Source organism: Rhea pennata, chromosome 8 (genome assembly GCF_028389875.1).
Source record: "Rhea pennata isolate bPtePen1 chromosome 8, bPtePen1.pri, whole genome shotgun sequence".
NCBI classification, from domain to species: domain Eukaryota; kingdom Metazoa; phylum Chordata; class Aves; order Rheiformes; family Rheidae; genus Rhea; species Rhea pennata.
In genome coordinates, this window is record NC_084670.1 from 20,586,271 (window position 1) to 21,162,986 (window position 576,716).

The following is a 576,716-nucleotide window of genomic DNA, read 5'->3' on the forward strand; positions in this document are numbered from 1 at the left end:
TGACTGATGGGACTTGCCTTTTATTTCTAAATTGTGCTGAGAAGAGGAGAATGCTTTTCTGTAAAAGCAAGCAAGCTTCAGAAGGTGCCATCTCATGTGCTGCTTTTACATACCATGAGCTATCAGTTTTGCCTGCCCCTTCTGTAGCTCACAGCATCTGAAGACCCTTGTCAAAGGAAGACTCTGCCATGATTCCTTGGAGGAACCAAACCAAGAAACAAAGATTCCAATGTGGTTACATCATGATTTGAACGTGCAGGGTGACTTTCAAATAAAAACCTTTGTTGCAGGAAGTCCTCTCTGGTTTTGTAGTATCACAGTCCTTTAAATATTGACTGGTGCTTCTGTGCTGAAGAGGATGCTAGTGCATTCAACACGGTGCAGAAATGCCTCTCCACACAGGACACATGTAGTGTCTGATGGTCATGTACTTGGACAGAGTCAAGCAAGTCATAGTTCTTGCTCCAGGTATTTTATGATTTGAACAGGACAGCCTTCAATGAGCCATTCTTTTCTTTATGTGCTGCCCATAGGGCTTTGTTCGTGACTCTGCTCTTTTAATGTCTTAGTATTGAACAAATGTATTTCGAACAAATGTATTTCATATGGCTCTGAACATAACTTCTGTGTTCACTCCCTCTTAACCAAGCTTTCTGCCCTCATTTGTCTCCTCCTAGCGTATGTGGCATCTTATCTGGTAAGTGATATTTAATTCTGAATTCAATAAGTTCCACGAGACTCTTGATGACAGAACATTTTCATACTACTGCCGCTGTTAATATACCAGCTGGCCCTGGACATTGCTTCCACTGCTTCCTGGCATTGTTGCAGACTTCTCCACCAGTCAATAAGACTCTTCCATCTTATTGATGGGAACTAAAAATTTTGGTATTTCAGGCAGACTTGGTCAGGCCTTTTGTTACCACTTGTCTTCATTTCTATAATGTCACTTCCTCTGATCATCTTCAAGTACGTAAAATGTTACCACTGTATAAATATACAGATGTTTTTATTGCTTCAGCCAATCATTTTCTGGGTTGAAACTTCTGTTTGCAGTATCAGGTTGGAGGTATCACTTCCAGCTTTGAGGACCTTTGTGACTCTGCTCCTCTCTGCTTCTGTGCTTTGGTCTAACCATCCCCAGCATTCTCTGTATTCATGATGATGCTGCCACTGTCTGGTAATTTTACCCTTATATAATCATCAAAGCATCTTATAAGCATGGAAACCCTCCCCGCACTTGTTTGCAAGCCCTCTTGCACTATCAATGTTAAATTCATACTGTTGATGCATACCATGATTCCGGGGGGCTGGGGGGAAAGATAATTATCACAATTATTAATGGTTAGTAGAGGCCCATTAGCAGCTGGAGAACAAAAACATAGTAAGTTAGGTTGTCAATTTTACCCATTTTCTATTCCCTGTGTTGTTGAGAAAGGAAAATGTAACTGGAAAAAAGAAAAATCCAGGAAAATACTTGACTATTTCTCAAATGGGAAAGCTTTGCCGATATGATACTTTCACTTTAAGAGAAGTTCTCTTGTAACATTTTAAAAGCATAATTTTTTTAATGATCTCTTCACCACAGGCCATCAGTGGATATAATCCATGTAATCTAGACTTCAGGCTGCTTTGTTATCTAGCAGCAATAAGAGACTATCTACTAGCAATGAGAGGATCTAGCGATCCTCTTAATCACTAGAGGGGGACAAAGCCTATTTAGCCATTTTTTTTACTTAAAATGATTTAAGAGATTGTGATGGGTTTTGAGTTAGACATCCTGATAGTTTGGTTAAAGATCTATATTTTACATTCCTGTAACATCCCTGAGTTCTTTGTTTCACTTTTTTTTTAGTTAATCTGTTATTGAGGTGCGTTATTTTTTGAAGCTAGTATTGCAGTATACACACATGCAAACAGTGAGTAAATAACTGAATAGCTATTAGCAGAGGACATTGTAGAAGCCATTAAGTTAATAGAAGCACTTCTACTAAACAGCAGGTGAATGCATTTGTTCAAAATTTTCAACAGTGTGTGTATATATATATATATATATATATATATATATATATGAGATAAAGATGAGGAAAGTGATATCTGAGCATTTTTAAATGAAATAATTTCTACTTGGCCACATGTTAATAAGCAAACAAGCTAGGCTGCATTTCTTTTATCTCCACAGAATGAATGGCATTTCAATCAATAAACCCAATAGTGAAGAGTAAGCAGTTGTAGTATATAGCTGCTAGTGTCAAATATAGTAAGTGCTTAGAAATACAGTGGTAAAACCAAGATTTGTACATTTGTTTATTTCTAGGCAAAATATATTTGCATGGTAATTGACCATGAAAATAACATGCAGGATTAATAATGTGATTGATTTTTAAGTGAAGAATGCTTTTAGACTACAACCTCATTATCTAGCAATCAGTGTGGTAAAATCTTACAATAGGGCTCAAAAATGGACAGCACAAGTCAAAATAACTACATTTAGTGCTATTACATTCAAAAAAGTTCCTGCACAGAATAGGTGGAACAAGTGAAAAGGAATGGGTGGATACGCGACGCTATAACAAAGAACTCCCACTGACTTTCCTTATGCCTGCACATTAATCTGCTTCTCAGGAAAAACACCAGCCAGATGTTGGTATTTGAAGGCTTTTAAAAATGTTATCTCTTGCACCCAAAGGGAGAGGGCTTTTAAGAATTAGTACTTTAAAATATCTATCCACACATCCCCCTACTTGGCACACTCGTGTTGCCTCTTTCTAAGCAGCTATTTTATGAAACTATATTGTTAGTGTTTTCTAGCATAGTTTTCTATCTTTAACGTTTCATGAAACCTTACTTAAAAATACACTCATAGACACAGTTCTGCAGTCTTTCATTAGTTTCACCTTCATTCACCTTCCAGTTTCTGGAGGTGGTCTCAGAAATGAATGTTTCACCTTTATTCTCCACAGTCAGAAAAACTTACCCAGCTGGTGCCTTCTTCACAGCTTTCACAACAAAACTGACTTACAAAGCTCCTCTCATCCAATGGTAGTTTCAACCTGAACTAGCAGCTTTGCAGTTTCTGGTGAGGCAGAGTTTGTGGTGTGGAGCTGAAGTTACCTGCTCTAGGACTGCGCGTGTAGCAGACCCATCTTATGGCTCACATTTACTGCAACATTTGCTGAAATGATCTATGGTGAGTTTGGTGGCATAGCCTAGAGGGAAGGCAGGCAGCACTGGGCAGACCAGACCGGAGCAGCAGGTTAGCTGTAATGAGTTTCTACTTCAGCATGTTGTTAGCCTCCATCCTGCTCCACGATGGGCTGAACAGTTTGACTTGGAAATATGACCCCAACTTAAGCACGTGTGGGATCTGGTTAGGTGCAGAAATCAGATTACCTCTCTTGATAAAGCTGGTGAGGACTAGGCCTGTTGGCTCCGCTGTTGGGCTGTCTCCAGCCTCATTATAGAGTGTAAATGGGCATGGTCAGCAACTGATACAGTCCTCCAAATTATTTCTTTAGTTAAGAAGTCTCTATAGAGACATGTTAACATATGCTAAATGATCTGTACTGATTTCTTGTGAGGAGGATTACTTGTGCACACTGAGTCATTGATAGGTATCTTGCAACCTAACACTGCAAGGGAGTGGTTGTGACACCTGGAGCAACCTGGACCAACAAACACACTCAGCGAGGCTTATACCTTCCTGCAATTTAGGGGACCTGGTGAATTCAACATATTCACAGGGAAATAAAATAAAATAAAAGCTTTGTAGAAGAATATTTGCAATTTGCTTTCCCGTGCTTTTTGAATAACTTTGAGCTTAAAAAAAAAAAGTGCTATTGAGGAAAAGATCCATTAGAATCAAACTGCAGTCATTGTAAGCTACTGTCAAACTTTAAATATTTCTAGCTTTCCCTTTCATTTCCTTTCATTTTCTCAAATAGACTTTTTCAGTAAGTAAAATGAGCTATTTTAGTAGCCAGTGTACATTATTTTTGCTAAGCTTTTGTATGCGCTTTTTATACCATGCTACTTAAATCCTTTTTCTGAGTTTTTTGATTTAAACTTAGTGCAATTTTTTTGAAAAGCTTTGTTTGTCTCAAGTTCAGTGCAATGAATAGCTCTAACTTCTTGACAGCATAGCTAGATAAAACATAGGATGGCTAGATGCTCAACATTATTGTTTCTGATACGCCTGGGTATATCCTTCCCCAGGCAACAGTTTTCACATAGTTTTACATGCATTCTCTTGATTTTTTTTTTCACAAGATAACGTAAAACCACTTCCCTGTCCTTTTAAATGTCAAAGATATAAACCAGGGAAAATGCAAGAAAAAGTTTTGTTTAAAATAGCCTCGGCAACTTTTAACCAACTGATGTTATGTTGCCTGGTGAACTAACCCCAGAGCAAATCATGCAGGAAGATGAACGTGTTTTGAAGGCCTTTGAGAACCATGATTATTCTTCAGATATTCCTAACTGCAGAAGCAAACCTGAAAAACAGATGTTAGATTTACACAGAGAAAAATCTGTAGCATGTTCATTATCTCTCAGAAAAGTTTATCTGCTTGTTTTTGCATGAGCCAAAAAACTTGCTTCTGTGTTTGCGCCTGTCTAACTATTACATGGATTTGCTTGCTGTACTCTTGCTGTTCTGATTTCCAGTCTCAGGTTGACTCTTAAGACCAAATTTTCAACGTGGTATTCAAGAACGTGGATGCAGTTATGGGGCACAGCCACTCCTCAGGTAGCTGGTGAAGCTAGTCTATGCTCACACACCATATATTGTGCCTACTCTTTACGTTTTGGTGTGTGGTTATAATGGAGTCTCAAGATATCAAATGAATAATCCCTTGAGATATTTTATAGCTTCCCTCCGATCACACAGAACAATGTCTCTTTATTATTAATATCTTACTTCCTTATCCAAGATCCACTATGGTCTTTTTCCCTAAGTCAGCATATTTCTCCATCCCCAAACAATATAAAAGGGAAAGAAAAGAATAGTTTCCAAAGGTAAAATGAATGGTAGACTCTGCTACATAAGCTTGAATTAAAAACAGTGTTTGCACTTGGTTGAATAGATGTAAAATGTGCACATTCTTAAAGTCGTCTTAGAGTTGAACAGTGTGAGATAGATTGTACTTTTTTTCCACTGCTGTCTTTTTGGTGCATCTTCACATAGGGATGTGTCTGCCTCTTGGGAAGTTGGCAGTATAAGTGGCTGACAAACTAGCTAATAAATCTGAGGTTAATAGGGCTGTAGACAGCAAAGTACATAGGCGTAGGAAGGATCACCAGCCACAGAATGCTGCACATCTAGAAACTGTCAATACAGAGTATGAAAAATGCAAAGGACAAAGCAAAACTAGGAGAAGTTCCAGCTCATTTTTCTGCTTGCTGGAGCAATCTCTCACATCAGCATATCCTGGGCCTCTAGGGAAGACATATATTTAAGGGCTTGATCTTGCTTCTATTCATGCCAGAAGAAAGTCTCCTTTTAACCCAAACTGGACAGGATCAAGTCTTTAACGACGGCCTTCCCAGACACACAAAAGTGTAACAGTGCTTTGTGTTATACCGGAATGGCATGTCTGTATACAAAGTCGCTGTCTGTACTTCGTGCGTTGAGAATTTATTCAGGTTCTTTTAGAGGCAGAGATTAGAGCTTCAAAGCTGATCATTCCAGTTCTCTTAATTAGTGGACCAAGTGACCGATACAGCTGCTGTGCATTCATGGTTTTGAGGACAATTCAGTTCCCAAGGGGGGAAAAAAATCTTTTGAAGACATTTCTATGCACTTGAAGAAGCTTGTGGCCAGAAATTTAAGTAAGTCAGCATGGTACTCTTGAAGTCCACAGAACCACACTGATTCCTGTCGTCTGTGATTCTTATTGAATATTGAAATGCAATTCTCTTTATGTGTTAATGCAAGGATGAAATAGGAAAGAGTGAAAAAATCCTACTGTACCAAAACTGCTCAAAGAAATAAGAATTATTAAAGCGTTACTCTTCAGATATTCTTTCCTCTCCGCTTATCTAAAGCCGCCACAAACATAGCTGACAGGAGGGAAGAGGTGTGCATGTCATGACACTGTTAAAGAAATCATCCCTTTCCCAGAAAGGCTGCAAGCTGCTGGGCTACCCTGTGATTTCTTTGAAGACACTGTGCCCTGAAGGCCCTACTCTCCCACCTTGCTCCCTTGCCAGGATACTTCTCGGATGCTTTTTGATCACGGAAAGATCTTGCTAAGAGGGGATCATTTCAAAGGCTACCCCATGCCAGCGGATCTGTGGTAAGTGCGTGTCGTGGGGCTCCTCCCCGAGCGCTGTGCCTTGGTCCGCTTCCCCCGTCCCGGTGCTTGCTGCGGAGCCCAGCCGTGCCCAGGCAGCCGCTCGCGCCCGCAGCCCCTTTGCGTGCGGCGGGAGAGGTGGTGGGGGCACCCGGCCGCGTAGCGTACACCGGGTCTGATGCAGTGTTGCGTTGGTGGCCTGAGCGAGCGTGGGGGGGGGGTTGGGGTGGGTGGGTTGTTTGTTTTTAATAAAACTGAAGGTGAAGCGCTGGTTGGGCTGGGATGAGAGGTGGCTGCTTAAAGGCGCAGCGAGAGCTGCGAACCAAGCGGGCCGCGCGGCGGTCGGGGGCACGGAGGAGGGCGGCCTCCTCCCCGAAGCGGGGTGCTCGCGGGACAAGCCCAGCACGCTGTTCAGCGTCGCGCAGTGCTCTGCCTGCCTGGGGACTGCGTTACGCACGTGGTTAAGTGTCGGGCTGGGGTCTAAAAGCCAATCTCAACTTGTAACGGTGCCTGGCATAAGGCTCTTACTGTTTCCTCTTACCTGCTACTGAGGCTTGCCAGTGGGCATTATATTGCCTTCTCAAGAGGTTTCCGCTGTAAAAGTATGTTACTCAAAGCAAGTAACATGGGTAAAGTGGGACTGGAATAACAGAGATGGCTGCGCTTCCTTATACCCTGAAGATTAAAATCCAGCGATAGGGTTAAGATTTCTCCATGCCACTGCCCTGGTTTGTACTGGGGCTTGAGATTTCCTTTCTCAGAGCCCGGCTCTCTGCTAAGTCTTCGCATAGCAAGAAGTAGTCACGTACATCACTGTTGATTCAGAGGAATATATGTTCTCACGCACGTGCACGTGCTCTGGTGCGGGGACCTGCGGTTGATCTGGTGGCGTAAGAAACCGGTTGCGGTGGCTTCGTTATCATTCCAGACGAGTTACTACTTTTTACCTGAAGGTTGAAGTGTTTTGACTACGTGGTTGTTTGCTATGCAGATAGTGCAACTTATTGTATTTTTTGAAATTAGTATACGAAAAGAAATATATGCTGTGAGGGGAAAGTGCTGATTGGCAAAACGTGGAGCATTTAACAGCAAAGGCAACATACTGTCGTTGCCTTTTCTATCTTAAACGCTTTCACTGAGAATCAAATACCAGTCGCTGTCGGAGGAGTGGTGGTGTGTTCATAACCCTTTGGTGTGGTACAGCACGCTCGTTCTTGAGCTCTCTAGAATGAGAAAGTTGCCTTTGCGTTAAACTGAATTTGCGAAGTATATACTAGACTATTTTCTACATTGTATTCACCATTGAAAGATATTCTTGATTTATTTAAAAAGGATTCTCTCCTTTTCATTTCAGGCTCATCTTTTGCAGTGAAGCCATAGTTCTTGTGCCCATGACCCCAAAATCAGTTACTGGAGAAATAAATGTGATGCCACAAATCCAATCCTGGATTTCAGTACAGGATCAAGTGCAAGGAGCAAAGGAGAAGATGAGAGGTTTTCTAAAATAGAAGTATGTATTAGAAAAATCCATTTGTTTTTATCAGCTCTATTTGAACAGATTGTTCCAGTGTCAAAATCTCCACTTAAATGGAATATATATATATATATATATATATTTAAGTTTTGCAATGATTTTGTGCTCCTAGGGCTTATCCAGATTTCACAGAAATTAACAAAAAGGCTCCTATTAATTTCAGTGGACTTTGTTTTTTGACCTGTCTTAAAAATCTTTGTGTTTGGTGATATTAAACTGAAAAGTGGGTATTACAAGTAAAATAGTTTGTCATATAACTCACTTTCAGAGAGTCCCGATCCACAGTGTGATGGGTTTTGTGCTTGTACTTTCTTTCAACTTCCATTAAATAGAAAGTGAGCAAATCTCATCCTAGAAGCACTCAGAGCAAGACTGTAACGTGAGCAGTTACCTATGGCATGTTGAAATGCTGAGGCATTGGAATTCTTAGTTGCCAAATATCTTTGAAAATCTGGCCTTCTGTAACTTCAAACTATTTAATATACATTTAATTGTTATATCTGAAAAAGAGAAAAATATATTCTGCAATAAAGTTTGTCTGGACTTCAAATTAAAATGTTAAAGGACAATCCTCCTCTATTTTCAAGTTTACTGTAGGGATTTCACGAATTAGCCGTTTCTCTCGTTCTTTCTTAGCCTCAGCTGTTTAAACGCTCGGTGCCTGGTTGAGGCCGCTTGCCGAGGCTCCCCTCTCGCCTACGAGGGGAAGTCGGCAGCTCCGACCTGGCAGAGGTGGTTACCCCGGACGTGCCGAGCTGTGAACCCGGGGCGCCAGTAACGGCGCAGGAGTTTCGGCAGCTAGCTGAGATCAACTCCTAGATAGGTAAAGTTAGGTGGAACAAGCACTGTCTTTAGCAGGTGAGAAATGTGGTTGGAAGTGCCTCTCTCTGACCTACAGAAAAAGATGTGCTAAGAGGCAGCAGTCAGTCTATCAGCTGCTGAACGGCTGCGCTTTCGTTGAAAGTGGGTTTGATGCTTAAAGGGGAGAGGGATAATTAAGACTTCATCTTCCAAAATATTAAATATTGATTTGTAGACATTTAGCAGCAGGCATAAAGCTCTCTTGAGAACTGGCAGCAACTGTCTAAAAGATTATAAAAGATTTTAGTTCTCCATGTAGGATTTAGCATTTATTTTTTATTTAAAATTTATGAGATGAGAGTAGACTAGATCAGGAGGTAACTTTTAGTCCTCAGAGTGTGCGTGTCAGTTCTGCTCCATGTGGCCATTCAGAGTCAAAAGGGATATGACTTTTTTTTCTAAGGTTTGTATTGGCTTTTAGTTTATTGAAGTGTCAAGGGGTTTATAAGCTCTTCAACTCCAGTTTTGATTGTTTTATCCAACTACTGTCACTTCTTATCAGTATTAAAGGCAGAAATCAAAGCAAGGGACCCATGGGAAGTGGAGTTTCAAATGTACACTACCGCTCTTTTTTGTCACTGTTTTAAGCTATACACCCTCCGTTCCTGACAGCATATCCATAAGGTAATGTGGTGAGTTTCATACTTCGTTAATTCATTTGTGAATTAAACAAAGGTGTTTTTAACTAGAGCATGTTTCTTTCCACCTGCCTCGTCCTTTCTTTGTGACTTGCGAAAATTGCTGAAATGCAAGAGATACCACGTAGGATAATTTTGTTCTTGGCAACCAGTTTTCTTTTCAGCCTTTTTTCTAATGGTAAATTAGGAATCTGTATGATTAAACCTGTTCAAGCTGATTAAAAAAAAAAAAAAAAAAAAAAAAAAAAAAGCTTAGCTGTATCTTATGGATATTTCTTCCCAAGAAAAAGTGACCCAGATGCTGTGGTTGGATTTGAAAAATTAGCACTCAGTGTGGTAATTGATGATCTGAGCAGGGTTGACCAAATATTCAGTTACTTGAGAGTTTCTAGGCATGGATTGCTCAGGGGACCTTGTTGCAGCATTACGAATTCCTAGGTGTGAAGTGATTTGGAAAACCTCTGCAGGAAGAAAATAATCAAAATTCAAGGGAAAGTTAAGGATAAGCCTTACCAGGCAGTATTAGAGTGGGTATGAAGCATTCTTTCATGTGGGATCGTTTCCTATCCCAGCTCAGCTCTGAAAATAGCAACATTTTTGCTTAGTAAAACTGGTATAATTTGACTATATGCTGATGACTGTAGACTTTGTACAACAAAGATTTTTGTTCACGGTAAAGCATTTGTGTAGCAACGATTTTTTAAATTTCTATGCATTAGAAACCAACAGGCTTTTTCACAGTCCATTTTATTTGGGTTAGCAAGCATATTGAATTTAAGAAAGAGGCGATGTATTTTCTGTGTTTTACTTTCAATAGTTTCAAGTTGATCAAATCTGTTTCAGAATGTTCCTCATTTTAGGCAGAATCACTTTAAATAAGCGTAAGTAAAATGTGTTCATTTTATCACTGGATCAGTTTATTAGGTTTTAAAAGTGCATTTCCACTATCCTATCAACAGAAAAGGGAGGAGCAGTGACAGAAAATCTATTGACGAAGTAAATAGTCTCTTTGCACATGTGTATATATATGTGTGTAGGTTTATATGGCTAAGGTAATGGTGATGGCACTGATGGACCAGACATGTTTTAGCATTATAATGACAAATTATAAAAGATGACACACTTTTTTAAAAAAAATGATGATGTTTATCAGAGAGTTGGATGTTTGCTACCTTCAGCAAATGGAAAATTGACTGAGACAAGAGAATCCAGCAAGTGAGGATTCAAATTGAAACACTAAGTCATGTCTACATGGTAAGTAAAAAGTAATTCAAAAGAAAAAAAGTAACCAATGGGGGGCTGAGGGGGTGGAATTGAGGCAGTATAGTTAGAAGAGTACAGTTAGAAGTCAATATTTAAATCTTACTTTAAACACTCCAATTGCAAAAAGAAGATATGTCGTAACAGAGATGTTGTAGTAGCATAAGCAGGGGGGAAAGGCACTAGGATGAGGTAGGCAAACCTGTGCATTTGCAGATTTATAAGTAAATGTATATGATATTGTTGAGTCCTTGGGGTTGTACGAGCTTCTTCAGTTTCTTTGACCATTTAAACTGGGCTATAGGCCCAGGAGGGACCTAGGCTCTATGTTATTTTCATTTTGACATTTTTATTGTTAAATGTTGCGCACTGAGTTAAATTTTTTTGTACTCAAGTTTAGATGCTTGAATCCGAAAGTCCTTTTATTCCTCCTGTCATCTGTCATTGATGTATCTGACTTCTGTGCCAGTGGTGACAGGATTTATCTAAGAGTTTGTTAGATGGCACATTTTATAAAATCAAATGTAAATAAAAGGGTCCATCGTCTGGGGGATATGGGCTTGGAAGTCAGTGGGTGTTGATGGTGCTTAGTTGCACAAAGAGCTATTCAAGGACTCACACAATCACCTCTTACAGATTTATCTCCTTTTTATATATGACCATGTTCATATTCCCTTCAGGTTGAGAAGCAAAATGTTATTTTTTTCTTTTCTAAGACCTGGCAGATAATCAAGTATGTACCTGCTTTTCTTTCTGACATTTCAGAAATAATATTGTATTCTGGTGCTAATGCTTTCTGAAGAAGGAAGGAGATGGGCCATTTAATAATGTATACTTCATTTACAGTTTGGAATGTTAGCCAACTACTTGTGATGATACTTCTTCCAGTCATAATACTGATATATGCAGAGTTCTAACTACATTTTTAAATAGAAAAACAACTGTATGATACATTCAAAATAATTCATGGAGAGGAAATAGATGTATTTCAGCATGGGAGAATATTTATGCATTATTTAACAGCAATAATGTTTGAATTCATACATTATGCAAATACCGTTATAATCAGGAAAATGAAAGAACTTGGACTGCTGCAACATCTTTAAATCTAACATTAGGTACTTATTTGTGCATATCATTTAATACTGCACAATGTTAGAGTATGTCACTTGGAGAGAGAAGTTATCAGAGACTAACAGGGTATAAAAAAGTAAAGCTGATGAATTCCTGATTGCTACCTTGATGCTAATGTCTATAAATTTATCAGCAAACAAGAGTAAGGGCTTTAATGTAATTTACATAGACTCCTCTTCTGGAGATAAGTTACGGGGGTTTTACACACAGTTCACATCTTATGTTGTGATCCATCTCCACACCCACCCGCACACAACAGACCTGCATGCAGCGTGGGCTGACACAGCCAAATTGTATTTTCTGAACGTGTCAGCAGCTGTGAAGTAAAATGAGCAAAACCAGCAAGCCTGACCATATAAAACCAACGCTGGTTCTGCCTCCTCGTCTTTAAGACACTATATATATATCTATAAAAAAGAAAAATGCTCTGCTACAGTGAAGGGCATTAATATACCTTCTCTCTTACTAGTTAATCTGTTTACATCTCTACTTAACTAAATGTATAAAACTCTCTGTGTGTATGTGTGGACTTCATTGTGGTGTATAAGTGCCACATCTCGTATTTTTACAGTTAGCATGCAGATGCATTCGTGTGTTCTGTGTGAACAGAAGCAAAAAATTGCCATGCGTGCGGCCAACTCATGCTCTGAGCTAGCCACCTTCAGTCTGGGAATTGTGGTAATGTAGCCGTGTTAGGAAGGCACTGATGTTGAGTTGGCATATCCAGCCCTGTCATCAGAAGTCACCCGGGCGTGCGCGGAGCTGCGCTCGTGGGGCTTTGTCAGTGCTGGCTCCCGGCGCTCAGGCCCGTCCTTAGGGCAGGCTGTCGGCCTGACTGCCTGTTGCCTCCAGGTCGCCCTCTCCCGTTCCTACCTCTGGTTTCCTTAGTCTTTTTGTTTTCATCAATGGTTTGTTTTCCTCCCATTTTTAAATGACTCCTCCACTTCTGTCTTTTACTTCTTTTGGTCATACTTTGTCCTGGTTGATTGGTCCTTGCACCCATTCCTTCTCAATCCTTCTCCCATATTACTGAATTTCTCCTCCGTGTCTCATGTGTAACAAACAGAACTAGTCAGAAATGTCAGTATGAAATAGAAACAGAGCTAGTCAGACCTATGTCTTCAAAAGCATCTGGGGTCTTACCTCCTGTTTTAAGCCTAGGGATCTGAGGGTTCATTGGAGCCTGAGGCTGATGAGCAACGCCATCATGTCACTGTATTAACTCACCCTTTGGCACAGCAGTATAATGCTAGCACCACAAGACTGTCCTCCTCCTGCTGCCATCAGCCCTCAGTAAATCTGATGGCCAGCGCTTATCTTGCCTTTGCCATCCTAGTGGAGAGAGCCCAGAGTGGTGAGAGAAGGTGAGCTGACCTGTGAAGGTTGCGCGCTCAGTTCTGCCATTCGCCTCTTTGAGACAAAACCCAAAGAATGATCTTGCTCTCCCATTCTGGAGATGTGTGTGTATGGACTGGCTTGGGCCAGGCTCTGAAATTGCAGGGTTGCCTCTGTGTGCACCTACAAAAAATAAAAACGTGTAGAATGGAGAAAGAACAGAGTAGACAGGTCCTCTTCATTGTGTGGAGAATGCTGGAGCACACACACATATATGTGTGTGTATGTACACATATATGCACACACATACACACATGTAAAACTCTTTTGGTCTATTCTTTTTTTGTCCTGTGGGATGAGATATTGAGAAGTTGCAGGGCTGATTATCTTATGCTTTTCAGTCTCTTACCTTTGACAAATATATTCTGGAGAGAATGGATTATGGATGATTTTGCCATAGTAGGAATAAACATTGCATCTGATATTTTCCTACCATGCATTGTGCATGTCTAACTTCTTGGCAGGAAGGGTGGAAGACAAAGGGGCTTCCTAGTCAGAAACAACCTCTGCAAGCTGCTTTCTTGTCTGGACAACTTCTACATTGTCATTTGAGAAACCAAAAGCAAGGGTGCACAGGGATGAAAGAAGAGCTAAACTTTCCCCTTATTGTAATCTGTCAGTCAACAATTCTTTTCCAAATGATTTGTATTACAAAACTCATAACTTGATAGTGATCAAAATGAGAGTAAACAAGTATGAAGAACAATTAGCTGAGAGAACAAATTAGTTTCTTATGTCATTAAAGCTAGCCCATCACTTGTCAAGCAGTGATTTACAGAAACGGACAGTGGAAGCAAATTTACAATCTGAGTTCCATGTGTACTTGTTTATAGCGAGGAGAAAAGAATCTGCATGCAGATGCCATCAGTCCGGCATGTCTCATAAACACTACATTCATGTAATAGCTCAGGAATTCAGAACAGATCTTGCTGCAACTGGGTGGCATTTGGACACATTTTGGGTACTCACCAATTTGAATCCAGTCCACAGCCTGGAATTTTTACTCTGCTGTAGTCTTCCAGAAATGATTACTTTTTATGGCGGAGTGGATGCAATACTGTTTGCTCTTCCATCATAAAGATTGTGCCAGAGCTTCTGCTATAAAATCTCTATTGCTAACAAGAAAACACAATTCAACCAATATATTGTGCTCCTGGCTAAGAACTCACATGCAAGAATTCATCCTAGAAATTTTTATTTGTGGCAAATAATACTAATTTCTCAGTGTGCAAAATAATGTATGAGCTCCTTTTTGTTGAGTATTAACTAATCTTTATGGCATTGTAATAATCAGTGTTAGAGTCAGGTTGGTTTCAAGGAGAGAGAGGGACAGTAGGATGCAGCAGGCACCAAGAGTGCAATAACAACATGTGCTCACTCCAGTGCCAAATGAAGATCACCAGCTGATGACAAAGAGGAGACAGGGCTGTAGAAAGAGGAATCGGTATATACTGGAATGGGAAATCAATTGATGTGATATTAACCTTGGAGAGGTTATACTCATGTCTTTAATGCAGACCTCCTTGCTTCATATAGCTGTGTCAAAGATGTGTGAATGCTGACTACGCATGTGGAAGCTGGTTATCGTAATGGCAGATCATGAGAATTGTAGTTTGAGTTAGAGGTTATGGCACTGTTGGACTGGTTATGTTGTGTTGCTTGTGCATACACTAAGTATTACGATAATCTCAGGTGGGTTTTTGTGTCAGCAGTGCTTGAACGCAGCAGGAAAGCTGAGCTTTGGTTCAGACAATGACCCTTCCTGCCTCAGGCCAGTGCGTTTCTGTTGGAAAAAACAGATGCTCCTTCTTTCCGTAGAAGCTGTCTGTCATCTCTGTGTCTTCCCTCTGATTACAGCTCCTGAGAAGAAACTTCTGGGAGTGACAAATCCACCTAGGCCTCTACATGATCGACAAGGACGCCATTGCCACCAAAGAGAAGTGCAAGACCTGGCATGATCACTCAGCAGTGGTGCTCGGAGAGACTGGAGAGTCAATGGTATAGTTAACCATGAGCGGTGACGCAGTACAAATCGTCTGCCTAACGTAACCCAAATGTTCTGATGTTCAGGCAACCTTCAACTGCAGTGAGGGCCTGCTTGGCTGGGAGAATACAGGCCCTTTCTGAAAAGTAATGAGCAATTAAGAGAGCATTAGATTGCTATAGATGTGGAAGAGAGTTTCCTAGATGATGACCATAAATCTTACATGGTTGAAAAAGACAATGCAATTTCTTTGAGTTTTGTTTAATGGTTCAGTGTAATGCCTGCGTGTTAAAAAATATTTTATGTTATCTCCTTTTTTGGGCAAGGACTATTGCTCTTCTTACTCTTGGTGCTTTGTGACTGCGCTGAAGACATGCTCCAAAATCTGCTGAAGTCAAGAGGAAAATTGCTTGACATCTCGAGAATCAAATTTCTGTGAAAGATTTACCACATCAAGATCATCCAGGGTCTGTCCCCAGCAGGCCAATATAGGTCCATTATACTTGTGTTTTGAAACAGAAAAATTAACTCTAATATGAAAATTTGCATTGACTTCAAAAGGATTACCCCAGTCAGCTATGTTCTGGCAATCCTTGCTTACAGCACACAGTCTTAATGTATGTTAAATTTTATGCTGATAGTTTGCATATTCTTATACTAAATAAATATGCACATTTATGTACACTGTGATGTAATGGCAATTTACATCTCATATGACCATCTGACATTGTTTCTCATGGGAATATATAATAGATGCATCTCCTTTGCATCATGAGAAAAATGCTGTTTCAGTCTAACAGAATATTTTAATTTCACATAGTCAAAATGGCGCATCTATAACATAAGGTTGTCTGCAGTTTGTAGTATGGCTTTTGTAAGTTTACTAATTCCTTTGGGTTTTAATTAGAAACACTTCAGCTATATTTCTCTAAAACATACAAATGTTGAGGCTCCCTCAAACAGTATTATTAAGATGGCTTCTTAATTGATTTTTCTCTGAGAGCAATTTGTTTCTCTTCCAGTTTACTGTGGCGAACACTGGCATTTGTCACTTCTTTCAGTAACTGAAGCTTTCTGCTGTAATAAATGCACATATTAGATGTTATTCTCTCTCTCAGTTTGATAGGTGTATAGTGTCAGGCAGAAGAAGGTCACAATGATGTTAAATTTGCTGCTGAGTAAAGGATCAGAGCGTAAATGAAATCTTGAAAGCTGGGAAATAGGAATGTGCAAGTGTAAATAATGTATTAATTATTGACAGCTAAGGGACCGAAGAGTCCTATTTAGTAATGACATCTTCATTGTTGCACTGCCTGACACTATCTCAGGTATTTTTATTTTAATGAAGGGTTTTCCCCCCATGGTAGTAAATATTTCAATTTACCAGTGTAACTTTATTGATATTTTTTTATCTTCTTTGGCTTTTGTTTATCTTCTCTATTTTAGGTGCTTTGTTCAGGAGGGGATCGGGGAGAAGTGAGTACTCTTTATTTTATAGTGACAGGTGATGTTGCTACAGTACGAAAGAAATTTTTCTTATAATGATAGAGCAGAATACTGAGATGCAAAAAGAGATTCCACCTCATCAGTTATTTATGGAAGTTAAGATATAGTTTGGGAAAAAACATGCTAGAGAAGGGCTCAATTTTGCCAACAACCCTTCATAACAATGAGTAGTGTTTAATATACACCAGAAACCCAAAACTGATCTCAGCATGGCTTCTCTGAGAGAAACACTAGTTAGGGTAGGGAAAGGTGGCTTTCAGGTAACAGGCTTAATAGTCTGTACTTTCAATCATGGAGTAGGAGTCTAGGAGTAGTAATCAATATTTACGTGATTTCTGTTAGTGCAGAAAAAAAAAATCATGGTCCAAAAAAATCTTAGCATTATCCATCATAATGCTGCTAGATGCAAATCAAGCTAGGAGCCTTCAAAATGTCAAGATTTCAAAACAAAACAAAGGTACGTCCTAACCCTTGTTTGCCAGATGAGCTAAGAACTTTTCTCCTTTGTAGATGCTCGCCTGTAGAGGAGAGCTGGTCTCTCATGCTTCCCAAGTCCTTCAGCTGGCTCCACTACCACATAGTACATATGACCCCTAGAGCAGCTAACTATATTCCAACTTTCCAACTCTGTTTTCTTCCTGGGTTAAATTCGGTCCCCGCTCAGTCCCAGTTCACCCATGCTGTTTTTATTTTATTTTATTTTATTTTTCCCCAGTTATTTGATTTTGCACCACCTGCATGTAGAAGCACAGGAGCATGGTGAGGTCTATAAGACTCATGGTGGGTCTGGATGAAAGCAATGGCCCATTATTCACATGGTCAATGTACTCAGCACAACTTGGAGAGTTCCCTTTGCTCCTGTTGCGTGGGCAGAATCGCAGTCGCGTGGCTCATTGCTGCTTTTGGCAACTTGCTGGGGTCCTTTTCACGGGCGTGCAGGTGCCTGGTGGTTTATCTGGCTGCTTGCGTAGCTCTCCGTGAGTTTGGTATGTGAACGCCCCGCCTTGCGGTGATGAGAAAACCCCTGAGGGGGAAAAGAAAGCCATGTGCCAGTTTACATATGGAGTGGTCGCTGTTGGTGGGCTGGGGCTGTGTTAGCCATCGGGAAACGCGAGGGCCTGGGACGGGCAAGGAAATCACTGTGCAAATACTCAGCAGGACGAAGGTGCTGAGAGCTGGGGCTGAAGGCAAAGAAGAGGCAGCTACTTCAGTGGGTCTCCAGCCTGGTGGTAACTGTCTTGTTTTTGTCCGTACTCAGTACAGCTGGGTGGCATCTTCCAGTCAAATCCCGTTTCCCCTGGAAAATGCAGCTTCTGGTCAGTGGAACTGATTAGCAAATTTCTCTGTCTTGGTGAACTGCTAGTGTTGATAAATCCTGGTGTTTGGGGAGCTGGAAAAAAGGAAAACATTTCATTTCATTATTTTCAAAATATTGCTTTGATTAATCAAGTCAGAAAGACCTTCCATTCTGTAGAAGTTTAATTTCTTAGATTAACAAATATTAACAGTTTTGCACAAGCTCAAGCTAATAAAACATTTCACCTGCTATAAATCTTCCACTTTTCAATTCAACAAATCCTAAATGTTTTTCTCAGCCAGCAGTACGCTGTTTAGTCTTTGGAGAGCAAGTTCAGAGGAAAGTGCCCAGCGTTGTTGGTGTTTGCCTTGGAATTGCTGCCAGCGCTTGTGTACGTTGTCCCGATGAGCTGTTGTTTCCGTCTGTGATATTTTAAACAGAAAAAAGAGCCAGATTCTTGTTATAGGGACATTCTCAATTATATAACCCAGTTCCAAGTTGTTGTTTACAGGTGCTAATACCACCAGGGGAAAATGTAACTCCTTTTTAAAGTGTGTTGTTATTTACAGAACATGTGTCTCAAACATTAAAAAATGCCATATGTGATGCTGAATATAGAGTCCCTCTCCCTCCACCCAAGAATATAACTTTATCAAAATGAAATTTCCTGCTCATTTGAGCCAGTTGCCATAGCAACAGTACCGTATACCTGTGATGTACGGGCATAAGCTGCTACATCCCCAGAACTAGCCAGAATGAGCTTTGCCCCAGCCCCCTCCCAAAGGGCTGGTGCATTTCCAATACAACTATAGCATGTATTTTCATATGTTACATATGTGTGGTCTGTATAAAAGATCATTTTATTCAGAAATACCCTAGTTACATTGGGTAAATAAATACAAATATGCTACTTAGATGAAGGTATACACTTGTAGAAATTCAGTGTATTCCTGTCCTGAGGGAAGACTTTATAATACAAATATTATATAAAAATAAAAGCTCATGCTTACATTTGCTTCTGTAAGAACTTCCTAATTCGAAAAATTCATAAAATACCTCACTCTTCCAAATCTGTCAACCTGCTAATATTACGTCATTATAAAAAGAATACAGCAATTGCATGCCAAATTATTTAAATATTGTTTTAGTAGTAAACTGGAAGTAATTATGCACCTTTGGCTATCCAATACTGCAAATAGCCATATTACTGTTCACTCCATAACTTTTAATGAAATTGAACTCTCCAATAAGAAATAAATGGTTGGATTTTAAAGAAACCTAAAATTATTTCCCCAGGTCATTCACAACATTCACAAGGTAGATCATTACAGAGAAACATTTTCTTATGCTAAGAAAAAAAAAAGAAAAAGAAAATAGCTCACTAATGCAATGCAATGGAAATAATATTTTAAGCTTTCTACATTTATTAGCTTATTTCAGATCAGGCAATCTTCAAAGAAGATTTTTTTTTTTTTTTTTTTTTTTTTGAAATACAAGCACAAAAAACCCCCTACATAATTATGGCTATTGCTGCTAGATACAGAATATGTGACAAAACATATAAGTGAACTGGCTGTTTCAGTGCTCCCATGTTTGTGTGTTCTTGTCTTTGCTTTCCAAGCTGCCCTTTTTATCCCTCTTTCCTCAGTATTACCCATCGCTGAATGCAGGGCCAGCTAAAAGGTAAAGAAGTGAAATATGATAGAAGATACATGCATATTTTCAAAGTTGATTGCAGCAGGTTGCCTGAATTTTTAATATCTCTCCTTGATATAGTGTACTTGACTTTTTTTCCTCAGTTTTATTATAATCCTCGTTTCTATGCCAGTAGATATGGAACTTCTCTCAGAGCAAAATTTCTCATCCTTGTTCAGCAAATGGACAGGCAAGACTGTTCTTTCTTTAAAGAGGAAAGAGGAGTCGGGGCTTAGTGACTCACCCTAGCTCAAGCTGCAGTCATCAAGGCAGCTCCATCACAGCGGGTAACTAAGTGAAACGGGAAGGGAACAATCTTCTTACTAGCAGTTTAAAGACTGGAGACAACTATCTAGTCATTTTTTGTTTTTCTCAAACATAGTTGTTTTCAGATTTTCTGGTAGGAAATATCTGTCCAATATAAGCTGCTAATACTCTGCTTTAGGCAGAACATGGTGCTTGGAGCTTATGTAGGCTGATTTCAGGGAAACTAGCAGCGTTATTGATTTTCATTGGGCTTATTAGGATCAGAGTAACATGCACTTTTGCCACACTAGATTGTATTTGTCTTTCATCATGAAATCTCATTACCCTGAAAAGAAATGGAAACAAGTTGTGCAAGTAAAAGATTTTGTATAATGAAATTAGTCTGCCTCTGTGAAAACCCACTTTGGATGTAGGTCATTCAAACCCTGAATGTGGCTGGTCCAATTCTGTTCTCATTTGCTTCTGAAAATCAAGAATAAATTCACCAGTGTTAGTGGAGTTGTTCCAGGTTTACACTAACATAATTGGAGGTATAGTCTGGTCTTTGAAGCACTCATGTTTTCAGAGACCTGATGTGGAATTGGTAGATACTAGGAAAGAGAAGTCCCAGTTGGGTGTCTGCTAGCAACCAGACAGGAATATATTATAAGGTTATAAAGGTGTGTGAATTATGGGTGAGTGCAGGTGCATCCCATTCTGAATCCCAGCTAGCAGCAGGAATGAGCAGGAAGCTCATTTTCATGCTTTTTGTTATTGTGGGACTCAGCTTGGAAAAGTGCAAAAGAGGTCCTTGCAACCCAGCTTCCTTCATCTGAGCCTTATTCAGCAGTAGTGCTTGCGTACCCAGACCCCGACCCTTCCCTGGATTACCTGTGCTTGGATTTTATTTATTTATTTATTTATTAAAAAGATAATTCAGAAACAATATCAAAGAAACAAGTGGCAGTTAGAGCCTTGTGAAAAATGGAACAAAATCCCCTGTTACGAGCTCCTGAGATTTTATTGCAAGGCAGGAGGAAGTGGTTTCTTAAAATACTATGCAAAAAAATCTCAGTGTTCAGACTCAAGCTTGAAAATGTTGATTGCAGATGTATAGAAGAGTCTGTTGAACCTACATTTATTGCTGTTAGTCTCATGGTTTGTCAACCAAGTTCGTAGAATGGAGGAAGAGGGTTTGTTTTGTTGTATCATTGCTTTCTAGTACTTGAAATTGCTGATAAGGAAAACACTTCCCCAAGATTTATACTTACTCTGTAAGAATGGATCAAGATTCTTGAGCTATTAGGGGAAAAAAAATGTTCCTTTGGCATGTTTTGATGTTATTTTTCAGAATTACGCACTTTTCTTAATAGTCAGGATGGTTTTACTTTCATAAATGTTCTATATTTGTTCTATATTATTTATTTTTAGAAAGACGCTCAAACTTCTGAACACAACTTTATGGAAAAGCTTGCTGACAATTGACAATTTTCATCTGAAAAATCATACTTTCTGCTAATGCTATTGTATAGTGATCAAAAGCAACTGATCCAACTGATTAAAAAATTCCCTGTTGGGCTTTGCTGACCAAATGAATACAATTAATAAGACAATTCTAGTAGAGATTTCCCGAGATTCATGCATATACTGAAATTCATAGACTTTCTGTTAAAAATGATGAGAATGGTACACTGAAAGAGAATGGTATACTGAAAGAGAAGGGGCCTTGTGCCCTGGTGCATCTCAGCGAGACCTGTTGCTCATGTACAGCGGGAGAGATTTTGCTCTGTAAGTGCAGGTAAGCTGCTCACTCAGATCTCGGCTTTCAAATCTAATTATTTGAGTGAGGAAAGCATTTTCTTTCTGACCAAACAAACCTGGCGCAAAAACTCCCTTAAAGAAGTTAGCTCACTAAGGCAGTGGTAACAGGTGCTAAGGGTTTTTGTTGAGACTTTGTTTGCTTAATATTAATGGAAAATAATTTAAACGGCGTCTTAATAGCCTTATTTTACGTCTCTTATTTTGGTTTTAAAAATTGGGCCGTTCCCCTTGGTGCAGTTAATAGGGTCAGTGTATGAGTCTGTGCTGGTTACCATGCCTTCAGTCGTGTGGAATCCAAACAGCCATTATAATTTGTTTCTAAACAGATCAAGAGCTATTTACCATCTCAATGTTTTGTGCACAGCTGGGTGTCTGGCAAACATCCAATATCCATTAACATTTAAAAATTAGTCCCATAATGCATCTTTTCCGTGGCTTGAGGAGTATACACACTGACACATGTTGGGAACCAATTATATTTGCACCACCATTAGTCTGGCTGCATTCAACTTCCCAGTAAATGAGGGCTAATTTAGTTTCCAGAATGGTGTATCTTAAATTCATGCAATGACCTTAGAGAAAGCAGAGTATCTGAAGATATAAAGAGGAAGGAAATGTTCAGAAAGAATAATGGTTCCTTTTTTCTGCCTAAAACATAAGGGTATGTTATTATCCGGCTGTTCCCTGAAAACCAAGCTCCTCTAATTCAATACGTGTAAAATTCATGAACAGAATTTATTTGGGAAGAAATCACACTAATTGAGTAAACTAGCGAGCCCTCCTTGCTCTGATCAAACCTGCTAATGGACCTTTCTACAACAGCAATTTAGGACCTGCCTTCAGCGGGTCTCACTCTCCGGGCTGCCAGCTGGTTTCAAGTACTCGGTTTTCCCGTCAGCTGGGGAGCAGCAGAGGCAGGTCTCCCCGCCAGGGCTCCGACTCCGCTCGGGAACGGCGCTGCGACCACGCCGCGCAACTGCAAGAAGCTTCCCAACTGGCAGGTCGGCGAAGAGGCTGAATGAAAAGGGAGAAATACAAAAATGTTTCCTGGGAAGGACAGTTCGCCAAGCCTCTGCTGCCATGAGAGATTCCTTCAGCAATGTCCGAGGCGAGATGGGGTGCCTCGCTCGGCCGAGGAGTGGCCAAGCAGAGGGGTTTTACCACCCTTCCTCGCGACTGTCAGCGGTCAGGCTCCAGCCTGACCGGCTTCTGTGGCTCTGCCCCAACAGACTGTGCGCGGCTTATCTTAGCGCACTTGTCTGTCGTGCTGCTTAACGGCACTAAATTGCCCCCGCAAACAGAATCCTATTCTGCAGCCTTCTAGAAGCCAGACATGGTTTGAAGATACCATTTTTCTTTAACGTTCGTCAGAACCCATTAGCAGCTCGGGAAGGCGGGAACTTTCTAAATGAGCGAGAAGTAACACGGCAAAGCAAGGCTTCGAGAGGAGCCTGCTCCCCCTTCCGGAGGGGGCGCCTGGCCGGACTCTGTCCTTTATAGCTCTTTAAAGGAACTCGGTTGAAGGGGTCTGGCTGATGTGAGGCTGCAGGTTTCTGTGAAAGTTTGGTATATATAATCACTTGTTTACCTAGGTGAAGAATGCAGTTTATATATATATATACAAACAAGTTACCCTGCTACACCCATATAGGCAGTTGGCCTTTGTGAAGGATCTCTTCATTGCATCAGCACTCTTTTTTCTTTTTTTGTGTGCAAAAAAAAAAAAAAAAAAAAAAGAAAGAAAAAGGTTTTCAGTGACAAGGCTTATTTCTTGAAGGTACTCCTTTGTACAAGTTCATTGTACAGTCTGTATTTACATACGCTGTTTCTACCGTATTTGTCTCAAACTACATGGCTCTTTATTGTTTTCAGTCAAACCCATGCTTGTAGTCTCTAACAGTAATACATTTTCATGCATCATTGGCAATACAAGGCTTCATTTAGACTATTGATTAACATTCTCATTGTATTAGCACTTGTTAGTGTTTCATACCTATTTATTGTTTGGTGATTTCAAGCATTGACCTTTGCAAGTTTACATTATATAAGCAATTAGCCAGTAATGGAATAAATTAATAAAGAAGATTCCTATCAAATTCTTAGGCTTCAGTAATCTATCATTTTATGGCACTGTCCTTTTTTTTAATTTTTAGTATGTACAGTTGCTTTTACCAGCTGAAGTCCATGTTGTACTATAACTCCTGCTTGGAGATTCATGAGTTACACCCAGAAAGAAGATGCCACACTGAATGTTTACAGTTTGCTGTGTAAGTGGATAGGGATGAGAACTGGGAGAAAAATTGCAATGTTTTCTATGTCTGTGTCTTGACAGTCTCTTTTGTTTTTCATCTATGGATTTAACAAAACAAAACTAGAGCTAATTTTGATTTTTAATTAAAGTCAATAGTTTGTGTTCATACTGATGCCTTTGCTACAAAGAAGAATAAAAGAAAATACAGAGAGAATCTTGAAAGAGAAATGCATTCCTTCAGTTTAATTATTTAGTTTCCAACTAAGAAACAGCTCTATAGAGGTCAATTATCCTTCAGGGATATCTTAGGAGAAGTGAACAATTAGCCTGATTTTCTGTTGAATATGTAGCTTGTGCCTCAACATAAGATCTACTAAAAAGATGGTATTTCCTCATAAACTGTGTCCTAATATGCATGGAGCCTGTTACTGAACGTAAAAGTCAGTGGAGTAATCCAGTCCATTGCCATAAGACACAGATTTTCTGTCTTGCTGTACAACACTCGATGGTAATTTTAAGTCCTCTCTGTAGTGTATTGCTTATAGATAAATGTAAGGTAAGGATGATGCTCTCCTAGTTATGGGTAACCTGGGGTACTGCTTAACACATTGCACAGCTTTAAGTGTGAAACAGAATCTGAAAAAGGGCAACATATCTCTGGTGGAAAAAATGTCCTGTTTGCACTGGCTGCTGTGCCAGAGCAGCGCCCGTTCTGCCCCCGCAGTCTGGAGTCCCGTAGCAGGTAGGTACGCGGAGCGGTGGCCGGAGGAAGGACCTGGGGAGGCGAGCACGGAAAGGCAGTGCGGGGAGGCAGGGCAGGATTCGTTCCCTCAGCTGTGTCCTGCTACAGCACCTGGTGCCTGTGTCACCGCACTGGTGCCCAGCACCAGCATGCTGTGCGTGCCGCACTGGGAAGACCGGTCAGAGGCAAAGCAGAAACCAGGAGAAAGGCTCCGAAGAGAGCCCTAAGTACCGCCTCTGGTGTGAAGAGCTGCTCCAAACGCTGTTCCCCAGTGCACAGCCTTATGCTACTGCTCTTCGTGCTTCCAGCTCACTTTCTGTTGCTGAATTGCAAATATCCAGACCATGGAGTTTGTTTTTCGTATGTCTTCTGATGCTTCTGCTGCAGCTTAGCTGGGTGAAACATATACATTCTCAGGAGTGTCAAAACTCTCAAATAGAGAAGCAGGATGCAGAATTTTACAGTTCACATGTGTTTTTTTTTTTTTTGTTTTTTTTTTTATTGTGAAATTCAGATTTTACCACAAGAAGAAAGGGGAGTGTTTGAGCTAAAAATGAGCTTTACGTAAGTAACCTGCAGGAGGATGAAATTTGAAAAAGTACTGCCAAAATTCATATGCACCTGAGTGTCACTTTGAGCACCTCAGTCTGTCAAACCATCCTCCTTCAAATGCAGCCCGAACTGATGCTTAGCCCTTGATGGACCTAAATTAGTAGGCACCTGTATTTCTGACACTGAAGCTCCCATAGTACCTGAAATCTTGCTTCTGGTCATGTTTAGAAGTGCTGCAGTCCTGTCAGGACTGAGCAATGTGGTGCCTTACTTGTACCTTCATCTGCAACATGAACCCAACATTTTAATATTCTGTGACAGCAAAATCTGGGACTCATCACTTCAAGGCCAGACTGCTCTAAATCCCTTCTGCATCTTCCCAGCATACTAATGTAAGTGAAGAGAAAGCCTAACGGTGCTGCCTTTCCCAGAACTGTGACAGGATGCTGAATAATCCCCTTCCTGCGTTTTCTAAATTAATTTGCAGGCCTTATTAGAGAACAGACATCGTCCTGAGACGGCGAGGGGGATTGCTTCCAGCATGGACATGGGCAGACTCCCAGTGGCACAGCTCCAGACACGGTGGCTGCTATCCCGAGCATGGGGTATTTTAACGGCTTGGCCTCCTTTGCCCCTGCTCCCTGGGCATGACTTCTCCTAAGTCAGCTTTCAGCTCCACTTGCCCGGTGATGGATTGACCAACCTTCAGTGATGGGACCACTGTCACACTGGACACAGCAAGTGTCTTTCTACTGCTTAAAGTTACATCTCGTCTGAATAGCAGCAAACATAGGAAATGCTTCTCTACCTCTTCCTGTATTTCTTTGCGCTAATCACGCCTCATGAAAACTACTGGTGCAAAATGCCTGTCCTGCTCAAGGCTATATATAAACAGTGGCTAATCAAGGTGACACCTACTTACTGCTTCCATATGGCCTAGAAAAAACGACTGTGTGCTATCTTAGTATGTTAGCTTAAATCCAGAAGCAACTTAGGTGTTTTCTTGTGGCCAGGCACCCAGGCTGATAAGCAATGCAGACCTCAGCTAGCTCTTTTCACAGGTACTTTGTAGCTTCCTGCATTGTGTTTCCATCTGAACGGAATACTGGCTGGACGTGGCGCCTGCGGAGCTCTGCCAGAGCTGACTCCAGGGGGGCTCCTTCGCCGCCTCCCGCGTGGCTCTTCCCAGCGCCGAGGAGCTGCCGCTGCGGACGCAGCGAGTCGGGGCAGAGCTCCCTGCAGCCGCAGCCGCAGCAGCGTCGCCCCCGCTCCTACCGCAGCATCGGCTTCTGCGCTTTGCCTTGCAAAAGCTGTCAGGGGCTAGAGGCACAGACCTTGCGTTTCATTTTCTTTTAAGACGAGAATGAAATGCCCGTGAAAGGTGGTGGTTCTCCTTAGCTGAACCTCCCGTTTACTCAGGGCACGCAAACCGAAGGGCCGCGGCTGGCCGCCCAGTTTACCCTGCTCTGGTCCTACTTCTCTGCTTAGCTTTTTAGCAGAAAGCCAGAAACGAGGGTGACTTTTTGCGAGGGTCCCTGCTCTTACTGAAGAGCACCTTACAAATGATGCATGCTTCCTGAAAAGGTGGTAATTACTGTTTCTAATGTGATTTTTTTCTCCCAGTGAGGCTGAGCCCACTGTCAGAGAAGAGCACTGGTCCGTCCCTCGCAGCTGAGCTCTCGAGAGACTGACATACCAGAAAATGGGCAAACGTGCCCTGACGTGATTTCACTCTTTTTGGCTCGGCTCCTTTGGTGGATTAGACCGTGGCTCGTTAAGCGGCGGTTCGTTCCTGCAGCGTGCTGCCGCTCGGCCAGCCGCCCCGGTGCTGCGCGCAGCGCGCTCCGGGCCTTTGCGCGGGGCTCCGGCGAGAGCTGGCGGCGCGAAACGCCTCTGCTCGCCCCCGCTCGGCTCCTCGCCGCTTGTGTTAACGCTAGAACTGCGTCGGGGGGAAGGCTCAGCTTTTTTCTCCCCTCCCCGGTCCGTCGTGCTGGCTCTCGGGCCGCGTTGCCCGCGGCGAAGCGGCGCCGGGTTCCTCGCGGTGGACGGGGCGCTTCTCGCGACCGCGAAGGCCGAGGGAGCCCGCAGCACCGCGGTGGCGCGGGACGGCGACGCGTCCGCCTCGCGCGGTGCGGGGCGTCGCGCCCTTACGCGCCAGCTTCCCCCAACGGGGCGTCCGGGCGAAGGGTCGGCGGGGGCGCCGGGAGCCGCGGGGCCGGGCGAGCGGCTCCGCCGCGGGCCCTGCCCGCCCTTCGCGGGGAGCGCTGGCCGGCCGCGGCGGGGGGACGCGGCCGCGGCGGGGGGCCGCGGCCCCGGCGGCACCGACGCGCCCGTGCCGCCGTCGCTGCCGCCGTGTGGGGCGGAGGAACCGCCTCGCATCCAAAAGTCTTCTGCTCCTGCACCTTAAACAGGGCATTAAATTAGCACGTAAGTCATTTCTGTGTATTTGCCCTGAAATGTTACAGCAGGAGTGTTCTCACCCAGGGAAGCTAGAGCTCTCATTTCTCTCAAAAGCTTTTGTAGAGAAATAAGACTATAGCTTATTTCCTACTGTATGTCTGAAGGCCTTTACAACAGAGCTGAAATCTAAGCACGGGAAGAATTTAAAGAACTAGGACCTCAGTGCAGAAGGAGTCAAACTTAAACATGGGATACAGCTGCATTTTCCACTTGGAGCATTACTTTTTTTGATATGTCCAACATTTCAGAATAGCAGTGAATGAAAAAAAAATGCAGGAACTTTTCAATCCATTGAAAAACACCTTTATGATGTTTTACCAAATTATTGCAACACATGCCAAGGCCATATATGTTGCCTTGGAATGTCTTTTTATTTTTATATCTATATCTATATATACGTATCTATAAATCTATCTCTCTATCTATAGAGAGATAGATTTGGATATATCTTTATTTTAGGCAATATTCTAGGGAAAATAAAATGAATAGCAGAACTACTGTAAATGGTACTAATTCATTAAGGAGTGAGACTATTAAAAAACTGGTTTTGTGTTGAATTAAAGTTCACAATATCTAAGGTTGCTTCCAAGTACAGAACTAACCTGGGCTCTAGATTTAACACTCACTGGACCTGTCGTGTTTCACCTTAACGAGGCTCAGCTCTGAAGGAAAGAAAAATGAAAATGGTCAGTGTGGTAAGGTGTACAACGCAATAATTGGATCAAACTGAGAGATCTGTGGCCTTTAAGAGAAACAGAGAAGGCCCATGAGAGGGTTGGCATATGGAAATTGTTTGTTCTATTGAATTTTCTCAATACGATTTTTATCTTTCCTCAAAACAGGATAGGCAGAAAGTTCACGATGCGAGGACTCTGGGACCATTAAACGTTTTAGTTCTCAGCCTGGTAGGATATAGGTGGCCATGCCTTTGTCTATAGGATGACCTTTCCATGCCTAGAAACCCTAGTGTGAAACTTTGGGAGCCTTCTTCAAAGTTGCTTAGTGGCTGGAAGGAGGCTTGGAGGATCTGAATTTGGGAGTGAAATGTGTGTAAGAGAGTTAGGGGACAGCTGGGTAGGTTTAATCCTGGTAAGTCCAGAGCAGTTAGATACATCTAGGCTACAGTGCAACGTATGCACTGACATGGATGTGTTCCAGCTCTTACCAAGAATTTGTGGAGAATTTCTCCAGGACATAATACGAGCCCATATCACTGTGCATATCCAAATTTAAAAGACAATTATTTTATCTGATATAGCTTAAGACACCACTTTATCAGTGATTTCAATTTGATTGAATTTCAGAATTAAACTTCATGGGTGAAAGTGGGACAAATCTACTAGCTAAGCGTAAGCATTTAGGATAGATTGTTCTAATTCAGCCAAGACAAGGTAATTTTTTCCCAGCTTAACTGCAGAGCTCAGCCTGCTCTCAGCGGTGCAGAGTAGATACAAGTCAGTTAAAATGTGGAAGATCAGTATCCCATCCTGCGCATTTAATCTTGTAGAGAAAATAACCTTAATTAAAGATTTGAACTTGGCATTTGCTTTTCTACTCTCAATGTACTTGTAAGACTGCATCCCAACTCTCACAACTTGGTCTGAAGGTCTGAGCACAAGTTGGCCCTCACTTTTATAGCGCAGCATCCAAAGAGCTACAGGCTGGTCATGCAGCCTAAATCCCTTACTTTATTAATACAAATTCCTGCAAGTTTTACATTTTCAAAGACATAATTCACATTGCAAAAAGAACAAAGGTAATCATATTTTGGAGTAGCAAAATAGTAGTTCAATAGTCATTTGCTAGTAAACTAGAGTCTGTGGTACTGTGGAAGAAAGCTTGAGATTGGTCAAATTGCACCTATGCAGAGAATAAATCAAAGGCAGATTGTTAAGTGCTTTAGTACTTATTTTGAAATAAGTGTCTTGCAGTTCATAACAAGAAATGTCCTCATCAGTTTTTCCCTGTGTCTATGGCAAAATTAAAGCAACTCAGCTCTGTTGGGAGGCCTCTTGGACTTCTAACAGGACTAGCTGTTACATTTGCTATTTCCTGCTGCTAGTTTTATAGATTGCAGCAGTTTCTCCAGGATCTTTTAGACCTCGTTGCGTTAAGTACTTCAAGAGAGACAGAAAAAAAGTCTCATTCATTTTTTTATTCACAAACTAAATATAATATTTTCCATGGAATAAAAAATGACTGATCATTTCTAAAATTGCCATCAGCAAAATGCTTGAATCCTCCAAATACTTTGTAATTGATTAAGTAATCCTCACACATTTTCTTCAGGGATCCTAAAGGTGCCGTTACTTGAGCTCAGTTTCCTAAGGAAACTGGAGCTGGGCTTCCTGCCACAGATCTGCTGGCTCACTGCTTTCCTTCGCTTTGAACTCACCGGCCAGGCCAGCAAATCAGTCTGACACGAGCGATGCCTCAAAGGCACCAGACTGCCACCAGCTCCGTGGCAGTGGCGGTGCCACCACGTGGGGACGGAGCCCGTGTCACCGCTGCCCTTCCGGCCCCGGAGGGTGCCCAGGGGAGCGCTGCGGCTGGGCGCTGCCGGATCCCAGCGTGAAACTTTGGCTAAGCTGCACTTGCTCCGGCAGCCCCATGCTGACCTGTTCGTGCAAGAAAACCTGTTTACCAAATAAAAGCTTCGCGACTGCCAGAGCGATAGACTGCATCGGTGTCGCTACCGTTCGGTGTTTGCAGCTCCTGACTAAGCGTGCGTTTGGATACCTATCAAAATAGAGTTTGGCCTGGAGGGTTTTCCCCTGGCAAGTGTTTGGGCATGCTCATGCTTCTGAGAGGTCTTCTCAGGTGACTTGTGATACATTTGTGAAGGTGCCTGGTACTGAAGTCCTGCACAGTATTGCAATGACTTTTTTAAAAATGCTTTTTGTGGAGAATGAATACATTATAATAACATTATCAGTTGGAAATGTCTGGAAAGGACGGCTTGTTTAAATATGGCCTTTTATAAGCTTGAGGTTTTTATAAATGTTTCAGTTCAGTAGTGATCTTTTTTGGAAATCAGATGCACTGACACTGTACCCAATGCATAAGTATCTAAGTAGAACAGCGCGCTTCTATGGCATAGTTTATTATTCAGAAATAGCCATACTGGCCTAAAACAAGATATCCTGATAAAACTGTTGTGACACTAGCTGTAGCAGTGTGTAGCTTCCTTGCCTAGATATGACATAAGTAAAACCAGCAAACTTTTCTTGTATATGAAACTTATGTATGTTGAAACTTGTAGAGCGTCTGTGTGGAAGGGCAATCTGGACGCAAACCTCCACACTACTGGTATTGCATTACTCCTGCACTTTTTCAACCATCATTTTTAAAAGGTTTTTAACAATTAAAAAATCCCAGGAGTCCCCCCTCAGAAAAAAAAGTGAGTAATCTTATAGCTTCCTTGAGAGAATACCTGGACTGGAGCTCCATGGTTTTCGCTGCACCCCTCAACCCTGATGTTCAACGTTATGAATGGAAGGGATGGTGCTTTGCCCCTCCAGTGCTCCTCTTACTGCTGCTGCCTCTTCACCTTCTCAGAAGCGTATCTTATATATATAGGTAGGGACATCGTGCCATCTGTTGGGGATATTCGCGTGCCCAAGCCATATCACTGCAATACTACTAGACAATGCAAGAACTGGATTACCAGAGTGTCTCAACTTCTATTTGCATTTCACACATTTAGCTTTGCTTCACACATTTCTCTCTCTCAGACATGATAAAAGGAGGAAGCGCTCTATTCCGTGTCAGCGCGGATGGATGGCACCCCTAGAAGAATATGCATTTGAAGCAATATGTTCTGCATCACTGACGTAAGCTAAGATGCTGTTAAGGCCCGGGCAGGTTTGTTTTCCTATTCAGCGCTAGTGAGCGGGGGCACTCAGGGACTCGGTGTCCTTGAATTTAAAGAAGATTGAATCATCCTTTCATTCCTAACAATGCGAACAGGGGAGGGAAGAGAGCGCGGCCGAGGCAGACGGTAAACACTTGATTGCAGGAGCCGAATGGGCTTGGCCTACGTTTTGAGTCTCACCACCGTCTCCTTTGTTTCCCCACATTTGTATTCTCTGACTTTGTCATCAGTTCCAGGTTTGCTCCCCTAGTTTCTCCCACGTTTTTCTTCAAGTCTGCAGTGCTGATTGTGCATCTTGGGGGAAGGATAATCCATGCCCAGGTGTTTAGGAACTAGGGATGCCAGAGCAGCCATGTATGCAAGATCATTTCTCCCTGTCTGTGTTTTGTCTTTTTCAGACAGAAAATTGTCCACATGAGATTCACTTGGTTGTCTCTAAACTCATCACTCTGTCCTGCTTGGCAGGGCTCTGAATCTCACGTTGCAGATATCTTTCTGGATTCCTTACAGCAAAATTTTTTCACAGCAAGCCCTGTCGTCTCCCCGGCCCTCGGCAGCAGAGTCCATCATCCCCTCCGTCTTTCTCTTTCCACCTGGGGAAGAAGTCCAGGTGGTAAATGCTAATCAGTAAGCTCATGCGTTTCCTGTCATGGCCGCTTCTTTTATTGTTGTTTATTTACTGATCTGGTTGAAACAGCTAATAAACAGGAAGTGAATGAGGGGGGCAATACCTGCAAAGAAAGCCACAGTAGATCTTACCTTAACAACAGCATTAAAGATCCAGATGGAGACTGAGAAACATATAAAATCATAGTTAAGGTGAGAAAAGAAGAATACTGGACTTTTTTCACTAGTACTTGACGGCAACAACCAGTTTTTAAGGCAGTGGAGATCTCTTAGTTCCTTGCTGAAGCTGAATAAAAAATAAATGGCAACAAATTTAATCCAATGCATTTTAAATAGAGAAAATAACTTTCTGACATGTTCATAGTGCTTGCTAAATGATTTGCTTCTGCTAAAAAGTCTCTAGAACTGCATATTATGGCTGGATTTACAGACACTTGAAAAGACTTTTGACCCTGATCTTCTGTACATTGGCTAGGTGACTAGAACAGCAAACAATAGTGGCTTATTCATCCGTTCATTCTTTATAAATGAAACAAAACATTTTTTGGGTCAATTTATTCAATACCTTATAATTGACCCTTCAGGTATCTGCTGGATACATCTTTGAGAACGATCACTGGCATCTTATGAATTTATAAACCAAGATTTGCTGCTGCAGGATGCATACAAATCCATAAAATATAAACGGTAAAGAACAAGAAATATGATAGTACAAACCTAACTTTGTTCTCTCTGCTCTCTGGAAATAAAAGCATGTGCCCAAAGCATCTTTACATTTCTATCATCAAGTTTATATCATGCGTTTACAGCTAATCTTCTGTTAGTCCCTTGTAATGCCTATACATATTTTACTGGCAATAGCTGCCACAGTAGCCCTTGCTATTCGGCAGCATTATGTGCAAGGCTTTGAGAAAGATCACGGATAGCTCAGTACAGAAATTAATACGCCAAGCCCCTCCGGATTTTAATTTGTATGCATTTCAGAGGCAGAAGGCGCCCCCACGGACGGGTGGGATTTGGTCTCTCGGTTGAGTGTCCGGCCACGCTCACCCTCCCTGCAGCTGCTCGGAGGCGTTCAGGTCGGCATCGAACAGCGAGAGGATGAGCGGGCATGGCTCGGCGTATGCGAGCCATCACCGTCTTCTCTGCACCCTCAGAAAGAGCCCACGGTCCCGTATGTGCCATGGCCTTTAACGCTCGCACATAACTTTAATCAGGGAAGGGAAAGGGAATGAGAAAGCTGGTTTAAAACCCCACGAGGACAGCTGGATGATTAAATACATGTAAAGATCTTGCTAATCAAATGACTAGAGACACAAAGGAAAAGGGATGTGTTGCACGTGCAGGACTGGGGCCACCACACCTGGGACTAGCCCTGGATGAAACGCTGACCCTGCGGCGGGGGGGAAGCAGTGGCCCGGAGGAGAGGGCTCGTTGGACGGCGTGAGTGTCCGGCGTGGCGCAGCAGCGGCTGCCGCAGCCGTGGCGTTGCGTACACTGAGCACATCGCGTGCCTGCGCTTCCTAGCCGGTGCGCTGGCTTCTGTACCCGCTTCTGACTTCGCACGCTGCAGGGTGTGATACCATGTAGTATGTTAAATCCAGTAGCCGTTTGGTGATACAGGGAATAAGTAAAAACAGTGCAGTGTTCGGTAAGAGGCCAGGACTGGGTTAGGAAGCAACAAGGTTTATGCAGTTTTCCTATAGGCAGCTCTAGAAATACCAAATCTATAGCTTCAGATCAGATACAGTCCTGGAGGAACAAGAATTTTCCATCCTTGCATTGCTTTGCAAGACAGACTTTCACAGATCTCAGCCTTGTTTCATTGCACATGTTTATTACTTTTACGACCGAATTCTCAGCTAACCATGAAATAATGTAGGGAAAACTGCATTGGTAAGCAGACTTACTAAATTCTTAATTAAGGTATTTTCAAATATTGTAGCTGGAAAATAACTGATTATGCTGTCTTCAGAAACAGCAAATGGTACAGGAGGCAGCTGCTAGTTTCATGGAGTATCTAAGAAATTAGGTCTGCTGCATGGTATGGCCTGAGGACACAGTCCAGCCCATGGCGAGGGGCAGCAGGCACCTTGGGCCTGCAGTGGAATGTGTTTAATCGTATTTCCCCTTAACTGTGTCAAAGGATGTCTTTTCAAGCACAAAGAGGAAGTGTGTTAGAAGGTCCCTGGAGTGTATTTGGCAATATCAAATGTCCCTCTGGTTCTCTGTGGTGCAGATGCTGGGGGAAGCCCTCCTGGTACATTATGGGGCCACTGCCATGCAAGCAGGGAGCAGAGCTGGGCAAGAAACGAGCACAGGAAGGGGTTTTGCAAGAAAATGCTGTTTTGGTGAAACTAAAACCCCCCCCCCTCCCCCCCCCCCCAAAAAATCAGCATTTACATTACCTAATGATCCCAGTAGAAGATGCAGTGGTCCATAGCTGAACTGGTAGGACTTGACATAAAATGAATGAAAAAGTAAGATTCACAACGAAAATCTGAAATTTGAATCAAATCAATTTGGTATTTTTTTCTAGATGTCTCTTTTTTGTTTTGTTTTGTTTTGTTTTTGGAGGAAGCAAGTTTTTTTAACTGAAACAAGTGCAAACCTCCAGCAGTAAAAATGTCCCATAATTCTTTTTTTTTGGCAACAGACTGACCATATGACAGTGTATGCCAGTTAAGAGTAAACCCAAACAGAGCCCAAGTGTGATGCAATCCCCATCAGTATGTTGGAAAAAAAAAATCTCATTTTCTTCCTGGAGCTGTACTCCAGCAGGGTTTCCAGCTCCTAGAGCTGGAAGTGTGTGCCTCATGTGCATATGCGCGTGCCCCGTGCGCGCGTGTGCAAGCAGGCTCCCGTGGCACCCCTGCCGGGTGTGGGTGCTGGGCGCAGCGCTTGCACGGGGAGCGTGGCCTCGGCGGTGGGCGGCGCGTGCGGGACGGGACGGCGAGCGCGTTTGAGGAGCAGCGTGTGCCGTAAGCGAGATGCTCTCTAATGAGATTAGCCGTGGAAGGGCCAAACCCCTGTTGAGTCCCTGGGGGTCGGAGCACATTGGTGCCCACCGGCCGCTGCCCGAGGGAGCCGGGGCAGTGGAGGCTGGCGGTGCTGTGGCGATGCTGCAAGAAAGACCTGCCCCGCTGGCGCTTTTCTGCCAGCTCCGTATTATCCAGCAGTCCTCACTGTGACTGTGCCTCCCTTGAGCTTCCCTGCTACGGTGATGCTGAGCACACTGAGAGCCCGGAGAATTAGCCACATTTTAGCAAACAGCATTTATATTCCTGCCACTGCAGCTTGCTGCTTTTGGACCCTTTATTTCCTCCGCCAAATCTCACTACCATCCACCAACTTTTTGATATTCAAAATCTAAAGCACCTTTGGTGATCTTTTCAATCAAACACTGCATGGTTATTCTACTTTCAGTAATTAGTCTTTTAACACATTTAGATTCTGTTTCCAGCAGAAGAAAAACATGACCTTAATGTGTTTAAAGCCAACCTACTCCTATCTGTTGCTTTTCACTAGTCACATGCACTTCAGCTATGTCTGTAGTGCCAGACTAAAATTATGCTGTTTAGACTTGATAAAGTACTGCATCAAGCTAAACCAAAAGGAAAAAAAAAAAAGGGAAATTAAGATAAAGAGAAAGCAAAGCACATGCTCATAGTATACTAGAAGCACTTTTCTATCCCATTTCATATTATGTAATGTGCAAAAGTATCCAATTTCATAAACTGACTCAGAACAAACTGCTAACAAGAGAAAAGGCATAAAAGCAGATACAAAAATAGAGTTAAATTAAGTGAATCTCTTGCCAGCCCTCCCCACCCTGCACCCAGGACGCTGCAGAGCTGAAAACTGAGCAAACTGGCCTGGCCAGCAGGTGTGCAGGCATCACACCTCAGCCACGTGGGGAGGAGGGGGAGACGCAAAGTCCCCCAGGGAGATTTTTAGAGGTGGAGAGGCCCCGTCGGGGGTCACTTCTTTGATGCCAGTGTCATGCAAGTCCCAGGGCCCTGCTCAGCCCTTCCTGCACTGGGGCCAGCGGCTGGTGGACAGTATTTGCTTGACCAGTACCAAAAATACAGATGAGCATCAAGAACTAGGTAGAACAGTTTGTGTATTGTCTCAGTGCAAATTGAGAGCAAGCATACGAAGAGGAAGATTGGTATTTGCTGTGTTTGAAACCCTATTAGTGATCTCCCACTTCAGCACTTCACTTTTGGTTGGTCCCCGTTCTCCAAATGCCATTATGCCACAGAGGGAACATCAGCCCAGAAATAATTAGTGTGGCAATTCGGCACTCTGCAAATTACATCCAGCAGTTGCATGCAAAATTGTCTGTAGAAATCATCTGGCTCTTACCAAGAGTTAGTTTAATAACAAAACTTGCTTTGTTACTGCCGCTGTTATGCTGAAGTCTCAAGCTAAGACTTTTTTTCCCCCTTGTCACTGATGGAAACATCTTCTAGCAGAAAGGAGCGAAACTGAGCCTTTCCCAGCACTCTCCTTGCTGCGGAGTGAGGAGTCCTGACTTAATGTCTGTTCATAACAACATGTTCACTGATACTTACTCTCCAGGGAGACCTACCCAAATGCTGTATTTCATAGACATAGCAGACTATTGGAGCGCTTCCTCTTATAATTAGTTAACTATTAATTGGTGCAGGGGTGTCATTGAGATCTCCCTCATCCGAGGTGACTTGGAACTCAAGCGGAACTATGGTTTTTTTTGTTTTTGTTTTTTTATTTTTCCTGGTGTGGAAGAGCAAAGGCACCAGGAAAGACTAAAAGCCCTCCCTCCCCCGAAGATGAGTCAACTCCTTATCTAAATGAGATAAGTTGCCCTCAACTGGAATCTGGATCATCTCCAACCTTAATGAATCATCTCAGGACACTTATCATAGAAAGCTGGATTATATTGTTCTTTCTGCCAACAGCCCCATCTTGGACTGAGGAAGTGTCTTCAGCAAAATTAGGTTTTGCCTGAGGAGGTACAGACCCCTGAAAATGGTCCATTTAAGTGTATCAGCATTGTCCAACCAGCACTATTTTGCCCAGCTTCCAACCACTTTACTAAGTGACCTAGCAATCAGCCTTTCCTCTGGCAGCAGGAGGTTTTGCATCAGACCTTGCAGACGAGATTTTAAGACATGGAATAACATAACGAAAGCAAGCAAACAACAAGAAATGGGTTGTGTGTGTGTGTTTAGAAACATGCACACGTTACTAGCAAATGCCAGGCCACGCAGCCTATCTTAGGCACCTTTCCCAGCCGTACCTTGCAGCTCAGCTGACATGCAGTAGCATGTCCCCATGACTAAGCCTCTGGTGACACAGATAACCTTTTTTTGAACATGTGCAAAAATTCACACATTGTGAATGTCTTCACATGCCAGGTTGTCTACTTGGGTATTGTCTGACCACTGCTTAGACTTCATGTGTTACTTCTTTCCTGCAGATTAAAAGAAATTAAAAGGCTGCTGTCACACCACTTGTCAGCACTGGGAGCCGTCGGGGAGGAATGGAGGAAGGTGTGATTTTAGGCATCCGTTTATTTCTTGGTGCCAGTGCCCACCTGAACTGCAGTGTGATTACCCAAACATCTGATGCTTGTGCATCGGGGCACCTTATGGTGCCTGTGATGGTCCTAAGTTATGAGCACTCATGGCATGGGGGCTGCTCCAATTGCAATACTTTACTTCTGGCAGCCTTCAACTCCCTCCAGATTAGTAGCTCCTGTAATGCTTGTGACTGCCAAATCAGGCCATCTGCAAACACTAAAACTTGCAAAGCTCTTTTACCAAATTCACAGCAGTCAGGCCTGGGAAATAGGTTGTGTCTTTTCAGCTGCCTGCCGGGGAAATGCTCAGCTGGCCGGCACGCGCCTCGTCCCCTCCTCGGTGTCCTGCGCCGCCCCGGGCAGCGCCGCCCCCGTCGGCCGCTCGGCTCCGGGGCGCGAGCGCGCGCCGCCGCCTTGGCACGCCACCGGGCGCCTGTGCCGAGCCCTTCTGAAACGTGCTTTGGCAAACGCTGCATAGAAGCTGTCTGACAACCCCGCCGTTTGAACCCGAAAGGCAGAAGTGACAGAGTAGCTCCGCCGCTCTATTACTGCCGGCTTATTATGTTTATTCAACATATGTTGTTATTGAATTGAAATGATATTTTGTAATTACCAAGTGAAACGAAGAAGGAAATCTTCTTTGTTGCTTTTCTCTTGGCTCCTCTTTTGGGAGGCGAGCAGCAAAGCGAGGGTGGCCGCAGCCCGGACGCGCTGCCCGCAGGAACGAAGCCGGCCGAACGCCCGCAGCCGCCCGAGGAAGCGCCCCGCCAGGCCCGCAGACCCGGCCACCCCCTGCCACACGTGGGCTTTTTACCAGCTTAGGGTGCAAGGGTGACCCGGGCTTTAGAAGGGGTCGCTGTGGTGCCGGAGGGGCCCCGCGCTGGTGGCGCTGGTGCGGCCCGGAGCCGTGCCTCCGCGGAGACGTGGAGAGGAGCAGCTCTGCAGGGCTGGTGGCTCAAGGGCAGGTAGAGCATCTCAGCGTTGGATGGGCCCCTCGCCCCCATAACGCGGGTGCAGCCTCCCAGGTATCTGCTGGTTGATTGCTGAAGCAAATAAACAAAAAGAAAAAGCAATACTGCCGCAGTCTCTTACTGCGGCTCTTCAGTGCACATCCATCGGTGCCACTAACATTTTTTCTCTTTCACAGATAGGATTTAAGCTATATTTGTTACAGGCAAACGTGTTCACACTTTCCCTCTCATCTTATGATGGTAATTTTATTCTGCTGCCCAAAGGCTTTCTGGCCGTGGGTCCACCTCGCGTTTCCTCTCTGGCGAGGGCTCTCAGAAAGCTGCAGCACACCGTGCCTGGCGGCCGAGTACCGCAGCGGGTGCGCGACGGGCTGCGCACGAAACAAGGGCTCGGCGCCACGCCACGGCGTCGCCGCACGCCGGCCCTGCCTCGCCGGCGGCAGGGCTGCTGGCCGTTCCCCACCGCTGCCGCTACGCTTCGGCGAGCACCCTGGCGTGCCGGGCTGCGCCGAGGCGCCCGGGCACCTGGCCAGGGCCAGGCCGGGGCCGGGAGCCGCCTCGCCGGGAGCGACGCGGGCGAGCGGCACTCCGCGCGCTCCTGGGGCCGCTGCCGCCCCGGCGGGCCGGGGCTCCGCCTGCCCCGCAGGCAGGAGGCGCCCACTCCTCCGCCCTCTGTCCCCGGGGATCGGCGGGCCCGCGCTAACGCCCGCCTGGGGATCGCCCCGCGCGGGGGCTGCGGCCGGCGGCCTCCGCCTCGACGGCCCCGTCGCTGCCTCCTCCTGGCTCTCTGGGCGTCCTCGCGTGCCGAATTGCCCGGGGTGGGGAGGGGGACGTAGCGGAGGCTGATTTTGGGAAGGGACGGCAGCGCACGCGAGCGATACGGGCTGAAGCAGGATTTACGCGTGGGCTCAGGGGCGGCGAGCGAGCAGGCCGCCAGCAGGCACCGCGCCTTCGAGCTGCTGCGCCCGCGCCTCAGCGTGTCGGTGAGCGGGCTCGACCTGCAAAGGCAGTTAACTCATTTCTCAACATCATTTACACATCTGCTCTGGTTCCAGTAAAGCTTCAGTTTCACATTACTAGCCTTAGCGTCATATTAAGGAAAAAAAAAAAAAAAAGCATCAGACGTGCTGTGTCATTTGCAATGAGGTCAGATGTGAAATTGCAAATAATGATGAATTTCCCGTGCTGAAATTTGGCCCGTGCGCTGGCGCTGGCAGCCGCCCCGGCAGGCGCCTGCTTGGGCCTCGCAGCCGCGGCGCGTGCCTGCGCCCCGCCGACGTCGCTGCCGCCAGAGCACGGCTAGCGCGCGTGGCTTTTACTTCCTCCTGGCTCTGTGAAGAGCTCCACTGCTCTGGTTTCACAGAGCGCCGCCCGTGAGGGTGTTTTTTTTTTTTTTTTTTTTTTTTTTTTTTTTTTTTTTAACCACTTAGGGGATGCTAAACAGAAGATGGCCAATGAAATGAAGGAAAATTTGATTACAGAAAATATAACGGTCTTCCAAACCAAGGTTCTCTCTTCCCCACAAGGAAAAAAATAAAAATAAAAGCCCTGTGGAAAAGCTGAGGAAATATTTGGGGCTGAGGTGAAAGGGACGCAGCTTGACAAGCGTGCTGAAAGCTGGATGTGGATTACCCGTGAGTGCAAAAATGAATAAATGTGTTCTGTTCCATTATATTAATGAAATGGTTAATTCGGTTGCTATAGCAACAAAGAACAGCCTTGCTAAAAAGCTAAAGGGCTATACATAATGCCTGCTACAAGGTCTCTCTAATTCTAAAGCTGATTTTCTTAGCTACAATAGAAGTGATATGTGTTTTCAATAGCATCTTAAGCTTTTGCATCAAATCCTCTCGCTAATCCAATAAATAGGCTAGTAGCATAAAATAGCATATATGTTTGCACCTCGTAAAACTTACTTATAAAAGGGGTTTACCTGCGCCGAGTGGCAGGAGGAGCTCCAGCGAGTGCCGCGTGGGGCTCTGTAAGGCGCCTGCTCCGCACGCGCCCGCCGGGGCAGCCGCGCATGTGTTACAACGGGAAGTTCCTGCAACTACCAGACACGTGGCTGCGCGGCAGCTCGCTGCAGAGGTAGCCGCAACACCGAGCCCTAGTTACGCTTACCGCCCTGTTAGGTATTTCACCTTACAGACATCATGGACCCTGCTTGCTTTCTTTCCGCTTGCATTTTTCAGTATGATGTTGTTTGAGAATAATAATGCTTAAAGATTTCAGTCGGGAATCCCGTGGGGCTTTTGTTTGCATGCTAATGTCAAAGCGTGCCCCATGGCCCTGCCCGCGGCTGGGACAGGATGTGAATTAATGTTAAAGTCTACGTTAAAGCAAAGGAGGGGGGCCCATTTGCCCGGTCCGAGGGGGCCTGTGCCAGGCCCCGCAGCGCTGCCGCTGGCCGGGGGATCGGGGCCAGAGCTGGGAAGGCAGCGCCGCGCAGCCCCAGCCGGCCTCTGCTCGGGAAGGAGCCATGCGCCACAGCAAGGCGTGCTTGCAGTTGCTGTGGGGCTCTCTTGGTAGAGCGAGAGCTGTCAAACACCACTTTCTGCTTGCTTTTCACACCATAACTGCAAGAAACCATCATGCACCCCTGCGAGAAGCAGACAGCCCTGCTCCCACCCACTAAACTCTGTGTCTTGCACCCACATAATTGAAACAGATGATTTTTATCTTCACGCCCTCTAAATTTGCATAAGGACAGCTCATTTCCTAAGATGCATCAGTTTTCGACCACTGGGCATAAAGCCTTCAGTGCCTAGGCCTAAACCTGTTTCCATGAAGGCAAAAGCTGTGACTGTTACTAGTCTCTGGACTAAACAGGTGAGAAAAGTGTCCTTGGACTGATGATCAGCCCTAGCCATTGGGGTGCGACTGGGATGGTTACCTGTGAGCTGTCCACTGGAAGCATTCGACACTGACTGCTGCTTTCTCAGCTGCAGTGTAACAAAAAAGAGCCCTCCGAGCTGAAGGTGTTCATACTGAGGACCAGCTTTAACCGTGTCATGATTTAATGTGTCGAAGAAGAAAAGTGCTTGGTCTTGGGAGAAGATGAAGGAAGAAAGCAGTTGGAGCTGTTTTACTGAACTTACTTACATGAAATTCATTTAAGACTCTGCAGTCGCTACTGACCATTACACAGTACTACAAAACATGTGAGCAACAACTTTTTAAACTATTTTTCGTCCTTGTCTTAAGAAGGCTCTTGTTGTCAAATACTTGCAAAGCCCCATGGCTAAGCAGACAGGTAAGCACCATCTATAATCTGCATTTTGAAGCCGGAAGGCTTTGCTGTTCCTGCAGAGGGCTGTAAAACCAGGAGCCAGGGAACTGGGGAAACCTTCCTGCTGCTCAGTGGTGCTGCAACAGCGCGTTTACTGGAGATGCTTGATACTTCTACAGCAGTATCAACCCCCAGTGAATTCAGGTGTCTGGTAGTACTTGGCAAAGCACGCATAGACCGACCAGTCCGGGTTTTCAGCTGCTGAGGCCCAGTGGGACAGCATTCCTGTTCCAGCTGGCGCTAGTTCACATATGTTGCCCAGCCTGGGAACGCAAAATCACCCAGGTGACACTGCAAGGTAAATCTTAGCAATTCTTTCACAGAAAATGATCGGTTGCATTTTATTGTGGTAACTTTATTTTACTTCAACTAGAAGTGTGTGTGTGTTTATCACCAAGCTCTGAGGTTGTTTAGAGACATTGCCTGTGAAGAGGAATTATGCATCTGCTTGCTGGGGAGCAGTGCAGCTTTCTTGCTTTATGACCACAGGAAGCTCCATGCCAGTATCAGCAAACCTCACACTGGGCAGAGTTTGAACGCAAAGAAACAAGGAGGGAGAAATGAGTGGGGACTCTCTACTGAGCAAGGCTGCTGTGGAAATCTGCACAAGACCCAGCACACCAATTGGTGGAGGAACTATGAAAAGCTGTTCTCAAGAAATGGATGTAGCCTGTACAGTTTCTCACAAAAGAAAGAAAATGGCAGCAGCAAAGACGAAGCAACCCAGATGGTCCATAAGCAGACTAATTATATGAAAGACCCAGAAGCAACTCTGAAGTTACCAATCCAGCTGCCTGGAGAGTCTGCCAGGTTGCCAGATGTTGCCAATGAAAACTTATCTTCCACAGTTCATCAAAAGAGTGCAGCAGCCTGGTGAAGTGAAACTGCCGCCAATAAAATGAATATTTTATCTAAAAAATATTTTATACTAGGAAACATGTTGAAAGATATAAAATTTTAACAACATGCCCAACCCCATGTTACAGTAGATAAATAATGAAGCATACACCATTAACATGCAGAATATGTTGGCAGGCTCTTCTTATTGATAGGAAGCATCTATGCTGAACATCATTATATTTCTGTGGCTACAGTCTTGGATTGTGTTAAACAAGGTGGTTTTATGTGGCACTCAGTTGGGGTTTGGATGGTTTGCCTTGAAGCTAGTAGCCACTTTTGCCCCATTGACATAAAAGGCTAAAAGACAACAAAGCTGGAGCAGGCAAAGGTGCCGGCAGTATGTGCTGGAAGACGGGGCAAAGGCAGAAATGACAGCGGGCCTTTCTGCGGCTGCCCGGCTGCTGCGTCACGGCGCTCACCTGCCCCACCACGGAAAGCCCTGCATCCTGGAGGAGACGACAGTGAGGGCATGGAAACTAGAGAAGTAATTTGTATTTTGCTTCTTCCAAATTTTATGGAATAAACAATCGGTGTCTGCAAACCAGTCGTCCTCTAACAAGCAGCGTAGTATTAGTGTGCCTAACAGCACACACGTACATTGGCTGCAACACAGGAAATACAGGCTACTCATCAGATTCATGCATGGAAGATGATAGTTTTAATTTTGCTAAAAGAGGAACATTAAGAGAAAATAATATAAATTAATATTTAATATAAAATCATAAAATTATATATTTTAATTCCTATGTAATTTTTCAAATGCAGCTATTATGGTTGTCAATATAGTGCCTTGGAAATATTATATCTGTTCATTTTAGAGGCCAAAAGCCAAACTGCCTGTATAGCCTGTTAGCAAGGCAAAACATCTCTTTTTCCAATGAACGTGTATGAGTGCATTGGGATTCACACAAGCAGATTTGGCAGCTTTTTCAAGTATTTCTTGGACTGCAGAGCATACACTGAACATGGGGAGTTTTTTCTGTTGGAATATGATGTGAATACGAATGTGCTAGTGGAGCAGAGGAGGATGAGCTATGGCATTTCTATTATAATTTAATATCAAGTACAGTTTACAATATTTTTATAATGATAATCAACAGGAAAACGTGTAAACATTAGTGAGGGGTAGGTTCACAGGATCTAGCCCAGCATGTCTTAAATAATACATAATTCCTTAAATGTGCAACTAAATCACTGAAATATATGAGCTCAATTTGGAGCCTTTTACACTTTGAAAATTCATATCCCTTCTTTAATAACTGGCTACAGCGTTTGCAGAATAGACCAGATTTTCTGATTTGTTTCCTTGGCTCCTGAATGTGGCTAAAAGGGATGGATTGCCCAAGACAGATGCAAAAATCTATAAATATGTTTTATATATATAACATAAATAAATAAATAAAGCCAGGAATATAAATAAATAAATATACCTATAATAAACCTGTAAATATGTTATAGATATATAACATAAATAAATAAAATGCAGGAATATGTCTTTTGTGGATGCCTGTTTATATCTTGCTTCACCCGGATGACTTAAAGACAATTCTGCAGGAAATGTAAGCGTGGCCATTTCTCTGAGCTCCTGTAGTGCTTAGATTTATTGCTGATTGTCAGAGTTAGAAAGTATCCGCATTCCTTCGGGAAGACATTTCCCCAAACTGTTAATGGACTTGATGATAGAACAGAAGAGGGGGAGAGGGTGGGCAGGGAGCAAGAACCTGAGCAGTGTAACCCACTTTTCCTTCTCCCCTAAACAAAAATTACAGTCTTGATTATAATCTTGACTCATAAAGAATGTCTCTAACCGTTTAAAGATTACTCAATAGCTGCTTGGGCACACTGGATATCCTGAGACTACTGAATATCATTGGAAAAGCTCAGATTTTGCTGCTGAATTTGTGATGTACGTGTACATGTACTATGCTACTTAAATTAGGTCTCTTGGTATTGTGCTGTATTTAAAAGAAGCCAAGCTACCAGAGGTGATGCCTTCAGTATAGTAAGAGCAATCAGGACTGATGATACAGCACCACGAGACATACCAGAAGCTGTCCAGTTCAGCCTCGCATGTGCCATGGTAGTCTCTCGTGCTTTGGATTCTCTATAGCGAGCTACTTTTCCTTGCATTTGCTAACTGAAATCATAAAAATGCTACCTGCAGAAGATCCGAATTTGATATCTCATCCTGCCTTTCTCAAGGGCTTACTGCTTGCCAACCAGCTCCTTGAAAGGGATTCAAAACATATACGCACAGAATCACAGACTTCTTCATCTCTAGCATTCACAAAACAGTCTGCTCTTACAGTGAATCTCCTATAGCTCAAGGAATATCAGACACTACTGAAAGACCAAGAGCTTTAATGAAGTTTCAGGTAAATATCTTCTAAGCAATATGATTATCTGTTACTACATGAGTATGAAAAAAACCAAAATGATGAACAGAAAAATTAAAGTATGAAGAGAAACTGTGCTTGAGCCTGCCAAGGGGTCTTATCGAATGAGCTCAAAGTGTCCTCAGAACAGTGTTAGTGAAGCAGGGACACCGAATGAAATGACACTTTAAAATGTTAGAGAGGCAAAGCATGTGTGTGCATGTGCGTGCATATGCAGAAAGGCTGTAAAAGAGAAGGACAAGTCAAAGGAAGACAAAGAGATTCCAGAGAGGGGCAAAGAGCATGTTGCATTCTGCACTGTAGGCAGTTGACGGAATAGTGTACACACAAACTAACTCATTAATGATTCCCAGAGTGAATTATAGAGATCATGAAAGACCACCTGACAAGCCTCTAGAAGGAAAACCTATTTATCAAATGAAAATACAAACCAAGTCGCTTTTAACATTTATTTGTAATTTGGTACACAATTCATAAACCAAGAAATTAAAGTTAGGGTATACTTTTAATCAAAGATTTGCTGATCACAATGTAGGGTATAAGAAATTGAATGGATACATCATTTATTATTATTATGAAAATAAAGGCTTTATGTTTTCAAGTGGAGTAAGCTAGATTGCAATGTATTCATATTAGAAAGCTGCTATTGCACAGGAATACTGAGATTTTGTTTAGCAATACCGACAAATCTGTGTTTCTTTCTGGTTGTGAAGTTACTATAACCATACATAAGCACTAAATATGAAGAATTGGCATTGGGGGAAATCATCTTGTCTGTTTGCCCTATACATATGTGTTTGGCAAACGTAGTCTGCAGGGTAAATACTCCATTTGCAAGTAATCAGATCTCTGACCTGTAACATGCACATTTTGGAGCATTAATTGACACAATTAAAAAGTTATTTAGAGGATGAGCTTGAAGCAAAAAAAGTTATCATGGCTCAGAATCCTGAAATCCAACCTGGACTTCCTAATAATCTGATTTAAACATTTTTAGAGAGATGATAAAATTGTTCACAAATGAAAAAATAACACTAAAGCAATCAATGTAACATACAAATTTGAAGAGTCCAGTATGTGTTAGTGGATAGCAAATTTATTGTATAAAATCTCAAGTGTAAGGAAGAATTAGAAAGGATTATAAAAATACACTACTATATGCTGTGGTAGTTGAAAGTGATTAATCCAGTTCTTAAATCCCATTTTAAACTCCCTTTCATTTTTTCCCATAGAAAAATAGAAGCCACATTGCTTTGTTTGAATGTTATGTACTTAATTATGTCTTCTAAGAAACTGTTTTAAAACTAAATGCAATGCTTAATTACAAAATCCCTCCTTGAAAACAGTTAGCTTGTACATTGATTTGTAGTTCATTAAAAATGCTTTCTTAATTATATTTACAGCCAGAAATTACACAAAGATTAAACAGACTACAGAGGAATTTGGAAACTGTGGCATGAATTGTAAGGAAAAGGTTATATTTCAAATAATGGACAACTGACAGCTATGACTGACTAATTACTGCCTTCCTGTAATTTAAAAACTTAATTGTCATAAAAATAATAATTGGAAAAAACAGTGTTCCTTGTAATGGCTATCAATATTACATTTTTTTATAAGAGCAGACTTTCAAGTACTAATTAGAAAGCAAATCAATTGCATCAAAGAACCGTAAAGTTCACACGAGCTGTCGGACCCGTCACCTCAACACGCGGGGTCCACCGCTAAGGGCAGCCCTCGCTTTGGTTCGTACGGGGTTGTCCTGGAAACCATGCGGATGCAGTCAATAACCGGGCAGACGCTGAGACACAGGGTGCAGCCGGTACAAGCGTCAGTAACCGTGGGCAGGTGGGTTTCGGGATCAAACCGTATAGCCTGCGAACAGAAATAAACATTATTGATGTCACTCATGGAAAAGGTCAAAACTGCTCCCATTTTAGTGTCTGCGCTTCCCGTACTACAGCGCTTGGAGACATCTTTGTGTGATTCTGCACTGCAGCTATAGCAACTGTAACTGGCAGGAAAACAAAAAACAACCCCCCAACACTTCAGAATAGAAATAGGGGCCAAATTGTATCTCAGTGAAAGCTCACTGCTACAAGGGCTGGTTAGGGAAGGATGAGTTTGCCCAATGATGCTTAAACAACCAAGAGGGATAGTCTCCTTCGTGAGAAGAAAATATTTCGTAGCATAGCAATTCAGCAGGTTTATTAGTTCACAGGAGATATCAGGACATTCTTGTATGGATTCAACACAACGCTGGCTGCAAACGCTCTCATGCGTTCCTTTGACTTTTATTTTTGGCACAGCATAAACAATCTAATTTAATAGAAGGTAGTGACAAATACAGCATGCTGTGCCTCATGTGATTATTTTTCTTTGCAAATCTTCAAAAGGGATATCTGTGTTTTGGGCAGGCAGAGCTTGCTTTATTTCTCATGTTTCCGTGCAGTGAATCCTCATTACCAACTAGTGATGAGTGTATTTCAATGTAAAATAACAATTGCTGTCTCAATGAAATAAGCCCTTGCTATAATGGAAATGCCAATTAAAAGCAAAAACAAAAGCATCACACAACTGCAAAAGCCTCTAAGAAACAAACCTAGAGAAGTAAAAATAAAAAATGTTTGGTTGAATTTACTTTTAAGAGTTTCAGGAAGGAAAGGTCAGGCCTTAAAGCCAAACTCTCACTGATCTGCAAACAAGTGGTGTCTTAGCAAATCTCCCTCACTACCCTCAGCAACTAGGGGAGCAAGAGGGGACATAGGTTATTCCTAGGTGCTTCTGCAGGTCTGCTCCAAAGGCAGGTTTGAGACGCTGGGGCTTCGCTATCAGGGAAGCACAGAAGTTGCTGTAGCAACCAGCAAGAGCACAAAGTACGCATTAACTGCCGTGAATCTACAAGTTTTAGTTTAGCTTGAGGACAAAGCAAGCTTTGGTTTGTGCGTGTTTGAAAAGGGCTCATTCCTCTTTCCCTAATAACAATGCGCATCTTGAAAGAAGGTTCAGAGGTAGAGGAATTTAGGACTACAGCATTAACTTCAAGTCAAGGAAAGCTCTTCTGCTTCTCTCCTACAAGGTGGCAGCTCTGCAGAGCAGCATGGCCATTTTGGAAACAAAGATCAGCATAAAGCAGATGATTTTTTGAAGTGGAGGAGGAGGGGGACTTTTGATTTCTTTGCAATTAAGTAGATGGGAAAAGCATTCTTCCTGCTGAGAAATCCCCCCCCCCCCCGGGATTTTAAGTGTTGGTTCGTTTGGTGCCAGGTATTATTATTTTCTGTTACAGAAAAAAAAGTTACACTAAATGAGAACACAGTCTTTTACTCTCCAAAGGCTACATCTTCCACTTCACTGGAAAATCTGATGGAAGGAGAAGCAGTAAAGATTGCACTGTCAAGAATAAATTTAGATAGTTAAAGGACTACCGTAATAATCTAATCTGGTTTAGATACAGCATTAATTTTCTCTTATCAGCAGGAAAAAAATGTCTACCTTTGCTTTGAAATGCTTTTTGTAATTGCAGGGGTTGATTTTAAATGGGAAGACATCTTTTTTTACTGTATGTAGTTAAAATCATCAGACTTACTATTGAATAGACTGAATTAAAGATAAAGAAAACATTCCCTACAACTTATGCTAATATACACTGCAAAAAGAAGTAGTTTGCTAGCAACAGCAACCCCAGCTCAAAATTGTCTATCTTTTGGTCACAATGATTGCCACAGAAATGATGCAATTTTCAACCTACTGCTCTAAACCCTGGCAGGTATCTTGGAGAAAGGATTTGTACCACCTGCCTGAAACCTGCATTGGTTCAACTTCAGTTAGATGGAATACCAGCTGGCTTTCTTAAAAGGCATTTGTCAATGAGAACGTCTCCTGTGTCCCCAGGTCCTGGGAGCGGGACTGGGTGCATTCTTCCTGGTCTCTTTCATGTACTTGAAGATCTCCAAAGAACTGTATTTACTGCCACCTGAAACGGGTCTCCTTCACTTTCTTCCTCTTAAAAAGAATCCCAGTTCCCATGTGCAGTTAGGGCGAGACAGGAGAGCGACCTCGAGAGAGACGGTGAGGTGCGACCCTCCAGACCATGCCTGGCTGAGCGGTGTCCCCACCGCTGTACAGATGGCTCAGACAGGCCTCGTGTGGCATAGCCTGGGAGCATGCTGGGGTTAGAATCCAGTATTTTAGACATCTGTTTTTACCACCTGCTCATTAACAGAAGGTGAATTCTTTCTTCCCAGCAGCAGAAAGATAACTCATTGTGTCTTGCTGCTAATTACAGCTGTGCCCTTACCTGGTAGCCAGAATCATTACAGGTCATGTAACATTTGCCACAGTTGATACACATTTCCTCGTCAATCAGAGCCACAACTTGCTCTGTGTTGCTTAGTTCGCCATATGCTCCAATATACTGCAGTGCTTTTCCAATTACATCCTAGGAAAAAAAGGTTACTGACTCATTTAGAAATAGCTAAATTGTTTCTATAGCTGTGTAGGAGCACACTCTAGTATTTTAGTAAGAAAGATTTAGCTATCATTGTGATGGTGTTTAGGATTTTTATAAATGTCCAAGTTGCCAAGCGTCATATATCCTGTAAAATACAGACAAAGGATGCTCCATACAGGAACATTTCAAACACAGGCAGCACTTAAAATATATATCTGTATACAAATAAGTTACACATTTAGCAGTTGATTTTGAATATGCTATTTTAATTCATCTATGTTTTGCCATTATTATGTGAAGCTTCAAGAAGCAAAACGGAGCACAAAAGAGGAGTGACACAAACACGTCACACAAACAAGCTGATCATCCTTGGCTGTTTTTCATTAGCATGGATTTAAGAACTCACATGAAGAAAAGAAAGGGGCATGATCAAAAAAAACGTCAAAGAGAACAATAATTGCTTTTCTTTCTTTAGAAAGATGAGCTAATGACATGAAGATCATCAGTTTATTGTAAATACTGTAAAAGAATAAGATGTGGGGCTGATCCTGCAAATCTGGATTCAGTTCTGTAAACTTCACAGTTAGGAGATGCAGAAATGGAGGTTTGTGTGATCAATCTTATATATCTGTGCTGCAAATTTAAAATGTGCATGACAAGGCCAGAGTATGGGTATGTACGACAAGGGGAAGACCTCATCTCTGAAAGAAGCTGCTGGGACAAAACAGACTGCAAACCATTCCTGCTTTACGTAAGGGGAAGTGCACAGGTCAGTGGCAGTTCTACTGCACTGAGTCAATGGTAGAGATGGGACAAGTCCCAGGTTGTTCAGACTACACGGGTAGGATAGCACAGGTGATGGACAGATGATAGACACTGCTGCACTTTAAAAGACTTGCTTCATGGTAGTGATATTGGTAGTACTATATTGGCTGACTGGATATTTTCTGAGGTTACTAAATGGGCTTCAACAACAATTCCCATGTTGAAATCAAACCAGATTTTAAATACAGGATTCTATATTGTTAAAAAAAATACTAAGGTCAGTAAGTGAAGGTTATATGATGCAACTATACATTTTACTTTCACTGCAAAACCAGGAATAACTCTTAAGTGTTAGAGAAATTTCACTGAGTTATAGGTGAGCAGAACTGGCTTCAAAATCATGCTACCGTAATAAACCAAGAAGTCATTATGATTTTCATTATGGAACTTGATCCAAGTCAATTGAAAAACTCTCAACATCAAGCCAAATACGAGACACAGACAAGTCTGTCTAGAATTACAAGCTTCAAAGTCTTTACCTTTGGTCTTGCATGACCAAGAAACATGATAAGAATTTCTTTTCATATTCTGTTTCTCAATATTTTTTGAACAAGCAATACTTATCTTATTCCTATCAGTCAGAAAGTGTTCTGAAATGGTTAGCAAACACTTCAAGCTTGTAGTAATACACTATATTTAACCTATATAATCTATAATCACATACAATGCTCTATATTGTTTTCAATTCTTAATTAGAAAATTGCAGAAGAATTGGATTACAGTAACTTAAATTTTCATTGCATATATTATTTTGGACAGCTTTATTTTCGAACACACTAAGCATCAATGACTCTTCCTATGCTACCTCAAAGGAAAAAAGGCAGTATGACTTTATCAATGTTACCTCTAAAGGAAAGCTTTGCTACACGAATTAACGCAAAAATGGGTCCAACTATGTCTTCCTGATTCTGCCAAAAACTTGCAACAATTCTACTTTCTGAATGAATGGCTCCCATTCATTTCAGAGAAATTTTAACACTGAGGCCTCCCTGGCCTTGATCATTTAAATCATAAGAATATCTTTATGCAATGAGACAAACTTCTAGTTCATTGGATACAGTGGTAAGATCTATGGGAAAAGAAAGTTGCTATTAATGACAGATGAGTTCGCAATTCAGCTATATCCCCAATCCGGGAGGAAGGACAAGGAAATTCTACTGCAAGTGAGCAAGTTATCACAGCTTAATGAGTTAGCACTCATCACCAGAACTGTGCAAGCTGACTATGTGCATGGTCCAAATTCATTGCAAATTTGAAGTAAAATCTGTTTGCTTAAACCACTATTAAAGGTCAATTAACCATCACAAAAGTGTTTAAGCTAATACCTTTTACTTCGCTATTGCAAAGGGCTAGGCTTGAGCACACAGCCCTTTACTGTGCCTCCACTGATGAGCTACAGTAACTCAATCAAATATAATCCCTTAGGAGAACTGCCCACACTCCTGTATTTTCATTTCCATGTCTTACTCAGAAATGTTCATGATTTACTGGGAATTGCTCAGCAGTTTTCTGGTTGCTATGGTTCTCAGGTTTCTATAGTATTCTGTACCATAGTTTAGAAATTGTAATTGTAGAATTCTGCTCTAGATTTTTGCAAGTTTCCTGTAGGTGTGTCTGTATCATACTTGTTACAGATTTCAAAACATATATGTGTGTTTTTGTGTAGTCTGCTGCCTCCAGCAATATTAAGTATCCTAAAAGCCTCTCTCTTGTGTATACAGCCTCCAAACCTTCCACTGTATGTCACAAACGCATGTGGTGTCTGCAAGTACTAGACTGTGTCTTTGTATTTCAGAGTTTGAATAAATGATATAAAACCTGTGCAACATACAGTGAAGTAGCTTTTCACTGTCTGCTCATGTTTTAAAGGTATCTACATGGGGAGATTCCCAGTAGTGAAGGGCTTTTTAATCTAACAGACAAAGGCATCACAAAATGCAGGGCTGGGAGCTTAAGATACAAAAACCCCAACTAGAAAGCAGGCAGACATTTAAACAGCATAATTAATTAACCCAGCACAATTTTCCCAGGGACATGTTCACATCTGTATTCTTTAAGTAGGGGTTGGATGTTAAAATAAAAAAAGAAAACAAAGCTCATGCAGGATTCCAGAGAAAAGATACTCAGATGATCAGGGGATGGAGGATCTTACTTCCAAAAGGACACAAAAAAAGCCTAACAGGATGTTTATCCTAGCAAGATGAAGGCAGAGCAGGGTATGATGTCTCTTTATATATACCTCAGGGCGGGAAAAGAGCTAGTTAAGCTAAATGACAATGTTGGCACAAGAACACATGGTTATAAGCCAGCCATGAATAAATTTAAAGCTGAAAATTAGAAAAGCGTTTTTCAATAGGAAAGGAGTACGGTGGTTAATGGCCTTCCAGGGAGGTGGCTGGGGGACAGGAGGGAGACGGACCAAATTTTAGGATAGCATTAGGTAAGCAAGCTGAGGAAAGGTACTGAAATGGTTGCTTAGAAGAACATGATCAAAATGGATTTTTCAAGCCATAAAACCTACAAAGGGAATAACAAAATCAATGCATGTGTCATATTGTTGAATTTGTAACCAAGTCTCACTTCTCACAGCTCACAAAATATACTTTGTGGGGCCTGGGATCCCAGGTAGGGAGGATGATGGCACTTTAGAGGCCTGGAAGTGATTTCTAAAGACTGTGTCAATGACCTACAGCTCATTTACACTCCTGCATGATGTGTCTTTTAATCACTTCTTTCTCTCAAGCAAGAACTATATCTTTATTCAACTGCCAAGTTTCAAGATTTTATTGACTAAAAAAGTACAAGTACTTAAAAATGTTTTGCAGGTGCACTCTTTTACAGATTCTTAAACTATCTCAGAGCTTCTTGCTTCCATCAAATCACAAACATTTGGAACAAAATAAACAGGGCAGCAAGAAATAATCAGCTTTCACAGTTTAAAGTGAGGTTTCACTCTAAAAAGTGACTGTCTAAAATGGCGCTAGGGGATTCCACACTTACTAACTCTCCATGGCCTCCAGATCAAATTTGCACTGTTTACCGTATAATGATTTTTTTGCCAACTGCCAGACCTGCAAACAGAAGCCAGGTTGTGAAAGTCAAGCTGTGTTCTTTCTGCCTTGTGCATTATCAGCAGCAATAAAAAAAATCTGAAAGTTAAATTTTGTCCTAAGTTACACCTTTGCAATCTCAATGACTTTGAATGCTCCTTTAGGTTACTGCTGTGCTGTCCCACTCTTCTCAAAAAAACTACACCAAAAACTGGGAAAGGAATTTAGTCCTGCAACTGGCATTGGCAGAGAATTCTGTTGCTATGGTGAGAATGAGAACAGAATCCATTAGTTTTATGTTACTAATGAGTACAGGAAAAATTCATTCTGTCACTAAGCTAAGCAGATGCGGTTTTGAGTACACACAAGGAACAGATCTGTTCAGTAGGATGTTCTTATTTTTACATGCTACTTTTATTACTGTAGTTGCATTTTTAATGTTAATATATCAAACATTTTATGGTGATTAGCTTTTCATTAGCCATCACTAGTAAACCTATATTTGCAAATATAACTCTCAGTTCAGGCATGGTTCTTCAGTTGCCTTGTGGGCCACAAATCTCTAGCTTCACATAGACCCCACTCCATCTGCTCTAGAGATGAGGGACAGCACAACCCTCTAGCTAGAAGGTCATGCACAAGCCAGGTATTGAGTGTCATATAGGAAGTTCAAAGGGAGCATGTATGCCTGTGCTTTTAGAGCACCTTTTGAGAACCCATAAAACACTTAGGCATGTTACATAATGTTCAGCAGAAAGGTTCGCTGACTGGGACTGCTGGGCACATGACGCTGCCAAAAACTGCAGGTGGGGACCATGGAGTAATTGGCAGAGCAACAGGCTTTGAGCTCTGCCTCTCCTGAGCAGCAGCCTTTCCTAAGGAAGAGCCTCAGCCTTGATCTTCAACAAATCATCCAACATATAGTTCTGCGCTTGAGCCAAGTACTCCATTAGTTCATTATTGTTTATGAGGTGTTTGTGCAGTTCTCAGAATTCAATGGGTTGTGAAAGAACAAGGGCCTCCACAGAAATGCCCTTACTAGGGAATAAAGAGAGCGTTGAAAGAGGATGAAATGTTGCAGAGAAACTAAATGACTTGTCTGTACCAATCTTTTATCTCCTTTGGGGAGATACCTGCCTTCCGCCCACTCTTTTTTGGTAATAAAGGTGAAGTACTATCAAAGATAGGGACAACAAAAGAAGAAAAGTTGGGAAAAAATAGATTAAGAAGAATAAGCCACCAGGACAACAGAGTACTTGGCCAAAGTGAATTTAATGTAAAGGGGCTAACAAAAATATGTAATCTCATTAAAACTAACATTATATTGAAAGATTACAAATACTTTGCCAGTAGTTAAAAGAGTTACTAAATGTGCTCTGAGATTTAGAGACCTCTAAGCCTTATTTCAGTAAATCAAGTAAAACAGTTGCAGTACTAATTAAAGGCAGACTTAGACAATAACTCAAATGAACCTTTACTACATAACTCAATATGGCTTTTGTAAAGGAAAATTGTGCTTCTTGGATCTATTACAATTCTTTATATACACTGTGAAGCAATAAATACAAAAGAACCAATTGGTAAATTTTACATTTCAGTGAGCTTCTGACACAGGCTTTTTCACAAGAAATTAAGCAGCCATGAAGTGGGATCGGGAGTTGTCTAAACAAGTTGGCTAATCAGAAATAAAAAGAAATAAAGAGCTGGAATATAATGATCAATGTTCGGAAAAGGCAAAATATTAACAGAAGAAAGTGCCTCAATTTTCTGATTTATATATGATGTTTAATATGCTTGTCTGTGTTCCAGGAAAAGGTTTGAACAAGAGGACTTTGAAGTCAACACTAACTTTAGTTTAAATAAAATTAAAGAAAACTCTGGAGAACTTTTACATACAGTAGCACGGTGTCCTTCCTCTGTTTTGGGCTACTAGCTCAACACCAGTCATTACACAACCCGTTTAAGCTGTCTTTTGGCAATCAGAAGGGGCAAGGAAAAGAAGATTGACCCTAGGATGTCGGCACACAGCTGATAAACAAATCTGCTTAAGCTGTCGTGTCTAACGAGAATACCTTCTGAGGTACTCTGCTAGGGAAGGGATCATTATGGGCTACTGCATACAGCATACACGTATTGCTCTGATTCATGTTGGAGCCAATACTTGGAGAAGCAGACTCAGAGTCCCATAAATCATGGCTGTAGAGTTACTCTAGAGGAAAAAGTAGGCCCAGACACGTAGTTCCACCTGACATAAGTAAGTTCATGATGAAGATCATGACCACATCATCTTTTGCAGGCAGGCAAACACAAGATAAATCTACTCACGTGGTGAAGCACCTGGATGCAGGCCAGGAATGCTCCAAATGGTACACTGTTATGGCAGAATAGTGCTGTGCTTAGGCATATACCTTACCTCTCCGGAGAGCTTTATAGATTATGCACAGTGCTGGAGTAAATGTGACTAGATGGCTTCCAGCCAGATGCTGCCATCAGTACAGCTGACTTGCATACATGTGCAAAAGACCATGTAGACATATTGCTACATACATAAGTGAAAAACTTCAAACTGGAGGAATGTAAGCTTCAGGGACACTATGGATATTTTTTCAACAGATGAGACAACGTATCATGTCCTAGCTAAGCTGATAAGCAAAGCTATGTCAGAAAGTTTAAAATAGTTTAAACTTACTGAACAGGGCAACCTATACAGAGGAAAAAAAGAATACAATAAGCAGATAAATGGTGACCAAATATTATGGTATAGGCCCTCAAGGACAAAGAACTAAAATATTAGGAAAAAAGCACAGAAAAGATATAAAGAAAGAAAATTAAAGTAATAAGGAGGTAACCTGAGGTGCAGGGACATGCATGGGAACGCTACAGAAGTTCAACTAAAAAGAAAAGATCCAGGGCATACATCTGAGCACTGCAGGAATTCTCATATTACAGAAAAGTGCAAAAAGAAACTACTCTGCTGAATATCAAAGTACGAAGTTTCAATTAATATTGAAAAATAGAGAAAATAAAGAGAAAAGCTATGGGAAAAGCCATCCAAAAAATAAATTAGATTTTGGATAATCACAGAGGGTTTTTAAATCTATAAAAAAGGCATTTTGGCAGTGGGTAGAATTTAAACAAATGTTGGAATTTACATATCACCAACCCAACAGCAGATCAGACAGATGAGGCAGTTCTAGGCAGGCATCAGGAAATTTGCTGCAAGTCTTCAAAAACATAGCCAGCCAAACCAAGGGACATTGCTGTTTTAAGGACTGCCAGCTCTTAGGTCCTTTCCATATTTCTAGAGTACCTACTTCTCCATTGCTCCAGAAAACTGGAGGTAGGTTGGGAATAGCTGTAAGCGTTGAAAGGATTTAGAGGCTTAACCCATTTAAAAGTCAGGCTTTCACAATGGGCCAGAGCTGATGCTATGTAGCCATCCGCCCATTTTGCTGCAAGAGAGAGGTGGTCCACCAGTTTGCCCCTGAAAACCTTGTAGATTAACAGTCATAAAACACATACACGCACAAACACAGACATATGTACACACATGTACGCTTAAGAATCAATAAAACATTTAAATTTAAATTTAACACATAAATCATTTAAAAGCATTTCCCAGAATGAAGGGAAAATCCCAGGATTCAACTCTACATTGCACCCTTGCCTGCGAGCACTGCCATGGTACATGCCAGAGGGGAGAACAACCAGCCAAAGGCACCCGCCGGGCCCTTGTGCTGAGTGCTGGGTTGCAGCTCTCACATGTAGGGATTTGCAGGGCCCAACAGCCTCTGCAAGCACAGCACCACTGCCTGCCCCGCGCCGCTGCTGGGCCAGCATCGCCACGCTTCTCGCATGGCACAGGTGGACACTTCCCAACACAGGGATACCCAGTCTGCACAAACAACACACATCCCTTGCTCGTTCGTAGGATCAGTCAGGACAGCACTGCAGATGGTATGGGAGCTGATAGTTCTAAACGAGAACAGTTCTTGGACAGTTACAGATAAAACCACTCCATGAGCTCGTTTGACTTCCCCTGTGGTGAACTTGTGGTCAGGGAAGGGTATCAGAGTCACCTTTCTTCATTAAGCTTCACTTATCCTCTTTAATGAATATTCTGAATGTTCCCGGCAGATTTTCTCCACAAAATCTTGTGGATGGATCTATTAATAATAAACTTTGCTAACACTTCCTTTTGGAGTAACAAGTTCCCTAACTTAAAGAAAAATCCAGGTATACCACTGTTCCTTAGTGGGCCTCCTCATTGCTGTTTTTCTCATTATGGTTTAAACATTCCTGTCTAAAGAGGTGGTTGAGCTGAAAGACTCATGAATCCACTTTGGTGATTCCTACCTTCTCCTAATTGCTTCAGTCTTGTTTAAATTAAGGCTAACCTGATTCCTCTGAGAAGCTCCTCAGAGACACCACATAAAAGCATTCAATGTCTTTATAAACAGAAGCTTCTGTTTTGGGAAATTCATTTTATCTTCCCTGAAGTAGGGCCTCTTTTCTTCTTTTTAACCAGTCTCCTTTTTTGGTTTTGTACTTGGAGCTGGGCTTGATAAATTATTGACCTCAAGTTTTTATTTATGTTTTTTTCAAGTTTTTATGTCTGTCTTTCCCTCTTGCTAAACTTTTTCCTTCATTCTGTTTGTTTGCTTTTGGATGGTATTAGTTTTTTTGGTTTTCTGTTGTTTTTAGAAGCAAGCTATCTCATTGAAAATGCAGTTATTGGTTGTTGCTGTTTCTTTCTCTTATCCCCAACATCAATACTCTCCCTGCAAAGAGAATAAAACCATAAAACCTTTGAGGTCAAGCAGTCTTTGAAAATGTTCATCATTGTCAAAGAGAAAAAGTATATTGCTGTTCTTTGGATCCTTTCATATACATAAAGAAGGGAACCTCAGCACAAGAGGAAGGAAGCTATTTGCAATAGCATGGTATAAACCAAAACAATCATCAGGCCCAAAAAGTAAGGAGGTCTACAGAAGTGGCAAACTCTTCAAGTTAGACAAGATGATGACTCAAAAATTGTCCTTGATCTGTTCTACATTGTATCAACCAGCTTCCGATGCTGCATATGCTGGTAAATTCTGCAATATTCCCTTTGGAATCATATGTGTTATTTTGGGCCGTTGATCACATGTTTTATCTTTGGCCTTATTTTTGCAAGAATTTTTAGCTTAGTTGGTTAGAGCATGGTGCCAACAATGTCAAGGTCGTAAGTTCGATCCCCGTATGGGCCACTTGCTTGAGGGTTGGACTAGATGATCTCCAGAGGTCCCTTCCAACCTTCTGAATTCTATGATTCTATTCTATAGTTCTAATTCATACAGGGCTGATCATATGGTGAAAGTTACCTATCCATGATGGGGTCATAGGTTTTATTTTCACCTTGACACTTACTCATTGTGGATGGCGAATCAGTTATTAAGCAAGAATTTTCCAGCTTTAAAGGTCAATTTTGAAAACCAAGGATTTAGTTTTCATAGGTACTGAATTGTACCAGCTTTTTTCCATTGATCCTGCATGAGAGATGGAGGTATTTAGCACATCACAAATTATCAAAAAGTAACATGCAGAACTGAGCTCATGTTGTTGCATTCAAATTAAAGGAAATTATTAATAGTTTTACTTCATTCTTCAAGGCATTACTCATGCCTTGTTCTACAGTTCCCATTTCACTGCCTGAACATCTTGATTTTGAAAATGACATTAAGGAAATACCTATACATGTGTGTCGTAAATCATTTCCCATCAATTTTGGTTAAAAGCTAGAAAGTCTGCATAAATAGTTGTCTTTGATGCCCTCTAAAAAGCTTAAAAGCAGTAATAACCAACTCAAACTGCTAGAAATGACTGTGCATGTCAACTGCCTGATGGCTGATCACTTCTTATACATAAGCACATATCTTAGTTACCTTGATAGCTGGAATGGGCTTCTTTGGAACAAAATGCTTTTTCAGGGGGAGCAAAGCAGCTGTGCTCTGTTTCTTCAGTTTAATCTTGCTCTCAGCTATTATCTGTTTGCGTTGTTCCAGGTAAGGCCCAAAACTAGGTAGTTTCTGAAATAAAAAATCAGGAAACATGATTACGCTTAATGCTCAGGCATAACGAAGAGAGTGAGTCAGATCCTAAAGACAGGATCCTAAGTCCTTGCTGAGTGTGACTTGTTTCTTACACAGGAAGCTGAAATTGAAATCAGTGGGACTTTACCAGAGCCAGAAGTGAATAAAAATCAAATATGAACTTCAGGATCTGACTTGAAAATATATATTCAATATTAAAATACTAATATATATCATAGCAGGAGAATAGCTGAATTGCAGGTCAGCATCCAAGAGTCTTCCATATCTCCAGTGCATACTTGCTCATATATAAATATGTATCATGTTAAATAATTGAAATGTGTAACTTTATTCCTATAATACATGGAAAGTTACTTGGAAGGGCTCCACCAATGTTTGAGAATACTTTTAGGGATATTTGGATATGTCTACATAGTTTTAAAGCATACAAACACGCATGTTGTGATGATGACAGAAGGTTGTCGTGGCCTGTCAAAGTAAGGCTAACAAATGCCAAATGAACAGAAATATATTCTGATTTCATAATTTACCTCCATATCCCAGTTATAGATTTTTTTTGTGATATTTAATCTTTGGGCCTGATTAAGCACTAGAGGAAGATTTCGTTGAAATACAAAGCTCATGTCTCATCCAGGAACATTGACAGTGCTGTTCAGATTTTATAAACTTGCCAAACACTCGACTTCTTTAGGTACACAGCAGAGATATGGAAAACTGCATCATGCAATGATATCAGACCTAGGTGAATGAAAAATGGTGAAAACATGGATTTTTGCTTGTTTAGCAGATCATGCCCCTCCACCCCTCCAACTAGTTCCTTATGATGCAAAAGTATTTTATTCACCTAACTAAACCCTATTCAGAAGCTACTTCAGTCCTGTAAAAACCACTAGGTAGTAACAGGGGATACATAATGTCTGTAGTTGCTAGCATTAGTTCATGCTAATAATACAACTTCAAAGAGCATATCTGACAAGAGAGAGTACTGCTGTGGTTATCAATTTTTTAAAGAGGGAATGTCAATGTGAATCTTAAAAATAGAATTATTTAAAAATTTAACAATTATTTTTTTAAATAAATAAATTCAGAAGAGGTTACCTTGCTCTTCTGATAATCCTCAGAAGAAAAATGCCTCAATGAGCTCTGTCAGTCACCATACTCAATCTCAGGCTTCTTATTATGGCAAATAATAGCTCTCTTGGCTGCTAAGCTTTTGCCACTCTGAGCATATAGCCAAAGGCTGAATTTTTTTCCAGCTTCTGAGACTTGGTCTCTGCCCTCAACACATTTTAATTCCAAGTCAGAATGAAACTTGGAGTCTCCAGGTGGTTTCCAGAAGAGGATCTCTCTTGCAGAGGCCAAGAATGAACTATAATCCAGGGTGAAACCTCAGTTTAGACAAATGCAAGGTCAGAGCCATGAGGTATGCTGAAGACCCCATCTGTCCCAAATCTAGCTGTAGCCTGAGTTTGCCAGCTACCAAAGGGCTGTTGTATTGTCTATTTTAAGGGAACTTTGTTCCTGAATGTTATATTCAAAGGCTTCCCTACAGATGTCAACTTCATTCGTCATGAATATGAATTTTTCAGAATTCATAACTAATAAATAAAGTTTGGCTGCTCTATGGTTCCAAAAACACATTCAAGTGTTAAAAGAAGGTAGGTAGATGAGTGTAAAATATGTATAATATTTTGAAGAGCATTAGAAGTAACCAAACTTTTCTTTTTGTGCAGATGCCAAAAATATAAAATTTCTATTCTTCGAGAGGAAAAGTTCTGGGATGTCTTAAAATAACCTTTGAAAAACTACTGCAAACAACAGTATGATAGTAGCCTTAGACACCAAAGCAGAATAAGACAGTGAAAATAGAGTTTTTAAACAATAAAATGAGCAAAAGGAATAATTTGTCTAATTTCAGTCTCTGCAACAGGTTTGAAAGCACACACAAAGAGAATCAGTTCTTTAGATGAATTTTAGAAGATGCAAGACTTTTACCAAAAAGTCAGAAATACAAATATTGAGCGAAAAATTATTCTTGTACATCTGCTAGCCTTCATCATTTAGAAATACATGTTGGCTTACCAAACAAGTAGCAGCTGTGTCATGGAGAAGCTATATTCTCTCCATAGCATGGGCACTGAAGCCTACAACTCTGGGCTTTAAAGGGAAGGAGATCTGATGACAAAGCACTTTGGGGCTCTTCCCTCTCCAGCTAGGAACTGACTTGCTGGCTTTCAGAGTAGGTAGCAGAGCTAATTTTGCTGAAGTTTTAACTGAGGTAGTAGAGAGATGAAACAGTTGTTTGTGGCTTGACTGATTAGCAGTCACGGAGACATGGTGGGATAGCTCACATGACTGGAACACTGTCATGGATGGCTATGTGCTTTTTAGGAAAGACAGGCCAGGAAGGTGAGGTGGTGGAGTTGCTCTTTATGTGAGAGAGCAGCTGGAATGCATCGAGCTCTGCCTAGGTGGGGAGGAGGAGGAAGCAGTTGAGAGCTTATGAGTAAAGACCAAAGGGCAGGCCAATATGGGGACGCTATTGTGGTGTCTACTACAGGCCACCTGACCAGGAAGAGAAAGTTGATGAGGCCTTCTATAGACAGCTGGAGGTAGCCTCATGATCACAGGCCCTGGTTCTCATGGGGGACTTCAACCACCCTGACATCAGCTGGAGGGACTACACAGCAAGGCACGAACAGTCCAGGAGGCTCCTGCAATGTGTTGATGACAACGTCTTGTCACAAATGGTGGAGAAGCCTGCAAGGAAGGGTGTCCTGCTGGATTGTGTCCTTTCCAACAGAGAGGGACTGGCTAGAGATGTGAAGGTTGGGGGCAGCCTTGGCTGCAGTGACCACGAGATGGTGGAGTTCAGGATCCTGCAGGAAAGAAGTAAGGCAACAAGCTTGGTTGCAACTTCGGACTTCAGGAGAGCAGACTTCAGGCTCTTCAGAGACCTAATTGGAGGAATCTCATGGGTTAAGGCCGTAGAAGGAAGCGGGGTTCAGGAGAGCTGGCTAGTATTCAAACATCACTTCCTCCAAGCTCGAGTGCTGCATCCCTATGAGTAAGAAGTGCAGCAAGAGAGGCAGGACACCTGCATGGGTGAGCAAGGAGCTCTTGGCCAAATTCAGACAGAAGAAGAAAATACACAGAACGGGGAAGAGGGGACAGGCTACTTGGGAGAATTATAGGAATGCAGTCAGAGCATGCAGAGATACTGCGAGGAAGGCTAAGGCCCAGCTGGAATTGAGTCTTGCAAGGGATGTCAAGGACAGTAGGAAGGGCTTCTTCAGATACATCAGCAGCAAGAGGAGGACTAGGGGAAATGTGGGCCCACTACTGAATGGGGCGGAGGCCCTGGTAACAAGGGATACAGAGAAGGCAGAATTACTGAATGCCGCCTTTGCTTCAGTCTTCACTGCTAAAGGCAGCCCCCATGAATCCCGTAGCCTGGACGGGAGTAAGGGAGAAAGTCTGGAGAAGGGAAGCCTTTCCTTTGGTTGAGGATAGGATTAGAGACCTTCTGGGCAAGCTTGACATTCACAAATCCATGGGCCCAGATGGGATGCATTCATGGGTACTGAGAGAGCTGGTGGATGTTGTTGCCAAGCCGCTTTCCATCATCTTTGAAAAGTCATGGAGAACTGGAGAGGTGCCTGAGGATTGGAAGAAAGCCAATGTCACTGCAGTCTTCAAAAAGGGCAAGAAGGAGGACCCAGGCAACTATAGGCTGGTCAGCCAGTTCATTCTAGATGTCATCTCCAGACATATGGAGGAAAAGAAGGTGATCAGGAGTAGCCAGCATGGATTCACCAAGGGGAAATCCTGCTTAACCAACCTGATAGCCTTCTATGATGGAATGACTGGTTGGGTAGATGAGGGGAGAGCAGTGGACATTGTGTACCTTGACTTCAGCAAGGCTTCTGATGCTGTCTGCTATAACATCCTCCTAGACAAGCTCAGGAAGTGTGAGTTAGATGAGTGGACAGTGAGGTGGATTGAGAACTGGCTGAAAGGCAGAGCTCAGAGAGTCATCATCAGTGGTGTGGAGTCCAGTTGGAGGCCCGTGGCTAGTGGTGTCCCCAGGGCTCAGTACTGGGTCCCATCCTGTTCAACTTCTTCATCAGTAACCTGGATGAGGGGACAGAGTGCCTCCTCAGCAAGTTTGCTGATGATACCAAGCTGGGAAGAGTGGCTGATACACCTGAGGGCTGTGCTGCCATTCAGAGAGACCTGGACAGGCTGGAGACTTGGGCAGAGAGGAACCTCATAAGGTTCAACAAGGGCAAGTGCAGAGTCCTGCATGTAGGGAAAAGTAACCCTAGGCACCAGTACAAGCTGGGGGGTGACCTGCTGGAGAGCAGCTCTGCAGAGAAGGACCTGGGAGTGCTGGTGGATGACAAGTTGACCATGAGCCAGCAATGTGCCCTTGCGGCCGAGAAGGCCAATGGTATCCTGAGGTGCATTAGGAAGCGTGTTGCCAGCAGGTGGAGGGAGGTGATCCTGCCCCTCTACTCAGCCCTGGCAAGGCTTCATCTCAAGTATTGTGTCCAGTTCTGGGCTCCCCAGTACAAGAGAGACATGGAGCTACTGGAGAGAGTCCAGTGAAGGGCTAAGAAGATGATCCGAGGGCTGGAGCATCTGCCCTGTGAGGAAAGGCTGTGAGAGCTGGGCCTGTTAGCCTGGAGAAGAGAAGACTGAGGTGGGGATCTTATCAATGTGTGTAAGCACCTGAAGGGAAGGTGTCAGGTGGACGGGGACAAACTCTTTTCAGTTGTCCCATGTGACAGGACAAGAGGCAGTGGGCAGAAATTGAAGCACAGGAAGTTGCACCTGAAGGTGAGGGGGAATTTCTTCCCTGTGAGAGTGACGGAGCACTGGACCAGGTTGCCCAGAGAGGTTCTGGAGTCTCCTTCTCTGGAGATACTCAAGGCCCACCTGGATGCAACCCTGTCTGACATGCTCTAGGTGACCCTGCTGAGCAGGGAGGTTGGACTAGATGATCTCCAGAGGTCCCTTCCAACCTTACTGATTCTATGATTCTATGAAATGGGATCATCTTCGTGAAGAACAGCCAAATCTTTTCAGAATAAAACATTTTCTTTTGTATATTCTTAATATATTCAAAACCTCCTAATTTCTACAGATAGAAACATCAACCACATATTGAAATAAAGCAGGTGATCTGAGGAAAAGTGTGGAAAACAAAAGATCATTTTTGTGTATAGATGAAGAGAGCTTTACTAAGGCAATTAATTTTCTAAGGTGTGGCATCAGAGTATTCAGATTTTTATGATGTCTAACATAGTTGCTAGCTGGAACATATAGCAGACATTTTGAAAAACATCTTATGTCATTGGTACAATAAAGATATATTAGATGCTTGTAATTACACAAATGTGGTTAAGTAAGTTAAACAATCTTTCCAGAATAAACAAAGTGATAATTAACCTCAAAAACTAACATCCAACCTGAGATTTTACTTTGCAGTCTTATATTTCCATCAGTAATTTGATTAAACTGAATATAAAATAATTAACTAAGTGCCTGGGTCTTATTCTAGTCTTGGGGATATACAGTGAGATTCCACTGACCTGACAGAAGTTAACTGTGTGCCTGTACAAATGATCTGGTTATTTTGTGTTTGGAGTCTGGTAGTTCACAAGCAGCTAAGTCAAATTTCATCAAATGCTGAAAACCAGCAATTTTTTCTATAGCAATAAATAATGCATGAAAATGTAGCCTCAGGAGCTCAGAAAGGACATTACTGAAGGCTCCCCTTACGAGTAATGCACAGATATACAGAAGGTTGATGAGACTGCTTATTGTTCAGAGCTGTAGTTTCAAACATTTTGGAGTTAAAGGCCATATGAAGTGGCACACAGTATTATAATGAAGTGAGTTACATGTTACAGCAAAAGTGGAAATGTGTTAAAATAGCTGCCAAAGAACTGGAAATTTAAGAGTTTTAAATTAAATCACCCTCTAATCATTGTAGGGGATCTAAAGCACATGGGGGATTTAACAGCACAATGCCCAATGAAAGTACAAGCACAGTAACTTGGTGGGTTTAAATCCCTGTTTACTTCTGAAGTCTTCCTACAATATGCCTTGGGATTTATTTTATTTTATTTTAATTTCCAGATACCTCAATGTCACCAAACTATCTGCACTCTGGAACTTTTGTCATATCAACATCTAACTAGCAAAAAAAATAAAAAAAAAAAGATATGAATATATGGATTATAGTATGTGTATAGAAGATTGCAACAAGCAGAGCAATTAGATATGTCTTGTCTGCTGATACATCTGTATCAGTGATGTCTAGAGCTGCAATATTTGTATCCATCTCTCTCTATATAGCCATAATTTAATGTGTTTCTGTTGCAGAGGATAACATCAATAGTGAAGCCAAAATAAAAATACTAACTGATTTTATTTCATTGTTTATAACTGCATTATACCAAAGCTAGAAGTTTGAAATATTGTGGAGTATTTTACAGAAAAAAAAGAAATAAAAACCTCAACTGTTCTTGCTAAAGACTTCCAAAAGCTGCCTTTTAACTGATGAACTGTACAAATCTCCAGCAACATTGTGTTTTTTGTTTCAGTAGTTTCTCCAGGGATTCATCATTGATGAATCTGCTCTCACCAGAAAAGCTAAATCCTACCCATTTAAAGATAACAGTATCTTCCACTAAAGCCGTCTCAATCCAGATATAAAAAAGTATTACACTGCCAGTAGATAACTGACAACATAATGAATCAACAATGAAACCTTAAGCCAGAAAAGCTTTAAGGTGAATAAGTCTGTTTTGATTATAATTTATTCATGGATCAATCTAAAGGTAATTGAGCATATGATGAACTAAAAAAGGTGCTTGTTTCCTAATAGCAAAATGTAGAAGGTATCTCTCATTTCAGATTGCTGTAATTATTATGGGAGCATTAGCAAGTAGCCCCTAATTGGAACAGAGGTGGAACAGGCTAGTGAACATCTGTCACCAAGACTTTATTTCTGACTTCTAAACTGGTCTGTTGTCTTAGTCCAAGAAAGTCGAGGTGTGTCTCCATGCTGTAGCTATGAGTTGTTTGTTTGGGAGCTGTCTCCTGCTAAGGGGCTGCATGCTGTCTACTGTTAGAAGACCCAGATTTCAGCTAGGACAACTAGGTATCATCATAAACCAAAAATAAGTACCTAGAGTACTACTGTACCTACAGTACTTGAGTGGATCTGAAGTATGTCTTGTTGATAACTGCTAATGAGATGGGGCATAAAAAAGAACACTAGAAAATGTCATTTTCATAAACGGGATTTTCAGGCAGTAACTGCCATAAGGTAAATGAAGAATGTATATAAGTAATTACAAAGATCACTCGTACATGGAAATTTGGGATAGCAATATCATTTAGTTATGAGGCAACATGGTTTAAAAATGCTGTTTCCCCATGGCTGAAGAATCCCCATGTTGAATGCAATGTCATTATCCAATTTCTTTTATATTTGAGTGTTGCCTCCACTTTGAAGTATGAAGATTAATTCTGTAAATTCCTCTCATGCACTTTTAACTTGTAAACAATTTTAAGTGACACACAGTTTTGTCCCTCACATATCTGGAAGTGGAAGTGAAGCCAGATCATTTTATTTCACATACTTCACATTTTTCAAGGGCAGACATTTCTGCTGCACATAGCAAAACTAGACAAAAACAAGAATGAAGACTGAAAAGATACTGACGTGCTGAATTGCTAAAGGAGAGATAAAATTGCTCTAATGAAATATTATGTGCTGATTGTAGTACTGATGCATTAAATAAAGGCCCACATACTCTGTGGTTATTTAAATGGCTGGAAAATTTTCTCACCAAAGCTTTGCCATATAAATCACTAGTGCGTTTTAGAAATCAAACAAGATGTTGATCTTACATTTTCTTCTCTATAGCTTGTTTTTATGAACAGATTTTTCTCTGATATTACTTAACCAGCAGCGTTCCCTCAGAGAACTCTTTCCTTTCTTCTGTCCGAAAGGAAAAGAAAATACAAATTCTCAAAATGCCTGGAAAGGACAAGGGTGGTGAACTACCTTCACAGAACCACAGAGTTGTTGGGGGTTGGAAAGGGCCTTTGGAGATCATCTAGTCCAAACCCTCCACTGAAAGCAGGCCACCTAGAGCAGGTTGCTCAGGGCCATGTTCAGTAAGGTTTCAAATATCTCCAAGGACAGAGGCTCCACAGCCTCTCTGGGCAACCTGTTCCAGTGATCAACCACTCTCACTATAGAAAAGTTTTTTCTAATGTTTCAATGAAATTCCTGTTTTTCAACTTGCACCCACTGCCTCCTGTCCTGTCAGTGGATACCACTGAGAAGAGTCTGGCTGCATCTTCTTTACTCCCCCTCATCCTTCTCAGATATTTATACACATTGGTAAAATCCCCCTGAGCCTTTTCTGCTAGAGGCTAACCAACCTCAGCTCTCTCAGCCTCTCCCATCCCTTAATCATCTTCATGGCCCATGTGCCACAAGGACACATTGCTGGCTCATGGCCAACTTGTTGTTCCAAGGACCTCCAGGTCCTTCTCTGTCAAGCTGCCTTCCAGCAGGTTGGACCCAGCCTGTACCAGTGCCAGTTCTTCCTCTCCTGGTGCAGGACGTTGCCTTTCCCTATGCTGAACTTCACAGGAAAGCTTGGGAGGCTGCCTCAGAGCAAGTTAGAACTGTGCAAACTGCAGATGAGACTGGATAGTTTGGAGAGGGTAAGATGTGAAGCAAGACCCCTGAAAGAGGGAGCATGGCACAGAAAGGCAATCAGATAAGGGAAGAAATAACACTGAAGTAAGGTAGACAGCTGCTCTCACCCAGAAGCTATAAGAATTTAAATTAGGCTTCTACGGTCATTTTATATGCCCTCAGCACAAAGGTTTTAGTAATGTTTGACCCCCATTTGCTCATGTGGAAAACTTTGATGTATAAAATTTTCCAGAGAAAGCAGTTTCAATTTTAATTATTTTCCAGCTGCTTCTGAATCTTTCCGGTATATTTTTTCCAGTCTAATGTGTTCAAAATGGCCGCATAAATCTAGAATCCTTACCACATGCTCTATATACATACAGCCTTGACTAGACTTAACATAGCGTAATGCTTACCATTGCAGTGGGCTGCCTCCAGCTTTTTGTAACTTTGACAATTTGCTAAAATGAGACACGGTTCCAGCATTTCCACAGAGGAAGAAAACATAAAGTCTCAGTACCAAACAACAGCAACAGTAACAACAAAATCTTGTCACAATGTCAAGATAGCTTGTGCTCCTTCTGGAAAAAAATCAGTAAAGCCAAAAGCCTAATTGTGTTCCTCTGAAGATGGCAAATATGCATATAATATGCCACACATTAATATTCATAGATATATGGAGAGACTATTTTGCACAAGCTTTTCTCACTAAACTCATAAACTGCTCAACTAATTAAAAACTAAACATGTATGGCAATGGAGAAAGTAAAGCTGCTAATTCTTATTCTTTTAGCTATTCTTACTCTTTTAGATAGTTAAAGCTAAACTCTCAAATAGCTGCAGTGTTCTCTGTGTTGGCCTGGTAATGCTAAGGTGCTGAACACTGGAAGGGAAGGGCCCATCGCGGGAATGAGCAGCCCACACGGCACCGGGGTTCGGAGGCACCTGGCCTCCGGCCGGGAACCCCGCGAGGGTCCTGCCTGCAGCGTGCGGGCACGCCACGGGCCACCGGCGCGGCGCGGCACTTCCCTCGAGCAGTCTCCAGTCAGCAGAGCATTTCTTGGGGCAACATCAGCCGTGAGAGCTCCCAAGGGTGCTGTAGCTATGTTAGCAAGAAGCAGCAGAGAATTTGGCCCTTGCATTAAAGGGTTCACACATGCTCACTGCTCTAAGAGCCAAATCACAACTGACACCACTGTCTCCTTCAACCACAGAGAAAGGTTTTCAAAATAAAGGACAGAATTCCATGATTCCTCAGAGAAAATTAAACTCTGCCTTCCAGTTATTTTGCTGTTTTTCCGTGGAACTGTATTTGCTTTGTAAACAGCGCTGTCTCAATAATCTATAATTACTGCACATACACTTGCTCCTGTAACCTCTGCTCCCTGCACTGCGTGTGTGTATTCCACTGCATTTTGTTATTCAGCTTTTCTGTCTGCTCTTTAAACCATGATTATTTAAAGCATGTGAACTAACCCCCAGCCCTGCAGTAATTCTGAGACTAAATGGAACATTAATGTGTGTTCTAGGAAAACATATTGCTGTGACCTCACCATGAGCTATATGGTACAGTCTTGAGTGTGCAGCTAAAACTGTTATTTAAAATAACAATTATTTCTTCTTTCACCATTTTTCTAACACAGCCAAAATTCTCTCTACTAGCTCAAAATCATGAACAAATTATTCTTCACATTATATCTCAAATGCTTGGTTTTCAGTAGCTTATACTGAACGAAGGAAAGGATTTTAGGAATACAGGTTTACTGTAGTGCGGCAAAAACTTGCATTCTATGAAAGTATTGAGGTCCTTCTGTCATGAAATATTCATCAGTAAAACAAAAAAGGAGTTAATCTTTGAAGCAAACTTACACATTTGCAATCAAAACCCAGGATGACATAGATGATAAAGAAAATGTTACCTTCTGGGGTGAAGAAAGGAAGATACTGATACACATTACTGTGCTACTTCATGAACATCTGGCAGTCTGTCACTTATTAGACAACAACATCTTCTCTAAACAGAAGAGACTTGAATTCATCAGGGATTCCTATAGTACAGTATGTGCTTAACTTAAGTACCTGCTTTCTGTGATTTCCATAGATTATCATATTCATGACACTGTGGAGTGAAAGCATTCTTCTCACTCTAACCAGAATTGCAAAAGAAATTAAAAACATTGGCAGGCACTTTGTCTCCAGTTTGTTGGACATGTGAGGAAAGGACTTTCCACCCATTTATGCAAATAAAATTCTGTCAGTTAAGCAGCAGCATAACAAAGATGTCAGCAGAATGTCTATTAATAAATACCTGACAGGCTCAGGCTAGCAAATGTAACTGTATTCAAATGCTTTTAGGAAACAAGCATCCGTTAAGCCTCAGTGTTAGAAAAACTTTGTGCAAATAATATTTTGCAGTATTGCTGTTACAGAAGTAAAAATACATCATGTTGGTATTCACATTTTCATCTGTGTATATATACCATAGAGTATGCATATCCATACATTCAGCTTATGTGCTCATCATAGCAATGCAGTCAATCACTCAATTATATGAAAAAATGCAATTGCTAGGCACTTTTAACTGCCTTCTTCTCCAAGCTGGCTGGTAATTGAGATGTTCAGATACCTCACTGAGGAACAGCCTCATTTAAAAAACCAACAACCCTAAAACCATTTATTTCCATCCTCTTCTGGATGCACACTTACTGAGGAGACTGAAATCCAGTGGTACCTTATGACTGTGAGTTTTTTAGGTTCTTTCAAAGAAGCTTCAGAGGTGTTAGAGTGCTAAAAGGAAAAATAAATCCTTTTTTTTACAACTATAAGACAGCATAAATATCCCTGCTGCTATGGCTACATGCATTGGTTACCAACTGACCTGTCAATCACAGATGCTGCTGACCCAGCAGGCGAGTGGAGCTGTTTTAAGCTGAATGTGCTAATTCCCCTCTTGCTAAACGAGCTAGGTCAGGCACTTGCAGCAGCCTCGTGCCCTTCCTGGCACTGCGAAGCTCCGTTTAAACTGCTTGCATGACCCACGTGAGCCTGCTCAAAAGTTGCCGGAGCAACTTGATAGAACAACACTGCTGCGACTCAACCTCCAACACAAATACAGCCTGTGGGCAGAACCAGGGGAGGTGCACCCTGCTGGCATCCCTCTCAGCACTCCCAGACTCCCTTCCAGCATACCCCTGGCAGAAGCATAGGCCCGTACACCCTGCAGAACTTACACACTGGAAGTGGTGTATGCACATTTACACAAAAAACAACAACAGTCTCCTCACTCATTTCCATCAAAGTCATACTCTCAGGGGAACAGGAAACTGGGCAGAGAGGGCAATTGGTGACTGCGTTTTAGCCTCTGGTGAAAAAGTTTATTTTCACCATTGCTGAAATGTGAAATGTGTTTTAGCTGCAAATTTAGCTATCAAATACCTTTTTCCTAGCACCTTCAAACCTTGCACAAGTGATAAGAGTATATGCACTTTCCCCACTTAACAGAACAATTTGCTGGAACCTTTGTAGATTTTTGTTTATCTTATATTTTTGTTTTGATGTATCTTTTGCATGGCAGCTCCAGGTTTATTACTGACTTGCCTAAACTGCAAATAGCAAATCACTCCAATATATCTAGAATTAAACTCCACTTCTCCCTGGCAGATTACAGATCACATCATAACTATACATATATTATTGCACTAATAGATTACTTAAATGCAAACTATTACTAATAATTCCTAAGTAGATCTTCTTTCACTTCAGATTCATTGTAATCCATCTTTTATGTCAGTACTTACCCTCCTTCTGCACAGACTACAATGCTTTTACTCATTCATCTCTCCTACACAGTAATCCTTCCACCTCTACTTCACTCAATTCTAATTTAAATGTAAAATATTCAATACAGACAAAAGAGCTCTAGTCAGCTCTCGTGGTTAAGACCAAGGAGCCTACCAGGCCTTTTAGCATCTTTAAACTAGACAATACAATGATTTTTATCATCACCTTGATAATCTAAGCTTACTAAATTTCACGCTAACAGTCATAGTATGAATAGTTTGAGCATTTAACAGTAAGCATTGCCACCTCTATATACTCAAGGCTCCTGCTTTACTTGGTGGGAGGTGGGAAGTGAAAATGTGGAGTTTTATTCAGGCCTTCCAACAGTTTCTCTGAAAATTGGACAAAATCAACACATAGTACGTGACATTAAAAAAATTACGTGAATACAGCTAGATTGTAAAATCGGAATGGTTCATTGAAAGGAAGTCATGCTGAAGAAGAAACTTGATCATTCAAAGTTATTAACACTTTTTTACAGAGCTGAAAAGAAATAACGAATCGCTAAACCATTTAAAATGAATATCACATCAAACTTATCAGATTAATGAAATACTAATAACTCATTATAAAAGTGATAGCTGCAGAACAAGCATCCTGTTACTACAAGACTTCCCGACCTGCGTGCACAGTTAGGCGGCTCGCAAGCGTACGCGTTCGGTTTTCCTTCTCCGCTCGCGGACGTAACCCGCCCTCCTGCTGCTTTTCCCCTGCCCACGCGCCGTGTGCCCCTCCGTGCATGAACGCTCGCGACACGGACGCGTCGCCCTTGCACACCGCTCCGCACCGCGTACCCGCTGGGCGGCTTGGTGGACAGAAAGGGCCGGTATGGCATAACCGACCGCATCGTTCGTATCTGTGCAGAAACTCCCGTCCCGACCGCGGAGGCGGCCGCGCGTGGCTGACCTGCAAGGCTGGCTGAGCCTCTGCGCGGCGCTGGGGGGCAGCGGGAGCGCCTCTCCCCGCCGGATGAGCCACCCCAACCCGTGGTGCCACACGGGCGCCCCAGGAACGGTAACATGGAGCCCGCAGCAGCCACCTCTTTCGCCTTCTTTAATAACAAGGAGGCACGTCTCCGGCTGCTCCGCGCTCAAACAGCGCCCGAAGAGCACACCTCACTGGGGACGAGCGATCCAGAAGTCCTGCAGAGCTTGTGCATTCAAAAAATGGCAGCGTTTTAAAATCATGTCCTCATCTAAATTGTAAAGAACAAAATGATTTTTATTTCTTGACATAATTCATCTGGGTGAAGCTGTGCAAGGTATTTACAGTGATTCACTCTACAGCTCAAAAAAGAAAAAAAAAATCTATGGCTACTGCAACCATAAGACAAAAATGGAAACAAAATTTTCTACTTAGCACAGCCTTGCTAAGGTAATGCTGTCTACAACAAGGCTGCTGCTATAAAGGTCACAGACGACATAATTTATGTTATTATAGGTAATCCATGTCTTCTGTGTGCCTGACTATTTGATTGTGGTGCTGCATACGCTGATGGATAAAGCTCCGCGGGCTGCTCCAGCGGGAGCTGCTTGCAGCGCAGGCACCCCGGCCCGCTCCGCGCCCCTTCCTCGGCTCCCGGGGCCCCTCCCGGCCTCCGGGGAAGCCGCCAGCCAGCGATGCTATGCGAGCTGTAAGCCAGCTCTCAAGCACTGGTGATTTTGCAGGAAGCCACCTTCGACGAGCTGTGACACCACAGCAGGCAAAAAAGCCTTCCCAGAGGGGGTGCGCGCGGGCCAGCACGGGCAGGCGCATGGCGATTCGGCCAAGTGGCGAAGCAGAGCTTAGTTATGTGGGCTTCACAGCTGGCGATGGTGCAGAGCCAGCTCACAGCATCATGCATAAGCAGCATTTGATTTTGTAGGAGATACTCGGGGTGTGCCTGCGCCCCTGGGCTGAGTTGCACTGTGCTGAGTGGGAGGGAGAGCAGGGCATGGGCAAGGCTGCGAGGGAGAGCAACAGGGCCGAGGAGCGCAGGGCTCTCAGCTGCTCTCTCAGGCTATCTGCACCCTCAGACAGAGCAGCCAGTGCCCCTCTGCTGCTGCCTCAGGCCCTCTGCACACTCAGACAGGCACTGCTCTGTGCTCAAACCTCAGAGGAGCAAGTGCGAGTGGATCTCATTCCAGTCTTTCATCCTTCTTCCAGATGGACTTATTTTTTTCAGTTGCTTTTTTGAGGCAGAGCTTTCTTAAGTTCTTGCACATAAATGTGCTTATGCACGAATAAACATGCTCATTGTTGTGACATCCCTCAATTACATCTATTTGAGCTGGCATTATTAAACATGAATACAACTGTTCTCCATCCTTAACTTGGCAAATAGAAAGCAAACATAAAACTTAATAATCATTACTGAAAAAGAAAAAAAAAAAACTAATTCAACTTGCTTGGTAACTTGGTTTAGGAGGCTTAGTCCGTCACCTTCATACTACCCAAAACCTTGTGCTTCACGTGCAAGCAGCACAGAGCCGGGGTGGGTGATCCGCTGAGAAGGGACTGCCCTCCACGCAGTTGCTGCAGGAGCGTGGCATTTAACAAGTCAGCTACTAAGTTTGTCAATGGCTTGTTCAGCAATTTGTGTTCTTCTCCTATCCCACTGACCATGTCCTAGTGAAACAAAGTGTCTCCTTTCTCATGCCTTTGTCTTCTGCTCATAGTAGTCAGCCATTTGGAGTGACACTGGAAATCATGCTCACCACATAGTAATTTGTAGAAAAATTACTGATCTCTTCACTGTGGGTGGCTCATGCTCAAGTATATGATTTGTCAGCAAGAAAACATTTCATTTTGCCAGACTCTTGGGTAACATCTCTTGGTGGTTGTTAGCTTGTTGATCACTGTATTGCCCTTTGCATTTCTTTTGCTTTTTGTTTGTAATTCCTTTCATGGTTGCCAGCTGTAATGCTTCCTGAGGCAATGGACACTGAGGTATATGTGTCTTGACATCAATATTGCATCAGGTTGCTGCAAGGTGATGATAGTGATAACAGTGATGAGAAGTGGACTAAAATTTTATTCCCAGGTAATTTGCATGCCTGAACAACAAATAGTCCAGGCTCCATTGCCTCACACTGCACCTGGGGCACTGTGTCTGCTGAAACGCCTAAAGACTCTGTCCTGCAATGATTGGTGCAAAATGTCTATCAAGATGGAGAGGTCTGATTAATGGCAAAGGTTAGCTTCTGAGATGTGTTGTTTAAAAGTCCATTGTCCTACTTTTCCTCAAAGTCTATTAAGAATGCAATGAGTTTTTATGTCTCTCTCTACTGCTAGACCTATGTTTGTCTCCTGGTAATATAAGTACTTGGCACAGCTCGGTGCTCCCTCCGTATCTGGTAATCCTGTGGAATTGCAGCTTCTATGGCAGAGCAGCTTTGACAGATGCGTAACAGCATTCCTGCTCAGTGATCTGGGGGTTATCGCTCGGATGCAACATTGCACAGTTCCCCTCACTTTTAGGCTCCCAGTATTCTCGGAGACAGCTGGGGCTTCTCCCTTTTCACATGGCCAACATGAAAGAACGGTGAGTATGAGTCAACACTTTTGCCTTGGTCAGACACTCCTTCGAGGTTCTTGTGCAGCCTCTGCCTCATACTGACACATACCTGGCTTAAATAATACTAATTTTGAATTTCCTTGGTTTCTCTGTTTCTGTTGAGTATCTTATAGTCTTGTTCAGTTGTCACGCTTTTCCATAAGGCAGGGGAGGTGTACCTCTCAGATGTCTAACAATACATATCACTGCAGGTTCAGAAACACTCCTTCATGGTTACTGAAGGGATGCTAGCTCTCACTTTATAAAACGCTCTCTAAAAATTGCTGCTCACTTTGTATTCACATAGTTTCCTACCCTTTAAACATAAGGATCAAAGTTTTCACTTGCAAGCATGACTCCAGTGTGTCCCAGGCTGGATGTTCCTACATTTAGCTGATGTCTGCAGAAGCCCTGCTGCAGGAATTGTGCTGGAGATGTCTCACTCACACAGGAGTGCCTCACCAGCCTTGCTCCAGGTGGTAAAATGCCTTCTCCGTTTACATGCTGCAGTGTTGCAGGGTGGGATATTTTGGTCAGCTCCTTTTCATGGATGATGATTTCAGGGAATTGCAGTGGTTATATTCATTGTGTGACTTTGTTCAGTAGCCACCTCCGGAGATTGTGTAGAACTGAAAGGCTTGGAAAAGTAGTGTGAGATGGTTTATGAATCTTACTAATCTTCCAACTGACTTACCCATTTTCAGGTGTAGGTCTATCCTGCATGGTTTATACTTTTTAGGAGCTGGGTAATAGCCTTTGGGAGGTCAGCAATTATGCCAGTGCTCCAGGAGTCAAATGCAATTTCATCTCATTTTATTTCATTTTAGATTTATTGCCCTGGTCATTTCAAGCAGATAGATGAGATTGTAATCATGATCAGCTACAGCTTGTGCTGTGCTGTTTCTGCATCTATAAAGCTATGGCAGTGATCCCAGCAAGCCCTGTTAGTTCTTCTTGCTGATCGTGTTGGTATTCTTTTACCACAGATTTGACCTCATATTGCATTTCCTTCTCTCTCTATCCCCCAACTGATGGTCAAACAATGCTCGGGTAGTTATTTCCTTTAATTCTCGTATCTAATGCACTTGCAAATATTTGAGTATTGCAACAGAAACTGAAACTACTTTTACTTTTGTGAAGTTGGAAAGCATATCATCAGCTGCAGTTTTGTATAATACTTTGTTTAAATTGCTGAAGATTATGCGTGTGTATAGCTTGTGGTCTTCTCAACAGCTGGCTTGCTGCCCATCTAACCTCCGGCTCTGAGAAACCTTAGCAACGAGATTTACGCTGTCTTTACTTCCTCTTGCCTTAATGCTTTTTCTTTCAGTGCAGAGGACATTCTGTTAAGTATGGCTCTCTCGGCTGCATTGCTATATCCATTTCCAGCTCTCACGTGCCTAGAAGACATCCCAGATCTTTAAAATATCATGTATATACTTTGCTATAGGGGTCTTACAGTCTTACTGCCTATTTGAGCTAAGTTTTCTGGCTTTGTGTGTGACTTTCATGGACAGTTTGCCCCAGTTTTGACACACACTTTATCCAGTCACTTGCTTTAGTTAAACAGTGTATTTGTGTATTACCCATCCATCTTGGTATTTTAACCTGTCCAGTTTTTCTTTTTGTTGCTCTTATAATGTACATTGTCCTGCTGGTATTTTGATTGGTCTGTTGTGTAACATTAATCTGTATTTGTTTGCCTGCAGTTTTAGATTCCCACCAATTGCCAAGCCAATCTCTGTTATCTAGCATTTACCGATGTTCAACTGTCTAGCTGGCATTCAGCCTCTTCTCTGTTTTGTGCTGCTGCTCCAAGTTCAAAGCTCATGCTTGTGCAAATGGTATCAAGAGCTTATTTTTGCTCTTCTCTAGTGTATTAAAGCCAGATATGCGCAAAGTCAAATTTTTGGAGTTTTTTGACATGGCGTGCTTTTTCTCCTTGTTATTGTAAGCAAGCTTTGGGGAAACAATATTCTTGCCAGTTCAGAGGATCCCATATGCAAGACAACTACCAACAGGTTTTTCTTCTCTGCTTTGCACTAATGCATTTATGTTCACACAAAATTTTTGCTTGTCTACACACGCATTTTCTTTTCTGAGTGGTTAATGTCTTCTGTCTGTGCTGCACTGATGGTTGGCCTTGGCTCGCTTGCTGATTTTGCACATTAGCTCTGGGTTGTAGTAGGGCTGCTGCATGAGCTCTCCGAGTGCCTCTGCATTAGTGTTTAGTTTAGATCAGGACTTTGATTTTTGAAGAGAATCTCCTGATTATCCCCACATACTGTACTTCGGTTTTCACTGAAGAGCAGTCTCAGAGAAAACACACTGGATGTTTTTCTGGGGATGAAATGAAACCTGAATGTGTGCTCCAGGAGTGCACGTAAAATGAGTTCCCGCTGCTAATGGGCATTTAGCCCATGAGACTCTAGATATCAGTACAGCTAGAACACAGCAAAAATGCTCTGGACACATACTGTGTGGACACCAGGCTGCAACATCAACAATTTCACTCCTATTTCAGCTCCATTCCTATTTGTCTGCACTACTTTTTAATGTAGACATAGGTTCTGAGTGCTCTCATTTGAATCACTGCAACTTTGTCCTACTCCTACCAACAAAGGAATTCATCCATCAGGATGCAACAAATTCATGAGTCAGCGGTTTTATAACACTTAGAAAGACAGTGAGCTATTGTTTTTCCAGACTGTTCATACTTAAATTACATACCGCTCCACACACACGCCAGTCTTATTACACACATGTAGGTATATTTTTATATTATATTGTGTTACATTACATTATATTGTATTTTAGATAGAAGATATTTCTGGAATGCTTCTAGAAATTCTCAAAGGTTTTCTTGATTTTGGAGCCTCCAACTGTGAGAGAGCTTTTTCCCACTGCAAGTTTCACAAACATCCAATATAGCTCATTTTTATGTCCATCTGTCCATCTTTCATGTCCACTCACTACCACAATCATTGCTTTCTCTTTTCTTTTCTCTTTTTATTTTGCAAGATATTTACACCATTAAATCAATGTGCCTGGGAATGTTCCCATGCATAAGGATGTTATCATCTATCCTAACAAAGTGTTACAACATTTCCTTGCACAGCTTTGGCTTGTGCCCACTGTCCTAGGCAATTCCTGGGCAGGCTTTGGAAGCTGGCATGTTCCAGGAACCATTCCCAGCAGGCAGCCTGCCTGCAGCCAACCTGTTTTGGAGGCTTACAGTTTATGATCATAGACACAGGCTGGTCTCTGCCAGTTGGCCTAAGTACCTAGAAATATTCCCCGGCACATTTAATTTAGAAGTATAGACATGATTCTGCTTTCTCCAGTTAAGCACCTGTAGGTATCTGTTCACTTCTGATGTCGGTGCCTCGGCAGAGTGAACTAAAACAGTGTAGTACTCAGGCTTTATCCCTTTTACAACAAATGCTATTCTTTGTCATTCAAGACCTTCTGCAACTAGAGTTTAAAATACTTAATGCATAACCATAAAAATTACATCCTAACGAGGAATGATTTATCGTAGATACCATTGCAGTTTTAACATTATGAACATTTCTTGTGTTTTCTTCAAAAATAGGAAAAATACAAATGCAACTTTAAAAAAAACAAAACAAGGAAACAAACAAACATGTTCCAGAATCCAACAATCTGAAATGTACCCTAAAGCTAGTCTTAAAGTATGTCCTTACTGCACCAGCTGTGTCCTTAAAGAATTCCTCTGTCCTACAGTTACTTAACACCATATAGTACTGTTTTCAGACCCAGCAATATGCCACCGTAGATTTAATTAGGAAGCAAAGCAATATCAGGATGCTATTAAATCTTGTTTTAGAAACTTTCTCTGGTCCTAGTCCAGTATATGGACACATCATAAAATCATAATATCTTGATATTACACTCTTTTCTGAGTGAAATCACAGTCTTCAAAAATTACTGATGATGGTTTCTTCTTGAACTCAGTCTATTTCTTATAATTTTCTACCAATTGCTTTTTCTTAGACAAACTTTATTTTGGAGTCTTTAAACACTTTCATGCCACAAAAATGGTATTTTTGGGTTTTCACTGGTGTTTTTTATAACAATGAAACTGATCTCATATATACCAAATACTTGGCAGATCCTAGTGGCAATACTGGGAATATGGTTCATATCTGAGGACTAGCCCAGACACCTATTCCTGCTCCTTAGGAATGATAAAAACCTTGAGAATTCTGCTCTTAATGTCCCAATTTTTCTGAAAATAATACAAATTGAACATGCACAGAATGAGCCTGGGAAAAAGAACTGGGAACTAATTTTCATTTCCTTTCAGTATTTAATTAAGTTTCTGGAGCCTTCCTCTCAGTGATTCTGTTTCTTTTTCAGAAGATGAAAGAAATGAAATAAAATGGACACTATGGTTTTATATTATTGTCTTCCCTTGTAGACGTTTTATGCCACCTTCTCGTTATTAAACTATCCCAGCAGCATCGATTAGCCAATGAACACCACCTATCTTGTACGGTTCGCCAGTGTTCTCATTCTCATTCCTTGCTTATGGGGCAGACTGTTTCGTTTTGTTAAGATTTCAGTACTTTCCTTCTTGAAAAAATAAAAACAAGCAGCAATGCAGATACACTTCCGCACAGAGAAGGCCAAGTTGAAGAAATGACATTTACTCTTACGATGAAAGGCAAGGGGCACTAACCATGGTTCTTAAATTCTGTGGGAGCTTGTTTCACTGTTCTGGACACAGCCCTAAGTCACCTCAGTCACCTAAGGCAGCTGTATTATAAAAACAGTATTGCTGCAAATCCAGCAAGCACAAGGAATGAATGGAGTTGCTAAGCAGTCTTCACCCTGGGGCTTTAGCTAGTGTGCAAGATGCACCGGATCTTTGGCACTGAGTGTGCTGGAGATCAGAACAAAGACCTGGATTTGCTATTCTGTTAGGAAGGTAAACAGCTGAAAAGGGTTCATCAGCATAAAGGTACCATCCTTTTCATTTATCCAGGACTCTGAGAACACTGAGAGGCTCTGATTTTTGAGGAGTGTTGCTGACAAATGCTTAAGTTTGTGTATAACAATAACAGAAAAAGCACTATAGCCAACAACCAAGTGAGGGGGAAATGGAGTTGGATCTAACGCTGAGGTGAGAACTCCATGGCTGCTAGTAATGAGCTCTCCTACTTAAAGCATTGGATGTATTAACTTTTCTGATTTGCCTTCCATCATTTTCGAGTACTAACAGCAGAAATCCTATCTTGCAATTTCCAACTCTAGGGCTTCCATGCCATGAGAACACATTGCGCGCACAGGCATGGGCGGGGTGGGGGGGAGAAGAAGAAGGAAAAAAAGCAGAGTCCATAAAGGAGGTCAGTGCTTCATGTGAGATTCATAGAATCAGAGAACGTAAGGTTGGAAGGGACCTCTGGAGGTCATCTAGTCCAGCCCTCAGCGTAGCCCATACGGGGACTGAACCTGTGACCTTGGCATTAGCAGCAAATGGAAGATGGGTTTTTCTTTCAACATGTGCTGAACCTTGTAGCTGAACCGCCATGTAGGAAAATGTTAGGAGTTTGGCCTAGAAAATGCAGGGAGGGCAGGCCTAATATGCTCACAGTAGCATACCTTTCCAAGCAGACATGCTGCAGCATTTTTTACCAGCTGAAGTATTCTAAGAGATAATCATGACTCCTGCTACTTTTTACTTTTCGTTTTTTTTTACCTCTTGGTAGAAGGTAAATCACAGTAATAATAAATCCTTCTATATAAATGCAAAGCAGAGCTAAAAATGAAATCGATGCTGCAATTTAAATTTACCACTTTCACTGTTAATTTATACGCAAGTAGTGTGCCATAAGTTTCCCCTGGAAAACAGTCAATTCCTTTCAAACATTTCCCATGAAAACAAGACCTGGAGACTCTGAGTTTCATGTTCTATTCTTTATATGTCTGAAAGGACTTCTTATTTTTTGTTAGTGGAAAGAACATACCCCTGGAGTGAGACAAAGTAAAGCAGGTTTCAACCTTTATCTGATGTTTCTGGTTGCTGCGATAAAGGAGTAAAGAATAATTTAAGATGCCATCAGCTATAATACATCACAGCAAAATCTACAGTAGACTTTTTAAATTCCTGTGGTCCTTGTGTGTATAAGAGCTATCAAGAGAACAGATGAAGTCGAAATTTTTGGCCCAGCTCACTTCACAACTGGCTGTGAAGATCCCTAAGCTACTTGCTATACTTCAAAAATTCCTTAAGCCCAAACAAACACCACAACATAAAATTTGCATCACCAACCAACCTGTTTTACAGACCACGCGACTTGCAGCAGTCAGCATGAGCCTGTGTGGGTTGCCAGGCTCCACAGCAGCTGGCTTCCTGGCTCGGGGTAGCCCCTACAGAAATGTCCCCGTGGCTTGTACTCATGGGCTACAATGGACAACAGCCAGCAGGAGGGCCCACCGAGGGTGAGCCAGGAACAGCCCCTGCTCATTCACTGCAGTATGAGAAAAAAGTATGAAATATTCTGAATTTCTTTGTTAACTATTTCTAGGAGACTCCTTCCATGGGAAAGGTTTGAATATCTAGTTCTCCACCTGATTTGGGGGGAAGAAAACACACAATCTGAAATGGAAATCTTGAGTTCCAGTAATTCTGTTCTGAGAAAATGTAGGTTAAGTCAGCATCTTTGCCTTCAAGATGACAGTTCTGCAAACTATTCACTTCTAAACAAGAGCATGAGCATCGAATCACCGAGAGCACCTCTGATAGCTGCGAAACAATCCCCGAGAGTGATCGTGCTGCTTTCTCTGCTGAGTTTTCAGAGAAAGGAGCCAGGTTTTGGTTTGAAAACGATTTCAGATTACCCAGACTAAATACCTGTCATATAGTCACTCCCATCTTTTTACTGTTACTTTAGTTATAACTCTGTTTACTTAACATTTGAATTTGTCTAAGAAAAACTTACAATATGAACTAGAAATATTTCCCTAAAAGCAAGCAAAATATTTCCAAAACACAAACATCAGAAATCAGTTTCATACCTATTGAGCTAAAACTAAGTAGTCTTTTCATTAACATACTAAAATTATTTACTTGTTTAAGCAAACATTTACAAGTGCTGTTAAAAATCTAAATTCTTTGATTTTCTTAACTCTGAAAAAGAATTCTATCCCTTCATGACTGGAACTGCCAAATAGAAAGGAAAATGCAATAAAATGAAGTCATCCTAATATTTTAATCCAGTTGTTCAATAATTTCTATTCCTTTGCATTATTTTTACTTCATTATACTTCTATAATACTCCCAAATATATCTATAAAACTTTACAGCCCTTTTCCACTGGCATATGGTGTGTGTAGTGATGAGAAGCGTGTTTATGAGATGAAAGACAAGAAATACCCTTGTGGGTCTGAGGCAGGGAGAGCTGACTACGGTTAGGTGCTGAAGATACAATTATCCACCACTATCACTCTAATTCTTGACTCTCCAAGTTTTCCTTGAAACTGGAGTATAGAATTATCTTGGATTGGGCTAATAACGCCATACAACCTCTCATATGCTTGAGACTAAAAGCAAGCTGTATTGTGACACACTGCCTTTCACCGCAGTACCTGAGTATCTCCTAGCTAAAGGTATAAAGCTAGCCTTAAATGAATATTAAATGAATTTAACTGAATTAATATTCATTTCACTACAGATGTGGAAGTAGATATTCAATCTGCGTAGGTACCATTAAAGAAAATTTTGTCATAACCTGATCCACTTCCATTTTCTAAATGAACATCAATCAGTTGGGATAGGATCTAATACCAGAGGCTTATTTGTCTTTGAGCTAAATAGGCTTAAAAGTGACTGGCCACAGTTCTCAGTTCCAAGTTTCTAAGACCAACTTTCAGGAACAACCTCTGTGCCAGTCTTCCTGGGAAGACTGACCACAGAGGTGGCCACGTTGGTTCTGGGAGCCGAGCTTTGGATTCCTCTGGTCCCTCCAGCACCCCTGACTCCAGCAAAAGGGAACTTGTGGTTCAAAGAGCTCCGCAGGAAAGCAGAGAAACACAAACTTGACAAAACACATCTCGCACAGGCACACACAAGCATAGGTGCACGTGTTTTTTTCTTTCGAAAAGCTCAACAGCACTGGATGACATTTTGGATGACTGCCTCAACTCCCTCAATCTGACCTCCTCGTGATTTTGGCCCTGCAAGTCATTTAGACTCTTTGCCCTTCCAGTGCTGGAATGGTTTCCCTCGTTGAAGAGGGCACATGCTTCTGAAAGCAGCCTTCTGCATCCTGTTCTGGCTCTGTGTTTCTGCTTGTCAGTTTTCAATGCCCAGACCACCCCAGGCTTCTGGGCAGGTAGGCACTAAAAAAAGGGTCCAGCTGCCTCAACAGAAGCATCCAGAGCCACACTCCAAGGTACCTTGCCACGTTTCAGTCCCTGCACGGAAAGGGTAGATCTCCTGCAGGTCCTGGCTCAGCCAGACCTGTACATATTCTTCAGATACCTGTGATACCTCAAATCACACTGAACATCTACATAGAGGCAAATAAATCCTACCTTCAGGCCACCAGCATTATGAGGGCATAGTGCCACTCTAAGCTGATGACCCTCAACTATTCCAGCTTCCAATATCTACCTTAAATGCTCAGACTCAGGGCCTTCACCTCCTCGTGCTGGAAACTCATAAGGGCAATTCAGCAAGTCAGATCATGTGAATTGAGATTTCTTCCTGTGAACTATCCAGGGACTTCAGGATTCTTATTTGGACACTTAGCTGGATGCTTTCAGTAGAGAGTGTGAAGACTGATGCAAAATAAATGCTCAGTTCTGCACTAAAAACAATGTTCCAAATGTAGCCTGGATTATGAATCAATAATCATATAGTCAAAATACTGGTTGTGACTTCTTACAGATATTCCCTCTCAAACTGCCTTTTAGGAACTGGACCCCTAATGACACAGAGCAGATGAGAAGGAAATGTGTTTTTAAAACGGAGGTAGAGAGGCAGTTTCACGGTTTTCAGACTGCAGGTTCATCACTCAGATGTTGTTATAAATACCTTTGCAAATAATTAGCACTATGTAGACTAAAATACCTCAGTGATAAATAACAGAAATAAATTAAATCCTATAGAAAAATTTAAACATTAACTTTCTACTCTATCTGCTTTATCCTGGTAATTAAGGCCAAAATCCCGCAGCAGGCGCAGAAGTCCACCCACAGACTAGGCACTGCAAGGTCAAAAACCAAGCTATGACAAACTTGCTAATAAAATGGTTGCAGTCTATCAAATGGATGATTATGACTTTGCTGCGAGAAGAGATAGGGGAATTATGGAGTGTGAGGAATTAATTAGGACTGTTCCATAGCCTCTAGAATGGGAGCTCAGCAAGACCATGCTCATTCCTTCTGAGTGTTTTTTTTTTAAATGTTGATTACAAAAGGCACACTTGTGTTACAGTCACCAAAGGATTCTTGATGCTTCCATTTTAACAGTCACTTTTAGAGGCTTCAGAATGTCATTTATGCTAATGTAAATGGCATATGAGTTGTTTATAGCTTAGTGATAAATTTTTAGTAAAAGCAAAAAAGTAGATATATTTATGCTTATACGGTATTGTGCGTTTACAGTGTGCTTTCTGTTTTTCAATTTACAAATGGAAATTTTTGAAACGGACAGTTCAAAATGTCAGGAGTGCTCAGAATTTGAAAAAGGTTCTGTAAAGTCGATGAAAAAAATGCTACAGAATCTGGATTAAATTTTTAGTCCAGAATTGGAAAAGATAACTTTTGGCATATGCTTAATATTTTAAATTAGAATATAACTATTCAGAAAATAGTAAGTAATGACTAGGATCTTGGATACAATGCTACATGCTGTAATGATAGGTAATATGAATAAATAAAATTATAGTAGATGGGTTCTAGAATTCAGCTACTTCAAACTCAACTCCATGGTCTTATATTGAAAGATGTAAAAAAAATGTACTAGTTCAGTGAGACACTTCTGGGTTTCTCATGAATCCAAATATTCTGTATAAAACAACATGGTATTTTATAGCTTTTATGCATAAATAAATCACTACTTGGTAGAAATAAAACATAGTAACGGAAAAAAAAACATTAATTATTCCAAGTAGTCAAACAGGAAAAAGACAAAATGATTAATGAAAGAACAGATATATGGCATGATATATCCTGACCAATATATGGGTTATACAGTGACTTACACTGGGAAGTTCCAAATGTGACAATCAAAACCAGAGATGTGGCATAAAATATAAAAGAGAGCTATTTCATTAAAACTTATCTGCTGAGTTGAATGAAGGACAAACAAGGTCTCCACTAGGTGAGGATTAGACCCACCATCTTAATAATAGCTAAGGTAGGTGTTTTTAAACATCAGCCATCAGAGTACCCAAGTGCAATCAGCCTGAATGAGATCCCAGGAAATCAATAAAATTCTTCCCAGGCCCTTTCAAACTATTACCAAGCCCCGATGTGTTCCTGAGTAGCAGATTACAGGCTGGCTGTAATTGCTCCCTGGAACAGCCCAAACATGGTTCCAGGGCCTTAATGAATTCTGTACAGTATGAACAGGTCAGCACAGTGCAGAAATCTCTTTTCTCAACTCTCATATGAGGAAATGGTGTGCCCGGCAGTTTGTGCTAGCATGTTTCAGCTATTGGGGGCAGTTGCTCCTTGCCAATGTATGACTAATGGGCAATGAAGCAGAAGGACATTTCTAATCCATTTGTCCATAAAAACTCAGAAAGTCTAGCTGTGGGAACTCCAGCATCCATACAGCTGGATCAAAACTACAGAAGAATACAGAAAAATCTTCAAGGGTTTGTTATAGCACTAAAATAAAAGGGTTGGGGCCAGGACAAAATCATGATCTTAAGCAAAAAGACATTTTGGTTGACTGTTATTAGATTAGCCCCAGCATCTTATGTGACCATTGTGCTAGGACGCAGCGTCTTTGCAGGAGACCGTGCAGCACACAGCTGGCAGGCTGGAATGGACAACACTCCTGACCACGGCAATCACACAGGAAAGGCTGCGAGGCCAGCACACACTCCTGGCAGCACCCATGCTCTCCCGGCGGCAGTTTTCCTAGAATTCATTAATTCAAGTTTTAAAAATCCTCCCTCCCTGTCATCTCACCAATCCAGCATGAAACCTCCATCATTTTTACAGAAAGGCTTTCCTTACAATCAGGATAGCTTGTGTGCTGTTTTTCCCAAACACCTTTTTTTCAGTTCAGCTCAACAGTTTTAGCTGAATTCTTACTTGACATCGTAAAACTTCTCTCTCTCAGCTGATTACAAGCTTCAAATATTTGTAAACCACTGAGTTCTTCACCTGTCATGTTTACATGCACCATTTAGACAGGACATACGGACACTTAGTAGTTCCAGCTTCTTAGGCTTCTCCCCATAAATCAGTCCTTCTAGATTCCTGGGACATTTGTGCACGTCACTACACTTGGGGCTCTACTTAAAGGCCAAATCTGTTCCTAAAACAACTAAGAGATGTTGTAGTCAAGAAAATTATCTGAGAAGTCATAAAATCCTTCTCAAAACTAACACAGAAATAAAACTGATCTTAAAAAATGATTTTAAGCCTGAGAATATCTATTTGGTCTTCTGTCCATGACCAGTTCCACAGAATTTGTTTTGCACTTGCTTTATATTGAACATTGTGGTCCACAAAGCACCTTGATATCTAAAGAGAAGGTTTTCTCTGATCAGTAGTTTAATGGGACAATGTTTCTTTCAGAGGCTAAAAGCCCAAGTCTTAACATGCATATCAGTAAGTACATCTGTGACTAGTACCATAAACAAAATAGGAACATATAAATAAATAAAAGCAGGCTTTACTAACAATACCTACTTGTAGATATGTAAGAGTCATTTCTGATTGCATAGATGTTTCTAAGCCATCTGGATACCTGTAGGATATAGCCTGCATTTTTGTATACTTTGTGTAACATCAAGCATTTTACTGCTGCTTAATGAATAATAGAATGTTTAGAAATACTCCTTAGAAACGCACTGTATTGTTAATAAATGAGATCTCTCACCAGGGTAGATTCTAGAGGAAGAATTTCATAGCATCAGTTCTCAGACTAGTAATTACAGCTTACATTTTGAAAGGCACAACCTTGCTTTCATGGATGCAATTTGCATCACAATCTGCACTTACAAAATCAGGGAGAACAGTTTTGCACACAAAGATTAATTGCTGACACAGTTGCTAGTGCTTAAACTGTCAACAATTAGCCATCAGTCACTACTGACCAGTGCTTTATCCCATGAGAAGCCAAAGAATTAGGCTTCGCCTCTGCTAAAAATCCCACAAATACTTCTGTGTTCTAAAAATCCCCAAACTTTGTGAGCTTCACCTGACAAAGAAAAATCTCTTTGGCAGGGAAAGCTGGCACAGAACTGAACATTTGAGAAGGGGGGAAAGAAGGAGAGACAGAGAGAGAAGAGAGGGAGAAAGACTGATTTGCTCTCAATGAATATGAAAAAGCTGATCTCTGCCATTGAGGAAGATTCTTGCACCAGCCAGTCTGACCGACTGCGCCGAGGAATGCTTTATCACCGAGATCCAGACACCCCTTCATATGGTGATTATTATTCCTGTCGTGACCCTCTGGTCATCAAGCCACGGTGTCTTTTGTCATGAAACAACTATCCAATAAGGAACAATCTAGGAATAAGCCTGTAGCATAATATATTCTACTTGCTTATACACACAGCAGGAGTAGGAAAATCTTCTTCCTATAAGCTATTACCTGCTCTAATCCACTTTGGAAAACAGCAGTATTTCCTTAATTTTGTAAAGCACGCAAATATATTTTTCACAAAGCACAGCAATCTGGATTGCTCAGCCCAGAGCTGAAAGCAAACCTGAAAGCTCTCTCAGCTAGTGACAAACAGTCCAGCATCATCACCAAATCCATGGCAGCACAGAAACTGCCAAACATTTCCATTAAAGCTTGACAAGGACATGTAAAGGCTGAATTGTGCGCCATTGTAATTGCGCCTCTCATTGTAATTTCTTATTGTCTTCTACAAGGCCAAGGTCTGGCCTACATCCTGATGCTATTCTTGGAGCAATAGCTTTGACAAAGACAATATATGTACAAAGCCGCAACAAATGGCATGTACCACCTAGCAGTATTAGCTCTGTTTTAGTTTCTATACACGAGAACAACACTAAATTCTTCAGAAAAGACTTTTCATAATCTAAAATATCTTAACACCATCACTGTGCATATTAGAATTATCCAGCTATGAAATTCAGCAGAATAAATGAAGACTTTCCTGTACAATTTCTCTGCCAGTTTGGAATTGGTGCTCTGGGAAAAGGGCTCCCACTGTGCAGGCATGGTTGGAGAGCACCTCTCTGATGCACCTAGGCAGATGGGCTGAGACTCCTGCTTGAATTGCCGGCATGAGAAGCCATGTTTGGCCAAGTAGGTCAATTCTTTTCTTTTTTAAAAAAATTCTTATTTATCCTTATTTTTATCCTTACGGCTTATGTAGACTACCTAACACATGGACTGTTGTGAATGGTTTTATTCAACTAGCAAGCTAACAAATACAACAATACATATACAACCGCACAGAATAAAAAATTAGTGGTGTTAGAGAAGGATGATGCACAGAGACATTATACGTGACACTGGGGAGGAAGTGGAGGTAAGTGCGCATGGTTAATATGAAAAGATGTCAAAAAAAATGAAGCATAATAATAGTGCAATTTATCCTTGCTAAACGTACTGCGCTGTGCTATAATTAAATATGAAAACCTAAATTTATCTCTATGTTCGGCTGTCATTAACTTAACAGGGAGTGCACATGTTCTAATCTAATGGCTGATTTTTTTTTCTCCATGTGCAGCATATTAAAATGTATATTAGCCTCAAGGTGCATAAACACAAAATAATAGACCAAAGGTTTTGGCCTGTGGAGAAAAAAATCCATGCTCAAAGGCCGTCAAGTAGCTGGTGATGCAGGGGAGACACTCACTTAGCCTCATTAAGCCAGAGCTCTCTTTTGCTTGTCTTTTGTTCTGCATGACAGCAGCCTCTTTGTTGTATAATAATTCATTCCAAGTTCGTTCCAAGCTACCGAAACTGGTGAACTGTGGCCATTTTAATGAGCAGTATTGGTGGTATGCATAATCTGGAAGCCACGTGGACCAGGCAATCACAGAGCACTGCAGCCAGCAAAATGAGATACTGTCGAAATCACAAATTTGTCAAGTTGTTTTTGGACAGGGTATTATAATAAGCACTAAAATATGCATCTTATTACTCTGCATCTGCCAGTCAAAGATCACTGTAATGAATGCATGCTGCAGGGTATGACCAGGCTCGTTTCCTAAGTAAAACAAACTGCAGAGTACAAAAAAAGAATTATGTATTTTTGGCACTGCCTGGATTTTCTTTAATCTTTTGCATCAGGAGTTGAATTTTCCTGGCTTGATGTCCATTGCCAGCAGTGAACACACTAAACCCGCCACAGCCAAGGAGTTAACGTGAATACATTGTTTCTTAATGGCCATATTTCCTGGCTGTGAATTCAAAAATTTAAACTCACCGCTTAAAGCAAATTCAGCACATATATAAAACCCACAATGATTGGATCACTTTAAATCCACCTTAAAAAACCTAGTTCCTTTTGTTTTATCCATTTCTGCTGCAAATGGCTTCGCCATCAGGGAAGACACGTTTTATATAACAACCTGAGGTTTCAGTAAGAAGCAGCACTGTAGATAATCACAACATAAACTTCCACCATAGCCCAGATAGGAGGAAAAAATAATGTTAGCAAGGTACTTCTTTTACAAAGTAGTTAGGTCAGGGATTGCTCATAATTGTTTCTGGCTTGCAAATGCTGGGAGGTTCATCAACGGCCGCAAGCCTGGTGAGCGTACCGTGCTCGGCACTGCTGCACAGGGCCGGATTGATCTTCTTGATCTTGATCTTCTTGACTGTCTCACGCTTAGGTGGCTCTGCCTGGCCGAGCACTGTTATTTGTGGTGCAAGGCCTGCCTAAAGTGAAAAGGGATCAAACAGCCTCAAAGTTCAGTTGTCCCCCTCTGACTCTTCAGAACTAGTCATAGGAATAGGGAGAAAAAGGTATCCTTACCAACTTGCACAGCCACCTCTGGGTTATCTTTTTATTGCAGTCACTGAGCACGGTCTAATGAGGTGGTCTGTATTTCTGGGCATGGTTAGGGATTCAGTTAGGGGATACTTTTTACCATATTGGACAGACTTTTCTTCCCAAGCAATAGTTTACAAGAAACACTTCCAGGCATGGGGGGTGGGAATCTCCACTTAATGAAGTCAAACAAAAGCCCTGAAAAATCTGAATGCTACCAAAACTTGGTGCATCAGTTACATTGTGTTATTGCATGGCTAGGAGTTCAGATTTTATTTAGCTATTTAACAGAAGAGCTCGTTTAATATTTTGGATGAAATCTCCACAGTTTTCTATTTTTTTCTCTCTGATATATAAAAGGCAATTTAGATTTGACTGCTATCAAGTGACAATCCAGCAAGTTTGTACTGATCAGAAGACTCATCTTTTAGTAACTACATTTGAAGGAAGTGTGTATTTTAGTTTTAATGGGAAGTCCATGCAGTCAGAGAATAAAACAGGAAGTTCGCTAAACTTAAGGTGACAAGAATTTTCAGTGAAGTCCATACACCAGATGGAGTTTTCAATATCCACAGTATCCGCCTGCTGGGGCAAAACACCTACTGTAGATGTGTTTTTTTCAGATATGGTCTTAACGTTTTCATTAGAGCACAGTTCTAAATGTTCAGGAGGATTAGCAATGAAAATCAATTTGTTTTGCTTTTTGGACATCGATGAATTCAATATATGTAAATAATTACTTTTCAACCTTTAGAGATGATCATACAAAAGTTGTTCTTTTGCAAAACTTCTGGTGCTGAAAGCATAGTATGAAATATCCTTACATTTGAATACACTATCTTATTACTGAATACACCATCTTATTAATGTTTAGCTAACTGGATGAATATAGATCATTGTGTTAAGTATGATTTTCACAGCTTACATTAGGTGGAAGTTCTGTAAAGAAACCTACTATACCACTTCTCTTACCACCAGCTAACACCGGTGTATTTCTTGGACATAATTACTTCAGCTCTCCGGAGTAAGATCAGTGAGCAACTAATGAAAGATTCCTGTAATAAATGGACAGGATAAGACAGTGACTATACATAGGAGATCAAATTGCACCTATGGGGAATGCTGTATCTTGTCTAGATACTGGATGATAATACACTTTTCTTTATCACTGATGTTCACATATCTGCCTGAGAAACTCAAGAACATTATTTAAAAACACAGTTATGTTAATTCTGGCTTATAAGCATACTTAACTGTGTTCTCACTCTTTCTTATGCAGTGACCATAATAACTTTAGGTTGTGAGAGCAGGCCATCTGCCCGATTGCATCATACACTAGACCTCAGTCCTAAATTCATGCTGAGATAAGCGTGTTCTTTTATAAAAGTTCTTCTTTGAGGGATTTGGTAAGAAAGCAGTGTGGTGGTATCATTACTTTGCCATTCCCTCATCTTGGTGTCTATATTTGCAAGCTAAGATTGTAACAGAGACAAGCTGAGAAGGTTTATTTCATGCATTGAATGGAAAGGTGATTCAGAGGTGATTTTAATGACAGTCATTTGTGTCAAGGCTTCAAATGTCAGTCCCTCCCACAGAAGAAAAATCTCAGATAAGCCATCAGAAAAGGAATGAGGAAGGGAGCCAAGAAGGCTAGCTCTGTCCATCTCTATGAGTCTGATGCAGCATCTATGCTAGGATTTCCTTTGAAGTGGTTATAGATAAAGCTATAACTACAAAAAAGAATTAATAAAATGGTGGAGCTATGGAAAATAGTATCATGCAACGACTGGAATCTAAGGGGATTTCTAAGTGGAAATCTCACTCATATTAAAGATAATGAAGTACTAAAGGTCACATCTTGGATAATGGTAAGGATAGAGTCCAGTAGTAACTGTTGTATTTGTTAAAGGAAAAAAAGCTAGTATTATTGAAAAGACTATCAGAAAACATCTACTAGCTGTCTCAAAGATAATAAATTTAGGATCTATATACCAAAAAGCACATTCTGCAACGCTGAAAGACATAAAAATAGCACTTAAGTTTCCAAAATATTTCCCAGTGCCATAATGCTTCTCATCTGTTCATGAATATAAATTACCAGATGAAAGAATTAGGTTCATTAATGTAGATGTATGAGCAGATACTGATCAACAGGATTCTCTTTTTCAGGCAAAAGTAGATATAAGCTTGCTCTGAAAGTGTTTATTATATCACACTATTTATGTTTAACACAGTATTTTTAGTATTCTCTCTGTTTAGGAAGGAAATTACTGTGATACATTTAACAACTGACAGTGAGAACTGTTCTGTTTGTCATTTACCTGGCTATTGCACGGCAAGACAACTTCAGTTTGATGTCAAGTGTACCATTAGAAGGTGGTACTTATATTTCATTTTACTCTGGTCATCTAATACCACAGGATCTGATGGCAACACCCTATTGGTAGGCCATCTGCTTGATGCTGAAACCAGTGCAGGAAATGAATTACCAATAGGATAACAGACTGCTATATATAATTATGGATGCTAATATTCAAAATTGTACTCATAATCAAAATAGAAGCTATCATGAATATACTTAGCTAGGCACAGGATCAGTCCCAACACAGTAATATACCAAGGACTGGATAAGAGTTAATGAATTTATATGCAATCATAAGGCAAGTGGTTCTTGATGCAGTTGAAAATTATTCTTATTCCTCAGTCACTTTCCATTAATTTGTCAATACTCTGAACTTTTTAATCCCTATGCGTCCATATAAAAATCAATATGGATTCTGTCACTTGTAAAACTGAGAATAATAATTCCTTTACATTTTTATATTTACTGCACAAAAATCTATCACTTTGAAATTAGCATCTTCACCTTTTTTGAAATGCAGAACTTCATTAGTATTTGCTGTTTAGTTTCTTACAGGGTTTTACTGAAGCAACTGCATTTCATCTCACAGCAACATCAAGACAAACTTAGACTGCTGCTTTTAGTATTTCAGAACTGGAAGGAGGATTTTGGCTATCACATTTTTGCCCATGTATAACGTACACATTCTTATGCATTACTTGTATCAGTAAGAATGTATACATCACATCAATAGGCTACCTTCTCCTTTTGAAAAAGAAACCGAGGATATGTTTTTTTCAGTGAATTTACTTTAGAAAGAGAATCATATGAGCGTTTTGTGACTTGGTGCCTAGTATATTGGACACTTCTATTTGAATCCAGATGAACCTTCAGTACTTAACTGAATTTGGTAGGCACAAGTACATGAAATCCAATACTAATAATAATTTATGAAGGTAAGAATACTGATTCCTATAATATTGCTAACTTAGTTTATGATAACATAATTAGTTACACTAATAACACTGCTTAGGCACAGTCTTGCTAATTATGATATTATAAATATTAATGATATCAAGCCTTTGTATTTGATTGCCTCTAGTAGAATCATTTATCATGATATTTCCTTTTACCCATGCTGTATTATTTTTCTTCCTTTTCCCTTTTATGTTCATTCCTGGACACAGAGTCATCCTGAGCTTGGGCCTAAAATGTATCACTGCCTTATCAATGGTGCAGCCTGGTTAACTTCATATTTTATCATCTAGTAGCAACGATCCAATGATATAATGCTGTGTTAAGAGCAATCAAATTCACAATCAGTTACATTCTGTATGTCTTCTTCCTTTTAAATATAACAAAGCCAGACAGACTATATCACACGGGGCTTTGTTTTTCATGTGACTTGTTTCAAGTTAAGATTCCTTTGAATTATTAAATGCTTCCTTCAAGCATCTTTTCACACTACCTTTTAAAAGTTAATTATTGATGTAGTGACAAGTTGAAAAGATTAAGAATTGTATTTTTTCTCATTCAAAAGGACATCAGAAACATCTGATAATGGTGGTCTGTTTAGTAAAATACAAAGGTAATACAAAGATAGAACACTGAACACAGCTTTAAGGAAGAATTGCAAAAAATCTCTATTACATGGGCTGTAAATGCCATGTTTATTTCTACAGGTGCTAAAGAAAGGAAGTTTGGATATAACCCTTTGCGCGTGGTTTAACTGCTTAACATAAGTAGATGAAAATGAAACTCGCTATATCTTATTTTATTTTTAAGCAGCACATTATTCGGAGCTTTAGGAATAGGATTGTCTTTTCACCTAGAAGATAACATTGTAATCTTCAGAGCTCCATAGAGAACAACAACAATACAGGAGTCTCTAATCTCGTACTAAATCCAGCTCCAATCATCAGCAACGATAAGCAGAGATTTGGAGGCGTCTGACACTCCAGATCCTATTCTTTTGTAATTCTTTACTTTTTACAATGTTTTCAACAGTGTTATATCAAATTTTTAGACGGATAATCAATAGTCAAGATGTATATGTGAAATCAGTCTTCAAAGTGCCCCCCTCTAGTAACTAGAAACGAAAGCTCAGCCTGCCTGCTGTGCAGATATTTTGCTTAGAGCAGTAGGCAGCAGGGCACCAGTAGGAAGCCAGTTGCATCTCCCTGCTCCTTGGTGCGGATCAGCAGGTGCCCTGGTGCAAGGATGAACAGCACTGCGACTGCTGGGATCTACTGCATCTGGCAAAAATCTCCAAAGAGTTTGCATAGCAGGGAGCTCCTAGAGCATAGCAGACAGATGGTCCAGAGTTTACCATTTTGGAGAGACCAACGTATATATTCCTATTCTACCACAGACCTCCTAGATTTAAATAAGCTTGTGGACTATGGCAAGTTATCCAGTGTCACTGTTCCTCATCTGGAACATCCTTGCTTTGCAGAGGGTTTGGGAGACAACATACATGAAAGGGAGTGAAACACTCGGATGCGACCCCTACCTGACCTACTGTTCCAACTAACAGCTCAGCTGTGTCAGATGCTGTCTCAGCAGGTCAGATCCAGTGCTGAGAGGCTTTTTTATCTCCAGAATGTTGCATCATGGCTAGAACATTCTGGAGCATCTGGCACAACATTAATATCAATGTGAATTGATGCAAGTCCCATTTAAAAAAAACAGTACCAGAATTTGTTCCAGTGCATTTACAATTTTACATACTACGTTCTTTTTAAAGACATGCCATTACAAATAAAGTGGAGAGCTCATATTTATAATAAAAAGGTAAATCAATACCAAGCAATTGCTAGTATGTCTTTTTAAGATGCCCTCAGGTATTTGTTAATATCAAGAAGGAAAAAACACTTCGTGACTAATTTTGATACTGCAGTGCTTAACCAAGGTAATTAGGAGAAACTGCACAGGATAGTTACGGGATTACATTCAAAGTCAAGACACAGAGTCACTATACGTGGATGGTGATGAAACAACATACCTTTCCCATCAGATCAGCAATTCTAGGTACTGGTTTTCCTTTTTGATGGCGTATGGTAGCAGGACTCTGACCATTCCAGTCTTCAAGTTCCTCAATACTTTTCAGGTAAAGGAGGGCTCTCAGACCAGTGCAGTAGTCATCAATAACAGTGAAATCTTGATTCTGGATTGCACTGCACACCTACAAAATTAAGTCCAGTTACCAGCAACATTTTGACAGAGGCGGACATGGAGTTAGCAAGTTCTTTAGGTTTACTAATCTGTAGCTGAACTTTCCTGCAACTTTATTCGGACAGAACTACAAGAATTCAGGATGCTAATTGGCAGCTTGACTCTATGTCATGAATGCTCTCAGCACAGTTCGGGAAAATAAGGACTTAATAACAGCAGTTATGCCTAGGTTTCCTAATTGCAGTCCTTAGACCAGACTTGAAGACCATGCAAAAACAAGTCTGCAAGCTCAGCCTCAAGTGTGATGACCACTGTGTGCCTTCTAGGACCCAGGTGCTGAGTATAACTAGCAGGTTGGCAAACCACCAGCCATGCTCAGGCAATTGCTTTCATGTAGACACTTTATTCCCAAGGCTGCTCTCTTAGGGAAGCATTGGTATATCCAGTTAGGCCCCAGTCAAGCAAATCACAGAAACTATAAAGAATAATGCTCCTTATAATACCTGCATATTTACATATACACATGATGAACACGTGAATGAAAGAGCTACCTATCTCAAAACATAAATACGTGCATGTGCACAAACACATACACATTGCTTGGACGTGAAAACACACCTCATAAATCATAATTGATATCAGCACTTAAAAAATATCCAGGAAATACATAATTGTTTTGCACATTTCAGAAATGATAATATGAGTCTCAATTTTAAAGAAAGGTACACTTTGTAAAACACCACACACTACAGCTATACAAAGGAAAACTAAGGACTAACTATACAAGAACATTTTCTATGCAGCACATTTACATAACACAAAATCTGTTTCTCTAGAGAAGCAGTGTGGGCATTAATTAGGTCTGTTATGCCTTCCATAGACTTCAAGACTTTTTTTTTCCAGAGAAATTATAGAGAATATCACACTAATTTCCTCTACAAGTTATTTAACTACAAAGCTCAGCTGATGCTTATTTAAACCTCTTTGTCACAAAGGCATTCTATAGGGTTTTTTTTAATGCATAGGTAACACTTTTATTGACTATTCTTAAAAAAATATAAAATCTGTAAAAAAATACGGTTAAAAGCCATGTCATGTCACTTGAAACAAGTTCAGGCGCTGTTGTCAAAATCTTGGAATATTTTGACAGGATGTATACACATGAGATACGCTAGAGGATACCTGTAATAACCTTATAAATAAAGAGGCTTCTACTGTTTTCTATCTTTTGGTGCAGTGTTATGAACTGCAATAATACAAAAACGTGCAGAAGATGATATCACACAAGGACTCACACGGATCAAATCCCAGCTCTGTGAACATTTTACTCCTTGGCTTCCCTGGGAACTCAAGTAGGTTCCAGAACTGAAGGCAAAATGCAGTTTTTTGAGAATGTAAATCACAGCACTAAAGAAAAACATTAAGAAAAACACTATCTGACATGGAAAAACTTAGAAACAGAATTAGCAAATGGTTTAAGATGATTCTCCTGTTCTGTAGGAGCCTTATAACTACAGTGCCCAATGTTGCAGATAATTATCTGCGAGCACGACTTTCCGTAATTTCACTATGAGAAAAACAGGTGCTTATTTTCATGGGTCTGTCTTAGAATGTAAGAGATTCAAACATTAATACATAGAAACCCACAGAAATAATTCTTCCATGTTATTAGCAAATTTGAAAGCGTATTGAATTTAGAAACTTCTTATCTTGTACATATCAGGCGGCCACATTTGGATTTTAGCCTTACAGCATCTTCCACAAATCAATGTAACAGGCTTTGCTGCCTTTCAGAAGGGGCTGAACAAAGTCAGGATAAAAGGTCCTTGTGTTCCATCAGCCATGACAATTTCTACACCACAGAGGGAGGTTTTTAGCATCATACCTGGCTGCCTGTAAATCACCAGTTTAAATGACATTGTGCTCTCTTTTCAGCACAAGAGAAGTGGCAGGGCAATAGACCAGGTGTGAGTCAAACTCACACTTCCAGAAAAATCGCAGGAGAACTGAACCAACATGTCACCACACGTCATTAATGCCCTCCCTGCTTCACTCCTGCCAGCTGCCCTGGGAACAGGCATGCTTTCTACCTCTCAAAAGTTGCATGTTGAATATTGTCTTCTGTTGGTATCTTATTTTACAGGCATGAAGGGAGGCACAATCCACCTATGGTAAGATTTAAAATGGAACTGCCGTTGATTGCTACCACCTCGCATTTAATGTCTTATCAAACCACCTCAGCAGAAGATAAATGTGAGCAGGGTGCTGCTTTAGCAGCTGTCACCTGTCTCATGCACCTTTTGGAGAAGCTGCACAAACCTCAGCTGCCTTCCTCAGCATCGTGCTTCTACAGGTCAAACACAGTGAAATCTGCTTCTCTTCAGATGCCAAATTAGAAGCCAAAGCAAGAATACGATTCATAACTGAGAGTATATGAATGGTTGTATTGGACTAGATCAGAAGTCTGTGGCCAATGGGAGCAGGCTGCAAAAGAGCAGGCACAGAGCAGTTCCCATTTGCCATATAGGCACTGCTGGCAAGCAGCGGTGCTGGGACTTCACTCGCCAGAGATGTAAGACCAAGGGTCTTACATCTAGGTAAATCAATTACATCAGTGAATTAACGTTCAACAGTGCCCTGACCCAAGCTTTCACTTGAAAAATTTAAGTAGAAAGCAGCTTTTCCTACAGTGGAAGATAAAAACCCGGTCTTGTGAGCACAGTGAGGCCAAGATGAGAATGAAGCTGTCAATCGTCCACCATCTTTGAATTTGTATCTAGTTTTGGACTACAATTTGGGCTAGAAGAGAATGACTCTATTTTCTTCCTGTTTACAAAGTTAACGTTATTCACATTACACTTCTATGCAGGGACAGAATATTGCACAAGCTTGACTCTATTTTATTGCCTGACTATGCTACTGCCTTGGTAGTGTAACTGCTACCATTCTGTTTTTAATACCTGACCTCCCCATTTTCCACCACATCCAGATTCTGTGTTCCACTTCGCAGCTGCCCCTCATATCCCAAGAGAGACAAACAGGCCAGCATGCTATATACAATCAACACTACTGCACTCTTAATATTCTGAGATATAAAACTCTTCAGCATAAATTTTAATTGTAGATTACAATTTTAACGTATACGGACATGTCTGAAGTCCTAAAAGACGCAGTGCCTGCTTTGCTACTAGTAAATCAAACATACACTACAGGAGCTCATTGGGGTATGGGGACATGAAATGAATCACAGGCTAAGGCTCCAAGTAAAACTACTCTGCAAAATGCAATGACAGAAGGAGCACTATTCAAAGGTCTCTGCTGCTGTATTGCATTAGAAATGACCTATCTGCTCTGTTGCTAAATAAACATAAATACTCAGTCTAGCTTTGTCAAAGGACCTACAGTCATTGTAAATCTCACTTGAGCAACTGGAGTAAATTGTCAGCATGTTATCATTGTGTAAAAAGATTTTTTAAAGGTTACATAAATGTTTTTAATCGTTCACATCCATCTGAAACTTTTTAATTTACATATTTTGAAGAGAAAAATTCCAAGTGACATGTATTGCCATGTCAGTTATAAAATACTGTAAATGCCTTTGCTTTTAGCTGAATAATTACACAAAAATCATGCCAATTTCTGAAACCTTAATTGAGACAATAGTCACGGAGAGTTCTGGCTGTTTAAGAACTTCAGGGTTTTGCCCATCTGCTAGGCTTAGAATCAGTAAGGTTGGAAGGGACCTCTGGAGATCATCTAGTCCAACCTCCCTGCTCAGCAGGGTCACCTAGAGCATGTCAGACAGGGTTGCATCCAGGTGGGCCTTGAACATCTCCAGAGAAGGAGACTCCACAACCTCTCTGGGCAACCTGGTCCAGTGCTCCGTCACTCTCACAGGGAAGAAATTCCCCCTCACGGTCAGGCTGTGCTTCCTGTGCTTCAATTTCTGCCCATTGTCTCTTGTCCTGTCACATGGGACAACTGAAAAGAGTTTGTCCCCATCCCCTTGGCACCTTCCCGTCAGGTACTTACACACATTGATAGATTCCCCCCCCACTCTTCTCCAGGCTAACAGGCCCAGCTCTTGCAGCCGTTCCTCATAGGGCAGATGCTCCAGCCCTTGGATCATCTTTGTAGCCCTACACCGGACTCTCTCCAGTAGCTCCATGTCTCTCTTGTACTGGGGAGCCCAGAACTGGACACAATACTTGAGATGAAGCCTTGCCAGGGCTGAGTAGAGGGGCAGGATCACCTCCCTTGAGCTGCTGGCAACACTCTTCCTAATGCACCTCAGGATACCATTGGCCTTCTTGGCCACAAGGGCACATTGCTGGCCCATGGTCAACTTGTCACCCACCAGCACTCCCAGGTCCTTCTCTGCAGAGCTGCTCTCCAGCAGGTCAGCCTCCAGCCTGTACTGGTGCCTGGGGTTACTTTTCCCTACATGCAGGACTCTGCACTTGCCCTTGTTGAACCTTAGGAGGTTCCTCTCTGCCCAACTCTTTTACCTTCTCCACATGATACTCCAGATTGCATAGCAAGATCCCAGATGGAAATGTGATGGTAGAGAACAATGGGATGGTGCCAACAACACACGCCAGCCCCGACCTGCGTTCTTCCTATTTCCTCTGCAGGAAGGAAGCAGAGGACAAACACTTCAGCAGAAGTAAAGCAGATCTAGACGTATTCCTACCGGTTCTTCCCTACACTACATTCCACAAGAAAGAGATCGTTGTCTATAACATATATACTGCTGGTACAGCGCTGAAGCCTGCAGCAGGTCAAAGAATCAGGCCTGCTATGTTTTGTAACACGTTGCTTTTCAAGTATTCTCAGTGTAATTAGATCTATGAGAACGAGAATGCTGCAGTGCCTGGCAGCACTTGTGCTCCCATTCTCAATTGTCGCAAATCACTACTGAAACTCTATGCCAACAATGAATTCATGGTAGTTAGTTTAAGAGACAATAGCTTGGAGAAAAATTTATTTTTATTCCACTCCAAAATATATGTATTTCTCTCTTCAGAATATGGTTGTAAAGTAATCGTCAATTTTAAGAAAACAAAAGTAACAGTATGGAGGCAGATGGGTAGTAGAGATATGCAGTCTGGAAGTAGGAAGATTGATGGGTATATATTTGTATATACAAACGCAAATCACATAGCTTGACTGTTCTACCATATTAGTTTCCATTTGCTGAAGCTGTAGAACATCAAAGCAGTGATGTCCCCATATATTGCATTTAGTGGTAATGTAACGGACTACCAAAAAAAAAAAAAAAAAAAGAAAAAAAATCAAAGTGAGAGTTTCTAAGTAGTTTCCTGGCAATTGAGACAGCAGGCTCTTTCATCTGTGCTGTAACTGTGGCAGTGCATTGACTTAAACTCCTGAGATTTCAAACGCTTTTATATTCCTAGGTCTTGCTGGCTGCTTTCTTTTTGCTTTTTTTCTCTTCAAATGATAAAATTCTAGCATTTAGCAGAATGTCATCTTGCTTCTCCCCAAAACAGAGACTTATTTCAGCTTTAGTTCTAAACTGCATAGAAATCTCTAAATAAAATAGCTTTCAAAATGCCATCCTATTAGGAAATCAGCCTTTGACTTCTACACTTTCTAATATTCTTACTATAACAAGGGCATAAACAACTACTATCCCTCTGAGATACCTGTGAGAGGCTTTACAATGGATTAACGGTTTTGCTTTTGCATTAATTTGGTTGGCTTCCTTTGAAATATTTTACTGATATGCCCAAATAGTAAGCAAAAGAATTATTTAGCTGTTTTGATTTTATATGATAGTATGCATTCAACTTTAACATTATTTATCATCATTTTATACAAGCTTTCTTTTTCTATTAAAATTCTTCCTGAAAACTATTAAAGACATAAATCTGCCTTTCTCTTAGAAAAACATTTATGAATTACTCTGGGCTGTTTTTTAATGTATAGTTGCAGCCACTGCTCTTTTGATTGCGTCTATTGGCTAAGACTGACTAAGACCAAAATCATAAAGAAATACAAGGTGCTTCATGAAGAGTCCTAGTCATACCTGAGTGCGTATATGTATAAATTGACAACCTTAAGAAAACTAATTTTATTGTTGTGGGTAAATGTGTGATTTTAATCTGGGTGAGACATACAAATAACTTTTAATTTATTCTCAGTAGCAACTAACTAAAACTTGGCTCAGCTATAGGGATAACTTTCCAGGCAGCGCAATCTGCATATCCATTGCCCATGGGCATGAAAATGCATGCTTTCTAGCCCCTACAATGATACAGATGTGCCCAGATCTACAAAGTAAAAAGCAGTACACAATGGTTGGCTGACTTAGTACTCATAATAACGTGGAAGTGCTACAGTGTGAGAGCATGCACACAAGTAAAATCTCTGAGACTGGTTGCTGTAATTGCAATCTTCATGACACCAATGCTCATGGAAAGGCTGTCTTTTTAACTATGGTTCCTCCTACTCATGTCCTGCTAAGCTTTGACAGTACATTAAATACAGAGCCTAAATTATCCCTCCCTATCAGTAATAATTACTCTTGCTGGAAGGTTGTAGGATTAAGAATGTTAGGGGAAGTCGATTATCAGACAATGTGGTGCACTCTGGAAAAAATTGGTATTCTTTGTTTTAAAGGACAAATTCAAAAACTAATAAAAAGCTTCCCAAATATTGATACAGTACAGATGGAATGATTTGATTTATTCATATTAGCTGCTTAAATGGCTCTGGCTATACAGGTTAGCAGATGGGATGTTACTTAACAAGGCTTCAGATATTGGATCAAGATGCAGGAGTGATTTGCACAATGGCTGATAGCTTTTTTAAAACATTAGAATTGAACTAATACATATGAACCTAGGAACTATTGTTTGTCCAAAGTCCACTATGGCTTTCAGGAAGCAATTTGAAGGACTCAAGTATTTTACGAAATATCTCAATTGTGAGATAAAAGGCATAATCTCCTTTACTGAGCCGTGGACTTGAAGTGCTAATGATCTGAAGGCTTATTGATGACACCCAAGGGACTACATGGAGAAAACAATTCAAAGATGTTGACAACTCCAGGCTCTTCAGGGTAGGCAACCATTCACATGCACTTTTAAGAAAGCTACAGAAAAATGATTGGATGGCCAGATCCAATAGCTGTTAGCAATTAAATATTTTTGTTAAAGCATGAGGTAAAGCATCATGCTAATCAAAAGTATAGGTTAATGTCATTGCGTAACAGAGCTCAAAATGAGCTAAAAGGAAAAGCAGGTCTCCAGCTATGAAAGACAAGCTGGTGTGATAAGCTCTGATCTTCTCAGGAGTAAGACAACATAACACTGACATGGTGCTCAGCAGAGTCAAGCTGACATTTAGAGAGGATCAAGGCAGGGAGCACAGCTACAGAAAGGAGAAAACAGTAGTTGGGGGCTGACACAGCTTGTGTTGAAGCCACAGCAGCTTGCTGCCACCCTGCTGCACTGGAAAGCCTGCCTAGGACCAGGGTGGCAGCTTCCCCAGCTAAGGTAGAGTTCCTAAAGTGCTGGATTTTGGGGGAACGAGAGACAGATTTTGTTCATTCTTTGCTTGCTAGCAGCTCTTGACAACAAACTCTGACTGGCCTACAGCGAGGGAGTAGAAAAAAGTCTAGAATACTTTAGCCACTTTCAACATGATGGCATGACAGGGGATAAGAGCACTCTAAGGGATGCTATACAAATGTTATTCAATGTATCCATTCCTAGCCTGCTCAGATAGATTCTCCCTTCTCCATGTTCTTCTCCTCCAATTAATGTATCTGAATAGCAAATTTGGAGTTTGGGAGTAGGAAACTAGTGCTGATCAAGGGGCTCTGGATGATGTAATATTGTATCCCATGTCTTTGAGAGGGGAAATGCACAAGAATTTACAATTTTCAGGTGGCTCCCTCAATAATTTTTTTTTTTTCCTGTCAACCACCCCCAGAGGAAAGGCTATGTTTCCTTATCTCACTAAAGCATTCCTTCAGTTCTTGGAGCTACAAAGTGGGCCTTTATGCAGTAGGTGGGCCCACATACTGATAAACGCATTGATTGTCATCATCCTTCCTAAGAAAACAAGTATGATTTCACACGCCTTAAGCATTGAGGTGTGTGGGAAACAACCTCATAATCAGTCATCTGCAGCAAATTGTATCATTGTACTATAGATCTATAATATGAAAGATATCTTTGAAAGCAGATGAGCTTACTTCTTCTGTGTAAACATTCCAATCACATGTACAGTCTCTCCAAATATCCTTAAATACATGTGGAATATCACTTCATATTTCATTTCATTTATTAACACCCAAAGGTCTCACTTCTCTTACAAGTACTGTTGTGGAAAATGAAATCCTTCAGACCTCTCAACTGTTCTGCAGCCTCTAGTATAGCATCAGTAGCTGTGCCATGTTGATGCAGATTTACTGGGCTCATTTCCATGACCTGTGCCCTCCAAGTCCTCCAAAGACAGGTCTAAAGCAGGCATCAACCGCTTGTCAGTGCTGCTTTTATCTGCAATTGATGCACATGATGCAATTATCTGCTGATATCAATGCTCAGATCTGGTGACTTGATGTTAAAAGTCATATAGTAACACAATCTATTTAGTCAGAAGTTAATAGTGTTTTTACGATTTTGACGGAAAATCACATGGATGCATACAGGAATCATATCCTTAATTGCAAAGAAACAAAATATACGATTAAACAGCAGGAACTGCATTCTCACTTGGCTAGAGTCAGTCAGCTTCCCCATCCCCTTTTAGAATCGAGTGGTTCTAGTCAAATACGCTTTTCAGAAAAAAAAAATGTTCAGAAAAAAAAATGTTCTGAAAAATGTGTGGAAAATGTTTCAAAATTGCCAATATGTGCTGTTTGACAACATGGAATGCAACAGCTCCATTTAATTTGAAAATGTCTGATTTGCTATCTAAGTTAATTGGAATGAAAAGGTCAAAACTAAAATACGCTTTGAAATGGTTGAAACAAAACTTTGACTCACCCCAATAATATTTTTTTTAAATATGTTAGCTCCACAATTTTTTAGACTTTCCATTATCAGTTTAACTTGAAAAACTTCTTTCATTCTTAAACTTTCCTGTGACAGAATAACTATCTCCTGCTCATTGACTTTTCTCTATGTAGCTTTCCTGCAGTCTCTTATACCACAGGAGAATAAATCTATTGGTAATATGCAGGGTCATTAGTGCATAAGAGATCCAGGTTAAAGTTTCAGAGTTTTTCACCCCAGAACACTCTGAATCAGGCACAGCAGGGACTTGAACACAGACCTATTTTGATGAAATGAAATTTGTCAATGAAAAACAGTTTCCTTAAAAAAGTTTCCAGCAAACTCTAATGAGTGCCATCCACTGAGGGACATCCTCCTGTGACCAGAATTTTGAAAGCTGCAAACCCCTTAAAATCAAACAGAAAAGCAATTTTTCCATTCCGAAACCTCAGTTCAGTCCTGCAATGATTAACCCCTCATCCTTGTGAGTCTTTCCCTTTAGTACTCTCACATTTTATTTCAGCTAAAATTACTTTCATCCTTTATCAGCTTGCCTGTACAAATTCGTGCAGTAGCTGCTGTGACCATTGAAGAGTGAGATTCATGTGAATAAAATAGTTCTGACCCTCTGAGTCCTTCGTATCTGAGATAAAAACCCACTTCCACATTTCCCTGGGGATTGTTTTACCTATCTCTGTTCAAATAATAAATATCAGCAAGAAAACAGTGACATAAGTCAGATATTGAGGGAAGTTAAACCCATTTTTAAATGTACTGCAAGCTTCAGAAAAGCAGTTTCTCTGTTTGTTTCGTTCATTCAAATTGCATGGATGAAAGGACCTCTCACCAGATAGATCAAGCTGTGTCAGGGGGCTTCATGTTGTAGCTGGAAAAACACTTCAAAAAGTACCAGGGCTCACATTCCCAGATTGCCTTCTCCCTCCAGTGCAGAAAAGATTTTTCTACTGCTGGGAAAACTGGCAGAACAGTCACCCGGCCATTCAGTCAAACTCTGATTTGCGCAGCACAGGGTCCAACCTCAGCTGCGCAGAAGCATACAGCTATGCATGGATGGGCCCCAGCACCATGCCTCCTGAGCAAACCATATCTTCCATTTCTTTCTCTCCCTTTCTTCTTTTCACTGCTGTCTACATCCTGTGACTGAAAGATCAATGGAGCTGCTATGATACAAAATGGAAAATTTCTTACATGCGTATTTTCTTTGCAGGACTGATTGTGTTTCCAAGAAAACTTCTCTCACGACAGAGCTTTGCAATCCTGAATGCTTTACATTTTCCCTTTTAGGAAAACAAGTTCTCTGTAGTTAAAACAATTATAATTTAAAATAAAGGAGAAAATTCGATGAGCAGTTATCAGAAATGTCAGTAATGCAAAAAGAAACTCGGCAATTTTCCACTGTGTTCATCCCTCCTTCTATTTACATTTTCAATATCCAACAAGGAGTTGGGTACATTTTCTGTTTCAATTTCCAGTCATCTACACATTAGTACAGAGCAGAAACAGTCTACGACAAGCTATCCTTGTGCACGAACACAACCTGAGCTTAGTAAATAAAACTTGTCCACAACTACTTCAACACTTAACTAAGCCTCTTTTGAAGAGTCATCTCTGTGTTGCTTTTATTTTGTTAAAGTGTTAAACTAAACTTATTTGATGTGAATACACATCAAGTGGTTTTATCTCGAGGGAGGACAGCTCTCCTCTTGTTCACATAAGATAGTCGGTTGCAATTAGTAGTACGAATCCACATTAAAAATAGCAACAGCAGTACCAGATTTTGGAAAAGAGGTAGTACTGTGGACCCTGGGGAGGTGGAGGGGAGAGAGTGTTGCCAAAGCAATTATTCTTCATGCCTCCTCAACCCTTAAACTCCCTATGCCACCAGACCAGGCGAAGGAGGTTGAGAGATCTGGGCAGAAGGGGTAAGAGAATTGGCCTCAGCATGCACAGTTCCATGGACAGGGAAGAAATCGCCTGCAAAGACTAGGATTGACTGGTACAGGGCAGCATTTGATCTGAAGCTCAATTGAGACCTAAATGTTATTAAATAATTATTACCATTCAGTGATAGTTACACCTACTTTGCATGAGAATCCCTTATAAGAATGACAAATAGCTATTGTTATGGAATGAGCTTGAATTCATTCTTACGAATTTATGAAATAACAATCCTATCTATGCAGACTTCATTTACTAGCTGGTGAAATGAGCAGAAAGAAAGGAAAGCTAATAGATAAATCCCTTAAGCAGTTCAAGTAACAATGTAAAACTACTGCAAAACTGCACAAAATAAAAAGCTCTGTTTAGTCTGCAATTTAAAAAAGTGCTGATTTGAATGCTGTAACTTTCATTAAAAATTACAAGATAATAAAATTACAAATCAATGATAAAACCCTATTAAACCTGATATTTTATCCAGTGATAAACCAAAATGTTTCTATGGATTTTTTGTCAAATTCAGATTTTCAGTGAAAGGAATTCTCACAGAAAATTCTCACCAGTAATTAGCCATTTCCATCTCAAGTATCTGTAACAAAGCAGGTGTGGCAGTCCTCTAATGATGTTTTTTTATTAGCAAAGAAAGAAATGAGTTGGAAATAGGTTGAGTTTCTCTAATTAGCACTCAGCTAAGAAAAAAGCAGAAAATAATGGACAGTCTATTAGAAATGATCTCTTAAGTATCTCTGTCCGGACTCTTTTCCTTCACATTCATTTTTCTTTTCATTTTATTTTGACACGTTCAAACAGGTCTTTGATCTCTCTTTTGTTTCTCTATATGCTGTAAGCCTCAGCTTTGCAGAGAAGGGCCGTTCCGGCCAGTGTCACATTCACTGAAGACTTTTTAAAGCATGCAGTTCTGTGAGCGCTGGAGCTAATGATACCCGACTTCCAGCAGGTCTGTGTCTTGCGGTTGGGTACTCTGACGTCTAATAAGGTGTGACTGCCAATTGAAGCCTTTCCCGTGGCTGATACTTTCCTAATGGTGCTTTCCCATATGGATTCTCAGAGGTCTAATAAAGGTGAACTTTGCACGTTCTTTGCTGCACTGAAGGAATGCAAGAAAGTTTTCTCCTCTGCCTGGCTTTTTTGTTTTCTCAGAACTTATTAGAGCAAAACACCTCCATTCTTCTGACAAATGGGAATGAAAATAGCCACAAAGCTCGAATGTAACTAAGGATATTGAGAACGACATACCAACACACAGTGTTTCTTTAGGAAAACAGGCTGAAACTATAGTCTACCTGAATCAAATTACTTGAATCTAAAAAGTTGTTTTGCCTTAAATGGTATTTTCTTTTCTTAAAACCATTGGCAGACGTAAAGAGCCATTCCTTGAATCTCACCTCACTCGCATCATTTTAGTGGCCTTCCACCGCATCCGGCAAGCTACTTTTCATTTGCATCAATTTAAGCGGTGGGAGAACTAACTCCAACATCTTAACTTCTCTGTATCATGAGCAGCCCTGTATAGAAAGGTTTTGTTCTTCCATCCTCTGTGCCACAGCCTGTGCCAGAATATTCATGCCGTTCGCAGCTTAATGGCCAATGAAGAACTCTCCAAAAGAAAACTTTCTGCCGACATAAAGCAAAGTCTATAGCCACTGTTCAGCCAGTTCTGCAGGGTAAGGACTGTCCAGGGGCAATTACAGGGGCAGCTCTTTGTTAGCCGAGGTGGGAAAAGCCCAGCCTTGTTCTGCGACACCAGTCCCACTTGTGTCCAGCTACCTGACATCATTCTCCTTGCACAGAACTGAAATTGGATCCCAGGAAAGACTGAGCTCTTCCTCTGCATTCAGAATCCCTGTTATTCATTACAGAACAAAGTTAAATTCTTCTAAGTGTATTTGGTATAAACTTAACTTGGAATTAGTTACACTGGTCCTGCTTTACCACCACATCACTCCTTGATTTCAATGTGTTTTGGTTTTTCTCTCTGCATACCATTAAACAGCATAAGCAGTAATTTCTGAATAAGAATTTTTTGGTCTCATCTAATCTTCACTTAATATCAGTGTTTCCACTGACTTGAATGGACATTGAGATGGGCTTAAAAGAACACTAATTAAGTGCAGTGAGAATCAGCTCTCTATTTTGCAGCTCTGTAGCCATAAAAAGTATAGAGAAATTACATCAGGGACCTTAATGAAAAACGGAAGGAATTCAAATGAGGAAAAATATAGTAAATAATTACAGCACACATTTACTTCATGCTTTTTGCTAGCATTTCAGTGATTATATTTTCAGAACCTTGCTTTTATTTTCTGGTACCCAGGGCATTTTGTACCGCATAGAGGGTTCCTCACAGGATTTTACATTTGCACAAATACAATAACAATGCCCTCTCATAGTTCAAGTTCCCACTATTTTGTGATGGAAAAGCTTGTTTATTCACACACAAAGGGCCATCCTGCTGTTATAAAAACCCCTTAGTTAAATGCTTCAGTAAAAAGCTTGCTGGAGAAAAAATAATAATCAAAATGTCCTGAATCCCCAGAGATATTGGTTCCAAAGAGGTACCAACCACAACTCTCCTTGAAAACCTTACAAAAAAAACAAGTAGTCTCATAAAAAACAACTGCGCTCCGTGTTGGAGGGAGATCGTATCTTGCAGAAGCCAGATTGCGTCCCTATTGCTTTTCTGTCCTGAGAAAGCACACTTGCAGATCGGGTTTTGTTCTTCATCAAGCGCCTGCGGTATCACAGGGGCCTGGCGGGGGCGAGGAGGACGGGCGCGGGGCAGCCCCGGCCGCGCTCCGTGCCCGGCTCCGGGGCACGACGCCCACCCCGGCGCCCCGCCTGCCCCATCCTCCGGCCCTGCCTCCCGGCGCAGGGAGCTCCCGGCCGGGTCTCGGGGAGGCGGACCCGCAAAAGCAGCGCTGGGCTTGATTTTAACGGTGTAACTACGTAGAGAGCATTACAGACACCCAAGCTGGAACAGCAAGAGACGTGTGTGGCCTCCATATGCGGTAAGAATACAAATCTTTGTGAGAAGAAGAAGAACTTCTTTTCAAGTTAATGACTAATATTAAAGATTAACAAAAGTATTCCAGGCCAGAGTATGAAGTTAAGAGACTCTACAATGAAAAATGTATACTTCAGAAAGTACTCCTTTGTTCTGGCTTTTTTTTTGTTACATCTGCTAGAAATAATGACTGTAGAATCTCTTTCAACAAAAGGTCATTTATGTCAATGGACAGAACACAGAGGATCAGATCACCTGCGGTAATTGCAAATTAATGCTCTACTGCTAATGCATTAACTACACAATATTGATCTACAATTGAATCATTCAGGCTACTGTGAAGTGATTTTTACTTTAATATTTTTTGTGCTTTTATTGCTTTTTCCATAATGCATTTTCTCTTTCTACTGGAATTTTCTGTAATTGTCTCCATTTTTAATTTCCTACAGCGAGATGACTTTGAATAATACGCGTCTGCTTCAAAGCCTTGCAGAAATTTAACAAACCATGAATGTGACATGGTAAATCACACACATGATGCAAAAGATGCAAGAAATCCGATGTACATCTTATCTTGATAAATTGGAGCTTTAAAAAAAACTCACTTAAAAGAAAGAAATACTTCAGCCTCACTGGAAGCCTACTGTAATAAATTGTACCTCAAAAAGATGTAGCTAGACATCTCTAGAGCTTTGGGTATGCAAAGAGTGCAGGACTGGGCTCTCCATGGATGAAGTTGTTATTTTTTAAATTGTATGCTTGTACTGAATAGGGATTGGTGGATTTGAGTATGTTACAAAAAATATACAGTGCTAGGGAATCAGCTGAAGAATGATTGAAATGTGTCAGCATTTTTAATGAAAAATTTAAAAAGTAAATATTTTTGCAACTGCCTCAGAAGTACAGAAAGAGGAAGAAATCTCTGTTCAGCTGCTGTAAATTTTAATTTCAGATACCACTGACTACAATGATCCAGCTAGTTTTCTACATCTGCTGCAAAGCTTTATGTGAGAATATTTTGTCAGTAAAGATGCTAAAATGTTGCCTTCCGTCTTCTAAAGGAAGAGATAAAACACATTCAGTTACTAAACACATCAAAATTTGAGATTCTTTGCACAGACCATATATACCTGCATATATAGCTGTATATTCCCTAATACCTGCTTAATACCACTTGAGCTGGTTATGGCATATATTAAAAATATGGCTTCCTAGGTGACTCCAGACTTGCATTTCTGCATAAGTTGATTTTGTCAATGGAAAATTATCCTCACATTTTAAAAATAAAAGTCATTGGAAAAAATAATAGAGAAGTGATTGTGGTGAAATAGATGCAGTGGAAACCTGATCCTGCTTTTTAATGGTGGTACATTTATTATTCATAAACCTCCTTCTCTAAGATATATGCCACATTGCAATTAAATCAACACACACAGAACCTTCAGATTTTCTTAGCTCATCAACATCATCCACTCACAGCAGAGAAGACACAGGACTCTCGTCTAGGAAAAACAAAGGGGAGTATAATGACTACACAAGTGTTGTTCTCCTAGGCTCTCTAACTAGGCTTTGCAGATGGATCAATACAATCTGTGCTGCTTAGCACTATCAGACAGAAGTTGTTTAAATGCTGGATGAACTGACATTCCCTACCCCATTAAAACACAGCTAAAAAGAAAACATCCAAGCAATATTCTGCGTAACAGAGCAATGATAGTAGAGGCAGTAATGACTTCTAGATTTTCAGCTACAAGCAGATGAGTAGACTATAGCTTATTTAGAACAGCTGAGGTGCAGAGCTACAGCCTTGTCCAAATCCTCGCTCTACTGGATCCTCCAAATCCTTCCTTCTGGCTCTGCATAAATCTTTCATAGGGCATCCATGGTTTTGGAAACATGATATAGAACCATAAGATTGGCAGTAATAGGTCAGTTCAAATGTCCATCCAGTACCATCTCCAAGTGTGTCCAAAATAAATACTTAAGACAAGACTAGGGGAAGCATACATAAATTTCATTTCCCTGATACTGTTCCAGCTTCCACTTACTTAACTCACTGACTTGCAATACACTGAATCCTCCTATATTGAATCATTCAGAATTTGTTGATTCAAGAATTCAGGATTGTTATCTCCAAATTCTGAACTTGCTATATATTTTGGTACTGAGAAACTGTAAGTGAACTGTCAAAACTGTTACAGTAAACTACAGAGGTTTTGACTGTTGAAGAAGAAATGAATGGGGCATTGACGCAATGACCCAGTACAACTCACAAAGGTGATAGAGAAATTGAGATTCAGGGAAAAGTGTAATAGCTGGATGTTGGCATGACCTTGTTAGGAAGGCAAATAGTCAGCATCGATTCTCAAAATCATAATGATGAGGTTGCCTTGTTCTAGCTATCACAACATAGCTAGTCTGACCAGCAAATAGAAGTTTCACAGTAGTCTTGGTCAAGAATCTTCCTTGTAAGACTGTCCATACAGATTACCTGTTTATGCTCCCTTCCATTTGCCTTTTCTGAGATGAAGGAATTACTTATTCATAATCTTGCATCGACTTTATTAAAGGTTTATTTTTAAATAGATGTAATTAAACCAGTTCAGATCCTTGCCTGAGCACCAGTTCTAGAATCTACTTATCTCAGATTAGTATAAATGATTTCCCTATTTTAGTGAAACAGAAATAAGCCACTCAAACAGAGGATAGGTTTGAAACAGAAGAATTAGTTTCATAGCTGATTTAAGTTAAACTGGGGAAAAACCTGAGGTGCAGGACAGAGGTTTCTCACTATCTCGGAGAAAATTCTTTTGGAAAGAGTTAAGTCTTATATGGCTTTCTAAAGGGTAGAAGACCAGTACAGATGCAAGTCAAGACCAGTATACATAAATTACTTCTGGAAACCAGTTCCAGAGAACTTAATTATTAGCATAAAGAAAATAAAAATTAAAAATGTTTCATAAATCCAAAATTCTTTCTTGATCACTGATTGGGAAGGTTGCATTAAATTGTGTTTCAGAATCTTCCATTTCCTTTGGGGCAAACCAACACAGAAGAAAAGAAATAATAAAATATAAACACGTAATAGTATTTAAAAATGACAAATGTATAAATCTCATTAAACAACCCTTATTTTTAGCCATCAAGAACCAGATGTAGTAGATGTAGGACATGGAATCATTCTGCTCTGTGTAGCTGAGATCACATAACATTGTTATTGATGAAGCAATCGAAACTGCAGTTCTATTAGCAGTAAGAAATGAAATGCATGTACAGCTCTAAAAATGTTCCCTTGTCAATCCTGAATTTTTGTAGACAAACGCTGTTCTGTAATTTGTATCACTACTGAATGTTTACATGGAAGAAACTTTCAGACTATTATGTAAGAAAGGTAGATCTTTTGTCTGTTCATGGGAAAGAAGAGTTTGATGCATTCTAATATAAACTTTAAAAAAAATAGGAAATGGTATTAATAAAGCCAACGAACATAGTAAGTCTACAAAGAGATAGTAGCCTTCTACTTCAGTTCCCACAGATGTTAACTTCCATGTGCATAAAAAAATAAACCAAATCAAAACATTAAGTTGGCCTAGCTTTTGTTTTTTGCAACAGAGGAAACACGTAACTAATCTCAGCAGTCACCATAACTGTGCAGTAAGGATGGTCTCACTGAATCTAATTTTTAATGTGGAAATGGATTGTGGGAATTAAATCATCCCAGTTGCATACTGTGGAGTGACACAAAGCCGATATTCGCCAGATCCACAGCTGCTGTGTTGTCTATGCTGGGAACTCCACATAAAGGGGACTAGTATCTGCCAGAATGTAATGGAACAATATAATGTAATTACCACCTGCCCTTACCAACCAGTGCAACATATATGGTGCAGACAATGATGCTCTCACATCTTATTTGGAACAGGTAAGGGGCTGCATTTTCAGCTGACGCCCATAATAACAGACCACCAAGGCTCCCTTTCATGACAGGAGCTATCTAACCTAAATCTAAATTCCAGTCTGATCAGAGAGACCCTCAAAACAACCCAACAGGCACGGTAAACAGCGTCAACTATTGCATACTATCCCACGTCTCACTCCAAAGGAATGGGCTGCAATGCCCACACCATATCTATAGCTCTATATCTTCTGTTGCAGCAAACACACTTAAAGGACACAAGATCCTGGATGAAGAAGAGTTACTTTAAATTGATTCCCAGTGGGACCAAAGCAGTGCTCTTTGGAATTCCCTCCCCTTGACAGCATCTTTGTAGAAGACAAAAACTGAGAATAAAGGAAGCAGACAGGGAATGTCAAGCTTAACTCTGTGTTAAACTTGCTTGTATGATGAGGGATAAATATTTGAAGTTTAAATCCTATAGATTAGAGGAAAAAGCTTAACATACTGATGGCTAGTCTTTTCCCAGATTGGTACTGTGATACCCAAAGCCATCTTCTGGCAACTCTTACTACTCCGTCTGAAGTGAATATCTCTTAGCAAGAAGCATGGAGCTGAAAACATGGAAATTCTTTTCAAAGGCATAATAAATCCACTACGCTACTGTTTGAAAGGAAATCTTTATGATGCATTATGATTTTTAATTACGGTCATTTTAATTTTCATATTTTAAAGAAAAAAAGGTACCTGTAAAACAGAAGCGCCACTGTGCAGAAACTGGAGCCCACTTTCAGCAGAATCGATTCCTCCAGTTGCTAAGATGGGAAATCCTGGAAGAGCACGGGCTATGGCAGACACTGCACGGAGGGCAATGGGTCGAATGGCATTCCCTACAGAAAAACAGAATATTTTGTTAGGAACGTCAGAACATCCTCTGATGTAATTTGCACATCCCTCATGGAAGGAATATCAGAAACTAATGTCTAATTCTGATAGGTAGAGATAATACTAATTTATAAATTGATGCCTGCTGGGTTTCAAGTAGTATCAATGCTTGTGAACTATTATGAATTTGAGTGTAATAAATTTAAAATTGCAGAAACATTTGGATAAACGTTGCAAAGCTGGCTTGAACATTTTAGCAGATGTTCAGAACAAAGACTAGCAATGTCTGAAACAAAGCAGTACTGTCCCATAACGTACACAGTAGACAAAGAGATCCACGTTTCTACATAAAGGATCAGGTTGCTCTTTGAAACACATGTTGCACAAGTAAGAGGGTACATCCAATTTATTTATGTCTGACTAAAAAATTGTTTAAAACCAGTATTTCACCTGCACATGACATTTCATGTATTATTTGATATGCTTCCCCTTTGGATATGTTCAAAGATTCTGGTAATCCTGTAAGTAAGCCACTTTTGACTATTCCTTAGCATAACAGTCAAATTCCAAGGAGTAAAATATATTCATTTATAGATGTATCTGCAAGATTTGAGTTTACATTTTCAAAAATGGTATATATAAGTCAAATCAGACAACTCCCTGGTACATTTACAGGAATTACCATTAAAATCTCAACACACTATATCAACAATGCATCTGCTTTGGCTACAAACTATTGATAGTATGCAAGTATTTAAAAATATACACACAGGTGCAGCACATATTACTTGATATGTGAGATCTACAGCTGATATATTCACCTATTTATTTTTTAGGCTAGTTGGGATTTCTCTAGGCAACTTCTATATTATTAAAAATTCTACTTTATTTAGAGAACTTTCAGGATAATTTTATCTTATCATTGGAAAACAACATGGTACTGTAAGGGAAGGATATATCACTCCCAGAGGAAATGGCTGGCTGTCAGCCTACACTAGGAAGGCTAGTACTTTTCTTACACTGTGTTAGGTAACTTGGGGGAATATCATGATATGAAATACTTCTGAACATTTTTCGTGAGAATTTTTTTAACCTTTAAAGATTTAACCTTCTCTGAGGGCAAATGGTCATGAAGAAAAGAAATTAAAACCAATGCAATGGACAAAGCAACTGGAAGAAATTGTGATTAGGAAGTGCAGGAAAAGAACCAATGAGCAAAAAGTAGCTGCTGCATCACCACCCCTCTGCTTAGATGCCTGTCATCCTCATTTCCTTCAGATAAGAGCTCCTTCTTCAACCCAAATGATCTGTGTTCCTGTCATTTAGCTACCCTTTCAGAGAGAGAAGTGCTGCAGTTTGCTGGCCAGAATTTTAATCTAAGAAGACTGTCTTTACCGAAGGATAAGTTGCTTTTTTCAAACAGCCCTGGCCGTCTGAGTCCAGCATCTACCTTCTCTCCACCATCCATGTTGGCTGACTTCCCCTTAAGCAGACTTTCATTGGTCCCTACGAAGGGCCTTCTGTTGGCTTAGGACTCTGATGTCTAGAGCTATCCTCTGTTTTGCTCATGCATCAGCTAGGACCTCCCCAGTACGGCTGACATGAAGAATGAGCAGAACGATCCCACAGAACAACTTCAGGTCATAAAACCTGTCACAGTTTGTTTTAAATAGGAAAGCTGCATTTTTACTTTATAAGGAAGATTGTTTGTCACTGTATTTTTCCATTATACAAATTCAATATTTGGTTTGTCTTAACCATTAAAAATACTTTTCCTTCAGCTCACATTGCCTTTAGCAACACATCACTGCCTCTTCAACATAGCTCTGACACAGGTGGCACTGGAATTCACAGACAATCCTGGCCCATCAATATTATACAGATCCACACCCAAAAGCAAAGCTAAGCAGTCTTTATTCGCCCCCTACTCTAGATTCAGCAAAAAATTCTGTTCTTGGGCTGCAGTATCTTCTGCTGCTTCAGGATAGACATCAGCTTACTATATACTCGGGGCAACACTTCCTCCTTCTTCAATAACTTAATTCTGCATCTGGTCAAGAAGGGTCTCTTCACCCTGACGTCAACATATATCGGATGTTCTTGAATGCCCACATCAGTGATCATGGCTGCTCGCAAGCTTTACAGATACTTTTTGCTAATTTAAGGGAGACTACACAGGGATATGTTGTTTTCTGAATCTAAACTTTCATTTGCAAAAAGGAGCAGCCTAACCCAAAACGCACTAGCAGGGCATTTTGGGGGGAAACTACAGGCTAATCAATGACAGTTAGAAATCTCATAAAACTGCCTTAAAGAAGCAAAATAGATCACAAAAATGAGCTGGAGATGAAGAGCAACTTTCCATTGGACACTAATGAATATTTGCCATCATTTGAGCTAGATCAATAGTAATGAGTTTGAGAGGAACAGAATGAATCTCTGAATGAGGATGACTACTATTGTCCAAAGAACAAATATGACAGAACTGATGGTCTCGTCTTAGATAAAGACTTCAGACAAAAAAAAAATGGAACCATAATGTTTACTCTAATGAATTCCTTTATAAAATCTTTTGGAGGCCATACACAAGAAGACATACATCACACAACCAAAACTACTGAAAATAATCTGAATGAAAAACATCAGTTCATGAAATTCTTTTATAATGTAGTGTTTGAAATTGAGGCTTCAAGCGAGTGTAGGACTTGCTATGTTGTTTTTAGCCACTGAGTCAGTTACTCCAGAATCTCACTGTGATGTGGTGGTTATTTTCGAGAAGGTTGAAAGAGTACAGAAGTTCACAGCTCTGAAATTATGTGCCCAAAGGGAAATTTCTCCCCAATCTGCATGCATTAAAAATGACCATCTATCTCAAGGCATAAAGGTTTACATTCTTTTAACCCTAATGTAACTCTGAGAGTTTGTATTCTATCAGTTTCTAAGCCTTATAGACTCTTGATCTGGTATCTTGTAGCAATGAGTTCCGCAAGAGAATATTTCCAGAATATAATTGTTCTTTTTTTTTCAGCATGATTAAACTAGACATCTCACATACACGAATGCCTCTATGTACAATGGTCAGTGGAGGAAAAGGAACAAATGACAGTTTATTTAAGGTTCCAGCACAACAGATGATCAGAAAGGCCTTCGTTCAGCCTGAAGAAATCAAGCATATGATTTGATGAAGCCTAGCAGAGATGGCAACGAGTCTTTGAATATATTATGGAACATAGGCACTTTTTAGTACTAGCTGCACTTGATAGCCGTAATACGAGTTATTACATTTGGAGATTAGTAAATTAGTGATAACTTGATACAATTGCAAAAGCATTCCATTAATCAATAATTCAACTAAATGAACTTAAAGACATTTTTCAAGAGTGCTTCTGATGAGAGTAAATAAATGGCTCTAATGACAACCAGAGGGTTGCCTGAGGTGTCACTGGTCTTCCTAGCACTTTTTCTTTAGCATTTGAGGTCGTCTAAAGCATATGGAAAGAACACATCAGAACATGCAGCCATTCTTCTAAGCATTTCTTGACCAGCTATCTAGAAGCCTCCCCTTTGGTAACAGAAGGTGTTGGTCTGGAATACCATGCAATTTACTTGTGATAGAAGATCTTACTGCCTAGTGAAATGGTGAAACAACCTTCTAGATTAAAGCAAAAAAGAAAGAATAAAAAAATACAGTGAAGTCAAACACACACACACACAAAAAAAGCAAATGGACAGTGAATTCAATGTAAAATTGAGAATTTTTCAACCAAGAGAATTTTCACAAGAGCACCACAGAAAGGCAATAAATTCCATTACAGAAATTGGTGCAGAAAGAGTTTTTAAAAGGCTGAAAGAAAGCAGATTTAATGCCAAATTTTGAAATAACTGTAAGTATTAAAAGGAATTGGTAGAATGTTATCTGGTAAATCCAATGAAACTTAAGACGCTGAGGTTCAAATCTAGCAAACATTTGAAAGAGAGCTCATATCTAAAAAATAAGCATCCACAATATACTTTGGCATGTTGGGACCTGTAATTCCACTAGTTCAGCACCAATAGCTGGGGAAACTGCTGATATGGTATTCTCTTGACAGTAGCGTTATAGCTGCTACCGGATACTAAATGTAGTTATCATTTATCTCAGCGTAAAATAATGAGATTTAATAAACAATGACCATTTATCCAGGCCTCAAGTAGGGCAACAAGATTTGAAAACGAAAGACAGACAGAAGAATATGTGGCAGAAATGACATGCTACCGTACGTTGAAAACTACTTTTCAAGTCTCTCATTACAAAACAAATACCTGCTCTTACCTAGACTTAAACAATAGAATAATTACATGATGCAAAAGTCTCTGATTTTTTCTTGCCATAAAAGTTTTTTTTTTTTTTTTTTTTTTTTAAGAAGTCAGATTATTCATGCCTAAAAAAAGATAGCCATTGAGGAAATAAAAAAAAAATCATTTTGAAGGAGAAGCAGACCATATGTCAAATAATGCTTCTCCTTGGTCTGTGCAGGTAGACAGAGCTGTACTGGTAGTCTGATGGCAGTGAACTGATAACTGATGACAGGTGTTCTACATAACATTTGCTTGGTCATTTATTTTTCCTTTGGAAGGAGAAAACCCTTTACCAATGCCAGAAGACATATATTTTTTTAAGACTTCCTAAGCCCTTGGAGTCCCTAAAGGACTCAGTCCTGCTGAGTGCCAAAAATGTTGACTAAATTGAAGCCTGAGCACCAGATTTAATGCCTTCATCAAGGAGAACGCCTGGTGTTAAGCTTCCAGCAACCCGGTAGCATTGCAAGTTCTGAGCAGAAACAGTTCAGATCATCTTAATCACAACGACCTGCCAATGGGAAAAAAATCACTTATTCTCAGCAATCTTGAACTTTGGCTGCTTTCTCACTGGCGATACTTTGTACCAGTGTGGCAGTTTAAAGAATCTTTAACACATACTTACAGTAGCTCTAAATGGGCCTTTAGGAAAAGATGATCCAGGTGCAGTAAAAACAACGAATGAAACTCAGATAAATCATTTTAGTTGTCGGTACAGATCCTGAATCTTGAAAATGTCTGAATGGTCTTTATCAAACTCCATATCAATGAAAGAAACGGATTTACAAGAAAAGCAAACGCTCATATCTAAGGTTAATATAAATGTAAATTTGTGTAACTATGCTTAGTAGGTGGCATAAAATTGAAACTGGGTCATAATTCTCACCATTTTATGCAATGTAAAGTAAAATTTTTCACATGCATTATATTAAACTGCAGTTCTTTATAAATTAATGTCAGATTTCTACCACAAAGCCTACATATCACAAAGCAAAATAAACTGATATTAAACATAGCCGTTATTGTGATTAATACTTTTATGCATCTGCTGCTAAAAAAAAAAAGAAAAAATAATCTAAGCAACATCTCCCTCCCTGTCTCTGTAAATACATCCTCAGAAGACAGCTGACATTGTTATCTTCCCAACTGTTAAAATTAATAAAGCTAATGACAAAAGAAACCAATGACAGCAAGTATCAGACCTGAGAGGAAAAACATTATGCAAGGGAATTGATCTGGGAAATTTCAGGCACTGTAGATTATCAATTCAATATTGCAGAGAGTAACTAGACAAGAAAGTTTGGGGATTAGGAAAAAAAAGCAAATACAGAACATGTAATTCTGAGTCAAGACATTTCCTGCATAATGTATGTGCTACCTAGTGCCAGTGATCAAAGTATTTTTTTATATACACATACACACACACACACATGTATATATACATACATATATATATATATATATATATATATAAATCTATATTTGTAAATAGTTCAGAAAAATTATCTGTTATTCATTTGCATGGCATTCCTTTTGATTGCAATTATTCTATATGTTCTTTCTCTCTCCCACCTGTAGGTGGCCATCATAAGCTACACTTATCAAATAACTCATTAGCAGGGTTTTCAATACTGTCATATCCAGATAATTAGCAATTTATTTAAATAACCAATTTCTGTGGAAATAATTGCCATGGAATGCCCTGAACCTACTTTTTATAAACTATAATAAAAGTGTTAAGATAATCCCTGACATTTGCAAATGCCATTAGTTCACCTTTCCTTTTGATAGTGCTATGGCATTATGTTTAAACAATTACCCGATAACGCAGTAGTTTAATGAAACAGTGTAGCAGGCACATCCTTCAAAATGGCCAGTGAATGCATTTATATGCAGAAAAAATCCAACGAACAGACATGTTTAGAGAGAAAGGCTTCACACAGCTGCTACGAAGTCCCAAAATGGGACACATAATATTCAGTGCCCTTATAAATACAGGATATGCCAGAACAGCAAGTTCAAGACGGACCTTGCCCCTACTTTACAGTGCACAGCTCAGTGTCTCTGACTCAGGCCAGGATCTGGTGAAGTGACCTTTCACTGCTTCCTATCTGTTTCACAACCTGTTCGGTCCATCACTACATATGCATTAACAGTCACTTGCCAAATTCACTAATAAATTAGATATTATTTACCAAGGCTCTAGGTATTCCCATCCAAAACTTTTAATCATGTATTTATTTGCCAGACAGAGCATGGAAGGGAACACTCGTTTGATGAGATACCTCTATAACCATTCGCCACTTCTTCCCAGCCCTGGCTGCCTGGTGTTCCAGTTCACTGGCAGTTCCTAAGGGTGATATGCCAGCATCACGCACTCCGTGGCAAAGGTTCAGCTCAATACAATGAAGATGAATACTGAACGACTACATTCTACCCATTTTTTGCAATTATATCATTGCTATCTTGGATATTGATGGCCTGATAAACTGGTGGTGGGCTAATATTTTCTCTAATAATCATTTGCTTCTTCCTTTTATGTTTCCAAAGCTAACACTTAATTTGTTTCTCCACGGAATATCCATGGCTTTAAGTCCAATATGTGTCTTCAAAAAAGGAGTAATTATTTTGCTTCATGTTTCCATCAAGCAAAACTTCTACCGAAATAGAAGAAATAGTAGAATATTCATAAGCACAGACAAAAACAAACAAACACACAAACAAAACAAAACAAAAAAGTGTCCTTTTTAAGTTTTATGCTTATCCTTCCTGGATTTCTACTAAATATTATTTATGTTCTTTCAGTTGAAAGTTTATAAAATCATCAGAGTGCTTTTTCAATAAATGCTTAGCAGTCATAGGAGACTCATCTCAATTAAAAAATATCAGAATCACAGAAAGAGAGAGAAAAAAATACATTTTTTTTTTTTTACCTGTAAATATTATTTATCCAGGAAGATGTAGGGGAATTTTCACTCATTTCATACTCCAGTAGGAAAAACTGAGAGGATAGAAACAAATTGTTTCACATTTGCTGGAAGAGCTGGTTAAATGTTTTCTAACAAAGGAGTTCTTTCATCGAAAACTACAGATCCACTAAAAATCAATACTTTTAGTGATCTGTCTGAAACCTTGCAAAACACTTGCTATTGCAGCTTATCAGATGATCACTATTTAGTTTCATTCATGTTTCCCGCTTTGGTTTGACTTCACGCCAGAAGATCTGCCACAAAGTGCTTTTAGATGTTCTTTAATTGGTTAAATACATATATACATATACATACACATATTTCCCGATTGCCTCACTATAGCTTGTCTTCATGACTTAGAGGAGTTATTTGTTTTGATGCTGTTGCTGACAGTCAAGCTGAGTATACCATATTTTTCAAGGAGGTGAGGCACCTCTTGCACAGAATTCTTCCACTGAACTAAGACAAAACTTTCCTGTCACTGAGAGTAGTAGTGCTAATAAAATAAATATTAATAATGCAATAGTAATAATATAAAAGTAGTGCTAATAATTGAGGTATATTCCCAGCATAACAGAAGGCAAAAATGCACATGAACTATAACTGCATAAGGGACAGACCATCAGAGAAACACTGTCCACAGCTAGCAGACCAGAGAGTTGCAACCATCAGTGGGACAAATGAGTTCCTGGTAAACTCTGCTGGGCAATCCATTCCCTGAAATGTGATTGTTTCACTTTAATACATGGTAGGTCTCAGTGCTCATTTATTTCGGTGCAGAGGCAGATATGTTTAACTCAAAGTCTAGTAGAAGCATTTGTGGCTATTTACCCAAAGTTTACAGATTTGTCACTCTCAGAGGCACTGCTGCCTTTGCTTGAACTGGCTTTAACCCTCTTCAGAACAACAACTGCCATGGCCAACATGTCCATGGTGCTGGAAAGAAGGGAGTGAGGAGATGGTGAGTTTGTTTCTATGCATGTACTTTAACGCATACATAATTCTAAACATACAAAGGCAATTCAGTATGTCCAGGTACATGCTGGAAGAGTGGGGACTGACTGCAGACCAGAGTCTTGAGACTCCTATAGTATATTTAAAAATAAAAATATTACATTTTTATTACTAACAAAACCTGAACTATACTGTTTGATAGCCATCTATAGGAAGTTCATTACAGAAAGAGAAACAGAACTTATAAAACTACAGCAAACTAAAGAAATAAGTCCAAGTCATTTAGAAAGCTTAAATAAAGTATTTCTTTCCCTCTTTATGCAACTCATTATCAGCCTTGGACCATTTTGAGGCTTGTATTTTATTTCGTCTACCTCTGCAATTTGTCCATTTCATTCAGTTGTTACAATCCAGTAATATAAAATTGTTTGTACCTATATATTTATAGAAAGATATATAAAACATAAAAAGAAACACATAGAAAATATGAACACAAACATATTATGAAACAAATCAATCTATTCCAGCTGAAAACACTGTACACACCTGTGCAATAGCGTGTGTATGTTCACACACGTCTACCATACAATTATTACATATTATATACCTACATAATCTGTGTAAGAACATATTCACGCACACTCAGTAGATAGATATATTTCCATATTCACATATACATAAAACAGTGGATGACACGTCCCCTGATAAAACCTGTTATTTCAACACTTCAAGTGAAAAGTGTTAAAATAAATGGCTCATCACATACAATGTGTTAAAATAAATGTTTATTTCAACACTGTGTGTATCATAGTCATTTATTTCAACACTTTCCATTTCTCAAGACTCACAAAATCAAGAGTAGAACTGATAGCTATACCTAAGGTAGTTGAAGCATACAACCCTACTCATCTGCTTGCCATAGGATGAGTAGGAAGTTATTTGACACTTTTTTTCTCCCAGCAATAAATGGAAACTATCTACCTTGACTGTACATGGGAATCTGCATGTGTCTGTAAGCTGGTGGGCTATATCACCATTTGGAAAGAAAAAAGGGCCATACCAGAGTCTGTTGAGATATTTGGAAAGCAAGCTGCTGCTGCCAAGGTAGAGATTTGAAAGGGTGCAAAGTATGGGGGCTTCTGACAATTTCATTTTCCAGTTTTGGAGTTGGACACAAAGTGATCTGTGCAGACAAGAATTCATATGAACAAGAACAAAAACGAGCGCTGTTCATACGGAAGGCTGAAAAGGATTTGACTTTTACAGGTCTAGTTATAAACTGAGGATCAAACTGCGAGACAGGGGAGAACAGCTGGGTTCCCACCCCACCCTGCTGAAATATTTTGTGAGGTTTCTGCAGCACCCAAAACTTGGCTGATTTACCCTAATATAGGACCTGAGGGATTCTGGAGTAGCTTTCCAACTCTCTGAAAGGCAATTAAACTTATAGGGAGCTTCTTGTTAGCCTGTATGTGCTCTTGTATATGTGTTCTTGTGAACACATAGTATGTGAACTTGCCACTTCTAGTATGTGAACTTGCTCCCAGAGGTTGAGCTTGGACTTCACGTTGTACGGCATTGCCACACTAGCAGCCCTTTCCTTCTGTGGCTTATTCTAGGAGAGAAGCACAAGAAGCTAGAAGAACCAGCACTCTGCTGCCTGCTCAGTATAACTGGGTCGTTGTGGTCCTGATGGAAAAAAACCAGAAGCTTGCCTCTGGAAACATGGCAAACAAGTCTTCCACTCACACACGCACTAAAGATCAACAACTACTTCCTTTACAAGTGATGTTTCACCAGAAATATTTCCATACAGTCCTAAGACACTAGACACAGAAATAATGAGCAGTATTGCTTGGATCTCAGTCCTTGCGTTTGTCCAGGAGAAGAGTCTATCTCATCATATTTCTGCTGTTTCATATCTCTTGTAGACCTGTAGTAATACTGAAGCCTGGAAATTTGCCCTAATTTTTTATGACTGTTTCTTATACTCAGTAGAGGATTTAGAAATTTGCTAACCAGTTATGTTTACAGCATGTTTCCATAAAGAAAATACCAGAACTGTAGGATTCTCTATTTTTCCTTTTTTGAAGCATCCTTTTCTGTAAGCCAAAAGGTGCACATCTTAATGGAAATGTAAACAAATATAAATAACTGAGCCTCCTTATTGCTCTCTCTGTCTCACATATGCATCTACTTTCACATTTCAACATCACAAGCAAATCTGGCTCCAAGACACACTGTGTGACCTCTCTGGCCGCACAGCCCCTCTCTCCCAGGTGCCAAAACCATTTCCTCATAGTTTCTGTTGCAACAGAAAAGTGCAGCTGGTGGGCACTTTGTCTTTACGGATCAGTCTCTAAGGGGCAGAGGTGGAATGAGGTTCATGATATTAAATAAGAAATACACATAAAATTAACTGAAAAATTAGGAAATACATGCAAAACTTCCCCAAACTGAGGAACATTTATAGCTCACTGGCCTGCAATGTTTTCTGACAGCTTTGCTCCTTTGAAAACTCTCAAAGGATGATTAGAGATTGCTGAGGCCCTGGGAAGACAGCGTGGCCTTCAGAAGATAAACACTTGGTTGTGTAGTTCACTTTTCTGTTCCTTGTCCTTTTTCTTTCTTGGAACTGCAGATTTGTCTACTGGTCTGGATGAAGCATGACCCTAAATTAAACTAAGGAAATGCTAGTGGAGACTTTGCAACCGTCACACCCTGTGGGAAGACTGTTTTGCACTCAAACAATGAAAGATCGAATAAATTTACTGCCTCAAGCCAAGCCACTGTAAGTGCTAGTTTCTTATATACAAACATCTCTTTAAGTACATAAAGTTACCTTCCTCCAGTATCACCTTTAGAGAATAAAATACTATAATCATTTTGCAGCAGAATGGCGTACAATGCTGTGAAAGTTCTCGGGAGGAAAAAAAATGTTTTCAGCCTTTTACTTTCTTCAGCTGTGATTTCCAGAAAGAGCAGGTATCATCACTCCTTTGAAGGCACTGTAGGTTATAAGATTGGTCCTCAGAAGCTGGCAACATATAATAAAAGTGCTTTATTCCTGAACATCAATCAGTTTCAAGAATGGCAGTTGCTCCCATAATGGTAATAATAGAAATATTCAGCTAATAACTGCTATAGACATTAAAACACTGGATGACAGATGTAAAGCACTCATTATACAAGAACACTTTCATGTAATTACGGTTTTGTAACTAGGTTCATAAGTTTCTAAATATTTAGTTCCTTACTCTTCTGTATTTCTGTAATGAAATTTACATGATAATATTTAGTCTTCTGTAAAAGAAAAGGACCCCCACAACAGAGAGCTCATCATACCTTGGCTTTAGTGAAGTACTGTGCATGGATGCTGACTTTAGAGAAAGGCTTATTCCTCTATTCCTTGTTTTAAATAAACTTCACAATTATGGGAAATCTCATGCTACATCTCTAGCTAAGATGCACAGTGAGACAAAGAGTTAATGCCTTAATGGAAAGTAAAATAATAGCATGTCTGTGCTATGTAAACTACCTGTGGCACAGAAAAAGCATAATCCTGATTTGTGGAGGCCTTTACTAGCTCCAGATATATTACACAGGACTGTTAATTAAAACCTACTTTTATCAGTCTTGCTTGTGATCAGCCACACAGCTCAGCGTTGATTTCAAGATGAAATTATACACTTGCACCATAATTCTGGTTTCAGCATTAATAAAAAATAACAGCATTAATAGGCCTAAACACTCGTGTGTTTGATATATCCAGAGCAACATAAGGAGATGCGAGGGAATTTAGTGCATTGCTCTGTCAGATCATTTTAATTGTTATTCAATGAGGGCAGCTCACAGGGTGAGTAAGGGACTTAATTTATGTACTTACTCATCCCCTTGGCTTCCACTGAAGAAAAATGGTAAAAACAGAACTCCTAAACTGCATTCATTGGTTTTCAGTGATCAAAGTAAAGGCCAATTAGTGGAAGGCTGGGGCCCACAAAGTGTTTATTTGATTTTAAAATACCGCTAAGAACATCTATCGCTACCCACTAAAAATAAACCAGCAATATTTGGCACTTAAACAGTGCCTCTTAAGAGAGACTATCCAAACATTTTATGAAGGGTAAGATTTTCATCTTACAGAATAGAAAAGGTGCAGGAGAGGCTGAGAGAGGAGATCTGTGTGTGAAGAGAGAGAGCTAGTGTAACTCCACCTGAGCAGAAGAGGCAGTGGTCAGCTCTCACGGTTACAAATCTCCTTCCCAAAAAGCCATACCATCCTTTCTTCTAAAATTGTTTGCAGTATGAAGGATATCCTTTGTAAGGGTATCTTTTATAAATCAGCTCAAGCAGCATCCTCTTAGGAGTAAATTGCATGCTAATCTCCTGACCTTGGGCATCTTATTCTCTGCATCCTCATGAATGAATTTTTATGCTCACTCACAATAGAGCTTCAAACAGAGGAATATGTCTGGTCACAGACATGTACAGGACTTATTTTTGGCTATTATTGTCACCCATAAAAGCATTATGTTTTCATTCCTTCCTGTTTTTCTTCAATCCAAAATAAAAAAGTATCTGAAAAAAAATAATTCACTCAGTGGACAGTATCTTTGGGCAAACTTGAGTTGCTTCCTTTTTCTTTTTCATCATGCAGAATTATTAGAAATTCCGAAGGTGATTTAGGCAGTAAGTATATACACAAAAAATAAAAGATCCCACTTGCATGACCTATCATTGACACAATATTGTGTAAGGAATGTTCAAAGAGGAAGACTCACAAAAGCGTAACTGTTTCATGTGAAATCTGAACACATCTGTTCAGCACTGAAAAGCCAGCACTTAAGTCCAATGCACTATAGAGCCTAGACAAGTACATTTTTGGAATCAAAACAAATACTGGTAATTTAAGAAAATACTATGAAGCACACAAAGACTGTACAATGCCATATGTTGCACAACGTATCTGGTAATCACTTTAGTCTATATGCCAAATTTACTAGAATCCTAAATAGGCTTATATTCTTTATTCAGAAACTCAAAAAGGAAAGTATAAGCATTTTAAACATGGTGCACTTGCCATTAGGAAAAAAGTGATTTTTTCTTTTTAGTTACAGAATACAAATAAAAATTAATCTTCTTAACTATATCCTATAATTAATATATGTGTAAGCTTCACTTTTGATCTGTGGCTTTCACAGACTCACAGTTTTAGGACATGGACTGTCTCACAGCATAAAGATGCATATGATTTCTAAATTATTCTACATTCAGTGTTTACTTTATTTTGAGAGGTTTGAAGTCATGAAGGTTTTGTGCTGTTTTTTGTGATTCTATACAGAATATGTTACTGAAAATGTCATCAAACATGAAAGTACAAGCAACCTTGAATGCATTGCAGTCTTAAATCAAATATGAATCCAAAGTTACAGTATTTAAAATACAGTGGAAATTCCTAATTCAAATGGACAAGATCACCTATAAAGCCAAAATACATGTAGCAAGATAATAGTTTACAGAGTTGTTACAGTGCCAATGCAGAGACTTGCGCCATGTTAACTCACCAAGCTTGATCTTGCTTGCCAGAACATTCTCATCAATATTTAGCTCCCAGGGAGCATGTCATGAGTCTTTACAAAAACTCACTTAAATACAAAATACTATAACAGCTGCTGTGATCCTTTTTCTAACACTGAGATTAAATTGTGGAAATATGTTTCGTGGTTTTTAAACCAGAAAATGTGTGCCATACCCCTACTGTAACAAGAATATGGGATTGCAATGCTGTTATTAGAGTTTATTAAAATATATATATATATATATATATATATATATTAAAAAAAAAACACCAAATGCTTTAAATCAACCAATTGGGAGATATTTTAATGTCAAGTATAAAAGTAACAGTTTCCTGTGACATCAGATTAGAAAATGGAATAGGTTAGAATCAGATGCATCTGCGTTTTCAAAAAAAGAAGTCTAACGCACACCAGAAAGAAATGAATCACTTGCCTCCCCACTGGATATTCATCACAAAATACAGGCCCAAACTATCTTAGACATTTGACAAAGGTTCCTAAATTAGTAATGTAATGTACTAACCTCAAATTTCTGATGAAGTCAATGGAGTGAGACAAGAACTCACATAAAATCTAACTTGCTGTCTGAAAATGCCTGTCTCTTTATAGTGACCATAAAGCAGCTTAACAGTCCCCAGTTAAGTGCCTGAGGTTGAGCAGGAAAGCCTTGGCCTTACTCTGCCAGCACGTCTGCTCACAACTGCCTACGAGATCCTGCAGAGAGCAAGGACATTTCACCTGCTCTACCTTAGTAGGTTTTTGGGCTTTTTGGGGAGTGCCTTGGAAGGGCTCTCCGATACAGAAGTGTCCCAGCAGGAATGGCAGCTCAGGAATATAACAAGGCATACTGCTGTATGCCTCTCCCCAAAAAACTTTTGGTGCACCCAAGAATCTTATTCACGAGAAACACAGAGAACCAGTAAAGAACCTCGCAGACATTCAGAGAAAAAGCCCAAATTTGAAAGAGGAATTATGAGTGACATTTTCCTTCTGTTTTTGGAAACTCTCTTACCACCTCACACCACCTGACTTTAACTGTAAGATGGGAATGCTCTCAGAGATGTGAAACAGCGAGCCTGAGTCTGACACCCCAGCACCAGCACTGTACAGGAGGCAGCTCCTGGGAGCCCCTTGTGAAAATCCCACTCAACAAGATGGAGCAAGTTAGGGTGACCTCCCCACCTCTGGCAGGGTTTACCTCCTTTCTGGTATCTGCCAGGGACTGATTCTCTAATGTGCTTTGATGAACAACCAGATTGTACCACCTAGCAGGCATTTTCAAAATATTCTTAGAGAAAATAAGTTGCTACCATATCCTCTTTTGAGGTCTGAATCCTTCAAATCCCATCTTCAACAAGCTCTGAACAAACTGCTTACATTATAAGAAAAAGTAATTAATTCTTAGATACCTTGTCTAGCACTAGCTTCTCTTCAAGTGCTTCTGATGCATAGAGTTTATCAGGTGCTACAGTGAAAATATTTCTCTGAGTACTCCCTACTGAAACGGGCATATATCCAAAAATCAGTGAAAATACTGCCAAAGCTAGTGTATTCAACAGATAGGCAGCTGACATGGCATTAACAGCATAAGCACAGCTATAAATGACAAGAAGGAAGATGAGCTTGGCTCAATCAAAATGTGGATTGGACTAATCATATATACTTTTGAAAAACAGTATGTCACTCAAGAGGACTATGAAATATAAACAAATGGCCAGACATGACCATAACAACTTACTTGTAAAACAAATCACAGCCTTCTCCATTTTTTTAATTGACAGTAGCAAAGTTTTTCACAGCACCAGCCTTACTTGGTGCTGAGGCAGGTATGGTACCACACATTTCATTGCCTGATCTCATGTCATTAAACACACCTTCTCCACATATTTGCTCTAGCTTCCCTACGGATTTGTGTGTCTCATTCTGAAACAACGGGACACTGGGCTTGACAGTTCTCACTCACTTTCACTTGAACTAAATAATGGTGGCTAAATCCCTGACTATGAGTGTCCTTGTGGATTTAAACCCCCTTTGTAAAGGGGGTTTTACAGTGCATGCTAATGGAGAAGACATTTGCAATTATCTGGCAACAATGATGTTGTAAATGGATGATAAACTGGAAAACAGAATAACTACAACAGCTTTCCTACAAGATTTTATATGTATTTACAGTTCATAAGCAGGATATTTATACAGCTCATTCTACACGAAGTTGTTTCTTGCATGAAAACACACACATAAAAATGCAGATCTCTTAGCTGAATATTACATATTGATATATTGATTGCATATACTTGAAATGTAAAAAAAAAAAAAAAGAAAAAAGAAGAAGAAGAAGAAGAAGAAGAAATTCTGATGGCTGGGAAAAGTCCCATAAATGCTTTCAGCAATAACTCATCAGGGATGATGTAACATCCAGAGAAAGGCAAACCCAGAATCTCCTCTGTTTATCAAATCTGCCTATATTTTGTCTTCTGCATTTTATATTTGAAATTGGCATTAGGACTTCCTCATCATTCAAGTACAATACTAAGAAAATACAGAATGTTAGAAGGATTTAGGTGAATAAAGATATATTCACTGCGGTGAGTTCATCATAAATCACAGCTAACCAGTGTCAGGAAATTTCAAAGTTTTTTCCTACACTGAAGCAGGAAAGCAACAATAGCAGGTTAATTTTGCCTTTTTGATACTGCTGAATGTAAAGCAATGCCCTGGGTTCAAAGTTGTTCCAAATATTTTCTTTTTCCTCCTAAAACCCTGCATGACCATCAAAATCTCCTGAAACTGTATTTACTTAAGTTTCATGCAACTGTGAAACCCTCTTTCCAATCTACCCCAGGTTTCATTCCTAAAATGCATCAATCTGTAGCTAGTACGACTGGTGGGAGCCCTAGTATCCCCACAAGCTCACAGAGATACCTAAGCTATGGAGGCTACTCTAGCTACTGAGCCTGGTGGAGGAGCCAGCACACAGTCCAGGAGCCGGGCATACAGCCCCCAGCGAGAGCACCCTGAGGCTGAAGATGGAAGACAGCAGTCAGTTGGCTTACCCAGCAAGTATAACTGCCCCCAGGAGAGAGGGAAAACAACAGACAGCTCCATCTTAACAAATGTTATATGCAAAGTAATTTTCATATGTGTTTGTTAGCTCAGGTTTTGATGTTTAATATATTGAAAAATGTTTTGCAAAAATATAAGAATATGTTGATTCTTCCGGTAAGAACAAAACATGTCTTCCACTGAATACAGATGGGATCTACAATCTACATATGCCATTTGGTGACTAGAACAAATAGGTGTGCAAGATGAGATATGGAAAAAAACAAACTTGCTCCAGGCATGGTGGGTAAGTGTGAAGGGATTTTAACCTCTGCTGATACAGCTCTTCATCAGAGTTGCTTACAAACTCTGCCAGATTCCTGATGTTTTTAGAATTATTATTAGGAACTTCTTGCTGTGAGTGATAGGTTTAGTTTATACTGAGAACATAGAAGACAGCTGCCTTACTGCTCGCTCTCAAGTACTTTCTGTAGCACAAACCTTGCTGTTGAATCTGCCGCAGAGCAACAAGTCAGCAGAGCAGACAGCTAGGAGCTCTGCAAGGGCGACAGCAGGGAGCCCGTAACGCCGGCACGCGAGCCCGCCCGGACTTGGTCCTGTCCCCTTGCCACGTCTTCCCTATGCCTCCGATACTGAAGTCTCATAACCCGTATTCAAGTTTGAATCTCTCGTGTACTTGACACTGCAAGAAAGCTTTGCAGACCGCCAGGCCAGCCAGAACACTACACCTAAAATCACCTGCCTGCGCACTGGTCCACAGTCATCCGCTTGATCACTTAGAATTACCGCTTCACTATCAAATGTACTTTGTTGCTTCCAGCAGAGCAGAAGGCTGGACCCAAGCCCAATTTGTGTGACTGCCAGAGACTAGTCAGCACACCAGAGTGACCCCTCTACCCCGCGCATCAGAAGCCAGTGACACATCGTAAGGCGCACACTTCCCACAGTTTAGATACACTTTTGTAAGGAGCAAATCCTTCTTACCAGGCTTAAGTGCATACTCTGAAAGTAGAGATGCCTTTCAGATTGAATGTAAGACTAGAGTTATACTGCATGCAACTACAATCTCTATCCTTAATCAAGCTGCACTTGGACAAAAGACATTTTGACTTCATTGTGATTAGCCAGGGAGAAAGGTGAGAAAGATCCAGCTAAAAGAGCTGCTGACACTTAATGGAAAACAAACTTAACAGAAAAGTTCACTTGTTTTTTTCTCTATTATTATTATCTTAATAAATGCCTGGTTGACATTCTTGATAGCATTTTAATTCTTGTGTTAGAATAAACTGAGAAGCACTTAAATGCCAAGTATTTTTCTAATAAATAATTCATTAGATTCTTACAGTGGTTATATTTAAAATGACCTCCAAAATGAGTTGTAGTAACATTTTTATGACAAAAAAAAATCATTTCAACATAATAATATACAAAAGATATGATGCAAAAATATCCTGGGAGAATTTTTCTATTCATTTGCTTAAAATTGGAAAAGGTTGATCATAGAAGAAATAGATTTTCCCCCTAAACCTGACAGACATTGGAAGGCAATCGACTAGTGCTGACAAAGCCACTCCGCTGGGTTCGATCTTCCTGCCATTACCTGGCGGAGCATTTTTCTGTTCCTAATCGACTAATGTCCCATCACCAGGCCACAGGCCACCTCTATCCATTACTGCAAACAAGTTTAAATAAAAAGCAGCCCCACCCACCTGCTAATGCTTTCAATTTTCTCTTTTTTCATCTATTCATTTCCCTCCTTTCTTCATCAGACTACATCTCCAAAGTGCTAACTATACAAGCACGCTTTATGATATGCCTGAACTAAACCATGTGAATCTGTACCAGTTATATCAACTGATTCCCCATTTTATTTAGCTGCACTCAGATTAAAACCGTGTAATTTTACACACATGTATGGACAAGCTAGGCCACAGTCATTGGCCTTTTTCACCAAATTAGAAAATATCTGAGTAGAATTTACGATTTCATCCAAATCGCCTTCTGACATTGGCCTTTGGTAGCCATCAATAAGATTTGATAGCTTAATGGTTATCTGTTCATTAAAAAAGAGGTAGATTTGGAAAATTAATTATTTCAACTGGACACATTCTATATGAGCTTTGATGTAAACAGTAAATCCGCAGCATTCAACAACAGTAGTTAGAGATTAATCTAATTACAGGTTATTAAAATAGCAGAATATAACTGATTTATATGTTGCATTTCCACAACACTCTAAAGACTAGCAATAGTTGACGATTTGATGGTTTTCTAGGAGTTTGGAACAAATACTTGGCTTTTAGTCCGAGAGCAATGCTGGGCGTTTCTGTCTGATGCTTGGGGGATTCAGCCAACTAACAGATACATTTGCTGAAGAATCTCATTCTAGTCATGCCCTCCCTTCCTAATTTCCCTTTTCGCTGTTTTGTCGTCTTTGCCCGTTCCTCAGGGAACTGAGTGATTGATAGCCTAATCCAACGACTGTATTACAGCTGCCTCAACTTGGACTCTTTTCCTTATCATTAGCAGTTAGCCTATGGTTAAATTCACAGCTCACTGCTTGGTACAGCCCCTGAGATTTAAGGGTCTGGCCTTTAGAAAATATTTAACATAAAATTGAAATCTTGACATACTGAGAATTCAGTTCTCTGCAAGGCTTCTTTAATTAATCCAATGTACTGCACCATTGTTCTATATGAGACTGCGACATGGTGAACTGTAACCGAAGCTCACAGAGATGTGTAATTCTAAATTAAACACTCACTTACATGTACCTACACTGCATTTGTTTCCCAAGTACACGTGCACGAATGTGAAAATTTAAATTCAATCCATAACAATAATAAAACACAAACCAATTACTCTTCCAGAGTAAAGAATTTTCATTCATTTCAAGCTCAGAATGAGCTTTTTCAAACTAAGAGGAGAAGAATACACAGCTTTGTTCAAATGCTGTGTGTAAAGACCCATGCTTCAGTCTTTTTTCAGGACTTGCTTAATCTTTTGGTGAATTAAATCAATTATGTTCATTTTTAATCAACTGCAAACGGTATCTGTGTTAAAAGTGTGAAATGTTTTTTTCCGTGGGAAATAAATTAGCTAAAAAAATATTAAAAGTGGAAAAAATGTGTGTAATTCTCTGACCTTCACTGCAGAATAATACTTATTTTTAAACAGCTGTGGGAAAGATGTAGACCTTGATCTACGCCATAAACCTTTGCCCTGCTTCCAGTCAGTCGATGAGCTGCAAGCTTCTATGAAAATGGCAGCTGAGTCCCAGATGAAAAATTATGCATCTCATAAACTGCTACTCTGCTGAAATGTCAAGCTATGGCAGGGCTGTACCTCAAACTCAGCACTTGGCATTTTCCTTCTGTCTGCTTTGTTGCCATGAAGCAAACATGAACAGTGAGGATTTGTGTAGGGCAGGTAGCAGGCGAGCTCCCTGTCAAAAATCTATTATTAGGGCTCTGATCTCTCTGGCAGAGCCCAGAGACGGCAGCACCCTAAGAGAAATCTGACTGCTGCAAGGACAGCATGGAAAACACAGCCCTCTTTGTGCATCCTGACATAATATATGCAAATAAGTACTTCTAATGGCTGAGCTACATTTAACACAAATAATAAACCAAAATTAAAATTGTACTATGGCGTATATTTGTCTTTTACTCTTATCCACAGTGTTTTATAAATATATGTTAATGTAAATAGTCTTTAACCCTCAGTAAATATTTATAGTAAACACAAGTGTGCATATGCATACATACATTTTCTTTTATTTCCAGGGACAGGCAGCTTTTCATTCATTTCTATTGATCAAAATCAACACCACACAGTCACTGAGACGACTGTGATTATGAAAGTGAATGCTTTTTTTTGAGAGAGAGAGATTTTCTTTTAATGATGTGTCATAAAATCAAAATTAAAAGGCAGCTCTTATTATAACTTCAACTTTCCCCTTTCGATATAATTCATATTCCAAGCTGCTGAAATGTATATGTCCCTATTAATAATGTCAATTATTCATATAGTACACACATTTTAATTTAATGAAATAACACCTGCAAAGTATCCCCTTAAAAGTCACAATTGATATCTGACATGTTTTTTGCAAAAAGAGAGAGCTCCACTAACTTACTTGAAAAGTAATTAAAATTAACTGCCTCTACTCATTTCTAAAAATTATACATTCCAACATCTAATAATTGAATCTGCTATCTGGATATATTCTGTCTGAGATCTTTCATATTCATTTCTAAAGTTATAACACACAACTTTCTGAATTTCTCTTACTCTGGAGAACGAATATAAACACACATACTTTAATAGTCTGTATAATATGCAAATGATGCAAAAATACTACAGAATACAACAATAATTGCACAAAGTAGTAATACCACATAGACGTGACTTGTTTGAATTCTTATTGTAAAATACACCAATATTTTTGTAAAAAAATATTAGAAGGGTGAGTGCACAATAGAAAGATTTACTTTTAACCAAGTTTTCTGATAAGTCCAGTGTATGGTGTTATAAATGTATTCCCAAAGGATCTGGCTTCCAGACAAAAACAAAGAAACAAACATGACAAAGAAGAACAAAAAAGCATGGAAATTCAAACAGCATCTCTGTTCTATTTTACCCGTAATAGATATCCTATAGTGCTGCAATGCGATGTGTTTTAAAAAACAGATCTGGAATATGTAAGCACAGTATGAAAGTTAATGGAAATGTTTTTTAAATTTTAAAATATATTTAAAGGAAAAAAAATCTTAAGGTAGCATGCAGCTGCTGACAGTACATTAACATTTTTCTGGGAGACCTGGCATCTTATTCTAGTACCTGTAAAATACACATTTCCCAAATCATTTATATTTATTCAGACAGAAACATCTCTTTCAGAGCCAGATGCTATTATTAATTGTGAGGATAAATACCAGCATTAGCTTTGTTTTAAGAAACAAATACTCTGCATTGCACACATAAAGGAAGAGCTTGCAATAAAATCCTACATATTCTATATTCTCAAAGTTTAAATACTGCTTGGTCAATTTAAAAAACCCTTTAATGGAAACCAAACCATGTCTCTAATTCTGCAAACACAGAGGACAGGCTTTGCAAGTTACATATCTTAATTTCAGTGGTTTTTTTGTTTTTGCTCACTGTAAGGGTTTATTTCCTTAATGATATTTTGGAGGCTTCATGAGGACATTTACACTTTTTGATTAAGAGGCAGTTCCTGGAAACTTATAAAAATAGATGAATGGTAGGATCCTCTAAGCACAATCTCTCACGTAATGAGGCCATGGAAATCATAAGGCTGCTCGAGCCTTTGGGCTCAGCTAGGGCACTATGGCACCAATTAGAAATGAATTTCCTTTATAAAATGCCAATTTGTGAAAATTAAAACATATCTGTTTCAGTGAAATTTTCCCTGCAAAGATTTCTTGGCCCTTGGATAGAGGCAGAAGGTGAGGAGAAAAAGTTTTCACAATGTTCAACAGTCAGAGGGTAAACTGGGATTACAGGAGAGCTAGGTGGGATTCCCCGCTTCACAGCAGGGATATGAGCCTGAGTCTCACAAATCAGGAGAGGGGGTATCCTGTGAGAGCTGTTTCACTTTGTATTAATAATTCAATATTTGCAGGGAAGTGGAGAACAGAGAAAAAGACTAATTCTACAGTCTAGTGGTCAAACACTCACCTGGGAGCAATTCTTCTTACAGTTTAGCAATTTTCAGCTGATCAAATTGTATCAAAACAGGAAGTTAACTTCCTGAGCACTGGCTGGAAAGAAAATACTGGCTATGACAACTCAAAGTTAAACAGGGTTTTTAAAAGTAATGTTATTAAACCTCTCCTTCTGCAAAAGACTTAAAGAAATGACTAAGACACAAGTGTCTGTTCTCAAAGACATCTCAGGAACTCTGACAATGGAGTTGATAAAAAACAAGTTTTTATTTTTCTTATTTTTATACAAACCATGGGAAACTCCCTGTCATTTACTAATTTAGAAGGAATTAAAAATAAATTCCCTTTCCAATATTTCTCTCTCTCTCTCCTGAAAAGATGAATAACTATCCTTCTATATATAGCTGTTTCTGCATAAGGCAGGCAAGAAGAGGAAGGAAGAGGAAGCCAAGGGGAAGCTGTATATGGAAGATGTTTCTTTAGTACACAGGCATGTACAGACTGGGAGTCCAACTTTCACTGGACCCACAGATCACACAGCAGCAACTGCATCGTATACGTCTGGGAGGCAGAAAGCCCTGCCTCGCTGACTGTATGTCTGTGCCCACTGACATCCAAATGAGAGTCATTTCTATTCCAGAAAAGAAATAAAATCTGCACAATTTGGAGAAAACGCACAGCAAGATATGTTGGCTACACCCTGTAACCGCTCTGGATTTGTGCGCTGGAGAACATTATAAGCTGGGCTTTTGTAAAGCGTGGAAAATGGACCAAACTTATTGCTACTATAAAATAGCATTACCTTTAACTTACTTAAAAATGAATTTTCTCTTAAAATTAACTATTTGAAAGACCAAAAAACAAACCTGACTGGCTATATCACCTAATAAAATAGAACAAAATCAACTCAGAACTTCCAGCAAATCAACATAGAAAACCAATAAACTATGAAGTGACTTTCAGGCAAGGATCACAAAGCACTTCCCAACGGGCCTGTAGGCATGTAAGTGGTGTTATTGCCATCTAACAGACAGGCAAACATAAGCGCGGAAAGGTCAAACGTCTGGCTTCAGGCCACACAACCAAGCCCTGGCAAGGCTGGAACATGACTCGGAACCATGACCACCCTGTCCCTCGCTCCGACACGCAGAAAAGCTCTCCCGTGTTTTGTCTTCTTGTAAGCATGCTAACTCTCTCGATTTAAAACCGCTTTCTCGCTTTCATAAATTTGTGTAATGTTACACCCTGATCACTGAGCAGAAAGTATTGCGGTGTGTGGTGGAGCCTACTGACTTTATTGGCGCTGTGGCTTTCTTTTGCGCAATGAGTTGTGGGACTGGGACCTAGTGATGTCAATTACCAGCAAGAAACCTTGATTTATTTTTCTGCAATAATATACTCTTTCAAAACATAATACATTGACAAAACTTCCAGTGGTTTTCATATGCTTTAAATAACTAGATTTGCATCTTAGATAAAGGTGTATTCCAGACTGACATCAGCTATTTCTTTTGATATACGTAAAACTGCAGGAAGGAAAAGACATTTTTATATTTACACACACACACACATCCACACACACATATATATGAAATGGCAAAGTTTTCCCCAGGTCTAGGTTAGAACAGAATCATAAACCATGAAAATATGGAAATGCTGGCAGGCCTTTCCATGTGGCTAAGCATCCAGGTGCTGCTGTAGTTTACACTACATACATGTTTTAAATTTGTGACATAAGGACACTTTTTGTAATGCAGTCATTCTGTAGACTTTATTAGACAGACTTATGGTAGGAAGGAATATTCAGAAATTGCAACTTAAATAAGAAAATGTGAATGGTGTTACTTACATAAAATACTACTGCAATAGTTCTTTTATTAATTTTTAATGCACAGCACCCACTGTGACCTCCTTTATTTTTTTCCTGTCAGCATGGCAGGCTAGAGAAATTGAAATGGGCTGTAGCTGTTCTCTTTGTTTTCCTTCTTTCCTTCCATTTTGCATAGTATTAAAATTATAACATCTTATTGGACTGTCACTGTGATATAACCATTATGCAATAGGCATAATGATTTCTTCTGATTATTATCTCTTCCTTGCTTTTCAGCATTCTCTTAAAAACTCCAAATTCCATGCATTTATCTAAGGCAGTAAGGCAATTTTCCACTGAATACACTTGTGTGAATTAAAGTTTGTTTAAAAGGTATCTTTTGCTACCTTTCTTATCGTTCTGTAAGAATAGCACCAGTCACATAAAATAAAGCATTTTTTTTGCCTGTCTAGTCTCCCTTGATTACTTTTTTGGGGTGAGGTGGGAGGTTGTTCTGATACAGCAGTGTTTGACTTAATCAGGGGGATGCTATTACTTCTGTTATGTATATTTACTGCTACCTCTGTCACCAAGGAGACTAATCTCCATGCCAGTAAAGTCAAGAAGCTCACAATATTGTCTATACAGGGTCAAGTTCATGTTGTCACAGCAACAGAGTGCACAGGGCCAGTAGATTAATACATTAGTGTGCATAGGCACCGAACTGGAGTGTAAAAGTTTTGCTGCTGGTTTTAAAATTAAACTGTGAAGCGGCATCTGGAAATATGGTCTATACAAGATATTCTTGCATATTTCAAAGAGTAGACTACACAAATACACACATATTTGCTTAATAGAATCTATCATTTTCACCACAGTGGGAAGAGGACAAAATAATTGACTTGGAAGAGGCGTATTCAGTCGGGAGGAGCAAGGAAGGCCGGAGTTCAGGCTACGAAACCCAGACTGCATTGGGAATGTTGATATTTTCCCCTTGCGGTGCCCTTTCATTAGCCCCTGTCTAACGCGTGGCCTGACAATTGTGACAGAATGAAAAATTCTAGGAAAAGTGAGGGTCACAAGAGAAGAGATTTCCTTCCCTCTCTAGTGACCCTATCACAGTATTCTGATGCAGCATTTTACCATTAAGGAAAGGGCAACGCAAGAGCCTTCACACTTAATCTGTTCCATCTGTCATGACTATTAGAAACATTGACCAGCAGCGAGCTCCAAGAACTCAGTGTGGCGGCAGACATGATCTTCTAGCCCACTACAAGGACCTCCTGATGTTTTGTCATCCTCCAAGGAAGTACTATGCATCAAAAAGGGCAACACCTACCTGACACGCCACCATATGTGGTCCTCTGTCCTCCACCAACTGCTGGCCAAGGTGTGCTGTCCGCGTTCAGTCCCATCAGTCCCGACACAGTGTTGGTGGCTGTAACACCATCTGCACCGCCTGTGAAAGGAAAGGTCAGTCGCGTTTTGTTAAATAATGCGTATATGAACAAGGGGGGGGGGGAGGGAAATACGTATATGACCAAGAGGTGAAAAAAAACAAAAGAAAGACTGTGAAACTGTGAAATAACTAGAAATTCAAACGAACAGCTGAAGTCAGAAAGTAACAGACTGTGAGGGGATGTGCAGAAAGGTCTTTAAAACCAATCCTGGACTGAGAGATTTAACACTAGCTTCAAGGCAGGCTGCCATCAGCTGCAGGAGCTGTACGGGTTACACCTGGCACCAGGGAAACACGGGGCAGGCGGACAGCTCGCTGCCCTTCAGCTGCGCGGGACGAGGCTGCGAGCCTGGTCGCTCCGTGCCAGGCCATGCTGGCACCAGGCCACGCTCGCCCTGAGAAGCGAGGGGAAACACAGAGTGTGACGGAGCAGCCGTGACCGCGGTCTGAGTGACAGGCTAACGCACCCGCTTGGAAACCGATTTACTAGCATGTTGCATTTTAAGTCGTAAGGAGAAAAACAAGATTTAAATATACCTCAAATAGTGTATTTCTGTTTTCTCAGGACACGCACATCCTATTACTATACTACTACAATACTACTGAAAGTAGGAATAGGTGAAGATACAGCAGTATGGTTAACATATAAATATGATATAGATAGAAGTGTGTATATGAAACTACGGAAACACATGTGATTTAATGTTAACAGTCTAATACAGTTCTCTTCATAGATTGTTATATTCTATAATATGACATGGAAAACATCTAGGAAACCTTTGTGATCACTGCGCTTATTCTAAATAAATTAACTGTTTTCGTATTAACTTGTGTTGCTACTTGTCCTCACTTCCAACCTCCCCTCTCCCCCGAGTCTCCAACATCCTGCAGATTAGTAAAACTGCACGGTCTGTGCACTGGAGTTGGTTACCTTCCTGCGCAGCCACCGCAATTTTCACAATATCAGTGACATTTGGGGTCAGCTTGGCAAAGAAAGGAATCTGAACAGCTTGTCTAACCCAGCGACAGATGTTCCGTACCAGCTCTGGATCCTGTTCAAATAGGTCAGATAAATATAGAACATAATTAAAAGTAATATGAACAAAAGGCATATCAAGGCAATAGAAAACTTTGTTACAAGTGGCTATACTGTGATTTTGTGAAATTACATGTCAGGACTGAACCTCATCTCATTAGTTAACTTATTTCAGACACATCAAGTAACTGCAAATCCATTACAGAAAGGTTAGTTCATGAAAAAAGGAAGATTTGCTTTTTTTGAAAGACAAAGATACCACAAAACGTTCATTTCCCAGAGGGCAAAAATACTGCTTGGGTGACAGAGAGTTTATTTATCCTCTATTTTAAACAGTATTTTTTGGTTTTAATGACTCACTCTATGTAAAGTATGTTGAAAATAATCACTATGATGTAAAATAATGCAATCCTGAATATTGGCTGATTATACCTTGATCAAAACAAGGATGCAGGGCTATCAGAATGCAATTCAGCATTTCTGAACTCTCCTCTGACTTCAGAGAATAACTTGGAATGGCAAAAAGGTAAATGAAAGATCAAAATCTTCTCTTTTAAAGCTAGAAATAGAAATCCTCAAGTGGTGGCTTTTCATGATTTCCAGGCATCTACTTCCCTTATGGAATACGTATCATGTAGGGGGTAATTGACGATCCTTTCCATTGAAAACAGCTCAGTAGCACTAACATTCTGATTTTGACGCATACAGTAGTTATTTTTCAATGCAACCTTTAGGCCATGGGTTGTTCTTTTTTTTCTGTTGGCTAATGCTCCTTAACAAATATCTTAACGTAACACAGTAGCATAACCTGGTTCAAAAATGAATGGTGCTTTTACAAGATTTGGTACAAGTAAAACCTGTGGGTAGGCTTTGTGGTACTGCAGCAATTATTTACATTTACTAAATCTTTATCATTCTCACAGATAAATAAGTCTGTCATATATGGACAATTTTCTCCCATTTGGATACTGTAAAAAGTCTGAAAGCTGCACTGCTATGCCGTAGAATCTGAAAATGGGCTGAGAAGCAATCCAGTGCATATGAAGGTTCTCAGTTTAGTGAGCACACAGGAAATATTTCATTGGTGTTTTTGTCAGTTTACACCAGCAATTAAATACAAACATAAAAAATACAGACTCTGTTCCTAGAAGGTACACAGTGCTTTGCATGAATAGTAAAATCCTGGGACTTAGCTCTGCCATTCCAGTAAAGAGTGATCTCTCTGCCCATGCAGTGTCCACAAAATATGCATGAAAGCTGCTCTGGCAGTATGAAAGTAGTTACATCTTCAACTTCCATTTTTGTTTTGAATTTCTTTGAGGCCCAGTGCAGAAATGAGAGATAGAAGATATATCTAGAAGATATGAATTGTATAACCTTTATATTAATTCTTCTGCTTAGATATCCTCAAAATAACGTTCACGATGTTGGCACTTCGTAACTCATTATGCTGGCTTCACGGTTGCTTACAGTGCTGCCACAAACATTCGTTCTCCAACACAATTTAAAAAACACTGTTCTTTTGATCCATATTGAATAGCTCACTGGGAGATCTCTTCCATTCATATTAAACCAATTTCCATCCTATCTAAGACAACTTAACTCGTTTGTCTCCCTTAATAAGCAATAATTTCTCCCTGTTTCAAAAGATAATAAGTTAAGCTCTTTGTTTTCCATCAGTTGCGCTACTTCAATGCTAAAATTAATGCAACAAATGCAATGGAAAGGTTCTTCAATTTCTCAAGCTAGTAAACAGTTCAAATGATTGATTGTGCTGTTTGTACAGGCAATTCCTTTTGAAAGGCCCATTTGTTGGATCAGTCTTGGAAAACTGCCCATTTTTAGTTCCCATAAAACCACAGGTAACTTAAATGGAAAATAATTTGAAAACTCAAATGAAAGAGGTGAAATCTTTGGTTTTTCTTTCACTTAAAATTCCAAGGGGAAAAAATAGCAATCTTCATAGTGAGGAAATGTTTTTTTGTTTTAAGAAAAAAAAGAAAGAAAAAATTAATACAGTGCTTCATAGTGGCAGAGTCACTGATAGGAATTGAAACAATGTTGAATTTTGCATAAAAACAGAATTTCCATGAAATCTGTCAACTTTTGGATTGAAAATGGCATTTCCAAAATTGATTTTTCTTTAATCATTTATCTAATTCATTTGTTCATTCAGTAAATATCATATATGGATAATGCTGAATATCTTAATGAAAAGTTAATGTGAAATCAAATGTTTTCCTTTGTGCCAACTCCAGAACACATGTACATGTGAGAGCTCTTGCAGATTCCCTTTTCAAGGTGAGAGTCCTCCAGCAGAACTGCACTGGAATATCCTGTTGATCCCCAGTTTTAGCCAGACCAAACTTTGCCTTTTTCTGTTCCAATCAGCCCCAATACTTCTTCCTCCCTTTTCTCCTTTTTCTGCAACACAGACATTGCTCCCTTCTGCTCCCTCAGTCCTGTCTCCAGGTCTCTTCCTGCTCCACTCCCTCCCTGTGTAGCTCCAGGTTGGCCTGTCCTCCATCCACGAGCTGCAGGGACTCCAAGAGTCCAGTGGCGACAGCTACAACATGCCTGAGCTTCACTGCTGCCCAAGGGATTTCTATGAAATGAGCCACTGCATGAGAACGCCAGAGCTTTTATGCTCTATAGACAGCTAAAATGTTCTCAAGGAATTTCTCATTTACACTTCTCAGATTTTGTTAATATCCCTACCTATCTCTATCTGAAATGTTACATTTTGTTCTTCAGATCATGAAGAAAAAGTAATTAATTCATGTATGAAATTCATAATTTCCTATTACATTTGTACTGAGGACTTGGGAAAATGCACCATAATTTATCACACCGTTGAAAACAGTCAGAAGATATTCATGTGATTGGACCACTATATTTTCATATGAAATGCATGAGCTACATAATCCAGAGAAAGTTCCCTGGGAATTATACATCCTTTCCATCCTTACCTTTGGACTGAGAACAATTGCAGAATTCATACAAGAAGAAAACTTCTGATAAAGATTTAAATAATTAGAAGGAGAAAGTTCACATCTAAGTGCAATCACTGACTAAAGAATTTTTTGACTATATTCAGCAAAGTTTTGAAGTCAAGATCAAAAGTAAGAAGAGGGACAGCCTGACTTGTTCCTGTGCACCAAACACTAGGTTTAAAGTGTTTATATACAGGCTTTATTTTAGCATTGGTTTAAGCATTTTGCTGATTCAAGACCTCCCCTCCATTCAGATTTCTGGAAGATTCACTCTGATTTACAAATTCCATTTACTGATTCTTAGCAGAGACTGAATTTGTAAAACATTCAAAGGTTGAGAATATAACTTGTAAGAGAACATATCTTGAGGTACATAAATTTCACTACAAAAATCTCTGTTAAAAATACCTGTGTCACAGCTAATATAACAAAAATATCTTTTTTACCCCGGTCCAACTTTATAAAAGTGTCTGCAGCTTTTATCATTGACGCAGTGGTTGATGAAGCCTATATAGTGAAAAAATATTTTTGAAATGGCTTGATTTCTAAAATGTTATTAGTGGTAAAAACAGATGGGCATTTACATTTGCAAAATCAACAATATGAACTAACTAAAATACACTCTGCTTAACTGAGTAAAGGATTTTAATGCTTTTGATCTGAAATCTGCCATGTTGCTATAAATTACCTTCTTCTGTTACACATAACTAGGTTTCTAGGTTCTCATTAATGATGATTCAATGCAATTATTATAGAATTTGTAGCGTAATTTTATCGTGTGTATCAATCCAGAAGAATAAATGAATGCTTCAATGGACTTTTACATCCATTGGTAGCACATTTTATTTATCTGCTCTACTTTTTTAACAAATACCATCTAAACAAAGCCTTAGTAAAATTATTATCAGCTAAAACATAATATTGATCTACAGGAATCTGTTAGTGATTTAATACAATACAGAATCTCTTTTGATGTGAGACGTACATCAGTTTGTCTTCTATCTTCCTGTTCTTAATCAAATATTGCTTTTTTACTCCAAAGGCACAGGAGATTTTAATGTTACAGAGGTTGTCTTTTTACTTCCCTAAGCAGCAGTACAGAATCATTTTTCCTGAATATTCATTATAGCCTCAGGCTAGTTGGAGCTTTTAATCCTAACTACTCATTGCCAGTGGGTAGATATACTAGAGCAAAAACAACTATTCACCTTTTTTTTTTTTTTTTTTTGGCGAATGATCACATGATAAGCTTAACTACCGTCATAACTATAAGCATAAGTCCTCAGAAATTAAAGCAGGAAGTTGTCTACTGATTCCAGCTGGCATTGGTAATGAGATGAAACCCATGTCCTCATCATCCCCAAGGCATACAACTTGCATGTTTCAAAAACAGGATAAAAATGCCGTGCAGACAGTAGGTCACTGCTCCTTGTGTCACATGAAAAGGAACAAAACCACGAAGAGATTACCATGGGACTGTCTGGCTGTAGATTTGGGAAATTAATTTTACTACTACCTATCTTTCAGTGTTCTTGCAGGTCCTCGTTTTTACATTACCTTTTTATTGCACAATCGCTAGATTATATCCAAAACACCCCTCTGAAGCACAGAAGTACTTTTATATCTATCTAACAAATGAAGAGAGTCAGAAAGACTGAGGTGCAGCTCCTCCTTCTAGTGCCCAGTGTTTACTAAGTCATTTGCATAAAAATCCAAAGCAGCTCTTCTTGCAGAAAACTGAGCTTGGCTCTTCAGAATGCCTTAAACAGTGAGATAATTCTCACACTAACTACAGAAAGATTTTTAATTCTTGAATCTAATAAGCTTTTTAGAGTATTTGAATAACATAAAAGATGAAAATACAACTACTTGAACATGCTTTTCCTAACACCACAGATAATCCCTGGGAAGTCCGTATGTGTGAGTATGCGTATGCATGCATGTGTGCATATATATAGAATGTCAGTCTGAAGGATGCCATAAAATATCTGTTACAGAATCTCCCTTGAGAACTTCTGAAGTAAATTTACCACTTAATATAGCACATTAGCTGATCTTGCCTAATTACAGTTACAGAAAATGGACCATACCATGCAATCTCCACTTCATCCCTAATTACTATAATGATGGTAGTTCTACCTGACTAAGAACAAGGTAAGGACCTATACAATTAAGAGAAGTATGGAAAAAAAAAAAAAAAAAAAAAAAACCCACTCTTCTCAGCCATAACCCTGATTTTACATACGTATCAAGGCCTTCTTGCATAGGTCCAACAGAATTATCATTACATATCATCCTGATGATTTCTACAAATCCATTATCCTGACTCTGATGATGTGAAGTTCTGGATGGCACAGAGAATATTGCAAGATCCATTAGGGGCATGCATGTACAGTCCTTAAATCTCATCCATCACTAACTCTATAATGCCCTAAAAAACAAAGTTTCGGAAATTAAAATACTTTATTTAATGCAACCATAAGTCTGATCTTCCTCATAAACCTCAAATCTTTGATGGTCACAAAACTCTGTCTATCATATATGGATGGACTTTCATGGATTCATCATGCATTACATAAACATATTTACAATTTTAAATACTGATCCTTAGTTACAGAGGATTTAGCTTGTCCTTGTATTAATTTAGCACACATTAAGCTGGTATGTGATTCCTGTATCTGGTTACTAGGCAAGTGGTTCCAAGAGTCCCTCATCAGTGCATCCTTCTGGTGACACATTTACTTTCTGTACTGGCTTTCCATAAAAAAATGCAGCCCTTGTAGCCTTCTTGTAACCCTCCCATATCTGTTATCATTGGTTGATTTTTTTTACATAATAAGATGTTCTACCTGTAACTTCCTTATTCTCCAGAGCAGATACATTTTCTAAAATATTATGGATAGCTATGGGAAAAGGAAAGAGGGGTTTTATGTTTGGGAATGACATAGCCTACAAAAAGGCATTTGGAAACTTTATGAATGAGAATTTGCAAGATTGGGCTTTTAAATTTAATTCATCTGCCATTCTCACTTTACTATTTATTTCACTAGTAGCAAATAAGGGAAGAGTTAAACCTATCCTCAAGCCAGTATGTGGTCTGAAAGCCCAGAGGACCTAAAATGACCCCTCAAATGAAAACTAAGAAAAGGGAAAAGACTCTTCCACTGTTGGCAGCTAACCACCTGGCAAAGGTAGACTTTCTCCCAGGCCATGCTATGCTTTCCTTGCAAAAAATTACAGTGACACTAACTGCCACTACTTGCAATGTGTGTAAGCAGGGGCAAGACAGACTTAGACCAGCTTTCAAGGAAGTAATGGTCTTTTCTACAGATTCTTCACACAGTTAATATGCTCTACCTGCTCAATCTGTGTCTTTTACAGAGCTCTCTGAGATGTCCTTAGGAAATGTTCATTTGGTATGTTGTTATTTCAGATGCTTTTAGTATCTATTACATACCTCCTGGATCAAACATGGAAGCAGAAATCCATTAGAAAATAAGATTCTTTTTTTTAAAAAATAAAGATTTCTGTGCGTGTGTATGTGTATGAAGAGCCTTCAAATGTAAAAGAAAGTGAAAGTGTGCAAATTTCAATTTAAATTGCTGCAAATCAATGTCTTTGGCACAGCTTTTTTGCACATGCTTCTTTTCCACATGATGCTTAGCAAGACTATCCTTTATCCTCTTATGAGATATCTAGTGTTGCCTTCAAAAAATGGAATAACTGCAAACCTACCCAGAATATCCACAACACCTAATTACTGAATTGAAATTATTTATCTCATTTCAAACTTAATTAAAGCTAGCAATCTGTTTAAAGCCTGTCAAATTAAGGGAAGGATTTCCCAGGACAGAAGACAAATAACTTTATTTTTAATCTGGAGTAAAAAATGTTTCCTCATTTCTCAGGAAATCTCACAGAAGGATTTTGGTCAATATTGACTGCAGCTGTCAAAGAGAAAGAAATGAGGCAGCTTAACCTAAGGCAGAAATAACAGTTTTCACAGATGAATGTGAAGTTATATTAGGAAAAATTTCCAAAAATCCCTCCAGTCATACCAATGTGCCCCTGGACAGAATCATGTCACTCTGGAGTAGTGACAGACAGTAGACTCAGGCTTTGGTCACAGCTGAGTTAAGAAGTCAAAGCTCTGAGACTCAATCTGTACAAGCAGAGTAAGAGCAGCTATTGAGAAAAGCCAGCACAAGGCTATGGCACTGCTGTGGTTCACAGTTAGCCTACTTTGAAAAACCTACAGACAACCTGATGCACATGAAACGATTCAACTTTAAATTTAAGTGTTTAACAAAATATATCTTAAAAAAACTCATACAGATAGAAAAACAATTTCTTAATAAGCTTCCATTCTAGTAAATCACCATCTTCTACCTTCTTTTTCATTCTCATTTGGTCTTGCAATCACTATTTGTCCCTTCTTCAGCACTTCAATTAGAACCTTTGAAGGATGTTAAAAGTACAGAAGAAATAGCCTTTGATCACCTCTCTCTATTACAAATGAAAAAATGGGAATAAGAAGTTATTAGAGCACTTTCTTATTTAAGTGCACTACCAGAGCTACACAAGCAAACAAGGCTAACAGTATATTAAAAAAAAAGAAAAAGAAATAAACCACTCCAAAGTCCACCCACAGAAGACTGTACTGTGAAGTTTTTAACATACCACATCTAATACTTGCCAATACTAACACAAGTCAATATCCAAACTCAAGAATATATTTCTCAAAGTGCTGTGTGGGAGATCCAGTTTGGATTCCCTATTAATGTATGGCACTCCTACACACTTCCTTGAAAAAGTAGCACTTAATGACTGAAAAAATAACAAATATGAAGAGAAGCTCAAAAATGAGCTATTTTTGATTGACCAGTAAAAAAAGTACAAAATATAGATTTGTAATGTGAGTTGAAGCAATGAGAAGAGGGATATCAAGATCAAGCACAGCTGAGACTTAGAAGGCTTGGGGCTGCCTTTTTTTGGTCAGCTTTGCAACTACTCCCTTTTTCAGATCACTTTATTGTTTTTTGTCTTCTCCCTACACCTAAAAGAAAGGCAATTCAATTTATTTTGAAATCCAAGTCCTGTCTCTAAGTAGGTGGTAGAATCATACTGTTTTTCTTTAGTTCATAATTATTAATTTTTTTTTTAATTTAAAATGTTAATCTAAATGTCCCAAACAAACATAACTATTAGAAAATATTCTATTTTTAAAATAGACTATAAGGCTTTTTAAAAATTTAAAAATCGTAATTATATGATAAAAAACAATAAAGCTCTCTATATGTTTCAAAAGATAAGTCAGTTTAAACTGTAGCAATCACTATCTACAGCTATTGAATTCAATGTAACATTAAAGGACTCAAGCCCTACCATTATTCTCTTCAGTTGTCACAATAAATGTTAATATTAGTTCGCCTGAAAGGGTGACACACAGATTGTCAGTTCAAATTAGCAAATGATTTTGTTCCGAGTCCTATATACCAACTGGGCCTAAAAATTCCAAATTAAAAATGTGAAATTACACACTAACATTTTTATAAGCTTCTTGGAGATACTTAACAGGAAAGATTTATATATCAACAAAATTGGCAACTTAAAGAGTTGGCTAAATAAAAATGACATTTTCCTCCTGATAGAACAAAATATTTTATTTTGGTTGTTTCTATCTGACCAAAATAATGTTTCTCATATCACTATAGAAAAGTGGTACACAGCATGATTAAACAATATTTCAGCTCTTTAGTTCATGCAGAGGTTACCTCCTAGAAGGCGTAGCAGTTTCAGTAGGTTTGCATCATATATAAGAAATTTTAAAGGAAAGCATAGAACTTGAATATATGAGTACTGCAGCTAGAATAGCTTCCTCCTGTGCACAGGTAGGCAAGCTCTCTGTCCCCTTTCTATAACAAAGAAGGAAAAATATCAAGATACTTGTGGGAATCATAAATTTTTGAAACTGACAAGTTAAGAAATTTAAAATCTCTGCTCTGAGAAGTATTTCCCACTGAGTTTTAAAATAATCATCACATGTGCCTTCATTTAGATTTGATACACTGTAAACGACAAGCCTTTCAGTGCACTGATAAACTGCAGTAGGAGGCGAGGCAAAGTTTAAAAAGCACAAGCCTAATCCTGAAATTCTCATTTAGGCGATGAAGAGACTAGTTAGCATACTGTTAATTAACTTTATCAAATGGTGACATAAAATCGAAACCACGGAAAGAAAAAGCTATTAACGTGCATTGTGTAGTTAACTTTTATCAGGTAACAAGATGAACAATCTTAAAATGTTTTATTTTACTCACTCTCAGATATTTGTTAATAATTTTTTTTCCTAATAAATCCTGTTTACAGGACATCAGTGATATGAATAACTACAATATTTTATGCTGCAGCCATGTCAAAACAGCCAAAGGCAAAACAGTCCAGGTCAGTAAAAAACCAAAACATTTAACAATGTAATCATAGAAATGTTAGATTGTCTAAGTTTTCTACATTTCCCCATTCTGAAAGCTTTCAGTGTATTAAAGCGTAACTGCTAGAATAAATACAAATTGCCACTTGGATTTTAAGAAAATCATACTTTTCCTCCTTTCCAGGAAGCACTCACTTGCTATATATTCTGTCATATTCTAGTTACTGAAGTCTCATTAGAAAAGCTCAAAACTTTTTGTTTCCTTTTCAAAATACAGTATTCACAGACGTTTTGGCTGAACTAACCTTCTTTGTGATATCTGTGATTCATAAGGTAAACTCAAGCCGAAATGCTTGCCAGCATAGTGAGACTGAAAATAAGGATCTCAACTTGGTTTCCTATGTTTATGAATTTCAAGGAAATAGATTCTCTTCTTCATTTTCTAAGAAAATCCATTCTGAAAAGAACACTTTCCATATATAAATAAAAGTTCACTATGCATAAACAGTATTTAAAACCCTATCAACAACCATACTATGTCATTAAAAATTCTCAGTGAGTTGGGAGTGCTGTTAACATTATTGTCCTATTTATAAACTCTTTTTATTTTCTGTTTTGTGTAATTCAATTTGTGGAGTAATTCAATTAAAAATCCTTCAAAGCCGTAACAGGGATTAAATGTTGTCAAACTGCAATATAAAATTACAGAATAGTGTTCTGATGATGAATTTATTAAACTTTGCATCTCAATTTGTTTCTTCTTGAGTGTATGAAAAACAGAATTCTTAAGACAAAATAGTAATCAACTCTTGTACCTCATTATTAAGTATTGTCTCCTTTCGCATATTACAAAAGGTAAAATACACAAGCACTAAAAGGACATATATGAAAATGTGGAATAAATTCACTTAGAGTATAGCATTTCATTATACCTTTGAGGATAACAGAAAAGGAAATGAAGTCAGGTACTAGAATAAGGTGGCTGAGGTCACCAAGCTAGTTGTGACCATATAGTAAATAAGACTTTTCAGATCCCTACCGAAATTGTTCACGAGTCTATTGTTACTTTGAAAGCAACTCAGCAACAGGTTAAAATTATGAGAAGTTTAAAGAAGGAAGGAGTGAAAAGAGAAAGGGAACAGAGACATATGACATGGGAAAAGTAAAAAAGGGGACAAGATGTTAAAATAACAAAACTGAACTAGCTTAAATGATGACGTGGCCAAGGTTAGTGTAGAAGCCATGAACTTAAGCCCACCAAATATATCTTCTGGTCTCAGAAAAAATGTACTTAGATGTGTGTTTGCATGTGTTGAGTGTAAGGCCCTCAGTCAGTGGCCATTCTCCTTGCCCATTCTACATATTCCCAGCAAAACACCACCAGATGTACTCTGCTCGCTTCACGCAGGCACTCGCGCTGCTCCAGCAACCTCTCCAGACCTGCATCAATTGACTCTAGAAGATAATCTGGGCTGTATTTTTGTTCACTCCGAGTGTGAACTTAAGAGTGGTGAGGGGAGAGGAATCAACACCACTCAGCTCTGCTGTCATGACAAAACCGTCATCACTTGAACTAGGGAATCCCAGCTTCTGATGAGCGTGCGTTTTGGGACTGAATTTCCTGTGACTGAGCTTTTCCTTCAGCTGGACTATTAAGGCTCCTGTTCATATCCATCGGTTTGGGCAGTAGCCCATTTCTCAGCTCTACCCTGCTGCCTAGAGTTATGAGACCTGTAGAAATTCAATATCCCTGAAACACTTTATCTCTGAGAAATTTGACTGAAACAGGTCATTTGGCTGAAACAGACCTCAATAGAGGGACACTGAAAGACACAAAGACAGTGAGATGAGCTAGGCCTTATTTTTCTAAGTTTCTGACCAAAAAGGAGGTAAGTGGCCAGTGAAAGAGGACAACAAGATGTTTAAATCCTGAAACATCACCACAAACTGCACTTTGACTTCACTGGCTATATCCATTTTGGGAGACAACATTCCTCCTGCTGCTAGAGCAGAGTGTAATACAGTCTTGCTGTACTTTGCATTAATTTGTTGCAGTTAACTGATACAAAAGAGGAGAGAGAGAACTAATACTGCCTGCAGGACTCAATGAATTATACTTAAGCAGCATATTATTGTAGGGGGTAGTAGAATGCCACATGAACACAGATATAATCAAATTCTGTTTGGGGCATCATTTATTTAAAATACTTCAAGCTCCTTGCCTGTAGAGCAACAGCAAATTATCATGCTATGCTGTGCACTTCAATTAAGAAGCAGCCTCATCTTTCCTATTTCCAAGGTACAGCAGAGCAAATCTAATTGTACCATACAGCCAGTTTTCATCTCTGTAGAGTAACCAGTGCTTCTGGTTTTATTTTGGTTTTGTTGCAGTTGTTTTTAACAGATTCCTCTTCTTGTGAACGAGGCAATGTGGGCTTTTATGAATCCTGCCTCCTAATTGCAGGCAATAAACATAAACACAGTCAGCAGCAGAGACTGTGGCAACTAGACTTTAAGTAAAATGGAAATAAAGGTAAGAAAACAAATAAAAAGCAAGTTCATTTTACATATGATCTGAATAGTTAAACAACCAGGATCTGTATTTCAGTGCTCATGAGAGAGAAATACGTGTCTCCTTCAATATAAATTAAAAAAAGTAAACAGTTCCCAATACCTATAGCTTAAATAGTGAGATATGCAAATATATGTTATATATTAGAGGGTTAAAAGGTATGACTAACTAATGGGAAATATTTATAAGCCAAGATGTTAATTTTTAAAATATTTGCTTATAGCAAAAAGAATCTCTATTCTTGCACTTCAGCTGAGATCTTTTGAGTATGACAGACTAAAAAAATAAAAAGTCCAGAAGCATCCTCTGTGCTTTGTTAAGTTTAACTGATGTGTTGTTTTTGACTTGAGCTCTCCCTATCATATTGACCATCTCCTCTGATGTGACCAAATGAGTATTTGTGCTTCCCTTTATCCACTACTCATTTTTCATCACTGGTATAAACAATGCGGTGCTTTCAGATAGAAATTTAGTGTGGTGAATCCACAGAACAATAGAAATGCTAGTCTGGAAGAACTTCTGGGGGTTATCTTGGCCAACCTCCTGCTCAGAGGGAGAGTACTGCCGACACTGCATGGGGTCTGCCATGGCTTTGCCTACCTGAGTCCTGAAACTCCGGAGATGGAGATCACACAACCTTGCCAGGCAACACGCTCCCGTGCTGCATTACCCTCTCAGTGAATTTTTTTCCTGATGTCCCACCTGAAATCTCCAGGCTGCAATTTGTGGCCATTGCCACATCATCCAGCGCTACCGAGAACCACTTTTCCTTGCAGCTGCGCTTCTGTAACTCCCCTTCAACAGCTGTAGGCTGCTCTTTCCTTCTTCCCACTGCTGTTCACTCCCCACTAGGCCACTGAGATTCACAGAGATTTTTGAAGACTTTGGCTATCGCTCATCCCAGCCAGTCTAACTCTAATGATTCTAAGTATATACAGCATTTCAAATATGGACCTGAGATTTCATCGGAACAACACAGAATGACACAAAACTTGGCAGGAATGCAACATCAAGCCCAGATTATCAATTCAGCTGAACTACTCATTCTCACTAGAATACCTGGAGAGAATTCCTGACTTTTGGACCAAAAATAAAAAGCCAAACACTGACATTCATGGTTTTAAGATCATAGTATTGGTCCTGAATGTTTAATACCATTTTAGAAGCACGTGTTAAAAATAAAAAATTTAGAGAATCTTTGTGTGGTTTCTAATGAAGAAATACAAAGCTCACCACAAATACAATAATAACCTGCTGTTCACGATATTGTCTTTACATTTATTATTAAATGTCTTGCAAACTTTCATTATCTAATTCAGAGAAAATCTGTAGTACTGTTAGTACTGTTAGTACATTAGTACTGTTTAACTTCATGATAAAAAATCTCTTACAATTTTTTAATGATCTACAGCTACAGTTGGACACTTATGAAAGAATACAAATCTTAACTTTTTTATCATTAATCAGCATTAGTAAATATAGTTGACATTTTATACACAACCAGCTTTAAGTAACTTATTGGCAGAAATACAGATGCGTCTTTAATATTACCCTCTGGCTAGCTATGCTGTTCAGGCGCCAGCGTGTCTGCACTAATGACTTGGAATTAAAATCAAATAAAAGCTGAGAACTATAATGCAATATAAAAGAAGCAGCCACTTTTAGTACCATCTCTTTATATATATTATTTGGATGTATCTGGAACTCAAAAAATTTATAGTGATATAAACAGTGGAAGTGTCTTAGAGTAGATAACAAAATAAGAGAGAGAGAAAAAGTGAATCTGATGTTCCCAGATTTCTACACTTACCCTTAGGCACACCATAGGAATTGAAATGAAGAGCAAAAGTAGACAGTGTAATTAACCTTTCTTTTTTCTTTTTTTTTGTTAAAAAAAAAAAAAGCAGAACCTTTTAGACGTTAAAAATTGTGAAAATACACATACATGTATTTCTGTCTTTATTTTTCATCTCATCAATTTCTGCAGTTTCCTGAGGATTTAATGTGCTTAGGCATGAAAAGGGACCTAATCCCTAAGAATTTTTCCTATGAAGATCTGGATTAAGTTATCAAAAAGATTTAAGAAAACCTGCTTCACTGTACAAACAGGAAAGCAATTCTGTCTCTCAAAGCCTCATGCGCTGTTGTTAAGGCACTGAATACTTTCTTCCAGAGAGTATCCGAGTCCTCTCTTCCCCACATAACATACATACCACCCACTTGACTTTACCTCTGGAAAAAAATGTGTTAGGAGTTAAGCCAAAATACATCCCAGCGCTTTCCTGGTTTATGAGGGGACCTCCAGGGGACTCCATGTGTGGAACTCCCACGAAGGGCCACTGATGGACGCCCCAGCACATATCATTATTTTGTCCAGTTTATTTTCAGCCTTTGCTTCAGCAAACTACATTTAAAGTCACTATAGTTTATCACAGCCAACTCTGAGAAAGAACCACTGGATTTGGCCCTCTAAAAATCACTTGTTTTATTTATTTTATTTATTTTATTTATTTTTATTTATTTATTTATTTGTCTAAAGAACTGGATTTTTTTCTGAGCTCTCATTTTTGGTAAGAAAGTTAAGAAAAAAAAAGATATATTTAAGTCGGTAATAGTATTAAACATTCAAAAGAATATCCATATTGTATGTGGGAGTGAAAAATACTTTTATTATTATACAAACATATATGTATATATAATGTAATCTTCTTCCTGCTTTATGGATCTGATACCCTCCAAGGACAGTCACAAATCCACATGATAGCCCCGAGTGCTCAAATTTTGCATTTGGTTGTCTGATTTTACAGTAGCTGAAAGATACGTAAAAGCTCATGTAGTCAGACAGCTCCCTACTGACTACACATCTAAGCAACTTCACATGCATATATTATTCCAACCAGTGCAGGTTGGAAATAACATATGCTTAAAAGAAAGAAAAGAAGAAAAAGAAAAAAAAAAAAAGAGCTTGAAATGAGCCTATTTCAGTTTCCGCGTGAAAATTTCAGGACTCTCCCTGACTAAATCACACCCTTCCACAGGGTTTTGCCATCTCATGTGGAGACGGTCCAAACTACTGAGCTACACCATGCAGAGTGAAGGATGGGAATTGCTTCACAAACTGACAAATATGGCTATTACAGCTGTTTGTTGATAAACACACTTTTGAAAAAAAATTAATAATAACTACTACCATTTTCCTAGAATGGTCCTGAAGGCTTTTTGCAATTTTTTCCCCCTCTTTTAATAAAAACTTTGGAAAATGACCACTGGCCATGAAAAGCATCTAGACTAGTTTCATTAAAACTAATAATCTATAGCAGGGAGAAGACTGACATCATTTTGTTCCAGAAAATAATAAAAAAGTCTCATGCACTAGGCCTGACAATATTGTTATTATGATAAAACTTCAACTGAAGTGTGTCCACAGTTCCACTGAAATCATTACCGCTCCCTTTGTATCCCTGAGAAAGTTTTAGAGAGTTAATGGCTTAGTTATCCAGCCATACCTAAGTTCTGAAATCATCTGTGTTTAGATGATAGAGTGAGGATGAATTAAGATGTCAACTAGCTCCCAGCAAGAGGATCCGCTTAATAGTATATGTGGTTGTTAGGGTATATAACTGTGATCCCCATGCTCCATCCTTCTCCTCCTTTTTCTCCTTGCCCGACACAGCAATAAGATGGGAAATCAAGCACTAAGAAGCTAGGATTTGCTACATCAATGCCTAAATATGCAAACTCAGCTCAACTCTGTGCTTGTGTACCTGAAGCCTGGAGGCTTCAGCCTTTGGAAAACTTAAAGGCCAAACTAAGAAAAATCCTTCCTAAGAGACTGAGTGAACCAAGTTTCTCAGAGACTTCCAAGATTACTGCATTTGGGCATGTTTCTGAGCCAAAACAAACTTCAAAACCATTGCCAAAACATGCAAAATTCTGAAAACTTTGGAGAGAGATGAATGTAAGAATTGGTTTTTGAGAGTGTGTGTTTTTCCATAGGCAAAACAAGACACTTTCTCCTAAATAAAGTCATGGAAAGTATTGAAAAATCTTGTATTAGATTTCAGCATGACAGACACACCTGGCACAGATAATTCCAATCCAAGATCTACATAACTATTGGATCTACACACTGCAGAACATAGTTTTATAATAGGAAAAGGTAACTGTAGGTGGCACTACCGGAATGTATGCCATATTCTGCAATTCTCAAATAGAGTTAGGTTCAAATGCTAAAAACTGTACAACGAAACATGTGAAATGTGTGTATATCTCATGTCTTTCAAAATCATTATTGATATACACCATTTGTACTGTGTTGTGATCTAAAAGATATCTACAGGGCACTGCAGTGGAAACCAAAAAATTCTTGTCCAAGCAGTTTTTAGAAATTATCTGTTTTACTATTATTTCCTGTCAAATACATAATGCATTTTTATTCTCAGCAAAACTAAGCATTTTGTATATTCGTAGCTTCTGTCATTTTCCACTTTCAGCAATGAATATTTAAACACATTCAACCTAAAAATCTCAAGCCAGTAATCTGCTGCTTGCGTCTTCCCCCCGAGGTGTAACTATCAGCACGCTAGTGCAGGATTGCCGAAGAGACATGAAAGAGATTGCTGTTACAGTCCTACCTGCCCACAGGCCAGGCCCATGCCTCTCTCCCCCATGCCATGAGGACATGATAAATTTAACTCCAGCGCATCTGCTCCAGCAACCTATGAAACATGCAAAAGGGAAAAAAAAATTAATCCTAAATAACGTAATCTTTCACTGTAGGACTAACCATTCATGTCAAATATTTTTAGATGCTTGATTTATTAGAAAAAAAAATTGAGAGAAAGCTGTTGTTCTGATAGCCTGAAAATGAAATGTGTTGATCATTATAGAGAAAAATTTCAAGAATTGATGTGGCTTTCCAAAAATACAAAAGAAAATAAAGTAAAAATTAAATAAAAAATAGACAATCGAAATAAGGAGTTTATTCTACAAAATATCAAAAAATGAGATGTATAATAGGGCCTTCCTGAAGCAATGGGAGAGAAGCTCAGCAGTTAGTGTTACACAAGTAGCTTCTGTGCTCTGAAGAACTGTGAATCTTAAGAGTAAATTTCTCTCTTTTCCTTTAATGGATTTTGTGCCTCTTTATTTTCTGCAGATGCCTGTGCCACAGCTTTTGTGGTTAAATATTTTGTTTCTGAAGTCAAACAAGAGTACTAAGAAAAGTCCATACAAATGCATTAAGTGTATTAATTTCTTCAGCCCCTGCCGTTAGTCAAGATTAAAAAGGAAAAGAAGGTGATGTGTCTAAGGGCAGCACACACAGACATTTCCACTTTCTCCCTGCTGAATTGCTCCTGCCTAAGATGAGGCTCTATCCCTTTGCCTTCTATTTGGCTGGAGCCAGTATTTTGCTTTGCAGTTGCTTTTGTTTCTCTTATTGACCTGAAGTAACTTTTGCCTGCTGTGTAGGCACGGTTCAGCAGCTCCCGAAGAGCGCGGTCCCGGAGGAAGGCATCCATCGTTTTCAGGAACCTTCCCCTCGCCGGCGAGCTCTGTGAGCTGGGGCCGCGCAGCCGCCGCTCCCGCGCGCCCGGCCGACCTCCCGTGGGAACAGCTCGTCCTCCTGCGCGGAGGCACCTCGCGACCTTCCGGCGCTGGGGCCCTTCGGAAAGCCACGTCTGTTACCTTCTGGACAGCGGCTTACGCGCGCGATAAAATCTCGCTGCTCCTTAAGCGGTGGATTCCAGAGTGCCCCAACAGGCGTGACCCTTTCCACGGAGCTGAGATTAACAATTACTTTGCTGAAGAAAGTTATGTTACATATATGACACACTACTAAATGCATTTAAATACTTACTCTTTTCCAATGGGGTAACAAACATAAAAACACAGATTGAAAGTACCTGTCTTGAAATTAGATAGTATTGTCACTGTACTAAAAAAAAAAAAAAAAAAAAAAAAAGAGAGAGAGCAAATGGCACAATAAAGCCATTCATCACCGTCAGTTTAAAAGCAGTAGAGCTCGTGTCAAGCATGGATTCCACAGAAGATTTCATGGTCAATTAGGTAAATACAGGTATAAAATGGACTAGTGTTGAAGATCACAAAGCCAATTACCGATGATGTTTAATTTCACTTCCCTAAGTCCCTAAAGTGATTTTTTCCCTCACAGGTTTAAAATGTCCAAAGAAAATAGAGAAGTGTCTTCCTGTACTACCATGAGAGGTTTTAAAACACTGTGAATAAAGAAGAAATGGTATTCAAATATACATACGCATGCATATAGAAAAAACATGCTTTGAAAACATCTTTACCCATAAATGTATATATATATATATATGTGTGTGTGTGTGTACATACATATACATAAACTTTTAAACATACATACACAAAATAAGTATTTCTTAAAACAACTAATGCTGAGCTAAAGGTAACAATAATGATAAGTTAATAGTTTTTTCTTTACAGTTTGTTAAAGCCTTCCTTTACTGGTCTGACTGTATGCATTTTATCTCCTCTAGATATTTTTTTCTGTGATGAAAAATTCAGTTTTGTTTAAAAATCACAACTTCCTGTTATACCTGGATATACACATCTTTCCAAACAACAATATTACTGTCTTAATCAACTGTTTCCAATACTATTCACTACAGACATAGGAACACATTTTTAAACAGTTTTTTCCTTCAAATTACTTCAAAATTGAAATTTCAGGTATATGGTCTTTTTGCATTTCTGTAAGATTGGATTTATATTATAGGAAGCCTGCTGACTGCTATTATATACACTGGCTTTCTCTCCTATCATTTTTGAAAGTCTGTATTAAAACTGGAATAGCATTAAATGAGCCTTTTATACTTTAAATATTGAAGAGTTTTATATTCAAAATTTCTTCTGGTCCTGTCAAACTAGTATGCCTCTAGGCAAGGTAAGATCAAGTTAAGCTCTCAAAGGTAGAATTAAATTTTATCAGGGCATCCGTCATAATATACAGTTTGCTTAAAATGCAAATAAAAAGTATATAGATTCAAAGTCCAAAGGCTTTCCAGGTACTGTTTAAAAATCCAAGGGACCATTTCCTTTAAATTTACATTTCCATCATTTTAATGAAAATGCAGAATAAACAAATTATAACGAACACGCTTTAGATACTCATTTTGTACTTCAAATCAATTTCTTTCAAGAAATTTCTTATCGCAGCTCTCATGTCTAAAAAGAATAAGACAGACAAAACTGATGAAGAAACACATTTAGGAAAACATTACCTCAGCCGTTTTTGAAAGCTCCGTCCAGTCATCTTTGCTATAGCTGCTCATGATACTTGCAATTAGAATCTGAAAAGAATATATATGCAGTCATTTTAAGCCGAGTTACCAGATTTTGTTCATTTTAAGCTGAGTTACCAGATTTTGTACACATCACAGTACTGCGATTCCAAACAGTAACTAGTTGTAGATGGGAACTACTAGCTCTACATGGGAACCAAAGCACTAGAGATGAAAGAGCAGAGTATGAAGCCACCTATTTTATCAATACCAAGTCACTAAGGAAAACTAGCAGTCCTATTCAAACATATGCATCCTCTCTGGCATAGATTAAAAGCCTTTTTTTATTAGATACAATAATTTGTATCTAATATCATAATTTGTATCACACTCATTGCTGGCTATGATTTTATTCCACACTTGAAAGAGGAAAAGCTTGTCACTTCTACACAATCCTTTTTCTATTGCAAACAGCCTTCTATATCATTTTAGGACAGACGCTTATGAAATGGAATTTGCTCTACCATCTATTCGATATTCAAGATAATTTGAGTACTCATGAAAAAAATAGAAACCTCTGAAAAAAATCTGTTTTTATACATCAGAATATTTCATTCAGGTTACGAAAGTCTATGAGAAAATTTTAGAGTAAGAAAGTCCTTAAACTACTGTAATATCTGGAAGTTTACTAGAAACTGTATCTTGTCAATTTTACACTTTTTGTAGGTCAACTAAAGCCAAAAAAAAAAAGAAATCCAACTCAAAACATAACAACATGATAAGGATTTTCAGATAGTAGTCTCAATGTAAAGTATATCAGAATTCAGCTGTAATAAAACCCAAATTTTTCAGCAGGGAAAGCTGTGGGACAAGGGTGACCAACATAAGTAGCTGAGTTAGGCTTTATTAATGAAATTTGAAAATTCTGCTGGGAGTGTATGAAGGAGGAAGAACAGGATACATGATACTTAAAAGAGCTGTTAATTAAGGCAGTATATTTTAAAATACTGGTTCCTATTCAATTTTAAAATTAAGTGTATACTTCTGACAGAAACAACGTAACAGTACAGCGTTTACAGTAACAAAAATAACTGAAAGAAAAAAATTACATTTCTGCTGTTGCGACTCACAGGAAAACCAAGATCTCAGAGGACATAATAAAATTTTAAAAATACTAGGGTTTTTATTCTCTTTGTATTCCAAAATGTTCTCTTATAACTTGAAATGAAACTTAATTCCTATGTGGAAGCAGATGCTGCAGCACTCCATGTTAACAAACTGTTCTTCCTCAAGTGGCTTCTCTTCCTCTAAACGTCTCTAGAGTTTTTCCATCAGTCCCAACGACCAAAAATAAACTCTACCAGATTTCGGCCTCTCTTTGTTATTCTAACGCTTTTACCTGTCTGGTCAGAAACGCCAGCTTTTCCAAAGCAGCCCACGGCGACGAGCCGCGGAGCCCACCCGCAGCCCACCCAACAGCGGGCTCTCGCGGCAGGGCTGCGCCTGGCCGAGCCCAGGGCCCCCGCCAGGGACCTCCTCCTCCCCGCTCCCCAAACCCGCGCCGGCCGCACTCGCACGGCCTTAGCTTCTTTGAACCCCTACCGTGAGGCCAAATCACGCTGGTCTTGCTCACAGGAGTAGAGCACCGACTAGTAAGCAGATCTTACAGCAACGCTGCGGCGCAAGCGTAGTAAGCGGTAAGCGAAGGTTGGCTGAACTGCAGCCTTGTCATAGCTTGGATGAGCTGCCCAAGAAACCACGCATGACTAAAGCCCAGCGTGGCCCCTGGCCCGTTCCTTATTCCAGATCTGGACCACACCAGGCACATATTTTTTTCCTCCTCTTCCTCAGCAAACGGCTATTTTGCCTGCTGCGTAGAGATCCCGCATATCCGGCCCCGCAGGTGCAGTGCCCTCGCTGGTGATCGCGGCGACAGGCGCAGCAGGACAACGTCTTCAGACCCCAGCATGACACAAGGTGATAGACAATTCCTCCAAATGCCTGCGAGCGGATAACTGCGCGTTTGTAACATCTGACACTGCACTTTGTACAGGATTTTCTTGATCGCTCATGGAAGAAGAGTGTCTAAATAACCACTTTTGGGGGGTGGAGGGAACGGAGATGGAAATGGGAGGTAGGTAACGTACCATTTAGGACATGATTATAAGATGAATATACCGTAGCTAAAGCACCTAGTAAAAACCTACATTTCACACAATTCTGTAACTAATGCATTAGTAGTTGTTCTGCTTAAAAGGCACTGACAAGGTACTTCTCCTAATCCTTAAAATATTTTTTCTCCCTGTTTATAATAATCCCCTGGAAGCTTAAACTAGAATCTATTTCCCTTGTGAATGTGTGTTTTTTTTTTTTTTTTTTTTTTTTTTTTTTTCACTTCTATTATCTCTATGTGGAAGTTTCAGGAATGCAGTAGTATTAAGAAAAATAATAAAAGGATAAGGTTCACCAATGCATATGTTTTTAAATGATCTTTCTCCCCTAACATTGAGAATGTGATGGGTTTCAAAAGGACCTATCTTGAGTGAGATAATTCTGAGAACACCTATTTAAATGAGGATGGCAGTAAACCTGAGGTAGACAATTTGTCCTGTACTGCTCTAGGGAACAGGGAGTTCCAGTACATTCAAAGGTCCTGAAAAATCTCAGAGGGTTGGATTTAAAAGTGAACATTGTTAGTTCCTTCAAGTTTAAGAAAACTTCCCAACAGTCACAACGGAGTTGCAGTCCTCCACCCTCATGCCAGTAATAACCATATTTTCATGGTTTTCCAACACTGGCCCTTAACCCACATCTATTCTTAAACTCTCCTTCCAGATCTGTCCATAATCTCCCGACACTTAAGCAAATCCGGTCACCACAACCACTGCAGCTTTCCCTTCCTTTCCCTGCACCTCTCACACCAGGCTTGATTAATTTAAACCTGAGGTAAGTCCTGCCCCACGTGTCAACAGATATTCCACAGAAACACTGCTGCTGGCTTCAACCTGTACCTCATTCAGCATTCAGAAACACTTGCAAGAATCCCCAGCATTTTGTATTTGATTTGCAAATTCTATGCAGAAATACAGATTGTGAATATTTTCACTACGGGAATGTTCCCCTGAAAGCTGTAAAATCAAGAGTTTTCAAGGAGGCAGAAGGATTGTTTTTGTAAGTTACCTGCTTGAGAAGGCAAAATGTGAAAAAGGATAGTTGCTATTTATAGAGAGAATCTGGAGATTGAAGACTATATTAAGAAACAGATTTCAAATGCCTACAAAATTATTCTAAATTGATCTTAGCTTGAGGAGGTATTTGTGTTTTGGTTGGATAGAAAGACTTCAATCTTCCTTTGAAGACATTTTTCTTACTCACTAACAACACAGTATAGCCTTGCCACACGGTCTGGTTAGTCTGAACAAAACATGCTTAACCGAAATCCATCAGGAGGTATTCACTAGGAAGAAGAGGCTCAGCATTGAGGGTATAATCTCTCTAAAATAATAGCAGAAATAACAGACTTAGTTCATCACGCACCATGGGAACAGATACCTACAGCTACACAAGCACATTTGGAGACGATAACTTCTTGGCAGCCGAGTCTTTATTTCACAGCATTAAATTCCCTCTATCCGCAGGAGGAGTTTGTGCGGTGAGTCCCGACCTAGCCCTCTCTCCCCTGAGCACAGTAACCAAGCCTCATGCCTGGAGCATTTCCTGAGCACCCTGCACCCGTGTAGAGATGACTGCAGTGCAGCCTACCAGCTGCTGGTGAAAAGCGAACAAAGAAAAGTTTCCTGAGCAGTCCTCGGCTATTTCACAGAGATGATAAACAATGCTTGGTTTTTAAATATGTAAATAAAAAATACACCTGATCATACAGACATCTCAGTTTTTTTCTTATATGAATGAAAGATACAGACTCTATGCCAGATTCTGCCCTATCCCATAGCTCTTAGATGCAGCCTTAGTTGCAAAATAAGACCACCAAGGGAATAGCAAAAGGAACATTTTGGGTTGCATACGGATTTTCCAGGCTTGCACAGCTAGCCTCTGTAATCCTGACTCTAACAGAATGTCAGGTTCAGGAAAAATCACAGCTATGCCACGTTTGGCCAGCAGAAATGTCCAGCTCTAAGCCACGCTTGCCTCCTTGCCATTACTACAGCTGTAGTAGTCCTCTGCTTTTCCAAATAGTCATCAGCTGATGAAATGGTCACTCTCAAAATCATCCCTTCTCCTTTATCTACTAGGAAACACAGCTCTGTCTGTTACGGTGCACCATATTCACTGCTTGTGCTGTGGCTGAGCGGAGACTCAGTTATGGATGAGGCTCTGGAGCAGGTGCCGTGCAAGAACCCTGCCCCAGCTAGTATACAATCTAAATAAAAGACAACTCTGAGAGATGAACTGGGACAGACTGAGAAACAGAGGACTAAAAATCAGTTTGAATCTTAGAAAACTAGGAAGCAGTAATAAATGTTTGCCATAGAATCATTATTTTGGATCTCTTTTAACATGGGAGAACTCAGACTCCTTGATTCAGCACAGAGCAAACAATTGTGTGAGCAGCCACATGGAACTTTGCAACCAAAATTATTAGTGTGCAAAACTTTTCTAATATGAGTTTAACAAGACAGAATACAAATGCAGTAAATATTCTATGTTACACAAACATACTTAAATGTGAATCAGTGAGAAATAACAGGAGCACAATAATGGGAGCATAATTTTTTACTGTTCTAAAAAAAACAGAATAACCCCCCAAAACCCTAGGAACTAGACTGATTTTGATGCCTTGTAGACTGAACCAGGTTTCTCTTTTACTGTACTTTCCCGTTGGAATTTTTGATGTGTTGCAGAACTGAAATAAAAATAAGCTTCTTATTAAAAACTACCTAGAACATCAAATCCCATGCAATAAGAAAGTTAACAATTGTAAACCCTGTCATGTCTCTGAGAAGCAGAGGAATTATCTTGTTATCAATTTAATAATGGAACATTGAAGTAAATGATGCCATCCACTGACACCAGTAACACTGTCTCTCCTGGGAAATTCATGTCTGTAGGAACTGTCAATCTAGATGGATATGGACATATTAAACACTGTACCTTCAGTCCATAAGTCTATTCTTTCTATGCTGCCTTAATAAAAAGATTCTGCATGATGATAAAGACAAGCAATGCAGAATGTCTTGACATTGCTGACCTGTAATTCTCCTCCTTTTTCTCTCTCTCTCGCTCTTTTTTTTTTTTTTTTTTTTCTCCCAGGGACTGGATAGTAAATAATTTAACAATCTTCAACCATCCATTGTTTCACCCATTCTCAATTTGCCCCTAAAATACATTTAGGACAACTTCAGTAAATGAAAAGATGGCAAATAGGGAATATTACTGTTTATTATTTAGCTGTCTTTGTGTAGCAAACCTCCCTGTTAAAGTCCTATCTTTACCTTATTACTTAATATTGAGATCTTCATTGTTTTTTTTAAACCAAAGTGGCAGTAAGATACAACAGATCTACACAAAATCAGGCCAACCATTATCAGCAGGCCAAGAAGCCCATGACAGGAGCAGGAAAATATGAGCATTTTCCTCACACTAATACACAAACATACATAATCAACACTAACAAGAAACAACAAATATTCTCTTCTCAAGGAAAACCCAAGATATTTATTTTCAAAGGAAGAAAACTCTGATTCTGTGACATTTTCTTATGATGACTCTTCTATTATTCTATTAAATAACCAATGTAGATCAAAGGAGATTATTGAATGGATGTCAGTGAGGCAGACTGGGCTATCACTCCAAATTAGGAGATATAGTTTTTAGGATCCAATGTCCTCAGACAAATAAAAACAGAGAGTTGGAAACAAGCCCATTTCTCTGTAGAATAACAGAATGCTGTTGCTTTGACTGGAGCAAGAAGCTAAACAGATCATGCTTTAGGACTGTCTGCAGCTGTAGGAAAACTGGGAATAGCTTCATACTGTAACTGCCCTCTGCCACGTGAAATGCAGCTCTGTATCAGGTAGTGCCAAAGCAGGAGTTACGGAGCTGCTGTGCCTTTGGCCCTGCTAATATACATGAACGTGGAGACACACATCACACACGTGTGCCTAAATGAAATCTTATTTTCCATTAAAACAATTTGAAGAAAGTCCTACCCACTTAGAATGCAATTCAAAGCAAACTGAATGGACAGAACAAAAATAGATGTTCTGATGCACCTCTACCTCCAGTGCCTCAGGGCACTCTTTAATTAAACACACAATTCCTGAGGAGTGAAAAAGAGGCCATGGAATATAAGTTCCCTAAAATACATGTCTAATGAAAGAAAACACAGCACTTGTCGGAAACTTGAGGGAAACAGGCATATTTTATCTGATCAGAAAAAGCTTGTCCATCTTATCATAGATCCTTGAAAAGTTCAGAGCTTCAGGTAAATCACTCAGACTCCATAGAAATTCATCCACATGGCTATGGACTTCCCTGGAAATTTGTCAAAATCTTTGGGATTTTATTTTGGATTCAGAAGATAATGTCCAATCTTATCTCGCTGGTAATGAATGAAAATGAATACATGGGTAAATGGAAATTGGCAGAACAGAAAGGGGAAATAACTTGCATATAAATTATGCAAGTTTACAAAGCTGAATCCAAGAAAAAAAAAATGAAGACAGAGATCTCTTTTCAGCAATACCCCTAGTAAATAACATCTGCAAGCCCTTGTGGATATGCCATGCCCCTGCTGCATTTTGTACTTCCACACTCTCAATACAAAGAGAAAGCAGAGGAGGCCAATACAATATAGAAGGAGCTAACAGAAAAATATTGTATCTAATTCTACAATATTTCAGACACATGCTATGACCTGTAGCAAAAACTTTACACCAGGGTTCCGACATATTATTGATTCTCAAGACCACATATGGAAAACAAGGCTGGCAAAAGGCAACACAAATTTATAGATTTTTTTCCTCCATCTATAGAGATTTTACTCTCATCAAATTATCTGTCTGGCTATATGTACCATCCTTTTTAATACAGTTCTCTCAGTACCTCACTAATTGTTAATGTGTTTATTCTCACAATAGCACAGGCAACTCTCTGCTGGGTGCCCCTCTGAGGAGAAAAATATGTTTGAGTGCTGTAGGCTGCTGCTTCTTAGGGAATAAAGAGTAGTGGACTGGAAGGAACTGTAAGATCCCTTTTCCAGTTCCTTCCAGTCCCCCGCTACTTCTAGATACATGTTGATCTCATTTATTTCTCCTATTAATTAGCAGCAAAGCTGCTTAATTTATCAGAAAACAAATTCAGTCAAAAATAGAGACAAAATGTGCATTGAATAATTTTGTCAGAGTCTCCTAACTCCAGCATTCAGTCAACTAGCAGTTCCCCCTGTCATTTCTGTCTCTTTCCATCTCCAAAAAGTCCATCCTGACTATTCCCTTGTTCCATCATCCCCAGGGCTTCCTTTCATTCACTTTGGATTTGAAGGCTTAAAGAAGTAGGAGTATTAGGGCAGACAGATGTGAGAAATGTAGCTCAGAGAGGAGGAAAAAGAGAAACCTCCCTTTTACACTTGAGAGCCTTCTGATCTCCTTCACCATATGGCATCACATTGCTGGTGCCCAAGCAAAGTTTGGGAGGAGTAAGTGACTTTGTCAGTTTGGTTGCATCCTCCATAGCTCACCCACCCTCTCCAGACATCACTGTCCCTGTAGTGGTATGTCTTTGTACAAACAGCTCTTACATTGGGCTGTACTGCTAGATGAGGGCAGAGCTGTTAAGGGTGAAACACGCGGTAAGGCTTGTCTCTGTTCAGCAAGTTATCTGAGGGCTTTGCACAGCTGGGACTCTACCGTTGCATGGGGGAGACCTATGGAACACTTACGCCTTATCTAGTCTAGGTGTCTGACTTCATAAATTAAGCAGAGGACTTTTTATTCAGGCTCCAAGATCTTCCTGATTAATGGGACAGGTTCACCTCAAGGGGAGATGGTCTGCACATATTCAGGGAGTTGGAAAAACTAGATTTTCTTGTGGCCTCTGTTTAACAACAAAAGGAAAATATACTTCCAGGATCAGAGTAATAGCATTAACATCATCATATCACTCAGGAAGACCACCTACTTTACGACAGATGAAGTCACTAATGAACCAGACTTTTCTTCTGTGTCTTGTTAACAAAGGCTTTACTGTAATAGAGCTGGGACATTGTCAAAGAGCATCATCTTTGGGTCTGGACATGAAACAAAAACCACCAGGATACTTCCAGAGAATCAGTACTAAGAACTAGGACACTTTCCCTCCTGAACTATAGACTGGAGATCAAATATAACTGTTCATCTACTTTACTACCTCTTAAAATTTTTGTCGGCCATATATTCCATGAATAACGCCATGTCACAAACTTTATCATTTTTTCTACTTAACTGGCCAGCCAGTTATAATTTCTGATTGGTTTCAGACTCTTCTCTAGTCCTCTAAGGCCCTGGATGCTGGACCTGCATTTCTGCCTTTCTAGCCCGAATCTCTTAGATAGTTTTTCCTGCCTATTTCATGTCTTTCCTTTCCCATATATCTCCCCTCTTCATTTCAGCTGCCTGGATAATTTCAGCCCCCTGTCAGCCAGATGTGGTTAAGCAGACACACACTGGCCCAGAGAGACAAGTGCAGAAGCAGCACTGCAGACCCCAGGGTGACAAACGAAGAGTCTGAAATTCACCTGAAAGTATGGCTGCTTGGTGCCAAAAATACATTTAAAAGTATTATTTACTTCCAATGGAAAACGAAATCCTAAGAAGCCTACCTATAATATTTCATTCAATGTCCTTTGGCATTCAATTTTTTCTGTTCTGATGTCCTATTTTCTGTCAGTCACGTCAGTATTTTCTTACTGACTACCTCCAATATCTCAAAGAGGTATGGTACAGTTCTTTCTTCATTTCCCAGTTAGAAATTCTTGTCATGCCACCTGAAGTTAGGGTTTCAGTTTGGGTCCACCTCAAGGTAAGTGCTTCCATTAGGGGCAATGAAATCCATCCCCACCAGATACCAAGAGTCACTTAAGGCAAGTCTTCCTGGGTTATTTCCTGTTGGAAAGCATTGATAGCAGATGGCTACAGAAAAGAAAATAGACTTATACTCCCTGTTGAGATTTCCTTCAGTTAAAAAACCTTATACCCACACTGAAGTAAAGTTTCAGAGAAGGAGACAGCTGAGATGTACAGTAGGAGTGAGGCTCAGAAGAGCCTGCCAAAGTAAAGCCAGAGCTGTAGGTGGAGTGCTCCCCTCAGCACTAGTTCACCTGGGGATCTGGCTGCACTCCTGGTCTAGGGATCAGTCAAGAATTAGGTATAAGATAAGGGTTATGGTTTTGCAAACAAGACATCTGAGACGTATAGCAAAAGCGGGGCTCAGAAGACCTTGCCAAAGTAAAGCTAAGCCTAATACAAGTTCTTCCACAAGTGATCCTTCACGTGAGGGTTCAGTGTGTGCCATAGCACAAAACTCAGTCTATCTGTAGCAGTTGGGTTGGGAAGGATTAGGGTTAGAGAAGGGCAGCTCTCACACTGGGGATGCTGGATTCCATCCTCACCACAACTTTGTAATTCTCTGACTCCTTCTGAGGCTTATTTCCCTCCTGACTTAACCATGAATGGCACACTCAGCAGCACAAGCCCAGCAGCACAGCACACTGGGACACAATGTACCCATCACCTACGCAGTAGCCCTTATTGGGGAGAGTGATCTCCACCAGCTAAAAAGCATTAGAGCTGCCACTGGTCCACCTCCTCTTTCAATGAATGGTATGTTCCTACATTTGCCTATCTCAGTGGTCAGATGTTCCCCAAAATGTTATTATAACAGTGATAATTGTCCCATCTGCTGATCTTCATTAACTTGCAATACCTTTTTCTTTCCTTCTTAGACACTAGATTAATTCTGTTGCAGAACACTTCAGTTTCCGCTTGGACATCTTATTTGAATCAGTATCATTTTCTTTGGATTGTCTGACTTGGTAGCTAATACACTTTGAGCAGAAGTTTGGACTAGATGACCTTCTGAGGAATCCATCAAAATGAATTTTCCTATGATCCTATGAACCCTCCCTGCAAAAAAGGTACATGATCAACAAATTCATTTGCCTCACTCTCTTCAGGATCATGCTCAATCTTCCATGTGCATCTCATACCAGTGTACCAAGCAGACAGCTACCCCTTTCTACCAATTCTGACGTCAGGTCTGCTGAGCCTTCCCCTAGGCGCAGAAACCTATTGCAGCCTAGTATTGGTGTGAACCTTTTATCTCTGTAGTTTTCCTTCTGCTTTCTCATGCAGTCTTCAACATATCATCTTTGTTCCTTTTTGAGATCTGGTTTGCTGCTGTCTCCACTGTCTCTTCTTGTGATCTTGCAGGGCTAGTTTATCTGTTTTTCTTGTTACCTACCTTTAGGTTCTGTTCTCCCTCTTCACTGTGTACTAAAGCAAACATATTCTTCAGTTATATTTTTTCTGCCACTATCTGACCTCATGGAACCGAGCCTTTCAGTAAGGCTCAGCTGTTACTGAGACAGAGATCAGGCGCGCAGCCCAGCAGCCAAGGTCATCTTCGCAACTTCTGTGAGCCATCCGTCTCCCTCACACAAAACCTCAGACTGCAACAAAACAAAACACCACACACACGTGCACGCACACACACCTGCCTCCCCAGATCAAAAAGAACAGATCTCTTGATCTGGGGGAAGCCACTGTTTCCCATTAGGCTAATAGGAGCCCAGGCTCATTTAAAGGTATACCTGTATCAACAATAGTATTTGTTTAAAGAGTTATTTTTGTTGCCTTTTCAAACCATTAGAATAAGCTAGCAGTTGATATGTTCTTGCCAGCCCTGGCTAGACGGCTGTAACCTATTTTAGGAATTTTTAAAATGAAAAAGGGAGAAGATAAAAAAACATGCACTACACAAGCAAGAAATATGCTTTGTGGACAATGTAAAAACATCTTTAAATAATCATTTTCCTTTGGAAAAATATTTCTTCTGTAAATTCTTTTTGAGGAGAATTATATTAAAATGTTATCTCAACAAATAGTAAGGCTCTACTTTTTATCAGGCACAGAACTTTTTAGGATGGGAAAAGTTTCCGCTGAACTTAATCTCTTCCTATTTCCTTCTTATTAGTCCATGGTATCCCCTGACAGGGCCAAAAATTCAGTGAACAGTGGTGCCACTGTGCACCAAATCTTATGATGGCAGGTCTTCAGTGTTCTCTTCTAAGAGATATGATCAGAAAATCTCATGAGTGGGTAGTTTTATTTTCATATGCAGACATTCTAATTTACTTAAGTAGCTAGCTGCTATATTTGATGACCCAAGTAGTTTTTTGGCTACACTCCAACAGCACAGAAGATACAAAATTAAGGGTTGGAAGCTGGCAGCTACCTCCTGACTAATCTTCCCTCTTCAACTGCCAGTTCCACCCACTTCTTAATCTTTTAAGGAAGTGTATCAGAAAATGCTGAGAAACTGAAAGAGGGCTTACTATTTTCACTAAATATTTGGATGTTTTAAAAAAATGTTATCTAACTTGCTCAGCATACTGCTATGTGATTGGACACTTTAAAATTAAAATGAGTAAAGAGTTTATAGGATTGTTGTTTAACTCGAGGAAAAACATGGCAACACCAGCTGCCATCTAACATAGCAGAGATTTTATCAATGACCCAGCAGTGAGTAGGTGTGCTTCCAAGAAGATAAACAAACTGAAAATAAATCAGGTCAAATCCAGATTCCTCAGGCAGAATCAAAGGCAGAAGTGCTTATGGAAACCAGATTAGTACAACATTAAGAAAGTGCAAATGTGACTTAAACCCCTTTATTGTGACTGTCTGACTTGAGAGGCATAAACAGCTCACAGGTACCTATACAACTGGGGTACCTATATGATTCACGCTACCTCTAAACGTTCTGGCCTGATGCATAGTTTGTTTAAATGAAGCATATTGTAAGTATACTCAGACTTTAGTATGGAGACATGGGTCTCATAAATGCGAGGCATGGCTAAGAATAAGTCTTTCAGATTCTTCCACAGTCAGAAAAGTGCCACAGATTTTCAGAAATGCTACCCTAAAATTTACAAACAGAGCTTCAATATCTAAGACCTTAACTAACTGTTATGTATAGACTGAAACAATCAACACAACTATAGTCTTAAAATAAAAATGTTGAACACAAAGAGAATTAAATGAAAATGGAACTTGAGAACGAAATAGGTAAGGAACCTTGAACACACACACTTGCACAAAAAGAAAAAGATGTAAAAATAAACCATTGAAAATATTTTGCCAGGGAGCTGTGAGAATGACAGATACAGTGGAAGGGAACAGGCAAGCACTCTTTTTTCTTGCAGTTTGCATTTAAATAAGTGGCTTATAACAAAGGATGTATTTATGTCTATTTGAAAAGAAGCCTTTAAAATAATCATTTGAGTTTAACTTTTTAGAAAATAAGTACTTGCTGTCAGATTTTTGTTTCAACAATTAAAAGGATAACATCTCTGCTAGCTATGCACACAAGATGCACAAACAAGTTACTACTGAGTTGAGTTACCATCAGATCAGCACAACTGCAGGAATTGAATACTCCAGTGCTTTTTCAGCCCCCATAAAATACAAGGTAATTCCAGTTTGCTCTGTCCAAAATGAAAGAAAGTCAAATTAAATTGAATTAGCTTGTATTTTCTGCAAGCTAAGAATATGCATGTGGACATTTGTTGGTATGTCTGCATTCACAGTAACAGTATATCAAATTAACACTATGTGAAGAGAATGAGTTCTGCCTTTTGGATCCTGATGGCCACCTGATATTGCATGTTTAGCAGTCACTCCTTAACCTTAATAACAGGTATAATTTATTAGTTTCAACCAGAATACAAAAGAGAACCTGAAAATAAAAGCAAGGTGAACTGAGATCCGGAAATGGGAATGTGACAGATCCAAGAAGTTTGGTTTGGACCAAACTAATCTAGAAATTTATGATCATAATTCTTAAACTCAGTGTGCATAAAAAGTTAGGAGGACATTAGCAGTATTCAGGGTGTAGAGGAAGATCAGTTCAGAGCCTGCTAATTATTCTACCTGCTTATCTACATGTTCCTCTCATTGGATAAGGAACAAAACATCTTGGAAACCCTAATTCTTGCCTATTGCTCTGAATTGGAGATCTTTCCATAGCCCCCCTTCTCCAGAAAGCACAGAAGGTTGGGATAAAGTCCAGTTGCTGCCAATCAGGCTGTAGAGCTGCCTTCGATCCTGATAGATTTAAGCATGTGCCTCTGCCTTTCCTGTCGAAGCTAGAACATGGCTACTTGCACAGAACTAACTCTCCTGCTATCTATGCAGTTTATATCAGTAAAATAAACTCTTTACTTGCTCCTGAACAAAAACAAACTGTTTGACAGTATAACTACATCTACACTAGGGTTCTGCCAGGACAGTAGTTGGATAAAATTTTATTTTTAGTATTCCTAGCCTACACAAGTATGTGAGCAAGGCTTAGATTCAAAACTAGCATTCACATTTTTCTTCCTAATAGCTCTAACAGAATGCCTAAAATGTGAACTACATTACAGAAATTAAGTGTATAATATTGGCTACAGAAACAGCATATACTTATTATTTTCATCAAGTAAAAATTTGCATTATTATTATTATTATATATATATTCAATAAAAGAGAAAAAGCAGAATTATCTAAATCACATACACTCGGTGCCTCCTAGAAGGCTAAAACCATAACACAGCCAATATAAATAAATGCCAAAGCTATTGTGCATTTTAAAAGATCAAATTTTATACTTTACCCATTTGCCTATGACAAACATGAAAAGGAAAATGGGAGAAGTATTTGGGGGATAAATGCTTTGCAGAGGTAGTATGCTTAGTAGAATTTTGTCATTCTTACAAAGTTAAGATTTTAATTTTCATAGATGATTGACTGTTAATTTTAGAGTATAAAAATTTTGCCTTTTAAAAACAAACAAACAAACAAAAAACCCACTTTTTAACAATGCCACAAGGTCATTTTTCCCCTTCAACAGCAACTTGTACGTCCTAATATTAAAACAATAACTACCCAGAAAAGGGCACTTCCTAGGGAGCAATGACTGGCTGGGAGGAGTTGATGGCCTGAGGCACTGCTGAGGGCCATTAACTCTGGCTGGTCATTAATCGACAGGAAATGCCCAGCACTGAGGTTGTTATTGCTATTTTAAGCACAAAATGGGGGAGGGAGGGAAATGGACATCCTAGCGTACAGATTTTTTAATGCATGATGCAATTCCCTTTGTTGTAGTTTATGGAGGACATTTCTAGAAAGAATGAATGCTCTCTGCTATCCCATTGGGCTTCACAGATCATTTTGCAGCACTCTATTGTGCACACAGTAGCTTACAAAAGTGAGAAAATAGGTGGGGATTTTAAGTGGCCTTCTGTTCTCTCTAAATAATAGTCTCCATAGAAAAATAAAAGGAAAATTGAACCTTAATAAGAAGAATAAAAATATGCAACTCTTCATGTCACTGTCAGCAGAATTACATTTTAGAAATATCTTTTTAATCACAGCTTCATGTTTAGTACATTTCTTTCACTGGGACGCCTGCTTAAAGACTATTCACATATCTCATCAAAAAAGGAATTTTTAGCAGTGGCAACAGCCAAAGCAAATCCTAAACCAGCTTCAGCTGATACTACCCATTAAGAGATTTGTCTTTTACAATAATCAATCAGATTGGCTCATTTTCTAGGAGATGGCTGATGACGTACTCCAGAAACTGCTTTAATTTTCTCCTAGTTCACACTATGAGGCTAAAGTTTTAAAGATGTGCTCATAGTCCTCACAAAATGGTGAAAATTGTTCTCGCCGGATGAAAAAGAATATTCTTAGTTTATGCACAAAAACTCCTCTGCCTTACTGAACTGCTTACTATTTGTTAAACCTTAGTTGTGAAACTAAAACAAGGAAATAAGTCATGCCTTTATAACATGCATAGTAAGAAAGTACAGTTTTGCACTGACTAGTTTGATAGGTTTCTCAATAAAGCAGTAGTTTCCAAGTGCCAAACATAAAAGATCTCACATTTCTCCTCACAGTCCTAATTTGTCACCAGGAACACAGCATATTTGAATCATAGATTGATTGCCTGAATCTCACTGAATTTACTATGGGGTTACGTTTTCAGTCACGATTTACAGCTTCCAGCAGAAGATACGTACTTTCCTGACACACAGTTCCCTCAAAATAATTGCAGGAGTGCGTATCCACCTCCTTACCAAATTCAAGACCATATTCTTAAAAGATTAAAACAAAAAGGGGGAGGAGGGTAGGGAATATTGTATGGCCTTTGGGCCACATGTATGGCTCCTACTGCATGATCAGTTAAACATGCATGAGCATACATTTTCTCTAGGTAAAATTTTAAAAGACATTTTGTGTTTCTATATGTGGGAACATCTGTGGTGACCCTCTGGAAATGCAGTCTTTCAGATCTTAGTAAACTTGAAGACAGCATTTGAATTACAAAACCCTGAGCACATCCTTTCAAACTAGTAAAAAAATATACATTCATCTCAGCTTGAATTTAAACAACACAATTCAATGTTAATCAGGTTGTCAAAATGTAGAACTGGCATAACGGTCCAAAGGTTGAGACAGGACTGGGAGGCAGGAGACAAACGCTAATCTTGAGTCCAAATCTAGCAGCTCTTCTTTGTGCATCACCAGTGCAAACCCGTAAGAATGGTGCACTTAACTCTGTATCCCTTCTCTGACTGGGACCAGCAGCAACTGTAAAGGGCAAGCTTACAGTAGCATTTCCACAGAAAATCCTTTCTCCTTACAAATTGGTGACACAAGAATTCCCTGAGCCAGAGGTGATGTATTCCATAGCTTTCTCTAAATAATTTTTCCAGTCACTTTCTTCTTAGCCCATAAACACTTCTGGCATTTGCAGTGTCCTGGGAGAATGAGCTCCACAGCTCAAAGTGGCAAGTGAAGAAGTGTCTCCTACCACTTATTTCAGCCCATCATCCTTAGGTTCCAATCTAGCTATACCCTTGCAGGACAGAAAAGTCTGAACTGCACTTTGTATTTAAAACATGGAAATAAAGTTAATCAATACATTGGTGTAACAGTGTTTTTTGCTTTGTTCTCTCTTCCTTTCCTACAAAATTGTGTTTGATATGTTTGATCATTTTCAATGCTACTGAGCATTAAGCTGAAGTTTTCACAGTGCTTTCTAATGTAACCATAGTATTTCATGCCTGACTAATAATAGTTAGCTCAGAATCTATCATTGTATATATACATTTAGCACCACTTTATCCCATGTTCATCACTATATTTATCCTCCTTTAATGTTATCTGGCAGTTCATTGCTCAGTTGGTAGTGTAAGATTCTTCTGCAGTTCTTCACAGACAGCTCTCACCTTTCTCTCTCTAAAATACTTACTATTGTCAGCAAACTTTACATTCTTGAAATTCTCTCTCTTTTCCAGATTGTTAATAAACATTTTAAATAGCAATTTAAATAAGTTCCCTAGGGAACTTTACTGCAGATCTCTATACACTGTGAAAATTGAGTATTTATTTCTTTGTTTCCTATCTTTAATTAGTTATTTACCCACACGGGGTTCTTCCCTCTGATCTCATGGCAATTTAATTTCTTTCAAATCCTTCAGTGAGGGACCCTATCAAATGCTTTGGGAGAACCTAGCTGACTGCATCAGCTAAGTCTCTCTTCGTATCCTCAAAGACCTTAGATTTTTAAGATTACTATTGAAGGGCTTTTCTTCTTTTTTTTTTCTTTTTTTTTTAACCTCCTCTCCACACACACACCCCTTTTTATTAATTCTATACTTTAAAGGGCTTCTAGCAGTTTGTACACAGGAACAGAAGAGTTAAGGTCTATAGTTCCCTAGACCTTTCCTGGTACCTTCCAAGCAAAAAGCATGCTGCTGACCACCTGACAGTTCTCCTGTACTGAGGCAGGTTAGGTGAGAGGGTACATGCTGTTCTTAATAGTTCAGCTTTCGCTTTCTCAGAGTACTTTAGAGTATGAAAGTATTTATTTAGACATTCTGCTGTGGTCTTATCTTTCCTGAGCATACAGTTTTTATACTTCATGTGTCTCTTGGCCCTATAGGCCAGTCAAGAGCACCTTTAACTTGCTATATGATCTCAGGGAAATCCCTCTGTTTTCTCTGTGTCTCCTTTTTCCCTCAACAATCTCTGTACATTTGGATCACATTATTTTTGGTGAAGAAATTATATCACATTGTGTATCTGTATGTTGACTAGCCCAACAGAGCTACAAATTAAAACACCATTATTAGGCAAAACAGGCAATTGATCCCAACCTACCTTGTGAGGTAGGTCCCATATCCCATAAGCTTAAACTATTTCTTAACATGAACCACAGAAGAAAAATATTTTTCACATTTATGTGAAACTTGAGGCTTCTTGCATCTCACATGCAGAAGATTACTTTGACACTGACCTCATGTCCTGTGCTGAGTCACCTGCACTTCATGTTATTGCAACGCAACAGTAACCACCTCAATAGACTGCCACTTGTACAAGGTAAGACTTGCTGGCTGCCCTTCCCAGGACTTTCTCCTCACTGGCCACCCTATCCACAGGACCGCTATTGGTCCTGCTCAATGCCACAGAAGACATCCTGATCATTTATTCTCTCTTAGTCACATCCTCTAATTTTAACTCTAACACAATTGTACAATTTCACTACTTTTCAAGCCTCATATATATTTACTTTAGCCCATAATACAATCAAAATCAGGAATAAATACTGATAAAAGATGAATTTTTCTGCATTATCTTATTTTTTCCACCAACACCAAAACCTCAAGAACTTAAAACTTACAGTGTGATATTTTGTAGCTCACCCCCCTCTCTATTAATAGTTAGGTCTTACTAGGCTTGAGCATTTTTTATGCTTTGTGGAAGAACCTTCCCTAGAAAACTTATTTCTTATAAGAAAGTGTGATCTTAAAAACCCAATACATCAGTATTTCTGTTGTTAGCCTCTGTTCTCATTCAGTTACTTTTGCAAATGGAAGGTGCTGGGTCTACACAAATGGATAGGCACTGCCTATGAAAATCCACTCTGTAAATCAGAGTTCTATGGAATTTCTCCGTAGTTTGCACAGAGGAAAATTTGTCCTGCTAGGTCCGGTGGAGCTCTACCAGTGTCAGGAGCAATGAAGACAATCTCAGGATTGGGGGGACTCCCCTGGAATACACAAAGGTCTCTTCCTATTCTAGCAAGTATCTTTCCATACGGCTTTTCTTTGTGCCTCTTCCTTGTGGTGAAGGATGAAGAGGGAAGGAGAAGGCAGCTGTATGCCACAATGCTCTGAGGCCTGCTCTACCCACTACAGCAGCCACTGGAAATGGAGGAGTCTTGGCCATTCTTGCATTACACATTCACTAAGGCCAAGTGCTTTAGCTACTGGGCAAGGCAACTGGTATGAGTACTTTAATGATGACTTCAATCTCCCTCTTCAGTTAGGATTTCCTCTCATGCTAGGGACTAGGCCTATTGCCAGTTTTATAGAGTGAAAAGAATCTTTTCCATATGGTGAATTTAACAACTGCTGTGTGGGTTTTTTCACCTCCTACCAAGCATCCATGATGACTGGCTTTGGAAAGCTTAAGCTGCATCAGAAACAACTTCTGGACTTTTTTAATGTGATATTGGATCTGAAACAGAGATCTGGGAACCCAGGTAGCTTCTCAGCATTGCTGGGCACTTACATGATATGGAGAGTGGACATGCTTCTAGGCAGCCCAGTTTGTTTCTCCCTCGCTTTGTCCTTTCTACTTTATGTGGAAAAGCATCTGGATTTCCAGTAAGGGTCTTCTGATAGGTCTGAGAATGTACAGTTTCTCCTGTCCCCATTCAGGTCCACAGTATGCTGGTTGCTATTGGTACCAGGTGAGGTCCATACGGAAACAACCCTACCAGGTTCTTTAGAAATGTATGATTGCAAGTTTGGAGGTGTAGTGGTTTCCATATTTAAACTTGCTAATATGTCTGTGACTCACCATGTGCATCCACACATCAGTAAGTATTTGGAGTATAGAATATGTTTTCCCTTCCATGGAAAAGCAAAGCTACCCACATCACTTCCAGGAAAGCAAGCCTATATGGAGGGCAGCTGGCTGACAATTTGGTCTTCACTTACTCTGAACATGACTTCTGCAAAGAAGATGAAGGTTATGACTTTCACTTTATCTAACTACATGTGTTGCAAATGTTACTCCAATATTCCAAATTTGAAACCCAAATGGTAAAATGAACACCTTTCACACCCTGAACGAGTCACATGTGACTGCTATCTCAAAATACAAATGCTATGTACACAACACAGCATACCATATACCTCAGAACACCCATCAAAAGTAAAAACTCTAATTATGACTGAAAAAATGCACAAATGATTTCTAATACATCTAGTGAGAAAGCTAAGTTCAATTTGCTCCTCCCAGTAAAGCTGTAAAGTCTACAACTCCTCTACATCTAAAAAAAATTTACAGCTAATGCCTTTTTTTAAATCTTAAGGTAACTTGCAGCAATGAATGACATTCTTTCAACTTCAGACATATTGGTCAATTCCTTCCAGAAAACAGTTAAAGGCATATTGTTAATGTACATTTAGATATCTAAACACACAATATTGTTCTCAGTCTACAGACAGAATCAGTCATTAAAAACTGAGCTGGTCTTACATATAAGCTTGGTATGTAGGACACCACTTCAGGGATCACTTCAGCAAACTGATCAAACCTTTCCACATAGACCATCCAAATAAACACTATTACTGTAGCAAATCTATTTCTATCCAACTTATAACTTCAGAAATCTTTTTGAACATTGCATTTTTCTACCTCAAAAGGTTATTTACAGGAGCAGGGCACTCCCATATGCCTGTTCAGTTGTGTTTTTCTTGCTCTTTAACCCTCTCATTTCCTCCCCTTCTCACAGAATAGAACTAAAACACAGTTGGTAGCTAATTTTTTTTTTTAAAAAAAAGAAAGGTATTGGCTTCCCTATTTCATACTTCTATAGTAGAAGAAACTGCATAATAAAATAATAAAAGACACTAATAACACCATTGCAGGAGATTTTCTTTTTTTTCTTTTTTTCTTTTCTTTAATCTCTGCTACAAGGAAGTCACTTATCAGCCTGGAATCCAGCGATCTGCTGTTCTCGCTCTCTCCCTTGCACGGCTACTCCTGACAGGTGTTCCTGGGACATTCTGAACAAAATGTTGAGCAAAAATATATCTTTAACAGTTTCAGCTTTGAAAAGCTGCTCTGTGTTGAGCAACTGTCACAGGGACTGTCAGCAACATTCTGCAGGCCACATGCAGCAGAACAAATATTAGGAAGATGAGATTTTTCAGCTTAGCTTTGGAGTCCAAGAGCACTTAATGATTCTAGCAGAAGAGGTTTCTCAGTTCAACCCATCATGACATTGGTATCTGAATTACAGAATCAATACCACAGCTGACAATCTGGTATCCCATGCAAGTTCCTTAGAGTCACTCAACAGCCCAAACTCATTTATGTTCAGTAAGGAGGCCAAAAAGATACTTGTAAAGCTTCAGTATATGAACTACAGCAATACTGAAAAATACTAAATTTGGCATCTTTTTCCAAGAAATGTTTTTGTTTGCATTCCAAATATCTCAGACATTTGCCTGTTTGTTGTGGACTTATGTCAGTCAGTCTGTAGTGACTGACATTTTCCCTGCAATATATTTTGCTTCAGTAGGTGCTACTTCAAAGCCTTTCATCTGTGTGGCTGTGCTCAGACCCAAACTAATCTGCATACTGAGATTTTCCATAATTTGGCTTTAAAAAAAAAAAAAAAAAAAAAACATTCACAGGGCACCACTTACAGTTTCAGGAAGTTGGTAAAACATATTTTACGACTTTCAAACACTGGCCTTCCCAAGCTTGTTCTCCCTAGTGCAGATATTAAAGGAGTTTGTGAATGTGAAATCTTACAATCTTTGGCCAACTACTAGATGGTGAAAATATATAGACAAGCTTGAGGGGCAGAAAGAACAGACATCTGCTTAAGTAGAAGATTTACCCCCTATCTAGATGTTGCATGCACCAATTACAGTCTAGTCTTTTTAACACGAACTGCCAACTTTACATATTTCCCATCCGAAGAGGAACTTTTTGGTAGCAAGGGATACAGACCACAACACTGTTGTCCTCCACAGGGAAATCGAAGTTCCATCATGGACATAGCCCCTTTAGTCTTTGAAATCTATCACATGGCTATTTCCAAAAATTCATAAATAGACCTCAGAAAGGGGAAGTCTTCTTTTTCCTCATTAATATGCTAATATAATCCTTGCCTTGTGGGAGACCACCTTTTTGTTAGCCTTGGCCCAAATTGTTCCCATAAACAGGGAATAAAGAGGATAGTCTACCTGTCTTTGATTATGGTATCAGTAATGATCTTTCTCAAAAATGTATTATTTTAATTCCAGTCTGGAAATTCTGATTATTAACTTTTTCACTTTTTTATTTAACCCTTGACAAAAAACCTGTTATATCTGAGGAGCATGCAACATTTGTCTGTAAGGTGTCAGCTTTATACTAAAAGTGATACATTCATACTAAATTTAGTACTGTGAAATTAATGAAATAATTGCTCCTTCTTTGCCCACTGTTCAGTTCTCAGTCTCTACCACTAAAGAACAGAAGAATCTAATAAGTGCACAAAATGATAAATCCTGTGGTATCAGGTGCTATAAGAGAGAAGAACACAAATGCTTAATAGACTTTCACCAAAAACCCTTAGTCAACCACAAGAGAAAAAAGTCTGGCTATCAAAGGGATAGGCCAATATAAAAAGCAAAGCCAGGATATCTGTGAAAGTAAAAAGATGACCACAGACACAAATACACCAGTTTCCTTCTGACTTTCACAACTTTCTGACTGAATGGATGCTGTCTTGGCATCAAAGACAAGAGTGGACTCAGTGTTTTAAAACTGCCTCCTTTGAAAATTTTAACAGTAAATGATGCTAAATAATATCATATGTTTTAAAATGCTCACAACCAAGTTGCTAAATTAATACCTCATTGAAATGAAGGAAGCACCAGAGGAAAAACAATCCCATTGTTAACTGAAAACCATTTTAACAGAGAAGCAGCACGTTGGTTTAGGCTTAAAAAAAAGAAAAAGAAAAAGAAAAAGAAAAAGAAAAAGAAAAAGAAAAAGAAAAAGAAAAAGAAAAAGAAAAAGAAAAAGAAAAAGAAAAAGAAAAAGAAAAAGAAAAAGAAAAAAGATAAAATTATCTTGGCCTTAAACTGTGCATTCTTATTAGGTACAATTTTTTTGTTTTCTAAAGAATCAATAAAACTGGTTATCGTATTAACAACAAAACACCTCAAATCAAAACAGCAATGATTTTGACATACTTTTACAAACTAACCTACAAAATACAGATCCTTCCTCTTACTGCTTTTTCCTGTGCCAGGGACCCTAAAAATATTAAATTTCCCCCGCTGGCATCAATGCAAATGCTAAAGGCTCCACAGTTTGTGCTGGTGGCAGCTTTTGCCCTAGCCCACTTGAAGTGGGCTCTCTGATCAGAGCTGCAGGGAGAAGCTAACAGAAGAAAGGACTGGAAAAGACTGTCGGCCAGAGAGAAACGCAAACTAGTGAGAATCAAGAGCCAGAAAAGCCAGAGTCAGGTAACCCTCTCCCCTTCTCTACCCACCAGAGGGATGAAGACGGCATGCCTGCACTAGGGAGATGCTAGTTCCTGATCTATAGCAAAGCGTGTCATGGTTACATGACATTATCCTCCGAGCTATGCCAGCTGGTCCTCCTTCGCATAACCCCTTGCAAGATTTAGTTTAAAGCACAGGCTACACCGGGGGAATTTTGCAATTCCTTTTGCATTATAGTTCACTTCTTCCTAATGGCAAGTGATCGGATGCTGCTGTGAGATCATAGTCTGGTGAGTTAGCTATTTTGTTCATATTCTTTTTCTGCTATAAAAAATTTTACTTTAATCTACATGTATTACATAGCAAAAGTAATTATATATCAATTTTGATTTGTTTTTAATATTTACTGTAGCAAGATAAGTCTCTGTACTGTAATCACTTTTTGTCTTCTCTGCTTTGCTTTCATTTGAGTGGAAAATGTCATTTCTTTGCTTGTTAATTAAGTTCACCCAAACATTTCTCAAGAAGTGTTTTTGTTCTAATAAACCCCCCAAAACAACATCAAGTTTAAAAAGCTTTTCTACAGGAGTCAAGAGGATTTAGAAAAAAACAATTTTTGCAAGCTCTAATTATACAGAGTATTTCAAAATAAGCACCAAGAGATTTCTATTCAGTGGACAAAAATCTACTTTCAGTTAGCAACAAATTTACCATTGTAATGATGACAATTCTTAGTTAAGTTTATGGGCACATTTTAAAAATCCTTGTGAGCAAAACTAAGGTATGCTACCTCAGGCTGTTTTCTCAAAATCCAGGCATATCTTAACAAGTTCTATGATTCTATCATGACAGACAAGGTTAACATGAGGCAGTGAAATTCACATTCTAAATGTAATAACTCGCATAGTAAAGGATGATCAGAAAATCTTCACTCTTCAAACTGTTGAAGAATGGGATTTCTTCACCCTACATTAGTGGCTACTCTTTAGACAATTCAAATTTTCCTTTTGTATTTGTTGTTAGGTCTTTTCTTCACAGAAGAGAGTGGTTTGGTCTCAAACAGAACATATTGTAATAGATTTTTGGTGAAGTCTGCGATAGGAAAATCCCTCACAGCAGAAATGCCTACCTGCATGCAATATCCAGGACTTATAAGAAGGCTGTTAAAATTGAAATGGGAGAATTACAATATTATCTTTAGTATCACACTTTCACCTATTATGAAGCCCAATCACAGGTAATAAAGTGACATGAATCTCAGAAAAGAAACACAATCTGTGAACAGCAAAGTGAGATATTAAATATGCATTTAACTTTTTTTTTTAACCTGTACAACTCGTTTAAACAAGTTTTATATTTTTTATACTTGCAGATGCAAATATTTATACGCCAGGTATAAGGGGAAAAACATCCACTTGTCCTCATACCATAATATGTTCAGGAAAGTTCACTTATTTTCCTCACAGCTGACCATGGAGGTAAAACTTCAAGACAGAAGACATCTTATCTTTGGGATTTTTACCTCTATGCGTTCGAGATAATGATTCAGGTGATTTTTACTCTTCATCTAGATCTTCTAATTCACTAGAACAGTGGCTGAAATCCATTTATGCCAGCTAGCTGGAGTCTTTGCTCCCAGCTGTCATTATTACCTTCTAGTCAGATATTCCCCAAGGCCAAGAAGGCTCTAACAAAACCCTATGCTTGTAGTGAACTTAAGTCAGCATTTTTTCTTCTCCCTGAAGCAAACAATCATTTAAAAAAAATCAGAATCATCTTCTGCATTTGGATTAAGAATGAAAAAAACCCCAAAGATTTATTTTATAGTTAAAATCAATTCACAATGAAAATTAATATTATAAGTTACATATTTAAATATGATCTCAAATACAAAATTATTTGCAGAAAAACTCATAAGCATCCATACTGAGATCCACTCTTTCTTTAATACTATCTACTTGAACATAAAGATCAGCCTAACCAAAGAAATAATGATGGCTCTCTGGTTGTGTTGTGCCTACGTAGCAGTAATGTCACAGAATTTGCTATCATAAAGATGATTTTGATGGGCTCTTCAGATTTTTAAGAAGATGTTTTTATGTCAGTAAAAAAATGGTATTCTATTTTGTAAGTATTACGTAGATGATTTTAAATATGTATACTGCATCTTTAGGATTGGGTGGTACTTACGTGGTTCGGAAAGTCAGCCTTTAATTCAGCAATACTTTTACACCAATAGGCTGCTGTTTTCTCGCTGATCAGTTCAATGTTTAGAAAAGAGCCTTGTCCTGGGCCATATATCGGACCCGAAGTAACTCCGCGCACAATCCTCGGAGAAACATTGGTCACAATGTCCTGCAAAACAACGAAACCTTTCAGACTGACTTTGCAGAGTGAGGCACGCATCAGTGAAGCCTGTGAACGTAACATAAGCATAGCTGTATCAGATCTTCCAAAAATGTACTGTCGTTACAGGTGAAAACTGAGATTATAGCAGCTGATCAATACGGAAGACAAGAAACCAAAGTGTTCTCCCCATCTAGCTCCTGTGACTGATTCACCTTTACTTTTAAAAAAGACACGGCACCAAAGCCTTTCAGGATACTAGCCCCAGCTCCGGGAGGGCTAGCTCTCCAGGCTACCACCTCCAGAACGAGCGGGGACAGCCAGGCACGGGCACCAGTCGTGCCCAGCAGAGTCGCTGCTGCCCGCGCCGAGCTCAACCCGGGGAACGGCACAGGGCTTCGAGCCGTCCGCCAGCCCGCGGAGCCCGCCCCGGGCTCGGGGGCCGCGCTCTGCCCGGCGGGCACGCGCGGGGGCCCTGCGCCGGCTGAGCCGTGTCGCTTGGAGGGACAACGCTCTCACGTTAACGCTGCCCCACTGCGCAGTGTGCTGGGAGGCTTCTTTTCTCTGTGTTGTACAACGTGCGCAAGCAGAAAGTTTTACAAACCTCATGTTTTCAGAATTACTGTAGCCTGCAAACATGAAAAATTAAACACTGTACATGAGCTCTAAATTAGTAGACTAATTATATCTTCTAAATCAGAGCAGAAAAATGTTTGTTCTCAGTGTGAAACAATATGATAAGCTATTTTAGCTATCAAGAAAATGCCAATCTATGATGCCTATAAGGCAACTGGCTTACAAAACATCATTCAAATAATGCTTCTGTGCTGGGTAGAAAATGCATGAAAGTTTTCGTAAAAAACTCTGTGTAGGGCTCAGTTGTGTAACAGCATGTGTGTGTGTGTGTGAACTCTCACCTCCAAACAAGATAAAAGTCTATGTCCTACACAAATAGGTCCAGTGCAAAGAGGTGCTGCCACCAGCCTCTCTGGCTGATGTGAAGTCAGAACCACAGGTCTGGGCACTAGCAAAAACATACCGGTAGATCGAACCTCAAGAATGTAATGACAAGATTAAAACAAAAATCAAAAACAAAAAATAAACCCCCTAAATAGTTAAAACTCAGATCAATGTTGTAAGACACAACGTTTCTTAAGGTCACTATAAGGTTAGCAAACAATTTTGAAGCAGACAGTAAACACACAAAATGTTGACTTGCTTAGTAGTCTTAATTAAGCTACAATGTCACCATATCTATATTAACAAAGAACTGTAAATTCTGACATTATTTAAAACTAAAGGGAAACATAGATGGTAAAATATTTCTTTTGCCAATTTCCAATTAAAAATAATTTTGAGTAAAGGTTATTTAGTTACAAATGTATCAGAATTATTTGTTTAAGTACCCCTCCTCACCATCTTGTCATTTTTAGTGAGATAACACGAATCTCCATTAGTATATAGCAATTAAGGTCAATTTACATATTTTAATTAAGAACCATCCCGTATAAAACAATTAGGGTAATAGGCATACTAACTGGATTTCATAACATTTGGACGTTTTTCCAACTAGATAGACAGGAAACCTTAATTAGCATTAATTAGCACTGATCTGCATATGTTTGATAAGGCATAGCCTTGCCACAAAAGATTATTTATTCTCGAATCTGCCAAATGCTACAGTTACAGAGGATAAAGGGACTTTTCTTCACATTGTATGTAAATTTGGGGTAAGCTTCAATTGTTTATGAAGCTGAATTGCTTATTATACAGTAAATGTGCACTAATATTTTATAGTGATAGATAATTACATATCCATTCACATATGTAGAAATTATACAAAGTAATCTCTCCAGTTAATCTATTTTCAGGCCTAATAATAATTCTGGAATTATTTGGACATTGCAATAATCCTTAGTTTTCCTCTTATAGTATTTTCCCTTCATCACAAAAGCATCACCTCCCTCTTAACAATAATTTTTATTTTCACAAAATGTAATTCAGAACATTTTCTGAATTCCATCTGAATCAAAGCAAACCAAAAGTACAAACAGCAAAATACTTTCCCCCACTCCCAAAACAGGTTACAAAAATTTTAGTTTATGTAGAAGAACCACTTATATCAGTTTGCTCTGCACTATCCTCCTGAGTATTTCATTCCTACTAAATTGTCTCACAGGAGTTCATGCTTTGACTTTGTCCAAGAAAGCTATTCATACCTAGGCGAGGTCACATACGTCATCCAGCATGAAAAAAATACATAAAAAGAAAAAAAAAAAAAAGACAAATACCAGAAATCTGCTGACTGTAGCCCAGCAAGTGCAGAGTGCACCAAGTCATTTGTCAACAAATAGCAGTTACTTTGTCCATGCTTCAAGCAAAGGCAAGCTTCCTTTTCCCATGCTCCAAGGCAGGCAGAAGCTATGTAGCTACACTAGCATGGCACTAAGCCTGAGCTAATAGCCTGTCTGTTGATGGTAATTATTAGTCTTGTGCTCAGTGCAAATTAGCACACGTGATGATTTCCATTTTGTGGCTGGCTTTGTATGCATGCCAAATATTGCTTGGAGCCACCTATGATACTGCTTGTTAGCTTACTATGGGCATTTTTTGTTCTTCTTCCAGTCTCTTGTTTCACTGACAGGAAGAAGTCAAGCACTGACATATTAACAGTGCAGAATAAACCTCTTGTGGGACACTTGCAGAGCCTCAGCATGCTTCTGTATGAAAATGCTGTGAAGTTTCTAGTATCTGCCTCGGGTCTCCAGGCAACCTCTTCTCTCTAAAACACAGACCCCTGCTTTAGACCCAGCGACTGCTGCCAAATCCCCACAGCCTCAGCTCACTCTGTCCCAGAGTTCAGCCGCTGCAGCATCCAAGTGGCAGTTTGTCTCCTCCTAATCACACAAAGTTGATTGAGGAAATGCACAGACTTTGCAAATGGCTCAAAACCAGTTGCTCTTCCCTGTGGTAACCACAGGAGATGCACAGAGCCACGTGAAGCAATAAAGATACATACGCCTTCCTTGCTTACGTTTCCTCACTGTTCTTGAATATTGTTTGAGAGCCTGGTCAAGAGACTTTGGCCTCTGCTGTCTCACTGATGCCTCTGTGTCGTGGGACCCCTCTGCTCACCAAGCTTCTTCTAAGGATCCTTCGTGGCTTTGAAATCTGAACACTGCTACCTGGCTCCTTTGTTTTGATTCCCCCAGAGAGGAATACACTGTCTTTACTTAAGATCCCATTACTCAGTTGGCTCTCCTAGCTCAGAGTCGGCTGGATGTAGAGTCTGTAATGACTGAAATGCTGGCACCTCTCCCTTCTCTTGTTAGCACATGACAGCCCAAAGACACAAGGAGACTCACAGTGCAGGGAAACAAAATGAAACTTGCAACTTACGTGATGATTCAAGGAATCTGTCCATGTACCTACAGTATGAAATCACACAAGTGACAGAAAGGAAAATTGTCTCTTTGAGATGAGTGTAAAATGCCTATACAGCATGTGCCTCACTATCATCTCTCTCTTCGCACTCTCCTGCTACAGCTATGAAAGCTAAGCAGCGAGATGGTTAGGCAAACGATCTGTTGGCTGGCTTCAGTCGACCTCAATTACTTCCATCAGGGAAGTGAATTTCAAATGATATTATGGGTTCTTTCACTAAGGCCCAAACTACACAGAAGACTGTGGCAGCTAACCAGTTATTTGGTAAGTCTGTCTCCAAAACAGCAGGTAAGGCCCGAGCAGCTGAAATAGTTGCAGTGCTACAGCACAAGGGACTCCAGCCAAATCATCTTCTAGTATTTCATTCAAATGCTGGCTTTTCCCCTGTCTGCAGGAATGGTGTGGCCAAATGTTGACAGCCATCCCTCCCTCCCACACACACACTTTGAAAATTCAGGGGAAAACAGATATTTACATAACTATTCAAACAACATTTTTATTGTTGATATCTGTATAAAAGTTTGCTACAATAGAACTGGAGCAAGGAGTCTACCAAGTAACACTTCAAGCTTTGAATCTAAGAACTTCATTCTGAAAAAAACACTGACTACTACAAAGAGTTGACCTGACTGACAAGCTGCCCTAGTCCCTGGATGCACCTATAAGTACAGGAGTGCACACAGGAATATGGCACTGTCCCCAAGCCATACAATTACCTCTTACCTCTCCATGCAAAGATATTTCTATATAATAGAATTTTCTGCATAACAGAAAGTCCATGGGAAAAATAGCACAAAATTTCATATATCATGAAGAACAAGGATAGAAGATTCTGAATGAAGAGCAACTGAGGTAAAGCAAGCTTATATCTGAGCACACTAAAAGACATATGTACAGAAATAATGACTAAAAATCATTGGCAAAGATAAACAGAATAACCTACAGAAAATAAATTTCTTTTTTCTGGAAATCTTGCAAACCACTGTAGACTTCAGGATTAGGGAATCTATATTTAGCAGTAGATTGCAGCAAAACAATCTGGGACTGGTAGAGTCAAGGCAAGTCAAGAGAAACACTCACAGCAACCGGCTGCAAATAGAATCAAGGACCAACTATGCATCATAAACATTTCAGTTACCAAATTACTTCTTTTGCCTCAAAAGATGATTCTTTTCCCCAAGAGAGCATATCAGAAACAACCATATCATTCCTTCAAATATTTCCAGCTCAGGCCATCACCTAAGAAAGTGATGTTAGGCAGCTAAAAGTTCCAATAACCTGCTGCTTTTGGAGCCCCCTTATCTGCTTATGAACAATTCTGAGATTCTGGTATCTTGAGACTGTATTAATTTGCTTTACATATTTCTGTTCCTGTTGATAATTTAAAACACTAAAAAAGGCCTAAGGCACTGATCAAGCCCCATTCGCTCTAATAATCTTTGAACTCTGCAATCAGATTCTTGAATTCAAAACTCTTTGAATACAATGGGCTGGGAGTTTTGAGACAACATCTTGGCATATACACTTCAAAAACCCAGCAGTTTTAATAAGCCAAAAAAAAAAAAAAAAGTAAAAATCAGTACATCTGCCTAGGCCTCACTATTCACGCTAAAATTTGATTTATTTCACACTGTCCACATTTTGAGTTAATAATTGCCACAGATTTTTGTATTGTCAAGAGACAACCCTGTTGTTTAAGCTGAGAAAGAGATACCTCTGTGTTTGGGCAGTAGGGGCATTTTGAGTTTTAAGGGACCCCAGAGGGGTGTCAGGCAATGTTAGATCATGCGACAAGCACATTTATTGTGTGTTTCTGCTGAAGTGATCAGCAGAGAAATAATTCACATTGTGAATATTAAGGTTGTCATCTGTAGGCGTGAAAGTTAATGACTCATAGAAATGAATCAAGCCATTCACCTCTCGGTTATTTTTTTAGTTATCAAGAAGAAATTTTAGTTATCAAGAAGACAGCTCTTCATTAACAGGATTCACATTTTTATTTCACCATCATGTGCCCTAAAAACTTAAAAAAAAAAAAAAAGGAGAAAAACATTGTGTAAAGAGATCAATTGCAGTGGAGTATACATGGAATATATGAAAACAGTCTCCCAGAAGATATCAGGGCCTGTTCAATTCACATAGTTATATTAGGCAAATACAATAAAAAGAATCAGAAGAATAAGTCTATACTATTTTTCATATCACAGCTCTTATTTTTCTATTAATTTGCCGAAGTTGCTATGCTTGATGCATTATTTTTTATTTTCTTTGGATCAGAAAACAAATAGGCACATATATTTCAGATAGGGAAGTAAATCTTAATCGTATCTCTAACTAATAAATTAACTCATTCAAGTATTCATCTTCATGTACAGATGCTCTGCAATACAAACACTTGCAACACAATGGAGGTTTTGAGTAAGCTTTACATTTTATAAATAAATTTAATCACATTATACCAAGCATTAATATTCGTTTTCTTCACTCTGAGATGCATCTCAGAGACACAGAGAACTTTGATTGCAATGCTGGGCCCTAAAGTCAGTGAAAGTCGCTGCATACTTCAAATTAAGCTTTCTAAACTTTAACATATTACACCAGATAGGAATTAGGGAGCTTTATGAGTTTCTTTTCATTAATATGAGAAAAAAGATTTAATACGACGGGCAGATTACTACGTTTTACAAAGTTAATGCATTTGACCCGTCTTTCCCCCCGGGAGCGAGGCGTTACGTGCGCCGAGTGCAGCGCGCTTCCGCGCGTTCCCGGGGCTACTGCTCGCTGCGCGTCAACGCGAACACCAGGGCAGCCCTGGGCGCCTTACTGAGGAGCGGAGAGCTAAATAAATGTCTTACTAAGGTGATTCTACCCCAGTATCTCCGTACAGCATAACATACGGGTAAAGTTCATAAAGATAGTTAGCTATAACATAAAAAAACCTGTCAAGTTCTATTTTACTGTATTAAATTCACTATCTTTTCTATCTGAACAATAAAATACAAGCACCGGAGAAAAGCAGGTATTTAAGTCACTTTTGATGGCTTAGCTTAGCCACTTTTCCTCAGATTTTGAATGATCTGTTGAAAATGTCAGAAAAATTTCAAACCCCAGTATTATACGTGAAACGCTGTTTTCAGAGTTCAGTCTCTAAATTATTTAATCAATCCCCAGCATCTAGCTTCAACTCTCACTAATTAGAGTAGAACTTAACGTACAGTTTCACCTGTCAGAGATTCGGGGGAGGAGGCGGCGGGAGCCTCCGCCGCCACCGCTCCCCTCAGGGGCGCGGGCGTCCCGGGCGCCCGCCTCCCCGCGGCCTCGAGCGCCGCCGCGGGCCGCCGTCCTGCGGGCCGCCCGCCCGCCCCGCCTCGAGCTCTGCTGCTGACTCGCCTCTCCTGTGGCTCGGCCGTCCAGCCGGACTGTGCCTGGCATCACCCCTTCTGGAGTTCGAGCCACCTACAAGAGGCGAGCGAAACCGGAGGCGGCAACGCCGGCCCGCACAGCGTGGTCCCCACACACCCCTGCCGAGCTGTTCTTCAGGCATTTCCCCGCGGTTTCTCTTCTGAGGCCCAAAATAACGACGAGCTCTCCTGAATTTCTCCATGGCTAGAAGTTTTTCCAGCCGAGCTTGTCTGGCTCCCTTTAGCAGACAGCTACATCCGCCGCAAGCACATCTGCAAACGCGGCAACATCGCTGCAGGTACAACTGCGCAGGTTAACGGAGCTCCCTCACTTCTAGGCAGTGCTGCTGCGGGGCTCCTGCAGGGCATCCCCAGGCCTCCGCGCTCAGAGGCGCGGGGTTACGGTCCTGCCCGAGGTCTGCCGCCGCCGCGCAGCACACCCTCCCCGCCCCGCGCCGCTCTCGGGCTCAGGCTGCTCCCAAGCCCACCTTCTGACTCGGCAAGGCTTGTGCTGACCAGACGTCGCGCTTCCCACGCGAGGCAGAACCTCAGCGAAGGCCCTCCGTCGTTCCCTCTTCCTCCTTCCCTCCGTGAACACTGAGGCAGCTTTTGAAAGTGAAACAGCCTTGACAGAACAACGTAGAACATCCCACCATGCAGCAACTGCTCTAATAACCAGAAAGGATGTATCTAGTGTCAAAAGACACCCTTTTTGCATTGCTTTTGTGAATGAGGTCTAGACCCAGCCCTCTCCTTTCCATTGCTTTGCTTCTTGTCAAGCCAGACACAACAAACAAAACACAACAAATAAAATGATGTAAAATAATGTTTTTCAAGTTTCCTCACCAAAATAAGGACTGAATTAAAGACCTATTATTTCCTCAGCCTTCCATGATCACTCACAGGGATGGTTTAAGGCACAAAATGCTGATCTCTCCACTAGTGTAGAATAGTTTCTGAAAAAGAATCTTGCTGTTTATAAATTACATTTCGACTTTTACTTACAAGATCTAATATGCTATAAAGGGGAAATGAGACCTTAAAAAATATTCTGATCTGCCTTTTGACAGCTATTTGACATGTTTCCAAAACAGAGTTAATCTGACCAGAGATTTTTCACTTTTTTCTACAGATGAAAGTACCCAAACCTGTATGTAGCTTATGTCCTGGCAGCCTGGAGTGAGTATAAACAGCGCTTGTAAATCTTTAATATCCTACTCTATTTCTAGACTGAATAAGTTGAGTTATGCAAACAACTAAAAAAAAAAAAAAAGCCTAAAAACAAAGACCATTACTTCACAAATGTTTTTAGAACATTAAACTGGCCCATTTGTGTTTATTAAACCAATTTAACATTATAGCTCCAGCAAGCAAGCAAGCTATCCAAATCAATGTTAGCAAGAAGACTGCAGCCACATACAGGAAAAAGCAACATGTCAGGATTTCAGAGAAAAACTGCTGAAGCATTCATATTGTGTGAAAGATAAATGACTATTACTGGTAAAAGTGGTTTAGTTATCATCTATTTAATTTTTTTTCTATACTGTCTCATCAGTCCTTGAAGATCTAACCAGAAGAACATACAATAAACTTTAAAATTTACAGACATCTAACAAATTGTACCCAAGCTTTTATCCTTGTTACTTGCACAGCATACCACTTCTCTTACTAATGCAGTTTACAGATATTAGGAGATCACTACCAACAATTTATGATTAAGATGACAAAAGACCAAGTTATTTAGATAATCTTATAAGGTTAGAGTGTAAGAGAAGAATTGTTATTATTATTTAGTAAAAATTTTGATTGTCTTTCCTTAAAACAACAACAATAATCTCCCAAATCTTTGTTAATTCATACATGCTGGTTAGATTAGAAGTCTTAATTTGGTAATGTAAAACTCCCTTAAGCACAAATGATAGATCACGAAATTAAAAAAATCAAAACAAAGCAAATGAAGAGTAAAAGTAAAAAGAATGTGAGAAGCAGATTTTATAGATATGTCAAATGTACAGCTATATATTATCTAGTTGAGTTATATATTTTACAAAAAACTGTTTGAAGTCCAGAGAACTTTATTTATAATTAAATTCTTTCGAGTAGATGTACAAAAAAACCTTTTCACAATGAAAAGCCATAACAACATTTTAAAATTAAAATAATAGCATTTTATAAATCTTTTTTTCATATTTCTGACATATTTGCTTGTGGTTTTTAGACATTATAATGTAAAGACATCAGTGCTGTAATTACAAAACATCATTTTAAAAATGTGTTCTATCCTACAGCACTTCGCCTTGACAAACAATTACTAGATATCACATTCAATAGAATACAAAAAGCAATCTTTATCACAAGGTTAAAATTAGTCTTCTAACAAAAGATGCTTTCAAAGCAAATCCAAACCCTCATCAGCTTCGTATCAGTTTCTTTGGGAAAGACAGGGAAGCAAGGGACAGAAAGAAGAGAAAGAGAAAAAAAAATGAAGGACATTTGAAAAATTTCTTGCCACGTTCTGTGCAAACACCTATTTTATCAGTTTTCTGATAAAGGTGTAAGCAGTAGGACACGATTAAAATTCTGCTGTCAAACTGTGTTGTGGTCAGAAAGTAAATCCACAAAAGAAGAGAGAAGTACACTTATAATTCTTGATGAAAAGTACATCTGCATTTGGACATTCATTCTGTATCTGGGTTTCAGTGCATGATTCTCAGTGTTTTAATACAGTAAATATCTAATAAATGAATGACCGTTTTAGCTGACTGATGAGAAAATTGTTCAGTAATTGTCTAAAAATGCTAATACATTTCTAGTGAGAGGACACAAGAACAAAGAATCATGATAAAACATTCCAGATTTCTATCAGAAAAAAATCTGAAGCTGATCAGTTGATTCTCAGGGGGGTGGTTAGAAACAAATATTAAATATAATTCCTCTACTCCAAGAGTAAGCTTTCCCAATGCTTGGAAATAAACAGCATACAAGCTGTAACAGAAGAAAACCAAAAAGGTAAAGATTTTCTTCAGCTGAAAAAGAAAATCAGAAATAAAATAAAAGCAAGACCCATGACACAATACAAAGTAAGAATATTTAATAGTAAGCCCTTCAGAAATTTCCTATCCAGCTGTTTGTGACAGATGATACAATTCCCACAAAAATCAACATTTTCCTTGGCAAAAATGTTGGTTTATCCAAAGATTTTTGATTTCCTATTTAATCAAGCAACCAGAGCTTCACAACACAGCATTTTTCTGGACTGTGCTATACACATCCTAGGAGACAATCTCATGAAAAACAGTCTGTTGAAGAAGTCAGCAGCTGATAAGCCACAGAGCCATTGCAATCAACACAAAGAACAAAAAACATCGAAGAAATTCACCAATCTTGAGAAGTTTAAGTAACCTCAGCTCCAGGAACATGCCTGAAATTATTCAGCATACTGTATGGAAGGTCCTGTGATCTACTAAGGAACCAGATCTTTCAGAAATCACTACTTCAAAATATAAATTTGAAATCAGACTGTTTGCAAGGAGCTCACAACTCCCATTTAATATTAGCATGGGAAATCCAGAGGTTGAATCATCAAATATTTCTAAATTAGAATATTTACTATACATAATAAAAGCTTTATAGCTAGTCCTCCACTTGAGCATAGACGTCATTTAGCATAAATGAGGAAAGAACATACTGTGAGCTTTAGAAGCAATTGTTAGCTGTGTTCAGAGTTAAATACGCAAACCGAGTGAGTGTCAGGAGATACGACTGAGTTAGCAAGAGGCAGATCTACTATTCTAGTCCCCACGTTAGCATTTGGTGGTGTGGCCCATGCTCCCATGTGATGCAATGTGGCCACATGGCTACACTACTCCTATCTCCTACTTTTACTCCTGCAGATTGGAGACACATTAACTTAAAGATTAAACTTTGCTGATTTAAAGTATTGTCAACATTCACCATCTGCCCTAAATCTCTTCTGGTGTTTATAATCTCCTCTACTCATCGCTTAATTGGAGGTTACCACTACCTTGCAAAGCCTGTCAGATACTAACACACATTGTGTCTGAATCACCACAACATCAGTGCCAACAGGGCAGCCGAGCTGCTGTGGTGGGCCACGAACTGCGCCGGTCACAGGCGTCCATCGTCCACATTCAGAGCTGCTACAACAACTGTCAGAGTAACAGCCAGGAGGGAAGTTTAGCTGGCTAAGCTGAGCTCCTACTCTTGTCGAAGCCTCTTCAGAAGCCTCCTCTAAGTCTTCTAGACATGCAAGCTGACATTTTTATATTACTAGAATCATTTTTTAATAATGGCCCATAACACTTCACAGAAATCTGAAGGTTTTTCTTCTGCTGTTGCCAACATTCCAAAGAACTGACTTTCAAATTTTACTAAATTAACTAATACTGTGCCAGTCATTCCCATTAATACCAATGTTGTCACACTCAGATGCCAAAATTGGCAGAAAATATAAACTTTTGAAAATGAATTTCTAACAAATTGAGATGCTGGAGTCTACCTACAACAAAACAAAATGCTGCATCATAACAGCACAGATAATCCCCAAGGTACCAGGACAGGATGTCTTGAAACTGTGTAACAATTCAGTTTTGCTCTACTACAAACTATAACTTTCTACTGTCAACAAAGTATTATTTGTGTAGCTTGGATAGAATACCTGATGAGCATTAGCAAAAAAAAATCCCTGAACTCTATAACTCATTTACATTCTCCAAAATATTGGTAAGGAATTTCAGGATAATAACCTAGAGCAAATGCTCAAAAGTGATCAATATGACCACACTGGATTCTGTTATTCTGCTGCATTGTAAAAAATTGCAATGCTAATGATTTGAGGGGAAGAGAATGGAATAAAATAGGAGCATAAATATTTACATGGAGAGCAGCTTTTGATCTGTATCTTAAAGTGAAATTTCTGGGGCATGGCTTCTAAGGACCTGTGTACATCCACAAAGGTAGAAAATTAATGCATATTAATTGAAGTACATTAGCCCAGTTTACAATGCTTACTTTTGGGACTCAAGTAGGTTTAGATCATTACAATTTAGTTGTCTTAAGAAATTAATTCTTGTACATATATCTCAAAAGGTTAGTGTATCTTTGGCTATCAGGGAACATAATTATCAAACCAGTGCTCACAACTTGTCATGAAATACATTTAACTGCCCAAATACAAGAACAGCCATTCTTAAGGCTTCATTCTAGACAAATGCTGTTGAAGGGTCCCATTGAATGGGAAGAAAAAGGCAGATTGAAAAGATATGAGCCTATGGTAATCAGGAAGAGATCCACACAGGGAAGACCCAATAAAAATATAGTAAGACTCAAAGGAAAGAAAGAATTATATGATGCAATTGTAGATGCAAGTCTGGGAGGGTCATCAAAGGAGTGAGTTACTAGAAGAATATAAACTGATTCTCTCCTTGTAATTTAAAAAGATGATCAGTTTAACACAGCTTTTCCTGCAGCATACAATGAGAGACAATATATATGCAGTATATTTGTCTTAAAGTCAGTTATCTCCAATACTTCTTTCCAAATGCTGAACAAAATACTGCAAGAAGGCAGTAGGACAACATCACTAACTGCAAGTTCCTAAAGGGATGAGCCAGACGAGTCAACATCCTGTGATATCTGCAGGACACAAGGAGGTGTTTGCAGGACCTCATCAAATCATAAGCCTCTCCCCACAACAGCTTCGCACAAGACACCGAATGCCACAGAATGAGCATTTCTAGACCCAAAAGGGGAGAGAATTGCAGCTAGTTTTGTAATTCTAGCAAAATCTTTAAAGCACACAACATCTCGGATTTTGCACTCAATGTAGAGCCACAGAAATTTAAAAACTGACAAACAAAAATTGTAACACAGGAACACTAATGACTGCTCTTTAAGCATGTAACTTCACACTTGAAAAAAGCAAGGAGGTAACTATTTAAAAGACAGTACTACACGGATTAGCAAAGCTTCTGTCAACAACTCTGGACACCTGTACCAAGCTCACTTATTGCCTAATTAAATATTAACACATCCTGATCCAATCTGTGGTATAATTTTAATTACTGTTTTCTCATAGGGAAATCATATAATCAATGTATTTATAGCTGTTCCTAAAGGCTATTTTGTAAAACTCCATCAAGCCAATTATGAATCATCACTAAAATATTTTCCTCCAGATTGCTATTAGTAAATCAAGACTTACATTCTCCTAGAAGGGGGAATAGATGCTTTCTTTAAAGGGAATAAAAATATGATTTCTTTAGTAATAATGAAGAAAAAAGTCTTTTAAGCACAATCCTATTTAAAGAGTTGTTAAAATTCTTGCACAAAGAATCAACATTGGGGAGTTACAGAACATTAGAGTTATATTTAAGTACATGTATAATCCACAATATTTTTACTGCCAGATTAAGTAATTAAGAGGAGAATCAGCATTACTCCCTTGAAACAAGTATTTAAATTTTCTGCTGAGGATGAATTGCAAATATTGAGGTATGTCTTGTAGATACCTGCAGCATTTTCTTTTTCCATTAGGATTAAGAATGCTTAAATACTCTAAGCATTGATTACCACCATAGTATATTTAGAGGTGATAAATTCAGGGAAATTTTACAAATTCTGTCTGGAAAGGTAATTAAACAGCTTGTACTATGATTTTCAAAGTATCCTTCTCCAGTTGGCATTAAGCCATTTCAAGTTATAGATAACAAGACACAGGGGAGGTGGAAGGAATTTCAATATCTAGGGGAATATATATACTTTTTTTTTCTTTTTTATTTTTAAAATTCCTATGGTAATTTAACTTACATAATGCTTCTAATTTGGTAACACAAACTCTAAAGTATTACTTTTGTTTTAAACATACTGCTTTTATCTTTTCCAATGTAAAAGTTCTGCTGAAGCCATAAGGTCTTTTGCCTGAGAAAGGATTGAGAGGCTGAGAAATTTACTCTTCTTGGAACCTGCTTATACGCATACCTGGTACTTAGCATAGCTCTGGGGAAAAATAAGCAAAATAAGCATGCAAATATTAGCCCCTCTTAATTCAATTCTTGATCCTAGTCTATCACATTAACAATCTGGAAGAGATTAGAGCCAACATTAATTCAATACTTGCTTTTACACAGGATCTTAATATAGATTCTGATCTTTGAGAGGCTTCATCTACTTTAAAATCTGTGAAATAAAAATAGTGCTTTCCTCTTCATATTGGATACTTCTTTGTGGGTACATGCAAGACTATTGCATGCATACTGTTGGGGTTTACTTCAATAGACATAAAAGTTAAATAGTTGAAACAATATCAGAATAGATTTAAACTAAATAAAGAAAATCAAATAATCTGTTATTAAAAGAGATAAAGACAGGTTCATGCAAGTGAAAGATAATCTTCATTTTGAAATTTCTTTTCTATGAATTAATTTACAAGGAATTACAAATCTTCCACTCCGAACTAAATCATCATCCTAACTTAGTTAACTAACTTTTGTAATGACAAAAAAAAGGGTGGTGGGGGGGCAGTTCACTGATCCCTTGCATCAGGGGACAAATTCTGCTATCCTATTATTATCTACGAGGACACAGTACAGCTCTGGGTAGAAAGCGGAGATTCATCCTGTGGCATTACATATAGTCCCACGGGAGCGTCGTGGGGGACACACAGACCGGACAGCCTGTGTTCGAGAAGGGGGAGCCAGCACCTCCGTACCTGCTGCCGGTCGTTGTGCACAGTGTGTTCACCCAGCAATTCTTATAAAAGCCACCACACTCAGGCTTCATAATCTAGAGGGTGATGACTTTTTCCTCGAGGGCCTCAAAACAGAAATTTCCAGCCTGCTGGGCTGATTCTAGGTTTTCCAGGCAGAGCTTTTAATAAATAAATGTTCAACATTTGCACATGTTTTAACTTCACTAATAGAAAGAAAACCATGTAGAGATGTTGTGAAGTAAATAGAATTTTTACACCAAAGAATGAGCTCTGATTCCCATCTGCTTGTGATGGACATGGGGGTTCCAGTCTCAAGCCTGGTTTTCTTCCAGCTCCACCTGAAGTTTTCACAGTGCTAGGTTAATTATTGCCTATTCATTTTTAAATGCACAAGAAAAATGGCATTTTACTGGCTTTATAAATCAGTCCTGTGGGACATAAAGCACATATTTAATAAAGCAAATAAGGCAAAGTTCATTAAAACATTTTTGTAGGAAACGAAAGTAGCTATGATACTTGGAAATTCCTAGCAAGAGGATACTCCAATTTACCACAGAGGCCATCTTCTTTCTCATTAAATGCATAATAGGCCCAAAATCCCAGCACTCTTTGGAGTCATTGCTGTCAGTTAAGTAAATATGCTCATCTGAGGATTTAGCAGGCATAAATGGATAGGGTAGACATGAAGTCCATTCCCCTTGAAAACAACAGAAAGGTGGCTTTTAGAAACTACAGTTGAGTTAAGATTTCATTTGCAGAAATCATGGCAAATGTTCCCAGTCTATTGCCACAGACGTGCAAGAAACTACCATGGCTGTGTCTGCAACTCTGGCACTACTGAAAGCAGAACCAGCTCAAATAGGCTACAAAAGACTTACGCATGCTCCAATCTTAAATACTAAGAATATATCAGTCCTCAGTTACAGAGGACAGTCTGACCCGCAGGCTGCCAGCTTATTCCATCAGAATAGCAATTTAAAGCTGGTTCAAAACCTACCTGATTCTAAATGTAAAAAGTCATGCACAAAGTTGTATGAGGAGATAGGATATACAGTCTGTAACAGGATATAGGGAGTATATTTCCTTCTCGTTTCCCACAGCAGGACTGTGGGGTTAAAGCACAACTCATTGGAAACTCTTCTTGAGGAATTGGGTAAATCTGCTACCGACAAATGCTGGATTGCACGAGTGTGTTCAGGACTGCACATCAAGAACAAGGTTTGGCCTGTACGATGATGCCAAGAGTGCACGAGGACCAGCTCTGTGTTTCAGAGATCTAGCATTCCTCCCCGTATCCTCAGTGTAGGCATATTCCCATGTCAGACCAAATTTACACCCCCAGATACAGAGATTCATCTATACATTTACTGTTCACTTGTTTTCGTGTGCAAAACAAGAGAGTGAACAGGCAGATATGGACCAGAGGCAGTAGGAAAGAGACCTGTACATCTCGACTTGTCCTAGACACAAACACACACACACCCCGGTTGGCAGAGTGGCTCATGCTGCCAGAAAGCACAGCACTGGGCACGCTTCTTTGCCACACTTTCCAAAATAGCAGGGGTAAGACTGCTTGTAAGACATAGTGATACAGCAGAAACCTTAACTCCTGTGGCATTTAAACAGTATTTTGTAAGATATACATAATTTAATGTTAAACCATGAAGTGCACTATCCCAGGTATATTAACATTTTTGCAACTTCTTAACCAACATCACAGAAACCAAAGTTATTGTAGATGGTAAGTCAATCAGATATTACATAAGCTTTTTATGCCACACATCCTTTCATGACTTATCTTTCTGTATTTGAATTTTATAAAAATATATATATATTTACAATATAAGTTGCATATTTTTGTAATTTACTTGAAAACTAAGTAAAATATACTTTTACTTTCATATTGAACTCTTATCCCTCAGCTTCCCTAAGGGGAAAAAAAGTGTCTGCCCTAATTCTGGATCATCCCCTTATTTTATGATATTTAGTAGCACTAGTAACAACACCACACCTTAAGTGTGTCCATTCCTGTAATTAATTTCATTTTCATAATTCCCATAAGCTCCAATATGCATTCCTATATGGTTTGATTCCCAGATCTGAACCTTATTTAAGTAATATCAATTTTTTTCCATGAACAGAAGCATGCTGAGAATGGCAGACTTCCTACACATTGTACGCACACAACCACCAACAATCTAGCCCTTTGTCAAAATACACATACGTAAACATGGGTGCTGGTTGTGGTGAGATTTTTTGAAATGCACTTTTCCCTCACTACAGCCACTCCGTTCTTTAACTGTGTAGTAAAATACAATTTGTTTATGAAAATATTTTCACATGCTTTTTATTTAAACATACTGGATTCTGCGTCACAAACTTACCCAATTTTAATTACACATCATTATCCAGCTATATAGATAAGGGCTCCCCCCCATCTAAATCATGAATGCTAGCATTTCAAAAGACATTTTCTTTTTTAAGTGAAGATAAGTTACCGCATTAAAAATAAATGAGCTATTTTTTGTCAGTTGATTGGACACTGAGTACACATAATAAATCACCAGGAGTATTGTATGCTAGTCTACGTGCTAACCTTGAGCTGCAGTTTATCTATTGCCTGTAATTCAGAAGACAATAAGATATTTTTCCCAATCAACTGATCAGCTGAAGAAACTCAAAAGACTGAAACGGCTTTGAAATACACAAAAGCCAAATGGCTTTTGGGTACCAAATTACCTCTGGAACCCTCTACCCAAAAGTAACTCGAACAAAACCCATTTGAAATACAGCTTCAATATTCAAAAAAATCAATAATTTAAACCACAGGTTGAACATTTTTACTGCTTCCACTGCAGACTGTCATTTTTTGAAATGAAAATGCTAATGGCACCAAAGGGGAAAGCTCCAGCCAGAAGAGATACATGTGTGCAGGCAAGGATTGGCTAGAAATGCAAGTTTGCTTTCCCTCACCTAGCTAGCTACGTTTACATAAGAGCTTTAAAAATCAACAGCACTCATTCCATCACTTTGAAAAAATGCATTTCTTTGTTATGCTTAATGTTTCTGTCAATGAGTATTTAGCTACATCAAGACACTTCACAGTAAAAATGCATGCTGAATGCAAATAATACGGTTTCAATTATATTATTAAGTCACATTAGTTTGAAATAGTCAATAATGTCATGCCTTTGACTACCAGCTAGCACATCCTGAGATCTTGCTGTATGGATAGTAGAGTAGGAACATGGCTGACGTGTCCCATCATCTACATCATAAATGGGAAGCAGTCCAATGCATCCTGTAAAACCAGAGAAGTACAGGTGGGTGGTCCACTTCCCGTGATAAAAGCCTGTTTCAGAGCAGAGATGGCAAGCTGACAAAAGACGCGATAAAAGATGAGGAAAACACACAAAAAGGCATAGTGGGGATGGGAACCCTTGAAGTTAATTGAAGAAAGTTACTACCATGGAGGATGCCTGACACAGAAGCAAGTCTGTCCTCTGCATGAATTCGACCACCAGATTTTCAGCAGAGTTTGAAATCTGTCAGTCACTTTGTGTTGAGACTGTTATCTTTTTAAATGTAAACATTATTAAAGCCTTGCACTCTCTGAGGTTATCTTTTTAATTGTGCTAAAGAAGGAATGCAGAAAGTAAAAACAAACAAACAAACAAAAACAACAACAACAACAAAAAAACTGCATCATAAGATAGAGTTTATGTATCTACAGGTATGTAACTCTCAACATATACTATGAACTATTTCCGTTATGGGAACAAAACACCACTTTCAAGGTTGAAGACAGATGCTTAAGAAACAAGCTATAAGATGGATGTTCTTTGGTTTATAGTTTTAATACCTCACACTCACACATATTCTCACCCTCTCTTTCATAAAATTTCAGTCCTCTCTAACCACAAGATTACAGTGGAAAACAAAAAATTAATGATATTATGAGGATAAAGTTATAAGTAAAGAAATCTATGTGTTTGTATATGCAGCTTTATTGTAAAGAGAAAGTTGAGTTGGAAATTCCAGGTTAAAGTTTGTTTCCAGAAAAAAAATAACAAAAATCTCTCATGAATTTTCTAACTGATAAACTTGCTCAATTTTAGCTCAAGATAAATGCAGATTTTAATCCTGGAATAAGAAATGACTTACATATAATCAAAAAAAAAAAAAAAAAAAGTCATGCTCTGAAATGTATACTCCCCAAACGTGGACACGGACTCCTATACTCTGTTCTTCCTCAAGGCACAAAACTTCTCTGGGTATCAAAGAAAAAAATCCATGAATATAAGTAGAGAAGTTCATCTGAGTTTAGATATGTTCAGGATATAGGGGGAAAATGTTTATGTATTTGAGATTTGCATTAGCTTTTTATGAAACCACTCATTCCAGGTACCCCAGCAAAGTCTTTAAAATATACTTCCTACACAATAAAGCAACCACCTGACCCTCTGAGAACACTGCTCTTGGCAGCAAAATAAACTTAAACTGAATAATAATTTAAAAAGTCCTATAACAAAAAAACCTTGTAGCTACTCTACACTGAAGAGTCACCGCTTTCTCAAGTCTTACAAATTTAAGGAGTTTAAAACAAGTTATTCAAGTTTGTGCCGGAGATAACATGAATCCGACTGTTATGGACCATTGTGGGGCAAGGGCTCCAAGGGCATGCAACGACAGCGGCCAGAAGTGACCGCCGCTCCTTCTCTCCCATCCCCATCTCATGGTAACAGCCAGCAGGGTCAGAGGGCATTTTTAATTCCCCAGGAGGCATTTGATAGCAGTCAAGCCATAAACTTTGTCACCACCTACAGTATGAGGACAGATTGCGGATGCAGTCCCATTTAGAACGCGCTGCAGTAGTTGCTCTTGAAATACCAAGCGCGGACACTGTTCGTAAGGCCTGCATTCCCAAATAACGGGGCAGCGGCCTGGCTTGCACCTGCTGTTCCAGCTTGGCATGGAGCCACGCTCCTCGGCCGGGCAGCCCCATGGGTCTCCTGCTGCAGCCTCTGGACGCTTCCCCCAACGACTGCAGCGTTACTGCTGTCCTGCCTGGGTTGACTTTCGCTCAGCATGCTCTCAACCATGCCCCAGTCTCCCACAAACACCGAATAATGCAATCAACTGCTCACACTAAATCAGCCAAGAGTTATAAAGCTGAGTTTCGACATATTGAAAACACTTCAGTCAATGTCACTTTGCTAAACCTTCTCTATGGCTTGATACACACATTAAATAAAAGGGTAGCAAAGAGGAGCCCTCCTGAACTGCACCGGGAAAGACCCGTCAGAGGCCGTAAACCAGACCAGACTCCTCTGTCACCACTGGTTAAACATTAGGTTTTAAAACAGACAATGAAGAACTTTCGGGAAAGAATGAATTAAGGAAATTATTGTTTAAAGGTACTCGGGAAATGTTATCATTTTTGATCACATTAAGGCACAGATGTATGACAAGATATAGCTACAACTGCACATGAAAATTATTAATTTTACCAATTGTTTTGTGAGAAATCATGTGTTTTAATTGATGCTATATAACAACAGTATTATTGCTATACAATTTTGTTACTACAGATTTTGATGTTGCAATATGGCTTCACATTTCAGGCCCTTCAAAGGTAAAAAGCAAACTACATCATGTGACTTACCAGCTTCTCTATGTTTGATTTATTAAATCATAGATCATTGTAGGATGTGCCAGAAATTCCTTTCAAAGGATGTAAAAAAGTAACAGTTATCCTCTGAACTTCTTTGTCTGTCTTCAGAGAATAAAATGCATTAGCAACACATCTGTGTAGGGTCCATGATAGAAAATGAAAGCAAGTGCGATGGTTGCATTGTACACTTTCAGCTTCTGCAGTTGGCGGGTGAAGTGACTTTGTTCCTGAATGCACTCTCAGAGACAAAAAAAATAATTTTCCCAAGATATTTAAGGAATAATCCTTAAAAATATTGTAAAGAAGAATGAATTGAAGAGATCTGCTTTTGCATCTGTTCAAATGGATACAGAAACACATACATGTAAATACCAAAAGGAAATTTTCAAAAAACTGTTTCCTTGTAAAGAAAATTAGGCACTGATGCAGCCTCCTTGTATGCTTCATGAGAACTATTTGACTTGACTCAATGAATTACTCCTGTTTGATTTTATGTAAGAATTACAGAATCTGATCTGGGGAACTGTAGTGTTCTATTCTGTGCAAATATGCACAGCGGAGGAAACTTAAGAGCATTATTATCATCTTCTCAGAGAGGAAGGGTTTGGACCTTTTAGACTGCCCTGTCAGTGTTTGGAGTCCTGTGTCTGACGACTGGCTCAGTGAGAAGGCTCTTAGTGCTTCATGATTCTGCTCAATTATTTCTGAAGAAAAAAATAAGAAAAAAAAATTGCAACAGAGAGGGTGCTACATAAAGGTACTATTAACTGTGCATACATAGGGAGGTAGAGGTAGCGAGATCACAGGATAAAAGTGACTTCATTTATTCAAAGGAATAGAGTATTTCACTCTCTCTTTTTTTTTTAATTCCATTTGGTCTAGAAAATATACAAATTTATGTTTTAAATTAAAAGAAGATTCAACAGTTTCAGCAGCAATGCTAAAACTGGAATTCACTCCATTTCCTTTTTTATTCCAGGAAGAGTGCCTGAACTACATATTGTGCATGCAGCAAAGAGAAGAGATGAGGACCTCTGAAATCATGTATCATTTCTGAGACAGCAAACGGGTCTTAAGTTTTACTTAGTGTGAGTATAACATTATTAAGAAATTAAATATATATATATATATATATATATATATATACACACACACTCTCTTCCTTGTATTTTCTGACTTTAGTTCATGATATACAAAAGAGCTTTTTTTTTCCTTTTTCTTTTCTTTATTTTGTTGATATATAACTCAATTAACTGCAGCACTATGTGAAGAACCAAATCCTATATTGTGCTAGGCTCCTGATTCAGCAAGCTGTAATTAATTTTAAGGAAGTGCATATACCCACTTACTTTCCTGAACTGCAAATTTAAAACCCAGTGAACTGATGCTTTGCTGAGTTGGTGTCTTTATACCTAACCTATACAGCCCAGGTTCTTACCGTCTAATACTCTCAACAATTCGCATGAGCTTTGGGTCAGAATCTAAAAACTTTCATTAATCATGTTACTGCTATGCATAACTCAGCATTTAATTCATAGCACCCGTACACGCTGTTCATACTCTGTCCCATCTAGAGATGGATATAATGCTTTTTGAGGATTCAGAATATCATATATGATGGTTATGATGGTTGGTGAGAATCCTTATTAACAGCTATACTTTCCAACATCAGCAGGTAAACAGAATATCCTATGAAATGTATCATTTTGTGACTCCAGTAAACAAATTACATGCTTAGGACGCAATAACTATTGTTGAGGGCCAATCACACAGGTTGCTGAAATGCTTTACACATGAATACTGGCACTCTGTGAGCATTAGCCAAAATTTTAAAGAAAAATGTATAAAGTCCAAGATCCGACTAAAACATGAAGAGAGTACGCGTCACCGTGTTTCCACCGTTACAAACTTAAATATTACTTTATTTGCAGCCTCCAGCAGCGCTGGGCTAGCCGGGGTCGGCCGGGAGCCCTCGGCGTTCACATGACAACCTTTGCAGAGCCGCGTCCGCGCCCTGCGCCGGCTGGCAGCGGGCTTTGCCGGCAGCTCTCTGCCAGTCAGTCCCTACCAGTTTGCCAATTACACAAGCTGCTTCCCAGACATCAGACAAAAATTCCACAAGACTGCTGTGCGAGCATACCCTAATTAACCATCAGCTTAATTAGACAATTTACTGTGTAATTAGCAGGCAATTAGTCAACACCTCTCAGATCTTATTGACTGCTGTGACAGCCTTCCTTACTCTATGCATTCCAATACACTGCCACGACCGTGATCCCCGCACCATCCTGCACGACAGCAACCCTTGCAAAGGAAAGTAAATCATATTACATAACAAGGGGAAGAGGGGGGAAATCAATATATAGCCTGTTCATTTATTGAACTGTCTTCTAGCCAAGATTTTTTTTTTTTTCGAGCAATAGGAGGTCAGCTGCTAACAGAAAACCACCCTGCTACAACATTAACTTATTTCTTTTGCATTTATAACGTCATCATGTTTTAGTGATTTTTTTTGAAAATTCTTATGTGCCACTGAATTACCACAGAAGCCAGGCAAGTAGAAGTGAAAGAAACGTTAATTTCTAAACTTACATAATATAGCTTTAAGTATGTAGCAGACAATAGTGAAAAAGTATTGATAACTGGTTCTGAAAGCTATAGATAGCATTGTAATTAACTGCTCCAGAGTCTGAATTGCATCAGGAAAGTCAGAGTAAACTAAATTAGCTTTATAGTATAAAAAGTCAATACTGGATAGTAATGCAATGACATTAGTGCAAGCACAGTAGTAATATGAAGGTAATATGAAGTGCTCCACACACAGTTGTATAACCTTATAATATATGACATGAGAAATGACACATGAATGTACATTTAAATATCATCATAATGCAGATATTAAAGGAATATCAAAGATGCATATTCCTTTTTAATTAAAAAATGAAATTTGCAATTATCTGAGACAATAGGATTTTGGATAATTTTAAAGTAAAAATTTCAGTGTTGAGGGGATGGGCATACATGTCTCCTGCTGCAGTTAACACTAGATTTTTTCACACAAGTCCTACACTTCCTGACAAAGGATGGAAGTCCTGTACCCAGAACCACAATCTGAGTATTACAGTGAAATATTTAGATAACTGAACACCTCAAATAACAAGGAGAAGTGTATTTAGAATACATTGACATAACATGTTTGTATTAGCAAGAAGTACTTTTTTTAACACAAAAACCTCTCAGGTTTTCTAAGCATATGGGACTTCATCCTGCTTTTGCAACAACGTCAATCAGGAGTAAATGCAATTATATCACTATGAGATTCAAAAATCAGCTCTTTGCTTTCTTAACTTCTTGTGTGGGCAAATCAGATGTTAATCACAGCCCTACCAGTTTCATCTACCAAGCAGGAATTCTAGAGCTAAGATAACTTAAACATGTTTTAAGAAAAGTACGTTGCCTTTAAACAAAAGCTACACTGGAGTAACCAAAATCACTTGAAAATGGCTTAGTTAAATCCCTATAAATCCCTGTGTGGAGACATATGTCAGTTTAGAGCTAGTTATATCATTTCAGCTTATGTCTGTAAACTTATTGACACAAGCTGTACACCAGTACCTACATGCTTTACCTTGATTTTTTGAATTGACAGAGAGTCAATTTGGGACCAGATTTCTGCAGACATGTTCCAAAGCTGCATGGTCCAACCAGGTATCGTTAGGGAATAGCTGTTGCATGGGATGTCGCAGTCCTCTTACCTTTTGCCCAGTGGGGATAAGGAGAAGCACCCATCCAGGGGCACAGCTGCCCTTCTACATGCACGCAGCAGAAGCGACGCACAGCTGCCGAGCGCGCGTGGGAGAAGGCTGCCACTGGAGGCATGCCTTGCCCTGTACGCTCACAGCCAACAGTGATGCTAAGCCATGTCTGGACAGGGATGGGGTCCCAAAGCTTCACCCAAGCTGCTGCAGAAGGCAACGTCGGACCCTTGTTATCCACCTCACACATGGATTCTGTGTGTAAGCCTCAGCAAAGATGCTGGGTGGCAAATTGGAGCAACTGAGGTGTAAAGCACACTTTTTCCTTATTCTACTTTAGCATCTCAGTAGACCAACTGAAGTCATTGCATTCTGGATTTTCTCAATATAAGAATGTGGAAATGAGAAAATAAAATACTGGAACATGCACTGAAACAAAGGGGAGGAAAAAGAAAGTCAGCAACCTGATTAAAAAATGTGTGGAGGGGAACTTCTGAATCCTATGACAGCCAAATATTTCAGTTTTCCTTGAAGGTCTGTGTGCATCTATTAAAGTATATCATGAAAATAAAAAATAAAAGAATAAAAAAAAACAAAAACAAATTCAGGTAATTTACATTAAGAAAAGGCCAAAAAGTTAAACAAGGCTATATGTTGCCATTGTCTTGGATGAGCAATTTGTTTTTACATAACTAGTGAGAAGAATATTCCACTACTTTTTCTAATATATTACTGAATTGATTAATGCCAGTAAAGAAGGCTATATACAGTCTGTTGTTTTGAAGAAAGCAAAATACTAAAAAGAGCTTGCAACAAAATTTAACTGAGAATATAACTGAAGTGTGAAAATTCTAAATTTCAGAATTAGACTTGGCACCTTCTAGCTTACACTGAAACTGCCTTTTTAGTTGAACTCCTTTTTCACAGAAAATTATGTGAGGTATTGCCAAGATTACGAACAATCTTCCAAGGACACATGAAACAACTACAGAAAATCATGTCTGAATGTTTGACACAATATGTTACAAACATGTTTTTCAAGATCCTGTTTATTAAAGATATGATATTCAGAAATGTTGAGTACTCCAGATAAAGCCATCAGGAGCTATAGATCCTTAGCAGTTTTTAAAATCATGCATGTGTGCCATCTCTCTCTTTCTCTCTGTCATTAAATATTTGCACACATTTTAAGAAGAATGCAGTAAATAAAGCAAAGGTAATAAGGAGCAAAGCAGCTTCTTCAACGTGGACAGAAATACCTTTGAAGCTTTAAGCTAACTGTAAAATTTGCATCTGTTTTGTTTGATCAATAGTTGTCCTATTAACACAAATGCCACCTGCTCTTAAGGAGTGGTCAGTTCCAGGATGCCATGTATTATGGAGAGCAGGAATGAATTCAACACTCCTGCTTTGGCGCGCGCACGCACACACACACACACATCCTCAAACACCCACCCTTTTTTTTTTTTTTTTTTTTTTTTTCCCAGAAGGGCTCATGTAGCAAAATAAAATTACTTAGTATTACAGTCTTTAAAGTCTCAGGAATTTCACTAGAACTTCTCAGTTGTGTCACTGCACGTGCAGAATGAATTTCATTGGAATATGCAACAGTTTTCTGATTAAAAACTACCCAAATGACTGGTTTATAACAAGAGCTGCCACATTGCATTCCAGACCTTGGGATAACAGATTTTTCCATGAAGGAAACTCTTTCTTTGAAGACAATATTGCAGCCATATTTAAGGTTGCAGGGAAAGTGGGAGTAAGCATTTGTTCAGAGGTCTATTTTTTTTCATTAATCAGTAAAACACTTTTCATCCCTAAAGCCATAGATACTATTGTAGAGAGATACTTTTTACAAAGAGTTGTTAAACTCTTATTTTATGAATGTAATTAATTATCTTCAGCATTCAAAGCATTAATTGGCTAAAATAATCACACTTATTTATGGTAAAAATAGATGATTAAAATGGTCCAAACTACTTTTATTGAAAATTCACTGCTGTCAAGGAGCAGGCCTGCAACCATTTAAGGTTCATATTTACTTGGTGCAGACATGATCTATGGTAAGGAGGAACTTTGTTATGCATGATGATTTGGATAAAGCTGTCAACCCCAGATCCTCTGACCTCTCTGTCTTCACTCTGTTCCATGCCATGCATGGGAATGGCTACGTATCTCTAGACTGAGCTTCTTCTACGTTGGAGGTACACCAAGCTGCTGTAGTCCCAGCTGTAAGGAGTACAGTAAGGAGAAAAAATGGTCAAAGGCAGTCTTCTCTAGTTCCTCAGAAAGCAAATTTTGAACCTATCAAAGATACCAGCATTTAAAGAGAGCCTCCAGGAGTCTTTATACTCTGTCAAAGATGGGTTAAAACTAAGTGGAGCTGAGATCTGGCTCTTGAATTGATACGCTGAAAAGCATATCAGAGAAATACGCTTTTGACAAACAGCAGGAAAACCTTTTTTCCTGCCACTTGCTCAAATTTGTAGCACAATTTGTTCTCTTTGTAGCCAAATAGCACATTTTCTATATAAAAATATTCAAGTAAAATAAAATGTTGCAGTTGCAGGATTTTAAAAAAAATAATTACATGCTATTGCATATCCCTAGAATAGTTTTCACCTCCATTGTTAAATCTTGTTAATTTAATGCACTATGATGAAACAAAACAGAAAACAATAAAGCTGGTATTTCTTTTTAAAATTCCTTCAGAAATATGGAAAAATACTGTATGTAAGGAATTCCTAAGATATTAAGAACATAAATAATTAGTTTAACATTTGTAAAACAATAAATAATTCAACTCATAGAGCTCCACATCGTAAAGAATCCTGTAAAAAGCTTATTTTCCTGTTCAAAAATTGTAGTTAATAAAAGTTGTCTGATGTTATTTAGTAGAAAGGCAAACAGTCTTTTTTATATTTGACATTAACAATCTGATCATTTGTCTCCCCCAAAGAAAGCTCACACAGCTTTCACACAGACCACAAAATAAAGAATAATAATATTTCTGTTTACTGAGATATCAACTGGCATTTCGTCGCAAGTCAATGGTCTATCTTTGCTACAGCATACTAGACCTCAATCTGCCATCTAAAAATGTCAAGAGTATAAAAAAATTATAGGATGGAAATCAAAAGCATGTTCTAAATTCCTAAAAAACATAACAAAGTTCACCTAAACATATTTGCTGCAGAAATCAGTACAATATTCAGCTGTCAATCTAGAAAAACAATGAGGGAGCGATGCTGTCAGTAGGACAGGATAATAACATTTCAAGCAGATGTTCAGGCAGGGCTCTAATTCCTACTGAACTCCCTTGGTAAGCATTTAATTTCTTTATCATATGCAAGCTAGGCAAATTGTACTTCATCAAAACTGTATTGTGAAATATTAATATTTCATATTATAGCAAAACTCCATAGAATAACCTTTGTCATATTAAGAACATCAGAATTTCAAATGTCATGGTTCTGCATTTTAATGCATCTTAAATAGCTTTTTGGCTTGGCACCATAAATTATAACTAGTTTAGTCTAAATTACTATGCTGTAATATCAAACAAAAAATATACATTTTGTAATAGATTCACTTCTGTGAAATACTAATGTTATGGAAAACAATGTATCATTGTATGATGATATTTTACCACCTCCAATTATAAAGTGAGGAGCACATAGTACAAATGTATACAAACAGAACTAGTTGAAGCCTGACTCTGTATGTTGTAATAACAGGATATAGAAATGTCACATATTCTGGATAAACCAACTAATTCTCTACCAGCAACAGTTTTCATTTAGAAATGTTCCTGAAAATATACTGTAAAAGCTACTGCAGTAAATTGTATAAACATATACTATCAATAGAAAGTTTTCTCTATTATGGCTTAGAAAAAACTTAATCTAGTTTTAATTGCAGCTTTGTTTTTAAAATCATCCATGCAACTTGCTCCATACACAATGCCGGTTCTCATAATAAAGGCAACTGCTTCCACATTATTGAAAGCGACAGCATCACAAATCAATGCATGTCACAACAGAATAAAGACAGATGCATCTGATTAATCAGAATTAAATTTTAGAAGCGAAGAAGGCATCTAAAAATCAAAATAAACATTTCTGCCATCCCAGTTATTCTTTCCTCTTTCCAAGAAGCCTATACAATGCAGTAAGGAAACAAGAAAGCCTGAATTTAGTTGAAAAAACCCCAATGTCTGCTATAAACTTCTCACTATGATATGTAATATGTTATGGAGAGGAGAGGGGAACTCTTCATATAACCTCTGACTTATTTTGATATTATGGTTAAGAACGTGAACTCTATCTTCTGATTACAGGTTTTAATTCAAATTTTATGTACTACATAGTACTCTGTAATACTAAGTAAACACTTCAGTATAACAATTATGCTAAAAAACTCCCACTCATATTTATCTTGTTTAAATAATAGGTATTTCTCATTCTTCGGGTAGTTTTCTGTTTTTCTAAGAAAGACTTAAAAGAGGTAATGACTGGTATTCATTTACTGTGGACCTTATAATATGCATCTCCCCAATTTCTGTTCAGTATCTCACCGGCAGAATTTACAAATAATAGTTTACAGCATAGTTATCTGAATTAAGACAAAAATACTATTTGAAACAACAGAGCAATAAACTATTGATCCTGCAGTGAAAAAGTGAAGTTGTGGGTGGATGAGAAGGTGTATATAAAGGGGCATTTTTGTTCCGTTACCTATTTTTTCTTGCCTAGTGATAGTCTGCTTTAAAAGCAGTTATTCTCATTTCTGGAAGAAATCTACTTGATATCAATTAATGCAGCTGTGCAAACATGTTTAATTTGGTAAATAAAATTCTACGAGTCACCACCCCCCACACAGATACCTATAGACATGTACAAGTACAGTAGCTTATAATTAACATCTGAATTATACTATAATACCTCATGCTTTCTAAAATATTTAGTGTTGTATATTTAAAGGTATAAATATTCTGAACAGATTTCATATATGACATTAATTCTTTTTATGCCTTAGTATAATAGTGTGCAAGAACAAGTTTTTGCTGGAACCCTCGGGTTAAAAACCTCACCCTACAAACAGAAAACCCTACACAGAGTTTCATGAATATAATTACGCAGCAAAGCATGTAGGTGTTTGCAAAGCAAGTTAGCATGGCATAAAACATTTAGTGCTATGCTAATTCCCTAAGGCAATATGTGATGTTTTCAAGGTGAGACAGCAAGACAGACCAGGCTTGGGAAGACTGGGGAAGTAAATTATGGTCTAGGGCCTAGAACTGCAGAAATGCTATCCAACAGTTCCCCTATAAAAGAAAGCATAGCCTCTCACGGGGTGCAGGAGACCGTAGCCAAGCAGTTGAGAAGTTTTCCATGCTAGGCAGTGAAAGAGGAAAAAGGAATGGAAGCGCCTATGAAATGAACCTTCTGCTTATTAGAATCACAGCTCTCCAACTGGAGTCTTTTTATCTCTGTTGTTGGATCTTCATCCATGCTTTATCCTGCTTTTCTTTCTGAATGGATTCTATCACACTGTAGTTAATGCATGGAAATCTATGGTTTGGTTGTCTATCCTTTTCATTAGCTACAAGTCACCAGATTTACCACCCTGCCTCAATCACTTTTACTGAAGTACCAAAGGACACCATTGGTCACCAGGGACATCACCGGCATCCCCACCAGTATTTGAACACAGCCGTGAATTCAGGATTCATCTCTGGAAGATGGACCATTTCTCTTGCTGCCAAGATCTCCATTGTCACACAGGCAGTTTAGGCTTGGCCTTTAACTATTTGCAAATAAGAATGAACACCACAGGTAAAGCCTAACCATGACAAATAATGTGAGGAGACAAGGCGGATGAATGTAGAATCCTGCCTGTTTCACATATAACCAAGGCTGTAGAGGAGGGGCTTAAGCATAAAAAAACCCCGTGTGTGGCAAGCTCCCTGCTGTTCCTCTCTTGGGAACTGTATCATCTGAAGGGGACCTCTGCCTCTTCCCACTGACTACGTAGCCTTAGATAGGTCTTTGCTCCTGGCCCTTCTATGCACTTAGTCATGCACTTCTACGCACTTAGATCACAGCCTGACTGTAATCTCTATTTCTGTTGGTACTACAGCCCAGGAAAACATTCTGCTGCCTTTTTTATTATTATTATTATTTCTCAAAATTGTCCTCTTCTTTTACTGTCAAAACGTCTTCTTCAGAATCTTAGTCTGCCATTTTGCATGTAGTAACAGGAATCCCATTCTGAATGCAAACCTCTAGCCCAACAATCCATTATCCACTTTCAGTCTACACAAAATGATTTGAGATTTTTGATTTTGGTGTCATTCTGAGCCACAGTACTCAAGGCTCTCTCTTCTTACCCTTGTTCCTCCACAATGTCTTACTGAACCATCATGTCTCTATATTACAAGACTTTGGCAGAACTGCTCTCCCCTTCACTGTCTTATTTTACATTGCCTCCATCCTTCTGTTCAACTCACCATCCAGCCTCAAAGTCACACCTACATTACCACACTGTGATTGCATCTTAGTTTCAATGGTTTGTCTTAACAGTCCTTGGCACCTTCCTGAGCTGACTGACACAGCTGTTACTCATTCTTTTGCATTCAAATCGCTCTTAGAAAACATTTTTTTCTGCAATACAAAAAAAAAAAAAAAAAAAAAAAAAAAAAAAAAACACCACTAGCTGGCTAATATTGAGTTGTAGAATAAAAGGGAAGAGTGTATAAGTTTTAATAGCAAACAAAACCAGAAATTGTGTTACCATTTCATTGCACTATTGGAACCCATGTATTCATCTACATGGTGCATCATTCCCCTGTGCTTTCACTAGCTAGATCTAATAGAGACACTCCCAAAACACTCAGACTTTTCAAATACACAAAGAATGCTAAATATGCCTTTAAATAGTTCCTTACCTTATCCAGGGAGAAGGTTTTAGTGACAGCAAAGCCCCATCCAGCTTCAAAAGCTCTTCGAATCATTGAAGAACTAGTAGTAGGAGTTGCACTGGCAAGACCAAAAGGATTTGGAAACTTTAGTCCAGCCATTTCTACACTGATGTCTACTAAATCAATAGGGGTATAGAAGAGTGGTAGTTCCGGAGTAGTGGAAACAGCAGCACCATATAAAGACTATAAAAAAACAAAAGAAAAAATTTTGCTTATTCATTTTTATATAATTCGCAGTTATCCCTGATAAGGGAATCATTTGCATATAATAATGCAAAAATAACTAGCTATTTAGAATAGCTGAACAAACCTTTGAACAGAACTAGACTAGTGACACACACTATAATTATTTCATTATTATTAGTCAGTTATTTCCAGTATGGCTTAATATTTCAGCACAAATACCATCTGGACAGATGCAGAGTATTCTGCATGTTTTGCTGGTTTGAAAACTTACACACAAAATATTCTTTGACAGTAGCAGAGAGGTAAAAAACAGGGCATGGATAGAGAGACCCTTTCTAGTGTTCTTCCCTGAGTCCACCAGTCAGAAGTGTAGGGGCTTGTAGAAAATGAAGGAAAGTGGCCATGGGAAGGATCACTCAGCAGCCTGACATCCTTGACTCAACAGGCTTTGAAGCCTCTGCATTTTTTTCGCTCTTTTTAAGATTTTATACAGCCTATACAATAGGACACTTATCAATATATGCACTATTCGTATTCAACATGAGTATTTTAAGGATGACAAAAATTAGGCTCTGATTTGGGATCAAAGAAGAATATACACTTCTTGACAGAAAACACTGAAGTTACTTCTGCTTTCCAATTTAAAGATGATATCTCAGCCTTTTCTCTCAAAAGTCAAAGAGAAATAATTTCACTGTAAATGTTGCATCTAATACTGCAAAAATTGTAGAGAAAGAATCTTTTTGCATGTATCGATACTGAACAACATCCTAATCGGACTGTGGCAGGTAGCATTAAAATCTTTGCTCACTCAGATGTTTGAGTCAATAAAAATGCAAAGAAATCAAGTAGGAATTTCTAATACAGAGAAGCCTGTAATCCTGGGAAAACCTACCATAAAAACACAGCACTTCCTTCTACTTTCAAAAATATTTCTTCAGCAGCACAAAAAGAAGCACTACTGTATGTGCAGGGAAGATTTTCCATAGTAGAGAAAAAATCTCAGCTACTTAAATTGGCATCTTCTTGTCTTGTTTTGAGTGAATCTTAACTAGAAATCCAAAATGAGCTTTTTATGATTAAATATAAATGCTAGACAATAGAACTAGGGATCTAGGGATCAATGAAAGACTTTTTGTACTTGGTAATTGAATACACACAAAAATAAAAATCCAGTCATGTAAAAAACTCCTTGCTGTATGCCGCCATCATGCAAACTGGTAGTAAGCCATTTCCTACAACATTTCCAGACAGGCCGCATCTTCCCGGCCCTCGGGATCCTTGCAGTCGCTGTCCGGGAGCGTAAGGCAGGTTCTCTGCATCTCGCTCCACACCCTCACACAACAAGCGAAAACAATTGCATCGACACACACAGAGGAACGCGGCGGGGGGCAATCTTAAAAGATTTGCTAATGATGAGGCGACTAGGACGGAGGTGGTAGGGGAAGGAGAAAAAGCAGAGATTCAATAGAATAAACCAAGTATTTAAAAACAAACAGGGGCAGGCTGTAGCTGAAGATTCAATATCCAGTGGCTATATTTCCTTGCAGATTTATCTTCCTCCTTCATATCACTTCCCTTTTTGCTCTATTTAGTTTTTGCTAGTTTGTCCTTATCAGCACAATGCTTATAAGGGAAATAAATTTACTAAGCCCTGATGTGTTTTTTTTTCTACAAAGCAAAACTATTTCAACAAACTAAAATGTTTTATAGGTTCCTAAAAGCAAAATAATCTTTATAATGAAGGATTTTTCTGACATTGCACAAACAAATAGGAAAAGAAAGCCTGCAGGCAAGAGTTTATTTATAATAACTCTTCTCTTGATTTTTTTAAAACAGAACAAAAAACTCAGCCTATTCCTTCTCTAATTTGCAGCCAACCAGCTGAGCTAACAATATTGCAGGTACTTATTGTTCCAGTCACCACCTTTCTTTGGACACTGGAATAGGGTGGTGAAAAATCCCCAGTATGCTGCATGCAGTGGTCCAGCCTTATTCTAACTAGGATATGCCTAAAGGCAAAAGCAGCCTCTAGCACAGGGCTGAGACACAGGAACTGAGCTTTAAACCTGATGCAATTTGTGACTTTCATTTTCTTCAGGTAGAGGAAATATTTGACCACAACAATACGGTCTAACTTGTTTTGGTGCCTTTAACAGAGATAAGGCTATAAAAGTGAGTAGTTTCATTACTGTTATTTTTCTCACAGGGCCTTCTCTGCAGATCCTATTGTTTGGAACAGTTTTCCTAAGTGCTTTCATCTTACTCCTGCTTTCTCTCTTTTTTAGTCTCATCTTGAAACATATCTCTTTTCTCTTGCTTGCACTTCTTCTATCCTCTCTGCTATTATCTATTTTTTAACTTTGCAATGATGTTATTTCACAGAGAGTTACATACTAGCTAAGGTTAGAAGTTACCTGTGGAGATCGTCTAGCCCAAATCCCCTGGGCAAAGGAAGGTCACCTAAAGCAGGTTGTGCAGGGCTGTGTCTGGTCGGGTTTTGAATATCTCCAAGGACAGAGACTCTACAAGCTCTCTGGGCAATCTGCACTGGTGTTCAAAGGGGAATTCCCTGTATTTCAGATTGTGCCCATTGCTTCTTGTCCCTTCACTAGATACTACTGGGAAGAGTCTGGCTCCCTTTTTCTTTCCTCCCGTCAGGTATTTAAACACATCAACAAGATCTCCCCAAGCCTTCTCTGCTCAGGCCTAACAAGCCTCAGCTCTCTTGGTCTCTCTCCTGTGACAGACTCTCCAACTCTACTGAGGGTTAAAGTCTTCGTCGCTCCGACTTTCCTACTGGTCTCAAGGGCATGGGATTCAAGAAGGCAAATCTTACCAGTAAAGACAGAGATGAAGAAGGCATGGTACCTTGGCCTTCTCCATGTTCTTTGTCATGAGGTCCCCTGCCAAATTCAGCAGCAGGCCCATATTTTCACTAGTCTTCCTTTTGCTGCTGACATAACTGTGGAAGCCTCTCTTGTGGCCCTTCATACACCTCATCAGATTCAACTCCAAGTGGGCTTTTGCTTTCCTAACCCCATCCCTGCAAACTTAGACAGTGTCTCTTTATTTCTCCTGGATCATTGTCCCTGCTGTCCCTGTCCAGGTCCCTGAACAGGGTGAAGTCTGTTCTTTCGAGTTTCAGGGCCATGATCCTGCTATTTTGCTTGTTCCCTCCACTCAGGATCCTGAACTCCACCATCTCATGGTCACTGCACGCAAGGCTGCCACAACCTTCATGTGCCTATTTCTTCCTTGCATTTCTTCCTAACTATCAACTCCAGCAGAGGACCTTCTCTTATCAACTGCTTGATGGCCTGTGCCAGGAAGCAATCATCAGTGCACTCCAGACACCTCCTGTGCTGCCTGTGCTCTGCTGTGCTGCTCTTCCAGCAGATACTAAGGTAGTTAAAGTCCCTCATGAGAGCCAGGGCTTGTGAATGTGAGGCTTCTTCCAGTTCTCTGAAGAAGGCCTCATCTACTTCCTCCTGATGAGGAAGCCTGTAGCAAACACACATCACCATGCCATCCTATGTCCACCCTCTAATCCCAACCCATAAGCTCTCAGCTGGCTCATCCTCCTTCCCAAAGCAAAGCTCCACCCATTCCAGCTGCTCTCTCAAAGAAAGAGCAGTAACTCCTCCTCACCTTCCTGGCTCATCCTTCCTAAAAAGCCCATATCAATCCATTGCAGCACTCCTGACCTGGCTCCTGACTCCATCTGTCAGGGAAGTATTTTGTACAAAAGTTGCTATTTAAAGTAAAATTGTATTGCATTGCAGTATATTATTCCTGGCCTCTATATTCTTCAAGAATCTTCAACGGGTTTAGTGAAAATTCATGTATCCTCTCTGAAATAATGTATTTATGAAGGAAGATTCAGTAAACTACTATCGCTTAGAGCTGTAAATTAACACTATACTGCTACTTTTTGATACAAGTGGTTAATCAGCATTTGGTATCTTTTCATGATGGCTTTTTCCATGATGAAGACAACAAATGAAGGAGTATATTTGATATAACCATAGAGCTTTTAATTTTGCTCATTTCTTTATAGAAACACGCAGAGAGTCATGTTTTCCTAAACACAGTAGGAATTTAATAGGAGACAATTTAATAGTTCACAGTTGCAAGTACTCTCTCTACTTAGTGGTTTGGCCCCTAAGCTCTCTTTCTAAGCTGTCTGTCTCATAGTCACTGTTATAGAGATTTTCTAACTTTCTTTCTGTGCTTCTGTTTCTGGAACAGGAGTGTTGCCTACTCAGTGGTAAACAGCTAAGATTCCAGGTTTCCCAGATTGCATTCAGTCTGCCTTTTCAAAAATGGTGTTTTATTACTTGTCTCCATGCTAGTGTCTCACATGTTGTTCTAGTGAAACAAAAGGGCATTCAATTTTTCCTTCAGTTATCCTGAAAAGAAGCAGACAACCATAACTAACAGCTTCAAAGACAAGCTTCCCGGGAACATCCTATCTCTGGTATTGATTATAAAATAATGCACATTCATGCATGCCTAGAGGAATACATGAGAATGGTCAACCTCCATAAAAGAATCAGCAATCATACTCTTCAGATACAAAACATATTTTGAAAGCATAAATAAATAAAAAATAATAAATCACACAATAATGTTTCAAAGTAATACAGTGATGTACTCAAAATTCATACTGCGTAGCATCTTAGTGAAGCGCCCTGTTGGTTGAGGATCCAACCCTATATTCTTTAAGGTCATTGCATATGTTTAAGTCTAAAAGAAATACAGAAGCCGTATTTCAGAAATACAGAAATACAGCAAAGCCGGCTATGCTGGAGAGATGACAGAAAACAAATCTAGAATTCTTCCTGTAATCAAGAAAAGGAAGTGGCTTCGTAAGAGGGATTTTAGCAAGAAGAAGATGGCAGCTTGACTGCCAGATATCACAAAAACAATCCACAGGTGTGAATATAGCACATGTATGAATAGAGCAAGAATGAAGCATTAAGGCTGACATAGCTGTCCACAAAATATAAACTGGAAGATTTGTGAGGTGAGAGCTGTCTTTGCTCTCAAATGTAGGCATAGGAAATTAAATGTTAGTGCTGCAGTAATTGTGAATTACCCTGAATACAACTATTGTATTATTAAATCCCATTCATTGATCCAAAAAATAGCTTCTCATACTTGGTGGTTGGTAACTGAGACACAGAAGACAGCAGCCTATATTGCTTCTGCCCAATATCATAACGTCAGTGTTGGATAAAGGTTCTACCTGCTTGCAAAGAACAGTTCTAGCGAGACAAGTTCTACTAAACTGTCCTTGGTTAGGCTTCGACTGGTCATGCTTATAGAAATTAACCTGACACACAGCTGCAGGCAACAATATCTGAGATGAGCCCACGCTTAGCAGAGCAAGAGGAAAATGTTAAAGAGTCAGGAGATATTTAGGCAAATAATGATGGAAATTTTCCAATGTAAGAGCAGCCACAAAGCTTCTGAAAATAATTGCCTGAAGCAGGTTGAAATATGAGGAGCGTACAAAGCGCATTCAGCAAGTAGTTGGGATGGTGGTTTTGAGTTTCAGTCTCTGACATGGTCTTGTGTTGGGTGAGAAGTATTATAGACTATTTTTATTTTGCCAAAGACTGACTGTATTATTTAGTGCTATACTAGCACTAAGATAGTCATTTTAGAAATGAGTACCTATTTCTATATCTAAAATGCAAATGCATGGATGGAATCAATGTATTTAAAATCTAATATGTATTTGATTCAAACACTCATCGCAGTAAGGGTGCTTGTCTTAGAATCTTGCAGCAGAGAGAAAATAAGGTACTTCACAAGTTTTTTCATTTGATAACAGAAGTTTTCACAACACAAGGCTGTGAATAAACACCTATGCACACACACATGCATGCATATACACAAAAAGGCATGCATGCCTGCATACACTACCCTGTAAATATCACAATAACATTATCTTTTTTCTTAAGTCACAACTTTAAAAATCAAACCTTCATGCAGTCAAAAAAATCTCTACTGGGTCCAAACGCCGGTAAGGTAAATTGCCAAATTACAGTGCTCTCCACCACAGCAACCAGATTTTACAAGGGCTGCACATCCAAATAAATGCCCCTTGGCTACCCATTCATCTAACAGCTGGAAAGGTGACACTTGACATTTGGAAACTTTCCTGCAAAGATTGCTATAAGGCTTTCCCATTAGCTTCCTGGTGAGACTGTAAGGTCGAATAAGCTGCCTTGAAACCTGCAAAGGGTAACGGATATACTCTAATATCAAACCCTCTTGATTTTAAATTCTAATTCTCAAGCCACAACTATTCAGATTTTTTCCGAAGTATTCAATACATTCCAGAGGAAAAAAAGCAAGCGCTTTGAGGAGGAAGCAGTATTATAAATGAGGATTTTAAAAGCGACGTGTGTGTTTCTAGAGGTTAAAGAGGAAGGAGGCAAAAAGGAGGCAACACTCCCTTTTCCCCCATCACGGAGTCACCAACTTCACCATGCACTGAGAAATTAAGCAAGCAGGTCAGCAATTAAAGATGTTTCACACTCAGCATTTTCATAGGGTCTAAAAAGGCAGGACACAAACAGTGCTTTAGAGTAAGTGAGAAAAAATATGCACGGATACTAACAACAAGCTTTCAGTTGAAGTATTTTTAGGACATGAAATCAGACCTCAACAGCATGAAATTGCACAAACATGCAATCAGAGAGGCTTTGAGCAGATGGATGGGGGAGAAAGACATCGAGCTGTTACAGTCCCAACTTCAGTTGTTCCAATCTCTTTTTGTGGGAGAATGAATCACGTATCATGTTTCTAAAAAGTTCCTTGCGCTATGAACACACTCTTCGTCAGCTGGTTCTCCACGCATAGGCTGTGTCTCTGACGGTTCCTCTGCACCTCCTCTAGACTTACTCTAAGCTTGTTCTTATTCTACAAGAGTTAGGGCAAGCAAAGGTAACCATTCTCAGTTAGCTACGTGCTGGAGCACAAAAAGGGAAAATGCATTTACCAAGTTGTTCAAATCTCTATCCTTTAAATTTCATTTCTCGGGTAAATGCTTCTTTGTCTTATTTTCCTCCTTGCGCACACTGTTTATTTTTTTGCCTGGCTCTTGTGTCCGGTCCATCAGCCTCATTAGAGAAACTTCAGTTTTGGCGTAGCAGTTGTGAGTGTTCTGTAAATTGTTAGTATGCTTGCACTATAAAAATACTAATAAATGCCTTCCGTAGGTAAGAACCTTGGCAGTATATAATTTTTACTTTATACATTGTGGAGAGATTTTACTTTCTAATACTAATGAGCTGGGTTTTTTCCACCTATTATCCAATTAGGATTTCTACTGGCACTATATATTGTGCAGGAAGGTTTGCTATCCACCCTTGAGTCGAATTCAGAGTTGAGGGGCAAAAATATGTTGTTAGGATTTAAACAAGGTTAAGATAATATAAGAAAGCTGAGTTTAACTATCCAAAATTAAGGGTGTGTTGATATGCACAGCGTTTTAGTTTTTCAGTTGAATTGAACTGTAATGTACAAACAACCAGATATTCTTATTAGTTGCTCAAAATACGTATACTTAATCTAGAAATCAGTAACAATCATTTTAATAATCAGAAAAAAGTATCTAAAAGCAGACAAAACGGAAAGAGGAAAATAAAATCACCTGTATGTATTTGTGCATGTACCAGGAAGCTTGTTTTCCATCATTTACTGATTCCACAGTAGTGTTAGCAAGACCACCAATATCTCCTCCTGCAAACACCCACGGTTCACTTGTTTGCATAGTTTCTGGATCTACTTCAGGGAGACCCCATCTATTAAATTTGAGAGGTGCCATGGCTTCTCTGACTGTAATTAAAGTGAAAGACAAAAAAAAAAAAAAAAAAGAATTAATAGAAGAAAGAAAAAAATTGTTTCTAAAAAACTGTCAAATATGCTTTTACTTACCTAAATGTGAATTTACAACAAAAATTAAAAATTATTTTATATACATGGACACTTTGGAGTTAATAGAGGTTCGTAATTACTAACAGGACTACGACTGAAGTACAACATCTATTATATGGAATGGCTCTTCAGCAAAGGCAGAAAAGTAACCAGTCCCTCTGTGCCTGCAAAGCCAGACTTGTGTACAAAATAAATGCATGCAAATGTTGTAAGAAGTGACTGATGCAGCACAGGCACAAAAAATAACTTTTTTTAATAGTCTTTTGGTCACTCCCTGAGAACAAACTGTACATCCCAGAAGCTAGAATTCACAAAGTCATTTTCAGTGGTACTATTCATTTGCCAGGGGAAAAGTCCAGTTGATAGTGAACACTTCTGAAAATCCTATTACTGAACAGTACTAAGAATGAAAAATTAAATTCCTTTCACTCACAGCTTTGTACTGCACTTACAAAATCAAAGCATTTTTCTCTTGGGTAAACTACCATAAACTCTTGTGAATCTTAATATACATCATACTTTTGAAGTTTAAAACTGAAAAAGAATGTTTCTGACATAGCTTCTTGAAATGCATTTAGATCACTAGAATTTGCTTCCTGTATTTATTAACCCTCACAGCAGAAATGATACTCTGCTACTTTTTGACATGTGATTATTAAAACTGATAGAAAATTTTCAAATGTAACATTTTCCCCACTGGGAAATGTTATGCTAACAAAATTTTGGCTTTGACAAAGTGTGCTGGTTTTAACAAAAAGTAATTCCGAAAAAGATACATTTTAGTAAGTCAAAAACATTCTGACTTAATATTTAAATTCTGAACAATCTAAAAGTAAGGCTCACTTTGAAACTTGTTACCAATATTAAAAATAAAATTATAAAAACACGGAAAAAAGTCAACAATCAAAATAAAATGCTTACAAGAAGACAGCATCTTTTCTATCTTTATTTCACTGAAGTTTCTAAATTCTTGTAAAACATTCCTTAATAGAGCTTCATTTTTCATGTTAGAAGACAGCATCTATAGGCACTCTGCACATGAGCTAATACTGTCCTCAAAAAGAATGTAAATGTAAAAATAAATAAAATTTTTTTATACTGTATGGCAGTAAACAAATGGGATTAAATAGAAATAAAGTGTTCAGAAAAAAGTAATATTACTGCTATATTAATGATTTTTATTACGCAAAATTTTACTTTATTGTTTGCTTTTTAATTTTAACATTAGAATTACCTTTATAATCATACAACACTCTAATGTAGCTTCATAATGACAATCACATTTTAAAATATTTTTAGCACATCTTATGCAATGTATCAAAATGATTCATTTTTATATAGCTTTAACTCTACAAGAACAGAAGATTCTAGAATAAAATGCAGCTTAACATTGCTGTGTCCCTCTGGGACATGCCTCTAGCAGATGCAGATTGCCAAGGTCAATTAAACTGATGTAGTTGTGCTGTCATATACGCAGCCTAAGACGAGAATGTGTCTCCCACACTAACGCGAGGGCAAACTCCCAGTACTGTCCAAACGCGCACATAGCAAACTTGAAGCACATAGCAAACTCGCAAACTTGCAACGCATCTTAGCAAACTCGAAACACATCTTTCTTGCATATCGCCATGATGGCATTTGCTTCTCCCTTCATCTCCAAATGAAACATTACAAGAGTATCTCAAAGCAGAGGGCTGTGCAGAATCAGCGGTAAAACACTAAAATGGGAAGGAAAGGCAGACACTGTCACCTACTTGTCCCGCCCCCACTCCTGCTCTCACCATCCACATACAAATAAACACAGGACTCAAATCCAAAGTGGTTTTTGCAACTGGTTCAAAATCCAGAATAGCAGAAGGTGGTTTGGACCTAGAACTCCACATCATTAGCGCTCTTAAAATTCACAGACACTGCAGTAGCTGAACTGCCATCCGGGAGTTAGTATTTTAAAGCTCTTTGAGTTAGGAAATTCATATATAGAAAAGATACAATGAAAACAAATACTATGCATGTTTAGCTGCTTATTTGCAAGGGAAAGACTGTAGCGGTTTTTACCATCACATGTGTTTAATCTATTTACATGACTTACTACTTGCATAACCCCCCAACCCTGCACACAGTTTTAGCTTACGTTGGCAACAACAGTATCTGCCTAGTAATAGAATTGAAAACTCGGGAACTGGTTTCCTTTAAAAATACTTAAATTACTGAACGATCATACCAAGCGCAACCTTCAGATTAAGACATTTTCAAATGTAAAAAATGAGGGTTTTTTAAGGAAAGTGCTAATATTGGCTGATAGTAGCTTTATTATGAATATTTCAGTAATATATATATAAATCAATACATTAACCTTTTCTGCATGTCTCAGGCTGTACCTCAAGAAGGCTTTTGATCATATTATACTTGTCGTATATAGGATAACTTTTTGCATGCAGTGGTACCATCCCAGCATGTGGTCTAGACAGTTCTTACAAGCTAAATACATATAGGCTTGTAAAGACATGTTTGGAAACCCCCCGAGTGAAAACTCGGTGATGCAGGGTTTGCTCTTGGGGATTTAATAAATGACTTTTGTTTCTCTGAGACAGTACTGAACCAAGGTAAAGAAAGGTATTAGAGGGCAACATGCTATTGCAGGTGTAGTTTTTCAGACAACATAACGTAAAACTGAAACTTTTAACTAAATTTAATTTTGTGGAAAAACAAGGTATTACTTCTGGTATCCCGCATCTACTACAGTCCCCAAATCTATCTCAAACTTTGTTTCGTGCTAAAATAGCTGTCCAGACATAATTCTACCGAAAGGTTTTCGAGCACAAAGAATGCCCAACATACTCCACTTGAAACATCTCCTCAGGGACTGGGGATTCGTTTGCCACATCTCTATTTTTACAATTAGGAAAGAACATTTCCCTTGGGGCAAGGTCAACATGGCATCCAGAGGCTATTTCCTTCTGCCTTTCTTATAACCTCCAAGGTAAGAAGAAATAAAAGCATGATATAAAAGCATCTTCTGTAAGAATTACTGATGTCCTCACAGTTTGGATCTGGCATCCAGTGGAGCTGAGAGGCCGAAGGGATCTCTTCCCAGGCTGCCCGTAGGCAGAAGGGGAGAACAGAGACCTTCACCAACCCGAGCGTCTTTTCTGCCTCTTCAAGGGCGAGAGAGACTCTGAGCACCAGATCTGAGTCCAAAAGGAGGTGACCATGACTATCAGTTCCCTAAACTGCCAGCCGCTTGACGCTGAACAATATGCAAACAGGATGCTCAGTGTTTTTGCTGGTGTTTGATTTAGTATAGGGCTAACAAAAAGAGTCCTTTAAATCTCTGCACCCTCACACACTTTAAAGTTTAAAACTAATACAGCTTTTCTCTTGAAAATTCAAAGTACAACCCTGTGGCTGTGCTGCATTCTCCTCCCTATCCTGATGAAATAGTACATATAATCTGAAAAAATTCTTTTGGATGAAAGACAACATACAATCAAATTATTCTAACGCTATCAAGTGATGCTAACACAAAAAACAACAAAGAAAAGCAACACTACTGAATATATATTCCACATTTGCTATCTTCACAGAGCAAATAAACACAAACGGAAAGCAGCAGCAAATTACATCACTTGCAAAAACAATATTAAAATATAAGTGAATACAGAAAAAATATTTTAATTAACAAAACAAATCAAATGGAAAAGATTCCTCAAATAAAGCTTTAACAGTGAGTCTGTGTGTGTTTGACTGCCATGACTAATTATGTATCCATGTAATGTGCGTTCAATTTGGGCTTATTTAAATAGCAGAAATGCTCATTAACTGCAGTATATCTGTGAAGCTTCAATAAACAGTTTAATGGTTTTTATGTTTAACCAATTTCATAAGTTCCTGTAATTTTGGCTTTAGTAGCTCATTAATGTTATTTTTGACATCCATCTTACAGACTTCTTTTACAGCGAATAGTAGCGTTACTTCAGGGAAGAAAACCCCAGTATACCGTGGAAGCGTCTCCCGCTCTCCCGCACAGCCGCGGCTTCCACGGGCACAGCGCCCTCGCTGCTGAGCGCGCCCGCGAGCCGGGCGGGCGCCATCCTGCGCCGCCGGCCTCCGCCCCGCGCCGCGCCGGGCCGGGCCGCGCCGGGCCGAGCCGGCCACCAAGGCCGCTGCCCCGCGCGGAGGGGAGGCCCCGCCGACGGCCGCCTCCAAACCGCACGCTGCGGATTCAGCGCCTGCCGGCACCGAGTAAACACGTACCAGCGCCTGCCGGGTAACGAGCAAAATCTCTGCTTCGCATGGAAGTGGCCGTAGGAGCGACGCTGAAACCACCTGGGGATTTGGGGAGCTGGTGATCGTTGCAGGCCCTGCAACTGTTGCACTCAAACTCATTCAGTAAAGCTATTTCTGGTGAAAAATCCTACTCCCAATGACTCAGCAGGAAAACTCCTACCTAGTTCAGTAGGAATCTGCTGAATCTATATAAATTGCAGCTATGTAATGATCAAAAAGGAATCTGATGGCTAAAACTCTATGCTGTGGGTGAGAAGCAGACGCTGTGCTACCAGGGAGACACCAGGCGATCCTGGCGGGCATCCCCGGCCGGTGCCGCACAGCCGCAGCTCTGCTTCCCACCCTCCCCGTTTCACCGGTCAAGGCCCCGGCGATCTGAGGCTGAAGTAATCTGGCTGGCTGACGAGGCTGCGTAAAGAAGCTCAGTGCTCTCGGCAGGTTCACTGGCCTCCACATCGCTTGAAATTCTGTATTCATACAATAAATATTAACGTCTTTTACACTTACAAGGTCAGAGATCTGCAGGCTCTTCGCCTTTCCCGAGCAAGTTCTTTCCGAACCCACAGAAATAAAAATAATCTAGGAGCGGGCTAAATAATAAAATCGTTAACTACTTGGGCAAAATTCATCTTTGCGCTACACAGAACTACACTACGGGTTAGTTGCACTCCAGTAAGATTTGGCTGCTGCAGTTCCCAAGCAAGATGACAGTCATCGTGAAAGTTAAAGGAAGATACCAGAAGTTAAGATCGAATCCCAAAAACGTGAAATAAAATTTTGCTGTTCAGTTACTATGCAACAGTTATGTACTACAAAAACTTAAGAATATATTTTGCTCATTTTTGGCATTCCCCCTTTTCATCTCTTAAGGAAAACAAAACAGACGTTTTCATGCTAAGATTCGCCAGCGCTCTGGAATGTGGGAGTGGTTCCTCCTTACTGCTGCCCACTAAACAGAGTTTTGAAGTAAACTTACATTGCCCATCTCCTATGCTGCATTAGTTTTGCAGTGTGTTTTGGACAAGTATACCATTTTTTCATGACTTCTTCGTGGGAAGTCCAGGTTCTCCTCAGAAATACACAAAAATAAATAAAGTCAGAACAAAGCAACAATGCAATTTTTTGCAGTCCAACAATGTGTTTCCCTTTTGTTTCTCAGGAAAATTACGTAAGAGACAGGCTATCCAAAGATCAGACTTAAAACCAGCTGCTCTGGTTTTAAATAGGATGTTGAGGCTGCATCCACGCAGTGCCAGGGAATACACAAAATTACATTTGTGTGTGTTGGGTACTGCAGTTTGGAATGGGGCAAGTACATGTTTTGGTATTTCATAATCACAAACCAAAAAAAAAAAGAGCAAGAAGATGAGGGAAGGTACAAAGTTTTCCTGCAGCTGCTTATGTAGGTCAGTTACAACGGCTTGAAGGCTTTGTAAGCTACACAACAAAAAAAGCAGCTTGTGCTTGCAAAATCTTTATTTTTCAGCAACAAGCAAAACCTTTCTCTTCCTCTGTCTTCAGTAGTTTGATTTAAACAATTTGATTTTTTTACTGGTTTCAGTAAAGGGCTAATTTATTTCAAATAATCTAGAGAGCAACTTTCCTGCCCTATTAACAACATCCTGAGCATAAAATGGACTTAGGAAAACTGATTTTTTTGTAATTAATGATGCATTTATATGATTCCCAATGGGAGGATGAATACTTATAGAACTGTTGCTTAAAAACATAATTAACATTTTATTTTAATAGAAAAAAAAAAAAAAGACTAAATACGTACTGTGAGTGTAAGGAACCTCAGCTGCAAATTTAATACTTACTATGCAAGAATAAGAAGCATCCTAATGAGAATAATAGACTGAAAATAGCTTTCTAATCTATGGTCCACTTCTGCTTAAGACAGCAGTGTGTCAAGGCTGTACTGAAGACTTTCTGAATTGGGGCTAAGGTCTTATTTGAAATGTTCTTGTTCTCATAGTTTGTTTTGGTTTTTTTTTTTAATTCTTACATCATTAACATCAGCATTTAACAATATTTATAACAAACAGGACAAATCCTGCTAGCCTAGCCCATACCAATATTGTATTCTCAGTTCCCAGAGGTGCCTTATGAATTAGGTCAATTGATAGAGCTCTTTGTTCATACAATTAACACGTATAATCAGCCTGAACTGCAGTCACTGTCAAAGAAAAATTCAAGCTGGAAGGGTCCTCTGGAAGTCACCTAGTCCTCCTCCCTCTCAAAGGGCTTAAAAATTTTTTAACAGAGTCCTTTTAAATCTCTGCACCCCTCCATCTGAAAACAGGGGCAACATCAGTCAAACCAAGTTCAAAGTTAGACCAAGTTGCTCAGGGCCTTGTCCAGTCAAGTTCTGAGTATCTCCACTTCTTGAATAGAAAATTTTGTTCTTCCCTTAAAAAAAAAATACAACGGAAATATAAGATGCTTTGGGGTTTTTTTTTTTTTCCATTTCTTTCTGTTATGTATGCTGAGATAGACCAGAGATTTGGTTATAATCTAGCTCATTGGTGCAAAATGAATTTCACTTTCATTAGAACATCTTACTCAAAAAATAAAGATTTAAAAGCAACCAAAATGGGCTGCTCAAAAGAAGCACTTTATTTCTACTTTAGTTCCTTTTTATTTTTGCAATTTACAAAACAAATGTCTACATTTCTTGTACTTTTTTCCTTTATATTTTGATTGCTATTGCAACATAGTTCCACTATGTTGGCCACTGTACTTCCGTACAGTGTGAAACTGAAGTGTGATGCTCAGCTGCAAGGTAAATGATCCTTAATGTAAATGTTCTAAGATTTTGTTCCCCTCCCATTTTATGTTCCTATAGAAAAACTTGTAACAAGCCAATTTAGTAGATGAATGAGTACCAAAATGTGCAAGACTGCACAGTATCAGGACTAAGCAACACAGTAAGTTCAAACTTTCAGCTGAAGCAGTTTGTAATGTAGGAGAAAGCAGAGCTACTCCTTCACCATAGGGCCTATGAATCTCAACAAAACACGCTGATTAGATAGGCTAGTATTTGATTTACCACTGAGGTTTTAGAAAATCTTCCCAAAGACTTCTACATGGAGGGTTTAGAAAAAAATAAAACTTTTTAAAATTCTCATTCAAGTCAACTCCAATAATGGAGTTACTCATCAATCTATTAAAGATTAAAAAAAAATCTCTTCTCTCTGATTCCTGGGGTTTAAACTGAACCATGAGGCATCAGCAACATAGATACCAGACTCTTTATACATCAAGGCATCTCCAAGTTCAATGGGTGTCTGCTGGAGAGTCCCAGCTGCTCCTTCTCTACCTTTAGAGCCTGAGAAAACTGCACAACAGGAGCTAGCACTGAGCAATTAGCACTGCAAGTACCTGGGTGCAGCTGGGGTCTACACAAATGCCTAGGCTGCAGGAAGCAATCAAAACACAACAGTAATATACTCAAAACAGGAATGCTTCTGGAATGAACTTCACATATTCCTCAAGAAATAATTTTGATCCTTCTTCTTTACTGTAGTAGAGAGTTTAGACTATTCTCATGGCTGTCTGATGTCCTAAATTCATAAAACAGGGGATTGAGGAACAGGAAGTACTGAGCAGCTCACTCAGATTCCTCTATCCTAAGATTCTTCAGAGGGACCTACAATTTATCTCCATTAATAATGTTTTATCTTTTTATTAAGTCAGAAACTTACAGAAAACACTAGAAAATATATTAACCTTCATTTAAAACATATGTACAGAAAATGTAGTTGTGAGAAGTCACAGATTTTATGTGCCTGATATATGTCCACAAACATTGGTAGACTTTGCTTAGATTATTACAGATTTATTATTTTCCTTGACTGAAAAGATTCACAAAGCCACATTATGTTATAAATTTCTGAAATTCCATTTGGGCTGGCAGAAACAGTGTCTGATCACCAAATTTACCTGTGATCTCAGCATTCTGAGAAGTGGGAGGTATATGTTACCTGCCAGGTCCTGTATCAGAGCATTTATGCCCAAAGAACCATGGCAACACGTCATGGAATAACTCATTGGCATGACTGCACCCTGGAGAGGATAGCACATGGATTACTAAGGCTTTCAGAACCTAACCTTGATGAGCCTCTCCAGACTGAGGAGCTATTTATTTTAAGTCATTCTGCCTTCTGCTGAGTCAGTGGTTTTTACTTTCAAGTACCTTCAATGTATGTGCCCAAACTCTTTAAATCTAACCTAGTGTCAGAGGGGGGAAACACAGACTGAGCTCTGCTCAGTTCTACTCATGTTCTTAGTTGTACTCGCGTTCTTAAGTTTTCTTTCTGTTACACCTGTAAACCTTAAGTCTCTGAAATGCCATCTATGTGCCAATTTCTGTATCTTTACTATAGAAGGATGTAACTGTTAGTTTTTAAGCTTGTAAAGTAGAATAAATAATGAGACAGGGTGAGACAAGCACAGGTGAATGCTACAAATGCTGTATACAGAACAGAAGCCACAGTCAATCTGCCTATGTATAAAAAATTCGTGATCAGCTAAACCAGAATAATGATTCCGTCTTAATTCTTGCTTAATTCAATAGGCAAAAAAGATTTCACAGTTTAGATTAAAGTTGCAGTGTAATGAGTTTCTCTAAAGTTAATTAGTGAGACTAGAATAAATCCCTAGGATCATTCTTTGATATCCCATTTACATTGGGAGGAAAACGAGATATATACTGAGCAACTACACCTTTAATCTGGGTTCCTGCTCTATATGGTGAGATTCAGGAAACAGAATTGCTTTGTAAATCAGACCCTTAGTTTTGCTTTATGAGGTATAACTAAAGGACAAAGAAGTTTCTGTGAATACGACCAACAGTCACAAGCTGTGTAACCTCATGAAGACGCATTTCACAAAACTGCCAAAAGGCAGGAATTGCCCCTTAGCCTGCTACCTGACTGGGGCAGAACCTGAGAATCAAAAAACGTGAACATGTTTTATTAGGAGGGTTTTTTGCTGTTGTTATTGTAGCTTTGTTTCTAAATGTTGTCATCTTTTGTTTACTTTTATCCTTGACAGAACTTACTTTTCATCTTTGTTTAGTAATAATCAGTGCAGCTGGCGCCCTCCAGTCCTGCAGATCCTGGCATGCTTTTGAGATGTCAGCTCTCCAGCCTGATTATGGGGTTTCCCTAGAGTCATGGCATGTACTTTACATGCTATGACAGGGACATGTTCAGCAACTAGTGATGCCACATTACGTTATCTCTGGAGAGTAACCTGCTCTGGCAGGTGAAATACAGTACATTAATTAATTCAATAGCAGCGTCATTTAGAAGGAATAAGAGTTTGTAAAATGTTGGCAAAAAGAAATATGGTACAACAGCTGAACATCCTTTACAAGCAAGTTTTAAATAGAAAATTGTCACTCAGAATTTCAGATTCTCCTTGATGCTGAAAGAGCTTAAAGGGACTCCTCGAAAAGCAGCTCTATACTTCCTGAAAACTGGGTTACTAAAAAATTTCAGAACTCTGATGATGGACAACTTATAATTTGCTATTAGCTTCAGATAACTAGCAGTTTTTGCACATTAAGAAATTCCTTTATACACATATGTCTAAAGGCAACTCTTAGGAAAGTCAAGCAAATATTTTTTCCTTGACAATTTTACAATAAAATACTTAGGTCTCCAAGCTGGAAATGGCTGCAGATAAAATAAAAATCAGCAGTTTCAGAATGTACTGGTCAGCATTACCTTTAGTGTCACTTAAAACTGAACCAAAGGCACTGATCACCACATCAGCTTTCAGACGGACAACCTGATCCTCATCTTCTTTCCAATTTCCATCTTTGTCTTGTTCAGTTCGAACAAACTCCATAGCAACAATTTGTTCACCTCTAAGTACCACTTTCCGAGGGGAGAGGAAAGGCAGAAATTCACACTTCTCTTCTTTTGCAAGTTCCATCTAGAGAATAAAAGTAATAAAAAAAGAAATATTTTTCTGTGTTCATGATGAGTTTTGACTCCTGATGCTACCATACATTCTTATTTTGTAGAAGACATATGTCTGCGACATACAGATAGTCATCTTAACACCAGTTTCAGAGCCTCTGGTGCTGTTGAATCAATCGCTTCTAGACAGTGACACCAAGTAGATTTGCAAAGGAAATATTTTTCTGATATATTTTTTCATATCATTCTCTGTTACTTTGAATGCATGTAACTCCTTTGAGGGCAAAAGAGTAACCTTAGGTAACCATCTTAGCACTGGGCTTCTTTAAAAAGACAAATTAAACACACGACTAAATTGATGTTCCCCACGATTTTAAGATGGGTTTGTTACAATATATTGAAAACCACGTGTTAAAAACAATCTTTTGAGTGACAATTCAGACTTCAGATTTTCCGAATCCCTGCTGTGGTAAAACTCCTACTGAAATCAAGCAGCATTTTGCTGGAGCAAAGTCTTCAGGATTTGATTGTGTATGTTTATGCGACAAATACAATTTCTGCATACGTCATATCCTACCTGACATCACCCTTGCATGGTCATTATCAGTTCAAGCAGTTCTGACTTTACGACTTCTAAGGCCACTGTGTGATTTGGTAAGTAGGTGCGTCAGTGGCTTTTAGGAATTGACACAGGCTGCTAACAAAGACTTGGGTACACAGCAATGACCGACTCTTAATTAGCAAGAATCTGAAAAGCACACAAGTCTCTTCATTGCAATGGCCTCCATAACCTCATTATTTGTGTCTACAATTCTGAAGGGCAACAGAGACTGAAGTAAATTATGCATCCAGAGATCTTCTGTTCCTCTTTAAGCTTTTCCATCCCCCTTGTACCGCCAAAATGAGAAAAAAAAATAACTGAAAGAACTTTTGTAATAATAGAGATATATTGAAAAGGCTAAGACAGTTTCAAAATGTGCAGACTTACTGATAAATGCCGAAGTGCAAAGCCAAATTAAAAATCAAATCAAACACTGAAATCTGTGATGGTTGGCATTGCTTCATTTCCACTGGCAAATCCAAACCAAAATCATTCTAAGTAATTTCCTTAAAAACTTTATAGATTCCTAAGCCAATGATAGGATCACTGACATTCATTATATAGTAGCCAGAAGATATCATTCTAGGGCCTAAGTGTGACCTGAAGCACACAGTGCTCTTACGGCTGCTTCAGTTTGGAGATGTTTGATTTCTGGAGTTCTTCCAAGAGTTTAATAATTTTATCATATTTTCTAATTTACAGGAAATTCTATCCCCCTCCCCGCATGCAGGTGCAGTGCATCACTCTGACTTTACAGGTAATGGCACATGTACAGTAGATAAAAATGATTTATATAGAGACAAAAGTGACCCTTAGCCCTTTAATAAGCATTTATACATTTTAAAATCAGTTTTATTAAAAAATACCTTTGAGTAGATATCTTTTAGGTACTTAAAGAGCACAGTTTTCAGCCCTACAAAAATAAGAACAACAACAATCAATATTTCCTCTCATATGTGCTATTATTCAATTTTACCTCTTCTGGGACAGCCCTGATGTTAGTGAATCCCTTTCTGAATACCACAAATACGCGGCGAGCGCCACAGCGTAAGGCAGACGTTGCACAGTCAAAAGCAGTGTCTCCTGCCCCAAGTACAACCACAGTTCCACGTATTGATGGCAACGGAGAGTGACAGGCGCACATCCCTGAAAGATGAAAGGAAAACCCCATTTTCAAGTAGAGAAACCATTTCTACCTGACAACTCCCAAGTGTCACTATCAAATTATTCTGCTTCACTGAAAGACAGTTTTATTCCCATTTTTAAGATACACTCATATACATAATTTCATAATCTGGATCGTTAAGATGCAGCACCTGTCTATCCTGGAAGGACACAAACTACAACACATTGGTAAGACTGCAGGTCCTGTCAGGTTGACATTAGCATTGTAACATCTTTTCATTAAAATATTAATCTCATTCATTTCTCTCCCAGTTAAAAAAGTACATATTTTAATAAAGTATAAAGAATAATACTTCATAATTCTGTTAAAAAAAACTTTTGAGATGCTGAAAGCTTTGTGTAATGATTTCTCAAACTTTGTTCCTCAGTCACACTTCTCTACAAGGCATTGACACTATTCGAGTAAGACATGGTTCTCAGAAGCTACTCCCACAATATGACAGCAGAATATGATGCAAAAAGAACATTATTGTAATTCCTAGATATTCCAAGGGGAGAAAGCATTTAATCTATAGTGGTTTTCTACAAACTGTTTGCAAAAAAGTGACATCGAGAGAATGATTACATTATGTGTTTGTTATCCAGAGCCTCCATCCAATGATTCACTTACACAAGAAATTCTTACAAAAAAGTGAACTGTGTACTGCATGTACTTGATTGCACTTCATCATCAGTTTAAACACAACTTTTGATTAGACAAATCATTGCAATTTTAAAAATGATACCATAAACACTGTAAAGGTATGTTCTCAATGAGCCTGCAATAATTTCAGTCATGAGGGGTTAAGCTGACCACATAATCGCTGCACTGGAACTCAGCATCCTGTTATATAGCAGCAGATTTTCAAATGCAATTGTTGAAAAGCCCCACTATCCATCTAATTCAAGGATACAACATCTTAAATTCAGACTTATAAACGGAGGGAAAAAGGACATCCTGCTACACAGTTCCTCTCTCCGTTTGTCAAATGCTTCATGTATGGAAATGCTATCACTTTCCAATATGCACTGTTTACTCAATCGGCTTCTATTCTAAAGTATGCTCTCTCTAAACTTTTTTCTATACCTTGCCTTTAATGAACTTAATCCTCCACAAAAACTGTATATTGAGCAATGGAAAATGAGTAAGTGCAGCAGGGGAATGGCAGCTCAGAGTGTCCTTATGAAACTTCCCAGAAGGATCAGTCCCAACAGCGTACCTTAGCTCTTGGCTCCCCTGTTGGCAGTTAAGGTCTCAGTTCTGCTAGTAATTCCACAGGACTAGAAGGATGCAGCAAAACTTAAGAATTTGAAACATAACCCAAAGATAACGTGGACACTCGTAAGTTAAATTAGTATTTATATATTTGCGATGGGAACTACTTTCGGAGGATAGCATATTAACAAGTGAGATTCAAAACTTAACAGAAGAATCTTACAAGTGTGGGAATATTTGGATATGTCGACTGCTTAGAGAACTGTCACCGTAACATTAAGGGTGTAGTGGGATAGATCAGAATATAGAATGAGTATATTTTACTTTAAAACTCCGTGCTTTAGCTAGTGAGAGGTGGCTAGAGCTACAGATAGATCTCTTTTCGATGTCAGTGTTTCTCTTGTCTGTTAACTTAATTTTCCTAGTGTCTATTACTGTCGGTCAGAAAAGGGGATTTCTTCACAGTTCTTCATTTTTTTCATTGTAGACGTAATATATAAAATATCATTATATATCCTGGCAAATAGAGAGGACAACTTTGCAACAATTTCAAAGATGAGGATCCCAGTACTATAGATACTTTGGCAGGCAGCTAACAGTACATGAGTTCTACATGTTTGTACAGAATTCTATAAAGTATTTTTAGTCAAACAAGGGCAATTGTTTTGGCGGATTTATTTTTTCTTGGTTAATCAACAAATGTTCTATTGTGCAGATTCTCAATCTGTTTCTTTCTAGACATCTCTTTCTTCAAGATGACCTTTCCTCTCAACTCATTTAAGCTCACAAAAACAGACAAAAATAAACTATTAGATCAAAACAGCAAAGACAGGACAGATGGGATGCAGAATGGATAGATTTTTCCCTTTCTAAATATTTTGTATAAAAGGGGGTACTAAACTTTACGTTTATTTGCGGAATAATTAATTTGCCATAAGACAAATTCTTTAAGGTGCTGTTTGTGGAAAGTCTACTAAATAAGTAGACAGCCCTATTTGAAGCTAAAGTTTCCAAATGGTCCAAAGAAATCCAGTTTGTAGATGAAAAAGGTGCATACATGCTTAAATATGTAGTCACATGTGCAGTACTACATACTGCACTGTGTGTCCAGAAAACTGTAGATTGAATTATATTTTATTACTGCTTTGGGGAATCTAGACTGTGAGTGTAGTGTAGTCCATTCAGGTCCACCAAAAACACCTAAACTTGCAGAGCAAACTCAGTTATCTCTGCACTCGAAGCAAAGACATAAAAGCAAAAAACAAGATTATATTTCATGCCTGTGAACTGAGTGTTGTCTTATTAACCCCTAGCATACTACTGTTGTACTGAGTTCTTAAACTAGGTTCTTTAGGTAAGGCACTAATGCTTCTTTAAATGTGTCTGCAAAACGTGCAGCATGACTGATTTAGGATCAACATGCTACAGGTAAAATCCATTGTAACATACAAAGCATCCGCTTACAGGGTTTGGCAACACCTTCTTCAATATCAGATCATTTCAAGACCACCTTATTTTTACTATGTGTTACTTATATCAAGAGAAAAAGATTTACACAAATAAGAAGCTTATGGCACCTTCTGAATTTAACTTAACAAATGTAACTTAAGAGGGTATTAAAATGCCACGTGTATAATGTTTCTTTATTTACTTTACAGTCCCTGTGTTTGACCATCCTAACCACTCTCATTAGGTTGCAGGTCACCAGGAGAAAATCCTGCCTAAGACCTATTCCTTGGGAGGTGTTTCACAGTTCAATGTGCTGCTGTATGACCAGCTGGCATTTTGACATATCAAGAAATGCTAATGACTTACTGAACATGATTACAATGACAACATATCACACACCTGGTTTACTTGCCATTGCTACCAAAGGTAGAAAGTCTTTAGATGTGTAGAATCCTTGATCCATTCTCAGACCTTGGAATATAGCATCTCTTTTTGGTTCTGGCAAACCTAAAATAGGTATTTTAAAGTGATCAGAACTAGAAGAGAAATTGCAATGACAAAATTTCACATCACATACACATTCTCAAAACCTCCTCAATACAAGCAATTTTACAAAACCTCAGGTGTGAAACTTCCTAAAAGAACATCACAAACGACTGCATCTTCATGCTCATAGTCCGCAGATCACTGGTGCGTTTTTAATAGCACTGACACTTGAAATTGCTGGATAACTTGTGCATGTAGTTAAATCATACCAAAACAATTTTTGCATTTGCAAGAACAGGACATACAGGGTTTAAAAGCAGGGAATTTACTGAGGAAGACAAGACAGTGGTAAACTTTTACAGTATTACCTTCACACACATTTAATTCTTATTTCTGTGCATTGCTTTTGTTCCTTCCCCCCCCCAATACAGGTAGTGTATTGCAATGAAGCAATATTAATCATTTTAACTGATTACAAATGACAGTGTTGTAATTCTGTCTTACTTGTGAAAATGTGTATGTCATCATTTTGGGGGCATTCTTGATTGTTTTCTCAAAACTGCAAGGGGTCCTTACTGGCTGACATTTATCTGCAGCTATTAATAACACACATTTATGCGGAAGCAGCAGGACGCAGGGATACACTTCACAACCAATAATGGCAACAGATATCTTTTAAACAAAGAAAGTAGTAAAGGACATTTTCCAGTGGCTGAGAGTATCTTCTCATTGCCGTGTGAACATTTGGACAACACAGAAAATAGACTATTGGGCACAGAAGAGAAAACACTTTTTTTTTCATCCAAATGATCTCTCAGGGTGCTTTCAACAGGGCCTCAATTTCCATACTTAAATCTAAAAAATTGTAATATTAGCAAAGTACGTTAATTAATAATTACATGTTAAAGTATGCATGCAGTAGATGTTAACAGCTTTGCTAGGAAAACACGAGAACTGAGGAGCCCTCAGACGGGGCGCGTGCAAAGCAGCCCAAGGTCCCGTGGCGCTCAGGCTCAGCCGGCAGTAGCCGAACTGCCACCTCTGCGAGGCACGCCGCTGCTGCTGGAGAGCCCCGAAACACCAGCTAAGCGCCACCGGTGAAGGACGACTGCACTTGGAGGAATCCCGTTCCGATTAGGAAAGGCTGAGGGCCTTTTTATATTACTGAAGGAATTTTTACAAAGTTGCCTCATTGTAGTATGAGATCAGGGCTGAATTGTAAGAAGCCTTTGGATTTTTTTTTCATGAGTCACCTGATAATGAGGAAGTTTCTTAAACCTCTACATCCCTGACTGAAGTTACTGTAAGAAAAGAAGTACAAAGAAGAAAAGAGACTGAAAACATGGCCTCAGTGATTTCAAGAGTCTTACAAGCCAAAAATCAAATAAAAAGATCTTGAAATTTTTGCATTTCAAAAATCTCACAGTTTTGAGCACTTTCTTGATCTCTATCAATAAAAACTTTTATGACTCAGATGCTGAACAGCTAACTTTAAAAATACTGATGATCTATAGCTGAATATTGAGAAAAATAGGTAAGGAAATCCTAGCACGTACTGAACTTCTCAAGACCTTTGAATGCCATACTTCCTGGAGAGATGGGAATATCAGTTAATGCAGAATGAATAATGGATATGCTAAGAGGCTTCCAGAGTTATTTTGTGCTTATTGAAAGTACAATATGTAAAAAGCATTCAAGATACCATTTTTAAAACTGCATTTTTTTTTTCAATTTTTAAACTAACTATGCATATACTGCCAAAACATCTATGGCAAGAAGAGTCCCTCAGCGCAAACTCTTGGTGACTGCCTACAGGCCAAGGACAGAGTAGTGCAACTCCTGCTATTGAGATATCCACAAGTCAGCTCAGAGGCTCAAGAGCCTATTCTTGAGAAACTCTCTCGTTATTAGTGGGAGGTACAGTGTGAATTAAAAACAATTTCCTTTCTACCTAATACCTACTCTCTATTTGAAAACAAGAAACCCTCACAAACAAAATCTTCCACTTATTTTTGCTGTTTAAGTCACCTCCTCTTGAAAATGATTCTAACAGAGTGATTCATATACTTCCTACTGACTAAAAGAAAGAATAGAATTAAGGGAACGCTGCAAATGTCCATGGGTCAGATTTATCACTAGCTCAATGCCACTGAAATCAAAAGGAGTTGAATTAAGGATATACTGAATCCAGTAATGTTTAGACTGACTACTATGGTAAAAAATAAATAAATAAATAAAAAACACAAAAAATCCCTAAGAGGGAGCCAATATAAGTGACATTTCCTGCTATTCATACTATTTTGCAGAAAACTGGAGAAAAATCAATTTTGCAATATTTATATTTGAGGAAAACGCAATGGATTTTTCTCTTATACTTACAAACATCTGGCAGAGCTTCAAGTTCTTTCCTAAGCATCCACTGGAAGTTGTTCTAAATTATAACGTATCTCCTCTTGCTGTGTATTATTTGCCCTGCTAATAATTGCATTTATCTTTGTTAAAAAGGAGAGAACGAGTATGTCTTAAAGCCACTAGAGCAGCTAAGAAAGAGGCAGACAGGCAAGGACAGACCAAGAAAGAGATCAAAAACTGATAAGATCCACTTTAGAGAGAGACTATTTCATAATAAACAGCCACGCTACAGAAGTGCGCTTTACAGACAGATCAAATATTGATAAGTAGCCAACAACCTCCCAGGAGAGAGAACATTTGAAGAAAAAACAGCTTCAGAGAAAAAAAATATAATTTAGAGCAAGTAGTTTTAGAGAAGAAATAAAATTTAAAAAAGTCATCTATGAAAGACAGAATTTAGGTCAAAATAATGACCCAGAAGAGAAATTATTTTAAGATCCTTCTCCATCCAAGAGAAGTACTCTTTAAAGATGAATTAAAGAGATTCTTTAGCAAGAGAGAGTTCACAGACTAGTACAAAATAGCCAGGAGCCACTCAAGAAAAAATGCTTAGAAAAATATGAGGTCTTTCCCCTAGCTTTTCCACTCATGTTAGTTTTAGTCAGTTCTCTTTTCTCTAAGTCCACCTGCAAGCCATCTAAGAGGCTTTTTAAATTATTTATTTATTATTTGGTATTTCTTATCCCGAAACAATCTTAAATTATTCTAGGTCTTATGTCTTCAATGCATACCAAGATCTGGTAATAACAATTATTTCCTTCACCGGTAGCAAACAAGACACTATAAACACAGTTCTGCCATTCCAATGGACTCTGCAACCAGTTATGCAGAGCAGGCTGCTACAAGGCCGTCGGCCCTCTACAGTCAAAGCTCTGGATTTCCTGGAAATTCAACCCTTTTTGCTGCTGCTGCTGCTGGGGAACAAGCTTCTGAAAGAACTGATTTCTAAACCATACGTTGAAGCCTCACGGCCTGTAGGAAAATGGCACTTACTAAGAAAAGAAAAAGTAAAAATATCACAAAAATTACAGATTGCATGACAGATCTAGTTCAGTTCTGAAAAGATAACCTAGTCCATCACAGTTTGGGTCAGGTACAGCATAGAAAGCAACCACGTTGCTATTCCTGATTCTCTAGTTTGCTAGGCCCTGCCTTCCATCCCCAGATGCACCCCATGTCTCTCTCAGCAGGCATCATCCTCTTCCAGTGCAAAGCACTCCTTCCTTCCTTCCTTCCTTCTCCTGATCCACCCAACCTCTTCTCTCCAGTGGACTATAACTCACCGCCAGTGTCTCGCTCCAGGCTGACGTATCGTATACCTTCTAAGGGCATTAGCCACTATAATAGTGGCTTTGGAAAATATAGACTGCAACCTCCCATACTTACAACTGTTTTATACATATACATATACTTCTACTTAACAGGACATACACCGTGTCAGGGCTTTTTACTCTTTGTTTTCACGTAATACTCATGCACGCTAATCTTCTTAACCAGAAGTGTCAAGTTCATTATCTTCACTAAAGAAAGTCCTGTTATGGTCTCCTTTTACATTTACTTTCAGCCTACCTCAAAAACGAATCACTAAGTGATTACAGTCAATCTGTCATAGATGCACAAAGCAATATGCAAGAGCGATGCACACACAGCATAAGGGATTGGCCTGCAGAGCAATGCACCTAGCCCAGTTGGTTGCTGCACCAAATAAACCAAGATTTACCAACACAGCAATCAGCTAAGTCTGCAAAGGAAAAAAAACGCTGCTGCTATTACCATGGCTATTGCCAAGACTTGGGAAGGGGGAGCAGAGGCTCAGTACGTCTCTGTCCTGTTTTGATCAAATCCCTTCTCTGCAGAAACAGGAATGCCTTCTGCACCTAAACTCATTGTTTGGATTACTTAAATCTGACATGTTTGAGCAGATTTGCAGTTTCAAATGAACTTCTCAGCCAGTCTTAATAACTGACACACAAAATAAGCCCTGTGCCCTGGTAAGGGTCAAACAAAGTTTTCACTGGCAGGTGGCTGAAAACAAATCTCCAGACATAAAAACAGAGCTCAAGTTAAAGTGTAAATATACAGTAGCCTAAGGGGAGAAAACTTGCTACAAAACTGAAAGTTTTTCTTTTTTTTTTTTTTTTTCCCTCCACATCAAAACATTGAAAAGTTTTGTTTGCCTCATTTTAAATCACATTAATAGCACATCTTAGAAAAACTTAAACTTGACAAGGTAAATCAAGAAGAGCTGGGATCCTTCAAGCAATATTACCTCTCCCTGTATTCTTAAAACTAGAAGAGCTGTTACTAATGTGAGAGAACAGAGTTACCAAGATGAGATCTAGCCAAATTGTTTTTGTGAACCCTAATTTTGGAGTAAAAATGCAAATACAGGCTGGATTAAAACAATTTGTATTACAATACATTAAGTAAATATTTTTTAAATCTGAAACTGTCATTTTTGACATTTTTGTAATGAGTCTTTCAATATTCTCTCTTCAAAATGACATTACATTTATAATTTACCCAAATTGAATTCAAAACAAAACAGAGAAAATTGCTTTTGCTTGCTGTGCAAATCTTTTTTCTTCCTTTTTTGAACTAGCAAACCAAAGCTAATATCAAATGTATTCATTGATCATTTTATTTTCCCTAATCATAAATTTATGTGACTTTTTAAAAAATGTTTTAATGTTGTACAAATTTGGAGCATAAGTTAGAAATGCAGAGGGTGAGGAAGGACTTCCAACCTCTTGTCATCTCTGTGAAAACCTGCACATATGTTGCCCAGTTGAACAAGATTTTGAGAACTCACAATTACAAAAAAAAAAAAAAAGAAAAAAGAAAAGAAAAGAAAAAAAAAAAAACTGCGTGAGGCAGAGAAAATAAATATCCAAAGATTCCTCTTCACTAATCATGTTCCACCCTTCCTGGCCTCCACGTCAGAGATCTGCAGAGGAAGACAATACCAGGAGATCCCAGAATCAGTTAGAAAGCCTTGTACTGCTGGAATCTACTGAGCATGAGTAGAAAAAAATACATGAGTCTCATTACTATCTGGATGAGGGCAGAAGAAACACTCGATTAGCTGTGTATTTGCTCTGGCGGCACTGCAAGTCAGCTGAAATAACATTTGTGAGGCCAAGCCCAAGTGAGACCTAGACTGTTAATCGGGATAGGAAGCTTGAACACAGACCACCAATGAGGCTCCACAGGTTCTGTGCCAGCAGAAAAAAACCTCAACACCCAGAAAAAAACAGCAAAAAAAAACCTTTGGCCAGTTTGAGGAGTAGGAATAACAAGTTGTGCATACCCATGTAGATACTCCTTGGAAAAAGAAACCATGATGGGGAGAGACTGATAACAACTTTAGAGGGGAATTATCATGGTCTGATAAGCTATTTATTAATATTTGTTTTTTCTTTGCTGTTCTTTTTTTTAAAACTACACATTAAAATAAATACATAACTAACATAATTGCCATCCCTAAGTAAATTTGTAAATCCACCAATTCCCTTCTAAAAGTGTCCTTTTGAACTAACAGAAAAGGTTAGCATACCTATTTTGTACCATCTCCCTGCCTTTTTATGCATTTATCTTTCTATCTGTCTCCTTGTGTTCCCATATACAAATATTTCAGATATAACAACTGTGTCTGATAACATTCTGACTTGCCCAGAGATGTACGGACATGGGTAGCACATGCGAGAGAACAACTACAAAGGTGCATGGCACAAAAAAGGAACGTATTGTAAATTCTAAGCACGTAAGCATCCAGCAATATTCTTGAACGCTCTGTTCTTCTTCAACAAGTCTGGTCTGGGGAAATCGAGATCAAAACCTATGTATATAAAACAGTTTTACTCTGTGTCACACAATCCATGAATCGTATGAATTGGCCCATGAATTTTAATACATTATTTTCTTGAAAGATTACATTGAAACAATATTCTCTTAACTGTCAAATTTACAGTTTTCTCTAGACATAATATAAACTATTTGCATTTGGTGGCATATTCTTTATCTATTTGTTTATAAGTCATATTTATTCATATCAATATCGATAACCTTGTTTTCCACAGATCAATTTTAACCAACATTTTAGATGCGAGCTATGCTGAAATGCATTACCCAGGCATGGAGCCTAAGCCATGCCACACAGCTGATTATACCAAACGCACAATCACCAGAAACAGAACAGAAGGCTAGTGGTATCTAAAGAGTTACTGTCTGTACGTTTTTAAAGGTTTGCTCCTGAAAGATGAAACTCTCAGTAAAGTTGTAAACGCTCTGCAGGTGCTCAGCCTCTCTCAAGGTCAGTCCATTAGTGATTAACACATTAGCAAATACTTTCAAGGCTTATATTTTTAAAGGATCTCTCTCATTTTGCTAGAGAATGCCCTCCCCCTTTTATTTTTTTTTTTTCTTTTTTTCCCCCCAACAGCAGCAGCTTTGTTACTTCCTGTTGTGAAGTTCAATAGAGTATGTTTTCTAGGTGGTTGATTTTTTTTGTTGTTTGTTATGTATGTCGATGGAGATAAGTGTTTTAATTACTTTTTTAATGTCTATGCTTTTGTATTTTCCTCCTCTCCCCCTTTATTTCCTGCTGTTGAGATTACTGCCTCATCTCCACAGCAGGTGGCTCTTTCAAATTTGTTTTCTTTGTAAGCCTGGTAGATTTATTTTGTAATATAACTGCTCCTTTTTACTGTTTCTTATTAATGATTTCTTTACTTTGGAATAGGGTGTACTTGCAAGGTCTGTAAGAGTAATTCCCTAATGATGGCTAAAGGCTTTGTTTATATAAAAAAAAAGAAATATAAGGGGAGAAAAGTAAAAGAACTATAAGACACTTGGGTTAGTGATTTCTCACCCTCAAGTTCGAATGAACACTGTGTACAATGTGCGTGAAAGAAGGCCCTCCACATCTACCAACAAGACCCATATACAATTGCTGCAGTGCATACTAGCTGGACAGTAATGTGCACACCATAGTATTTTTTTTTGAAGTGTCCAAATAATTAACTGAACCTTTAAGTAACATGGTCCGTAGAAGAACTTAAATCATTGTTAATTTTGATCAAGATATTAGGATCTAAACTCCTAACAAATGGCATTGAAAGAGCAGGAAAGAAGTGGCCAGATTAGCCAGAACCAAAGCTGTTTTATAACCCTAATTCTCTTTGAAGACCGTTGTCCAGTCCCTGTTTAGATGTGGACAACATTTTTCAGGAACCAGGCATCAGAAACCGCAAATGGGAAGAGCGGCCAGAATTCATAACCAAGACATATTTGTGACAGAAGTTAGAATTATGACCATGCAATCAGTGTTCTGTGTCTGAGCTTGAATGACAAAACCCTGCACTCTTATGATCTGTCCTCATAGCATTTAGTGATTCCACTATCAGATCAGCTTGACATCTATGTGGAGAGAAATGTCCAAAGGCAAATTATAACTTTTCAGCCTCATCAAATCTAAAAATAAATTCGATCTCTAATTTGGTTTTGTCATAATTAGTCTAGGATTTTTTTCCAAGGCTTTAGCACATCTTCCACAGTCTACTTCTGGTCTTAGTTGTTCTTAGTAATTCTATTACTGTCAACACAGGGGACCTGGTCCTGCACTTAGAGTATTATTGGAGTAACACTAAAGTATGATTGAGGTAATGTATTTTAGTGAAAATCATTGAAGTGTTTCAGGACGATTACGCAAAGATCTAAAGCAGCAATGTGGTGATTTTGCAATCCTCTATCTGGATATTCAGTTAAGCCACAAAGACTTAACTATCAGCGTGAGCTGAGCACTTACCCTCTAAAAGCACTCTTTTCAATTGCATACCTCAGAACTGAAGCATATAGTATTGCCAAGTATTTTTAAAATAATTTTTTTAAAGGACACCTTTGAAGAAGTGATATTAGGTTGGACAAAAATATACAGTTTCCTAAGTTAAGGAATAGACAGCAATTCTAGTATTTCTTCTCAGGTTAAAATGTGATAGCCAAAGTAAGGTTGCCAGTAAGTTAAATGGAAGCTCCTTTGAAATGATGTGCTGAAACAGAGATTACAATGAAGTAAGCCTTAACATAGCAAAGGGCAAATGCAGAAGTCTGCTTACCTCCCCCTTGAGTTCTGTTCTGCCCAATATTGTTTATTGCAAGACTTGAAATACTGAAAGTTTGCTATGCATCTTGATTTGTGGAACATAAGAGTTCTGTAAATTGTAATACAGAATACTGAAGAACATCTGCTGTAAAAAAATAAAGTGGAATATTGCTGCAAACCATTCTTATGTCATCTTGGCAACACTTACTACAATGGCTACAAATCTGAAAAGGTCACTAGCAAAAATGCATTTAGTAGTCCCAGCCAAATCCATCTCTAACATAGGAACGTGCCATTCCACCCAGGAAATGAGCTTTCTCCAGTCTACTTACAACAGAGCCGGACTGGATTTTCAGTCCTGACTGGAATCTCAGTCACTTCACACAACTGGCATAAGCTGTCATTATTCAGGAGCATCCTTGACCTGACATAGCAGGGGTGCTGAAGTTTAAGATTTGACAAGCTAATGTTGTCACTTCCTTTCTCTCTTCCTTCTACAAGCATGTTCCGAGCACTAACATGCCAAAGGAAAGACCCAGGGGGCTGTATTTCCTCCAGACACCAGCCAGATACTATTTGTCAGCTTGATACACTGCACCTCACTAGAAGAGCAGAAACAGGCGCCAGTGCTTCCTCTTGTCCAGTAAATGGTGCATAAGTGAACTGGCCAGAAAAGCAAGAAGATCATCTCCTTGGGGACTGCCTGTCAGTAAACTCAAAGGACACAAAAAAAATCAGTATCTCAGAAGCAACAATAAGCTGGAAAGAGATTTTGATATAACATGGCACATCTGAATACATATAAGTAAAAGCAAAATAAATTGGATGGAGAAAGAGAATCTGGGAGCAGCAGACTCCTAAAATAAAAGAAAAAGTGAGAGGAGGAAATATTACAATAACTGTATGTAAGAGGAATGATAGTCTTACCCCAAAAGATTCATTATAACATACCTGTCTAATGTGTCCAGTTAATAGGCAGTCAAGCTGGCACATGGAAATGATACAAAACCAATGAGAATTTTCAAAGGGAAAATGAAATGCTGGCCTAGAAAAGTATTCTTCACGTTAAGCTTTAATTTCAAAGAAATTGAAAAAAAAAAATCTTGAAAAGCTGAATCAATAAAAGCTACATATGGTAAAAATGCAGGAAGTGAGTTAAGATGAGTGCAAATCTGAGAGAAAACATTCATAAAGAAAAAGCCACAAATGCTTAGCTGGCATCAGAAAGAAAAATAAATACTAGGCCTCTACACTCTGCTGCAAAACAAATGTTGATTATATATCAGCGGCGGGATATTCATCTTGTGAACTATGCAGGGAATGATTAAGTTAATACTCTGGAATAAATGCCTTTGGTCGGATCTCAGACACTGTACAGTGAGGCAGTTGCTGTGAAGTTGATTGAGACAACACCAGCTTGCACTAGCAAGTCCTGTACTTTTGATGTAGCGATATAATAGCTGATTAGTATTAATGTATAACAAATATAAGCTCTGATTTTTATCTTTTTTCCTAAAGTTAAAAAAAAATAGTATAGAGGAAAATCACAGAAAAATTTACCTACAGTCATTTCTCTTAAACCTGGTACTACTACTCTGTTGGATGCAACTTTGATAGCATCCTGAACTCTATTCAAATATGACTATAAAACAGTATTGCACTCCATGTATTAACTGTATTTGTCTCAAATACTCACAAAATGCAACTTATTTGAGTCGAAGAATACATACATCATATGCACGACTGCATACAAAGTACTAGTCACAGAAAATACAACTCCTTGGTTGTTCCTATTTTTAAAATGTAACAGGGTTTCATCCAAACCTTTTACACATAGATATATATTTTTCTAAAATAAACTAGTCTTGAGTGTAAAACAGAAATGTTTTCCAAATGCTACTGAATAATTAGCACTCTACCTGAAATTTCAATGTAAGAAACAAATATTGTTTCCTAGTACTTTGAAAATCTGTTATAACATACTATATTGTTTGATCTCGAATCTTAGAATATTAATACAGCAGTTTTGTCCACACAGAAGAACAGAAAGATGCTATAAAGATTACTCAGTAATTACTTCCATATTGTTCACCTACGCTGAATTTTTGAATCACTTCAGGTATAGCATCTCTACGTATATTTTATAATAATGCCTCATAAAAAGAATTCTAAACACTATTCATTTTTCTGCAGCACAGATCAACGACTGAAAACCTATCATCAGTGCATTCTGATGAAAAGGTAATAATTAAATCTTTTTTTGTCTTCTTCTTCTACAGCACATTATTTGACCTATGATAAAACAACCTATCAAATTTCCATTTATTATTTCTACCTGAAGGGCTTTGCAGCTCACACAAACATAAATCTCTATTTGTCAGATTTAAACTGTACCTGTCCCAGCTGCCATGAGGGTTCATAGCTCTTGTCCCTTAAAAATTATCGAATAGCATCAAGCGACATAACCTCTCTCCAGCCTTCACTGACCCTTGCAATCAATAATATTTGTAACCTGTATGCGCACAGTTAAGTAGAACAGAAGCCAGGCACTATCCTAGTTAACCACATTGAGCTGTGATACTACAGCCTGCTCCCTTGTGTTTCCTGTGATCAATTTTAATCTCTGGACCAAGAATAAAAGAATGCAGCCCCTTGTTTCCAAATTCATCTGAGAAGGATGTTATAGATTTGCAGGTTGGCACAGGGAGCAGTGGATTTAATACAACCAGCAGTTCAAGGAATAATACATCTCAGCTATCATTCTTTCTCATTACCCTCAGTGCATTTTGGGTCTTCAGAAGACAATACAAAACACATGAAAATACACATGTGATGGCTTAAAGAAAGCGCTCTCTGTTAAAATACTATCAGGTAACAGCTATTCATTACAACTGTATCCACTACCGCCACTATAGGTAAGGTGGGATCGGTGATTCCATTATAATCACTTTGTTTAAAGGTTTATAAATAGACTGCCAACATTCATTCCTTCTGAAAAAATGTCATATATAGTAAATTAAACAGAAATCCCCTAAAAGTAATAAAGTCTAGTTCTGCTCCATTAAAATTAAACAATTATTATGGAAAGAGTGAGTAATTCAGGTTTCTGATGGTGTTTGTTCTCTTACCTCTGAATTAATTTTATTTAAAAGAAGGCAAATTTGTCAACCAATTAGGCTAATTAGACAACTGCATCTGAATGTAGAACAGGAAGAAAGCAACTTCAGAAACCTACTACCATAGAAAAGGCGCTTTTTGAATCTGTCACACTACCAGAATGCATGTTTCCAGAGTTCTTTTAACTGCATATTTATAGGCTTGGCAATACTGGCTCCCCGACAGCAGTTCCAATGCAGTGAATCATCTATCAAAACATTTGAGAAGACTTTCTTACTCATTTCTTTAAAGCAACGTTCTGAAGGGCCATTTTCAACATGATTATGTTCCAGTGTTCAGTATCAATTAAGAAAAATAGCATACAGAGTTTTATAATTGCATGTGAATAAGTATCAATCGTCAGAGGCTTTATCTTCTCAGACTGCCACATGCTGTGTATCAGTATACTGTGACAAATATGATGTTCCTGTAACATGCTGGAGGGTCAATAAGCTTTCTTACTGAGGTCACTTACCCACTTCGCATTAGTGTCCTTATCATTAAGCACATATTTATCTGCCTTTCCTTTAAAAGGGGGCTGTAGCAAGGGGTTTTATGTAAATATTCTCTTACGATAATATTCTAGTACACAAGTAGACCAGGGGTGCATACTTTTACATGTTGGAAATAATTAAGCAAGATTGTACTTTGACCTAACCCCATGTGAGTAAGGGTCAACAACAGAAAAATAGTCATGAAGTTGTCTAAGTTTTCTCTTTTATCCATTAACTAAAGGTGAATTCCTTTCCCAGCATTAGCATATGTTGTATTTCAAATGAAACTTTATTTAACAACAGTCTTTCTTAGCTAATTACACCATTTTTTGTCAAGTGCCTGTGTTTTTCTTGGGTGTTTCACATGCTGCTGACAGAGTACCAAATCAGGTACTTTGGGCAGAAACATATGCAGTTGAATTTCAGATATTGTAAACCACTATCTGGAAAATAGATATAGAAAAGATGGTGAAAATCTTCCAGATGCTTTTTCAATACCCAGCATTCAAAGACTTGAAGAGAAACACTGTCACTGAAGACCACAGATCATGGACTTAGTCTGTGGGTGCAGAAATCTGCAAAGACATGTACAAAAGGCCCTTCTTAAGCTCATTTTTTTGTGCAGAGAACTTGTACCTCCTAAGTTAGGCAACTACCTTTTGTGATACGCAAGGCATCAAACAGGTAAGAATCTAAGTGTCATTTTAGCCAGTGAAGAGGTGGCCACATCCAGAGAACTACATTTCAGAATGTTAAAAACAGCTGCCTAAAATAGCCTATGGCCAATGCAGTGAGTATTCCCAAGACAGCATCTGCTTTCCCCTGCCTGGCACAAGCGTTTGAGCCATGCTAGCATTGGGGCAGTCACACAAACATACCAAGGAACGAGCAGGGTCCTGAAAGCTGTCTTAGTCCATATTTTTGTAGTTAGAATCCTAGGGCAGTAAGATTCTCTCCCAGTAGAGTTTGAAATGGTAACAAAAACAAGAAGCATCTGATCAATAAATAGAAAATCATGTTACACAGTCCCAAAAGATCCCTCTAACAAGGATTTCTCTCTGAAATGTTCATGCTTGTCTAATGCTGCTGCTTTTAATCCTCTCACACCAGTTGGTCCTACGTGCTTGCATTAGCACTAACGTAAAACAAATGAACATTTTACACAAGGATATCCACTCTCCTCAAGTAAAGGGGTTAATACTAAAGTAAGCTTTAGGAATGTAAATTATTTTCCCAATGTGGCTGGAAAACTACATGAGTTATTCATTTAAAAATTATTACCATATAAAATCATTATTATCTCTGCAGTTAATGTACAGTTCACTGACAACCTTTTGGCCCATTACAATTAAGAAAAGCAGCATCTTTAATGAAGTTACAAAACACATTGTTTATTAAATAGCAAATTGTATCTTTAATTACTTTAAATATTATAATCCAATGAAAAATTATTTCATAAACCTCAAGACAAATTATGTTAGAGATGAAGTATGCATTTTGTTCCTCTATGAATCCTAAACAGCACTTTTAATTTGCCTACAGGTTTCTCTTCTATGTAAACTTGTTCTTGAAATTACTTTCAAGTGCCTAAACCCAATGCCACCAGCATAAATTTAAAAAGTGGGTTGTGCTATTCCCTTTTCAAAACAGATTTAGCTTTTGACAGATATACAAATTGGCATTCTAGTAAATGAAGCTTTTCTAATAATTTTCAGGAGGTAAACCAAAGATAGGTTTTGGATGGGGTGCCAAAATCAGATTTACTGAAATAAAGACAATTTTGGGGTTCACTATAATTTATTATATTGCTGCTCTATTCTGAGCTAAGCAGTAACTTTGTTCAAAATTCTCAAGGGCTTTAGGGATATGCCATAATGCCAACAAATATATACTGAGCTAATTTTAATATTCCATCCTGTTTATACAAAGTGATCTGTGCGCATTGCCAAGACACCTTTTGCTGTCTGTCCAATCTCAGACTTCCCTGCTCAATGTCCTGACCACCATCTGGAAAAGGCTGAGAGTTTCACAATTAACTGGGAACTAAAAATGCTTAACTGTTCACCACATTAGGCCCTTCACTATGCTTTGGACCAAACCACACAGAAGCCCATATAAAAATGCATCATCATCTGTAGCATTAACATGAAACTAATATAGTCAGCTTTGCTTATGTCAACATCAACTTGCCTTTGAATATTTTGACATTATTTGAAAAGCCTCAGTTAGCTATAAAGCTTTCTAAGACTAATCAAGGTGTCAAAAAAGCACAGAGACTATTTTCAATTCCTTTATGCTAAATATTCTGCCACATTCTGTCTATATACTTTATCATAAATATTTTAAGTTCTCTAAAACTGAGGATAATTATTCACTGCAGCACTGTAATTGTAGAACTGCAAAAAAAAAAAAAAAAAAATCCCTTCTGCCACAAGGGGCAGTATTCAACACTTGATATTATAAATATATAAATATAAAATACAAGAATTGATAAAATGCTGTTTAGAGTTTAAACAAAAATACCCTGAAAGTCAGAACATAATAAACATGCATACTTGTACAATTAGTACCAAATCTTGTGCACATGGAAACTAGTTTGCACAAGATAATTAAGAAATGTCAAAGACACTAAAGATTCAGTCAAAACCTTAATGCAATTTTCCTCTGTTCTCAGGAGATACTAGTATTTGAAAGTGACTTCTTAAATACCACTAGCTATAGTTATAGATGAGTTCTACACATAAAAACAGTAAATCTATCTCACTATATGTTACTTCTACTGTAGTTGACTGAGAACACATCACAGGCACTTTTCAGTCATGATTTTCTCATATGCCTGATACTGGAGCTCCTTAAGTCCACGTAAATGTCCAATCATGCAGATGGGAACTTAAACTTTGCACATCCATTGCTCTATTGACAAAATTTTCTTTCAGGAGTTCAGCCTCAACAAACCAGTTATGCCAAATCAAACCCTTCACCCCTGTATTTTTAATGACAACTTAAGCTAGTTTTGCTTCACATAAAATTAGACTATGCCTGCTTGAACACTTGCCACAGAATGACTTTAATTAACTTTAATAGCAACAACAGTTGTATGAAAATGAAGGGACTAAGACAAACAGAATCCTCTACTAACTAAATCTACCCATGCTCACTGCATTTTGGAAACCACCACTTTATCTCTGATTGTAGTATATATGTAAGCAGGAAACATGTATTCACTAATGTATGCAAATGCAAAATCAACACTATATATACGTGATGAAAACTGTCAACCTGATAGCCGTGCACTAGTAGCCACATTACCAGGCATATGCCCACATACAGAGTCGTACCTGCACGGGCAGGTCTTCACAAGAGCTCACACCCTCATATTTATTTTGGGAGGGATTAGGATTATAACATCTCTTGAGCCTGCAGGCAAATGCTGAGCAGATATTTATTTATGAGACAGCTACATTTTTCATGGTTACCTCTATCATCAATTTAACATAAAAGAAAAAGCCATTTTCAAAGACTCATGGCTCAGGAACAAAGGAATGGATTAAGTTACTTTTTAGAATATATGAATGAGCAAACTGTTCAAAAGTCAAGAAACAAAACTATTTCTAAATGCAATCTTTTAAGATTAAAAGACTAATATTGATGCACTGTGGGGATGGTTTGAGGGACTTGAATATTTACTGATTTATTCATTCATTCATTTACAGAAATAGCTTAGCACACTGTGCTGAATCCAAGACTCCCAAATACATAGGTGCTACAAAACAGAGGAATATCGTATAAAGATAATTCATCTATCCAGCTAAAATGACTTAAAAACCTAGATTATCTTAGAAAGAGAAAAACAGAGAATGAAATGTTCAGCAAATGGAGCAGTCAGAAAGATGCCTTAAATGTAATGTTATGACATTGATAAAGAAAAGAAGAAATAGAATATTTAAAATTTCTGAAGCCTTGTAATTAAATGTATAACAAATGCAGCATGCAGAACTCCTGGCTGTACTGCAAGAGGCATAAAATTCACAAAATGAAGGTTGTGGTATTACAGCAACACCTTCCCATTTTCACTGCATGTAGAAATGCAAATCGGTTTAGCAGACAGCAAGCTATACTCTACGCTTGGCTGCATGAGTTATTTCGATACCAATAGTAATAAATAGCACTTACTGTTTGCAGAGCTTTCTGTTTTCAAGGTGCTACACAGACAGTCAATCCTCAAAATATCCGGATAACAGATAAGCATTTATCCCTGCTTTACAGATGTGCAAAGAAATTTAAGTGATTCGCTTAGGACCATACATTAGAAACAGATAGCGATGGCTGCTGGGCATTCACACAACGGGATTTAAAAATGCTAGAACAGTGGATCTTTCATAATCAGAAATGTTATAGTCAGGGAAGCATGTAGACTACTTACTGCTTAATGCAAGGTTAGAGTGAATATTGCCTTAGCAATTCCCTCCATGCAATGGGCACACTGCGGGCACCCGGACTACCGGGTCTGGCAGAGGAATCAAGATGCTGAGGGAACTGGCAGAGGTCCCTGCAAGGCTGCTCTCCGTGATCTTTGAAAGGCCATGAAGATTGAGGGAGTTCCCTCATAACTGGAGATAAGAATTAAGCCTCCAAAACACAGACCCTTTCCAAACTCCACAGTCAGAGCTTACTTCCACTGAAAGACTATGCCAAAAAGATTCAACATTGTCTTTAATGATTAATGCATGCAAGAAAAAGGACAACTCCATATCGTTTACTATTCATGGAGTTTAATCATATCAAACTATTAAAAAAAAAGAAAAAAAGGGGGGAGGGGGAAGGCTGGGAGACTTTGTCAGTGATGACAGAGGCAAAGGAGGCTGCAGGCAAATGATGAGGCTGCTGACGAGGCCCAAGGTACCTAAAAAAGGCAGGATGCAGGAGACTACTGGGCGTTACACGAGAAATTGCTGTAGGTGAGAGATAATAGAGTGAGACGCTGACAACGCTACAGATAGTGCCGTGAAAAATGTTTGCAATTCACAGGTGGTTAAGAGGAAGTGATATGAAAACCAGCCAAACTCCACAGACCATTGGAGGGGAGGATGGGGTACCTTTGGGGAAGTCAAGTCTCACAAGGCCAACTGCACTTAGGTAACTGTAATTAATACCATAAAAGATCAAGATTAGGAAGGTAATGAAACCAGAAATGCCAAATTTTGAGTACAGATGTAGCAAGACCAGGATTAACAAGGGAAAAATAATTAAGGGTGACTTGTTTATTCCGGAGGGGGTTATGACAGAAAAAGGAGTGTAAAGGGGCAGCAAAAAGAAGGATAAAGAAATGGGGAAAATGGAAACAAAAGCATGCAAATCATGCGAGCAGTGCTGTCCCAGGGCCCGTGCCGGCCATCCCACACTCCGTCGCCGCAGCTGGAGCAGGGCAGCGGCCGAACACGCTCTCGCGGCCACGCAGCCAGAGTGGCAGCCAGCCCGGCGGCGGGGGGCCGGGGGCACCCGCGCAGACAGACTGAGCGTCCTGGTACCACCGCGGCTGGGCCCCCCGGGCCCCGCAGCAGCAACCTGCCACGCGGTGACAGAGCACCTCTGCATCAGCTACCCCCACACCAACCCATCGCCTGCCCCATTCAACAACAGTCCCACACTTTCCTTTTTCAGCCTTTTACTATCGATCATGGTAAAGTACTGACTTATGCAACTCTTTTCCCTTGTTTTAAGGGGTTGAACCATATCCGCAGGCCACACCAAATCATCGCTATTTTGCCAGTAACCTGTTTACAGCAGACACCAGGCAGAAAGACTGGCAGAGTATCAACAGTTGCTAAGGTGGGCAGCTACATCGTCTGCCCTTAGAAATCGCATGTGAACACTAACATTAAAAACCCAGGAATCCCGCTCTCAAAGGGCTCGGCAGAGAGCAAATCAGCACCAGCACCTAATTAGAAGCCTCCCTGTTCTTGCTAGCTACACACCGAGTACGAGGAGTTCAGCTGCAGAAGCAGAGAGGTTGGTGTCCATTTAACGAACCAGGTCTTTGAACGAGATGGTCAGCTGGTGTCAGTACAGATAATGGTAACTTTCCTTCATGATTACTAGTTTTCACTACTTGATTTTTTTTTTAATCTAATTATGCATCTTTCTCTTACCTGTCACCTAGCAACCCTTAGCTACGATTTAATTATGTTTTGAAATAAACAATATATTGGATGGCATAATAATATGCTTATTCTAACTGTCAAAGTAAGGTAATTGAAATCAGTGCAAAAATCTTCAAAATATACACATTTCCCCATTTTTCAACTTACAACAGTGGACCAGTAAGAAGAGATATCTACACTTTTTTCAAATTTAGATGTTACTTATTTAGTTTATGTGACAAACAATAACTTACAAAGAATAGAAAAGATCCAAATTCATCAAAACACATCTATTCATCTGTTTTTTTCTTTGAAGAAAAAAATGATACTTATTTTGCTAAAGGAAGAAAAATTTTGAAAATGCAGCTAAAAGGTACATGAGCTTTCTTGCTTTATTTTCCTCACTTTCATTTTTATCATTTTACCCACATTGCTCATTTCTTTCAGGTTTTACGTCTTCCCTAAGCTTTATTTTTTCTCAGTTCATGCATTCTATTATATTTAATTTTCTTCCTTTATACTTCCTTAATTTCTCCAGTCTCACTTCCTCGTGGATATGTTTTTCTTGTTTGCCTCCCCTTCATCTCCTTGTGTTTTCCAGTTCTCCCTGCCTCTCTCCATGTTTTTCCCCTTCAGTCTTTCTTCCCGGGCTCATACTCCCAAGGTTGCCTCTGGAGCAGCTTGACACGAACCAGACACAGACCTGCTTGCCGTCAGGCTCAGGGGCTTATCAGCCTCCGGGAGCTCTGGACAAAGCGTTTTCTCATTCATTACTTACATCACTACCTTAAAAAAAATCCAGCAGATCTTACAGCACTTTAGGTCAATACTTTGCAAAATAGATAACGTAATAAAAAATGAATATAACAAAAAAGCCTTTTCTAGCAAAGTGGTAACTCTAGCAGAGTAGTAGTGTCTCCCGTGCACTGATTTTCAACGTTTTTTTTAAGGCGGATTAACATGCCTGTAGAACTGGCTCAGTGAAGAAGTTAGGATGGTCTAACAGCTGCACATGGCAGTATCTCCCACCGACTGCTGTACTGCAGCAAGGGTGCACATGGCAAGTCTATGCCTGATACCAGCAAAAAATTATCCCATATGCTTTTGGCAGATACCCATTGGCTTAATATTCTACTTAAGCAAAATATACAGCTAATCTGTTTTTTTAGCATAAAGCAAGCCCGTTAAGCAGTTTTATCCTGTTGTCACTTTTCCACAGGCTGCCCGACTGCAAACATTTACACTCGTACGGCATTCCATGCACTGTAAGTTGAAGCGCTGTATCAACATTGCTTGTCGAGGTAAAACCTGAATCAAAACCATATCTGCTCACCAAACAAGCTCCTCACCAAGCAAAACTTGTTCACACAGCAACATGCTGTATGCTGCTGTAGACACAACCACAAATGTCACTGGAATTAGTTACACCACGTAAAGCAAAGTGCATGCATAAGCTTTTGTGAGAACAAGGCCTAACATATTGTTTTTAACATAAAAATGTTTTACACAACTCCTCCCACACTTAAAGCTGCATCCCTAATTATGGAGTGTGGAGATCTACTATAAGTGATTGATGTTGTTTTGAATGTTGTTATGGAAACAAACAAGTAGAAGTCTCTGCTTCACGTACAGACATTTGAGGCAGATTTTACAGTAATAGTTGGTTTTCCGGTGTATAAGCAACACCACCATACGGCCATTAATCTCTACCCCAAGACTATGTTCTCATATGCCACTAGTTGTTAAAATTAAGGTCTTTCCAGAAATGGAGCAAAAATCAATGGACTTGCTCCATCCTGTCACTGGTCAGGGAGAAACAAATGTAGCCATCTCAATTAGGAGATTAATATTCTTAAGAAAACAATGTTTAAATCAAACATGAGTTGACAAATCTTGCAATTCTCAAGATTCTCAAGAACACCTGTCCTGAGAACGCCACAACTATAGACAGAAATTTATAAATTTTATACAAGAATTTATGCAGGTTCACATAGAATGAAGCAAATATTTAAGTACAATTTGTATAACACTAGTTCTGTATTTAATGTGTGATGTGGGTACCTTCCATACAAAAAGGAGACCCACATTTCCTAAAGAGTTTACTATTCAATTAACAGAAGTATTTTAAAAGGTTGTGAAAGAGATGAAAAGTGAAGGCCATACGAAGAAACAAAATATGAAAAGGGTGTGTTTTAATAAAACAATAACATAGTTAATTTAGCTTCTGTGGGAGTTAAATGACCTGCATGAGCCAGGTCATCATTCCCCTCCCCCCTCCCCCTTTTTTTTATGGATACAGAATTAAACTTCCCTACTACATGTCTGAATCCAGCTCTGCTATTGTGACTGTCTGGTCTCCCCGCACATAACAGTAGTGCTGTCTATCCCACTCCTTTGTTTATTCTCCAAAGTCTACTGTAATTCCACAAAGATCTTGTCTGCCAACACTGGACCTGCCAAGAAGCATTACTGATTAGCTTAGCTCCAACCTTTTGTATTCCTGGACAAGCTCCCGAGCAGATAAAAGCATTCTCCTCAGTATCAATCCCAAAAGGAAAGGAACACTCATTTTATGATGGACTGTGGTATCAAACAAATTACATGTAGATATAGTCACCACCTACTCATACATCAGTGGAAAACCAGCGGCTTCCTGCTTTGCCCATCCTTTTGTCTGCTTCTAGAGCTATGCAAGAATCAGTCCTGGATTTGCTCTGATAAAATCTCAAATGTACAACAGTCCTTATAGGTGGCTATTTCCTAGCTGCTAAACAGTATCCAGATATCAGCTGGCCTCAGAGATGCGCACCTTGATGTCAAAACCTTTCTTGCCATTAAGGCCCATCAGTATACCTCAGGAATACTGGCTGCCTTGTTTGGGTTCAAAGCACATTCTTAAACACCTCACAAATTGCGTGCACACACACACACCAAGGTCAGACCGCTTCCCTTACTTCCTTTAGGATCCTTAGGAGGGGAATGGAAACTGAACCTACACTCATCGTCATCTTTAGCTCTTGAGGCCACTGCTGATCCTAATTTCTCTTGCTCACGATCTTGCTCTGAGCGCCTGCAATGTCACTCTGGTTCAGGTGACAGGCTTCCTCATCCATTCCTGACCAAGAACCACTTCTGCCTCGGAAAACACCAATAATGAGCCACTTTTGACAAGGGATATTAATGCTTCCCTAGTGCCCTTCTCTGCATCCCCAGGTGATTTCTAACCACTCTTTAATGCATTCCCATTAGTTATTCTGCAGCTTTGGGGACACTTAACACAGACCCTGCCTGAGCATGTACAACTACAGATATATTCTCTACAGTCCTTCTAACTTTTCTTACTGCTAATTCAGACATCAGGCTGGAATCTAGCTGAAGGCAGGACTTAAATATTCCTCTAAATGAACAGGACAACAGTTTGTCCATCATTGAATAAGTAATGTAAAGTGTCCTTAGAGCAAAGTATTCAAGAAGACCAGCCAGAATAAACACTAGTCTTTCGTTCTAGCTTGTTTGCCTGAGTCATGCTTTACAACCTTTGGGCCAAGTTTTTCCTTTTACATTAGATATGAAAGCAATACTTTTTAGATGGCAAAAGAGGTGAACCACAAGACCTGTAAAATTACAGAAGGCAGCTAATAAGAATATTATAAGGTGGGGTTTTTTTTAGAGGTGATAATTGCAGTTATTTTTGATAATAAAAAAAATTGAAATTAAGATTTGAATTACACACAACTGTAGTCATAGGGCTGTGCTTCTAAAATCTCAGCTGAGCACTCGATTTTCATCTAAAAGTGAAACCAGGGTTGAATAACCAGCAGCCAATGCTACTCTCCTACTGTAAGAATAACTAATACAGAAGGAGTGAAATGAAAAGAGCTGGCAATGCATTTCCCCCCCAGCATATCAAGCAGGTTTTCATATGGAAGCAGTGGTCATCAATCACTACCTCATTACCAACCTGTCATTTGGGTTTAGGCTAAATGTATTCTGGCTTGCTGCCATACTAAATGTTCAATGAAACATCCTTAAGGCTCTCTACAAGTTCAGCTGAAGTCGCACATGCTATACATCAAAGAGGAACATTAGCGTTATCATAGCTTAATAAATAGTGCCATTCTGGCAATGTAATCCTATGTTCTAGAGCTATCTTCCATTCCCAGTATTATGCTGCTTAAGTAAACAATCTTGCTGTCTTGTGTGAAGTTTATTTAGTGATAAATGCATGCAAAGATAATTAGTCATACTGTTACAGATATACTTCCATCCCTGCTCAAGAACATGAACAAAGCTAGCACAAGATTTTAAAAGCACAAAATGACATAATGAACTCTATCTTGATGAATTAGCTCATAATTCTTGCATACTGTAGTTTACTATCCAGGATTTAAGTATTGCTTCCTCAGAAAACTGTGATGACAGTAGAATGATCCCAAGTCACTACCTTTTGAAAATAACATTGGTTTGAATACCTTTGGAATGGAAGATATCAACTAAGATGAGGGCAGTGAAAAAGCTGTGAATACTACTTGCTTTGGGAATTACTCCCTGTGTAAATAAGGAGACTCAAAATTAGCCATTCATTTCCATGCACACTTGGAGGACTGAGTCCTGAATCCGTTTTCAGGTTTAAAAATGCTGATAGAAAATTCATCCAGATTATAAAGCGGAAGAAGCCTCAAGAGGCACCTTAAAAACAAGCCTAAATTTGCACAATGTTATATATGTGAATCAGTTTGGCCACTGAAAATTATTTTAAAATAAAGTTACCCAGAAATTTAAGAAGAATCTTTTGTCCTTGTATAAAAGCTTTCATTAACATAAAATTTGTCACATGATCAAGCTGTACTGTTCCATAACTAAAACATCAGAAATACTCCAATTTGTTCAGTCATGGATTAAGCATACTGCAGGAAAGCTGTCTTGATCAGTAAGCTGGGCTTGTGCTGTGCAAAACACAAACTTAAATGACTGCTTCAAGCCCTTACCAATATCTGACCAGTGTTCCTTTCCTTTGCATATTGAGCTAAACAAAACAGGAGCTGCACCAACCCTAGATGAGTACAAATGGTAAGGTAGAAAATCACATCAGTCATTATCCTTTCCTTAGCAGTATAAGCAAAACAGCACATGCCAAAGAGTGCTCTCTGTATTTTTGTAAGTCAGGAAGAGCAGTCAGGAACACTTTGCAAGAAGTAAAGAACGAAAGCTGAAGGGTACTTGGGTTGTCTCATTCCAGAGGGGGGATGACAGAACGTGCCCCCTTCAGAGCGCACGTGCTGCTTGACGTGCAATGCTGGGCGTGGAGTCTTTCTCCCACACCCTCACTAAGGCATACATACATGAGGAAAGGCAATGCACTTGTTTAACTGTAGCTCTGACAAATTTGAGAGAAAGGATACTAAGAGCTCCTTTGGTCTGAACAAAGCTTGTAATATATATGCTTAAATCACTCTCTCCTTTTCCTATTCTGTTGCCTCATCTTCTAACCCACTTAAAAAGAGGTGAGTCTTAGGACTAATTCAGTTGTCTGTGCAGTCCTGGAAACCAAGACCAGGCGTTCTGTATATGCATTTGGAGAATGAATTTGTCCTTATAACTTCAAGTCACCTTGCTTTTTGCTTGTCTATAGTAGCACTCCTGGGAGAAGTAAGAGTTTACTTTGTGTAGTTCCTCCTAGGACTGGAAGGACAAGGCACCATAAGGTCTGCTATTTACTCTTTCTCTTTCTACATTTGCACAAAGGGCCAGGCATCAATCCTGCAGTTAATACTGTATCACAATATAGGTTTAAATGCTTGCTAAGATTTAATTAGGGCCAAACGCTAGGTACAAAGCACACAGTTTCCATCAACTATCAACTGCTTTGGTAGCAACTTTGGTGGAAACAATATCAGAATTCTTATTCTTAGAAGCTGCACATTTTTAGTTCGTGCACTTTTTTTTTTTTCACAAAGTTTCTAAAGAAAAAATATGCCAAAAAGAATACACTGCATGTGAAAATTTCAGCAGATCCTTGGCAAAACCAAGACTGTTCTCATAGGCACTAACCAGTTGTGTCCCTAGTACTAAAATTAATGTGTTGGTAACGTAGATGTCTTTTACAACTCCATTAGCCAGTTCAATTTGGAGACTGAAAGTAATCATTAAACACAACAATGAAAAGGGGTATTCAAAATATGAACCAGATAAAGCTATACTACCTTTTCTCGTTTATAAAGCTGGAAAAAAAATTGAACTTTGATACAGAACTCAACATCCATTTGTTAGTTTATTTTTCATTTAAGGATATCCACTGTGATGTGGAGTAAAGCCATGATTGACTCCATTTTCTCTCAGCAATCCACACACCTCCATGGTTTATTTTTTTGCTGAAGAAAGTACTTCATCTCAAAATGCGTGTAGAATGTGACATGCAGTGTCTCCTACAGTAGATTCATTTTGTTCCACATAATGCCTGCCATAAAAAGCATACAAGCATTCCTCCTTTACTAGGAGGGCATATTACCTAAAGAAGGAGCTGGAATCAAATACGGTCCTGTTGATGGCAACAGGACTTCATGTGATTACAGGACTCTTCATGAGTCTCCCCTTCTCTTCTGCACTCAGTTGCTCAGATCTTTTTCAGCTGCGTCAAAAAATTTTCATTACCAAAACATTTAAAAATAGCTTCATCTAGTTCCATAATGAATAACTTAAAGTTATATTTAATAGCTGCTGGTGAACTGAAAAGAATTAATTGTTCAAAAAACCCTGACTACCTCATGGAGAAAGATGGATTTGAAGGTGCAACTGCCTAAGCACTTTAGGACATCATATGCTGGTAAAGCAAACTGGGAGCTGACATGTCTCTGGAATTTAAAGAAACAAGCTCACTAGTTATGAAAATTATTTGAATTTACACTGTGACTGTGGTGGAGGACTGGAAATAAAAAGCAAAGTCCTCACTCTCATGCTTCAATTCTAGCTGTTATAGATCAAATATTAAAAGCATAATCTACCTGAAATGGGGAACAAATACTATTATTTAGACATTCTTCTTTTTATTTTTTTTTCATTTTCCTCTAGACTGCAAAGAATGTTCCAAGTTCCAAACCCTGGCTCTAGCTTAGTATTCTCCTGCATGCATATGTTAAACACAGATTAAATAAGAAATACCTTAAAACCAACAGATGCTGCTTTTTAGAATCTGTTTTGTAATCATATCAGACTAAACTCAAAATTGTTTTAGACTTTGTTACCAGTACCACCTTCCTCCTTAACAACAAGGATAACAAGGAAAGGTAGAAAACTTGGGGTTTTATATATACACATATATTTCTTTATAAAAGAAACCTCCAAATTGGCTTGCAATTGGCTTGTCATCTTCTATACCGGATAGCATATAGAGTCAGTTGCCTGACAAAGGAATTTTCCAGGTCCATCAGTATAGAAAGCCTCAGATACACAGTAATTCTTATAGCATTTGCTTCCAAGTTTCATCTGGGCTGACTAGACTAAATCTAGACTAAATTGCTGGACATCACTATAAACCTACTTCCTTAAGTCTGTCTCCAAAAATGCACGAGGGTCAGAACCCTGCTAAAGCTCAGAGGACTTAGTGCCCAGCTGTTCTTTCGTACATTCTCCACGTTAGCATGTGCTGCAGAGATAGTCTTGAGACCTCATGGTTAGCAGGTTTCTCTAATTCCACTCAACTTGTAGGTTGAAAGGTCACTTTAATGTAGTCAGTTTGTGGCTTCCACATTAGAGAAAGGGAGTTGCTATCACTGCTGGAGCTCTATTTTATGAAATTTTGTGACACTAAAACCAGATGTCCTATGCTTTCATAACTGCTTTAAGTGTTGAGCACATCTTAGAAAAATAACTCCTAGGGCCTGATGAGAGGAGGAGCCAACTGCTACATGAACAAGAGAAACTTATAACTCAAAGCCATGACATTACTCAGAGACCCTAAAGAACTGGCTGAAGGTATGGGTTGAGGACAAGACTAATTTCCTCTTCTTTCTATCTCAGAGATACCATGAAAAGAGAATTGAAGATAAAGAGACTTTTTTTTCTACTCTATAACTCCCACTGTAGAGGTGCCCGTAAGATCAAAAGAAGATGAAGAACAGAGCAAAAAGGGCTGTATGTGAATGAAGCAAAGACCATGAATAAAATCTAACAGGCTCTTAAACAATACTTTCAACAAACAAAGATCTCCCTAAGTAACTAAATACAATGCGATCACTATGCAGCCCTTCCTTACACTAAAATTGACAGTCAAATCAAAGTGTGCAAATACATTCAAGGGATAGAGTATAACATCCAATTTTACTAAAAAAATGGCAAACCTTATCAAAAATTTTACTAAGTTATATTTTCTTTTCCTGTCAGGAAAATGCATCTCTTCTCTGACTGAAGCAGCCAAAAGAAGCTTACACTGGGGCAAGTAATCGGTTCCCAAGCCTAAGAAAAAATATTTCAGATGCTTATTGAATCAGACTGAATAAAAAATTAAGAAAGCAGCTAAGATCACTTTCGCTAATGTGGGAGTTGCAGCACTCCAACTTGTTTGAAAAAACATTGCAGTTTCACGGAGATGAGTCTGCACCACCATTAGCTTTACGTGATCCGGTGGCAGCCCTGAATAGCACCAAGGGCCCTGACCCTGAATCAGCATGCACAAAAACGTAGCGCAGAAAGAACAAGAACTTCACCCAGGGACAGCCTGAAGAACCACCCAGTAACTACAAGTCTAATCTAGAAGTGGGGAAAAGCAAAGCAAAAACCCAGCAAGTATTCCTTGTTCATGTGCAAACATGCAGCTTACACAGGGAGAAGAGAATTAAACCTTTGTTCACATATTCACATTTACAGCAGACGTTACAAGCATTCATAACACTACCTTTTAATGACTTTACAAATGATGATGACAATGACCAATTCAATTATACAAAATGTGGGAAATAAGTTAAAAGTCCTTACATATTTTCTTCAATATGTGTTCACTGCTTTAGAGAATATCAGTAAATAGAGGTGTTACTTAAGTTGGGATATATTTTTCTTAGAACGGATTATAGTTCATTTATTGCAATTTTTTTTTAAATCAAGATTTTATTAAAAATCAAGATTCTACTTTACAGTAATAGGCCTTATTCATTTTTCACCTGCATCAATTAAGGTAATTGGTGATTTTACAGACCTTTTCACATCCTACTTTGAAGGGCAAATCCAATCTCCTGTATTACATATCACAAGGCACGTTACATGTAAAAGGCTAGAATCAAGCATACTATGACAATCCCAACTGAATTTTCCTCTTTTCAAAATTGCATCAATAGTTTTTCCACTTTTATTTTAAAGGAGAAACCTTTCCATACATGCAGTTTGAACAGCTGTATATGATGCAAAATAGAAATATTTAAAGGAAGTTCCAGCATATTAAGTTTAACCCTCATTTCTGTCTTGGATGATAGATGCAAGAATTCCAGCTGAGTTGATTTTATGAACCAGTTAAATGATTTGTATTCAGTGCAACATTAAAAATCCCCATGACAAAGTGAACAAAAATACCCTGCTTGTGACACATCCTTTACAAGTAATGTGTTTTCATTTTTCACATGTTGCATCTCATTTATTTTATTCAGGCACACACAGTTAAATCTGCAAGATACGGCAAGCCTCCAATACCTTTGAAATAATAAATCATTTCTTACAGATGTTTTCACCCACTGCAAGGCTGCTGCTCATTAATCAAACATTATCAGTTTCTATCAGTGCCCAGTGCTAAACAGAAAAGGCACCTCATTTTGAGTTTTGACTTTAATTCACCGGTTAGTCCCTGACCCTTATACTACTGCATGCTTATTAGAAATATGGAAACCCTTACTGCATGGTAGATTCTACTACAAGGAATTTTAGGAGTGTTATATAAGCACAGGCATTTTTTTTCTTTGAGAACTAAAAGAAACAAGTCAAATTGCTCTTCAAATTGGCAACAAAAATGCAATCACATTGACTTCAAAGCTCTCTTTTCCAGCATGTAAGTAAAATGTAACCATGTAAGCAAATTATTTCTAGATACATCTTTTCATATCTGAGATGTTGAAATAAATCTATATTAGGCACTATGCAAGATATGCCTTTGATATTTCTGATAAATTATTAAAATTTCATTTCAGAAAACACAAAGTTAGACACAGTACATCTTTAACAGCACAGCCCTATGGGGGAAAATTTGAAGAAAATGGTACAATGTGAGTGTGAAGTTGTGTGATAAACATTTTCATCATCCTTGCGATCATATAGAAATTGCCAGACTAACGCCAATTATTCCTTTCATAAAATAAAATTTGCACCAATTAAATGGTTATTCCAACTGTTGCATATCTTTGGGAAAACACTGGAATAAAAATGAAGCTTAGAGGAGGTGCAGAAATTGTTTGTGGTTCAGAGCAAAGATTTTTTTGTACCACCAACGAAATGTTTGAACATCTAACAGTAAGAATCCAGTCGAGGTGTACTAGAGCTAGTGCTAAGTATCACTGTTCCGACACGATAGTACAGAATTATGAAGAACTTCCCCAGGTCACCAAGCAGGCCAACAGCAGAAAAGGCACCTGAAGCCAATATCCAGAGCCTCAGTCTCACGCTCAGCAAAGCATCGAACCGCACTGCTTCCCCACAATGACCCACTGTGGTTTTTATTTTAGTTATTAACCAAGTGAAAAATTAAAAGCAATTCGCAGATAAAAACCACCACCATCTCATGCAGCAACTGCAATTCATTCAACTCTCCTTTAACTAAGCATTTTGTTGGCATTTACTTTAGTCTTCTGAATGAACACCAAACGCCACGTTTGCATCTATGATTATTCAGCCTACAAGGCTGATTAAACACACGCCATTCGCGCAAGCATGGCAGGTCTACAGAAATGACTGAGCTACAATGTGTATTTCTATGCTTCAATACAATAAAGGGCATATTCAGCACATGCCAAGACCCATATTTGCATTTGAAAAATAAGGAACCAGCTTGCCAATGTAGTGGGTGTATTAAGACTCTTGTGTCCTTATGATTTAAAAGAAGCTAAGACTTTAAAATTTTACTTGCTTTCCAGAAAATGCTCTGCACAAAGGAAGCATTTTAGGGGTGATTTCTCTAGATTCTAAGGATTGTGGGTATGAAAATGCAAATTAGCTCCAAGCTTTATTATGTAGTTTGAACTGCAGCAACAGAACAGGCAGGAACTTTATCCCAGTGACTAGAGCAGATACTGCAGCTGAGTATCACACATTTCTTGCACAAAATTGTCACCGGTCCATCCTTGCCATTTCTGTCAAACTCTTCTTAATACAGGCATAAACTCAAAACCCAATTGTAAAGAGATAAATAGGTAATTTAAAATCCCATAATTTGCTACTACATCAGGATCTGTAGTAGTCTTGACCGTGGCCACACCACCTCTTTCAGCATGCCAAGGCATTCCCCACCCCCCAAGCTGACCTGATGTTCGAGACAAGGACTTTGGAAGAGGGCAGCAGCTACTGTCCTCCTGGGGCACCGAGGAGCTCTGCCTCTCCCTGGGGCTCTTCCTCTGCTTCGCAGGGAACAGAAGCCGGAATAGCGACCTCACCCAGGGGAGAATCAAACAATTAAACCTGCCAAAAAATCTCTTCAGAATATTCATCATAACGTTTTGTATTTTGGTCTTTTTCCTTAGCTATAAGGAATTCTTCTACAACACAGTTGTAGCATATCAGACTAAGGAGCCTCAGACAACATAAAATGTAAGCAATTATTATTGGGAAGACCAAACACGTACAATTTCTTAGCGACATTTTCTTTTGTTTTTCAAGTAATCATTATTTAACTCTCTGAAGGCCAACAAATCTTCTCCTAGAAAAAAAAAATAGCCCTTATTTTTCCCTACAAAATGAAGTTTTTTATTAGGCCACAAGAGTAGGATCAGGCTTATGTTTCCCTATGAGGAGAAAAGGGCTCACCGAAGTCACTTGTATATTGAAAGAATGAATTGCAATGATTTTCAATGTCGAACTGCTAAACAGGACACTAACTATAAGATCAGGATAACTGTTTGTTTTAGAAATGCTCTGTTCTCATTTAAAAAATCCAAAGCATTAGAGAAAAGGTTATAAATACTGTACTATTGAGAAATGGTCTTTGGTGATAGTTAATGACATCTTTGCAATTTAAACAACAACCAGGTACTTCAATTTCACTATCTATTAAACTGTTAGAATCTATTTAAAAATACCCATCATACACAAATAAGCAACTGCCTATTATCATTAGTTACAAACCAACAAGTTATTCCTAACAAAAAAATCTTAGAAGTTTGCAGTAATAGTGAGCTACACTGTTTTTCATTACATCAATGAAACAATCAGGAATACAAAACCTCAGTAATTTTCAGAAATGTAGGAATGCACAGGAGTTTTTAATTTCTGACTAATTAGCAACTTTACCACAATTACAGTATTAACTTTACAGTTAAACCAACTTAAACTTTTTGATTCTCATTATTGAATATTTTCTTCTTACGAATCCAATTACCAAAGATAATCAGAGGGAATGCTGAATCATCAACCAGCTGTTGAACTGTATTTTCACTTTCTAAAATGGCTTGTGTCCTGCCTCTATATTTTTAGCACTACATCTAGTGTGCAATTACTATTTTATCTAAAGAAACCAGGACTCCACAATATTTAAGGAATTTGAACTCTGAAAGATCATTTCTTACACGTCAACTGCAGTCATCACAATTCAGCAGAAAGTGAATGGGCAATAGCCAAAGGATTTCCTGTGAAATAAAACACTATCAACTCCAATGTTTGGAAAATATTTTCCTTTGTTGGATAAACGTGCGATTTGTGTTAACATTATTTGAATACTCTGAGTACTTAGTACTCTTATTTCTGTTTTATGCTCTTCTAAACATTGTTTTCTAAATAAAATTTACAGTAAATTTAGCATTAATACACTGAAAACAGTAACAGCACAAACACTGAACCTTGATTACTGTATATACTCCATAGCTCATGACATCACCATTATTCCAGAAAAGGCCTAAGTCCCAAACACGGTTTGGTATTACCTAATGTGCACAGAGGATTATCTATGTGACTTTATCCACAAGGAATGTCAAATTTGTCTCAAGCCTATAGAATGCACTTGTGTATCACACATACCCAGAAAAATACTTGCCTAGTTGTTAAGCTTTCTGTTAAGAGATTTCCAGGTGACATAATATTATTACATTTATTTGCTCTATCATAATTATATATACAGTATTAGTAATCATTAACACAAGTATTTACACAGTGTCTTTTAATATCAAGGCAAAAACAACAATATGACTGCCATCTTAGACAAGTATAGATTAGAAGAGTAAAGCACAGTGTTCAAGTACCATGACAACTGGTTCAGAAGCCTAATCTCTATCAACACAAAATTCAAGATACAGCAGCAAAAATATTTACATAGCTTAGTTAAAGGTTATTTACTACAGTGAACATTTAAAATTTTCTTCTCAGATATTTGTCAATATTAAAAATCCCATTAAAGCTACCATCCCATTAAAACTAAAGAGATCATTGACACAGACTGCCGGAAGGCAGTATACGTGCTTTCCCACGACAGCAGTAGTTATTATATAACAGCAACACAGAAGTAGCATTGGGGAAGAAAATTAGAAAAACTAATGGAATTGGAAAGCTGTTCAATTAATGTCCTGAGCCTGAAGGAAGGACTGAAGGAATCCCTCGGGCACGGACTGCAGGCAAGGAAAGGCTACGGGTCGCAGCGTGCCCCGAACCGAGTCCCATACAGAGTACCGCGGGCGCTAGAGAACGCTCCACGGTGTAGGAAGGACCAAAACTGGCTTCAAGCACACCCAGGCGTCACGAGGTTCCTCTGAAATAAGATAACTGCCCTTAATTATATTTAGCTATTCCTGCATCAACAAAGGCCTGACTACCAAGCAATGCCGAAAAGGGAAGAAGATAAGGGAGAAACTTAAGGAAATCGTGAGGTCAGATGGAGGCTTTGCCATCTGTGTTCCCAGGGGTCGTTCCTAGGGACCACTCACACGAGCCATTGAAGTGGCAGGGCAAAAAGTGCAACATGCTTCTCATAGCAATTTCTCCAAGCCCATGAACAAATACTTCGAAGCCACCCCTCAAATCTGAGTTTTGTCTTATTAATTCAATCCAACAAGAAAACACACCCACCATTGAGCAGGCAGTGAAAGGAGTATGAATTCAGAAAGATTATATTTATGAGACAAATTTATACAGGAAGACTGCTTAGAACTTTATTCATTAACATGAAAAAGGTACCTGCCATTTTCTCACCAATAATTGGCACTAAGAAATTGAGATTTTGCTATTTTTCCTATTTCTGTACAGTCTCAAAAGAAATCCAAACAACCTAGTTTTTAACTCAGTCTCAGAAGTATGTAAAATGAAGGGAAGTAAAGAACAAGCACTTGTGAATCCATTGCTTAAATTCTGTGTTGTGTAAGTCCTCATATATATAAGATAGAACAGCATGTCAAAAAGTGTCTCCATGCATTAAATGTGTATTGGACCATATGCACCCTTCCTAAAAGGAGAGAAAGCTTAACTGAAGTCAATGGAGATGCTCCAATTTACACCTGGGCTGAATTTCGGATGGTTGTTAATTCTATGTGTGATTATCAATGTGGAAGTAAAAGTCTGATTAGAATGCCATTAATTATAGGAGCATAACGAATACTTTTCTTTTTTGACCTACAGATAGCTGTATGGCTTATGTGGGATGAACTTTTGGAAATAATAGACAAATAAAAGCTGTTTTTTTTCTCTGATTACTACTAAAATTTCCTACATAGTTAAATACTAAACCCCAAATCATTTTCTTCAGGTACAAAGCACTGAAAGATGCATAGCATCAGAATATTAAAAAGTTATACCTAACATCACCGTTTTGCTCAGTATTTTCTTTTTTAATGCACTTTTCAAACAATAAATTGCTTAAAAAACCAAAAAAAATCAAAAAAAAACTGCTTTTCTAATCTTCCAAAACCTGCTAAATAATCTTAGAGGAATGAAACTTCTAAGATATTAAAACATTTAACTGCTCTTAAAACAATACGAACAAAATTGATTTTGTCATTATATTTAGATGAGCATTTCTTCAGGGAAACAGTCCTGCATCTTAGAAAGAGACAGGAGAGAATTTTGTAAAACATGTGCAGTAGAGATTGTTATGCTCAGTAGCTTTTTGGTAGGAAAGATAAGTAAATAAGAACATGAAGATCGGTGTAATTTGCAAGTGAATAACTTAAGGATGCCCAAAGGCAGATTATTAGTATTTTTTGAAAGTGTCCTAGGACTATTAATAATAAATAAGCTGTTTTATGATCTGAACCCTGAAAGCTTGCAACTGCCTGGTGCTTCTGGTGTGTATTAGGAATGTTCCACCAACATCCAGAGCAGCAGTAAAGACTACAGAACTGGAAGAACAGATTATTACAAATACCAGTAGCAAGAAAAAGATGCCTCAAGCATAAGAATTCTTAGATGCATGTACACTGTTGGTCTCCAGGAATTATGTTGCACTGGGAATAAAAGCAAGTTCAAACATCTGGTATAAAAACATAAGAATAGCTTCTTTCAGAGTACCTTTTCTAATAGAATTATGTTTCTTTTAACAACAAAACATTTTAGATTAAAATGAGAATAACACAAGTATCGAAGACTAAAAATTTATTGTATTAGAACTAATATACGGTGCAATTTGTTTAAAATGCTCTTCACATGAGCCATGAAAAAAGTATTAAAGTAGTCTTGTAGAAACCTAGTAATAGAGGCCAACAGAGAGGTAACTCCGCTCATCATGAACAGTCCATGCAGAGGCTCTGAGCATTCATTCTCTGATCTATGAGCCAGGAGCTAAGGTTCGGTAGAAGGTGGACTAGGGAGAAGTCCAATACATGATTGTCCAGACTTGTGTGGACTTTCTTTCTTAGCACTTCCTGCCTGAAGTTGCTGCTCAGCGTGTAGCTTTGACACAGCTCTATACTAAATTGCAAATGCATAAATCATTGGCCTCTACATAATCTTTATTTTTTTAAAAAAAAAAAATCCATTTATGTAAATCTAAATTTTAGTTACTCTCTGGCAATAGTGAAATAGCTGGAATTAGCTTTGTCCAAATCCTGCCATTGCTACCTTTGTGATGGTTGTTCTTCAAACTATTCAAAGCACTCTGACTTCATCCTCATCCCATGCATTTAACACCAAAACCTCACAGCCTTTCACAGCTAAATTAATTTGACTCTTTCACTCATCTTCATCACAATGAAATGCAATTCCAAGTGTTCCTCCCCCGCTCTACGGCCTATATTCTCCTTTGCTGGATAGGATACTCAGACCTAGCAGGCCACTGCTGTCACCATTTACCTCCTGTTTACTCAAACTGCACCCTCCTTGCAAGACTCTGAGACAACAACGTTAATTTTTGTCTAAAAGGATCAGTAAAACCAACTCAGAAACCAAGCCACATACACATTTAATTTGAGTAGCTAGGTGATCATGTTCCCATCAACATCATTCTTGCTTGCACTACCTTCAACATATTACTTTTCTCCTCTGCTTTTGTGTTTTATCTGATCTTTAGGCTTCAGCTTCCTTGCAGCAAAAACTGTATCAACTATGAGGTATCAAAATACTAACAACATTACATATTAACACAAAAAAAACCCTCCAAAACCAGAGCTGCAGGTCCTAAGAGCCTGAGGCTGTGCAATGCTTTGCACTTCAGTCCAATCTTTCGCCAAGATGTATTGTATTTTACATGACTTGTTACATCAGTGCTGAGCCAAACAGTCTATACAAAGAGGCCTGAAACATAATTTAAGGGACCATCTTAAAAGCCAAGAAATAGAAAACAATTTTGAAATACAACCAATCAAAAAACAAGGCTTAGATACGGTTTCAAATGACTGCCTCTAAACTTTTCTGTTTGGAGGTGATAAGTGAAATAGCAAGTAAAGAGAAAATAAAACTCTAAAAAGAGAAATATAAGGGAAAACAAAACCAGAAAAAAACAAACAAAAAAATTGTTCACAGCCTGAAATGAGAACAACTTTGAATGCTCATTACTCCTCCATAAATGTCTGTGTTGGCCATAGGCCTACGGACCCCACATGCAAATTTCATGTTCTCCAAATTTAGTTTATGAATCAGGAGTAAGATGCAAAATTTTTTCCTATAGCACAAGCAAAATGAACATCTGTTCACTTTTTGCCACGTAGGTTTATATCTGTGTGGGTGGGTGTGAACAGAGCTCTTGATGTGTAATATTCTTCCCATCTGCACACCAGGTGGCACTGCATAGTTAATCAGAAGATAATAACAGGCATGAGGAGATTACTTACTTTTGGGGGAAGAGACAGTAAATCAATCTCCTAAGGTGGTTTTTTTTTTGGTTTTTTTAAAAAAACAAGATACATCAATGCTTGGACTTTTAATTTCTTTTTTAGGTATGTAATTTCGTTCCAATCAATGAAATCATCTAATTATATTATTAATACATGCTATGTTAATTAACTATGAACAAATACAATTATCACCAAGGTTCCTTCCGTGAGGGATTTGATTTTTCACTTTTTCACTTTAACCCTTGCAAGCAGAGTATACTATTTAGAATATGTCCAAAAAAAGGGGGGCTCTGTTTGGATTTACTCAGTATGCTCTTAAAAACTATAATTTTTCAGTATGTAAATAGAACCTCTGACAAGCCTAATAAATATAAGCTGTCTCTACAGCAATCTAGCACTGCAAGATGGAGCAGGAACCAAAAAGGATTTTTTAAAATATTTTACCCAATAAAATAATCTTGGAAAATACATTTTTATCTGATCTTTATATGCAAGAGAAGGTACATGTTATACAAAATCCCTATGTTACAATAAAATGTTATGTTTGCATAAAAGTCTGCACAGAAAATATTTATGGTGATAGCCTTTCTATATACTTGTTTAGAAGTTATTTCAGACATATCCTTAACTACTTTTAGTACTTAGATCACTCATTTTCATTTAACTAAATATCTGTATATACAATATTTGTTTTGTATTTTCTCTTTCAAAAAGATTATATAATGCTTTGTGAACTCTTAAAAGACAGAAGCTTGGTTTGTAGAGAATTTAGGTGAAACTCATGAGGGAACAGAATTAAAAGCCTACCAGTTCTGTATTTGCTCTGATAGCCAAGTGAGATGCACAGACACAGAAATTTTACGTACAAATCTTACAATATTCAACTCCGAAAAATCAACCAAGAGACACAGTAACACAAAGCACTGAGGACACTCTGTTCTCCACAAGATGCCCTTCCCTGCCTTGCTTTGCTGTCTCTGAGGACTGTGTTCTCTCTAGTCCTTCACCCCATCACTGATTTATCCTTTTCACTCTAAACTTGTCTTTTCTCTGTTGCCCTGAGTCTCTGTGGTGTTTACATAAGCAATTGATATAAGACTCATTTTTTTAAACACCAAAGTTCTTGAACTGATTTGTCAGCTTGATCACATAAATTCTTCACAAACATTTCTTATCAAAAGCAGAACTGATTCTAGGTAAGGTATACTGATGTAACCTACTTAATTTGGAAAGAAAAATATATATTATCTATGCATAATTTTAAAGGCTAGTTTGAAAACTGGAAACTTCAGCAGAGAAAATTAATTCATATTCATTAGTGCTTACAAATAATAACATAAACCCCAAAACTGGTAACTGGAAGATGAACTGAATTTTAAAGTGACATTTTTAAGCACTCATTGATAAACTACATCTCTAATTTTGAGTCATCATTTCCTAAATACTCATTGAACTAAAACTGAAAAAATTTAAAAGTTTAAGCTACATGACAATAAAAAGAAAGAACTAAAGAGATATAGAAGAGACTGTAGAAACTCCTAAAATACGTTTTACAGGCTGCTCCTCCCCCTTTGTTTCGCTTCTACCTTTTAATCCTGTACAAAGACTCTCACATGTGCTGTTGCCCATAATCACTTTTGATGCAACAAACTGGGGACTAGATTCATGGAATACTTTTTACTACTTATACTGAAAGCAGCAGTATAGGAGAGAACAGTATCCATTCTCAGACATAAAACTGCAAGATAGTGTCTGCAGCCAGATGTTGCTGCAGTATACGACACTGTAGAGATGAAACTGAGGAGGCTTATGAGTCTACACGAAGGATAGGGAAGGCAATTAATTCACTGATACTCTAGAAAAAAACAGGACCACAGTATTAAGAATTATTTTGATGAAACACAGCCCAGAATATGCAAAAACAGGAAAATGAAGGGAAGAACTACCAAAAGTATAACACAACAGCCAACGCTGTGGCTGAGAGATTCAGCCACCGTTTGTCCTGAGGTTCTGCTATTAGACAGCAGCCTTGGATTCCAGTGGGTCATTGCCCACACTTGGTCTCTGGCATTACCGCTTGTCCAGGTGACTATCAAAATCATATACCCTTGGATCTAATCTATGCTAGAGTAATATAAATTCTTGTAACCTCAAATTCCTTATACACAGTCATATCCTATTTGGAAAGTTAAGATGGTGCAGAGCAAAATAGCAAGGAGGTAAGGGATAATTCTCAAACTGAGACAGCATAAGTTGCCAAAGGTTGGTGACACACGCCAGTACCTGATCATTTCCATGTCTAGTGTAAGACATTTTTGCATGCTCTAAACAGTCACCTAAATGGATCAGATCTCCTGACTGGACAGACTCTTTCACCTTATGATAAACCACCACATCCTCAATGCCTAAATAAGCAAGGACTTGAAGGTAACCGGCTTTTTATTAATCTGTATTTATTTACTTATAGCAAGGCAGTTAACTTGTACCCTTTTGTGAACTTGGCAATTCTTTGCATTTCAAGTCTGAAATAGAGCAAATATATTGACTGTAGTGTACTGTAATACCTTTCCAAATAGCATTCAGTAGTAACAGAAAGTAAGTGGTGGGAAAGCATGATGCTAAGTTTTAAACTATGCTGGTCACAGGCATGATGTCTCATAAAAACCGTTTTTGGTTTGGCTAGTTCTAAATTATTTCTCTTTTATTTTAGCTACATACAACATGTCCAGAGATTCGGTGCCACTGCAGGATTCTAACTATAGAAAGGAAAATAGTGAAGCTGTTCCTTCTGCTTCCACACAGAGACTTTGCTATTCATTTTTCTTCAATATGGTCGCTTGCTAGCATTGGTCAGATCCAAGTCATCTCTGCTGTATGCTTTACTTTCTCAAGATCTAGTTGGAGAGTACTTCCACTGCCTCACAAGACATTTACATGCAACCTTTTCTCTTTGGTTTGTAATTACGTCAAAATGGCTTTCCAAGTTCTCTTTGAATCTCCATCTGCCCTCACGTAGCTGGCTATTTACAAGTCTTCTTCCAATTCATGAATCCCTCCAATTCTTGCGCACTCCGGACTGATAAATTCTTAATTCCATCCCAAATGCAAGAGTGAAGGTGTACTCCAAAGTTTACATTGCTATGAAAAAATCCTTACAACATATTCCCCTACTCCCATCAGTGACCTCATCTTCTTTTATACACCAATTGCTTTTTCTATTCTCCACTGTCAGGGAAAACTGAAAACTACTGTTTGATTTCCGCCCCCCCCTTCAAGGTACAGATTCATTCAGAATCAAACTTAACTCTTCTAAGCAATCAATATTCTGCAAATACTCTACTTCCAAGATTCAGGGTAATGTATGAATGTAGCATTGTTTATTATATATTTGTTCAGTAGGAAAGAACATAAAAAGAAATGGAGTACAGAAAAGGGAATGTTTCCTGTACGGAAAACTAACTGGTTTTGAGAGTTTATAAATGTTCTACTACATTAATCATAGTTGATCCTAGAAAGCTATAACCCCTTGGTTCATCTCCCATCTTTTACTACCAATACGCAAGACTGCAAGTACTGGCCAGTGTCTCATGCAGAACTGTGCAAGAGCTGACAGGCAGACTTGGGGGTTCAGAGACAGAGCAACTCCATCGTGAATGCATGATAGTTTCCAATAACAAAACTTTGTAGGAACACATAATCCTTCATTAGCATTTATTCCCTCTGTTTCCTAACACACTGGAACATGCAGTCTACAGGAGAATTATTCTTTAGATAAGTTTTCTTTGTTTATTAAAGCTTTGGTTTTATCGCTTTACCTAGCATTTATAGGTCACAATGTTGCCTATATAAAGTTTCTAAGGAAAAATATTTTATGTTAGGAGAGCTTCATTAAGGTCAGAAAATAAACTCACATATACAATACAAATGTTCCAATCTTCCTTTGTGTAAAGTACTCACTGGGCATTTTTATGATCCATTTATGAAAGTTATTTTTAATTTATGAGTCAGAAATCATTGGTGATCATTTCTTCCTAAATGCTAGATTCTGAGAAAACAAATATTTATGTATTCTTATCTAATCTGGAAGATTTCACAAAGCATTTTGAAAGGCACAGATTAAAACAGTAAAGATGATAGGCTGGTCCACTGCCTTGAATACACTTTCATCAAAATACAACCCAAAAGAAATTCTGACACATGAAATGTGTCTAACAATGTGAGGATTAAGGATTATATAAATCACAATGGTCTGCACTATAATCACATGAGAGAATGAACCTGCAAAGCTTATTATACAGCATACCCAGACGGTAAACAACAGTTGTCGCTGTACTAAGAATTACATCTCTGTAATCAATAATAGGAAGGAGGAACAGTTGGACAACTTGTTCCCTATTATGTTCACTTAGGCAACGTCTAGATCAATAAAGAGCATTAAGCCTCATACCAACTGTAGACAGTGCCTGCTCAACATGCCTATCATATGGTAGAGATGGGTCCAGCTGTACTTCAAAATACTTGTAAATGGATAACAATTCTAATCTTACATTAAAAAGAAGCAATGATTCAAATTGCAGGCAGGTGTAGGACGTTTTTTTAGCGTATGAAAGAAAACAGACCTATAACGCCAGCTTCAGTATAACTCAAAGTCAGCTTATTTTGTTAGCCCATTCTATAATTAAATTTCACTACAGCCTATCTGAAGGATGCTACATGTTTTATACGGAGAAAAGAAAAAGCAATCAAGCATGATATCACTGGATTACATAAAGACTCACTAATTATATGGGCATGGTAAGTTGTTCACAACATTTGAAAATTGAGCTTTTACGCCCCTTATGCCAATATGGCAATTAATTACTACTAATTTTTCAGTTCACCCACTTTTGAACCATTTAAACAAACAATATATTAAGCCATTCAGCTATGTTACTGTCCTACTTACAAATCTATCATGTAAATGTGAAAATTATAACTAACAGCAATCTTAACATAGCTATATTAAGATTGTAGCTTTATCTTCCTATTTTTAAAATTTTCATTGTATTCCATATTTTCTTAATGTAGACTAAAGCTGTCACACATCATGCTATTAACGCAGATACAGGTCCCAATTTATTCTCTGTCATCCAGTTTCAAGACGACAAAACATAGCAGCATGAGCTGTTCTTACCTATTCCAATAAAGACTGCTTTGTAACCATCTTCTTTCAAGGTACGGAGCGTCATTCCATCTATCGCAAGGCCTTTACTAAAAACGACCTAAAAGAATCATAAAGATTTATGGCTTTTAATTTGATAATGTGAAAATGACTTCCAACATGTCCTGCATACTGACATCGAAAAGGATATTCTAGTGAACAAACAAAGCAAATTGCTTTTTTTCCCAAGCGAGATTTAAAAGGTCAGACTGACTGGAGCAAGTGGCCCAAACTAGATATGGGAAAAGGTAGCTTCAGATCATCTTCACATAAGGGCCACCACAGGCTACTCTGGTTTCCAGCATAAGCTGAAACAGTTAACAGGCAGGCTGAACGAATAAACAAAACCTGTCTATGTTTCAGTGCAACACTTTCAGAAAAAAAATATATTCATTGAAAAAAACTTGTACAATAATGCTCCACCAGCAATCCCACTTTGAGGAGCCACTGCACAGGTTGACCAACTGCAGCTCTTACGAGAGGCAGCGGGGAAAGTGTTTGCCCTGCGTTTAGCAAACCAGCTAGAGCAGGCTCTTGTGCAGAGGTGATGCAATTGAAGACACACACACCCTCTGCTCAGCTCTGCTAACCCCAAGACCACTGAACGCATAAAGCATGCATGATTTCTCTTCTGATATTTATTATTTCTTGACGTGAATGTGTGTGTTTTTATCTCCCTACTTTAGACTCTCTGAACTTGAATGTTTTCCCCTAATCTGTATTATATCATTTGTGCATTCACTTCAAAAAACTGCCACGGTACCTTGTGTAAGGACTATGCTCTATGACTGAACAATCATTCTGTATCTCTTGGTATTGAATCGATCTATATTCCATGTGATATACTTTTGAAAATGTGTTTTTCCCATCCTTGAGGAAATGGGGGGGGGGGTGTACAAAATATGTAATATACCATACTTAAAAACTTTTTTTTTCACTTATAGATTTAGTATAATTTATACTGTAACTGCAAAAGCCATGTACAGTTGTAATCCTTTCCTGAATGCAGACTACATCCTTGCTGGCAACAAAATGCATTTCATAAATTGTCATTACCTTTTTTTTATCCTATTGTGTACATATGTTATGAAAACCTAATGAAGGAATTTAAATGGCAATACTATTTTATGCTGGGATTCGTAATACTCCTAGGGCCTAGCTCTGTAATCCTTATTCACCTGACTAATTCTTACTAATTTCAATAGAATTACTTGAATAAACAGCACTGCCAAGCATGTAGACAATACAGCATCTTCCACCACAGATTTGAAATGTTCTAAGTAAACACAGGAAAGTATTTGCAGCTTACAGAAGTATAAATCTATGGTACTTAGCTAGCTCGCCAAAGGGGTCAACTGCAAACCAATGGCAGAGCCGGAAAACAAATTTACACTGAGAATCTCTGCTGTACTTCAAAACAGCAAAGGACCTGCAGGTCAGGACGACACGGTGGCTATACCAGTCCATTCTGGAGTCTGGCACAACACAGAGTGCCTTGAGAAATTGCATACGTTTTAAAGACGGTTCCCGGGTGCCTATGGCCAGCAATTTTGTCTAAAGTAGTTTCAGTGCTCTGTTTTTAGCTCTATTCCTAACACAACTACCTTTCTGTCAGTCTTTTCAAGGGTTGCAAAGAGATCATTAGAGTGGAAAAAATGGATCCGTAGCATTTAAGGCCCCTTTACATCTCATAAGCATGGATGAGGTTCTCGCTTGGGTCTTGTGACAACAGTCTACTGCCTTTACAGTATGAACCAATATTAACAATTCCAAGAATTTCTTGCTTGACTGAATGCTGAAGCATCATGTTAAGAATATGTTATTATCCCTTCTGCTACTCAAAAATTTGATCCGGTGATGCATTCCACACTTCTAACTTTTATTAAAATGTGCAGCAGTTGTTAATACTACCTAAATCTTCAGCTCAATCCCTAAATTAATAAAGCACCATTCCCATTATCTATAAACAACACCTATTTGTTTAATAGAATAATGCACAACTATTGCTTTCCAAGAAGCTGAATGACTGTTACTGTTTATAAGAGGATCGTGTTAACACTTTGGTAATTTGATACATTCTGTTATAAATTTAACTTGGATGCAAGACTGTATTATGAACCATTAAGAAAAAAACTTAGGGAGAGGGAAGAAAAGAAGAGAAGAGAGATGTGTCAAATATGAATGCTTTAAGTAGTGCCAAACGTGCATTAAAAAAAGACTCGATTAAAAAAAAATCAAATCATTCTAATAGCTACATTGAACCCCTAAAGCAATTTAGGAATTTGTTTCTTACAGACAATTAATCACATGCAGGCATGCCAGATGAGAACTATTGATTGCCCTTTTCCAAACTAGTGGCATTCAAACAGGAGACAGACAAACGCCCTGAGCAAAAGGAAGCATCTTCCTGCCTCTGTCTAGTGTAGCTTTTAATTGTTCTTTACTAATGTGCATGACATTTTGCTGTTAATCTTTGGCAGAGTTCTTGTTCTTTTTTCTTTGAACTATGCATAGACAGGATATATTTTTCATTACCTTCACTCCAAGATCCTTCATAAGCTCAGCTTCAAAATTCACTACATCATATGGCAATCGGAACTGTGGGATTTCAGACATACTAAAATAAAAAAAAAAATTGTAAAGCTTGTGAAACACTTTCTGCAATTAGAAAGGATTTTCTTTTAGCTGTTAAACATTAAATACTTATAACACACATTTAAGATAATTTTAATGTCTTTGAACAGAAATGTGGTGAAACCGGACTCTAGGCTTTGGGTTTTTGTTGTTGTCTTTTTTTTTTTTTTTATTTTTTTTATTGTGAGACCAAGGAGTGACCAAAAAAGCATTATTCACTCAATGATGAAAACAGGCCAAGAATGCAGTACCTTGTGGCCAATCCTGCCCATGCTTGCAGGTAAGCATGTAACAGATATTAAGATCAGATACAAAAAAAATTAAATTCCACTCCTCTTGTCCACCACAATCAACATGTAACACCTAACAAACTTAAGACATCTATTTAAGACAAGACCTCCTGGCTACTTAAAGCAAGGCAATCTTCTAGCAGTCACTCATTAAGATATCCAATCAGATAGAATCAAATTTCCACTAAATTAAAAAAAGTTGTGTATACTATTTTGAGTAATGGTAACTAACTCCTCCATTTCTACTTGATAAAATTATTATGATCTTTCAGATTGTACAAAGTCAGTGATTTCATATCAGCTCCTAGTCTCACATCTAGTTTTTGACATAATATTTATTATTACTTGGTGTTATTTCTCTTGGAAAGGATTGCAATGACCTCTTCAAGTTCTCAGCCCTATAGGTCTACTGTATGGGAGGAACTTCAGGGCCAACAAAGAATCTCAGTTTATATCCTTTGATACAGCACCAGTAGAACTACACCTATTTAGGCCAGTTCAAAATCTGTCTCATAAAGCACCGTACAAGTAAACACAATGAAGTCCATTTTAATACTTTTATTCAATAAAGAAAAAAAGACTGAATATGCAGAAAAGTGTCTTCCTAGATGTTTCTAAGCTTCTAACAGCATAGTCTGTTGTCAAATTAATGGATCTATGATTTTTGCAATAAAGCACTGGCATAGGATATTCATGATAGGTTTTACACATCGTTATTGACCATTTGACCTTTAACATCTAACTCTGACAGGCCAGAATGATTTTATTTTAAATTGCATCAACCTTAATTATATTGTTAAGAAGTTAGTGTGCCTTCTTTTTATCATTTCTAATATTGACCATTTTGCATCTTTCCTAACCAGTGTGAAAAGACATAATGAGTTTATCATGACAACGCAACTTTCATAGGTCATGCTAAGGAAAAAGGTGTCTGAGGCAGAGAATAACAAATGAATATGAATCTGCAATAGTGATTCAATGAAGAAATTAACTAAAAAGGGGAAATTTCTATTTTACAAGCCACATGTATTTGCTGAAGTTCTGACATTTCCTTAACTCTTAGAAGAAGCAAAAACAGCACTGTTATGCACTGTCTCAACTTGTAAATGCTTTTTTTCTCTTATTAAAAATTTGCTTCCAGTCCTGTGCTACAGAATATACATGCATGTATGTACACATAAATATACATACATGTGCATATGTAAATATACTCAGTTCTATGTGGACACTTTATCATGAAAATAAATATTTTACGAATATCAACTTCCACATTAATAATTATGCTACAATTTCCTTCAGCAGCAGCAGTGTCAGAGAGGCAGAGAGAGAGGAAGAAAGCAACAGGGTGGAGGAGCAGGAGGGTGAAGCACAGAATTCTGGATTGGTCCCACGGATTCATGTCTTCCTCAAACCTGTCCTCAGTCAGAGGCTCTTGGGGTTCCTTGGTGATCATGAACTACTTTTGTCCAAGGGTCACCCCTTTAGCTAAGTGAGAGAAACATTTTGGTATGTTCTAAGCCAGTGACATAGCTCGGAGCACGAACAGTGAAGCTCATTCACGGTCTCCAAGCAAGACCCTGACCTGCTCTCATCTACTCTACTATAACACACGGATTTTGCACAAATAGTGAAATTATTAAAAAAAAAAAAAAAAAAAAAAAAGAAAAGAAAGCACAGAAAAAATAAGGTGAAAAGTTCAGACATGTGCAGGCAACTACAGACTTACACCAGGCTTACACATTACACTTCAGGAACTCAGGAACTGTAATCACTAGACAGCCTTCTGTAAGCTAAATATCATTCAAATTAGCTAAGATCTACGTACACATGTGAAGGGATAGCCTAGCTAAAAACACAAAATATGACAGAGAAAACTAAAAATGGTTCGATCACTGCCTTGTCAAACAGCTCATTCTGAATACAAAATCAATTTGGTCTTGTTAGCCATTTGCAACGGTTTAGGAAACCACTGAAAACATACGTATCAATAACTTAAAACTTGTTAAAAGATGCACTGCAAAGGCTCGTAACTGCAGTAATGGATGACTGTTGCCATAGGTCAGCTTCCCTTCTGCTCCAAGATCAAAATAAGAACAAAAGAAACCGATGTTTTTAATCCACATGTGAAACTTTCCACAATGAATGGAAGTTGACTATTATCATTATTTAGTCTTTAAGAGTCAAAAGCAGGAAAGACGTAGTAAAATGCACTGCTTGAGCATTAAAGGATAACAGAAGACCAAGCAAAACCTAGATTAAGGCTTTTTGCAATAGAATAAAACTGATTAAAATCAATATTAAATTCAAATTAAAATATGAAGAACAATCACAACTTAAAAACTACATTTCTTCAAATATATAGGCACCATCATACACTACAAGCAACTAGAGAAAGAACTGCATTAATTCTCCTCAGAATTAACAGCCTTATATTGCTGGATCCCTCATGAATCTAATCTGCCACCTGGTCAAGTTTCATTGTTAAGAACAGCTCAGTATTTCTTACTGCTTTTAAGCAACTAAATTCATTTTAAATCCAGTATTTACAAAAACATAATGTGCTGGTTATTAGGTGAATAGATATTTCATGTATTAAATTTGCAACCTTCTATAGTAACTAACTCTAGTAAAAGAACTTCATATAGTTAAATGCCTCTATATTAACATCCTGATAATTAGGCAGAATACTTTTGAACCTCAATGGAAAATGTACATGTAATCAGGTCTACTTTTCCAGCATTGATTCTCTCTCTTTCAGAGCCCTATATTTGGTATTACGACATTATGGATCAAATTCATTAACAGTGTCAACTTTATCGATATCAGTGACGCTGCAGTACGAGAAGCGCAAGTACCTCACCCTTCTTCTTTCAGTCTCTTTCTTTTCACTTTGTTATTTTGCAAACACTTCAGTGTGAATACATCTTCAAAACATGACATTTTATTTTAACTTTGAGTGGGCTGGTATCCACTAGTCAGTTTCTGAAATATGGTCTCTTATATTTAGGGATTCCAAAAAAACTTTTAAGACACAATCTCAACCATGGGTAACTGTGATAAAAAATCATTTTGTAGTACAGAGGACGTGACACTATGTCCTGAACCAAGGAAACATCATCCAAGTGTTTACCCTACAGGCAAGATGCAAAAGTGCCTTTATAACTGTGTATTTACTGAGAACCACTTCATTTATTTACGATTTGATGAAGGTTGAAATTGCATGAGGTTGATTTCCCTCTTACAGTAGGGCTTACTAATGCTGCAAGTCCAGGTAGACACGAGGGATTTATTCACTATCACCTATATTTACATAAAGTAGTTCATAAAAGCATTCTAAATTTTAATTTCTCTATGAAATTACTATCCTTTTAAATATCTACTATTCCACTACATGTGGCTACAATTACTTCATCATGTTTTAAATGTTTTGGATCAGGGAAAATGATTCCTGACAATTTTCTAAAGTGTCAGTTTGGTAATAACAACAGAACATCAGAATTCTTACAGGTCCTAAGAAGAGAATGTAGGATATCTCCACCAAAATTTCAGTTAAAGTTGCCCTTAAATGTATCTGCATTAACCTGAATGATGGATTATTCAAACAAATAGTTCTCCAAATCTGAAATTTTTTTGGTGCCTTTGATCTGAAACCGCCCTTGAAAGAGACAGAAGGATCATATATGAATGACATCTGCACAACTTCTTTGCTATACATTCCACAGTCACAGGAAAGTGTGGAGTTTTTTTGTTTGTTTGTTTTTTTACCTTAAGCCACCAAAATATTCCTGCTTTTCATATATGGTGATGTTTGAGTAGCCCAATCGAGCGAGGAAAGAAGCACAACTTATACTTGCAGGTCCTGCACCAAGGAGAGCTATCTTCACATGATAGGCTTCAGGCATCTCTTTTAGAGGAGGTAATGAAGGGTTTCTAATCTGAGGAATATTCATAGCTTTGAACACCTGAAAAAAACCACATTCAACAGGTTGCACACTTTACAATCCCTCTTTAAATTTTATTACGAGTAACATGATGGAAGCTTTTATTAGGAACTGTCTGTGTATTTCCAAAGGTAATTCATACTTGCTGCCTCCTCTTAGACAACTCTAATACAACTTATTTCATATTAATAACTCATATATTTCAAATGTTCACCATTTCTTAACTGAATGTCCAAAAATTTTAGGCTGCTCATACCTGAAGGTTGGGCCCTTTCCTCCACGTCTCAGTCCTTAACCTATAGAGTGTAGTTGATCGCCACTCTATCCTGACTATTAGAAGTACTTTGGGACAGACTCTGACCATGATTAAGTATTTGTACAGAATCTAGCACAGTGCAGTCCCAACCTAGTTGCAACAACATACAGTTTATTCTATATTTGTGCTAATTTATTCTTCATTCAGATACACAGGTAAGAGGCTGATACAGAGGTATTCTAAATTCACACGCAGAGAACAGTGAAGTTTAACTCAGTACATGCATTGTAGAGGAAGAAAAGCAGCTGCTGCCTTCTATAACCTACAAAAGGAAGGAATAGACTCATGGCCCTTACAGGCTATTGAAGAGTAGGAGCATAGAAGGGCAGAGTTACAGCTCCATTTTCTTTCGGGCTTAAAGAGAAAAGTATTTATCCCAAGGAGCACGCCAGCAGCAGAAACACAATGTTATACCAGAAGGATGCAACATTGCACTGAGATTCTCAGTCAAACCACAAAAAAATTGCAGGCTGCCTCTTCGATGCCACCAAAAGACAGCACTGTTCCTCATCTATCCCAGTGCAAGACTTTTACACACATACTAACTAACCCTCTAAAATATACATGTTGTCAATCATCTTAATAAATCTCAGCTCTAAAATGCTTAGTGAGTTTACTTCCAGTTTTTACTTTCTTCAGAACCAGAGAAGGAAGAGTTGATTTCAAGATAAACTTTGGCACAATCAATTTATGAATAGAATTTTTCATTTACGTTTTGAATCAATGTTCATTTTCTTCATGCACACTTGAGCACTCATGCTAGGTAAACCAATGATTAGTTCCTTCCCCCTCGAAAATTTCTGTGTCAAATTTTCCTAGTCTTTGTAAATTGACATAGCATTTTAACAAACTGCAAGAAATGAGAGACAGATAATTGTTTTTAAAAAAGAATCATTTATACCTGACAATTCATACAATATGGGAAGGTTTAATGTGGTTATTAATGGATTTCACAGGCTGAAAAGCTTATATTGTACTGTGAAACTAGACTGTGATAACCAAAATGCAATAGGATACTTTTAAAATGTCTCTTTTGTTACATTCACATAAAAATAGCTTGAATGGTACCAAATTTCTGTTGAAGTCTCATGCACTTGTTTTAGAACGCTGGTCCGTAATACAAATTATGTAACTAGCATATTTAATGTGTTTATTAAACACAATGAATATGACCATCTTTATTACCAAATTTACTTTATTGTTAGCATATTTTTTTAATTTATTATTTAACAAAAGTCATACCCATCAACTAAACGTTAATACTAAAATCCAGCGTTATTGTAGTGCAGTGCTAAGCTTCAGAAACCAAGCACTCATGCAGGAAATCCTAGTAGTTCAGGCTGAATGGTCAACTTGAACTCAGCCTCTTTGCAAATAGGGTGAAACTGTCCTTATACAGCACAGCCCGCTTGTATGGCTATATCTGGCCATCTGGACTTCAGTGGCAGTTTTGCATATCAAGGCTGGCAGGGTAACTGTGTGAAAACAGCAAACTGCCTCAATGCATTTCAAAAGATTTTTACTCACCTCATCATGAAGTTTCACTACACTGTAATTCATCTAATTAAATAGCACTGAATTCTTCTGTACAAATCTTTTGGTGTGCAGAGATTACTCTCTTGTAAATGTTCAGTGCCACATTACATGCAACTGTTCTCTCCATTTTTTTTCTCTGCTCTGACTAGGGTCAGGATGTAAGTTTACTAGTAGTATCTTCCTTGTCCACCTTCAAAAACATTATTTCATTTCTGTTTTCAGATAGGGTTTCTTTTGTTTTGCAATGCTTTGTGAACAAAACCCACTCAGAAGAATGACATAAAATAATGAATTTTAACACTGAACATCTCAGCGGCAAGAGTCAGCCATCATTCCCCCATGTCTGCCTTTCCTTCTCTTGCACATACACAAAATTAGTATTACTCACACTTCAGTCATATTCGAGTTTCTGATCAGACTATTTCTTAGAGGGATATATTGTAGACATCCTTCTCTATTTGAAATATTTAAATACGATCAGAGAATTTTGCTCTAATTCATCTTTATCTAAATTATCTTTGGACTATCTCAGAGAATTTGTTCCATAAAACAGTGAAAGATTGAAAATTCAACTCAACATTAAAATATGGAAAAGCCTTCAGCTAAAACACTATAGGCTGCTAAAAAGCAAGTTAGGTAGTCTCCAGTATACACAGAGAAAGTTACTTTTCTTAAGCAAACATTTGATCTGTTTACTCACTGATCTTCTTCACAAGACCTTCACCAACAGAAGAAGCAAGATTTGCAAAATGGAAAAGGCATTTGGAAAATCTCACCTATTAGTAAAATTCTGACTTTATCACTAAATGTTTCTATTCCTGAAGCATAATGCTTGCTCTCACAATTACAAGGTGCAGAGATAGATTTATGAGTTGGGTTGCCTTTAAATATCCTTCACTAAGATGATGTGATACTAAACAGCTACTGATGCAGATATCAGCCCAAAACTGGTATTTCAGTGAAACACTAGTATATTCTGAATTGTTACCAGATTTTGCCAATGTATAGAAAGAAAAATACAGGCAGTGAAACGAGCAACATTTAGGAACTGATTGTGTTAGCTTCACACTTTCCACTGGCTTCCATTTGCAGGCTGGTATACATTATTATGGCACATTTAATGGTTTAAAGGAGAAAATAACATTCTGCACAAATTTTAATTAAAAAAATGAAGCAAACTGCACGCTCAGTAATCATCTTGAAATTATAAAATATTATCACACAATTTATTTAATTTATCTGCAATGCATAGCACAGGAGGTACAGCAAATATTTTTCCACAAACATGAGCTATTTATGGAAACTGATTGATTCTCCCTCCATGATTAACACTTAAAGACATATTGTTGCAAACTTTTATGTCAGCAGGTAAGTGACTGCAAAATTCAGGCTTAAAACACCTCTTTAAATATTTTTCAAACCAAAATAATGACTGTATTTTAATATTAATACAGTCCTAACAAAGTCCATGGATCAAGCACACTGCAGAGTCCATATCTTACAAATCCCATCCATAAAAAGGGCATAACAATATTCATCTACATGTCTTATAAAGCAAAGGATGCTTAACATCTGACAGAAGTGTATATAACTTTTCCAATCATCAGAAAGTGTGTCTGCATTGGCTTAAGAAGCCCAGAGTCCTCAGACTCATGACCTGAACTGTAGCCTTGGAGGCTACACTATCTGCATCAAACAAGCTTAAAATCTTATATTTGCTGCTTTTTGATTTAACTTGAGTGAAAATAGCTTAAAGATGCGATAAAATAAAAATAAGTAGCACTGACAAATAGAGTTTCCTCTCCATTTGTGCTGGTGTCATAGCTGCGTACAGTGATGCTCCGTTGCTGATGTTCGGTGGTGTGCCCGTCCGTGGCGTCCAGGGAACGGGGTAACCACGGCCAGGCCTCGTGACGTCCCCAACGCAGGGCGACCACACAACAGCAACCGAAGCAGGCAGGTAGCAGGACACCGAGAGACCAAGCCCGAGGTATCAGAGCACCCTCCAAAGCTCTCCCTCGGGGGAGCCATGCGGCATCTTCACCCCAAGGAGGAGGGTCAGCAGCAGCAGGGCCACCCTCGACATAGCCCACCTCCCAGCTTCGCTGATGTGATGAGATGCCACCAGGTTAACAGCAAGCAAGCTCATAGCGTGCATCTGCTAGGAGAACAAATGCATCATGCTTCCCTTTCCAACTGCTTTCTGCTACAACAACAGCCAGAAAACATCTCCGGAGAGGGACAAGGCACCAGAGCTAGCACAAGAGTCACAGTAATAAACGATCTAGTATTTACATCTCGCACATACAGATTGAAAGAGTATATTTTGCATTTAGCTTGTGCTGCTTCATTCAGAATGATTAACTGGAAACACTGCAAATGCAAACCCCTTAAATTCAGTAATACCTACCCAGAAATGTCAGTTAAGGGCTTTCTACTAATACCACAACAGACAACCACAGCTCACTTTTTTTTTTTATTCCAAGCTTACAAACTAGTATTTGAGTAACCACCAATTTTAGCACATTCTGTGGAATTGACAATCATATAGATCATGCCTGCATGTATCATCACTATAATCACAGTATATTTTCACTGAACCTATATTCCCCAAAACCAGAGATATTTCCTGATTTTAAACTACTTGGGCAAAGGAGATAAAGACATTAATATAATTTTGACCTGTACAGCAGCAGGTGTAACCAATGCTTGACACTCATCATTTATAATAGTGAGCTTTTACTCCATGTTATTCTCTAGCTGCAACAGTTACCGTGGTAACTGCATCCCAGTATACACGCTCCACATCACAAACACAAATGGACATTTCCTTTATTTTATTTGAATATTAATTGTCAAAATTCATATTTTTCCTGATTGGATTACAATTTATTTTGAATATGAGGCTAATACAGTTACAAAGCTGTATAGAAGGTAGAAGGAAAATGCAGGTGGTGTAAGGTACCATTTTTTGTGTTCTACCGTATGCACAACAAATATTTTACAATTAGGGAATTTTATCTGCAGTATGAACAGATGATCAGTCATTGTTCAGAAACACAAAGGGGCACACATCACACCCATATATTTTCCATTTTAAACCCACATTTCTGCTTTACTGCAATTATATCTTTTATCTCAGCTAGCAGTTGTGCCTTTTTATTATTGCTCCTCCTTGTAATGCATCAAGTGTATGATCCTCAGACTAATTCCTTGGAAAAAAAAAAATCTAAAATTGGCTTTATGCACAATGGAGTTTTCAGTAAATAAGCCCCTGTGGGACAAACTATTACACAGTGCATGAGAATTACCATGCAGCTCTCATTAACAGTAACACATGTTGCACGACTAAATCACACAATTTGCTAAGTTACTTATATAGATAAAGCTCTGAGCACATTTCATCTGCAGTATCTGGTCCAATTTTGGCACTGCAGTAGCAATCTAAAATAATAATTATTTTTTCAGTATTTTAATATTTTTTAAATAATTGTTACCTGGAAACAGTTGTGTGTCTTTCAACTACACATGGTATATACATTACTTCCAAGATTTCTACAACTCAGTTATTAAACACATCTGCATTTCATACTAAAAATTAACTGATTGAAAGCTTAAAGAAAGAAATTAAAAAGTATTAATTACAAAAGTGACTATTATTGCTACTAAGTAGCACAATACATACAAATTCTGTAAAACAGCAGTAAATCTAAAGGTATATTAAATATATTCTTTAAAAATATATTTTAGGATACTATAAAAATAGTAAGGATAGTAAGATTTACTGAAATGCTATTTTTGCTCATAACATCATTTTAATTTTGTTAGGACTGTTGACACTAATATATCATTTAAACTTGAAACAGTGTGAGGAAAGCCATTCCAAGCTATTCCTCCTGTCCTGAAGTTTTAGTATCAATGATCATGCTAGCACTGAACTTTTTAATAGATTTCTAAAAAGATTTTTGAAGAAAAATGACAGCTATTTAGCAGTATCTATCACGTCTTAAATCCTCCCTATTAATCATAGCATTAGAGCTAAAAGGAAACACAAATCAAGTTTTACCAGATATTACTTGCATTTGGTTTCTAAACAGTAATATTTCACTATTATTTCTCATCTACTTGACAGTTGTTTAATCTTTGTATACATATATACATAAATATATATAAAATATATAAAAATATATATATATACACACACACACACAAGTATTTGCTGCAAGGCAAAAACCAAAGTTTTTACATATAAGGAACACAGGTCATTAGAAGAAGAGCTGACAATGTTACTGATAAAATCCAACTATTCAATACAGAAGTAGAACAAATCTAGTTCAGCGTTTCTGGCCTTGCCCTACAAATGAGAACTCTGGTCTCATTTGCGGTGATTCCACTCTTGTACGCTGAAATCTCAGGAAAACTGAAGTAGCTATTTAAATGGCAAAGGAGGGAGAAGGTTCAGAAGGAGTGAAGTTTAGCAGGTACTCCAGAAGCTTTGCAAGTCTCCTGGAGAGAAGAAAGGAGGTGTGCAAACACGAAGAGAAGCAGCACTGCAGCAGGTAGCAATGTTTGCTCATGGAGTCATAATCCACAGACATCGAAAAGGGGGTGTGAAGTCTACGAATGACAGCAGAGGAAAAAACGGCCTTACAGACATATCATCTGTTACTTCCAGATTGGTTCGCATCTCTATTTTGGTCTGTCCTACAAAGCTTTATTCTCAGGCTTTGCAAGGGTGACTGGAATTTCATGTTATGTTTGTAAACACGATTCGCCAAATGGCTCAAGATACAGAACGGGGACACGCTCGTTAACTGCGGACTACATAGAAATGTGCAATCTTAATACACGCTTTTTATACACAGTTACACCTGGCTCCCTTGTGCAAAGACCAAGGGCACAAATTTTACCTAAAGATATTTCAGGCAGATCAGAAGAGTATCCAGTTGAGACTGTGAATCCTACAAGAATTGGTACAATCTGAGTGAGACTGTACAACTTCTCTATGACACAAAGGTAGTTACGGAACAGCAGTAGTGTCTTTTCTTCTTCAGATGGAAATCTTGAACATTGAATCTGTACAGTCATAAGTAACCACAAGTGCACCTCAAAAAACACCCTTCAGAAAACATCCTAACATCAAGCTGGGCAAGTAATGAACTTTTGTGCTTCAGTGGCTAAAATAAAGAAAGAGAGAAAGAGAGAATATAGATATACACACACACCTACTTTTATCAACTGACAGATGTACACACACAAAACGTGCATGTATCTGTATTTATCTAGCTGATGCATACAGACATATATTTAAGGTCAACCTGAAACTATTTATTTGGTTTTGGCAAAATAAGATAGTAAAAAGAAAATCTGAATCATTCAAAACTTTTCCTTTGCCCCAAAGCAAAATGTGTCAATCAACACAAGGATTACTTTAGCCTTTAAAAAAAATGAAAAAGAAACAGTTGCTTGAAAATGGAAAAGCAAAATAGTTTGTTTAGAAAGTATTTCCCATCGTCAAGGGCTGGAACTAGTCACAGAAATAGTCTGAATTGCCTGAATCAGCATTGCTCAACAGATTTATTATTCACTAAATCATTTTTCTCATTGCAATATAAATGCACACTAGTCCTGTAGCTTCTCAGATTTGATGTTGTCAATCACAGATTGAGGAAAGACAAGAGAATAAGGTTTGGAAGCTGTCATACATTAATATATGATTATAAATTTATATTATATATATATATATATATTATACGAACAAATAAATAATATTTTTCCTCTATTAGCAGCACTTGAAATTATTAAAATGCAACCAAGTTCCCCTTCCTGAGAGATCAGTGAAGTCAACATTTGGGCATGGCCATTTCTCTTTATTATTGGTTGTAGGTCTTCTAATATCTACTTTTGAAAATAACACTTTTGGGGTAAAATGTAAATTGATTTCTTCTCTCTGTGACTTTTGAAAAGCCTACATTAAATTTTGTGCAACGTTTTTCATGTACCAAAATTCAGAAGTGCTAGTCTGTGCTGTGCTCAGAAAGAAATTACCTTCACATACTGAAATAGATTCTTTGCTATACAAAAAAGAACTTAAAACTGGAAGACATCTAAGCAGGCCACCTATAAACTATAATTAAAACAAAATAAAGGATTTAAACAAGGAGATGAGAAAGCACCAAGCATTCCCGGAAATTAATACAACCTTCTAACCGTCCATTTGGTATGAGACACCGGGTCTCCCTTTACCACAGGGCTTGCAGAAAGCCTGTTCCAGACTTTGAATTCTCACAGAGGGAGCAGCTTCCCAGTAAAAAGCATTTGGCAGAGAAAGAACAAGTTAAACATTCTGCAACAGGAACTACTCTACACCCAGAACAGTTTTGCATCTCCTCAATGTGCAGTTACAGACGGAGATGCACGTAGTTGTCTTTTGTGTAGCCTACTTAACTTCCATGTCTCACCTGGCTTGTATCAGCCTTTCATTTGCAACAAATTGTCTCAACCACAAGCGTTTGCAAAGAGTCATCTTGTTCACAAATAATTTGCCACATGTTCCTACGAAGCATTCCATTATGAAAGCATTTCTAAGCTTATGAATGTGCTGTAAGAAAAAGGATAATTATTTTAACTTCCTACACTTTTAAGCACTACCAACTTTTTTGAACAGGTTATTAACAAATGCAACCACTTAGACAATACTCATCGGTACAAACGCAAAGAATTTCAGCCATAGGCAAGTCACCTACCTCAGTAGCAAACTGCTGCAACCCACCAATATTAATTGGTCCTTCCTCAGTGGCATACAAATTGCAGCCACCAACACAAAGATCAGAAGTTGGACACACCATTCCGCATGTGAGGCCAAGTGGGTTGTCAGAAAAAATCATTTTGGCAGCTCCGTAATAGTTCTGCACAAAAAACAAAAAACAAAATATATAAACAATAAAGTCACGTATCAGGGAAGCAATAGGGAAGTCACACATCAAGGTCACGCTAAGTACTTTTTCTTCAGCTGACCAGTAGAATAACACAAAAATAACTGACATTGCTGACATTTTTTTAAATGCACAAATATTTCCCATATACATGCCATAAAAGTTATTTCAAAAGGACTGCAAAAAGTCAGAAAAAATGTTGATTATGCTAAGATAAAATCTTTATTTTTAGTTTGAAAATTTGTTATAACTTGATTTATCTAATGTGTTTGCAAGATTTTTAGTGGTTTAACAAATCTACGTTAGAAAACCGCTGTGCCTGCGTTACGTACTTGTAAATGCTTTCTCCATTTCTAGGTCAATTAGGCAGTAGCTGAAATGTAACCTTGTTGGACGGCTGACCAGAAAGTGCCAGTTAGATCATCAGTTCCTTATGACACAGGGAATGAAAAGCTTATTTTATGGATGTGTGCACACCATCTCTGCAGATATGCCTGTCCTTCACACCAGATCAGTGGCGCCAATTGTCCCAGACCTGTGACGAGAATAGGTTTCCTGTGCAACTAACTGTAGATATTGAGCTACTGGACTCTCCTAAACTTTTTCCTTGATCACAGACTGATCAAGGCAGACCTTATTTTCCTATGTAGCAAAACAGGGAACTGATTAAAGAGGTTATGTACAAGTCAAACTGTCATAACTCAGCAGATTCTCAATATTCACTGCACATCTTCAGAGAAGAAAGAGTTTCCTGATATATGAGAATTAGCAAGATTTCTTTCCCTAATAAGAAGTTGAGGAATGGATAGTGGGCTCCCAGAGTCTGGTATAGTAAGAAAATAGACCCCCCCCCTTTTTTTAATATATATTTGCTTGCATCGTTCTCTTATGAAGAAACATCAGAGAAAATGCCAGCAGTGAACTGAAATGTTATTCAGAGGTGAACTACTGATCGCAGTTCTACATTACAGCTAATGTGTGATAAATTTTCATATAGTTCCATTTACATTAATGAAATTATGGCCTAATTGAAGCAAATCTTTTAGATCCTATCTCTTCTTCTGTATGGTCAACACAAAAGTTCATTTAATTGTGGGCTCCATTCTTTTTCCTCATTTGCCAACTTTCTCCACCAAAAATTGCAGCAAGAGAATTCCAGGATCTATTTCTAGAGTTTTCTAAGGCCACTGCTATTCAGATGAAGATGATACACTGCAACACTAGATGATAACTAGAGTTAGCACAAGGCTGAGGCTCCACGCAAGTTTCTTCAGCAAGAAATTAATGCTGGGATCTCATCCTAGCTTTCTCCAAACTAGGAGTAAGTAAGAGATGAAAGAACAGTATGTGTCCCTCCTCTTCCATCCATCTCTCCCACAATCTAATCTTCAGTTGTTATCATTAACCTGAAATTGTTTTATCATAATAAATCTTTTTTTGTCACTCTGTCCCAAGAGGACAGCTGACTCAGGACAATCAGAAGATACAGGGTTCATAGCACGTGAAGGACTTGATCACAGCAGATCCTATGTAACACCACAGGTTGTTTTTTGCCAAGTAGGGTAACATACACAGGAGTGTTTCATCAAACTACACCACAGAGAGTGAGAATCCAGTATAAATAGCAAGATTTGACTACATAACAAACAACGGGTAAAAAGATTTTTGTTTGGTCTGGGAGATTCAAATTCATCAACAGACATATTAAAAGACTGAATATAACATTCTTAAATCAGATGCTATGAACAGAGTAGGGGATTCACAAGAGAATGCCAACATTGAAGAAAAGCATTTGCAGAGGTAACTGGACCTTTAGTTTACAGATGCTGCCTACTCCACAGCCTGAGCCCTTGTCCCTCACCTGGCAACACAAGAGAGATACCTCTGTGTATTTTCTAGAATTTTCTTTGAGACTATGAAAATCCATCAAAATTCTAGTCCCAGCTGAACAAGCAATCCCCTTACCCAGCCGTTCTGGGCGATACTTCTTTCAACTGTTTTGCCTGTCATGGCTGGTAAGGTGCTTTATTATTCTCATTTATTTCATTCTCACAATATAAAGGAGTATTAGTTAAACAGAAGTTATATGTATTAGCAAATACAATTGCTCTGTCAGTATCTGAGTGATATTGTTTTAATGTATCTGAGATCATTAAAGCTGTTAAAAAATGACCAGTAAGGACATTACAAGCTCAATTCAGTTGCCAAAACACAAAAGTCTAGTTGTATTGGAGATGTTCCAGAGTGTCCAATACATCCCCAAGCAGATGGCCGAGGTAACACAATCACTGCGGGAGACCCTTGTCTTTCTAAAGCAGCATCTAGAGCATCTTAAATAGCACTAGATGTCTATTCCACAGGCAATTGCATCAAATCTTTCCTTTTTTCACTCTAAAGGAACAATCAGAAACTAATAATAGGGATTTCTCTCACTAGCAGATGAAATTGTTTTCAAAGAATTTTTATTTAGTTTAATATTGAAGTATAAGAGTTTTATTTTCTCTTCTTGTGGTTGTCCAGGATTATTATTTTTATTATCTTTGACTCTGGTTCAATGGAAACAATTAAAATAATGTGCATTTCCATTTAAGTAACTTAATGATTTCCTACATTTTTACACTTTGTAATTAAAATCAATATACAAAGCTAGTTACTATGCCTAGAAAGCAAAGCTGTTAGGCTGTTCCTTTTTAAATTTAATTTTATTGCATACCTGTAAAATATCTCCTCAGACTTGAGCTCGGCCACTACTGGCAATATCAACACAATCAACTTATTTTGTTTTGAAAATTCAAGCCAAAATTTGAGCAGAGCTATCTCATGGAGCATAGATAGAGGAAAGCTATCCCTCTGAAGCTGTGTCCCAGTAGTGAATTGAGGCAGCAGGAAGGCACAGAAAGAAGAAAGGGGATGTTAAAGTAGCATGTGTTTCCTGAGATGGGACCATGGTCACTGCGGGTATAGGACCAGCTATCTCCAGACATTATGCTAGAATTGCTTAAGTAGGAAGCTGAGACTGAAGGCCTAATGTGGATAAGGCCAAAGGAGACTATGAAACTGAGATCCTGGTATGCGAAGTTACGAGATGTTACTATCATGATCACGAGTTGCTGTTGCTATCTGTACTAGTGGGGCATCTAAGCAGGCAAGGCCTAGGTAGCTTGCTCTCTTGAAAAGATGGTATATATAAAACATATCAAAGAGTATATGTCTTCCAGTCTTAACATCTGGAAAAAGTTTTAGTGACAAATAAAAAGGTTGTCAAGACCTGAAGTCCAAAGAGCTCCTTTCACCTGTGGGAGAAGCAGACAATGGCAGCAGGGCAAGTCTTGCGCACTGCTTCACCAGTGTGCTCCAACTGGGCTAAAGGCGGAAGGCTCAGTGCTCACCCTGTTGGCAGGCAGGGAAACAAGCAAGCCATCGTGTCATTTTTACCATTGGTTGTCTTGTTATCAAGTAGGTATGTTACCATACTTGTGTAAGAGCTGCAGTTCCCTCTCTCCTCTTCCATCCTGTGTCCCAGTTTTCATCTTCCACAACACCAGCATAACCACTTTTCTGATTCCTATCAATTCTGTTCACTGCTGGTGCCACATACTGCTACCATTCCTCTGTGCGGTGGTTAGGAGAGCAAGCTCATTAGCAACCTTCCTGAGACCCATGGCACAGGCTAGCACAGAGACAAGGCCTGGGCAGCACCTCAGAAGACAAGTTCTGAGTCACTTCACATCTTTGCCCTTCCATTCCTTTTATCCTCCTTTCACTGTGTCAATTTATTATCTAGCATATCAGACATTATTAGGAAAAAAGTTTTCCAATACTTGACAAAAGCCAAGAAGGAAATAGAGTAAAATCTAGTAAGTTACACTAGATGGTATTATACCAACGGTGTCACACAGCTGTGAACCACCGCATTACTATCCTAATAAAAGAGTTTGCAGCACATGCAGTGTCTTAAACGATTAGTTATGAACACTTTGTTCTTACAGAACATACCTTTTTTAAAAAAACTGAAAGCATGCATTAACGCTCATTACAATTACCAGTGGTATTAAAGTCAGAACATTCACAGGATATTCACATTTCATAAAAATATGATCAACTTTTTATTTCACAAAACTACAGTATACTAGGCAGTGCACAGAACACATGAGGAGCAGACATAGCAAGCTGATAACTAAATACCACGTTAAAATGACAAAGTTACTCTAGAGCAAGGAATGAAGCAAAATACATTAATAGTTTGGAGAATTTTTTTTTAAATATGCTGAAATCATAAGATGACTCGGTTGGCTAGTTTCTTACAGACGTCACAGAGGAAGCAAGTCCAGAACTAGACTGTTTTTACTTTTTTTAATGAGATAAATGCCTGCCCATGCCTTTGTTCATAGAATCTTTTTTCCTGTGCACTGCCACAGAAATAAATTAATCTAGCTGGATAGGATGTTTTGTGGTTTCCTGCATCAAAATGTCAATAAATACTACATTGCTAACACAAGGAACAGAAACAAGCCTTAAACAGACATCAATAATCAGCAGAAACCAGGCAGAGGAGGATAGCCATATTGTACCATTTGGAAGCATTATATAATTTGCATGCAAATGAGACTGTTTTTTACTCGGAAAAAAAACTATTGAAACACATAGGATCAATACAGAGAGACTAGAAGAAATTGCATTTACTATCAGGAAACACTTATAGAATATTTTCTTTCTATTTAAGGGCTTTTAATATAAATTCTATACTCAGGTTGTTTGATACTGCATTTTTCTTAAAAACAATGAAGAATATGCATTATTGTACTTTGTGTAAAAAAAAATGAAAACTTTGACTTAGCAAGAATTTTGGGATAGAGTAAAAAATTTAAAACTCAAAAATAAAGAAGAAAGTTAATTTCCCTTTCCTCTGGATGAAATCAAAAAAAAAAAAAAAAAAAAAAACAGACATACCAAAAAGATGGGAAAATTTCACTCTATCCTAGTTCATATTGTGTGATGGCTTTTGGCTTTAAAAATTATTCAAGATGTGTTGGCTTAGAATATTATCACATACCAAAGAATCACTATTTAAAACTGCATATTGTTATGTAAGCAGTAATTTTCACTCTGACACACACCAGTTCAAATATAACAAGAAAAACCCCCACTATGTCAGCCTTCCCACCAAAATATCTGCCAAAGTAGAACGAACAAAACAACAGCAACTTATCAAATCATACATATTCTATATTATAATGCTGATGATTTTTAATCAATCTAGAAATCTTTCACATCATTTGACTTATGTCATCATAACAGGACTGTAATTTCACACAGTGTCACTATCTTTTTATGAAGAAGAACCGAAGAAATATCTTGTACTGTCATTTTGTCCTTTGTAGTCTGGAATGTGAGAGATTCCTTAATTGACATAGTGTCATCGCAAAAGTCTATTCTACATAATTATACTATGGCAACTGAAACCAGCTGTCAGCCATTCCATTACACTAAGTACAAACAGACAGCTCCAGAAAAGTCACTGTCTCAAGTACATCAATTTAACACTATTACTACTTTTTCTTTTAAATGTTTTTTTCGTATGTAGTGACCTGAAATATACAAAGATTAACAGAGAAAGCTGAATAAAGCAACACTTTCAAAAACCTGGGGCCTCAAAGTAGTACTTAAAGATTGTGATGCATGTCTGCATATAATTATTACCAGTCATCTAGCAGCTCCCTGACTTCTACAATCCCTCATTGTATTAACAGTATCCCACTTACAGTATTTTACATATGAACTGTGACTCATGATTTTCTACAGTCTTTCCAACTGCATAGAGATGTCCTTTGTTAATTTACTCGGAGTTCCTCTGGCACAGAGGAACCATCATTCGATTTCTCACTTGTCTCTTACCATTTTTTTTTTCCTTACAATCTTTTTTTCATTTCATTTTCTCCTAATGATCCCACAGTTTTTCTTTTGCCTTCCTAGGTCTACCCACTTTTCCTTCTTTCTCATTTCTGCTTTATTATCCCAAATATTTTTTCTCTTAATCCTTCCATATCTTAGACTTCAGATTCATCCCTTAACTTTTCATATCAATCTCCAGTTCCTTCCCTTTCCTATCTCTTCTTTAAAACACTCATTTCCTTTAGTTTGCTCTTAACCTAAATATTCCTCTGCAGTCCTAAGACTTTGAGTTCCACTATTTCTCATGCCCCTTTCCTGGGGGTCCATCATTTCCTTAACAGCACTCAACACATAGCCAGGAACAACCCTTTCCCCAGAGGGCAGTTGGTTTGGGTTTTCTTAAAAATGCTGGACACCGAAAGGCTTACATACACACGCAAAGTCTGTTAGGAAATCATTGCCACGTCAACTCAGGTCAGTTAGTCTTTATTATTAAGCAACAAGGGAGATGATGATTCTTTCAAATAAACAGAAATCTGTAGGACTGATGTCAGGAGTCATAGCAATACTGCAAGACTTGATATAAAAAATGTGAGAGCCAGTAACAAAGAGTTGCAGCGACAGGGAGTGTGACTGAGCACAGGCATCGCAAAAGAGACTTCGACATCCCTAATTCTTCGTTATACACTCAGACGATAAATGCTGAACCAGTCACTTCTTATGCCTATGCCACATAACGCAACTTAATACCCGCTGGTTTCTACGCCTAAACTGCACTAACAGAAGTTTTCCAAAGCAACTACCCAACCACAGAAGTGCCTGATAACAAAAAGCTCCAGATCTGCCACTAAGCAGGAAAAAGTTATATTATATAAGCAGCTCTTGTTTCTCAATGGGCAGTTTCCGCTGGCATCACAGCTCTGCTTCACAGGAGAAAAGGTGGTGGTGGTAAGACAGCAAGTGTTTTGGCCGCAAGTTGCTCCTGGGAAGCTGCAGGACTTCCCACTACTGTTGAGTATTCGACTGAACCAGCGCTAGAGGATGACGGGTGTTGGAGCTCCGCTCTAACACATCCTTCATGCTTTGAGATATCAGTACCAGGGAAGGGGGACACACAATCCTAAGATCACTCGTCATAGCATTTCAGAAGAAATAAGAAAACAAGTTTTCTCCTACAACAGCCGAACACTTTCACTTTTTCTCAATTTATAAATGAAAAGGAAACTAAGATGGCAGCCATACATTCCAAAGTATATGTTCTTTGTTTTGGAATGTGAAGCCTGCATTTGAAGTAGCAAGGTTAGTCATAAAGAACCGCTTGAAAACAGCTCGAAGTCAGAATACTACTTTATCTTCTGATGTTTAAAAACAACTATTGTAGTAATGCGTGAATAGCGAAGCTGAAGTCTTGTCTCCGAGAGATACAGTTGCAAGTAGTCTGTATGAACCAAGAAATGCTGACTGGGAAGACACAATGGATCAGATTGTACCTTATAAAGTGGAGCTGTAATCCAGTTTGTATGGAAAAGGAGAATGCAAGTTGTGGCCTAAACTCTACTGAGTCAGAATGGCCTAACACAATACAGCACAAGCGACATCCTTTCTCTCAAAGAGGCTCAAGGCTCATTGAATCTGGCAATTCAATTACCCTCTCAACCCAGAAAGATCCCCTCCTCCCGTCCCTCTTCTACTCCTGAGCTGAGGTCTAATGGCAGAGCAGCAAGAAACAGCTACATTGTACGAGGCCTGTAAATATCTGAAAAGCCTCAGGCTTTAGAGAACAAGCATCCCTGACCTTTTATGATTGCTATAGTAGTTTTCCAACAAAATAAACTACATACAATAGAGCTCTTAAATACCTGACAGAGTAATTCATTTTCAGTACACTGAAGTCTAAATACTCTATATTAATAATGAATCACGTTTAAATAAATACCTGAATGTCATACTGCTTACTGGTTAGGGAGAAAGGAGGACAAGGAAGTTAGCAAACTGCATCTTCTCAAGAGAACTAGAATTGTAATCTGCTGAAGGTAGTTTCTCAAGTGAACGATGAAGAAAGCTTTGAAAGTAGGAGAGGGTCTTCAATAAGCCTAGAAAGCATCCCCAGATGTCCTGGATTTATTGATCTCAAATGTCTGAATCTTCTATATTTCATTTATGTTGTCCAAAAATAGACAAAGCTAACAGATGTATTCATAAAGTATTGGATTAAAAATAGAAGTATATTTACAAGTGAGAACAAAAAAATTTTAACTGAAAAATATTTTCAAAGATATTTAACAGAATCTTGACAGTGCAAAGAATGCTCTTATGAAATGATATAAAAATATTCAGCAAGCACATTGCTGAATGTTATCTGAACAATTTTATTAAAAGTTTAGAAAAACACTTTAAATTGTTGCATAACAAATGTGAAAATTTGCTAGTTTCATTTTAAAATTTGGGTAGTTTTCAAAAACATAGTTCTTGTCTTCTATCAGCTATAAAAGCATAAGATACAGGTATCTCAAACACCCCAGCAGCAGAATGAAACAGGGGAGAGGACACTGCAGTAGGAGCTGTGATATCTGGGCTGTCGCAAAGACTCTGCTAAGGGTCATGACGTCAAGCAAATCATCTAACTTTTGGTATCTCCCTCACAATTTCCACCTTATTCCTGTATTTCTCACTTGGTAGAAAGCAAGAGGCATCAAAATGCACATGTAGTATAGAAACCAGCAGCATATACACACACCTACAAAAACTTATTAATAAAGGAAACAAAGAATTTATGTAGTGGCTCCTGAAGAATGGGATTGTTATGTTGTAATAGAAACATTTTCTAGCAAAGGCACTAGAAATGAATTCATCAAAAGGAAAATTTAGCCTAGCAAATTGCATCCATCAAGTCAAGACTGGCTTCCCTCTAAAGAGTGTTTTTTCTGAGAAGTCGGTCAGCACACAACTGAAGGAGGTACAGCCATTGACAGTGAATCTATGAGGAAGATATCCTAGCCTTGTTGCTTAGCCGGTGATTACAGCTATTTTCCAAGTATTTCTGGTTCTGAGTTCTTCTTCACTGATAGGGTTTTGGGGTGTTTGTTGTTGTGGTTTGTCAGCCTTAGAGATGTTGCAGAGAAATGCTCCCGTGACTATGCAACATTAGATTTCCTCCAATAGGACAAGGACAGAAAGCAAAGGGTAAGGCTGTATGCAAACTCACACTTGGAAACAGACGTAATACTGATTTCAGGCATATAGTTTCCTGTCGTAACATCTTGGCTAGCAGAAACTGACTTTTTTAAGCTGCCTATGTGTCAATGTGCCCTTCAGTCTGTGCAATTATCAAGCATCACCATGAAGTAAAAGCAGGTACCAAAACCTTAGTCTACCTTTTATAGAAACTGTAGTTTCAGAATGGATACTGAAGCTATGGATGGATAGGGTGCTAGAAGCGAGGCTGCAACTACATGTCAGCAATCTCAGACTTAGGGTTTTCCCTTAAGGATTGTTAAAGCTCCCGAGAGAATAACTATGTATGGGCAGCTCTTTTCTAAAGTAGGATTTTTCTGATAAAAGAGCAGCTGATCAGGTCACTTGTTCAGGGCAAAACCAGAGACTTACCTAGCATCTGCAGCTTCCAAGATACTTTAAACGAGTTAACATCCAACAGCCCAAACACTACAGACTGCGACCCACCTCTCTGACTGACAGGTAAAATCTGGCCGTATTAAAAACTCCAGGAGTGTACCTACTGGCTTTAGCAGGACAAAGATTTCCCTTCACTCCTTTAAAGCAGATTCATAATATTATCCTTTGCCAAAATACATCTCTCAAAACTCTGTAGTCACTCTACCTTAATTTTCTCTCTCTGTAACAGATTCCCAGAATTCAGAATGAATCAGCTGCTAAAATGACTTACCCTTTCTGCCAACTCACAAAAGCATCATATTCCTAAGGCTATCAGAGTCTAAAAGACCCACCAAATGTCTCATTCCAGGACACCTTTGGTGTCAGTTCTGACATTTTCTTTTGCAGTTTTCAGTCCGCTTTCCTTTCTTCTCTCCCAGCTCTTGCATTTCTATAATCCAGTCTTTTTCCTTCCTTTAACAACAGGTGCCACAAGGCAGTAGCATAAGTAACTCTTAACAAACATGGGTCGTTTTGGTAAAATATTTTCATAAAATTTACTTTAGGTTTCCTAAACAAACTACAGCACAATTAAGAGATGCAGACTAGCAGTTTCATTACTGCTTTGTATCTTCTCTGTTCAGTTCTTCTGCTTCACAATGCCTGGAAGAGGTAATAAGAAGCAATATGCCACAAAGTAGTATAATATGGTTGGAAACAGATGCCTACATTCAAGAAAATAAGTGCTGCAATGACAGGATACAGATTATATAACAAAATAGTCTTTATGCAGATGCTGGGCATAATGCCAACCACTGTAAACCACATCAACACAGTTATGTTATAATTGATACACGTATCTTAATATCTCCTTTTATCTTAATGTTTCTCGTTAAGGTGCAGAATTTATGGGCATCTTCTCCACCCAATACATACTGCGTAATAAATGCAATGTAGCTATTAACTTGCATGTATTAGTGCTGCTGTTGCCCATGTTCCTCCAGCTCTGTCTGCACGGACCCTATCAGATACATTCCAACTTCGATGCGTGCCAGAGCACAGAACACAGACAGAAAACTGTCACATCACCCCCAGCAGATTATGAGCCTGCTGGGGCTCATACAAATAAATAAATCAAACTGCAGCTAATGATTCAACAGAAAGGAAATATGTTTTAAAAGGTAAGGGGCAAGCAATATACAGTCATGTTTAGACTATCCCAGACAGTGCAATTAATCTTGTTGTATCAACTTTGCAGTCAACTTATTCATATTGTTAACTGTTAAAACTCATTTGTAAACCACAAATCAGGTTTTCTAAGATTTCATTCTCATTATAATATAATAACCTATTAAGAGAGGAAAAGGTACAGTACCTGCAAAAATGTGGGTTCAATTTATTACCATAATATTTTATTGTTAGTTTAAGACAGACACATTTGCATGAACCAGAGTCTTCTAAAATAAATTACAGCAGTGAGAAAACATTCCTTGACATAAGCACCTTCAGGTGCCAAATTTCAGCCTGAATCCAAATTTCAGATAATCACTTGCTAAAAAACTAATAATCCTTTAGTGGAAATAAGTTTTGTAAGTATATTACCTCAGTCATGTAGCAACAAAGTGAAATAAGGACATTATAATGTTCAGTATTTTTCAGTATCATTAGATTTTAAAAATCATCAAAAGCAAAAGCTTTATGGAAAAGGGAACATAAACAAATATGCAATGTACACCCTCTGTACTAGCATGGAGCAGCATAATGTACTAGCATGAAACAGCAATAATTAAAACTCAGAGGAATCTGCTGAATTTTAAAACACCTGCTGCAACCACTCTCTTATAAGACTTCACAGAGATAAACCAATTATACAATGCAAAATGCAAACAGATGCTGTTCTCTGCTTCTATGTACTATTGTAAGCCTGATTTTACCTTGTTTGCAATACTTGTGATGAACGACTTGATGTCCAGATTAGTTGGGCAACTCTTCTGACATGGGGCATCTGCACACTTTAAGCATCTACAGGAATAAAAGAAAATGTGTCAAGGAGACATGGAGTACAAATGCTGCTGATAGTATATGGTTTCTCAAGTGCACATGATAGAAGATAAGCCATAGAGCTTTTCCATAAAATCTAGTTAAAATCTCAAAGTGCTGCACCACCATTATTGAATTAAGCGCAACGCTAATTGGTTGCTGACTTCATCTTATAAAGGAAGAAAACAAGGTACAGTCAGAACTGTGGACTACCCACACGTAAGTATTAAGAAACTGTGTCTAGTTACATAAAGACAAATTTTTCCCCTTGCATTCCAAAATCACTAAACTTTTGACTGTTTCATTTTCAAATTTGAAAATCACCACTGCTATGAATTCAAATGCTGTAAGTTCTAGAAGTGTCACTGAGCATTAAGTTTTGGGTGCTGGACAATCAGACATACAAAACTCAGTATTTCCACAGAGTAAGAAATTAGTTTTTACTGTATGTGTAAAATAGGAATAGCTGGTAAATTTTGGAATCTTTCCTAAGCATTTCCTATAATGTGCCTATGACCTTCTAGGTCAGTACACCAATGCATAATCCCTACCGAAATATGTAATACCTCTGTCTCATCCCTAATGACATTTTATTGTATAGTAATAAAACACATTTTAGGAACAAAGATTTATTATCTGTTCCTGCACAGTCATCCATATAAGAATACTGGTCTAGTTACTTTAGTTACTTGTACAAGTCCCATTTAAGGACTAAGCCCGAAGGGTTAGTACATGTAATTTACAACAAACAAACCAAACAAGGGGGGCGGGGGGAAGCCAAAGAATTAAAATTACTCTCTACTAAACACAAAGGTATTTGCCTGCATTTTTGGTTTTACATACCAGTGATTATCACATAAATGCCACAATGCTCACTATCTCAGAATTCACGAAGTTATTCTAGTTGCTCTTCCAATATAATTTTACCCACGTGCAAAATTTATGCAAATTATAGCTTTAACATTTTTCAGATATCGAAAATGAGTATTTTTAATGTATTATCTGAGCACCACTATTTATACAAGTCTAACAAGTCCGCTAATTATTGCTACCTAGTACTAGTAAATATTACTGTGCAACTGACTGGCACAGAATATTTTCAAACACAGAAGAGTGTTTAAACTCGGCTGCAAGAGGCCTATGGACAAAACACATGAAGAAATGAAGAGTGCATTCAAAGGAACAAACACGCCTGAAAATAGCTGCAGTGAAGAACTGGGCTAACTTTGTCACAAGCATTGCTTTTTTTTTTTTTTTTTTTCTTCTTAATTAAGTATAGAGCAAGAGAGAAGGCAAAAGCAGTTTAGTAAAAGATTAATTAGCTTTCAACCTCCCATTCATTATCATCTAGCTGGCTACTGCAGACACTGCGGCACCAGCAATATTTCAGCTGAATTTGAAGGCACATTTGGTAGTGGCTGTTTGGATTTCCTCACAGAGCTCTTCATGGGGAAAGTGTCCCAGAGGAAATATCCAAAGGAAAAGAGGTCTCCTGGGCTCCAGAGGCTGGGAAACCCAGCAGATCCAAATCCAGCTTCAGTACGATGGTAGGTTACCAGCTCCACTAGCCAGACTTCGGGGAGCTCTGGCAGGGGAGCACTAACAGGTTTATCGGTGGCAGATGCTAAACGTCCCGCTGCCCCGCACCGTTCCCTGAGACACATCCTAAACATCCTAAGGAGGGCAAGGGGGACCTCCAAGGGGTGCTGCGGCCAGCGCGCCCAGCCAACGGGATGCCCGAAGCGTTCTGCGCGGATTGAGAGACAGCAAAGTTTTAGTACGACAGGCCCGGAAAAAAAGAGATATGTTAGACACGATACGACACTGTCAGGGCTCAGGCGATTGTTTTGGCTGTGAGGAAATAATAGAAATGAAAAAATCATATGTTTAAAAAAAGACAATTCTATTACGACTTTTTCCTCCCCACTTTCCTGAATGTGGTTTCTTTCAAAATGCAATAGCTCTGTAGCCAAGACTGAAAGAATTGCATTTAACATAAAATACGTTTCTACAAATTAGATATAAAACAATCTCATGTCAAAACTGACTAGAAAGACATCTAACAGGACAAACAGCATACAGATTATCAGTTCTGGGTATTAAGCATCTTTACCAAATTATTCCTCTTCTGATTTTTGAGCGGGTTCACAAATAACAGCTGTTGAAAATGTCAGCTATTAATGAGCAAGGACAGCACAAACTTGAATGGGAGCTTTTGAGGAGGAGGGAAGGGTGCCATGAATATACCAGTCCAGACTTTCTCTTATAATAATTCCATCTTCTGATTCTCTGAGTGCTCTGCAGACTAAAGTGCATCAGGCTGCCATTAATCCCACTTATCACCCTGACAGCTCAGTAATTACACTCCCGCTATAGCTACGTACTGTAAGGTACTGTAGTCCTAATAAAACATCAAGCACTGTGCAGAATGCATGCTGGTGAGGTGTTTTATTAAACTTGGGGGGTTGATTATCAAGTGACATTAGTGTTGACCTATTTTTCTATGTGACAATAAATTATCCTTTGACTATACCATAATAGATATTACAGAGTGCATTTACTGTATGAAGGAAAAAAAAAGGTATTGCATTCTGGTGAGCTAGGCAAAAAGAATAAATAAAATAGTAGAACTGTCCACCAGAAAGTTATTACAGAAATTACTGCAAGTGATTGATCCTCTGAAAAACCACACACAAAGTCCTGAGCTTAAGGGAATACGCCTGCAATTACTGTGATCTTCAATGCCACAGGCATGTTCCCATATGAAGAAAAATTAATTACACTTCTTTATCTTTCCTTTTTCTGTAATTGTCCTCTTTCATTCTTCCAGGCTATTCCACTACTATGTTTAGTTCAAATTGTAAGGTAAACAATATACCAGTAATTTAGATTAAATCTAATTCACCTGTTAGCTCCCATTAAATTTAAATGACAAGCTACATGCTCACTACTAAAAAGTGAAAAATGAAACAGTCATGTTTTAAGTGGTCATATGATTCCTGAATGACAAAAATGCAGAGCATTAGACACAATCAGACCTACACTGATTACTGAGCCTAGTTATCTCAGAATCTATTTCAATTAAAATACAGAAGATAAGCTTTTATCTATCAGAGCCTTATCATCATTTGCACCCGTTTGTTTATGAAACAACACTACCTATAGAAATATATAAGCTATGATGAGTCTTAGAAAAATAGTGTATTCGCCTCAGATGCCAGTTATTTCCACACAAGAGGCAACACAATAGTCTTTGTGCCATTAAACACCAACCTGGAGAACTCAAAAACAAGGAATGAAATTTTCCACTTTGCTGTTGGTTCAGCTCACTGCTATTGTAAAATGGTAAGTTAAGTTAGATATAAAACTTCTCCAGACTATGTAAGTATAGCATATTTATATAAACATTTATGCAAATATTACCATTTGGCATAGATACGCCTGTGACTATATAATGACAGAAATTCACATTTTCCACACATCCACACAAGCACTACATATCTTACCAAACAGTGCTAAATTATACATATGTATCTCCAGTGAATTTACTTTTAACTTTTAATTTTTAAATATTGTAATAATGAAGCTATTTAATGCTCAAGGTGAACTTGCTCGTGAATCTTTTTCAGTCACTAAGCTACACATGCAAAGGAGGTACTTATGCAGTATCTAACCTGAAACCTGAGCTCTCAGGCCTGTACCTGTCAATTTTCTCTGTACAAAATAAGCACCTAAAATTGTGTACAAACATGCACAGACTCACTCATTCAAGCTATCTCTAACAGAGTAGGTATTAAAGTATAAACCCCAAAACAAAACAGAGAGAGCAGTAGATTATTAATAATAATAAAAGAAAAAGGCATTTCAAGAACAAGAATCCTTTTTTCAAGACAATAAATAAGAAAAAGGGAATAGAAAAATAAGCAGTAAATTTCTGGAAAAAAATACTATCCTTTGGGGAAAAGGATGTAAGGGAACCTGAAGGATTAAGTACAGCTAGGCATAAGAAAAGAAGAGATGTAAATAAGGAAAAAAGGAACAGATAAAAAAAGTAACAAATTTCTGGAACAAAAGCTATAAGAAACCAGCTATATATTTTCACGCACAGAAGAAAAACAAGGTAGTTACAGCCAAGACTAATTTTCAGTAAATAATTTTCATTGTTTAATTGTTGAAATATTTCTAAGTATTAATGTAAAAATATTTGACCAACAGATAGCCTCATTTCTGGGAGCAAACTAGCTCTTAACACATCCTTGCTTCTAAACAAAGAAGGGCAATTTAGCTATTTCATTACCTAAAATCGCAGTGAACAATTGTCTGTCTAACTGGCAATAACACTATCTGAAGTGCAATTACATGTATGCTGAAAGGCCAGGGGTGAAATAGATAATCTGAAGTAATATTCCACAATGGATCGTTGCCGATAACCTAGCAAATTTTCATATATCACAAAACAGGCCAAATAAAGTTTATCTTGGTTACCATTGACAGAGGTTCAGAAACAGATTAAATCCTAAACCATTTATGTGGGTTTCTGCAGAACATGAAAAAAAATAATTTTAAAAAAGGGCTTCTAGTTCTACTATTTGTAGAACTTTCTAAAACTTTATCCAGAAATAACACAAAATAGGAGAGTCTTACACGGGGCACATACCCATGTTCCAGTGTACATTGGCCAAGACTTCAGCCAATTATTTTTAAGAGAATGGTAGAGTGACACCATCCAACAACCAGGAGAGCAGTTCACACTAGAGACCGATCATAACAATTTTCATGTCAAGATTCTTCTTGGTTCCAAGCCTCTTATGCCGTTCCAAACCCTGAGCAGCGGACGGTAAACAGTGGAACAAAAAAAAACAAGAGTAAGGGAGAAACAGATCTATCAATTTCAATTTTGTAAATAGCTCCCAAGCTGAACATAAGGGAACTCCATTCCCATTGTCTGGGGTGACAGAAGGGAAGACAAACACTTCAGTTTCTCTCTTGAGATTCAATCCTTTAACTATTCATGGATAATCCCGTAGGTATTAGGTTCCTTTCTCCCCATTTGCTCTTATTGTACCTAAACAGGGTCATGGACAACCCTGAACAGAGATTTAGACATGCACACACTCATGTAAAGAGAGACATCAGGAGAAAGATCCCTCACTCTGGAGGATGGATGGAAAGGAATTGATGGGAACCTACTGCTGCACCTGTGGAAAAGACCTGCTGGTGCCACTATTTACAATGGAAGACTATTCTTTGGGTCTGTGCTCAAAACAAGGATGCTTGAACAGCAGAGAGTGAAGATTACTTAAAGAAAGGGGGAATAGCTGAGCTGGTGTCAGACACCAGAAAGCCTTCAAAACTTGCAGAATCCTTATGTCAATGACATGGTGACTTCTCTGCCTTAACTCCTATTTATTTTGAGATATTACCACGAGATATTAACAAGAGAATACACACAAAGCTGCACTACCCAGAACTGTTGCCTTGTTAGATTTCATAACCAACAACATTAATCAAGAAAAAACAAGTTTCGCTATTGAGAAAAATGGTGGTGGACATACGATGATTGGTATCATTCACTCTTTGGATTAGGACTGCAATTTACCTTTGTTCGTAGATGTCCTCCTGAACCTTGTTTCTGGCAGAGCTGTCTTCCCTTCTGCTTTGTCATAAAGTGAACTTCCAGCCACTCTAAGGCCATTAACTATAGGTTATACACTGTGTTTGTGAAACAACCAAGTTTGATTTTGTTCTATGCGTCTGTATCACATACTAGGGGCAAAATATAGGACATATTCCAAGGTGATGGGTGGCTAGATGCAAAGCATAATATCTGGGGGCAGATAATCTGAATGTCACTGTCAGTCTGAAACCATTTAGCAGGGCACTAAAAAGAAGTAATTTTTAAATTATTGGCTTTGACATCTTCAAGAGTGATGTCAGATATTCTCTGGTGTGTTTTGCCAGCTAAGCCAATCAGCAAACAGCAGCCTAGGCCTCACTTCGAAGAAATACCTAGGTGTGTGGCTAGGGGTCAGACCTAGGGTCTTAGAGCCTCAAAACTGCAGTCCTGTAGAACGAACTAGGTGACCTGGAAGCATCAAAACTGTAGTTGAGGCCAAGGAAAAAGCAATACAGAATCAAGACATCACATTATGGCTTCTGAGCAAGTGGCAAGAATGGTATATCAAGGTATATAACAACAAGTAGACTCCAAGGAAAACAGATTCCCTACAGACCCTGAGAGAAACTAAGAAATGACAAGATGCAGGATGAGTATGGTGACTGACAGGCACTGAAAGAGTAAAGAAAACTACTAATGAGAGACTGTCCTAAAGAACTACAAGCAGTTATAAGTACAGTGATACAACAAGACATGGGTTAGAAATGGCACCGTGCTGACGCAGCCACCCTGGGTACCTTCCTGTGGACAAACACAGAGGGGAGTGTGTTCAGGCAGAAAAGCTGCTGGCTGCGCTCTCTGGAATGGAATAGTCATCTCTGGACAGAAAACGAACATACTGTCTGGTCATAAGCCATTACAGCCTCCTGAAAAGCACTGCCACGTGGATTTCAGTAACTCACATTATGGAGACACCAAGGCCATAATGTGAAGCACTGCCCAGGAAAGCCAGATAATAGTAATTCCTGAACCAGAACTCAATTTAAACCTTTAATTAAACAGGATGTGAAATACACCTGAATCAAAAAATATTTCTGGTTCTAGGTTCACTATAATAGCTAAGATGAAAACTGTTGTCATCTAGCGGGGATCTGTAGCAAAAAGCTTATTAAAGACACCTTGGCGCAAACAAAGTATCAGAAGATATCTAACACTCTTAGAAGGTATCAAGGCCAGAATCAGAAGCACAGGGAAAAGCCACATCTCATCTGAAGCTGGAAAATAAGAAAATATGCCACAGAAGAACCAAAAAGTAGTAAAAGACACAAAAAGCAGCAAGAAAGAAAAGCTCTCTCCTCAGCAGTGATTATTACAAAGCGTGAGATTTGCAGATCAGCACATTGGGAAGACTGTGAGGCCTAATTGACAAGACACATCAGTAGTGAACATGTGCCCTTGAGCCATTTACTACCTACCTTTGGGCACAACAAGACAGAACTCACCTTCGGTTTGGTTTGTACGTATATGACTATTGACCATTGCAATCCTGTAACTTATCCTTTCAATAAAAGGAATAAGTCATTTTAAGAACAGTAAGCATGCAGTGCTGCAATACTCAACATGAAACAGAACTTTAAGAAAAACATTCAGTATCATGCAAGTTGGCAATACTATTTCATATCTAAAGAAATAAGATTTGCACATCACTGTCGCCTTTGGCCACCTGAGGATCCACTGAGACTCCTGCAGACCCAAAGGAAATGGAAGGGCTTTTCTATGTGAACTAAGATGACCAGAGGAAACAAATTTAAAATAGAGGCACTCTGTGGAATCAGACAGGCATGACATTCCTGCTGGCTGCTACAGGAGATGCAAGGGAGGTGCTTTTGATTGAAAAGAAGAACTGGTCAGAGTTGAAAGTTAGTCTTGAGACACAAAGCCCTCCTACTCTAGTGCAGAATAATGGCACTTACAGACAAGGTTATTTTTGGACGCTTAAGAGGTACTGAATCATATGGAGATAGATGCCAAATCACTCTATTCATCAATGACTCATCTTTCCTCTTTCTTCTTTGGTTCTCTATCTGACCATAATTCTCTTTTCACCATTTTATTTCTACTTCTGAATCGCCCTTTAGTGCAGGAACTCTCCCCTCTGCTTGCATTCACCTGCCTCTCTTCCTGCTTTCTGTAGTTTTTTTTTTCCTCTCCCCTCCTTCATTCACCTCTCTACTTCTGTCTTACAACTTTTTATCATTCTTCAGTGCTCCCCCATTTTAATGAATAATATTGATAGCATTAAAAGTATGACCCAACACCAGCCAGCAGTCAGTTCTGTCAGTAATATATGAGCGCGCTGAACCAGCTGCTTTGCAGTCCACTTTCTGATTTTCTACTACACACAAGTCAGGCCTCCGGAAGCTCCATTTCTGGTAGGTCCTTGTACTAAAACTGTCCATGCACAACAACCTTTCTTCTGCATGCTCAGGACTGTGCACTCTGTGATCAAACGGGTGGAAACAGTGGCTGCCTGAAGAAAAGCAGATTGTTGGGATTTCCTCTTATATCCTTGCTCAGTGGTGAGGATGTAGCCAGAGATCTGCAGTCGGTTCAGAGGTAGCACCGAGCACCCCGCCACAGGGAGAGGCTTGCTCTGAGTCACTCTGCCATGGGTAATTACATTCTGCTTGCTCTTAAATTCCTCCTGTCATTTTATCAGGATACAGAATTTTTCACTTACCATATTGCAGTATAGCCTCAAAGACTACTGCCTTTCACCCACTTCATTTTATATAGCTTGTATATCATTACTTTAATTGTATTTCCCCAATTTGCAATGTTTCAGAATAAAACTGCTATATAAATTAGAGTTAATTAAAAACAGAAAAGCAGTGTAGCTTTCAGCATATTGTAGCACAAAGCACGTACATCAGTGCATGCCAAATCAGAAAGGCTGCAGTATCCTTTTGATGTATCAGAAATCAAGCCAATTGCTTTTTATATATAACGCAAGTCATTCCAACCATGTTATGCTTTCTTGCAAAATGCATTTGTGAACAAGCAAATCAAATGAATGATTTACATTTCTATTAGTAGCTGTGTTACATGCAGCCCAAATCCAAATCAATATTACTTACTACATTTATTTTAACATCACCAGTGCTGGAATCCATCTTGAATACCTTCCACTAACTCTCTCCCCCTATCACAGGCAACATAGTCTCAGCTTGGGTAATTACTTAATTTAATTTATTGCCAATTAACATAAACTTTAATTACTGATTCAAGCGTTGCAAAACAAAGGCAACATAACCAATTAAACAGCTGCTTAGAAAACACCTTTCCTCCCCTTCCTCCAGGCTCAGCTCCAGCGCAGCCCCTCCGCTGCCTCCCGCTTTCCCCGCACCCGCCCGCACGGCTGCCTCCTCTCGTGTGGTTTTGAGAGGGTGATTTATTCACATCATCTTTAAATCCGTGCTTTTTTTCTTTAGATAACCTCTTTGTTATAGGTTGCCCTTTCTACCAGCCAGTCTGCGGCGAGGTCTCACCGGCGGCCGCCTCGGAGCTCGCGGCACGGGGACGCGGCACCCGGCGAGCGCCCAGCCGCGCGGGGCTCCCCACGCGCCCGCCCCGCGCCCCCCCCACGCACCTCGCCTCTCTCCCGCTTTCTCGCCTCCTCGGCGTCCCGGCAGGTCTCCGCGAGGCGAAGCGCCCGGCCAGCCCCGGCGCGGCAGGAGCCCCAGGGCGGCTCTCGGCCCCGGCGCCGCGCTCTCCTCCCCTCGGCAGCTGCTCCCGGCCCCTCGTGCGGCGGCTTCCCCTCCTCAGCTTTGGTGGTTCCAGTCAGCTTTGAAAACTCAATATATCAATTTGCCCACTGGCATTGAAAATAGACTTGGGCTTGGCAGTTTTTGTTTCTTCCATTTGGTTAGGTGTTACTTGATCTGTGATTTTTTTTCTTTTTTAAATAAACTTATGCTTGTATCTCTTTCTAACCATTTTTTTTAAGTGGTCCATGGCCCCATCAGCTGTCTTTGTTTGCTGCAAACACTTCCAACTAAGCTTATGAAGCTTAAAACAGTCCTACAACAGCTATGCACAACACTTCAGTTTACATAATATTACATAATACTCCGAGTGTTACCAGATAGGTTTAAACCAAACAGTCAACATGTAGTTCTTGAATTTCTATTTTCGTATGCCCCATTAGCATTAGAATTACGCTTAGATAGTGCAGATCTCATGCCCGTTCTATGCTCTGATGGCTCCCAACAAGCGCTTGGTTAAGAGGTTACTATTAATTTCTGAAAAAAAGATTAAGTTCCTTCCAGCACGTCTTAGTACGTAACTGGCCTAAAGATTGCTGCTTTGTGCACAGAAGAAAAGGGTATTAGGGAGTTGGGGGCTTCAAATATTAAATTACTTAAAATAGTCTAAGATAGGATGAAACTGAACTTAATGTACAAAAAGGATATATTTTCAGAAGAATAACCTACTTATCTTAATTTATAACTTTATACCCATGCTATTGGCCAAATGCATCCTCAAACACATGAGTGCTTAGCTAATAGTAGGTGCTGTCCACCTATTAAAGTCTGTAACTGAAGTTTTGAGAACCAACACTCTCTAAAGAGGAGGCCCATGCCATAATCCGGATGCACTTGCATTTCCCATACATCACGCTTACAAAAAAAAAAAAAAAAAAAAAAAGGAAAAAGGAAAAAAAAAAAGAAAAAAACACCCAAACCCCTGCACCATCCGAGTAAAAGATATATTGGGTAGACTGTTTCCTCCCATTCACTTCAGAACTGAAAGAACTCAATTTCAAATAAAAGATTTTTAAACATTAGATATTCATCACAGCAGTATTCATTCTAAGCATTTTTCCTATTTCATTTTAAGCATTATGACATTGCTACTTTTCAAAAGCATTTATCAGTATTCTATATTTATTAAACTGTTCCAGAAAAACTCAGTATGGTTGAAGGACATTTTACTGTCAATAATATTTCTATTTAAAAACTTAAGATTACAAAACCAAGAACAGTTAGAAGTTAATTTGTAACTTCTCTCAAACAATGATTCCATTTAAGCACCACATATCAATTAATATTTCCTCAATATCCTACACACACAATATAGTTCTCTTACTTATTATGCAAAGCTTGCTTTTATAACATTATTCCAGTAGTGTAAAAGAGGCACAACAAACACCCCTCTCAGCACGACTTTAACGCTACTTAGCTAGAACCCAGACTGCACTCCTACAAGCCCTTGAGAGCAGCACTTCATCTGCCAAACCAACCACTTGCGGTTCAACCACACCTAGCCTTATGGAGTTTTTTGAACCAGTACATTTATGTTCCCCACAATAGTGGTCCCTTTCACATAGGAGACAGCTGTTACGTGATGTTCAATATCCTTTTAATCCTCTATAGACCTTGGACACAACGGGCTGACAGAACTGACAGTTTTTATTATAGCTTGCCCTGTACACAATAATCTTCCTTCATCTGGACTATTCTCCCAGAAGTGTTACAGACTTTTTGACTTATATCATGGATTATTTCTAGTCTTTTCAGGAGAAAAGAAATTATTTTTTATATGGCATGATCTTTATGCTGTGTAAATTACCTTTTCAAAATATGAAACACCTGTTGTCTGTTTATCTTAATGCCAGTGAAGTTCCTTTGGGCTCATTGCAGGGGGAAAAAAAACACTTTACAAGTCAAACATTTTTCACTTCCAGAATACCTTTGTCTTTATGCCCTGTATACAAATAGCGTTCTGCATAATATGTCATTAGCAACAGCAACTCATATCTACCATTTATGCCAAAACGTTTAATACAAACATTTAATATTAAAGTATATAAATAATATCCAAATGAACTATAATAAACTCTAATGCAACTAACACACATACACTGGAAATTTAAGAAAATGTTCTCAGGGAAGAACTATTCACACAGAGTGATTTTCCTTACTACAGTGCCACAGAGGCTAAGAAATAGACCAAGAGAGCTAACGCTTACCGGTCTTGCAGTTCTGGCATGCCAATAATGCCACCAAAATTAATGCAACAGTGATTTACACAAAGAATCTTTGTGGAGAGTAGTTTGTGGAAAGGCAATAATAAGAGGGTAAATTGAAGTTTCCCTCACTCTTAGGATCTGAGCTCCAAATAATTCTTTAGCTCCTCTTTACCATCATCTTGCTAACTGGGCTAGAGAGCAAAGGAGATCATGCTAATCTAGAACCTAGCCACTTCCAAGGCATGCATCCCGCTCTTTGCGTAGGCTCAATGCCTTTCCACCACTTCCAAACCAGCATGCTGTTATAAAGGGGCAGGAGACAGGGGGAGTGCGGAGAGAAGAGGATATAATACCAAGGAGGCTTGAGCAGGCCTTACTGAGAATTAGATGCAGTAACCACTGCTTGCATTGTCTAAAGATTTGACCCTACACTGAGCCTATTCTGAAGTAAATATCTCACTGTACTCTATCTGAAATAAGAATTCCAAAATTTTTAGTTTCCTCATTTTCAGACTTGGAAAAAGAAACATTTTTGGCTGATACAACAGCTGGGGACTCCAGAAACAGCTAAGATTTCAACCACGTTTCCACACTGAACCTGATAAAGATGCTTCTTCCCACCCAAGAGATCAGCTACTGATCCCAGTCAACCAGCTTTTTCCAAGTTTTATAACACCTAGCCAGTTTATCCTCAACAAATGCTCAGTTCTGCCAGATGCTAAACTCTAATTCACTACCACACTACCAGACTGCTGTATTTTAATATGTCTGTAGTCCTATTGACACTCAGTTGGACTACACATTTGCTTATAATTAAAACCCTTAAGTGATTTGCTATATTAGCCTAATACAAGTCTTCCAGTAGCGAGTTCCCAGGACCGAAATTAGCAGAAGTTGCAGGGTCCTCACTTTTCCTTGTCTTAAAATTAAAGCAGGTACATATTTTAGAATGAGGCGCTGCTCTTGTCATCTTTCTCCTGAGAGAACCTACTAGTGAGGAAACTATTAGAATGTAATAGGTAATTCTGTAATTTAATATTTTCTCTAGAAATTTCATATGTGCAATCAGTCTTCCATCTTCTTTTGCAAATAAAGGGTTTTGTTAGGACACCTTAGTAAGTGATACTGTGTAAACCTGTTCAACAATCAAGATCGAAAAAAGGGATATATGCTTGCTATTTTTCATCTAATTTAAGCTGCACATTATTTACATGTTTTAGTTATAAAAAAATACAACTCTGTTTACAATATATGAACATCTTAAAAAAACGGCATTTTCTTTTAGGCTTTGTTGTTAAAGGAATTATTTGGCTTTACATTTCTATCTTATATTTATTCAAAAAGTAAAGATTCAAGAAAGTATCCCCTCTACAAATAGAAAAACTTTATGACACAGTAACAGAAATCATATAGACAAACTGCAGAGGTCAGCACAGAACAAAATCAGGAACTCTTTTCAAATTACACAAATCAACGTTGCATTCATAATACCTTGAGTTTATAGCTAAAAGTAACAGTTCAATAGCAGGTAGTCAAAAATGCGATCTTATTTGTTTACTAAAAGTAAACACACTAATTCATTAAAGACTGAATGACTGGTGCACACACTCTACATATCTAGACTTTGCTATAATCACCTTCACTGTGGAGAATGTTACATGATTCACAGCATGACAACCTCCATAAATGTGGACATAGCCAAAAGTCATCATCAGACAGATGATACTTGCATGTAATATAGGTATTAATACATAATTTGAGGTGTGCATGTGGGACGAAGAGTGCATGTTTTACCAAAACTTATGGAGACAGTACTGACAATATCAAACTTCACTTTCTATATATCTGAAAGGAGCTGAATGGTTAAAAACTGAATGGAGAAAAACTGCTCCATGCAAACCATTTGATAGGTATAAAATAGCTGTTCAGCCTTTAAAGTCTCGCTAACTAGGGTTCCCGTAAAGTTACACAGGCAGATGATTGGACTAGATGACCTATTAGGCTTAGACTATCTTTGCAATTTCTTCTAGCATGCAGCATTACGGCCTTTAAAAATGGCAAATCTATGTCTGCTTATCAATCTGCAGTTTAGGTGTCCCACAGAGATAAGCAAACTTCATAGAATTTAAGAATTTGTATATCTCTCAAGGAATTTTGGATAATAGGAGTGACACAAATACTTAATATTTTTTCTTATAATTTAAATTCCTCCTTCAGCACTTTCCAAGTCACTTCAAAATTAGGGTAGGACTCTAAAATAACAGTATCCACAGGATTTTAAATAAGTAGGTATTATACACCAGGATTTTCAAATACAAACATGAACACATTTTTTAAAAGGGTGTGATTTCCAAAATTATTGCACGGACTTTTAGATGGATGGATATTAGGGGAAAAATGTTATTCATTGACTAAATATAGAAAAGGTACTGGACTGTTAATGCCAAGAAAGCATGGCTGGGAATAGATTGTGATCAGCTGATCTGCTTTTGCAACAATAAGACAAACATTTGTAGCTAGAGGAAAGCATGAAAAAACTTGCATTTTAGCTTTTAGCCTTACAATCCAAGTATAGGAGAATTACAACATCCCTTTAAGACAATTATATAAAAGACAGCATTTGTCACTTTTCCTCACACGTTGAAGCTAACAGCATAAAAATCAAGACATTTTCTGGGATGGCTCAGCAGCTAAATGCTGCCTGGAAAATATTAAAAGAAACATTTTTTCAGAGCAACGCAGTTTAGAGGAATTTTAGGATGGATTAATAAAAACATTAATCTGTTGATTTACCATGGTTTGATAAATTGCTTGTTCTCAAATATGCGGTATTGTACTCCTCTGTATACACTCAAATCATTAGACTCACAATAAACATAGAAATCCCAGGACTGTAAATGTAGTACAACTGAAAAAAAAAGTGTACTTTTCCCATTTCCCAAAGGCACTGCATTTTCAAAACACTGCTAGAAGATTTAAATATTCTCTTTTGGTAGATAGCTTCTTTTGCTAGAGATGAGCAGATGTCTGCCTTTTGGCAATTCTTTTATGCAGCTATTTGAAAACAATTACAGAAAAAAGTTAAAACTGCTTTATGTAAAGACTACTCCACAAAAACCCAAATTTTGCATTTGCCACACAGACACAAATCACACAGAGACATTTCAGAAAGCCTGGGAACCAGCAGAAATCTCTCTACACAAAATCCCGTACTATTGATGATTAGTAACACCACAATTAGTCCCGCATCCCAGGCCCAGATGCTGTGTGATAGTGTTGCCGTCTTCTAACCTAGAAGCATCAGGGTTTGATAAATACCTCCGATGACTTCCAGCAGCTTCATGCCTCAATTTTCACAGGCTACTGTGATACCGCTTATGATATCAATACAATCACAAGTATTTATGTCTCTCTTCCTTAACAGTGAGGGCTGCTAATTCTCCATTATATATGAATGCCAAAAGAGGAGGATCCTTGCAGACTCAGAAAGATCTTATTAAAGCTCTTTTTTAAAGAAGCATCTGAAGGCTCTCTCCCCACGTGCTCCCTGTTACCGCACAGCCTTCCCTCTCCCTGTCCTCAGCATTGCTGTGCTTAATACCTTCCACACTCCCCTGGACCTCAGCTCGCACTACGAAGGAAGCCAGCAGGAGAACCGCCTGGAGAGCTACTACTGTCAGGCTGCTCCATCCCTCCACTCCTGGCTCAAGAAAGTCATCAGAAAAGTCTAGCTATTTTTCCCCCAATCCTCCGCCAAAATTTGATCACAGCAGGGAGAAATTTAAATACTGTGTTACTGCAGACTGGTAAGAGCTTAGACTGTAAGTGAATTTCACCAGATTCCCTTCTAAGCCGTGACTTGCTCAGTTAGCTATTTTGGAAGCATAGTCAGCTCATCTGCGTGGAGGTATCTTGTTAACGTATTCCAAATTTTAAAAAGCTGAAGGAAAGATACCCATGTTAGTGACCCACTTCAGCCAAATCGCAGGTATATTCAATGGCTGCATTTTCTACAAGGAAGTGAATAGTGTTAAAAATTCCTGCCAAGAAGGGTACCTAAAGGAACTACGTAGTTTCTGTCTTTAGTCTGAGTTCTGACTGATTAAAATTATGTGGTTCAAGAAAAAAAATACCAATACAAATTCAACACAACATTATTACATTGTGTATTAGTGTTGCTATTGATCTATACTCGGTTTTACAGCGTGAAGCAGTGAAATAGGAGAACATAAGTAAACGGAGTTCACTCACTTCTAATTCAGTCAATACAATTTTTTTCCTTTGCAAGTTTAGAATAGCAGAAAGATGCATTTATCCACTCTAATTTCCTACTTCACTATTGGCTTAAAGCATACTAGATGTGCATTATGACTAGCAACATGTTCTTGGTAATAGCAGTTCCCTACTACTTTTAACACTTGATTGAAGCATTTGTTTGCATAATCAGAAGATCGGATATTTTGCCAATAATCATAAGTTTGTCTTTCTGCATTAGTCAATAATGTGTAGTAGTAGAAGCTGCTCTTTTCTCTTCATCCCTTCCTTCCTTATCTGTGATCAGACCTTTTGGCCCCTTTGAAGGCCAGGAAATTTTCAGAGACACAAAGGAGTTTGACAGCTATCTCTCATCAATGAATAAAATAAAAAATAAATTCCCAAATGCCAGCAAAACCAAGATCAGTGTAACTAGCAGGAGAAGTCCTACTTGTGCTTTTGCAAATCTCTCCACAAATCAGTTTTAATGCTTTATGACTGCTGAAATCCAGTAGCCTAAGAAATTCCATTTCTGATTACAAAATACAACCGCATGAAAGTGTGCATTCACAATTTCAAACAAAAACAGAAATACATACAATAGATTATATAAGATAACATAACACTCCCATTTCCCCATAAAGACAAAACAGTGATACTGCTTGGGTGACATGTTCTATTGCTAGCAATGCATGACCTTGCCAAAATATACCTGAGTACATTTAACAGTACTGTGCAAGATGGCATACTAGCATAAACAGTTAACTCTGAACCACAAACGTCGAAGCAGATTAAATACGTTATGTGGTGCATCATTCTTTTTTTTTATTGTGTTTGTTCACTTGCTAATTTGTACAATTCAGAAATTTGTAATAGGTCTCGCTATCATTAGTGCAAATTAGTAATTGTCTCATACATAATTAAAAATATGCATTAAATTCATACTACATATTGCATGTTTGTTGCCTTTGTGAAGATAAAAAAACATTGCATGGTCAAAAGAAAAATTAGGGTGATTATTTTGAACCTGAAAATAGCTCTACGCAGCCTCCTGACATATTTCTCAACATCAGTCCGGTGCTTGTATTAGGCTATCACCAGCACTTTAATCCTTAGCATGAAAATATAAGGCTATTTTTTCTGTGACACTACCTGAACAGCTTCCTATCCACATATCTTAAGAGGAAGTCATTCCTTCACTCAGTGAATCCTATTACTGCTACATCAGCAACATTGTATTTGTTCTTCTAACACGCACTTTTTATACAGCTTAAGCCTAAAACATGTAGAGATAAATCTCAGAGAGGTAGTTTCCATCCAGAACTTCAACATTGCATTTTGTTTCTAGGTTTAGCCATATAACCTTTCAAATATACTTCACACTATTACGTTGCAGGAGTTACACTGATGGTTCACTTCAAATTTTGGAGGGTTGAGGGCTACTCTTAATATATCTATCTCATCACTAACAGAGTTCACAATAGAAACATTGCAAATAATGAATAGTTCAAATAAACTCCACGCTCAAGAAGAAATGAATCAGCCATTTTTAAATAGTGTGATTTAATTTTGCCTTAATATATAGAAAGACAAAAAATTCACAGGTTCCAGCATTTTCCATGTTATTACACTGTACGGCATGGAATGCAAACCATCTCAACTAAGAGTTGAAATCAGTTTAGTAGGTATCCATGAATTATGTGCGACAAATGCCCTCAAGTATTCCACCTTTTTACATAGTCAGTTCATAATGACTTATGATAGCATCTATTAAATATTTTATTAATTTACCATGAATATAAAGTAAGACATTATCACCTTACTCTTGGAGAAATAAGAGATTAAATTACTGACACACTCTGTCCCAAGGGGGGAAGACAGATGAGAAGTGAAAAAATGTGGAGTAGGAAAAGGGAGAGAAAAAGCAGAACCAATGATAGCAAGAATCTAACTACCCCAGAAACTTACTGTTCTAGACACAATTTCCTCAAGCAAGCCTATACTAGGAGCCTGAGTGCTTCAGGATGCAACAGACTCAAATTCTGGGACCAAAAATTAATTTTCAGAAACCCACAGTTCTGTTATGAAAAAAATGGTGAATTAACATGAGTACCAAATTTTCTCTGAATTTCCAACGATGTATTTTCCAGAATTTCTAAGTAAAGAAAACAATTATTTCTTAGAGTGATTGTTCAAAAAACAATGTTTATCTTTTGCATTGTTTTATAGAAGTACATACATTATGCAAAGGTAAAACAGCATTTAAAACAACTGTATTGCATTCAATCTTCATATTGGTACAACTTCAGCTACTTGACAGACTGCAGTGCTGCTGAAACACAGCTAGTCTGAATTTTCACACCTATTTACAGACCTCTATTCTTTTACCAGAGATAGCAATATTTCTTCTCCAGATTCAGATTGTAGACTTGCTATCGTATCTTGAAAATGAGTGACATCTTTTTCTCCACTAAGCAAGAGACAAAAGTGATACCTGGACTAAGTACAAAGTTATTGACCATTTTCAAAAATATTGTATTTTAAATCACTTCTTGTCAACATAAAATTTCTCTGTATTGTAACTCCAGTGATTAGTGTTCTTCTTGAAAATGGTATCCAGCTACAGTTTGGAAAGGAGAAATGTGGTTCTTTAAATCAAGTCAAAGCACCTTCCGCTGTAGGACACCGTCTTGACGGCCCTGAGAACATAACAGGTCTGTTCAGATACCTCCAAGCATACGTAACCCTGGTGAAAACAGAGTCAAAACCTTCACTTTGGAACTGGAAGCGTTATAGCTAAGTCAATGCGCTTAACCACATGCGGAAGAGTTAGTGCTGCTTTTATGCTGAGTCTAAGTTTACCAGCTTAACACTGACACATCTATTCTCCTAAAGCCCAGCCAGCACCTCAGCACACATGCTGTGTGGAAATACTAACTTGCTTGGAGGTAGCTCAGAAATCCAGCATAACATTTCATCACTTACATATGTTCTGTTTTTTGACTGTCATTCCTATAGATGAAATTCAAATTTCTGTATGATTTTGAAACTCATGGCTAGTTCCATATATCAAAATCATACTGTTTATATCTTTCATACTAGTGATAAAATGGTCATTACAGCTCAACCATTACTCATTAATTTCTTTACTGCAGTCTAGCAGATAATACTGGCTTTACCACATTAATGTTCATACTTAAGATTATGTATTTTCAAGTAAAATTTTTGCTCCACATATTCTAGAATTCATTTTCAACTGAGGACTTCTCACTTACAGAACATTTTTACAATTTTCTATTTCAACTAAAGAACTTACACAATGCAAGTGTCCTTCCCTCCTCTACCCCAGAAAAACACTACGCACACCTCTAACTGAAAAAAACTAGAAACAAAGTAAAATGATTTGAAATCACATTAAATATGTTCTGCCTTCCAGCTACCAGAGATCTTGGCTTCAGCAAGGCTTCTGACACTGTCTTCTGCAGCATCCTCACAGACACACTGATGACATACGGACTAGATAAATGGACAGTGAGGTGAAGTGAGAATAGGCTCACCTGCCAGGCTCAAAGAGTTGTGATCAGTGGCACAAAACCTAGCTGGAGGCCAGTCCCTAGGATGTACCCCAGAGGTCAATACTGAGGCCAGCACAGTTTAACATCTTCATTAATGACCTGGATGATGGGACAGAGCACACCCTCAGCCAGTTTTCAGATGATACAAAGTAAGGAGCAGTGGTTGATGCACCAGCAGGTTGTGCTGCTCTTCAGAGGAACTTTGAGGGGCTGGAGAAATGGGCTGACAAGAATCTCATGAAGTTCAACACAGGGAAAGGCAAAGTCCTGCACCAGGGGAGGAAAAACCTCATGCACCAGTACAGGTTGAGTCTGACCTGCCGAGAAGCAGCTTGGCAGAGAAGGACCTGGGGTTCTGGTGGACAAGCTGACTATAAGCCAGCAACAGGCCCTTGTGGCAAAGGAGCCCAATGGCATCTGTAGCTGCACTAAGCAGTCTCGCCAAGCAGGTCGAGGGAGATGATCCTTTCCCTCTACTCAGCCCTGGTAAGGCTGCATCTGCTGTGACCTGCTCTGGGATACCCAGGACAAGACAGACATGGACATCCTGGAGCAAGTCCAACAAAGGGCCACAAAGATGACTAAGGGATTAGAAGGTCTGTCACAGGAGAGGGGACAGAGAGACACAAACTGCCCACATGTGAGAGTAGGGGCTGTTTAGCCTGGGACTCCACAGGGATCTTATCAACATGTAAAAGCAGCTGGTGGGAGGCAGTTAGACAGAGCCAAACTCCTCTCAGTGGTGACCAGTGAAAGGATAAGAGGTAACGGGCAAAAAACTAAATACAAGGAACTCCAGTCTACATAAGATTTCCCTTGCCCTGCCTCCAGACAAGGCAGGTTCACATCTCTGTGAAAGAGTGTGTTCATCCCCCTGCCTTTACCCATGTAGCCATCACAAACAGAGTACCTGAACATCTGACACACTTCATTTTTCTTCTCTCCCCAAAGCCGTATGGCAAAGAAATACTATGTCAGTTTTGAGAATGAAGAACTAAGGCACAGAAAAATTTAGTATCTTGACCAGGTTGCATAGACAGCCCACAGCACAGAAGGTAATTGTATCCAAGCATCCAGAGCAATTCCAGAACCATCATTCCTCATTTCTGGGTGCTCTACTGGACCATTACACAATATGCTGATTTCTTTCTTAATTTAGCAAAAGGTTTCTGAAAAGTTTTATTTAAAAGCTACCTCAATCTACAACAGAACTATCTGCTGCTTCAGGCAGGAATAAAATTATGACCCAAAAGAAGTCAACAAGAGGTTTGTCATTTACTTCATTGCACCCTAAGGTGAAATTATGGTAACGTTTTTGCTATTTTACTCATGATTGTTCTGCAGACTCAAGAGCTACCTAGACTTTATAGTGAGCCACTGATGAGCATGAATATTGTTAACTTTCTGCTGGAGAATCCTTATTACAGGCATTAATATGGCAGCAAAAAAAAAGTACAGCTTCATTTTCAGACTACTGAAGTTAAAAGCCTGTTGATTAAACATTTTTAAAGGAAAAAATTTCTAAGCAGAACTAGTAAGTTTAGAAGTCACTGAGATGTAGAATTTCTTGATCATTTTTAAAAGTTGAGAAAATAATGCTTTTAAAATGTCAATTTTTGGTTTTGATATTATGCCCTTTAGTGAATGAAAAGTGATCAGAATATCAAAGTAATTGTATTAATACCTGCATGAGAACCAACTGCATATAGTTATTAAAAAACTATTTTTATATGTCAAAAGAAACAGTTTTTTCATGCAAAACCCACAGCACAGAATGTACCATTTTTCAAATTGTGTTAGAGATATATGTAGGTTCAAAAGTAAGAATCAGGGTAATGCCACATGATAAAATAATTTTTCTAGAGTGACAGAGGTACAATTTGTGAAATATCAAGTCTCTGAAAATATCACTCTTTTTAGATTTCATAAACAAGTCCCTTTTGACCACCACTACTAAAATTATCTGATAATTGAGATACGCTGAATACCTGTTAGCATTCAAATAAATTAATTTAGTAATTTTCAGAAAACAGAAACCTTATTTATGTGGTACTTTAGACAAAGGAGCAGAAATTAGGCTTGAAATTACTGGTAATGAGGAAAGACTGGATAGGTTTGCATTGTTCATAATGTTCACTTTACTTGACACTGTTCTTCAAAGCATCCAACTACTACACTAATTATTGCAATAAACAGGCTATCCTCACACTAATGAGAAATCCTACAGATTAAGCATCTTTCCCTTAATGACTCTCCTATCAGTTTGATCTCTTAGATCTAAATAGCAACATAGCAATCAAAGTATCTACTAGATTCTATTAATTTGATAAAGAAAATAAGGTGTAATTTAGTAAGTATACATATTGAAGCACAATATTCTTTTACATCTAAGCTCTGTTTTTTCCAAAAAGATATCAGAAGGTTAATGAACATTAACAGACTGCATTCAAGACACACTAAGCAAAAGATAGTGATTCATACACTGTGATTACCACATGAAATGACTTACTTTAACCCACTCAAATATGTTACCAAACGTATCAGAGACTGTATCAACATGGCTTTTTTTTTTTTTTTTTTTTTTTTTTTTTTTTTTAATTACACAGGAATCTAAGCAGAATATTCAGTGGCTATGTATCAGATACCAGTAAAACAAAGAAATCCTTTTCCAGTTGTATGCAACATTTCATGATATGTTTTGCAAGGTACAATCTGTTTCCTGTCCAAGTTTAACATTAGGTAACTTTCTTACAAGTAAGTTGATTACAACTTACTATGTTGCTATCTGTAATATTCATTGTACCCTGCAGTAAAAGAAATAAGGATCCTTCGTGTTGATAACACACTATGATTGAAGAGAGAAAGCACAAACACATTTGTTTAAAAAAGAATGTGCAAATCAAGTGTTTTATCTGTACCAGGCTGGCACAAATTACCTGCTAACAAAAGCATTAGTGCTATCTGGAGGCTGCAGTCAGCAAAGAAACTACTTTAAAAAGAAACTATCCTCAAGGAAACCTATGCTTTCACTGGTCACATAAAGCATCCAACATGTAAGAGTCATGCACCCTTACAGAATGAAAATGAAATCGAAATTTCACAGTATCTAATAATTTTGTTGAATTTGAAGGTATTTAAAGAAGGTCATGAGGAAACAAATTTGTTCCATCCAGTCAGACTTCTAAATTCCTTTAAAAATGTTACTTCAGTAAATTCAAAATATAACAATTTCTAAATTAAACTAGCTGTGGTATTTACATAAGGAGAGGCTCAGAAACAATAGACCTACCAGAGGTTCCTCGTTTTCAGCTAGAATTTTAGCAGACAGATCTTCCTGACAGAGTCCTTACTGCCAGAGAGCACCTAGAAAGCAGTATATTGCAGAGAACCCTTCAGGTCCCTTAACCATCGATCCCTCCTGAGAGCTGCATTTAAATGCAACAGAGAATATTAAAAAGTATTTCCAACTTTAGGGATAACCTAACCCAATGCGGGGCAATTTTTATAACTTTACCAAATTACAAATTACATGTTTCTATCCACTTCTGCGCCAAGAGAAGAAAAACTCACCAAGGATTTCCCTATCATGAGTAGTGTGAGGCTTCCAAAACAGGGAAACTTCATATTATAGGATATTGTATGGAATATATTGCAGATATTAAATATGATGTTGATAGAAAAATATATTATGAAGCACAGGCAGATTTTTCCTTCAAATCATTTTGAAACACTACAGTATTTATGAATGCCAAAAAAGCACATATGCTATAATAACATGTAATATTCAGAACAGATAGTGTAAAGAAGAATAATTTTCAATACAATCACTGGTGTCTTTAAAATACCTGTAGCTTCTTTGTTCCAACAATAATATGTAGTTTTAGATACCTTCTGTGCTGTATACGTGGGCCTACTTCTACTGAAGCAAAGGCATGTGGAAATTAACTGCCAGGCTGTCCTGCTCCTCATGGTATTAGCTCAGGAACATCCTTTATGTTTTTGAATATTTTAATCGCATGACTCTAGGGCTTAGAAAAAGAACAGTGTTTCCAGAAAGCTAATTCCAGTTTCAAGTTCTTCCACATGCTGCATGGATAGTCTGGGACAGGTCAATCTCTTTGCCGTGTTTCATTTCTGTAGTATGCAGAGATGATACTCCTTCTCAAAGGGGCTGCAAGCATCACTGTTTGGTTCAGGACTGTGAGATCAGGAGCACAGGAACAGCATGTTTGCTTTTCCATGCACCCACATTACCACTTCAGTTTGGATCAGCAGAGGACTTAGCAAATCTTCCAGTAGCCCTTACTTAACAGGCTTTGGTTCACACAGCAGAGAGATCTTGAAGTGTACAAAGAGGATTTGTTTTGGATTAAATTAACTCAAAAGATACACTCCAGGAGTGCTTCTTAATATACACGGACTGCAAGTAGGGCCAAGCTACATCCAGCACAAATGGGTAGATGCTGCATCCTCAAAACCAAGTCTTCCACAACATAGATCTGCTTCTGCTGTTCTCCAGCATGTCAACATTTGACTAGACACCAAACACTCAGGATGAAGGAGAGTTCGCATTGAGCAAGACCACTACGAGGAATTTCCCCCTTCCTGTGATACGGAGGTACACCTAATAATTTTACCAGACAACACTCCATTAAATCACATTAAATTAGTATTTGTATCTATTTTATATCACTTAACCTCAGGAGTTTTTATCAGGATTCCTGAAACCATGCTGCTTCTCTGCTTGAAGATTTGTATTTCAGAAAGTTACTTTTTCCAGACACACCAGCTGACAACTCTCCAGAATGAAACTCATTTGGTTACATTGAATCTGTTTTCAGGGCTTTAGAAATTTCTTTATATTTCTTTGACCTATACCACTTTCAATCACCATAAATATGCTTTTTTTTCTTTTTCAGATTTTGTAGATTTTAAATGAGATAATTTACTACTTCAATTTTTTTCTTTCCCTCTTCATTTTAGTGACAACTGTCTGACCCACACCTTTTACGTTTTACCTGAAAAACTCATTTTTGAAAACAGAATTACTCTCTTGAATTTCTCTATTACACAGCATTGTTATGATACCATCTCTAGGTATTACATAGCTTTTTTCTTCTAAGAAAAACATTGAAGTTACAAAATAATGCTAAAACAAACATACGTATAGCCTTATGTTAATCTTCCCTAAATATATAATTCACTATTCCCCAATGAATGCTACCATTGCAATGAATACTAATCTTATTTTTGAAGAGTGAATATCTGTCTTTTCATCCATAAAAGAAAAATTCATCTATTAAGATCCTTCATTTAGAGAGATCAGAAAGACCAGAAAAAAGAGGTTACATTTTTTTGAATTTTTACATTTCCATAACATTAGCTGCTATCACACTATCACAAAATCCTAGGTTTATACACTGGCTGATAAATAAACAAAATTAAAGTAATTAATTTGGTGTTATAATAATAAACAATTTTAGTCTGTTTCCAAATATCTTGATTTACCTTTTTGTGTTTTCATTCACTTTTTAAATAAATAATCAAACAATTCCAGCAAGGACATAATATTTTAATGTTCTAGACTATTTATAAGTATTTTACAATTTTAATCATTTACACTGTTAGCAGGTCTATGCCCTGGTGCCCAGCACAGATGTGTCAGCTAATTGTTAAATTATATCTTCAGATTATGAATCTTAACTTGGTGAACCTTCTCACTCGAAGTCCAAAATAATGACAAACGCTTAGCACTCAACGGTTTAGTTCAGCTGGGGTCCACTAGTAAGTACTATTTTCCCTGATCTCTTTCACGCTGATTAATACACATACCAGCTCTTAACACACACACGCACACCCTGGAAGACAGGGCACAGCACGGACTCCTAGCTGGCACCTCCTCTGCTCCCAGAAAAGCCTGGGAGAAGAGGACGCTCACAGGACCCTGAAGGTCTCCAGATCCAAGTCACGGCCAACCCACGAGTAGTTCGACCAATCTTGCACTTGGACTAAGGACCTTACCTGCAATGGCAAGCACTGCACTGGTCGGTTAGGAAGAACAGTATCATCCTAAACGTTACTTACAAACTACTGCTGTTCTTATTTCTCCCTTTAAAACAGAAAAAGGTGCATCTTAAATGCTGTCCAAAATCAGACAAATACTTATTTGTAATGCTTATCAAGTGGCACAGCCACATCCTGTACAAGTTTCTCTTTCTAGCAGGCTTGCGGGAGTAACAACAGTTACTTTCTCTTCCACACATGAGGAGGAAATATGGAGATTTCACCACTGAGTTAAAAAATAAAAAAAGAAAAGAAAAGAAAGCATCACGAACAAAAACTAAGAAAAAATGAAAAACAGGAAATCTCTAGGTGTAATTTTAAGTTCAAGAAAACTTGAACTTAGGAAACGAAGCAAATGAACTGAATGTGCTGATTGAATTGGAATCAGCACCCGTCAATACTGTAGGCGCCTATAGAGACCAAAAGTCTGTGACCCAAAAGACTGATATAAGATAAAGTTCCTCTCCAACAGTGGTTTTCTTAAAAACTATATCCAGCTTGCCTGCAAATATATCCACCAACAGATGGTGCCAGAAAGAACCTGGAGGCCGGACAGCTGGTTAGTGCACGCACTCTTGTGCGCTCCCTACCTCTGCCTCGCACCCGGGGCAGGGATCATCCGCATGCGAGGGAGGCGGCGGCTGCCCATGGAAGCTCCTGCAGCCACCTCTCTCAAACCTTATCTGCACTTCTCTAACTAGACTTTGGTGCTTATCTTTTCTGTGGCGGTTACATAGAAGCTGCTGCTCTCTTTCTGTGCCTCTCCAGAACAAAAACTGCGATGTTTCAGCCTTTATTACACAAAGGCCGTGTACGAAATTTTGCCACAGTGGACACAAAACATGCTTCACCCAATGCTGAGGCCACTGAGACAGTAGCGTTTCCCAAAGCCTCCCAAACGAGCACGGTGTCTGCAGCTCACCCAACACCGGCGCAGCCTCTGCCTCTTCTATCATTTCCATCCAGTGGGCCAGTTATCATCATCTACAGATTCGTTCACATAACGCAGTGTTTCATGATATATATCTGCATTGTAAAGTGAATGTTGCATTCTCCAAATTTATATCAAATTCATGTGTGCAAGAGTTTAACCCTAATCTTTTCATTTTTAAAATATGACCAAATTCAAAACCCTAATTGTATAATGAATTCAATTAAAGAATGAACTAAAGAATTAATAAATTTAAGAAATATTTTTCAAGAAATATTGGTGGAAAATTAAAAGTATTTCACAAAAATTCAAGGGTTCTTATCACTAAAACAAATAGTTGTTTCCTTTTAAAACTCAGAGAGGGGAAGCTATATGTAACATGAAATGTCTTGTGCACAGTTACAAGTATTTTGGGTTAATTACTGTTACGGTGTTAGACTACTCAAGTTTTAATCAACAGAGTCTTATTCTTCTGCAGATGTTGACATCTGTAGAAGTTAGTGCCATTTTACCTCCTCCAGGCACTGTAGCACCTGCAGAAGCCACGGGGAAGGCAACATGGATTCTTCTTGAAATTACTGCAGCAGCTGTCAGCTCAGAAGGAGGTATACACCAACTTGCATTAGATAGCAGCATTGCACAAACTCTTTCCTCTTAAATACATTCCATAAGCAACACTAGGAAATCTCTGGTGAGAATACAGCCTACCAGATGACAAACAATACCAGCGTTCACTGGACAGACATACTTAAAGCTTTTAACTTTGTCACACAGAGGCACTGATTTGGCACTTGCTTTAATTTGACAGATACACTATTAAAAAGTCATATATATGTAGCTCATGGCAGCATGGTAACTTATGTCTAACTCTGAAATATCTTAAGATTCAAATATTTGGCTTCTGACCAAGTATTCTGATCTCTAGGATGTTGTTTAAAAATATAACTAAAAAGAAAAAAGTACTCATTATATGAACCCATTTTCCTCACCTTATTCTTTTTTGTGGATCTACAAATACCAAATGAAAAATTAGAATCTACTGAAAAAAATTAAGGTAAGAATATGATAAACATACACTGGATACTACAGAAAACTGTTTGCCCCTCTCCAGGCCAATCTTTGAACAAAGGACCAACAATTTCTACTTTGAAAGTTCATCCTTGCTGCAAAATGAGCATCACAAACTTAGACAACTTATGCAAAGTACTTGTTACAGAGCTGAAAACACAGCTGTACAAAAATCCCGTACAGGCAAGGGACTGTAGCCCTTCCAACTTCAATGCTGTATCACAGTCAGAGACAGGAACAAGCAAAGGCTTGTAATAGATATTTACTGGCAGTTTTGTAAAGGATGTAATAATAAGCAATGTTAGTCATTTTGCAAGGTTAAATTACTGTCAGACTTGTCTGCATGGAAATAAAAATGAAAACTGAAACTACACTGTGGAGGCACAAAGGAAAAAATGCAAAGCAGTATCATCACCCTTAGCTTTCAGTTTGCTTTTTAAGACTTACACAAATCCTTTTCAAAGCCCTAGCCCATGAGCAGGGCTTCAAGAGCACGCTAACATTGCCAGCTCTGTGCCCAATAATATCTGGAGCAATAAAAATGTAAACATTCTTGCATTTCCCTTAACTCCATAATACCAGAATGCTATGAAATAAAAATAAGCAGAGTGCAGTGCTGGAAACTTCAATATGTATCCCAAATCCACTTCAGAACAGCATAGCTTACCATGTCTCATAACACATAATAGAGCAATCTGGTTGCACATCAGGGCAGCAAGAACAATCTTCCTTGTTTTTGCAATAAACTGCTGTCATCCTCTTCATAACACAGCAGAAAACGCTGAGCACTTCCACTGTATTATAATAAACAATCTGAACTTTAAGGCTGAAAGGTATAATATAGATGCTACATACCGATATAATTCAAAACTAACTTTTTTATGCTCTTATAAGTCAGTCTATTCCTACAGGGGAAAGGGGAAAGACAACACTTCAAACTACTATTTCACAGAATTCTGGCCCAGGAGGCATTAGATTTTTGAAAATACCCTCCGGAGCGATGGCAAACTCTCAGAAGTAGTTATGAAACAATCATTAGAGAAGATCAACTATTCTCGATCTCATCCATGAGCACCATGACAAAAGCTTACAATCATCAATGTACAGGCAATCACCCACTGCTGGGGGCGGGGGGCAGGGAGACAGACACAAAAATTAAGGGAGATAGATTTTAGATATTAATGAGTTTACAGATAATCATCATTCATTATTTGTTCAGTGTTGCATTGCCAGGCTTAGGCTCACTCTAGGGGGGGAAACACATACCCCTTCCTTACATCTGTGTATCCCTCTTCCACTGCTGCACTGCACTGTATTTCCCCTCCACTATTTCTCTGCATTTCCTTAGAACTTCTGAATTTCTTCTCTGCCACTGCTCTTGCTCTCCACAGCAGACTCCACTTTAAGCCTGTGCCATTTAGATCCACTAACACGACCACTTATTAGGCAAATACACAGACCATATGTACTATAACCTAATCATACATGCAGCCAATATCATGAGGCTTTAGAGATAACGATCGCAGCGATGTCAGCATGGAAGCGGTGCGCACATCTCCGTCTTTTGTTAGGCTGCTTTCGATGCAAATCTCCACTGCAGCCCTGAAACAGATTACATGGCTCCTATCACAAGGTATCTCTCTCCTGAGGCTTAGGCCAAGGACCGCATGCAGGAGTTATTTTGAAGACTTAATGCTAATGCTGAAATTAAGATATAAAAGAATATGTTGGAAGACTGTTGTTTTCAAAACTCAGAGAACACAAAACTACATGTCATTTTGACTTTGGATGAGATAAAATAAGTTACCAGCCAGAGGTACTAACCCAGTGATACAAGTTGCCATTTGAGCATTTTGAACCATATTTGAAATGAAAAAGAGCAAGAACGCAAATACATCCAAGCTGGGAGGATTACTGATGAAGGTGCAATATATAACGGAACTGTTTGCTTCCTCTCTCCTATTTGCTTACACTTGTACAAAACTGAGAAGTTTTGGTATGTAAAACTGCGAAGAGGTGAAAGGGTGTGTAAAACATACATGTGGTTAGGATCTGCAGGGAATTAAAGTCCAGATGAACCCAGCTATCCAAGACTTGTGCTGTTTCTAGTTCACTTGAATGATAATGTCTTGATAAAACCACAGCATGCCTAATGGCATTGCCCTCCATCAGAATTGCCACCCTTCAAGCGATGCAAGCTACTCTAGTCACAGACTAAAGTTACACGTCATCTTACAGATCCTGTAACAACTTAACGGATTTGCCCTTCTCATAGGTCCAAAACTTAAGAGCACTTTTAGAGTATCTTGCCTTCTAAATCTTACAATACATAGCAATATAAACCACTCAGAATTATATTTTTATATATATTTTGAATGCTAGATCTTCTCTGCCATACAGACACACACTACTCCCTTTCCATGAATTCAAAACGCTAAGTATTAAAGTTATCCTCCAGACTATGTTTTTATCTTCAAAGATGAGGGGCTTTGCAACCTTCAGTTACCTAAAGCCTACTCCTCCTGTTGAGTGAAGCTGTCTGACCCACCTCAGACGCTCAGGTTCCACACACTGAATGAGCAGAGCGGTGAGAGGTCTGCAGGAGTGCTTCTCAAAAATCAGCTGAGATGCCACCTGCAAATCATTTAGTTGCCTAAATATTTACCTGACATGGCTAGAGACAAACCAGGCAAGAGCCATCTCTCTCTGCCTCCCCAAAGATTATTACTATCGCCCTGCTCATGAGGAATACAGAAAAGAAGAGTACGCAAAAAGCAGGAAGGCAGGGATTTGAACTCACTCACTACACGTGCCAAACATACTTGCTAAACCTCTGAGCATAAGATAGGTCCTAGCTCCTGCTTTGGTTAACCTGGATGTGCGACAGGGAGAAAAGCCCCTGCTTGGAAAGGCTACTGCAGGGTTCAGCCTCAACACAGGCTCCAAGAAACTCTTTATCTGCAGAGTCATGTAAGTGCTCGGATAGCCTGGATGAGGACTAGCTGATATCTAGGTGCTTTCAGCTTTTAGAGACTTACAGGGACACCTCATATCATTTTAATCTATCATTTTAATCTATCATTTTAATAGTCACCATCAACACCTCTAAGTCTACTAGGTCTGACCTGGTAGTCTAAAGGATATTTTGCTAGTTCAGTCTTCTCTAAATAAAAATTAAGTTAGAAGCCTATTTCTCTGAAAAATATTATATACTTCTCAATAAATTTGAAATACACACATATATTCTGTTGAAGAGATATACAGTATTTAAACATCACTTTTACAGAGAAAAAAGATCAGAATGGATACTTCGACAGATGTAAGCTAGATACTGCATTCAACAAATGTATCTATTTCTACTTAGCTTCATGTGAAGCACTTCTAGATGTTGTTTTTGCACTATATACGGTACATCATTCATTCTGAGGAAATACTTAGCATGGTATTTTACAAATGGAAGAAAATAACTACTTGCACAGACGTTTGTGATTCAAAGCCTTCATTTAAGCAGTGACACCCATCCATCACAAGAATCCCCTGCAGCATGCTTTTCTATAACAGTTTGTTACATACAACGAGAGAATCTAAATATCCAATGCATTTACATCATATCAGACATTCCTGCCACCACATCAACCTGACACTGATGATAGACCAAGTCCTGATAGCACCTCAGCCATCCTTTCATTCATTAACATATCGCTGCAACTTCCGGAAAGAGATAGATGATCTTTCCTTGGAGGCCAGTGCAGCTTGACTGCAATGATGGGTGCCAAACTTGCCTTTTAAATCTTAGGTCAGTATGCCTCAGTAAAAAAGGAAAGAAAACTGATTCGGTACCTTGTTTTCTTGAGCACTATGGCAGGCATTTACAAACTATGAAGGCAACTACTGTGTGTTTATAGTAACCCATAATATTAAAGTTGGTATAAAACACTTCTGCATATTTGATATTTTTAACTACTATTTGTTGCTACCATTGCTAATTTCCTCTCTTATTTGTTTTCCCTCAATTGTTAACCTGTGATAGGTATACTTGACAGCCAGAAGCAGATCACTTCTGCCTGTTACGAAATCTGACATTTAAAGAAAAAATTTCCAAGGAATCTAGTGTGCCCATGATCTATAACTAGCAACAGAATGCAAGAAAGCCACATAGGTTTTACATCTATCCATGTAACCGTATTTTATTTTTGTGAGGCACAGTTAAAACATGCTTAGTCTGATCTGAATTACTGTAGCGTTCTTGTTAAAAACCACCATCTGTCAGAGATTATCCTATTTTACACAGAGGGAACATGCATTAATTATTAATCCTGTTCTTCACAGAAATGTACTTGCACAAGACCAGGCCCATCCAGGGTATGACAGGAGTACTAGTGTTTTTAGCAGGTGTCTTCGGGATGAAACTCAGGATGGATCCCATGAGCTCCTCCAATGAGCTGTTTCGGGACAGCTCGCTGGCCACATGGCAGGGCACTGTCACACATGAAACAGAGGCTGAATTCCCAGGACTTGAGTCTATCTCAGTGATAGACATAAGCCCCACATACAGTACAGACGTATTTGCAAACAGTTGAGCACTGGAGGTCTATGCTGCATACACACTAAGGCACTTGCTCAAGGTTAAGCATATGACTTGGACATCATTTCAATACTTCTTTCAATTAAATTTCAGTGTCAAAGTAGGACAGTTTGGGGTTAGCCAAAGCTCCTGGCACTTTGTTGAGTCTTTCACGCCGGCTGAGGAAGGGAATTCATGGCTGTAAATTGCACACAAGTGTGGCCCACCTAAATAATCCACAAGGAGTACCTGATGACAGGCAAAATAAAAAAGCTCTTCAGAGACCAGGGGTGGGGGTTATGAAGAAGAGATCATTTTCCCTAAGAAATTTCTTAAATGTATTGTTTTCTAGGGAAAACAGTAGACATCATCCTCCTGCTCTAAGACATTTTTACCTATTTTGTGTTGCCTGAATATACACTGCTATATATTACCACTAAGCTTGTCGCATTGCTCAAAGACAAACTCACTAGCAAAAGCATTTTCCAAACAAACTTCTTGCAGGCTTTAGTATTTCAGTATGAAAAAACTTATCTTCAGCCCAGCTGCAGAGAAAGACAGAAGTAACTGATACGAGACAGCAACACGCAGTCCCAGGCTGTATTTGGTACAGACAGACATTAGGACCTTTATCTTGCTATGCAGAACTGAAAGCATATTCTCAATACCCCAAAACAAGAAATGCAAGACATGCCAGAACTGTGAGGAATCTTCCGGATAAACAAAGTATACTAATGCCACTATTCCCCAAATTTTGGTATAGTTTCTATTTTTAAGATAGTTCCCTATGTTACAATGCCTATTTCTCTGGGAAGGAAGAGGTTAAAATTTTTCCTTCTAAAACCAGAAAATGCTCCACTGAAAAGCTGCCTACACTGCCAAGCATGGAGGGATAGTACTCCAGTTGGAACTCATTACAGAGACAACATACAAGAGCTGATCCAGCTTTTTATTTACTGTAGAGGCAGAAATGACATGAACATCTTTCTGTGTAGACCTAGAAAAATATGTTGGCCCTGAAGCCAAGGATCAGAACATTACCAACCCTGCTGCCAAAAATGAAATCAATTATTTGGTTTTTTTAATTTATCCAGATTTGGCATTGATTTATATATTTTCGCTGGAGAAGAGGAACTATTTATAGTCTTCAGAGCACAGATAATTGTTGATTTTCAGCAGCACTGCATAAAGAAATAGTTGTATTATCCTGCAACAAGAGGACCACAGCTTTCAGTCTGGTGAGGGGAGAGAATTTTGTGTAAAGTCATTTTAAGTCTCTTTGGAAGGTGGGATTTCAAAGAGATGGCTTGCCCTCAATTAAGCACACACGCATTTCCCTCCTAGAGTCCTGGGCTACGATAAACTGAAGGGGTGACACAAAACCCCACATTAAAAGTTCACTATCCGTGATGTGAACATAACCAGGGACTTCTCCCTTTCTGACACAGTGCACTTTTTCTCTGGATAAAGTTACAACAGCCTTGCCACAGATAAGCCATTTAGCCAGTTTTTTTAGAGCATTTCCACACAATCTTGTTAATAGCCCCATCAATTAGCAACCTTCTCGCACTGCAGTAGTATACCTGTCAGCAAACCACTAAAAAAAGTGGTAAATATAAACAGGAGTCAGCCCAAGCAGCCATTCCATTAATCACCACACAGCTTTTCAATGATATTCATAATATGGATAACAAATGAGCCAGAACCTTGTGTTTATCTTGTGACTATTTCCCCCTAGATAACAGGATAGTTCTTATACATATGAACCTGGCACATTCCCTCAGCAGAAGCTGTAAGCAGGTTGTGCTGACCCCAAGAAAAAATTCAGGGCAGAGTCAGAACATTTCTTTCCTAGGAACAATCTTATGACAATCAGAAAACTGAAAAATGCTTCCACCACTGCTTTAAACATTTCTCCTTCAGGTACAGCAATTCAGAAAGAGAGGTCAGTAAGAACTTCAGGAAGTGACCTTCTTATCAATTTATGTACTCCCAATTAAAAACAAAGTATTTAGATACAGGATATGTCACTAATTTTGTGATTACATCACTGTTTTTCATTTGTTTTAAAGAAATAGCCTAAGAAAACTTATTTTGGAGAACATGGATAATATATACTGAAACACTGACAACCAGCAAGGCATTTTCTTTATATCCCATAATTATTTCAGTATTATTTCTACTCTTTCATTGCTTTGCCATATTCTCTTAGTAACCTCAGAAAATGCTCGTGTAGCTCTTTCATGCAAGAAAAAGGCTACAATTGTTGCTTTTTGAGATGGATTTACAACAAATCTATGCAGCTCAAATCCTAGTGATGCAATACTGATAGGCATTTTAGAAATGCTCATGGACAGACAGTGCCTTCAAGATGTTGTTCATACTCACTCCTTCACAAGTCAATTCTCACAGAAACGGGCTTATCAAGCTGTTCTATATTTTTCGATACAATGTAACAGGTGCTGAGGAAACAGATTCAGTTTGCAAGCTATTTTGTAACTTAAAAAAAAAACATACTTCAAGACTGAATGAAAATGAAAGGGCATTTTTGCAAAATAATCTCTGAAAAGTTATTAGAACTAAAAAGAGAAAAAGCTTTCCCCAATTTATATTCTTTGTAAGCTATAAAATATAAATTAAGAATCTAAAAAAAAAAAATCCAAAGAGAATATCATTCTATTAGGATTATTTTTAAATCGAATTTCACTAAATTCTGCAATATAAACAACTTTCCTATCAGAATTTTGTCCTTCAATAACATTTATCTTGCATTCATAATTTTGATAATGGTAAGTTATCATACAGATGCAGACTTTTGCTTGGGTTACTAACTGAACTGCTTATTTACTCAGAAAGTGCAGTTACATTTGTTTGTTCTTTTCATGCAATGGTAGCAATGATATTTTTCTAAATGGCAGTTCTCAAAAGTTTTCTTTCTTTCTTAGGATTTAAGCATTTAAATTCTTGTATTCTCAATTTTGAAAATCTGGTTATTAACCACTTATCTGGAATGGAAATTTTTTAAGGATCTTAAGATGAGCTATCCACACACAAATAGAATTCAATGGAAGTTGTGCACACAAGCTCTCTGTAGGAACTTTTGAAAATGCCAGCTTAGAGAAGAAAAAAAAAATCTTACCTTTCAAAAAATACGCATCTTAATCCCGATATCTTCTAAAGCATACGTGCACCTTCTTGCACAAAGACATACAGAAGCACCCATGCTAACTTCACCTTCTTGCATTCTGCCTTCAATAAGTCTCAACAGCTATGGGTTTCTTTTGTTTGTTTTTTTGCCAGGGTCCATCTTTCAGCCTTCACAAAATATATTCAAATGTATTCTATAGTATATATTCTATGCTATATACTGGCAACAGTATCTCAACCTGATTCCAGACATTTTTATGCCTACTGACATAAAAAAATATAATATAATTAAACACATCTTTCCCTGTCCCTTCCAAATAGCCTCCATGAAATATCAGTGAAGAAACCTGAAATTGTCTCTTAATAACAGTAACTGTACCGAAGCTCCTTTTTTGAACTAAGATTGCCATATTCCTCCTGTAAATAAGGGAAAAATAGCTTGATTATTTTTCTGTTAAATTAGCTCACACTTGCAGATATAATTCTAGGTGATAATGGACTGACAGCAGGGGATTTGGCATTTTGGCCTTTTAAGGGGGTGACATAGCCATATTTAGATTTCAATTCAAAACACAGCTCTAGTTTATGGTACATAAAGATGTCTCTGAAGTACAAAGTACTGAATCAGAGAAAGAAACGCACATCCCATCCTACAGTGGTGACATGAGTTATTTGCATAGTTGCCACAAAAGTAATAATTACACCATAACTCAATGGGAACAATGGTAATTTCACAGTAGCTCATGTTGTTGTTATCACCCTATATCCTGATAACTGTGAAATTAATTTGTGGCACCACTGTATGTGTCAGCTTTAAGCTGTTCCCTAGGTAACATTATGCTACCATGGAGCAGGAATGCTTGGCAGTAAAATGGGTAGCAGCAGATTGATTATACAAAAAGAATCTTCTCTCCACATACAAGTAACTTGGCAATCAGGGAAGATGATGAGAAAAATTCTCCCACCAACTTAAAAAAAAAAAAAAAAGAAAAAGAAAAAAAGAAAAGAAAAGAAAAAAAAAGAAAGAAAAAAAAAAGAACACATGCAGTAGGTTTAATGCTATTACCTGACCATTATTCATTCACTGGAAGAATTCAAACAATTCAAAGGTAAAACAAAAGGAATAAGTTATTAGATTATATTTAGTGTCATTAACAATTGTTCTAAACTGCAGACAGGAAGCAGTATAAGAAGTGTTGAACATTTTCTATCTAGTCATTTCCCACATCAACCACTAAATGGTAACTTTACATATAAAAGCAAACACACAGTACAAAGTTGCATACTTAGGAGGGCAACAATAGTGCAGGTTGTGCTTTCACAAATACTTCTTAACTTCTTCCAAGACACACTATCCTATTACATACTGAGTACTCAACATAAGCCATATCACTAGACCAAAAAGCAGTTCTACACTTACAAAAGACCCCAATTCTGCTACACAATGCATGAAAATACTTATGAACTTACTAAGGAAAATTCAGTGAAATATTTGAAGTTCAGGAAAGCATTAAATTATGGAATTTAAGGAGGGATCTTATTAATTGGTAACAATAAAAAGGATACTGAATTTAGATTTTCCAATCATTCAGCTGGTACAGCAGTAAGAAAAAAGCTGTTGGATTAAAAATGTACTATTTATTTTTTAAAGCAAATCTGGATATTTCATTCCCATTTAATCCAGGCCTGTGAAGTGCTAGTTATTAGCATGTTCACATAGCATTAGAAACTCATACTGTACTACCACATTCTTCTGCTCTATGTTTGCCTCTAAGGAAACAGGTGTAACCACCACAGCAGGTTACACGTGCAGACTCGGTAGTTCAGCTGAGGTTTTGTTCCTGAAAAAGCAGCAGCATCTCAGTGTCAGTGCTAGTCATCAAAGCAAACCAAGGTGTTGAGCAGATACTCTGATCCAGGATACCCAGGGATGAGCATGTTTTGTCACTCTGCAGTTTTGATCTTTATGTCTCACTGATCCTCCTTCTGTGACTGCCACCACAAAATAGTGCCCCCCAAGCCCCTGACAGATGATGTTCAAATGTGTGCACATTTTTTTCCTCTCTCCTCCTATCCACAATAAAGCTTTCAGAGCTCTAAAAGCAGCTGTGGGGTCTAAAGCCAGCTTGGAGGGTCCCAAATGTGCATTCTTCATGAAATATCAGCCACATCAAATTATACCACTGATGAGAGGAAAATTTTGACCACTCTATAACTTGATTATTCATTCATTAGGTGCTCCAATCATCACCCCTACAGTGCCAGGAATCCCACCTGTGCCTTTTCCCAAATCAGCGCATACCCTCACCTGCCCCATGCTCAGTCCTCTTTCACATGCCACCATTGAGCTAATTCTGATGCACAAAGACCCTTAAAAATCATACACACAAATCAACATGCACAGAGCACCTGTCAGCAAACTCGCTCTAACTGCACAGACAACTTGCTGGTAGAAAATAGTGCAGGGTGTAGCATTGACATCAGTACTGAGCCCCTCTTTCAGCACCATTACTAGAACATCTGCCATTATCTTTACTATGCCAAACCAGTGCAGATTCATGATGCTCAGCTACGTCAGTGGTCATTTTTTCCACCTAGCTAGGGAGCAGGGGCCAAGCCTGCTGTGTTTTTTTTTTTTTTTTTTTTTTGGGGGGGGGGGGGGGTTCATCTGTTCTTTATTTTCTTTAACACACTCTTCAGGTGTGCATGCTGGAACAACTAAAATCAGTTAGAACAAGCACACTCGAGTGCTGCCGGTGACAAACACCCCTCCATTTGCTGGATCAATGCTTCCAAATGCATCAGAAATGCTCTTAGAAAGGTAGATGTACATAACTAAAGATCTTTGGAAAGCTAGTACAAATTCCTATTCTTTCCTATAAGCCCAAACTTACTACCAGCAACAAAATTTCTGTGACAAAGATACCAGCTGTTTTAAAAGGCTGATTGAAGAGTAGAGGGGATAAAAAAAATAAATGCCTAAGATGGGGAATTTTACCTTTATAATTGTAAACATGCAAAAATAGGCAAAGTGCAGCTGACATTGTTACCTATGATAGCATTCAATAACCTACTTGAAACTAACTGATGTCCCCTGAGCTATCTACGGTTCCCACAAAAATAAATAAATAAATAAATAAAATCCAACTCTGTTACTAACATGCATTGGTAACCTTTGCACTGAGGCTGCTAATGAAGCTGTTCCACATCACATTTGAAATATGCTGAGATAAAACATGGAAGAGATTATAGAGTCACTCCCATGCTGTATGTATATGTTTTTCTGATAAAGGACTGTTCAAAATTTTGTAGAATACAAAAATATTTGAGACAGTGATGTCTACTGACAATTTTAAAAACTTATTTGGGGAATAGCAAGATTCCAAGCAAGAGATTCCAATTTAACCTTTGAGGTCTCAAAGAGAAAGTCACAACTGAGCAAGACGCCTTGTCATCACTAGTCTCTCCCCACCTGCCAAATTGCTGGCATGTTACTAGCTGTCTATGCTTCAAGAAGAAATGAAACAGTCTGTTCGTATTTTACGTATGTTTTTATTTTTCCTCCAAAAATTAGATTAACTTCTACATCACACAACAAATTAATGGAGTAGTTCCTTCTGATTTCATAAGATTCAGCAGGGCCTCGGAAAAAGGGTGTACATAAATTCTAATCATACAAAATTATATTTGATTCCTAAAACTGTGATGCTGTAAACATAACATCTGCACAGAATATTGCTCAAGTTTTTCCAGAATAGTAGAAAAATTAAAATATAAAAATCCTTGCAATAAAATGACAAATACATTTCATAAGACAACTATCTCATACATTCAACTGGAGTTATTAGACACCATGCAAAGTCTTAGAATAACTTCAACTGCACTTTTATCCAACTGTAAACTTGATGCATTACCTTGGAAGAATGCCACATTCCCTGCTGTGCTAAACTTACTGAAACAAATAGAAAAGCAGCATTGCTGTGTTACATCCCTGCTTCACTATTGTGTAATTGGACCATGCTACAGGAACAACACTTTATATTACAAACATTGAGTTACCATTATCACTTTGTGGTTTCACATACTCAGCAAAAGGGCGATGAATTCTCATCTTGCATCAAGAATTAAATGAATATGATAGAAAGAAAAATATTATGATATAGTTCAAAATTCTGATCACAGTTACAATTTTCAGAAAAAAATGATTTTTACATGTTATGACTTTGTGACACAAGTAGGAAATAGAATGTGTAGCAACACCAACAGTAAAAGATTACTCAGGTTCTTTCCAATTTCGGGTAAAGTCTTTACTCATCCAACAAACCCAAGAAGAGTAAGAGAATACAAATTGATCATATATGAGAGAACACTACTCTTACAGTACAAGCAGACATGCAGAAGCTAGGAATACAGGGATATACACTCACTGAAATGCACCAAATTCAGCTACCAAACAGAAGCAAAATATTTATGCTATATAGTCCCTGCTGGTTAAATGGCCTCCTGAATTAAAGGAGGAAAATCAGGGACTTCATCTGCAGCTAGGTCAATAGTTGCCCTCTGCCCTCGCCTGAGGCGTTAATCAGCCTTTCCCCAAGACCGGCAGTAGCAGAACTGGCCCCTAGAACAGCTACGTCTACATTGGCAACCAGCATGGCCCAACAACAGGGCACCTCCACAGCAAGACAGTTTGCATTAAAAATCTGGAAAAAAAAAGCCTGCATCCTTTCCAGTAAGGGTTAATTCCACCTGCTTCTAACCTCGTCCCATGGACGGAATGACCATGTTTTTCTTCTGGAGTACATCTTGGGGCCTAGTTTCACGTGAAAGGAATACAGCTCATAAGCTCCAAGACATGAAACAGCATAAACAGAATCAACTGGGCAATTCGCTTCCAAAGCACATTCCTAATCAGAACAGGAACCTTAGTGTGAACACAGTAGTAGCTTATTGCCATGTAAAGCATCTCCCATCTCCTTCCTCCATTCCTCAAGAATGTGTCTGAAATGCTTGACTAGTTCACAGCAGGGAAAGATAGAAATAAAGAACTAATATTAAAGTGGAAATTGATTTTAATGAATTTGAAAGAATTATAGCACCTCACTCACAACTTAATGAAACCCTAGACTGAAATTATGGCTATGCTGAAGTCAACAGCAAAACTCCTAGCAAAGTTTCAATGAAGTCAAGACTTCCTACTTAAATGTAGCAGAAATGTCAATCCCAATTTATCATTTTGTCTTTCATTAGGCCAGATACCTAGATAGATAGATGTATTTCACCTATGCTATCAGGGTTTAAAAAAAGAACAGTACCATCCACATACACTTAGTTTTTGTGACATAACAGGTAGTTTACCAGCATTTCTGTCACTACATTTGTACATCTGCTCACTCTAGTACAGTCAATATTTACTCTCTACCCTTACCAGTGAGCACTGAGGCGATGAATGAAGGTAAACGCCTGCAATAGCAGAGCGTTTGTAGGAGCCGAGCAGATGCGGGGAACACTTTAGGGGTCCCACCACAAGCACGTAAGGGACAGTTAAGGCTCAAGCAACCTTGGCAGAGGGCTGAGCCGCGGCAGTTTCGGCACAGACAGGTCTCACTAGCAGAGCCTGCCTCCACTGCTGCCAACCAGCCAAGCCAACGAGAACCAGGCAGAGGTACCCTATAGACAGCCCACAACTAACCTATGGCTGCTAGGAGTCAGGGAAGCTCATCTTGATCCACCCCCAAAAAAAGAATTAAACTAGCTAGGCCACATACTGAAAATGGTCCCACTGCAATTCCCACATCTTGGTGCAGCCTGCAAAATGGGTGCGAGATGCAGGACTCTGCTCCAAGGTTTCTGCTGAAGCAACCGCAGGGCTAGCGGTACCCAGGGTGAGCCACGCACTCACAGCACTCTTCAGTGACAAGTACCAAGTGGGGCCAGCATAGCTTTTAAATAACTGCTATTTTTAAGTATTTTTAAACATCCCTGTGTAGTTCTTTAATCACATGGAGAACAACTCACATGCCAATTAATTATGTCTGAGAGGAGATCAAAAGAGACTGCACTAAAAGGTAGGAGAGGTTTAAAAACACCAGGAGCTGCCACATAAGTAAACTCGCAACTGGAAGAGTGAGGTGAGAATAGCCTGAAGTACAGTCCAAAAAAACAAAGGCCATTTATGAGCAAAATAAGAAGTCTTACATTAAGAAGCAACTGTTTTTATACACAGTCAAGTGCATTTCCTCTTCCCTAGGGGGGGAAGAAAAAACCCTACAACGAAAACGCACACACAAATACAAAGCAACACTCAGTAGGTCCCTATCCACCCAGAGGAAGATACACAACATAAGAGGAGAAAAACAGATATGGAAAGTCATTTTGTAAATACTTTTTTTCTCCAATAATAAAAACATTCCTTGAAATAGTCATTTTCTAGCTCTTTCGGCAAGAAATATTGTCAGAGTTCAAATAGCCTCAGGCCAAAACCATTTTTCAAGTTTTTGTACGTTGCCAAATACAAAGTCAAGACTTGATTACTATTAATACCAACACAGAAAAACTTTCAGTGAATAAGATAGTAGTCTTAGTATTCTCAAAGTAGATACTTATTTACCCATTTTAAGATTATTGTATTGTAACGGTGTCAGATTGTAAATTAACATCTTTTATAAATACTCTGATAGAAATCATATTCTAATTATTTTCACTGAATTCTGTTCACCACACAGATTCACTATTAGAGTGCATTTGAATGGGTCCAAACACACTCACCACATTTGTAAAATAAAACCTGAACAGTTCTAAAAGATGATGACTTTTCTCTTGCTCTCTCTAAAAAAAATAATAATAAGTTCAATATCAGACCAAGTCATAATTAAATGTTTCAGTTTGGTTCAACAAACTAAATACATACAAATCAAAACCTATTGCAAATGATTGCTCCAAAAATAAACTTGTCAGTATTTTCTGCATGTTGCAAACTGCATCCAAGACAAGCTGTGTTAAATACTCAAGAGGACAAGAGATGTTGCTGAAGAATATTTAGTCTGTTCCTTGATTTTCCATGAGACCTTTAAAGTTTGTCTCACTTTGTGAGCAGCTTCCTTTGTACAAATTGCTGCCTAAACTCTTAATACTCCTCCCTCTTAGCAGTGCCAGAATTTCGGAGCTTAGCCTTAGGCACTAACAGGGAAAGTCTTCAGGTGGTATTCTGAAAGACCTAGCATGGTCTAGTGAATAACTGGCTGCCAACCAAATTTCAACAGCAAACTCCAATAAAAAAAAGATTCTCCTGTAAAATATCTGTATTTCTTAGCACTGAGCATGGAAGATTTTTCTCCAAAAATTTGTAACCAAACTGCTAAGTGTGTATTACTGATGTAAATCTTTGTACAACTAATTTATTGAAGAATTCCAATGCACACCAGGATTTTATTTTCAATAAATCATGTTGACTTCATTGGAATATTTAAGTATTCTTTTCTGGCTCTCCCAAATAGCTTCAAGTAAACAAACAAGATTTAAGTTCAGACATCTACCCAGGAAGGGCAGATTAACTTTGATGAAAGTTAAACATCTTGGGGAATAGTCGAACCTACAGCTCAATCTCTGAAACACTGCAGCAGAGCAAACAATATAGCAAAAAATGAGGTATAGAATCCAGTATGCTCAGACTTCTGTGCAGAAGCACGCACCCTTCACACCAGCAAACAAAGCACTTCCAGAAAAACAGAGATTTGCTGTTATGTTTAGAACCACAATATTCATTATAATATAAAGTCAGAACATTTGAGAAGCAAAAGATTTACGTGAAATTACTAATATTCATTACAATTGAAGTGTTCTAAACATATTAGAATCAGGAATGAAGCTGATGAACATACACGGCACAGAAAGGAAGTCTTCAAAACTGCTTTCTGCACTATCATTGCACATTTTGTGCTCAATCCTCTACTTTGCTTTCTACCCCAGACTCCAGGGAGAATGTACTGAGACACCCATGGCAATACACAGCCCAATGACTTCAAAGGTCACAGAAACATGAGAGGACAGAAGACACAAATATTTCATTTTCAGGGGGTTTTGCAAGTACTGTGCACATCTGAAAAGAAATAGGCGCAGATTTATTTAAAATAGTATTTGCAAAGACAGTCCAATTTGTGAGAGCACGCTGAACAGCCGATACGCAGGATATGGTCTTTCGTGACACAAGCGCCCTGTGGGATCCTGAGCTGGCTGGCTACTGCAGAGATTAAATTCATGACTTACAGATAGAGCAGCACGAGCTTTGACAGCTTGAACTAAACACCTGACTCATTTGCCAAAGCTACAATACACCCAGCACCTGTACGCATCCTGGACACTTCTAGGATGATCTAAAACATTATGAGCAACTTTCCACTAGACCATCCAAGGCCTGGGAACATAAAATCCAATATCAATCCATGGAAAATCATGGCTTATGGCAAGATAATCAGAGTAGTAGATTCACACATCTTTTTTCTTTGGTAAATGACCCAACACATTTTTCAAAGAGCATGAGTTGATACAATGAAGTTATTTATAAGCCTGGTAGCTAATACTCTAAACAGCATTTCTGTCAGTCCAGGAATTTTTTTTCTGATCATTAATAGCAGCAAAAAACAAATTAAGCATCTAAAAGCACTGCTTTCCAAAAAGTAACAAAGAGGGAACCATAGAGGGAACTTCAGATTCTTTACTACACTTTCCTGTTCTATCGGTTTGCAGGTGAATGGCTATTAGTCATCAAAAGGTATGACACTGCACCCACTGCATGTCATCTTTGGAGTCTTTGTGGTAAGCCATCTGCCACGGTGGTTTTCAAGATCTCTTTCACTACCAACATCAGATAGTATCTCCTGCAGTTTGCTAAAAGAAAAATTTTGACTGTTCTCCAACTTTTTTCTTTAAATCATAGAGCTAAGTGGTTCAAAAGCAGAATCAGACTCTCCTCTCTAAGTGACAAAAACATGGATTTTGTTTTCTTCTCCCCCCACCTTGTCCCTCACAAAATATTTGTTCGGGGAATGGTGTGCATGCTTACAGCAGTAGGTCTATTTCCCACACATGGAATAGACTAAGTGCTATACAGTCCACTAATACATATGACAAAGCAGGAAAAAGGTGACAAGAGTTTTTACAACATAGCTTACATAAAAATCTTACTGTAGGCACAATATTACAGTATATCAACAAAAGTAGCAATGATAACGTAGGACAGAATATATCTTTCTAAAACTATGTATATAATTTAATTCACAGCTTGCTATTTTGATAACAATGCTTTTGTTGTAAGTATATGTTTATGTCCACTCTAAGGTATAATTCCATTATCTGATATAAAATAACAGTGAGTCTACATTGCCAAGTGGAATCACTGAAATATTCAGCATCCCTTTACAACTGCCAGTCCTCAACATCTACTGTGCACCACCTGAGGTCAGGTAAAGTTACATGTTTTAGTTTATGCTATAGAGATGACAGAGGGCACATTTAAGGGAAAACAATCTTTCTAACCCATCTCAATCTCTCTGTCAACATAACTAGACCAAAAGCAAATTACAATTCATAAATGAAAAATAAGAAATTATACATATTTTGAGCAGTGCATGTGCAACTGCATAAACTTATTCAAGTCTATAAGCCAAAATAAACTTGAAAAATGTAATTCAGCATCAAAATTTCTTATAAAGGTATTACAGTTGCTATTCAACAAAATAGGCCATCTTGCCATCAGGCTCAAAACAAGACAGTTTTCTTGCTTTATACTTAAATAAAGCAATGCAATTACCTTCTAAAGAACAGAGGACGAACATTGTGGGACTACAGTAAAATATCCTCAGCGTGAGTTACACTTGCAACTTGAAACACCACACTTGTCACATTTCACAGCTTTTTTTTTAATTGCAAATGAAATATGAAGCACTAATTTACTCATGCAGTAATTACCCATGATACATGAGCACATGTAAGTGATACAGAAAGACAATGCAAGTTCTAATGACTATCATAAAAATAATTACATTAATGTTACAGGTTCCTACACATGCATGGTGCCACTGCAAAGGCCACAGCTTTGCAGTGTCTTCCTGTAGACAGAAACAGCCTGGTTGTGAGAGGACCCGACCAACGCATCCTGAAGCTTGCTAAGCCCTCTGAGGGGGGAGAGGGGGTGGCTCAGGAACACTGCCCAGGTTAACTAGCCAACAGAGAAATGCGGTAAAACCGCCTAAACACAGAGCCCTGCTAACACACCTAAACAGCCTCTAGCACCTATTAGTTCGCTCGCCCAGTCTTCACTACCCTCGCACGGTGCCGTCTTGCATTGTGAAGATACAAGGCCAATGCCCAGGCAGTGCCATTGATGTTGCCAATCTGGTCAGTTTGTAACATCACAGACTTTACAGCACATCAAGGATAATAGTGAAGTTCTCATCACAAAACAGCATCCTAAAGTAAATTCAGTTTGACTCCCTTGCATCTCTAGACTCCACAAATTTCTATTATCCACACAGGTCATTACTCCAGAACTACTGGAGTTCTCAAGCACTTCTAATAGCCTGCATATATTCCTATACTATACAAAATGTCATCATCGATACTTGCATATTCTGCAGCACCTATAAATAATTATTTCCACACACTTGCAAGGATACGCCTAGTTTATAACAGTCATGTTGCATTTCCAGAAAGAAATTCTACAGGGAGCATGATCCATTCCTTTAATTCCATACAATTACCTTAAAAAAAAAATCTGAGAATATTTCTGCACAGATTTTTTTTTAATTATCTCTAACCCCAAAGTAGTCTAAATAAATGTTTAATTCAAAAGGGCCTATGCATCAAAATTTCCTAATTTGTGTATGCATCATTCTGATTTTTTTTTCAGTTGAGATATCTCACCATGTGCTGGTCATGCAAGAAGGCATAGTGTTGCTGCACTTTGGAAGCAGCATAACGTTTTTGTTAAATACATAAGAACTAATCATTGTTCTCCTCTAAAAACATGCACCAAGCAGCATTCAAATAATTGCACTACAGAGAAATCGAAAGATAAAGATTAAGAAGGTGGAAAGAAATTTGAACTTACTCCCTCCGTCTCAAATAAGTACACTAATCCCAAGGCTAGTGGCTATTTTGGACAACTGGAATTCACTTCAAAGGCCTTCCCTTCCCTAGAACATGAAAGACTTCTTTGAATAGATGATCTTTGAGACCTGAATCTGGAACCTAGAAGCAATTACACCTTTTCTCCTCCTTTTCTTCTTTCCTTTCAACTTATCCATCTCTCTCAACAGCTAAACACTGCTACAGGAAAGCAGACATAACTTCAATGTATTTCTCATTGTTTTATTTACTTCATCTTTCATGCCTATGTTTCTCTAACCCTATAGTTCCGTGATACAGTTTCTTAAACTGGGAAACCAAAGTTGCCTGACTCAATCAAAATACGAAATTGGATTTCCCATATTCCAAGTCAAGCCCTAACAAGTGAGTTATCAGATATATTGCAGTATGTCTCATATGTTTTGACCACTTTTTACATCCCTAACTTTTACTCTTCAAACACTTTTGAAACCACAGAACTTAAGTGTAATTTTCTTTGGTTTTGCTCAGCATTGGAAACTATTTATCAAATACCTCCAAGAGTCTAGACTATGTTAAAAGGAGCTTGATTATTACTAACCCAAACTTAAGTAGTTGTCAAGACAACAGCATGAATAGCATGAATATCATCATTAACAGAAACTGATTCTATCAAAGTAAAAATCACAGTTGAAGTCTCACTTCCATGTCCATATTATCTAAAAACACATGCAAATATACAAATGCAAAAGAAAAAATTCCAAATGAACTTTGTTTGGTGCCTTTTTATACTGATCCAAGCAGATGTAGATAGATATCTCTCCTCTCCTACTTAGAAGTATGAAGAAATATGTTTAAACCTTTGTTTAGCAACAAGAAGTCTATCCAAAAATACTCAGTTTTGTTTTTCATTTGCAAAGCTTTCTCACATACTTACATAGTCAATGTTCACAAGACAGATCATAGATGTATTCACCTATAAGATGCATTCCTGTGTTAACACCTCACCAGTCTTATTACCTAACTGCTCATTGCCAAAAGCCATTTCATTCGTGGTAGTGCCAAGAAATTGGCACAGTCAATTTTACAGGACGTTAAACACTGTGGCTTCACCCCTCTGACACAAAGTTCATGAAATCTACACTATGGACGCCTAAAGCACATCACTAGGATAGCGTTCAGAAGCAACGTACTATCAATTCAGATGCACAATAGTATGTGTGCAGTTCAGCTCCCTTGCCATGAGCTATCTCCCTCAGCAAGTTGGCAAATGACACTGAACTGGGAGGAGCAGTCAATACAGCAGAAGTTAATGCCACTCTTCAGAGGAATTTCATCAGGCTAGAGAAATGGACCAGCAGGGATCTCCTGAAGTTCAACACAGGGAAAGGCAAAGTCCTGCACTAGGGGAGGAAAAACCTCAGGCACTAGTGCAGGCTGAAACCAACAGAAAAGCACCTGCAGATCCTAGTGCAAAATAAGTGCACCAGCAAACACATGCTTGCAGCAAAGCCTGATGGCATCCCGGGCTGCACTGGGCAAAGCATCACCAGCAGGTCAAGGGAGGTGATCATTCCACTCTCCTCAGTGCTGGTGAGACAACTGGAGTGCTGTGACCTGCTCTGGGATCCCCAGGTCAAAGACATCCTGGAGCAAGTCCAGCAAAGGGCCATAATGATGATTAAGGGATTGGAGGGTCTGTCACAGCAGAAGAGGCATAGAGAGCTAGGGCTTTTTTGCCTGGACACGGAAGGCTCCAGTGGGATCTTATCAACATGTATAAGCACCTGGTGAGAGACAGTAAGACAGAGCCAAACTCTTCTAAATGATTTCCAGTGAAGAGACAAGAGGCAACGCACACAAGTTGAAATACAGAATTCCACATAAACATAAGTTTCTTTGTTTTGGGGGTTTTTTTGTTTTGTTTTTTTAATTCTTAGAGTGGTCACATTGGCTGTCCAGAGAGGTTGTGGATTCTCTATCTACAGAGATATTCAAAATGCACATTGAAACAGCCATGAACAATATGCTCTATTTGACCTTGCTCTGAGCAAGGGCATTGGTTTAGACTGATCTCAGCACTTCCAATCTCAGCAAGTCCCATCCTATCACTTTACACTGGAAGCCTGGACACAGAGAAAGCAAATGTGTTCAGTAGAAAAATGTTTTCTTCCTGAGAGCTCATGGTCACTGCATTTTAAAATTTACCATTCATCTTGTTGTACCCTACAGTTCCCTAACTCTTAATTTATTTTCTTTTAAATTAATATTAATGATTGAGTTTGAATTTTCTCCATGCTTCTGCTCAGATTCATTTTGTGTTGTTCAATATCCTCAAAATTCCTTTACCTTACCTTCCCAGAGGCATGGTTACAGAAGCAACCCCTATTCTCTGATCTTGCCCCCTATGAAAAGACTATAGGGGTCAGCATAGTTAGCTGTGGCATTTCCTCCTCAAATACTTCCCCTCCATAAAGCAGCTACATTGGTCTAAAAGCTCCTTTCAATTTCTAGAATGAAACTTTACCAAGGATCAGGATCCTTCCCTCCCCCCCCCAATAGCGGTTATATATTAAGAACAAATTGAGTCCAGTTTAACAAAAGCAATCTGACTTTATAGGTATATCCACACTATTCTTCTGGCAAATTAATACACAAAATAGCAAATTATAGTATATGCATTCATGATAAGGTAAAGCAATAGTTTTTCCATTTATAAACATTGGTTCAAAAACTAATTTATTGTTATTATTTACTTAAGCTTTGTAGCTAACATCAAAATATAGTAAATAAACCATTTTGGGTATACTAACAAAATAAAACCATAAAGTAGTTAATTCAGTTATGCGCACTCAAATTTAAAACCAAATTCTTGTAATTCCACTCTTTATACTCTAAGTTACAGCAAACTATTATCAGCTTATAATAGCATTCAGTATCTAGAATACTAAGCAAACTAGAGCTAGAGGAAGTTCATACGCTTTACGATTATTTCAAAATCTTCAGAAAGTTTATTTTGCATACATATATGTACATAAACAAGCAACGTGCTTTTAATGCAATCCTTAATTTGAAAATCAGTTTCTGAAGTACTCGAAAAGTACAAGACACTCCTTGGGTACTAGCATTTATCTAGAGCCCAGTGATACTCTTAGCCTAGAAATGTACTAAAATCCACACCAAATTTATTTATTTTATTTTTAAGAGAAATTTAAATGCGTGTTCCAAATGAACACTACAGAAAAACGTTCACTGCATCTCTCATCTGGCAAACCAGTAGCACTACTCCAAGAAATCAGAGAATTTGGGCAAACTGCCCACCCAGTTTAAAACTCATATGAGATCCACACATATCTGCTTACCTGTCCAGCTAAGGGGGGAGACAGTTTCTGTTGTTACCATCCCCAGCTGATTTTAGTGCCTCTGTGCAACCCTCTCCCCACATGCTTTCCTCATCAAAAGGTGACAGGTATCTCAATACTGCCGACAGCAAATCTACGTCCTCCCATACCTGGTCCAGTGGCCACTACAGCAATGGGAAGAACAAAGTGAACTTTGAACCTGTCAAAGATGTATCGTTAGGATTACATAAGTTACAAATAGTCTTGAGATGCAAGTAGAAAAATGTAGCACCCAAGAACGAAGGTCTTCTACATACATTTGCAAAAATACACGCATGCACGTGCATATGCCTCTCAATGAGTGTCTTGTACCTTTTAAGTGTCAGTCAATGAAGTTATAAAACAAGGTTACAGTCCTAATTTAGGAAGTCAGGTATTTTCTTTACCTCCACAAAAACATCTAAGAAAAATGTCAGCTGTAAAATATAGGTTACATTAAGAAAATTCAGCACTGCACAGTATCATCACACTTCAATAAATATCAGTACCAATAAATATTTCTTCGTATGGTTTGTACACTACCAGAAACAGCCAGAAGTCTGTGAGATAGTAGACACAATTTTACCGTGAGACTCCTCTATATAGTCCCTTTAACAGATGCAAGACCTTTGAAATGCTGAAGCTCCCTTCACTAGCAAACATTGATTACCAAAGAGCTGCTAACTCCCAGATTTTTAAGATACTAATTGTGCTGAGTCACATGTCACAAAATACCACAAACCTGCCTATGGAACACAGTTACAGGAAATCAGCAACTTCATATCCAATTTGTTGAAAATACTGAAAGTAGGCTTGTTTGCCAAACATTCTCCAAACCTTTATTTTAAATCACTTTTATTTACTAGCACTACATGAAAAGAAAAAATCTATGTACACAGAGGATTGGCTGGTCACATTAGGAAGAAAGTCCCTAAATGCATGAAGTAAAGCAAACAAAAATGCCAGAAATCAAAAACTGAATGGTGGCTGCAATTATCTTTACTGTTATTTGTAACCCTAGTGTTTGAAATGCTCAGGCAGAAATGAATATGTTGAGCAAGCAATAAGAAAGGATTTCAAAAGGGGCAGGCTGGCATTTCATGTCTGAATACCTTTGCAAGCAGTTATTCATAGCAGTGTTCATGAGACATAAGCATTATGAACATGACTGCAGATAGTCACTCGCAAACATCCATAAATTTAAAGGGAGAACGAACACAAAGCAAACTGATGCAGTTCATTTTTCAGCAAGACCCTCATTTTTTTTAAAAAAAAAAAAAAACTTTTTGAAAGAAGAAAATCCTTTACTGCACTAGCCCAAACCTCAGAAGTTACTCTGATATTGGGTGAATTATAGTGATATGTGCATCGTTACATTTTACTATCTAATTTTCAAACAACTTTAAAAGCAGAGGTTAGACTCACATTCTGATGCACAGATAATATAATTAACATTATTTCTTAATTCATTGAGTTATTTTAGCAACTCTGGCTCCGATTCTGCCAGCTTTCATCGCAGCACTCATGACCATGTTTCTCTAGACTTCTGCAAGCAGAGACTCTATAACGTGAGTAAGCATGGCAGAAGACTCACGTGCTGAGTAATTTTTAACCTCCTTTGAGAAGCATTAAGTGCAATGATGAGTGTATTAAGCAAAATATACATCTCTACAATATATGGAGTACCAGATATATTTTAACATGTCATTAGCAAAACCAAAATCATGTAACTACAGTGATAAAATCAGAGTACAGAGACCACTACCTACATAAAAATCAAATCCAATTTAGGAGCAAACGCAGGTTTGTTCAAACAGCATTGTACAGTTTCTTTAACACTTACAGAATTTGGATGAACAATATTCTCCTTCCTTCACAGTTTAGTATAAATATACAACAAGGCACCCCTTAAGCATTTTAAATAACAAATTAAACATTTACGTTTTTTACTGTGCAGTCAGGCTTAACATTTATGCAGCTTCAAAACCAAAGTACAGCCTCAAGGGAAGCCTCTCCACTGACAAATTAATACCTTGGAGAATAGAGCTGAATGGTGGCAATGAACTCATTTGTTCCCCCAATAATGAAGAATGACTCTTTCTCCGGCACATCTGTGGCGGTTGCCATGGCGACCCAGACTTACCTCACTGCTTCGCGAAGGGCTCCACGCTCACCCAGAGTCGTGTGCTTGATGTCGTCAAAATTATTTTCCAGTTTTTCACAGTCCTGCAATAAATGGAAGAACGCCGGTAAGACCGGGGCAGCGTGCCGTGCGCGTGTTAACGTTACTCAACGGCGTGCCGGCGGAGCAGATTTGTGCTCACAAATTATGCATTCTATTTTAATTACACAGGAGTCACTAAAAGATGCCGGGAACTGAGAAACAAAGTAAATACGAACCTTATTACATGGTTGTCATGGAAGTCCTCTTACAAACATTCTACAGCGAAACAGACAGTTTTTGCTCACCTTTTTTCTTTTTTGAAAGAAAAATAATTTTGCCTTTTCTTTTATCAGCACGCAAGCTTACAAAGCTGTAAATACGTATACACACACACACACGCACACAGACACACAGAGTAGCTGAGCAATACAGGAACTTGTATCCGCACAAAGCGAGCGTCCAACGCCACCAAACAAGAATTCTCTGATCATCTGCATCATTCATAAGCCCTTATATTCTCCTGAGGCTTCTCTAATACACGAGGCTTTTAGATACCCCTGTTTCCTGTAGCACCTTTTTCCAATACCGAAACCTACCTCTGGGAGGCATAATTTTGCCATATGGCTTTAAAGGAAACATTAAGTTTAACGGTTACTATAGCTAACAAGCTTGAACAGAGGATTGTCAGCCTCCTTACACAGTATCTTTAAACAAAAGCTAAGTGAACTATTATTTGTTCATGTTGTTTGCATAGTTTTTAATAGCTGAAATAATTTTCAAGTCGACATCTTAAAGACAGTTATAATGCAATAAAAATTACCTATTGTCATTTATTCTGAGCATTGATTTATTTCCATAATGATATTTAATTTGAGACAACAAAAGCATTATTGAAAAGGATTAGATATTTGAATATGACCTAGTATAAAATTTTAGCTTGCCCTTAACAATTAAATTAGCATTATTTTTAAATAAAATTATAGACAATTTAATACAAAGTTTTAACACTTCAACAATACATTTTTGAGCAAGAGAAGCAAGCAACAAATCTACATGTGGAACTATTGTAATCTCTCCCTTAAAAATGATGCAAGTAGCATGTCTTATCTCAAGGGTAACCTGATTTTTTTCTTCTTTATTTGTATTACAATCAGCTGTCTTTTGTATGGCAAAATCCTACTCAAACTCAAAGGGATTACCCAAGTAAGACAGGGAAATCCTACAATGAAATATTTCATTATTTAGATCTGCATGCATTGACCTTCAGCACTAGGAGCGTACAGGCAGGTCATTCATTTAAAATACACATAAGAAAAAAACAAACTGACAATACTAATAAATAAAGAATTCTGGATTCATCAAGACTAATGCTAACAATGTCTATGCAACCAAAATGAAACCTCCTCTCCACCACGAAAACAGGCTGAAAGAAACACTATTTGGAATATTGCTCTGAAAGAAAGTTTTAAAAAAAGAAAAAAAAGAAAAAAAAAAGAAAAGAAACTCACAGCCCTGTGCCACCAGCATCTAAGCACAGACTCAGGAAAACCTGAGCATCATGCAGTTAATTTTTCTTGACTTTGTGATATAAAGCATATAGAGAAAGAAGAGAAGGATCCAAAGCACACAAGATTTTAATCAATCAGGACCAAATCTTCTCTGTATCACACAAGCTAGAATAACTCATGTTCTCTAGGGGAAAAGTGCTGAAATTAAGAGAAACACCAAACTGTTTTACTGATATTTTCTCCTTGTCTGTGCAGCTCATACTGTGTTAATTAACTGAAGTCAAAGGCAGCCCCTATCTGAAGAAAACACTGTAATCATGTAGCCTTACACAAATAAATATTCCTGCTCAACCACAGACCCAATGTGGAAATGAATAGATAACTAGATTAAAACAAGAGAGCAAATTTTGGTACAGTATTTATTACTGAGTCTTAAACTCATTTAGCAAGATGAACTTACTTTTACCATTTCTGCCAATTGCTTCTTGACAAAATCACATCTACCTTTCTCAGCTTCTTTCCACCAGATACCTCATCCAAGATACAACAATTGGAGAGCCAATAACTTCACCACAAAGTAAAAATGAAATGCAAGCTGAGCTGGATGCAAACTGCAGAAGGAAAAAGAGCTCATAGGACTCTGTCACCACTTACTGCATACACAGTGGACAGAGCAAAGGTTGAACATAGCTACTGCTTCCCAGTTAGAGCTGCAGTGATCCAAAACAGTATACTGTACCCTCTCAGAGACAGGAGACTTGAGAGCGCAAATTTAAACACATCTTTAAAAGTTCAGCAGATACTACTTGATATATATGAGTATCAGCTTCACATTATTTTTTTTAGACCTTCTGAAACAATATTAGAAATAGCTACAAATACGAAGTCTTCCAAACCACATTATAAACCCACTCAGACAGCTGGTTAAGAAAATACACATACCATGCACAAACTTAGCAATTTTTAAGCTCTTCTACAAGCTTCTCCGTACACACACTAACAGCCTTTTTCAAGTACTGTTCTTCAGCATGGATGAACATACAGTACAATCAACATCAAAAATTCAAAAAGATTCACACACGTATTCACAAGTTTCTAACAGACTTCTGATTTTTTTTTTAATTTTGAAAAAGTATATGACATGAAAGAAATCTCATTGCCATGTGTCTGAGGCTCAGTAATTGAACTCTCTACCTTCATTGAAATATGCCTTTCACAACCCCTTTCCTGAGGAGCAGTGCCTTGTGATGGCTCCCCTATGAATATTTACAATGTACACACACACACACACTAAGCCACATATTCCAGTATGCTCCATCTATTCACATAAAAAGAGGTCATCTTTTGTGACCAAAAGGACAGAAAGAATGAAACACAGCAAAAGAGACACTTCTGAGAATGCACAAGAGTGCACAAAAAAAAAGAGGGGGGGGGTATAGGGAGGTATTTCAGAGGATAAGAATACTCTGTAGAATACAATGGTAAATGCTGAAATTTTGGTAGACCATGACCAAGATGAACTATCCATTCAAAGGTACAAAATCAGTAGCAAAAAATCGAGCTCATTCCACTATTTATGTTACCAGCTAAATTAATATCTATAAACATCTTGTACAGGACATTGTGCTTTTGCCCATAATACTTCATAGATTTAAGTATAATGAACAATTAAACTCCCAAGTGTTCAGTTTTTAGCAGCAATTACAGTAAAAAAATGAAAACACAAGCAATAAAAAAAATGTTTTTGGTGGCTTGCTGCCAAGTGATTTCCTGTGGGTATAGGTAAGCTCTAGAAGTTCTAACACAGTGATTGAATAATTATATAGCATTCTATATGTTGTTGCTGTTGGCAAATCTACAGCGTGGTATGATACCAAACCCAAACATCTCACCTTTATGATGTTTAGGATGAAAGAATAAATATATGTAGATAAGATTAGGAATATGGACATTTTAAGTAAAACTACTGCTGCATGTCAAAAAGCAACAGAAGTGTAAATTCTGCTTAAATTCTTAAACAACTCTAGCGTAGATACTTTGAGAGGTTTTTAAATGAACCAAAAAGCAGGAGTAGGGAATTTTTTTTGATGCATAAATGGTTCATTTATCACCTATGAGACCTGAACTAAAACTACATGACTACTAGGTAAAAAGGATGATATAGACTGGAGGTCCACAAGTACTTGTGGCATTACACAGCATATTAGCAGAACATTGTGCTCTTGTATCACAGAAGGTCAATGGAATCCCAGGGTGCACCAGAGAAAGTGTTGCCAGCAGGTCGAGCAAGGTGATCCAGACCCCCTACTCAGCCCCAGGGGGACAATATCTGAAGTGCTGCATCCAGTTATGAGCTCCCCAGTATGAGAGAGACATGGAGCTACCAGAGTCCAGCGTAGGGCTATGAAGATGATTAGGGGAGTGAAGCATCTCCCCTGTGAGGAACAGCTGCAAAAGCTGGGCATGTTCAGCCTAGAGAAAAGATTGAGGAAGGATCTTATCGATGCCTACAAATACCTTAAGGGAGGGTGTCAAGAGGATGGGGACGAACTCTTTTCAGTGGTGCCAAGCAACAGGACACGAGCCAACAGGCACAAACTAAAACAAAGTTTCACCTGAATATGAGGAAGAACTTCTTTACTGTCACTAAGAGTGACAGAGCACGGGAACAGGTTGCCCAGAGAGGTTGTGGCATCTCCTTCTCTGAAGATATTCAAAACTCACCCAGATGTGATCCTATGCAACATGCTCTAGGTGACCCTGCTTGAACAGGGGGGAGTTGGACTAGATGACCTCCAGAGGTCCCTTCTAAACTCAACCATTCTGTGATTCTATGAACATCTAATCAGGGATGCTTTAAGATGAGAAAGAAGGAAGATCAATGAAAAAAATTGAAAAGCTTTATCTTTGGTAACTGCAAAAATGATTTTTGTTTTGCTTACTGCAATCCATACATTTTCAAAATAAACTGCAAGCTTCAAGGGCAAAGATTGTATGCATCTATGTTTTCATCAGACATGGAAACTGATATTATCTTCACATAAACATTATAATATAGGACTGTTTCTAAAAACCTGACCAATATCATCAGCTACCAGATCCAGACTACTCTTATTCTTGATCCCAGCTGAAGTAACAAGCTAGGTCATGTAACATAAGAATCACTCAAATTTTAAATAAAAATCCTAGGATTTTGGCAAAAGTGAAGTTGCACTTTTTAGAACATGCATGTTTAGAACATGGTTTCTTCCACGTTTGTTAGATGTGAAAGCCCTCTTTCCTTTGGATTTATCCATATAACCACCATTCTTGATTGTTATTTTTGACTGTTCCTGAGAAATAGCTCAGGAATCAAAAACAAACCATCTGCTGCCCAGCAGCACCACTGAGAACATCCCCAAGGCACAGAAGCGCTACTGCCCAGCCATGCCATGCCCAGGGCTCGGAGCACTGCCAAGACCGCTATCTCACCACTCCAACTAGCCCGCCTGAGACACAGCACTGATACAGGAACTGATCCCGCTTCCACTGAAATCAACTGCAAACCTCTCATCCAGTCAAATGAGAGTGGGATCACACTCAAAGCCGCATCAGCTACTTTATCCTGAATTACTTTACATAAGACTTTCCAAAGTGTTAGTATTACAGATAAAGTCTTACACACATTTCTAGGTAGTTGAAAAATAAAATCTTTTGATCTGACAAGAGCGTAAGACCTATCCTAAGGCAGCCTGTGTCACCGAAGCTGAGTAGATCTCTTATCCTACTTGATAAGCTGCCAAATCAAAAGCCTTACTTAAAATACCCTCTATCTTTCTCTCTTACAAAGTCGTTAGGTAAGTGGGGCTGCTGAATTCCTAGAATTCATTGCTTCCACATGATTTTGGAAACACTAATTTTATTAGGAAGCTTAAGTTTTCTCCAAACATCTGTGAAAATAATTCTCTTCTTATTAGCGAGCAATGTTCTGTCTGTTGATCATAAGGAACATACAGCAATTCCCAGTTTGAAAGAGGGAACAGTTCTCACCTATTAGGCTTATGCTTACTGTTGCTGCTAATGCTAAAATAAATTCATTTTTCTCCTGTTTTTCTTTAAGGTTATACTTGATGATAGACTTTGCTTTTATCTCTCGGCCATTTCCCCTTTTTATTTCATTAAATACTTGATTCAAAACCCAAATCACTTACAATTTCTGTTTACTCTTGCCTATCTGGCATGTTCCGTGACATTGAAATATAGACATCTGTGGGCCATCCACATCAACTATTTTGTGTTATTTTGTATTCTAAAAATCAAACTCTTCTGTGGTAAATAAAAAACAGGTGAACAAAAAAAAAATCCAAGTTCTCCAAAGATGTACATTTCTCCAACATTGCCTTGCTTTCTAAGATGTTCACGCGTGGTTCCCAGATGTTCCCAGGATAGTGACAGCTGCAGCAGCAATACTCATGCAGCACAGTTACGCACAGGCAAGAGCCATTTGCATATCAGTTATCTCACATTTCACTGAATATACTTTTATATTAATTCTCATTGATGACTAACCTTCATTCCTTGAAGGCACTTTATTCAGAAAGTATCTACAGCTGGAGAAAAACAAGGGTTGTTTAATCTATTTGCCACTGGTAGATAGTTGGAAAATGGTATCCAGTTGAACATGGCGTCAGTGATTCAAACAGATGTCAAAAAAAAAAAAAATCAAACACGTAAAGAGAAGTTCCTATGATGATCAAAATAGTAAATCAATGTGCCTTAGAGAATACATGATTTAAAGAGCTACCTATTGAAATATCAGACAAAAACCTCAAGAAAACGTTGAGAGGAGAAAATTAGACTGTAAAGCTTTCTAGCAGACAAAAGTGAAATAGAAGGCTGGAAGCCAAGTCAAAAGCACACAAATGCAGACTAGAAAGTAAAATACACACACTAGTTTTTAACTAACCTCCGAGCTTGATAGCTAGCACTTTTCTTAACCAAGGTTAGATATTTTTCTAAAAGATTAAATTACTGAAACAAGGAAAACCTACAGCAGATACAGTAATTGTAATTGCTCATTCTGGACTTAATCTCTGAAAAGAGAGAAACTATAAGGTCTTAGTTCTCTAAAGTTTATGCAGCCATATTTTTAAACATGCATTTTAAGTGTATTTGTACATAGATTTGAGTGCTTAAAATGAGGCCCCTGGTCCCAGTTTTGAAGGATATAGCCACCTCCTACTGATGGTTAAGTCAGGTACCTTTAAGGAGGTAGGCTCACATCACAGATTTCCAAAACCACTGGGGAACTAAAAATGCTACTGCAAGTACCTTGTCTGTACACATTCAGTAAGAAACATCTCAAATTTTGGTCCAAAAACTCAAGTCGCACACTTACACCACAGGACTGACCATATTAACTAGCTCTTACGAAAACCTTAGCTACACTATATAAGCCAACCTTCATTATAAGCAACCTGTATAAGCAATCTGCATTAAAAAGTTACAATAAAAAGCTGGCTTGTTATAACCGTATATAGGGTCTGGAGTGCTTATTTCCATATTGATCATCTTATCGACGCATAAAATGTTGAAACCAATAATCACGTGTATTCTGGGAAATCTCAATTATTTAATCAGCAAAAAACTTTAGAAATAACTATCTTGTGTTTTATAAACCTAAAGCAAAATTGTAATAGTAATCTAAACTGTAATATATTGCTGCAAGGATAATTATTAAGGGAAAACACAGCTGACATTTTCTGATTTATGCACACAATCAGAGATGGAGTCCAAGGACTGTGACATAATTATCTTCATGCTAACAATTTTTGTAAATCTCTTGACAGAATTTTAGCTAATTTTAAAATGCCTTCTGAAGATTAGCACTTAAAACTGTTGGGGAAAATAGCACAATTTATTAGCAAGGGTATAATTGTAAACCTTCCAAATACTCATTGTGAATATCATTTAGACAGTAACTCCTGCCTTAGCAGCTGGTATACAAGACTCCAGTTTATGGAATCTTGAAACAACAGAGTAAAATCTAATTAAACAGGATTACATGCCAAAGAAAAATTATTAAAAACAGACTAATATACAATTGTTACGAATTTGGAATAGCACATCTACTTCTTTTGATGTGAACTTACGTAACACTGTGCTTTGTTCCAATAAAACCTAAATATTCCTAGCAGGCTTCTTCCTTAATGTGAAACAGATAGTCTTTCTACACTGACACAACAAAAAGCTAAACGGTTCCATTGATCTTCTCTCAGACTTAAGCACCCATCTGCTATAAGATAAAATGATTAATATATTGCACTTATTATAGTGTTGGTGCTACAATTCATTAAAATTATTCAGTAGTTAATAGCTGTATTCCACACAGAAAGCCTCCGAAAACTACCTTCATAGTAAGAAACTAAATACATATACCATTTGCTAAAAGGCTAACATACATATTTTGCCTACAGAGTATTCTTAAAAATTAGGCAAGAAAAAAAAGATTGTTTGATCCTTACTGTAAGATAGTACAATCTGCACAATATCCACCCACTAAATTCCTCCTTCCTGTTTGCTGTGACTCACTCTCAAGGGGTTCTTACTCCAAACAGGGAGAAAAAGCAGCTTAAAACTAATACGTGACCAGCTGTTCACAAAGAAAAGATACCTATTTTAGTATGTACATATTTCTAGTATCTTCAGAAAGTATACTGAGCCCTCAGGTATTTACATAACATTTGACATCATGTCATTCATAATACATGAACATTTGTTATAACAATTTTTTCATTAAGTGGTACAGTCACACTGGCCAGACAAGCTCTTTGAAAGTAAAATACAAATATTACATCAGAAATAAGAGATTTCATATAGAAAACCAGGTCTATGTTTTAGTAATCAAATAAAAATCTATGGGAAAAACATTAAGTAGAATTGTAGGTGGTGGTAATCAAGGCCTCATTAGCTTACCCACATTAATTCTTTTCAGTTGTTTTTCAAGAGGGATATTTTAAGGCACTAAAAATAGTGTATATGCAAATTCAAACACAAATTAACATATTTTCCCCCAAACAGGAATGTATTGGTAAGACACTATTGATATCATGAAGCTCCGATGTGTGAGATTTTCTTAAATTCCACTAACTTTTACTATTAATTATCAAAATACTGTCAATGCAACCGGAAACTCTTAAAAAAAAAAAAAAAAAAAAAAATCTTCTGCTTTTACTTAAGAGTTCTCCAGTTTAAAAATTATGCAGATCGTTCTTAAAGATAGGTCGTTATATAAAATTAATTACTTGTTAAGCAAACACTTTATTCTGCAATTTTACTAGGACCATGAAATTTATTCCAGTTTGAGATGACATTCTGCTAACTTCCTTTTCATGCTGTTTCACACAAAATTCAAGCAGCAAATTTCTAACAGTCTCCATGTTCACACAAGGGTATGGTATCTTGCTTACATTCAACCTGCTGCTGTCAGAGCAGATGCAGACACCACGTGTTTTGGCAGGGGATAACACATCAGATAGCACTGATGCAGGAAAGTTGAGAAAAAACAAGTCTGAGAGGATCAAGCATGCAGCACGGGAGTAGACCAAAGAAACAAAAAGAATAAAAAGCTACAAAAGCTTTGCAAGCCAGCAGAGTCATATCTGCATTAACTGCTTTTATGGTTTGCAAGTGATGCATTTACAGAACAGGACATTTTATAACACTCCTTTTCTTGTAACTTCATCTTAAAAAAAAAGAAAAGAAAAAAGCTCACCCACACAGAAAGCTCTCAGAAAAAAAGAAAATCTTTCCCTCTCTATTTTACTCCTCTACCTAGCATAAATATTAAATTTGGATCAACAGATGGAAGGGAGAATTTGGCAATCATCTATCAGCCTGTGCACCTGAACGGATGCTTCCAAGACTACCTCCTTGTAGGAAACAGGGAGTAATATATATCTTAGAATAGGTAAAGAGCTTCATCTAGGCACCATTTCTGTAAGGAAGCTGCAAGTCCTACCTCTTCCCTACTGGGGAGCGTAAGCACTATGCACCAGGGCCTTCACAGAAAGGCTCAGAGAGCTGCCTGCTACCTGCACTCCACAGCTGAACCCCAGACCCTTCAGCAGTCGTAGCGTGAATTTACGATTTAATTCTTTAAGTGCCTACAGTCTAAACAAACACACACTTAGAGGCTCCACACCGAATTTCTGAGTATACCATTTCCACTTAACACTGAAAATAACTGACTAAAGATTATTAAGAAAACTAATATCCCAAATGCTCCATTTGCTCCCGATACTTCCTTGTACCTCAACTTAGCTTGCTTTTCCCTTGGGATTCTTTACTCTTGTTTAGGCAAATATTCTTCCTTTGACTCACCACAATTAAATAAAATGGGAGTAGATAGGTAAAGACCAGACTCACACTGAGAATTAGCATTTACAGAGATACCTCGGGGAAAGGGGGAGGGAGTTAGAGAAGGTCGTCCATTAAAATGCAAGTAGGCCTGTACTCTTAAAAAAAACATACCCCATGACCATGACTGCATGACCAAGAATTTAAAGAATTAACCCTACATATCTGAGAGTACTCTCCCAATTTACACAATTTCTCTTATTCTTCATGCATAGCTAAAGGATCATTAGGTCTACAAAAATGGAAGTTCAAATACAGTTATTAAACAGCATCATGAAGTAATGCAGTCCAGCCCTCTGTAAGCAAATAAAAGTAAAGTTCTTTTAGCAGGCTTGATTCATCAGCCCAGGATGAACTGATGCCATTTCTCATCTTTCACAAGGTATATTTTTATTCTGCAACAATATTTTGCAGAAGCCCCGGAACAAAACATTTTCTTTCACGGTTCTGTGCCCACTCTGCTCTCCAGCTCCCTGTAGCTGCCTCGACACTCAAAGAACACAGCCAGACACAGCTTTCGCAGACACTCCTGCAGAAGCCTGTCTAAGCTGTTGTTGATGATTTTATAATCACTAGCTTCTTCCTCAAACACCTCAGAGGACTGAACAGGCAAGGTGATCCAGCACGTCTGATCCTACGGGTCAGGCCTCTGCAGAGGCACTTCAGAAACATAGGTACAAGCAAAGTCTCATCCCATGCGCTTCTTCCTAAACTGCGCACTCTAATTCTCTCTAAAGTCTAAATGACTTAAATTATCCCCCACAAAATAGTCTCAAATCCGCACACACGCAAAGAGGCTGAAGAGATGCCACACACAGGGCCAGGAGTAGGGGAACCAGTGGCAGTACCAAGCGAGCAGGCCCGTGCACAGCAAACCCGGCGAGATCTACAGCTTGGGGCATCTCTGCTGCTGCAGCAGGGAGAGACATCTCATCCTCCGCGTAGCTCAGTGGAAGAAAACAGCACCAGCTCCGCATGAGAAATCCTTCGGTGCTTGGGACTGATGTTTCTTGACATAACTATATGCGGTTACATGTCACTACGTTCATCAGCTAAATCGTCACACAGGAATATCCTCCCTGCAAATTCTCTCTACAAAAATCTGAAACAATCTCACAAGAAAGTACCAAAAAGGCCCCTGATCTGGTTAACTGCCATAGAAACAGCACACAATGCTTCTCTTCTGGATTAATGTGCTATCTGAAAATCAGTCTAACAGCATAAGACAACTTAAGATAGCAATGAAAGAAATTTCCTCATGTGACTATTGAGAGTACTTACCACAGGCAAAGCCAAATATGAAATTGAGACTAGATTTCCCCAGAGGAATTACTGGAAATATTAAGTTTACTTGAGAACCATCTACCAGAGTCAAAAGGTATAAGATTTAGGAAAAAGGTTGCAGCCAGTAGAGCACAACCCTTGCATCAAAATCCTGGTGCGGTTATACGCTATACGCTGGTATTTTATATCAGATTTTCCATCACTGTCATTCCTCACAAGAGGCTGAAAAATATTTGACTTTTAGTAATCTGAAGCTCAAACTACAAGCTTCATATGCAAACATCAACAAAAATGCTACCTCACCTCTAGTACTTTCATCTACATGTTGACTCCAGGGTAACTGTAGATGATAGCAGGATATACCACAAGATGATGTATACACGAGTTCACAATAAACACAGCTGGAAAAAATCTAGATGGGATTTTCTCCATTCTCCTTTTCTTTAAAATTCAAAAGACAGGTCCTTGAACTGCAATGTTCAGTGACATGAGGACTTTAAATGCATTTCATATTAATTTTAGTCAGAAAAAAATGCTGTCGTCTTTTCAAAAATACTGTAAAGGAAAAAATTAGTAAGATTATCACTGTAGTTATATGCATTCTTTAGTGTGCTCATCACTATGACTGGTATCTAAGATCTTATTACAACACTACAGAGTCAGTGAACAATAAAACAGTGATCTCAAATGCTAATATACTCAAAATCAAAAAGAATGGAAGCACAAGAAAAAAAAGGTATGAAACTAGAAAGAATCTATGAAAATGCAGAAGAATCACCAAAACTATTTAGCCATCAATCACATTATATATCCTTAAGTACGATGCATCAAGCTAGGTTAGTTTTTAATCAAAATGAAAGCCTTCATTCATTGCTAAGGAGATGAAAAGGTAAGTCTTAGGGAAGAAAAACAAAGTATAACAGTATAAATACTGACACTAAAATATTTTTCTCTCGAGAAATATTCAGAAAATCAGAGATACAGGGCTATTACATTGATTACATTCTTACCATCTGTTTTGTTACCTATTTATAGATACATATATATATATACACATGTGTGTGTGTATATATAAAATCAAAATTGAGGAAAATTTCTCAAATAAGGTAATTTTCCTTAAATGAGATACCATGCATCTGTAATAAGCTTAACTTCCGGCAACTTAATACAAATTTAAAGGAATAAACTATCTGTTTCTTTTCTGTAAGAAAACATGAACAAGAACTTTCCTGCATGCAGAAGAGAACAAGGTTTTACCGAGCTACGTTTGTAAGCAGGGCATCCGAAAGCTCTTCTCGCAGTCAGCATTACAAAGAATTTTAGGGAAATGCTGCTATACAGCTGTTTATATACATGCAGTTTGAAGACAAGATCCAGGATAAAAATAGCCAGAGAACCGGAATTCGTTTACTACCTGAGAGAAGGGCACCTCGCAGCGCTCAGCACCACGCACCTCCTGGGGCACCGCACAGCTCCTGGGCGCTCTCCGCAGAGGTAGCTCTGCCATGGCTTTTTCCCCAGCAGGGATATGCTCCCATCTAGAAGCAAATTTAACTATTGCAAGTCAAGGGGTTTTAGACCCCCAAAGCATGTCTATCCTGTGCAGCGCTTATGTTTTTAATCCTGTCCCTACTCAGATGTTGAACTTGGAGAATACGAATAACCTCATCCCTCCCTGCAATGAGGGCTTCAATTTGTGTCCTTAATATATTCATCTACATTTTACACTTAATAGCAACAGTCTGATTTTTAAGTGCTATTTTCAAACCTTTACCACTGATTACTTTCAAAATAACAATGAATGTCTGGTAAGAAGCGTTTTTCCTCTCTACAAAACATATTGGACTTATCAATCACTCTCCTGCTCCTGAGCGTTGCTACTACCACCACAAATATACAACGAGAGCAATAGGAAAGAGCAGAGTAGCTACAAAGCAAACAGAAACAAAATGACTATTCTTTTAACACATTTACCAGATTTCTCCTTTTTCTTCTGGAAGCCATTTTTATCTGCTAGTTTTTAATTCTTATTCTTATGCAGCATTTTCCCTATTTCCCTTGTGTATACATTGTTTGAGCTATCAATTTTTAATTTTTCTTCAGTGTGCCCTATCTTTCCTTTTTTCATTACTTGGGGTTTTTTTTTTCTCTCCTGTTCTGTTTCCTCTTGTTTATCTTTTTTCCTTAGTCTTCACTAATTATTTCACGTCTCTCGGTTCTGTTTCATAACATGTCATGACTTTTCCTTTTTATTTTTTATATTACATTCCTTTATTCTGCTCCTGCAACTCCAATTTCTATGTGCTTGCTTAACTATTACCTAAATGGCTCCAAGCAGGACACACTCAAACTGAAGAATAAATAAATTAAAAGAAAAATACTATCTGTGGTAGTGTGGCGTTGCCTAGCAACACTCTGTACCTCTACACATTTTTTCTAAAGTCCTGGTAGCAACAGAGCTTTTCAGACTTATCAGTACAAATGTATGCAAGATCCTTCTCACATTGTTTGTCTGCTCACTAGCAAATAAATGCACTGGAAAATATAAATGAGAAAAACTCTCTAAAGAGCCAACAAGACCACCCTTCCACAAGAAAACCACATATGGCAGTGGGCACTGCCCCCTCCTCAGGCACGTGCTCCACGAGTCACTCACACAGTTAGGTTATTACTGCTCACTAGTACTACTACTAGCATTTACCACATTTCAGAAGTCAAATGTAAATAGTATTTCTCAGGCAATTCAAATTTGTGTGTTAAATCCTCCCTGTCTCTTAAAAACTTGTTTTGAATGCATTATTGGTTATGTTTTATTGATGTCTTATGCTCTTGCAAAGTTATTTCAGAAAGCTTGACTCTAAAGAAAAGCAAGTAAGCAGCTCCCAGTTTGCATATGATGAGGAAAATGGTCCAAGCATTGTGAAGTACTGAAAATACAAGGGGATTATTAAAGAAGTAATGTTTGTTTCTAAAGCTTATAGACATACTCTTAAAAGACGCTGAATATCTACTATTCCCAATGACTTCTAATGTGACAGAAGCAAAAGCAAAACTTTTGTTACAAAAGAAACAAAAACACTAGCTTGCTGGGCTCAGTTTTGAAAAGCTGGAAACAGTCACTTAACTCCACACTTGACAGAATAGCTCATTCAGCACTATATACTGGGTTTCATGAGGGCAGATACAAGCCAGTTTCCCTTGATAGTCCTTATTTATAATTTGACAGCAATGAAAGATTCCTAGCAGAAGCCAACAATAACTTCTGAGAGAGAAAATCTTTTTAATTTGGAGATTAAAAATAATGTTTTTCCAAGGGACTAAAACTTCAGGGGCATTGAGAAGCCTGCAGAATATCACATTATGGCAGGAGAGTCAAGAGGTAAGAAATGCAAAAGGAAAAGGTAGCTACAAAACCTAGCAAAGGAACCTGCGATGAAGCCCTAAAGAATGGAGAAAGTGTTTAGTTACACATACCTTTCTGAAATGTACTAAAATCAGTGTTTTTCAGAATTTTTTCATATGGTTAAATTCACTCTGAAGCGGTTTGTCTGCATGGTAGAGTACCAGTATGAAGAGAAAGAACATACATCATGCAAATGCTTAAAAAAAAATTTAACAACATCAGTCTACACCCATCGAAGAGCTAAAAATTGTTATGTAGTAAGGGGAAACTGGAAATTATTCACAAGAGTAGGTAAAACTGGAACAGAAATTAATAGTTATATAATCCTGTTTATTAAACTCATTCCCACAGTAGCATTTGTAGAAACTAAAGGCTGAAGGAAGGGTACAAGCAGTTGGTTGGAGAACATAGCAGAATTCCTGGGTGAGAAAGGCCAACATAAAATAAATACTGGCATTACCAAGTCAAGCACTTAAAAATGTCTAAGAAGAAAAAAAATGTTGCTCTTTGTTGCTCTTTCAAAACTTGATTCGGCTTCAATCTAGTGAACTTGAATGCTAGTTTTAATGATATGACCATATGCTTTTTCATACAGAATTGCTGCCTGACTCAGAAAGCAGAATAGATGGTGCTCACCTAATCAATAGCCTTTCAACATTTGTGCTTAGTGTGTTGCCTTATTTACTGCACACTATTCAAAACCTTACTTGAAGGCAGAACTATTTTCCCATGAACATTTCAATGGTATTCATCACTACAGTATTTGAAGTCATTTAAAAGCAATTTATTCCTCTACATACCTTGAATATCCCCTTTTAACAGATAGCAATCAGTACAGAAAGACTATCTGCTAACTCTGACTTCTATTTCAGACACCTGTGGTCCTATATTAAAGTATATATTAGACAGGAAGTGACAACTTGAATGACCAGACTTGCTCTCCTGCATTCACATTCAGTCATGTCATATAATCTTTTGTGAGCTACTTTGTCCCCACTACTTCTACTGAAAGACCATGGCACAATGTTTCACTGCTCCAATCATTAGAAACCTACTTCCAGACTTTATGCATTGATGACCAAAGTATATCTATACAATATTAGGCTAGCATCACCTTTAAATTAGAAAAAAATTTCTTAATTCTCTGAAATCTACTCTTCTTCTCCAGAGAACTTATAAAAAGCAACAATAACCCCTTTTATTTTGCTAGACTAATCACACTCTTCTAATGTCTTCTCATAAAACAAAACTTCCATTCCTTTGGTAACTTTAGCAGCTAATCACAGTGACTGGAAATAAAAATACATCATTAAATACCTATCTCCAGCAAAAACAGCATGTCTGATTACCCGACACTGCACTTGCCTTTTCATGATCTCATCCAGCTGACGGAACAACCACCCTATGATAAGCTGCTATTTCTAAACCATCATCTCTCTTCATCCCAGCCATTAAGCTTCTAGTCATTCTCAGCCCTTGGCTCTACAGCCTAATTGCACTACTAAATTTATTCTTATCTTTTTTTATTCTAAACTTCAGTGTCACACAGTTCTTTCTCTATGATGTTCTAGTTCCTTCTGTATTGACAATGCCTGTCAACTCTCACATAACATGCTCCTAATATTTATGTCAAGCTCATTAATGAAAATATTAAACGGTGTGAATCTGAAAACTGATCCTTCAAGGAGCTCTGCAAAAAGCCCAGAAGCTTCTTTTCCAACACTACTATCATTTCCTTTCTTACCAGTCCCTTATCCATGTTACTACTCTAATCCAAGCAGATATTTCATTACTAACCAAAAAAATAAGATCTTGTCAGTGCGTCACAATCTACCCCATCAATAAACCCCAAAAACTTCATTCCATTCTTATATTTATCATAATAGTTTTAATAAATCTTTCCTCCTAAGGCAGTTTTCAAAGTTTTGCATGCTCTGATACCAGGCTAAGGAAGCTGTAAATGATTAGTTCTCCAACTTCTTATGTACTTAAGATGCATTTGCTACTCTTTAAGTACTACCGCATACCACTCTATTGAAGAGATTTACTCATAGGCCTGTAATTTCAAATGTCAATTTTTCTACAGTACTGACAGATTTTTCCCATCCCTGACTTGAGTAGATGAAGCTTTGCAAGTTTTCCTTTTGGCATGGCAGTAGTAATTTCCATTCCTACACTGTTTGCCTATTAGCCACCTCTTCTTTTACATCCATTTTATTGGAACTAGGACAAAGATTTACCAAGATTTTAGACAATATCTAGGATGTTTAATCCTATATTCACACTGCCTTTCCTTGTTCTTTTATTTCTTTCAATTTAGATAGCTTAAGAACCTTTTAGTATTTGTTTTAGATAGCTGAATAACCTTTTAATATTTGTTTTAATTTCTTTTGCCAGGTGTGACTAAACTTTTGAAAATTCTCACTTTGTCCTCTGTACTTCCTGATTTGTCCATCAATCCCTTTTTTCCCCCCTACAGTTCCTTGTGGGTTATTCTCAATAGTCTTATCCTATTTTGAAGTTGTTCTCTAGTTAAGTCTGAAAATCTTTACAGGTTGGGATGCAAATTCCAAATAATACTTGCATATTTTAATTAGTAGCAGTCTTCCCTAAATTCAAGTCTTAAGCTATTTAGTTCGTTTCCCTGATCTAAATAGTTTTCTTAACTTCTCATTTTGTTTAATAATATATCTTCAGATTGAGTAAGAGTTTATACCATTCTGAATTTGAGGTTTAAGAATATTTCGATCAAACAGATGAATTTGATATCTTATTGAGTCATAAAAGAACTAAATGAAGCAATCTATGAAATGCAACTGCAACCAAAAACTCAGAGGACCTGAGATTAGAGGCCTAGAAAAGGTAAACACAGTGCTCTGAAGGAGGAGTAGTAGGAAGACCAGAGCAATTATAGTCCCTGAAAAAATAATGAAATACATTTATTTTTAAAAGATATGATATAAAATAGCCAACATGGACATGTCAAGAACAGGCCAAGTTAAATCAATCTTATTTTCCTTTCTGGCAAGAACAAATAGGTCTCATGAATAAGCAGTAGATCTAATAAAACTTTAGTAAACTTTTTATAAAAATATTCAGATCACATTTTCACAAATCAATGGGAAGTATGGTCTAGATACAGCCTACATTCAGCAAGTGCACCACTTATGAAAAACAACCTCTAGGGAGGTGCTATCATCAAGAAGGGACCTGAAACAAGATGCTTCAGTGTCCACCCAGAATCCAAATGATTTGAATAGCTGGAAAAGCAGAATATACTAATGTTTAATAACACAGCATATTTGGTAGCATGAATGAAATGGGAAAGGAAAAGGCAGTACAAATCCTTTAAAGGACAAAAAATTAAAATCAAGCCAAAACAAAGGGTTAGAGTTTAAGCTGTAAATTGAATACAAGTTAATCCTATGATCTTGCCAACGAATAACATGTTGTTGGATAGTTCAATCCCTGAGGTAAAGAAATTATTTCATTCTATTCAGTACTAGCTAGATCTCAGCTGAAAAACTGTATACATTTTTAATCATCACCATTAAAGACAGACAGAAAATCAAAACACAAAGAAAAGCCACAAGATAAGTTTTAGAAAACATGAGCAGCAAGGAAGAGTTGAAGGAAAATAGAAGATTGAAGATACATTTAACATGAGTTTTCTAACAGATTTTATAACAAATGGAACAATCAGTTGTTTTCAAGCACACCAAAGAAGGACAAGACAACAATTTGATCATCAACAAATAAAATACAGTATACTTTAGGATAAAGTTGTATTGCATTGATTAAACACTAACACGAATGAAATGTCTCCAACATCACATGCCTTCAGAAGGGGGTTATATAAAAGTATCTGTCAGGAAAGATCTAGCTATGTTTCATCCTGTCCCAATCAACAAATTCTCCCATTATCCTTCCCAAACCTACATTTTTATGATTCTATGATTAGATTGATTTCTATTTACAGCCATAGCCAAATCTAATCCTGGGGTGTGGAGACTCCATAGCATATTCCCAGAACACTAGAAACTAGTTTATTACCTTTCTCTAAAGCAATTTTGATTCATAAAGGTTCAGTTTTATTCTTGCTTTAAAAAAAAAAAATCTGTTACATTAGTAACAAAATGCTTTACCTTTATTTCCGTCTTTCCTGAGCAGTGCATACCCTTCCACACAAGCATACAGGTATTCATTTGGCTGCCTGTTAATTTCTGAGTGCTTGATTAAGCAACGTTAGTACTGTTCCTATCATGCCATATGGGTGCAAGCAATCTTCAATTTAAAGAAAGATGTAAGAGACATGAATTACCATGTTGAGGATTTTAAATGAAACGCACACAGTAGGATACTCAGTTCTACTGAAGGAGAACTCTTCCACTTTAGCTAACAATTAAGCAGTCATCTGCTATCCTATTTCAGTCTTACATGGGAACAGAGCATTTTGCCAAGTGGTCATGGCAGATACTTACTGACAAAATAGGACTGGATAGATATGGAAGAAGTTGATTGTAAAAAAAGCCGTAGATATAGACCCCTGAGGACAGCTGGAACTGATGGAACAGGAACACAGTCAGAGAGACTAGGAGAGAACGTGCCTCCACATAACAGCTCAGCTCCAGGGGCTGGATGATCAGTTCCTACCACATGAGCATGAAGCATCGAGCATGCGTGCACATAATAAAATGTGCGTGCACGTGATAAAAATGCAACGGAAATGGGCCAAGATAAGTATCAGCCCACAGAAAAGCAGTACCTAAGGCTCATTTGAAAAAGGAGATAAAATCTGTTCGAACGGAAAACCCAGGAAGAGAAGGTAAATAAGCAAACAGTTCTGGGGACATGTGTATGAAAAAAGAAGGAATAAGCAGATCAAAAGGTGTTTCAATTGACTTCTCTTCCCTTAAGCCAAATGTTAAACAAAATCAGATTTCCCCCTCAAAATTTACAACAAATTTAGGCAAAATTTACAAAATTTAGGCAACTCTAAATATGCCTCAAAAGCCTTGCTTCAGACTCTTCTAGAAGATGCATCCAAACCACTGGTAGTGGTAGGGTTATCCTGGCTTAAGAATCAGCGCTCATCAGAAAGAACAAGAAATATTTCCAATCTAATCTCCTCCTTCAAGGTGGTTTAAAGCACATCAGTAAAACAAAGATAAATTACAAACAAAGATTTACTCAGAAGGATAACTTAACCCCCAGGAAAGAAGCATCCAGCTTCACTTTGGAGACATTAGCAGTCAAAAACTTCATAGCTAGGAGGAAGAATAGTCTTTCAAGGTGGGAAATGGCTCGTTCAAAATGCTGACAGCTGCCATGATAGGGACAGAAAAAAAAAAAAACAGAAAGGAATGATTCGATAAAAGCAAAAGCTGCCAGCGTCCTAGCTAAGTGAGAAGAAACTGAGGAATCCGCTCTTTTTATTGAGCTAGGCCTTTGGGAAATAAATCTGGGAAGGACTAGTCAAGTCCTCCAACTTCATTCACAAAAATTACAAAATATAAGGAACCTGAGAATCCTGAAGAACAAGACCACAAAGAGAACAGGAGTCTCTGCAGACCGTTTAAGAAAAAGATGGTCTCTGAGTGAAGAAAAATAGGACAGAAGCAAGAACGGATTAAGTCTGGCTCATGATACCTTCCCACTTAATACAGTCAAGACCACCTAATGAATAGCCCCCAAATTCTAACCAAATTTCAAATTTTGTTCAGAGACTAATAAGATAGCTCTGTACAACTTCTAACCTACACCCTGTTAAGGAAGGCCACAATCACAATGCATGCAAAGTTCATCCATCCATAGTGCAGAAACAAAAGTAGGGGGAGGTGGAACAGGAAAACCCATGGCTATGATATCTTATAGCAAAATTAACTATCTAAAAACAGTTACCTTTTATCACCTGGAGACTAAAAACACTAATCTCCATATTCAACAGGTTGGTTTTCTAAAAGGAAATATTGTCAGATAGAGAACATGAATTTTATGGTTTGTTTCAAAATTTATTTTTCAATGTTATATGAAGTACAGTAGCTGATAGCTACACTTCAAAATCCAGAAAGAGAAGATTTAAGTGAAAGGTTTAGTGGAACTCTGTCATACTGTGTGTTTATATAACTAAACTTTAGGTTTGCCCAAACTGATCTCCATAATGGACAAAATGTTGAAAGCCAATATTGCCTCATTAGCAATTCTTGATAAGTCCGCAGTGGGTCTGAAAGAACAAATCACTGCATTTGCTACAATGCTCAATTTGTGATTTAAGATCTATGACAGATTTGATGCAGCAAAATGGCAAAGCACAATTGCTTCACAATTCCAAGAATTATGAAGCATCCAAAAGTGTTGTCAAGAAACCATGGTGTATGCCTGAGGAACAACTGTAAGTCTGTACAGAGTAGAAGTCAACAAGCCTTAGTAAAAGTGGTAAAGCAGGCATCTTGCTGAAACATCAGGTTTATACATTTTAGGAAGCTCCTGGTGGGATAAAATGAGTAGAAATTTGTCAGACGACTTGACAAATTAAGGGTCATGGACTAAGTGCTTGCTTCCAGTTTTGAAAGACAGTTAAGTATTCTGATTATAATTTTTTTTCTTGAGTGAGCATGCACAAGCGCATGAGAGAGAATGAACCTATTAGAATTTAGCTTAGATTCATATGTATTCATGCATATATATACACATATAAGTGTGTGTATGTATATATATAGCTATAAAACATCTTGTGTACTTTTTCCTGCTACATGAATTGTTTCATTAACAGTAAAAAAAATCAGCTTATTTCCTCAGTGTTATGTCTGAGAAAGTGACACTGATGCAACTTTGGTCAGCAAACCACATGACATGACATTTTCAAGACTGATAGCCCTCAACAAAAGTACTTGCAGGGTCCATCACTGTGTAAATACTCTAATGGAGGTGGGAATTTTTTTCCATTAACCACACTGGGCAAGTCCAGGAGAGAGTTTCCAGTGTCAAGCACTAACGTAAGTATCTTCAGCAAGAAATACAATGGACTTGCACTCTCTTCTGACTCCAACTATGCTGTGGTCCTGCTATAGTCTTAAGGGAACTCATCTGCCAATATCTAACAAAAAGCAAAACAAAAGAAAACCCACACACTGACCATGCACAAACTGTAATTTCAGAGGCTTTCAGTGCTAGACAATTCCACTGCAACAATATACCTTTTTCACCCCCAGCCTGTTACGAGTCCTTGCTTCAAAGCATATGAATGCTAGAGTTTTCAAATATAATACAGTCATAATTGGTTAGAGGGTCAAAACCCAGCTTTTCTGCTAGCCTTGTTCATGTACAGTTGAATCATTAAGAGTCATTTTCAACATGAATAGAAAAAGTTACTAGACTGGTACTTGAAAAATTTTAGTGTGAATATATGGTGAAGCTGCAGACAAACTACAAATAGGGTCTTGTAATGAATACTGCAATGCAACTCAATAGTTGATAGTGCTACCAGCTCTGCTTCAGATAGGACATTCAGCAAGCTACTGCTTCCTTCAAACTAAAATTGGCCTCAGTTGCTTTCAGTTCTTGTGAGCAGATGTCATCCAAGACTGAGACAATATAAATAAATCTAAAGTGAGTAATTTACTAGCAGACTAACAAGAGCTCAGGAGTCTCCAAGATACAATGTTCAAATTCTCAACCTAAAGCTTGTGATCATTTTTAATAGACTGCTAAAGTGAAGGAAGATGGGGCTTTCACTATGTGAGAATCAAGTCCAGAAGAGGAAAGAAAAGAGCAGAAGAGTAGTTCAGGTTCTGGGTTCTAGGTACAGGTTAACAATGAGGGGGAAAAAACAAAAAGAACTAGGAGAGTAGAGGTGCCGGGGAGAAAAAAGTAGTGCCCACTCTTCTTGCTTGTATTTATTTCACGTTTCAATTCATCAACACAAGAAGGTGGCACCTTTATCTCCAGTAACTATAGGAAAGTGCATTTATAGAAATCCGCATCTTAAAGAGTACAAGACTAAGCAGGCACACTAAAGAAACTGAAGGTTAAGAAGGAAGATTGATTCTGGTTCTGTCTGTATCCTCTGATCTGGTCAGCTTTAAGGGAGAACGAGCTGATCAGACTTACCTGGAATGCAGTATTTGTGACAAATGAGTATTTTGCATATTGGCTTGTATGTATATGCAAAACCAAACAATTGCAGGCTTGAGTCACTTCAGTTTGGGAAGTGGGGAAGATCGGAAATACAGTTGGAACTGAAAACCTGTGCTGAGCTCTGCTCTATAAGAATGGGATTCATCCAACATCAAACTTGCATACTGACAGAGAAAATTAAGAGGTCAGAAGTGGCTTTGCACAGCACTCAGGGACAGCCACAAAGGAACCTTTTGTAGATGACAGAAAGAGGCTTGGAACAGCTTCCATTAGCTAATACTTGCAATTTGATATACAGAAAATACCTATAAAAGCACTAATCTGTAGCACTCCTGCAAGTTAGTAGCTACTAAGACAATGAAACAAAAATAAAATAGAAAATTCAAGTATTATATATATTTCTTGAAGCAGTGATAAATGATATCATATATAAACATGTAAGCCACTCTTTAAGCAACATAGTAAAATTCATTATAAATGCCAGCATATGGTATCAATAGAAGATAATGCACAGTAATTAGTTAATCTAAAAAATGTATGAGTAGGAATTTGACTGCTAAATGATTAAACTGGTACATTTTAAAATCAGTATTAATATTTAATTATTGACACTGAGAAAAAATTCTCTTGATGTTACTTTTCAGCTCTTTCTGATACTCAAAGTAACCCATGTATTATTCATATGGATAGTTTGTGCATCTACAGTCAATCACTAGTTAAATAAAAGAATCATTCTCAGATTCCCTAATCACCTCAATAGATCTTAATGCAATATTTTCCACATTTGGGAATCAGAGCATTTTATTTAAGAAATCAGACTGGCCATGATGAATACAGTGCAGTCTGAGCAGACATCAGTTCAAAGAATCAGATGTCAAAGTGCTCCCTCTAATGTCCCTTAATCATCACACCAATTAGTGGTTGAATAGTGATGTGATTAAAAAGACTGCTGCTATCCTATACCTATTCAGACTAGTAGAATTCTACATATGTTCTACCAATTAATGTTTGAATAGAGCAGCGATTAGAGAGACATCTGCCATTGTATATCCATTCAGAAAAGAGCTAAACTTGCATATTCATATGCAATGAAGACAAAAATAAATATTTTGCAAAGGTAAACTATACATTTAGATTATAGAGATAATTGAGTTGATTTCCTCTAATGAATGTTCTATTCTACAACATTTAGGATTATTTTTATTTATAAATATATGATCTTTCATCAATATGTTTCTAGAAATGGTCAATTCATTACTGAAAAAGCATTTATTCATTAAGTTTTCTGATTTCAGACTTTGGGTAAACTGGGTTTCATATTTATTTTCTTGTAAGGTGCACAATTTCTGCTTCAACTCATCAGTTACTTGTGAACTCATGCTACATGATAGAGCACAAAAATCACGTGTTTTTTTTCATCTACCCGACCAGATGATAATACTTAAAAGAATAAAAGCTGATTATAGGTGAAAAATAATCATTTTTTTGTGTGCAAATATGGACATTTGTATAGGACATTACAAACTGTTTTGTTAATGATTCCTTTTTACAGATGTTCATATACAGCAATTACAGCAACAGAGATGCTATCAAAGTGAAAAGCAGTTTGAAGCTTTAGCAAATGCTCATTATTACTGTTCTAAGACAGGAAACCTTGCACTCTGAACTTAAAAAAACAATGATCTGCTGTACCTTACAGTAAATTGCACTCCTTGCTCTTCACCATTAGTACAGAACAATCTGGTAGTCGCACCTTAAAGTTCTACAGAAAAAAAAAACAAGATGAAGAATTTGCTTCTCTCTGATGGCTGAAAAGAACTATGGAACAATTAAAGAATCTTGTCCAAAAGTGATGCCCCTGCAAGAAACAGCTGAGCTTAAAAATTATTTTGTTCAAGGAAGAAAGACCAGTATTGCACAACGCTGATCAGGCTTAGCAAACGTAAGGACAAAGAACAACGCTACTACTGCCAGAAAATCAATATTGTTACAGGCTATAGCAATTAACTACAAACCAATTTAAACCCCATTTCCTCTTTGCCTTTGTCTTGTTGAAATACTTCCAACTCTTCCATCTGGAGCAATTTATACTGTTATTTCTAAGTGCAGATATTGAAGGAAGACTGAATACATAGGTGGATTTGTATCATCTTCTCACCCACCCTTGGTAAATGCTTCCAATGTTTCTTTAGCAAAAAAGGCTGGAATACAGTATCCTAAATCCTCCAATGACTAATGAATTTATTAAAAAAAAACTGATAGAATCATGACCTATGTAATGCCACAAGCCTGCATCTATACAAGTAAAAGCAGAACTTAGCCCATAATGTGTAAAAACACTACTCAAGGCACATTACTATGTGAGGAATAATGCAAACACACACAGAACATCCCAAAAGTTCATGATTTAAAGATCAGTAAGCAAAAAATATATAGGATAAGTGTAGTATAGAAAATATAAAATATGGTGATATGGCCATCACAACAAAATAGATATACATGCACATAAGTATTTATATATACAAAATATATTGTGTTTGATGTAATCACTATTCAAAATGAGAATTATGTCAAAAATAAGATGTCTAAAAATTCTGAATTACCTAGGAAAACCGAAAATAAGCAGAGTCCTCACAGTATCCACACAGTTCCTTCCTTTGCTTAGGCTTTCTCTGTAGATTAGATGACACAATGACAAAATTTTTTCCTCTTTCAAGATTTACTGTCAGTATAGAAAAGCTATGAGATGGCTATTTTTAATTTCTCATGACCATCAGGAACCCTTATTTCCCACACATGCTGGTGGATCCATTTACACCTGCTGTCAGCATGACTCAGGCATTATCCCCCCACCAGTAACACTTCATTTTAGCCCTGTTACCCAGGATGACTCAGCAATAAGGAGTTTACATACCCTAATATAAATTGGGGTTAAAATTTCCAAAGGAATGCTGATTGATCTTGCATTTACTGCTATAAATTGATTTTACACCAAAATCTGGTTGATAACACAGAAAATAAACAGTAATTCTCATTGAAAGCATATCTGAACCTTCCCTTAGGAAAGGAGGTTTTTCCACTGCTGAGGAAAGGTACTGACAGCTAGTTTCTACTTTAAAACTCATTTAATGGGCAACCTCAAGCATCTCCAAGAAGGCTAGGAGTTAAAATTTCACTTGTGTAATTATTCTGAGGAAATATGCAAGTCTGCCATCTGGAAGTGTATTAGACATTACAAAGTCACTGTGTGTATGCCTCGGCAGATGCAGCTTTTGTTCAGAGTTTTGAGGGCTGTTAATTTAATTAGTTTTGTATTTTCATACTCCCACCCTCCCTCCAACAGTTATTCTACACAGGCATCAGTACAGCTTCAAAAGAACCTAGAGCTAGAAGCTAACTTCAGACCTTAAGGAAACGCAAACATGTACACCTCCTATGGACTCCAAGTAGTCTGACCTGTTCATAAACATGCCTCAGTACTACTGCCAAAGGCTTTTTAGATCACAACATAAAAATATACTCAACATATGTTTTCCTGAATTAGTTTCCTTAATTTAAGGAGGCTAGGAAAGGATATCATTTTCTTTACTGCAATCACTTATCAGTAGTGATCTGGAGAATGTTAAAAAAAAAAAAGTCAGACTTTCTGCTAGCATCCTTTATGTAATGGGATACCAGACAAATTTTTAGGTTTGATTTTTTTTTTGGTTCTGTAGAGTTTTTCTGCTGAAAAATAAACTGGGTAGTAAATCTTGCACTGTAAAATCAATTACATATTTCTGAGTAAAGAAAAAAGTTTGATGATCCTAAAAATTAGGATCTTTACTGGCCTAAAAATATTGACTGTCCCTTCAGTTTCTCCAAGCATTTTACATTTCTTATCATTACTTGCACACTATGCAACCTGACATTTCTACCAGATAATTCACAATATACAGTGTAAGAGCCACTTGTGCTCAAAGTGTGTACCTATACAGATGTACAGATATATATATTCTGGTTACCTCTAATCTTTAAAACTGTAAGGTACAAGACACACAAAATATGGGCAGACCTACGTCAGTGCAAGGTCCTAACTCCACAGATCTCCATGCAATAATACAGAACTCCAAGAACAAACTGTTGATCAGGTTGTAAATCTACGCAAATGCATCACCCTGCAACATTTGATGACATTCAGAATCTTCTTCCAAATGAAAACTTAGCCAAGATGCACAAACTAGTAACAAACCCGAAATCAGCACTGCTTGCATAGCCCAAGTTGAGGCTTTGGAGCTTCAAGATCTTTTGAGATACAATGAGGTACACTAGGCTAAGAGGAAGAAAGCAGGAGAGAGTTTCTAGAAAGCCAAGCACTTTCATGATTAACAATAAAATCTAGAAATAGCAGACATTTTATGAATGAATATGAAAATCAAACAAGGAAATGGCTGATACAGGGGAAAGCTTAGAGATAGTCAAGAGTAATCTAAAGGCAGCTAGCTTTAGAAAATGGTGTACGTGTACCTGTGTAACACATCCCCTAGGAATGGTATATAAGCCTATCTATGCTATAGGCTGAGCTTGAGCTAACCAGGATAATTTATGTTGGATACCTGATGAGGTTGTTACACATAGGTATCTGCCTGCCCTGCTGCACAGATATTTGTACTTCTTCTTGTGTGTTTCTAAAGCACATGAGTTTACAGCCCAGTACTGATTTCAGGTCGCCTGAAAACACAAGGCTGTAAACCCAGCTGTCCAGGAGCTGCTTGCTGAGCAGCTCAATTACATGTGCAGCAGGAACAGACAGCTGTGGGCAATAACTGTATCAGACATCCCAAAATAATCATCTCTTCATAAATTGAAGCCTTGCATCTATGCTACTTTCCAATTAATATAGCATTATATGATTTAATAAACAAAATAAGATAGAAATATTGGCTAGGATTTGATAAGACAGACATTCTTACAATCAATGTTAGAAAACAGGAAAATATATTAGGATAAGGCTGAAAGACCGAGGATATCCTGGGTCACTCCTCAATGTTGGTAGCATGGTATGTCTCCACAGACAGGAGAAACTGGATTCCTCTGATTTTGAGAAATTGAGAAACTTCGGGGGGGGGGCTACTGAATCAGTGTCAACTATGAAACCTTTATTTTCTTATTTAGTAGGAGAAAGTGTTTTGGTAACACTATGAAAAGATACTGTAACATTATACCCAAGAGGGAAATAGCTTACAGAGATGTAGTAGTACTCTATCAAAAAGTTCTGAGTTTAGAGGATTATCCAGCAGAATTTGTAGGAAGACAGCAGAAACATTCGACAGGCTTTCTAATCAGCTAGAAGATCAAAGAGACAACAAATTCTGATAGGATTACTCAAATATCTCACTGAGACCAGGAACCTAAATACCTAGAGAGAAAAAGATGATAACTAACAGCAGGAATATTGAAAAATTTAGCTGGTTTACTATGAAAAACATTTGTTCTAGAAAAAACTATTCCCTGAAAAATGCAATGGATAAGATCTAAAATCCAAAGTCAGATTTTAATCTCAGCTCCCTCCCTCCCTCCACGTATGTATGGGGTTCCTCTATTTCTGTACAGAAATAATAGTACCTTTAAGTGTCTCAGGGAAGGATAGTGAAATATTGCTCACAGTTACTCTCGGAGAACAGAAACAAAACAAGCAATTGGTCAGAAACACTGCAGGGAACAGAAGACGTAGCTTTACCCAGCTAGAACGGCCGGCTCCGCAAGCCTCGGTGAAAGCGGAGAGCCGGCTGCGATGCTCTAGACTGATCAGCCTCTGTAACAGAAGGGGAAACTGCTGCTATCGAAGACCTACCAAGATGCCAAGAAGTAAAAGGTATGGCACATACAGCTTCTGAAGAGGCGCAAGTCGCTGATGACCTTATATCCACATTAATATCCACAGAAGCAGAACTATGAGCCAAGTTCAGCTACTGAACAACACAGGAAACTCGGATCTAAATATCTTATGCAACTGAGATTTCAACCTTAATGATCTGTTACATTTTCCAGATGCAGTAGTGTGTACTTACTGAACAGCTTTTATCAGAATTCCTTTTCCATTGCTTCTTGACCTGTTTCTTTGCTGCAGTTGAATGGAGAGTTGCATGAGTCTGGGTTCGGGGATTTAAAGCCAAAATGTTCTGCAGAAAGAGAACAATATTAATATATAAATAGTGTTCAAAAAATAGAAAATTCAAAGCTTCTTAAGCCGTCACACCTCTCTCACTTATTTGCAGTACTAAAAAAAAAAAGACGGTACTATAGACTATATTCATATGAATTTGTTCAAATTTATGCGTACCATTTAGATTTTGAATATTCAAAGGCATTTCCAGGACAGCTAAAAAACATCATTACAACTAGTGGCCAGTCTTCTCTCCATGATAGTGGCTTCCATTCCAGGATGTTTATTACATGTAGTATATGAAAACATTTCATTATATTGCTCTAAATAAAACTTGTAAAGTAAAGCTAAGTAAAAAGATTTTAAAACAGCAGGTTTAGGTATGGCTATTTAATTATTTCAGTATAAATTCCAACTTCCCCTTCACAGGGACATGTTTCTACATCTAGTGAACTGGTGAGTTAACCTCACTGTGAAGTAATTTGATTTCTCCTACCATGCTTTTATCTGCAAGGACACAAACAACATTTGGAATATAGAAACACTTTTAGCTGACAGTGATGGGCTGAAGACATAGGCATGATGAAGTTTGTAATATCTTTCATTAGACTAGTATAAGGTGGAAAAAATAAGCCTTTTAGAACACAAGCTCTTCTCCAAAGGAATCAAGTGACAGGTTTCTAGTACCCCAGTTGACCCCATTTAAGTCAGGGGTCCATGTGAACCATGTGCAACTGCCAGATCCAGACTCTAGCAGACACACAAAACAATGTTGTTAATTGTAGCTCCTGGAATTGGTTTTGCAAGTTTTCCTTTAAAAATCCTGACTTTAGCATCATACTTCTCCACTGTTGTGAACGGGGTGTGTTTATGCTGTTACTACATATGTCAAAGATGTGTGAGACTGAATTACAGAGATACAGAGACTGAAAATCATGAATATGATGGGGTTATGAAAATGTCAGGATGTTTCCTTATTTTAAAAGTCTGTTCGAGTGGAAGACTATATAAAATGATTTTTTTTTTTTTTTTGAGAGGGGGGAAGTTTATGGAAACTTCAGTGCAAAGGGTTCATGTGTTAATTAACTATTTAATGCTTACTCAAGACTAATCAGTAATTCATTCCTCCCCCAAAGCAAAAGAGAAACCTCACCTACTTGAAAATTCTACCTGAAAAAAAACCATATATGCAATCCAATATAGCAATTTTCATCTAGTCTGAAGCAGAGACAAAAAAAAAGTTACAATATTCAAACAGCCATAGATCATTTAACAGCTTTCACACTACTGACCTTCATTACGAGCCAGAGGGTGTAATCAGATGTGCCCCTACAATTCCAACAGTAAAAGCTCTATTCCATTTTTGGATGCTCCTCAGCTAAGTACCGCAAGCAAGATGTGACGACCAACAGCATTCAGTGGTGGTTTATGCTAATTTGTTTCACTCTTAATTAAAACAGCGCAGGGTCACTCACATAAGGGATGTCACTTACAGCATCTCAGTTACTACCTTAATTTCTCAAGCTGATCAAACTCACTTGTCAGAACACATCTCACTTGCTGTTGACAGGCTGCTGAGAGCCCAAAATGCTTGTGCAAACCGGACATTAGCTCCTGAATCACATAGCACTTCGGTAAAATTTTGCCCATCTTTCATAATTGCTTAACACAGTACTCTTGGCTGTGAATATTATAATTATTTTAGTAAGCTCTGAAATGAAATGCAAATTTCTAGTAATAAACTGTAACAGATGTACTCCACTGGGTACAGCACCAGTTGGTTTAAAACTTGGAACAAATGGTGGGGTAAACCAACAACGGAAGAATCCCCATATGTTTACTCCTGTTGGAATTCTGCACTAGTAGAATGGCTCCAAATACAACAGTTGCAGAAATCCAAAAGGACTACATGGTGCAGTATGTCCTAGAATTAAATCTGAAATAAAACTGGCACAGAACACAGTGAAACTCATACAAATTTTTTAAAAAATGATGATGTTGCTACCACCTAATACTGCCTATGTCTAAATCTTGGGTGGCTGACCTTGGTGGCTCTTCTAGCTAGAAGAATCTCTGGCATTTAAAAATCTTGAAGTTAAATGCATAAGTGGGAAAGCAATATAAATGCTTTTGGATCTATTCAAATGTCAGAAAGGGGGGCTTCCTTCTGAATCATTTTGGTTTTCTGCAGCTTATGCCTAGTCAGACATTTATTAAAACTAGCAAATTCAGATCGGTCACCCAATAAGCAGAAAATTACTGCGAAGAAAGTTTCTCATGGGTCTGTTGCAACTAACAGTTACTATATGTCTCCAGCTAAACAAAAATAAGCAACCTTGGATTTGCAAGAAAGGTATCCTGAGATCCCCGATTTCTGTGCAAACACCCAGGCCATCTGACCCAAAGACAGCTGATCAGTGAGGATAATTATTTGGGCAACTGTGATCTGGGCTGTACAGATCCCACACTTCCTCTGCTACATAAACTCTCAGCCTTGCCAGAAAAGCTGCTGTTTGATCTCTCTAGATGTTGAAAGGGCAATACCCAAGCTCCCCGATGGGGTGAGGAGGGGGAGTACGTAATACATCTATTGCAAAGTTGGGACTTGGCATTATTGAATACTAATGGAGAACCTATGAATTATATATTCAGTGTTTACATAAATGGTCATATATCTTATGGCTGAAAATCAAAATATAATACTCAACTTTTGCAAAAATCTATCTAAATCTATTACTGGTTTGATCGAGAAAGAAACAAGGCTATGAGTAACTACATAGCAACACCATATACTGACGAGATTAACATGAGCAAGTATCAAAGAAAATTCAGCCTGTGTTGTGTATGCACATTTTTGTCATAGCTGCACAACATGCACAGTAAACTTATGGCTCTGCACAACAACAACAATTAGTCACCAAAGTATTATTCATTCTTTAATTATTTCCATGGATTGATTAATTTAAAAGCTTCACTATGGGCAGAAAGCCAAATAGTCTATCTCTACAGAATACAACTCAATCTACACTGCATATGCCTCCTTCAGAAACCAATTCTTTAAAGAATTCCTTTAATAATCCATGACAACGATTTCTTTTACATCTTATGCAAAGTCATTCCTTTACAAGGCAAAGATTATAATCTTAAAAATATGTAATAATGGTTTCACTCCAAATACATTCTTTTCTAGAATGGAATATATTTATTATTATTAACATACAGATTTAAGTTGCAAATATCCTACAATGTTATGGCCTACTGATATCCAATGTACATTGGAAACGAGTGACATGTATAGGTGATAGCTACAGTTTTTAAATGTTGAAAATTGTGATAAATGGTTGTATTGATCTGTGCCAACATAGTCGCATAACTTGAGAATAAACTTGCCTTAAGCTATTCATTAGATATTCATTGTACAGCTTCCCCTTTAAATGCTATGATTAAGTATACACACCAAAATTAGTGGGCCTAATCTTGACTGTCACCTATTAGTGAAAAGACTGTAAAAATTGTTAAAATAGAATGTTATATTACAGTGAGCAATTTATCAAGAATTTGATTTAATAGTTACCCAGAATGGTGATTTAAAGGCAGGCCTCTTGGGCAGGACATATTCTGCAGATGAGAGTCTTGTTTGTGATGTAGTGTTTTCAGGCAGACCAAAATCAAGGTTTTACACATGCTCTGTGATAATTCAACACAAGCTTCTGGTGTTGGGAACTTCATTAATTTCTTTTAAAATGTCACATCCATTTTATTCACATCTCATAAGACCATCCGTTTAGTTGAAATCACAAGAAGTGATTGCAATTACATCTGATTTTTAATTAAATGCATCTTCAACAAAGTACAGTTATGAAAGCCTTATGTCTATTAGGAACATCAATACCAATGAGGGGCAGGTGGGAGATTTGTCTTAAAGACTATCATTCACTAGGATAAAAACAGTAAGAGAAAACAGCAATGTTTCCTGCTCTCACAAAACTTCACATCTGAAGAGCTGAGAAAAAATGCTCCAAACAAAAGGGCAGGAATGGATGAGCTCGAGAGTAGGTGTTGTTTAAGCAGACAAGTTCATAGGTAACACAAGCTGCTCTTGGTTAAGTCCAAATGTCTCAGCTGGCAAGGACACACCAAGATCTGCCACAAGCAAATACTTTGTGCACAGACAAAGGCAAAATCTCCCTTTCGTATTGTCATAGGAAGGGATCCTTGTAATTACAGTAATATTGCTTTCCTTTTTCCCCCCCTCTTGCTTTCATAATAGGTTCCAGTCTCTTATAAAATGACATCATTTATGCTTCTGAGGCATATATTTTTGCCTTACACCACTATGCCCCACTGTCCTTTATGTTTCTTTCATGTTGGCACTTCAATGATAAAGATACCTAAGACAAGGCTCTTTAATTTCCAAAACCCATAACTCTTTTAGCCTGCTCAAGAGGCCAAATAGAGACAATGGTGTTAAGAAAAATAAAAATAAAAGTAAAATTTACATCTTAGATAGGATTGTAGTACTTTCAAGTACCTCTTTGTCAGTCTAGCATGGTCTTTGTAAAACATACAGAATTGCTCTCAAATTTGAAAGCTTTTCTTCAAAGTGCTAGGCTTCGATAAATCTTCATTTTTTTTTCCAAAGCAAAAACTTCAGCAAAATGTCCTGGTTACGTGGACTTTAGCTCCCATTCCAAAGAAAAAAATTAGTTAATAATTCATATTTAAGATTAAACCCTGCTTCTAGAAGAACTCCTGCTGAAACCTGGCTTGCAGCAGGAGTATTTAGTCCTTAATGGTCCTCACCTTTGCTTACTATTGATAGTTCACGGTAGACAAAGGACTACTGAAATGAAGATCCTAGAATAAGAGAAACTTTCTTCAGGCTCCACTAAATGTTGCAGTATTGAAACTATACATGCTCCTTGCTAAGAAAAAGTAGTAACTTATTCTTCCAGCATTTCCTTAGCTTTTGGGAGGAAGTTTCTTATCAACAGCCTCAAACCGTCTGTTCAAGTTCAACACAAATCAAAGCGCATGCAGCTACAATGAAGTTGCTGAAAATGCAACTAGTCCTGGATTGGATTACAATTAAGAGCATAAAATGTGGTCTTGTATGTTACTCTGTTTGAGCAGAACACCTGCCCAGCTCATGCCCTACAATACACAGACTTTATCCTGTTTTACTCTGATAGCTTCACAGAACATCCTTTAGCTAAAACTGTTGTGTGTGTGATATCACACGTGTATGTATGTATAAAAATCAAAATACAGAAGTAGGCTAGGCATGCAAAAGAATACAGGTGGAGAGCAATTTAACCCACCCCATTCCATTAATCTACCCAATTTCCTTAAAGAGTTGTAATCTCCCTCACAGCAAGTAACATTAAATGTATTGCAAGGTACATATGTTCACCAACTGAACATTATGAGAACATAGTTATTTTTTCCAAGAGGAGTAATGAGTACACTAAACAATTAATTTCAGAGCTATGTAAGTGTTGATTTACTGAGAGAAACAAGTACCTGGGTTTTCTTCCCCTGATATTTGCTAGTATATCTGAACATGAAATTTATTTTATTATGAAGTATTAGTCAAAGACCAAGGAATTCTAATCAGAAGCATTACTTTTAGGCAGATTTGATGACCCAGAATAACAAGTATTGCTTAAATATACAGTTTCAACTAAAAAAAGACAATTAAGGGATAAACATGAATATCATTTTGAATTCCTTTGTTCACATTTTACCTTTCACTTCTACCATTGCACTCCAAAACCTGAATGAGGTATTAACAGTTACATACAGCATTTCATCTCCACATCAAATCCTTAACAACTACAAGTGGAAGCTTCACTACCAAATGAGCAAAATAAAAGTTCCCTTGAGAAATTATGAGACAAGACGATAAATCAAGATTTCAAAAAATAAGTAGCTGTGGTGTCACCTTTTCCAGAAGCAAGATCCATGCTTTCATTAATCAAAGAATACGGAAGAAACATTTCCTATTTCTCCATCATACTACTACACCCATGTCACATGCATATTTCCTCCCTGAAGGTCTAAACTGAGGAGGAAATCTTTATGAACAATTTATATGATCTTGCCAATACACTATCATAGGAACTTAACCAAACATTACAAACAGGAGAGAGAAATATGAGCTTTCACAGCAGTCAGCCCTGATTTAGTTGCAAGACTGACAAAGAAAGCAAGATGAAATGTAGAATTACCAACATTTAAGCAGCCACAGACTACATGGGAAGCAGTATCTCCCATAACATCTTCATAGCTAAGCTCAGGAAGCGTGGGTTGGATGAGTGAACAGTGAGGTAGGTTGAGAACTGGCTGAAAAGCAGAGCTCAGAGGGTTATATGCAGGGGCACCACATCTAGTTGGAGGCCTGTAGCTAGTGATGTCCCCCAGTGTCTGTACTGACTCCAATCTTGTTCAGCGTATTTATCACTGACCTGGATGAAGGGATAGCAAGTTTGCTGACAATACCAAGCTAGGAGTGGCTGATACACCAGAACACTATGCTGCCATTCAGAGAGACCTGGACAGGCTGAAGACTTGGGCAGAGAAGAACCTCATGAGGTTCGACAAGGGCAAGTGCAGAGTCCTGCATGAAGGAAAAAGTAACCCTAGGCACCAGTACAGGCTGGCAGCTGACCTTCTGGAGAGCAGCTCTGCAGACAAGGACATGTGAGTCCTGGGGGACAATAAGTTGACCATGAGCCAGCAATGTGCCCTTGTAGCCAAGGCAGCCAGTCATATCCTGGAGTGCATTAGGAAGCGTGTTGCCAGCAGGTCAAGGGAGGTGATCCTGCCCCTCTACTCAGTCCTGGGGAGGCCTCATCTCGAGTACTGCGTCCAGTTCTGGGTTCCCCAGTACAAGAGAGACACGGAGCTACCAGAGAGAGTCCAACTTAGGGCTACAAAGATGATTATCTTTGCATCTCCCCTGCGAGGAAAGGCTGCAAGAGCTGGGCCTCCTTAGCCTGGAAAAGAGACTGAGAAGGGATCTTATCAATGCTTATGAATACCTTAAGGGGGGGAGGAGGTGTCAAGAGGATAGGGCTGGACTCTTTCCAGTGGTGCCCAACAATAGGACAAGAGGCAGCTGGCACAAACAAACACAGGAAGTTCCACCTGAATGAGAGAAAACTTCTTTACTGTGAGGGTGACAGAGCACTGGAACAGGTTGCCCAGAGAGGTTGTGGAGTCTCCTTCTCTGGAGACATTCAAAACCCACCTAAACGTGATCCTGCTTGAGCAGGATGGTGATGGACTAGATGATCTCCAGAGGTTCCTCCCAACCTCAACCCTACTGTGATTCTGTGAATAACACAACATCCAGAGAATTCCAAGTCCAGATTCAAAAATGACCCAGGAGAGCACAGAAGCAACAATGAAAATCCTCAAAAAATTACTTTTGCATAGTAGGCATATTTTCCATTATTAAGGGAAGCTGCTACATGTGGCAAGGGCACAAGTTGGCTGTGATCCTGTTTAGGATATATCACAGTGCAACAATTTGCAATCCTCTCAATCTTTCTGAAAACAGACAAGCTTCTTCCTCACGTGACCCCCTGTTTATGCTCGAGAATCAGTCATTTAAAATAGGATTTCTGTGAATCAGAGTCCTCAGGGTCCAGAGAGTTAGAAGACAGTGGTCCACTCTACACATAAACAAGACAACCTGGGGCTAGGAAACATGCCAGAAAAGCAGCAGCGCTGGAGCTCCCTGACAGGCAGAAACCTAGTGAGCATACAGGTGGGAGGGACTCAACCACAGCTAGGAGAAGACCCAAATTCAACTCCCAAAATTAGTTTTTCCTCTCAGCCACACAGGCTCAATCTTAAAAAGAGTAAGAATTTGAAGGTCAGTGGATTATCTTGTAGTAAGCACATTTCAGTTGTGCATTGACAGGTCACTGGTTTTAAGATAGCATTTAAGTATTAGATTGATCCTTACATTTTTAAGTAGTTTTAGATTTCTCCATTTTGCCCCCATTTGCCTCTATATTTGTGATTGTGTGTATTTGTGTATTGTGTTGCTCCACATATAATCAGAGTAAACAATTTTCTGGTTTCTTGCAGCCCTTCCAGTCTCTTTTTAGCAAATGTAAAACTTTTTTTATCCCGTAATATCCTAGCATATTGTTATCCTAGTTTAGTTCTATACCCATTACATTTAGATATTCAGAAATCAGCTTTTTCAGAAGTTTTATTACTAGGGAAGATTTTCACAATCCTCAAATTTCCTTGCATTATGTAAATACTGTCCTAACAAAACGAGCAATTTTCAAAAATGACTCCCACAAAATTCAAGAACTTTTAGTCACAAATGTCTACACTAACAAAATTGCTATGTACCTCATGCACTGTTTTATAAGCAAAATTATTACATTATAGATTAACAAAGAAGCAAAATTACACAGCTCTAAGCGAGATTTACTTAATAGTGTTAACTGTTGGCCTAAGTGATTGATTTCTCTTGAAACCTCACCACTGCATTTGTGCTAGGTATTACTGTAAATTCTAAAAGGTTTATTAAAACAGATTTTTTTAAAAAAAAGTTGTTTCCCATAGATAACTCACACTGTTTGCTATTAGAAGAGCTCTGGGTGGTAAATGACTGTTGGAAACTCTGCATGCTGCCACCTCACCATAACTCATCTCCACAGAACTTCCTTGACCCTCACAGGGAAAACCAAAGCAAATACCCTGCACGCTTAACTTTAAGTAACCAAATAGTATCCCAGCATCCAGTGAATTATTCATGTATTCAACGTAAGCATGTATACATGAAAAAAAAAAAAAAAAAAAACAAGCTCTACACAGCTTAGAGTAGGCTCAAACTCCACTGTACCGTTAGGCGAAGCTCCGGATGTGAGGCTTCTCCCAGGACACCCTGCCCTGTGATAAAACCTCACTTTCACACTATCAACAACACATTGCATCAAAAGCTATTTGGGTTAGCACACCGAATTCAGAGGAGGCATAGCTGAGCATAGTTCTCATGAATTTACTTAGAAGTTGATTTTGACATTAAGCTTTTTTTCTTTTTTAATCAACTACAAAAAAATTTATTGAACTAATAGCCATTAAGAAAAAAAAAGTAAACTTTGGTGCAGTTGTATTTCAACATCTACATTTAACATTGGTATAGTTAATTGCTCTCACACTGGATAGTAAGTACAAAAAGGTAGAACAACTCTTATCATACAGCCTTAACTCTTAGTTTCTCGACTGCTGTGGCTTTAAACGAGCACTTTTCAGTCTGTGGAACTGACTACAGTCAAAGTTACCTTCATCGTCCTCATAAAAATATCTTTCTTTGATACAAATCAAAACATAAAGCTTCAAAAAAATTACATAGGCTTACATTCTATGTATAATAGAAGCTTTTTGTTTCCTTCCTATCATATTTATCTATGCCTCAACCACTTGCACATCAACTTGTACAATTACTGTTACAAGAGAAATACTAAATAACATTAGTAATTGCTCACTCATATGGAGAGCCATTTCATGAATATCTCAGTGAAAAGGATCATTATCACACATACATTTATATCTCACTTCTGTCTTTCAGCAAGAGGACAGATGGAAAGAAAAAGCAAGTTTGGTTGCCTTTGAAAATAAACTTAGTGCCCAAATCAAGAAATAGGTCATTGTATCCCAATAACTGAATCATTTAGATTAAACTTGCACTTTCCTGAGATTATTGCTGTTTGTTTAACCAAAAAGCAAACTTGCATTGGAGACATGGCGGTAAATGAAAAGTGAATGCTCTACTGATTTTTGATCACAGGAGAAAAATCAGCATTGAAGTTATTACTGCTTTAAGTTTAATCATTGGCAAAGTCAGTGAAACTAATTTTAGCTGAGCAAAGCAATGTTCTGAAAACTTAGTTAAAAGGTGATTTTCAAAGTTCAATAAATGAACCTGAAATGCAAGGATGGCAGTGACAATACACACCAAGGGATTAGTACATTTAATGCTTGAAACGCGTTATGCAACCATTTGTATTTGTTCCAAGAACATGCCAGCTATCCCAATATTGAATTGCTAAATCTGTTGCAAGCAGCAACAAGTAAACTTACCTACATCTGAACAATAAGCAAAATTGTAAAAAAATTTCATGGCATCTGCTTAATAGAATGGAAAAATACCAAGTTGATCATGAAGTTACTGTTTTTTCTAGTAATTTCCTGTCTATATAGAGTACCCTAATCAAAAAGGAAAAATCAGCATGTAGAAGGAAAAATTGAAATGTGATTTTTTGTTAATTATCATACATTATAAACTGTAAGAGTTTGATATTTGTAGCTACATATCAAAACATTATCAAATGGCCAATATTTGAGAAGTAACAGCTAATTTTTAAGGAATAATTTGACAGCCCATTTAAGTAGAGCAAAAGGAAACTGCTGTCATTTTTTCCTTTTGCTTTTAACATCACTGTCTTCTTTTGCAGAAGCACTGCATGGTCATATATAGACTCCTTTAGGCAAAGAAATGTGATATGCCACAAATACACAGGGCATCACATGCACTATAAGTGATAATGGAACATACTCATAATGTATCACACAAAGCAGTTGGGGGGAGTTTCCCTCTCATTCAACAATTTTGATTTTTAAAATGTAGTGACTTTAAGTATTGCTGAATGTGTAGGCAAGAGCCAGAGGCAATGCTGTTAAATAGGGATAATAAGATTAGGCTGCTCAATGTAAAACCACACCAACAAAAATTTACATACATGTAAACAGTCTTTTATATAGGTGTTTCTGAGATGACGATTCTCAGTCTGAAACTCCAGTTGAACTTGGGCACTTACTTCCACTCAATACATGCCTTTGCCAGCTTTCACCTGAGACAAGGGAGAAGGGAGAGAGACATGGAAAACGACAAGCGCAGCCCATTTTGCACAGTCGTCTAACAGATCCTCCAACCACCTCAGAAACTGAGACCTCCTCCTCCATGTTCCTGCCTTCCCCGACCGGGCTAGCAGTGGGCAGGAAGTTGGGCTGGTTATCTATTTAACTAAGATTATAAAAGCAAAACAAGAACAAGTACTAACAAGGACACTGCTCCAGCACTTAAAGGAATCCAGGCGTTTTGCCCCCACTCCCAAGACTGCTTATTCAGTTTTCATTAAGGACTCACTACAGTGCATAGAGAACTTTATGCTGGGAGTTTAAAATGAGCTAATTGCTTTTGTGCTAAGTATTTCTTGGGGTTCCTAAATCAACTTACCCTATCTTCTTGCCTGAGGCCAAGGTTTTGCAGAGCACATGCTACTCTGCTTTAAGAACAAATATTCCATTCTTCTCAAAATTACTTCTCACTATACCCTAACACAGAAGCAGGTCCTTCAGTCAGTAGAATTGGTATTGCTGCCACATTAAACTGACAAAACCCTTCAGACTGAGCAAGGGTTTTTGTTGTTGCTTTTAAGGAGGAAATATTTTAATTTCTGCTCTTCACTATTCATTTCATTTCTGCATTTTATCAGAACTCTAGAACAGCTTCTGTTGTTGTTAGCTTGTTTGATTTTTTTCCCTCCAACTCCTTTGTCAGTCTTCCATCTGTTTTGAAGAGTTTTGTACAGGCTTATTAACATCTTTAAAGATTCAAGTTTCCAATTAGAACTAAAAAAGGGCACCTCTAATCAGCCTGCTCAAAGCCTTCCCACCATCAGTGTGCAGGTGCATGCGCACACACACACACACAAATATGTTAGTGAACTTGCACAAGTTTATTTTGGTTTGGGATTCTGAAGACTGCTGAGATGAACAGGGAGGTGGGTAAGCGTTAAATACTAATGAACAGATCTGTTAAGGCTGAAACCACATCTTGCGTTCACCTTCAGTTATATTCCAAAATATTACCCTACACACAATGCTCTGCACACATCCTCACACCAATTACTGATAACATAACTTAAGAGCCAGTACATAGACCTAAAACAGCATATCAAGAAAGGACAGCTGTCTTTAATTTGTCAGAACTAAATTAAAGCCAAATTTTGTACTCATTCCCATTCTTGCCCTAAGCAATCAGTGATGGAGCATTTCTTCAGCACTGATTTAATTTACAATTAGAGTTTTCCTAAACGTAACAGCTACATCCTATCTTACAAATCTCATTTCTAACCTTAACATCTGACATAATATGAAAACTGCTGGCACAAATAATTGACTGCTTTACTATAAATAATAAAGATTTTTAAAATTTATTTTAAAATGCCTCATAAATCCACAGTTCAAGTCTACTTTATTGATTTCAGAAAAGTTCATTTCCACAGCAATAGTCCATGATCTCAGCACTTAAAAAATAACATTTTTCTCAGTTTTAACTGTCATTGAAATATCCTTCATTTCAAAGATATCAAGAAATTATCACTATTCATTTTCAATACAAAGCCTCTTATATTTCAGCTGTCATTTTCAAAAAATCATACTGAAAATAGTATTTCTAAGCAGAGTTCAGTTGCCACGTAATAAGTAATAATTTCATCAATTAGCAGTATTCAGCATCCACTGAGAGTTCTCTCACTATTATTTTATTCATAGAGTCCTTTGTGGAAGTAGCATACTAAAAAGATCCATTTATCCTTCAAGGTTTTTCATAAATGTGTCATACATCTTAGAAAACAATTGGTTATTATTCTCCCTCAATCTAAATAACTATAATAACTTCCAGGTGTAAAACCTCTTTTTATGCTTCCAGTCTTCTTTACCCACATTATGGGTCTATGGTTTTAACAGCCTATTCTAACACTTCCACCTACTTTTAAACATGTATTCTGGAGTCTTGCATGGATGCTCGCATGCCCGGATGGGAGGGCAGCTGGCTTGTTGCTGGAACAGAAGAGAACCTGGCTGCATACAGTGTCCTTCACAATCAAGGCAGAAACAAGCATTTGGTAATGAGCTAGATGCTAGCATAGATGCTAACAGCGCAATGGTTGTAAAGGAAAATGCTGCAGTTTTGAAATTCAGCAATAGCCCACACGCAGCCCTGCAGGTTAGAGTCTATTTTATTCCTTCTTCCCTGTAAATGCCTCCATGCATTGACCAGCCTGCTCCTCCTCACCCCCCAGGCAGTGTCCTGGCTCCTGTCCCGCTATCCCAGCCCTGGTGAGGGCTCCCATCGGAGCCCGGCCTTCGCCTTCCCCACTCGCCCCGCAGCGCCGGGGCTGGGCAGCACGAGCTGCTCCCTCCCAGCGAGGGAGCCGGCCCCGCACAGCCTACACCGCACGAGCAGCCCCGTCTCCGAGAGCACCAGCCTGCATTTCAGCGACACCTCCTACACAGACTGCTCCCTTCCAAGTCAGCCAAATGTCTACTCGCACTGGAAACCTGGCCAGGACTGTTCATTATAACAGAAGTTTCAGTTTAAAGCAGGCCTCTGAAAGCACACCTAACAAAATTACAACCAAACAAAAAACAAAAAACAAAAAAAAAAAAAAAAAGGAAAGTATGTAGCAATGTATTCAAAAATAATGGATTAGGTACTGCAATCAGTATCTTTTGAAAAATGGCACAGAGTCCAATCTCCATACTAAATATAAACCTAATGATTTAAAGTAGCACATCATCAAGAACAGATTAACTGAACCCAATCTTCAAAACAGCTTTTAATTTTACACCTCAGTTCCGCATTCTCAGAGAGATGTACACAGGTGCATCCCTGAACACAAACATGCATACACCAACACGACTGGTGTAAATCAGGTAGTTTGGCTGCCTGGACAGTTCTCTAAGTATATATTTAATTGTTTCTGAACTTGAAATTAAAATGTCGGAATGCACCATGATTGCCTTTAACTGATGACTACCATCCTATCTAAACAGAAATATTTAGATTCAACACCTAGATTTTTTTTTAATTAGCTTTCAAACGAAATCACAGGCAAGCATGTTTGCCTTGTCCTATTTGCACCGTTGGTGTCAAGTTGAACTGGAAAGGCCAACCATTTCAATGAACTAAAATAAACGTAATTTTAAGGTCAAGTCACTTGTAACACTTCAGGCAGCAAATGTCATGCTGAAAATAAAACTGATCCTTGGCTTGAGCAGAAATGAAAGGTTTGGCATTTCAAGGGTTTCAGTGCGTTTATCACTTTAAATTTACTAATAAAACACTGTCATCACATATATTAATATTTTACTGCAGCTTTCTGAGGCTGTGTGTGCATGTATATGTATACATACCAGAATATGTGCGCATATATGTTTGTTTCTACGTGTTTGTATGCACATGTGAGCACACACACCCCAGAAGCATTTTAAAAACAATGTTTTTATGTGGCTTAATTTAACTTCAAATGGTGAAATCTATACGAGACTTAAAAATACTGGGAACTGTAGAGTGGCACCTTTCTCTGAGCATGGTAACAGACTAGATGCAGATCCAAGTATTTTGACAGTATATTGAAGGTAGAAACGCAATTGCCCAGTTCAGTCTACAGCCAGCCTAAGAAACAAGAATGCTGAAAGCAGAATACTTCACTTGATCCCAGACTACACGTCAACGGTATAGAAGTGTTTCTCCTCATGCCAAGCTGGAGCAGAGTTATCTGGGTATCTGCTGTCTCAGGTGTGGTACACTTTGGGTGGTGCGACACAGCACACTGCCTCCCACTGCCTGCACCTTGCTTTGACACCCAGCAGAGCATTGGGTGTCCAGCATCTCCTCATGGCTTTGGCTAAGGCCTGTCACTGTATAATACGGGACATCCAAACCCTTCACAAATACGCTTATCAGTTTGTAATAGACAAGATGCTCATCCAGATCACTCATGTCCATAGGAACAAACCTCTCTTCTGCTGTAAGGCGCTTGGGGAAGTTATGTGGCAATTTGGGAGCTGTCTGGAGGGCAGAGTTTGTACCAGAATTGTTTCATGCAAGAGACTTTTGCATTCTTCCTGCTTGCAAGAAGCAGCAGATACCTCTGGTGTAAACCATGCTGAGAATGGTGATTCTACCATAACTTTAGCAGGTAGTATCTTGGGTAATAGTTAACAAACACCACCTTTGTACATAGCCTGATCTTAAAGGACAATACTTGCTCTAGCATTTAATTCTCACTGCATATCTTGAAATTTTGTTCTTTGGTTGTTTTTGTTTCTTTAAAGAAACTTGTCCACCTGAATTGTGTTGTCATCCGCAACAAAAAAAATGATTCAGGCATTTCTTATACTTGCAACACCGTGAGCAGAAAAGGGGGAAAAAAATTAAAGTTGAAGACTGCATCACCTGTTATTTCATGAAAGAATACACTTGGCCAATCTGAAGGCAAAATGCTTTTGCTGTTTCCTAATACAGCTTGTAAGTGGAAAACCAGACCATTTTGCTCATGTCTTCCTTTCCTTCTTTACCTGCCTTCCTCCCCAGGTCACCTTGGCAAGCATATAGTTGACTTCTTTTGGTTCACACATTGAGTTATGGCACCGCATTGGAACCGAATACAAACCAAGACGACAAAACGCCCACCAAGCTCTGCGCAGCCGTCTCCGTCGGCCCCCTTTGCGGGCCGATGCTCCGTGCACGCAGCGGACAGGCAGAGCCGAGGGAGGAACGCTTCCCGGAGGAAAGTGCGCCGAATAACACGCCCGCGCAGATGCCACCCGCGGAGCTGCTGGTAAGACACTTACGGCCCAAGGCTTCCTGGTCCCACACGTGGTTTCTCCGCCAGATCACGTGCTTGCCGACGTCTCGTACAGCAGCCCGAGCACTGCAAGGCGGTGGCAGAGGGCAGGGAGCTGGGCGCTCCTAATGCCGAAACACGGAACAGGAACGGGATGCGAGTAAGAGGCGGGAAGCTGCCAGGCAACTGGCAGGAGCCGAGCCGGCCGGAGGGGCCAGCAGCGCCGAGCGGACGCGCTTCCCCAGGGATCACAGCTCCCCTCTAGCTTTGGGCAAGAGCGTGCAGCGTGCTCAGCACCAGCCACACCATGCCGCGGGCGTCCTCCCGCCGCGCCGTGGGCGTCCTCCCCACGGCCACCCACCACCACCCACGGAGGCCACCCACCGCCAGAGGGGCCGCAGCCACGTGCGCCCACACGGCCCCGTCCCCCAAAGCACCAGGCGAGGGAAGAACGAAATCGCGAGTCCACGAGACCAAACCCTCACGGGATCCATCCGCGCAACAGAAAGGAAACTGCGTTCCGGCTTTTTGTGCTCTTTTCAAGAATCCTTAACTCCCATGGTAGTTTTCAGGAGTTTCACTATAGCCTGCATTTCTCACAAATCACAGCCATGAGAGAGGGTGGAGGCATCAGTTTGGTTTTTATCTTACAGTCCTCTTACAAAAAGAATAAAATACAAAAATTTGAGATAAAATTGAAATTGAATTCACAAGTAAAATTAAGACTCAAAGGTAGAAGAAAAAGTAAAAGCACAAGATTTGATTTTTTTTTTTTCCTTTTAGTCTTATTTTGAAGGGCTTGACTGAATTTCAGTGTTAAAACTTAGCAGGTTGGCCATAGCATAAGCAAGACTTTGTACAACCAAGCATCAATGGGATTTGCGCGTACAACACGAAAAGTTAAAATACGAAATATTTTCCCTTCTTACTTATCAGACAAGGTTTTAAACACACTGTGTAAAGCAGTCATTGTTCAGTTCTCCAGTATATTTCTAGTAAGGTCCAAGAGCTGGAAGTCAGACACACACATTTAAAGCCCAGCTTTATGTGGAGCAAGTGCCACAAGCAGGGGGATCTTATGGACCGCAGTGCTCGTGCTGTCACAAGCGAACAGGTTAGAAAAGGGCAGGCACCAGCTGCAGGCACGGTCACTCCTGTAGGCAGCAGCTTAACTTCATCAGGATTAAGGTGCTCAAACTATGCTGCTATTCTGTCAAAAAAACACAAAAACCCCAAAAAACCTTATGCAAAGTAGCATTTGTTGCCAGAAGTGTTAGAAGTGTAAGTCACCCAAGACAGAGCTGCTGGTCGATAATCTTCCATGAGGTTTTACTAACCATGTTATAATTATTATTCCACTCAGCTAAGAGTTTACTACAATAAAACCAATACTCACTGTACTTCCCTTTTAGAGGATACTGGGCTTAAATCTCAGATATGCCTTCAAGCCTCACTTGTTCTGGTCTTCACTGTTCTGGTGTATTTGTATAGCAGGAATGAGTGTGACAAGTGAAACTTGTTTAACTTGCTGTCACAACCTGTGCTTTGTAGCACCTGTTAAGTATATAGGCTAGGGAGAACCCCTCACTGCTGTCAGACCCATTACTTTGAGCAATATAGATATGGTCGTAAAATAAGTCTTCCTTTAGGCTTGGAAGCACTCCCCTGGTGGCCCTTGTATGCACCGGGGAACACGAACAAGAAGTCCTGACCCACCTCCTACCGGACACTGAACCAGCCGCAGCCCTCGAGCCCTGGGGTGCTGACTGCTGCCTTGGCACGCAGCTCAGACAGGCCACAGCCTCGTTCACTTTCATTAGCAGCCTTCGGAGAACAGTCCACTTCTCGCTGTCAAATGAACTCAAAATTAACAAGCGCTTGTGTGCCCAGGAACTCCTGGAGCCTCCTCAGCATCCTTCTTGAGGTCAACAGCTAGCTGGCACAGTCTGGTCCTTAAGAAACACTCCCTTTCACCTTGAAGTTAACATGATTTGTAAAGCTTCCGTCCACAAAAGCAATGGCAGCTTATCTGTACATATGGATAAAACAACCATAGGAGTAAGAGTGCAGTGCAGAAAGCGGCACAGCAAATGTTAGCTTGCTAACATAAGAAGAAATAAAGCTATGCGGATAGAATAGTTTTTTGAAAAACAAAAACATGACACAAGCCATCTATATGTTCTAAAGCTAAATGAAAAAAAAGCTTGAGACAATTTCATTGATGCCAGTGCTCATCATATTATATATCAAAGTACCAGAAATTTACCCTGGTAAATCTCAGACTGTTACCAGACTGCTATTTCAGGACACGGTTTTAGCTCTTCACACCTTTCCTTTTTCTCCTCGCAGATCAGACATCAGTGCTGATATCTGGAAACAGCTGGGGCAGTATGCCATGTATCCAGCTGCTGCTGCTGCTGCCCCAGCAAGGAATCACCAATTCACCAACACCCACCTCCCCTTCAAACACAGGCAAGACGATTCAGTGGGAAGGTCAGCTCTGTGTAATGCCAGCATACTCTCCACCTACTGTTAAGGCAGACAATACTATTTCATTACTACAGAGAAAGGTATGTTGGAGGTGTGGGGTTGTTCGACTCCTTTTCATAGTTTTAGGTTTGCACTAAGAGTTTGGAAAAGCATCTCCACTCCAGTGGGAAGCTCTCAGCAAGGAAAGTTGGGAGTGCTCTCTCTCATCGGCTCTGCACTCAACAGCAAAGAACGAGGGAGGATCTGCTGCCCACGCACCAAAGGAGACAGCTGGAGGGATGTGGACAGACAGCCAGGTCTGCTAGCTGTCTCACTGTGTAAGCAGATTACTGAGCAGAGCAGGTGCTTATTGCCTAAGTGAATGTTTGTACATACTGCTCTAAAAGGGCTGGAACCAGGAAATGCTGACTGATATTTCAATCGGCATTTGGTGGCTCTGAACTTTGGCTGGAATACAGTCAGAGAAGTGTAGCAGGCAAAAAATAGTATTAAGTAATATCATTCAGAGTTGTTGTCACCCTACATGAACTCAAGAAGCTGACTTAAGACTGTTCAGAAATCCACTTTTACCACACGCTAATTTCTGGATACTTCAGCTGAAAACTTTAATATATTCTTAAAAATAATTGTAGTTAACATGCAATGATAGTGAGGAATCACCTAGAAAAAAATATGTGAGGCTTTTTCCTCCAAAGTACCCCTGAAAAGGTATCCATAAAGCATGTAGACAGTCATCTGGCGTTTCTGTGTCCATGTAATGTATAGTTTCACATTACAAGCTAGAAGGGTAGTGCTTTCCCCATACTATAAAACTTTGCGATAGAAACAGCCGCCATGGGCATTGGTACAGAATAGAATCATAGAATCAGTAAGGTTGGAAGGGACCTCTGGAGATCATCTAGTCCAACCTCCCTGCTCAGCAGGGTCACCTAGAGCATGGTAGACAGGGTTGCATCCAGGTGGGCCTTGAACATCTCCAGAGAAGGAGACTCCACAACCTCTCTGGGCAACCTGGTCCAGTGCTCCGTCACTCTCACAGGGAAGAAATTCTCCCTCACGGTCAGGCAGAACTTCCTGTGCTTCAACTTCTGCCCATTGCCTCTTGTCCTGTCACAGGGGGCAACTGACAAGAGTTTGTCCCCGTCCCCTTGACACCCTCCCTTCAGGTACTTGTAAACATTGATAAGATCCCTCCTCAGTCTTCTCTTCTCCAGGCTAAACAGGCCCAGCTCTTGCAGCCATTCCTCGTAGAGCAGGTGCTCCAGTCCTCTCACCATCTTTGTAGCCCTACACTGGACTCTCTCCAGTGGCTCCATGCCTCTCTCGTACTGGGAATCGCAGAATTGGACACAGTACTCAAGACATGGCCTCCCCAGGGCTGAGTAGAGGGGCAGGATCACCTCCCTCGACCTGCTGGCAAGTCTTCCTAATGCACCCCAGGATACCATTGGCTTTCTTGGCCACAAGGGCACATTGCTGGCTCATGGTCAGCTTGTCACAGGCAAAAGATTTCAGAGGCAGGATGCCCAAGGAGAGGAGAGGTTGCTGGTTAAGCCAATCAAGGGAAATAAGATTCCTCAGAGCCAACTTTCTGGATTTTTTTTTAATAATTTCTTTTTGAAATTGCTTTTATTTTAGTTACTTCCAATACAGATACTTGGTTCCTCTTTGATCAATATCAGCATTTTGTTAGGGCCTTAACTGTCTAAATACTTGACAATATACTATTAATACTGTAAAGGTCATATTAAATATTTAACTATGTGAACTATGTTGTGTGAGAGTCAGATCACTGAGCTACTTTCTTGTAAAATCATCTGATCAATACTTGGATTCCAGCCATGAAAGTGACCAAACTATTCAAGCTATGGTGTTAGCGCTCATATTGATGAGCCTCCCTCCTCACTAAGTAGATTCCTGAGAAAATTTGTTATCTGCAATAATATAGGCTTAACTAACATGCATTTTCTCTAATTCAAAGAAAAAAAATAAACTATGCTTTTATAGAAAACATTCTTAGATCTTTTCCCCAAAAAGTTCCAAGGGAAAAAAAATGCAATCAGGCTATCGGTAATTATTGACATATTCATCTGGGAGACAATCACACAGTGACTAAATTTAGTCAGCCAGATGGGCGAGCGACAATACATTTGGTTAGAAGTAGCCTGCTTTCATTTCTGTGCTAATTTAGAAGAGTGTTGAAAGCAAAACACATACAAGATGACATTGACCACAGTTTGTATTTTCAACCTGAAGCAAACACACACTGGTCTCCAGAAGCCTGCGGTGCTGCGCACTGCTGCCAACACGTGATACTACAGTACGGTATTGCCTGACTCTGGGTCGCACTTTTCCACACAGACAAAACAATTCTAACGTCGGAAATAGTTTACCTAGAGAATTTTGAGGAAAGTACCTAAAACCCTGTACTGCCAAAATCAAAACTTTTCACAACTTGACAGCCAGACCGCTTCCAAGGCCAGCTGCGGCCGGGCTGCCCGGGGCGCTCGGAGCCGCCGGCCCAGCCGCAGCGCTCGCCCCGCACCGCGGCGCCGCCGCGACTTGCTGCTCCCGCCGCTCCTGCCGCCGCTCGCTCTGCCCCTCGCCGCTCCGCTTCCGCGGGCTCCACGAGCGCGTTTGGGGACAGCAGGCACGGGCGAAGCGGCAGCTTAGTTTGGAAACGGGCTGGACGCAAGGACTCGGCAATAAAACCGATGGTGAAGTTCACTCGCGGCGGACCTAGAAGCTGTTCGCGCCGCAGGTGAGGCGCACGGCTGGCCGCCGCGGCCGCCGGGCACGGCACGGCACGGCACGGCGAGCAGCCGCCGCGCTGCCCCCGGCTCTCCGAAGCAGCCGAGCCGCAGAGCCGCGCGGCGCCCGGCGGAGCGGCCGCGGGGCGCGCAGCCCGCTGCAGCCCCTCGGGGCAGCGCCGGCCGCCCCTCGCCCGCCGCCGCCTCCCGCCCGCCCCGCCCCGGCGCGGCGCGCCGTACCTCAATGTCCCCCGGGTCCCGGCTCAGCGCGCCGGCCATCGCGCCGCCGCCGCCAGCCCCAGCGCAGCGCGGCGCGGCCCGGGGCGGAGCCGCCCGGCAACGCCCCCGGGGCGGCGCCCCCGGCCCCGCCGCGGCCCCCGGCCCGGCCCGGCCCGGCCGCGCGCCCCCGGCCCGGCCCGGCCCGCCGCCCTTGCGGCAGAAACGCCTTCGGGAGACGCAGCCGACCGCAGCGTCGGCGCCAGGCAGCGCTCCCAAGCAGCCGTACCTTTCGGTCCCGAAAGTCCCTCAAGGCTTTTATCATCGTTCCCCGGAACAGCAGAATTACAGCTGGGACTCGTCTCCTCGTGGCATGCAAGCGGGAAAACTCACTCCTTGCATCCCTTCACCCTCATCCCCAAGGGAGTCTGCTCTCCAGCACGCTTCTTTCAGCACTAGCTTCAGCCAGCCAGCTCCTGATGCTACCCCTCTTCATTACAGTATGAAAAGGGCAATAAGAAGTTTCACACACTTATTTGTTTTTTTTTTTAAAAAAAGCAAAAGCCTCAAAAACTGTAAGTAGCTTCTAGACACTGATGACCCTTTGGGTGCAACAGAGAATAGCTTTGCCTTTTCCATTCCTGTCTCCTGAGAGAATGCCTCTCATGGAAGAGCATGGAGTTTTCTTTGCACTATAATTATTTCTTTCAATCTCTATAAAGCAATTTTGAGATCCCCAATGGAGATATTTTCTTCTATAACATATGGAGAAATAAGGCTGTAATCTTTTGTCCTCAAGTGCAAGCTTTGTTTTCTCAAGTCTCTGCTTTAAAGCACTATCACATAACAGTTCTGGCTGATTACAATCACCCATGCAAAGCAGATATTGACAGGAAAACCAGAAGCAGTATCCCCTGCATTGCTCATGCTTATCTCTAACATATCCAGAAATCTTAGGCTCATTACATTAATATTGACATCACTGAGTGGTCTCTGGTGCTGAATGTAGAGTTTTCTAGATGCATTTGCCTCATTTGCCTAGAGCAGTAATATTAACTATAAAAATGCATTAGGCGCATAAGTAATTTTGGGGGAATATTTTCATGTACATTAAATAGGCACAGCACTATGTTTGCATTCTAGAGGAGCCACTACCTTAGATGGAACATAGCAGCCACCACTGGACTCAGTTATTTTATCTCTTGTCAGGTTTTCCTCGGTTGTGGATTACACTTTTGAGGAGCCTCTACAGCTTTTTGATAAAGTATCACACCACAGATATCTTATTTAGCTCTCCAGATTCTGTATCCTTAGTTACCATCTCGGCTACCTCCCAAGCCAAGTGGACCCAACACCAAGATTTCATCTTGTGGAACCAGTGAAAAGTAACAGTATTTAGGTGTCACAGAAGTAGTTTTTCCCCCCAAATGAAGCAGTACTTATTCTGCCATAAGGTACAAGGCCAGAGAATGGGATTCAGAGACATAGCAGTGACCTGCCTCAACTCACAATTTGCATTTCTTGAATAGAGAGGACTTCCGTTTATTAGCTTTCCACACATTTCTCCTGGGAATCAGCTTACCACAGGCTGTAAACAGTGGCAGTCAGCCAGTCCACATCAGCCTGCTACAGTTGCCAGCTTCCCCTAACAGGTCTGGAAGGCTGGCCCTTCATGGATCATTCCTGATGGAGCTTCCTCCAGCAGGCCTGGAAGGCCAGCCTTGCCATGGCTTGCCATGGTGGAGCTTCTCAGCAGCAGCATACAGTGCTCTACCAGCACAGGGCAACAGAGGCCTCTCTGTTAAACTGAACTTTGTTTCAGGAAACAAGCAGAAACAGAGCAGCATGTACAACATTTATCAGAATATTAAGTAGTCCCACTTTTCCAAAGCAGTAATAAGATTAAGTTTTACACAGCCTAAATAGTTCATGTTTTTTCTCTTGGAAAAATGCTAAGCCTATGACTTTTTCTCAGCAGTGTTTTGAAAACATCCGAAAAAGCACTGATGCTAAAGATCTAACTTTCACTCCTCGCATGAAACACTGTTGAGGCTTGGTTGAGTTATAGGATTTTGAAAATTGCCGTTAACCTTTTGCTCCTTGTGCTGTCCAGGTAAAGTTTGCTCACATGCCAACAAAATAATTGCACATGAACTTTCTATAAAAGCTCCAGGCACTCACTGCCACCACAGCAGCGACAGGCTCATGTAGGGAACGGCTGCCTTGTTGGGAGGGCAGGAGAGGGCAGGAGAGGGCAGGGCAGCAGGCCCTGCCCTTCAAATTCACCAAATGCTTTCAGGAACAACCTGCAATCTAAAACAAAAAATTCTTCCTCCAGCCATTGCAGTAGCTAATCTGGGAGTTAAAGGGTAAGCTATAGCTCTGAAAGTTCAGCATTCAAATCCTGACAGTGATGCATTAGGGAGCCTAGAGGACTCAGTACACCAACATATAATACAAGCAACTTTCCACATTTTCCCTCCCTCAAAACTGCCTCTAATTAATATCAACTCATGTACTGAAAAAATAGGCCATTCCAAACCTCACATTGCTGTGCAGTTGTAACTTGGTCCTGGTGTGCAGCTTTTAACCCCAGCCTGCATCTGCTCCAAGACCAGCCTCCTCACTCATTGCACATGATGGAGAGGGAATCTCATACCTGTCACCTCCCAACATGTGAACGTCTGACTTGGCAACCCACATTACTCATTACACTTGGAGTTCGCCTGTCAAACTCATGGAATTCAAGAAAGCCTGAACTGAGCCCAAGTTGCTCTCTTGTACCTTCCTTGAGCACTTTGCTCTAGCATCCCACAGACTTATACCTCAGTCCAAGAGAAAAACAAAAGTAGCAAGAAAATACTAGGAATATGACAAGCTTCCGAAAGGCCCTCTACTCACATGTTGGCATAATTTCTTCCCTTACACTGGGACTAGCAAGAGTGGTGGTTTCCCTAGGATAGGGCAAGTCACTCTCAAAGCAATGCTAAAGGAGGGGCTGCACTGGTACCATCACCAGGTTCCTCATCTGAGAGCATCTGTGCCGGGCATCTTCACTGCACTGGTGTCAGGGAGGAAGCAAGAGTGTGCATGTGAGGGTGAAATGAGGGAGAAGTTTTACCATACTATTTCTGAGAAGTCCAGCAGGTGTGTGTGACTGCAGAGGCAAAGAGCCACAGTCCAGCCCTACCACCCTCATACTCCTAATCCAATCCATGGGGATCTCACCTCAAAACTTTATTTGAAAAGTCTTGCTCTCACTACTCTTGTTCTTCCAAGTAGTGGTGTTGATGTGAAAGGGAGATGTATAGTTATAACTGTGCACATTTCTTCATCAATTTAGGGAAAACACTTAAATACTCCTATTAATGAAGTTAAATGTTAAGGACAAATCTGTCTTGCTAATCTGCTCCTTTACAACTGGATTTGCAGTGCTCTTCAGGAGCAGACACAGAATAGCCCAAGGTGCACCACAGTACTGGAGTTCAAAATGGGCTTTAAGTGTGGAATACATATATATAAATTTTATAATATATATATATATAATCAACAAGTTCTGTTAGAGAAAGTAGGACAGCAAAATCAAACCCTGACCCTTTCTTTAACACAGCCTTTGGGCCTGGAAATGTAAAGCACAGATAGATGAATAAATAACTAAATGGCTACCATGTGAGCTTTGATAAGTGTCCAAATGCATTTTAAACTAAAAGGAACTGCTCTTTAGTGAGTCCACTAATTTATTCCAGCCATCTGTGACAGTATAAACAAAAGCTTGTCCCTAAACTGATTTATAATTTTAGATGTAGCAAGGACCAAAAGTTTTAACATGATCATCTTGAGGCGAAAAAAAAAAGCAAGCAAAAAAAAGCAAAAAGAACCCACATATTTTCACACCACAAACATCTTTTGATAATCACTATCATGCAATTCAAAGAAATATTAAAAAGTAAAACTTATTTCTGGCACAGCACAATGTTTTCCTATTTAAATGCCACCAAATGTTTCTTTGGCTATTTTGGGGGATGCAAAAAGATCTGGCTCACTTTTTTCTTCAGTCCCTAGTAAGGACATCTGTAGACAAATCCTATATTTATTACTAAGCTTGAGGATTGCTAAGTAAATATCCTGGGTTTGCACTGGTTTCAGTCTTTTCTGTGTGCCTCTCGATTTTTTTTTTTTTTTTTTTTTTGTCCCCTGCTGTGCTTCTATATTGCTGGACATTAGGGAGACAGAATAGTCAGCAAGTTTGAGTGTTTATAGACTAAAATATGCATACACTTAGCAAAATTCTTCCCCAGATAACAGTGTTTACATATCCCATAGGTTAAGATAGGATTTGTAGGTGTTCAGCCTCTTCCTCCCTGGTTCCAACCTACTTTACAGGAAGAGTATCTTGGATTTCATTTTAGAGATCCTGAAGAGCCACTCAGTTACATCAGACCAAACTGTCTTTTCTGGGAAAAATAAAAAGAAATCCACTGCAGGGTAACATTACTATCTGTAATCATTTAGTCTCCACCGATGCAGCTTGTGGTGGTGGAAAGGAAGGAAGGACATTTATCTCTTTCAGCACTGGGTGCTGGAAGCAAAAGGTGTGACCTTCCAGACATGCAGCCTTCTGCGGTGATCATGGAGTGAAACAAGTCTTCTGAAAGATCAGATCATTTTCATGGAGGCCCAGTACTACTTGTGTCTTCTACATTTCCTCCGGCAACAAGTTTCTGACAGGGGTCAGGTTTCCCTCTTGAATGAGGCTTGGTCCAAAGTCACTTCACAGGGCAGCAGAGGTAGGACAAAATGAAGTGTGTTTGTCTGAGTTTAAAAATGCCTGCAGATGTCAAGTACCTTGCATCTGTGCAAAATGACCTTCCAACCCTCTCTCCTCCTCATACAGAGAAAGTTTCCAGGTCTCCAAGAAGTCAGATTCTAAAGCTATTAGAAAAAGGCTTTACTACATGCCTGACTCCTAGCAACAGCCAGTATTTCTCTTTTCAAGTATGTATTAGAGACCTCATGTATAACTGTGCAAAATCAACTACATATGTTTGCCATTTCAAATGGAAGGGGGCAGGGAAGTCAGAGGACAGTCATTCTGTAAAATAGACACCACAAAGTATCTTCACTTAAGTAATAGTGGGCATTCACCCCTTCTGAGCATCAGAAGGATGTGCATAGAGATTATGAAGTTCTGTTGCTTTCCATAGCTACTGGCAAGTCATGAATTTGCCTTTTGAAATATAAAAAAAAATACTTTCGGTATAGTCTTAATAGTTGCAACAGAATAGGTTTCACTTGGAGCTTTTCAAATGGCTCATGAGATGAACACTTGACAAACAAAATAGCTGCTATTTGCTTGTTTAGATGACTATTTTGTAAATAAAAGCCACCATCAAATTAACATCCTTAACAGAAACTGTTAGAACAAATATTTAGATTTTTATGTAGGTGTTAGAAAAAGAACAACCAGGTTTGCATTTTGCTAAAGGAAATAAATGGAAACTCGATGTCTCCATAAATAATTGCAACTGTTCCTTTGTCTCCTCTTTACACCCATTCCTCCATTCCCACACCTGAAATACCTGCTGTACTCAATGACCAGCAACAGTGGTTTTAGGCTAAGTTAATACCTTTTTAAAGCCTTCAACTGCACCCTGTTCCCAGATAAAAATCTGGGACAGTACTGCAGAATCTATTATTAAAGTACTAATGATGGTATTACAAAAGAAAAAGCATGCAATTAGTACCTTACCTATGACTTACATACCATAGTAAGTCAACCTGGTAGGCAGGTTTACCAGAAAAATCTTAGTTTTAACAGCAAAGGCAAAACAAGGGTGAACAGTTACCTCATCTGATTTTGTAATGTGAACATTTTTCTTCTACCAGGCATACATACAATGCATGACAGTCCTTGAGGATTGTCTGCTTGCTTGGAGGTGGTTTTACATGTGATACTAGTTATTTAGCAATGTCAGAGCAAGTAATAGCTTTATATTAAGAGATATCTTCCCACTTAGAGATACTATAGTACGCAAAAATTACATTTTCGTTGCCTAAATATATACTGGATTGTCACTAAAATACTGAAGCTTTGTCCCTTCATGAGTGATCAATATAAATAGTATTCAGGACTCTGCACATTTTTCACCAAACCCTTCGTATGCCTATAAATTAGCTCCATAGAGCACATGCAATTAACTTGCAAATGGTCCATTTACATTGGCCTGTGACTTCAGCAGTTGTGGCCATATACACAATGAAATGCATCATTGCTACTCTAGGATTTAAACAGAGTTAAAAGATTAGAAGTTGAAAATTTTTTTCAGAACTGAGGTATGCTTTTCTTAAGGTCTTTGCAGTAGTCAGTATAACAGACCCTAGCTATGATTGGGCTGTTGAACACAATTATAGAACTCAGCAACAATAGATGCAGCTTGAATATTGAAATAGCTTGAATATTTTGTTTAACTAGATCATACAATAAAGTATTGCTGGAGAACACTTTAGACAGGGAACTGGTCTATGATACTTAACACTGCATAAATAATAGATGGAGGTAAAGTAGTGCATGGGGTAAAAATAAGATGAAGTGGAAGCCCCAAACCACAGCATTAACCAGGGAAAGTTATAAGGCAGTGGTGGGTCTCATATTCTCTTTGCCAAAACCCCATCCCAACTTTGTCATCTCCCAGTTGCCAAGCAGCATTAGTTCCTTGTCAAAGTTAATATTTTATCAGAGGAACTTACTCATGTGTTAAAATATTTTGTATTTTTACATGCTGCAAATGCACCTTTCACTTGGTTGTCAGTGTTTGATTATGGTTCATAAAAATTCTTGTAACCAGATCCACTGAAAAATATTAAGTGCAAAAAGCGTAAGGTTACACACTGATGTGCACGTATAGTACCCATTAATACTAAGGCAGAGTTCACTAGGAAGGTGAGAATATCCACTATGCCTTAAACAGTTGTTTCTACTTATTGGAGAACATTTCTACTAATGTGAATTTCTACAAACATTTTTCTAATGCACAATTCTTTTCAACTGGAAACCCTTTTAATTAGTTTGAATCTAGAATTTTAACACCAAAAAAGCAGATACGTTTTTTTGACAACTAGCAACTCTATACCACTCCCTAGAACCAGCCAAATTTCAAATTTGCTGTGAAAATAATCAGAAAAACAATTCAGCACCTTAAAGTATTTGACAAGTCAACTCTTTCCTCTCTTCCATCACTTGAAATGTCAACCCCTAATTTACTTAGTCTAATATTAGCTGCCTTAAGCATTAAGTACTAGCAAAAAATAAAGTATCTCAACTTAGTGCAATCAACCCTAACTATAAAGGTTTAAATTTTTTTTTTACAGAAAGTTTTTCCAGCCTTAGCAACCAGACAGTAGCTTTTCACTACTACACCAGCTCAAGTACGGATTTACCGGATGCTTGTTCAATAGGCAAGCTGATTGTCGCATTCCAGCTCCAAACAAGCAGCCTTCCCTTTCACCCAGGCAGAGGAAACTAGAAAGAATAACAACAATTATTACCTTATTCAGCGCTCAGTTACACATTCTGACTTGACTTTGCATTTCAGACCAGTTACACCTCTTCCCTCTGTTGCTTCCAGCAAATAGAGGAAGGACAAAAACTTACCTAAGTTTTTCATAGGGCAGTTTCACAGAAATTAATCTTCATTACCTTGCTATAAGGCAGACTTTTACCCAGGACCCATCCCACTGCTCAGAAGAGCCGACTTTTCCCACTTAGAAGTCTTGTATGTGGCCACTGCAGCCAACTGTTATAAGAGATGATTGAAGACAACCGGCCAGTTTCAGTGCCTGACTGGAGAACTGATACTCAGGTATATAAATGACTTTGAGTGCATCCCTATGTCCTTGCTAAACAACTAGGCTGATGGCAAGCTGATCATCTGTCTTGGACTGTTCTCAGCAAATTCCAGAAGCCTATTTCACCACCTCAGAAACAGCTAACTTCACAATCATCAATAATTATTGCCTTCTTGGCAAGGTTGAAATGAATAGAAATTAATTCCTACCCAAGGTCCCTGCAAAATATGGGTAAGACATTAATTCACTGCCACCCGAGCCTAAGATGCAATTGTCAATAGGACAAACAGCCTGCATCATCATTTTCTCTAACTTAATCAAGGTCATATTAGATCACTACATCAAACCAAGCAGAGTCAATTTGGTCAAAAAAAAAAAATCTTTCCAAGTTAAACCAGTTTCCTTCTGGAAATTAACCCTTTATCACAAGCATTATCCATCATCACAGTCTTATTTCCATTGAATATGATTAATGCTATATGCAATGAGATATACTGTGATTTTAGAAATAAATCTTCTCCTACCAAACAATTCTAGATAGACAATCTCATGCCTAAATTTCTAGGGTTTGATGAGATTCAAAAATTCAAGCCTTGTTTTTGTTTCCTCACGAACCATGTCTTCTGCCATTCTAGCCATCTTTACCTACCATTAGCCTCATAATACCAGTCCACCCAGCAGCTTTTGTAGACACTATGCTCTTCCTTGTCTCATCATTGGTTTTTACGCATGTCTATTTTTGCCATACATTTTATTTAAAGGTCTGACAGAAAGCATTTTAAAATGAAAGAATTTGAAACATATGCCTACCACAAAATTACTATTTTTGCTGGGTGCTATTTACCTCATGCAAGGTAAATGCACCTTGTAAACAGACGGGACAGCTACTCTATTACACTTGTTTTTCTCCCATCCTATAATTAAGCTGTCAGATCTGTTTTGGGGTTATAAGCTTTGCAAGTACATATCAGTCATTTAAAGATGAAGGTCCCCCCCTTAAAGCCATAAGAATAAAATTTATTTAGATCTGATCTCGCAGTGCTTGAATAGCATGGCACTGAGCAAGGGCAGCTCAGTGCAGATGCAGGCTGTGACTGAGGGGTAAGCCTGAGGAGCAGGATGCATTTGAGAGGACACAGAGCCTGCCAGGGACAGGCAGAGCTGGCCTTGCTTTCTGCAGTAACATGTTTTCCTTTCAAGTCTGCACCTCCACCTCACATTATTTCTACTGAACAAAATGAAGGGACTGCCGGATTAGAAATGTTTATGAGCAAGTGTAGCCTCAAAGTGCTTCTGCAACAGGATTAGTACTCTTCAGATTATGACCATAGTAAATTCTACATAGTTTTGTAATTTCTGTTAAGCTGAAATAGAGCACTTTTGAACAAAATCAAATACACATGGAATCTTTGTCCAAATCATAGTTAGAAGAAAACACGGTATGCAACTAAAAAATACATAGCTTTAATTTATCATACAGTATTTCAACTGTATCTTTCTGTGGATTATTATTTTTAATTTCAGATTCAGCTATGTTATTTTACCACCAAGATATCATAATTAACCACTAGTTCAAGATTTGAAAATCAGTATACCAGTGAATTTGTAATTCCCTTATGCCCATGGTTGAAAGGATTTTTTTTCCAAAGCGTATCTAATATTGCAGCAAGTCTGTCTAGGTGTTTGATGATAATTAGCTAGAAAATTAGGCTGCTAGAAATGTTATTCATCAAAATACCATCGAGTCCTGGAAAGATTGCAAGCCTCCATTGGAAATTCTCAGAGGCAGGCTACTCTGTTGCATCAGGTTTAAATTACATAAAGTATTGATTAGAGTCTTTCACAATTAACTTTTTTCAACTTAAAAGGTAAACCAGACCATTCATGTGTCTGCTATTTAAAGAGAATATTTAGAGGCCAGATTCTCATCTGTACTAGGGCTCATTTGTGCTACTTCATTGCAGCCAAGAGCAGTGGCTAACTCCAGGGTAGGCGTTGTTATTATACCTGGGCCCTGCAAGCCTCAAAATATGGATGGGATTTCCCCATAACTCAGATTTTTCTGCTAACATGCTGTGCATCAGCTGCACCGTGCCTCATTCAGAGCAGGGTAAAAGGAGGCAAGGAGGAGTAATGATACACAGCAAGCTCAATATTAGGGAACAATAATGAATTAAAGCTTCCTTTGCATCCACTTTCAGGACTACAGCATGTGCTTCACACACTTCAATGTAAACGTATCTAATGGGGAAAGTATTTTATTTTTGCAATTATATATAGCAAAATTCTGTTAGTTTGCCTGCATTATCATTTGGTCATTATCCATGCAAAATCAAAATAGTGCATGTTCATAAATCAAAACATACATTGATGGAACACTGAGGGGTTAATTTTTCTAGACATCCATATCTAGCTGCAGCAAAGCTGTGCATCTTCCAGCAAATGAAGCCTTAGGCCATCCCAAGCAAGGGTGAAAATAGTTTCTCAGGTGACACGTAAGAAAGCTGCTGCTTATGGCAGAAGTCCACCAAGATGTCCACTTGCATTAAGCCTTTTTTCTCTGCTGCCTTTCTAGAGGACTCCAAATAGCCGCTGCCTCCACAGGCAGTCAGGCCCACCAGTTTCAAGTAGTATTTAGAGGGACATGCTGTGTAAGTAAGGAGTCCAGAACATAACCAAAAGTGGCCATTGCTATATCACAAATAGTGTCAAAGCTATATTAAAAAGCCTTCAGAATTTCCTGTCAAGTAGCCACTGAAACAGTCAGAAGGAAGGATACATCTAACTTTAATCTTAAACTAAGCTAAATGGAGCTCAACCCAAAGTACAACTTTACCCAACAACTTCATTCCAAGCAGTAACAACACACACTCTCTACAACACTTTCTAAGCATAAACCCCCAGGACTGTGCCTGGGAAGCCCAAGGCTCTACCCAATGTACTCGAGAGGACAGACAGAGCTATGTCCACAGCAGACGCTAAACTCTTATCACACTCTCTCTCAAAACAGACCTTTAAACTTTTCACAAACAAAGTGCAGTATCATGAACAGACTCTGGACCCAGCTCTATTACTGATAGTTTTACCAACAGAATCAAGTGTGTTTCCTGGTTTTGATTATATACCTCAGTCCAATATTTATCTAAAATTCATCATACGTAAACTTTAGGGATTTGCATTTTTTCCACAGAAGACAGTGATACTGAATATGGAAAGTCAAGAAAGGTGCTCAGAATATGAACATCTGGGCCAAGTTTTAGCATCTTAATTCTTACCTAAGTAACCAAGTATCTGAAATTTCTACAACACAGATATCACTTCTATTGCTGATTTACACTCCACAGTAGGTTTTTTTTGTTGTTGTTATGCTTTTTCAAATAGGTTCTACCTATGTTCAGGACAGTAGTATTCTAAATCAAACAAGTTAGCTTCAAGACACAGCAGCAACATGAAGCTATTATACCTGCTTGTTCTCTTCCTACCTACATATTAACAAAGCCAGATGATGTTTTGCAAAGAAAGTGTGGGAGAACATATAAATAACTAGAGCATGCCTTACATTTTTCTTCTTAATTCTCTTCTGAGTCTTGGCTACATGCTGTCATGCCTCCTCTTTCTCTTCTCATTCCATTTTTACCATTTCTGAAAGTTGCTCAGACCTTTATTGAAGTGCCACAGGCATACCCCTGGGGCTGTACATACTTGTTCTTTCTCAGCCTCTGTCTTTAATACTCTTTTCCCATGTTTTGTTATTCTCTCCCCCTTATCCCCACCCCACCACCTGTTCTTCACTCCCCTTCTCACTTGCCCTTTTACCATGTAAAGTTCTTTTCCCTTTTGACTGTCACAGCGTTAGCAGCCTCATATTCTTTCTTTTTCCTCTGATGAAATGTTTGAGTATAAAGTTAATCTAGTTTTGTTATTTTTTTTTCAAGCATACAATAGCTACTTTTGTAGCATTAATAGCAAATAATGATCTGCAGGACACAAAGCAGACTTTTAAACCAAAGTAAAACTTAAAATCTTAAGGAGAACAATCACCTTCTGTCTGATCGAGCCTGAGTCTTAGGAGATGGTCTACATCTGTTAGAAGTTGGAATTATCCTTCTGCTTGAAGAAAGGCCAGAGCTCTGAAAGAGAAAAAAAGAAAAGCCCCATGACCAAACAGCCTTCTGATAAAGATGCTTTGAATGTAACAAAATTAATCATGTCACAGTACAGGACAGATTAATGGTTCCTTCCACCCTGTTTATCTTAGGTGCCTTCACATTTTCCAGGTAATTATGGAAAAAAGCAAACATGCAAGCAGGTGGTAAATACTTTTTTATTTATCCTTCAACCACAACTTCAGTGACTGAGCTTTAAGTAGTATTTCTTCCATATCTAGCTACTCTACTGTGTTACGTTTCACCTCCCGTTAGCTTGAGTGTTGCAGCAGGGTGTGAGGTTAGTATAATGTAACACTGTGCTGAACTTTTTTTTTTTTTCCCTCTCTCTCCGTGTGGAACTACAACAGGATGTGCTAAACTGCTGTTAAAACATGTGAACTCTGGGCATCTGTATGTCTTCCTTCCTTGTGATTTGAATGGCTTAACATCTTTTTTACTATTGTCTGTTCAGAAAACAGTGAACAAGTCCTTCTGGTAAAAGGAAGGAAATTACAGTGATTAGTATATGACATTACCAGGCCAGCTCCTCAGCAACTGGAAATCAACACGGCTCTGCTGAAATCAGTGCAAATCAATACTAAGAATTTGGTCCAATATCAGCCAGCAGAACCAGAAAATAAAACCAAAAGAGAGACTGATCAAAGGAATTTGGTGTCACAAATGATAATCTTCTTTAATTAAAATGGAGGATAACTGTAACAAATATGCATGGGCACAAGAAAAGTAGGGGTGTCTTTAAACAGAAGAGAGTAGGAGACTTTCTCCCCCTCCTCCTCAAAAAATATAGCAGTATAAATACTACTGAACTGAGGAAGGAAAACACTTAGCTTTTTCTCTGGGACCTTTTTGTTATATACACCACTACAAAAACAGCATTACAGCACTCTAACCAAAGATACCTGGAAAGTGGAAAAGGTGAAATCCCAGACCCTTTAAATCAATAACAAAACTCACCTCTATAATTAAGTACTCCAAATCAGTAAGATTTCAGCAGAAACTTAAAAAAAACTGATTAAGGAGGCCCCAGCACCATAGTGCAGCACTGTTATTCCTTCTTGTAACTCTTCATGGCAGAAAGGAACTTTGATCCACCAAGGAGCTATTCTTGCTTCCCCACAAGCTCTATAAGGTTTCTGCTCCTGCTAGGCACCAATCAAGTTCACTGAGAACAGGTGGTCTTAAATTAGGCAAATCTACTCCAATTGTAACCACATGTGCAAATACCTATCAGAAGCAGCAACTGCTTCAGCTAGTAGATTTGCCCTGACCTCACCCTCTTCTGGGGTGGAGTAAGTGATATGACAGAAAAGGGCAGGAGCTCCAGCATTTTTTGGTTATTTGAAAATTATACAGTAGGAGAAGATTGATCCTGACCCTCTGTGCTTTCCCTTCACAGTCTGCCCTTTGAGCTAAGGGATCTTGGCTCAGAGGCTTGCGTGCAGTATGGAGAGCTTGCACGCAATGAGCGTGCAGTACAGCAGTTTATATTCTCTATTCACCATTTAAAGCCAGGATAGGCAGTGTTAGGTTAAGTAACTGTGGGGGTCCTCATTGCTATGAGTCTGGTGGATGTTGTGCAGCTGCTCCTTGTTCTGAACTCTGCCCCGGAAGCCAAAAGATTAACGTGGGTCACACCATGCTTCTGCAACTGTGTGGAGAGGTTGCTCTCATTCCTCCTTCACTGCATTACGATCTTCGTACTTATCATTCATTGACATAAATAACATAACGAAACCCATCATAATTTATTTCACCTTCTGTCTTTGTGTTTGACTCTATAAACAGCACCGAAGAACTCCTTTTGGCCATCTTTATACTATAGTAAAAATGACTAAGCTGAAATATTTTTAAGGATGGCAAGAAGACTTTTTTTTATTCCGTGTATCATAGCAGCAATATTTCTACCAACTACTTCTTCTCACAGATTTGGCCTAGTTGTGCTTGTACAACCTGTATACCACAATACTAGCAACATCTACTTTTTTTAATTCTTGCTGCTCTCAGCACATAGTAAAAGTGTGTAATCACTGATAATTTCATACGTAAACTGAGCAGACATCCCATACAGATGTGATCCCTCTTAGGCAGGAGTTTCATTTCTAGATGCTCTGTAATAGGATATTTCGAATGCAATTGTTATCAAGTCCGTGGGAATGCAGATCCACTCTTGCCCCATCCACCTGTCCTTCAAGAGACTGCTGTGTAATGGGCAACTGAGAGAGTCTTGGTACATAATTACATATGATCCCTTGTGCCAGTATTTGTCCTGTGCTTTATTGTTTCATTTAAAGAATATTTGATACACTATCAAGGAAAGACACTGTTCATCTGACATCTTCGGCATATACAGAAAATGTGAGTTGTGGGCTTTCTAATAAATGCCATAAAATGGATTTCTTGAGCAGAATAATGTGTTATCTATGGGTAATTTCCCATGAAAATAGAGACTATAATTCTGATTAGACATGGATATTATCTTTTCCAGTATCTTTCTGTCAGTGTACTGATTCAGCAACCATTTAGACCCCACGGTCAGGACTGCTCGTAAGTCCAATTGATTTCAAAGTTGAATGTCTGCCCAAGATTAAGCACAACGAGAAATGCTTTCCCAGATCAATTTCTTTAAGTTTGTATGTAAGTGCTCTTTTGAATCAAGGCCTAAAATCGACAACAAATCAGGAAAGATAATGAGTTTGGGCCAAATATGTGGGTGTATTTAGGTAGCCTAAACACATATAATGAGACATAAAATATCATTGTTACCTGGATTTGAACCAAGATCTCCAAATGTATAAACTAACCCTGTCTTTAACTTTCATTTCTTTTGGAGCTTTTAGTTTAAATCTAAATGGTGAGATAGGCTGCATGCCCTTACACACATGCACCGCATGCAGCTGGGTCTGCTTCCTGGAGAAATCATAGTACAAGCAGGAGGGCCAGTGCCTGCCTGAGTGTTATCTTACAAGGACGGGGCAGAGGATGTACCTAGACCCCAGAGCTAGGAAGGGCTCTGAAGCCCACAGTCTCAGGGTTGAAATATTTTGTGCTGTGCTGGTTTTTAAGCAGAAGTTTATTTTGAGTTTCTATATAAAGCAAGTGGAAAGTCATCTTAACAAATACAGGAGATTATAAATTTGACAGAGCACAGTGTAGATCAAAATGGTTTTAATCATTACCCCCTGTTTTAATTACTACTTGACACATTATCTCTATTGTCCTTCTACAAGTCTTCCTTCTGAATGAAATATTAAAGGCGAGTCACAGCTGAATATATATGCAGTCTACAAAGAAAATGACTTTGAACTATTTGAAATGATTTATTGTCCACATTTCTTTATGAATATTTATTTTGCCATAGTGAAAGCAATTCAATAAAGAGAAAACTTGAGGATGAGTTAACTGAATATTTGCATACTCTAATGGTTAAAAAAGGGAAGGAAAAATAATGTGGTGCATTAGAATGATGTCAGTATTATGTTTCCTATTTCCTGGAGTTAATATATTGCATGCATGAAAGTAAAGAGCTAAGGCTGAGACTCGTCAGACTTTGGATCCTGAAGAGCAGATATAAATAAGACTGCAGATAAGTGATTCTAATTTTTATATATTCCCATTCAGAATATATAATCTCAGCTGTAATCTTGCCATGATCAGAGATCCCTCATTTCCTGACACTCCTTGGAGAAGTGGCACATATACTCGGGCATCGAGAGCAGACATGAGCACACTCAGTGTTCTGCCATGTAAGATATTTAGTATTTAGGTATGGGTGCATGTACTGAGTGCAGGATCTCTCATACACACACACACACACACAGAGCAGAGACACACACACAGCAGAGACATTGTTTTGCATCACCCTTTAGTAGAGAAACAAATCATGGGATTTTATCCTCCTTTCACTCCTCTTGAATTAATTCCCTAGACCAAAAAGCATCATGCATCAGACTTAAAATGAACTTTGCTCCTTAGAACTTCTTGGCAATATTCTGATATCAAGTCACAGATGGATCCTTGACAGATTTTTTAATTGATTTTCATTATTCCTCTTTTCTTTACATTTTTAAATTGGGACTGTTTCTGCTTGAGAATTGAAATGCAAATGGAGAAGTTCCCAAGAACTGTTTCAAAAAGAAGCTCAGCTGGTTGGGTTTTAGAGCTCATAAACCAAAAAGTATATTACATGCAGTATTTGGAAAAAGATAAACGTGATAAATCATAATTCTGGAGAAGTAAAACAGATTTTTGGACAAATACATGCATTCTCTGTGACTCAATTTTCATTTCTTTGGAGCTAGAATAATAATAATTATTATCATTATTTATAGTAATAATTATTATTATCTACCTGAAAGCAAGCTGTGAGGATAATTCATTAATATTTTCAAATTATTTTGTGATCCTCAACTGGAATGTGCTCTGAAGTACTAAATATTATAATTTGCTCTGTATGCCTATTTAATTTTGCTCTGGAGAAACAACACATTTAACGTGTTGCTCGCTTTAGGCACGTTTAAATACCACATTCTAAAATTCTAGTTGTTGAGCTTTTCTAGAAGTTAATAGCAGGCACATTGTACGTTATTGCTTGTTTTTCTCATTTCTCCCTCTTCTCTCACAGCACTTTACCAACAGCTAGATGTCCTGACCCACGATTTGAGTGCTGCCGCTCTTTGTACAGATACATAAGCACAGGCTTACACTAGTTATTTGTTTCCTTGCCTGAATTCAGAGTTGGCAGAGTAGCTACAAACGGGTCCCCCGACGTCCGCGCTCTCCTGACACGCCGTTTCCAGCGTACGGTGAGTAATCGTGGAGTTCCTTTAAGTTGTGTGTGATTGGAAGCTACCACAGATGAAATGCCTGATTGTATTCTCAAGTATCCACAACGTTTCTTCCTTTGGCAGTTTACCAGGTCTCAATTTACTGGCAAACGTGTATGAGTTACGAGCACAGAGACCCAGACCCGCTTCCCCTGGCCGCTACCGGCCGGAGTGACGACCAACGCTTGCCAGCGGGAAGCGGCCGGCTGCGACGCTGGCGCCTCGCGGGCCCCTCGGCCGACCGGCAGCGGAGCAGTACTTTTATTTAGCCGTATTTGCACGGAGTCCAGCCTGCAGTGGCACGCTGGCCACCTCACGCAGCGTCCCCGCTGTACGCTGTGCATGGCCCGGAGGCGGCGGGCGAGCGGCCCGGCCCCGGCCCCGGCTCCCGCGCCGGCGGGACTCCCAGGACGGAGGCAGGTGGGCGGCAGCGACGGGGCTGCGGAGCTGGGGGTCTCCGGGGCCCCACACAGCCCCGGCACCCCACGGCCCCACGCGGGTTACCTGAGCCGGCATCGCTAGAGGCTGTCCGTTGCTATGTGAATGCTCTAGCAAGCATCAAAACGAATTGCTTAAATTAAATGACTGGAGGGAGGCCCAGTATTTTTCCTATTAGCTCATAGAGAAAGTAAAAAATGGTCCGGAATATAAAATGGAGAGGAGTAGAAATAACGAGCGAACGAGGAGGGCACGAGGAGAAACCCCTCCTGCCTGCTCTGGGCTCTGTCTGTGCCGGTTTCTCCCCGCAGCCCCAGCCGGGGGTGGTCCGCGGGCGGCCCGGGCGCGGGGCGCTGGGCGGCGGACGTCCCGGCGGCGGGGCCGCGTCCCGGCGGCCGAGCAGGCCGCTGCCGAGCAGGCCGCTGCCGGGGAGCCGCTGCCGCCGGGGCGAGGGAGGGCAGGGCGGGCGGCGGGCGGCGGGCGGCGGGCGCGTGCGGGGCGGCGCGGGGGGCGCAGGGCCCCTGCTCCGCTCCCCGCGTTGCGTTACGGGCGCGACGGCCCGAGTCCCCGCTCCCGGAGCAGTGCCCGTGGCTGGGGCCTGCAGTTCCCACGGAGTGGGGCCCGTTATTTTCCCCTCACTCTCCCTTTACCTTCTTCATCTTCTCTTTAGTAGAAGGAGAGTCATCAGTATTTAACTGATTATAGGAAATGTATTTACTTAGCCAGTTCAGTAGAAGGACGTAGTTCTTAAATCATCTATGATAAATACTTTTAATTAAGCAAATGTCCTACTCAATTCACTGTGGACAATCCTATCATCACGGGTACTTCTGCATGGTAAATCTTAATCTTCACCAATACTGAATGCAGTACTCAAAACCACTACAAAAAAATAGGCTTGCCGTAATATTGCCAGTGTAAAGCTGCCAGCTTTTATATTCATTAATATGATGACAACAGACTCATGGCTGACAAATTTTACTACACATCAGAATTCTTATCAGATATGTATATGAGATCAAATACTTGGTGGCATATTATTTGCAGCTTTTATTAAAAAGTTAAATTGGGATTATTATAAACTCTCTTCAGATTCCTTAATGAAAAAAAATAAAGTTAAAAGCTAATGAGATTTCGTGGAAGCATTTTAAAAGGTTGCAGCAGCAGTAAAGTCAGCAGGCACCATACAGCAAAAGGAAGTATTTACCGATCAGAAGATGAATGCTTCTTCCTCCAGAGTTTAACCATTTTACATTGCAGGGATTATCAAGAGAGAGGGAGAGGCAGAGGGAAAGCAAGCAAGCAAGAAAAAACTCCAAGCCAACACCTTCTTCACCTAGGACTTCATATGTGTTCTGGTCAGAGCCTTCAAATTCTTGTGCAGACTGACCTTTTTGCTATTCTACATATATTACGGTGTGACTGAAACCTCCATCTTGCCCCTTTCCTTCCTCCTGCCCAGGCTTGCAGCTGGAAGTCCCGCACGTGGGAAGGAAGCCTGCTCCCATTGCCTTATTGACAGGGAAGCCATGTCCCCGTCGCATGAACCAACACTAGAGGTCTGCTCCCACCTCTGCCACTGGCTGCTTCTCTAACCTGAGTCCATTATTTAAGTTCTCTCTCTCTCTTTTTCTTTCCTCTTTTTGTCTTTCTCATGCTTCATAAGTTTATAAATTGCCCAGAGCAGAGACTATGGCTTTCTGTGTGTTTCTGCCGTGCTTAGCACAAGTAGGTCCTGGCCTCAGCTGGGTCTTCTGTGTATCTCATGGCAAAAAAAAAAAAAAAAAAAAAAAAAAAAAAGATAATAGTAGTAGTAATGGTTAGTTTTCTACGTGAACAATAGGTTCCTAATGGAGGAGAGGCCTCTCTTCTGAGGTGTTTTTTTCGTCTGCTGGTGAAGTTTTCTCTTTCTGTGCTCAGCTGGAGAAAATACTGCCTTTGTAATTCAGACAAAACTTATCATATAAAATGGAACACATCTTTGATTATACTGAATACTATCTTGTCTATAATTTACCCTTGCTGCTGTAAAGGATGCAACATGATTAAGCTAAGAAATGATAGACTGAACATTATGTGTCAGGATGGAAGAAGATATTTCCTAAGTAGGAAACGATCACCAACAAAACAATGAAAATCTACAAGAAAATGTTTTAGTGTACGATAAACAAGACACCCTGCTGTTGCCTTATATTAAATTGTTGCTCTTCTTGGTCAAATTGCAGCAGCAACTGCTCTTGTAGCCTATAATATTTTTTATTTTTAAAAAACTACAAACTGCCATGACTTTTTAACGATGTGAATATCTTTCTTTTCCTCCGTCAGCGCATATGTTCTGTCGCATGCTCAGTCTGCCAGCTCTTTTGTGTATCACTGGGCGAGTCCAGATTCTCCCAGCGACGTTTCTCAAATTGTAGCTCTGTGCAGTGTATTTTCCTGGAACTGTTAAAAACATTGCTACTTTACTTAATAACAATATTTAGCTGTACTAGATATAATTTTTCACTGGTTATACATGGGGTGCTCCACACAGAGGGTGCGGGGTCACTGTCCCCATTTTACAGGCAGGAAAACCACGACATTGCTTTTGGCAGTAATTCCCCACAGCAAGCCACAATCCTACCAGAGAACCCAAAACTGAGGTCTCCTCAGCTCAAGTTTTATTCCTTAGCATTTGCTGCTGTTTTGCCTTTGATACGACCACCTGCAGCTCAGTGCCCTCCCAGCAGCCTCACGCAGGGTGGTCACAGCAGAGACGACTGCTTTTCTGAGAGCAAATTCGGACGGTGCAGCAAACAATGCAAGTAATCTTCCCAACTTCGGAGTGAAACTTTGCCGTGTATGATGTTCAGTAGCTTCCATCTTGTCTCCGATCATTTCTGAGTTTGATGGCAATAGTATGATATGTTCCTATCCAAATGAGCACATGATGAAACTCTGTGCTAATATTCAGATGATAAGTCTGTTTGCTGTTTCCATATAGATGTGTCTTTGACAGGAAGAGCAACTCTATAATAAGCGCAGGATGAAAAGCCCCTCAATTGAATTGGTATCACATTACCATGGCAACAATGTAATGCTAATGAAATTGTGACTGTTGAACCTTGTTTATAGAACTCTACAAAATGGGCTCCATAAAAGGAGGAATCTTGTTGATTACTAAATGTTTCAAAGCATGATAAAAACCTTATAACCACATGTGCTGTGACTTATTAACCATGTTATCATCCTCATTTGAGATAATACATTACTGTTTGTAAGAGCAATAGCACTCTCAAAGAAATGAAATTATACAGGAAAATCTGTGCTTCTCCAGGTTCATCGTGCACCAAGTTAAGACTTGCTCGCCTCTGTGCCCCAGCTCACGAGGTCAATTGGCATAGCTGCATATCTGGTCATGCAATCATTACTGCTTGCTTAATCTCTCTCAGAATCTATAAAATATACTGCTACTGCAGATGCGGTGAACACCTTTTCCATAAGAAAAATATGGCTTGGCTTATACCAAAATAATCTACAGAAGCATATCCCTACAGGTGAAAGCCTGTGCAGAGGCAGTGCAGTAGCAGGAATGCTCTCTTGGCTTCTCCTTTTCCTTCATCAGCTTATTGCCAGAGAGTGTCTTGGTGCAAAGCCAGGGCATCACCATCCCAAAGGGCAATTGTCATTCCTCAGTACTGCAGGCCTTGCTAAAGACATCCTGAGATTTGATGTTTTGTCCTGCTTTTAAACAAAAATATGTTGAGCAGTCAAATTTCCTCTGGGGAAGGGAATGCCCTGGCCTGGCTCGTCATGCCTGTGGACAACCAATAGACTTCTAGCAAGTCACCTCACCTCAAAGAGTTTGGGGCTCCACTGTCTGAGTTTTGCACAGCAGATATCTCAATTTTAGCTAACAGATAATATTTTCCTGTTTTTACTTTGGAAATAAAAAGTGTAATTTACCCTATTGAGTCCATTTTGCATTTTCATGTAAATCAAAAATGAGGGGCAGGTGAACCAGCAAGCAGGAAGGTCCATAAGGCAGAGGATTCATCTGGATATCTGTGGGGTTTGAGAGACTGCTTCAGCATAAGCACAAACCTTGGGAAGTGTCTTTACTCACAGCTCTAGCTGCCCTCCACAGTGTCCTTTGTGGGGCAGTGTGCAGGCTTTCATAACGCAAGGACATTTCCTCGCCTTGGATAAAGACAAGCCAATGCATAAAGCAGTGTCTCAGCATCCCACACCACTTCCTGCTTGACCTGAACCACAGCCACTGCTATAGCTGATAATACCTGTAATTTAATCCCTACCTAACATGTAGCACCATCATTTTGGTGGCTTCAGATAGCTCATCCAGCCTCAGCACATAAGCTATATGTGACTGTAAGCTCTTTTTTTTAGTAGCCTGAGAGTACATCAGATATTCACTACCGATAGAATTATTTAGATATTTAGCACAGTTCATATGAGAGAATGCTCCTGTTAGTGAAGTCCTGATCTACAGGGCACTGAAGGCACTATGAATCTTCACCACATTGGATTTAATGGGATTTAAATCAGGACTTTAAAGGACTGTGTTTAAAAAACTTCACATTTTATGCTATTTGGAAAAAGAAGCACTTTATAACATTTCATTATGCCCATGGTTTGTGAGAAAGCAATGCAGTGAATATCTGAGTTGATAGAAATATAATGTAATGTAATTTAATTTAATATATATTTTGCATTGGCTAACAGCTTTACTAAGCAGAACCAATAATCATCATTATTCAGTGTAATAACTATCTCATTAGAAATGGTCTAATTTTCCCTAATTTTAAGTTACCTCTTGGACTACACTGTTCTGGAATTACTACAGTGCCTACAGTTAAGATTTGTAAGAATTAAAAGGAAATGTAAGTCCTCGAAAAGCTACTACTGTCTGATTGCAGTTAAAATAGTGATATATCAGAGCTTTGTGACATAACTAGGTGCAGACAATCCAGTTTAGGAAATTACTACAGCACTTTTATTTTCTTAGTTTCTGAAGTCCCACTTCTGCACTCTTCCTGCATACCCAATGCTGAGTTTTTGGGTTGCTTGCAAGCCGTGCAAGTACTCCCCTTTAAAAAAAGGACGTGGCTAAGGATCATGCCAAAGGTAAGGAGGAGCTGACAAGGAGAAATATTTCTTAGAGAGCCAGAGAAGAAGATGAAGACAGCAACCAAGTTTCATTATCCTCCAATGAAAATAGGATGTAAACTATGACATCTAGGCAGATTACATGTGTCAGCCAAGCAGATGTTAGCAGAAAAACGTAGACGCTAAATCTCACCTAATAGGCTTACTCTATGGATTATTCTCAATGATCAAGGCTCTGTTAACTGTGGTTAACATAGAGGATATAAGAAATATATATTCATAAGCAAATCTGGGGACATGCCGGCTGTGCTGGAGTTAATGCCCTTTGATATACCTTGGAGCACCCTAACAGCACTTCGGGTGTCATACCCTTCCACAGCGATCATAAGCAGTGCCAAGGTGTATATCTTTGGCCCAAAATTTCAAGGGGGATTTTTAGTTTGCTCTAAGTATGTGCTTGAAAGATTCTATATTAAAACAGCACTTTTGCATGCAACCTGCTGCAGTTGCTTAGCTACTTGATTTGCTCATGCCAGATCTGAAAACACATGTGATTGAAAGAATATCGTTGTAATCACAGAAAGAAGTAACCTCACATGAACAAGCAAGCACTTTGCAGGTTATGATACAAAGTAGACAAGAGATTTAGAGGTTTTGTTTGTCATATGATGTTACGCTATATAACTGAATAATAGAAAATAAATACATTTGTTTTTGTTTTTAGTATTCTCCCACTATAACACAGAAAAAAGAAAAAACAACCTTCCCTGTGAAAGCACTTGGCTTACAAACATCTTTTCGAAATTCCGATCCTTCTCAGCTGTAGTATTATTTGCTCAGCTATCAGAACATACAGTACAGCAGTGAAAAGCATCACACTACTATCCCAAGATAATTTGATAGTTTGGAAATGTATTTTCCTGCCTGTGGTTCCAGGCATTAAGATCTAACTTGAAGTAATGATTTGCAGTATCTTAAACAAATCACGTTAGCCCATATTGGCTTCACCTTGAACATTTACCTGCATAGTACAAACACGGCTTATTTGTAGAGTTTTCCATGCTAGACGAGATCATTAATTTTAACAAGCTAGACGAGCTAGACATGGGATGCCTCCACTAAACACCTCAGTTCGGGAGGAAGTTGTGCGGTGACTCACTGGTGGCTGTCTCCTGCCTGCGTCAGCGTTACTGCACCCGTGCATCAGCATGAGTCTGCTGGAAACACTGAAGTTTAAGTCAGGCATAAAGCCACAGCTCTGACCTGATTTGGTCAGTAAACATTGCACAGCACTTTCCAGAAATGCTAACCCAAGTAATCTCCTCAGGCAAGACTCTGGGAACTCACCTTAAGTGCCTCTTGCCAGGCCGGTGTTTATGATACCTGTCCCTCAATCACTCGAAATCAAGTTCTGCAGTGCTAACCCAGTGGTTTGTTTCACTTCTGATGTGTCCACAAATTGTTATAATGTGACTTTTTTGCTGAATTTGTAAAGTGAACAGGGGCAAATACAATGCTTTGGTTTTGGTCGGGCTCAGGCGTCACCACCTCATGGCAACCTGCAGTGGGAGCACGTTTATGTGAGGTGGGAACAGGTTTATGTGAGGGGGGCAGAGATTTACTCCTGCTTATTAGCCAGCCAGTGCACCTGAGCAGTGGTGCTGCTGGGGAAGAAAGCCAGGAACACAAAAGATATAAGAAAGGGTTATTAACACCCTCTCTTTCCACTCTGATAAACTCCTGAGTGTAACCCTGGTTCATATTTTGATATAGAAAAAAAATTTAACGTCAGGGGTTACACCCAAGCGGTGTAGCCAGTATCTGGGGAAGGGACTTTCTCTCCTGCCTTCCTGCTGCCCGTGTCCTGAACCGAGCACCTGCCAGTGCAGGGCAAAGACCCCCCAGGGGAGCAGAGCAGCACTGTGGGCGGCACTGGAGGAACAGGCGAGGAGAGGGCTGCACCCAAAGCATTCGCAATGTGGCAGCACCAGCAGCCCCCCCACCCCTCGGTGGGTGCAGAGAGGTGCTGGGCACATCAAAACGAGGGAAGCGACCTCCCCAGGCAAACGCCCCTGCAAACCCGAACGCAGGAATGCTCGCATCCTGCTGCTGCACTGACTCCCCCAAAAGTGGACGCAGCTACATTGACCCACCCTGGGGAGTGAGGCCCATAACATCGCTGTAGTCGAGATACCTTTTGAAAGTGTGACAAAACCTGCGCTGATTGATGCTTCAGAAAGCAATGGGCTATGGTTCAAATAAAGTAATAGACGACAAATATTCAGGAATTACTGTGCTACTGGTTTCTCCTTCTTCGTCTGTGCATGGTGTCCTGGATTCTGCTGTGACACTTCAGCCACTATCTTTAAAAAAAATCAAAAATATACAAATGTTAGAAAAACTACTTATTATGCCGAAAATTTTGGAAATATTCTATTTTTAGAGAAAAACTAATCTTGAACTTGTCTTTCCAGGGTAGAGTGAAGTTTAAGAGCAGCAGCATTAAAAAAAACCGCACAAGCATCCCAGTTTAGCATCCTGATGTCAGTCTAGGATAACATTTATGACATTAGAATAATGGATTATGACCTTTCTTGGCTTGTCTGACTGACGTTGTTCATATATTACATGGTACTTATCACCTTGGTCCTTCCGTAATAATAATCACTTCAATTTTCTAGGCCGTGTCATCAAAACATGTACTCATAAGTGGCTGATCTCATCTCTCAGAGAGTGGTACCAGAAGCTCCTTTTGAGCTTTCTGTCACCTAAAATCTAGAGTGAAATTGAAGCTGAATTGCAGAAAAATAGCCAGTATCTAACTTTATCCCACAGGCTGCATAATGGCAACCCTTATGATTTTAAATGATTTACTGAGGCCTGTCAAAATGATGTGCTGTTCTGTGTGGAAGTTATTGGAGTTCAGAAATGTCATTATTCTCCACAAACCTGAGAGATCTTGAGGAAATGCACAATGGCTGGTGTGTTACAATTACTTACCTTGACTTTCCTATTTTTTTACTCCTTAATCTCAGGATAGATGGAATAAAATACATTTTCCTCAATATTTAAGGTAAAATTTGCTGTGCAATTTGTACTTGTTTTCACTATGTCCATTTTCACTGAACATAATGTTGAGATATTCTTTTTAGATTAGTAGTTTCACATGTATCATATATATAAGAGGAAACAAGAAGGTGAGTGTATCCAAAGATTGACCATTTAACAAATGCTAATGGTGTTTTGATGTATAAAGTGACATTCAGAGGACCTGGATTATAACATAAATCTGTCACGAGCTTGCTTGATAACCTTGCTGCTTCCCATTTCGTGCCTCAGCCTCCCGGTCTGTTAAATGGCCATCGTGACTCTTCCCTGATGTGCTATGTGGCCAGCAGTGCAATGCCCAGTGCCCAGGGTTGGTGTCAGTACCGTGAAATGCAGAAACCATTCAGTCTGCAGGTTCAGGTCCAATACTACAAACCAGCGCACACAGTCACAACGTGATCAGTCATCTTTATTCAGACAAAACTGGGAATTATGTCAAACGCTTCTCATCAGTAAAGTAACACGATATTCCTACACACAGACATAGAAACCTGTCTCTGTACACAGCAGATTATCAATACAATAACAACACATGCACAACAGCATGCCGGTCTTTCCAGTAGTACAAGATTTCCTCACGTGTACAGAGGAGAATGAGCTGGACAACGGACACATCCTTCAAATAATAAATTTTAAAAAGAAACATTATATAGTTAAGCAAGCTGAACAATTGAGGAAAAACCCTCCATATGCCTCTAGAAACCAAGCCTTAGCAGGAAGCCACACAGAGATATGATATCCACACTCAAAACATAGATATGCTTCTCCAGACAGGCCTCTTTCCGAGAAGACCCAAGGGTCCCTGGTCCTCGCTGTTTCCCTGTAGCTATACACCAGTGCCCTTCTGGCATGAATCTCTCATTAACAGGATTTCAAGTTCAAGCAAGAACAAGCCTACAGCACAGCAAGACAGTGCTGACATGCTGGTGACTGGATTTATATTGATACCTCTGTTCTTTCCAGTTTCTTTGTCAAGAACAGGATGTACTAACCTTTTTTTATGAACTGGCAAAGTTACACGGTAGCTACATGCAAGGTATTTGGTGGTGGTGTTCTGTTCACTGACATAGCGGCACAGAAAGGCGTCCTGATGCTCATGCTAGTTACCACGTTTTGAACGTGCCTTGAATGTGATAAATGAAAATGGCTCTTCAGCCACAGGACCTGATTTGGCTTTTCACTCTGGGTGTTGGTGCACAGTCATTTTCATCTCTGGGCCTGATGATTAGCTTTGTTCAACTGAGAAGCAAGTAGCTGGATATTTCTCACCATTTCTATGAAAAATATGGGCACATTTTCTTGGGCCATCAAGTGGGACATATGGGAGCTGGATTCCATCTTTCATTAGATCCTGGAAATTTTATCCTCCTGAGGCAATTAATTAGCATGACGTTCTTGGCTGCTAATATTTGCTTTCAGATTTCAATGGCAACAGGGTTGGCAACACAGACTTAGTAAGGATGGTCTAATGGTTTAGGGTGTTAGCCAAGGCCTCCACATAGCTTTCTAGAACCCTTATTTTGTGCAGGATTCCCTTATGTCTGTGGACAAGTCTCTAATAGTTTCTGTCCAAGTTCTCTCTTTGAAAAATAAAGATAACAGCAGTTTCTCACATCACAGGATGGAGACGTTGCAGAATGTGAGCTGCTACTACAATGATGGAGGCCAGGTGGCATCATTACAGTCCTCTGCCTCCCTGTCTCTGAGACAGCAGAGCTTCCCTGCAAAGCACTGCTTTCATTCTCCTACATTTTAAGGAAAAATCCTTAAAATCCTATATTAGAAAGTTGTCAGCTGAACATCCCTCTATTTGTTTCCTTTCAGTTTGCCTAACATCTTCAGGCTGTACACATCTTTATCTGTAGAAAGGACACCTGTGGAAAAGGGCATATTCCTCTATTTAAGTAAGTCATTTGATCGGCGCTCATATGTGAGGTACATGTCCCTCAGCTGGTGTCCTCTGTGTATGATCATTTCCAAACCATTTCCTAAACTGATGTGAGGAACAGCAAAGAATACACACTTTTAACCTCTAAATGTAATCCGGTGGTACAAATGAGAGCATTTGCATTACGTTTATTACCTCAATTATATTTATAATGTTATATAATCATATATAACAATTCCTGGAAATAACGTTAATTATGCCTACAGAAAATGTCATGCCTCTTTCTGAGGGAACCACAAGCAAAATGGAGAAGATTTAGACAGTACAATGCTACAATGAATAACATCTGTCAGGGGAAGGAACACGAGCCACTCTTCGGTATCCACTAAGTAGTTAATACTATTGCAAATCAGTAGTTGTGCATGTAGCAGCTCGCTTAAGTGGTCATTATACCACGCGATTTGAACTCACAAAAGGCATATTACAAAGCTCTTTGAAACAGATGTGCTCCTACCCACCATTTAAAACAAAATTAGTCCACGGTGTTAATTTAGGTAACCTTTGCAGTCACTAATATACAATCACCCATGCCTGTGATTTAACATGTCTGAAAGGAATTCGGTAGAAGAAGAAAATGAAAATATCACTAAACGGCAGTTAAGATAGGAACAGTTTGGATGTTCCTTCCAGATAGCTTGTTCTTATTTAAATGAGATGAGAAAACACAAAACACATTAAATGTAGGACAGTCTGTTTTAACTTGATGTGGCTAGCATTTATAGCATAAGCACTCTGGGCTTGAACCTGACAGGTATGCTCTCGTACCCACCAGACAAATACTTTCCAAGTCTCCATTAATTAAAGCAAAAACAATACAAGGATAGCTGAACAGTAAAGAGAGAATTAATCGACATATTCATCCTGTGCTTCAGTATATTTTGTACTACCACCCTTATTAACTCATGACTTCTTAATGTAGCTTTTTTTCAAACTCTTATTCCTCCCCCATTGCTTCAAACGTAGAGATCCATCCCTGAACCAGCATTAAATCTCCAGCTCTCTGACTTTCACAATGTGTCTTTTACAGACCACTAGGAAAGGTTTTGCAGAACACTGTTTGAAAGACATTTATTGTACTACTAATAAGAGAGGCTTAAATATCACTAAAATTTTCACTCATACTTGAAAATGCCGTGAGATTCAGAGTTAAGGCTTTGCCTTGCATCTTCAGTTTGCACAGCTGTACTTCGGTGCTGCCAAAGGTGCACTAAGATCGCAGGCCGCCCGCAGCAGCTGCAGCGTGCGGGCACTTTGGGCTACTCGAGGTTTTTGCTCAAACTCCCTTTGGCTTTCTTGGGAGTTTGGTCACCATTAAGGCACGGAGTGAGAAGTTTAAGCTCTGAATTACCCTGATGGTTTCACTTCAGTCTCTCATGTATTGTTGGCTCTGACATTATAGCAGCTCTAAGGTAAACTGTTTAGATTAAATCTCAAAATTGCACTTTCTTTTAATTGCTGTCAGCTGACAGCAATTAAAAGATAAAAACATAAAATGCCTGAGTTTCAAGCAAAGTATTTTAAAAATTGGGCAAAAAATACACCTTAATACTTAAGACTGTTCTTTTAAATCTCTGATATGAAAACACTCAGTGAGTAGGTATCATTTTTATAATGCAACCAAAGATTTTCAGTTCATGCATGACTGGCACAATAGACTTTTAAGATCTATTATGTGAAGGAAAGTTAACATTTGAAAATTAATATCCAAAGAGGCTGCATAAGAAAGACCCTTATGACTGAAAATTGAAAGGCATTGATCTACATTATTGACTGGCAGTTGTAAACCCTGCATTTTTAGAAAATCTGCTTCCTAATTTTTAATGCAAAAATCTTCAAAACCATTGGTTCTCTTCTTCAGATTTTTAGTAAGTGTATTTAACTAGATATGGGAGAAACATTGATTAGTTGTTGACTATTGAACTAAGCAATACCAGCAGGAGAAAAAAAGGCTTAAAAATTACAGTGAGGTTGCTTACAGAGCCGATAGCCAGCCTAGAGGGAGCTGCTATCATGATGAATGTCCATGCATGATGTAACCCTCTGTTTTGGTGATGGTGGTTTAGTAACTTCCAGTGCAGGAGCTGCTATCATGATGAATGTCCATGCATGATGTAACCCTCTGTTTTGGTGATGGTGGTTTAGTAACTTCCACTGCAGGTTGGTATTACATTTTTAATTGATTTCTAGCAGCATAATCTGTATCCTTCACTGAGACATGTCCATTTCACGAGGTTACTGGCTTTCAACATATCTTGTTAGATGTTATAAAGAGACTTTTTTTCCCTCACAGTGATGTGTATTGATATTACATTAGTTCATCAAGGTAACAAATCATGCTCCATCACACTACATTTCACATTTGCTGTATCATGACAAGAGGCTTATAATATTGTCTCTGGGGCACATAGAGTGCCTGGTACCCATCTCTTGGATAAATAATTTAAGAAATTGTTGGGAAATCATACCTAATTAGTAGGATCTGCACCCAACAAGTGCCCTTTGATTTAAATTGTATTTGTATTTTGATAGGTATTGATTTTATGAGTAAGAGCAATGAATAATACATTTTGCATTTCTCCACTGTTCACAGCAATAACCTGATAGAAATAAGGGAGGAACACTTTTGTGATGGAAGCTGGCTCTTGGGGGACCAGAATGCCTTTCCCTAGAAAACCCACGGGGAAATTAAAGACACTCCTAAACTGCGTGGAGTGGTCTGATCCCTTTTTCTTCCATCGATTTGCTGTATCATCCTGGACAAATCACTCAGCTTCTCAAGCTCTCTTTTTCCATCTGCAAAATGGAAACAAAATGGTTTCTCATGAGCCTGCAAATGGCTGAGAGACATGGGAAGAAAAGGAATAGATACATCTAAGTGGTTATCATAGTCATGCCTGGCCTTACCACATGGACAACAAGCAGGGCGCAAGAAAGAGGGATAGGAAGGGAGCCAGCAAATGAGTCTTTCCATGGATATGGGGGAGCCTTCTTGTTGCAGGCACTGGGAGCCGCAGTGAAACGGGCCACTCTCAGAGCAGCAAGGCAGAGGTGGGCACTCACACAGCATGCCAGGACACCGGCCTGCCAGGCTGCCTCTTGTCCCTGCAGCCAGGATTAACGCTCTGGTTATTTTGGCTATTCACTTCCATGAGTTAATTCATAAGACACACGATGCATGTGTTTTTCTAGGTTGGATGTTAATCATTGAGTCAGAACAGTGAACAAGGTGTAGGCTGTAGCACGCACATCCTCCATGTAACACATGTAGGCTGGTATCTGCCCGGAGAAAACAGCTGCTCTGCAAGCACATATATGGACTGGCTTGTGAGAGTGGTCAGGGAAGAGGAACAGAAACAAAAACATCTGAGATTAACAGCAAATCAGAATTTGTATGTATCTGTATACACACTGTTTTCCAGCACCCCATCAGCTGCAACAAATGCAAACTCTATAAGATAACCATAATTAAACAAACATTTTTTTTTACCCAGTATGCCACGTCTGATTAGAAAGGAAAACTGTAGGCTTAACTGCGCTACACAATAAACCATAACATCAAAGCAATCATGAAAGTGGCCCCTTGGCTGCTGGCAAACACTAGAGTCATAAGAAAAGAGACAATGAAAATACAGCAAGTAGAAATAGCATTTTTCCCGTAATATAAACACTACAAACATCCTTTTAATACAAACAGAATCAACAAAAATGACAGCTTTAAATTTGCCGAGTATCATGGGAGGACTGTAAAATACATCCTCCCAAATCAAGCCGAAAGAAGAGAAGGAGCCAAGACGCTCTGCCTGGAACAAAGACATTCCTTTTCACGTGTCACAGAGAGTCAGCAGGCTTAATTTCACATTTTATCACCTCTGTCTCACTCTAGCTTCAGCAAGATGCATTGAAATATTGACTAGTGCCTGCTTATATAGTTGCAGTCCGCTGCATTAGAATCACTTTATAGTCCTCAAAAATAGAAGTTACATCTAAGATTTAATTATTATTTAAATATGCACCTTAAAAAAAAAAAACCCAGAGTAGACAATTGGGAGTCGGGACCTTACAACTCTCTGGTGGAGGGATTGCTGTCACATCAACAAGCAGATGATTCGCATGCGTTTGAGTCCTCAGTCTCTCACAGGGAAAGATTTAAATAATGTATGGCGAGTTTCTTTGTGATGCATTTCCTTTTTTTGGTTAGTATTTTCCATTCTTTCAGAAGTATTACCTGTATGTTAAGGCCCATATTCATATAATCATGAATGACACGCAACTTCTGTCTCGCCTTTCTAGTTCCAGGCAGATTTAGAGAAATCGAGGCCTGGCAACACACAGCTGAGGTGCACGAGAACACACAGCTGAATGCATAAGAATGGGTCTGCTTGAACATTTTCTTTTTTCCATCCCCCTCATTAAAGTTTCATCTGAAGGATTTTTGTGGGAGCCTTAGCCAGTCGAACAGCTCTAGTCACTCCTGGGCTCCCACACAGCAGTGCCAGAGTGGCACAGAGGGGAATATGTATGAGATAGACACCGTCTTTCTTCTTGTGCCTGCTGTATCCTTCCAGATGTAATAATTCACTGTCTCTAGTATCTTTTCACAAAGGACAAGAAATATTAATTATCCTGAAGTATTTTTAAAAGGATGAATAGTGGAAAGTTTGTACTTATTTCACAAGATATTTTGCTTTCCAAGTAAAATGCAAAGTGATTGTAATGAATTTTGTTTAAGGAAATGCCAGATACCTCCTGGGTAATCCATCAAGCAAAGTCAGATTCCCAGTGAAGTCAATGTGAAAACCATATATACTTTTATGAATGCTGAAGTGGTCCGTGAATCTCAAATACTATTGCACCCTACATTTTATAAATCTTTTATGTGTTTTTCTTCAATAAATACATATATTTTGCTTTTTGAATTTCTGGGCTCCTTTTCAAGCTGCACATTTTTTTTTTAATCTTAATAGAAAAGTAGCAACATAAAACTGAAAATAAATGCTTTTAACAAATAGGAAAAGTCTATATTTTACCAAGGAAAGTGTGGTTTAAAGTAAAACACAGACTCCCGCGACATCCAAATCCCGCGTATTTTCTGCAGAGCATGCCACAGCTATTGACATGCTGTTGGTTTTATATGTCCCAGGATGCATGAATTATTACTATCGTTCGACATTTTATATTCCTAGTTCCATAGCCTATAGCAACACTTACCATTAGCTGTTGCAGACTATAGCAGACCTCTGGCAATGCCTCTTATTGACAAAGCACTGTTCAATGCTTGCCTGCTCGGTAATGCAAAGACATCCCAATTCTCTGAGGCAGAAAACCCACAAGTTACTGTGCTGGTGATTTCTAGTCCTCTTAGAAGCCCCAGGCACCAAACACTGATTGCAGATGCCTTCTCCCACATCAGGGGGCAAAGCAGGAGTTGTCTTTTGAGTTTCAGGTACCACAAAACAAAATCCACTGCACAAGAAAAGCAGAGAGCAAGACTGGCCAGATGCTCCTGTTGAGCATCAGTAACATGCAAGCTGGTTATAACAGAGGGCCCAGCCAGAGTGAACAGCACCAAGATCCCGGCAGCACGAAGGTACGCCAAGGGGGCCTGTGTTTATGGGTCTGCAGGAGAATGAGCTAGCTGAATTCTCACTCGGGTCAAATTCCCTGCAGACAGTAAGAACAGCGGCTTATTTAAGTAACAAGACGGCACAGCGGCAGCGCACGCCAGCTAACCGCGGAGGGACCTGCCCCGCTCCGGCTCCTCCGCAAGCCGAGCGTGCGCTCCCGAACCCGGGGGTGGCCTTCCTGCAGCACGGCACGCGCCCTCCCGAGCTCCACCACCAGTGGCCTGGCCCCTTGGGGGCTGCTTCGCCGCCCGCTCCCCTCCCCAAGCCCCTTCCCCTGCACTAGCGGGGCCCCCGCGCAGCCCTCCGCCGGGATGGGGACGAAGCAGGGCGAAGCAGGGGGCTGGAGCGCTCGACCCCTTCACACAAAAGCAGCTTTATTTCACATATTTCTTAGAAACCTCCTAACACTACTTGCAGATAATGCTGCTGTCAATGGGGCTCGTTAGCAGCATTCTTCTCTTGATTTGTTACATCTTTATTTTGCAGCTTTTTTTCTCTCCTTTCTAATTAATTTGCTCATTGGTATCAGTCCAGCTGCAGAGCCAGGCACATCCGAAGCAAATCTGGGGAAGGGGGGGGGTCAGGCCCCACTGCAGGAGCCCAGCCGCACACAGCTCCCAGGCTTCCCTCCAGCTGTAACGGCTGGAGCTGCCACCACACACTCGCAAACCTCCTATACGCACATACGGGTGTGCGTAGGCATGCAGGCTGATGGCTTTAAATTTCCAGTAAAAACAATAGGATGCACCTCACATGCCTTTGCAAGCAGATCACAACTTCTGTGGAGAGCTTATCAGCTGAAACAGGAATTTTACAACTCTCTAAATCCCTGCTTTTGAATCTTTCAGTGGTTTATGCAATTTGGGAAGAGTCTAATTCTGTCTTAAGATGAGTGCAATTACTGAGCAAGAAGGGCTAAGTCCCATAATATTTTTCTGTGAATCCTCATGTGAAGAAATAAAAATACATTCCACTCTTGAAAATCCCGTATGTAATGTTTTTAATAAAAAAATGCCTTTAAATAAAATACTTTATATAACTTCACTTAATGATTCATTTGTAATTCTGAAGATTAAAAAAAATGGTTATTGATCATGAGACAGTAAATATTTTTAAGGAGCTGTTATTTTCAATACTGGTATATAAAAGCAATCCAAGCTACTGAAATCCTGCATACAGGCACATCACAAAAGCCAGACTATACATACATCTCTCCAATCAACAGATACAGATGTAGACAGGTCTAAGGTCTTTCAGTCATAAGTTATTTGGACATATTAAAGATCTCTGGAAATAGGAGGACATAAGTGAGCACCTTAATAGATCATGCAGTAAAAGAGACCTTGAAAGACACTGGTGTGGGTCCCAGCTATGGGATGGCAGGTTCAAAATGTGTGAAAGCATCAGGTCTGCTTGAGGGCTGTTCAAGTGGTGCTATAAACCAAAGTCAAAAAAGTGTTTTATAGATGTGCTGCTAAAATTCACCTCTTGTTTGAAAGTGTAGTACTTCAGCCTATAGATGAAAATAGGAGAGAGAAACATTCCTGCTCTGCCCTCAGCCAACTGGTCTTCCTCTCCTTGTCTCCATCCCTTTCTGCTCAACTCCTTCATTTCTCAGAGCTCTCAAAGCTTCCCATTATTTCAGTCTTTAAATCAATTTGTGTTAAACTATCACTATTGTAGATGACACTCTTTCCGTCTTCCTACGGTTCAGTAGGAAGCAGACTTAGTGGTGCCACCCTAACTAATGAAGGTTTATTTAAGAGTGGCTCAAATCCATTAAAAACTAGTGGCTTAATCCTGCAGTCTTGTACTCAAGCCAACAACTCCTACCCTAGATTGATCACTCTGGTGTCTGCCTAATAAAGTGCTGTTGGCAGACCTGCCTTCCCCATCTCGGACATCTTTACATATATTAGGTGCATTATTATTACTGCACCAAGCTGCCTTCTGGCCTTGTTACACATTAAAGCTGCAGGACTCGCTTAGGACTCTGCACTACACTTCTGACACTTGTGAATAACTCACTTCTGTCACACACACACGTTGTTACCCGCATTCAGACTCACAGAGCAGCTTAGAAGCTCAACTATTTTTAACAGCCCAGAATCTACTATTGCATCATTGCTCTTTACAGCCTTCCTGGAAAATTCTTTATATTCTCTAGTTTGCACTAACAGATGCATCTAGAATGTCAACTCTCCCACAGTGCATCCAATATGTTATTCCTGCCCAGAGAGGAAAAAAAAAAAAAGTGTGGCCTCCTGTTTAACAAAACATTGATTTTAAAATTGCTTTGATGACTTGAAAAGTAATGCACAAATAGGGATCAACGAGTTCCTCAGGCCTCTTCTCTTTGCATGAGGGCAGCTGATGCTCCAGATTAGAGTATATTGGCCTCTCCAAAATACATGCTAAAGACTTACAGAACATGTGCTCTTAACTCCTGTCCAGTTCAGATCCAAGACACACAAAGTCTGGAAATGCTGAGTCAAGCTCCTTCAAATCTCATCTTCAACCTTAATTTAAATCATGCTTAATCTCTACTGACTAAATTTTGCTTTTACTTTTGGTAGAAGGGTAAAAACTCTTTGGGTTACTCTTTCACAAGGATACCACAAATTTAGTCTCTTTGTAAGTTCATTTAGGCTTCAGCTTTTTATAAGTTTGCAAGTAGCAATACAGGAACATTTTTTCATCATTTCTATCTGTGGTTGTAAGAGGGTACAAGGAGAGTAAAGATATTCTATAAACACCTTAATCTTTGGGCTTTGATAAGAATGTATTGATTTTAGTAGCCTGTATATCACAATCTTTGTGTGAAAGCCCTGAATATATTTTAAATGCTTAGGAAAAAAGTAGTTACTGTGATTTAGAGGAGCTTTTATTTTAAGATTATCAAGATACATCAGATCTCTCTCCTCTAAATGGAAAGCTAAGGGGGAAGGGAGAGGGAAAAAAAAGGGACCTACAGCCCAGTATGTGGTCACACAGAACATTACTTCATCTTTTGTGATGTTTTGTAAACTAAAAGCCTGCTGAGATTTAACCGGGAACTGCTGCTTACTCATGTTCCTTGCATATCTCTGGCCAGGTGGATGTAGATGAACATCAGATACAGTCATGCAAAAATCCACTGCCTCACAGGGCCAGCCTGAGGGTATCCCTACCAGGGACAAAATAACTGTGCAAATCTTTCTCCCTTTTAACTTGGATAGGGAGAAAAAAAAAAAAAAAAAAAAGGTGTTGAAGACTGGGGGGGAGGCGCATTCAAAGCAAGCTCCAAATCACATTGCACTCCTGCCTACAGAGTAGGCTGAAAGACTATTACCACGAACTAATTACTGAGCTTACTCATATTTATTCATTATTCTTCCTTTCATTTTCGTTTCTCTGCTCCTTCCCCTCCCCCCCCCCCCATCTTCATTTTCTTAACTATTTGGTTCCATCTTTCTCCTGTTTCTTCCCTGGATCTGTTATTTCCTCTCACTTCCTTCCAAGCCTTTCCTCTTCACCTTTGCACAGGTGCCCTATCCCTCCTCTCTCCTTCCCCCATCAGGCAAAGGGTGGGCAGTGCTGTGATCTAGCACAGATTTCTCACTTAGGATAAAGAGATAACATGTATTTTGTTTGAAAAAAAAAGTGCCATGACACAGAACCTTTAGCAGCCTGATTCAAACTACTCCCAAAACAAGTGAGAAAGGAAGCAAACTAAAAACTGCCTCTCAGAACTCAGGAGTGCCCTTCCACAAGTGCAGAAATGCACAGCTTGGCCAGTTCTAGAAGCTTGTGGAGTATTGGAAACATTTCAATAGTGATGATTCCTGGAGAATTCTGAAAAAATAGCCACAACTAACTTAGCAAGCTCTTCATCACATGGATTTTACCGTTACTCAGTCCCTTCTCTTTACAAACCATTCAAACAGTGAAAATAAAGACCTCTATTTACTAAAGCACATCTTTCTGAACATTTTGTAATGCAATAAACTTTTTAATTTCACTAACAAGCTGGCAATAAGAGCTAGCAAGGGCTCTCATAACAGCTCTCACAAAACCGTTAAATGCACTCTAACCATCCACACTAACATCTTTAATACCAGATAGTATTTTAAATCTCAGATTCAATACAAGCAGAAAGGTTGCAAATACAATGAAGTCCAGATAACAGCACTTAGAAGCACGAAGTTACAGTGCACTGACAGGTTTTCACATGCTGCTTTAAAGTGTAGAAGCTGGTGCTCTTTGTCCCCCAGACCCTTCGTGTCAGAAGCAGTATGATGCTGATAAACCTAAATTTGAGATTCATAGGAAGGGCTGCAAAATATGGATGGAATTAAGTGTATTTTGCAACTGTTCCTGCACCAAGTTAGTATGCTGAAGCACAGGGAAATGTCTTTGGTCTTTACTGAGCATCAGAATTTGAAGTAACTTCATTTCACTGCTTGATAATGCAATCTCTGATAACTGCAGTTTTGGCTAGATTTGAAGGGAACCAGATTCTCACATCTTGCTGATGCAAATCTGGAGCAGCAGCACTGAACTGAGTAGAACTGCATGAAGAGTTTCATCCAGAAGAGATGGCGCAGCCATGCAGTGCTTACTTCTAATTCACTCAAAGAGCAGATCTTTTTATGACACTATTACTGTAAGTATTTATGAGTATTCATGTAAACTAGCAGCATGGTTTTAAAAATCTGGCAATGCCCACATTTCACAGCATTCAAATCCACTACAGAATTCAGGTTTGGGGTTAGGTCTTTTTTAGGATCTATATAATCTCAGAAAACACTTTCTCAGAGCTGCCAGTCACTTTCCAGAATCATTACTAAAACATTAGGGAGTTTCACATACAGTGTACAACAATCTGTTTTGATCTAAAAACTAGACTTTGCTGTCAAACAGTTTTTCCAGTTCTTGTTTCATGTAACTTAGTAGGACTATTCAGATGTTTGAGGCTTCAATGCTGCCTGTAAACAGTGCTGGGCACAGAGCATGGTGCAGTCTGGCTCCTCCAACTTTTCACTAAAGGACTGAGTTACATGAGATGGGACTGAACTGTATTGATTTATTTCCTGTGATAAAAAGCTTTTGTTTTCTGAATATTAAGCTTAAATAATTGTATTGATATATCCACTGAAAATAGTAATTAGGTTTCCAGAGCTTTAGAGTAGCTTTTTTTAAAAAAGCCATTTGGAAACGCATCAATAGAAATGCTCAGAGATGCAGGAGAAGAGATCTCAGTTGCAGTTCCTTTAACTGAGTGCCTCCTCTTTTGCTTTTCGGTGACTTTCTGCTCTCAAACTTCGGGGGGGGGGGGGGAATATACAGCACCTTTATTAGTGAAAACATTTGTCCCCCAAAAGATTTCACCAGCTTCCTCAGCTCCCTTCCATTAAACCCCAACGTGCTTTATGCACATGCAAGAGAAGGCTGAGAGCAGGAGCACGCAGGCGCCGTCGAGACGGGCCCCTCCGCCGGGGCTGCGCAGCCCCCAGCAAGCCCAGCCCTCTCCCCAGCCCCGGGCCCCGTTCCGGCAGGGCATCGGCACCCGGCCCCCTCCCCTCCGCGCAGGCAGGGCCGGCCGGCCGCGGCGGGGTCTCCCCCACGCAGAGCGCCGCGGGAAGGCAACGCAGCCCTCCTGCGAGCGCCGCGCTCGGAGGTCAGGGAAGGGCAGAACAGGGCACACGCGGGCACTGCTATCGCGCCCAGCGTCCGGCTTCGGCAGCCCGCGACGCCTGGCCGCCAGGCCTCCCCGGCCCGAGCACACCCCACCCGGCCCCGCGGTTACGGCAGGGCAGAAAGCGCACGGGGCCCTCGGAGTAACCCCTTGAATTCGAGGGGCAGCTCGCGGCCAAGCACCGCGCGTGCCCAGCGTTCAGCAGCACGTACAGGGCTGCCGTCCCGTCAAGACCCTTCCCTTCCAAGCGGGAGAGCTGTTTTAACTCTTCTCCTTCCCCTTTATATAAATATTAATTGTAAAGGGAGGATAACAACAGGATTGTAAAGTTGCAGCTTGAATCCCAGGAAGTCTAGCTAAGGAAACGAGAAAATGTTTCCTAGCACCACTCAACTTCTCCACTCTGTTGTGCAGTCACTATTGCCTAACCTGCAGGGAGCTGACGATGTATTTCATGCTGCCAGTTCAATTTAGCAACCACCTCCATCAAAATGCTGCACACATGTGCACCTGCACATATTACACACACTTTCTGTGAAAGCAGTTAATTCTCCAAAACAAACTCTAATTTGCATAACAGGAATGGGGTACCTGCTTGCTTGAAAAAGTTTCCTGTCCTTTATCAAACACGGACTAATTTGGGGCATCCAGATAACGTACTGGTTTTCAGTCAGCTCTTGCATTTTCATTTCAACGGTATTTGAGCCCTGACGCTGGAAGGACGCGCAGTTATGCTCTGACCAAGGGGCACGTGAAGAGCAGGAGCCGTGGCGCCGGGGGCCTGCGCTGCACAGCAGTGCCCCATGGAGGCCAGCTCACGGTCCTTGCATGGGCACGGCTCCCACTGCAGCAACTGGGGTTTTCTCACAAAACACTGCCTGATTAGGCTTGCTGTTTGATGACAGACTTCACTGTATGAACAGCATTTTGATTTTCCATTTTAAAAAAGGAGGAAAAATGGCTTTACTACCAATCTTCCCAAAAGCTGTCCTTAAGAAATAATAGTAAATCAAATAAATCAGCATGTTCTGGTGTTTTGTGAAAGAGTGCGATGCAAGTAATGGATTCAGGAGATCCCTCTCCTGGTATTTCAGATTGGATGAGTGCCTTTACAGTCTAATACTTGTGTTAGACATTTAAAATCCTTATGAAACACTAGGATCCAGGCTCTGATCAGTCTGGCCTTCAGAGCTTTTATAGGCAAGATGTCACTTCATTTTACACTCACATAACATCAGGAACTTCATTAATTCCCCTGCATTTACATTAGCTTAAAAGAAAAAGCTGAAACTTTTGTGCCTGTATGTTGTTTTGGCTTTTCCTCCACCTGCAGTATTAGCACAGGGAACATGTTACACAAGCCTGTACTTGTTTTTCTGAGCACAAAGCAAATGTGCAGGAGCCAGGAGCAAGGACCTGACTTGAAGCGTGTACTGAATCTGCTGCTGGATATAGGAAATGGAAGAGGCTGTTCTCTTTTACCCTGCAGAGACTGATTGTAAATATCTAGAGAAAATGCAATTTGGTAGCAATTAAAAAAGCTTTTTCATCATTATTGTCATTTCCTGAATCATCACTATGGCTTTCATGGCTTGAAAAGAGCTTCTACCTACAGTAGAGGCAGTTTTGCCCTGTGTTATCGTATGCAGCAAGCCCCGAGCACTGGGGCACAGCTGAGCCACTGTGCCCCACAGGCTCCAGCCCTGCATGCCCAGCCTGCTGCTTCCCCGAAGGGCTGCACCTAGATGATTCGCTAGTTCCCACTGGCATGGATGTTCATCCAACTAAAAACACCTCAGAACCAGCAATGATAGTGCACACTGGCATGTTTAAGATTATTGTTCAAAACTGGAAAGTTTAAAAACCTTCCTACAACCAATGGCTACCCAGTAGCTCTTTGTATACTTATCCAGCATCCACCACTACCACTCCCTAGGTAAATCTTGGTTTTGCATGCATCCATCCATCCTTCACACAAGTGGGAGCCAGTAGAGGTAACTTAGACCCACCAACAGCTCCTCTTGCCTTGTGCTATCTTTTGCCTCTCATGCTCCCTTCTAGGGGAGGGAACAAAACCTGCTGTGGGAGTTGCGCTCAGCTGAGAGAGGCCAGGCAAAGGCTAGGCACTTCTCTGGCCACTGCCACTGCTCAGCCCATGGCAAGGCCCCACATCCACAAGAGGCCCAAGAGCCAGGTGGGGGAGGACCCCTGCAGGGCTGCTGAGCCTCTTTCTGCACAAAGAGGCAAGAAAGGGTGGGCAAATGCCAGAAGTGCCCAGAGGCAGCAGTGGTAAATGAAGGCTAAGGAATTTCCCTCTAGGGGAGAGGAATTTAAACACACTGGCTCTGTATCCCAACACCTGCTCTGGTAGCCCATGCTCTGCTTCCCTAGAGCACATGGATAACAGCATGCTGCTCAGACTGACAGCCCATACATTTCCATCCACAGTCAGAATTCCGCCCTTTCCATGAAAATCTGGAGCTATTGCATCATGGCTCCTTCCCTCCCCCAACTGCGCTATTTTCCAATAATTAAAGCACTGTTCTGCAGGCCTGGATTTGGATGTCAGGGTCCTTAAGCTATAGGCCAACCCTGCAAGCCAAATGTGTGGCTGAAGCCCTCTTTCCCCACTAAGAGAGGAACAATTCCCACCCCTGCCTGTTCTCTAACAGCCTTTCCCTCCAGGTGAATGACTCACCATGCTCCACTACAATTAACTGCAACCCTTGGCACTCAGTAGTAATTTGTTTTCAATTACCTCCTTCTAACAAATCTGAATGGTTACCCCCCTTTTCTCCACCTCTTTCTGATGCCGACCATGTATCAAACTTTGCACAACATCAGCTATGCACGCCACAAAGCTCCAAAGAAAACACTTGCCTCCAGCAGAGGCCAAGGCAGCCCAAATCCCTGTTTGTTTTTGCCTGCTGCAAATCCACAGATGCCAACAAAGATATTTTGCCCAACTGAGAGTCAGTAGGTCCACAAGCACCAGTGCCACCACACCAAGGCACGAACACCCCTGTGGCATCACAGGGACTGAGTGCCATCCACATGAAAACCCACTCCCCTTGCCTGGGGATGGGCCAGCCGCCCTCCCTCGGTTGCGGTGGCACAAACCCGCTGCAGAGGCCAGATGAGGGGCTGCTTTCAGTAGGGCCAAAAAGCAAGCAGGTCCTGGGTGTCAGCTGAACCCAGAGGTGGCTCTTCTGGGGCAGGAGAACAAATAAAGGAAACTGCAACACTCTGGAGCCTAATTGCATTTGTTCTGCAGACTCTGATGTCAAACAAATATGCCATTGCTTTTACTGCTCTGCAGTTGCAATTTAGTATTTTACTGGGAAATTGTCCAGAAAAGGGCTATCACCTAGAAAAGAGCATTATGCCAGCACTGGAAACCAGTGCTATTTCTGAAGAACCCCAAGGGCCCCCTGTCTATTTCTATGCTGCATTGGAAACTGCTGAAAGGCAAAAAGAAACAGAGCTAGCCAATTTGCATTTGTTGTTTGGGGTAGCAATTGCAGCAGCAAGTATAGATGCAGTCCAGGGACCAGCTATCATACTTGAACTGATGTGAATTGGTGCAAGCTCTGGAACTGTGACAATTTACACAAAAGTAGTAAATGATTCAGTGACTGGTGTATTAAAAAAAACAACAACAAAGAACAAAACATCTCTTTCACAAAGCTGGAATATTGAAATAAGTAATAGGAGGAGAGAAGCTGCTCCCTTCCCAAACCTATACAGGTGCTACAGGACCAGTATTTTCCCCAAAGGTGCAAATGACATAAGGCAAACAGGGTTCACTGGGGTGGCAGAGCCCCTTTCCCTGGGAGCAGTTCCACTGCAATCCTTGTTTTCCTCATTCAAGGCCTCATACCCTCTGAAGAACCCACTTCCAGGCTCTAGGCAGCACTTTAATCATTAACTGTCCCTTTGCTAGGGTCTACAAGTAAGCATATGAGTTATTCTACCTTTATAGCACCTGAGGAAAGGAAAAAGAAAAGTGAGAGGTTCTGAATTCCTCCTACACACTCTGTCCCTGCTTCAGTTTTCCTTCCACTCAAAACAATAAAAAAGCATAATAAAGGCCACCCAAACCATTCCTCATTTACTACACCTCCTGTTGCCCCCTCCCCAAAAGGAATATACGTTACCTGAGCCACAGCCCGCTGACTCCTGAGCAAAGCCCAGCCCCACCAGCCACAACAACATTTCCAGCAGCACTGCTCCAGACCCCCAGAGGGACAGAAGAGCTACTGGCTGCTCCAAGCCTTATAAAGCTCGCAGCACCCTCGGCTCCGCCGGCAGCTGGGCTCAGCACAGCTGATTTCACTGCAGGGGCAGGCAGTTCCTCACCCAGCTTGAGTCAGCTTAACTGAGAAAACCTGGACGCTGACGTGGGAGCTGGTTGTGCTCAGACAAGCTCCTGCTGCTGTGCCACCCTCAATGTGGTCCCGGTCCCGGTCCCTGTCCCAGGCCTGACGCTGAGCTGGTGCCACTGGGCTCGCTGTGTGGCAGAGCTTCACGCTAGCTGCACAGCCCACCCTGACTTTATTCTTTGCACTCTCTGTCATCTCTAGATAAATTTCTTGCAGACATGTGAGCCAGATGCATATTATTTTTGTGTTTTATAATAAACACCATGCTTTTATCCTCCCTTTCTCTCTCTCTCCCTCCCAGCTGGGATTTCTGAAATTCACACAGGTTCAATATTTTCTTAAGACATATTGGTCAGAATAAGCTATGTTTGAATCATCATTTAGAGAAGTGAAGATTTAATTTCATGGTGGAATTAAGGCTGACATTTCCTTTTTATTTACACTACACTAAGGGTTAATAAGGTTACTATAACCTTAATCTTTGATAGCTCAACAATGGAGTACTCCAGGATTACTGCAAAAGCTGGATTTTAACTCTTTTAATCCCATTATTGTTGATAACCTTATCAACACTGTGCCCCATCCTAGAAGTGAAGCAGGGGAATCTTAGACCTGTACAATTCATTTCCATGGAGCAACATTTACAGCTGCAGCAGAAGAGCTGGAGCCAGCCGCTCGGCTGACGCCTGCAGCGAGGTTCACTGTTTGCGGGAGGGCTGCAAGGCTGCTTTCAAGCTCCTTGTCAGAGATCTTTGCCAAGAAAAACATTGGTCCAGTGGCATATGTTGGCGGAGTGATGCAAGGTTGCTCTAATTCCCTTATTTTGTTTTTCCCTCCTCCCATGCGGCAACTACTCCAAGAATCAGACCGCTAGTCTGGCAAGTTGAGATCCAGAAACTTGCTGCTAATTACCGTGTTTACAATTCCCAACCTGTTTGTTGGTGCCAACAGTCAAACTGCAGCCTCTCGAGTGCACCAGAAGACGCTCGCTGGCAGGAGGTTGCTAAGGTTCCAGGCTGGCTACATTAATTACTGTTAACTTAATTTTTATGTATTGAGAAGAAGCTTTAATTAGCTATTTCATGGATTAAAATGATCCTTGTATTTGTTTAAAGAAATAACAGCCTGACTTGTAGGTTGCTTAAAACCACTATATGTACATTATTTGGAAATGCAAATGGTGGTAAATTTATAGGTGATCTGACAAATAAAATAGGTAGAGGTTTAATAAAAATCACACCAGGAAATGAAAAGTTATGTCTTCCCTTTGAAATAAAATAAGCAGCTCTAACAAGGCAGTCTGGTAATTTTTTATCGCTTTTCACCCAACATTGACTAGGCAGAATAAACCACATTCTCCCAATATACCACTGAATCAAACTGTTTAGGCTTCAGGTCATTTACCTTTGTTTTGCCAGATGCTTTTGGAAAAAAAACAGTGTTTATTTTATGAAATCAATGAAAGAGAGTCCAAAACCAAATTACTGCAGGCCAGCACCCCCACAGCAACGGTCCCGTTTGCACCCTGCGGGTCCCAGTCTGATTCCTGAAGGCCAAGCTGGTTCAATCAGGATGGGCTCGAGCAAAGCAGGTGCTTCAGCCACACCAAAGCCGAGGGAGCTCGACAAGCTCAGAGAGGCTCACCCCAAAAGCCCTGCTGGGCAGGGAGGGTCCAGGACCCCCCACGGGGCTCGGCAGAGCTGACATGGAAAATCGCCCGGGGATTGCTGCCCGGGGAAGGGGCCCTGCTAATTCAGCAGTGCTTGCTGAGCCGGCCGCGTGGTGGCCGGGTTTCCCACCGCCATCGCACCCGCAGGATCCCTGATGATGGGGACGCCCTAACGCGTCCGTCGAGACGGCCACGGCCATGGGAGCAGCACTGCACCGTCTCACTGCAGATGTCATTTTGCTAATGAGCTTTTGGCTCAGCTTGTGGTAATGCTGGTCCTACCTGGCACCCAAAACTCAGGCTAGTTTTAAATGTCTAAGGATAGATTTAGGGGCTTGCTTTTAGGCCTCATTTTCTTAAAGACTTGGCCAAGCTGTACAGTAACAGGCCACAGTGAGACTTTCTTTTCCGTCTCCAGCAGATCCTTCACCAGCTCATGGGGCCCCCAAAGCCCCCGTTAGCTCACCCTGCTGCCAGCATTCCTGAGGCTGCCCCACTGCTGCCGGGACTCCCCCCTTACCGCCCACGCCGACTCCACGGACTGCAGGAAGCTGCTAGTGGAGAAGCAATCCGGGACAACACTCACGTGTAGGAAAATTTGCATGAGACAGGGAAAGTGGATACAAAGAAGGGAGGAGGCCAAAAAGCAGCAGAAATGAAACACGCACTAAAATCACCACGCATTTTCACTTACGATGGGAAGAAGGGAAACAAAATGAACCTGCTCCCAGCAGAGGTAGTCTGCGTTTAGTCTGGCCCTGAAGTAAGAGAGTGGAAACAAGCGTTTAAGAGCAGCTCGTTTGTGCAAAGAGTACCGGATACGCTGAGCTAACTTCCGCAGGGATCGGTACCCCTGCATCTCTGCGAATAGCACAGGAGCGGTTTGACGGCTCTTCGGCGGGAGGGGAGATTCAAGGCCGCGAGCGTGAGCTGCAGCCCGTTCGGGGACGTGCGGGCGGACCTGGGCAGCCACGTCCCCGCGTCGTCGCCGCGTTTCCCGCCCGGCCCAGCTTGCTGGGCTTGATTACTTACATTTTGTACAACTTATAGACACAGTCTAAAGAGAGTCAGCCAATTTCCACTCAATTTATAATTTAGCAAGCAGAAGAGCTTGATTCTTCTAATTTACATAAAACATACATAAAACTGAAAACAAAATAGCTTTAGAGCATATGGGCAAAGTACACAAGAGCCACAGAGGAAAGAACGAGAGAAAAAGGACGCAGAGCAAAATAGTTGTCGAGATGGAGCCTTTCCCGGGGGTTTTTGAGCGCCTGCCTTGGGCCACTCTCCTCCCGGACCCACAGCGCTGGGCGCGGGTCCGAGTGCCGCAGCCGGCAGCAGGCGCCGGCGCCGCGGCCCCGGCCTCCCGCAGCCAGCGTCCGCCTGCCCCGCGCCCGGCTGCCCCGCACACGCGACCTGGCTGCCCCTCACAGCCCGGCTGCCCCACGCGGCTTGGCTGCCCCGCGCCCGGCTGCCCCGCACATGCGGCCCGGCTGCCCCTCACAGCCCGGCTGCCCCGCACACGCGGCCCGGCTGCCCTGCGCCCGGCTGCCCCGCACACGCGGCCCAGCTGCCCCACGCGGCCTGGCTGCCCCGCGCCTGGCTGCCCCGCGCCCGGCTGCCCTGCGCCCAGCTGCCCCGCGCCCAGCTGCCCCGCACACACGGCCCGGCAGCCCCACACGGCCCGGCTGCCCCGCACATGTGGCCCGGCTGCCCCGTGCCCGCGGCCTGGCTGCCCTGCGCCCGGCTGCCCCGCACACGCGGCCCAGCTGCCCCACGCGGCCTGGCTGCCCCGCACATGCGGCCCAGCTGCCCCACGCGGCCCGGCTGCCCACGTGCCCGGCTGCCCCGCGCCCGGCTGCCCCGCACGCGCGGCCCGGCTGCCCCACACGGCCCGGCTGCCCTGCGCCCGCGGCCCGGCTGCCCTGCGCCCGGCTGCCCCACGCACGCGGCCCCGCTGCCCTATGCGGCCCAGCTGCCCCACGCGGCCCAGCTGCCCTGCGCCTGGCTGCCCCGCATGCGCGGCCCAGCTGCCCCACGCGGCCCAGCTGCCCTGCGCCCGGCCGCCCCACGCGGCCCAGCTGCCCCACGCGGCCCGGCTGCCCTGCGCCTGGCTGCCCCGCATGCGCGGCCCAGCTGCCCCATGCGGCCCGGCTGCCCCACGCGCGCGGCCCCGCTGCCGGCGGCGGAGGAGCCGAGGCCGGCGCGGCCGCAGCCGCCTGCCCAGCCGGTGGGCAGGTTGGGGCCTCTGCCCCGGGCAGCACGCCGCGGGCTGCTGTCTGTCCCGCTGCGGCGGTGTGTCGCGCAGGCGGCCTGGCCGCGGGCGACGCCTGCCTGCTCGCCTTTGGGGGCCGGAGAGCGGGATCCCGGAGCCTTCCCTGAAATCTGTGGACATGTCAAACCTCACCCGGGCGAGTATTTTGCGCTCTTAGGCCCTCGTTGCACGGCACACGCTGTTGCAGCTACGTGGCCATGTGAAATGCCCATGGAAATGAAATATGTGCGTGCATGTGCGTGTGCGCACATTTGCATACAAGCACCAAAACCAAACTGAAACAAGACAGTCACACTCTCAGTCTCGTTTGCCTATGCCTCCTTAAATCCCAAGGCCAGGCTGTAGTCTGGGCCACTCTGACACAAATCTCATTTGACTTTATTATAAGCCACTGATTTACATTAATGGGAGGTCTGGCCTCTCATTTAAAAAAGCAAATCTTAGAGGATGGCACAAGGCTCGAGCCTCTCGGCCCTTCAGTCCCGTTGCTGCAGCACATTGATACTCGCAAGTTAAATTTGATCGTGACCTCCGGAGCGCAAGGCAAGCTATCGATATTTCAGAAAGCCATTCCTCACACTTCTGAGCAGCAAACGGCCCATCACTAAGAAGGCCAAACCCTTGTCAGCATGAGCTGGCTTCTATGAAATGAAATACTGACCTTACTCCTCGCTCTAGAGATAATCTCAGAAGAGAGATTTTATTAGAGAAAGCAGAGCTATTATTTGGAGCCTCCCTACAGGGCACATATTTAAGTTTTGCATCCAGTAAATGTGGAATATTCTAAATACAACGGCACTCAATAAAAATTAAAATATAAAAGCTCCAGCCAAATGTTTTGTGCGGAGATTTTGTTCATTTGTTTTGCTTTCCTTGGCTTTCTCAACACCACTGTTCAGCCTCCTTTCCGTTGCTGGATTTTTCCTCCCTTTGTAGCGGAGAGGCTGCTTGCCTGAGCAGAGCGAGCAGCACTGACTCACTGCAACGCTAGCAAATGGAAGCTAAACAGGTCTATTTTCAGCTCTAATCCGGGGCCGGCACCTTTCCTACATTTCCTGCCATTAGGAATGCATTTACATATGCGTAAAAGAAGAGCCGCTAGCCACGGCGAGCGAGGAAGGGAGAGCAGTTTCGTTTGTGCGTCTCCGAGCCAGGTCTGCAGAGCCCGTTTTCGCGGCGCCGTTTAAGGATGACTGAAGACAAATGGTTTTATGTCCCCACATGTGAGGCCAACATCATGTCACAACGCAGCAAAGGACAATGCGACACGCACAGCCGGGAAAGAAAGGGCTCCTACTGAAACCTCGAAAAGCAGTATTTTATTGTCCTCTGCACACCTCGGCCCCCTGGCAAGCATGCAGGAAGTGGACATCTCTTTCTTAAAGATGAAAAAAATCACCACGTCTTGAACTCAGGCTTGAGAAAGTTTCTATTGCTCTTCTCTGTAGTTGAAGACATTCAGAAAAGCTCAGTGAATTAAAGGAGCCTGACATTTCCAAAGTAAAATAGAACGAGAAGGAAAAGCCCTTCTGTCCTCTCAAGCCTTCCATGGGTATCATAAAAAGGAAAGGGTGAGCCAGACTGTAGAGGAAGAAAATTAGGGGAACAATAACAACATTTCCCCTTTTGTGGCCATTTTTAACAACCATATCATTGCGCCTCTAATAACAGTTGCTCCAACAAAACAACAGCTGAACCATATAATTTTGGATTTCAGAAGAAGAGTTGTTGTCATATTGATGAAGAGGTAATATTGCACTACATTTTCTTGGCATCACTAGGTAGGATATCTCTTAAAGAATAACTGTTAAAAGTTTAGTTTCTAAATGAGGTGAAGCATTAATGCATCAAGCCTCCCTGCTCTTATTATTTGCCACCTGACTTAAAAAATAAAATAAGGCCCCTATAATGTGGTTATTGCAGTGATGCATTTTTATTTGAATTTTCCATCAACTTCTTTTTAGGAGAATGTGAATACTTACAAAGCTATTACCATCAAATAATCTGGAAGAAGCCATATGAAATCTGCATTATCTATGTAAATGTCTTTGTAAGATGCAGTGAGATGTTTCTTTTTTTGGTAACAGGCTGCACAATTAAATACAGCGCAGTTCTCGTTCAGGATTCACTCCTTCTCCAATTAAAGGAGACCAATCTCACAGTGATCACTTTGTCATTGATTTTCAGTGATTTAAAAGACTGGCTTGACCTGTGAACACTAATGAACTTTGTGATATTTTCTTATTCTGGTAAGAGAATTGCTAATATTCCAAGCAAGGTTATGAATCAGCGATTTTTAATATTAAAGAAAATTCAGCTACATTATTTCAACATTTCATGCCTAGTGTATAGTTATGTGAAAGGGGTGTACATTACATAAAATCCAGATAAACTGATACAATATTGTGGTGATAATTGACCTCGAAAGAGATGATTGAGTTTGGCGCATCTGAAATGGATTCACTCTGAGAGAATAACTTGGAAACTTCCACTCGGCTTTCACAGCCCTACCTATTCCTTCCTAACAGTATAAAATATCAGAGCAATACCAGACCCATTTCAGCTCCCTGCACCCAGAGGTCGGGGCAAACGGCCCTCCGGACGGGGCCTCTCCGCCATCGCGGGGTGACTGCTGCCTGCAGCCCCTTGGCCAAGCTAATCTAGCATTTCCCAGTCAAGGGGCTCCTGGCTGGAGATTACTCCCTTACTTTACACCGTCTCTGTCGGTGCAGAGCTAGTGGGTGAACGGAAAGGAAGCGGCTCTCTGGAGGCACTCCTCATTTCTCCCTGCACCACTCCTGGGTCTGGTCGCATGCACCAGGCTGCCTGGGCTCCTTCCTGCAGGAGGGCAAAATCCTGCCCCACTGAAATCCGTGGCAAAACTCCCACGGGTTTCTGCATGAGCAAGATTTCAGAATCAGGGCTATCTTTTTATATGTGTATCTAGGCATGCATGTATTTTTGGATACATGTGCATATCAATTTATATACATGTGTATTACTCCCTCTAGTTACATATTTGGGGCTCTTAATTTTCCCATCGTTGAACCCCTCCGGTCTCTGGGCCCTGCCGCCTCGTTTCCCGCTAGCTGGTTTTTCCCTGGGCACCGTTCTCCCAGCCGCCCAGCTGCCAGACCGCCGCGACGTGGCGGCCCCGCTTGCGGCGCTGGCGGGGCGCTCTGCCGGGCGCCGCGCTGCGGCACGGCTCCCTCCCGCGCCGGCGGCACCGCCGCCGCCGCCGCGCCACCGCTGCGCGCCTGCCTCCGCCACCGCGTCCCGGCCCCGGCGTCCCCTCTGCCCACCAGCCTCAGCCGCCTTCCACCGCCTGCGCCAGCCCTGCATCGGGCTTTAGCTTTTAGGCTTGTTATTATTTTTGGCCTGTCATTTAAATTCTTTTTGAGTCATTGCTATTATTGAGCCAATGTTTACACATAGCTCTATGGATGGCAGGTACACGATAATCGAGGCCTTTGATTTTTGTGCAGTTTGGTTACTAAATGATAGCAATAAAAAGGAGGCAAGGATCATGAGAGTTAAGCCCAGGAAATGTTTCCATAGTTAAATGCTTCAGGAGATGGCTGACGAGTCTGGTGAAATTTATGATTAATAAGAATGGGCATTATGATTTACTTTTACAGCACTAAATGGTGAGGTGTCCTAACAGCTAGAGGGTAATAACTGGGGGGGGGGTTATTTCCAGAAAAATAGTAATCTTTTAAAAAGGTAAGAAAAAGCCTTTTGTGTATGTAAAGACACTATGAAAAAAGCAGAAAAATCTAGTCATATAGTTAAAAACCAGAAGAAAGGGCCAGCTTGCTTGTTCGTATGGCTGCAGTGTGTGTGTGTATAGCTGTGGTATGTGTGGGTATTATTTGTTTTTCAGTTTCATTAAAAAAACCCTATGAATACTAGAAGCCACCTAATTAAACTGACATGAAAGGCAACGACCTGTTACGGGCAGAGACCTTGCACTCGCTTCGAAACCAGGCACAGCCTTAAACGTGACATGAAGGCAGAACTGACCCCAAGGAAAGGCACCTGCAGAATTTTATGCATCTGCATGCGTCGGTGTGCGCATTTATTTTAGGCAAATTTGCAGGCCACGAGAGGAACCACGCCGGCGGCCCCAAACACGCGCGGTAACATTTCCGCCCCCGCGGGGCGCGTGGGAGGCCTGCGGCGCCCGGCCCCGCGAGAGCGGGGCTTCCCGACGCCGTGCCGCAGCCCCCGGGCACAGAGGGGCTGCCCCCGTCCCGCTCCCTCGGCGCCTCCGAGGGCCCGCTGCCGCGCAGACTTACCAGCACCAGCAGCCGGCTGGGCTGCTCCAGCGGACAAAATCCCCCAGACATATATAAATCTTCATAGGATTATGGCCTTTAAAAAAAGGCTAAGTTCAAGTAATTATTTTTGGGCTGATTCTTTATTTAATTTTCTACCAGGATGCAGATTACAAAAACAATTTTAGAACAGATATTTATGATTCTAAGTTAATTGAATATGCACTCACCAAAATAGCTGTTAGCACACAGTTGGTGCTACCACAAACCCCATCCTAAAATGTCATCTTTGAAATTACTTATGCAATTAAATCCTCTCTTTTATAAAGTAATTTCTTATTATGTTGCACTACAGCCTTTTACTACATATTCTGCTAGTAATAAAATGTTGTTAGACTAATAGAGACGGGGGGTTAGACTCAATTTTTAGTACACGAAATTCTGGATTTTTAGACTCAAAAAGTAAAAAGTGTAGTATTGTAAAAAGCCCTTTCACTAGGGATCTAATCTTTCCTGCAGTGAAATCAGTGGGGGCTTGGCTATCGGACTGAATGATGGGACTTGGCCCTACATATTTTGGATTTAACATGAGCTATGTCACTGAAGTGGCATGTATTCATGGGATCAGGCCCGCAGTGTAAATAGTCTATTCTTAGAGATACGTAGCTCAGAAATGAATGTTGCTGTCCTTCAATATACATATGTGATAGATCCTAGGAACTGCCAATGAACCTGAAGAGAGTGACTCTGAGATCATGCTGTTGGGAAACATCATTCCAAGAGCCCTTATGCTATTGCGCATTTAAACAATATTTTATAATTATTTTGGTGAGCGTATCAAGTATTTCTCTGATCAGACCTTACAGATTCACTCTTTTAAACCACATAACACATAGCAATCCCCAAGAGATTTTAGAGAAAAGAAATCTACAATCATCAAAATGTTAATGTTGACAATGACAAAGAGTGCGTGCATTAAAAATGCATCAGCCCTGTCATTAAGGCATTATTCAGCAAAAACAGCTAATCAACTATAAGAAACCAGGTATAAAGAAACATTTTGCTAAGCTTATATTTATGGGTAACCGTCCAATCTTTACTGCACAAGATACTCAACCAAGCAAAGAGCAAACAAAACCACATCCTTTATGAGATGAAATGGGAACTCCTGATAATACTCTAAGTCACGACTCAAGGGAAAAATGCCAACCAAAAGCTCAGATCAGAGGAAGGTTTGTAATACAAACCTGGATGTTTAAAATAGTGTTTCCACTTGCTGTTCTTGCAGCACTTATGAATGTGGACGTGCTACTGCACTGAACTGACTATGATTTAGCGGCTGATCATGTCTTTTTTTAAGCATAATTTAACATTGTTTCTGCTGCTGTTGAGCATACTAAGCTACAAGAAAAATTCTGCTTTCAAGTGGTATTAGAGAAGCACGAGGATCAGAGTGCCAGCATCAAAGATGTGTCTAAAGAATAACAGATCCACACGTCTGTGTAACAACAAGAGCTCCGCTCCCCATTGAAGGTAACAGAATAAGATTCTTTTGGCAGTTGTTTGAAATAATTAAGCAGAACATAGATGGCCTTTCGATTGCTAAGCGAGAGAGAGAGAGAGAGAGAAAGACATCCTTGATGATCCTGCCTCACACTTACAAGTTAATGATCATCCCAAATCTGGCTTGCCCATGTTAAAAATCGCTCTCAGACTCATCATAGCTGAGCTTGGGGAAGGATCCATTCAAAGAGGCTCCCTCATCACCCTACCTCTGGTCTTGCTTTAAAATGGCTTCTGATCTAATTCACTTAAGGCTGAAATCTGGTCTCACACTTGCCCCTGTGCAGCAACAAGAGCTGGGATCATTTGGGTGTGTAGAGAGGGCTCAGACAGGGAAATGAAGGGGGAAACATACCCTACTCCTTGTCTTTACCAGTCTTGGAGGATGAGGAGCAGGGAAAGAAGGACTAAAAAGTATGAATGCTACACCGTGATTTCCCCAAAACACAGCATCTGAAAGGCTGACCAGGCTTTTAACCAAACCCTCACCCAGCTGCTGAGGTGGGCAAGAGGGAGGGATGCAGCTGTTTTGCCGTGTTGCGGAGGTGGGACACGGCTTGGACACGAACAAGAAGCAGTGCTCCTTTGGAGGTGTTCCCCACGGCCCAGCTGCAAGCAGCACTCTGAGCCCTTCGGAGGGGGCAAAGCAGCCACCACCCGAGCCCCAGGATCAGCCCCCTCGGCTGGGGCCGCCGAGGCTGGCGGGGCTCTGCCTTGGGCCGGGTGGGCCGGGAGCAGGGTGACGGCGGTGACCGCTGGGGGCGGCGGGCAGGGGGAAGGGGGTGGGAGCCGTCACCCCTCGGGGGGAGGCCGCAGCCCGCTGCCCAGGGGGCTCCGCCGGGGCCGCCCCCAGCGCCGCTGCGGGGCCGCCGGGGAGGCGGCAGCGGGCAGCGCCGGGGCCGGGGACCCCCGGCTCTGCGGCACCCGGGCGCTGCTGCCGCTGGGGTCCTCGGCGGCCGCCCTTCCCTTCCCTTCCCTTCCCTTCCTTGCCCTTCGCTTCCCCGCTCCGCTCCGCTCTCCGCCGGCCGCGGGGAACAGGCGTGAGCGGCAGCTGGCGGGGGCCGGGGCCGCCCCTCCCGTGCGAGCCCGGGCGCCGCGGCTGCCCGGACGGGGCGAGCCAAAGCTGCTCCCGGCGCCGGCCCCGCCGCAGCCTGCCAAGCGCCCCCCGCCGCGGGGGCTCGCACCGCGGTGGCCCCGGCTCCCTCGGTGACCCCCCTTCCCGCAGCCCCCAGCCCGCACCGCCCCTCGACGGGCCCGAGACGCTCGCAGCGTGCGCCTGCGAGGCTTTCGCGGCCTCTCCCCGGCCCTCCCCAGCCCTGTTCTTGCTCACAAACACACACGCACACACACGCACACGTACACACACATATACACGCACACGCACCCCTCCCTCCGCAGGGGACGGGACGTCCGAGCTACCCCGCCCGGGCAGACACAGACAGAGTGAAACATTGATTGCAAAGCGTAGGAAAAGATGGAAAAGGTGCTACCTTGGCAACTAGAGGAGGTTAGGAGCCAGCTGGTGGGCTGGGGGCGGTCGCGCTGCCTGCCTGCCTGCCCGCCGCCGATACTCTCCTCGACTACGCGTATTCTTAAGCAATAACAACGTAATCCGTATTATCCACCCAAGAATACCCGTCACCGAAGAGAGTCAGAAAGCTGCTGCTGCTGCTGCTGCTGGTGGTGGTGGTGGTGGTGGTGGTGGTGGAAGTGCTGCACCGGGACAATAAATCCATAACTATAATTCCCCTCTAGAAGAAGGAGAATCCACAAGGGTTGCAGAGTGATCTCGTCCCATATCCAATGGATGCGGTACTTTCCCATCCTGCAAAGGCAAGCGAGAGGAGCAAGTGTTTAATACACACGCATACAGTCCCTCTGCTCTCCTGCTGCCTTAGTGAAGCGGGCAAGGTCTTGCAGGCAAGGTGAAAGGGAATAAATCAAAGTAAGGCTGAGTTTACCTGGCGATTGCATGATTTCTTCCTCTGCGCTTCTCTGGCATCCTATTCCCTAGCTGTATGCTCCATCAATTCTCTCCGGGAGCTTGCAAGAGGTGTCACACGCAGCAACAGATTCCTGTAAAAGAGATGCATGGTTAAGCACACAAATATTACAAATCTGTTTGCATAGGTGGGCTTGGGAGAGCTCCGATAAAGCAGCAGCCACGCCTGAGAGACTTTTCATCTGGGCTTTGGAAATGCATTGTACAAGTCCTGACTCATACTGACTCGATGTGTTACCAAGAGGGAGGGTGGAAAGGAAAGCAAGGAAGAAAAAGAAAATCAAAGAGGAAAAAAAGCAAAGGCTTCGAGCTCAGCAGAGGCACTTCTCTGTCAGGCCGCCCTAGTGCCGTAAGAATCTAAGGCGAAAAGGCTTCAAAGCAGAAATTCCGCGCACTTCGCTCCCCGCCTGTGCTCGAAAGCAGATGCGGCGTCTGAGAGCCGCCGAGCCGCGCCGAGCCGAGCCGCGCCGAGCCGGCCCCGGTGCCAGCGCTGCAGCCCGCGCCGGGCCGGCGAAGCCACCTCCGCACTGATACTTGCCCCATCCCGGCAAATATTTGCAAAAGGCAAACCGGGGAAAAAAATATCAATAAAAGAAGTTATTTCCAAATTGCGCCTGCGGCTCTGCCTGTCACCCAGAGCAGTTCCCTTATCAGCAAGGCTCGTACTTGGGGGAGGCGGGAGGGGGAAGCTTTGTCTGATGATCTGCCGCGGTGATAATAAACGTTTATTGTTCGCCAACTAAATAGAAAGGATCTCTGCAACGTCATGGCACAGCACAGCTCGCCTGGCGACTAGGAACTTCTCCGTTTGATTTCACCCTCGCTCCTACCGCTAAGGACAGCTTCTGTGTGAGTGACGGGGAGGGAGGAATGAAACTAGCAGTACACGGGCAAAACCCGCAAATAGCAGGGGCACTCCGCTCTTCTCCAGCCATGAGTAATTATGCAGCATGCACAGCTTTCATTATCCAGTGCACTCTGTAACTGACCAGCTTGTTGATTAGATTCCTATTGAAATTAATGCAAGATCTTTGCTTTTACTCCAGATTCCTTCCTTAACATGAGCTTGGCTTCTTTGACATACTGCCACTATGCTTCCTACAAAAACATGCGAGAGGATGGCATTTGTTTTGCTACCCAGACTCTTCCCTGAATTTGAAAGAAAGGAGAAAAACAAAGAGACCAAGCAAGAAAGAAAATTACTTTGATAGCCACATTACCTTAAATAAAAAACCCAACATTTCCAACTCACTCTCCTCTATTTTAATCTCATTTTTCAGTGTAATTTTCCATATTCCTTGAACACAACAGGCTTTGAAGTTGCATTTTAAATGGCAGATAGAAAGTAAATAACAAACACTGTAATTTTTCCCCACTGTGAAATTGAAGGCTATAACGCCATTAGCTGGCGTTAGGACTGAAATAACTGATGCAGTGGATTTCCTGCAACTTGAACAAAAGCCTTTTGAAAAAGTAAAATGCACCGAATCGTGGCGAAAACACTGTACAGCGATACACCTAGACCGGTATTCTCCGCAATTCGGAGGCGCTCCACAGATGCATCAACAATTAGGCAGAAATCCAAGCGGTGGGGTGGGGTTTCCTTTTTATATTTTTTTAAAAAATGCGGTTCTCGCCGAGGAGCAGACCCGCGCGGCGCCGGCCTCACCCTAGCCGTGCCGGTCTCCGACACTGCCCTTCCATGCCCTGAAAAGCAGCCCCCGCACCCCGCACCCCCCCGCACCCCCCGCTAATAACGCGCCTCCGAAACTTCCCCGCGCACCTGCCCGGCCCCGCCGCCGCCGCGCGCCGCCGCCGCGCGGCCCCTTCAGCACCGCGGCGCGCGGACAGCTCCGCGGCCGCCGGCAGCGCCGAGCACCGGGCGCGGCCGCGCCGCTCCCCGGGGCCGCGCTCCCCGCGAGGCGCTGCCTCTGGCCGCCTCCCCAGCCCGGACCTCCTTAAACCGTCGGGTCTCTGCCCACCCCCCGCGGCCCCCTGCCCACCCCCGGCGCGCACACACTCGCGCGCGCGCGCGCACGCACACGCGCACACGCGCGCGCAGAGCCCCGGGCACGCTCCGCACAAGCGGAGCGAAACCCCCGGAGCGCTGCCCGCCTCGCACCTCCGCCGCCGCACGCGGGAGGTGCCCGTGGCGACGCGCCTCGGCGGTAAATACCTTTGTTCGCGGTTCCGGAAAGCCATGTTTATCGGCGCTGCCGCCCCGCTCCCCCGCCAAAGCGCCCGGGTGCCCGAGCCCCAGCCCGGCGCGGCCGGGGAAGGGCCCCGGGGGCACCTCCGCCGCCTCTGCCCTGCCGGGGGTGGGGGCAGAAGGGAGGAGAAGGGATGGAGGGAATCCAACACTTAAGCCGTCAGGAAGGGAGCTCTGAGCAGCGCTCGGGTTTGCCACGAAAAGCAGATTTCAAAGGGGGGAATATCGATCCCATCCGTCAATGGAGAGGAGCGATGTCCCTCCGTGCGAGAAATTGTTCTGAATTACGGGGCTCGCCGGTAAAATAAATAAATAAACAAATAAAATGAGAAAGAGAAGGGGGGGAGCGCGAAAAAAAAGAAAGAAAAAAAGAAAGAGAGAAAGAAAGGAAGCAAGAAAATATTCATTCCCGCTTAAAGGCACCCTGCTTTTAAAATCTATGGAAGCTCGATCTTCGCCACCTACCCGAGTAACCACCGGAAATCCACCTCTGCTGAAGCGCTTACCCGTTAAATCCAGGTTTCAAGCAGAACTCCAACTGTGTGTAAAACCAGGGAGTCATCTGATGTGTGATGGGGAACGGGCTCTGGGCAGCAGAAAGCAGCTTTCTCTCCTGGTGCCGGATTACCATGTTAACAAACCCCGGGAAGGGACCCCGGCGCCTCTAGCTGGCCATGTCTCGTTGCCTTCACACATCGGCGGCTGCTCTTGCTTCCCATGTCCCCGGCGATCGCCTCTCAGATGAATGTGGGCTTCCAGAAAAGGAGTCGGGGGGGAGAGGAGGAAAAAAAATCGCCTAATGCAATCAAATCGATCTGATCTACACCATCTGTCGCCTGCCACTACACACAAGCGTTAAAATAGGAAAACGGGAGACACTGACAGCTCAGGAAGGTTGTTCTGTAGAGTTCATTTTTAGCAGAGCATAATTGGGTATGGACAGCATACAGTTACCAAAGCTGCTGTTAACCATCCAGTAGAGGATCCCAAACATGCTAATGGTGGATTAATTGAGGAAGATCTGACGTGCAAGCTTCATAGTCTCTTATTCATGACTTCCCAACGGGAAAGGACCAATGCCGTGTGGGACTATGGTAACACAGAGTCAAAGAGCTGCTAAGAAAATGGCTCTGTGTTCATAGCACCTCTCTCTGATAACAAACATATGTCGACCAGAACCGTTTAGCAGGATGGGGGAAATGAAATTTTCTTAGCCGAGGTTAGCAATTCCCATCGCTTGCACTTAAAGACAAATAAAAAATGGACTGCGGGTCTAAGGCGCTTTCGAGTGCTGGTCTCGAGATTCGCAGCTAGTGAAAGCAGACGGCTCCTGCTCAGGTGGGGGATTAAGCCCCAAATCTCTTACTTCTTACTGTGACCGAAGTGCATCCATAGCAAGTCTCTAAACATGCAGCGCTGTTAATTTCATCAGGAATGACGCAAGGTCGTTTTAATGCCAGGAACCCTTTTGACTTTTTCCAGCGGGAATGGCTTTTGGGCAAGACATTTCCGATCACTGAAATTTGACATAATCTCAGATAAATATGATGGGGGGGGGCAAGGGGGCGGCGAGTTAGGAAGAGACGGAGTGTGCATCCAGACCTGCAATCACCCCTGCTGCCAACACTCCAATTTGCTCGCGTTTTCGTCTTCCCTGAATAATGAGGTGATAGAGATGTATATGCAGTTATTAAAGCAATATATGTACACAAGCCGCAAACGTCTGCGGCTGCTGTGTCTACACACGCAGAAGCGGAGACAAAGTACACCCGCCGCCGTGCTCTTCCCTCGTCTCTAGTCAATCCCGCACCAAGGCGGGGAATCGCTGCTAGAGCAAGCGGGAGACACAGCCCGCTGCCCCGCGCCCGCTCCGCTCCGCGCGCGGTGCGGGGCGCGGTGCGGGGCGCGGTGCGGAGCGCGGGGCGGGCGGTGCGGGGCGGGCGGCGCGGGGCGCGGCGCGGGCGGTGCGGGCGCGGTGCGGAGCCGGTCGCTGTCCCCCCGCCGGGTGCTGACGCGGGGCGGGCGGCTGCCGGCGCGCAGACAATGGCCGCAGGCGCGCGCGCTGCGGGCGCTGAGCGCGGCCCCGCGCCCGCGCCCCATTGTGCCGAGCTGCGCGCTCGCCCGCACAAGCTCGGGGGCAATTAGGAAAGCTCCTGCCCGATCCCACCTCGCCTACCTGATTAGCGGGGAATAATAACACCAAGAATGCAAACCGCAGTGACTGCATGCAAACGTTCCGGTAAACAATTAGTGTGCAGGGTAATTCTGGAGTTAACCGCATGCGTCTGCTGGAAGTTTGTGTTAATCTCTTTAGAATAAATCTAACTGTTATGAATTAGATTAGCCTTGAAAACGTAGCCTAAAGACAAATCAAACAATTTACCCCATCTTTTGTTTCAATATACATTAATTAAGCACTGCTGCCTACCTACACAGCATTCTTGGGTCCCGGCCACGGTGCCGAGCCAAAGCGCCTCGCCGCCTTTGTTAGCATTTGCGTCCAACTATTGCCCTCTGCAGGCCAAGTCCCAGGCTCGGCGAGCCGCCGCCGCCGAGCGGGCGGTGGGAGGGAGCTGCCAGGCTTTGCACCCCCCAGCCCCCTTTTCAAAAACAGATACAACTTTTGTAGGCTTTGATTCCTCACCACGAGGGCTCGGACGTGCTTCTTTAGGAGTGGCAATGAGCAAGAAGATCCGGCATTAGGCAGGGAATGGGCTGGCACGTACCACTGCTCCTGCAGTCCCCCGGCCCGTCTTCCAGCCTTGGCCAGGAGAGCAGAAAAAAAAAAAAAAAAAAAGGCAAGGTACCGCTTTGAGGACTTATTTGTTTTCTTTCTCTCTCTCTCCATATGAATGTGGGAAGTTTCCCAGGAATAGCCTGCCTTTTTCCTGGGTTAATCGAGGAAAAAGACAAGAACCCAAACACCAAACATTGCCAAGCGCCCAGGATCTCCTCCGACGCCCTTCACCCAGGGAACTTACTTATTTATTTATTTACTGGCCCAGCTTGAAAGTTTGCCACTCCGGCTCCCAGTCCCAGGGCTGCCTCCCGGGAAGCGGGGAGGACGCCGACGGCGCCTGCGGAGGGGCAGCCGCGCAGCCCCGCACTAGCCGCCCCGCAAGGGTCACTGTCCTCGCGGGGAAGCGGCAACTTTCGGCACTGCCAGGGGCGCCTCCCGCCGCGACACTGCGCCGCCCCCCCCCCAACATGCCTTCTTTATCGCTATTGATAACACGCAAAAAGCTCTACCAGAGAGGGAAAAACAATGTTAAAGCGATCTAATTATTGTTACTTAGAATTCAGGAGCTTCCATGCTTAATAAAAGGTCGCTGCTCCCTTTCCTTTTCCCATCACATCCGAACACGGGTCTATAACAACTCCCTTCACTGCCTTCCTCCGCTTCCCACCGGGGTTAACACCGCTCACACGGGCTCCGGTAGCACTCCCCGAGGAGACCGGCACCAGCGCGTCACTCGCTCCCCCGCGCCGCCCGCGCCCCTCTGCCCGGAGCACACATGGCCGCCCCTTAGCTTTGGTAACACGACGGCCTTTTTTCAGAAGCACCGAGCTACACGCCGCAGTGGAGGAGGAAAATTTGGCCAAGAGGATGGCAGAGACCCGTCCCTGCCGCGCGCCTCGCAGCCCGCCTGCCCCGCACAGGCGCAGCGCACGCGCTGCCTTTTGTCTCCGCGCCGCCGCCTCCCGCGCCGCCTCCCGCCCCGGCGCTGCGGACGGACACGGCGGGCGGGCCGTGACCCGGCCGGGGCCAGCGCGGCGCTGGGGGCACCGGCTGCGCGCCCGACGGCTGCCCCGGCCCCGGCCCCGGCCCCGGCCCCGGCCCCGGCCCCGGCCCGGGGCTGCTCCGCAGCCGCCCCGGCGGCGCCCCCTGCCGGCCGCACGCGGGGCCGCAGCCCGCGCTGGCCCGGCCCGGCCCGGCCCGGCCCGGCCCTGCGGCGGCGGCGGCGTGCCCCTGGCAGCGTGCGGGGCTCCCTAGCCCCGGCCACCGGCAGCCCCGGCCCGGCTCTTCAGGCAGAGCTGGCGTGGGGTCGTGCATGAAGGTGACATTAAATCTGTTGCCTGCAGGTGTTTCGGGGAAAAGCACCTCTGCACCCGGGCATGCAGGGGGAAACGAGGAGAGCTGCTGCCACCTGGTTCCCACAAGGCGGTGGGGCAGGGGAACATGAGGTGGCACCCTGACGGAGGGCGGACGGGATGTGGTGCCCCCCCAGCTTTGCATCCTCCATGCCATAGCAGCAAGAAAGCGTCACCAGCCCGAGGCCCTAGAAGCAACTGCTCCAGGAGGAGCAGCTGTGCCACCCAGCCAAGCTCCTCAGGAGGAGCAGCTGTGCCACCCAGCCAAGCTCCTCAGCAAGTCCTTGGGTTCCCGTGCTGTACACACACGATGAGGTGCCCTCCATGGGCAGAGAGGACGAGGTCCCTGCCTGCATGGGGAACAGCGGGCAGAGGAGGCTTAGCATTAGCACAAACTGTCTTCAGCTGGATTAGAAGTAAGCAGCACAGGGGTGCCAGGCTACCTGCCTCCACCAACTCTCCCTGCTCTCCCACCCGTGAAAGCAGTGGACACCAAGCACAAAGGACTCCCAGTTCAATACTAGCTTGAGATACTTCTTTACTCTGACATTGCCACTTGAGAGCAGGGAAGGCATACCTGGAAATGTCAAAGTACATCTCAAGTGCTAGGTTAGGAGGATAATCAAGCAAATGCAGAGGCTTTCTCAGGAGAGGAGCCCAAAAGACAAAATATATCTGACATATAACTTGATATACATCATGTCTGGTTACTTTTTCTAGTGTATTACCAAAGTGTTCTAGCTTGGTGAACTTCTGGTGTCATTTGGGAATGTTGCACTTGTGTAGGTTTCCTGTTGTCTCAAGCATGATGCCCATTTCATTAATGGATCAAGATCCATTTAAAAAGCACTGACTTTCTCTAGCCCTACTATTCCCCTTGGAAAGCTGTTCCGGAACCTCATAACTCAGCTTCTTAAGATTTCCAGCCTATGTTTATTAGGGGCCCATTTATATCCATTTGCTCTGATGCCAATTTTGTCCTTGAACTTAATTAGTTCTGATATTTACTCCTCTCACAGTGTACTGATATTTCTTCTCATCATTGCTTTTGTTTAAATCAAGCATTTTAGTCTTGTCTCCTAAGATACAATCTTCATTTCCCTGATTATCCCAATATTCTAGCAACTTATGAAAACTGGGTCATGACCAACACCCAGAAAATATGGTTTTCAAAAGGGTTCATTATTCTATCTATTTTCAGTTTGCCCAAGATGCAAGTAGGGAGAATGATTAGCATAAGGTCAGACAAACCACAATTCTCCTGACTTCAAGTTCTTTTGCAATCTATCAGGGACATGAGTTCTGAAAGGCTTGTGGTTTATAACTTGGCATTACATCAATGCACATTTATATACCTATATATCATCTTCTGGAGAGGAAGGATGGCCTTGTAGTTAAGGGGGTACATTTGAACTCTGGAGATTCATGTTTAAATGCTAAATCTGCCATAGACAACAGACATAACTTTGGCAAGTCATTTAATCCTTTGCTACATTTGCCCATATTTAAAATAGGGACAGTACTACTCCCGTTCTGATCCCTCTGCTATACCTGCTCACATCGCTTCTCTCAGACTGAGCCACTCCTCTGTCTTTTTCCAGCACCTGAACTTGGGAAGTCCAAACACACCTGGACTATAAAGCTACCGGTAAAAAATAACAGCTAGTCTTACAAAATCTATTTAAGGATCTATCTGAAACACTCTTAGTCAGTAAACACAGTTGGAATTGGAAGCCTGGAAGTTCTGAGATCTGCAGTCCATAATCCGCAGATTATATTAAAACATGTTCTGAGTTACTAAACTGTAACCAGCAGTGCCCATCACTAAAATTGGATATATTCAAGTGCAAAGATGTCATCCCGACTCCTGATTTTCAAGCCTTTGCATGGTCAAAGACAAACTCACAGCTTTATTGTTGTGTTACGTTATTTGAACATGCATTCACACCTTAACGCAGATTTTCTTTACTGGTCTTCATTTCACACAGTAATTTTTGATCAGCTAATACAGCATAGAAACTGGACCAAAAGTGAAAGCCCTGGCAGACTCTTAGCTGGAGTGGTACCAGTAACAACAAATCCTACCGCTGCCCTTCCACCACAGTCTGGGTTGGAAAGGTTGAGCCTGAGTGCAGAAGCAGAGAGCACTCTGTTGAGCTGAGGTGAAGCGGTGATATTTATGGGAGTAATTATCACAGAGAAAAACTGGAAAAATATGATTACAGCAAATTGTAACTCTCTCAGATATGTTTTTCGTTGTTAGAAATAGCTCAGCCGAGACTGAACCAATATGAACATTAGCTCGGGAGCGTCAGACACTGTCTCCCCAGAGGCCGATGCCATCAGACCCTCAGAGCAGAGCAGGCTCCAGCCTCGGCACGGCAGCGGCTGGGTGTCAGCATCCCGCGCCTCTGCCCTGCCTTGCTCCTCGCGTGAGAACAAGCTCCCTGCTGGGATGCTGTCCAGGAGCCGCCGGCCCGAAGCTGGGGGCCGGGTGAGGTGCCGGCCTCTCCCAACAGGCAGCTCCCTCCCCACATGCTTTTCTCGCAGCAGGCACAGCCGGAAAAGGCTCCGAGCAGCCACTACTCCGGTGTCAGGGCACAGCCGTGTGAGCACGTTGGACCTTACAGAGCACAGGAACACACGCGGCTCCCGCTGCCTTGGCGCCACTTTCCATTTGATACCAGCGTTCCCCACACGTGCCACGGCACTGTGAGCTCCCGCTGTGGGCCCAGCACGGCCACTCCGGCCTCCAGCCACAGCGCAAGGAGGCCCCGGGGGCCCCACCGCAGCCCCGGGGACAGCGCAGGGCAAGGGCCCGGTGCCTGCCCAGCCCCAGGGAGGCGAGAAGGGCTGGGAGCTGTGCAAGCCAGGAGGGTGCATCCAAGAAACCTCCAAAACCCTCCAAACCATGGCGGTTGCTGGGCCCGGAGGCAGGAGGTCCGTGTGCCCGGTGCGTGGAGGAGACGTCTTGGTGCGCTCCGTGCTGATGGTTTCATGAATACGCCCCTGCTTTTATGTGATGTCTCCACTTGCTGCAAACACTCGGCACCAGGGAGTACACATCTCTGCAAGCTAGTTACATGTGGGGAGAGGTTTTCATCACAATCTCAAGCTAGTATTTTACATGCTTTATGCAGCTAACATCTCACTTGTGAGTCAGTTTTTTAGAAATAATAACCAATACTTTTTAAAACCAGAAACATCTCTTAGTAAAGTAAGGAACTGTTCTCATTTAAATGTACCTACCCCATGGATCAGATGCATCAAAGTTCTGCAGCCTGCCTGAGAGCTCTGTAGGTGTTGTTGCTGCTCTCAAACTGTCTGTGAGAAGAATTATAAATGGTATTTACCTTTTAATTAAACAAAACATCTTGCAAATTAAACACATGCTCTTGCACATCAAAAATTAGTTAGCATCCATTTTTATTGTGCGTCCTATGGCTCTCTGACAGCCCACTGAGTCCACAGCCAAATCTGAACACACATTGCTGGTTCCCTTTTCCCTTGCATTTTGTGCATCATGTACTAGATTTTATCACATCTGAGGGAAAAAAAAAACACTCTGTAACTGATTGCTAGTATTTAAGCAAGCCTCCTGCTTAATATTCTTTTTTGCTTAAAAAAAAAAGCAACATATATTGGTATGTCCTGGCAATGGCAAAGAAGCAGTTTTGGACACTTGTGTGACATAATTCGTATTATCTTACTTAGAAAATTTGACAGTGACTGACAGAACACCTTAGAGGGATTTAAAAAGACGATAAAGGCAACAAGCTTTCACACGAATACAGAGTCTAGTTCCTAATAGTTGCACACTTTTTTTACATGCATCCTTGTAATCTGACATTTATAATTCACTGTAGTGCTGAATCTCTGTCATTCTCTCACTGTCAAGTTTTCTATACGCGGATATTCACATCCTTCCTAATTAGTGTATGTATCTGAACATTTAATTCCATTCTCTCTCCACCTTATTATGCAGTCACATATTGATCTGGTTTGTACCAACAAATCCTTTTGGTAAAACATATGCAGTTCCAGGTTACCTCTCTCTCTAAACAAGTCTTCACTTTTTTGGCTGCAAATACATTTTAAATTATGCAAAAATATTAATTCATAATTGAGTTTAAAATAGGCAAAAATAGATATCCATTTGAGAAACATTAGCCCTCAATATATGCTGTGCATCTCTTACTGTCTAGCATTTGCTCACCTTACTGGAGACATTGATGCTGCGCAACGCTGATAAACATTCAACCCTTTTTATACATGGAGGAACAGTACACAGACATTAAAAAACTTGCTTAAGGTAAGCTAAGAAAACAGGGAGCTACAGCTAGAGCTCAGAGGTCTCAGCACCTGATCTGAAGCCTACTGGAAAATAAAATCAATATAAAAAACAAGCTGCATTTGCAGGCCTCAGCTCCAGGCCCAACCTTTGACCACGTGATCTTTATTCCACATTAGCAACGACATGGTGCCCAGCCATTGCCTGGCTTTCTGCTTTATTAGTTAACCCAGCTGAGATTTAATGCAACTGAAATGAAGCTCTTCAGTATAATGCTGAAGCAGGCTACAAAAGACACATTTAGTAACGGTCATACCGGCACTGAGGTCAGACAAACTATTTATTCCAACTTGTGGCCTCATTTTTGAAGCTGAAGATACAGAAACAGTTGTTCTGCATTGAAGCATAGAGTAAAGAAGAAATAAGCTGGTGTTATTTGTGTAGCAGAATTAAACTAGTCCCCTTTTTATCTGTATGTAAAAGGATAACTTAAGAATGAATTCAAAGCAGACTTTCCACAGCTTTCAGCTGATCAGAATTAGGTACTACTACAAACACTGACAATTATTTTAAATGTTCATAATGTTATTTGTGGTTTAGACAGGTACCAGGTTTATTTTGAGAAGAAAACAAAAACCAGTACCAGTAAAGAAAAATTCACCAGTACAGTTTAGAAGACTGTGTCATAACATTAACAGCTACTTTAGAGAGAATATGGACACAGATGTTTACACAAGATTAATGCAAGAAGTGGAAGAAACCCAACTCATTTTTGCAACTTGAGTCTGAGCATTTTTTTTCCAAGTGACCTTAACAGTGCTGATTTGAGGTTTACCTCCTTATAGCTCTTCAAATGTCTTCTAAAATATTTGAGGTTATAGTAGCACCTATTTACAAATTAGTCTGATAAAAAGATCTTATGGAGAATATAAATAAAATTTATATAAATTTAAAATTTATATAAATAAAATCAAATGGCATCCAAGTTTCTTAAGTACAAAGTGGAGAGCAATGGGCTCAAGTTTAATTATGCATTTTAAAACAAGGACACCGGACCCGGCTCTGCAGGCACGCAAAGCTCAGGCCGCGCTCGCTCGCCGCCGCACACGCTGTGCGAGGAGGGCTGCCACGCCAAGTCCCTGGCACGAGCGTGTACAGCGCTCGCTTTGATATATATCTTCTATTTTCTGATCCAATTACTTCAGAGCAGCCCTAAGCCTTACAGCTAAACAGTTTGTCCAAAGGGAAAGTACCTATTTACAGGCTGGATTAGGAGCTTTAACAAAAGGAAAGGCAAAACATGATTCATTTACTATGTAAGAAAAAGAGTTTCTTTGTATTTTATCAGTTGCCAGCATCTTCCAAATCTTACTCATTTCTTCTTTTCTCCTCCAAAGGGAAAGTGGAACAGAGGGGTCCTTTTTCACAACAGGGATCAAGAAAATAAAAAAGCATATTGGGCAACTTTTGCTTTTTGCCTCTGATGGGTTTACGTTTGCTTCACCCCTCAGGGCTCCTGCAAGCGTATGTGTTCAGCTGAAACGCCGTGCTGCTGCCTCGCTAGACCTTTCCCAAGGCTCTCCCGAAGAAGCGTTATGTTTGGAAGACAGCGAGACGGGCAGGCGAGTGCGGGATCGGAGCAGACGCGCTCGCAGCTGCCCGCAAAGCCGAGGACCAGCCCCGGCCTCGCGGGGCCCGCGGCGCCCGCACCGGGCAGCTCTCCGGAGCGAGCCGGGGCCCAAGGCACGCGCCCGGCCCCCAGCGCGCGGCGAAGCGAGGGACGCGCGCAGGCGCTGGCAGTCCCGGCGGACGCGAAGCGCCTGGCTCTGCGGCAGCAGCAAGACAGAGGGGTGCGAATGGATCTCCCCAGCTTGGAGTATTTATTTTTGTGCAGACCAAATCAAACGTCAAAATCTAACACGGGTTAGCTGAAGCTAATCACCATTTCCCATTTCAGTGATACAAAGATGTTCTATTTCATTTTTTCTATATTTATTCACTGTAATACTTTTTGAAACAATATCTTTCATTTTAAAAATACTGAGAGGGGATATTTCAACAATTTTTAATAAAAATTACTTCTTCAAATGGGAGAAAGGCAGAAATAAACTCTTTCTTACATAAGTAGACCCTAAAAGGTCTATTAGCATTATTCAACAGATAAGTAAAAAATGAACTGTTACAAAGAAAAAATCCCAGTGATACATCTGGCTCGAGGAAAATAGAGGAGAACAGAAGGAAAGAAGGGAGGCAGGGGAAGAGCTTTGCTGTGCAAAAACTTGCTTAGGCTAATTCCCATTGCCTGTCTCTGACTTGCAAGATCTGGCCTAGGCTAGTTTATAAAATAGAATTTCTCATTAATTTTTACTCCTTGCAGTTATACTGGAAAGGCATGGTCTCTGCCACTGCCTGCAGCAGTGCTCGAGGTCTGGCAGTCTTGAGCCTTGAGTTCAGCCTTGCCGTGATGCGCCGTCTCTCCGTTCCTGTTACATCTGTTCTCTCAGCTATAACTTTCCCGGTCTCAGAGCTCTGAGCCATCCTGAGCTGTGCATTTTCGAGGCAGAACCATCCTGGCAGGAATCATTATCCTGCACAAAGCAGTTGTCTAAGATACCTTTATGGCACAGCTATTGTTTGAGGAAAGTCTTTATCCAAAGCTCTTGACTGTACGAGGCTGAAGTAATTCGTGCCTGCCCACTATACCGCTCTCCACAACTGCCTCAGCCCCTTCTTCCATCCTCTGGTGAAGCTCCACTGCTCCACGCTCCCTCTCAGCAGGTAAATTGGGTCTGGCTGATTTCCAGCCTAAAGACCCTCTTTAGTGCATGTTTCATTCCCAAACAACTGCATATAAGGCATCCTGGGTGAATGATCCTTCACTACCTCTGGTCTGGGAGATGGATAACACCATCTTGACGTCTCAGGGTGGGTTTCATCTATATGGACATGTTCATGATGCAGCAATTCATCATGTCAGTCAGCATTTTTCATTAGCATGTCAGTGTGGGGAGGATGCATTGATGGGTTTAATGGCATTCATTTCTCATGGGTGCCTGTTTGGTTCATCCTACTCTCGGATGCATCCATGCTCTCGATTAACTGAATTAACAATTGCAGAGACTGACAGGAATTTCCTCCACATTTTTCCAATTTTTCCTCAACTCCTCACAACACTGGCAAGGATTCTTGAAGCATTTTGTTCTTATCTGTAATGCGGGGCTCCATGAAATCATGAATAAACATTATTTAATAGCCCTAGCAGGAGCCTAGGACATGGATACTGACCCTTTTGCCACCTAATCTCTTTTAATGGCTCATTACTGTTGTGGCTTTTGGTCTCTTGCTCTCTCTCTCTCTCTCTCATGTACTCTCAGGCCTGAGAAATGTTGGATGCCCAGTGGTGTGTGATGTTGCAAACAGCAGAAATTTGGTAGACAAGCACACTTGACTGCAATGACAGGGAATTTGCTTTGCAGGCTCAGCTGGGCTCAGGGGTTGGGTGCCCCCGGGCGTCCTCCGGGGCTTCTTCCTGCTCCTGCTTATTCTGGAGAAGCAGGAGCAGGCCTGGGAAGAAGCCCCATCTCTTTCATTTGCTTTCCTCCAGACAAATATGAAGAGCTCCCTGACCAATGTTAGCTCCTTTCCCAGAAACAGTAACAAAAATTCTTAATTTTATTGCACTTTTCCCTCAAATGGAAAGATATTAGTCATGCAAGTGCATGTAATATGTCACATACCTTCTCTTCTTCCTTTCTTAAAAGTCTCTTTTGCTTTCTTGCAAAACAAGAGGACCCATTAGTGTTTTTAAGTGGTCATTGGCAATGCAAAATAAGGTAGTGCAATCCACATTAAATCAACATTATAGTGAGGGATGAATACAATTTACCCACCAGATATTTTATCATGAAAATTATTAAAATTCATAGCTTAGAGGTGTGAATGCTTCTTTAAGAAAGGTACTTATGTTATCCCCAAAATAGCACCAGTACCATGTGATGTTCTAGTTGCTATGGTTACCACAAATTTGTTATTTAATAGCAAAGAAAATAGATGCACAAAACATGCTAATTATATCTGGTACAAATTTTTCTAAATGTTTTATATGAATATGCATGCATATTTTATGCATAAGGAATAGGAATGCCCTTTTTCAAATAATTCTGCAAGTTTTTAGGGGCATTTCAGTAACTAACTGGGAAGTACATTGTGCAGCTCTCAACAACAGGGGGAAAGGAGACTGAAAAATTGAAAATGGGCAGTTTGTCTAAAACAGTGCAGTATTCTATTCAAATAGCACAAGACTCCCGAAAACCAAAGATACTTGAATTTATTGAATCCTTTTACTTTCCTGACTGTGTTTGGTTTTTCTTCTCCTCTTTTCTGCGTTGAAAGGGTTTCATGTCTGGTTTGAAGTCCCTGAGAAATGATTGCAGAAAAGGTTTGAAGTGAAGCTGCTTGTTATTAAATAGGAATGTTAATAGCACTGGATACAGACACTGAAATGCCCTGTTGTCACTGCCAGAGCTGATGCTATGAGAAATGAGTATATACTCGCTGCGTATGAAGTCTGAGCGGGGCGATGCAGGGGTCCCAGGGGCTCTCGTCTGCGCAAACGGGGAGATGGCAGCACTTTGCAGCGGCCCCGACTGTGAGTGCGGCGTGGAAAGGTGGTGCCTTCAGCCTGGTGCGCGGTGCAAAGAGAAATGCCTGGGCTTGGCTCTGCTTTTGGCTCTTGGACACGCAGAGGAAGGGTGCATGCACGCTGGACAGGATGTATATGAGAAGGGATCTCTTATAATTCCCCTTTCTGTCGTATTGTTCGCCAGATGTTCCCAGAGATACGTCTGCGGCAGGCAGCGCGCAGCACTCGAAGCGCTGGAGCTGTGGAAGCTGCAGGCTCCGCGCGGTCCTGGGAGGAGGTGGGAGAATTCCCACTCCTTTGCTTAGCCCATCTTGGGATGCATTAAAAATCTCTCAATTCAGCTGCAAATTAAGTAAATATATGGCTGTGAGTTGTGGTGAAAGAGTAGCTGGCTCTGGGCTGCTTTTGGAGCACAGGTCCAGGCCAGGAGCTGCTTCTGGAGCATCCTGGTGTACAGATCCAGTATGGATACTGAAGGCCCTGACTTATGCAGCTGGTTTTTCACTTTCCTATCCAAAGCACTTGTGAGTTGGTTGCTGTATTTCAGATGTTGCAGTGTGTCAGAGATACTAACTGAAAAAAACCTCTGTAGCTTGCTGTCATGCTGTGATTGATATCAGCTGTAACAAGATAAAATGTTATGGCACCATAATTCTGTTTGATGCAAGGTAGTCTTTGATCTTTTACCATTTTGTGAAGATTATAATATATACTTAGTTTGATAAATAATACCCTTTCACCAGAGTCATAGAAAGTGGAGGGTAAATTGGCAACTAAACTTTTTAAACTTCTCTGGTGAAGATGTTTATGATTTTAAAGCAAAAGGTTAAAGAATAGCAATACAGTCCCACCCACTTATTTATAAACAGATATAAATAATAAAAACATATTAGACTACCAGCCTTTTTTGGCTGCTTTTTTTGTGCATGCATGTGCATAACGCCCAGCACAAGGGAGCTCTGATCGTGGTCGAGGTCCCCCAGAGCTGACAGCAGGAGCAGGAGTAAGAGGAGTGCTGGGTAAAGAGCAGCCGAAAGGCTTACACGGAAGAGGAAGGGGTTTCCTGCATTTCTAAACTGCAGTTTTACGGAGGAAGAATTCACCCCCAACCACTTATTCCCCCTTAAACACCTTAAAATGGGCTATATACCTCAGGACCGAGCGAGCCAGGCACATCAATGCTCTCACTCGCTGCATGACTAGGAAATGAATCTCCCTGACAGGGCTGGAGACTGAACTGCCCCAGGTGCCACCAGAGCAACCCACAGTCAGAATATAAAATGCCGAACACTTTTGCATGCCTTCACCACTGCAAACGAGCTGAGAATTAAGTTTTCAGGTACCTTTCTAAAGATGCTTACAAAGATCTAAAACAGGCATTTTATTGGGATTTTCTTGCCTTTTAATTTGAAGGGCTGTTTGAATCATGGCAAAAATAAGCAAAAATCAGCACAAGAGCCAGGCAAAAGCGCTCTCATCAGGTAATCATTTATTAAAGCATTTTAACCAGCAGGTATAAATACGACCGCCATCAGATGACGACGGGCAAGTACGTGCTCCCCTCTGCCCCACGGAGGCAGGCAGCGCCCCAGCCGGGGCGCTGTCCCCCGGCAGCCCCTCGCCGCGGGGCAGCGCCCGGCGCCAGCTCCCCCGCGCACGCGTCCGCCCGGCCGGCGCACCTCTGGGCACTCACCACGGGCCACCCAGAGCTCACGCAGCTCGCGAGGCGGCACAGCGCTGCTTCGCTCGAAGCTTGGCGGCCGTCAAGGCAAAGCCCGCTGCAATAAGGCAGCGTAGCCGTGTTTGAGAAGCAGGAGGCCAAACATCTCCAGGTGCCGGCCTCAGCCGCAGAGGGTCCTCGCCGACCCTGCGAGAGACCTGGCGTGGCGAGAGCGGGCTGTAACGCCGAGGCCACGATCGCCTCCCACGTAAACGTCTGTTTTGGTTTGTGCTTAAATGATTATTTGTCATTGATTTGTGTGCCTACCTAAAACCGCGTCAAGCTGTTTTCAATTATTCTGCCCTCAGTACAATGCAATCCCGAGGATTAGCCGTACAGAGTGCCACAAACCACCTCGCAGCAACGGAGTCGTAAACTGAAGAGGATAGGAAGGATTTTAATGGGAGATTAAAGGGAAGAAGTGACTCACTGCGTGAGAGAAAAGAGGGAGTCTGCAGGTTTTGACTGCAGGAGAGCTGCTTCGCGATGCCTCCGAGGGCACTGAAGATCCCAGGTTAATATAATAATTCTTCTTTCCTTATCTTGCAGATTTCTGGTAATGATTCCATAATGAGGGCTGTGTTTAAAAAAGGGCTTAAAACAAAGCATATGTTCTGGCTTTGCTCTAGAAGGAGGTGGGTAGCTGCAGCGTAGTGTTGCGCAGGGCTTGTTTCCCTGCCTGCTGAATTCTCCGTGTAAGTTTTGTGTGGTTTCTCTTCCCATAGTTTTAATTGAAAATCTTCACCTTTGGAGGGAAGCTGTATTATTCTTTGGCAGTCCTTGCTTCAACCAGTGCTGATATTTTTAAAGAAAACAATATTCTTCTACACAAAATCCGATGAAATGAGCTGAAAGCGTTCTGGTGCACTGAACAGTTAGGGGGGTCTTTATTATTATTTTTGAATGGAAGGTGTTCAGAGATGATTGCCTTCAAAGCTAATATTTATGCATTGCTCTCCCAGCCTTGACTTACGGGGGTTGGATGCACACAAACCTCACATGCCTCTGCCACAGGTTTCTGCCAGGTTGGTGGTGCTAATTGCTCTGGAAAGGTGCAAATACAGCTATGCCATTGTAATACAGGGGTCCAGGCTGCGGTTTTGCTGACATAGCCAAGCCCCAAGGTATTACCCAGGCAGCTGGACACTGGGAAAGCCTGCGCAGAAAGGGAAATAAAGGATGGGACCCAATCCCGGCCTAGGCAGGTGACACATTGCCACGTGCGGCATGGAAAGTGCCTTCAGCCTCATGGGTGAAGGCCAGTTACTGGGTACAAGGTATTATCCCCAGCTGTCACTGTGAAGCCTCCACATGAAGCAGCCGGGCTGGAGGCATCACGCGGGAAGGGTGCAGGCTTCGCTGCTGCACAGCTGCCCTCGCGGCGAGCCACCCTGGGGCTTAGCAGCTCCTGCGGCCAGCAGGCTCCTCCAGCGGGCACCAGCCGGAGCGCCGCCAGCCCGCTCTCTGCACCCGCTGGCAAAGCCTTCGTACACCTGCGCTGAGACCCTAATTGCTGCAACGTAATTGGCTATGTACACTTAGGCGGTAGCTGTTTGCAACAGTATCCACCAGCTGGAAAAGTGTAACTATTATTGAATCTCTAAGAACAGTCATTAATATTCTGAATTTAAACCAATTTAAATATTTGCACCTTCAGAGCACAGAGTTGAGATGAATAACATGGAGAAGCACACTTGGATGGATTAAATCCTCTATGGATTTTATCAATACAGGGAATAGAAAGAGAGATAAGTTATTTGTCTCGGATATGTGTGTGTGTGTGTGTGTGTGTGTGTGTGTGTATGCATTTTTAGCAGATAAAATCAAATATGTTATCACTATCTGCACTCTGCTATGTATATTTTAAAACATTATGAGTGGATAGGTACATAGACAGCACTGGTTTTCAAGAGATACCATCATTAATTTCCACATAGCTATATGTTTTCATGGGCTTTTTAACCTTTTAATATTAAGTAAAGTAGCAACTACAGCACTCTTTTATGTCCTTGGTAGTATCACAATTTTAAAATTTTCTATTAAAAATGAAGGAAATGCCACTGCATTAAAGATCAGAAAAGCAAAGTAAAGCGAGTAGGAGTTTGATTTTCCTGAGTGCACCAAGCTGAGTGCGTCAAGGGCACGGAGGCGAAATACGGGTGCAGCTTGCCCGGGGGGCTGCTGCCTGCCGCTGGGCGGGCTGGGCTGTGCCGGAGGCTCCCCGGCACAGGCGGGCAAGCAAAACTGCTCCAGGAGCGGGGTTGGGAATGGGTACGGGCAAGAACAGGTACGCGTCTGGCAGCCGTAGCCGTTGCTGCCTGAGGGAGATCTTTCTTGGGAGAAGAGGCACTTTTCTGCCTGCTGGTGGCCTGACAGACACTTTCTTGCTAATCTTAGCTTCTGGGCATCAGGAAGCCTGGTGATAATGTGGCGTGATAATTCTTTTCTTCTGGAGACAGTTGGCTCACCTTATATGAGAAACCTTTTATTTATTGTTCTAGGCCAGCATTCAAAAATCTGTCAGATCACTTTAATCTGCTGAATTCAAGCAAATTCAAATAAAATAAGCAAATCTCCAAAGAAAAGCTAAACGCTAATGCCCAACTACTGAATCTATGTGATCAATAAAACACCAGGGATGTCTGCAGTAGCTGCTGCAGAGCACAGAGTAGCTGAGTCTCAGGCAAAGCTTTTATATAATGAGGTTTTTCCCATGGTGGACCATATCCTTATAATCAGTCTTCAATACATTCTCTAACTTTCAATAATAATAAGCTCTGATGAAGCTCACCCAAATTAAAAGAAAGGATGTACTCACAAAGGCCCAAGCGTCTGCATGGGGCAACGTTAGAAAACACAATGTGAGACAGGATTTATGATCTGATACTCTCCTGTTGCCATATCATAGGGGGAGCTGACTACTATTTCCCCCCCAAAAAGAAGGCTAACACTGGTTTCTTTTTAGTTATCCTGGTTAGGTTCAAAATACTGCTGTTTTTGCAAAGAGAAAAACAGTCTGAATTAGCTAAAGAGACATGGTCAAATAATCCACATAAATGTTGGCACTCCATTTGCAAAAGCATTTTATAACTTGTTGAGAAATTTCTCTGAACTTCCAAGAAATATTATCCAAACTTTTATGTCTTAAATTCGCCACTCTCCCACTTACCATTTATAAGCGACAATCTTTTTCCTGCAGGGTCTAAAATGTTATGTCCATTGCCAAAGCCAAATTTCTTGAAAGGAGATAAATAATCCCCTAGTTGTTTTGACATCACTGAAAAGACTAGTACCTATGTAACAAAATAAGCTGAAGAGAATTATCTTAGTTTGTAACATCTGCTGGCTTACTAATAATCACAGCAGGAAAAATCAGACCCAGTAAAGGTCCTGGGGAGGCATGGCAGGAGAGAGGCAAGAGCAGACAGAAAAAGCATGTCCTAATGGGAAATGGATTAGAAATATCTCATACTTTGAAAGGATGCAGTTAGCAGGCATGTATGAGCTCTCGAATCAAACCTTGGACTGCTCTGTTCACATCTGCATTGGAATAAAACTGATGACACCAAATATTGACTAAATACTCAGATGAATAGACAGCAGTGCTGAGCAAGGAGAGAGACGAGCATAAAGGACTGGGACACGGGGCACAGACACTGGACATGGGAGATTGGACGTGGACACGGGACACAGACACTCTCCGCTCAGGCAAGTGGTGCCAACCCAGGCCAGGTGATGCTCCTGCCCCAAACCTGCATGATGGAGTAGGTGGCAAGATGAGGGGATCATGGGTTACTGAGGAGTGCAGGGAATGAAGTAAGCACAGAAATGAGACCAGTCTGCGGCCTGTACAACCTCATGAGATACCACACGGAAGAGATAGCGGAAAAGAATTGCCAAACATGTCACTTGCCCACATTCTCCACATTGATACCAACATTTTGAGTATTGCCAGCTCCACACAGTGAACACAGTCTGGTCCATGTGGCCATCATGCTGAGCAGGCAGCAGCTCCCCAGTGCCGCCACGGGCCTTTCTTAAGCTGCAAGGCTACAGATTGATTTGAACTCTCATAAAAACATTGGGTACATCTCAGGCTAATGTCTAAGTATATGCATTTCACAAAAATTGGCTGTTTGCTCTAAGAAGTATTTGTAGAACAATATTTGTTTGAGAAAACTATTGAATGAATGATGTGCAAAGTGAAAAAATCTCTTTGCACATTTTACTTGCAGCATCACTATTTGAAAGCAATAGAGGGTCCTTGCCTCATCACAGAGCTCACTTTAGTCACAGCCATGGGGGCTGGGAGGTAGCTGGTTCCTATGATACACTTTAATGGGTGTCACTCTTTTTTAATAAGTCTGAACAAAACAGTTAATAAATCCTAAGTGCCTCCTACCATTATATCTATAATTCTTGGCTTTCACTTCTTCTTCAGCAGTTTTGATATTATTCTGGAAACTCATGGCATTCTCATAATTCTTTTTAAATAATGATCTGTGTTTCAGGATTTGATTCAGATCCCACTGAAGTGAGTTTTCTACGCATGCAACAGTGCCATGTCTGCTGATGAGTCACATCTGATCTACACCAAGATGAACTAAATCATCCTTGGTAGCGCGTGACTCCAAGTGGAGCACCCACTAAACTAGATTGCTGATATGGTTTTCTATCACTATCAGTTTGGAGGATGCCACTCCAGTTTTGGTTTCCATGGAGATTGCTATGAAACGTATTAATTCATCATCTATCGTTTCCAAAAAGGATCTCAAGAAGATCAGCACCTCCGTGCAGTTAATGGGAACTGAAAGAGCAGCAGAGAGCTCAGCATTTTGCAGAGGGGACAGGGAGGGCTCTTTAAGAAGTGGTCACCTTTGCCATGGTTTAGGGAAATCTCTGGATGAAGATAGCTCTTATGTCTGTGTATTTTGAATAAGTCTTTCATGGTAATTTTACCTTTTGCTCTTTGGCAATTTTTAACACTTTTTTACTGCTGCTTTCAGGTGACACTGCAAAATACATCCAACATTCTTTAAGTAAAGTAAAATAGCAAAATGGTCTATTAGCTGAACTTTTGTATGATTTCACTTTATATTTACAATGCAGCTTATTGTATCAGATCTTATCTTTAAGATGAAAAATTAATATTTAAAACCCTATTTTCTAGATCAAAGCATTTATTGCTTGTTTGTAATGAAACGCTTTGACTCTTACCTTAGTTTTGTGTTCAGCCTGTCCAAGAATTCAAGTGTTTCATTATAACAGAAGTGAGAGATGCTTTGATCTAGAAAATAAGATGTTTAAAATCTGTACTTAGTGGTTGGCAAAGTTAATTATTCAAATAAAAATCCTAGCATAAAAGTTGAATACAATCAAATAGTATAATATTAAATCAGTCATTAAAAGGTGTGACTTGATATATGCCATGTCATATAGTTATACTGATAATATCAATAAAGAATAATAGTTTATATTATCATTATAAGCATGTGTGCATGTGTGTATGAGTATAAAGGGCTTATATATCACAAGATCTAGTTATGGGCTGAACCTCAAAGTACTAGGTAAAATAAAAAGATACAACACAAGAATAAGACAGGAGACAAAAGTGGGACACAGAAGAGCAGGTGACGGTATACCAGAGAACACGGGGCGAGATTGGGCAACTGCACAGGCAGCAAAGGAAGAGCCTGGCGGCTGTCCGGGAGGAGGGAAAGGGGAGCTGCGGAGCCGAGGGAGGTTGTGTGGTGCCTGGTGGGCGCTAGGCACGAGGCTCCCCGAGGCAGGAGGCCCCGGGGAGCGTGCTGGGCAGTGAGGTGAGCAGGAGCAGGACCCGCTGTCCTCCTTGCTCCACTGTCGGTGCCAAATACCTGTTGATAACTGGAAGCGGAAATGGTCTGTGATAGGGATACCAAAAATGAGGACAAACAGTTACATCTGATGCAATACAGAAAGTGGAGCTGGAGGAGAGAGAGACAGAAAAGGGAGACATGATGGGCTAAGAAGAGAGTATTTCCAGCATCATTTTAAATGGGCACCAAAAGGCCAAACTTGCATTTGTCAAGGCCTGACAAAAGAATATGTTGTAATAATTGAGGCACAGATGTGAAGAGCCTAGATGAGGATTTCGGCTGTGTGATGGCAAGGAAAAGCGACACCTTGGCAATGCTAAGCAGGAAGGGCCTGGGATTAGGACATAGTATGGATGTGAGGACCCCGGGAGAAAGGTCTGAGTCCAAGATGACACACAAATTAGGGGCCTGAGTGACAGGCAGGATGGCAAGGTTGTCTGCGGTGATCAAAGTGGGGAGGAGCGGGGAAGACATGGAGTGGGGAAGATTAAAAGTCCTGTCTCAGCCACACTGAGCTGGGGCTGACAGAAAGTCATCAACACGAACTGTGAGGGAGACGAGCCCAGAGCTGAAGTTGGACAGAGGAGACATGTCATGAGTGCACAGGTAGAGCTGCTGGTTGTCTGCACAGAGACAGTAGCTGGATTCATGTTTGCAGGTGAAATTACCCAGAGATACAGAAAGTGCAGAGAGAGAAGGCGAAAAGGACTAAGAAATGTTTTAAGACATCGCCACAGAAAATAGTACTGTTAGTGACATATCACAAAGTGAGGTTAAAACAAAAAATAGAAATGAAGAATTTAATTTCAAAATTACTTTTAGTTTGCAATTTTATTTCCTTTTTCCAAATGGAATTTTCCAAAAAGATCATTTGGAAAGTATGCATTTTTTTGCAGAAAATGTCATCAAAATCACAAAATTTCATGAATACGTCAGCTTTGAAAAAAATGATATCTTTCAGTGAAAAAATGTTTCAATAACAACAAAAGTTGGGAGCAGTTTACTTTTTACTCTGATCATAGAATTTACCACTGTCAAGTAACATTTCATTATCTTCCTTAGTCTCAGGCTGCACTGGAAAGAATATAGAGGTTTTGTTGATTCTATGGTAATCAATCCTGTTAGAGTTATTACTGGATTTATCCTGGAATCTGAACACAAGTATTTTTCATTGTTGTTCTGGATTTTCTTGGCAATGGTACAGCCAACATAGTTAAGAGTGTAAGAAAATCTTAAGTATGCTAATTTGAACAAATAAAATTGTTAAATGACAGTAAATTTTTCCATGAAGCTTTCTCGGCTCTGAATAAACATCAATGACTCTTATTTAGTGGACTTTAATGAAATGCAGGTTCATCCAGGTATGAATTAATTTTAAAATTATGTCAGAGTAAGGCATTCTCGTGTTTACCTGGCTTCATTTGGTATAAGCATTTTTAAACATTTATCAAAATAAAAGCAAGCAAGCATAACAGAGTCGAGTGACACCGAGAATGAAACCAGGCAAAATTGTAATGCTACAACCTCCAAACCAGCAAAACCTGTGCTGCAGCCTCCCAGCGTCCTGTGTAAAACTGCTCAGCTGGTACCTAGCACTGTTTATAAATCATGCACACATCCTGTAGGCTTCAGTGCAGTGCGGACAATAAAAAGGGGATTAAGGTGCTTAATGAGGTGAGATACTTCCTACTAACTGGAGCCTCTCACACTCTTTGGGATATAATTTTATTTCCTTTTCCTCCAATCTATTGTCCTTTCAGCAGCAAGGAGCCCTGCTTTTCCTACGGAAGGGCGTGATTAACTACAGTACAAGGCACATGCACAATGTCCATCTTCCCCTTTCTAGCATGGATGCGCGTCCTTCGTAATGTTAACACCCTAACAGCAGCACGTACTACTCCGCGTGCCCGCAGGGAGTGGTATTGCCCCAAAGTGCATGCATTTGGCGGAAACCTCCGCAAAGAGGGCTGCTTCGCGGGCCGGGGCAGAGGCCGCCCCTGGGGCCCAGGCACCCCCCGCGGCCTCAAGCCCTGCGCACACCGTGATGTCACCTAACCCGCGTCTTTAATAAAGCGACAGAAGAAAACTTGAATTACCACTTTCGGATATGGCTTACTGGAGCATTCATACATTTCTTGGGCTACTGAAGTCATTCAGCCTTCGCAGTCATGGCTCACAACGCATCCAATGTTTTATTAATGTCCCAGGAAAGCACACCCTGTTGTGTCTTAATGCTATGGCATAAGATGCCTGAAAAAATAAACAGCTATGTAAAGCAGAAAGTGGTGACTGTTAGGGAGATGAATGGAGGGACATTATAGTTTCCCTCACCGTGCCTGTGGCTTAGTCACTCTCAGAGATGCCTCTGCAACATTTTTCTTTGTATATTCTGCAGAGGATTTTTTCCCTGAGTGTTTTTAAACATGTATTATTTATAAACTACTGCTGCTCTGCATGATGCTTCATGGGTAAGTAAAGGAAACATTTCCTGCCCTGAGGAGCTTACATTTATTACTGCTGCTGCCGCACACATGCACAGTGCTTTGCAGAGCTGTGGGAGCCGCCGGCCGACTGCAGCCCCAAGCAGGTTGCCAACCCCCAGCGGGGTCTGCTTTTTCCACGCTTTTACCCGTAGTTTGCAGCTTAAACAGGCTGTACCTCTCTGAAACAAGGGCTCGGGTAAGCTGCAGCCTCATGTAATTTACTGCAACAGCTGCTGCTGCCCCATCCTCTCCCCAAAACCACTGCGGACCCCAAAACCCCTCCGGCCCGGGCAAGGCTCTCTGCAGAGCGGCGAGCAGGGGGCCACCAGGTGCCGGACCGGGCAGCGCGTTACCTGCCCCGCGCGCCACCCACGCGCCGTAGCATCAAAGCCACTCTCGTGCGTGACCCCGGGAGGAAGGTCTCCGCAGAGACAGCACCTCCACCAGGAGAGCAGTTCTTTCCCAGAATATCAGTTTCCTTTATTTGGTGGCGATTGCCCCTGGAATGACTCAGACCAGCCTTTTGCGGGAATCTAAAACCCCTGAGTCAAGAACTCGCGGCAATGCAGGTAGGTGCCGGGGCCACCACCGCCTCCCAGGAACACGGCTGGCATCGTGGCTCAAGAATAACGACGTGTCTGGGAGAATGCTGCTATCTCTTCTCACCATTTTTTTTACATCAGTGATTTCGGCCCAGTGTTTGAGTTGGTACACAGTCCTGTAGGAAGGACACCGTATTTGCATCTGAAGGGTCTGATCATCTAAGAAAATAGCAAAATGCTAGGAAGGAGCCGAGGCAGATGCACAAAGTGTAGGGGGCAAGCTGAGAAAGAAGTAGCAAGCCTGTATGTTCGGTACAGTTGGTGCAGGTCACCAGTGGCGTGCCGGGTGGAGCTGGGAAAATAACACAGTATTTAGGTTTGTGGCTGAAAAAACCCAGGGGGGAAGAGCATTTCAGATCAGTCAGATCTTTTCAGCTGACCCAAGACAAATTGTTGTTTCAAATTTGGGTTTATTTTAATCCTTTTGTATAATTTTCTCCTCTTTCAGTTCAGTTTATAATTGAGAAATGCATCTCAAGCAACGAGGCAAAAGGCTTGTTTTTTTTGAAATGTCAGAATGAATTGTCGCAAGGTTTTCAAAATCTCTTGCCACCTGCCACTTCCCAGATATTTTTTCCTTGGCTGAAAATTTATTGACTCTGACCCTAATTTGCTAACAGTTTTGATTCCCCTGAAATGCTATCTTCCAGAAAATTTATTGTTTCCTGCACAGCGATGTCGGCCTCCCCCCGCCGCCGCTGTCCCTGGGGCGGCTGGGCGCAACCACAGCGGTCCCGCCGGCCCCGTGGGCAGCACGCAGCCGGCCCCGGCACGCTCCTAGCGCTCCATGGGGCAGCACACCTTTCAGCAGCCCGAAACGCCAGCAAAGGTTTGGAGTGAGATAAAGTGAGCAAATTTAGGCATCTTTCTGGAGAACATTTTTGCAGCATGTATGAGTAACTTTAGAGAACAAGTGGAGATGCCTGTGGGGTGCTCGAGTTAGCATTTGGAGAAGGAGGCGAATATCGCAGCCCAGGAGCTGAGGCATGAGAGGAGAGCAGTCCAGGTAAGAGCTTTGAAAGTCTGGAGAAAGAAAAGTCGGGAGCACAACAGCATTATAAAGGGAAATACAGCAAAGGAATGACCTACTCAATGAATAAAATGTAGAGCAAGTAGCCATCCCACGTGCCACACCGTAAAAAATGTAGTAAAGGAACTGCTGAAAGAATACAATGATTAAATCAATATATTCTTCTCCTATTTCTAAAGCCTTTGCTTTCAGTAGTTTTCTAGTTCAATAATGTATGTGCTGTGACAGATACAGAACAGTCAATATTAACAGCTCCCTCCAGCTGCAGTTAATTTTTTAAAAAAATTTCCACATTTTCATATATAAAGTAGATGTTTAAAATTGATCAGAGAGTTCAACATACTTATATTAAAACAGATCCTGTTTTACTCAGTGGTTCTAACTGCTCTAATAGCTAGAACCATATCCTATAACCACAGATACAATTGTCTCTTGAGAGCTAGATGATTGTCACGTATGAGGACCCTGCGTGCGAAAATGCAGACCTTCACTCCCTGGTTATCTCCCTTCTTTTTGGCCATTTCTGCAAGAGATGGGAGTCCAGCAGCTCTGCTGAGCCCCATGCATTCTGCATTCATGAGTCAAAATGGCACAGCGGGTCGGCACAGAGGGCAAGCAGGTACTGTACAGCCCTCGTGTCTTCCCCTTGTGCGGGTCAGCCCTCAGCCCGACCTCCCAATAAAAAATTGCTACTGAACAGAAAGGTGCAGAATGGGAGGAGACATCTTTTAATCTTTGCAGTATCTCTCTGAAAATCAAAATGCTTTCCTTTTTTCCTTTTCAAGTACCAATTTGATAGGCCCTCACCCACCACTTAGGTTTTTGGTATTCGCTGCAGGTGCAGGGTGAGACATTCAGGACTGTCCAGGAAATCTCAGTCTGCTGCTCCAAACGCCCAGCACTAGCTGCCTGTAACTTGCTAGTTGCTAGGACAAGTTGCAAAGATCACTAACTCTCAGAGTGACAGGTGATCGATATGTTTAACAATTAGTATCAAATATACAGTAAATGATGCATAATATCATCGGTGAAAAATGTTCTATTTAGGCAGAATGTAGATTGATGTCAGAAAATGCTCTTTAGTGTGTGAAATAATCAAGTCAACTGCTTGATGGATGTACTATATAGTCTATTTACATAGCTCAGATTCAATACACTTACAAGATATTTGCATCAGAAACATATCTATAGTCAACCAATGGGAAAGAATACATGATTTTACCAACATGCTTATACATTAATAATATTACTTGGCAATCTGATGTTTCAAGACCCAGGGTGAATTACTTATTAAAAACCCATATACAGCTATCTGTCTTTATCTTTCTTTCTGTGTGAGCCATAATGGCCCTGATTGTTTTCAAAATTACATTTGGCCAGGATATGACTGTTACATGAAACCTCTTAAACCAATATCATTTCCCTCCCTGATAAAATACATTATACTGCTGGGTGCATTGAGGCAAACCATTAACGAGGGAAGCTTAACCTAACCTTTGTGCTTCAGACCAGCCACGAGAGCAAACCAACATTTTAGAAATTGTTTAAAAAGTGAAAATGACATGATTATGAATATTTATATTAAGTTCATTTCTTTCTTGGAGCTTTTCCTAGCATCCTCACTTTTAATGGTTTGAATTTTATAGGAGACTTAGTTGCTTGGGAAGATACATGGAAATGTACTCTATTTAACATCGTTTAGAAACGCAGACCCATGATAAATTAGCTGAATAAGGTCAATTAAGTAAGGTCAGTTTTAAAACTTGAATTCAGGATGTGTGAGAAAAATAAAGTACATGTATTCAGTACAAATGTGAAAGGAGAAATGTGATAGAAGTCAAGGAAGAAGCTAAAGTCAAAATCTTCATAATTGTGGTCCTATTTTAATAAGCCACGTTGAGCTATGCCTAGCTCTAAGAAGAGGCAGCATGCCACAGACCTCCAGGCCAAGGCGACGTGAGCGTGTCTCACAGGAAGCAGATGACATCATGTCGGTGAAAACCACTGCTTTGACAAGGAGCTAATGAAACCATTTTCCAAAGTTAATAATTGACTAGATCCCCATTCTCCTTCCTCTTTGCCCTGGTCTCCTGCCACGAGGGCTCCTCACAAGGAAGAAAGGACACTCGTCACCTCTTCATGATGAACACTATCCCAGCTGCTTGTGTGCTTCCTGGGACACAGTGGATTTTAGTCTGCACAGTTTCAATCTTCTCGGCGTACAGACCCAATTTATAGCAGATAAAGCATGGGAGTTTTACCTTCTTTCCCTCCTCCCTATAGTGACAAACATGGGCAGCATGTTAGAGAGCCTCAGTGAGAGTGCATGATTTGTGAGGGACCTGTTCTTACTCCAGACTTCAGGATAGCTGGGTAATTTCTTTCAAAATACAGCAAGTCTGTGATGCTGATAGGTGAGTGCCCCTTCCTCATATTATCAGTCCTCTGGAATTAGGTATTTGAGACTTAATTTGAAAAAACAAGGATTTTCTGAGGATTTCTGGAGCTATAAGGGATACACTTGTATACATCCACAGAAACCTCAGTGACTCAGTGTCTCCTGATGTGGGGAGTTTGCTGGTAAAATTCAGTTCCTTTTAAAGCAGCGCAGCAGGGAAACAAAAAACCAGAGGAGAAGAGGTTATGAGAACCCAAGGACGTGCCGCGTTCCAGGCCCTAGAAGCAGGCGACGGGAGCCATGTTGATGTTGGTGCAGTGTTGACACCCAAAGGCTAGTGTAGTCAATGGTCCCTGCCTACTTCTGTTCCTTTACCTGCTGGGGCACACTCACAACAGCCCAGGGAAACCAGTGGGAGACCTTTCTCCACAGGCCAGGAGGAAAATCTGATGTGAGAGAGAAAGCTGAGAGCTGCGCTTGGTGAGTCCTGCAGGGATGGCTGAGTGGGGACAGGAGGACTTCACGAGTGTAATGGATGAGACAGCCAGAGGAACAAACGAAAGGACCAGTGTTGAACAAGAAAGGCTTTAACTCAGCCTTGGATGCTCAGTAAATACAGCAGTAAAAGACAGGATCATCCTCTGCCATTGCTTCTGGAGCAGGAGGGATTCCTGCTGCTGAGGAATGTGTCTTTACCTATGCAGTGCCTGTCAGTGCTGGCTGATGCTGCCAAACGCCTTTGAAACAGGAGGAAATAGGAAGAGCAGAGTGGTTTCCATCCCAGACAGCCACACAAGCACTCCAGCTCCTCCACTGCCTTGTAACACCATGGTGCCATGACGGGGCCGAGAAAGATGCCTGTGGTGAGCCACCTCTGGCACCGTTCCCACACGGCAGCGGGCCAAGCTGGGAGGGCTACAGGGTCCGAGTGGCTGTGGGAGGTGGGTGAACCACGGCGGGTGGGCAGTGTGCACCGCAGCACTGGGGGATGAGCTGTCCACAGGGATCAAATGACCTCCCCGGAGTCACATTTTCTCCTGCACTCAGAGGGTTTCGCCTTCTTGCACTGACTCAGAGAGGCATCTGATTCTCTCTCTGATTTCCTCCAATCTGGAAGCAGTGCTGTGCACCCCAAATTCGGCTGGTGCTGAAGCTGCTGAGGAGCAACACTGCTGGTGCTCCAGTCCATGCTGCTGCACGGTCCAACACAGAAGCTGGCAGTCGTCCCTCCCAATGGCCATGGCTATGCACAGCCCAGAAGCAGTAAGTGAAAAAATCCTTTTGCATTTGAACTGCTTCCAATTTCATTCAGCAGGATACTGGCAGGCCGCTTTCTGTGTTAATCATTTTGGCTCTGATTGCCTGGCCACACAGAGCTGTGGATCGACAGTATCGCACCTCACCATTTGTTAATGCTTCTAGCTCAACTCAGAAAAAAATTGAAATAAAGAAGTTTCACCTGGAGAAGAATCTCCAAAAGACAGGGAAAGGGAGAGAGGGTGTAAGGGGAATCAGCACAGACGTGTGCCTTGCAGATCTGCATCAGCTCTTCTGCGATTTCAGAAATCCTTAAGAGCAAAGAATGACACAGTATATTGCTCATTGGAAAACACTTAATGGGTCTGATCCTGAAATGAATTACACTGGCTTAAATCTGGAGTGGCTCCAACAAAGTCAGAGATTAATCAAGAGGAACTTTAAATGTCTGATTAGGAAAGACTGCCTCTGAATTGCTGGCAGGTACAAATGAGAGGACCTAGGCATAAAATTACCTCACTGCTCCCACAAATCAGTGAGCTAAATGGCTACATCTTGACATTCGTACCTGCAGTAAATTATACCAGGCACAAAAATCTGGGAACAATTAAATGTGGGTGCAAAACTGAGGCTAAAAGCCAGAGGGTATTTGAAGCCAGTTAATACAAATATTACCTTCTGATGCTCTGCATAGCACCACACAAGAACCGATGTTGCCCAAAAAAACGGCCTTGCAAAACCAACATGATAGAATTTATGCCAAGACTTTCCTCTGCTCGGCTTCTCGGGGTGTCATGTGCTACTGTAATACTCCCAGCAAGCCCACAGCAGGGGAAGGAAAATGGAAAATAGAAAAATTTCAGCTATGAAAGGCATCCACGCAAACATTTGCATGGTACTTCCAAGCCCCAGCTTCTGACCGGGTCCACAGTCAAAGGCAAGTGGGGTAATGTAATCTGCTTGTGCCACAGCTCTGCCCCGTAGTTTTATGGATTGTACTGCCAGTCATAGACATCAGCTGGGTTTGGAGCCTACCTTCTCACATATACTAGTGTTGTCTGTCTGCAATTAAGCAAAAGTATCTGAAGTCAGGGGCACAAGTCCTGCAAAGCTGCAAGCACTGATGAGCTTACACTGAGTACCCTGCACACACACTAAATCTGCGTAGTAATAAATCGCTCCAAAAAGTGGAGATTAATCAGCAACAAGCTAAATATGCAAAAAAGTGATCAGATCCTTTCTAAACAAAAGTACTGATATTCCCCATAAGTTTTAGAACAACAGTGGAAAGGTTCCAGTTTGCACGACCCTGCCTCCCCTGAAACATAAGCCTGTCTCATGCTGATGAGCTGCTTCTGGCAAATAATCCATTAACGAACTAGTTAAAATAAACACATAGCCTTCAACTTCATTGCTTTGGGGTTACGCAGGACATTTTCAAAAGACACAACTCCATCTCAGAAGAGACCTGTTCACACATAAGAAGTCACGAACACCTTCTGACTGCAGCCTCAAGTGTCTGTCTTGGAAAATCCAGGGAAAACACGTTGCTATGCTGTTGCATCAGGAGTGCTGTCTTTTCCCACACAGTTATCGAACTGATGACACTGTAGCAAAAGCACTCCAGAAGTTAATTGGGGGAGTTAAAAAAATAGCTCAGTAAAGCACAGTAAACATGGCAGCGTTAGGCTTCCTCACCTCTGGCACTTACACCATCAAAACCTCCTTCCTGCCACCAAACCAGGACTTCTGAAGCAGGTTTCTGTTGCAAAACCAGAAACTTTCCTTCTCCTCACAGAATAATTCGGTCTCGATAGTCAATTCTAGTAACCTAGGCAATAATTAATCCTGATTTTGCATGAGTTGCTAGCAAACAGTCAGCAAATTCAGTGGGTGCCTGTGGCCCATGGAGGCCATGCAGCGCATGGACGGCTATGCGAGTGCAGGCACCCTCATCCTGCACCAGACATGTGGGCAGGATACAGCCCTAGTGGCATGTAGGGTGGAAATCATGCTGAGAAATGGGGGCTGGAGGGCTGCGTCCACAGGGTGCAGGCTGCTCACTTATGAGCCTGGGTGCATTCCCAGGAGAAGTATTTCAGAGGGGGCATTTGGAGATGCCTTCTACCGTTTGAGTAAAAAAATGTCTGGAAATGATAAGCTGGACAGCTCCTCAGGGATCACTACTAAATGCTCCATGAACTTCAATTTCAAATTCACCTAAGATAGGTTATGAATAATATAATGACTGCACCATAGGGGATGCACAGGGTCATAGTGCAGGCACACTGGGACCTGGCCAGAGCTGGCTCAGCTCAATGAAGCTCCAAATCAGTCCCACTCCCACAGCTGAGCTCGTGCACATAGAACAGTCCATTCCTACAACCCTGCACCAATGTCATAATTAATTCAGACCTGGATGGTCTGAGCATGGTATCTGAACACCGACTCATATGTAGCTAATAATAAATACAAGAGTGAAGAATGTTGTTCAGCACCTACAGGTACTGAGCCAGGACAAGTTAACTGATCTTCAGCCATGGGCATCCCAGGGACCACTAGCACTAGGCAGCTCATGCATCTTTTGGGTGTACAACACCTCCCTGATGCACAGGCACACTGCACGTGTGTGTGCATGTGTGTGCACACATGTAATGAAGATAAGCTCATAAATGATTGTGCAATGCTCACTTGCTGTGGTGGGAAGAAATTTGCAAATATTGAGGTTAGAATTTCATCTCTTTTCCCTTCATGGATTTAACTAAACCTCACCCAAGATTTTCAAACATACCAGGATTAGAAAACAATCTCTTTAAATGTGAACTTTTTTTTTTTTGCACCGAAAATTTCTCCAGCTGGGATCAACAATAACAGGAGCAGTTTTAAGGTCTCCATCTTCATAGTGCCCTACATAACAGGACCTATAAATTAGGTCTGGGTAACCTTGGCTTTGGCTGACTCTAGTTGAGCTCTGGGTGCTCGTTGTGGTGATAGCCAGTACTTTGCTCACCTAAACCTTCAATCCATAAGTACAAACTGTCTGAGGAGAAACACTATTAGTTCATTAGACTGAAATCTCCTTTCTGCAGGAGATCTTATATCTGAATGCCTAGAGTTTGGATGTAGCACAGTTTGGGTACTACCACCTAATAAGCAGGGAATATGAGTGAAAGGTGCAGCCATATGGAAAACCTGTGGGGCACAAATGTAATAGCGTCCTTGACAAATGTATTCAGGAAGATACAATGCCTATTCAACTTACTATAGGAAACAACTCTCATCCATCAGGAGAAATGAAATGATAGTGTGAAACCTCACTCACAGAAAGGGAAACAATTGCAGCTTCATAGCTGCAGGGCACAGCAGGCAGAAGGTGTAGGTTACCCAGGTCATCCACATTCTCCTAATAAGTAACTGGCCTTTATACCACTTCCAGCTGCATAGTATCCATATTCCAACAAAGTTCTTTTCAAATGTAAATCCCATGTCTTGGTGTGTCCAGCAATCCCAGCTGCACCCAAGAATTGCCCTTGAAATACGAAGGGAGGAATATCCGCCCAGGCTTATTCCCTTCCCTCAGAAGTGAAGCTTTTCAGACAAATCCAGGAGAGCCTCAGAGCCAAGGGCTGCAGAGAAGGAGAGGCAAAGATTCAGGAGGTCTGATCTCATGGCAGAAGGCAAGTCAGGCTGTTGGCCCAAGAGCTTTTCTATCTCTATCTCACACCCTCATGCTACTGCCTTGGGGACCAGGGAGAAAATGATGTGACCTGACAGCTCCACAAGGGAGGTCTGCGCTTCAGCCTGGGCGAACAGGAGAGGGTAGTGCAGTACGTACTGAGCCACTGAAGTCTGGTTCAAACGTACTTCAAAGCTCATGGAAGCCAACAGGGGTCTTACATAGTGCTACTGATATTCAGATCAATCCAGAGTACTCTGTCCAAATCCACACAGTGAGATCTCAACAGTTATAAATAGACCCCTACTCTTAGGATTCCCACTCTCGGTCCTTTCTACCTTCCTTCTTCCTGACTACACCTGCCACACTTGGATGTTGTGTCTTATTTTTCCTTAGAATGCATGAATTGTATTCCCCAGAACAAAAGAAAGATGTATAGTAGTGCTTGGACACCAGTTTACTTTTTCCATCATGCTTGTCCTTATTGCAAAGAGCTAACCAGGAACAAGCAGTTGAAGGAGAGAAACTGGTCAGGACAGGGGCATTGTAAAATCACACGGACATTCACTCACATCTACAGATCTGATATTTATAGCCACCAGATATTGATGCCTTTTCCCAGCACCTAGCATTGGTTCTTACTGCAGGTTCATAGCACGTGAGATTCACATTGTCTGAAGACTAACTCCAGATATAGCCAAACACACTCATAGACAAAAGCTGAAATGTCTGTGTTGAACAGCTCAGGATATCCACCACACCCGCAAGCCTCCAAGTCCATAGCAATGTTACTATTGTTTTCAGTGAGACCAGGACAAAGCTCTGTATACCTTTTCTAGGTTAAATGTAAAGTCTAACAGCAGAAACACAGAAAAAAAATAGAGCACGACCAATTTTATCCAAATTGTTGTAGGCTTTTACAGAACCATAAAGATCAGTAAAACGGTCTTTGTGTAACGTACCGCAACTCCAAACATAATAAAACTAAAATCAATGAACATTCTTTAAAATGAGTGAATACACCTACACAGTTCACATTTCATTGTGTTTAGACATGCAGTAGATGTTCTGATACATCAACTCTGATTTTTCCTTCCCCTCCTCCCAAATATTCTTTTCATCAGGTTGCCTGTACAAAATGCATTGAACACAGTGGTGGTGGGGAGGGTAGTGTTTGGTTTTAAGCATTCATTAAATATCTGTAGGAGTTAATACAAAGGAAGAGTCTTCAAATAAATCTAAAAATTAGGAAATTGTACTTCTGATCTTGACTTCGTCCTCATGCATCAATGAACACATTTTAATTTTGCTCATCTTTATTGTGTTTAAACCAAATACTGAAAACAACAACCCTCATCCAACTGTTATATATCATTTCTAATGACAGGGTAGCTTTTGTTCTAAATGCATGTGTAAAAAGACTTTCACTTTAATATTCCAATTCCTAGCTCTTCAACTTAAAATAGTGCCTTATAAATGATCACTACTGATAATGACAAACATTTACGTCAGAATTTCTACCTGATTCTTTCATTACCTTTCATTATCTACATATATCTTTTGTTTTGTTTCAGATTCTCTCTTGTAGGTTATGTAGATTTGGCTGCAGTGGATTTTTCCCCCAAAGAATATCCAAAAATATATGTTAGCATAGCATAGAGTTGGAAGAACTGTTTGTCGCAGTCTGCTTGACAAAACAAGTCCTTTTTCTGTTAGCAGATTTTTCATGAGAAGGCATCCACATTTTACAAATGCAATCATTATTAGAAATCATCCTGTTTCATAATTATTTCATAATTTCGTAATTAGCCAAAAGAGACTACTAGTTCATCTAGTTTGACCTCTTGTATAGCACAGGCCAATACATTTCACCCATGCACTAAACTCAAAGACTTCATTAGACTAAAGTATTTCAGTCCTCAGATTAAACTGTGTTCCACTGGCTGAGAAAAAGACAGACAAAGCTGCCAGCAATACCTCAGCCCCCTGCAACAGCAAGGAATTATTTACAAGAGATATACCCAGATTGTCTCAGCAAGTGAGGCTTAAATTTAATGAGCAGTAGAACCCTCACATCTGAACAAGATCTTAGGAAAGATGATACTCTGCACCAGAGCACTCATCTGCTCTGGCCTGAGGCCAATTAAAGAAGGATTTGGGTCCCTAACCACCAATGTCTAGTGCACTTAGCCTGAGGTAGCCTGGTGTGCCTGAGATACCTGTACAGGACTTATCCCCCACATAGCACCTACCAGAGACCCATGCCCCACAGGAGTGATCAGTGAAGACCAGGCAAGACATGAAAAGTAGCATAAGGTGGCATGAAATGCCTCTGTTCCAGCAGCTGCGTTGAGTCCCAAAGATGGGATACAGCCTCCACGAAGACACATAAGTCCAGGCTCCTCACAGGTAAGCCCTGGCTCCCTTTACATTCTGGGGATCCAGTCAATACATTGGAGGAGACCAGAGATAGATGCAGTTTATCCAAACTCAGGGAGCAAGCAGGTGAGCTAACATGCTCTACAGAGTTGTTTCTCTGTTGATTAGCTCCCCTTGTCTGAGTCTCACCCTGAAAGTCTCCAATGCTTGGAGGGCAATCAAACAAAGAACCAGCTGAAGACCAGATAAGGATGCAAATATGCAAAAGGCTCCTTCTTATCCTTGACAATGACTGGCTGAAACACCAGGTTTCATTAGACGCTGTCTTAATACAAGTGGAAATGTTGATAATCTTTATTGCAATGCTATAAACCCACCAAAACTCACCATCCAGGCTGACCACCTGCATTTTCCCCTAGTCGGTTCTAGAAAGTGGATTTCCTACAAATTATCACCAACACAGTATGTAGTTTCTCTGGTTTATAGCCTGCTGTAGGGCTCACTGGGAAGTCTTCCCCCCCCTCCCCCCTCCATTTTCCAGTGACTAGTGGAGATCTCAGTTACTGCCAGTCTCTCGTGATGCACCATAGTATCTCTCAATTACACATGCTTATCCTATACTTCAGGCAAATCACAATTGACTTTGGTAGTTGTGTCCTTGTGTCTCATAGGCTTTGATATTTCTTTCCCTTTCTTTCACTTTGTTGCTGTCAAGGGTTTGTAGACTAGGCCTGGGAAAACACAACAACATCCCATAGCATTTCTTCATGGCAAACGGTCAAATTTCATGTTGTCTGTGAAATCCAAGAGATGTGCAAATACTGTAGTCTTGCATAGTTCTCCTCTCAGAAGTGCTAGGCAGAGAGCAGCTCGCCAGTCTCCCATAGCAATGAATTTCCATAAAGAGACCAGAATCAAGGCCTTCCTAAGTATTAAAGATCTTTCAATCATAGCTTAAGCTAATCTGTATTCCGACTTGAAGAAAATTTCTGAGGACAAAACACGCTTGTTGATGGCAGAGAAAAAAATCATATATATGCTCACTGGAGAAAAAAATCCAAGAATATTTAATGTGTGAAAATAGACTCCAGTTATGCTGTTAAAAATAATGAAATCTAGGGTGCTAAGTACTGTACGTGTTGCTGTACAACTTAAGCTGCCTGAGGCAGTTTTAATTTCTCTAGCCAATTTTTCCCTAAATTATTTTAATTTACGCGCCAAAAAATTCATCACCTGCCAAGCAGAGGGCTGGATTGGGTGAACCATAGAGCTGTCCCTTCCCCAGATAGGGATGCTAAAAGTATGGATGAGGGCTGTAGTTCTGTGGGAGCTGAGCCTTGCCTACACAGCTAGAGGATTTGGGAGGGCCGTTTTCCATGAGTGCTGTGGGAGGACCCTGACATCCCAGCGACTCACAGCTCCTGGAGAGTCCACAGGGTGCTGGCCTGCTGTTCCACAACATGGCGGGAACCTCCTCATCTTGGGGTGTGACAGCTTATAGTTACAGGCTTTTCTGCTCACCACCACCACAAGAAATGGGCTAGTGCAGGTAGCCCAAGGGGAAGAGGTCTCCTCGCTGCAAGAAGCATCCTTTCTACTCCTCGCAGAAAACATCGAGTCTCATAGTGGGCACTTGATACACACCTAGACACCACAAATCCACATAAGCATCATGTTTTCCCAGGACTTTGCAGGAATGGCAGAGCCAGGGGCTGAGGGAGGAGGCGGCTGAGCAAACATGGGAATGGAGCAGAGCAGGTGGCTGGTTTCAGCCCTGGCTCAGGCTGCAGGATCCACTTTCTCCTGCCACCTAACCCTCGGCTGGGCTGACCTTCAGAAATGCTGCAGCTATTGCACTGAAGATCTAGGAAGCAAATACTACAGTATCCTTACACTGCTGCCTTTTCACCTTTTGAAATGCCTTTTGATCTAGCCTAAATGTGCCACCTTTTAACAGGCTGCAAACTGTCTGCTTCAGTGTCTTCGGTCATTTCTCATCAGAGTAGATGTTATGTTCCTTTCTATGGGCAAACAAGATACACTTTTATATTAACATTTTCAATAGTCTCTAAATGTAAGTAGCTTGCTGTGCAATATCATACTATTACCTTGTCGGAGCATTTCACTTTTTTTTTTTTTTTTAATTCCTTGTAGCTACTTTCCTTGTCAAGAACAGGCTGAAATTAACTTGTCAAAATTATTAAATTTGAGAGGCAAACATAATCCAAAATTGGATAGACACAAACAAGTGACAGCAGCAGGAGTGTGCACTTTGGGGGACTACACCAGGCACATTTACATTTTACTTGTGAAATATGAATTCATCTCCACAAATTGCTGAGGGGCTTACTGTAGTTTTACTTAAAGGGGGTTGCTGAGTTTCTGGGCATTTTCACTGTTTCTCCACAAATTCAAGGGTGCACAACACCCTCCTCCCTGGGGGAATATGCATATTGCCCTCCCTGAAGGGCCCAGCACCATCTGAGCTGCTGGCTGGGACAGGACCAACCCCTGCTCCCACCCTGCGGCACCCCACGCTCACCTGGGCAGCACTGGGTGCATGGCTCACCCACCAGCTGCGTGGCACGCACCACCTTTACTTGCTTCTTTGCATATCTGCACAAACACGGGCAACAACCTGCTTGGTATCAGGGAATTCTTGCAGAAATGTTTTCTTCTGGAATCCATCAGAAAGTGTGCAGATTTTGGTGACAAGAAAGTACAAAATATTCTCTTCTTCTGCATCTAGTTCATTTTTAAATAAACTGCCCATAAATATTTGGTTTGCCTTTGGACTACTTGGAAAATATTATTTTAGATTTGCATACTCTTCACTGTTTGTGATCTACTACACTGAGCTGCTACTGGTTGTGCTTGATTTAGTACACAGATTAAAGTGAAATAGCTAGGGCAGAAACAAAAGTAGCTGCTTTAACAGAACCAACAGAAATACCAGGAAAAGCAAAGGCTCTTGGCAGCATCCTCACAGGATGCTCTGTGCCCTCGGACCAGGGGACGGCAAAGGCCCCTCACTTGGCAGCGCCCCACGGCCGCGCGCCGGCGAGCCGCAGGAGGCGGTCGCAGGGGCCCGGCTTTACGTTACATCGGCAGCGCTGAGGGGCTTTGCTTTCACCTGAGCACACCACCCGCACAAGCTGGGGGCTTTCATTCATAGCAGCCAAAAGGCAAGCATGCACCGTGTAGTCGGATTAACGCCCCTCTCGCCCATTAGCGGCTAAGCCCGAAAGTACCCCGTGCTCTTAGCCAGCTCTCCATATTTAACAACTAGAAGTCAACAAACTATTGACACAGCTACCAGAAAACCCTTCTTCCTCCCTCCCCCATGTTCAGGTTTCTTAATGAATCCTGCAATTTGCCAGTATTTTGGGAGGGCTGCGGTAACAGCCCCCACCCTTCCCTCCTTCCCCTCTGCTTGAGAAATGGCAGTGCTACTCTCTGCTGCTTTTAGTTTCAGGGCAGCATTTTGCAGGCAGTTTGCATTACATGGCAATGGTTCTGGTTGCTCGATTCACTAAGCCGACCTCAGGTGGTTTGGAGATTAAGGAGAAGCCAATTTTTATCCTGTTGTCTGAAGAAAAGGCTGCTTTCTCGGCACTGGAAAATAACTGTGGTGTCTGCAGCACATTTCTTGCCCGTGCCAGCAGCCAAGCCCCAGCCACACGCTCACCCCCTGGCCTTAGAGCAGTGCTGGCGTGCAGCACAACTTCCTCTTCCTCCAGAGAGGCAAAATTAATAAACAGCAAGAGCAAAATACCACAGCTCCCACCCTCCTCAGCCTGCACACCCTGCTGACAGACAGACAGCAGGACAGACGGATGCTCAGCCCTTGTGCTGGCTGGCACCCCAGGCAGGACCAGCAAGAGGCTCAGGGCCTTGTCTCCAGCTGCAGGGAACCCTCAGGCAGAAGCCAAAAAACATGCAAAAACAGGCCAGGATGAAACTGTAAGTGAGATGGGTTGTGCATGTTTTTCCTCTGCTTCAGCGCAACTTTTTCTGTTCTTCCTTATCCCTATCAGCAGACAGAAAACGTCTTCAAAACTTTAGTGGTAAGAAAAGGCACAGGAGACAGTAGATTATTCTGAATGAAGTTTCTGGAGCAGCCAAAGTTTGCAGCTCAGCTCCTGCTATCTCTAGTTTGATTCAGAATCTAATTTGTCCAAAATTTCAACCATGATGAACTTTCCCAAAACAGAAGCAGCAAGCTGCTTCTCACCATCATTTACTTGGCCTGTATCCCATCTATCCATATGCAGCAGATGTAAATATAATTTACTGGCACAAGCAACTTTCTGCACATGGCATCTTTCTAAGTCTTCTTTAGCATCCATGTGAAGAAATAAATGATTTTATTGATGAACTCAGAGGCCCCTATAATGCTTCATAATGACCTATAAAAGGAGGTCTTTCTTCATATGCAATGATCAATAACTCACATAATTATGTCTTATATCATTTTGCTGAATTGTTAACAATTTTAACCAAAGCTGTAATGATTCCTTACGGGCAATATAAGTCTTCCAGGAGCCACATTTTGCTGGGTTTCATATGTTGCAGACCTGCAGATATAGAGGTCTAATGCAGGCACCTGTTGCATCAGTTAATTTAGGACTGCCCTCTTCCAGCTGCACCAAGTTATCACTGATAAAGTTTGAAAAATCCTTCCAGAAGGTCGAAGACTTTCAGAGATGCTTCGGAGAGCAGGCTGGAGCAAGTCTAGACAATGTATTTTTTTCTGTCTTATGGAAATAGAATGGTTAATAAGATGGTGCTTTAATCAGGGAGAAGACTACTATAAAGTCAGAAAGAAATATTCTTGACAGAGACAACCTGTCTAGTGGCTATGGGAAATTCTGTGTGTCAGCACATTCGTTCTTGGCTTTATTCTTGCTCACTGGATTTGACTCAAAGGAAACGCCGGGCTTCAATTTCTTCAAAACTGGGATAATATTTCCACTTATGCAAGTTGCTTTAAGTTAAAAGCAGCACATTCATGCAAGACAGTATTATTGCACCAGCATGCTGCAGAATTTTTTATTTTGTTTGGAGTATTCCATAAAAATCCCTCCACATATGGAAGAGAACAAGTATTGCAGACCGTAAAAATGTGATTTTAGGGAGCTGGCAGTGCCACTTAAATTCGTGCATTTTCGTGTTTCAGATCCAGTCAGGTTTGGCAATGAAACTCCTTATCATCTGGTGGTGTTCGCAAGGTGAGCTGACCGCCCTGCTCTGCTTGGCGGCTGTGCTCGTGAGCGCCTGGCCCCAGCGCAGGCCCGCACCCCGGTCCAAGCTGGGCAGGACCTGTTTTGCACGTGGTGCCGGAGCAGAGGCAGACTTGAGTGCGTTAAATGCACTCCAGCAAGCCCATCCACAGCAGCAGTTTTTGTTCCACCCCTTTTCTGCAGGGCACTGCTGACATGCACAGCAGCTTGCCATCACCTTCAAAACAGTTGTTTAAAACCTGTTGGTGCCAGTAGACTGACACATTTGGATATTCTACTTTCTGCTTGGGTCCTTCTCCTTCCCATAAGAGCTTGGGACAGATGCATAGCCCAAAACATTGCATAGTTATCAGAGAAAGAAAAAATTATATTTTAATTACTGTATTTGTCCTAGAGACCACAACGATCAGTTTTTCCTGAGGAAAATAAATGCAATAAAGGCTAACAGACTTTCGGTAGTAAAGCCATTAAATCCTCCATCTAAATAGGGGCTAGATATCAGGGGTGCAATTAGGCAGGCTGCACCAAGTGCTCGGTGGGATAAGTGCAGATACACTCTAACCTGAATCTAATTCTGTTCAAAGGCCAAAGCAGAGAAGCACTATTTCTGTTGTAATGATTTAGTAGAAATGGGCAACATTATATTTCTAATCCCTTTTGGTTAATGAGCATGTTAGGACTTTCAGTGCAGGCTACTCAAGACCTAACTGCTTTTAGAAACTCTTTCACAGAAAATACATCATCACTGCAAACACAGTCCTCTTGTGTGCAGAAGTGAGACAAAGCATCACAGTGGTTTTCAGGAGAACGTGACACACGAGAGTGGAGCTTTTGTAGCTAGCTGCAAAATTCAGACATCAGTATTAAGCTTCCACTTGTGAAAACAGAGCTGAACAAATAATTCAAAATGAATAATTTATTTGATTAATTTTGTCTCTCTCTGTTCAGGGAATATATAAGCCAATCACACCATCTTGAATTTGTTATTCAAATATATTCCGTGACTTACTTTCTACTTTTTTTTTTTTTTTTTTTTTTTTTTTTTAACTCTCTGGATTAATCAGAATATTTAAAATTAAAAATACACTATTTTCCTGTGATTGGGCAGACGCACCACATGGCACTAGTTTTCTTCTATGAGTAACTGAATATGCCAGTACTTCTGCAGTAATATTTATGCATGCAAAATTGAAAATTCAGTTTAGACAAATATTTGCATGTTCATCTTTGAAATTCACTTGCTGCCAAGAAAACTGCCAGCGAAATTTGGTACCTCTTAAATTTGTAAAATGTGAGAACTAAAACATGCAACTGAAAAAGAATAAATTAAATGCAAATGTTAAATTTTACGTAGAAGTTTTAGAATATTCTATTTCCCCTGAAAAGATGCAATATTGCCTACCAGGACTGAATGCCGGTTTTGAGCCACTGCTCTTACTATGACTTGGCATTTCCAATGGTCTGTTGCCATAAAATCATACAGTTTTCTAGATGGGCAAATGCTACATGCATTGCATGGAAGGTTTTCAAAAGACAAGGTAGTATCTCCTTGACAGACATCATGTGCATCATTCCTGCATCAAGTAATCCCTCAGTAATTGAATGATTCTATTGTTGGGGAAAAGAGGATTCGAGAACAATTTAGTGAATATATAAATGATATTAGCATCAAGCACAGCTGAAGGCAAAAAGCCAACACATCTATCACAGAAAATTTTCTTCTCAACTTTTTGATTTATTAGGAGCACCTACTAAAGGAGTGCCCTTGTTAGTTTGCCGTAACGCAGGCATCTGATGTGTTATTTGGTAGAGCACCCCTTTCCGGGGAAGGGCTCATGCTTGGCTCTCTCATCAACCTCTTACACTAGCTCAAAATTCAAACCGCTGCACTTGCAAACATTTACAAGCATCTCTGTGTATTTGAGATAGCAATTGCCCTGGTCTGGTGTAACAGTCTCTGTGTATGTGTTTGCCTGAAAGCTAACACAACTCTTTGCAGGATTTGTGTTTTAGCATATCCCTTGGTTGATCCTTAAAGCAGGCTCCTAATGCTTGTGTGCAAGGACATGCATTAAAAAAATTGAGGATCTGTCTAATCTTCGGTTAGATCTGACCCACTATTGACTCAGGTGGGAGTGGAACAGAATATATCCCTAATCGTGCTTCATAGAGGTGTTTAGATAGAAACTCTGCCCACAGATACTTGTAAACGTGTTTTAGAAATCAACAACAGAATCTCGTATGGTTGTTGCTCTCCTGGCTGCGTACTCACAGCTACAAGGGCCACGCAGTCTACTGCAAACACGGATGGGAGAGAATCGTTATTACCTGGATTATGAGGCAACTAGCATACTTCTGGGCCCTTCAAAGTAGTAACAACCCTAATAAACTAGCCCAGAGCTATCTTTTTCTAAAGACAAGCAAGGTGGATAGCCAGGTAGTTCTTTTGGACCTGCATAGAGCATAGGCGCAACTACAAAATTATGGTTTATAATAGGGTATTAACTCATTGAGTAAACCTAGCAGGCACTTACCAATTGCCAGTTACTAAACAGGGTGATTTAAATATCTTAAATTTACACATCACAGCACGCTTTTTCTACTGCAAATCAATAAATTTGCATAGGTTCTTAAAATAATCAGCAACATGTTCCTGCATACATTTTTTATGTAGGTACAAAATTCCTTTATGAAAACCAGAATCCCATCATAAGCTCAATTTTTAGTTCACCTGCTAGTTATAAGGAATTATGAATATATTAAAGCCTGAGGCTAAGCAGCAACTTTGCAGCTCATTTCCAGAGCCAGAATATCCAAGCACTGCACCTCTCACAGGCTCAGATACAAAAGCTAGACCTACTGCCTCGCTTTGCCAGCACAGGCCATAGGAAGAGGAAGAGAAAAGCTGTGATATCCTCTGTGCACCCGTCCCGAAGAACGGACACATAACACCCTGCCAAAGCACCGGTAGACAGATGGACAGAGAGTGGTTTCTAAGAGAAGAACCAGTCTGACTCTTGCCAAAACTCAAAGCAAAGTAGAACCAAGCCTCTATCCAGGTCCATTGCACTTCTCCCATATCATTTTTTTATTTCTTTTTCTCTTCCTCTCCTTCATTCTGTCTGGGATCAAAAGCAGAAGCTTCAAAATACGGTTTGCAAAGTTCTCCTGGCAGCAGAGATGCAGATGCTCTCTAGAGAAAGCCTGTTCTCGGGGAGTTACCAAACTGAAATTGCTGGTGGAAGGTTAAAAACATTTCACATAAAAATCTCAGCACCGAGGGTCTCATTTGAGCCAAAACAGACCTCTGACATGTTTGAGTTACCCTGTAATTGGCCAGGACAGCTTTAGGGCAGCTTTGTGCTCACACAGGCTCTTCTGCTTCCCCCTCACTTCAGGCCCCCGTGTCTGTTGCCACAGGAAAAAAAAGAAGAGAAAAGAAAAAATCAGCCCTCAAGGGCTTGAGAAATGGGCAGAAGTTAACGCATGAATCTTACAGCTTTACTGGATCATGGAAAGATTAGAGGTATTTCAAGTGTTTGGACCCAAATTTATATGTGCAGTGCCACAAGCACAACCTGATTACTGCACTAATTGAATATTGGGCATAAAAGGTGTTGTATGTTGGCATGGAGCATGCACGACAGCATCACGCCTCTTGGTAATGGCTGGATGGAAGTACAACATATCTTAAGGCTAACTAAAGGAATATTCTTAGTTCAGGCTAACTAAATGAATACTCTTAGTTCAGTCTTTCTGTGCCAGCTGTATTAAAATCAAGATGAAAAAAATTTAGAGGCAATACTTTCGTGCTCATAATTGCACAATGACTGGGGGGGGGTTGAAATTAATTCTTAAGCATTTTTTTTTCTCCTCTGCTAAAATAAACAGATTAAAAAAAAAAAGTACAACAGATAAATTGTGCTCCTGCCAAAATCAAAATAATTGTAAGCCCTTTTCCTTCTGAATTCTTTTAAGCACAAAATAGGTTCTGGGCTTAGCCCAATTTTAGTCCTGCCAGTGCAAATCCCAGCCTGCTCTGACCTCTTGCCAGCCAACCTCTGGCCAGGCATGAGGCACTTGTTTTCCCTGGCACATACCACGACATGATGAGTAATCACCCATATTTCCCCAGAAATGCCTAGTATCTCCATATTCACTTGTGGTACAAAGTGTCTTCTGACTGCTGGAGACACCCCCTCTACATCAACCCAGCTCAGACGGACTTGGGAAGCCAGAGCAGGCTGGAGACAACGACCCCTTTCCTCCCTCTCCTTGCCCCACACAGGGCCCCTGCTCATCACAGATCCTGAAGCAAATCTCCCTGCTCAGCACCAGCGCAGCCCACCCAGCCAGGCACGTCCGCAGGGAATGAGGCACCTCTGGCATGCCCACCGGACAGGTACAACCTCCTAACACAGACAGCTACTACCATCTAGAAGTGATGCAAATAATTAGCGGAATATGGAAAACAGAACATTACTATGGCCACATTTCCTGGCAAGATATTATTTTGCTCTACCCCTTTTCTTTGCATTTCTCATACTTAATTTGTTTTATATTTGATTAGGTTTTTTAATATTTATTACTCATGGTTGGATGTTGGGTTATACTGTGTCAAACTTGACAAAACTTCCAAGCAGAGGGAATGATAAAAAGTATCTTGAAATCATATTTGCCCCTTAATAATTTAATTCTGTAGAAAGGGAAATCAAAGCATCACAAATTGATTGCTGTGAAACAAATTACAATTATTTCCACACATCCAAATAAATCCACTAATTTTAGGCATCTGACTTGAGGCATTAGATGGAATATGCAAATGCACACGTTAAAATGATGGTCGTGTCTCTAGAACCACTCACTTATTTCTCTGTTCTTACTAGATGCTCAATAGTTTCAGACTGCTATTGAGATATGCAGTAAATTAGCTGCTCTTAAGCATTGCCTGTTAAAAATATTAAAAAGTATGACTGCAAAACACAGCCAACACTTTTAGACATCCAACATCGAGTTATCTTTTGGGGAAATGTTAACTTTGATGTCCATTGCTGCTCTCCTAAATCTGCTTCCAATTAGGTCATTCTGTTCTAGCAACCATTAACTGGAGTCCTCAGCTCTACTCTACCTTTAAAAAGTGAATGGCTTGCAATGAAATGCCTCTGTTGAACATAAGTTTCCACACATATTTTACGAAGTGTACTTGTTCAGCTGTCACACTGCTTCACATAAGAGAAGTCATCTGATATTGTTACTGACATACTAGTCTACTGTGGCATTTAATACTAGGCTTTATATAACTCACAGAGATGGCAGAGCAATCTCAGGTAATCAAAATAAATGAAGACAGCCTGAATAATGCATTTGTTAAATCTAAATAACCTACAGTGGACACCTTTAAAGTGTTTTCCAGGAAAATGTGACTCAGGTGCAATATTGATTGAGAAGATAAAGACAGGTGCTTTCAATCCCTATATTATGGAAGCAGAGAGGACTTTGATAATGTAACAATCATCTTTGGTTATTTTGCTGCAGTCCAATACAGCTAGAATCAATTTTTCATTGTACTCATTTACTGGAAAAGGGGATAATGGCAAGGACAACACAGCTTTAATAAAAAGAATAAGTCATGATTTAATTCAGATGTTGTACTACAGCTACAAGTTGGAAGATATATTTGTATATACTGAAACAGTACAAAGCAGTCTGCATGCTTTCGAATAGAAGTCATGGCTCTGCATTCGTATTTATTGCTAGTTAGATGGAATGATGCAGCATTATCCTGACAGCAATGAGAAGCAAGAACCTTTTAAAGTGGAAAGAGATACCTGTAGGATTATGAGCAATCTTTATAGAAAAAATAAAATAAAGGGCAATAGTAAAAGGGCACACTTAGGTCTTCATTAATATTTGTATTTAAGTAAAAATGACAAGCAGAAAAATCCAAAGAAAGGCTGAGTTCACAACCAATGTAATGCTTTTCTGCACAGCTGAGATCTTTCACAAAGATCTCAGGCTTTTTTGATAAATTCTGTTCTCGTGGAAAGTACTCAGGATGATGATAAAATAATGATTTTTTTTTCTAGCAAAATAGATTGCTTCATGACTTCTTGAATGAAATACAAATCTAAGAGTGATAGTGTATGGAGCTGGATTCGTCTCCTGGGGTTGCATCCAGTGTATGAAATTTCATAGCTTTTCTAAGGAGTTCAATAGCTCTCCTCTTTGTGGCTAGAAGCTGCTGAACGACCCCTGAAAAAACACCCCCCAGACTGAGCTTCAAACATGTTACTACCGAAAACTGCTGGGAGTTAATTTAGCTCAGGTACAGCCCAGAATCATTCTGCACAGCCCCATACTGATCGACATTCATTAGGCCAGTCTAAAGCCGAGCTGCTTACAGCACACCAACTTCTGAGGAAATTAGGATCCAAATTCAGGCTTTGGAGCTAGTTTGTAACTCTGTAATAGATCTGCAAATAAAATTCAGCCTCTCTTTCTAATGAGCATCTTCTACAGAAAACCAAACAAAGAGCATAAAACCCTTCCCCAAAATTTCAGGCCTTTATTTAAGAATAGTCTAGTTCAATCCTAATTCTCCATAATTATATTCCCCATTCCCCTCTAAAGAGCAAAGAGAAAGTTAAAAGAATAAAATAAGAAGAATTAGAGAGAAAGATTAAGCCCTTCGCCAGCAGCAGCTCTGTGGTGCTTCTTGGCCTCTTTATAAGGTGATGAGAGGAATCAGCCTCAGTTGTCTATCATCTGGAGCAGCTCAGGAGGCACCTCCTGCCTCTGAGAGGCATCTGGGGGTTCATGACAGATGACCCCACACCAGCTCCAAAAAAAGACACCTGGGAAACACTTGCAAGACACTACTGAGTGAGCTGGGGCATGATCCAGAGGAGCTGCAGGACTCTGCAGTCCTTGAAAGCCCCTAGCAAACAGCAGGCAGAAATGCTCATTAATGCCCAGATGCCGCAATGTGCACACAGCTCTGAAAACTCCCTGCTGTCACCCAAAGTAGATAGAAAGCTGCCCAAGCCCAGCCGGGCTCACTGCTGAGGGCTGGCGCAAGCACTGCATTGCAAATACCCGGTATCCCAAACATAATGAGGTAGACTTTAAATCATGAGTTCGTCTGTAAACTTAGGCGTTTGCTAAGCAAACTCAAGATAAACATGGTTTTCATTTTCTCTACACTATTGTTTCTCAGCCAGTTTCCTTTGCAGCTAAGGAATTCCTGTGATGCCCTGAGCAGGGAGGCTGCCTGCACTGCCCAGGGCTGGGCCATAGGCTCTGGGAGTCCCCAAGAGCTGCAAGGTCCTTGAAGAGGCAGCACAAGCTTCGAGCAGAGCATCTGTGACTGTAGATCTGCCATCTGCCGACTCAGAAGGCAGTTCAGGGCGATTGTGGGAGAACAACTGCTGTGTTGTGCCAGCCCTGTTTCTATGGGCATTGAGCATGATGCTGCCACATGAAGGGAAGCTATTAGGTGACTATCTGTCTGTCCCTACACATATCCGCACATCTGCAGAGATGGCTAGCTAGCTGCTGTTTACGTGCCCTTTTCTTAAGCTCTTTAGATTCAGAGGAAAGAGCTCTTACTCACAGCCCATCAGACAACTACAGTATCACCTGAAAATGATACACAACCTTTTATAGAGATGATACATGCCTTTTAATAGGGAAATAGAAGTCCTATCATCATTAGAAGGGAAATTCCAGCATTTTCCACTTCACTATTCTCAAAAGCACAGCTTCCTCCTCTTCACTCCCTTTCCTGCTTCCTCTGTTTTTCAATTCTCTCTCCAGTATCTTTCTCCTGGAAAAGGTTTCTTGGTACAGGTGCCTAACATTTACTTAAGAATTAATTAAAAATTAAGTGGGCCACATCGAATCCCTGCAAAAGAATTTTTTATTCTTGGGGAAAACGTTGCATTACAGTTAGTACTGTTCAAATTACAAGATCACATAAATACAAGGTTTTCTCTTAAGCTTGTCTTAGTTTAGAGGAAGTATCTAACCAGCTCTGATCTAGCAAGTATATTAAGTGTGGCTGAAACTTGCCAGTCTCTCAAACAGTACTCACAGAGCTTCCAAAAGACTCCTTATGCCCTGCATAAAGTTCATTTTAAGAGGAAACTTCAACCTTACAGTAGGAAGATAGGGTAAAATCATTAGCAAACTTTTCATAGCTTGGCTCTGGGCCTTTAGTCTGTGCAGTCTATGATCTGTTAGCAGGCACATTTCTAGGTTAGGAAGAAAAAAAAACAAACAAAAAATAAATCAAAGATTGACTTTCTTACATATATAGGTGTTTCAATTTCCTAGCAAGAAAATAAAACTGATACAAAGCACACAAAGGACCCCAATATCAGCAAGAATGTCACTAGTAGTGCGATGCATTAAAGAAGATCATTGCAACAAATCAAGTTCCTAAGCGTGACTTTCCCTTTCATGCAGAGAATGGACTGATTCGTTCCCCAAACAATGGAAAATTTCGCAGAGGCTCTGGAACAGATTGCTCTGTTTGCTCCATTACTCACAGATCAGCTTGCCACATTCAACAACAAAGGCAAGGGCTAAACTCATCTTATTTGTTGTCCACAATTTATGAAAAAAATAATCTAGCTCATGGGAAATGAGGTGCTTCAAGAACTTGCTGAAGTGAAAGCATTTCTCTGTCAGCATGGATTCAGCTTCAAATATGACTCATACTGATCTGTGGACTACTATTTTATGCTATGTTGATCCATCCAGGAATAATTGTAAAGACTTTACTGGATTTCTTTTGCTGCCAGAAAAACACACTTAAGCTGTGCTGTCTTAGTATAACTTGAGTTACAGACCTCAGTAGGACACTGCCATTGCAATTTTGGGCATTAGTATATCTGTTGTATGACACATGTATCAGTTGTCCAGTGATACAGTCTGGGCTCTGAGAGGAGAGTACTGCTGTGTGCATAGCAGTTCCTTGAATCCACTTGGTACTAATTTTTGTTAAGTCTTTTGGCTACCACTATTCATTGCTTGTGGACCAACATCTGAACACATGAAATGAAACATTATAGGTAGCCCATTTAATATTATTGGTGATAAATATGACTCTGAGCATTATGAAAGCTCCAAAGGGCCAGTGAACAGTTTCGAGCTATCTGAAACTGCAGGCAAAACCATCTTCAAAACCTTGACCACCTTGGCAGCACAGGGCTCCCTGTTCGCCCCTCTCCTCTGGGGAGAAGAACCATCTCTGAACTGTGTGCGAGGGCAGTCCCCACTTCTCAGCAAGTGCTTACTCCAGCCTGCTGCTTGCAGGCTCCCAAGCTCCAGGGGAACTTTTTTTTTCACACCATTCACACAAGGGATTTTTCAGCTCCCAAAGCCCCTCTGCATGTTGGGCCATGAAGCTGCCTTGTATCAATGACACCAGAGTGACTATAGAAAAATTAGTCACGACTCATTGCCAATTGCCCTTTACTCAAATGATTTCAGTGATATTTGATGACTGAGGAAAAGAATACATGTAGGGAGATCATTTTTCAACTATATTGGGAAGTGGGCACAGAAAAATGGGATGTTCACTTTGATGAGAAGAATGACTTTCTCGGATCCAAAATCTGACACTACTATACTGAATAGAGCATAATCCTAGGAACAATCCCACAGTAATCCATGTTTTTGTCCAAAAAAAGTCACATCCATCATGAGAGCATCAGATTTTACTTTTGTCTTATCTATGCTCTGTTATAATTACATGGACACAGTGTTCCAGAAGAGGAAGAAAAGAGTGACTGCTATGGTCTATGGAAGAAGGATCAGGGCAAAGGGAGAGTGGGTGACTGGATGTTTGCCTTGGTAAATAGCATTAGATGTAATTGTTTTTAAAAGCATTCAGGTGCATCTTTTCTTGCTTTCATATAAGTAAAAAGGATTCATAAACTGGGATTTGAAATAGCTGATTTAAAAAGCCAGAAAATCATTGTTGATAAAGTCCTTGTTCAGCAGCTGCAGCAGCATGCAGAACCTGTTGAACAAATGCCTGCCTATCTACTGAAGGTCTGGAGATTGATAACTATTAGGAATTTGGTGAGTGACAGATTGAGCCAGTACACTCACTTCTGGGACCACAGATAGGCCTGGGGATGGAATCCTTAAAAAATGTGCAAGTTTTGAGTTAATTTAAGACAATCGATCATTTATTTGTTATTGCAGAGTTTCTCTGCAAAGAGAAGTTCCTAAAGGCAGCCTGGCAGATGCCCACTGATGGCTTTCTTGAGAAGAAAGTTTTCTTTGTCTTTGATGAATTCTGGGAAAGTCCTGTCTGATCTATCCAGAGAAACCTGAAACACCCAAACCTCATAGTAACCTAATGGGTCCCAGGCATCTAACTCCTTCCACTCATCTCACACATCACAGCCCCAGTTGCTGCTCAGTGACAGATAGGATGATCACATTCTGCACCAGGACTGGAAAAAATGAACCAGCCTCTCACTTGCACTGCCATGTACAAGGCCCAGAAGACTCCTGCTCCCCAACAGCTTCCTCATAGGCTCAGATGCACACAGCTCCCATGGGGCCAGCCCAGGCTGGAGCTATCCTCTGGCACAGAAAGACCCATTCATCTCCCACTTCCCAGCTTTCGCAGGCTCACTAGCAACAGCACAGCTATGACTTTTGCATAGGACACCAATGACATTAACATCCAGTAGTGCTTAGTCCTGCATGGGCTGGATAAAGGAGATACTCATAGTGCTGAACTTGAGACATGCAATTTAAGTGCCTTTTTTGGCAGTCTGTTCTCCTTAGTGCATAGCAAGCAGAGAAGGCTCCTTTCTTTCTTCAGATATCTCCTATAAATTGCTCTCCAGAAGATCTTGCATCTCTCAGCTGACTCTACAGGGAGCCCAAGGAAACTAAACTCCTATTTTAGGCTCGAGTGCCATCCTTCTTGCATGAAGAAGTTTAACTGCAGGCTTCCTGCTTGGTGGGTCTATGTGGTAAAATGAAAAAGTGACTGTGCACAGGTAGGTAAGCCCATGCCTGCAGCAGCCAGGCTAGCTCAGATTGTAGCACTAACAGGGCTCAGGCACCAGCCAGGACCCACAGCCAAGCACTGACCTGAGCTGCAGCCTGCCTGCACCTGTGTGGCACCCTGCTGCCACTTGCTCTACCTACCAGGGAGCTTACAAGGGAGAGGCTAACCCATATACAGTCGCAATTTTAACCTACTGTATAGAAACAAGATTGATGTCATTTCAAAAGCAAGCAGCAGCATGTTTGCTATTGAACAGGGAAAGTCTGGGTATAAAACGTAAATCCCAATGCCCCAAATTCAGCATTTTCAGGGCAGACCCCCAGGGAACATGAATTGCTTATAGATCAGACCCCACAAAATCCTATGTTTGTCTGGAAGAAAAGCTTAAGTGAGAAAATTCACAGCCTTTTGCATCTGGGAGATATACCTCAGCATAACTCTAATAATAACTATAGTAATATAATAGTATACTAATATAATAGTAATTTCTTAAGAGTATCACAAAGAAATAAATTGATGGCTTCAATATATACATATGTGTACATATATGTGTATATATATATATATACGTACACACACATATGCATACATACACACTCACACAGAACAGCTTGCGTGAAAATTTTAATCAGAATCACTACACAAAATCTCTGTACCTTTGGATTTGTCTTCTGGAGAGCACCAGCACTATTTCATTAGAACAAGCAGCCCAGGAAAAGCTGCTCGACTCACTGGTATTAACTCATGCTTTGCTTTCCTAATCTCTTTGTTATTTGACAATGCTGAAGACAGAGATGCAGAGAGATGGAGAATTCTAGCCTAAAAGCCAGTTTCCTCTGTTAAAGCAAGTGTTATCCCTAAGGTCAAGGATTGTCTGAATCAATAACACACCAATCTCGCTAGCCCCATTTAAATGGTGAGTCAGTTCACATAATCCAACCACATGTCAGCTGAAAAAGAATGGTTTAGAAAACACTTTGCAGTCATCCATTTTCTAGAACTTAGTAGTGGTAAATTATTGGATCTCAGTCTATCATTGGAACTATATACCTTTATAAAATAGTAATTTTTTGTACACATATTTTCATGTTCAGCTACTCATCAAATATTTTTGTATACACATTTATTTGCAAATACCATTTGAAAACAGTCACAAGAATTTTTCCATTTACAGAAATTTTAAATGATTTCTTCCACTCACAGCCCACAGGTGCATTTCTCAGTCAGTGAAAGCAGACTCAAAGAACCCTGCCTCCCCACTCCTCCAGAGCACAAAACAACTTGCTTCCAGTCAAATCCTACAATTGGAAACAGCCTCTGCCAACCAAGCCAATTTCATTTAACTAGACTTTTCCAATCATGCTGAATTCTGCTGCTAGTCTCAAAAGACACATGGGTTAAATGAAACAAAGTTCATGTATTAACCTATCCACCTCCTATTAGGAGGGGCAGCGGGGAAGAGAGTCTTACCACACAGTTACACCTCCTTGGTACCAGGGGCAGCTAGGTCCCACGAGGCAGCATGGAAACCCACAGCAGGGACAAGCCTGCAGAGCAGAGCACCACCAGGACAGAGCTGTACCTCACCCCAGCTGCCGGCAGAGGCTTTAACACCTCTCAGCTGAGGAGCATGTCAGAACAGGGGAGGGGGTGGGACACTCATTAGGAGATTTGGTAGGTAAATTACACAGCCTCTGCCTATAGGAAAGGTCAAATTCTTCCTCCATGGTGGAAGTCTTCTACCAAAGGGGAAAAAAAAGTACAAAAAGTATCTAAAGCAGAAAAGAAGAAAACAATGTCTTTGATATCAGGAAGTAGAAATTATGTAAAGCTACTTTTTAACTTCTTTTTTTCAAATATTCTTTAGGGTTGCAAAAGAAAACCCTGACAATGATTTACTTACATAGTTGTGGATGATGCGAATGGAGCAGAGCAGTCAGTGAACAGAAGAATGACAATAACTAGCTTTTTTTGTTGTAACTATGTGTGGTATACATCAAAGGATTTACTCTACAATTACTTTGGAAAATAAGCGTGAGTTTATATAAAATTGCTGGTGCATTGTGTGTGGACTTGATGTTCTAAAAAAGGGAATTATAGACTTGTGACAAAGTGAGCCTGAATCAATAGTCTTTACAAACATAAGCATATTTGAAGTTTGGCCTTCAGTGGACAATGTGTTGCATCTGCATTCCTGAAAAACAGCATACAGTAAGTAAACGAGGAATGGGGAAAAACAGCTCCAGCTCTCCGTTGTACTCCTGGCTGTGAGCATTTGCCAATTCTGGGGCGCAAAATGCTGAAGAGGGGGCAAATGGTTTCATATGGCAAGTTTATTGTGAGGACTGGCTTTGAATAGCTGTCGTATAAATGATAGCATGTTTTCTACTTTAGAAGTTACAGGAAAACCAGAAGCCTGCTTATAATTTAAGAATTTTGGCCAGCCACCACAGCGGGGTTTTAAACAAAGGAAAAATGTAAGTCAGTACTGGTTGCTAAAATGTTATCAGAAAAAAAGAGCAACATCGTAAAGCATGTCATACAACACAGAGCATCTGAAGAAGTGCTGTTTTTTAACAGGATTGTCTTAGCAGTTTCATGTGAAATAGCAGGTTAAACTAATACTGCACTTTTTTTCTAAATGGCTCATTTTGCAGGAACAGGAAGCCTCACGGGAAACAGTCAGTGCATAAGTTACTGCCTCCCTGCCGCAACTTGCCAGCAATAGAATGTATTGTGGCACCCTGTCTCAAACAGATGGATACCAAAACTGACATTAAATACAATACTGAGTTTGACTAATACTAGGTGAAACCTGACACAAACTTCAAACCATGAGGATTTTCAAAGTTGTGAAGGCCATGCAAAATTTGCTAGGAATGTTTTCTTCTTAGTGTGGATATCTGTGAATATGCACGTTACACTTGCACCACAGGCAGGTTACTCCAGGCCTCATTTTCTGCTCATTTTCAGCTTGCATAAATCCCAGAGATTATAAGCTACTTGGTAAAGCTATGTTCTTGCCTCTCAGTTGGCTGCTAAGGAAAATGGCTATTGCAAGTTCAATTTCATCACGCTTAAAAATAATACCCCTTTCCCACTTTGGTTTAAGGTTGCCCATCTTAAAAGCAGGCAGCAGATGATTAGGAGTGACAGAAAGCCCAGCCACATGCTGGGGTGAATGGCATCGGCTCTTCCTCAGCCAGCATTGAGCTGTGACGCCCCTGCTCCAGAAGACCCAGATTTGCCAGTGGCTGCAGTGGAAATACCGTGAAACTTCAAAGGTTTCCATAGTTCCTTGTGCAGGTCCTGCTCCACAAGGATGGGAAATCCTCAACGTGGCAGGATTTCAGATGTAGAAGAGATGTCCTGCCCTGACCCCTGAGTGGGCATTCAAAGGAGTTAGGGAGCAGGGTGGGTTTCATGAATTTAAAACGGGATCTTTGACAGTGACTCCTGTTTGGAGCCTTTAGCTGAAACGGACCCATTGCTTCTGTTTGCTTCTTTAAATGAACAATCTCAGAAAAAATTTGCATGTAGCTCTACATTACTAATGTTTTAGGAACAAAACAGATCGGTTTCAAGCTGTCCTACATACACAATTTCAAGGAAAAAGAAAGTATCACTGAGAGAGAAAATCATACCTGCTGAATTCCAGCTCTCTGGAAGTATGAGCGAGATAATAATGTTGCCTTCTACAGCATGTGAAGCTTCTAGCCTTCCTTTGTTGATTCCTAAGGCCTGTGGAAACATTGCTGACTTGTAACTAAAATTTAAAAACACAAAGTTGTTTGTCAAAAATATAAAGTTATTTGTCTCAGACCTTACAAGCAAATTTTTTTACTAGGTTTTATCACTTACACATTTCTCTGTGAAGTGCAGAAATGACATTTTAAAAATCATCACCGTCTATTCAGAACTGCATCTGACAGATTATTTAACAAAGTCTTGCTGGTCTATCAGTAATAAGAACCATTCTGGAGAACAGTATGGGGAGAGCATAAATTTCTCCTCCTTTACAAACTGTATGATAACACGATGTCTGATTGCTTCTCAGAAGCCACCTACATCAGTTTGTCCCCAAATCACTCAGAGAAAAAGAAGATATAAACTGATGTTTGTGACTTGTGCATCTTGGATTGTTGACTCGTCTCCCACTAGACACAACCCAGGATGAGCATATTTCATGTGTGAGCTTCTGCTGTACAAGGAAGGAGAGGTCAAAGGGTAGCAGGCAAAAGCTATTTGCCATTCAGTCCTAATTTCACTTATAAATTATTAAACAATCCCTTATGCATTTCCATCTTTGATAGTCTTGTGGTATGAAGTGTAAGTCAATGGATAAGCTAATTGCAATAAGCAGAAGTGGTATTTAATGCACTGGACACTTTCAATAGCAAAGTAGTTCTAATTAGTGTTTCTAACTGATGTGACAGCAGTTTACAGAGTGCCAAAATAGTTCCTCATTTGTCAAGTGGGTCTGAAGCTTATGGCAGCTTTCTGATCATCTCCCTTGCCGCAGGACCTGAAAGCACCTTCAAAAAGCTTTCTCTCATTGATCTTTAGTCAGATGCTGACTGAAAGGCACACAGCTTTGCCAGAAAGAAGATAGATAGATGCTGCACCAGCATGAAAATGTCACTTGCCTAATGAAAAAGGGTATCTGCTCATAACCTCCCTGTATGCATGTATATGCATACACATGCACACACAAGCCCAAAGCCAGAGAGGTTGTGAAGAGAAGCATCTTTATTAAGCATGTGAATGCAAGGCATGCAAAGCACAGACTGCATAAACTTAGCACATCAGATTGCATATAACATGCATGTACATATCTGTATCTGTGTTTGTGTGTGTATATATATATATATATGTATAATATATACACACATATATATGGCATCACTCAATCTATGATTAAAATGTATAGATTTTAAAAGGTGCATTAAAATCTTCCCTCTAGACTTTTCATTGAACATTAGGCATGGAGTGCATCAGATGAACGACATCATTAGTTTCAAAATGTCAGAATTTACTTTCCTTGTCTATGATTTTTCTTCTAATATATTGATAGTTCAGCTATCCTGCTGTTCTCTGAGGGCTAAGCGAGTAAATGATGGTGTGTCAGATAAAGAGCAAGTATTTGCCAAATATAGTGTCAAGAAAGTTCAGAACAGTTTTCCCTTTGTTACACTTGTTTTATAGCCATCATTAAATAATTAAATATTGTGGTTAGTTATGGGATAAACTATGACATTTTCCTATGTATCTCAGAAAATACTCAAAGGGCCTTGAAAGCACTTATGAGACGGAAGGAAGGAGGACTTCTGAAAAGCGTGTTTGTAAATCCACGGCCGAGCAGCATCCTTCTTGTAGTGTCTCTCAAAAGCTGAGAGACTGTTACTGAAATATGTGTCCTATGTACCAGAAGCTGGGCCAATGTGCTAAAACCAGAATTTTTTTGGTACTGCTGTATGTGAACCATAAAATTTTTCTGATACCAGAAATCTACTATTTCCTATAATGTATGGAAATCCCCCAAATTCCTGAACTTCCTTTCTCTCCTGCAGCTTATACCCAGATTAAAATAAATAAATAAATAAATAAATAAATAAATAAAAATAATAATAAAAAAAAGGAGGTAAGATGTCTTCTAGTTTTTCTTGTTTTCTTAGTACGGCTTTACTTTGATACATACTAGGGGGGCTGAAGCTCCCTTGTTTCTCTGGCCCTTTGAACAGCTTTGAAAGAAGCACAATGCAAAAGGGCTTGCTGAAGGCAAGGTCCCATGTGAAAAGGTGACCACTGCCTCTCTCTGCAGTATCCACCTCTGTAAAAACACCATAGTTTGCAAATATCTAGTCTGGCCAGCTGAAAAAACTGAGTCATTTCAGATCAATAGTCCAGACTGATACAGGCAATTCTCTCCTCTTTCAGGAAAGCACAGCTCATAAAAATACATGGAAGGCAATGTCACTCAGTCCAGCACAGGCAATTAGGAGTATGGAAGGGACTGGGTCAGAACATGAGTCAGAAATAATAGAGAGTCTGCGCTAATTGGAGAAGCTTTTTATTATATTAGTGCTTCCATGTCAAATTAGTCAAATGGCTCAGGCACTTACAGAGCGGCAGTGAAGTATGCACGCTGCCTGCCCGCCCCAGCACAGAGCCACGAGCAGCTTCACATCGCACCACCCTTGCTTTCCTCTCTCTGTGCTTTCCGCTCACAGGACCCTGGTTTGCATACAAGTCCTGTTGCTGTCAGCCTGGTTACCTTTCAGAGTAGGTGATGAAGTTTACCCAGGGAAAAGAGTTACTAAAGGAGAAAAAGTTATTTGACGAAGGCACCACCTGGAATTCATTTGAGAGCCAAATCAGAATGGCTGAAGCCCATCAGCCTCGCACAGTTTCGCTGCAGTGCAAGTGAGCCAGTGCATTCCTCAGGCCATAATGCTACATAATCTGCCTGCATCCCACCCCCAAACTCTGCGCTCTCCATCATGATAGGAGGTGAAAGCAATGATGCTTTATTGAACGATATCCCAACAGCCAAAAAGAATAACATCAACAGCAAGACAAAAGCCCAGTCTGAGCCAAGTGAGCATGGCAATATATTTTCACCTCACTTCCAGCAGAGCTGCTGTACACTGAAGTGCAGAGCAAGTGGGGCAGTCTGTGGGTACCAAGAAAGGACTTGTGTTCGCTCCTATCTGCTTTCATTTTAGGTGTTTGCATGCTGGGAATCAGGTAAGGCAGAGGATGATCCATTCCCTCCATTGAAATTCTCACACTGATTTTTCTGAAAATGATCCTGAATGTTATGCAGGTTTGCTTAGACTTAGAAATTTGCTAGAAAGCTTGTCTTATGACGGAGGTGTGCTCTCTGCTGCTTCTGCTGTTCTTGGCTTTCAGAAGCAGCCAGGACTGAGGGGTGGCACAGGGTAGCCTGTCTCACGGGCTCCTCTGTTCTCCCTTGGCACTGCCCAAAGAGCGTTACAGAACACCAGGTAGGGCAAAAGACACCAAAGCGCCACTGTCTTACCGTAGTTTAGGATGTTGTTTTGAAAAGAGAGCCAAATGGCATAGAGGTCAAACATGGAAGCACTGTTACATAACTCGCATTTTCCATACTTTAAAATGTTATCCTCCTGTTTAATATCTCAGCCCTCCATAATGGATTGTCATCTTCCTAGTCCTTTTCTGTCTTTCTTAATTCCTGATCCTGTATTTTAGAATTTCTTTGTCACTTTATCCACTTACTTTTTTCTCTGATATCATTTTGTCTTGTCCCATTGAAACTCCCTATCCTTTTGTTAACTAATGCCCTACATTTTCACACTAATTTCTCACTAAACTATAGCTCTCCAGTTTCTGTTGTAGCTATAGATCTCTTATGAATATTAATAGTTTCTTGCAAGCTCTCTTATTTGTGGGAGAGAACGCTGCTGTTTGATCTGTGGCTTTTTCTTGAATACACTAGTATCTCTGCGATTGGAGTTTGGATACCTTTCTTGTTTTCCTACCAGATTCCTTGCTTCATTTTCATCCTTCCCTTTTATTGCAGAGTTGGAAGCTTCGGAGGACCTTTAAGCACTTTTCTTTATTAAGCAAGCCGCCTCACACTGGCATAGTCTATGGTGATTTCTGCCCTCATTGTGGACTATTTCTGTACATTCCCTAAGGGCATCAAGCCATTCAGGTGGTAGTGTGTAATTTGTTTTGTACTGTGGAATTCCTGCCATGCCTATATGTATTTAGACCACAGGCAAACCAATAAAGTTGTCATAGAAACAAAGCATTTCATGAATAAATCAATTCATAACAAACTTGTAAACTTTGAAGAACCCACTGTGCTTTAACAACACATCTATTATATATACACACTAATCATGTTTGTAATGAACAATGTACACATACTACACATGTCCATTTGTTTTGTCCTGTTGGGCACCTTATAAATATTCTTTAACACTTTCCTGTGTTGTGTGAGTCTCCACAGCATGGAAGAACAGAATTGGAAGCTTGCATGATAATGTAGCAGCAGGAATTTTTCTATTTCTTTTTTGATGTGCAAGATGGAGGTTCAGTAAACTCTGAATGCCTTTTTTACAAGCCAGTGAGGACTGCAAGTATCAGTGCAGCAATTCTTTTTCTAGTCACAGACAACTTAATAGGACTTCATCCACTGTTCACATAATTAGAAAAAAAGCCCTGAGTGGATGGGAGCCTGATAACAGAAGCATATAATATTGCTGAGAGTTGATAATACAAGCCAAAGTTCAGAGGCTGAGGAAATCTTGCCTTCTTTTATTCCAATTTAGTGTCACTGAAGCACATGCATTCCTAAGGCAGAAGTGCTGCTAAAATTGACCGTAATACAATTTTGATATCTCATCACTTAGCATGTCATGCTGTCACCAGCAGTTGGTTGAGATGGGTGGAAAACACCACATGATCAACAGAGCACTGGGCCTGCTTGGGTGGGAATGACTGTGCAAAACAGGCTGGAGATTTTTCAGAGTCTGTCAGTCTTGATTTCAAATGGGCGATCCTGCACTAAGGCACCATTTGCCACAAGCTCTGTGGCACATCTGAACTCTTGGCTGTCAATGCAAAGCCAAAGGAGAGCTTTTCAAGTGTGCCTACAAGAAACTTGCTTCCCAGAGAGATGAAAGAAAAGGAGTATTAATTTCAGGACGAAGAGGGGAATAGAAGTAACATTCATTATTAAAGAAGAACGGTTAACATTCAAAATCAAGGTGGGTGCCTTCCCATCAGCAGAGTCAGGTGCTTAGGCGCTGGCCCCACAGCACAACCCTGAGAGGCCATCACACTCAGCAGCACAGAGCGCACCGCAGGTCTCTGCCCAGCTTCCTGGCACACACCATCTCTTTGTGCCCCAGAGCAAGGGGCAATCTAGAGTGTTTGCTACAAGCAGAACCACTATCTGGGCTCTCCATGCTGCAGTCCTGGTGGGAACAGCAACGGGAACAATGTGAGGGAGGAGAGGAGATGTTTAGCATCTGTCCCAGAAAATATGTCTGCACAATCCGCACAATCCATTCATGACAGTGATACATAATAGCATGTGAATCTGCCAGACATAAGGTAGAGTCATACATCCTACCAATCCCAGCGATCGAAAGGTAGGTGATTGCTTCATGTCTACAACCCATTAATGTAGTTATTCAAACTGTGTTACAAATATCATTGGCTGCATACTGCCACTTTAATGAGCGATTCTGAAACAGCAAGGAAAACCCGAACTAATTGTAGGAATGTTTTAAAACTACAAGTTTTAAAACACCTCTTTTCTTTGCAAGAAGCTATTTAGAGTGCTGTTTCTAGTGTCTCTAAGATACTCACTGATTCCCTAGCCTTTTTAAAAAATCCAACTATTTAATTGTGTTATTCTGGGATATCTACAACAAAACTAACAAGCAAAAAACTGCAACAACAATCCTGAAGAAAGAGCTCTGCATATTGAGCTCTGCATGTTGAGTTCTGCAAAGAGCTCAACACATAAGTGGCCTATTTCTCTGCAGAAGTCCTCCTCAAGTCACACAGAGAAGGCTACAACGACGAAATCAGCTCGCAGACTTACACTGGATATTATATTACTCTTCAGTGATGTCAATGAACAAGACAGAAAAGCTCTTAGTCAGTTCACAGGGTCCGGGAATATACTATAGGGTACAAAACTCAAAAGCAAAAAAAATCTGCTTTTGCATACACAATACCTTCTTTTAACTATATATATTACAGACATGTTATTTCCATAGAAGAATACATTATCCAGTAATCAGGTTCTTTTATGGAATCAGAGCAAGCCTGTCTACATTTCTGCTGGGTAATGTTCTTCTCAAACAATCTTCTCTCCTGGCTCCTCTGATTATTTTATGATTCCTCTTGCTTCTTGTCAGTACAGATTAAAGGTAACACATACTGCTGAGAACAAACATAATTTTCCAGCAGTAGCATTTTGTTTTCCTTAATAATTAACAACTGCTGCTGACTAACCTTCCAGTATAAAACGTGCACCTTATCGAAAAGGAGCGGACACAGGTTACAACAGCTCACTTGGGATATCAAAATAAGTGTGATTAAAGCATTAAACATTTAGAGGTTGACATTAAGGGATGAAAGGTGGAATTACTGTAAATATAAAACTGTTCAGCATTAAATGGAATGTGTTGCACTTGAAACAGTCTTTCAAAGTGCTAACATTTCAGCATTAATTATTAATAGAAACTGACAGCTCATTTTTAATTTGAGGCTAATGACAAGGTTCCTTAAGAGATAAATACAACACATGGGCTCAGAGGGTTTGTGGATCTTTTGAAAGGCTCTTTAGGTTGTCTAGGCCTTAATCTGCAAACTCATTATAAAAATAATGTGCTTTTCTCAGTGGTAACAAAATCACTGTGAACGTCAGCCTGCCAGCTTGCTGGGGGATCAAGCCCTGCTACCAATGGGCTGTCCCATCAGGTTAGCTGGCTCATCGCAGTGGAGCTGTCTTGCACTCCACTCAGTTTCCACCATCTCCGTTTCCCATTTGTCATCACTTTGAGTCATGTCACCATAACAATGAGTTTTAGGCCCCTTTTCTGATCCTACCTCCTCCACCATCACTCAGGAGTAAGATAGCTGCAACAAGGGGCACCACTAGCATATGCACCAAGAAGACAGAATAGGACCCAGGGGGTCAGGCTGGTGAAAGCACCTTTGCTAGAAGTCATTGTGGATGCATTTCCTCCATTGGTCAGTGCTAAAAATCAGTAAATAAAAAGAGCCATTTATTTTGTTTCAGCTATTGAAACTTTTATGACTATCTTCAATAAAAAATGCAATTTAGAAATGCATATAACAGAAGAGAATAGTAACATAGATATATTATATTAGATCATAGTTATATTACATAGAAAGAGACATTTTAACTAGATTTTTTCTGTTAATAGAAATATTTGTAGTGACACCTCAGGTGCTCCTTTGGGACATTAGAAATATGTGAAAAATGTGAAGTTCTAAATAATAAGCCAGAGTAAGTATCAAACTTAGCTCCTTAGCTTTGGCAGCGGTAAGGACTCATGACTGACAGCATACTTTCCATCCAGCCATCCAAACAAATTGTAGTAGCTAGACTAAGCGAAGATATATGGCCAGTGCACCCCTACTGGGCAATGAAGAGATGGAAAGATAGAAAGAAATTGGATGGGGCAAGGAGTGGGGAAAACAAAATGAAAAATAGACCCTCACATTTCAGGATATGATTGAGAAAACCAGTTAGAAGTAAGAAAAAAGAAGGAAAGTGATGATGGTTTTATCTGTTCTCACTGACACGTTCAGCATTCCCAAGGGACTGGACAGAAATGAGGCAGTTTGCAGGTCAGGGTTTTTCTGTGCTCAGCTCTGTCGCACAGTATGCAGGAATTAACTCATGTCTATGAAAAACCAATATTTGGCAAAGAAGGGCACTGAGGCCGTGAGGCTGTCAAATTAAAAGGACATGCAAAGAATACACTTAGTATACTGGCTTTAACACAACCATCAGGGTAAATGAAGAGTAAATAAGAGTAACAAGAGAAGGAAGCAAGAGAACTCACTGCTTAAATATACATCATGATTGAAAGTCTGCTGAGATGAAACTTCTTGGATTTGGTTTGACTTTTTGGTTTATTTAGTGCTTTTGTTCTGCATTGAAACAATTTGCGCTAGAAGTAGCACTTAGGGAGTATTGAACTTACAAAATGGCTTTTGGGAAAATCAGTTAGTTAAAACACTCTGAACTTCACTTCTGGTGCTGTCTTGGAGTTAGTGTTCGTTTCAGGTTCTTTTCAGCATGTGCAGCTCTTCTTAGATAGCTTACATGAAATCTGATTAAATCAGATGCTCCCACCATTACTGCTAAACAATCTGCTTTTACTTGCTCATAGTAGTGTCTAGGTATAGCATCTCTGGAGTAATTAATAATATAATTTGGGAAGAAAATATTTTTGTTTCTTTGTTAAAATGTCTTACAGAGAATGTTTCTACATGTAATCTTGCTCAACAACTAAACACCTGTATCCTGGCAAGTGGAAAAGCTGAGCTAAGAAAAGCTTTTTGGCTTGTATAAAAAATAATATTGCTAAATTTACCTAAATGAACAGTTTAAAGCAATTTACTTCCCCAGATATTACTTAGGACTATTTGCCATCTAGGAGCTGTTAGAGAAGTATGAAATATACCCAATGAAATGCACAACTATACAAAAGTTACGGATTTTTTTAATATATTTCATTCTTTAACAAAAGATGAGGCACTTTCTTGTAAAGAAATGTTGCCATGTGTGTATTTCTAAAGCGTATTAAGAAATGTACAATCAGAAGCAGCATGCTGTTTTATCTTCTGCTTGTTTGCTTGAAAAAGTCACTGTCACGAATAGAAATGATATCTGAAAAGACTCAGTGAGTGCATCTTTTCTAGGAAAAGGAAAAGATTTCCTCTCATTTGAATTAGCTGACATTCCAGGGATGACAAGGCAGTCTGCAATTTCAGCATGACTCTCTTGATTTTTGTAAAGAGAAGAATGACAGCTTCAAAGGGGCAGCTACCAAATGTGAAACCCTTTTGAAATTTTGCCTCTTAATAACTCCTAAATGTCTGCTTTAATAAGCTAGTTTCAACATATACATGTGTTGCTTCCGACGTGACAACTCCTGTGCGGATTCCAGGCTGAAGACCTGTTCTGCCAACCTCTGATGAAAACACCAGCTTTCCCGAGAGCCTTCCAGGTTCCTTCCATCATGTCGATTACAGGGACACAGATGGCATCAGTCTGAAATGCAGATGTCCTGTATTTCCCCCAAAATACGTGTTCCACACACAATGGGAATGTGTGTACATGCTAAAGAGGCCGCTCATACCTCCATGACTGTATATTTTCTTGCTAAAAGATAGAGTTTGTCCGTATTTTGGCCACCTAACAGATGCATACTAGAAAATAGGCCATAAAATATTGCCTACGTGTACCTCTCAGAGGCTACATAGCCTGCTCCTGCAGAAAGCGTAGACATCCCATCTTTATGACATTTTAAATAAGGGTAGCAAGTGTTGATTTTGCACATATCTTAGTACATCAGAGCCCTGAAACATCCTCTTGAGGGCTTTTAAACTAGCAATGCATACTATAAGTGATCTGCCTTGCATGCAGACTAGAATATATTCCACATTTCTCACCTTTCCTTCCCTCTTTCTAACCTCACAACAACCTCAACAGAACTTTTGTAGAAGAAAAGAAGGAAAAAAAATAGGTGACTTTGAATAGACAAAAGAAAAGGCAAACTTTACTGACTGTCTCAGGAACTGCAACAATCCTTAGCTGGCACAGACTTCGGCTTGTTCCTGGCTTTTTCACTTTGCATGACAGAAGGAGACCAGTAAGTCTCTTATCTGTACTTACAGGGAAACGCCTCACACTAGGATTTAGAAAATAGAAGAAGCTCTAAACTCAGGGGCAACAATATTTTAGTTTTCTAACAATACATGCGTTAATAAAACAGAAATATGAAGGGTTGTTCTGAAAATACAAAGCGTAATTGTGCCAAGATTTTTCACTTCTTTTCAGTGAGAAAATCCTTTCTCATGTTGCTTCTGCATCAGCTGTGGTTTTCCACGAGAGATGAAATGGCCTCATTAGCTGTCTTCTTGCTTACATTGCACAGTCCCCACTCAAGGTCAGAGCTCCAGTCCACGCAGACCCAGGTGCATCACTTGACTTTACTGGAACTTGTCTGATGTGCTGCAGACAAGGATTTGGCTCCTGCAGCTCTGCTATATGTGATAGTCCCTTTCAGCATACGACGCTTTATGGAGGCAGCATTATTGTAGACACAATTTCCTGCTCTTTGAAAGGCAGACACATCTCCTGCAATCTGACTTCAACAATGTATACACCTGAAGGGATGCAACTGAAATGGCAAAAGGATTTTTTTACTATTATTATTATTTCATCTTGTCAAAATGAGATTAGAAGGTGTGCATTTTGAAATGGAGCACGAAGGCTGTAGTAGTGGGAATTTAAAAGGCTCTGCCAAGGCAGAAGAATACAAACTGCATGTTTGAGGCACTTGGTTATGCAACTCACTAGGAAATAGGGAGAAGCAAGGACAGAGGATGAAATGAAATCATGGCAGCACAACAGAGTTGTGAAGCTTGGTGGCAAGGATGGGGAGAGGGAAATGCAGGATCAGAGCTTGGGAGGAAAGAAGCTGAGTATCAATATGTGGTGTTGGAGGGCAGGGGGATGTCAAGGTGGAGACAGACATCCAGGAGACAGCTGAAGCTGAAGACCTGAAGATTTGGGGTGAATTAAAGAATAAATTGATTGAGCTGGGAGCTGTCAAACAGGGGCAGCAGGTTAAATCACATAAGAGGAGCTGGTGGGCAGAGAAATGGTCCTGTAAATCACAAGAATCAATAAAATAGAGTTTAAGATGCTGCTTATAGCAATGCTGACTAATAAAAATGGAATGGGACAATGAAAACCAAGACAGAGCAAAGCTAGTACAAATCATTGCATAAATAGGAAGCTGTACTACGAATCTTCTTGGAGAAAGAAGAAAAGGGCCAATGCTCAGCTGGCATAAGCTGGCACAGCTCCACTGAAATCCAAATGATCTCTTCTAGTCACTGAGTCAGTCCAGTGACATCTTCAAACTTTGCTAGGCTTCTTGTGCACTGTTTCCTGTCCCTCCATGCTTTATTAAATATATTGTATCACATGTTCAGGCATAACACACAGGGGTCTTTTCCTCCCTATAAGAAGGACCTATAAATTGTATATGAGGTAGGCGGCAGAAGGGGGAGAAAAACATCCATATTGACCTTTGTCCATTACTGAGAGATGCTCCTATAAAGAAAAAAATAAGCTAAGGAAGCTTACTGTGTAATTGTTGTTCAGTACAATGATTTACTGTGCAATATAGCAAAGCTTATCATGTAACTTCATTGTGAAACTCCCTGATTTACTGTGCAACACAGTAGAGCTTATCACGATGTAACTGTTCTGTGGGAAAGACTTGGCACCAGCTTGGGAGAGGGTTTCACAGACCATTAATGATGACTGACAGGTTCATTTCAAATGAGTTATAAAAGAAAGAGTTCACTGTACAAAATTGTCATGCTGTCTGTGTGATATTCAAATATTCTAACTTCAAGGCTGCGTAAACACTCACCACCACCAAGAAATTACAAAACAAGCATATATATTATGGGACTGGATTGCTTTACATTTCTCTTGCGTTTTAGATATTATCATTAGAGTCAGCCATCATATTTTCATGGTCTATACATGAAAAATGGAAATATTTTCCCCCTTTTTCTTCAGATTGGACTGGATGAGATATATGTAGTTCTCCAACCCAATTATGAAATATTAAATGCTCTCAGATTAGGTAAAATATCGTTACACAGCCATAAATCTGTGCTTTTTGAAGGCTTGGACACAGGGCTATAAAATATAAACTGGGTGTCTGGCAAAAAAGAAGTCTGATAGAACCCAACATAAAAATTATGCAAACAACACACAGCTAACTGCTTACCTGTTTTCCCTTTACTCAGCTGAGCTTAGCAGCATTGCGTTTGAAACATTGATGGATGTGCTAAAATCAAGATCTCTGTGGAACTCATATCCTTGAGGGGTCCTGCCAATAAAATCAGAGTCAGAGATTGACTCCTGCAAGTGAAAGGAGAGGTAGTTGTACACTGGGTAGGGAAGATGCCATCAAATTTTGCTGGAACTCAGCCATTGCCATGATTTGCTAGAACTATGCAGAAATAACAAACATGCCTTTCTATAGAAAATACTCCAAAAAAGAATTGGACAAAAACATCATTTTCATTAAACAGACAATATGTTGAATATTAGAAATGCAAAACTGAAGAGGTCATCCAGCAACTACCCCCACTACTGCCAAGTCTTGCATGCTGCACAAGGAAAGAACTACGAATGCTTGCTGAAATAGTCTACAGGGGCCAATAGCCATTTTAAATATTCATTTTTCTCCATATAAACAGAAACATAAGATTTTGCACACAATCAGTTCTGCATTTCAGCTGGCCACGTTACGAACCATGCATTCTTCAACAGTGGAACATTTCGTGTGTTAATCCTGCTAGTGCAAGTAAGGGGAAGATCAAAAAAATAATGCTTAATGTCCAATTCACTTCCAAATCCCAGTGCACATCACTGTGCAGCACAGATGTCAGATCTTTTGCCTGCTCTTCAGACAGCTGGATGCTAAAATTCTGCCTTCCTCATTGTGGATGAGTCCAGAGGAGACATCTGCATGCATCCGCAGAAGACATCCACATGTGTCTGTCCCAACTTGCCAGCTACTCTGTGTACTCAGAGAGGCTCCAAGCAGCTGTAGGGGGGAGCAAGGCACGACCCACAGAGTAGAAATGAAACTACCCTCAAGACAGGCCTTGCCACCGAATCCTCCACAGGGCTGATGTGACAAAATTACGAGTGCAGCCATGGGGTTTATAACTGGTTCTTTCATGGTGTAACAGCTGTAACCATCCACATTCAGTTAGGTCTGAACGCAGTAAATGGATATGAGCTGTAAAATTTGCAGCTGAAAATGGCAGCGCGTATGAGTCTCCAGCAATTTCTGTGCTTTTGTGGAAAAGATTGATTCAAGGTGGCCCCATTAGTACCCCCCCCAGCTGATTAGACATTGGTAAGAGGCATGGTAGCAGCATGCTATCCGAACGGAGGCTCTTACACAGCCCAAAGACCATGGTGAAGAGCATGTTTACTTTACAAATACATAAGCTAAACCCACTACTGGGGGGTTTCTGTGGAGCTGAGGTTATTGCTCGGTAAGTGCCAGCAGTGCACACTGTGCTAACCACGGCCATGAGACGCGCCTCAGAGAGATTTGTTTCTAAAGAAAGCAGTTCCCTTTTCTCCTTGTGAAAAAGTATGAAAACAAACCTCGCGCTGTAACAAGCAAATAGTAATTAGTTAACACAGCCAAAAACAGCAGTGTCACGTGCTTTCCTTTTTCAAGGGATCAGTGATTTACCTTTCACATTTACACTGGAAAAATAGCAGGATTTCAAACTCCTGTAATTATCTTTCAATGCTATCTGAGGCTAAGCACCTGATTCCCCCGACTACAGCGGGGACTGAAGCACACGCTTTGGTCTGAGCATGTGACAAACTGCTTTAAGAAATAAGGGACAAAGAAGTGTGCAGCAATGTCTGTGGCAGGTACTTTCACAGCATCGTTTGCCCTCCAGCCTCCTCCCCCACCGCATGATTCACTGCTGTTTTGCCCCTGGACTGGCTGACCTATTAAAAATGTACCCAGGCATTCAGCTGTACTCCGTGTGATGTCTAGGTAACTCTGTTCCCTTGGATTGATTCAGGGTACACAGGAATATGCTCATCTGAAAAGGTAAGAATCACAAGGAAGGAAAGAAACAGCTGGCAAGTCTTAAAGACAAAGGGGAAGCTCTCTTCAGACACTGTTCTTGTATAATTTATGCTGTAGACATTTTACTCTGTCTAATTGCCCCATTTCAATCTAATGTCAGTTAATCAATGACTTCTGCATAGCATAGAGGTGAACCCTGGATGCAGAACAAATGCATAAATTTGGTCTGGCTTTCTGCAGGCTCTACTTACAGAGCTTCATCTTTCGCATTTGCTCTCTGGAGTTGAAATTTCTTTTTTGACTCATCCCCACCAAACACCTACACTCTCCCTCTTTTGAGTCACAGTGTTTTCATATTTTTAAATCATGATTACACTTTGTAAAATGTAGATTTTTGAAGTATCTCACTACTGCTTTTTACTGTTATTGTTTTATTACCCTGATATTTTTATTTGGAAGGTCTGTTTCTCAAGCCTACCCAGGTGGTGAGATCCCAGATGTATCATGAAATGAACATTGTGACTTTTTGCCCTGTTTTCAAAGCCTTGTTTTCATGCCTTTCTTTTCCTTACTCAATATATTCAACATAATACTTTTCAAATGACAATATAATTATCCAAACTGCTTGGAGGTCCCACAGTTTTTCTGAATCTGCTAGGTTAATCTATGAAGAGTAGTTGGAAAAATAAAAAATACATTCAGAGATTATGCCAATTTACCCAGCATGTAGATGACCTGATTTTGCAGCTGTTCCAGGCTACAACTTTGTGAGAGGAGGCCCGTATACTTCCATTACTTTTCTGCTAACACTAAACAGCCATAGATAACCTGCAGATGGACACACTGCATACTCCTGGGCAGACAGACATTCCTCGCTCTCTGGACTTCACCACGTCTGACAAACAAGTTGGAGAATCTTTTGCGTATGAGAAACTGGAACCTTCCTGAGAAGCCCTGTTCAGCAAATCCACCAGGGCAATAGCCTAACTGCCTGAGTGTGGTCCTTGGTAGCAACAGGTGACTTCCCTCTGACTTCACTGGATGCTAAATCAAAATCAATACAGAGCTGGAGAAAGGGAAATGTTTTAGAATATAGGAGAAATGACAGTTAGATGACATATTGTTACCCACATCTCTTCCAAATAGTGGGGAAATTCAACATATGGTGTGTGTGGGGGGGGTCCATTTCTTTAAATGGTCTACGCATCTGAGTCATTCTGCTCAGTGTCTGATGTAGTGTCATAGGTTTCTCAAGACCTCGATACTTGCCAAGGAAAGCTATTTGAGGGAATTTTGATCCATTCCACTACAAACTGCATTAGACCTCTTTTGAAATCCCCTGGGATTTGGATTAAATCATTGTCTGCCATGTTGTCCTGAAGACAGCAAAGTTTTATTTCACATTTAGTAGAATTTAGAATTCTACTAGTGGAATTATACTACCGCGTGGTCACTAACTTTTCCTTATTTACCACAATCTGGTATTGTACTGCATCAAATTGTTTCTGGTACAGAAAATATTTAACATCAATTTTGTAGTTGTAAATTACAGTTCAGAAATTTTCCAAATGCTTTATCCAACACACATTGAACTGTTATGTTCATTGTTCCAAGATGGGCAGAATTTGCCGTAAAAAGTCTGATCAGGATCCCACTAACTTAAAACGGCTTTCTGCTTCAGTGTGAATGGAATAAGACTACCTGGAGATATTTTTTCTACTTCCAAAGACAGACTCAGACCGATGATAGTTTGGCTCATCAGGAAGATGTATAATGTATTTTATCTTTAGTTTTTGAGAAAATCCTGTGTCAAAAATGTGTGTTGTAGGTGGAATAAATTCACCGCTGTATAAAATTAGAAAGCATCCTGAGATCACATGTAAAACAAACATGGTCAACAATAAGGTTGTTTTAGAAGCTATTGAATTTGTGGTAATCTTCTTTGAAGACACCATCATTAGTATTTTATTGATTTAAAAGTTCTTGGTATTTCAAAGGCTTTGATTATAATTTTCTCAAAATATGAGAAAAAACATATTGTACCAATTACGTGAATAATCTGAAGTCTACAGGGTGCTTCTCCTTCACAGGACAAAACAGTAGCAAAATGAAATAAAGACCAGTGTCAATCTTCAATGAAATTAACACAGTTTAAAGCTGCTCCAGGCAAAAGAATGAATTCTGTAATTTATCAGCACTGGATAACATCACCAGGGGAATTATTTAATGATTAACTACAGTGGGCTGGAGCCTGGGGTGAGGCACAGTGGCTTACGGCTGCACTTCCAGCGCGCTCTGTCTCCAGAGCTGCAGCAGCCATCCATTTCCATGGGAGAACAACCACGGCAAGCGCTGTAACTAAACCTGGCTGGCAGCCTGCACGTGACGTGTCTGCGATGAGGGACGCAGCGAGATGAGCTCTGCTCCAGCTCTGCAAGCCTACAAGCGCTCTGGACTTGCACTGAAAGCACTGATGTATTAGAACAGCTTTACAGGGAAAAAACAACAAAACCACCCAACATAGTAAGGGCAAAAGTTGCTCAGTAGTTGATGTAGATTTTATCAGTGACTCTTGCAGTGTCAGGATTTCCACTAAGTATTTTTGCTATAAAAAATTGAAAAGGTGAAAGATCTACATGCTAGGATTTAACATTGTAGTGTAAGTACTGGCAAATTACATTTCTGCACCTCATGGAAGCAGTCTGTTTCTATGGTTAAACAGTTTTCTGTTTAGGTATAGCCTAACAATTGCACTCAGGGTCACTGGGTAAAGTTAAGGGAAGATGTGCCATGTTTTTCAGTTTTCTACCAGGCTACATCCTCATGGCTCAGAAATAGAGGGGCTGTTTTGGAGCTGGAAACCAATCACTGAGCCATATCCTTGGAAATAAGGACAATTGGTCTATTAAGTTATGGAATTACATACAGGCAAATCTGATGCAACTGAGTGAAGAAGGCAGCCTTGGGAATGATCTAACACTTTTTTGCCTGGCATCTCTCTCTTTATATAGCTTCAGGTCTGGGAATTTGTGGGTGGGTAGATGAGGGACTCCACCACGACTAAGTCGTAAAGCTGTCAGGTCAAGTTTAATTTCTATTCTGGGAGGAGCAGTTTGTTTGTGAAATTACACCTCAGTATGACTCTCTGCAGCAGCTGAGCAAGGGAGACACCTAATTCCCTTTTCATGTTTTGTGGCCTGAAGACAACAAAAGTGGAGAGCCAAAAATATCCTAGATCAGGTTCTGCATCATAGCAATCAAAATAACATGTGAGCTCTTGATTTGATAATGAATTTTTGCATTTATTATACCAAGAGTGTATAAAGTATCCTATTTTTTAAGACTTGTAGTCATTATGATCCATTGGGGTGTTAGCTGTGTTGCCTCGGCCATCTCGTGTCTGGGTTCTCTTGCAATTTGTCATTTCTACACATCCTCAGAAATGCCTTCAAATTGGCAGTTCCTTTGTCATCATTGTGTGTTTTACACTGACAAAGTTCGTGTTGCTATTATTAACAAAAGCAAGGCTGTGTTCCCAAAGACTATCTACAATAATATCTACAACACAGATTGTACTATTCCCCCTCTAAATATTGTTGCTGATTAACACTTTTTTTCCTGAAGAATATGTTGTTTTTCTAGTTCACTATTAGCCTCCACAAATGACTGTGTGATACAGCTTTGAGTCTCCAAGACTACAGTAAATGAGAAACATTTCGTAGAATTTTCTTTTGCTCTTGAATTTTTCAACATGCACATGGGATAAGAATGTAACAAGACTCCAATATAATTTTATAATTGGATCAAAACACAGTTCACCCACATACGAGCTGGATTGGTTGTGATAGATGTCAGGAGAAACTCTAAGGCTAAGACTAAAATTCTTTTATTCCATTACTGCCAAATAAAATAGTACTAGAAACTTGTGAGCAAAAGCCTCCTGGATCAGCTGGGTTTGAATAGAATTGCCATTAGCTATTGGATGGGGCATCAATGAAATCAAATTATGTGAAACCAAATGAAGACATTGCCACACCAACCTCCCTGCCTTCGTTTCGATTTTAATTGTGAGCACATTAATTATGACAAGATTAGTTACACCCTGAACCCAACATAGATACCAAGAACAGATCTCTTTTGACTGCATCACATCCATATGCAACTCCTCCAACTGCCAGTGAGACCGTATCAGACCATTCAGCCACAGGACTGAGTAATTCCTAATTACTGGAATAATCCACTTCTTGTTTGTTCTAAAGCTGAGTTATTGACTTGCCTGCTCCCGCAGAGGATGCAGGGATGTTGTGCACCGTGCCATGGAGACACTATTTTGGGCCCCCATGCCAGTCCTGCTGGGTGACAGTCAAGAAAGCCCTTGAAGTGGCTTCTATGCCATTGCCCTGCCACATACCCAACACCATCCTACTATAGGAGCTCTTGTCTGCACTAGGTACACTCAATGGCCTCATGTGCTTTATGGGTCACCTCATCCCACACAACCTACGAACTCCCTGAGCAGGGATGCCAGGGCACAGGACATAAAGGTTTGTTTCCTACTGGAAAGGAGACAACCAGGCACCAGTTGCACCAAACCACTTCCTGTTCAGTCCAGGGCTTTCGTCTGAACTCCAAGAGCATCAGCATCACTGACCACTGAAATCTTCCATTTGGTCACAAGGCACCAGCAAAACCTGCTCAAGGGCTCCCATTATTTGCAATAAAACCCCTCTGAGAGCACTGTTGGCTCAGGCAGACACAGAGCATGGTAACATGGATGAGGAGGATGAGCTCACACTGCGCTGCCTGCGGAGCACAGCAAAAGCCTCATCTGTTTGTATTAGCCTTTCCTCAGCAGAGATGTCGTCACTCTGACCTGCAGCCCCCAAGGAAAGCAAACAAAAGCAAGGAGGGCAGAACAAGTGGCAGGTCCCGCCAAAACCCCGGCGAAGCTCACAATCATTGTGTGCGCTGCCTAGATTGCATGTCAGTGATGCAACATAATTAATTAGATTTAGACTAGATGAGAATACATTAGACACAGTGAGACACTACCTTCCTGCCTGTCCATCCTTGGAAGAGCTGGGCACAATCTCTTTCCTTATGTATATTCCCTTAATAATATATTTGTCACAAGGATTCTTCCTACACCCATCTGGCATATAGATATTTTTCCAAATTTGTCATTTTTTAATGTTCCAAAATGTATTTTACTTCAGATGCTTTCATAACGAAGCAGCAAAAGCCTGCCATACCTTGATATATGGAGCAGAAATCACATCTGTGCCAGGCTGTTTTCTAATCAGATAAAGCACTGCATACCTGCAGTGCTTACTCTTCTGGCTTTTGACTAGATGTGCCTGAGTGACTTCTGGTGCTACTCTTCTAGCCTTGCATTCACAGTTAAACTACATAATACCATTCTTATTTTTAGCTTTCGGCTAATTTCAGCATCTTTAAAGCAAAAAAGGAACCATTAGAATTACCTAGTGGCACCCTGCACAGCACAAACCATGGAAATTCATTCTGCATCTCAGGCATCAGCCCAACAACCTGTGCTTGAACTAGAGCGTACCTTTCAGGAGAGCTTCTGCCCTCAATTCTCCCTGTAAACTTAACATTCTCAGCATATAACACAGCACATTACTAGAAAACTTTTGTGAGTGGACACTGAAAGTGGACGACATGGCTGGGAAATTCAGTGAGCATGCTCTACCAAATCTGGGCCCTGAGAGAAGGAGCTGTGCTACCCATTTCTCATTTTGTCTGTGGGGACAAAGATCTTCTTTTAACCCATCAGAGTCATAGGGAACTGCTTCTCCTTTTCTCAGGGCCTTCGCTTGCCCAGCTGTGCCTTGGCTCCTTGCCCCTGCCTGCCTCCTTTGCATGCATGCAGCAGTCAGTCAGGATGGATTTTGCAGGAGATAATTTCATCTAAAGCCACATTAGCTCCCCAGACACACTGTCTGCTTCTCATGGTACATCCCATGAGATACTTCCCTGGCACAGCAGAGACAGGAAGGCTGATGGTTTGTGGCACTCCCCTATGCCAAATCCCTGGAGAGTGTCCCACCTACTTTGAATTTCCTCTGTTCATATAAAGCAAAAGGACAGTTTAAGACATTGCTCTGAGTATAGTTCAAAACACAGTTTGAAGTGTGAATTTTTCAGTATTTGAAGCATTGGCTTTTATGATTTATTTATTGATATTCCAGGACAAGCATCATAAAGTGTAGCTAGTGCCTACTCCAAATATAACATCATTGAATGAATAGCAGTATTTTCATATACATTTTATCCATTGCTATGCAGATAAATTTGGTATCTGTATAAAAACACACAAATATCAGCAGATAAGATTAAGAATTTTCAAGAATCACTAAAAAAAGGCTGAAACATAATGGTTCTTACTCCTTAATTTCTGACAAGAGTATGTACTTTATGAACAGAACCTCACTTTATACAGGGTGTGACTCAGGCGTAAGAGGTGTACAGAGTTTGCTGTCTCTTATCCCTTGAGACCACCTTGTGATATTCCTGGTATCCGTGTGTAACAGATAGTGTTGTGCACTGGGCTGGAAGATAATAAATAGATGTGAGATGATGATTTACAAGTGGGTGCTTGGAACTCCCTGAACCACCAGGGAAGGAAAACTGTGCTGGTACAAGGTTGTGCTGTCAACCTCACAGTAGTTTTTCCTCTCTCTTGAGGGCAATTTCTCCAAGATGTAACTTGCTTCCTGCCTCATCATCTGGAAATTCACAAATGCGAGGAATTGCGGTTAATTACTAAAATGGCTGATCCATAGATTCTTAGCTGTCAGAGATGCTGGGGGGAGGGATTTAATTGTTATTTTTCACAGAAAGGATTTCTCCTAAAGTGATGAAATAACTCACATTAATGAAGATTGCAAATAGAAGACTTTTGTGATTATTTCTAGTTGTTGAAAGAATTGCTTATTTAAAATGCATTGCTTTCTTATGTGAAAGGACTTATATTTCTTCAAACAGCCAGAATAAATTTAGACCTAAAACATTCATAACTAAGGATGAATGCATATTCAAGCTAACACTGTGTGTGATCTCTGATCATACAGTAGTTAAGTTATACAATCACAGTGATTTATGTTACTAAAATGTGGAGCTTCATATCTGCTGGGGTGTGGGTAAAGGGGTGGAATTCTCATCAATCAAAAGACTATACTTGTTCAGCATTGTTATAATTAAGGTAGACAGTAAAAAAGCATGAAATAATACTGAAAAAGTAGAATCAGAATTGCTATTTGCATAGTGTTATTAAGCAATACAGTGCTGAGCCACCTTTTGAAACAGCTAGCCTAGAAATCCACTTATTACCTTGTAGCACTTGATGTATGTGTTCTTCGTATTCATACTGAAAGTATTTGGAAAGTAGTTATATAATATAAATACTGTCCTAGACGTAAAGAAAAATGGTTACAAGTAATGGCCACCTTTCCACTTTATTCCAAGACAGAGATAAAGCAAGAAAAAAAAACTATATAAGCACTTTGAAAGTGCTAATTTCTGAAATTTCACTCATCTTATTGATAGTGCCTTTGTTCTGATTTAACAGTATCAGGTAGAGATTGTTGAGCATAATGAGGGGCTAGTACAGTTGAACTTTATTAATCAAACAATGTTTAAAAAAAGTTTAATTAACTGCATATTTTGTAAAAGCCACATTTCATTACTGTTTGTTAAGAAGATGGAAGCATGCACTGGAAACACTAATTCTAATTATTACTTCAAGTGGGAGTTTTTGGCACAAGGTCAAGGAATAATAGAAGAATGTGTGAATCTGTGCTACACTGTAGCAGTAAGACTAATCATTTGAATAAAGCCAGTTGCTTTTTCTTGGACTGCCTGTGTGCTGTTCAATGTTCTGGATGAATCTAACACAATCAGCCTGTTCTCTGGTGTATATCCACTTCCTGCTGACTCAGGGCAGCTTGCTTCTTCTGCCATTTATTAAAATGAAACATTCCTATTAAAACACCATTTTTCAGAGAGATGACCAAATAGATATTAGTAATGACATTATTAAAACTATTTTGTTTAAAATGAACTGTCATACTTGTGTGTTGCAAAGCAACACAAACAAATCTATTTCATTTAGTATGAGATTGCTTTGAAGACCTGGACTTCTTTCTTTCTATCAGAAGGTATTGCTGAGGGGATGTGATGTGTGCTCCAGGAAATCTTCAGCTTTTGTAGCTATTAAAAAGGAAGAATAAGGTTTCTAGTACTCTCCATAGCAAATAATGTATAATTCATGGATTTCATTAACATGCAAATATGATCCATGGTCTCCTATGTTTATATCTCCTAATAATCTATTAACAGTTTTAAAAGTAAAGGGCAATAGAAACATTTTATATGAGCAACATTTACTCATGGTTCTGCTTTTTTCTCTAATTGTATAGCATAAGTGTGTCTAGAATTTAAACAAAAACAATGAAAATTAATTAACCTATGATTATCAAATAAATATTTGTAGAACATAAGGGCACGGGCCCAATAATCTCTGATTCTGTAATGAAAACCCTATTATCACTAGATGTCAACATGCCTTAGAAAAACCTATGCTGGGGAGATGGAAAGCTACTTGTATCAAAAATAATTCTTGAAATGATCTCTCTAGATCATATCATTTGAACTGAGATTTCAACTTTATGGCAGACTTATCTTTCATGTAAACACGAACCAAACCCCCCATATCAGGCATGAGTGGAACTGAAAAACAAACCAGCATTAGACTGACATCTGGTCAAAGACTCAAACGTATTCATTTTTCTTTGTAATAGCAGAGCAAATTTGTCTAGAATTTAAGGATCAGATATTGTTCATTTATATATTCTAACTGAAACTTCACTGTTATCAATCTGAAAAAATGCAGAAACACACATCTCACTATTGCCAGAGCACTGGCAGGCAGAGTTCCCGGTTTTGTTTTTCCTGCTCTGGGCACGGGCTCTCCCAGGATTGCTGCCACTGCCCCCGCGCACCACCTCGCCAGCCCGGCACAGGCTGGGTGCCCCGTGCTCCCGCGCACCCCGGCGGCACCCTTTGCCTCTCCCCATCCAAAACGGCGCAGCAGCGACCCGCCCCAACGTCGATTTCACTGATGGGGTTATCAAAAACCACGCAAAGGGGAATCGGGTGAGAAATGGGCACATCTGCTCTTGTAAGAAAATATGTCTAAAACAACGGCGCTGTAGGCAGCAATAAACCATTTTAATCAACTAATGGAAAGAAGTATCCTGCCAAGGACGGTTTTGATGATTTTCATATTGCAGCCCATAAGCACGGGACAGTGTTTTAGACCAGGGTCAAGGCTCTTTTCTCTGAGGCTGAAGAGTTTTCTTTGGCATAAGGAGAGAAAAGTAATGTGTCAATCCCCACAATGTCTGCCTTTTTTTTTAATTAAAAATGCTCCTGCTGCCACACATAATGATGGGAAGAATGATGGATTTCCAAATATTTATTACCAAATAAGTGTAGTGCCATTAGAAAAATGTATAAATGATTTAGGAGCCTCCCTTTCTTTCCAGCTACCTCCTTTGGATGATGCTGATTTCTCAGAGCAATGAGAATGAAGTCGTTTGGGCTGGGATTTTGCTCAGCAGCCTCAGCTTGCCCCTCTGCTCCTCTCAGCAATACGGTGGCGTGCAGATTCTGACCACAGGCATGTAGCAGTGTTTTAGTCTTTTACTATTATGACCTTTTTCAGGTAACTGCGACTAGAAAAGTGAGTCTCTTATCCGCACTCTTGTACGTCACCCCTTCATTACAGCTCCCTGCTCTGTGAAGCACAGGAGAACACTTCTGCGCTCACACTTGTAACACTCACAGACACGAGAACTGTTCTGTGCCTGGAACAACCCTCAGGAAAGCTGCAGCTGCATAAATTCAGAAAGCTCGACGATATGACCATTAGAAGAGAGGTGTTTCAGAAAACAATTTATATGCTACTCATATTGATCTATACATGCATTAAAAATATGATTTGCTTAGTGGAGGCTACCTGTCAGAATAAACAAACACATTCTCAATGAGAATATGCCGAGTTTACACAATAAAAAGCCTGTTGGTACATACACTTCACAGTTCATTACAGATTTCCTTAATTAAATGAATATAACAAGTTGATTAGACTTTAGAAGCTTTGAGAAAAGTCAGATCCACTTATACTGAAAAGTAGGACTCCGAAATAAATTATTCACAGTTGATTAGACTAAGACAAGCATTTCTCAAAGATTTCTCAATACTTCAGAAAAAGCGACATATTGAACTCTATTTTACTGTGAGGCTCAGAATGGCAATTAAGAGTCCTAAGCTGCATATAAAACCCAATATGAACCACGTTTACAAGAACATTGTGTGTGAATCAAATTATGTTATCTTTGGTTTGAAGAACTTAGAAATAATTGCCAATAAGTATTCATGTATAGGACCAATTTTTTGAAACAAGTTATTTTAATTACTACTAGTGTCAGGAGTACGTGTAGGCGATTTTATTAGATTTAATGTGTTTAGTGAAGCTCCCTGAACTGTAGCAGGTTTATTTTTGTAGAGGATGAGATATTTAATATATCTTTATTATTCTTACTTTCTAATATTCTATTTATTTGTAAATGAATTCCAACTTCTGATGCTTTTGATGCTTTCATAGAAAATAACAGTATGAACCACAGTGATATAATAATATATTATCAAAAACCATCTGAACATCATTTAGATTTGTATCTCTATATACCACACTAGGAACATAAATACCCTCCAAACTGCATGTATTTAGAGCCATCTATGTTTGTATCCACACTTGAAGCCCGGATTCAATGATGAACAGGAACCCTTCTGTGAAAGTGATGGAACTGAAAAACAAGGGAGAAAGAGGGGAAGAGGTCCATAACAGGTAAATATCCTGGCCTTGAAAAGTGACAGAAATCCTTGCTGCTTGTAGATCATTTAACTAGCAGCTTTTCACCTCACTTCTCTCTCAAATGCGGAGTTCCTTGAACACTCCACAAATTATTAAAAAAATTATCAAACTAACGATGCCAGCAACTATGTCAATAAATGATCCTAAAAAGAAGGCCATTTCAGGGTATCCGTTCACACAAATGATCAGATCTTAATGCATATGTCATGAAACCTTTCAAGTCATACTATTTGAGGATTTATTTCCTTTTCTGTCTTTTATAACCACTGAGGCCATACATTCACACAATTTCAAACATTGCAGTGACAGTCAAAATGCACAGAGAAAACCGCTCAGCCCATTACGTGCGAATACACTGCGCTATGTCTGGAAGATGTAGCACCCTCCTGGTGCTGCAATGCCCAGCCAATGATCACAGACGCAACGGCAGCCTCCTTCCACGTCTGGAGCAGACCCTCCTGGCCGTGTGCCCACAGCTCTGCTCAGTGAGTGCGACTGTAAAGGTGGAGCAATGTGATACTTAATGATAACCGACATTTTACATCCACCCAATTCAAATGGTAGTCTGATTTCTTGATATGCAATATCTTGAACATGGCAATCCCATGTAAAGTTTTTATAGGCATCTGCAAACATTCATATTTCAAGGAACAAAATACATTTGCACTTTCCTGGTGTGATATAAATTAGCAGTTTCCCACTCCTCTTTACCACAATAAATCTACACAGAAAGAACTGTTGGTATATACCACAACATCCAAGAGCCTGAAATAGAAGTAGAGACTTGCAGTTATAAAAATAAATTTCTAAAAAGAAGAGAGAAGAGAAAAGGAGACAAATATTCTAATCTTACCTTCATCATAATCTTATTAGCATTTCTCAGTGAGTAGTTCAAGTATCAGTCTACACTCTTATGAATCTGTCTCATAAATATGTCAAGTGCAAAGTATAGTTATTTTAATAGTCTGTGTTGGTGGGCCATCATGGATTTAATTAAGAGACAACTAGTGTATGAAATATGACACAAAAGCACCAGACTAAATGGAGAAATGTTTTACTGCGGATTTAAATCAGGGCTGTAGAAGTAATGATGATTGGGTCTTAGAAATCCTACTCAAATTTAATTAATGCAGACCAGTATAGACCTGTTCATATAGGAACAAAAAATAGAGGCATTAAAAATAATGATTTAAGCTCTACTGTGTTATTTATAAAAACCTTTGCATTATCCCCCACTGCATTATGTTGTTTATAAATGTGTGTTGGTTTGTAGCTCTTAAATTAATTTTAAAAGACTCAAAATGCAAGTCTAGATAAAATTATTAAAATATTACTTTCAGCTATCCTGTTTTTGTGATCTCTCCAGAATGAAACCTTAATTAGCTTCATCCCTTTTGGAGGGTCTCAAAATGTTCAAATCATGCTAATATGAAATTGGAAATATCATTCTAAGGGGGCAATGAAACCTGTGTTGTTTTCCATCCAAATCTCCGTTTTCTCATTCTTTCTTTATCCATGTTCCCAAAAAGCAAGAGCATAGTCATCACTACAAGTATGCAGGATTAGATCTTCAGCCAATGTACAGTCTTTTCTGCTGTCATCTTAGTGCAGTGTTTTGACTTCATAGGAGATTTTGGCAAGATAAAATATTTCAGAAAGCACTGCAAGTACACATATTTTCAAGTTGAAATTCCTTACTACTTATATGAATTTAAGATGATAAAAAGAAAGAATCATGTAATTGCATGGAACTACTCCAATAGCTCAGTCCCAGCTCATAAGCTCTTTGACTGTCAAAAACCTTGCTTGTACTGATGTTGAAAGTGGGTCTAAGCAAGACTTGCTATTGATTTGCAAAGGCACAGAAGCAGATCCTGAACATACACAGTTAAGTATATGCCTATCTGGCTGTAAGAATTGATGCCTTGGTCAACTATAGAGACTACATTTATACACGATTTTCAGGTCTAAGACTTTCTATTTTATTAATCTGATCCAGCAGGTACTAGCTATCACATGTTAACTTTCTCAATTTGAGTGGCTTCTGGTCATTTAGATTAGAATAACCTTTAACGGGTTGGTTGCTCTAGCAGGCAGTTAGAGTATTTATTAACCTTTTATTACTAAAGGAGAAAAAAAAAGGCAATGGCCAGAAAGCATCATTAAGTGAACTTCATCCCCATTTTCAGAAAAGTCAGAGCTCTGGACTCTAGCTGCTCTCCAAACACCGTAATTTGGACTCCCAGGAATGTAATAAAAACTGTAAATTGACACAAAAATGAAAGTGGTTGGGAGAAATAAATTCATAAGTACTTTTATTTTTTGGTGAAGAAAACATCAAAGGTTTGCAACTCAGCCTAGAAGGCAAAAATGGATAAAAGTATTGAGCCTATAGTTTCAAAATATTTTTCTCTTTAATGAGCAGTTGAAAATATCCATAAATCTTTCCCAGTATCACTGTATTTAAAAAGCAGTGAAGCCTTTTGTGCCTGACATGTTTATAGTAAATCTATTCTCATCTGTCGTGTTTGCATAAATTGTCCAAAAGTTCATCCTGTCTTGGCTGTCTTTCAGTATTCATTAGTACTGAAGTCATTTTTGCAGTAAATGAAGAGAAAAAACGCCCAGAATTTCAGATAATGCATAGAAGAAATCAGACTTCTGATGACTAACAAGAGCAAACATAGCTTTATTCAGCTAAATTCACAGAAATTTGTTTCCTATTGCCAGGGACGAACTTAGCGGTATAAACTCTGTGTGCAAAGGTGTAACGCAGACACACTCACACGTTCGTTTCCCCACAGCAGCCTTCTCGCACGTTTTCCCAGAGGCGATCCTTCCCCTCAGGCCCTCTCCCCAGCCCCGCAGCCCCACGAGGGCCGAGCCAGGCGCGCGCCGGCAGGAGGCCGCGACAGTGACGGAGGGGCACGAGCCGCGGGGCGCGCGCCGCCGCGTTCGCCTGCCTCCCCGGCCACGAGGCAGAAACGGGCACGGCGCTTTCATCTGCTCAGCAAATACTCCCAAATTCAAAAGCTTTCTCTCAGGAATAATTAGAGCCACTTTGGGCAGTATTGTAACTGGAGCATCTAAACACATTTCTAGGTTACTTTTAGCACAAAATATTTGCTCAGTAAGAAGGGCTGTAGATCAAGGAGGTTATTTGTTGAATGACTCAAGTAATCAAGAACTGAATAGAAAAGAAACAATCATACAGCCGTACCACAGCTAAAAAACAAGGGAAAGGGGAGCTTTCCAGCCTAGACTCCTGTGGAAACTTGAAGATGTGGATCGAAATTTACCCCAACCTATGCTACGGAGAATACATTTATTGGATTTACAAGTAATAGGGCACAATCTCTCTTAGCCCCAGAGCACATTCGCTGTAATTGCCATTAAAAATCTTGTTGTCATTGGAATTTGTTCACTAAAATGCTAATATTCAGTGGCTTGCAAAGTGCTTTATGGAGTAATGTACATTCACAGAAAACTATCCACACCTCTGTATCAAAAACAATTTGAAGAATTAAATATTTAACAAACAAGTTTGAGATCTGCAGTGATTAAATTAGTGAGGTAATTAGCACAATATTTAAGGCTAATGTTCACAAGTAGGTTAATTATATCCTTTCCCAAATTTCTGTTTTCATTTCACTTGACGTATGTTATAATAACAGTGAAAGTGAGGCCACGCTTGCAGAGGTGGCTTATGGTAAGGCATTACCAGCAAAGGTATCAAAGACAAACAGCACCCTTCTGAGAGAACTTTTCTCCCACTTACAGTGAAAGCTTTACGTTCTTCATGCCCCACAAGTTCTCCTGTCTTTTAGGGTGAATTCCCTCAAATAGCACTTCAGATCAGTATAAAAAAGCCTGTTCTACAGGACTTGTGGGATTTTGTAGCTTTGAGACTTCACACAGCTCTCTAACATTAATTACAAAAGAGATAGCATGCAATGCTTTATACTGAATTCAGTCCATACACACAGCTCCTATTTACAATACTATAGTCTCAAAGCAGCTTACATATAGTGCTGAAATGCCGTATGATTGGACTTTAGAGAGGTTACTCCACATTTACTCTAATGAAATTAAGAGCAAAATTTGCTGCAATTATCAGCAGAATGATTGTAGAGAATCACGAAGGGATTCAAGCACTACAATAATGTCTTTAAAAACTATTTAGAAATTCTAATGCCGTGGCAATAGGATGCTTCACCTGGATTCATTTACATAAAACTGCTCTTCTACTGTTGAACACTTTCAGCTGACATGACCACTGGACTCTTGTAAATCAGAAGGCACAGCAATGCACACACATGCAGTCCTCCCCTAGCCCGAGAATCAATGACAAAGTTGAAGCACTTAGAGGTAATGGGCTGAAGCTTTCCAGGAACACAGAAAATGCTTTTTCAAAGAAAGAAAACATCATTCCCTCTTCTCCCTTCCATTTGTTTTCTTCTCAGTGCATTTTGGATTTTACAACTGATGCTTTATGGATAAAGGTGACATGGAAAGGATTAGTAAGGATGTACCACAACAGGAGGAACAGCTGTAGAAGACACAGTCATGTCTTCACTTCTGAAGTGCCCCTTCTGGGACATGCTTGGGAAGCAGAGAGTGGCCACAAGAACCAGTATGCACCAGAGCCCAGAGGCAACCTCCCACACCCCTGACAATAGTGTCAAATAAACTAAAGTCTCAGAGATGGCTCTGAACTTCAAACTTTGCTCCAACCTCTAAAACAACTGAAGCCCAGACCCAAACACTGCCAAACATTATCATATTTAATATGGGGGTCATATTTTGACAGCACATGTAATTTGTAATCGTTACATCCACGTTTTCCCCCCCCGCCTTGGAAAACATATCATGCACAGGCCAACAAAGGACTCCAAACTTAGATGATTCCCCTCAGCGATGTGCAGTGTAGCACTTGCTAAAATGGTCATTAATCCATTTTTTATCACTTTTCCATATGGGAAACTGGCTTCATTTTACATTAGATTCAGAACTGCCAGTGGGCTGCCAGAGGTGGAAATGCTGCAGTGCCCATGCCCATGAGCTGCACAGGAGCACATGTGCTTCATCCCCCACCTTCCCCATGCTGGAGCACCAGTGCTACATCCCTGCCTCCACGGCACAGAAACACCTGTGCTCTATCCCTGCCTTCACCAGTCCCGGGAAGGTACATTACATTTCTCTAGGAGAAAAAAATAAGCACTGCAGTCAGGCCCAGTCTGCAGATCTCCTTGGTTTCCTTTAACATGCAGTAATAAAGCTGTTACTGGAAAAGGAAAACAGACTCACGGCTCTCCAGGGGAAGCAGGAAGCCAGGACTGTAAGGGACAGCTGGATAAAATGTTTTGCGTCAAATTTTCTCCTGCTACCATTTTGCTGAGCAAAAGAATGGATTTGGAAGTCTTACTGCTAGCTACAAAGGATATGCCATTATATACTGATATAAGAATCAATCTTCTGAGCAGAAGGAGTAGCTTTTTTAACTACAGCTAGTCAGAACATCTGTTTTTCAAATTCTGCAATGTAAGAAATTCACAACAGACTATGTTGAAAAATTGAATTGTTTTTTGAATTTTTTTAAGATGTGAAATTTAAATCAGTTTTAATTTATTTAGGTCTTGAGATGTTATTTTTCTAAATTATTTGTTCATTTTGCCACAGCATTACAAAATGTTAACGTGCTGATGCCTACTGGACCCTGCTGATAAGGAGGTTCACAAGAACTGTTCTGGTAAAAATCAGTCTCTGTCCTTTTGAAAAATTAGTTGAAGTAATTTCACATTTTTACTTTCCCTGAGAGACACTGCAGCTATTTCTCTTCCCTTCCCTATTTATTGTTCATACTACCTCAACAAAAACATATGTTTCTCTATCCCACATGCATACTGTTACAGACAGAGCTCTCTTCCCTAACGTTTCAGTCGCAGACACAGAGGTTAGCTCTTCTGGGCTGCACTGTATTTGCACAAGTGACTGATGTGAACAGTGCAAGTAGAGCAACAGATTTTTGAAAGACAGTCAGATATCCAACCAGTAATTGTGTGCACAATTACTGTGATTACACATGTAATCACAGTCATTGTGCTTTCAAATGATGCATGTGCAGTTCTAAAAATCTGCTCCTGTATTGCTGAAATAAACAGGAGCTTTGTTGTCAGTTTGAACTTGGGAGGATCAGGCACTACATATTGCTAGGGGTAGTCTTGATATACACAAAAGCAAATGCAGTTTTTTTGCATTCAAAATGCTAACTTTTCAGAGCTTACTGAAACAGTAAAAGAGCGGGGGTGAAGTAGTTTCTTAAAATATGCAATATATGTTCATATAAATTAATAAACTACCAATTTTAAATAAGATTTTGGATTTGATTCAAACACCACTGAAATTAAGAGAAAAATAAGGTTTTGGATCATGACTTCTTCCTTTAATGTTTCCAGTTAGCTTGAGTTATAGAAATGTGGCATTTGTTCATGGCAAAAATCTGTGCCTTTTCACTGTCTTGGCTTTGGGAGTCAAACAAGATTTTGCAGAGAGGATGCTGTGAGAGACACTAGGTAGGGTGATATGTAGTGTTTCACAGCTAGTCTTTGTCCATGTTCTAACACTGCGCATTAAATGTCTCACTATTGTCTCTCTTTCAGATTAGTTTACAGCTCTGTAGTTCCAGCTGTTTTATTCTGAAACTCTAAAACCCTATCACTAGGGAGTTCTGTGTAATTGCCCATAATATGCACCACATTATCCATTTCAGGAACTGTGCTGAAAGACAGCAGCAATAAGGGGTTTTCTAAAGGCAGTCTGGTTTACACTAATGGATCTAACAGGAAGGAAATGCAATTTGAAAGAAGCTGATGCATATGTTCTATTGTTGAATATAATGTTTGATTTAATTATTAACTGTCTGTGATGGAAAGTCAGATCCTGCTCAGTTCTGCTTACAGTTTGGTACTCCGCTACCAGTAAAAACAGACAAGATTCAGTCTGAGGATTTAAGAGTTCTTTGTAAAATGCTGACATTTAATTGTGCTTTTATAAAATGTCAGCTGAGGAACCTCAATTGCATGCTTCTTCCATAAAGGCTTGCCTTCTTTTATCAAGCAAAATACACAATATAGAAGCTGACTCACTTTCCTTTTTCACTTATGTAAATCAGGAAATTCTTTGTTAAAGTTAATGAACTGCTGTAATTATTTAAATAAATATGATCCAAATTGAGTTCATATTCATTGCTGTCCTTGAACTACTAATTTTTATTTTATTTTGCATTTCATGTCATACACATAGCATTGCAGTCAATCTGCTTCTATATCACTGAAGAAATATACAATAAACCCAAGTGAAGTTTTAGGAAGGAGTTAAAATGTGCTGGCATGACTTTACCTACCCTTCTTCTATCAGAGAAAGGGATTTGGCAGCCAATTTCAATCCAATTCTGTAATTGGTGTTTTGTGATTTCTAGTAAATTGTTGCATTGTGTTACAAAGGTCCCTAATTCCATGTGTGGGTGTTAACATGGTGCAAGGAATGAATTCATTATGAAGAACTCTTACCTGAAATTCCATTATCCTTTCCTTACTATGATGACTTCTATCAAACTCATTCATATAATGTAATCTGAAAAGAAATAGGTACTGATGCTAAACTGCTGTATTTTCAGAGGAGTTTCAAGGTAAAAATCATCTCTCCTGCATGATTCAGATAAAAAAACAGTAGTTTAACACCACTAGCAAACAAAATAATTGAGCAGTGTAATTTCAGGTTTGTATTTTGTATCTGTCTGGTAAAATTACCATCATTGACACTATCTTAAGCAGATGCAGGACTGGAGTTGAAATTAAACAATAGTAATGATATTTGGAGTTCATCCAGAATGATCTTCATGGTTTATGAAAGTGGCTTCCACATCGTTATTTGATCCATAATTTTTCATCTTTCATTAAATATACATTTCTACATATAGCGCACACAGCACTAGCTCTGTGGGGTGCTTTTTCCTCTGAGAACTCAAAAGGGATTGGTTATTTTTGTCATGAGAGTACTAGAAAGAAATGAAGTTCCTAGGAAATACACCACCACAACTCAAACATTAATTGATTTAGAAAGATTAAGAAAAAATAGAGCCCCTCAACAGTGCATTTCCGATATGGGTGTCAGTCAGCAGAGCCTTGAACAGCAGACCTGCAGGAGCCACTGCAGCAAAATCCATCTTGAATTAAATTGGAGACTTCTCTTGTAATCTGTTCTCAATTCTAGGGATCTGAGATCATTTTATGGCTTTTTAAAAAACAAATAAATTTTGAATATTTTGGTTTAGAGAAGTACTTGAGAGCTCAGATCAAAATATAAACAGACTGTTCTAGCCTGTAACTCTCATCAGAACAGATTTCTGCTGGGTCTTTCCTGGATCAAGAGTGTCATAAAAAGAGGCTCTCTCAGTGTTTCAAGACTCTTACTTTCAGCCTTGCCAGACACCAAGAAACGCCAAGGTGTGCAATTCTTTTAGAAAGTTAATCAAGTTCAAAACAGGTACGAGCTGAGGTCAGCTTGAGTTTTGGCTACAGCATTCTCTTAGTTTCATGGTTATGCCTACTCCTAATTAAAAGTTTATTGAAGCACTTTGCAAAATCTACTAAATAGAAGAAGCAATTGTTGGAGTGAAAAGAAAAACTGTCAGTTCTGAAAATAGCTTGGACTGCTCATGTGTCATTCTCAGTATATGCTGAAATATCTAGAAAAACGTGGCTCACACTGTGAATTACACCAGATACCCACATATGCATAAGCAGGCCCCCTCCCCCAGCTTGTTCCTGCATAGGCTCATTTATATAAAACACACGGTCAGATCTGAGCTGTGCTTTTTGCCGCTGGAGTGAAGCAGGATGGAGCAGGGAACAAAGGAGTTTTCTCTTCCTGGCTTAAGCAGGCTCTGTCTGCAGGGCTCCACATGAGAACGAAGATCCAGATATTTGTAGTAACCAGTACACTGCAGCCTGAGGGGAAGAGAGATGCTCTATTCTCTTGGATCCCACGACCAAGCCCTCAAGTGAGGCTATGTACATGCTAAGCACTGGCACATTCAATTTGGGAGTGCTAGCTTTTCACCCAGCTCCCAGGAGTGCATCCTCCTGTCACCCATCACTGCTAAGCATCCTAGCACACCAGTACAGAGCTGGTGAGACTAGTCCACATTCACTTCTCTTCTTCTCCAGGTGCATGGGTCTAGCATCATCCATGCTTTGCCTCTGCCCTGAAGTACCACCTTATGTTTGTTGGCTCATGCACATCCAACAGGGAGATTGAAAAGGATATCAGTGGCTACATAGAAGAGTAATTGAAGAAAAAGAAAACACTCTGGAAATCATGTTCATATGGAACATAGGGAAAAATTGAATTCATGCAGGTGTTTCTTCATTTCTATTGTGATTCCTCTAGACAGCAAAACAGGTGAGTTTGCTGCATGCTAATCAGGCAAAAGAACATCTGAAATATGCATCTGCACATGAGCATCTGTGCAGAGTTTCTCCAAACCAGTTCTCACTGTTTTCTTCCCCCAGCATGGGCCGCTTTTGTACTGTGATGTGCCAAGAGGCTTATTTTGTATAGGTAGAGAGACCCCTATCCACCAGCCATCAGGGAGTGCTATTAATATGCAGCATCTTGAACACATGAGCTGAATGACAAGCTGGCAGAGTTTGAGACTGTGTGGTCCAAGTTTATGTCTCTCCCAGAACAGGCAAAAGGACCCTTCCCAAGCTCTCTGCCAAACTGTGCAAAAGATGAAAGTAAAGAGAATGGGCAAACTATTTTTTCTGCTTCTCTCTTCCTAATATCTTCACACTATCATTTCTTTCCCCTGACCACAGTTTCTGTGAATGGCAGATATTACACAGTTTGCTCCTGAAGTTCACTGTCAAAATGGATCTTGACAGCAGAGCTACTGAACAAATTTTAAAAACCGCTTGTGGAACTAATTAGAAATATTTATTAGACTTTTTACACAGGCACTATCTTTTGGGTGCACGTATCTTGCTCTACCTTCTATATGAAATATTCCTACAATAAAGAGTTAAATATAACCTGAGGACCTGAATTTTAGACATACTTGCACTTCTCTTTTGTTGCTAGTGTAACTGCGCAAGACTTGGCCAGATTTTCAGCTAGATTTTCCTGAGTAGGAAGAAAGGACACCTATATTAGTAATCAGGGACTAGTTACAGGTTGCTCTAGGAAGAGAAGATTAAATAGATGTTACTTATTCTCCTCACCTAGAAGATCTGCATGGATCCAGTGGGAAGGGGAGGAATCAGACAGTGACCATTCCCAGCCTCAAAACCTGTTGCGCCAGTGGCTGTGTCTAACTGGAGCACCAGGTACCTGCTGGACTAGAGGAGGCCCTGCTGCTGCTCACCTGGTGCAAGGGAGAGCACTGCTGCAGAGGCAAATATCTAGGGCTCTGCTTCCTCCTCAGGCTATGTTTCAAGTGGTGCCATTCATGTAATATACTTCATATTATCAAAGAGCTTCATCAAGACTTTGTTTAAAGATGTGTTGTTTATAGGATATACATGTTTACAAGGATGCGACAGGTCTTGCTGTCACAGGACAGCTTCTCTGTCTCTTAGCTAGAAAATGTATGAAGGCAGAGAAAGAAAAATTTGGCTTTTGTTTGTTTGTTTATTGGGACAATCCTGCCTGGGAAGTCCCCCATGGGCAACCATTGCTCACACAGATGACTGGGCAGCTGTGCTCATGCCACAGCACATCTCCCACAGATAAGACAGCTCAGTGCAGCAGTGCCTGCTCAAGCTCAATGCCCAGGCCCATGTAGTAGTGTGAGCATGCTTCACACACTAACATTCATGGAGATCTCCCGCACCAGAATACACTGACTTTCACTATCACACAACATAATCCTGCTGTGGTTTGTTTGTGCGACTGGTGTCTTACTGTAGCTCTTCTCCCCCTTCTCTATTGTTAGTATCCCGTAAGATCCCTTTATCAACTGTTCACCTTTGATGAGTTCAGAAAGAATTAGAGAAGCAAACGGCTACAAATTAATAATTTACTTCAGAGTCCTGTGAGAGAAGAGAGAATTCAAACAGGCTGATGTATCCAACTAAGCTAGTGGCAATGTCAAATGTGTAAGCTGAACTGAAACAATCCCACCCCAAAGACCTCCCCATTGGTGGGGGCCATTCCCACCAACTCCATCTGGTTGAGCAAGGAATTTGCTTTCCTTCTGCACTAGGTAGCATGGAGGTAGGGCCTCGTTTTGCTATACTTGACCCTAACCTTTTGAGGCCTCGCAACACATTTTCAGTACAGCAACTTTATAGCAGAAAAACAGGAGGCTCACACAGTATTCTTCTTCCTCGATCCTGGCCTGATTAGTAAACAGTTCCTGCCCATTCTCTGCTCAGAGGCACTAAAGGGAGCAGCAAACTGGGCTTTTTCAGATACCAGCTGTTACCCTGGCATCATTTTTTTCCCCCTCTGTACACGCCTTTGTCATTCCCTGAACCTCTGCCTGCTGCAGAACTCTTGGAATGAGTTAAAGTGACTTTTGAGATGTTTTTCTCCTGCCTTAAAGGATTCATCTGCCTTGTTTTTCCCTCAGTTAGAGCAGAACATAGAAAATAGTCTACATGGAAAATGTGGAAAATGGTTTCTATGTAAATTGGAGGTAATGTCAGCCAGATTAATTTGTTAATTTAATGTCTAAAATTCATTTCATATTCCCCATTTACAAATTTATATTCTTTCCTGTGAAATCTGCCATAATTAATGTTTTCTCCACATCTGATCCATTTTTAAACTGCTCCAACTATTTTCTTCCACTGTTCCACAAAGCAAGTTCATTTACAAACAAACTGTATCCCTATCTATCACATGGGAAATTATATCTTTTATTCCTTTTTATGAGATTGAAGTCTTACACCTTTACTGGGAAGATTATGTAGCATCTTACATAAACAAAATTCCTTTTGATTCAGGGATCAGGGTATGGAAGGTCAGACCAATACTGCCAGAAGAGCAAAATTACTAGCCAGTTATTAGATTGAGAAGAAACCAGCTACAACTTGCAGAACAATGTCGGACAAGCATGAGTCTAGATTTGAGTTTTATAATGTTTAAAAAAAATCCTTACAAATATGTATTTTTATTATGCCATTAAAAATACCTCTTTGTTTAAAATTCCACCATACAAATGTGTTGTAAATCAGATGAGGTATTAAGATGATCATAAAATAGATAATCTATTAATAATCTTCCCCATGCTCATACAGCAGAGGCTAGCAACAAACTCTCACTGGTACTTTAAATTTCAGAAATATTGATTTTTATCAGCTTGCCCACATGAACAGTGAAGAGATTTTCTAGGAAAAAAGTCACCTAGGTAATTTAAACTTTCTGGTCAACATATCTCTGTTGCTCCATGCCTGTAACCTCCCTGAGGTCAGTGGGAACATTTTACACAGACTGATGCTACGCATGGGTCTTACACAAACAAGAAAACCAAAGCTTTGAACCACACATCCAAAAACCAAAGTAATTTTAAATAAAATTCCTGGGTGTTCAATAAACACTAGAATAGCATGGATGTCAGTAGCAGCAGCTTTAGGTTGTAAGGAAGCTGGTGGATACCAGAACTGCCTGGTGTCAAACATTTTAATCTCCTCAGTTAAAACACATTTTCTGAGCCTTCTGCCGAGCTCTTCCTCTGCACAGAACCACCTGAACACCATACACGCTTTAAAAGCACACTAGAGACTCCACTTACTCAGGACAGCCTCTGATACCACTACAGTAGGGAATAATTTCCCCTGATACTGACTTTCAGCAACACAGCTGTGGATTTCCTTAAAATAATAGATGCTTGAAAATAGAGGCTATTGATCTAGGCTATCATGTCAATCACAGAAAGAAAGAACAACCCAGCAGGTATTATACAAACAGGGTTTGTAACTAAACATGTCCTTCCTTCTAAAAACCAAAGAATATAGCTATTTTTAATATCAATTGGACAGATAAATAGCTACCAAAAATTTCATCCAAGACAAACCTTTTGCTGGAGACAAGCAAGCCAAAGAGAATAAGTTCTCCACTGAAGCAAGATAAATCAGTTCCACAGCCAGCTTCATTAGCACCTTGGAAGACCACAGCAGAAAGCAATGAGCAGTAATTTGCTTAGCAACTGCACTGAGTTCGGAGGGCACCTGGTACTCCTTGCCTTGAGCTGCTCTCACAGCCCATTCCACTCCTCTTGACATTTCTGCATGGAGCAGGCCAGCAAGAGGACAATAAAATGGTGACCTATCAGGTTATTTTGAAATTCTGGTGACACAAAAGGTCTGAGCCTCCCACATTTTGGATCTTACTATGTTCTTCCTTAGTGGCTTCAGGAAGGAGGCTATACCTTCAGTCACGCTGAGCCATTGAGTGCATACAGATACAGCGAGCCTTGGGACACCGAGCTGTCTCTGGAGCACAGGAAAGGCGGGACAGGACCTACATGAAACAAGACTGCACAGCCAGACCTACAGCATAAAAGACTATGGAACTTTTATATTAAACAGAGCTTCAAAGCAGTAAAAATACTAAGGCCCACCAAAAAACAGAAGTAGAAAGGTTGTTTAATAGCCCTATACTGTTCTTGCCATGAGTTCTATGTGCTTACTGAGGAAGTGACCTTTATGAAATTATTGTTTATGATCTCTCAGTGTGTGCCAGCATACGCACAAAGAGTATTCCAATTTATTTAAAAGGTTACATATCAAAACTGAATATGCAGTACAACTGTGTTATCACATTGTATAGCTTTTACATAAGAAATCCAATCCATAGCATGTATGCCTTCTAGGCACCTGGGCCAGATTCCTACAGTATCAAAACTAGAGATGAAAAAAGTAATTCATAATCAAATAATTTGCTCATCCTTCTTTTCTCGTTTATAAATTGTCTACAGATCACTTAAAAATTCTCAAATATTCCCTAGTTTTAAATTACTCATAAATTTCTTCCAATAAATCCCCTTTTACCTTGCAGACTATTTGAACACAGAATCCAAGGTACTCAGTGCCTTTGCAAGTGAAGACTGTTCCTGCTGAATAATTTAGTTTTCTCAGTTTCAGAAACTGATCTGATTTCTTCTGAGCTGTACAACCCTCTTAGGGTACCTTATGTATCATAAACAATCTCCCCCTCACCTGCAGCTTGTTAGAGGCACTGGCTCTGTCTGCCAAGGGACCCAGCACTGCCTGTTACCTGCCCTTAAGCTGACTCTAGTAACTTGGGTGGAAAAGACACTCCTCAGTTCAGAGATAATACCTGTGCATGACTGCACTTCAGCTCATTGCTCCCCAAGTAAGAAAGTGCCCAAAGTCAGCCATTTCCCAGAGGGAATGTTTCTCTCACTTGAAAAGGTAAAAGATGAAAACAGAACACATTTATTCCAGCAAAATAAATGGTTAGATTCTCAAGCACAAAATTGGGTAAAGTCACAAAATAAAAAAAACAAACTAAAATAAGAAGTGCAATTCTTGACTGCAGTTATTCACAAGGATCCCTCCTAGCTCTTGCAAGCCCAACTACAGAGTGCACAGATCATTGCCTGCCTGTGCCTCTCCCAGGCTGCCTCATCGTGAGGAACACCTTTCTGCTGGGGGCAGACACTGGCCATGTGCAGGGGCCTAAGAGTGTCCTGGGGTTGCCAGCAGCCTCCTGTGCCCCATGGCAGTGCTGGTACGGCTCTCACTGCTAGTCCTAGAGGGGCTCTGACCTCCCTCCTTGCTCTGTTTCTCGGAGGCAGAAAACAAAAGTAAACATAACAAGTAGGATGCTTCCCCCCACCCTGGCTTGCGGTTATTTAGTTCCTTCTCCAGCCATGAAGCATTTCCTTGACTTTCACTTCTAGCATATACCTTAAAAAGAATGTTCTTTTTGGCATTAGGTCTTTCTGCAAGCCACAACATGCTCAAGACTGTGCTTAAACTTGATACACCATGAAAATTATTTTAGATAAACATCTTATTAGATTCAGAGCTTCTTACTTGAAGGTTTTTTCTAAGAGACCACATATCACATTTTGAAGTTCAAATGATGGTCTTGGCATGTACACTGTTTTTTCTAAATTACTAAATTATCAGCCTCTGGATTCTATCATGATCTCCTGTGTATTAAACAGTTAAAAAAAGGAACAATTTCTTAAAATTATTCTGCTTGGAAATAAGTCATTGAACTTACCAATGATGATTTCCTGACAGCATGTATGAAGAGAAATTGGCCTATAATATCTGGATCCACTCTTGTTCAACTTTTTTATCAGTGACCTGGATGAGGGGACAGAGTGCCTCCTCAGCAAGTTTGCTGATGATACCAGACTGGGAGGAGTGGCTGATACACCTGAGGGCTGTGCTGCCATTCAGACAGTCCTGGACAGGCTGGAGACTTAGGTGGAGAGTAAGCTCATAAAGTTCAACAAAGGCAAGTGCAGGGTCCTGCACCTAAGGAGGTTGGAGGCTGACCTGCTGGGAAGCTGGCTGACCTGCTGCCTCTCTGTGGAGAAGGACCTGGGAGTCCTAGTGGACAACAAGTTGATCATGAGCCACCAATGTGCCCTTGTGGCCAAGACGGCCAATTGTATCCTGGGCTGCAGGGTGCAAAGATAATTAGAGGACTGAAGTAGGTCTCTTCAGAAAAGGCTGCAAGAGCTGGACCTGTCTAGCCTGGAGAAGACAAGACTGAGGGGGGATCTTACCAGTGTCTACAAATACCTGAAGCGAGGGTGTAAAGAGGATGGCGCCAGATTCTTTTCTGTTGTCCCATGTGACTGGACAAGAGGAAATGGGCGAAAACTGAACCACAGGAAGTTCTGCCTGAATGTGAGGGGGAATTTCTTCACTGTGAGAGTGACAGAGCACTGGAACAGGTTGCCCAGAGAGGTTGTGGAGTCTCCTTCTCTGGAGACATTCAAAACCCACCTGGACACAATCCTGTGCAACATGTTCTAGGTGACCCTGCTTGAGCAGGGTGAGTTGGACTAAATGATCTCCAGAAGACCCTTCCAACATCAACCATTCTGTGATTCTGTGATTTGCTTCATGCTGAAGCACAGTCTTTAATACTTAAAAAAAAATCAAAATAGAAATTTGAAATCTGCACACACAATACAATCCAAATCTTACAATTAAATATATCACCGAAAAAAATATTTTTGCAAATATCTAAAAAGTCTAAATGAAAATTTGCTTTTGCAAATATTCATGAAAGTTAATTTCCAGTGCTTGTGTGCTCATAGAAAGTGAATTCACAAGTCACAGACATGATCAATTTGGAGTTCATTCCTGAATTTAAATGAATATTCATAGACATTTTTAACTATTCCTTTAACTTCAATACAGACTCATCAGCAGTCATGTACACCTAGTTTTTATAGTTTTTATTAGTGCAAATCACGATTAAAAACATTGAAATCAAAAGTTAAGCATGTCTGAAAAATGCTTAAAGAAGAGCCCAACTGAGTCACTCTTTCTTATCTTATTTTCAGAATGGAATAAATCTAGCTTCCTTTTTTATTAAAATTTGAGAATAATTTTTGATCTTTTGAAGTTATGATTCTGCTCTCAGCTAAAGCTATTTATATGCTTCAATACATTCCTTACATAATGTTGCTTCTTCTCCACAATCCCTTAGAAATTATTCATCTACAATATTTTTTTTTCTCATTTCCATGGGTTCAATTTAAGTAAAGTTTATAAAACCCTCATAGAATAGTCTAAAATGGGCTGGTTTCAAATGCTATGAGGGTGAGTGTTAGTTCTTTCACTCACAAAAATGCTGACAATCTCAAGGAAAAGGTAGAAGATACGAACAAGAAATCTCACAAGTTGCAGGTCAGTGAGCTTTGAAACATTTTCCTAAACTTAAGAGTATCATCCATCACACTTATTCAGTTATATTACTTACATGCTTCATGTTACTCATGTGATTAAATAACTTGTAGACAATGATAATACAGTAAAATCACATTGTTTTGAAAAGCTTTTTTAGTCCTAGTATTCTTTTATTTGCATCTTACAATTTATTCTTTTTCAATTTGAATTAGAACTCAGCAATTCTTCATTTTATTTGACTCAATTTGTCCACAAACTCTGAGATGATCACTGATGCTGTTTGAAAAGATGGGACTGCATTAAAGGTCAAAATTTCAAAAATATTCTGGGTGATTCAAAGTGTAAAGGTCTACTGACACATAGGCTCCAGAATGCCTTAGTCACTTTTCGACAGGGTTCATAAATAAGGGATTATCTGGCTCTTCTGCCTTTTTTTCCTAACATTACTTTGTCAGAGTCATGTACAAAGACATTGAGTTATATAATAAAAGCTAACAAAGATAATTATGTTAGATCTAATCAGGTTTGTGAACTATGATGTTAGTCAACAGCTTTTTCAAAGAGCCACTGATGAACTTGATGGCCCATCATTCTTGACAACTAACCAATACATTACTCAACTTCTCTCATCGAAATGTAAAGCACTGGGGAATATTGTCTCTTAGGAGTATCTTTTCCAATGTACTAATACTTTCTAGAAGTTACAGATGCATTCTTCTAAGTTATTGTTTGCATTCATGGGGTGCCAGTTACTTCCCTACAAAAGGATTTTCTTGAAACTATGCACAACAAAACCAGAAAGCTAAAAAGCCTAATATGAAGAAGAGAAGGAGTTGTTTTCCTTTTTTTTTCTGTTTTTTTTTTTTTTTGAACCATTTTTCTTAGATTATCCTAACATCTAAAATCAATATTTTTTTCCTACTTATTTTCTTCAGTACCCAGCTTCTGGGCATGTTTTATACAAGGCAAAGTGAAAAGCTTGGCTTTGAAGTCACAGAAAACTCACTGGCCAAGTGCATCAGCAATTCACGAAAAAACACATGAAGGCATAGAGCAGAGAATTGGTACAGATCAGAGAAACTACACAAGCTGCTATATCAGTTCAGCTTCATTTATTAAAAGGAATTGACAAGATACCCTGTATTGGACTCTCTGCTATATTGCTTACAGAACAACAGGTCAAACTTTATGAGAAATTTCTGCTCCTGCCTTTTGTGGATGCCAAGGCCTTTATCATAGGTGGATCATTTAACTCTTTTCAGATACGACATTCTAATTCCATCCAGCCTGATTGTTAGTCACTTTTATTTCTTACATCATATTCACCATTGCTACAATAATCACTAATTATCTAAAATTCTGAAAGCATAACTGAAACATGACATTTATTTCCTTAAATTTCTTTCTATGACTAAAACACTGTGTGATATGCACACACTTGCAACACTAATTGATTAGTCAAGATGCACCTTTGTTGAGGAAAATAGTTTAGAATAGTTTTTACTTCTGGCTGCAAAATTCTGCAATATTCTTTCACATTCAGTGCAATAATTTTCATCCTTGTCCTCTTTGCTTCTCCCCATAGTCATTTACTCAACCATAGGGTTCTGAAGAATGCATTAGCTATTAGTCTACATGAAGAAACTGTTGCTTTCATACCAAATATGTAATATGCAAATACTCCATTATAATTCATCTGTTTCTTCAGGCTAATTTATATTTTAATGAACTTAATAATTGGGAATTGAAATACTTTAGCTTCAAAAAACAGAGCTTGTTGGAAACCTTTTGCTGAAATATATAATTTTCAAACAGGTTTTCAGCCAGCTCAAATCAACACTGAGATCTTTTGTTAAGTCAACCAACACTTCAATATATAAGACAGAGATCTGACTTTATTATAACAGCCCATAATTTTTTTGCATGAGATACAGGGATAGCAAAGAAAACATTGCACTAATAAGAGAGCTGGACAAGCTATTTCTGAGCTACAATATAGTTATAAAAGATGCGTTGAAAATTATTCTAAGATGACTTGGCCATTAATTTAGTGCAAAAGCAGCTTCTTTCAGAAAAGAATTTAAATTAATTTAAAAGATTCCATCCATTTTAACAAACAAGTACTATGCACATTTTGGAAACACAGTTACAAATGGGTCACATTTCAGATACCTGTAGAAATGGACCAATAGAACATTCAAAAGGTGAAATTAGTGGGTGTACCAGTCTTGAGTCACCAAAGCCGATTTGAGGAATACCACCTGTACAAAAACTCTTTCAGACCTGAACAACTTGTAAATTCAGCACAGTCCTTACACTGCCACATGACACAGCATTTTGGTAAAAATATCCTAAATTGACTTGGTGAAGCAAATTCAGGAATTAACAAAATTCCTTTGGGAACTACTGCAAGCCTCAACCACACAGGATGTAGTGCCAAGGAGCTGGTACTTTCTGAATTCACAGATGCTCACAGGCACTAGCTCTCCCTACAGAAAAGCACTGAATCAGAATTGTACCTTGGCTGAATTTAGTCTGACATCTGTAAAATCTAGATTTTCCACTGGCAACACTCAGTTAAGGGAAAGAGCATTTAAAGAAAAAAACTCCCAGAATGGACATTTTGGAGCTCTTTGGTTCATTAGCGGGGATTATGGATCTTGGTGATGCCTGAAAGCTGTGGTGTCACGGTTCAGCCACAGCTATGCATGGTGGCAGTTGTTGGCTCTTTAAACAGATTACTTTAGTTCTGATGGAAAGGACATGCAGATTCAAGATCATAAGCATGAGCATAAGGGATAGGCAGAATGACATTAAGAGAGATATCACTAACAAGCCTCACACAGTAAAAACAATGGCAATAAAATCACAATGACAGAACAATCATTTATGTCACACTAGTTCGAGAGAACATCGATTTAAAAGGTGTAATCAGATCTATTTATTGCAAGAACTAAAAAAAAAAAAAAAAAAGGAAACTCTGAAAGTGGATACAAGTATCTCCTTCACCGTATTTTAAACCAGTAGCATAGCTTTACCCAATTAGAATGAAATTCATCTTATAAGAAATATCTAATTAGATATGGTAAACTTATTTTATTTTAAAAGAAAGACATTGATGACTCCTAATTACACACATATATGTTCCCTAAGTAAATTAGTTATTGTTAAAGCCATTATACTGAACATGTCCTTATACAACAGTGTCATCTAGTGGTGACTTGTCAGACTCTTTGCTTTAACCGAAAAATGGAAAAGACAGAAAATAAACAATAACATCGTTTTTGTTTGTTTAATAAATTGCATTAGTTCATAAAACATAAGACTCAGTAATTTCTAATGTTCATTTTAATGTCAGACCTTTCAGCATAGTAGCAGAAAGTATGAAAGGATTTATATTTGGACACTTTGGGAGATAGAAGTGAACCCGTCAGTCACCAGTGCAATGAAAAGGAGGGCTGTGCCAGATGTTTTCTGCCATGTTAGTAAAAACAGGTTTAATCTATTCCTTTGCCTCCAAATTTGTTATCTGTTCTTTATAGTCCTTTCAGTTGAGGTCAGAGTTTGTTAGTGGAAGTTTTGCTGTCAAGTCGGTGATTTTGGCTAAGAGAAGGCCACAGCTGCTTCCCCAGGAGCTGGTGTTCCCCCTACAGCTAGCAGTGGCTTCACCTCTTGCTCGGTGGCACTGGGAAAAGGGGAATAGCAAATCCAGGCCGTTCCCTATGCATGATCCAAGCAATACAGATCAATTTATGCATTCAAGTTCACAGTTCCTCACTTCGAGCTTTTCTGTTCAACACCATGCACCTCCAGTGTATTCAAGACAGCTCACTAATACCTTGCTTCTTACCAAGCAGCTAATTGTGCACTGGGATAGAATAGCACGAGCCTGCACTGCTTCTAACTGGAACATTTGAGACAAAACTCCCTGTGGAATAAATGTACATTTTACAAACCTACATCCTGGAAATATCTGTAATTGATGAAAAATAAAAACTCTGATGTAATCACAAAATAGGTACCTAAAAGCAATGCATCACCATGGCCCTGAATAATCTGTTATCAACTGAGCTCTACCAGTAAATCTTATTTCATCAGAAATAAGAAATATTTTTTCTAGTAGCTGCTAAAAGTTCTGGTTAGTGATATTGCTAAAGCACCGTCTTGATCGGGACGCCTACCACAGGTTTGGTAAAACCGATGCTTTATGAGGTGTATGTGTTGCTGAGATCAAATACTGATGATAATGGTCAGACATGCAAAAACAGATAGTAATTCTCTGATCCCTGCTGTAATAGGCTGCTCATCTTCCCAGAAGAGCCTTGGAGTCTGATACTAGCAATCTGAACAAATCAGAGATCACAAAATTTTCAGATTGGCAAGTTTTGATCTTTGACATAACCAAATAAAATTCAGATGAAGAACTCCTCAATTCATAGAAAGAAAATACTTTTTCCAAGTGTTCTCTAACTCAGAAATATTTCTGGAAGATCTGAGCCCTTTTTTCTTCACACATAGATGTCAGAATTGTGGCCTTAGGACATAAACAGACTTGCTTAAATTTGAAAGGTCTTTTTGATTGTGTTCTACAAAGATTTCATCATATATTATACACGGATTTTCAGCATCCAGTAATTACAGCTAATACTGTCTTATACTTAGTACTCCCCCTGCTCAGTGACATTATGGAAAGAAATGGAATTCTTGCAGAAATCAGCTTCTTTCTTTGTCAAGATTTCTTAGAGGTAAGATATAAATCAAGAGCTAGATTTTATGCATCAAATCTGATCCCTAACAAGTATAGGGTTTTGCCTATTCCGTGCTGCTGCGTTCCACTCGTCAGGCTTTTTCACTCAACGCAGCATTCATAAGAAGGGCCGCACTAAGTCAGCATTCTCCGACTGGATTGTTCTAGTGATCAATACAGAAAGGACAATGATTTATTTATAAAGCAGCAATGCAGCACTGCAAGAATTAGTTCTCTTCTGGAAATGTTTCCCAAACCCTACATAAAAGAATGTCCAATAAACTTGTGTGCCAAATTCTAACTTTATCTCTTCATTTTTTTTCTCTCTTTTAGAAGTATTGTGCAGCTTTTTATTTAAAACTTATTGTATATTGATTTAGCAAGAAATAAGCAACACATGAATTTTCTCACAGAGACGTTTTGGTAGAAATCAGTTTTGTAACTAGAAACAGAAATGAGTGATCTACTGGATATTATAAGCTACTCTGATTAAATTATATATTGATTATATAGTTGATATATGTGGATAAAAGACAAGTTTTGCATTTTACATACATTTTAACATAGGCAGTCTTCTTAAGTAACAGTGTAGTCCACATCAGCAGAATAATATGCCAGAAATTGATCTTTGCATAGGAAATGGAATATATGTCTCTGAATTCCTTGTTATGTTGATTATTACATTTCAGAGAAATAGCACTCTGTATTATTATGGCAGTCTAAAAAATAAAAATGTACTTGGCTCTACAAAAAATACAGTTTGTAACAATCTAGGCACATACTGTTTCGTGAAAAGTAAAGAGGACAGAAAGTATGTTTTACATCTTCAAAAGGAGAGAATTTCCCCCTCTTTTGAGCTGCATGTTTCTTCATAATCATCATTTTGCAATATAATGTCAGAATGAAGCACAAAAGAGAGGGTTTTTTCCAACAATTGGAATTGCCATGGCAACATCCCAGATCTCAGATAAAGTTTGGTCCTGTACTGATACTTGCATTAGCATTTGGTTTTTGTGCTGAGCACAATACTGCATGTAAAAAGCACTTTGGTCTTTCTAGTTAAGTATAGAAGGGGCAATTTAGATTATTTCAGAAATATGAGCTATAGGATTTCAACAGTTCCACAGAAGGCTTCATTTTTAAAATCAAGTCTTTTCAAAATGATACAAATCATCAGAAGGAAATTTGGTATATCTGTCAATATTAGAGCAATTGCTTGTATCTATAGTCTTAATTATGCTGTATTTGAATTATTTTCCTCTACTCCCTTTCCAAAAGCTTAACTTTTCTAAACAAATTTATCATCTTCAGTGTTTGTATTTACACATATAAATATATATATATGCATATATATATTTATACTAAGAAACAGGGCTTAACTTTTCTAAACAAATTTATCATCTTCAGTGTTTGTATTTACACATATAAATATATATATATGCATATATATATTTATACTAAGAAACAGGTGAAATTAAGTGAAGCATTTAAGCCATTAGAGAATCAAAGGAAACAACTTTTCCCACAAATCTTTATAAGGATACTCTCCTTGCACTAAGAAAATAATTAGTTGAAGCTAAATACAGGCCTTTCTCCTATGACACTTCAAAATTCTATCCTAATTATAAGGAAATTAGACTCCTTTAAGTTATAGACATTCTAACATGGCAACTCTACATATCTACAGTACATTCACATGTAAACATATTTAGAATGTGTTCAGAGGTTTTTAGTCCTGCAACACTACTGTGTAGGCTGGTAGAATGACTTGCCAGAACGAAGACACGGAGGCAGGATATATGAGCATTCTGGCTGAAACCCGAATCCTCTCCATGCATAAAACAAAACTAGAGTACGCTTTCTATCAAAGCAGCACACAGTCCAGGTTTCAATTATTGATTTTCTCAAACAGTGTAGAGACAAAAACTTCTTTTTAAAAAGAAGAAAAGTTAGAAATATCCAAGATAACCCTAATTGTTCCTGAATAAACTGATCAACAAAGTACCAAAGTTCTTATTATGAATTTTAACAGTTCTGCTGATAAAATAAACGGTATGGAAAGAAAAATGACACTGAAATTCTGTTGCAAAAATAAGTGAATTCAGAAAGATTTGATTTTTCAAAACTGGGCAACTGTCATGAAACCTACAAACAACGCAATACAAGTATGCGGTCTTGGTCTACTCAAGGAGGTTCCACATAATCCATAATAAATACAAAGAGGAATGTAATAGGAAAGGTTTCCAGCTGGAGAGGGAATAACTAAAACATAAGACCTGTGGCTCTTTTCTCATTAAGGGTCAGCCAGCTATAGAACTTAGGCTCAGAAAGAATCTTCATTAAATGAGGTAGTCTCAGTTGTCACTCAAAAGATCCTGAACTCCAATATCTTACAAACTTCTTCAAATTCTGCTTGAAAAATATCTTGGTATTTTAAATGCCACTCCCTTCTTGTTCATATTATTGATGAATTTCTATCTTCACCGAAATCAGCGATTAAACTTTCATTGCCTTCATGGGTCCAGGATAACAATGTGAAAGGCAGAAATATAATAGGCAGAATATTGTATTTAAGCGCAGAATGAGCTAATAACCAAAAAAAAAAAAAAAAAAAAAGGCACAAAAATACAAAAAGAAAAAAAACCTGGGGCTAGGCACTATTAGTTGTCGTGGGGCTCATGTTCAAGGACCTGCCAGAATTTTAAATCCCAATTTAATTGCCTAAGAGGTGTGCATTTCTTTTCACTGATAATCCTAATGGCTAGGACACTAAGGGCCTCCTACTTGAGACACAAGAGTATTGAAAGTTTGGTGATGTGTCCTTAACCATTTTGGAGATCAACAGCCTTGACAGTTGCAAAGCATCTGGCAGGTAACTTTGGCATGTCCCAGATCAAGTCCTGAGAAGCCAACAACATGTGCTTCATTAGAAACAACTTAAATGTGATTTATTTCTAGTATTTAGTGGTGTATGTAAGGCAAGAAAACGAGATCCCCTTGCTGCATTTCTATACTTTCATTCTTAAACATTTTCCCTTATCTTATTGATTTCTATGTGGCAGGAAAGGCTGCTAACTTTACAATGCAGCAATCATCTTTCAGGTTCATCCTTATGTTAATGTACAAATTGTTAATTAACAGATCCTTTTTTAAGAAAAGGCAAAATGTTTTTGTTAACGCACAGCAGTTTCCACTTTCCCAAGTATTTCCCCTCTTCATATAGGAAGAATTTTGTGTTTTGAATTATTTGAATAGGTGTATTTTGAATCTGCTTTTCCAGACTATTCTCTGTGATGTGGGGCAATAGCTGAGTTTAGCTGTAAAAATTCAGTACCCTGGAGATTGTAAAATAAACCAGAAATATAGGAGGGATCTGGGAAGAAAAGACAGACAGCAGAGAGACTACATCACTGGGCATCTGGAGGTTTTCACTCCTTTCTTTGTTGACCTACAGTTTTTGTAGTAAAAAACTTCAAAGGGAGTAAGATGTTGGTAGCTGTGTCCCTGGTAGCTCTATCTGAAACTATTCAGTTGTGATTTTATTATGCAGCACTGTGTTTTAATAGTCATTTGAAAGCATTATTGAAATATCTCATTGCACATTACAATGACTCTTGTACCAGTAACTAAAGATGTAGTCCCCAGGAAGTGCCATTTATTTCAGCAGAGCACAGCTGCACTAGAGGAAAAAGCCTGGGGCACCAGCAGCAACAATAAGGAAGTGGAGGGAACCAGCAGCTTCTGTCTGCTTTAAAAGAGAAAATTCATCCTTTTAAAAGTATTTACGTGCAAATCCTTTGCATAATTACAGACCTTGTTAGAGTAGTCTCCTATTTGTCTTATTTCTGAATTAATTTTTCTTCTGGTTTTACTTTGATGATTTTAACGTTTCCATTTTAAATAAATCTAATCCTTAGTTTTCAGTTGCTGACCTTTCCCATATGATCACTAACCTTGTAAAAAAGTCTAGTAGTTCAGTTTTTAGTATCCAGCATGCCCACACGCGGCAGTTACACACTATGAAAAATATATGCCTCTTTTTAACTTGTGCTTGTGCTCTAATGAAAGAAAAGCAGCACTTCTTTGAAATGTCTTTCTTCTTATGCAAATATGTTATTCTTTTTCATTTTTTCCATTTAAGAAAAATATTACTGAAATGGTAATTGAAAAAAAACAGTTTTTGAAAACCATTTTGATGAGGTTTGCAAATGCCATTAGAAATAGTTATCACTATGTAGGGAAGCATTAAAAGGATAAAAATAAAATACAACTCAATTTCAGACCCCTCATTTTTTTCTAAAAGTAAGGAATACATTTCTCCCAACCCCAAATTTAGTAGTTTGGGCTGCAGACTGGGAAGCTATTTCTTGTACTGTCAAAGTTGTGTGTTGTGATCTGGAACAGGTCACTTAATCTATATCCACTCTTCTTTCCTCTTTTTTCTTCCTTTAGCTGTCTAATTTATACAGTGAAATATCAGGACAGACTACAACACTCTGCTGCCTATACAGCCTACAGAAAAATGAGGCATGATCTTTTAAATACAGTATTCATTATAATACTGGCATTAGAAATGCTTTACTGTTTTACAATGCAAATAAGATCTTAGTTATAGGGGTTACATTTACACATGTCACGGAAGCACATTTAACAACAAGCAAAGAATATAGAAAAAACAGGAGAATCTGAATGATGACTGAATTTCACGGGGTAAAAATTTGATCATGAAGGCTACTTTCTGCTTAGTGCATAATGGAGGATAAGGTGTATTCATTTACTTTCCTCAAATGTGTAAATGTATACAGTTTCAGTAATTAGAAAAGGAATTTGGATGCCAGAATTTCTATAAATAACAAAAATCACCAAGACGCATTTTCCCGTGTGAATTTTTTTCATTGTATCTTATTTACAATTTTTTAATTTTCTTTATGTGATCTCAAGAGATTAAAGTCCAATCCACCTAGGTGGCTCACAGGCAAAATAAGTCATATGACATGTTCAGTTTTTAGAGTCATTAGTTATCTGCAGACATCATCTTAAGCAGTGGAGTTAAAAAACCTACAGAGAAAAAGACAGAATATGTCTGAGTAAAAAGCCTCTGTGGGTGTTGATGGAAGTATATTTAAGAAACCAGCAAGAATAGTGGATAATGGAAGATCGGTAGTACAGGTAGTGGGCTTATCTATATGACAAATTGATGAAGAATGAGGAGAAAAACCATGTTGATTTAATGCTGGCAATTTGAAGCATAGGCTGCACTACTGTTTCAGACAGAAATACCAAGATAAATTCAGCAGCAACCCTTGCTCTGACAGATTAATAAAATACCAGGAATTATTTGAGCTTCTTAGAGGAAGGGATCACTAAAGAGCCTTCGAATACCCAAGATATTGCACATAAGAATAAAGGAACAGCTCCTCCAGCCGTTGCCTGCCTGTTATCAAGAACATGCTTTAAACTGATAGCAAAGCTTTTCTAGTAGACATGAAAAAATATGTATTAGAAGAGAAAAAGTAAAGAATAAAGTGAACATCTGCTATTGATACAATATTAGAAAAAAATGGCAGTATTAGTGCTTTCAAACAGGACACCTAAAAAAGACTTACCTAAAATGAGAATATTGTGCTCTGGGTCTTAATGTTTCAACTTATGATTCACATACTCATAATCAGCAATAGGAATGTTTACCCAGTTAAATGGAACATCCAGACTTTTTGCACTTTAAAAATAAGGAGCAGTTGATAAGACAAAGTGACTTAGTCTAAACTTTTTCACCACTGCATTAAGTATGTCTGATGAAATATAAAATAACACATTTTCCAGAACAAGGGGCTTGGAGAATTTTGGTTCTGCTAGATGTTTTAATATGTGGTCTGCCTGCTCACTACCAATAAAATCAATGTACCTGTCATTAGAAGAGACAACTTAGCACATTTTACTGATCAGAAAACCATGCTTCTTAGCTGTATCTCTGAGAATCAATCTGATTTAACAGCATTTTGGTCCAATTCCAGAAAATCGAGCATTCTCAGAAAAGCTACCATGTGTCAGCATCGTTCTACCAGACTGCTCCAGAACTCATCGCCAAAATAATATGGATTAATTTGCAGATCAACAGGAGAGAGCTGTGAGAGTTAGTTCTTTGCTGCAAGAGAAGACTGCTATGAAAGAAATGCTTACGAAGTGACAAGACTGCAGGACAGCATTAAGAAAATAAGTAAAACCTCATCTCGGTGTCCCTTTCTCCTGCCCCTTAAAAAAGAAAGAAATACATCTTTGGAATACTTCATTGTGAAGAAGTAATGAATTATTCATGGAAAGGTAGGACTTGCTTTCTTTCCCAGGGGTTACAGCAATGTCAAGCAAAAACATGTCTGTCTGCCAAGAAATACCAATGGTGTGGAATAATTCTATTGGAAATGACACAATCACCTCCTCTAATGATACGAGCTCCTTTGATGAGCATATCTGAAACTCCAAGCACATTCCTACACAGAATACCAGGCATTACTAATAATTTGATATTTAATTGGGGGAAAACTGAAAGATTAGACAAGCTCATCTGAGCAACTTCTAAATCCATGTTTTATTTTTCATGTATTTTTAAGTTTATGTAAACTTACTATTCATTGCACAGTTCTCTTCCAGCACTATTTTTAACAGTATAAGCACTATAATAACTATTTTTAACAGTAAAATTACCTGTGTTACAAAAATGTCTACCACTTGCTCACCTCAGTTCTGGGAAGAATTGTTCAGACCTCAATCCCATGGACAGTTCAAAGGCAAGTGAAGAACACAATGCAGGAAATGTAACAATTGCTTTTACTCTGGTACCTGTCCTATCTTCCTCATATTCTCTGTAGTTGTAGCACAGAAAATTTGGTATTATTTGCCTGTGATATACCTAGGTGGGCTGGACTTAATCTCTTGAGATCACATTAAAAAAAAATAAAAAATTGTAAATCCAATACGATGAAAAAAAAAATCACAAGGGAAAATGTGTCTTGATCTTTTTTTATTATTTATAGAAACTCTGGCATCCAGACTGTTGGTTATGGCGGTCAAGAAGGAATTTTCTCTATTAGGGGGCTACAAGGACAATCAGAGGGCTGGAGCATCCGCGCTATGAGGAACAGCCGTGAGAGCTGGGCCTCTTCAGCCTGGGGAAGAGAAGGCTCAGGGGGGGATCTTATCAGTGTCTACAAATACAATGAAGGGAGGGTGTCAAGGGGATGGGGACAAACTCTTTTCAGTTGTCCCATGTGACAGGACAAGAGGCAGTGGGCAGAAACTGAAGCACAGGCAGTTCCGCCTGAACGTTAGGGGGAATTTCTTCCCTGTGAGAGTGACAGAGCACTGGACCAGGTTGCCCAGAGAGGTTGTGGAGTCTCCTTCTCTGGAGGTCTTCAAGGCCTGCCTGGATGCAACCCTGACTAACATGCTCTAGGCGACCCTGCTTGAGCAGGGAGGTTGGACTAGATGATCTCTAGAGGTCCCTTCCAACCTTACCAATTCTATGATTCTATGAACCTATTGGCAAAGGTCTGCTGAGGTTTTTCACTTCAGTCTCATCATTGTTTAAATAGAATTTAGAAATTAACCATATTTAGAATTTAATAGTAATATAGAAGACCCTTGGTGATATATTGGTGGTGGTGTAAGCATTTTATTTTGTGTGCTACAGACCCCACTATTTCAGTCTCTTCTTTGGAACCATGCTTGAATTCTCCTTCTTAGGAAAACGAAAACCTTTGTGATGAGGCCAAGTCTGTTCACAAAGGTGTGGTCCCACTGGCAAGAATCATTAGCAGGCATATCAAGCACCAAGGGAGCTTGAAAACAAATTCAGTTTGGAATTAAGATGCAGTTTCCAAACAGTTAAGATGGTTAAACTTTGGAATGGCTTACCAGGAGAAGCACTATGCCTGTACTCAGACATCTTTAAAAAGTTAGCCAAT

General features: G+C 39.8%; 1 protein-coding gene across 1 annotated transcript; it reads right to left on the reverse strand.

Moving 5' to 3' along the window:
- Nucleotides 1-46,996: 46,996 nt before the first annotated feature.
- Nucleotides 46,997-389,972, reverse strand: DPYD (dihydropyrimidine dehydrogenase). The gene is made up of 23 exons (XM_062581637.1): nucleotides 389,945-389,972; nucleotides 389,673-389,842; nucleotides 360,874-360,956; nucleotides 308,892-308,979; nucleotides 297,265-297,426; nucleotides 288,491-288,687; nucleotides 284,337-284,418; nucleotides 281,775-281,862; nucleotides 240,781-240,888; nucleotides 237,529-237,698; nucleotides 235,754-235,964; nucleotides 225,448-225,632; nucleotides 217,560-217,775; nucleotides 186,449-186,613; nucleotides 161,473-161,541; nucleotides 158,839-158,922; nucleotides 142,105-142,225; nucleotides 141,054-141,173; nucleotides 115,174-115,316; nucleotides 96,352-96,531; nucleotides 59,545-59,688; nucleotides 49,593-49,733; nucleotides 46,997-47,167 (listed from the first exon to the last, which is right to left on the reverse strand). Exons 1-23 carry the CDS (start codon nucleotides 389,970-389,972, stop codon nucleotides 46,997-46,999), a joined length of 3,126 nt encoding a protein of 1,041 aa, XP_062437621.1.
- Between the last annotated feature and the right edge of the window lie 186,744 nt (nucleotides 389,973-576,716).

Coding starts and splice junctions, on each gene's coding strand:
- DPYD (XM_062581637.1), bottom strand. CDS start 389,972: ATGCCTTTGAATATTCAAAATCTAAATG. Junction 360,957..389,672: donor ATTCTGATAAAAGCTGTTCA/GTAAGTACACAC, acceptor CATTTATTGCAG/GACTGTGAAAAACTGGAAAA. Junction 59,689..96,351: donor TTGCTGATCTGATGGGAAAG/GTATGTTGTTTC, acceptor TTTTTATTTCAG/AAACTACCTAGTTTTGGGCC.